This window comes from Eumetopias jubatus, unplaced genomic scaffold (genome assembly GCF_037043125.1).
Source record: "Eumetopias jubatus isolate StellerSeaLion01/CBP00866 unplaced genomic scaffold, mEumJub1_p1.0 scaffold_4, whole genome shotgun sequence".
NCBI classification, from domain to species: domain Eukaryota; kingdom Metazoa; phylum Chordata; class Mammalia; order Carnivora; family Otariidae; genus Eumetopias; species Eumetopias jubatus.
The window spans coordinates 57,126,101-57,702,816 of NW_028274810.1; the positions used below are offsets into that span (position 1 = coordinate 57,126,101).

Consider the following 576,716-nt stretch of genomic DNA (forward strand, 5'->3'; position numbering starts at 1 on the left):
TGGAATCTACATTCTCACAGGCTCAAAACCTTGATAGACAGAATATTCTAGATGTTGACAACTCTGGAGCCACATCAGGGATGGATGGCATGTGGTCATTTGTTATTTACTAAGGCATGAGTTTACACCTCAAATGGAGGCTGCCCTGAGGGTGATTTTCTAGTAACCCTTTCTGCCCCAGCACCGTATTCAATCGTTCTTCCTTACCGTATATTTGTGGGCCTACTGTCTGCAAAATGCTGCCCTAGGCCCCAGGGATGTCTCATGAGCATCTCAGTCTGCAGGGAGCACGTTCCTATCTTTATTATTTGCCATGAGCCAGCAGCATTTATATCACAAGTCTTAAGTAATAAAAATTTGGTGTCTTTGTAGAAAATAGCCCTGAAAAAGAAATCTGGGTGCTGCCTTAAAATACAAAATTTTATTGCTCCCCCCAACTCCCTGTTGCTTAAATAATGTGTTCACTGTGGCAAAAATTAGAAACTAGATGTGAGCAAAAAGAAAATAATTAGCTCCCTAAATCCCACCGTCCAGAGATAACCATAGCTAAACTTTGCCTCCCACACACATGGGCTCTCTTTCTTCTTTTTAAGCATCTACTGCTTTTTTAAAAGCATAATTATTCTTTGTGTAATTGCCTGCCCCTCATCTCCTCCCATATAAGGCTGTCTTGTCCCATCATTCCATCTTAACAGGCTTGTATAACTAATGGCTGCGGACATTCTCAGGGTCCTACTACCCTGTGTATTACATCTTAAGAATGTATGCTAGTTTGTTCAACTGCTCCTCCCTGTTTGAATACTGAGGTTGTTTTCTGCCCCTTGTAAGTCATAAACAACACTGGGGTTCTGTTTGACTAGTCATTATTACTAGACCCTGGTGCGCACCCCAAATTATTTCCTTGGGATCTACTCATTGAATCGGAATTTCTAGGTCAATTTATAGGCACATTTTTAAAGCTTTTGACGTATGTGGCCAGACTGCCCTCAAAACGGTTCCAGTTTATGCTCCCAGACACGCTTGTCCTCTGCCGGCTGAGGACTCCCCAGCTTCTCACAATCAAATTACAGAGAAGTGGACTGCACCTGTTCCTCCCTAATCCCTCCCTCCATTTACAGCGGCAGGAGTCCCCCCCCCCCCACTGCCCCTGGGTGGGTGGGTGGGGGGCTCTGTGTCCTGCTCCTCCCTCCCTTGGCCTCAGGGCTTTACCTCTGGCAATTGTACTCTCTTTACCTGTGAGCTCTTTCCACAACACTTAAAAATACTGTCACTTGGGCGCCTTGGCGGCTCAGTCGGTTAAGCAACTGCCTTCAGCCCAGGTCATGATCATGGGGTCCTGGGATCGAACCCCGCATCTGACTCCCTGCTTCTTCCTCTGCCCCTCCCCCTGCTCATGCTCTCTCCCCCCCACCTCTCTCTGTCAAATAAATAAAATCTTTAAAAAAAAAATACTGTCCCTTGTTTTTTTTTTTCTTTAAAAGAAAAAATGTCCTCCACCTCTGTTATGGGCTGAATTGTGTCCCCTCCCCCCCAAATTCATATGTTGAAGCCCTAAGCCCCGGTACCTCAGAATGTGCCTGTATTTGGAGATAGGGCCTTTAAAGAGGTGATTTAGTTAAGATGAAGCCTGTAAGGCAGACTACGATCCACTCTGACCAATGTCCTTAGAAGAAGAGAAACTTCGGACACACAGTGACGTGTGTGGGCACTCAGGAAGGACCATGTGAGGACATAGTGAGAAGGTAGCTATCTGCAAGTCCAAGGGAGAGGCCTCCAAAAAAACCAAACCTGTTGACCCCTGATCTCAGACTTCTAGCCTATAGAACTATGAGAAAATGAATTTCTGTTATTTAAGCCCCACAGTCTGCGGTGTTTTGTTACTCCCAGCAAACCAACACACCCTCGTTATAAAAAACCTTTCCTATGGCTGCCCTTATAAAAGCAAACTTCTTGAACAAATTTGCTCTTACCCTTTCTTCTCTTGTCCCTTCTCACCATACAGCCCACTACAATCTGGCTTCTGCCTCCAATTTGAGAGACAGCTCCTACCAAAGTTATGAACAACCTCCACATTATCAACCAATGAACACCATGCCTGGTACATAGAGACACTGAAATCACCTAGTAGGAGTTGCTGTTATAATTGTTTGAGTAAGAGGTGTCAGCCCAGTCTGCCAAACCAGAGTATGGGATAATAAATATGTCCATATTATTTCTTTACTGAATGTGCATTGGCCATCCCCCCTGCCTAGCCCTGAAGAAACCAGAAGCAGCAGGAAAAGGGTAGGGGGAAGGACCATTTAATTCCTGAAGAGGAGTTCTAAGTAAGGAGAACATGATCGTAACAGAAAAGCTACAGCACCTTTCCAAAATACCACAGGAGCAGGGAAGGGAGATTCAACAGAATGTTTGGAGTGGTTGGCCAAAAGTAAGCCATTTTTTTTGAACCCCATTAATTTCAAATTGTTCCATTACAAAAGGAATCTACACACACACACATACACATATTAGAAGGACTGCTGTTTTCATTTAATACTATATCATGAATATTTCTCATATTAAATATTCTACCTCAAAAGAAATGGGCATTGGTATTTTTCAGAATATGGGTGGACGAGGCATATGGGTTATAGACTTCTTTGGAAAATAGAGCAGGCATACACATCCTGGACTAGTTGGAAGATACAGGGCACTGTCTTGGTCAATTTCCTCCAGGGTTTTTATTTTTTATTTTTTTTCCATGCAGAAGTTGTTTGCGGGCTAGAGTCAGCCACATATTATCCCAGTGATTATTTTGTGTCCGCCTTTCTTCCTTTTTAGGCAACATTATAACTATGCCTCCCTAGCTGTATTCAGGTTATTGAAAAGGAGTACGTAGCCAGCTCACTGATCTTTCTGATTCTCCTTTCAGTTTCTAAGAGTCAGGCTTGGGAGGCTTCTGGTGGTGCTTTGGCCTCCATGAAAACGAAAAGTAAGTAGATAATCAAGCCGCAGCCTTTGGGCGGTGAGCCTGGTGTGTGCCCCTCCCCTCCCTGCCGGCTCCCAGCTGTCCAGGTACGCGACCGAGGCCTCCGGGATGACTGAGTGCTCCTGAGGATCACTTGGCAATGATACCCAGTGCCAGTTAGAAAGGAGGGTGAGCCAGGCAAGAGCTCTTGCAGCAAGCACCTGGCATGGGCAAAGGCTCTGCTTGTGGTGGAGATGTTTCTTTCGTCAGCCGGGAGGTTCTTTGCCTCTGGAAGGAGAGATGTGAAGTGATCGTTCACAGCCCCGGAGAGAGGTGGCCCAGAGCATTTGAAAGCACAGATTTATGGACTCATGGTGCAGAGACTCCCTGCTTTGCTCCAGCAGAGTAGATGCAGCTCTGATGAGAAAAGAAGCAAGATTTGGGGTCCTACCTTAGGGCGTGGGTTGTTGATATCACACGCCCATGGGCACACAGGGCTGGAGTGCTGGAGGATGGGGTGGTAGGAAGTGGAGGGACTTTCCTTACCATCCATCACTCAAACTGTGCCTCCTGAGAACCAGACCCTGGAAGCAAGAGGGCAGTCTTGGACCCAGGTGACACCAACCTCCACTCCTCTGAAGCCGACTCCAGGTTCCCAATATCACTCCTTTCTCAGAGGCTCCCCAGCTGGCTCCTTAGACGACTATCCCTCCCTTACCACATCCTGCCCACTTTCCCAGGCTCACCTGCTTTTCCACGGTGCCTGGAGCCTGATTCCCCCCCTGGCTTCCTGCCATTTGCCACAGCCACCAATTGTTCAATAGCTCGTTTGTGGAACGTCTTTTCTGAGGATACAGAAATGTTTCCTGCCTTGAGTTTAGAGGGAAAAGCAGATACATAAGCTGAAAATGCCATTATTAATGGGGAGAGGGCTACAGTGGAGGGAGGCACAATGTGCTGTGGGGTTCATGCCTCTGAAGACAGTCTTTAAACCCCACCAACAAGCCAGATTCCCCAGTTTCGGGCTCTAGCTTAATTCGTTTCCCCTGTGCTTCCAACATTTAACAGCCAACTGCCTCCTAGACGTCAGTGTCTCACATGCATCTGTGGCTTAAAATTGAGCTCTTAATCTCCTGCAAACCCTAAACTAGCACCAGCAGTAACACCCAAGCCCTTGGACTTGTACGGGCATGAAGGTCCCCAATCTCCACCTGCTGGGCTGCCTCAGATTCATTAGATGCTACCACTGTGTTCTCAGTTTCTGCTGTTTCTAAAACAGGAGGATCTCTCTTTCTTCTTTGCAAGCTTGGCCCCGCAATTAACTTTTAAAAATTTCGTATTGACCAGTATCTCTAGTTGTAAAAGATGTGTGAATTTCAAGGAGGGTCTTCATTAAAATAATTTTTTGACTTATGAAATATCAGACAAATACAGATAAGTGCACCAAATAAAAAAATCTGTAGCTCAATGATTTATCCCAAGAAACTTTCTCCTTTATTCTGTTGATAAGGTAAATTACTTTGATTTGAGGATGCTAAGTTAACCTTGCATTACTGGAATAAAACCAAACCAGTTGTACTGCATGTCCTTTTACTATCAAGCTGGACTCTGTGTTAAGGTTTTGTTTAAAACTTTTGCATCTCTGTTCATGCATGAGACTGGCCCATGACTTTTCTGCTTCCATAATATCCTTGTCAAGTTTCGGTATCAAGGGGAAAATAGATGGGTTTCTCTTTCTATTTTCTAAAAGAGTTGTGAACTATTGGCATCCTTTCTTCCTTACATGTTGGAGACACCAGGGACAGGAATTTTCCTGGGAAGGTTTTTAATTTCTTTCATTTTGATAGGACAGTTCAGATTTCGATTTTGTCTAGTGTCAGGATTTTTAAGGAATTTGTCCAACATCCATTTGGCCAATAGTTTCTAGTTCATTGGGATAAAATTATTTCAATGAATTTCTCTTATTATGTTATTTTTAATGATTACTTTATCTAGAGTCATGCCCCCCCCTTTTCATCCCTGACATTGCTTAAATGTGTATCTAAGCTCCTCTTTTATGGGTCATTCTCCTCACAGTATTCAATTTTATTATTCATTTCAAAGTACCAGTTTACGGCTGTGTTGACCTCTATTGCATGGTTGCTTTTGTCTTTCATGATTTTTCTTTCTCTTTCCCTTCTTTCTACTTTCTTCAGGCATAATTCAGTGGTTTAAAACAAATTACTGAGGTGGATCCTTAGTCCACTGATTTCATCCTTTTTTATTTGCTAACATACTTATTCAAAGATATAAAATGTTATGTGAGTATGGTCTAGGTAAATCCCTTAAGTTTTTTTTTTTTAAAGATTTTATTCATTTATTTGAGAGAGAGAGAGAGTGAGAGATAGAGAGCACGAGAGGGAAGAGGGTCAGAGGGAGAAGCAGACCCCCTGCCGAGCAGGGAGCCCGACGCGGGACTCGATCCGGGACTCCAGGATCATGACCTGAGCCGAAGGCAGTCGCTTAACCAACTGAGCCACCCAGGCGCTCTTAAGTTTTTAAAAATTTATTTTTAATTTACATATAGTAAATTTAACTGTTCTTTGTTGATGAAATGCCTGTTCAAATCTTTTGCCTATTTTTAATTGGGTTGTTTGTTTTATTATTGTTGATTTTTGAAAGTTCTTTATATATTTTGGACATAAGTTCCTTGTCAGATATATGCTTTGAAAATATGGGGTCACCTGGGTGGCTCAGTCGGTTGGGTGTCTGCCTTCAGCTCCGGTTGTGGTCCTGGGGTCCTGGGATAGAGCCCCGCGTGGGTCTCCCTGCTCGGCGGGGGGCCTGCTTCTCCCTCTCCCTCTGCCTGCCACTTTGCCTGCTTGTGCTCTCTCTCTATCTTCCTGTCAAAAAAAAAAAAAAATGTTCCCCCTGCAGCATCTGGGTGGCTCAGTTTGTTGAGCATCTGACTCTTGATTTCGGCTCAGGTCATGATCATGGTCAGTCCCCACACTCAGAGGGAAGTCTGCTTGAGATTCTCTCCATCTCCCTCTTTCCCACTGCCTCCCGCCCATGCGCTCTCTTTCTCTCTCTCTCTCTCTCTCTCTCTCTGTAAAATAAATTAAAAATATATATTATAAAAAAATTAAAATTTCTTCCCCTAGTGTGTGGCTTTACTTTTCCTTCTCTTAACAGTGTCTTTTGATATGCAAAATATTTTAATTTTAATTTTAATAAAGACAAGTGTATTTTTTTACATGGTTCATGCTTTTGCTGTTGCACCTAAGAACTCTCTGCAAAACTTAAGGCTGCAAAGGTTTTTTAGCGTATTTTATTCTAGAAGTTTTATAAATTTAGATTATACATTTAGTTCTGTTTCATTTTGACTTAAATTTTGTACAAAGTGAAGGAGACATTGAGGTTGTTCTCCTCCTTTTTTGCACGTGGATGTTCAATCTTCTAGAATCATGTGTTGAAAGACTATACTTTCTTCACTGAGTTGCCTCTGCACCATTGTCAAAAATCAGTTCATTGTATTTGTATGAAACTATTTCTGGACTGTATTCTGTTCCATTGACCTATGTGTCTATTCTTTTGCCAATACTGTGTTGTCTTGATTACTGTAGCTTTATAGTAAGTCTTGAAATCGGATAGTGTGAAACCTCCTATTTGTTTCTCTCTTTCCGAATTGTTCTGCCTTTTCTAGTCACATTGCCTTTCCATGAAAAAATCTGAAATCAGGTTGTTTATATCTATGAAACATTGTGCTGGGATATTGTTGAGTTCGAATTGACTCTACGGATCACTGTGAAGAGATTTAACATTTTAACAGCATTCATTTTTTCCATCCAGCAGCGTGGTGTGTCTCTGCACTTATTTAGATTTTATCTAATCTGTTCACCAGTGTTTTTTGGTTTTCAGCATATGGATTCTGAACATATTTGATTAGATTTGTATCTAAGTATTTTGGGGGAGTTACTATTGTAAATAGTACTTTAAAAATTCAATTTCAGTTTTTCATTACTATTCCATAGAAATAGAATTGATTTTTGTATATTGACCATGAACCCTTTGACCTTGCTGTTATGGACTGAATGTTTGTCTCTCCACCCACCTACCCCTGCCCCAGTTCATATGTTGAAGCCCTAATACTTGAAGTGATGGTATTTAGAGATGGGACCTTTGGGCAGTTATTAGGGTTAAATGAGGTCATGAGGGTGGGGCCCTCATGATGGGATTGGTGCCCTGATAACAATAAGAGACTTCAGAGAACTTCCTCTCTCTCAAACCTGCACAAAGAAGAGGTCATCTGTGCACATAGAGAGAAGGTGACTGCCTACAAGCCAAGAAGAGAGATCTCAGAATGAAACTCACCTTGCTGGCACCTTAATCTTGGACTTCTTAGCCTTTAGAACTGTGAGAAATAAATTTCTGTTATTTCAGCCACTTAGTCTATGGTATTTTGCTATAGCAACCTGGGCAGATTTATACACTTGCTAATCTCATTTATTAATTGTAGGCAATTCTTTGGTAGAGTCTCTGGATTTACCTCAAAAACAATCATGCAGCCTGTGAATAAAGATCGTTTTCTTTCATCTTTTTAGGATCGGTAACAGCGATATGCTGAGCCATACTGAAGCCTAGGACAAAAAGAAAAATCGGGAATACTGACTCTGTCTTTATTGAAAAATTTGATTTTTGTTCATCATGACTATTTTTGCATTCATTTTTATTTAAAATTTTGCACTAAAGTATTATTTATCTTCATTACTGAATGTTTTGTCACCCTCTTCAATTTTCCTCCTTAGCAAGTCCCTAGCTTTCCATGCCTGCGCCCTGGCCCTTGGTCCGCTCTATTTCAACGGGGAGCCAGAGTTCAGGGTCTGTTTGTCAGAAGAGCAGAGTAAGGAGATGGGGCCGTACCCATGTTAGGAATTTACCTGCATGCACCTGGTCTCCAGCCGTGATCTTTTTTTTCTCCTCTCCTTAGCTGATAGGGCCTGTGAGCAACAGGCTTCACTAGGAAAGAACAGCTGTAAGGCACAGTTCCTTGAGCCATGCAGAACAACCGCCTCCGTTGTGATGCAGGCAGTATTTGCATTGGTTCAATAAAATAACATTGGTAAATGACTGGCACACCATTCTCAATTTTGGTAATAATTGTTGCTATTATCTTTGTTATTTTTACAGGACGATTCACTCAGATACTCTTTGTGGTTTGTCCTTGCTGTTACAGGGAAGTCAAAACAAGGAGTTTTAGGTTTCTTTCTTCTCCCATCCCACGAAGTTAGTCAGCCTCCGCGTTTGGGGTCGGGACTCCCTGGACTCATGCTTCCTAGCAGCTGGAGAGGGTCTGCGATGTCCCAGTCCTCATTCAGCTGTGTATAACATGTAACTCTTTCATTTCAGATTCTTAACTTCCCAGCTGTCTTCCAGCAGGCAACTCAATTTAGACACCTTTGGGTAAATTCGGCCAGCCAGTGATTTCTGTCAAATTTACAATTACTAGACCCATGTCCAGTTTAAAACCATTTCTGGAGGGGCGCCTGGGTGGCTCAGTCAGTTGGGCATCTGCCTTTGGCTCAGGTCATGATCTCAGAGTCCTGGGATCGAGCCCCGCGTCGGGCTCCCTGCTCAGCGGGGAGTCTGCTTCTCCCTTTCCTTCCGACATTCCCCCTGGCTTGTGCTCGCTCTCTCTCTCAAATAAATAATAAAATCTTAAAAAAACCAAACCATTTCCGGTTTCTTCTCTCCCCAGCTCTGGAGTCTGTTCCAATGCCAAGGGCACTAGGGCAACCACAGTGGGGCAAAATTGGGTAAAGGGCAGGGGGGGACCACGTTCCAGTCTCTCTTGTGTTCTGTTCTTATGTTGCCAGACACGCAGCTTGTCCCCCTGGTCTCACCTCCCATCCCAGATGCTGCTAAGGGACTGCTCTGTTCAGGAACACCTCTGCTTCCTGGGAAGCCCCTGTACGAGTGATTCCCGTGGAGAACATATTTTCCTCCCACACACCCACGACCCAATCATGGGCATCTCTGTTGGGCCTCCTTTTTTGGCCCAGCAGGTGGTTTCTTATAGATGGCACACAGGAAGACTCTCCTGGTGTCCGTGTCCAGCAGGGCAGCCTGGGGGTGCCACTCTCAAATTGCACCCCCTCTTCCCTTAAGACTTTCTTGTATTTATTTCCCTTCTTCCCTTCTCCAACAACTGCCACCCCTTTCAGGACAAAGGGGGACATGAGATGTCACCATCTCACTTGTCATCACCACTTTTCTCTTTTCTTTTTTTTAAAAATTTTTTGTTATGTTAATCACCATATAGTACATCATTAGTTTTAGATGTAGTGTGCCATGATTCATTGTTTGTGCATAACACCCAGTGCTCCACGCAGAACGTGCCCTCTTTAATACCCATCACCAGGCTAACCCATCCCCCCACCCCCCACCCCTCTAGAACCCTCAGTTTGTTTTTCAGAGTCCATCGTCTCTCATGGTTCGTCTCCCCCTCCGATGTCCCCCCCTTCATTCTTCCCCTCCTGCTATCTTCTTCTTCTTTTTTTTTTTTCTTAACATATATTGCATTATTTGTTTCAGAAGTACAGATCTGTGATTCATCAGTCTTGCACAATTCACAGCGCTCACCATAGCATATACCCTCCCCAGTGTCTATCACCCAGTCACCCCGTCCCTCCCACCCCCCCACCACTCCAGCAACCCTCAGTTTGTTTCCTGAGATTAAGAATTCCTCATATCAGTGAGGTCATATGATACATGTCTTTCTCTGATTGACTTATTTCACTCAGCATAACACCCTCCAGTTCCATCCACATTGTTGCAAATGGCAAGATCTCATTCCTTTTGATGGCTGCATAATATTCCATTGTGTAGCCACTTAACTCTTTTCTAACACTGTTTCTGCCTCTCCCTTCCCAGAGCCCATTGACCATTTCTTCCCTGGACAAAGGAGGAAGATAGTTCGGTCTCTTTAGAAGCCTATACAAATTAGTTAAGTCAGACAATGGGAATGGTGCTCTTTGAGCTTTGAGGTCTTGGCTTTGGTAATGGGCTCTGTTCAGAGCAATCAGTTCACTTCCAGCATAACCCATGAATATTTCTTTGGGGGTTGGCAGGGAGCAACTCAAGCAATGAGTGGCCCCAAGGGAGCAGATGGGAGCTCATCGTTAATATTTCTGGGGAATCTCTTTGGACGCACGGGTTATTTTATTACCTTCAAGTCAAACGAGATAATAGGTGCAAAGGAAACCCTTAGCACAGTGCTTGGCATTTCATCTTCATGAAGGCAGGCTAATTTATAGAAATAATAATTTGAAGTTTGCTCTCATTATGACATCAGGTCTGGAAATAAGGGAGATGTTTTTGGTTCTCTCATTCCAAGAAGCTAGCAGAGCCTCCATGATCTGAGCTCCCTTCCCTCAGAGAGTCATTACTATCTTTCATGCTTCGAGGCCAAGTAACAACTTGTTCGGGATCCAGGAAAAAAGCCTTCCATCAACTAATTATTGGGAATCCAGTCTCAACAAGATGTGGTAAGGCAGGAAGTTGAGGAGTTGGAAAGGCCAAGGTAACCTTTTGTTCTATTACACTTGGGTCTCTTGCACAGAGCCAGTAAGATGGGGGAAGTGTTACCCGTGGTGCCGAGGGGGCTGGGCTCTATGCATCACAGCTCCGAAGCCTAAGCCAAAGGGCCCCAGGCCCAGGTTGGCCTGGAAGCAATGGAGCTGCCCACTCCCTTGAAGGGACTATCAAGGCTCGGCCACTTAATATCTCAGTAGAAGTGAGCCAGATATACTAAAGAGCGGGGGAGACCTGTTCTGGACTGAGTCAGCTGTGTCATTAGATGGGAGGGAGAGGGAACCAGGACCCTAATGATGTTTTTCCCCTAGACAGAGCCTGACTCAGGGACCCCATCTTTATGTTCCATTTCCCACCCTTAAAATCCAATTGTCAACTCTTTATGGTCGTCCTTTGTTTACCAAGGACTTCTCACCTTTGAGAATCCCCTATTTCACAAACGAGGAGTGTTGAGGTTTAAAGAAGAGATGGTTAAGATGAGTCCACATCTAAGCAATCAGAGGAGAGACTCAAACCCAGGCCTGCTGAGCCAGGTAGCAATTCACTCCCCCTCCACTCTGAACTGGATCCAGATCCTGTGTGTTTTCCATCCCAGGAGAACACAAGGCTCAGTCACTCAAGGGACAGTGGGCCACAGAAGGCGAACCTCTGACTCCCTCTCGCTGTGCATTGGCAAACACCCAGCTTTCTGTGCCATGACTGAGGATTCGCCCTGACTTAACTTCTAGAGCTCTTAAGATGAGGACTCCATTCATCCTTGTTACGGTTGTGCCGAGTGTCCTCAGGAGTCATGCTCCCCATTCAGCCCACTGCAGACCCCGTCCCCCCGTAAATGGTACTCAGGGTAACCAGTGGTTTCCTTGACGGTTCCTGCACTAACTGCCCACTCTCAAAGAGAAGACTTGTTGAAGAAGAATTTAGCATACTCAAGTGGTGCGAAAATTATTTGGAGCTCTCTCTATTTTGAAAAACGTTAAGGTCTGTGAGGCACCTATAAGTTCTAAGTAGGAGCACTTTTGGGTTGTAAATATTCCACAGTACTAGTTGCTGGCACTTGTCTTTGTCTAAATAGATTTTACTCAGGTTTCAGGGCTCAGAGGTGAACCCTTGTGGTTCATGCTCACTAGCTGGGTGATTTTAATCTTTCTGGGACTTATCATTTCTTCACTTATTAAACGGGACCACTTGCATCTACCTTGTTGTGTCACTGGGAGGAGTAGATGGTGACATGGGATGACTGGGTGACAAAAGCCAAGCACCTACTCCAGTGTTGACTCTAGGGTTTCACGGCTGGGCATCTAATTGAAGCAGGAATCAGTCAGGGCCGACATATCAGTCATTTATGCCTCTGTGGGCACAAGGTAAAGGCCCTGTGTAAGTATGTTGACCCAACTGGGAATGAGAAAAAAAGAAGCATATCAGGTTGAAGAACACTTTAAAGATCTAGATACATAGTTTAAAATATGTAATTGGGATTTCGTGTGTGTGTGTGTGTGTGTGTGTGTGTGTGTGTGTGTATCAGAGTTTGGGAAGAAACTTTGAAATTCAGTAAAATTTATTTTTAAACAATGGTCCGCGGGCCTTGAGCTTTATCAGATCCTGGGGTGTGTTGCTGATCCGGGTGCCCGGCTGGCTCAGTTCAAGTTCAGTGGAAGCCCAGCTGGGTGGAGACTGATGGAGGGAAGCCGCGGAGGCCTGAAGGCTAATAGTGGGTTTTTGTTTACAAAGCAGCTGCTATGTCAGAGCCCATACCTACCAGCAAATCAGCACCCTCCAGAATTCAGGGTCAGGATAACAGGTGGGGATAAATGGTCAAGTGGATAAATATGTCAAAGGAGACGAAGAATTTCCCATTACTCCTGTCAGGAGCCCGGTCAGTGGTCTTTCAGCAGATGCGGGGACTCCATCTTTCCCTCCCTCCCCTGACAAACCTTTTAGAACTCATTCTTGTAAAAGTTTGTTATGACAAAGTGTTCTCCTAGACGTCTAGGTTGACGACCTGAGACTAGCATGGGCAGATGATCTGCTTTCATTGATCTGCACTTTGGAACTAGAGGAGGGTAAAGACGATTTTAATGCATATTTTCAAAGAATGAAGGATCTTTTGTTCAGTTCTTGCCAGGGAGCAGACAAAGGAAACAGGCTTCACCTGTAACAGGAGGGGTTCGTGTTAGACAGGAGGGAGATTTATCAGGCTGGGAGTATGAAGACACTAAAATGAGTTATGGTATCTCCTTACCTGGAGATCTTCAAAGTAAGATATACTTCCCTCTGACAGGAGCAGTCGGGGGTGGTGGTGGGGAGGTGGGATTCCTTGCTGGAGGCAGGGAGATGGACTTCAGCGACCTTTGAAGGTTGAGTCCAGCCATCTGAATCTAGGATAAACTGAGATGGGAAAATTTATGGTTTTGACATCCATCAGGTGAATAAATCTGAGCCTCTGCTGGAATTGGAGGAAAAAAGAAGATTCCAGAAGCCTGCTCTGGCTTGACCACTCTATCTGTCAGCGTTCCAGTGGGAAACAGATGGCACATTCAACTCAAGATCATTTGAGAGGGGTTTAATAAAAAGACTATTTACAAAGGTGTGGAAAAGATGTAGAGAAATTACAAAGGACAGAGCAGTCACCCAAAGCTCTTACTATCCCTGTGCCTAAAGGGGTGAGGGGAGGGAGCTCTTAATCAGAACACAGAAAGAGAAATTAAGCTAGAGAGCCATGTTGAGAAGAACTGTGACCTTCTGTTGAGGACCGTCACCAGTCAGAGAGGACCTGGGGAGGGAACCAGGGAAATAAAAATACCCTGATATCACTGCCCTGCCTCCCAACAATCTACTGCAGCGGCTTCTGATGGGCTGATCCCAGCTGATGTCCTCAGGCCAAGCAAGCCCGTTGATGTGGCCCACACAGGTCAGCCTCCTGAGCACAGAAGAGTTTCGAGAAGGCATCGGCGGGGGGGGTAGGGGGGAAGTAGATCTGCAGGGGCAAATAAAAGCTGACACAACCACGGCTCATCCTCTGACGGTACGAAGTGACTTTTAGGTGCCTAGCACTATTCCAGGCACTTGGGGGGGGGGGGGACACTGAGCTGGACTGACATTCGGACTAATTGTGATTTAGAAATGTATCTACCCCTTCCACCCCTGAATGTTAGGGCCCCACACAGGTAGTTATCAATATAAGTAAGGAAAATTACTGAAACTCCCTGCGCCTCAATATCCTCATCTGTAAAACGGGAATAACGATTATTTCTCTTTCATGGGGTTGGATTATATGTGCTTATGCCTGTAAAGCACTTAGAATAGTGTGTGTTTTGAAGGGCTCACTCAGGAACTGCCAGCTGTTATTATGACTATCATCACTATTGATATTTGTGTCTTCTTGCCAGTCTCTAGAACTCTTCCGCATCCTTGAAGATCTAGATTGTGCATCTCCTCCCTGTGGCTCTCTCTCCCTTGGCCATAGTTGGTGCCCAGATTATGTGGCACATGATGTCTTCCTGGTCTTTAGAAGGCTGTGGGGCAAGGATTTGGTTTGCATGTCTGTTTTCTCTGCTAGACGCTGTACGCTTCTGGGGTGATTTCAGATTCATCTCCTTTGCCAGTCCCAAGTTCTGGCCCATAGGAGGTACTCAATAATTGGTCTGGTTTGTTCTGAACGCGATTTTATACTTCCATGGAGAGGAGTGTGGCTCAGGCCAGTGTTCGGAGGCCGTGAAGATGGGTGGGCAAGTAGCAGAGGGGCTGGATGAAGCGATCTTATGGCCCCCAAGTTTGCTCCATAGAGCCTGATGGGAGAGCTCCTTTTCCCTGCCCTGGGACTATCTTCTGCCCCCAAAGCCATGTATTCATAAGGGAAGAGGGTGCCTGTCGAACAAGGAGGCGAGAGCAGAAAGACTTTCATCTGATCAGAAGACTTTTTACTGACCAGAATTATTCATCTTGCTCTCCTTTAAGGTGGAAGCTGGCTTTTCTTTTCTTTTTTGTCTGCAGTAGGTGGTAAAGAAGACAGTGTTCTTTGTCCTTCGGATAGACTCTCCCTTGCCCCCACGGGTCCTGCCAGAGAAAAAAGCCAGGTAGGGGTGGAGTTGGTGAACAGCTCCCAGAGCCTCTTCCGCTTTGGTTCCATTATTTTGCCTCCAGCTTCCACAATCAGGGCACAAACACAAGGTGAATTCCCTGGTCCATCCCATGACAGTGTGTGAGGCAGTTTTGGGATTACATGCCATGGGTCAACTCCCAAGGTCAGGAATATGCTTCCAATTTAATGGTAGAACAGGCTTATGCCACAGAGATGTGATCCGCAAAACGGAGACTGAGAAACTCTTCAGGACAAAGAACCCAGTTTTTTCAGCAAATAATTGCAAGGAAAATAAAAGAGAAGGAAGGGGACCCTGTGGATTTAAAGATTTGAGATACATACAGGTCAGTTAGTATACGGACTTTATTTGGATTCTTAGTTGGAAAGCTATTAAAAAATTGCAAGAGAGTTGGGCATATTTGAACACTGGTTATTTGATGAGGTTAAGGAATTACTGTTAATATTTGGGGGTGTGAAATAGTACTTTGAATATGTTTTATAAGAGAGTCTTTGTCTTTTAGAGATGTATTCTGAAAAATCACGGATGAAATACAGGATGCCTGAGATTTGCTTCAAAACAATCTGGGGGTGGCCAGGAAGGGGATGGGGTATAGACGGTGTAGGGGTTAATTGTGAGTGATGAGTAGGAGGTGCAATGGGAGTTCATTAATCAATTCTATTCTGTACATACATGGTTTTTTTGCATAATAAAAAAATTTTAAAATGTGACAGTGGAAATAAATGTACTTTTTATTTGTTTTACTAGGGCTCCTTGTAATGAACTTGAAACCCAAACTGAATGTGCCAGATGGAAAGCCAATGTAGAACATAAGCTGAGGTGTTTTGGAGAGGAACAGAAGCTAGTTCATTCCTCTTAGGTCAAGGGAAGCCCTGTTTCTCCCCTAAACGCCAACAAGTCCTCTCTAATGTAGCCATGTTCTTTTACCAAAGAGCCAGAACTTGAGGGGTTAAAATGATGACTAGTACCACCTCCCTTGGCCAACTGTCCCTGTGTGATGAGAGTGGATTTCCCTGGCAGGTAATACTGTCGAGGGAAATGGGAACCAGAGCCAGGTGGGACCCTCCAGCTGGGTTCTGTTCAATCAAGCCTAGTGCCTGATGCTTGAAATGGTGCTTCCTAGCACATTCTCATCCGTATTCATTGAGCTCTTTGGGCCTTTCTCTTAACTGTGACTCAGAGAGGGGTGTACTAACTTATTAATATCATACAGTCAGTAAATGGTGGAAGTGGGACTCACACGTGAGTCCTCTGGTTGCAAGCCCAAGCTTCTTTCCACCATGTATTGCCCTCCCAGGTGTCAGCATTCTTTTTAGGGATGCACCAACCCAGGGTTGCAAATGATAATAGTTGTCATATGGTTGATACTGTGTCAGGAGTTCTACATACATTAGTTAATACAAGTACCTTGTAAGGTAGGTACTATCCTTGTTCCCATTTTACAGACAGGAAAACTGAGACCCCAAATGTCAAAATTTAAGCCCACGTGTGTCTGCCCTCAAACCTTCGACTATATTTTTTAAGCTCCCTCTTCCTACTTCATTGAGGCAGATGTGGAATGAAAGTTTTTTCATAGTTTATTCAAATAGAGGCCTGGAAATGACAAGGTCGAAGGCTTATGCCATCAAAGCACTGAAAGAACGCCTTATCTCCACATTTTGGAACCACTTATTTATTGTTAAAGCATTCACCTAACATTTACGATGTGCCAGGCCATACTACTCACCCCTTTATGAAGAGCAACTCAACAAATATTCACCGCAGTCCTATGAGGTAGGTAGGGGCCATTTTTATTGTTCCCATCTTACCAGTAGGGGAACTGAGGCACTTGCCAACACCACAGAGCTAATAAGATGCACGGCCAAGATTCATCCCAGGCAGTTCTGTGCCTGAGTCTGTGCCTTTGACCTCTACATTGTCTTCATCCCAAGCCCTGTATCTACACATATCAGTAAGAGTCATTGAATGACTTTAATTCCAGTTTCTTAACTCTGAATAATAAAGACCAGAGTGCCTACTATTGGCCGGAGTCCTCACCGAAAGGTAAAGTGACTGATTCCAACAAACTAAGGCCCCAAGCCCCGTGTGTGTAAAATTGTTCTATTCACTTGAGTCAGAAATGTGTTTTGAGGACTGACTCTACCCTTTTGAGCTGCAGTCATAAGAGAGAAAATATGAAATTTAAGGGGATAAATCACGTTAAAGAGCTCAATACCCAGTAGCTATTAAATAGCCCTATTACTTCCTCTGACCCGCCCGCTCCACTGCAGGCCCCACAGCCCCGGCCACCGTCCGCCACTGGCCTGTCTCTTGCTGACCTTCTCCACTCCGCGCCTCTCCCTCTTCTCCTCAAGCTAATCTATAAAAGTCCCTGGCCAACAAACCGATGTTCCCAGAGGGGAGACAGGCCGGGAGATGGGTGACAGAGGTGAAGGGGATTAAGAGTTCACTTGTCATGATAAGCACTGGGTGAGGTATGGAATCGCTGAAATCACTGTGTTGTACACTTGAAACTAATGTAACACTGTATGTTAACTCTACTGGGATTAAAATAAAAAAATAAGTTAAGTGTTCTCTAGGCTTCCCTGAGGGAGGCGTCTCCTTCCGGGTCCTGTTGAATTGAGGCATGGCCGCGGGACATGCTCTGGCCAAAGAACTGTGAGTGGAAGTGGTGTGTGTCATTCTAGATGAAATTGTTGAAAGCCAGGCCAGGCCTTGCCATGCTCCTTTCCCCCCATGCTAACACATCCAGCAACGATTGAGACCGTAAGCTGCTTTTCACCCTGGGTCCTCCAGTGAGGAGATTCTGCACTGGGACCCCACACAACCTTCTGACAGACGGGCAGAATCAGATGCAAGCCTTTATTGTTTTAAGCTGCTGAGGTTTTGGACTTGTTTGTATCACAGCATAAATCTAGCCTCGTCTGACTGAGATGTGTTTTATGATGCTCTTAGGGGATAGGACAAAGGTCCCTAATATGCCTGCAAGGCCTTGCAATATCTTGACCTAAGTGTCAAGCTTCATCTTGAACAGTATTGCCTCTCCGTTTCTCCCCTTCATCTGAACAGGCCTTCCTCCCCTCCCTCAAAGGTGCCAAGCTCCATTCCGCTACAGGCTCTTTGTACATACGTGCTGTTCTGTCTGCCCAGAACATTCTCCCTCCTGCCTGCTGCCTTTACCTGGTTGACTCCGATCTGTCCTAGTAGCCTCAATGGGCTTTCACAGCAATAATACATCCTTTCTAACCCTCATCACAACTACACGCTTACCTTGGTTGCAGTGTTTATTTGGATAATGCTTCTTTTGCCCACTAGACATAAGAACAGTTGCTCAGTTTTTTTTTTTTTTACTTACTATCCCTAGCCCCTGGCATAGTCTTTGGCACATAATGGGTACTCAATTTTTAATGAATAAATAATTGAGTGGAGGGGGGGCGCCTGGGTGGCTCTGTGGGTTGAGCATCTGACTTTGGCTCCGGTCATAATCTCAAGGTGCTGGGATGGAGTCCCGCGTTGGGCTCTGTGCTCAGCGGGGAGTCTGCTTCTCCCCTCTGCCCCTCCCCCACTAGTACTCTCTCTCTCTCTCTCTCTCTCTCTCTAAGTAAAATCTAAAAAGAAAATTGAGTTGATGTATTATAGTGATTATAGGATGGAAATTGGAAGAGACTTCTTGGATTTGAATCCCACCCTGCCATTTAGTTTTTGTATGACCCTGGGTAACTTACCGAGTCTCTTTCTGCCTCAGTTTCCTCATCTGTAAATGGGGATAAAAATAGTTCCTACAGAGGTGGCTGTGAGGATTACATGGATGAAGACACACGTGCTGTATGCTTACTCCCTGGGTCTGGGCTCCAGGCTCACCTTTCTGTATCCTGTTCTGTGGGGCTGGCGGTTTTCTCACTCTATTTTCCAATACTCCCTTCCCAGATGCCAACGCTTCGATCAAGCTGCTGAAAGACACTGGCAGGAGCCTCAGAATAGGAGGGAAGGGAGAGAAAGGCCTTCCTTCCGGTTTCAGCTCCTGTTCACATGTGACAGCAGCAGAGGATGGGTGCACCAACAGCCTCCGGCTCCCGTCAGTGCTCCCAGCACCAGCCGCCGCACGTCCTCTCAGAGGTCTGTGACCACCCGTGTGGTGCGCCCCACCTTCATGGGGCTCCCTCTCCGGAAAGATCCAAGTCTCAGCTGTGTGGAGTTCCTCCTGGGAGCGCCGAGGTTCTGGTAGCCCAGCCTTTCCCTTCTGTGTCCCCAGCTCCAGTGCTGGTGGCTCCTACAGTTCTGGGCTGCTGCAGAGCCCCCTCTTGGAAAACCTATCGGACCCCATTCCCGACTCCTGACTGGGCCCCGATACAACATCTAAAGCACGTGGAACAGCATCAGGCACACAGGAAGCACAGGGGATGTTAAGCCCCGCATTTGTTGAAGTAGCTGAGAAAACCAGCAGTGCCCATCAGAACCCTGCAAAGGGCGTGATGAGCTTGGCATCTATCATGGATAATGCAAACTCCACGGTGCAGAAAGGCTGATCCATCCCCTTAACTGTCACTCAAATACAACCACCCAGGTGTGATTTAAAGCAAATGATGACACAGCTTCCAGAGCATTAGCAATTTTTTATTTTTCCTTTTTTGTTGCATAGGAAATGCAGTACTTGCTTCCAGTAATTGTATCGTAATGTGAGAAGGTGGTAGCACTAATGGTTGAATACAAGAGTTAAACTAATCCACACCAGCTCAAAAAACCTGTGGAGATTTAGTTGAATAAGAATGGACGCCCACAGTGATTCTCAACCAATTACAAATTTTCACAGAACACAGTAAAACTAAAAGGGTAGCTATGAGAGTCAATACAAGTATACTAGAGGCACAGGGGGCCCGGCTCATAAAAACAAATGTCAAACCAAGTTATTAACACGGGGGGGTATTTAGTTTCACAACAGATCTCTTTTCATCTCTGGAAGTGTTCGGTCCCCTCCCCCCCCCCCCCCCCGCAATTTGAAATGAAAAAGATACCCGAGGTATCCTGAGTGGACAGATTTCCAAGGGTGGTGGGAAAGGTCCCCAGGGAACTCTGTTCTGCATAAAGAGGTCAGGGGTGTAGGGAAGGGGAACCATGTATTTGCCTTGAAAAGTCTTTCTTGAGGACCTCCTAGAACCTGATAAAGCTCCAGCTCTAGGTCTAGTAAGTATCTCAGGGGTGACACTATCAAATGCCTTCACAGTGCAGACAGGCTGGTCTGAGACCAGGGAGAAAAAAATGAAGCTGGCAGCTAGCTCTCTCAAATCCTCCATCCCCACACAGCGAGTGGCCTCGTGACCTTCGGTTGAGATGTTAAAAAAAAAAAATTGCTGATTTAATAGACTATTACTAAAAAAATAAAAATTAAAAAAAATGGAAAATTAGAGTAACACAAATAGAATCAAAGGGGGAAGAGCTTCTGTCATTTTGAGAAGCCGAGCATAAGAATAGCAGGAAAAATAGCCCAATTCACGGGACACTATTTGTCCTTAAAGCACTGTGGAGATACAAAAGTTCCCATTGCACGACCTGGTGTTTTCTACCATGAAGGTGCTCTGGTTGGATTCGAGGTGGCACTTCCACCATATATATATTCCCGTGGCCCAGACACATTTTGGAAATTGGAGTTTTTTTGAATTAAGTCGCATAAGGAGGCTGCATGTGAAACTCGGGATGCCTGCCACACAGGCGAGGTCCTGCCCCCACACACACTGCTGCCTCCCCGCTCTGGTGCGCTCAATGGCAGGTGGTCCCCTATCTCTCCGAGCATTTCCGGTACCTACTCCCCATGTCCCCGTTCCCCTCATCTGGTTATGTAACCCTCTGGGGGCATAAAAGGCAGATGGGTGCTGGTTTCGGGGGAAAAAAGATGAGATGAAACTGATTTAATTTGGGAAGCAAGTAGTTTCAAATTTAGACCAAAAAAAAAAAGTATATTTAAAAAAAAAAATCCCGTGTTAATAGCAAACTCCTTTTTCTTATGAATCGGGCCCAAAGTTTGTACAGAGTTTTATTTTTGAAGAAAATATTGCAACTGTGCATGAAACTAAATAGCCATGTGATTTCTTAAAGATTTTTTTCATTTTTTTTTTTCCTTTTAACATGAGGAAGTCTGGTGTGAAGACGGACCAAGCATGGGTACCTGGCTGAACATTGTCCATCAAGAAAACGCTTCAGGGTCGGCATAGCTTCAGCCGAGGGTCAAGGAAAATGTCCCTCGCTTGGAAATGTTCTCAGATTCTCAGAGTGTCTTTGTAGCACAGTTCTTGAAACACAAGCGGTTGTTTTGAGACAAAAGTCTTGCCAGGGACTGATTTCTGAAATCAACCACCCATGCTTGTCCCCTAGGAGAAAGAAAACAAAAACAAAAACAAAAAACAAAAACAAAAACACAAGTAATACTGAATTTAAGTAAATGTATACCTCCAAAATACTGAAAACAGCCGAAATCAAGAAAGACAGAATTTGCGTTCTCAGTGAAATACCTTTAAACCTAGCTGACAAGAACCAAATCAGGAAAAAAAAGACTAACATAACTTTGAGTAATATTCATACAGTTCACTAAGCATTATGGAATAGCATGCATTAATATTGTACGGTTATTTTACATCACCTATACCAGAAGGTCCTGACTGACAGCGAAGGCTACCGGTGTAGAAAAATCTTACTTCAGAAGAGCAATATAATACAGATTTCACAGGCACTACATTTTAATATATCAGGTATTATGCTGGTTTTCTTATAATTCTTTCTGTCCTAAAGCTGGCATTATAACAATGACCAAAAAGGCAAGGATTGAAGTAAACGGAAAGTAGATACCAAAGTTGATACAGTTTTTTTTTTCTTCAGATAGATTAGTGCATAGTTCTCATGCAGATAAACACTGCTATGCATTTACACTGTTGGAAAGCAGAGTGAATTGAGCCCAAGTTGTCACATTGGTGTAAATCATTTTGTCAGCCTGTAATAGCACCATGTAATGGATTTGCATTAAACATTAAATTGATTTCAGAATTGGTGACACAGTATTCACTACAGTTAAGTGCTATGGAATAGCTTCAATGTTACCTGCTATGTATCAAAGCAATTTTCATCCCACTGCTTTTTTATTGGAAAAAATAAAAGGAACACATACACGACACTCATTAGGCAAATGCACAGCCTTGGACGTGGAGAAGGCAGAGCGGGTTTACTGTCAAACAGTAAATACATGCATTGACTTCGGGACGAAGCTGGCCTTGGAAGCCGGCTGGAATGAAAGCCCTGCCGGTGGGCAGTCAGCTTTCTGAGACCGTCCGAGGACAGATCTCCGAGGGTGGGTGGTGCGGTGCCACTGAAGCTCTCCTTACATTACCATGCCAGTTGTGTTTTAAATTTGTTCTATGGAGGCCTGCTAACGGGGGGGGGGGGAGGGGGGGGAAGAAACACTGAAAGAAAGGAAAGAGAGAAAGAAAGATGGGGAGAGACAGAGAGAGAGAGAGACCACCACCACTATGGACAAAAAGATATATCCAGAGACATGATGCAAAGTACATTAAATGACATTCCTAGAAATCCCTCCCCCCCCAAAAAAAAATCACAAGGAAAAAAAATGTTTTTCTTAATCCAGATTTCATAAATACTGTATGACAAAATTTAAAGTTTATGGGGACAAGGGTTTGAAAAGTAAAAAACTTTTTGAGATGGGTGTTGCATATTCCTGTGGGCTGACTGAACACCGTGACTCTGGAAAATTTGGGTTCCCTTACACTTTGACTGTCAGAGAATGAGGACCGCAAGTGTGGGGAAGTGCACCTGTCGGTTTGCGGGGGAGGGGTGCCCACGCCTGACTGTGGGGTGGGGGTGCGGAGGGGCTGACACCAATAACTGCCATACCAGGGTGTGAAGAAACTTCTAGAAAAGTTCGCTTGAACCTCAGAGGAAAGTAAAAGGCTCTGGGATGGAGAGAGTGTCATTAAGGGGAGGGCCTCTGCCCATGAATGATCAGAAAAAGAGCATTTTAATGGCAGGGGGATGGGTCAGGAAAAAAAAAAGCCTATAGAAAAATGATGAGATTTAGTGTTTGTGCCTCTGACTTCAGTTCCCAAAGAAAAAAACATGGAGAGTGATTTGAGGGACTTCTCTTTGCCAATATTGTTAATGCCATTTGATGGGAGAGAAAAAATTCCAATGTGTCTCAGAATCAAGGGCGGGGCCTTTAAATTCGGCCAGCCCTCAGCCTGTCAGTCTATACACCCCAGGTAGCAAAGTCTTCTTCAAACATCTTCGCTTGGCTTTCATCTAAAAAGGTAAACACTCGGATTGTTGGTGTTTCTTTTTTCCTGCTTGATCACAACTGAACTACAGTTTCCTGCTGCTTTCTGGACAATGAAACATGAACAAAAATGTAACTTAGTGTATTTAATACTTAACCCCTGTTCGTTATCACCCTAGACTGCCTCCTTAATGTTTTAAAGCCTTTAAAACATTTTTTTTTCCTGCAAATCTGTTCAGAGTTCCCTAATTTTAGCTTCATCAAACTTAATACAACAAAATACCTTCAAAAATACAGCATACCTGTAACGTCCATTTACAATGGTTTTTCAGTAGACCTATACTTCTGAAGCATAGGAATATGCTATACCATTGAGAGAAAAAAAATAAGTGTATTTAAATACTTACAAAAAAAAAAAAGGAAACAGGAAAGTTTTAAACTTAAATCCAGTTCCCAAAGGGGGGGGCGGGAAAGAAAGAAAAGCAATTCTATGAACGCTGCCTTTATAATGGACAATCAGAAATTTCACTAGGCTAATTTGACAGAAATTTTTCCTCATTTAAACAACATTACAAAAGTCCTGCATTATAAAATAGGGTAGAATAAATCAGTGTAATCAATAAAACTATACAACAATACAAATTACATATCTTCTGAGTGGGCAGTTTATTCTCTCTCTTTGCAGTCATGACTACAACATGCTCACTAAAAACAACTAAAACTGCCCAAACTATTGCTTAGTTTGTTTTGTTTTAAAAAAAGGGTGCAATTTTATTGTATATACAACCAATTTACTGGTAATACCTTGGCTTATCGCAAGGTTCTGACAAAATGTTTGTCTAGGCTTTTTTCCCTTCACTGTGAAGCACTGAAAGCTGCTATTTTTTTCTTTTTTTTTTCTTTTTTCTTTTTTTAGTGCACATATGTCATAATAAAGTAATGCCCAGCTAAGTGCTATAGGGGAAGGCAAAGTATGCTGGCTGGCTATAGGAAGTGACACCATATACTGACAATCACACCATACAACAGCGCCAAACGACTATTCAACCACTTATCAGACACATATGAAAATCCAAAATGTTTTATTTTATTTTTTTTTCCTTAAATAGAGATAACCAGTAAACAATTTTCAGAACTTGGAAGTTTAAAAACGTGCATATAAAAATGGGCATTATATACTTTTTATTGAATGTGGATTGACTGCAGTCTGCTAAGAAAAATGGGGTGTGGGAGCTGAAGAAAAAGGAAGTTGTCTTTTTTTTTTTTAAGGCTTGCTTGTGAAAGGAACAGTTGTAAAAACAAAATTGCTTGAAGCAGGGTCAGCTTAGTGCTTCACAGTTTGACTGCTTCTCTAAGAGGAGCCCTTCCTGCGCACGTGCATTCAAAACTCACAAAAAAAAGTACAAAGACAAACACCTAAAACACACTGCGTCAAGTGCAGCACCGACTTTGGTCAAATAAAAAAAAATAAAAGAAAAATTAATAATCGCTAAGCTTTTCTACACGATATAAGCAGGTATTGCATATTTTCATATATCTGGGGGGGGGGAATAAAGGAAGACTCCAAATAAATTGTAAAATGCAGCAACATCCAAAATACTGATATTCTAAAGCCATCTACAGATCTCAGAATAGCACTGCCACTGACCACAGAGGACAATAAAGACTACTCCTATCTGCGGAACAACTAACTCTCTATTTAGTTCTAGATGTTGAAACTGACGATGGCTGACATAAAAGTCACATTTACAAAAAGTGTCTCCAAATGCTTGACGAGGGAAAAACCCCTTTCAATAGAGGAGCATGTGCAACAATTCCACAAATAATCGCTATCCAGGGCAAGGCACATTGATATGGAATTTTTGTTTTCGTGCAAATTAAGGAAAAAAAACAAAACAAAACAACATTGTTTCAGGGGGGAAAGATGAGGAGCAAAGTGTCTTCCCAAGAATTTCAGTTACTTGATTGTATAGGACAGTAGTAGAACCCTTCTGAAGGGCTGAAAAACATAGTTTAAAGGCAAGTGCCTAGAGTAGGGATTACAATATTGTGTCTTAATGCACTCTACTTTATCCTACATTAACTATATAAAAATTAGTTACTAACACTAGAACATGCAGAGACTTTCTCTGATCAGCAGGGCTTGCCAACCAGAACGTATATATATGTATAGTATAGGAAACCTTCTTGAAGTTGCATGGGAAGCAAAGGGGTGCTTCGCTGTCTGGTAGAAAAATCACTTGCACTTTTTTTGTTACTTTTTTTGTTTTTTTTTGTGTGTGTGTGTATTTTTTTTTTACATAAGATACAGGACATTTGGGGGTGCAAACTTTTTTTTTCCCTAACAGGTCCCCTTGATCTGAATGGGCACCAGCATTTATGTCCGTATTGGTTTCATTATTATTATTATTTTTTTTTTTTCCCATAGCCCAGTTCAGGAGCGCAAAGGTCTTGAAAAGTTCTGGACAATCTCTGGTACAATGAAGTGTCTGATAACTGATAAATCCTATGTTGCTGGATACATGTAAAAATTTTCAGAATTGGCATAATCCATTATAGTGACTTCTAGCTTATAAAATTAACAGATACCATGATTTCATTTTAGTTATGTGCTTTGATAACAGAAAATAATTAATTAGCATTTAATGTAGTTAACATATCGTGGTAAAAGCACCATTAGATTTGTTTTTTTGTTTTTTTTTTTAATTTTCCTTCAGTTTTTAAAGGGATACAAGTTTAACAATAAAAAACATAAAAAGCAAAAATAGCTCCCCTTTTTCTTGCAAGGCTGTTTTTTACCCCGATAATTTAGAGTCCTGGGGTGGAAGGACTTGAAAAACAAAAATAGAATTTTCAACAATCTCTATCTTACAAAGATATTTAGCTATCCAATGAAATTGCACTTTACTCATTTCAAAATTCGATTGTTTTGATTGATTCCTGTCAGTTTCTGTCAAAACAGACCATCTTCCCCATTTCCATGTGAATTTGTGTGTCATTGTTGAAATTGTTGAAAAAATGTTTTTTTTTTTTTTTTTAAATGTAAGTGCAGCATTTCACAACTTTTAAAAAACTGAATAGTAGTAGTAGTTTGTCATTTCGGAATTGTTCTGCAACGTGAGTGGATTCACTGTCCTTGTGGGCCATGTTATATATTTAACTGCTGACTGCTGAACCAAACCAAACCAAAAGAAAAAATAAAAAAGGAACATAACTGCATTTTCTTTTTCCAATATGTTACAGAAAAACATTGCCCTTTGACTGTCCCGTAAGTTATATATTGCAGATCTCAGCTACTACAAAAGATTTCGTTCTCTATGCGCCTCCTGATGACTCAAGGAGGCTCACACCTGTGTGGGTAAATTCATGAAATACTGTGAAACAGCCAGGCTCCGTAAGGAAAGTGTGTTACAACGGGAAGTCAGTGAGCAAGGGTAGACCTCCACTAGCCACATCACCTAATGCTCACGCTACCACGGAAACACTCCCAATGTTACAAAGCCCAACCATTTCCAGCACCATATGAGAAAATTACAACAGTCCCTAAAGTATTTAAAAAAAAAAATCCCAAAAGGTTATGGCCTTTGTTGTTTGACCATAATGCTCGCTGTTTCCATGTACAAGTTGATTGGATTCTCCCCTTCCACTGACAGTGAAGTTGTAACCGCGCTGGGTTGAGGATGCGTCCATGTTACAGAGTTGAGAAGGGGTCAGGTGGTCTGTCTGGTGGATGGTGGGACGCTGCGACTTTTATCCCAGGTACCAGGACTGGAAGACAAAAGGAAAAGAGCAATTAGAGGTACAGTTTTGAAAGTAACATATTTTAGAAGTTGCCCTTCCGACCATGAAATTGGGATCTCTATTAGGAATGAAGTGGGGTGGGAGGGGAGGATTTTCTGGGAATGGAAGAGAGGAATGACAGACAGTAGTAAATCTTGAGTCACTGAAGTTGATCTTATTCCTCTGAAGTTGAAACTCAGTGTCTTCACTGGGGTTTGCCAACGTTCTGAGTATGTCTCAAAAATAAAGTGTTTGTGTCCACTTGAAATACATATGTGGGTTTTGCAGGCTGGCAGGGGCAGCTACAGGAGGGCAAGAAGCTTGATCATCTTGTCACTGAGTCCTCAGTCCTAGCACAGTGCCTGCAGTAGAAGGTTCTCAACAAACAAATGTTGAACGAACAGACAATGGGTGAGGGAAGAGGTTTCCTGTGCTGATCAATGTCTACTTGGATGATTTCCACATCTCCTTTTCAATGAGATGGAGGCCCTAAAGACGGTGCTGTGACATTCTTTGAATGGGCACGGATGATCAACAATGACATAAAAATAAGTGGGGGTGAAGCAGATAAAGGGGCTGCACGAAGAGTCCTGTGTGATTTGGGCAAGTCACAGCACCTCTTTGATACCCAGTTTCCTTTATGTGTGCCTGAGGTAGATTTTATGAGGTAAAATGCTCCTTTTGGCTCAATATTTCTAAGATAATTTTTCAAAAATGACATACAATAATCCAATGTGATCAAGATTTCACCCTGTTAGCTGCCATGATGTCCAAAGGACAAAAATGAGGCCATTGCATAGCCCTTGCTCTTGTTTTTGTTTGTTCAGCACTTATTTAGGAAACCTTCCATATGCCTGCTGGGGCCCAGCTACCAGTTACCTTTTCCTTTCAAAAATCCTTAGGTGATTGGCTTTGGACAACAGTCTAGTGAATCGTCACTTTATATGCCAGCATTGTTTTCTCTGCTAGCTAAACAAAGTGGCCAGTTATGGTGTACTATCAAAGTTGGTTTCTAAGTGAAATAGAGAAGTGTTTGGCTTTTGCCAACTTTTCCCTAGAGATACTGTGCCAAATTCACCACATTCATCATCATTCACAGAAAAATTGTCAACTTCTAGCAAAAGTGAATGTCTCTGAAATCTCTGAGTTGGCAGTATCAGAAAGGGGTACATTCGAGTGGATTCAGTCAGACGAAGGCTCATCGGTGCCCAAGAGATTCAATTAGGTAAAGGACGGCCTCTGATCCCAGGGGTGAACGGCGAAATGATAGTTCCGTGGATAGCTACCAGGTATGAGATTTCCTGGTCACACAAGCTACCTTTGATTTCCAGAGGACTTGAAAAACCCAAGCCTAACCCGAAAAACTACTCATCCTGTGTACTTTTAGATGTTCCTCTTTGACCACATGCTCTGAGAACACAATAAAGCCTCTTGTGTCCTGAAAGGAAATCATCCTGGCAAAGACACACAGCCTACATCTAACTGGACAAAAGGAAGGAGAGGGGGAAAGAAAGGAGAGGGGAGGCAAGGCCTGAACTGTATTTCCAGTAGGCCTCTCCTCCTAGCTGACGGATCCGTGCGTGCCACGGCCGCGCTCTCTCGCTCACAAAACAGTCTCCAAGTTTGGGTGCGGCGAATAATGCTTACAGGATTTCTGTTCTCACACTTTCTAAGTCAGTTGTGAAATTCCAGCCTTCTTCAATTTGACGCTGCATAGTAGTTCTCGAAGCAAACACCGGGGACCCAGTGAGTCAGCAGGGGGAGCAGTTTTCCATACCACAGTTTCTGGACACAACCTCAGCGCAACAAAAATCTGCAGTGGCTCTGCACTTCTCTTAAAAAGCAAAGCAAAAAAAAAAAAAAAAAGTTTCTTCACACATCTTACTATTCAGTGTGTGCCTTGCCGACAAGGTTACCCCAGAGCAGCTCTGTAATCCTTCACTGAAATAGGCTTTATTGATTGCTCTGGTCTATTGTTCTCTTTTCAAGTCCCCCAAGTTCAAGTTCATCCTGGTGTTACATCATGTCTGGTTGCTAAGAGCAACCAGACAGACCCAGACGTGACTATCATTAGCAAGAAACCCTCCGCTCTCCTCCCACCAACCTTCCAGTGGCTCTGACGTAGCAGGCCCACTGCAAACACATTGAAGTATTTATTCTGCCTAATTTATGACCTACACAGCAAGCAAGACCCCCACTCCAAAAACCAACACTGTTGTATATTTAATTAATCTGTCTTTCTCTGGCACTTGGGAAAGTTAGACAAAGGACTAATTATTGTGTTTCACTCTCCACACTTTTCTTTTGGGGGGGTGAATATTTGCATGGGAAAGAAAACTACAAGGCCTAGCATTGCCCCCCACCCCGCCACTTTTTCTTTTTGCCCTATTGACATTTCATGAAATACTTTAGCTGCTTAAGGGAATTAGAAAAAAAAATGTGATGTGAATGTTACTCCTTCTGAGTTGGTATTCAGTAACACAAATCAACTCATGACATGTTTAAATTTAAATGCTAACCACACACTCTCAGAGTTACTTTAAAGGTTAGTTTTTAATCAATAGAAGTTGCTGACTCCGGGTTTTTGAGCTGCGCACTGCAGCTCTTGGGCTTTTGTCTACCGTTAGAGCTTTCAAACTTTTTTTTTTTCCTTGAGATGATTTTAGCAATGATTTTCAGACACAGAAGGCTATTGTGCTCTGACCAGCAACATGTCAATAGAGAAGCGAGTTGCCCTGTGGTGTGGTGTCAATATGACTCCTGAAGGCATGGGTTGGGGGTCTTTAATAACCCGTGAAAAAAACTTAATTAACCCTTTCAGGCCCAAACCAAAACCTATTCTTAAACTTTTTCACTCCTGTAATTTGACCATTAGTACTTATTTCAACATCACACTAATCTTCATGACAATTAACCCAGCTACTTGACCAAGGCTCCCCCACTACCCCCCCCCCCCACAATGGGAAGTCAATCCGTTAGGGGAACCACACAGGGAATTTGTTTTTTGAGGATTTTTGGGGGGGGGGAATGAGGTCTCTTTGATTAAATCATTTATTTGCCGAGATGGCAGATAAACAGTTATAATAAGAATAATAAAAAAACTCATCCATTTCACTGAATTATTTTCTCATGATCAGTTTGTAGCTGAAGACGCTCCTAATTTCTTTATGATGAATGTGATAGTTGCACATGTATATGCCACTCGATTTCTAGAAACTTCCATGAACTACTAATAACATCAAATGGACAAGGCAGTGTTTGGAAAAGCCCACTTTTCTCTTGTGATGTTTTCTTAGAAAATCTATTATGCAAGCAGTGCTAGTTTCAAAACATGACTTGAAGAATGACTCTGAGCATTTTTTTTTCCTTGGGTCATACAAGAGAAATATAAAAATAATCCTGAGGTTGTTAAATTGTTGGGGTTGAGTAGCAAATCACTGGGAAAATGGTGCCACACCAAACAAAATTCATTTATGGAGAGTCAAAAAATTGTCTTCAGACATTTACTGACACAAACTTCCATTTCATATGGTTTCTGCCTTCATACTTTATAACCCCTTAATCTAACCTACTGCATCCAGATGGACTACAAAGGAATCTCTGTCCCTTATCTGCAGAGAGTTCCAATATTACAATACAATATAGGACGATGTTATCTTGATACATTTACATTAAGGAAGTAAACACAGAGCTTTGATCTATTTTTTTCCTCAGGGACTTTCAGCTATAGTTGTTTTGGAGGTCCATAAATCCACACTCCCACAGAGGCTCCAGTTCAGTAAAATTACTCCATTACATTCACAATTTCTACAGTTTGGGATGTGCCGGGTGGGGGGGGTGGGGGGGAACGGCGAAGGGTGGTAATTGTCCTCTTTCAGTGTTCAAGGTGAAACATCAAAAGAAACCTGCAGTCCAGGACCAGAGCTCAGCTTTCCTTTTCTCCAGTCAAATGAAGAAGTAATCTCATCAGGTTGGAAAGTGCTGACTAAGGATTTAATAAAGTGCCTGCAGATGTGGCGTCTCTAAGGTATTCAACTCATGTAATGCAAAACAGCTCCACACTGAATGTGCTTATAAAATTTCATTTAACCATTGCAGCGCGAAATTTTTTTTTCACCGTTCTCTAAGGAGTTTTATCACACTTCCCGCCCCTTAATTTACAGCTCCATGAAAGTTCGAATCCCATTCTGCTGGGATTCTGGAATCCTCACAGTAGTCAGGTTTTATGAACCATAAACAATATCCATCCGGCTGCATCCTAAACAGGAAGGCTGGGACGGCAGTAGGCACCTTTGACAGTGCCAGGCTCTTTCCTTTCTTATGCCCCACAGAGAGCAATTAGGAAACTCTTTTCCCAAAATTTGGTCATGAGCTGGCCCCAAGACATGGTCGACGAAGACTAGACTCCTTCGTCAACAACAAATGTTCTAATGTGAATAACAAGTTTTTTCTTTTTTTAAAGGGTCTTTTATATACTCTTCTCACTAAGAGGGCAGGATGTATATTTGAACAACAAAAGGAAATACAAGTCTGTTTGAGATAGCTCTATTTTACTTTAACCAAAAAAAGAGAGGGTGCAGGGGGTGGGGATGGGGAGGGTGGTACAGATTGTGACGCAGCAGAATCTGTTTTTCAGATTAAAAAGTTAAACAAAAGGCCTCAAGGGCAAAGTTGAACACTGCGGAAGGAGGCTGTTAATGTGGAATCCAGAACTGGGTGTGACACTTCGCTTTCTTCCCCAGGCAAGGTGGGTTATTTAAGGACATTCATACACAGAAAACAGAGACGTGCAGATACTGGGAGGCCTCTGTCTCCATGGCCCCAGCAGGCCCGACTCTTCATCAGCCCCGAAGAGGACGCTACCAACCGGGACTGCGTGAGTTGTGGCCACCATTTTGACTCTTGTCTTGAGGAGAGGCTGTCTCTGCGGGGTTGCACTCATCCAGCTTGTCATTTTTGGCTTCCTGCTCTGGTTTGGATGAGCTAAAGCCCACTGTTGAGCCTGAATGAGTCGCCCTCGGCAAATCAGCCCCAAACCTGGTAGCTCCCCGGCCCCCTTTCAATACAACAGAAATGGACAGGCCTTCCGGGTTTCTCACATCAGTAGACACCATTTTGGAGCATTTCTTCACTCATTCTGCAAGCACCAGGGGCCCGATGTGTGCTTGGTGCTATGTATGCTAGGCCCTGGGCATAGAAAGTGTGCAATAAATAGGTCCTGCCCTTAAGGAGTGGTTTGCATAGAAAGACGGCACTGAACCGCAGCCTTCCATACCCTTCAAGATACCAGGCCCTGCTGGTCTCACAGTAGGATCAACCTTTATCAACCTCATATCGACTGATGAGGCTAAGCATTCAATGTCTGAGGGACCCTGGACTGAGTCCCACTCTTTCCCTTAGCAAGTTGTGTGACTTTACCTAAGGAGGTCTCTGTCCTCGGGCCCCCAGAGGACTGCTGTGGGGAGTCTGTCTCTGCACGCCAGGAGAGGAGAGTGGGTTTTTACACTGGTTTCTTCTGAAAAAGGTGGGCAGCTATCCACAGGTGTCAGTTACTGATATTGCCAGCCACGGGCTTTGATCTCTGCCATCATTTTTCTTGTCTGATTTTGTTAATTAAAGAAAGCCTGTTTTCAATAATGCTAAACCAAGACTTGTTTATTGTACAGGAAACTATTAAAACATTAATGGGCCATGATTGGCCCCACTTACCTTTGTGGCCTTATCTTTTCACTGCCTGTACTCAACACTTGTGCTGTGTGAAACTCCTTCCAGATCCCCCAAAGCCAAACGTTTTCTCCCTGCTGGGCCTTGGCACGGGCCATCCTGTTCTCCTTGGCCTTGCTAACACTTGCTAGTTCTTGCATTCTCAGATTAGTATCCCTTCTTCCAAGGGGTCTTTCTCCAGGCCTTTCGTCCTGGGGTTTACCTCTGTCACAGTCTCTGAACTGTAATTACCTGTGTTCTCCCCAAGAAAATGGATATCTTGTTGAGTGTGGCATCCCTGGTGTCTTGCCCAGTGGCTGGGGCAGAGTAGGCAGTTACTAAATACAGTTGAAGGAAGGAAGGAAGGAAGGAAGGAAGGAAGGAAGGAAGGAAGGAAGGAAGGAAGGGGCTGTCTCTAAGGTTCTTGAAGCCTGGTGTCAGTTACCCCAATAGGGTATTTAGATGGATGACTTCCAGCATAGCTGAGCCACATCCATGCTCATGCCCCGTGGCCACGTGGCTCGGCCCCCCCCACCCATGACAGACGTGCTCCTGAGAGACACAGGCAGGTCCCCGCAAGCTGCCCCAGGCAGTTCTGACGGAAGAGCTGCTGCAGCGGGGCCAACTGCGTCAGCAGCACGTGCGATAGTGTTGTAACATGGACGGCTGCCTACTTACTACAAGCACAGAGCAGTTGTCCAAACCACCGCTCCCTGGAGAGTGACCGTGCTGCTCTCGGCCAAGACCTCCGTTTGGTTCAAACCTCAAGACGGGAAAACACTAATCTTTTTACCCAATAAGCCATCCAGCACCTCCAAACCTTGGGAGTACACACACAATCCAATTATTCCGACTGTTGTTCCAAAGTCTAAATCTTTCGCCGTCTTCCAACTTGCCCCAGTGTCTGCCTCCCCATCAAGTACTTTTTTTTTCTTCTTGGTCTCCCTTTACAGTCTCATCTGAGTAAGCTTTTACCTCATGAAACCAAAGACTTCCGAATGAACAACTGCACTCTGGCCCGCTCGCGTTCGTGCTGCAGACTTCCCAGAGGGCTGTGTGCCTCGCGGTGGAGCTCGGGCCCCGGAGGCCGAGTTAGCAGAACCCCGTCGTTGAACCAGTACACACCATTCTGTACTAGTGAAGTCATCTTAGGCAAGTTCCTTAGCACTCCTGGGTCTCCATATTGGACTCCATGAAATGGAGATAACAACTTGATCAGTTTTTATGGGGCTTAGATGAGCTAATGCCTGGCTAGAGGCAAGCACACAAAACCAGAAGGCCGGGGTAAATGGACTCTCTAACTCTAACATGTGTACGGGCCCTACGGTCCACGTGAGACCCCAGGAGGACCGGTTCCCTTGGAAAGTCATCGCTCAACAAGGCGGCTCTCTCTTACTTAATGATATAATTTCTTAGTTAAAAGTAGCAGCTGCATCAGTTCCATTCCCCCACTTGCAAGAGAAAGTTCTTGAGAAAATAAAAATCTGTCTTTAATTGCGGTATTAAAATCAGCAGCGAAACCAACCACACAAAAGGAATTGGCTCAAGTTTATGAAAGGCATTTGGGTCCTTGCCTTGCAAGGCTAAACTGCACGCCTTGGAAGTTGGGGGTGAGCGGGGGAGAGGGGAGGCGGGGGTGGGGTGGGGGGAAGTCGTCAGGCAACCGAGTGGGACAGAAACAATCCTATTTTGGTTTTTGTTAGTGAACGGCATACTACATAGATCAGAGACTTCTTATAAAATACAAACCCCCACTGTACACAAAGCACAGGAAAATGTGAGGAAAAAAGGGAAAAACTAAAAGCAGCTTAGGGTGTGTTAACGCTGCTATTCTGTCAGCTTAAAGAGTATTTTATGCTTGATCAACAGCTCTTTTTTATTGTGCTTTTCTTTCATTCATTCAAGACATCAAAGCTGAGCACCACCAGTGTACCTGCCCTTCTGGAGCCGCTTGTGAGGGGGTTCTAATGAAGCACGACTCTGGGAGCCGGAGACCCCCGTGGACACGGCAGTTCAAAGGGAATATTTCAACAATGATTACATTTTGTAAATCTTTTTATGAAAGAGACAGCTTATTTCCTGCTTTTTCATGAAAAATAGATTCTATCCATTAAAGTGAGCCCGCGCCACGGAAGCTGCTTGAGATCTGAGGTGCAGCGTGGAGATTAAGGGGACAACGGCCCGATGAAATCGTCCAGAGTTCCTATCTGTTTGGCTAGGATGGCACTGCCGGATTTTCTGGGTGGAGCCCAGACGGTGCGCTGGATGGCTCTGCTAGCGGAAATGCAGTGACAATGGTGCTTCGAGGTTTATTTTCAGCCGGGGGCCTGGTGTTTATTGTTTGTTCCTTTTTATTCTTTTTTGATTCCACAAAGTCCAAACCAAATATCAGAAGGCATTGGGCCACCCCTTTGATTGCACAGGAAAAAAAGATGAAAGATTTTAGTTACAGATTCATTAAATGCTGTTATTTTTAATGCCCCGAAATGGGACAGACCCTTTTGCACGTGGGAAGTTAGCCATTAAAAAGCTGGCTCCGCTCTGAAGATACAATACAGGCTTTATTATTGGCTAATGTCTGCCCCAGAGGCAAAACTAAAGAAGGCAGGCTACCCTTTTGTAATTTTTGATTTTCAGTATTAAGATAATCTTTCCTCGGGTCTTTCTTTTTTTTCCTTTCTTTTTTTTTTTTTTTTTTTTTGGCGGTGGGGAGAGCTGAGTACAGTAGGGACGGAGGAGAATAATTTCCTAGGGAGCTATGAAATGAAAAAAAAAAACGTATGTTTTCTGCACATCAGATTCCAACCTTAATTAAATGCCTGTTGTCTAACAAGTGCAGACAGTCACACTTGGGGCTGGCCCAACGGTGGCCCAGGGAGGTAACCTTTCTGTTTAAAAAGAGAGGCGTGGGAGTGGAGGTCAGAGCTCAGCAGAGCGTGGCCACATTGTAATAATCATTCCACCCAGTGCTTCTCTGCTCCTGCTCTTGCCCCAGAGCTGAGAAGCCCTTCCCAAACACCACTCAGGTTCACAGCACATCTATCATGTAGATGTAGTGTTTGGATTGTGCAGGTAGAGAGAGTCTGGAAAGGGGTAAAAAAAAAAAAAAAACATTAAAGCGAAAAGTCCAATTATTACAAGAAGTCTCCCAAAGACGTCCTGCAATAGAATGACAGAGGATCTGATACTTTGCCAGAAATGAATTCCCAAACTAGCCTTTTCAGCCAAGGAGCCCTTTAGGCACTGCATGGCATCTGCCACCTTTGGACCTTTCCACTGCAGCTGGTGCCGACTGGCACAGCCCAGGGCACAGGTCTTTGCTTCTTACCCCTTTATTCACCCTCTGGTCACAGTCCGGGCTCCTTCCTCTTGTCCTTTCCAAGCCCCGTTTCCTGCCCCCCGCCACTCCACCCCTCTAGCCAGTCTCTTTCTCTCCCTTTCCACCTGGGTTTGAGGGCCCCCCCGCCGGAATTACAGCAGACCCCTCCTCTCCCAAAGGCCGCAGGAATCAACAGTTCTTCCTACTCCATTCACCGGATTAAGAAAGGAAGCGCAGGAGAAGGCACTCAGCTGCAACCACAACCACCCCGCCTAGCAGCTGGAATGGAGGGCTTCTGTAGTGAGCCAAAGAACCAAAGAAATGAGGCTTGGAGGCAGAATTGGGGCAGAAGATGGAGGAGGCTGCAGCATCTCAGTTCTCAGGCTCATGAGAAAAGAGAGGATAGTGAGACGCACCTCAGCGCTGGACTGTGAATTGGGAGCCCAAGCTCAGTCCCCAGCTACCCTGGGGGTGGCACCCCAGGGGACTCTGATTCTGCTTACAAAGATCCCATTCCTGAACTTTCTTTACCTTCCGGGAACACCTGCTTTTCCATTTCACTAGTTCCAGGAGTCATCTTTTCCTTGTTCACAGTGTGGATGGACTACTGGGGTAAGACTGTTCAGATCCCTCACTGAGCTTGGCCATGGAGAAAGCAGGAGACCTAAATTCTAGTCTCTGAGACTTCGGGGGTCCAACCTTACTTATCCGCAAAGCAGGCCTCGGTACACCAGTTATCGTGGCATTTGGGGGAGGAAATAACAAACACAAAAAGACAAAACTTTCAAATACTGGCCTAAATGACTTGGAAATACCAGCCAGAAGAGTAAGCAGCATGGTCACGGAAGGCGTTGCTGTGATCTGGATGGCGTGGGGTGGGGTCAAGGTCTCCCTCCTCTGGGCCAACTACCCTGGATAGAAATGGAATGATTTCCCTGAGCCCAGGCAAAGCTCCATGTGACATCCCCGAAAGCACAAACCAGGGATCAGTGAACAATGCTTTCCTCCTCCTTCTGAAAATGTGGTAGGATTTAGGGTTTTATGGCAACACAACTTGTCTTTGTTAAGACGTGACTTGCAAAACAAACCCACATGGGGGAGTTGGCAGTTTCAAATGACAGTACTTTTTTTTTTTTTAATGCTGAAACAGCAAATGCTTTTTATGTTCAGATTTATTTCCTTCTAAATTTGTAGATTAAATTTACAACTAAGCAATATTCATTACTACAAACAATTCAATTCTTCCTGAAGGGGAGGTGAGTGGGAAGCTTCTTGGTGGGGTTGGGGTGGGGAGTTGAACAAAGGCAAAGATCCCATAACATTAGCACTCTGTATGAAGGGTCTTATCAACAGTTTGGACATATACATCATATATATGACCAGCAGAGCTACTTGGCTTCCCTGCCAGGAGAGAGGTAATATTCTAACACAGAAAATTTAATTAATTCATTTTTACCTTTCTAGTCATGACTTTAGAGATGGTAGAGCTCTCCCAAGCAAAGATTACTGAAGACAGATTTAAGAATGTGTTTTATAAAATCAAGCATGGTAACAAAATCACCCACTTTGTTGTCAGATAAATTCTACCAGGTACGGCTCCGCCAGTAACTGACATTTGGGAACAAACTCAGAACTCATGCACACAGGACTAATCCGGAACAGTTACACATTCTGCTATCACTTTATTATATTTTAATGAAACCAATTACACATTGGACTGTTATATGCTCATTGACTCTTTAAATATCCTTTTCTCTTATTAAATCACCATATGGATGGGAGATCCTATGGTTCACTTTGCAAGAATGGTGCTAAGTTCAAATGATACCTATTAACTTTCACTGGATTCTGCAATCACAAAAATCTTGCAGCTCTACCACCTTGTGCTATCTTGAAGGTGTTGAGTTAAAAAAAAAATACTTGAAGATTTTTCTCTCTCTTCGAGGAGTGAATTGTCTGAGCTAAAATATCGCTTCCTGTTGTACTCCATCAGCCTTTCGGCGTTGTTCTTCAGGAACATGTTTACGAGTTCAACTTCAGGTTTAAACGAAATAAAACACTCCTCAGGAGTTTATAACCGAGCCTCATTTACATGTGCTCCCTCTGAGCTCTGCCGGCCTCAGTGTGTGAGTTTCCAAGGCTTGGGGAAGGAATGTTTTACAGTTGGAATCTGTACTGCTTTCTCAGGCATTTCAGACTCTGAGGATGGGCACACAAACTTCAGTTAGTATTCAAAGTTTCCTCAGATCTGCTATAAAGTCAAATAAAGAAAGAAAGACAAGGCAGGGGCCAACTGTATCTTCTTAATTTTCCCCATCAGGCGAAATTTCAAGTTAACATTCCAGTTGAAAAGTAACAGATTCTAGAAGTATGTTCTAGAATTCCACAGCCTTTGACTTTGAATTTTTCTGCAATCATTTTCAGCATTTTGTGAAAATGATCGGTGTGTGTATTTATTCTCTTCAGATATAAAAACTAGGGCTTGCCAAACTGTTTTTCTGCCTTGAAAATGAAGATAGAGTATTATGAAGATAAATGCCTCCCCCCCCCCCCCCCGCCCCGGCAAAAAAGAGATCCCATATTGTGTTTATGAAAAAACCTAAGGGATTTTTTAGGTCAGAAAGATCTCAGGGATTTTCCAGGCAATGAAGGTACACTAGAGAGAAAGAACTAGCTATTTTGGGTTGGGAACAAGGAAGAGTTGAAGTACGGATTCTAAATGCTATTATAGGGAACCGATCCAGAGAGAGCTGATTTCATTGACTCACTGAGGTTAAGACTATGCAAGGGTCCAGGAGTTCAGAGAAAGCAGCCATGGTCTTCATGGGCAGAAATGGAAAAAGAACCAGAGAAATAGCACCATGGACCCTGCCACTCAACTTCTCTCTGAAATTTGAGTTTATCTAGTGAGATAGTAGGTAGAGGAGTAATAAACTAATGATGCTGGGGCTGAGAGCTACTTTCTAGCATCTCTTCACCCCAGGATGCTTCTTTCCTGATAGGTGAGCATATCCAGCATCACTGTGGGTCGTGACATTCCCAACTTCAGCAGCTACCTCCCTGCAGAGTGATATGTGATGAGGCAGGTAGTTCAAGAAAGACTAAGTGATGCTGTGGGGGTTAGAGAAGAATCTACCTGGCCGAGGGTGGATGGACAGAGAGTCCACAATGAATCTGTGTCTCAGTGTGTGCCTCTGTTAAGAAGGGATTAAGACCACCTTCCTAGCATGGTGGCTGTGGGGATAATATGAAATAATATATGGAAGTGTTTTGTGTCTGAACTAGACTATGCAGAACTGAGGCTTGTTTTATGGTATTCTTTTCTGACATGGGGAAGACAGAAAGCTCATCCTTCTGTGCCAGGTCACAGCTCTTCTTGGCCTGGTACAATGAGGGGCAGTCCTTTTTCTTGAATCAATACAATAACAGCACGAGTATGCTAGCCATATACTCTTCCCTCAACCCGTGAACTTAGATTAGCTTAAATTCTGAGAAACATCAAGGATTTTCTAAAAACAAATTAAATGTTAATAAGCTTCTAACTAAAACTCTTTGCTATGAAAATAAGAAGTTTCTTCTACTGGATAAAGGACATGAATAAAAAGTGGAATCCTTTAGATGACATCCTGAAGAAATGGATGGTAAAAGGAGTTTCTTTTTGGATGGCGGTTTTCTTATGGTGACTGAGTGGAACCTGGGCTCCTAAGTAACCCTAAGAGTTTCTCAGCCTTTGACCAGGAATGACTGGGCAATCTGGCAGAAAGATGAGAATTTGCATATGAGATAGTCTCTGCTAATCTCATTGGTCAGTCAACCACAGATTACTGAGAATCATGTTCTTTCGTCTGGGTTTTTTTTCTTTTTTCTTTTTCATAAACATCTAATTCTGACTCATTCTCCACTGCCCTTTGGATTCTGCTGTTCAAGGTTGCTATAGGAAACAAATTAAACACAACTGCTGTTACTTTTTTTTTTTTTAAGTTCCTCTGGCAAAATGGTGGATGGGAGGAATTTTGAAACTCAAGACAGTCTGCAGATTTTCCTGAGGATTTAATTTATCAATGTGAATCTTAATCGTTTTGAAGATGAAATAATTTGACAGTCGACCCGGTAGTTTGAAAGGCTGTACATTCGTTAGTGTGTTGGTAGGTAGATGCAGGTCTCACGTTTTTAAAGATTTTTATTTATTTATTTATCTGACAGAGAGACAGAGAGAGAGCACAAGTAGGCAGAGCGGCGGGCAGAGGGACAGGGAGAAGCAGGCTCTTCACGGAGCAGGGAGCCCGATGCGGGGCTCGATCCCAGGACCCTGAGATCATGACCTGAGCCAAAGGCAGACGCTTAACCAACTGAGCCACCCAGGCGCCCCTCATGTCTTTAAAAACTGATGCTGAATCCTTTGATAAAACAGGGGCCTTATTCTTCCACGGTTTTCTTTAAGAAACAGAGAGCACCAAATCTGGAAACATACTTGCTTGATAGAGCTACACGGAAGGCAGGGGCTGAAGAGGACAAGCTATTTCCTAGAAGCCGATTAGACACGTGGAGAAGCTGCCTTCTCTCTTCCACTCCCTTCAAGTTCGTTGTTCAGTGGCATCAATCCCTCATTTTATCATGCAGCTTAATTTGTGCCTGGTTCGTATTCCAAGCAAGCAGCCAGGAAGGGGTGCAGAGGGGCAGTCCAGATTTGACAGCACGGACCCTAGGGCTGAGGAGCATTAGCGAATTCCATAAGGAGTATCAAGCAGCAGTTCTTAGTTTACAAAGGTCATTGTGATGCAAGGCCCAGGGGAAAAGCCTAGCGAGCAGTCTTCCTGGAAGATAGTGGGGGTGGGGGAAAGGGAAAGAATGATGTTTTCAGGAGGGTGGGGGTGAAGAGAACTTGGTCCATCTTTAGACTTTGACAGGAAAAAATATTTGGGAAGAGGCCAACTGTGAGATGCAGCATGGCCCTAGCTGGATGGTAATGATGTAACAAATAGCAACATCCAGAGCTATCCAGATACCAGGGAGAACAACTGGCAGATATTAAAATCATTATAAGATGTGAAATTATACCTCTCACTGCTTCATTATCACTATATTTCATAATATTTGTCTAGAAAGGCACACAAAGCCTATCAGGTTAAATTAATCCTAATGATCAATTTTAGTTTTATTCTAATTAAACAATTTCAATTTAATTAATGCGAGCACAGAAATTAGTCAAAATTACAAATGTAAATGTTGAACTTTAAATCAAAGGTCCTCCCTGCTCTCTGCCTCCTGTAGAAGCACTTTAAAGTGTTTGCCTGTGAAAGTGGATGGGAATTTTAACCTTTGTCTACACTGTGAAGGACAAAAGTTAGACAACTGTGTAAGCAAAAGCTCCCCAGGAGCAGAGACAGGAGCACGGGCTGAACCCCCACCCGCCCACACCCACACCCACACAATGCACACACATGGCAGTGTCCGAAGAGAAATTCCCTGAGGTAGACTTTTGAATTAAGTGCTTTTGTTCCTGGGGATTCTAATGCCCTTGGGTCAGTCTAATGGATATTGGGCTTTTATAAAACACCTTTGTAAAACAGGATTCACGCACCCATTTCCTAAGGCACCTATGAAACCACCAGTCCCTTGCCTCCTGGAGTTGGATACCCTGAGTTTCAGTTCTGCTTTGCCTCTGTTTACCCATGTGCCCTTGGAAGTCGGTCCACCTTCCCTGGGCTTTGGGTCTCTTATTTGCAGGTGGTGTTTTATCAGAAGGATGCACACTTCATTCCAGAATGCACTTGAAGCTGTATCTGGGAAATGACGCCGTCTAGCATGATAATCTTTAAGGAAATTACCAGCTTCAATATTCTGTAGTTCTAGAACTTCGAAAAACACTGGCATCTTAAAATGGATCTGAAAATGGTATGGGGGATATGTGTCTGAATCATCCTGTAAAGACATTCAAATAACCTTTCTTCTCCCTTAATAAAAATCCAAAGTAGATGGAATCCAGAGTTCCAAAAATTTGAGGAAGGAAAGGATGTAGCAAATGAATTTTTTTTTTCTAAATGGAAACAAAAGCAGAGGGGGTGGCAGCAAGTGCAAAAAAAAAAAAAAAAAAAGTGAAATAGAAAAAAACATAATGAAAAGAAATGCATTTCATTTTTTGTATTTAAACACTTTTGTACTGGTGGATCATACTTAAGAACAGGCCTGTAGTGTCACAGATTCTTGGTCTTAGAAGAATGTTATATGTGACATAAGATTCTGTTATTGCTCTTACATTCATAAGATAGCCACCACTTCTTTTCCCACAAGGAAGCCTTCATATATGATCTTCCATCTTGACTTGTTCCCAATTGCATATGAGAATTATTTGATAGCAATCAATCCACCATCACTGTTCGGGGACATTATAGGAGAACAGCAGAGTAATTTAACAATATAGTTGATTAGTGTAATAATCATCATTAAACGGTAGTAATGATAGTGGGATTCCCCTTACCTTGGTTAATGACCATAGACAATTCATTTCTTGACTGCCAGTGGTAGAAATGGTTTTTGAAATATTAACTTCTGCCCCATGGGAATGACACTTAGCCCACCACATTTAATTTTTGACCTTCACCGAACAGCATGATCCTAATCCCTTGATTTTATAATCTTAACTAGGAAACATTAAAATATGGATTGACTCCAGTTGGCAGGAATCTTTATGTTCTTTTCACTAAAAAAGCTATAAATCCAATGGTTGACCTTTTATTTCCAGGTCACAAATGACACCCACTCACTTTTGTCCGTTCACATAGGATTTATGTTAGGGTCTACAGGTATAAGCCATGAAAGTTGAACTTTAATGAAATGTCTTTCAAAGATATGCACTTAACCAAAAATTTCCCACAAAAAAATTAGCAAATAGCCTTTAAAAAATAGCGATTATATCCTCAGCTGGCCTCAACTAAGTCTATTTTTCACTTGTAGTTAAGTTTCCTCTAATACTATTATTTTTCTGAGGGTAAAAATTAGGCATGTGTTTGGGATGATAATAGTACCTTAGTTCCCAATTTAGATTTCTAAACTGAAAGATTTCTGAAATGTTCTCTCTTGCCATCACCATAATTCATCTATCTCCAGCTGAAAAATGTTCCCTGTCCTTTTTCACAAAATCAATTGTATTGATGGGAGGCGTTCTGTGTTGTCAATCAGGGAAATGTGAGTTGATGGGACCCCAAACCAGTGAGATAAGGTAAGGAATACCAAACCTGCTCAGGTCCATACGATCAGAGGGAGATCAATGCTTCCCATAATACTCTTCCTGTCATGTAGCACCCTACCTGTCACAATTAATAATGTAGAAGGGGCTGATTAACTTAAGTAAAGTGCTTTCTGCTGTGTAAACACATAAAGATCTATGAGGCAAAAAAAAAAAAGCAAAACGGTGGGGCAGGAAAGAACAAAACGTCATTTTTATTTTTCACGTGGATGCGTTCTCACTTTCCATTCTTCTCTTGTAACAATTACTGTACCAGCCACTCTGACAGAGTCAATAAATTGATCTGGGTCTTGATGTAACAGCAAAGCAGACTGATCTGATACACCATTATCTGCAGTGGAGAGTGGGGTGGGGTGGGGTGCGCCTGGGTGGCCGAGGGCAAGGGGGAGAAATCAGCAAGGGCAAGCCAGCGTTGCTCTGGATAGATAATGCTCTACATGTAGTTTCTGGAAGAGATGAACGCATACATGGTGTGCTTGTGTGCATGAGCATGTGTGCATACGTGCATGCGTGTTAAGGGACAGAGAAAAAGAAGCCTTCAACTTGGCTAAAGGATGCAGCCTAAGTAATACCGTATGCACCACTAATATTTAGGTCCCTGCGGTATTTCAGTCACTCAGACGGATCTGCAATTCAATGAGGATCACCACCCCATTAGAACTAATCATGTCAGCTGTGTATCTGACAAAATAAACATTCTGTGCTCCTAGGTTCGTAACTTGTTTTTGCACTGGGATTTTTTTTTCTTTTCTCCCTCATCCAGCATAAAGTTTAAGAGTTTTTTAATATGAAACTATAACATCCATACAAACTCTCCGTATGCATTCCTCAGCGTATTTTGCCTCCCAACCAGAAATTGCAGCTGTTAGCTGAGCTTTAACTTGCTCCTTGGGAGTATGCTAAGTATGTTCTTAATAAATAAATATCATTCCACTAGCTAATGAGAGAATTAATGGCACAACTTATGGAAAACGGACGTGGGAGGATGGGGGGAGAAGAGACTCAGCTTAGGGGGAAAATGACCAGATTACTTCTGGGGGTTTCGCCATATTAACATTTCTGGGTTTCTATTAGCAATCACAGGTTCCTGGTCCTAAAGATGAATGAGATGCATCCTGCCTGACCTCTGGTGCTTCACAGAGGTTCAGTTCTAAGGGGTGAACAAGCAGCAGTACACATCAGCTCTCCGTGTGCCAGGGAAGGGTGCTGGGGGCTTTATAATCTAACTGTATTGAGTCATAGAGTCATAAAGCTTTAAGTGGAATGCACGAATTAATTTATAATTTTATAAATGTGACATCTGAGGTTCAGAAAGGCTAAAAACTACCCCAAGATCATTGTACTAATCTTAGACTGCCATAACAAAACATCCTAAACTGGGTGGCTTAAACAACAGATAAATACCCGAAAATATTTATTTTCTCACAGTTCTGGAGGCTGGGAAGTCCAATATCAAGGTTCCAGCAGATCTGCACCTGATTTGTACCTAAGGGCCCTCTTCCTGGCTTGCAGATGGCTGCCTTCTCACTTAATCCTCATGCGGTGGAGACAGAACACTCTGGTGTCTCTTTTTCTTTTTTTCCACTTAAAAAATTTTTTTTTCTTTTTATTGACATATACTGTATTATCTGTTTCAGGGGTACAGGTCTGTGATTCATCAGTCTTACACAATTCACAGCGCTCCCCATAGCTCTGGTGTCTCTTCCTATGCAGGCACTAATCCCACAGTGAGGCCCCGCCTTCATCTAAACCTATCTCCCAAAGTCGCCATCTTCAAATACCGTCGCAGTGGGGGGCTGGGGTTTCCGCATATGAATTTTGGCAGGACGGGGGTAGGGGCGGGAGGAAAGGGGGAACAACAAGACTCAGCTGACAGCAGTCACGTACTGAGATAAATCAAAATCAAGTCTGTCTGGCTCCAAGGCTGAGGGCTTCTCTACTCTATGATACTGCCCAGGAGAGGTGGGTACCTCATGATCATAGGTCTTCAAACTACTACTCTCTGTAACATCCTGGATCTAAGGAGCATTACAGTAAGCTCCGTTAAAGTTTCTTCACATATAGAGATTCCACTGTGTCCTTCACTTGCTTCCCACCTTCCACGGAACGAAGTCCAATTGCCTTACCATTGTAAAAAGTAATGTATTTATTCATGGCTAGACCCTAACTTCCTAGCCTCATTATTCAACATTCTCTGCCATTTACATTAACAGATATACCAAACAGAGTAATGTTCTTCGAACACACATTGCTACTCTTTCGCATGTGTTCTTCCTCTTGCCTGGAGTGGAATGTTGTACCCACCAGGCAGGTCTGTCTCCTTCAAAACCAGCTCATGTGTCTTTCTCCTCGAGAATATATCTTCTGTGAGTCCCCTGCTTCTCTCCAGAGTTAATGACCTACTCTCTGTACTCCTTATAGACTAGGCATACTTCAATTGTTTCATTTATCATACCTTACTATACTTTGTTTACTTTTCTCCCTAGAAGTCTGTGAGCAAGGTATAGCAGGGACTGGACACACACACACACACACACACACACACACACACACACACCCTCTTCCAGCCTAGTGTGGTGGCAAGAATATAGTAGGTGCTCAGTAAATTCTGTTTTTTTTTTTTTTTTCTGTCCCCAAGATCAAACACATAGCTGATGAGTAGGGGAGATAAACTAGGTATCCAAGTATTTTAACTCCTAGTCTAGTGCTCCTTCTATTCTACCAAGATGCACGGGTCCCTACTACGGTACTACGGTCAGTTCCCTTACTAGAATTTTCTATTATTATTGTCCTTCCATTCCCCCAGCGTGACTCCTTCCCCATACACACATCCTCCATGGGTTCGCAGAAGGGAGGGGATCATACTTGAGAGGGGCAGAGGCTGTGTGCCATGACAACAGGCCTTAAATTTCCCCCAACTACTCAGGGCAACAGGAGACAGCATATCCTGCCTTGGAAGGGAGGACTGAGCACTTTCCACATTATTAAGGCAGCAGGGTGAGGGTCTGAGGTGGCCCTTCAAGTTCGCGTCCAGGCGGCAGCTCCATTATCCCGCCACATTCAGAGTGTGGGAGGGAGGGCATGAGGGCCAGGACAGCCTGTCCTAACCCAGCGGCCCAGCCCCAACACAGGGATACAGCTTATCCCAAGCTCCTGTGATTCATTAGTTAATGTGTAAAGCATTTGGAAAGTGGAAAGCTAATTAGAAGTGCTAAGTTATTTCATCTCTGCTGTAAAAGAAGCAATGTGAAGCCCAAGGAAAAATTCTCATGCAAATATTTTGGGGAGGCGTGTGCTGCGGAATGTAACTCAATGAATAGGCTCCATTGAAAGGCTATATCTCAAAAAGAGAGGCCCCCCCCCATAAAAGAATGTGCCTCCGTCCTCAATAAACAAACAGGAAGGTAAACAAGTGGGTGTGAGAAAAGTGGGCAGGAAGCATCACTGAGAACTCATGTGAGAGCTTTGAAAATCTCACTTTAGACAATAGGTCCTGGCTTTGAAACTCTTGTCTGTCCATGGGACCTTCAAGGTCTTAGGCTCATGAGGAAGCCTGGGAAAGCCTGTGCCCCAAAGGAACCCCCTCCTAACGTGAACAGTTATTTTTTGGACCCCAGGAACGTTTGGGAAAAGCGAATTCCTCGGGCAGGGGAGTTTCACAGGCAGGGGCTTTGTGGAAAGGGGGACAGTTGGCCACCTGTATTGCCTCTCTACTCATAGTTCACGGAGCGGGGCCAATCAACTCATTTTCCTGTTCTCTGAACTCTGTTGACTCAAGCTCAGCAAAACCAGGCTCTTTTCTTTTGCAAAGGAAGCATCTGGTTCCAAGTCATAAAAGAGAAACCCAGAACCCATTGCTGACTGTTTGATAAGCACCTGGGAGGGCACGAGGAGGGCACTGTTTCACAGGGTTCCCTTGCAATTACAAAGGGACATGTCCTCCAACTCAGCCTTTTCAGAGGTCCAGTTTACCGGGAGAAAGTTGGCCCAGCCCATGGGAGCTGGTCTGCACAAAACTCCAGTATGTCTGCCTGAATCCCGGACTTGGACAGAGGGCTAAAATGACCTGATCGCTACACACTCACTCACACTCACACAGACATGCGTGTGCACACACAGTATTTGTTTCTTAGACACATGGGGAGCGAGTGTAGAGGAAAGGCACTGTAAGAAGACAGGCATCAAGGGATGAAGGGAGTCAAGTGCTGGAATAGGAGTTAAAAGCCCATGAAACCTACCAGAGAGTGGGAAAGAGGAATATGGCAACTACTGCTATCAGTTTACCTACTACCTATGGCCCCTTCTTTCTTGGGGCAGTTTTATTTAGGGAGGACAATGTAACCAGCCCAGGGTAATAGATCACGATTTTAGCCAATCAAGATAATTCTGTGCTAGCTTTCCCAGCGTTTTTTGCAGCTAAAGATTCAAAATGTAATCCAGTTTTAGTCAGTGAGACCTAAAGAGAAATTTGCTAACAGGAAGCAGGGGAGGAGTATGGCAGGGCCTTTGTTTCCCTGATGCAAGAGGGATAATGGAGTTAAGACCTGGGCATGATGTCTGGAGCTGCAGCAGCCATTTTGCAACCAGAGGCACCAAGCGTGAGGATGAATAGACAGCATGCCGAGGATGGCAGAGCGGAATGTCTGCAAGAGCATGGGTTCCTACTGGCATCATATAGCAGATGAAACAAGGCCAACAACCACACAGATTTCACATGAGGAAAATAACCCTGATTGGCGTAAGCCACGCTTAATTGGGTTCTCTTCTATGAGGTAGATAGATGGTATTGTGGCCTTCATTTCATAGATGCAGGAATTGAATTTTAAAGGGTAATAATGTCCAAGATCACTCTGATGAATGGCACAGCCAGGGCGTGAAAATAGGTCTATCCAACTCTTTAATTCATGACTTTTTCCCTGTTCCTCCAAAAGAAACAGGCCACAAGTACCAAATATGTTTCCCTTAGTATCCTGGAACATCCCCTGATCAGAAGAAGCATCATTATCAAGATCCATCTAAGGACAGGAATTTTGACAGCAATCCCGCATTGATCCTAGGGTTTTCTGGCTTTGTTGCAAGGCTATCATCAAACTCTGACCTCACTCCTCTTAGAACTCTACAGAAATTCTCACCTTGTTTTCAAGCCTTCCTCCCACTTCATTTCCAGCCTCCATTTTCCCACAATCCCAACGGCAATTAGACTTCTTCCGTAAGATCTAAAATTTCAGGTGCAAGCTCCCTCTTATCTTCCCCTTGTCCCTGGCCACTGATCTCATTTGAATACTGAGAAGAGGCAAGGGAGGAAGGAGACAGGATTTACTGAGCACCTATTGTGTGCCAAATCCCAAGTAGGCACTTAATTCTTTCAATCATCATCCATTTGCTCTAACTAAGAAGCTTCCCCAAATCTTTTTGGAGCAAGAGCAAACAAACGAAAAGGCTAAAACCAAACTACAACACGGAAGTTAAAGGTAATGGGCTTATGGAAGTATAAGAACTGAGGGAGAGGGTGCCTGGTTGGCTCAGTTGGTTAAGCATCTGCCTTCAGCTCAGGTCATGATCTCAGGGTCCTGGGATTGAGCCCTGCGTCAGGCTCCATTCTCAGCGTGGAATCTGCTTCTCCTCTCTCTCTGCCTCTCCCCCTGCTCATGCTCTCTCTCTAATAAATAAATAAAATCTTAAAAAAAAAAAAAAAGAACCGAGGGAGGTAAAAGAGACCACTCCCTAGAACTGATGCTATCACTTTGCCCAGAAGTGAAGTTTGTGGCTGAGAACATCTCAAATGAGCTGCTAAATTAAAAACTGAAAGACAAGGGTTCTGTTTGTTGAAAAGTATATCTTAATAGTGTCTCATAACCTATCAGTGAGTCAGCTACCAAGTGTACCAGAAAAGAATGTACAGGTTGGTGTGGGAGATGGGAAGCTGGGAGGATTCACTCTGGCCCACAGCAGTACAGAGGGAGGGGAAGCACACTGCATGAGTAACTCATCCTGGTGAGGTGTTGTTTACTACTCAACACCTGTGACTGGGGATGAGCACATAAGAGAAAAAATGACCAGGCATTGCCTTTCCCTTCAGGGTCTAATGGGGGAGGTATTTTCATTTGCTGCCAGTCCTTACCACCCTCAGACACAGAGTTTCCTCTTGGGAAGTCTCTTCTTGCTTGGGGCACAATTGAGCTAAAGAGGAGAAATGGTGTGCAGAGGAATAGATGCGCCCAATTAATTAGGCTTTGGAGGTACCTTTAGGGCAGATGCTCAATGGAAGGATCCATGGGGTTATAATCTTTAGGGGAGGGGTTGTCCTGATTTGCTAGATGGTTGCTTTAGATCCAGAGTTTGGCAGGTAGGTTTGGGCCATATCCACATAGCAGCACGTGAGGATGTGCTGAAAGGTTCATCCAAGACCTTGCCTAACGGGGCACACTGAAGGGAGCCTGCGCTTGGGAATCAGAAGTGGGTTTGTGTCCTGGCTATGTGGTTCCGGGGAAGTCACTTCTTCTCTTTAAACCTCAGTTTTAAAATCTGTATAATGGGGATAATAATAATAATGGTTCTGCCTACTTCAATGGGTTGCTCTTAAGATCAAGTGAGAAAATACTTTGTAATCCAGAAGATACTATTTAAATATAAGAGTTTAGTTATCAACCAAACAATAAAAGCTATCATTTGTTGAATGTTTAGTTGGAGCCAAGCATTTATTTTCTTTACACCAGTACAATTTAAGACTTAAAACAACCATCAGAGATGATATGATCACCATTCTACAATTAATAGACCAGACTAGAAAAATTGAATTACCAAGAAAAAAAGAAAAGAATAAACAACAACAACAACAAAAGAAAAGAAAAGAAAAGAAAAGAAACACATATACTGCTTCTAAGTGATGGAATAAAGCTCCACCCAAGATCTGAAAAGGAAGCCCACAATCTCAGCTGCTCCCCTATCTGGTCTCTGGGCAGAGGCTAGCTGTTCTCACAGATGCAGACTAACATCATTAGTAAAGGTCTTTTTCCCAGGCAGGATGAGAGAATGAGCTCAGTCTTATTTTACAGATGCATGAACTAATAGGAAACTGCAGCAGGTCTTCAGAAGGCCCAAGCACAACATCAGTCCTATCCCACGGGACCCAATTTCTAGGCTTCTTATTTCCTTGATGTAAGAGGATGAGTCAGTCCTAGACCATCTTAAAGAGAAAATGGTCAGTAACATTTCACTAACACTAATTACGCATGCAGATGGCATTTGGGAAAAAGAAATCTGAGAGACAAACTAGTTCAAATCCTGGCTACCTCACTTGCTTGGGGCGGATGTATTCTTCTGGAAACTTCAGTTTCCTCATCTGTAAAATGGGGACAATAGCACCAACCTCAGAGGACTCTCAATACTGCAGCAAGTGTAGGCACACGTGGGTGCTTAAGACAGAGTAAATTAGACCAGTAGGACTTCCTACTGTTTCCAAAGGCAGGAGGAGATGAAATTTTACCTGTCATTGTGTGGGGCTGTAACCGAAATGCTCAAACCCCATTCTAACTAGAGGGGGAAGATACTCTTTTTTTTTTTTTTTCCTCTAAGGAAATCTCAGTTTGTTGCCTTTGCAACTCTCCAGCTGCTCCCTGAACTTCTGTGGATATTTAACCCCCTCCAGGCAGGCAGCACAGAGTGGGGTGGGGGGGGCGGGGGGAGGCAGGAAGGCTTCTGCTCATCTGAGTGCAGTCTCAGGTGAGCTTAGTGCTCCAGGTGAGGACATTACACAAGGAGGGGGAGTTTCTTGGCAACGAGGGGTGAGGGAGCTACCTACTGACATGACTGCAGCAGGAGAGGATTCTAATTTTATCGGCTTGGTCCAGAGAAGACAGAACCCAGCAAACATGTCACTCCTCTTAGGATGGGCTAAATAAAGCCTTATCTAACAGCTCATGGATAAATGGGTGAAAATTGAAGCTAGCAAGAAAAAAGGTAAATTATATGAGAATCAGAACCATATCATCAGACCAAAGTTAGATATGGACAGAAAAATGGGTTAGCCTTTCTGCCCCTTCCGCTCTTTAGAAAGTTCCCTTACCCAACTCTGTGGTCTCAAAGCCTCTTAGGCAAATCCCTATTGTAATTGGTATCATGCTGCATTATTAAAGTTGTTGTTGTCATTACTATTCTTATTATTTTTTTACATCGGTGTCCTCTACTAGTCTTCGAACAACTTGAGGAGAACTGGTACTCCTCATTCTGTAGGTGTTGGGAATATTGTAAGAAACAATGAGTAAGCGAAGAAAGGAACTTAGGAAGAGTTTTGTAGAGTGCCCATGCTTTGGTTTCTCAAGCCGAGCTTCAGGAACATGACACAGAATGATAACAGATTGAAATGCCCTCCATATTCGCCGCCTCCCCACATTCTTTGTGCATCCCCACCAAAGGCAGACAATGGGCGACACACCCATAACCTCCAGATCAGCTGTTTTTGGCACAGCGCAAAGTGTGTGGCTTGTGCATACGTGTGTAAATTTCATGAGGCAAAGGCAGTCACACTGCTCACAAGCCGGGCAGCTAAATGATTTATTAAGCAAAGGTTACAGCACCTGTGCCTTTCTGTCAACAAATCAGGCCCACGCCATGCCAAGCGATTCTTCTAATAACCTAAATGGTAATTTGGTTTTAAATAGCATTTCAGATACCACAATTCTGTTGATGCAGAACAGTGATAGATTTGGGTGGCAGGGAAGAAATGCCTGTTTTTAATATTGTTTGCACTCATTTTTCATTTTAAAGAATTAGTTCTCATTGGAGTTCTGCAGGTTAAGCATTTTATTTGAACATTCTGATTAAACTAGAACCTGAATCAAAATGAGTTCTTTGCTCAGTCCTTCTGTGTGGGAATTGGTATTTCTATTTATTACCTGATGATGAAATATTAACTTTTTTTTCTCTAAATAAATGCCTCCTCTTAATGGCTCTTGTTCAGGGATCAGATTAAATTATGGGATGCAATTGAAATGGCCATTGGATTTCTGCTATTTGAGATGACAGCATGTCCTCTATTATATCATCCGGTGGGTGTGCAGGGGACATTAATGGTGTCCAAAGTGAAGTAAATACCCTATGCCCCAGGGACTTCTCTATACCTTAACATCAACCATCCTGGGACAAATTTGAAAAGGAAGAGATTTGGGGTGGGGCCAAAGGGTCATGATTTCTCAAACACATGGGTGTTCTGAAAGCTGCAGGGAGGTGGCCACCCCCTATTTTAATGATGAGTTATGAAATGGAGGATGCAGAAGGATAGGAGGCAAATGATGAGAGTAGCAGAGGTAGCAGACAAGTGAGGCAGAAGAACGGGACAGATAACTGGGCAGGAAGGCTCAAACACACCCAAAAGCTGGGGTGAAATATACAAAGCAATTGCAAGGCTGTTTGAAAGAAAACTAGCTCAGGGCAAGGCTAAGAAGAAGGCAATTCTGTCTCAGTGAAGGGAGGAATTCTCTGGAGAAAAAAACAGACTGGAAGGGAAGGGGGAGAAAAAATGGCTTTCAATTATCCACGTTATCTTTCCCTACCAATCATTACCGATGATGAATTGGTGCAATAAAAGCCAATATTCAATTTTTCCAATTTACATGGAAAGAAGGCCATAATATATTGTTAGAGGGAAGAAACAGCAGCTTATCAAACAGTGTATATAATATGATCTCATTTTTGCAATACACTTGTATGCACAGAAACAGTCTGGATGGATTTATATGGAAATGTTAACAGTAGGACTACAAGTGATTTTTATTATTTTTCCCATCTGTATTTTCCACAATTAACATGTATCATGACTGTAATAAGGGAAAGTCATTATTTTTAAACTTCCTTATGAATCATTTAGCTTCAAGCAATATATGCTGACTACCCACTATGTGATGGGCATGAGAAATGGTATTTTCAGAGAGATGAGCACACACTCTCAGTGGATTTTGATGATAAACTGCCTACTCGTCCTGTTTTACAGAATTTTATGCTCTTAGGTGAAAGGGGCCATTCGAGTTTATCTAACGATTACATCTTAAAAGTTGTGGTGAAATACACATAGCATAAAATGTACCACCTTAACCATTTTTAAGTGGCCAGTTTAGTGGTCTTTGGTACAGCCACACTGTTTTGCGACCACCACCACCACCCATCTCCAGAGCTCCTTCCATCTCGCAAAACTGAAACTCCATACCCATGAAACAATGACTCTCCATTCTGCCATCCACCCTCCCTCCCAGGCAACCACCATTCTCCTTTCTCTCTCTATATATATCTGATGACTCCAGGGACCTCACATGAGTGGACTTATACAGTATTTGTCCTTTTGGGACTGGTCTATTTCACTTAGCATCATATCTTCATGGTTCATCCATGTAGCACACTGCGGAATTTCCTTCATTTTTAAGGCCAAATAATATGTACTATATACCACAGTAACAGGGTAGATACACAATAAAATGTATATGCCACATTTTGTTTATGCCATTTGGCTGTTGATGGAGACCTGGATGGCTTCCACCTTTTGGTTGTTGTGAATAATGCTGCTAAGAACATGGATGTACCAAAACCTCTTCAAGACCTTGCTTTCAATTCTCTTGGGTGTATACTAAGGATTAGATTTTAATGCAGTCTCAGATTAAAAGCAGGGAGTAGGCCAGTGATACTCCTGAGAGCTGAGCATCAGTCAGGGTTTGAATACCTGCAAGGAAAGGTGCTCACCAGCTCATGAGGCTGGGCAGTGCAGTGGTTAGAGAACACAGGCCTTGGAGTCAGGCAAACTGGGTACAGATTCTTGCTCCACATCTCAACTGCTTATGGCCATGGGAAAATGAACAATCTCTTTAGGTCTCAGTTTCTACATCTACAAAGTGCAGATAATTATATCTATCCTATTGGGTGGCTGAAAAGATTAGTTGGGTAACAAACTTTAGGTACTCAGTACATAAAAATGTTGAATGAATAGAAGATTATTCATTAAATATATATACATCATTAAAGAATACTTTGTATCAAGAAAGGTCTTATGATAAACTGAAAGCTGCCTATTTAAAATGTCTATGCGTGGCTCAGTCGTTAAGTGTCTGCCTTCAGCTCAGGTCATGATCCCGGGGTCCTGGGATCGAGCCGCGCATCAGGCTCCCTGCTCAGCGGGAAGCCTGCTTCTCCCTCTCCCACTCCCCCTGCTTGTGTTCCTGCTCTTGCTGCGTCTCTCTCTGTCAAATAAATAAATAAAATCTTAAAAAAAAAAAGTCTATGCAGTAGTTCAAGTTCTATCTGCTAGAAAAAAAAAAAAAAAGACTGTATCTAATCTGTCTCCCATAGGTTGATGTTTAGGCATTTGAAGAGACTTCCATTGGAAAGTGGCATTTTGGAGATAAGGACACCAATTTACTTTGCATTTGTTTATGGATTTATGTGCAGGTTACCTCTTCCGCATTTGTAAAGCTTAAGCATCTGTTTGAGTGACTCTTCAATTTCTACTTCTCTAAAGGTAGAAAGCAAAATGTCCTCCCAATTAATACAAATTTCATGCTTTATTAACAAAAGTATCAATATAGAACAAATAAATGCAAGCTTGCTTTTAGAAAATTACTAATCTGTAGGCCATGTTCAAATTGAGTCTTAGACAATTCCTGTAAAGGAAAAAAAAACCCTCTTCTGAACTAATGTCTTCTCAAAAAGGAGATTATTTTTAAAGTATAGGACCATTTTTACCTATATCTGTATATCTAACACTTTAAATGGTTCCAGAAAGTAGTTCCGTTTCTCAAAAAAGAGTTAATATATAAACCTGAAATTAAAATATTTTGAGCACATAACTTTTACCTCAGGATATACACACATACATATTTTTTTGAAAAAAAAAAATGACAACTCCATTAGCACAGTTTCTCCTAAGACAACTGGGGATGGCTTTCTTCAAGACAAATGTGGCAGGTGTAACTGTGATAAGAAACATTTAAGCTGTTGTCCCTATGATGCCAAATATTTCACAGAAACCAAAAAAAATTCAGTTCCAGATGCCAAAATTGGGTCTAAATGACATCATTCATCCAGATGCGTGGAAAATCTGGATTTTCAAGAATTGAATTTTTGTGGTCAACATCATGAAGACTCAGTTTCTGGGTTAAATAAGTCATTTGTGAAACAAAGCCATTCTGGAATATAACACGTTTTGATTATAGAGAAACAAATTGAATGGAACACGGGGTACCATTTCAGTGCTGTGAATCACAGATTACATAAAAAAATACAATGTAAAAGACAAACAGGACATTTCCAAACTGCATTTTTGAGGTTCTTCACGAAGTAACCCGAGCACACTGGGGCTTTGAGAAAAGCAATCATTCAACATAGACCACTGTCCCCGGTTCTCCTTTCCCACTGAACTTGAACACATGTGCTGAAAGTACAAAATGAAATGTCCATGCCTTTGAGGTGATTACTGAACTTCAAATTCACCAGTTAAGCATTAGGAGGTATGGGACCATAAGCAATACACCGGTGTGATTTCATGGGAGGTCCTGAATAGGTGTTAATCCCAGAAGCCATGGACACGCCAGTTTCAGGAGAAACAGCAGAAGTGGGACACTCAAGAGTTAACCTTCTGCCTTCCCTTCTTGCTCCCCCTCTCCTTCCAGCTGCCTCCTCCGAGGCTGTACTCTCCGTGACCCTGCATCCCCGTAAGGAAGGCTTCAGAGGCAGTGCAGTCTCACCTGCACGGGCGACAGCAATAAACTAAAATCCTCTACAGAGAGCGCACGCAAATGGACCCAGGAAGGCAAATCTCTCCCGTTGATAAGCATCTGGTCCTGTTCTTATAAACAAAGACGAGTAGTTATAAATTCGGCATCTGGAGGATACACACCTGGGCATATGCACCAAATAGCTCGGAGACTTTTTTTTCAAACCACACACTGAGAACCTCACAAAGAAAATACTCTCTTTATGTCGATTATGACGGTATATGGTTACATTCTAATTAGGACATCAGTGAGTCGTTCCTTTCAAAACTTGAATCTAATTCTCTTTCACAAACTTCTTAAGTATGTCTGCACCCACTACCTTTGAACTCCAAGAGTCTCTCACTGTGTCTAACAGCAGGCCATTTCAAAACTTTTTAAAAGAGGAAGGGGACATAGAAGGTTATTGCTTATGAGTACAGAGCCTCAGTTTTGCAAAATAAAAAATGTTTTCTGGAAAAAAAAATAAAAGAGGTTTCTTCTCTTTGACCTATACTAGCACAAAACACACCTATCAACCGAAAAACAAGCTCTAGATGTCCTAGTATCATCTTTTCTCAATCACCTACCTCAACACATGACATTATATTCACACACCTCCCCTCCCGCCCCACCGCACCTTGCTCCCTAGTGACCAGCAAGCATAGCCAGTAACAAACAGCACCTATTCCTGCACCAACACCAGCAACTTAATAGGATTCGTGAACCCTTTCTTTTCTTTTCTTTCAGGTTCCTGGCGACCCTATAACGAAAACAGAAGAGCGGCTGGCTCCCCATTCCCAGGATGCACTCTGATTTCACCGGTGGCCAGAGCTGACTTTTCCAGGCAGGGGCGGACTTCTGTCCGCTTGCAAGTGGAGAGACACGAATTCCTAGATGAGGGAACACACTCTCTAGCCCTGGGAAGCCTTTCTTGCCATAGCGAAAGGAGTTCTGGCACAGAAGCCTTCCTCCTCTACCCCCTCAATACGAGACACAAAAATCGCAGACAGCGTTTTCCACGATTTCTGAGGACACAGGGAAATGTGGCTGAAGGGCCGGGAAGGTTGGGGTTGGGAGGAAAGGGGACCGAACAGGGGCTGGGAAATGCAGCCTGTTGTGCCAAAAGACAAGTTACAATGCACCTGATGAATAAAACAAGCTGCACCACATACAGAAAAGATGAGAGCGGCCCACCTGTGTCTGTTGAGGGATATTTACAAAGCTTGGATCCCGTGGTCCAACACTGACGAATCGGTTTGCGGGGGAGGTGCTGGGTGTCGAGTAGGCTGTGAAGGGAAGGGACACATGCGTTCAGGAAGCAGCACGAGATTGCACACACAAACAACACCAAAACACACAGTCTCCGAGCCTACGCAGCTGATTAACAAGGAAATGTGCAAACACTGGAGCTAGCAGAGGGATCTGGCTAGCGAGGGCATTTTAGACAGTCATAAAAGGGAAGGGGTGTTGGGTTCTAAAGACTGTTGGAATAAAACAATGTCAAATTGGTGCTCAGATGAGTTCTTTTCTCCTTCCATCATACAAATTAGAACATGCAGGACATTTGCAAAGTATACTTTCAGAGTTAAACATGAGCTCTGGGGCCAGAAAGAGATATCCTAATCCTTAGAGCACAGGGAGAAAGAGATTAGGTAGGAAGGGGAGGAGAGCAGTTCAATTTACAACCTTGCTTTTCACACTATGGCACTCCCAAAAATCATGAGATAGTCCTGTGCCTCTATAGCTAAATATCGAAGAGAAGTCTTTAAAAAAGGAATTAACGGCTTCTCCAGAAAGGAGGTGGAAAACCACGGAGAACCAGCTGTCTTTACAGGCTTCGGGAGAGTTTCTAGAATCTCTATGAAGCACAAGATGTGCTTAAAATATTAACATCTGTAGTCTTCCCATCCTAGAACCTTTCTGTTAAGGCACAAACTATCAAGAACCTGTGTAAACCAAGATATCACACTAAAACCACACTTCGGTTTACTATCCTTTCACAGTTCATGAAAGTTTTGTTGTTGGTTTTTATATTTTTGGTTTTTATATTTATATTTAAGAGCTTCCCTCTAGTGAGAAAAAAACTCAGGGGCTTTGCTGTTTTATCGGCTTATAAACCCAAATGTGCATTTGGTCTTTTGGTGTCCTGCAATTCACTCCTTTACCACAAACTCCCAATATTTATTCACATTCTTTCTTTTTACCAGAACTTTTAGATAGACTCTTGCTTACTTTCAAATTTCTTAACAATACTTGTAAAAGGCCCAAATTTTTTGAGTTAACCCTGACACACGCCATCTAAAAGATGAAAAGGATTTGCAACTTTTTAACACAGATAACTGAGGGAATAATACCAAATTCCTTTGCCAGATTTCTTTTTTCCTTTTTGGCATCATCTGCTTTTCTTTGATTTTCTGTTTTACAGAAAACTGCTCAGACTTCTTGTTTCCTTTGTTGAGCACATCTAGAGATAAAATTTCTACCAATCTGGCCCAAGTCCTGTTGGTCATCTTTGGTAAGAGCTAAGTCACCCACACAGATCTGTGATGGTCACATGGTGTGACGGTGTTAAACCAGCATGAAACAGAGGATGAACATGAGGATCCTCTGATGTCTATTAATAAGAAAGTTTTGTTGTAGTGTTTGTTTTAGAAGGATCTGTCCAGGAATAGTTTTAAATAAAACCATGTATATATACATGTTTATATACAAAATGTATCATGTGATGTACTGTCTAGCTATGTGAATCTACTGATTTCCTCCCCAGCCCATTCTATGTTAGACTAAATTGAACAGATTTGAGAAATACCCCTGCATAAAGCCATTCTGTACGTGCCTCTCACTCACTGGTATGGGAGAAATGTAAGTTTTTAGAAGTTCAGTAAAATACCCTTTATTAATTGCTCTATTCAGCCTATTGCTTTGCTTTGATATGGTTTAAGAAGTCTCCATAGAAAGTTACATATTGAAAATGATGGACTCTAATAACCCGGTAGTGAATTTACCTGCTCCTAGGGCACAAACAGGATGTGGGAGAGATAAGGAGGAAGCTAGTAGATGAAATAACCTGTCAAACCTCTCAGTGGTTGTGGGGGGTGGCGAGTGTTATTTCACACGTGAATAGGTAGGTAGGTCAAGAAGGAACCAAAAAAAAGGCATGAAGAGTATGCTAAGGTACTAAGACTAAGTGACTGATGACAGATGCTGAAATGTGAGTCCTAGTGGAACTGCGTGCTTGGGCTGCACTGGTCATCACAGACATATAGCAGGATTTCCTATGATGGTTTTACCATCCTGGTGACATCAGAAACAAGCATGCTAGGTGAACCGAGGAATCACGGCATTTTTTTTGCTTTCCTTTCTCTGTGAAGACAGTTCTCCATTGACCATAGCAAGTTTACTAAACCTGAAAAGGTCTGTATTACATTCTGTTCCCTGTTGTTTGCCAGACCTAAATTTTGCCATTTGAAAGGTGTAGCATACAAATAATTCAGTCACTCAAAACTGCTATGTGGCTAACAACTGGATATTTTGCCTTCCTCAGGCACGAAGCAAACTTTGCCTTCTTGATTTCAAAATATCCCAGGAGGCCTTTCATACTTTCATAGGCTCCTAAAACTGCTTCAAAGTTTAGTCTGGTTTTTAAAACGAGAGCAACAGTGAGAGAGTGTGTTAGCATTTTAAAAAAAGAGAGAGGAAAAAAAGAAAAAACAAAAAAAGGATATTAAAACTACAAAAACCTGGGAATCTCTGAGTACCCAAGTCATCAAATGGAAGAAATGGTGCCTGGGGAAATTAATTCTATAGAAATGTAGCTTGTGGGAAAATTCAAGGACACAGGGAAAACAAGGGAAGGAAGAAAGAAAGTCTGACTCATCTTCCATATGGTAGTTAAAATAGGCAGAGTGTTCACCTATAACAGGATGTAGTTCCAGAAATGATGTGACAGTAAAATTTGATTTTCCCAAAGAAAAAGTGGAATAAGGGAGTTACACTGTTGAACAAAAACCTCAATTGCAACTTTTTATTAAAACAACCACATATACCATAGCGAATCAATTATACATGCACAGTTAAGAGCTTTCAACATGAATATAAAATCAAGTAAAGGGGGCAATGTGGTAATTAATTATATACAACTGTATTTACTATGCTATTATATCACATTCATATCTTTCTTAATTATAATTCTGGCATTATTTAGAGTAGCAATAATCAAATGCCACAGGAAAAGCTTCAGGAAATCAGGAAATCCAGAAAATAATTCTCTGGGAAGATTATTATAGGCATTTTTTTGAGGATTCTGGAGGGGAGATTTAGGGGCATTTGATGATTTTCTGATAAAGTCAACAGGGAAATCAATTTGCTTATGTAATCTCATTGTAAAAGTCCTCATGGCAAACATGACTATTAGAAATCAAATTATTGATTATTCGGCTGCTTCTGAAGATTTTCTTTCTTTCTTTTTTGTTTTGTTTTTTTAGCAGCCATCTTACCTACAAGAGCAATATTATCATCGACTATTTTCCTAATGTTATGGATGAACATTCCATTTGGAGCTTCCACCATTTTATTTGTACTAATCTGATCATATTTTTCCTCTTTTTACTTGTATTTCTTCCCATTATCCTACAGTCTTAGTTTGGCCTTAGCTACAGGGGTAAGTATGAAAATCCCAGATCAGAATTTGATCCCATATCCAGAAAATCCCATTCTTCTGTGTTACTTACTTACCATATGCATTGCTAATTGTAAAATCCTTCACTTAGGCCGTGTAAGTCTTGCCCCAGTATGATCAGTTGGGAGGATGGCTCAAGAACAGTTCTTGCTTTATAAGCAAGACTTTTACAGGGCCTCTGAGGACACTGGAATCTATCTCTAGTGGGGACTCTGGGGGGAGCATGAGGGAGTGGACAGGGACAGTGGCAGAGATCACCCATTAAATCTGCTCTTCACCACTGTGCACGTAGGGTTCCCCGGGGGGACCCAGACTTTTTTTTTTGTCTTCAGAAATGCATGTAACTGACTTCCTGCAAGCCAAACAGAATTTCCACTTCTGTTGTCCCCAAGGTGTCATGTTTTGTTTCTTTTTCTCAATAAGAAGGAATAAGAGATGTGTCTGGATAAAGGGATCATGATATTCCCCCATAAATCCATTTTGAGTCTGTAATAACCTTCAACTATAAAATCAAATCTGACCATTGTGTTAACAAGGTGGTCACACAGTTTTGAACAGAGTGCTTGGAGCGTTCCTTGTTTTAGGAAAAGGATGTAACTGAAGAAAAAGATATGAAGATATTAAGTATGTGTACCATGGTCAGTTGAGGTTTCTTTACGTTGAAAACCATATCATTAAAATCACCCAAATCTGACAAACTAGAAAATTAAAAGTAGGCAGACAGATTCAAGGTCTAGTTCAAGTGTAGCAACCACTAAAATATATGTAATCACTGAAGGGAAGGAAAGGGAGAACGTTTAGACATGTTTTTGTGGGGAGTGAGTGTGAGTGTTGGATGACGCCCCTCGGGGACTCCGAGTGCCCGCAGGGAAGCTGCTGCAGCTGAACTGCCTGAGGAGAGCGATGGCCAGCTCCTCTGCCCTGGCTAGGGGTCAGTGGCACAGTGAGGCACCCTGGCAGAAAAGAAAATGTGAGAGGCCTGGTGAACTTTGAGGTTCTGCATTTATTGCCACACACAGGAAGCAATGACATCCCCTGAACCCGGGCAGCCTGACCTACACACTGACACGAAGTTTGAAGACAGACCTGTGTTCTGTTTCGTCAGACTCCAACTACAGGAAAAGACTGACATCCCCTTCTTCATCCCCTTGAACTCTACCAAGTCTAACCTCTAGAGCGCATCAAAGAGAGGTATTTCAATATATTTAATAGATTCAGATTCATTCTCTCTCTCCTGTCTCTCCGTCTCCCAGGAAGCCTTGCTCTGTGCCGAGCACGATGGGAGAGTCAAAGGTGAGCAAGACACACCGCCATCCTAGAAATGCTACCATCTAATGGCGAGAGATGTGTGTAGAAAATGAAAATATGGGTGCTTAAAGGTGACATAAATAAGAATCTGTGAGACGTTAATGGACAGAAAAGGGACGCCCGGCAGGAGAACAGGAAAAGCTGCGCAGAGGAAATGAGGATAACATGGCTTTTGCGACAGTGCTGTAAAAGATGCGCCGGCCGGCAGGTTCGGATGGATCGGGGGTCACAAAGGAAGCAGCACGAGCAAAGGCGCGGAGGCGTCAATCACAGAGGGAAGGGAGAAAAGACAGGACACCGCAAATTATGTTTTGTCATACAGCACGGGAAGGTAAAATGTTAAGAATCAGAGACCTGAATGTTTGAAAACGAAGGGGGAAAAGTCTATTGAAATTATTTTTCTTTTAAGAAGGAATAATTTATAAAATAAACAAAGATACCACATTTCCATGCCAAACACGACTAAGACAACTAGACGTCCTCACTCACATTCTCAACCACTCCCTTCATATCTTAAATATCACTATGCACGTCACAGGTTCCCTCGTTTTCAGAAACCCAGGCGAACTCACATGTGGGGATTTCCCTTCTAAAGAATACCTAGTCAAAAATTCAATCTCATTCAAAATAGACTTACTGTGATTCTACCACCTGCCCAGGAATGTGCTAGTTATTGGACAGAGGTAACCCAAGCAAGTTCAGGAATGCAGACTTGAACAGATCCCTGTGTATTCAAATTGCAATTTTATTAAATGTTTATCAGTGACACCTGACAGTGAAGGAAAAGCGCATGAGAAAGCATTCGGTTGCAAACTTGAAATAGTGAGATGATTAAATACCTAACTGAAATAGTTTCTAAAATCTTAACTGCACTATCACGTTATTAAAACAAAAAAGCCCGTGAGAAAACTTTTATTTCTAAAAAAAAAAAGGCAGAAACTATCAGGAAATAGATTGGCTAATTTCTAAATGAAACCCATTACAGTTGTTGAACTCATTTAGGAACTTGAACAGCACTATTTTCTTGCAAGGTCACAAAGAAAGGCTGGATGATATTGGAGTGTTTTCCCTTTAGAGAAATCTATCCGTATCGACAAGTTTACAGGGCCTGGGTTAGCGTTATTAATATCATTATATACCCAAGGAAACAGCCTTTCTTTACACATGATCCAGTATTCAGAGATTTAGAAATTCCCACATGACTGAATGGATATTGTAGTTGTCATCCAGATGTTTGGAATCTAGAAGATAACCACACTGAATTTCCATTATTTTGATCACATCTGTGCAGTTACCTCATTCTATTATCTCTGGAAATCTTTTGTCTCTACAAACAAATTACCAACAAAAAAAGACACAGCCCTCAGGGCATGAAATTAAAACCTACTTATTGCTAGTAAATTATTATAGAACAACATATCCATAAGCTTTCTTCCTGAAAAGCTAATGAATTCTAACTTTAATATATTAGCATTACTTAACATGTATGGTAGCAATTTGCATGACATGGCTAATGTGCCAGTAGTTCACAAAAATCTTGAGAAGAGGCAATTTAGCCAGATGGTTTTGCTCTGCTGGTATTTCTGTTTGTATTAAGGATCCTCACAGGGAGGTAGGGGCTCTAGCTACATCATGATTTGGGGTAAAATATGCAGAAAGGAAAGTGTAAGACCATTCATGTGTGCACACAGAGAGAAGGGGGTCAGAACAACTTGTAAGCTGGAGACACTCTGACCTTATGTTACCCAAATCTGTGTCATAAGCAGGCACTTTGGACTGTTTCATGTAGGCAGTCTATTTAAACTGCCTATAAACATTGTTTTTCATAATAGCTGTGAAGTATAAGAATAGAGGCTTATTTCAGTTCATTTAAATTTATTTCTGATGGCTAATCCAAATTCTATAACTGTCATTTACTTTTATGTAAATGCTGTGTGTTGTACAATTGATAGAACATATATATCGATCAGAAGCAACAAAGTAGGGCGCCTGGGTGGCTCAGTTGGTTAAGCGACTGCCTTCGGCTCAGGTCATGATCTTGGAGTTCCAGGATCAAGTCCCGCATCAGGCTCCCTGCTCAGCAGGGAGTCTGCTTCTCCCTCTGACCCTCCCTCCTCTCATGTGCTCTCTCTCTCTCTCAAATAAATAAATAAAATTTAAAAAAAAAAAGCGACAAAGTATGTGGGTAGGCACAGGTGAAAGTTATATTAAATAGCCACAGGGAATAAACCCTGGATTCAGCTGGGGTTTACTAAAAAAAGAAACTTAGATCAATATATTGGATTGCTCCCTTTTGAAAGGCTTCTGCAGCCTCTCAAAAGGCAGTGTAACTCTGGAAACCTACTTCTGGGAATTTATCCTCAACCAATACTTAAAGGTACAGATGAAAGATTTATGCTCCAAGATGTTCATTACAGCATTACTTATGAAGAAGAACAAACCGGAGCCACCTTATAAACTAATGCTTCATTCATATGTTGAAATATTTTGCAGTCATTAAGCACATTTTAAAATAATAATGACATCGTGACATGTTGATAGTATGAAATAAAATGAATAAATGAATAAAAGCAGTTTATAAAACTATATATACACACATAGACACATATATGCACACACATAATGATCAATTATGTTTAAAATACGCATAGAAAATGAATGGAAAATAGGCACATAAAATGATTACCTCTGAAGAATGGGATTATAAATGATTTTAAAATAACTTCCAGTAATTTTTAATCTTAAATAAACATAAACAGAACCTGAAAACCCCCAAATAATACTTTTGTTTTTACAGCAATGCAAGGTAATCAGGAGAAAATGAATTTTAGAACCAGAAATCCTGGATTGAATCCATTTGATCTCTTACTTGAAATGTGATCTTGGCAAGCCAATTAACCTCTCTGAGCTTCTATATATAAAGAGTCCAGCATAATAAATACTATTTACTCCACTAATGCATAGCCCTTTAAGGCTTCATCCCTCTGTGAATGTTTAATGGGTTACACTCTCTACAAGAGCAGTCCAGAAAGTAATCCCTAAGAGAAGCTTAGTCAACAAGATGGGAAATCCCCAAAATTCCATTATATGTTATATTAAAACAATTCAAGAAAAATGCCAAAATCATCCAATCAGGGACTGATTCCAATATCTAATTAAGAGTATTACACTCCAAGATACCTGCCTTCCAACACTTACAAAAAATAAAACTTAAACCTCTCAAGGGTTAATGTTGTGATCAGACTCATAAGTAATGTGTAAATTGACACAATTTTTCTGAAAAGCAATTTGGTAATGTATATCAAAATGAATATTCGCACTGTTGGTACTAGTAATTCCAATTCTAGAAATCTATCTTAATAAAACTATTAAAGCTGGGGACAAAATATATTTTCAAAAATATGCTGGAGCATATTTCATAGATTGGGGCAAAAGTTAATGTCTGGGCGCCTGGGTGGCTCAGTCGTTAAACGCCTGCCTTCGGCTTGGGTCATGGTCCCAGAGTCCTGGGATCGAGTCCCACATTGGGCTCCCCGCTCAGCGGGAAGCCTGCTTCTCCCTCTCCCTCTCCCACTCCCACTGGTTGTGTTCCCTCACTATCAAATAAATAAATAAAATCTTTAAAAAAAAAAGTTAATGTGTGATAGAGGAATAGGTACAAATTGTTTAAAATCACATTTCCTAATTTTTTATGAAATAGGAAAAGGTATAAAATGCTAATTAAGAAAATGGTATGCAAACTATTATATTCAGCATGGTCATAATCATCTTATATGTGTCTCTGTACATATACACATAAATACACACATCAACATGCATTACGGGAAAAAATAGGCCAAAATGTTAATAGTAACTGATTATAGGAGAATATAATTTCATTTTTTATACTTTATATTTTCCAAGTTTCCTACATTGCCATATATTATGTTTATGAAGAAAATCTTAAAAGTCCTTGGTAACTTCTGTCATCTTGAAAAAGTAACAAAATGAGACAAAAACAAGACTTGAATGGGTTATGAAACCTAAATGAATGGAATTATCCATTGCTTGTTCTCTTCTGGCACTCCTTTATAATGTCCATCTCTTACTCTGCTCTTGTTCCTCTACTTTTTGTCCAATGCAAGGTATGGAAATGTATGTTATTCTTGGAATAATATAAAAGTTCTTTATGGAGTGTCTTAGGATTTTCAGAGGACAGGTGTACATACAATATTATATCTCTAAACACGGGATATGTCCTGGTAGAGTACAAAGCACAGTAGTCCAACAGACCTGAGTCTGAAGGTTGACTCAGTTTCAGCATTCTCTTTTTTAAAAGAGGGCTAACAATTCTAATTTTGCAGATTTATAATCATAATCAAATGAAATTACGGTAATGCATATGAACATACCTATCAAAGTGCCTGAGTTTCAATAGTCCTTTGCAAATTTAAACATAACAGAATTGGATTGTACACAGAGTAGTGATACTCTGCAGAAAGCATTTATGAAAAATTATGATTTAAGACAGTATGTGTACATTTGTATTCAATGGGTTCCTAAAGCAGAAATTGGGACCAAATATTGGCTGTGGAGAATGAAAATGCTAACCTTACACTAAGCTGCATGCTATCTGTGAGGGAAAAAAAACATTCTTTACCAGAAAGATCACACATTTTCTGCTGTCATATCCAAAGTTCAGGTTAGCATAGCTAAAATCTAGATGTATAAAAATTGCCAAAGATTTTATGGGGTCCCTCCCCTCCACCACCATGAGTGAGTTTTGGTCCCTATAGTGATGAAGGTATAAAGAAGAATTTTAGGTCATTAGACAAATATTTTTGAAAATAATTATATTTGCTATAAAAGGGGATTTAAAACTCAGTAATAGCTTTCATTCTCAGTGGATAAGATACCGAAGAGCTATTCTATGACAAACCAGTTTCTTTCAACACACAAGGAAATGTGTATATACATCCCCCAATCTATGGTAGTATTCTATACACACTTCTTAGGACTCTCCTTTGCTGACTTAACATAACTCATATAGACTTGTCTCTTTATTTTTATTTTTTATTTTTAAATATTTTATTTATTTATTTGACAGAGAGAGACACAGTGAGAGAGGGAACACAAGCAGGGGGAGTGGGAGAGGGAGAAGCAGGCTTCCCACGGAGCAGGGAGCCCGATGCGGGGCTCGATCCCAGGACCCTGGGATCATGACCTGAGCCGAAGTCAGATGCTTAACCGACTGAGGCACCCAGGCCCCCCTGTCTCTTTATTTTTGAAGGGTTCCTAACGTGTGGACTATTGTTAGATATTTTGGTTATTACAAATCTTTTATTATAATCAATGTTGCACTGAATATGTACATCTGTGTTTACATGTCCAACTTTATCACTTACATTTAAAATTTACATACATAAAGATATAATATTCACATATATTCTTATATACATGAAAAATTAAATTGTCTTTTGAAGAGGTTGAACCAATTCACAGTCCTCTAACAGTGCAGAAGAGTGCCTGTCTTCCACACACTTGCCAAGACTATACAAGGTACTCTTTGATTTTCACTGATCTGATGGGTAAAAATACCACCCAAGTCTTAATTTGTATTGTTTTTATGCTACACGAATGAGACAACTTTCAAATGTTCTCCATTTCTCTATGTTTATGCCCTTTTTTTTTGTCTATTGGTCTTTATATGTTAGATAATTTAATCCTGTTAAATGTGTGGCAAATATTTTTCCCACTCTCATTTTTGTCTTTTTGACTTTATGGTGGGGTTTTTTTCATGCATAAATTTTTGATACTCTTAGAGTAGAATTTGTCAGTCTTTCCTTTCTTGGATTCTGGGTTTGTGTGTGTGTGTGTGTGATTTAGAAAGATCTTCCTCACGCCAATATTATTTAAAATTTTTTTCCTATATTTTTATGTGGTATTTAAAGCTCAACCTTTGTATGCTTTTTTTTTTTTTTCCTCCAGCTGGAATTTATTTTGGTGTAAGGAATCTTATTTTTTTCTGGACAGTTACTCAGTTGTCCCACTAGACTTCACTGAATAATCCCTTCTCCTGCTCTAATATGAAATGCCACTCTTGTCACATATTAAAATATTGCATGTATATAGGTCTCTTTCCAATTCGGAAGAATATAAAACATTGAAATATAATGGAGATAACAGCAGAGAGGATAGAGAAATTAAAACCAATGTGGAAAAACAAAAAAACAACACAAAATGATAGCAATGTGGAAATAGATCAGCATAAAATGAGTTCCCTGGCAGTAAGTGACATCGGACACTAACTTAAGAGTGAGAAAGAAGGAGGGAGTTCTTTGGAATTGTTCTCCATCCTACCTGTGGGACTGGTTGCAAGGGAGGCAAACCATAAGAGACTTTTAGCTCTAGGAAACAAACTGAGGGTTGCTGGAGGGGAGGTGGGTGGGGATATGGGGTACCTGGGTGATGGGCATTAAGGAGGGCATGTGATGGAATGAGCACTGGGTGTTACATGCAACTGATGAATCACTAAATTCTACCCCTGGAATGAATACTACACTACATGTTAACTAAATTGAATTTAAATAAAACATTTAAAAAAATCTATGATGTTATAAAAACTCAAAGAAGTGTACAGCAAAGAATGGATTTTATTGAATGTAATTTTAAAAATGTAAAGAAAAAGAATAATGCTATCGTTCAGGCATCAGTAATGAGAAAGTGTTTTGTGGAAGGAAGCCACTAACTTATTTCTTTTCCCACTCTCTCTTGTAGTTATTCATTGGTTCTTCTCTGAAAGAGGGAACACAGTCCTTACATCATCTAAAAATTGTGAAAACGTGACATATCATTCACTGGCTTGCTCTAAATCCAATTATTGTTATACATTGGTGAAAAGGAGAGGTATCATTATTCGGGTGATAACTTAGAAAACAATTCTTCAAAGCATTTATCAACAGTCCAAGTTCTCAGGAGTCTTGGAGAATAAAGGAAATCTGCCTTTATCGACATTTCCTATTTTTTGCTGTTTTTGTTTTATTTCCCTCCAAATCTTCTGTTCTCTTCCTTTCCCTGACAACAAGAGTTACTCTCAGCAACAGAAACCAATTCACACTAAAGCACAGATGACCAACTAACTTCTTCTTCTATACTTCTCCCATAGGGTTTTCACGGCAAAAACACGGAAGCTTTGGGCTAATGCGAAGATACCCATAGGATGCTATGGCCAAGTGTATGAACTACCAGGTGGCTGGGTGTGAATCATGATCCCACTATATCTGGCTGAGAAGCCTTGGAGAAAGTTATCTTAATAGGGTAACAAAAGTATTTACTTCACAGGATTCCTGGGAAAATTAAAACAAGATAAAACATACAAAAATACTTTTAAAGTGCCTGGTACATGAGTAAAAGCTCAGTGCTTTGTTGTGCTGTTATTAATTTCAGATAAGCAGGCAGCGTGGCTCCCCAGCAACCAGGAATCATGTCACATTGCTCTGTAATTTGTATGAGGTAGGTGCGAGACAGTAGAAAGAGCATGGGAAGGCCTACATCTGAGTCCCTACCACGCTTCCATGGGAGTATAATCTTGGGGAAATCATCTGCACTTTCTAATGTCAGCTTCCTTGTCGATAAAATCCTGACCACACAGGACTCTTAGGAAGACAGAACAGGATAATGTATTCGTGTAAAGAGTTTTGCTAAATGAAAAGCATTGAACATAACGTTAATTATTATACTACAAAATTTCCATCCCAGTCATAGATTATTGTTATATTCTTGGTTAACAGGTTCATATTCATTCATATAATGAATGTATGTAAGATTCATGGGAGATATAAAAATAAATAATAAAGGAAACTTGTTATTGCATGCTTCTACTTTAATAGAGTTCTAGTTTTAAAAAATCAAAAGTTCAGGGCTAAGAAGGCATGGAGAAAAATGTCTATAAGTCTTTTATGCATTCTTAAATTGAGTTTTTGTGCTCCTAATTAATTAAAAAAAGAAAATACACATGTTTTATCTTCCATCATAATCCAAAAGCATTCTTTCTTTCTGTTATAATTCTAGGCTATGATGCCAATCTGCAATTTCTTTTCTGGAAAAGTCCATTTTTATCGTGTGATCTTGGTACTAACCTATTATATAAAAATTGGATGTTACAATACAATTAAGAGAGAATAGCGCATTGTGAATCATCATATCACAAATAGGCCCAAATGTAATGAGTTATTTCTCCTATTCTGCTGCTGTTGTCCTTAGGACTCTGAGGAATATCCACTCAGTGTATTACATGTTTGAAAAGGAGTCCCTTCCCAATTAATGCATGATGCACGTGGAAAAACTCAGCAAACTGCAAAGAGCTTTCATAGGTAGGATGCTATTATAATTAGTATCACTGGTAAGATACCTAATGGGCATGTCAAACATAATTTGGTCAAACCAAACTCTGGTACCCGCCCCTTGCCCAGAATGGCACTTTCTGCAGTTTTCCCATCTCAGTTCACGGTAACTCCATCCTTCCAGTTGCCCAGGTCAAAAACCTAGGAGTAATTGTTGATTTCTCTCTCTCTTTTCTCAACCCATATCCAATGCATCAGCAAATCCCGTCAGCTCTCCCTTTCAAATAATTCTTACCACCCACACAGCCACATGTTGGTGCCTGGATCCCTGCCACAGCACACCACCTCCCCCCCCCCCCCCCCCCCGTTGTAGCCTTCTCCATTGGACTTCCTAATTTACTTCTACTTTGATTACTGTTTGTCCACAGGGAAGGGGATTGTTTTGTGCCCTTTTGCATCCCTTGTGCCTAAAATAGCAGCTGGTAGGTAGAAGACACTCATTATATTTATTGATTTTAAGAAAAAAAAACAAAACAGCCTCTTAACTGGTCTCCCTGCTTTAATTCTTGCCCCTAGCAATCTGTTTTCAACAAAACCTTCAAAGGATTTCTGTTAAAACCTAGGGAGTTATCACTTCTCTGTTTCCCGGTCTCACTCAGAGTAAATGCCCAAGTCTTTACAGTGGCCTATGAAAGCCTACATTATTTATCCCAGCCCCCACTCCCAGCTCCCAGCCTTGGTCCACCTTACCTCCCACCTCATCTCCTCCTCCTTTTGCCTACTCATTCTGTCCTCCCCACCCTGGCCAAGTGTGCTGGCTGTTCCTTCTGCTCAGAAAGCTCTTCCCCTACAGTGTCAGGGCTCACCTTCTCACTTCTGCCAGGGAGGTCTTTGTTCAGATTTCCTCTTTTCAGACAGGCCTTCTCTGGCCACCCTGCGGACAGTCACACCCCCACCTTTACCACTTTCGACTCCTAAGTTCCGCTAATGTAGAACCATCTTACATCATTCCCTGCCTTTTATTCTCACTGTTTTGTGGATTGACTTTCTTCCCTCTCTATAATACGAGCTCCAGAAGATCAGGGAACTGTTAAAATCTCTTTCATTTCCTGCTGAATCCTAGCACCTAGAACACGACTTGGTACGTAGTTGATGGTCAATTACTATTTATTGAATGAATGAAAGAAGTGATATTCTCTCAGTGGGTATCTAAACCTACAAAGGTAGTTGGTCAGCAGGAACAGAATACATCCGTTGTGAATTACTCTTACAGGTTATCTCTATTTATCACCGTATCCTAAAGAGACCTGGCATAGTAGTATATCAATCTCTCTCCAAGCAAGTCAACAATATAAAAGTTCTCAAGAGAGAGAACTGTTAACTCCACCCCCACTCCCCTGTTGTTGTTGTTGTTTTATGGCACTAGTAAGGATTTTTCCCATTAAAATGTATTTCTTTCATAGGCGATTTTTTTTTCTCAAATCTGCCTTACCCATGTTTTTCTGGCCACAGCTGCAAAGTTGAGTATTTGGTGCCAGAGGCAACTGATTAGGTTAAAAATGCATACTCTGCTTTAGGCTGGCAACCATTTGTATTGCATTATAAGATGATATTAAAAATTATGCCTTGGACTCTGAACTGTCTATAGCATAGCGCATCTGTCACCCCAGTTTGTCCTGACAATCTGCCTAAGAGAGTGGGTAGAGCAGTCAGGGATATTCCCATTAACAGATAGGGAATTTGGGCCCAGAAAAGTTGGTAATATAGGAGACCCTTGGCATGATTTACTACTTTTATTTTTTAAATCTTATTTTACTGCAAGTCATCTCAAACCCCAAATAGAAAAGTTGTCCTGGGCGCCTGAGTGGCTCAGTTGGTTAAGCGACTGCCTTCGGCTCAGGTCATGATCCTGGAGGCCTGGGATCGAGTCCCACATCCGGGCTCCCTGCTCAGCGGGGAGTCTGCATCTCCCTCTGACCCTCTTCCCTCTCGTGCTCTCTATCTCTCATTCTCTTTCAAATAAATAAATAAATAATCTTTAAAAAAAAAAAAAAACCTCATTTAAAAAAAAAAGTTGTCCTAGGTTACACAATTAGTGTTTTTGAAAAAAGCCTCAATTTGGGACATACTATTGGGATGTTGAACATCTGTACTTAATACACTGTCATGATGTTTCTTCTTGCTAAAGCTGAGCTCTAATAAACTGGCAAAGATAAACAGGATCCAACCTCCCTACGGTTTTAATTTCTAAGAAAGCACATAATTTATGAAACTATATTTTTGCCCTAAATTTTTATTCAGCGGTGATCTAACTTTAGACATCCCCTCCTCCCACCAGGCTGGTTTCTGAAGAAAGTTCTACCTTCTTTCTCCGATTTAAAACACCAGAATATGAGCCCTACTAAGTAGCATAGAAGTCACCCTCTCCAAAATCCTCTTTAGCTGAGACCCCGGGCCTGGACCAAACTCCCTCCCGAGGGCTCTTGTAGAACCTATGCCTTTGTCCCAGTGTTGCCTCATGTGAACCACCCATTTCCCAGCTGTCTCCCTCCACAGATCCCACATTTCTGACGAGCAGGAATTAATCACCTCTGTATCCCAAGCGCTAACACAGTCCTTGGCACATGACAGGTGCTCCCTAATGAGAGCTGACTAAGCGAATGGAAGAAGGTAGTCGTCAAGAAGAATGGGAAGAGAGGGGGAGGCGATTTCATTCTGGTCCCTTTCCCCTGCTCACTTTCTAGTCTCTAGACTGTAGAGTTTGGAAGTAGAAACCAGCTCTTCTCTCTTAGGAAGACAGGTACCGGCCGGCACCATGCAGCCATCTGGATCTCCATGCTTTGGGCTCTAAATAGGAGGGCAGACCCCACTTGGGAAGGCCTGCGGTGGTCCAGCACTGCCACGACTGGAGGTGTGTCTGTGTAATTTGGGGATTCAGCATTAGGAAGCTCATTTGCCTACAGTTATAAACTAGATTCTCCGATAGTAGAAGTGATAGTCTGGTCTTCCAATCTGATTTGTCTTGTATTTTATTTATCAATTGGTTCAGAAATCAGGGCGTGGAAGAGGATTTTGTGTGTGCGGGGGCGGAGGGGCTCGGGGAGGGAGGTTCTTAAATCTCTTCCCAGTGTGGACCAGTGGGCTTTGATATTTTTTAATTTGAAAGGCTTCTCCTTTGCTATAAATTACAGGTCCCCCAGCCTACCACTGTCTTATTAATAAAGGAGAAGACAGTAAGGCAAGATATTGCTGTGAAATAACACATTATTGTGAATTCAGCAAACTCCAAGAAGCCCAGAAACAAGGGTTAGACTTTATGATGATAAAAGCATTTCTATGCCACCAGTAGAACATTTTGTTTTGCCTGCATTCCTATAATCATATGGTCCAAAAGTAAGTATCATGGGTGTACTGGGTGGCTCGGTCGGTTAAGTGTCTGCCTTCTGCTCAGGTCATGATCCCAGGGTCCTGTTTACAGCCCTTGCCCAGCTCCCCACTCAGCAGGGAGTCTGCTTCTCCCTCTGCTCCCTCTCCCCCCGGCTCGTGCTAGCTCACACGTGCTCGCTCGCTCTCTCAAGTAAATAAAATCTTTAAAAAAAAGTAAGTATCAAATTACTTGTATCAAACTTTTGGGCCTCTCCCTCCTGACATTCTCTCCTTTTCCTCAAAATCTTCAAACCCTGTTCTAGTGGACATGCAACCACATGAATTGGATCTGCCAGGACCCCCTCCACACTTCTTCCCATAATGCTAAAGGAATGCTTGAGTCTGGCCATGACCGGGTGACAGATACTTTCTCATACAAGGCACTTGATTCAATCCATGGAGTGGAATCCAGAAGTATGGACCCAAAGGCACCAACCTGATTCAGGGGCTGAGTAGCTGTATGTGTCCTACAGACCTATTTCATCATTACTCAAGCCTGGGGACTCTACTAGGTCAGAGTTTTGGCAAATAATAAAATGTTCCAATTTATTTGGTGGTAGTGCTCATCATGGCTGATTTCACACAACCCTGCTAGGCAGGGATCATCACCCACATTCTACAGATGAGGAAACTGATTTGAAGAGAAACACAGCTAGTAATGTGAAAGGTGGGGACTTGAGTCCTTATCTTTCAGTCTTTAATAACTACACATGGTATTATTCCTAGTTTTCCACAGCGCCCCAGAGGGGCCCATCCCTGTTACTGGAAAATGCACTATGAATGTAGGAGACACTGGTACAGTAGGGCAGGATGTGTTTAAATGCGATAGGCAGAGTATTACCGCAAGGCTCTTAAAGAACTGTGTCATTGTCCTGCAAGGATAGGCACAAGATGAACAGAAAAGTGGCACATGGAGGCATGTACAGGGCATAATAATTATGTGACTACCAATCTCCAGTGACCAGATTTAAATAGAGTTTGGGGATGGTGATTTCTCTAACTTGTTGGAAGATGCTACATTAATACACAATAAGTAGGACGCACCTATGAGCCTCTGCTTCTCAGAAGCTTCTTTTCCAAGCTGAGCTTCCAAGATCCGTAGACCAAGCCTCGTTTGTTTCCTATGTCACTGGACACTCAGGGTTTTCTCCTTCGTTGAAAAGTATTGAACCACCTCTTATCAAGAGAAGTAGGTCCCCACAAAATTGCCTCTGGACCCTCAATCTTTCTGTTGTAATACCAGAATCCAAGTACAATGCCACTCACTTCCACATGTTATCAAAATGAATAAATACTAGATAACCCAGAGTTCACCCTCAGAGACATGTCCATGAGGAACTCCAGACATTTTGGATTTAGTGTCCCCAGGATTAAATCCCACAGTGTCAACAGAAGCTTATTTTTCCTCTTTGGCTCTTTCCCTCCTGCACCCAATACCACCATGTTCTCTAAACTGAAAGTAAGGAACCTAAGAGGCCTAGAATCATCCTTCATTGTAGTCATTAAAATGACTGTCCAATCCCAAAGCTTATGTCTACAAAATATCCCTTCCTGTGCTCTTCTCCATTCAACTTCTGTAACTGCTGCTCAAGTTCTTGATCTTAACACTTTTTCCCTGGTCTACTCTAATCTTTTCCTCAGTAGATTCCTTGCCTCCACTCTCACTTTTGAAGAACTCCTTGGAGACCTGCTCTCCTTAGGATTACTGTCATAGTTCCTACCCTTTCCTACACTTTGATCCCTCAGTAAAGCTTTACGGAGGTGTTTATCACACCCTCTGTCAAAATTGGGTCGTCCATTCATCACCTCAGAACTCTGCCTCTGGTCACATCACTCTTTTTGACATTGTTCCAGGTACTAATAAAAGTCAAATTTGTGTGTTTGAGCTATTTCTATTCCCTTGTCATCTCTGAAATATCGGGGACTATCCCTCTAATTCAACAAATCATTATTCCTATCATCTAAAAAAGTTTTGAAATCTCATATTGTCTGATCACATGTTCCCATACTATTTAGAGGACAGTCAAGAGTTCTTTTCTCTTTCCACCCAATTATACTTTCGATCTCCTCCCCCCACCACACCTGGCCATGCAATTTCCATGGTTACCAGCTCTGATCTTCTGCTAGGCTCCTACTCTTGGTGAGTGTTCAAGGCACACACCTTTGAATTATTACTTTGATTTAAACTTTTTTTTTTTTTTTTTTACCTATTTGATGTACGAGGTGCACAGCCTTTATAGCTCATCAAGTGAATTTCTCTTGGACGGTAAGTTATAGCAAGGCTATACAAAAGTAAAAGGAACTTTTTTGCTAATAGGAATTCATGCAAGTGGATGCTGTTTGATGATAATGAGGAGAGCATTCAAAGCCACTCAAATAATATGCAAAATTTAATAGTCATATCTAGATTTCAGTCTTGGGCATGTAGTCACAGAACTTTATCCCACCCAAACACCCAGATATTTCCACATCTGGTGTAGCTGATAGTACCCCAGAGGTGTTCACTGCGATCTGGTCTTGGCTCTGCAAACTCATGCTATCACCATCACTGGGGATCTGGGCCTATTGCTAGAGCCTATGCAGTTAGGGACCACACTTAAATGAGGATTCAAGTAAACAGAGCTTGGTAAGTGACCGGCGCCTTGTCTCGGCCATACTTACTTGGTGAGGTGGGGGAGGCTGCACCTCCTTCTGCTGACGTGGTCGGAGGCTTTGTGTCTGGCACTGGCAGAGGCACAGGCCTGGCCATCGGTGGTGGCGGCGGCGGTGGCAACATTGGGGTGGGAAGGAATGGGTTGTGCACTTTGCCTTGGCTACTCCCATTGGGCTGTGAGGGCGGGAGCAAAACAAAACATGCAGAAGGAAAAGAAGAAACAGATACCAACTGTTAGCTGCTTCTGAAACCGAAAGACGCATTGGTTATCTCTTATGTAAAATTACAAAGTATTCTAGCTGCTTGAATTCTTCCTTCAGAGCATATAGACAAAAAACTGTTGGGTTGTTCTTAAGGCATTTCACAAAAGCATAGCGTCAGGCACACATGCTCAATGGAGCCTAAACTTATCTCTTGAATTATTCTGACCTTCTCTACCTCCTGCTTCCCTAAAACGACCTGCCAACTTTTGCTTGGAATGTTTCACTTCCGTCTTAACTGCTACCTTCATTGTCATTCTCACGATTATTATTTATTTAATATATAAGTGTTTTATAGGTTGTGGAATTATTCCATACTATCTACTTATACAGATATAATGAAGTTTCCCAAATACATATTTGAAATTAAAAATAATATTTTATTTTCACTCCTCAAAGTTGATATTATATAACATTTAATAAATATGTTAAGTGAACATAAAAAATTTCTTTCACATATTGTATAACATCAGGCACAGAAACTTTAGAATTGAGCTGTCAAAATTCTGCTAGGGAAAAATATCACTTCTAATTTTGATTTAAATTATATAAGCATATGCTATAACAGTCATATTTATTTGGCTGCCTGATGTTAGAACAACCAAATAACAGCTCTTCGACAAAAGAAAGCTCCCCCTCTGAAGAAAGCAATAAAATCCATTTTATTTTCAAGTTTTTCAAAACAGTCCCATGAAGAGAACTGCCTCAAACCCCATAAAACTTTGATCAAAATGCAAAACCGGGAGTTTGACAGTTATATAGGAGAATGTCAGGACTATTTTTAAAAAAGTTAGAAATTTAAAAGTCAGATGCTTGATGCTGGTGATCACTTCAGATCTTTCATGGTCTCCCATGTGGCCTTTCTGACTCCAGACTTTAGTGACACTGTACATGACCAATAATCGCAGCTGGTATTTAGCCTGTTGTCCCGAGTCAACATTCAGGTGAAGGAGAACCAGTTGTCCCAGGCTTTTAAGTTTAAGCTTAATAATTCCACAGAGGCAGCCTCAGCCAGCCCCTCATCCACATTCTCTTATATATTTAGTATTGTTCCTCAAAGACTATCTCGTCTGACAATCAGAATGCTCTGCTTTCTTGCCAGCAAACCTGCCCGTGTGTTATTTCTGAGTGGGCTGAAAGTCCATAAGTGAATGCTTTAGAATAAGCCAAGCAAATGAATACACAAGCAAAAAGAAAAAAGGCCCCATATTGATTTGTTGTCTAGACAGAAATGTATCTGCTAACACATCACCAGACATTAGTCAAAGCTGCCTGTTCTGTCTCAGATATGCAGAATCAGGTATTTCTGCAAGGGAGGAAAAATCGGTGATAGGGCCGTGTGATATAATATTCTAAATTAGGCAGTAATAATGACCTCTGATCTGTGGCTTCACGCAGAGCTCTTAAGAGAAAAGGAAGATCACATTTGGCTTTATGCTGGTCATTATTTACTATTCATTATTATTATTAGTGGCATTGGGATACAGCTACCCAACTGTAAACACTCAGTTCAACTCTGAAATAAAATTTGTGATCTTTAAAAATCACTTTTACGTTTGGAATATTGTCTCAAGTTGTGATTATTTGGTTTATCAGAGAAAAAATGAAAACATTCATTTGAAGCTGTTGAATACTGTTTAGCTCTATACAAAGATAAGTGGGAAAGATAACTACTTGCAGAAATAACAAACCATAATAAACTGTACTTCTAGCATCTTGAGTTCAAGTACTGGTCAACTTGATCTAAAGTGTTAGAAGACTGTATTTTTAAAAAAATATCAACTTAGTTGATCTGAAACATCTGTGCTCCCCTTGTCCCCCTACCTCTCCGTACCACCCCAAATCATTATTTAAAATCATTTGGTCTTTCTATTTTGTTAACTGTGTGAGCCCAAGGGTTAGTGTGCATGAGGTGGAATTATCAGCCCACAGACCTTAGAAGGTTATATGGTTCACCCTTGAGATGATTTATATCCATAAACTTGACAGTTGCAAACTTAACACAAACACTTTTTAAACCCTGGCCAATCACTCTTAGAGCAAGTTAACTTTCCCACAATCTAGAATAAATATGACATTTGCCTGCAGTCCGTCAGCACAACATTAGAGCACCGTGTCACATGGTCAGAAGGTCTCCCCTTGTTATTTTTACATTCGGTTAATATTTCTAAAGAAATCGGAAAAAAAAAAGAGGTCTCCTTACATTGAGGAACCCCACCTGTCCAGCCTGCTGACCAGCATCAGGGCAGACAAGTTGGACAAACTCTTTCAGCGTCTCCTGAGGGTGATAGCGGATGGCTGGGTGAGAGAAGTAAGGCCCGGGCTGCTGGATAATGGGCGATGTCGGGAAATGAAGAGTCGACGGTGTTGCATGCGGGCTTGCTGTAGGAAAAGAAAATGTCAGAGTCATGAAGAGAAAGGCCCGCTTTGCCACAGCATCTAAGCTTGATGCAACATCCTTTTTCCTTTCTTTCCTGACCCAACTCACGGCACTGTTCATTTGGCTGAATTTAACACTGGATAGGTCTGATAGATTTTCTTCCTTAAGGCTCTAAGACAAACATGGAGGTTAGATTAGGGTAGGATTTCAGGCTGTCTTTCCATTTTCAGTGGACATGAGTTATAAAGGCATTAATAATCCTTGGTGAAGCTGAAGATTATTCATTACCTTAAGAGCCTTTTTAATGAAGCAAGCAATAAAAAATGTATTTGGTAGATTAGATCTGATTTAACTGACATTACATATGACAAGTTCTAGTTTGCACATATGGATCCTCTTTCATGCTGAGCTAACCCATAGACAATAATTCATTGTTAAAGCTCTTATACCCCTTTCAAGGAAATTTCTAGGGACTAATACAGGATGAAATTTTTTTGAAGTATGTAGTAAATGATCACTTAATGAACCTGTGCAATTTGGGTGCCTCACTTTACATGGAAGGTTTACGTAGCCCCCCCACCCTTTTTTTGGCCATTTCAAAGCCAAACTCAGAAATGCATAAATATTAGAGAAGGGGAACCCACAGGCTGAGTAGGCAGTGACCCCTGCTCAACTGTGGGCCTTCTGCCCATAAAAATTGATAAAAGAACTCAGACAACTATTACTCCTTTTTATTTGAGCCCTGCTAAATTTTATTTGTACAAGATTACACTAGATTAAAAAACTTATGTGAGCCGCTTGATAATGTTTCTGAGAGAACTTCTGCCCTTGAATTGGAAGGGTGATTGATAAAATCTGCTGGAGAAGAAGAGCAGCATATGGGAAAGACTGGGGACACTCAAACCAGTAACGCCAAGGTGGCAGCTCTTACTTCTCAGTGAGGGCCAGAGAAACGGCTCTCAGATAAAAGCAAGTGAGAATATTTATCTTGCCTTACTCTTTGCAGTTAAGTCTTCAAACTCAGGGAGTCCCTGCAAAGACCAAACAAAGGAATGGCCCAGTTTTCGGGGAGTAAGACTTTCGAGAGTCTTACTGAGAGTGACTCATAAAACTGTAGAGCAAACTAAGCAAGAGAGGCCACACTTCCTACCACTACCCCATAAGCACGGCTGAGGACTGTACAAATCATACATCTCCACTGATACACTGAGCATGGGGTTCTCTGTTCCCTACTGGGATGTCTTTAGTATTGGGGCACTTTCTGACTAATAAGTGAAATGGCTAGGACTTTGAGGTTCAGAACAGTATCTGTAGTTTTTAAAGAGTGAAAATGGGGGTTTGGAGTGGAAGCAATAGTCTATTCCATGCCTTGCAGATGATCTTCATTCACACAACCTTTAATCTATCCAATAAACATTGATGAGTTTCTACTCTGGGCATGGGATACAACAGTGGGCCAACACAGACAAAATTTTATCTTCAATCATACCATTGAGGGCATCTTGGGGTGCCTGGGTGGCTCAGTTGGTTAAGCGACTGCCTTCAGCTCAGGTCATGATTTCAGGGTCCTGGGATTGAGCCCCGCATCGGGCTCCCTGCTCAGCGGGGAGCCTGCTTCTCCCTCTCCCACTCTCCAGGCCCCCCCCCCCCCCCGCCCTGCTTGTGTTCCCTCTCTCGCTGTCTCTCTCTCTCTGGCAATTAAAAAATAAAAAAATAAATTGAGGGCATCTTGAACACAGCCTAGTGAAACCAGAATTCTTGTCATCTTCCATCCTTAATACTTGCTCTTCTTCCAATCTTTCCCGTCTTAGAAAATAGCTTTTCTACCTATTCAATTGTTCACTGTCATATCCCCAGAACAGTGTCTGATACTCAATAAATATTAGTTGAATGTACAATGATCGACTGAATACAAGACTGGTATAGAAATCAAGAACCATACAGACAGACTTAAAACTTTGGTTTTTTTCCCACCTGGCAAAAAGCCAGAGAGTTTAAGGATCCGTTATTGTCTCTGAGTTAAAACCCACAAGCGAAGAAGTTAAATGGCTCTCGTCATCTCTTACTTTGCAAATTGTGCTTTAAAGAACCAAAGGAGTTTTTGTTCATCTAATATGGTATGGTTGTCTTTGCTGGTAGCAAGAAAATTTGACCCCGCACCCTGCATTTGACCAAATAGTTTCTAGTCAGGGATGGAATGTGGCATTTCCCAAACAAGGCTGGGAATGTACTAAGCATAACAAAGTGATACATTGGACTTCTGCAGCTTGTCAAACACAAAGGTGGGAACTCCCTTGTCAAGAGTCCCCAGCAAGCTGACCTTAATGATAAAGTGACAGTGCTTCAGGTGCTCAATGGAAAGTGATAAATGATTGTTTGATTATGAAAAATTGTGGTGGCCAACAGAGAATGCTGCCCAAGGGAAAATTTCACTTGAGTGAAGATCAGGCGGATAATAGTTAAAGAAAGGTGATAGAGGGAAGAATTCAACAGATCTTGGAATCCCTCCTTTAATTGCTAATAAACATCCTAGCCCTCTTTGTTATTATTGCTTAATATGTAAAAGAACACCATTAGCAACTTAAATTTAGACCTTAGTTTCGTTATTATATTTTACTAAAACAATTCACATTTTCCTTGTGGCCCAGAGTTTAACACAAACCTGAGAACACATGGTACTATATGAAATTAATTCTGCAATGACTGACTTATAGGGACCAATTAATTCTTAATTAGCACCAGGAAATCATTTAGCCTGTAGTTTCAAATTAGGCAATTGCTGAGTCTGCATTTCAAAGGGTTATCCCTCACAGCCCTCACTTTCTCATGCCTTGGACTTCTGGTTCAGCCATTAGTTCATTGTGGAACTGGGTATATAAATCATTCAAGATCCTGAGCTTTAATTTCTTCAAACAGAAAATAGTTGTGTTACAGACACTACACAGTCCTGTTAAATATTATTAAATACATGCTATTTCTCTGGATAAACTGCTAGTATTACTCTTTTACTGGACAAGACCTGTGTTCTTTCGTTCTCTAAAGCTCAGGCTTCAGCAACATCTAAATTTGGATTTTCTTATTTCCTAGTTCTTGTTTTCTCTCTTTTATCTTGAATTAGACATTTTCAGTGTGCCTAAGTTTTTGTCGAAGTAGCCTCAAATCATTTTAGAAAGTTTTGTTGGGGTGAAATCAATCACTCACTCAATCTGTAAAATTCATTAAACGTACGTCAAGATCTTCCGATCAGGGGTCCCACAGAAGAGAAACTACCATTTGAGAATTCTAACATTACGAATCTGGCGTGGTGCTAATGCAATGCACAAAGAATGGTCTCAGTCCAGATTTTTGACAGAGAAAAACATCTCTTATGGATGTGTGTGTGTGTGAGCAGTTGACACAATAAAAAATTATAGCACATTATGTAAATGCATATTTAGATCCTTTAAAATGTGCATTATTTACTTAAGAGTCAATAAAGGCTTTTCTCAAGTGGTTACAGTTTATTGCAGTGCATCCATCTGTATCCATGTTGATGTTAATACAATTTTGTGTATTAAAAGGCACTACAAAATTGGCTGCTTCTGGGGTCTAATACTCTTAGTACCCTAGGCCAGGAGCAGCGGAGAGTGTCAGAAACACTCCGTTCTGGATGGATCTCCCTACCAGCTTAAACTTTAACCAGAGGCCAGACTTATTTAAAACAACTGCTGGGCTTTTCACAAACAATACAAATAAGAAGGAAGGAAATTTGATCTGGTTTCTCCGGCTAGAATGGCACTGCCTACACACTCTGAACAAAGTAGCCACAATTGAAGAAACAGGGTGCCAGAATTTCCCAAAGGGTGTAGAGCTCAGTTATTTATTACAAAATGATCATATTACTGGATACTTGAAAAGAAGAAAGCAGGTCAGGCAGGTTGGTTTACTTGTTTGTACTCGGCCCCTGCCCCTCCCTCCGCTTCTTTAAAAAAATTCTCTTGGTTTTGGTTTGAAAGAGGAAAAAGCTAAAAAGTCAACACAATACGTATTTTTTTTTTTAACTTAAAAATGCTTTCTCCCTTAAAGCATGAATGAGGGCTGGGGAAGGAGAAGGTCAAGGTCATTACTGTCTTATTGTGTATTTGGGGAGACTTACTTGATCCAAGTGACTCTTGGTCTGGGTCCTCCATAGGGAGGCCTTATAGACATATAAGTCTAGCTCAAAAAAGATGGTTATCAGGGAGGCACAGCCAGATAGGTTTGGAAACTCGTACTTCATTTTTTATAAATCTTGGGAAAGAAAAAGAGAGAGGAAAGTGATTCCTCCTTACCATTTTTAGCAGTTTTGCCCAAACTCAACCTCCAAGAATTCTAATAACCTTCTAATAACCTTCCTGCATTTTTCGTCAAACCAAAATTTATGGGTTGAATTCTTGTATTTAACCTGACATTGCCTTAATTGCTTTATTCCTTGTCCACGAACCATCACAGACTCTCACAGATTAGACAGAGACTTGGATCCTTTTCACGTGGCTTTCTGGCAATCCTAGAGTCTCTTGCATGGGATGCTGCAAAGAAAAGCTGTCAAGAGAGCAGTGCAAACAATAAAATCTAATCCCCCTTCAGGTGCAGTGTGCTCTTAAGACAGTGTGACACACAGCCTTCTCCCCTCACAGAAGGAATGATCACTCCCAAGCCTTGGCATCTGTAAAACTTCAGTCTTACCATTAATCAACCCTAAGTCAGCAGCAACAGGTGAGAGTCCAAACTGTTCCTGTGTTAGCGCCGTTACCAGAAAAAGCCACCCCTCCCCTCAGCGGTAAGGTGTTCTTCAGACAAAAATAACCATTTCCATAGAGCAATGGTGGCCTTAAGAACTCCTGACTACTCATATTTAGAAGTAAAGACTTTTAACAAGGCAGAACTCTAAAAGGAGAAGAAAGTGGAAGGGAAAAAAAAAAAAAACTACTAAGAAAAAAAAAAAAAATAAAGGCTTCCACAAAGGCAAATGGAATTTGAATTATTTGGGTTGTCAACTGCTATATACTTGGCTTCTTCAGAAATTCAAAACCACCGTATATGACACCACTGTAGCTTACCTAAAGCTGAGAAATCTATCTTAATGGTCCATAGCTATAATTTATAAATCATGCCTGAGTCAGACCTGCCACTCATCAAAGCCCAGGACTTTGGAGTTATGGGATTTGTTTTAACAGAGACACAAGGAAAGGGGAATTGACAGTGGTTTTTAAACCTCAAGGAGGAGGAGCCTTTTCTGAATAACCAACCTTTGACTTGAGGCAAACCAAGGTTTTCAAAACATATAGCATCTATCTTCACCATGGCCGCGATGCATGTGAAAGACCCGGATGTCACAAGAGAAAAACGTATCTGACACTGCATGATACCTGGTAAAGCCCTTAGTATTTTTATATTACTGCTACCGAAGTAACTTTACGTTACACTGCATTTCCAAGACGGTTGGTATATTCTATTCCTTTTGAATTAAGGGGATCCTCAGGTTGGAGATCAAATTCCAATGTCTTCTGGAAAAACAGACAGAGAGGGGGAGGGGGAGGGCGAGGTCTTTTAAAATTTTTATTTAGATCCATTTTCGCTCCTGAAAGACCCTTCCTGTGCTGAGACCCTGTCTTAGAATCTAGACCCGGGGTTGGCACACATTTTCTGTAAGGGCTGGAGAGCAAAGAGTTTAGGCTTTGCAGGCTGCACGGTCTCTGCTGCTATGGTGCAGAAGCAGCCACAGATATTACACAAACAAACGAGTGTGGCCATGTTCCAGTAACATTTTATTTTCGAAAACAGGCAGAGGGCTGGATGTGACTTGTGGGCCATAGTTCGCAGGCCCCTGGCGTAGACCCACATAATTCCTGTCCACCCTCCAGACATCTGCCATGCTGTGCTCGTGAGTTGAGCCCCTTTCACCTCTTCCCTACCAAACCCTGTCCTTGACCTGGTCCACCTTTCTGCTGAAGACTCACCTTTTTGAAGCTTTCAAAGCAATCTGCTTGCCTTCTGTATTTCCACTAACTAGCCATTGTCGCTCTTTTTCTCTTTGATGGGAGTTTGTACCTTTGGCCTACCTTCACCCACTCCTGCTCCCACCGCCCCCCCCCACTATAGCTCTTTGATTGTCCCTCTTCACCATTATTTAACCTGCTTTGGTCTGTGCTGGTTTCCCACACCTGTGTGTGTACAATTTCAAGTTAAACACAGGAATCCAAAAAAAGTAGAGGTACAATATGAGGACTGTGGGCTTTAGAGTCTGATAGGTACAGATTTAAATTCTAAGTCTTTCACTTACCAGTTATGCTTTAAATTTCCGAGCTTCTCTGTGACTCGGTTTTGCCATCTGTACAGTGGGGCTAATAATACCTCAAGACTGTCGTTAGGATCCAATGAGACAAGTATATAAGACACGAGGTGTAGTTCCTGACCATGTGGGTAAGTGATCCATAAATAGCTTCTTTTATTGGTAATACTATCATAAGTAAGGATGGGGATGTGGATGGGAGATAAATAAATTGAAATCTGTTGCTATTTGCTAAGACTTGTTTGGATTACAGAATACACAAGGGGAAAGGAATATTAAGTAAGAGTAAGAAGGACCTGCTGCTTATCTGTCATTTGGACAAATGAATACATAAATATTGATGAAAGAGTAGGTACTATCGGTATGGACATGACAAGAGGGTCTTGAAAAAAAAATCCCTTAACAACAAAATGCAAAACAAAGCAACCATAGCAACAACTCTGATCTAATGGTCATAGACACAATGACCTATAAAGACTGTTTTTGACCAAATATACTTTGAACCTGTACCTTTGCTGAAATCTCAAACTCTGACAAAGTAGAAACTTAGAACTAGGGGGCTGTCTCCCTCTAGACTCTATTTTTCACTTAGATCTACGGTCCTTCAGTGTCCATACTGACCTCCCCCTTTACCATGTAGACCCCTGCTACCCAGGCACGCTTCCAACCTAATCAGAATCTGAGCATGTCTTCTCCTGCCCCACCCCCACAAGCCCAGATATGATGGAAATTTCTATCATTCCCCTGAAAGGCCCACCATGTCAGTCTTTGGGAGTTGCTGATCGGAGATCTAATACATGTTATTGCTAGGAAAAAAAAAAGTTTTTAGGGGCTCCTGGGTGGCTCAGTCGTTAAGCGTCTGCCTTCGGCTCGGGTCCTGATCCCAGGGTGCTGGGATCGAGCCCCGCATCGGGCTCCCTGCTCAGTGGGAAGCCTGCTTCTCCCACTCCCACTCCTCCTGCTTGTGTTCCCTCTCTCGCTGTCTCTGTCAAATAAATAAATAAAATCTTTAAATAAAAAATTTAAAAAATTTAAAAAAGTTTTTAAAGAAGACCTGGAGTACTTTTAAGGAAAATTTTCTAATTATTATTATTTTTTAAAAATTTCTAACTGGATTAAGGGACTTTTAGTTTTGTTTCTGCCACTACTTTGCTTATAAATACGGGCGACTTCTTTCTCTTCTAGATCTCTGATGCTCACCTAGCTTCGCATTCCAGTGGAACTCTGTCTCTGGGATTACAGTTACAAATACTCAGTACAATTGATCCATAGTAATAACACTGAAATCTAAAATATCTGAAACTAGGGAGCATGTGCCCTTTAAAATACATTATTTTTTAAATGTTTCTGAGATATTAAGTTATAGAGTATTTCTGGACACAGTCTCTATGACATCCCGGCTTTGGGAAGGCTGTAATTTTTAGAGTTTTAAAATCCCGAAGTGTGCTTGTTCAAGCTCTGTGAGATAGTGCTCCCGCCTTTGGATCCTGACACGACCTCCTCTCTGAATACGCCACATCTGCACACTACTTGCCTAGGCCGTCATGATGGCTAATGTGAAATATGTTCAAATGCCCCACAACAGCAATGATTATCGGAAATATGAAGAGGGACTGTTTCATAAGCAAAGTGGACAAGAATCCCATTCCATGAAGGGAACTTGAGCTTCTACGTTATCTGCAAGCAATGAATGCTAAGAAATAAGAGATGAAGAATAAGAAACATGGCAAAACACTTGAGAAAAAAGCAAGCCCACAGACTGGGTGATCACAGAGCTGAACAGAAATAGGCAGGGAGTCCTCTCACAACGTGTTGGGATTGTACCGGAATTACAAACTGCAGTCCTGCAAAAGAGAGTTTCCAAAGTAAAGTCTGTGGAGATGCTCCAGCCTCTCAGAGGATGACTGGAAGTTTGTGTTTGCTGACGTGAAAAAAAAAAAAAAAAGGCAAAAAACAAGCAAGTAAACGACAACAAAACCCATGATAAACATAAAGGCGCGGGCTGTTTGGCAGCATTTCCCCCACCAAATCATCAGGTTTATGGTGTGGTTTAAGTCCCTATTTCTGAGAGACAGGATTACTAAAGTGGAGGTTACTTTCAAAGCACCCTCCTGAATTCCAAGTATCTTCCTGAATACACGTCATAGGATCAAAGGATTTATTCCTACTGTGGTAGATTTCACACAAGGGGAGGAAGTACAAGAAGAATCAGTCCAGTGTCTGAAGTCAGGGGTCCAGGCTTTTATCCCAGGTTGGGTATCAGACAGCTCTGTGGGTCAGCCTCCTGGCTTCCTCTACTGCAAAATGGAAATCATATGTCATGTTTGGGTTTTAGAGCTCAACTCCTCTGTTTGAAATCATCACTCCCTATCCTAATCCACGCAAAGTCACTTAACATTTCTGAGCCCACATTTCCTTATCTATAAATTGGATAAAATAGCAAAAAAAAAAAAGATTTTTTTCTCAGAATTAGAATTAATTCTGGTTACATAGCAGGGCTCGCTCATTTAAAAAGTATGTGTTGAGAATCAACTATGTGCTAGACAGTATATTAGACTGTGGGTTATTTACTATTCTTAGAATTGTTTTCTTTTTTTTTTTTTAAGATTTTATTTATTTATTTGACAGAGAGAGACACAGCGAGAGCAGGAACACAAGCAGGGGGAGTGGGAGAGGGAGAAGCAGGTCTCCCGCTGAGCAGGGAGCCTGATGTGGGGCTCGATCCCAGGACCCTGGGATCACGACCTGAGCCGAAGGCAGACGCTTAACGACTGAGCCACCCAGGCGCCCTCTTAGAATTGTTTTCTTTAGAATAAATTAAGATATGTGAAAAATAATCAGGATCATATAATGTAATGTGGCAACGTGAGATAACTGGGAATCAAAAGTTGAACTGTTTTCATGGACGTGGAAGCTCATGGCATGGGCTAGTAGTCACTTTCTAGTACCTGAATTTACCTGTGCTCTGCGAGTCCTCACCACAAGAATAAGTCACTTCAGCTAGGGAGAAAGCTGAACCCCGTTGCTCCAAGCTCAGGACAGCTTTGTTCTTATCTCCTGCAGGGGACAGTTAGTAGTTCTGTTTGTCCAGCAGTTCCTTGCCATTCCCTCTGGAAACAGAGATCTCATGGTTTTGGGGGGTACCTATCCTTCCCTCAGCCCCAGCCTAGGTAGCGAGAGTGGTCTCAACCCCACCCACTGGTTCTGCAGGTAGGTATGCAACCCAGGCCACACCAGTGAGAAACCCCCTTATCTCTTAAACATAAGGATTATTCCAAAAGTGACCCAAGCAAAGGACCCAAACCAGGACAATTAGAGCCATAAGCATCCAGGAGTAGAACCTTTCCCATATCTACTGTGAAAAAGCTATTCTCTTTCTCCCTTGGGATTGTTACATTGGTGGGAATTAAACCTGGAGCTGCCCACATCATTAATGCCACAGTCTGAGGAGATTCAGTCTCAGAATGAAGTTCACACAGAAGACAGAAGAGCTGAGGGAGAGAGCAAGACATACAGATTTCTGAAGGTATCACCTAAGCATCTGGATCCAGCTCTGCCTGAAGCCGTCCACCCCTAGACATTTTACTTACAAGTACCAATCCATGATTTTCTTTTGGAGGAGTAGAGGGATGGTGAAGGAATTTGGTTGGGTTTCTTTCACTTTTAAAAACAGTTCACTTGAAAGGATCTATATGAACATATCTTCAAAGCATTCATTACCAGGTATGCAACAATTCCACAACTTTTATTATAGTGTTCCGGAACTGGAGGATTTGGAAAGATCTGGACATATCCCCCAGGGATGCCAAGGTTTTCTAAATTCGTATCCCATGCCAATGGAAGGGACCCACACAAACTGACACACATAAATCCACCCCCCCCAATACTTTAAATACCTGTGCTGGATTATCCCTTTCTTGAGATTGCCTTTCACTAATCTCATCATAGTGATAATAATTTGTTGCCTATCTACCTGTTTGGCTAGATGTGGGGCCAGAACTCGTCTGGTTTGTTCATTAGGGCCTAGCATGCTCAATGATTACCTGCTGAATTGATTCTTATAAACAACAGACTCTTGTTAACCAAAGAGGTGGTTGTCTTAACTTTAGCAAGAGCCATGCCTGAATGAAGATAGAGCCAAGAGAAGTCTCTACCATGGTTAAAGGGCAGCCTATCATGGGAGGGAGCTATTTACTTGCCCCACTGGGCAGATTCCCATTTTCCCAAACAGACAAGAGCCGTGGGATGGGGTAACCAGGTTGCCTCACCTCCCTGAGACCGCATGTCCTCCTCTGAGCATCCGTGGCTCCTGCCAGAGAGGAGCAACACACACTCCTTCCAGACCCACAGGAGCAGGCAGGAAGAGTAGGCTGGGGACGAGGGCGGAAGAATGAAGGAAATGAGAAGTCTCTCCAGAGAGTCACGTGCAAAGAAAGCAAATGCAGGTATGAGGATAAAAGGAGCCGTCACAGAGACAGGGAACATTCAGTCACCGTACTTACGACAGTTCCCAGCCCTTTCCGTATGTCATTTCACTCCCTCTGCCTCCTCAGGCTTTGACGTTTGGTACAGGTGGGAAAACAAAGGCAGGTAGAAGATAAGTGAGCCGCACAAGCGTACGCGGATCCCAAGTGGCCAGCCAGGACCCGAATTCTATGCTGGCTGACCCCACAGCCCGCGCACTTTGCATTGTGCTCCGCGGCTCCCCTCTGAATTCTTTCTCGGAGGTCAAATGGTTTATTTCCCTTCAGAAGTTTTTGTTCACAGGTCCCTTATTATTGTATTGGAACCTGGCAACTCTGATGTTGCTCACGTGTGTTTTGCACATCAGAAAAAGGAAGTGTTTGACTGGGGCGTGTGGAGGGGGAGCGACCGCCATTTCATATGAAGAAATGGCACATGACAACTGGAAATTTACTCTGGAAATATACATTTTAAACAACATTCTCTACGTGTGATCAAGTACACTAATTTTAATAATACAAAGGAGGCGGCATGAAATGGGTGGCTCTCTGGGATACTGTGACCACATTAATAGGGCCATCCGTTCCCATTTCAAATATCAGTGCTCACCGCCCCCCACCCGCCCCCGCCTACATGGATGATAAGCTGATACTACATAAACATTGTTAAAGCCACAGTTCTATGCTACAGTAATTCACTTAACTTTAACATGATTTATGGTTCTGTCAATAGGGGAGGTTGAAAACCCTGCACTGAAGCTTCAATGTGAGCCTCATATTTAAAACAGCAATTGTGTGTGTGTGTGTGTGTGTGTGTGTGTGTGTGTGTATGTGACAGAGGAAAACATTCCACATAAAGAGGAGATACAAGTCCAATACTGACTTTTTTTATTCCACTCCGAAAAGAGGAAAATAAAGAATGAGTTCAAACATGGAATCCGCGTGATATTAAGCTAGACCAAGAAGAAAGAACTGCTAGGGATTTATCTGATTATGTGATTTACAGTAGAAGCCATACTGGGAAGTCTTATCAATGAGAGGATTTTAAAGAAACTTTCTCAGAACCCTGCCTTCACCATGTGTGCCTATGTGGGTCTATGGTGGGGGAGCAGGGGAAGGAAGAGAGGGAGGGACAGAGAGATGGAGAGAAAGGGGCCAGGAATTCCAAGGAAGAGCAGCTTCTTTTGTCAAGACGAGTTTAAATCTAGGCCCACGTGGTTAGGCACCCTATTTTTCTCTGTGGCACTCACCCTGGGGGCATTTTGCCTCTTTAGGAGATTAAGGAGCCAATTGGTCTTACTGCTCTAACCTGTCCTCCTTGGGACCACATATTAGCACGATTCCGCTACAGAAGAGCTCTCTTTAGAAGTTTGCTGTGGGGATGACAAATTAACCCAGCAGGGTGTCCCACACATCTATCTCAGTACAAATTATTAGTGTAATAGAGCTTTTAGTTATGCATTTATCTAGTAATTATTGAACGGTTACACAAAACCAAGCTGAGCAGCCATGGCCTTTTATGAGGTTCGCTCGGTGGGTGGCCTTACAGTTAATTTAGGATAGTTTTCCACTAAGCAGTTCACTTGCAGACAAATTAGCTAAACAGCCTTCTCCTTTAAATATTTTCCATGTCATAGTGAAACTCTTTACAATACAATAAAGGTACAGTTTTAATTACACGCTTCCTGACTTTTGTTTAGTTGTAGTTTTAAAACATTTGCTGGCACTGTTTTTTCCTTTGGCTGGGCAGTAATAGCTGGTTGTAAGTATCTGGCTAATGAATTTAATAATTTCCTGAACTGGGACTTGAAGGGCCTTTGCTAAAAAGCTGCCTTTCCTCTTCGCCATCCAGATCCTTCAAATCCCATTGGCAGCGTTTCCCACCAGGCTGGACACCAGCACCTGAGCTAACCTTGACCAATGTTCATAAGCCCTACTTACTTGACTTTCAATGCTCCCTCAAAGGTGGTACTTGGTAGGTCTATGATGCCTGCATTTGAAAATCAATTCTGGCAATTCTTATTGTAGAATAACAACGTAATGTTTTCTCAAATGACATACTCCAATAATAAATAAACACCTTGTGTCTGTTGGCAGATTATTTCAGCACCTTGTTAGCAACAGGTACTTAATTGCTTCTCATTTCCCCGAGATGATTCAATTGCACTAAACCAGGAGAGACAAATTAGATTCAGCTCCTTTGAAAGGAGCGCCAGCAAGTTCTACAACTAAGTTAAAAGCTTTCCTAAGAGGCAGAGAGGTTTGCAGATACGATACGAGAACGCTGAACACACCTATCACTTAGATCGAGGGGGCCTATGCCAAGGGAGAGGTGCCATGGTTATGGTGGTGGTTAAAGGGAGTACTTCTTGCAGGCCCTTAATTTTGACAAAAAAAAATTTGTAATACTACAGCAAATATGTTACAAAAAGGGGATCATATCATCTTGAGCTCAGTATTTTTCTTAATGCCTAGCAAGGTAGAAGCTCTTCATTAAGGCGAAGCAAGTATGTATTGAGCATTTATTCACCATGCAACGCATCTCCCTAAATCCTACCAAATACACGCACTTGAATGTTGTATTATTATTACAAATGGGGGGATGGAAATGACTCTGTTATTCCCAAGCTTTCTGTTTGTCTTCAATCAAATCCATGCAGTCATTCATTTATTCAACAAATATTTGTTGAGTGCTTTTCCTTATGCCAGGCACGAGGCTGAGGAGCACAGATAGGAAGAATAAAGCCATGGTTCCTGCTCTAAGGGGCCCTGTCATCTAGTGATAACTGCTGCCTTCATATTTTACCTCTCCTTCCTTCCTCCTCTATTATTGTCTATGAATCCACACTCCTCCAACCTTTCCTGGTGACCTCCATTTCCTGGAAGGCGATCTTAATTCTCATAATTCTCTGCAGTATGTTTTTCTTGGCCAAACCGGGAAATATTGTTAACTGCAGACCCTTAGATGTTTCATCACTACGAGCAGGATCCCTGCTTGAATCATGAGGATCATGGACTTAGAGAGGTTTACAGAGCATATAAACTTCTGACTACCTCTCCAAACAGAAACTGGCATGACTCTTTGAAAGCCGCACAATAAATCTTTGGCTTATATGGCTATTGTTTCAGCATATCTTATGTGTATTTTCGGTACCGGGGCAGGCAATTTTACTCCTAAACTCCCTTCATGTGTATATGTTTTTTGACTCATAAAGAAGTGGGTGGTTTAGCTTCATGCTCACATCGTGTGGGTCTTTAATTCCTCAGTACTTAGTTATCGAAAAGCACAACTTGTCGCTGTCGCTTTGTTTTGCATGCTTACAATCAGAAGGCACTCTGCAGGAGAAGAGGGGTTAAGTCTTCGGCTTGTTTGGACTCTTCGCAATGCCAAAATGCCACAGTAGTTCTCTATCAGGATGCCCTTGTCCCTGACAACACCCTGAGCTTCCCCTATCACAGTAACAGAGCTGCTGGCTTTCTTGTCCCGTCATCCACCAGGAGGTAAGCACTTTGAGGCCAGAGTCCTACCTTCTCTTGTTCACTCTATTCGGCAACGAGTAGAGCACCTTGTACCCACTGTAGTGCTTGAAAAATACTGGTGGAAAAAACGAACAGATCCCCAGACAGTCAGGGGAGTGTGCAAGTCAATTTTAATATCAAAAAAGTCACACTGACCTCAAAAATTGTGTTCTGAAGTGGCTTACATCTAACAGAAACCCTGCATTACCAGTAGCAAGGATTCACGGGCTAATAAAAAAAAAGGTCAAGTGATTTGTTTATGGCTGTTATTAAAAAATTCAGTGTGATAACATGGGTTATGTCACGCTTATCAAAAGATCTCAATGGCTATGTTATGTCTCAGACTAATAAAAAATGTGAAAACAAATTAATTGTTTAAATAAATATAGTTTATTTCTCCCAGTGGGGAGAAAAAGGTAGAACCAAGTGACATAGGGGAAGAGGCACTGAATTGGAGACTTGATTTCTGTTCTTGGCTGAGATCTCTCATCTGCAGGAATAATGTGGAATACATTACTAACTGCTCACTGGCATATTCCCCTCCTACTTACCCACTTATAAAGCCCTAATTTTATACAGAGTGGCAATGTGTTCAGCTAAAAAAATAATCTAGACTTCCTAGCCTCTCTTGCAGCTAGAGGTCATTATGTGGCATAGTTCGGACCATGCTGCATAACATTCTACAAAAGGTGGCAGAATGAGCCGGCCTTGCTTTCTGCTTGGAATGCAGATGTGAGGCAGGTATGCAGTGGCCACACTGTGACCAGGAGGTCACAGTATGAGGATGAACACAACCCACTAAAGCAAGGCTAAGAGATTAAATCTCAATCCTTGGATTATCACAGTCCTGAATTACACACTTGTTTTTATAGGAGAAAAATATGACCTGTTTAGTCAGATCTTCTGTTACTTGCAATCAAACACATTCTTAGCTGATACGGGAAATGGATGAGACCAGATTTCCAGAGCACTGTTCTCAAATTCTGTGGTTCTAGACGAGGCTCAATAAGTGCTTACTTGCTAATTATTTTCAACCTCTGCCTTGCAATGTGTACAGTGTGGGCGCCGCCCCATTTCTAAAACCCTAAAGCACAAGAGTTGCTTTACTTAGAGTAAAGCATTAAATTAAGTGAAATGCTTAAATTAAGTATAATTCATTATCTTGTTTTTGAAAATAGCAAAGATTTTAGGCAGACATCTAAATTTCAAGAAGACAAACTTTCAAGAGACTCTAAAATATCACCGATTGTTCCAAATAATTCCAATAAAAGGAGTTAGACCCTTTAAATTATCAAACTTATAACTCTTAAGAAAGTAAAGGGAAGAACAAAGATTTTTTTTCAGTTATCGTGAATAAAATAAACTGTCGTGATTAAATACTTTCTTATGGTTGAAATTAAGTGCTGATAAAAGAAAGTCTTTGAAAGCCCAATCTTTCAGCTTAAAGTGCATAGTAATTGTAATAATGTATAATGACACACAAATGCTTTTATGGAAACTTAATGTCTTCCCCACTCCCCAGGATATTCCAAAAGGCTTTCACTCCTTTATCTAATTTTAACTACATAGGTGGCCAAGGATGGTCCCCATGGTACAGATGGCCAAACTGAGGCCACGGGGTTAAGTGACTTATCAAAACCACGAAGAAAGCCAATATCAGAGGCAGATTTGTTTTAAGAAACCACACATCTCTACCTTCATCATGTACACAGAGAAGTGATCAGAATAGCAGAAACTAAGAAAAACCGTAACTTTTATATGAAAGTTTTATTCATATAATCTTATAAAAGCTTTCTTTAGTGGGAAGGCCATCATTCTTCCCCATCCTGGACAATTCCTTATAAAGAAGTCCTGCCTAAACTATTATACATTTATCGCTCTGTAGTTCTTCTGAAGCAATATGATATTATCAGTGTCAGGGAGGGGATGAATGCTTTCCGTGTACATTGATGTACAATGTGAGTACTTTTTATTTATGCAACCAATATTTGAGCATAAAATTCATTGCATGAGACACAATGAAGATAACGAAAAGTCTAAGTTATAGATCCTCCCTTTCAAAGGTTCCATTCTAGGAGAGCAACAAGACACGTACATTAACTAGCAAAGCAAGGTGCTGGGCGTGAAAGGCTATGGGACTTTAAGGAGCGTGAGGTGATGGCAGTCTGCCTGGAGCTAGGGGGTCTTTGTGTAGAAAATCATATTTGAGCTGGTCTTGGAATAGACAAAATGTTGATAGGTGAAAGTAGTAGTAGGGACAGCATGAAATTTTCAAAGGCTGGGTAAAAATGGGTGATTTACTTGTTTGCATGATTTGAGTACATACTATATTTCCAGGCACTATGCAAACAACCGTAAATACATGATTTCAGTTCCTCCTTAGATAATACGATTCTCTTGAGGTAAAGATTATGATCTCCAATTTATAGATGAAGAACCTATGACTCAGAGAAGTAAAGCAATGTACGAGGTCCACACAGCTGGTAACAGTGGTGGAGACAGGGTTCCAACACTGGTCTGTTTGACCCCTGAGCTTTTATGCTTACCCACTGTGAAATGCTGCCTCCCTTCAAGGCCCTATTTTTTTTTCTTTTTTTTTGCATTTGCTTTGCAATTTCAAAGAGAGGTTTCCTTTGTAACAAGTGTCCACCATATTTCCAAATATGGCTTATGTTTGTAGTAAAAAAAATAGGGCCATTTTTTTTTTAGCGAGGTGACCTTGCTTTGCTCTACAGCAAAGTGTTAAAATATCACCTCTGGCCTGGGCACTGAGATATATTACACAGTTATTGCTTACGAATAGTGTTTGTCTGGTCAAGGTATTCCCATGAGAAATTTTAAGAAAAATTTTTAAAATTTTATTTTATTACGTTATGTTAATCACCATACATTGCATCATTAGTTTTTGATGTAGTGTTCCATGATTCATTGTCTGCGTATAACACCCAGTGCTCCATTCAATACGTGCCCTCCTTAATACCCATCACCGGGCTAACCCATCCCCCCACCCCCTCCCCTCTAGAACCCTCCGTTTGTTTCTCAGAGTCCATAGTCTCTCATGGTTCGTCTCCCCCTCCGATTTCCCTCCCTTCATTTTTCCCTTCCTACTATCTTCTTCTTCTTTTTTTTATTTTTTAACATATATTATTTGTTTCAGAGGTACAGGTCTGTGATTCATCAGTCTTACGCAATTCACAGCACTCACCATAGCACATACCCTCCCCAAAGGAGGCAGCAGAAGCCTTGCAATCGGGGTACTATAGAGAGGTGAATATGTCATGTGATTCTGAGCAACGGTGTAGTAAACAGCTTCCCCTGTCCCTGTGCCCCAGGACCCTGATAAAGGACATTCTCTTCTTCCAGGCCCTTTGAAGTTCGACTGTCTGTCTGGATTCTCTAATGATTTACTGATTTGGGTTACGGCAACTCTTTACAATAAAAGGAACATTGAGGTTGAAGTCTCCTTTAGGTACACATCACATTTACTCCACACTGGCTCATTCAGTCAGACTCTCTCTCCTTCACTTTGGCCTCATCTTCCTAAAACATCAACTCTTAATCCTGTGATTTCATTCCAACAACTAGCTTTCCATCTTGTTCAGAGAAGAATAAAGGGCAATATGGCGCCTGCAGCAAATATTTCTTAGATAGGAAGAGGCTCAATACCAACCTTAAAAAGTATATCTTGGCCCCAAAATGTCTCGTGTTAGCCCATCTCCACTCTATGATTCTTGCCACAAAGACGCCAATGAAGAGTTTCATCTAACTTACTCCAATTCCCCTTACCAGACCACTAAGAGGGGGGGGCAGGGTGCAATAAGAATGGGTACCTGAGTAGATTTTCCAGAAAGGAGAACCGAGGATGCTGGGAACCATCTTGAATTCTGGTGAAAACAAAGAATCTTTGGTATTCCATAATTCTTAAACTAGGCATCTTTCTCTTTTCCTCATAAACATTTTTTTCATGGTATGAATAGGAGATCAAAGCTCATTGTTCTAAAGGCTAAGGAGGTCCACTCTGGTTCAACCCAGCGTGGGTCATTTTAGCAAATGTGTTTAAGTATCTAGCATGAAGAAGCTCCCAATGTTGGCTCTCAAGGGTAAATGCTAGAATTGTTATTATAATGTGTAGAACTATGGTTTTAAGACAAGACTCATAGAAGGCACTCAATATTTATTGAATAAATGATAATATATGCACATTGCTTTATGCTCCTCAAAGAGTCTCTACAAATATATGTATATGTATATATATATACATATATATATATATATATATTTTTTTTTTATCATGTCTCTATGTAAGAATAGGAGGCTGGGAGGAAAAGTTCATTCAACAATAGTACTGTCCCATTTTATTGATGAGGACATTAAAAAAAATCCACAAGATAAGTCGAAAGGCAAAGAGGTAGCTCACCCAGCTATCCTGATTGCTAGCACCCTGTTCTTCCCAATCCTGATTACTTGGCTCCACTGTGAATCTTTCTTCTGCTTGGAACGGCCTCTATTCATGTAAGTGACTTCTTAAGGTTTGACCTCAGTGCTATCTAAACTTTGAAGTCTCTTTATTTAATAAAAAATGGTAATAGCACATTCCACATCATCTTCTGAATGCTTATTTTCTTGCATCTCTCTTCTGCCCTACACTGTATGCTTGATGAAGAAAGGAACCACTCAACTCCCAGCGACAGGCACTCAGTAAATTGTCGTTTAATGAATGAATGAAACTCCATTGTCCCCTCCTCTAGTTCCCTCAGAAATTTCTACTTTTAACATTCATTTAGCATTTAAAACATTAACCTAGCCATAGAAAGACGAGAAACATCACATGCCCTATCTCCTCGAGACTGAAAATCTTCTGACTAAAAGAACTTCATATCTTATTTTCCACCACAGTTTAGATGCTTAATGAATGCTGACTCTGAGGATAATATCATAATGCTACCCCGCTGAAAAAGAGACTCATCCTGGGACTGTATGATCCAATTTGGATGCAAGGTTTTCAAGTTAGAAAAAAATATATAAGTTGCCTTTCTGATTATAACACACACACACACACACACACACACACACATGCACGCGCACACCACACAAGTGAAGTAGTAAGGGATCTTGAGAAAATTCTGTCAATGATCACAAGATGTTTAAAAGATGGAGCAAGTAAGTTTTCATAATTGTGGATATAGTAATCGCTTCACAAAATAGTCCGAATACTTATTTTCTTCAGTGTAATTTCGGCATGTGTGCATTGGATGGCCCTCTCAACTGCCATTTCTCCCTGAGATGCTCACAGTGTATTCATAAAGGGATTCAGATTTTTGAGTCTAACACTGAGATTAGTGCAAGAAATATCAGTTTCCCCAGGCGTATGTCAAGGTAGACAAGAGACCATAACTTTCTAGGATGTTTTATAATACCAGCCGGTAGATCACAGACCTACCTAAGCGACAATCTGATGGAAGAAAGTGAACGTGGTTACAATTATTCATACTCCTACTGTGGGAGTTTCATAAACAAACTAATAAATATTTTCATCTTGCAATAAGATCAAGTTAAGTGATTTGCTGACATTCTCTTGAGGTTTAAAGCTTGTCTTTAATGTGAAATACAAATCATATTTCTTGTGGACACATTTTAATAATAAACTTAAAAGCACACGAGACAAAAAATAATGAAAACATTGCAATGAAAACCAGACAAACTATCTACCACTTCAAAAGGAGTCGGTGAAGACTGCTCGTCAACACCGTGATGCAAGCAACCTCCATGCAAAACGCCACATACTGCAATCAGGTTTCAAGGAAAGAGAATCAGCAGGGATGAGAGAATGCAAAACAGCTCTTACTTGAAAACAGGTAACTAACTACAGGAAAATATACTCACCTAACACACACACACACACACACACACACGCACACACACACTCCTCTTGTCCAACTTGTAGGACAGATTTGATTTGGGTTCAGTTCAAATTACCTCCCACCCCTTTGCAACATCCCACTGGGAATGAGAGGTTTGGTTCCTTTTCTGGCCTGAGGTAAGGATCAAGGGTTTGATGCCAAAGCTGTCCCCAAGGATGAGAAACTGGAGCGCTCACTGCCTTTAGGAGCATTCTGGGAGAGGCCTCCATGTCTCTCCTTTTGTTACGCTGCTCCCAAGGCCATGATCTAAAGCACAAGCAAGGGTGCCTGTGGAGTGGCTCACCTCTGGGTCCTGTGATGACAGGTCGGTGGTGCTGGGTGAATGCAGTTCCCAGGGAGGAGGTCTGCGAAGGGGAGGGGCTGCTGAAACCAGACTTCTCCGACTTCTTCAGGGTGGTTGGAGATGGCATTCCTGGCAAGAAGGATGGAGTGATAAGCACACTTTAATTCAGGGCACGACAGCTTGTACAGCCCAAAAGATAAAACTGAAAGAATTAAAAAAAGAAACCACCTGTGAGCGCAAAATTCATTTTGAATCGCTTTGAATTTGTCACAGGGAACCAACAGGGAGCAAAATGGTCCCTTGGTAAGTCCAACTAGAATTGACTCCAACTTATTCTACTCAATCATAGTCCCTTTTGGCATGATTGATCTTGCCTAATTATGGAGGGCCCCTGCCCAGTGTTTCCTGAAAGTTGTATGTGCCTGTGGCCCCGCGGACCCTTCAGAAAGGAGGCTCTCGAAGGCACATGAAGACCTCATCTGCAACCATTTCATCTTGCCAGGTACCTTACTGAAGCACCAAAGCACTTTCTCCACATTTTAAATAATTTAGCTATTTTAACATTAAAAAAAGACCCTCAACAATGACAACTCAGTTGCTCATCCAATGAATTATTTATAATAGAAAAAAGAAAGAAAAGATCAAAGTAAAAAAAAAAATCCTTAAATGCCCAACACTTGAAACTGGTTAAATAAATAGGATAGAACCCATGCAAATAGTACTGTCAGAGAATAAGGACATTCATTCCACTAATGACATGGAATAAAGACACGGAAAGCAATTATAAAATAGGATGTTGTGCTGGATGCCACTAAAAAATATAGGTCTCTGTACAGAGAAAGAACTGGAAGGAAGAAAGAACTGCACATAAACCGTAACGGTGGTTCTCTCTGTGTGTTGGATTTGGGTGGTTTTCATTGCCTCTTTTTGCTTACTTGTTTTTCCTGTGATAAATGTATATTACTTTTATGTTAAGAAAATACAATAAAAACTTGTTTTTAAAAATAGTATTTTTACCATAGTTTCTGAGGTTTTCATAACATTTCCAGCATAGAAAATGCTTTGGGAAGAAAATAATGGGAAAATCGTCTCTTGTAATTACTGCGTTTGTAATGTTCTCGGCAGCCACGCTGACACACACAACTGGAGGCATCTATCAGTTTGGAAGGGTGCCAATTAAAACAGTGAAAACTTGGATATAAAAATAAAGGAAATGACTCCTTGTCTCCACATCACAGGACAAATTTGGGCTCTCTTAAATTTGCAGCACAAAACTAGTCTGTATGCACGTCAAAAGAATCAAATCTCCTTTACTTACGTATGTCTGCATGTGTTGTATTCTATGACCAGAGAATTATTGGGGTGAGCCGGAAAACTAAGTAATAAAAATAATAATGATATTAGCATGTACCTGTTAGTGAGTAGTTACTAACTCCTATGCACCGTGCCAAGCACTTTATAGGTATAGACCTGTTCCCAAACTTAGTTTGGCCTGTATCTAAATATGTCCTCGTTATTTATGTTCACAGATTTCCTTCAGTGAGGTTCTACAACACAGGCTTTGAGTGTGACTACAGATTCTATAAGGATAGTGTGTTTTGCCCCTTCTATTTTCAGGATATCCAACAAAGGGTCTAGAACACAGCAAGTGGCCTGAAAAGATATTTAAACTAGGTGTTAACAGTCTCAGCTTTATCTGTGGCTTTACCTACTGACATAGTAAAACTTGGGAGTTTGACCCCAAGAAAGAAACAAATTGCAAGCTGGTAGGAACATTTGCATGGTACCAAGTGAGGACATTACGAAGTGGCGTGTGATTTCACACCAACTGGACAAATCTAGATCCCATCCATTCCAGATCAGTATCTACGTGATTTGAATGAAAAAGCACGTCACTCAGCGATGTCAGCTGTGTTTCCCTGCTCTTTGAATCAGTAACCAAAGGCACACCATACCAATATCCCAACATCATTAGGATTGACTGGGGTTTTGGACCAACATTCATTGCAAGTAACCTAGCCTAAGGTATAATCACAGAACTACATTAGAGAGGGGATTTCAAATTAAAAAATTAAAGGGAAGAAATAAAAGTTACCAAAATGTAAACAAACCTCTCAATTCATTCAAACCTCTCTTGTGCAAAACACATTTTTAGGCTGCCAACCAGTCCACTGATTTAAGCTCAGTCAAATGCCTGAATTATGTGTCATGAAACAGAAATAGAAGAGAAAATGAAAATGTCAAAACTTTTAAGATGGCAGAATTTTTTTCAGACAATGGAATCACTGACGAAATGCAGCATCTGAACTAACCTCATCAAAGAAAGCAAATGGTTGGACTCACAGAAAAGGGACCATTTCTTTGAAAAGTTCAGGAGTTCCATCCCATGCCGTTCTAAATACGGCAAAGAGAGTGACGTGATTTAAATCCACCATTTACACTTATCCTTTAAAAAGGGGAACAGAGGTAAGATGCAGGCAATCACGAACATGAAGAATGATGAAGTTGGTAAACATTCAAAAACAGCAAAACTCAAATCCTCCTTGAAGGGTTAAAGAGAAAAGAAATACTGTTCGTACTCAAGAAGAAGAAGCCAAACTATGTATAATCTTCTAAATTTATCACAGTCAAGTAAGATGAACCCTAAGGCTGTCATGAATCTCAAAATTACTTTGTGTTTTCAATTTTTAAAGACTTGTATTGAGCACATTTCCTTATAATATACTTTAATATTTTCTCCATATGCATAATGTATATTTTGGTTAATTTGCTTCATAAACTTAATTGACAGGATAAAATTTCAAAATGGTAGTAAACTACTTTATGTTAAAAACGAGAGGACATTAATCGTGACTTTTATTTTTGAAATCAAATTTGGATTCTGCCCATTAGATTAAATGTAAGCATCTTGTTACAACTTCTTTTACCAATTAGCTATGCACAACTGTTATGCCATGGTTGTACAGATTAATGACTAATTGGCCTTTTCTTAATAAAGCAAAACTTTGATTTCAATGTATTTTTCAGAAGTATCAGATTTTAAAAAAAAGATTATAAAGTAATGCTGCCCTTTCCCTGGAACAAACAAAATATTACTTCAAAGTTCTTTTCACTATGTAAAAATAAAGAATTTTATAGAACAAGAAGCAGAAATTTAGCAGAATGCTGTGTTTCAATGGGACATTTTCTCCTATTGACTGCTCTAAAAAAAAAAACCCCAATGGTGGTAAAGAAAATAAAAGATGGATTTCTTTTCTTTTGTTATTTTTTGAAAGAGAGTGAGAGAGAGAGCATGTATGGGGATGGGGGTTAGAGGGAGAGGGAGAGACAGAATATTAAGCAGTTCCCCAAAGCGAGACTCTGATCTCACAACCCTGAGACCATGACCTGAGCCGTAATCAAGAGTCCAACTTTTAACCCACTGAACTACCCAGGTGCCCCTAGAAGATGGATTTCAAAAAGCATTTTGGCTTGTCATTGGTTTTCTAACCATCAGACTTTCTGAATTTCTCTCCACTTTGCCATTTTCCTGAGTGACCTGAGTTGTTTCAAATAGTGTCCAGAGGACACAGGCAAACATGAAATTCTAGTCATTTAGTGACTCTGATCCCTGAAGGCAGTTGTAAGTGAGAGGCCCAAGAGGAAAACCTTGAAACCACAGGCCAAAAATAGTACTCACAAAGATTCCATTACAGTCATCATTAATATTTGTGGTAGTCAGAATTCTAAGTTGGCCCCAAGGCTCCTGGCCCATGGGGTACATACTTTATATAATCTCCTCCAGTTGAATGTGGGCAGTACCTGTGAATATGATGGATGTTCTTCTTGTGATTAGGTTGTTGTATTGCAAAGGCGAAGGGACTCTTGCAGATGTAATTAAGGTCCCTAATCAGGTGACTGTGAATTAAGTAAAAGGTTAGTATCCTGGGTGGGCCTGACCCAATCAGGTGAACCCTTTAAAAAAGGGACTAGAAGTAAGAGAGATTCTCCTGCTGCCTTTGAAGAAGTAAGCTGCCATGATGTAAAGGGGCCTGTGAGAGGGCCACATGGCAGGGAAATGCAGGGACCTCTGGGAGCTAAGCAAGACCCCTGGCTGACAGCCAGCTTTAAGAAAGCTGGCACCCTAGTCTTAAAGCTGAAAGGAACTCAATTCTGCCAATACTCACAAGAGTTTGCAAGAGGACTCAGAGCTCCAGGAAGGAATGCAGCCTGGATGAAATGCCGATTGCAGCCTTGTGAGACCCTGAGGTGAGAGACCACCTCAGCTATGCCCAGACTCTTGACCCATGTTAACTGGTAATAAGGTAATGAAGTAATAAATGTGTTTTGTTTTAAGCTACGTTTGTGGTAATTTGTTATACAGCAATAGCAAACTAAGATGTTACTCAACTATGAGACTACTGACCATGCTAGAAATGTATGCATTAAAGATGCTTACTAGACACTAATTACTCACTAGAATTCCAGGACCTTCCATCATTTTTAGCAAATACCTGCTAGGTAGTGAGGTTTTCTACTAGCCTACACTCACCCAGAGAAAACAGTAAGACATCTTTGTGGAAAAGAGGCAAGTAAGTGGTTATTTGCAATGGCATAAATTTTATTTCCAAATAAATTAAGAAAATTGTTATTTCTCCTTGATTCTTTTAAGAAATACCAGAAATACAAAATCAGATCAAATGACATGAAAAAACTCAAAAATAATCCGTGGGGTCTCCTATAACAAATCAAGGTTTGTTTTGGTAAGTTTTTCTACAACCTGATGTTACAGAAAGTAAAAAGAAGATCCAGGAGGGAAAAAATAATTAATTTCAACTCCATCTGTCTCCCAAATTATGAGATTTACTAAACACTTTGACCAAGAACATTACAGGGACGGTTATGAAGCAAGTCCTACAGGAATGAGAAGAAAGTGCAATGTTGTTCTTTGCTTAAGGAAGCTTCCTAAAGGGGATTTTTAGGAATCAAAGGAGGTACAATATTAATGGGAAGGGGGGGAGGGAGAGATCTCAATAAACTATAACTATTCCAGAAACAATGGAACATGCTGGATTTTTAAAAAAGGAAAAACTGTGACAAGTCAGTGTGAGTGCTTACTCAAAAATTCATTGTCCTGTGAATATTATCCTTGGTAAATGCTGCTCAGGACAGCAGGACCTTATCTCATCTGTTGTGGAGTTTGGGTTGTTGTTATTCAACTTGTCAGAGAAGATTTAACTGGTATATATTTCTTTCTTCAAAGTATCAAAGTCAAGAACAGAAAGTTTTCAGTAATGCGCATTTGTAGTTGCAATTTGGGAAAAATTCTGGAAACAAGCAAACTCTGCACTTTTCTTTTAAAATCCAATATATAAGCAGGTTAGAGAGGACTACAAAATGCTGCAAGTTTGACTTTATGTATTCTCCAGATCATTGCCCTCACCTAATTCCCAATGACCTATCGTTACTACTGCTTTAGCAGAACAACTATTATACCAAACCTGAAGGCTGCTGGAAGGCTTCATCCATTCAGTGCCCTCAAGAGAGCCAGGAGGCAGCTAAAGAGATGGTCATCAAACCTCTGCATATCGATCATTTCAAAAACACAGACTGAAAAGAATAAAAAGAATAAACTCCAAATTATGGAGTACCTACTATGTGCCATGTACTTACAAATATCTCAAATGCTTGCATTTTCATTTTCCAATAGGTAGGTATTAATAGCCTGTCTACTTATAACTAAATATTGCAGAAACTTGACACCAAGAGATGTCAAGCAACTTGCTTAAGACCATACACCTACTAAGTAGTATTTCAGACCCAGGTCTCTCGTTCTAAAGCTTGTATGTTTTGTGATACATCACACTGCCTCATATAGTTTCCCTTGTATATTATAAAAACTGTGTCCTACTTAAGTCAATAAAGTATATTTATAGTTGAAGTTTCTAATTTGGTTATCCAAAGAAAAAATTCAAAGAAAGGTTATATCAGCCGCAAAAGAACATGCAAAAAATAAAAACAACTCTGAAGTATACTAAGAATCATCTTATCTTATATAGCAAAGGTTTTTCTTGGCATTAGTAGGGATTAGTTAGGATTTTATGAAAATACTGCATTTATTATCAGTAATTTTAAGACGGAACCTTCAAGAAATAAGTATCGCCTAGACTTAGAAGAACGTAATGACCCAAAGATGTTAAATTGTTCAATAGTAAATCCATACATTTAATATTTACAAGAGGCCTCTTGCCTGTTCGACAAGTTACTTTCTCTATAAAGCCTCCTACAAACATAAGCAGGATCAAAAGTCTTTTTTTTTTTTTTTAAGACCCACTGGTATCTCCCAAGCCTTGTCTATGTTATAACGCAGTAATACCTCAACCAGAGGTAAAGTCTAACACACAAAATTATCTAGAATTCAGTAAGTCTTGACATCAAGAGAGGCCTCTGAGCTACTAAAGTGAGTGTCAAAACAGGCAACTTAGCTGAGTCACCAAACTCATAGGAAAGCATGGTTCTACCGACTCTAAGTATTTCAGGGAGGAGGCTGTGGTGGCCTGAGTTGAATGCTATTGAGAGGTCACATACAAGGAGAATAAATGAGCTCCAGGAGAGTAAGGCTCTCCTAAGGCTCTAAGACAAGTTAGAATGGTTTACAAAGTCAGGAATGAAGAAAGGAAAACGGGCGTAGTCAACTCTTCATGAAATGAGTGTGTAGAGGGAAGCAGAAAATAGGGTGAAGCTATAGGGGGGTGGGGGGGGAGCAAGGCAGAGCTTCCTGAAGATGGGAGGCAGTAAAGCACGCTTGCCTGCGAGAGATGGGCAGAAAGCAAAGACTCAGAGAGAAGATAACAGAGGGAGGGAAGTCCCGAAGAAGGCAAGAGGCCACACAATGGAGGAGCGGGACTTGAACCCAGTAGGTCAGAGCTCGTCCCACTTCCAGGGCACCGCTCCACCGAGATGCCTCTTCCTGAAAAAAGTTCCCATTATTTATCTATCTTACTAATACAGACGAATCACGAGCTGGTCTCAAATCGAGCTCATTAATGATACTGAAATATCTTTCTACAGCCTAAATGGCACACTAACAGCTGCCGTAGCTGTCCTCTTTCCCTCCGGGCGTTCAGAGTCCCCTACAACCTCTGGGTCTAGGTGCGGGCAGTGGGTGCCCCAGTCACGGCTGTCAGATGAATGGCATCAGCATCCATTTCCACACTGTTTCTCAAGCTCAGGATGAAAGTTGGGCAGTACCCGTACCATATTTTGCAAGTCATCTACCACCAGCAAATTTATGCTCAGACTCATCTCTTCCCAATGGAGAGAAGGCAGTGCTCTCTGGTAGCTGCTGCACAGGCAAGAACAGGACCTTCCTAGGACCATCTCATCTGCACCTTGTGATGAGAGGATCACCCACCGTGATGCTAAATAAAGGCTGTGATTGCATAGATTAATCCCACAGTTAAAGGGCCATTCTATTCCTCTGGGTAGAAACACACGCTGTGTGATACGAGGAGGTAGTTTAAGATCCTGCACTCATCTTAGATTGGCGTCCTAATGATAAAATCCATTATGGCTCATTCCAACGTAATTTATTATGATTAATGCACTCAACAATAAAAAAAGGTAAAACATTCAGACTATTTTGACTTTTAACCTTTTTCAGTGAATAGAAATGTTTTAAAATCATTTTTATGATGGGGAGAATAAAATGGAAGTTAATATAGCTTCTGAGGTTTATCCTTCTTACTCTATATACAACCATTTAAGATGAGCTGAAAGGACCCCCAAAAGAATTAGCACATCATAAAGAAGTTCAGCTAATTTAAAAGGCTGCATACAAGTGATTTCTTTAATTTTTAAAAATGTGAGAATGGAGTAAAAATTATATGGATTATTCAGGAGAAAAGAAATGATGAGTTCTCTAATGTATTCCAAATGTTCATTTGTGAGTGAAAATTTACAACCCGGGAGAATAAAGAATAGACACATGGAAAATGTCATATAACGATCTGGTTCCTTGGCCAACAACAAAGTTTCCTGAGTTTTTAGGGGATTTCTTCTCCTTTCAGGGTAAATACAGACACCCTAGTGTCAGGACTGAAGTTTAAAATGCTGTATTTCATCCTCCTCCTACTTACAAGTTGGAGATTCCCTACCCATTCCCTTCCCCCTAACTATCCCATCCTCCCATGTGTTCAGGGAAGGACTGATTTTGGCTCAACATAGCAGTCACACACATTCACAGAGGACTGAGAATAAACAAGAAATTACTGAGAAAAGCAAATAATTTCCTTTGCATGAAAAATAAATTCAGTATAGTATAGCAAAATGTTTTACTCATCCTGCCTACATACCCAGCTGAAAAGTAAAAAACTCAATCATACATATGTTTGGTTCATATCTGCCCTATCCAATATGGTAGCTACTAGCCACATGTGGCTACTTACATTTAAATTAATTAAAATTCAATGAATTTAAAAATTCAGTTGCTCAGCAAAGCCACATTTCAAGTGCTCAAGAGCCATACTTGGCTAATTGTTACAATGTTGGACAGTGCAGATACGGAACATTTGCATTGCTGCAGAAAGTTCTATTAGATAGCTCTGGTCTATATGCCACCAAATAATTTTTCATTCTTTTGGTCCTACTGTTATACAGCAGGTAAACCTCACTTTTATATTTTTTTCAGCATGTGCAGCTCTTTTGTAAGTTACGAAGCAAAACATACACACTATACAAATACAAAATTATATATAGGTGGCGGGGGGCGGGGAACAGCCCTCTCCTCCCCATCTCCCAACAGGCTAGGAATAATCCAGTGCTCAAGCTTGGTAAACATCTTTATAGATACTTTATCTAGAATACCAGTTTCAATGATGTGAAGTTAAGTGTTTATTAAAATATGCTCACTTCTGTCCATTAGAATATGATCGAAAGCTTGGCGCTTAAGGGTCTTACTGGTAAAATTTAATTTTAGAGATATCGTCTGTGATGTTCCATGTTTGGGATATGTCTGCACTGGGGATCTATTAATCCCAGTGTTCCTTGGATACAAGCAGAACGCCCATCACTTTACTTAAGGTAAAATTTGAAACTGATTGGAACATTTCATAGGGGAAAAAAGAAATATAATTTTAGGCCTCTTCAAATTGCTTGAACTGTGAAATCAAGTAATGAACACTAGAAAAGGTTCTGTCAGCTAGAATCTGAGCTTAGTGTAGTCAGCATTTTCTTGCTAAACCTTATTATGGCAAAGCATTTGATTTTTCATCTCTGTACTGTGTTCATCCCCACAAATAAACTACTTTGACCTCCACCGGTTACTTAGTGAAATGTGCCCACCATCCTTCAATAACCCTATTCTTTGCCATCAAAGGCCTTTGAGTTGCCAAGAAAGTGGGAAGATAGAGCTGTGCAAGGAGCTGAACTGATACGACTTTATAACTATGCAGCAGTTCATAGTTCAAGCTGGACGCTACACAGCAAAAGGAAATTTTTTTTTTTTTTTTAAAGGCATTGCCTGTGGATGCTGGAAGGGGGCAACACATTTCATCACTGTAACATGGAATTTTTCACAGAAAGAGATCCTCTCTTGAGCTCTTATTTAATGCAGAAAACTCCTGGCCTTTTCTTTATAGGGAAAACCTCTCTCTACAAGAGTTCTGCCTTCATTTTCGATAGATGATCCAACAGGTCATTTCAAAAGCTTTAAGAACACTTCAAGTTACGTTCATTATGCAAAACAAAATGAACCACGAACCTCCAAGGCAGCCCTGTGGATGCAAAAGGACCACACTGCTCTTAAACACCATTCAAACACAAAATAAAAAATAAAAAGGGAAAAAAGGAAATAACTGTGCACAGCTACATAAATCATTTTCTGAGGCAATATCTGACAAAACAGTTTCTTTTTTTAACAATGGCATATCAGAAAAAAAGAAATTTCTGTGTAAAGTTGCACTTCTCCTGATTAATGCTACACTCAACACAAGAGACGGTGTCTGTCTAATTACACTGAATACTTATCTGAGAGGGATTAGCAGCGTGTTTCTGCTCACTGTCATTCTTTGTGACAACGTAATGATAGATCCGTTTACTTATGAGTGCCATGATTAAAAACCGTGTTTTCTTAACTGTCTTCGTATCTTGGAAATATTTTATTAAAAATTACTTATCTGACACTAAGGGTAAATACTTGGCAAAGCTTTTCATATCAAGTAAATCAACGAGTTAGTTCCATTCAGTCACAGTCTTTGTTGAATGTCTTCACTTAGGTTTGGTGACACTTGATCACCATCATGCTTTTATATTGGAGTTAATGATTCACGCTTTTTTCTCCTTGTCTTATTTGTCCAAATCCTAAAGTTTGGTTTTCACTTAGACTAAAAACTGCTCGTGGCCGACATTTTCTCTGGAGTCATGATTTAGCACTTCTCCTTCATATTCACACCTTTTTTTTTGGAACCCAACACAAGGATCCAATTTTATACCGACAACTCCCCACAGGCCAATCAGAATGGGTTGCTAGCAATATACCATCTTTTGCAGCTTTTTCTACTCGTATAATTAACTTTATCCAGCATCTATTAGGAAAAGGTCTTTACACAAGATAAAAACTGAAAAGCAAACCACACTGGGCTCTACAAGTGGGCTGGCTCCCCTCAAACCAAGGGACTATTTCCATATGTGTCTAAATAGACAAAACTAGGGTCCTCTCCTCTTTTTTTTCCCTTCCACTCACCAATCTCAAATGACAGTTGTCACCAACTGTGTCCCTGAATGTAAAAATCAACCAAATATGTACACTGAATGTAAGTGGCTGAACTCCTCCCACAAGGCAGAGTTTATTTCTACAGCTCTAGTCCACTTAAGACAACTATCAAGTAGTCCAAATGGCAAATAATGACATTTATAACGAATTATATCTCTGGAAAAGTCTCCAAATGTGTGGTGAGGATATAAATTTAGGTAACCCGATATAATGATTATGTGTTATAAAGATTTTTTTTTAACTAAAGGCATGTTAAGGCTTCAATGCTGATGGACAAACTCATAAAAATATCAAGCACATCAAAAGGAGAAAAATTACCAGTTAAGTCTTTTGAGGATAAGATTTCTTTTCTGAAAAGAAAAAAAAATCACCCACTGAAAAAGAGAACTCTTAAAATTAGAAGCAGGTGTCACCACTATGAAGTGATAAATATCAAAGAATAACTGGCCCTGAAAAGCACTCTTATGCAACCCATACTACTTTTAATCCTTACATATGTATTTTGACATAAGAACATGAAGAGCTGCTTATAACAGTCCCTAAAGAGTGTTAAAACAGAAGAGATGTTGCACAGCCATTTTGATAAACCCTCTCTTCCGTTGGGTTCATGAAATGGCTGAAAGGCAGATGGCAAATTCGGACCGGCATTGAGTCGTAAGTAATCTCGATATCCTAGAATTCATTAATCTTGGAAGCTAATCACAGGGAAGTGATTTCTGGGTTAGGATAACCTAATAAGGCAGAGTAATCTGGTATTCCAGAGGACCCTTCAGATTAGAAATGGATACTGGGTTGTCATTCCTTGAATTTCTAATGACTTGAGTGCCATTTCCAACAATGCAAACCAAAACTTTACCTCTCATTACATACAATCCCTAAAGATTGGCACGTTTCTTTAAAATGAAGGGCAGTCAGATGTGTGGACCACATGAGAACCCTGGAGAGCTGGAGAAACCTCCAGATGAATACCAAAAATTCACAGCTCAATGGAAAGCCTTTCTCTACGGTGGGCTGAAGGCACCGGATCACAACACAGTTCCTCACTCCAAACAGACCACAGAACCAAGAACCGGAGTAACCCAGTATTTTAAACCCAGCAATTTCAGAGGGGTTTTCACAATTGTCAAAGAAAGGGCAGTCAGTAATACTTTACTCTGAGGAGGCAAGCCAATTCACTGTATTTCAACAGATTTGGCTTTTCCGTCGCGGTTTAATTTTTCATCAAGGTTAAGTGATGCTATGACATAAAATGACTTTTTTTTATTCCTGACATCTTCTCCTATTTGAGAGACACATTTTGTGATTCAGTGCTGGACAGAACCCTCTTCATTTTAGGACTTGTGTTGTTCGGGAATCTATCAAGGAAACAGCCCCTGATTTACTATGCCAATGTGAGCATTTCTCGTAATCTTATAGGATGTAATTCACCCATCATCTCGAAATGGGTGCCATGTCTTTCATTAATTGATGAGTTTATGATATATTTGAAATCTCTGGATGGATAGAATTGGATAAATAGGCATTATTGTAATCCTCTGCCGAGCAGGAAAGCGATTGCAATGTCCACAATCGCATCAGAAACTGCCACATAGCACAGGCAGAAAAGCTACTGACCCTTGAGATCTGCGTGAGCAGGGAGGTTTCTTTCTTCCTCTTTCCCCTGCTCCCCAAATAAAGCCCCTATTCTGGACTATGAAAAAGCTACTCTATTGAAGACACTGATGGCCAAAAAGAGAGAAAACTTTATTCCTATATAGACCGATGGTGGTGTATTTGATTGTTTAACATTTAAATAGAATAACCGGTATGTGGGAAAAATATAAAAACCTATGAGAGAGGAAAGTAAGTCTGAAAATAGATTTATTGTTGACCTGTATCATTTTTTACAAATCTCTCCCTCTCTCTGTCTCTCTTTCTCTCTTAGAACAATGTCTCACCCATTGTAAGTGCTCCGTAAACATTAGCCACTACTTATAAAACACTTCTAGAGTTAAAATTTCAGCAGCATTCCAATGACAAAATATAGGTCAATTTACCTTTCGTTGTTAATCAAAGTGTGGTATTATTTGAGTCTATGAAATATCTACATTGTATTTACAGAAGAGAGGAAGAACGCTAAAGAATTTTTTTCTCTTTATATGAGAGGTTAAAACTACGTTCTGTTTGCGTTCTTACAGATATCTAATAATGCTAGATAAATAAAATTTATTAGATACAGGAAAACCAGCACAGCCAACTCTTAGGTAAGTCTGATTTGCCTGCTTATCTACCTATCCCTTTTGTTTCTTCTCTTCCAGCTACACTTTCTGGTTATTTTTCCCTTTGGTGAATTTAATGTCAATTCAGAATAACTGTGTTTCCTCTAAATAAACATTTGCTTAGATTCTGCCCAATTTCATTACCCACAAATCAGAACACTGTTTCAGGAAGGGAGATTTGAGTCCATGGGTGCAGAAAGATCTTTGGCTGGAGTCAGACGGCCTTGCTTTGCACACTTCCTGAGAGTTTTCTAGTATACTGGTTTTCTACATGCTTTTTAGAGATAAGGAAAGATAAGGCTGGTATTACGAAGGGAAGGAAATAGGGACTAGCATTTTCTAATGCTCCTTTAATAATGGAATGGTTGATGCACCAGCTTTTTCAAGCCAGTACAGTGGAGGAATGTTGTCCAAGCCAGTAAATAAACTCGTGACCTGCATGAATCTTAGCCTACTCATGTCTGTATTGTAGCCACTGGCTACTTGTTTAAGCAGTTAGCCCTCCTTCCTTCGCTGGCTGTAAACACTGAGGGCAGAGTCTGTCTTGGTTTATTTATTTATTTTTCCCTCTATCACCTTGCACGGTGCTTTGCATATAATAGACACAGATACATACAATATGTTTTCCATTTAATTTCATGTACAGGCGTACCTCGGAGATAATGCAGGTTCGGTTCCAGACCACCACAACAAAGCGAATATTGCAAAAAAGCAAGTCAAAGGAAATTTTTGGTTTCCCAGTACACATAAAAGTTATATTCACACTATACTATAGTTTACTCAGTGTACAATGGCATTATGTCTAAAAAAAACCCAATGTATATACCTTAATTTAAAAATACTTTACTACTATGCTAACCATCTTCTAAGCTTCCTGCAACTTATAACCACTGATCACAGATCACCATATCAAATATAATAATGATGAAAAAGCTTGCAATGGGGGCGCCTCGGTGGCTCAGTTGGTTAAGTGACTGCCTTTGGTTCAGGTCATGATCCTGGAGTCCCGGGATCGAGCCCCGCATCGGGCTCCCTGCTCAGCGGGGAGCCTGCTTCTCCCTCTGACCCTCACCCGTCTCATGTACTCTCTCTCTCATTCTCGCTCTCTCAAATAAATAAATCTTTAAAAAAAAAAAGAAAGAAAAAGAAAAAGCTTGCAATGTTGCAAGAATTACCAAACTATGACACAGAGACAGGAAGTGAGCAAATGCTGTTGGAAAAAGGATGCCAAGAGACTTGCTTGACGCAGGGTTGCAACAAACCTTCGTTAAAAACACAGTATCTGAGAAGTGCGATAAACCGAAGCACAATAAAATGAGGTATGCTTGTTTCTTAAACTCATATAGCACTTCAGAGTTTTCAAAGTACTTACCAAAACAAAAAGATATATAGTATTTGGGTAAAGCTTTATGGTTTGTGAAGTATACTTTAGCTATATTAAAAGTACTCTACCTCTGGTGCTAGGCACACAGCTGGTGCTTAATAAATGGTAGCTCCTACTTTTATTATCTATTTGATCATGTCAAAGCTATACAGGACACAACCTCGGCTATTTTACTGTCCCCAATGTTTATATATGAGGAAAATTCAGAGAAGTGGTCTGCTCAAGTCCCCAGGCAGTTTGGGGTTCACGGCAGAATACAAGAATTGTAGAGTTGTGATTCTTAATTTGTACTTTTTCCTCTTTATGATACATTCTATTTCACTCTGATTCTCTCCCTCCTCAGTGAGCCCCTAAGACTGTTGTGGCTGGAATAAACTTTGCCGTACAGTTCCTCCCTACAACATGCTAAATAAGGCCACGCGAAGAGCCAGCACTTCGCTAACCGAGGCCTCCGGGCCTGTGCTGGAGATGGAGACGGAGCCGGGGGAGGGCAGAAGATTTCCCATCTAAATCCAAGGTATAAATTCCATCTCTTTCTTCCTCCTTTCTGGAATATTTACACAGCCTCAATTTCAAACATGAAATTAACAATTTGGAGATTTGGATAATTTCTTTACTCAGACGAGCCCAGCTGAAATGCAGCATCTGTTTTCCGGGGAGCTTCTGTATTCACAAGACTGTGCATCTGGGTTCTGATGCAAGAGGGGGCTGCACTCATTCACACAACAAATGTACGCAGCGCTCTGCTTCCTGAGCACTTCGCCCCACTCACAGGGCGAGCGCAGACATGTGTGGTCTCCAGCTTATTATTTATTTATTTATTCAACAAATATTGATTGAACGGAGAGCCTGTGCCATGTACTATACTAGGCTGCAGGAATCTAACAGTCATTTTCTTGATGATGCTTTCTCGTATATATTTATATACAGGTGAAAAGAGTATTTCTTTTCTTTTTATAGGTAACCTTTTGGACTCCAATTACAATAGGTTATTTTAGGCCCTTTATTTGGCCTGACAAAAACAGCCTTGATAAAGAAAGTAAGGACACTTGGGAATGGGGGTTTGAGTGCTCACACTGTGTGATATAGCTTTCCCGCCATAATGCCTTGTTGAGGTGCAATGTCTCCGATGAAGGAGGGTCCCTAAAGCACAGCCCCCTTGCTACTGTCCTGGTGCACCAGTCTCTAACGAGCAGGTGCCAATAATAAAGGGCTAATGGAAGAGAATGTGGTCGCAGAACGATGCTTTCCCACTGCTCCATAAATGCAGAAGAAAAGCCAAGACACTGATCCTATGGCAGTGTTCTGTAACAGTGACTATTCCTATTACAGCAGGAGACTGTGGGAGATTTAATCATGGTCCCTAATATATGCTAGTGTAGCAGAGTGTCTGTGACAATGTACTATTGTTACCAGTCTGCTGCCTTTTTATTGGCATTGATAATGGGCCTCCTCCTATGTGTCTCAGCTACAAGTTTAAGTTGGTAAACTTCCCCCACTCTGACAATTGATGAATGACAGTTGGCAGTCAAATTAGGAGCAGCGGAGTTGGGAATCCAAGTGAACCTAATACGCAGTATTTAAAATGACAATGAATGAACAGGAGCCTGCAAAATCCAACTGGGCTCCCTGTAGCAGTGACACTGAACTCTGCATCTAAAGGTCCCAGGCCAGTGGTTGACCCGCTGTTTACAAAGATATTCTTTTACAAATGCCTTTAAAAAATGTACTTCTTGGGGCACCTGGGTGGCTCAGTCGTTAAGCACCTGCCTCCAGCTCGGGTCGTGATCCCGGGTCCTGGGATCGAGCCCCACATCGGGCTCCCTACTCCGGGGGGGAGCCTGCTGCTCCCTCTCCCACTCCCCCTGCTTGTGTTCCCTCTCTCGCTGTGTCTCTCTCTGTCATATAAATAAATAAATAAAATCTTTTAAAAAATGTATTTCTTTACTTAATAATCACGATAAGAGCAGACAGCATGTTACTGCACCGCTTAATCTTGACCTTCAAAAACGAAGACTACTTAGTCTTTGGGAAGAAGTTTATCACTGAAAGTTTTTTATTTTTTTTATTTTTTTAAAGATTTTATTTATTTATTTGCGAGAGAGAGTATGAGAGAGACAGAGAGAGCACATGAGACGGGGAGAGGGTCAGAAGGGAGAAGCAGACTCCCTGCTGAGCAGGAAGCCCGATCCGGGACTCGATCCTGGCACTCCAGGATCATGACCTGAGCCGGAGGCAGTCACCCAACCAACTGAGCTACCCAGGCGCCCCTATCACTGAAAGTTTTTAAAAAGAGAACTACAACTAACCTTACCATTTATCAAATCTGACTTTAAAAACTTCATTGAACTGTCTAGAACTCCCGACGTCTTGGCTAATGTAATGGTGTCTGTTAGTAAGGTTTGACAATCACAGTGTAATGGAAGGCATGATATTTCTGAACATTTTTGTCCAGGAGAAAATTTCAGGAGTCTCTCTCTCCTGTTTTCAAGCACTGTACTAAATTTCACTCAAAAGTCCTGTAAGATCATAAAAAAATGATCTTCACCTCTTGTGGAACTTCACGGAAACATACGTGCTTGATGCAGCTGTGGTCTCAAATGCAGTAAGTGGTGCCACTCGGTAATCTGTGAAGTGCGCTGGAGCCTTAACTGAGTCACTTTTGGGGACACAGATCCTGAGAAAGTTCACAGGACAACCACAAAGCTGCCTTGCAACTCAGGAAGAAAGATACAGGAAGAACACTTGAATTTATATATACTACTAATTAAAAGGCTAAGAAATATCAAATCTCACTTACAAGTCGGTGACTGTTTCTCCTCTGGGTTCCAGCTGACACCTCATTCCATGGCTGCCTTCTGAGGAAAGTGTCCTGAATTCTCCCATCAGATTGAACAACTCTCCTCTTTTACTTCTCAGGGATTTAAACCTGCCTGCTTTCAACCGCCATGAGCTGAATAATAATGATACCTCACATGATTAGAGGATATTCACTTTAAAAAAGGACTTTGGCACTTGGAATGGAAGTTCAAGTTCATTACCTCATTTGATTGTGACAACTCTGTGACAAAGATGGGCCAGAAACAACAGTTCCCGTCTTACAGATACTGGCTGACAACTGAGGAAATCTGATTTGCCCTTGAAGATAAGGACCGGATGGAGTCATCTTTGTATGTACTCCATACTGCACTCAGTCAACGCTTAATAAAGATTCAGTGACTTGGTTTGACTTGAATTACATTGCACTTAAAGTGGAGGAAGATGAGAGAGAGAGATGGAGAACATTCATCCTGTCACGCAGTGAGTGAGGTATCTCAACACTGCATGAGTCAATGAGCATGTGTGCTACCTTCTCTGATCTGTTTTAAAATAGGTTAGGTTTTTATCTATCTAGAAAAATGTTAAAGGCATTCCTATTTAAAGTAGCGGGGGAAGGTTGGGGAATACACCATGGAAAGTTCAGGGTGCCTCCAGACAGTGATTGAGTGGTGAGAACTCACTGAAGGGAACAGTCAACAGAAGGGCCTAGATTAGTGCTTTTTAATCCCTAACATGTATAAATATCACCCAGATAAACATAACCGACTATTAAAATTCAGTTGGTCTGGGTAGAGCCTGATATTCTGGGCTTTTTAAGAAGATTTTATTTATTTATTTGAGAGAGACAGAAAGAGAGAGCAGGGGGAGGAGCAGAGGGAGAGGGACAAGCAGACTGCATACTGAGCATGGGGCCTGATGCAGGGCTCAGTCTCATGACCCTGAGATCATGACCTGAGCCGACATCAAGAGTCAGAAGCTTAACTGACTAAGCCACCCAGGTGCACCCTGAAATTCTGCATTTTTATTAAGTTCTCAGGTGATGTCATGTTGCCAGTCCTCTGACCACACTTTGAGTAGCAAGGTTATAACTCATATGATATAGAGCTCATAGTGTCTCATATGATGTTCCTTATACTTGCATAAGAGAAAATTTGATAGGGAAATCTGAAAAATTTCAGACATAAATCAGGGCTGTTACATAAGATATTCTACAAAAATTCACTATTGCAGTTCTTGATACAGAGCTTGTAATACTGAATTACCTTAAAGAGAAAAGACTTTTCTTTAAAAAAAAAAAAAGTATTATCTTTAAAAAAAAAAAGAAGGTTTGATTCACTTAAAGGAATACCCTTTAAGGCAAGGGATACTTGTAATAGAGTTTGGTACACCATTACTTGTCAATGGGGCCCATGTTGAGGCTGAGCAGTTGTTTGGCTTACTACTTGTTAATAATTGGATTTGACTAAGTAACAGTCTATGAATTGAGAATATGGCAAACATCAATTCTGGGAGGATTATTGGTGGCAAATTCTGTTTTTAGGTTTATTGAAAACACCCCAAATTCCTTGCTTTGTAGGCTCCACTCATTCAATCAATATTTGTTGAGTACCTATTATGTGCCCGATGCTGATATGGATGCTGGGGATAAGCAATGGAAAAGACACTCCACTGCCCATGGAGTGTACATTCTCTAGAGAGAACACAGACAATGGCAGTATACAGGGGTATGAAGAAAGAAAAGAAGGTTACAAATTATGAAATGATGGAAGAGAAACACCAACTATTTAGATCACTGGCAGCCTCTCTGATGACATCTTATTTGAACAAAGATCTGAATGCTGAAGATGATTTGATTTTATGGGGAAAAATTGATATTTTACTTTGTTAAAAGTTAATACTATTTGCTCATATATCGTGTCCTATGTGTATTTAATAACCCACACTCCTCTGGCTTCAGTTATATGACAAGGGTTTGGGATAAAGAAAGTGGGGGATTTTTCAGGTCTTTCTGTTGAGTTATTTTTTGGTTTTTATTATTATGTTTTTAATTTCAATACAAACCCAGGACATGAGATCTTAAATTATAAGCATAAACATTATGGTAAAAGAGGTTACTGAGCATAGAAGACAAAACTTAACCTCTGAACTCAGATTTAGGCTCAAATTTGGACCTGGATCCACAGGTTTACTATTTGTGTGGCCCGAGACAAGTCACTTAACCTTTCATAATTGTTTTCATCTCTACAGAGGCAAGATGATTCCATTCTGTCTTGCATAATTTAAGGTAATTAAAAAAAAACAACCTGGTATACAGAAGGTACTCCAACCATCATAACTATAATTTTTACCGTGTATGTGAAAGCACCGTGCACAGTGTCTGATCCCATGTAGGCGCCTGTTGGTTTCCTTCCTATTTATTTACATTATCAGCTTCTCTGTAATTTTTCATTTGTACAGATAAACAAGAGTTGATGGTATGTGAGTTTCTGCTTGATAGAATTTCATAGGACTCATTTCATCAGTGCTTGATTAGCTTCAAAGCTTCGAATCTAACCCAGTTTTGAGATAACTGGGAAATGAAACTAAGTGGAGGGAACAAATGTAGCATTGTAAGAGACGCGAAAGTCAGCTTGAGGTTGTCTGATGTTCTTAAACTAACATCATCTTTCATCTCCTATGCCCTTCTTCCCAGATAATAAGAGCTGTTCACTGAAAGTGCTGAGATAAACTAATGGGGAACAGGATACTACAAAAGACATTTGAAAGAGCCCATGTAATTTACTGCATGTCTGGTTTGTTTTACTTTCCAAAGCCTTCCTGTTGCTCAAGGAAATTTGTCTCCTCTGGCAACCTTCGGCCCTCTTTTGGCCAGGAGTCCAGAAAAAGCATTTGAGGGCAGGTAAACAGATGCAAAGCTCTCTGAGTGAGGAGTAAGTACAGGCCTTGCTTCCTGTGTCACATCTGAGGCATAAACAAAGTACCCTTTAGGATTTGTTTGAGAGAATTATCCCCAATGTAGGCAACCAAGAGGCTGCCGGTGCATTCAGATAGACATAACTCCCAACATGTTCTGAAGGTAATTTACATGAGTGAACCACTAAAAGCCTCCTACTCAATGAACTGTACCCCTGGGGAAAAGCTATGCAGGCCCGGATCAGTGTGGGAACAACATAAGGGTGTTCTCTGTGCCAAAAAGGGGATTGGGCTAGATGGAAAATCCCCAAAAAGGACCATCTGGCAGCATAAATTATCCATTTAAAATGGCTGGTGTGAGTTAATGACACCAAAGTCACCAGGCACATGTACAACATCCTTCGGTTGAGTTTTAATGTCCCCTCAGGCCCTGTTTCAATTATGACTTTCTATGCTGAATATGGCCAAATGTAAATGTATCCACTGTCCTCCCCCAACCCCCAACACATATACCATGAAACTGCATTTTTTCTGTAATGCAACAGGGAGAGGGGATGGAGAATCAATCCAGGAATATAGTATAATTGTGGGGGATTTCTCTATTATGCCATATATATAGTATCATTACCCCAAAAGAATTCGGCCATTAAACTTTCATTATTTAATGACTTCCAAAGAATCTAGGCATTCAGATGTTAAAATTTATGACGATTTGAATCATAAGGTGCAAACAGGAATAGAATCACTCTGAAAAAAAGTCACTAGGTCAAAGAACCCTATATTCAACCTGCCTCCATCAACCCCCAATATGCCCCCCCCAAATATCTACAAGGACCCAGAGAAGAGTCTCCCAGTGGGGGAGCTTCATGTACATCAACACAGTAAAGCAGCTTCTATGTGTATAAAACCTCATTAGCACACACAATACTCAAGCACCATGTACCAAACCTAACTATTTCGATTCTGATTTTCACTGAAGCAGGTGAACTGGCTAGAACTCCAATTAGTCTTTTAAAAAGGGTTCAAAGAAGTTGTACATCTTTTAATTTTTTAATAGCACATAAACTTTTCATTGGCACTTCCCTGAGATCTTGCTGATGATGCCATTAAAGCCGCAATGGGGAGTCAGCATTTTCATTTGCATTTAGGCCTGGCTTTATTTCTTAGCCACTCTCGGTGAACGGGCATGAGCTAAGTGTGGTGCTAAGCAGATATGTATGACCTTTATAGAAGATCCACCACACCTTGAGTGCTGTGTTGGTAATAATTAGAAATAATGAGAAGATGGAGGCTAATCTTCCCATCCCTGCACTTCCCCTATCACCATGTAACGATCTCCTTATGCATCTGTGTCCTACCCCCAACTGTGAGTTCCTTGAAAGCCAAAGCCAGAGCCTTCCCATTCACCCTTCAGTTCCCAGAACCAGGCAGAAAGTCCCCAGTGAGGATGGCTGAATGAGTGAGTGAGAGTATTAAGTAGAAGCAAGACAAAGTGAAACTTCTGCATTTTAGTAAAGGGAGCAAGAGAAAGGACTCGGCTAGTGGGGCCTGAGCTTTTGTTTTTAATTATCATACAATAAAACTGCAGGGGGATGGAAGGTATCCATTTCTATGAATGTTAACACATGTATAGATTCCTGTACCCACCAGCACAATCAGGATACACGACAGTTCCATCACCCCAAAAATCTCTCTCGTGCCATTCCCTCTGAGGATTGTTTTTTGATATGTCAGGGAGGAAAGACAGGAGTTAAGACCCGAAGACAAAAGGGTTAGTTCAGAAATCTCCTTGGTGCTTGTCTGTTCTTGCAAGGAGTCACTCTGAGACCTAGGTGGGGGAGAATGATCAGAAAGCATTTTGTTTCAACCTTCCTCTGTGCTAGGTAGGTATAATTCTTAGATGGGTTGTGTTATGTTACCTTATTTAAATCTCAAGAGCATTGAAACAGCTATTAGTATTGACATTATAAAAATGAGGACACTTATGCTCAGAGAGGTTGGGTCCTTTGCCTATAATCCCACAGCCAGCAGGACCAAGAGCCAGGATCACACTCCATCCTCTCTATCCAATTGACTTTGCAGATTGAGAAAGGCACAGGAGAAGATTCTCCCTTGTCCATGTGGAGTTTAGACACGTGTGCTAGCTGAATTATTCACATTCCTCTCAAGACTCCAGAGCCAAGACTAGACTATCCCGGGAGGTCAGATTAGTAGTCATCATTTGCTTAGTTCACTAGAGACGGATAGAAAGATAGTTCTTCCATTTAAATAGAAACACAATAACGGCGATAACCAGTAACAGGAAAACACATTTAAATACCTCCTCACAAATGAGCTGCAATTTTTTTGTGTGTTGGCGATCTGTCTAATTTTGACTCCAATGCTGTGTAAGTCTCTTTAAAAACCCTGGAAACTTCCAGGGACGCTTGGATGGCTCAGTTAAGCGTCCGACTCTTGATTTCGGCTCAGGATCTCTGATGGTGGGATCAAGCCCCCATCGGACTTGGTGTTCAGCACGAGTCTGCTTTTCCCCCTCCCTCCGCTCCCCCGCCCCCACTCGTGCTTTCTCTATCAATCAATCAATCAATAAAATCTTTAAAAACAAAATAAAAAACACTTCCTCATTTCATAAAAATCCAAGCACACACTGTGTAGCACAGGGACCCTCTTCTCCTTCCCAACATTATCCACCCGGTTGAAAAAGTTGACAGAGTTTTCTTTAAGATTATTAAAAAATAATCCCAAAAGCCAACCCCCAAAGGCACTCAGGAGAAAAACAAAAGCAAAGGCACATGACCACGGGACTGCAGGATAGGTAAGAATATGTAAGAGTCCAAAACCGCAGCCCATTTTTACAGCTTCTCAGGTCAGCTGTTATCTGCTCCCGGCCACCCTTCGGTGGAAGCAGCAGAGACAAACACGTGTTGGTGTGGAAGGATCCACCGCTGTGAGGCGGCGGCCGTCAGTCCTGCGCACGTACGCACGCCCCCCACGCACATTTCAGACGTGAGCGTGCTAGCCACGTGCCCCCGCGCCCACGCGCCCACGCGCCCGCGCCGCTCACCTGGCTCCACTTCATGCCATCCGCTGGACTGACTGCCGCTGCCCGGGGAGCGCCCTTGGCCTGTGTAAAATGGCTCTTCACCAGGACTGTCCATTTCATCCTCCACAGACTTGAGGCGCTTCGTGGAGCTGAAATAACAAAGGGGACATGTTTAAAAGCCATCCAAACCACCTCTCTTGGATAGCGCGTCTCTGGTTGAAAGAAAGCCAAAGGAGGAAGCCATTGGGCAACTTGGTGTAGTTCTAGCACTCTTTTTTAGGCTTCTTGTTCAGTGGAGTGAGTCACTGGAGGTGGAACAAAGTCTTGGGCCTGTGTTGTTCCAAGTATCTGGGTTTGATTTTTACTGTCCCTCAAGTTGCTGCTGCCGCTGCCACATTCTGTTCCTTTCTCCTTTGAGGAACTGATGGCTGGCTCCTGCGCCCATCTCCACCTGGAAGTGTCTGTGGGAAGACGGCATTTCGTGTCTCCTCAGGCAGCGGCGGGGACCTCGCCATCAGCAGTGTCCCTACACATCACTCAATCCCTCTGGCACCCCAGAAAGGATAAAGATCAGGGTTCAAAGCCCTTCAAGAAGAGCTTGGATTGCTTTTCTCTCTCTCTCTTTTTTCCTGTTTTCTCATCTTCCACTTGGATCTGTTCATTCAGAAAGTATATGCTGTGCAGCTACCATAGTCCAGGTTCTGATGGAGATGCTAGAGACAAATACAATGCTCCAGAGAGATAAAGATGGCGGGGAAGGAGTACATTTCCCTCTGAGAACTAGGGACATGGAAAAAAGAGTGGCCCAATCCTTCTTATGCCCTTCCTCTTTTGATGTCTACACAGAGGTCACCAAAATGAAGTTCTGGATATTTTTTATTTTCGGAGAGGTATGGTTGAGAAATCTCCAGAATGCATCTTGTTTCCTCCAGTTGAAGGACTGAATTTTTCTCCCAAGTTGAGGCTTCAGGAGTGGAAAGACAGTGAAATGCCATGTTGCTAATATGTTCTAATTGTCTTAATTGATTATGTCACTAACATACTATCAGAATGAATAGATTTCATATCTAGTGGTAGTGCCCTCTGGGAAATCTCTTCCTCACGTGTCAGGGTACAGATTTTTTAATGTTTTCATTTATCAAACACCTGTTGTGTCCCTTCTCTGTGCTAGGTGCTGTGCTAAATGCTGGGATATCGAGATGCATCAGACATGGCCCCTGTCTCCATGGAGTTCGCGGTCTAGCAGATAGAGATGCAGAGGCAAATAAAATTGTGCAAAAGAGAAATGTAGGTATTATGATGAGAGCACAGATAGGACACAGTGGATTTCTTGATGAAAGAAGAAAACAGTGATATGCCTGAGAGGTTGGGAAAAGCTTCCCAAAGGAAGTAGTTCCTGCACTGTCTGTATGAGTGAGTGTCGAGGAGACAGGCATAAGGAAGGAAAGGGTACGGATGGGCTGGTATTCAGCTGATGCACCACTCAGGCAGCCATTTTTATTTCAAAATATGGAAATACTTCTTTATCAATTGGCGAAGTGTCACCATCTCAAGTTTCCCCACCCTTGCCACCCCACCTTTGCCCCAGGACACGCTCATGATCCAAAAACTACAGGGTTACCATCGAATGCATCTGGGGCATTCCAGGACTCAGCCTGAGCACTGTGGCAGAGCGACATCTGTTCTAATTGGTACGCTCGTGTCACACAGGTTATTGGATATTCTGAACATTACTCGCTGGAGGGAGGTGTGTATCAGGCAGAAGCAACATCATGAGGAAGGTGTGACACACGCAGAGAATTGCCAGGTTCGTGGCCTGGCTGAAGTCGAAGTGAAAGAAGGGGGTGGAGGTGACAGAAGATGATACGAATCTGGATTTTGTCCTATCAGCCATGGAGACTCCCTGAAAAAGTTTCAACAGACAGTGACATCAGAGTCGATTTCAGAAAGGCTGCTCTGGTAGTTGTGCAGGTGATGGCTTTGGAAAAGCAAAGGAAAAAGAAGGAGATGGATCCTACAGGCAGTGAGACAGTGAAGAGGCGATGGCTGCAATCTGAATAAGAAAATGTTGAGGACCCATGTAAGGCAAGAAATTCTCATTATTAAAGTTGGTATTCCAGTATGCTTTGTCTTTAAGTTCTGTTCTCATTAAAGCCAGACCACAGGAAAGCAGCATATCTGTAGCATGCTAGCTTAGAACCCAAAGCATAACCTTTAATAGCTAATTTTATGTTCTTCACTCGGCATTCCTTGAAGTTCAATGAAAAATAGCCACTTGGAGAACTTTTCTATAATATATGTGAAACTATATCAAATAGAATTTTTTTTGTAGAAGGATGTACACAAAAAATTCCTTCTCATACATAAAACCAGAAAAAAATACGGTCTCTTTGCATGAATTTCTATTCTTTCTTTTTATCAGAAAATGCAGCTTCTATAACCTCGTGCCTCCCCTTCTTGCCTTGGCAACCAGGAATCTCAGGATTAAATGTAAGGTACAACTCTTGGGTCAGGCTCCTGATATAACAGTCTATCCTATTTTTCCATATGGTTTCTGGCTTCTCTATATTTATTGGTACCTGATGTATTTAAAACTTGAAAGTCACTTGAAACGATTTTGGAAGTTGGTAGAATACATGTTAAAAACAAAATAAATATTTCCCTTATGTTTCCTGGCAAATAAACGGCAAGACCTATATGTTCTGATGGGACTGTGAGATCTGTAAGGAAAGGACCTTCTTCTTCTTTTCTTTTTTTAAATCTCTAGTGCCTAACCACAGTGTTTGGCTAATAGCAGATGTTCAAAAACTGCTGAACTGGGCTACTGACTTAGAAACAGCCATATGAGTACTTGTGACAAGCATTCGCCCAAGTGTCACGATTCAATGAGATCCAATGCAAAAGGCCAATTCTGCTGCCTGTTATTCTTCCGTTACTAATATTTTCCTGAGTTTCTAAAATTTTTGATTTCCTTGGTGTCCCCTAATAAAATGCAAATACCCCATGCAGTTGTTAATCCTAAAGGTGAGAATCTGTAGTTATTAGCTCCCACCTTAGTTTGAAAACAAGGACTTTTCTGAGGTTGATACGGGATAATTGTCTGGAGGGTGGAGGTATAGGATGGAGGAGAGAAAAAGATCCAGGAGTGAAGCAAGTTAGAAGTGCCGGGAGGGACAGGTGGAAGGCTTCCAAGACAAAGTTTACTGACCTCACAAATTTGACAACTGGTTTATCTTGGTGAAGTTCTTTGGGATAAAACATATTTTATCTCAATTTTTACACAACCCCTTCTGTGATTTTGGAGATGTTTACCATGAAGGGGTACAGAACTGAAGTAAATGCCTACCCATCTCCTTTATTTTTTTTTTTTATTTAGAAATGAATCATTCATGGATTTTGGTTTCTTGCTCTTGACTTTCTAACACACTGATCTGATTCTCCCAGAAACACTGGAGGAAAATAGGAAAGTACCAGTAAAGTCTCTAGCTAAGGGGGAAGATAAATACTCTTTTGAGGAGTGATGCACCATCTCTTCCTACGTGTGGAATTTGTTGTGTTCCTAGCAATTCTACCTAGAAATTAAGGTAAAACTATCACCTTCATTCTAAATATTTGTTTAATTCTGACTATATGCAAAGCGTAGAAACCTTACCTTATACCCACAAATCTGCAAAATGACTCTTTCTGGAGTGTTCATAGTACGCTGAACTGAAAACTTCCATTTACTTGTCAGTCTCTACCATTAGACTGCAGAGCTCCTATTACTTGATTTTATATCCACAGTGCCTAGGACAATGTCCTTGTTAAGAAATGTTTGTTGCCAATTTGGAGGAGTTACACGCTGTCCTCTATGGTACTGACAGTCCAGATGGGGAGGTAGGACGTGTACAAATCTCAAAGATGGTAATAGTAATAAAGGTAGCAAACACCAAGTATCCAGGAAAAATGGGGATAGTAGATATTCCTTTTTGGGGGCTTCATGTTCTTTCGTTCCTTACTGAAAGAGTAAGCCCCATTCCTAAGAGGATCTAATGTGAAAATTTCATGTTTTTAAAGTTCCAGCGCACCTGAGTTTGAATGTAGACTCTGCCATTTACTAGGTCTGTGACCTTGGTCAAGTTACTTAACTTCTCTGGGCTCTGGGTTGATCCGCTGTTAAATGGCGACACTGTCTATATTGTAAAAGTATTGTGAAGATTAAATCATAGCAGGTTTGTAAAGCATCTAATACAGTGTCTGCTAGGTGACCGATTAATATTGGCACGGCATGAACAAATATTGATTGGTTGATGAAATTTTCTATATGTAAATCTGGGGTATTCTTCTGGGCACATTTTCTAACCTGTACACAGATAATTCTGCTGAGTCTATATATTTAGAGAATAATTTAAAAAAAAAATCATCCTAGGAGAGCCTAATGAGAGTAAAACAAACATATTACCAAGTTATTAACTACTGCTGCTATTTATAATTAGCTCCTTATCAGGGTTAGTTATTTGCAGAATTTGAGAATGACAGTAGCCTTTTAAATGACATTAAAAACCAGGTTTCCACTCAGAGAATCACAGCAAAAGGCAACAAAGCAGCTGGAGAAGTCAAAAGGATGGGGTGGCGGGTGGGGGTGGGGGGAGACACGAACTGTTTGGGATGTCCATGGTACATGCGCAGCACACATATGAAAAACAAACAGCCCATCAACTTTTAAATTAATCACTGCCCACAAGTTATTTGCAAAGCTTTTTCATGTTGACTGAGTGCAGTTACACACAATGTCCCCTCCATCAGCAAACATTCAAAATCCTCAAAATGTATTAACACCCGAATGGGTTCACGATCTCATTCTTTCATTATAAATGTACTTTGGATTTCAGACTTTTTTTTTTTTTCTGAGGATCTGATGCTACAGGGAACTAAGGAGAACCCTTAAACAACATGAAAGATGAGCGTAGGATCTGGTGGTTATATTTAGGGAATAACTGCTTCTTTAACTGTCCTCAAGGTATTCGTCATGATGAAGCGGATTCTTTTTTTCTTTTCTTTTTCTTTCTTTCTTTCTCTCTCTTTCTTTCTTAAGTAATGCTGGTTAAAATATATAAAGTCAAGGTAAGAAGGAGTCGCCACCAAGGAAAATTTCTATAATCTGGCCATTGTTTTAAATCATAAAATTCCAGGGCTTGCTTGAAAGAAGAATATACCTTTGTGAAACGTTTTTCTGCCAAGTACACAAACATTAAAGATCGTTCTGCACCATTCTTTTCTTGGTTGTCACAGTCCAGTGCTAAAGCCAATTTGTAAAAGAATACTGTGGGTTTAATGCCTAATCCCTTTCCTTCTGGTACCGGTTATCTAGAGACAACAGGATCTTGCAAAATGCTTCATTTTGATTGGGGCTTTGTGACCTCAAGGGGATCCAGAACCCCAGAATCCTTATCTGGTTGTGCTCTTCCAGCTTTACTTTTTTAAAGGTCTCCTGGGGCAACAGAGTTTATGAGCCAGCCCCACCCTGCCGCAGGACTCCATTCAGTTTTGTGACCACACACCTAGATACCGAATGGGTTTCATGCCACAGGGCAACTCCAATAGCCTGGATTTTGAGATCTGGGTGAGGGGAGGGGAAACGCGCTGGGACTGCGCTGTAATGTCTGCTGTAGGCACCGGGACCGGAACTGGTGTCTCCAGTGTCAACGTTTTGCCAAACAAGCCAAAACACATGCCCTTCTCCCTAGTCAAGCATTGTCCTTAATCTGCTGAGAACATGCTGTGTTTATCATCCATCCTTTCTCTATGCTTTGCTCATGTCGTCACCCCACCCAGACACTATTCCTTTTCCTTCCCATCTTGCCAACTCTAAACCAACATTTAGAGCTGAACGCAAGTCAATCTTTTTGGATAAAGCCTGCCTTAACTATTTTTGGCCTATGCCATACAATTTAGCTCATTGTTTTCTACTATATATATATTTCTGCAGCATGTGCATTTGCTTTCTCTTCCCAATAAGACTGAGAGTCTGTTGGGGCTGAACAAACTTCTCTAGTATCTTCCACCAGTAGACGCACAATCCAAGTGCCTCTAGGCTCAGAGTCAAAATCAAGGTGTGGAACTATGGCGAGCCACCAATTAAATTACCTGGTAGAGGATGTGCTGGGTAAAGACCTCCTCATTGCTCCTGGACTCATGCTGTAGTATGAAGAACTTTCCAAATCTGAGAGAGAAAAATTTGGGCCAGTTCCTGCAGCTATTGGTGCTAGAAAAAAAAATAGTGATGTTCCGTGAATAAAAGATCAATGAGAGCATATATCAGTGTCGCATGTAATACATTTTATTTCTGAATTTATACAGTAAGCTTATCCAAAATAACCAGTAATGAACTCTGACCGCCAAAGAATGTTGACAACAAAAACTGTCTACGCCAGAAAGACTTTGTTTTATAATGTACCTTTTATCTTTTCTCTTTTTGTAATGGCAAACTGTCACCAAGGTTGCAACATTCCTGGAGGCTTTTAACAGAAAGACCTCCGCGTTTTGCTCTGAAACTTTTCTTGAATGACCAGCCAGAACATTCTCTGGGCTTTCCTAACTTTGTCTGATCCTGATTGCTTTCACTCATCGGCATTTTGGAAATCGTTCTGAACTGCAAATTCATCTTTCTGGGCTACCCATTCCCAATTTCCTGAGACGAGAAATGTGTGATCTCTCTCTGCTCTGAACCGCCTCGGTGCCTACACACACCTTCACTTTATTTGTGAGGCAGGGTCCTCAAACCACGGTTCCTGAGCCACAGTTCTTCTAAATAAAGTTTTACTGGAACACGGCCACGCCCACTTATTTACAGATGGTCTCTGCTTCCACACTGTGACGGCAGAGATTCACAGCCACACAGACACCGTATGGCTCACCAAGAAGATACTTATACAGAGGAATTTTCCGAGGTCTGACTTAAGAGATGGTTAAAGATAATTTTGATTGTATGTGATTTTCAGAGCTGACTATTGTGTGAGATGTCACTCTTTGTATATTTTTAAGGCCTGGAACCTCCAGATACCTTGTTGACAGTAGTAGTTTCATAGATATTTTTGAATGAATAAATAACACCTATCAATCTTATTTAAAAAACTCTGTGTAAAGTTAGTGGTGCAACTGTATGAGTGGAAATAACCTCTTCTTTTAAAAGATTATGCAAAAGCAGGAGCAACAGATTCATATATTATTATATTAAGGCACTGGTCTCAGAGTTAAGCCTGTGTAAGTGGATATATAAATAAGTTAAATAGAGGCTAATATCCATAAGAAGAAGGGATAATTAGAAATATCACAAACCAGGGACTTTTCATTCTTTCAACAAATGATCACTGCTATTGCCAAGAACTGGGCTGGGTGAGGAAGATGCTTAGAAGGAAGACATGGTCTTTATTCTGAAACAGCTCTGGAGGGAAGGTTGGCAGGTTATTTTCAATACAGTGTGATAAGTCCTTTGCTAGAGTTATTCCAAAATTGATATGGCCACATAGAAATGGGTATCTAACCCAGCTGGGGAATGAGAGGTTCTGGGAGTAAAAAGACCTCAGAAAATGTGACCCCTTGGAAGATGTTAAAATGACAAGTTTGAATTGCCCAACTGGGAGGGATGGAGGCGTGCTAGGTAGGGGGGACAGCATTTATAAAAGTGAGGGAATATAAAATGAATACTGGATTTCTGATAACTCAGTGTGATGAAGTATACAGTACATGAAGAAAAGAGGGGAGGGTTAAGGTCAGATTACGAAGGGTCTTTAGGAACATGAATTTCTTTAAGAAACGTGACTTTGAGTCCAGCAGATTCCCAAGTTTAGAAGCTACAGAAGTGCTTATCACACTGTACTAATTGGGGGCCACTGCCGCATCTAATATAATCCCTGACACCAAGAGGCAGTCAGTAAGCACTGGTCAAATGGAACTGATTGCTAGTCAAAGGAGAACCAGCAAAGCCTGAGAATATATCACCAAATTTGCTTTTATAACCTAGAAACATCATCCTGTCATGAAGGTAGGTGTGGGGGACAAGGGGGTGGCCGTTGAAGAATATAATCAGTAAAACCACAGAGGCCAGTGGAGTCATTTAAAAAAGGTAAGGTGGGGATGGGTCTAAACTCAAGGGATGAAATGGAGGAGCCCAGTGTAAGTGATTTACGAGACAGACTCAGGAAAATGTGTTGATTTCTTGAGTGCGATAATAATGGAAAAGGGAGAGTATGGGATGACTCCTAAGATTACTGCTTGGGCAGCTGGGTGAATTGCAGTACCATAATAAGACTCTGGAATAGAGGAAAGGTTGGAAGGGATACGTATTATCTAAACATTTAGTTGTTTGATTACTCGCAATGGCTAAACTTTAATCGTAACTGTCATTATATAAAAACAGTCACTGCTAAGAAATGGAAAGCTCTGAAATTCACATACACTTTCTGAAATTCAAACCTATCTCTTAATGACAGGCTGTAATGGAGGAAGGGCCTTTAGTTCAAAAACCAATGGTTGAGCTTGACAAAAAGTGTAAACAGAGTTCCAGTGAATGATTTTGCTAGTCATTCCCTCATTTGCTTTTTCAGCTAAACTTATTTGCATAGTTTCCCCTTTTATTCCGTAATATTTTATAGCTGAAATAGGCGGGGGGGGGGTGGGGAGGAGATTACTCCAATACGTCACCCCTCATCCCTCTCAGCAGCCTGATGTAGAACAGGTACGTATTAACATTTGTGCCTTCCTGGAGCTTAAAGATTCACACCTCTCATTAAAGAAGAGGGATGAGGCTGATCGGTGTCAAGGGTCTGGATTTAGATTTTCTAAGTTTTGGGATGAGGTTCGGGCCTCAGCCTAATGGCGCAGCTGCTTCATTCCCAAGCACCAGCAGAAGTGCGCAAGCCTCTCTCCCACCCTCGGAAGGAAAGATAAAGCCAGACGTGAGTGAACGGCCTGGCTGAACTGAGAGGAGAAGTCTGGGGCCCTCTGCCCAGCTGCCCCCACACCTCACCTTCTATTGACCACATTGTACCATGGAAAAATGTCTTCTGCCTTGATTATCTTATTAAAATGTCAAAGGAGCCAGAATAGGTGAAGAAAGAAAAATACAGTGTAAATACAGTCTGCACACCTCTCAGAGAGAATAAAAAAATAACCAACCCACAGAAATGTTCCTTCGCTTGTCTGTATATTTACTTCCTGTGAAGCACTTAGCACACTGGCTTTGTAACTAGCAAAACGCTTATCAGGTGGGCTGGCGGAATTGTGATACTTTCTCAAAGTGTCTCTTGGAGTTATAGTGCATAACTTCAGGGCTTGACAAACTGCTTATGTGCGTCTTCAATTTTGTAACATCATTAAATTTCTGAAATGAGAATGGGTTTCACAACGTGGGTTAAATAATCCTAATAAAGTGCTGACCCAAACTCTGCATTCTTCCAAAAAGTCTTGTCAGGAAACACTCCCCAGTACTGTCTGTGTGTATGCATCGTATGAAGGTCAGCCGATCGGAATGGAATCGGAGTCAGTGACACTATGACAGTTAAAGAGAAAGCCCCATGCCTGTGGGGAGGGGTCACTGTTAAGTGTCCCCACAATGGGCTGGGTATTCTCAGGGCCTCTCGTCTGGGAGAACAGGAAGAGCCTTAGAGAGGCATCTGAGGAAGGTGGGCTTTCAGCAGGTTTTCCCAAGTAACTATGGAGCATTTTATTTTTTTATACCTAACTTCATCCTCAAAACAACCTCTTTAGGAAAGTCCCTCTCCTAAATGAGAAAAACTAATCAGCCCCAAAATGAGGTTAACTGGCTTGCCATGGACTGCAGAAAGGCAAGAAAGAGGGAGGGCCAGGATTAAAAGTCAAGGGTATCTCACCCCAAAACCTGTTGCTTTTCTTACCCTACTACCTTGCCTGCTGTAAACAATATTTGCCTTAAACTTCAGATGATAAAAAGGTACACGGTGTCTCTGTCTCACAAGGTTTACTACAGAGTGGAAGGATAAAATAATACTTGACTAATTCAATGCTGAATGTGTTCAATCTCAGAGGAGGAATGCAACAGATGTGTTAGAAAAGTTCAAAGGAAGGAGAAATCATATTGGCTTGTGGGATGAGAAAAATGTCTGATTCCAGGAGGAGTTGGGCACTGAAGCTAAGCCTTCAAGGATGGGAGGATTTAAAGAGGCTGAGAAAAAGAGGAGGGTTTCTAGGCAAATGACAGAGTACGTGCATAGGTTTGGAGGCAGGAAGTACAGTTAGTGATCTGTGGGATCCCTGATGGTTTCTGAGTAGGGAAGTGATCATTGTTGAATCTGAGCAACATTAATATGACAAGAGCCTACAGAATGCACCAAAGGCGACTAAGGTGGGGAAATCAGTTGGTAGGTTGACGCATGAGTTAAGAGGGAAGGGAGGCCTAAACCATGCTGTCTGGAAAGAAAACAGAATTTTCACAGTGGATATCTGTCACCTTCATAAACAGGTACAAAAGATCTGTGTCCGGTTGTGCACTACAAAAGTGCATACACGAGCAAACAGGTCAAACTATCCCAACAAATATAAAATATCAGTAAGATGTATATAACCCAAGGCACTTCTTAGCTAATAATGGTAGTAAGTCCTTTTGGCAAATGAGGGAACTAAACGTTGTCAAGGGTTAAATGACTTGAACAACGTCTGCCCAGGATGTCATGCTGAGCTTCTGAAGCCAAAGACTAACAGCCTGCCTGATGTGTTACAGAGATTGTGTAGCCACTGCCAATCAAAGGTGGGGATGTTAAGGAAGGATTGGACCAACCACAACACTTCCTGTCTGTTCCATATATTGTGAAACCTGATTTTGTTCCACTTGTACTTGACCCTAGGCTCTATTGTTCTTAAATTATCTCACCCATGACATTTTCTCCCCCACTAGATTGAGTGCATTTTGAGGACTGTAAAGATAGACATCCCAGGGCATAGAAAAAGTGCTGGTGTGGGCCTAGGCATGATCGTCTAGGGTTTCCGCCTTGCCAATAACCCCCTGTATAGCTGAAGTCATTTAAACTCTTTGGACCTCAAAATTCCCATAACAGTTGTGATAGAAACGCAAACTGACCACCAATGCCAAGGCCATCGCCACCACAATAACAAGGACCAGTGTTTATTAAGCATGATTTATGGGCCAGATGCTGGCCTGAGCCCTCTAAACACATCATCTCATTTAATCCTCAGGACACTACCAGGGAGGGATTGAGGTACCAAGAGGTGAAGTAACGCCCCAAAGCCACAAAGTCAGAGGGTCATACCAGGTAACCTTTAATCCTCCAGATCTGACAGCCTTTTGTGTATTCCTAAACAGCTCTGCAGAGTTTTGTATGACGATCAATACAACACAAGAGCTGATGATCAATGAATATGCTCTGAATTAACAAGAATCAGTAATCACCCTCTCCGTTTGCCCTCCGCCCCGCAACTTTTGCCATACAAAGTGAAACTCAGAAACCTATAAATATGCATGAGCGGTGAGGACTGGTGCCTCACCTTTCTTAAGCAGGACTGCAGTGAGTCACACCTGAAGGTTTTGTGGATTTTGTTCCACGGAGGAGTTTTTCTCAAAGGATGAACTTTGGGGAATGGTCTCGTTGGATGTGATATCTGAGCCATTTGTCCCCCCAACTCCCTTCTTTCCTGTCATGAGTAGAAGGCAGTCTTTGTGTCATTTCTTAATAAATGGTTTGCTATTAAGGCATCATTATAGTAATGTGGGCTATTGGAAGAAAGGGGTTACTTTAGTAGCCAACCCTCTTAATGACCTGCTCTTCTGTACACATTAGTAGTTGGATAAGGTTGTGGTTATTGAACTTCTGCCATCCACCAGAGACAATCTGCTCGGGCTTGTGTTGTTGGAAAGAGAGGGTGATGGAAAAAAAAAATTCCTTCCAAAATTTCAAGTGACTCTGCCTGGGAGATGACAGTGCACTGAGTTTACAACTTGTTCAACAGGAATCAGCGGGGAGCATTAACTGAATGACTAGTGTGGCCAGCCTACTGCTAATTGGCACATATTCTCTGAGAGGCTACATCCAGTGGAATTCAGCAAATATTCACGGGGCCCTTTTCATGTGCCAGGTGCTGCTCCAGATGCTTGAGATCCATCAGTGGACAAGATATATAAGGCCCCCTGCCCTCGTGGGGCTTCCATTTTAGAGATTAACAATCATAGCCATCCCTTCCTCGAATTTCCACGGCAACTAAGGAATATGGCCACATGGCCAATAGGTAACCCTCAAAAAAGACGCCTGGGACTTACTATACTACTTCACTTTCAATTTATAAAATAACTATGAAAAAATAACAGAAGTATACTTCTCTCCAGATTATGTAATCTAATGCACTCACTGAGACTTTGGGAACTTGTACTTTCAGGCTTGGGGAGAAAAAAAAAATCCAACAACAAGCACACAGTTCTAGGGGCCCAGCACAATTTAGTGTTGCTTTGCATTCTGGTGGCAAAGATCTCATAAGAAAGTCCATGTCACTGGCACAAAAGGAGTGAACATGGGAAAATACTTGGTCTTCTTTCTATCAAAGGCACAGTTGTAAAACGCACAATGCTACGAAAACTCAAGCAAATCTGGAATCATCGTTAAAGGGAATTAACTTGGAAAGTAATTTATGGCAAGAAAATTCAACTCCTTTGTTATCTTCCTTTTACTGTAATATGCTTCCTGAACACTGCCTATGACAGAGGGCTTTTAGGAAGAAAAAAAATAAGTATAGTAAAATTAACTCATTTTATCAATTTGTGCTGTTGGCCAGAGTTTCCTGACTGTGGCTACGAGGGGCTGTAAAACTGATGAATTTGCATGGAAAAAGAAACCAGTGTAAGTAATTTGTGTAAGAGGTAACACGGACATACACTGCTATAATTCAGACACCCTGCAGATAGCAGCCTGCTGCAGTGTGAGCAGTTATGGGTTAGAAAAATGACCACACTGCAGTCAGTCTGACTTGAATGGAAATCAATCATAAAGGTACTTTCTCTGCAGCTTCTACACCACAGTCTTCAGCAACTCCTTTGCCAAGCAGATTTCTGGTCTGTAAACCGCGTGCTGATCTCCTTTCTATACCCTTCTTTTCTAAAAGGTCTGACCCAGTGCAGGCTAGGGGTATGGTTTTTCCAAAATGGAACATAAAAGAAAGGCGCTGGACCAAGACGAGGATTTCCCTCTATGTGGAAATGAACTTCCCTGCTATTATGAGATTTAAGCAATGCTTTTTATGAAACGTAGTATTAGGTGCCAAAAGCCACACAATGTTTTAACCCCATCAATGGCATCTGCTAATGCAGACAAAGCACTGTTTTCACACATCCACATTTGTGGATACAAGTTAAGAAATATGTGGGTTTGTGTTGCCAGAAAGGGTAGGAGGAGGTGAACACAGAAATTGTTATTTCTGAAAAAAATGTTTTCTTTTTATTAAAATAAGAACAGTTCACTGATACCCTCTTCCTCCCCACTCTGACTCTTGAAGATGGTTTACCTTTGATAATAATTGTGAATTCAGTTTGTGAAGAAAGTGTACTCGGGCATTTTATTGACACAAAGAGAGCTCAGTCTTGGATCTCAAGAAACTTAGATTTCTACTCTATAAAGGAAGGAACAATTTCTACTTCTCTCTGTATTCTCCGCATACAGTATGAGATGTTTCGTATATTACACATGCAACAAATGTTTACTGAATTGAACTAAAATTACATGAGCTTGTTAATGAAAAACAGCTATGAACTGAAATTTATTGATCATTTATTACGTGTCAGGCTGATGTTCTATGTGTTTTACCCAAATTATCTCATTTCATCCTTGCAGTATCCCCACAGAACCTGTATTTGTTTATTCTCCTTTACAAATGGGAAACTGAGCTGTAAGGTTAAGTAACATGTTCAAGATCACACAGGTAAGTGACAGAGCAAGGATTTGAACCTGAGTATCTCCAGATACCAGCCCGAAGAAACAGAGGTGAAACTCACATTTCCTTTCTTTCATCATCAATTTCTACAGGGACGGAGTCAACAAGATTTATAGAGAAAACTAACTGTCACCTATCCATGACGTGGGAAAACTTCTATCTGTCATCTTCCTTCTTCCTTCTTTGTGTTTTCAGGTCTTTAGAGTAGGAGTGTCAGCCTGTACTTCCCTGGACGGAGGGCCTGATATGTGGTCGAGCAGAGCCATTCGCGGCGGGGTTGGCAATGCTGACTGATCTCCTGCATTAGTGGCTTCTGCCTTGGGGACTGAAATTGATTTTCTGCATTTTAGAGTATCATCTCATCTTAGCTTTCGGTTGAGGTCAAATGTGGTACCCGTTTAGTACCTGATACAGCCTCAGCCATGGGATTAAGTCTTCCCTGACAGGGGATGGATTTGATGGCCTGAGACGTCTTTTTACCACAGTGATCTATAAACCAGGAAGGGCGTCTAAGCATAAGCCCCTTCACCAAGAGTGTACTGGGACTATCTGACCATTGGCTCTTAGGAGACCAAACGGTATCAGCAGAGTCTCATCCCAACAACCTACAAATCCAGCTGTCTGGATTTGTCCTAATAAGTCTCAGTATTTTCACTAAGAACTGTTTATTTTTTTTTTCCTTCTCCATTCACTGAAAGATCCTGGGTGTTAATATATACTCATATCAATCACATACTGCATTGACTCAGTTCCTGTATTGTGCTTAACGTGTGGCTTTGCTGAGTGTGGACTATACTGATCTCATCCTGGATGTGCCTACTGTGTCACCAACAGCAGTCTTCCGAATCAGCAAGAGTTAGCTAGGATGATATATACCAGCCAAAATCTCAATAATATTTGTGGTCTTATTGTGGGAGTAATATTGAATTTCTGTCAGGCTTCTGGAAATCCCAAAAATACCTGTTAGTTTTCTAATATTATCCACTGGATAGGAATATCTGCTCTTAAAAAATTGAGGTTTATGAGTGCATAAATAAAAGTTTGCTAAAAATCACATTGCTGGTAATGACGTCTAGCATGCCCCTGCTACTCACAGGGAATTTTTATGCCCGTAATATAAAAAAAAGCAAAATTTAAATACTATAAAACTAAGAACTACTTTAAAGAACTCTGATAAAAATAATCAAGGTATGGCTAGCCACTTAAAAAGTTGTTAATGTGTCAGTGTTAGATTGAGAATTTTTAAAACATCTTGCTATCCATTAGATACCCTGGAAGAGAAATTTCCAGAATAACTCAGACATATAGGCTTTGGCTGAAAAGTTGAGGAGTAAGAATTTTCTGGTTTCTTAAAGCAGATGAATTAGGTCTAGTATTGGCATGCTCTTATTCCATCAGAATTATTAACTTTGAAGGGGTCATGAGACTGGTCCTTCTAATAAACTGACTTTTAGAATGTGAATCTCAAATCAGTCCTTCTTAATTTATACATGCACACAGAGTACATACAGACACATACACACATATTCTTAATAAATTTGCTGATAGTGTGGCCACCTCAAGGATCAGCTCTGAACGCAGAGTAAAAGACCAGGGACAGAGGCTTTGTTCAATGATGAGCATGGTGATTACCATTGTTGAGCATTTACTATATGCTAGACACGCGCCATTCTCTCACTTAATCCTCAAAACACTCCTGACAGCTATTACTATTTCCAGCATTCTGATGCAGGCCCAGCACACAGTTGGTTATTTAATAAATATTTGTTGATTGAATAAATGATTTTTACCTACGAGAAGAACATAGCTGGGAGGGGTTCAGTATTACCCAAAATCATATAGTTTGAAAGTGGCAGAGCCAGATCCCCAATTCTATATCCTGAACTATGATACCATCTTAAATATGGATTTTATAGAATGTATTACTCTTAGGAAACATAATCCACGAATTAGCTAGAAAAGATTAGAAATAGATGAATATATGAATAGAGATCATGATAACAAATTAGTATGGACATCAAGGTGTTATGTGTTTTGCTTGTCTTTGAGTCCAATCTTTAAAATAAGAATGCTTATGGCCCGGTCAATTTAGCAAGAGCTTCAGCTGAGAACAGAAAACAAAAGTCCTCCTCTCCCCCCACCCCCCACCCCAGAAACTGCCATGAGAACTCTCTCTACCGACTCTTACCGGGAAGGTTGTACAAAATGAGTGTAATAGAAAAAACGGGACTTTCAAGCATCAAGTTGATCAATGGATCTGCTGATGTCATAAGCATCTTTTCACCAGAGTTTTAATTTCAGTCACCATGCTGGTCCTAAAGCCACTGCCAGGGCCCACGCCGAACACAGGGCACACTGTACATTGCAATTTGTAAGTAAGGACGGGGACACCTCTCACTTTATGTGGTTCCTTCTCTATGGGGTGAGAAGAACGGAATAGGGAAAATCACGCGTGGCCGCCCATACTGTGAGCTGGGATTCAGAAGAAAGAGTAGGTTGGTGAAAATTTCTATTACCGCCAGGCCATTCCATTTGCCACCGGCTTTCCCATCCAAATCATCACCCCAAATATGTCAAGAAAAAAAAACTGTGCGACAAAACATCCTTCTGAACTAATTCAATTTCAGGGTTTATTTTGAAAATTTATTGAATTATAGCAGAGGAGACCCACTCAATTAAGCCAGCCAGACTGATATTTTTCTTCCTAAGAGTATGGCAATATTTATTATTTTATCTCTCTATGAAGGGCTGATTAAAACTAGGAAACATTTGCAATGTCATGATATATTCAGAATAAGGTGGTGTAGGCAGGCAAAATGGAAAAAAATTATAGGGCCAATCAGTATTTTCTAGTCCATAACTTAACAGATTTTCTTTAAAAACTGTATTTTAAAGATAGGCATTATGATTTTTTTGAAGGGCCTCCCACTCTTGTCTGCGGCACACCATAACCTCAATCTGGAAGAGGTGCCATTGACTTCTACAGACAGAAAATGTGTTAGGTTCATTTTAAAATTACTAGTAGAGCCTGCTATTGACCATCTAATTATGCCGAGTTCCATTTATAAACATAGCTAACCACTAAGTTTATGGAGACTTTTTGTGCTGCTTTAATAGGATATTGATCGAGAGCATAGTTTGAGTGGACTGCCATTGAATTGTGTAATGGCAAACAAAAGGCAAGGTCACAGCCACTGTTCATGCGAGGGCTGCAGTCTATTTTTTATTATAATCTTTTTGTTTCTTCCTTTAATGCTCAAGCCCAAATGGCTTCTTTCGAAACAAGGGCCTGCTTAAGAATATTAATTTTACAATTAATTTCCATGCAATGACCACAACTCTCATGTTACTTCGCAGAGGAGCAGGAACAGGCCACTTGCTCAGAAAGGAAAGTTTCAGATCTCCTCTCTTTTAACCAAGATCTAAAAATCCTGCAACTATTTTCAGTGGCACCCCAACGCACTGGACGTCAGGCAGCCCTCATCCTATACCAACTTCCTCGTGAGTCTGTCTTTGTGAGAACATTTTGTAATTTCCAAGTTTGGGCTTACTCCTATCAAAGAGCTTCATTTTCTTGTTGTACCTTGGAGCCGAGTTAAGTCTGTTGTCCTTGCTCCAACGTGTCAGGTTAGAATACCGCCAGTTGTTCCTACAATATTGCTGGCCAGAGAACCCAAGCGCATGGATATGGGCACTCAAAGTTCCACAAAGGGCCTCGAGGCTTCAAAAAGAAGTTGAGAAATGAACTGCAGTTTGGATCCTAATGATGATTCCGGTGTGAAAATACAGAAAGAGTGCACATGTCTAAGGCAGAAAACAGCCACTAGGGTGCCACCTCATGCCAGGCTGAGGCAGACGCCTGGCTCCACTCACTCCCCCCCGCCCCCCATGACAAACAATTCGGGAATCCTGTAGCCACCCAGCAACCCGGCTTTGTGGCAGAGCCAGGACAGTTCAGCTGCTGGATTTACTAGATTCTGCAGCAGGGCAACGGGAACCAAAAATTCAGTCTGGGTAACTGAGAGTGGTTTTTACACCCAAAGACGCTAAGGCTGGCAACAGTATACTGGGAACCCTGGCTTTTCAAAATTCCAGGGCCATGAAGTCATCCCTAGCCACGAAGTTTACTTAACCCTTGCAGCCCGCTCGGGTGTACAAACCACTGCTCGAAAATTAGAACCCGCCAGGCCAGAGTCACAATGGCCCATGTGTGTATTTGCGGTTTTCCTCTTTCCCAGTGAAGTATTTAAGGTTTCAGAGTCACCCCACCAACTTCAAGTAAAACAGTCAGCACTTTAGAAGGAAATGGGCAGAAGTAGTGGATTTTTCGGGAGGATTTTTCTGGGTTCATCCCAGGAAGGATATTTGGCAGCCTCAAAGCACACACTTTGAGGAAAACACCAGTGCAAAATAAGCAGGAGTGACGACCATCGAAGCGGGGTCATTTAGCAGCCGGTCGAGTGGGCTCTCTTTGTGGCGGCTTCATAGGAAAGAGACCCATCTGAAAATGCTTCTTGGAGGCTTTGTTTGAAAATGCAGCATCATGTAAGAACCCTTCCAACAGATGGTTCCTGTCTTTTTTCCTCATAGTATCATGCTAACACAACTTTAGTGATTCTGAACCGCATTGTTAGCACTTGGAAACCCCCTCCCCCGGAGCACAGAAGACCTCTCTTTCCCTCTGGCACCGTGTCTAGTGGTCTGTATTCCCCCTTCCCGACCCTCTCCTGGAACAAAGTAATAAATAACGACAAGGACTTTCAGATGGCCCTGTCACAGGGTGGGAAAGGTAGGAGGCGCGCCCCCAGACATCTACTCTTAGGCTGCAGGGCTTTGTGGCGAAGAGAGACAGACCTCTCCTTTCTTGCCTTTCGTAGACTCTAGATAATGCAAAAAAATGAAAAGGTAAGGTAGGCAGGAGGCAAGGGTGAGAGGGAAATTAGTGAGACTGCAGCAGGAGCCCCTGATTCTAACAGCTCCATGCATCTGATCAGTATAATTTAATGAGGAGCAACCTTGCCGCCTGACCCTCACCTCTGAACGTGTGAAGCTAAGCCAGCAGCTTTCTCTGGAGTTTCTCTGCCATTGCCACCCTGTAGTAACACGATTATAAACAACAAACTTAGCACATAGTGATTTCAGTGAATCCTCATGAGGAAGTGCTGAAATCGCACCTCCCTCCTCTATTAAATTTAAAAGGAGGAAAGCGAAAAACAGAAACTAACTGGAAACCCGAGGAAAGTAAATATTTATATTAGCAAATTTTCAAATTGCATGCTAAAGATTCAGGAAGAGGGAAAATGTTCAAACTACGGTCTCCATTAGTTTGATATTTCCAGGCCATACATGTGGTCATAAGTGTGACTGGGGGAACTGGGTGGGGCTGAGATAAATAAGAGGGGGTTAAGAAGAAATGTGCAACAGAGTGGAAGAAATTGAAAGACACCGAGGCCATTAAAAACATCCAGATAAAGGCTGAACTCTTCATAGAATGAGTAATAATTCGGGGGAGTGGGCAGATGACTGGCTGCAGTGCAGGTGATTTTTCAGGAAGTGAGACTGTTCTATAAGGCACTGCAATAATGGATACATTTGTCAATACACAGAACCTACAAGGCAAAGGATGAACCCTAATGTAAACTTCTTGTAACAAATGTACCACATTAACAAAAGAGGTTAATAAATAGAGGAAACTGTACTGGGGGGGGGAGTGTAACAGTAAAATCCTGTACTTTTTGTTAGCCTAAAACTGAGAACCTAAAATTGCTCTAAAAAAAAATAAAGCCTATTCATTAAAAAAATCATAACTGAAGACAAACCCAGGGGGAAAACATTTAATTAAGTATTTTAGTTGTTTTGGTTAATATGAAAATAGCTTTAACCTTTTTTTAATGCACAGATTAATAATATAAAAGTTTATCAACTCTAACAAGAAATGATTTTTAATTAAAGCACATAATCTTTGGATTCTGTTTAGCTCTGTAATGCAGTTATAGGAGAGGTCATGACAAAAATGTCTGCAGTCAGCTAGCCAAACACAACAAAGTAAAAAGAGCAAGTTTCTTTTAACCTCTTTGAGCATCACAGTCTCCTTCATCTGTAAAAAGGGACAATAACAGCACCCGTAGAAGGACTGAATGAGGTTATGTTTACAAAGTGACTAGCACAGTGCCTGATACATAGTATATGCTTAATAAATGCTAGCTACTGTAATTTTTCATATTAGTATTGTGCTAACAGGGCTAACATTATGCATTTAATCAACTTATGTGCCAGTTAGCTTATTTCTACTTCAAGGTTGTAGAATGCACCCCCCCAGCCCCACTCATTTGTAAAAAGTATCCACTGCACCTCTAACATGGACATTGAGCTCTTCCAACTCGGGGAAGGGGGCAGGGCTGCAAGAAATAGTTAAGGATTTTGACTCCTCCTGCAGCTTGAGTGTTCAGTCTTTCGGAAAGGTGTGTGGGTGAGGAGACCTGAGCTGGGGGCTGGATCCTTACCCCAGCAGCCGAGGTTTTCTTGTGACATGTACCCTGACAAACCTGGATTAAAGATCTGCAAGAGGGAGGGGGGCTCTGGCCAGCAGTTTGGCTTGAAGCCATGATTTAGCTGACACAGCCCAGTCCCACTCTTGCCAAACAGTTTTAGTCAGCACGAGGCCATGTGTCAGTGGGTCCTACAGCGATTACACAGCAGTGTGCAGAATCAAAAAGCATTCAAGGGCCGAAGGACGCTCACGATGCCAGACATCAGCAACATAACCCCCGAAATGGGGACAGGAAACAAAACCAGGTCCCTCTGCAAATTCAATCTGTGGTCTGCCCATACCCTCTGGCAGTCTTGAAGGCAGGTTTAGAATTCGCTTGGCAACCATGCTATGTAGACTGAATGGAGGTCTAATCTAGCTTGGAACTGATAGGCCTTGGGATATAAGATCTTAAAGAGACATATGGAAAGTGGAAGAGGGACATGATTCTGGGGATGGTCCTGAGCAGCATGGGCCTTCTCTACAACACCCAGGCCTTGGGACACACTGATGGTAATAAAGACAAAATATAAGCATTACAGCAGCCAGGGTAGAATAAAACAGTCTGGTGCTCCAATGTTAGAGCTAAAAGGATCTTCTTCTCACTCTTGAAGGCTATGTTTAGTAAGGGCTCAATGGCGTATTTCCCTGTAATGCCATTATGACATATATATGTACATATATATATATATATCATCTATATCATTTTACTATTAAAATGACAAGAAAAATGTGGGATAGCGATCCTTTTTAAAAGTTTTACAAAGTGAAAAAAATTTTTTTAAATCTATAAATGCATTATTTGATCATGGTAAATGACTGGCTAGTTAGCTGTGCGAGGGCAGGCAGCATATATCCTGGGGATAGAACAAGGCCGTCTCGTCTCTTCTTCACTGATTGGTACTTTAAGCACATTTGATAACATGGCAGGAACTTCTCCATTCCAACTCACACCCTCCTGCTCCTAATGCCTCATCCCTTATGGTTCCGCCTCCCTAACACTAGAACACCCCAGCATCAACCAAGGATCCCGGCTCCCAGAATTCCCACACTCATAGTTACTTCCCCCTACTTTCCCTGTCTTGTCCCACATTGTACATTTCTTCAAGTCCCCTTGGGCCCGTGTAAGAGGACATTTTCTAGCATTACACAGACTTAGCTTCAACTATTTACCCACTGTTTGACTTTGGGTAAATGACATAAATAGACCCACAATTTAACTCATTTGTAAAAAATGAGAGTAATTACTTATCTGACAAGTTTATTGCAAAGATAATTTATGCAACATACATGAAAACATAGCATAGTGTCTGGCAGATAGTGAATGCTCAACAGTCATTAGATTTTTTTGTCTAGCCCTCAGACTCCAGATCCTCTGCTTCCATCTTATATCCCACTTTCTGGATTCTTAATAGTCTTCCAGCTTTAAGAAATAAGAATAGACAGAATCTGAGCCTGTGAGATTGGGATGGCTTGGCTTGCTTGACCCGACATCTTGTCAGAGATGGACTGGTGTACTCAGTCAATCTTGCAATACTGTAATGCAGTGAATGGGGGGTATGAAATTGAAATGAAAATATTAATTTTTACTCCACCTCATTCCAGAAAGGATTTGATGCAGCTTGATACCAATGTTAACAATGTAAAGCAGTCTTTTGAAGTAGGAGGAGAATAAAAAGTAAAATTTTAATATTTTCTACTTATATTTTCCTCTTCTTGTTGGCACCCACAACACTATACTCATTGCAGGTATGCATTTAAATAAAAAAAAAAAGATGTTTTTGAGGGAAGGCAAGAGTAAGAGTGTGTGTGTGTGTGTGTGACAGAGAGAAAGAGACAGAGAGACTGAGGGAGAGAGGAGGGGAGAATCCTATACCTTCTCCTTGGACTGTCTGTATTATGTCATAGCAAAAATACAATCAATGACTCCTCTGATCAATGCAACAGGGTGGTGACAGGTACTCTTAATTCATTGTTGTTGGTGATTATTGACAAGCAGATAATGATCACGCCGTACTGTGTCACTCAGCCTGAGGGCATTAGCATTCTTTAAAGGTCACAAACAAATTCTTTTAAAATGCAGAATTTCTTAGAAACCAGGGAAGCCTCAGAAATTTTTTCAACCAGGTTCACACTATAAAGTAGGGAATATGTGAGACAGTCAGGATTTCAGTTCTTTCCCTGTGTCTCACATTAAAATGATATTTAATTTTTCCTGATTTAAATTCTTGGCTGTCAAATAAACTGCGTGGCGAAATTCTTCCAATGGGTAAATGGAAAAGGGATTCTGAAAGCTATTTATGTCTCTTGGAGGCCGAGGCAGACAGCACAAACCCAAGACAAATCTGTACCAAATCAAAGCAAAATTATACTTACTCTGTGACACTCTTACGAGCTCAGTCACACTAAAAACACCTGATGTGACAAAACTGTCTTGGAAGCCCAAATGTCCTGGGGAAACAAAAACAAAAGAAACAGCGTCATAAACAGAAGACATCTGACAACAGAATTCTAAATATTAGTTTCATTGTGATTAAAAAGGGCAATGTCTAATTTCCTACTCTGCTCTATTAGAGCTGACGTGGGCGGGGACAGTCATTTCGTTACATAGCTGGTTTTCTGGTTTGAATCTGGGGGCTATGGAAAGCTCTGACACAACTGGGTGATTTCTGAAATGGTTTAAAAAAAAAAAAACTCAACAGGAAATCTGAAACAAAAGAAGATTTAAAATAAATGGTTACCTTGGCTGACCTCCGAGACCTTAACAGCTGGGCTGAAAACAGCCTACCTAGGAATCAGCCAGGGTACCTAAATTCCAGAACAGTTTTTCAACATTTTTCTCTAAAGAAACATCTGATCAGGATTAGCTCTCCATCCATTCAGATCAAACAAGATTTAAAGATGTTCTCTTCATTTTTAGAGGCACCACAGGGTGAAATCTTGAAAAAGCCAAACCAGTAAAGGCAAGCCTCAACCCTGAAACATGAAAACAAATTCTTTTGAGCACAAATAAAAATTTAGATTTGTTTTGAGAACAAGAGGGTTTTTTTGTGAGTGGGTGGGTTGAGTCTTTTTTTTTTCTTTTTTGAGAAAAGACAATGAACCAATCGTTCGACATGACAGTCTTTGATTTTGCATCTGCTTTGTTTTTGCTGGATATAATTAATTCCTTTAAGATATCTGCTATTACAATCTCTTATCATTTGCTTGTTTATTTTTATAGTACATTCAGGAACATAAAACTTATAAATAGCAAGGAATACATAATTTAGGATATGTTGTTTCCTTCTCTGCTTCTCAAGTTTTCTGATTCTGAGTCTCAGATAGATAAAATCTAGTTGAGATGTGTCTTTAGGGTTAGCATAATCACCTCCTTTAAAATCAGGGCCAAAGGAGAAGCTCGCCGAAGGGATTTTTAAAATAATTGTCCTTTGAAATAAGAAACATACTTTTAAGAAATGCAACATAAGAAAACAGGTCAATATGAATATATAACAAACAGCCCGCAAGTAAGATTTATGTTATTGACAAAAAATAGATTTTGCCCACTACCAAGAAGAGGCAAATTTACCTATGGTATAGTTTACACACCAATAGATTCATTAAATGTCACGCACATAAACACATGCATCAAATCACTATGTTTTGGAGAATTATAAAGGTACCGACAAATTATTCTTTTTCTGGTTGCATTAGAATTAAGAAAGATTTTTTTGTTGAATTTAAAATATTTTTTCAGTTAATTTTTATATCAAACACAATATGCTATTTTAGATAAAACAGCTCTAATTTTTAGAACATGCAGTAACTATAAATTGCTTTCTAAAAAAGATTTTATTTCTTTGTCAGAGAGAGTGCACAAGCCGGGGGGGGGGGGGGGGCAGCAGGCGGAGGGAGAAGCAGGCACCCCACTGAGCAAGGAGCTGTATGCAGAACTCGATCCCAGGACCCTGGGATCATGCCCTGAGCCGAAGGCAGACGCTTAACCGCCTGAGACACCCAGGTGCCCCTATAAATTGCTTTTTAAAAGTAAAATGGCAAACTTTCATTTGAAGACATGCTTAAGAAATTTCACCTCTCGAAACAACCCCCACCCAGGTCTTCAGCTGACTTTAATTTGGTAAGCGCCTGAGGTGTTGTCTCTTAGATAAAAAGAGCTGAGAAATAAAAATAAGCAAATAAATAAAAATTCTCTAAAGTGGTCTTGGCAAAATGGACTATAACATCTCTTCCTATTGTGATGTTGACATCACATTAATCCCACAGACTATAACAAGTGAAATCCAACCACAATGTACATGAAGTTTGACTTAAACACATCTAGCGAGAGCAAGGAAACGCAGGGTTGAATGGGAAACTCAGGGTTGATGTCCAGCTCTTGTTCATTGCTGTCTGTGGCTCTTGCTTGCGGGCTGATACTTGCTTCAGTTCCAACCTTTGAAATTCCTTACTTTAAGGACAACTTCACAAGAATGTCTGTACAGAGTGAATGTGAACACATGCACTTCACTCGTGCCACGGAAAAAGCAAGCACTGTATCTTGAAAATTAAGTTTAGTGTGGCGCAAGGACTCGGGAGGGGGAAACACCTGCAAGCATTCATTCCAATATCACCTCTGGATTGCCTCTTCTCTTCTCTCCACCTCTTAGATGTAGTTTCTCCCGGGTTTGTGCTCAATAGCACAAATTACCTAGTTACTTCCTCTGCTTCCACGATATCAGTTACCAGTCTTGACTCTGATATTTGTGAAAACTAGAATAACGTTTGTTTCATTCACCACTGTATTTAACGCCTGGGACAAAGCAGTTAGTTAGAGAATACTTGTTGAATGAGTGAATGGATGACTCTATAGGCCAATGACTCCCAGATCTCTGTCTTTTGCCAAGAGCTCTCTCAAAATGTTTATTGGATATTTTCTACCCAGATAGCCATGGGTATCCTCAGAACCAACGTGTCCAGTGCCAACGTGTTCAATGTTCTTTTCCTCCCCAAGCCTGTTCTGATGCTTTGGAATTCCCTACTTCAGTGAACCATCCACCACTATCTTGTTTTCTATGTTTTGGTGCCATCCCTAACTCCTGCTTCTTACAAAAACCCACATCCAACTAATCCTCACTGATTCCATTTTTTACTATTTCTTTTTATTATATCTCTCTCTATATATATACTATTTCTTGACTTCAAGTACATCTCCATTCCCCCTCCCCTGCCTTCCCTCCCCAAGTCTGCGGCTCAGGCTCTTCCCAATTCTTACCAGTCTGATGGGGCAGCCTCCTAACTATGTTCTCTATTGTCAGTCCTGGCTTCTCCATAGTCTACTGTCTACTCTACAGCCAGAGCTGTCTCACTAACAAGCAAATCTGAAGGCTCATTCATTTATTCAACAAATATTTATTGAGCACCTACCATGAGCCAGGCATTGTGCTAGGGGTTCAAGATACAGCTCCCACATTCAGGGAATTTACAGTCTAGGATTAGAGATAGCTGAACACATAAATTATTTTAAAAATTATAAACGGTATAAATGAAATGAGGAAAATAACTAGGAAACACTTTAGAAAGGGTGGTTAGTGAAGGTCTCTCTTAAGAGCTGACATCTGAGAGATACAAAGGAGAGAGCCAGGAGAACAAGGGGAAAGAGCTCTTTAAGCAGTGGGATTAGCATGTGCAAAGGCCCTGGGGTAGGAAAGAATGAGATGCTGGAGAATCTGAAATAAATCCAATGTGTTCAGAGCTCACTGCCCTGTCAGAAATCTTGCAAGAGGCCCACAGAGAGCACAGGGAGTAGCAAAAATTCCATCACATGGCATACAACCTTGACAACCTCTATTTTCCTCTCTATGCTCATTTTTTTTTAAAGATTTTATTTATTTATTTGTCAGAGATAGAGAGAGAGCACAAAGAGGGGGGAGCAGCAGGCAGAGGGGGAAGCAGGCAGAGAGAGAAGCAGGCTCCCTGATGAGCAAGGAGCCCAAGGCAAGCCCTGATCCCAGGACCCTGAGATCATGACCTGAGCTGAAGGCAGACACCCAACCGACTGAGCCAACCAGGTATTCCCACTCATTTGTTTTAAAAAAAAATCTCTTCTCTCTCTCTTCTGGCCCTACCCCGTGGGCCTAAGGGAATACTTGCTTCACCATGGTCTGGTTCATTCCTCTCCCCACACTGTTCCCTCTTCCTGGAAGGTCTCTGTCCTTCTGGCTCTTTGCTTGGCCAACCTCCTACTTGTCCTTTAGGACTCAGCTTTGTTGTCATTCTAACAAAAGCCTTTCCTGGTTACCTGCACCACTGGCAAAGACTCCTTTTTTTTCTCAGTACTGACCAGGTGTACGGAGTATATCTCTAATCTAGGACCCAGCACACTGAACTGTAATTTTGTCTTTTTCTCACATTAGACTGTGAGCCCTTTGAGAAAGAACATCTTCTGTGCCTCCAGGTCCTAACACAGTGCCTGGTAGAGAATAAGCACTCCAGGGGTGTCTCAGAGGGAACACAACCCAATTTGGGCTTAAGGATGTTTATTTTCCTTTTTATAGAAATGTTGACAGAACTTTATCTTTGTCTCTTTCTCTCTCATCTCTAGCAATATAGTTTGAACTAAAATGGAACCAATGTACATCTGAAAACTATTAAACTGAACAATCCAAATAGTCCCTCCAGACTAAACAGGACAAGGGCTGAAGAGTCAATCCATTTAGGATGGAGCTTCCAATCAAGAAGGTGACATCAGGTTCTCTGATGAGAAATGCCTGAGGGGTTGTCCTATTGTTGTGATTGTGATTCCTATGTTGGGGGACTGAGTTAAAACAGAATTAAAAGGGCAGCACGATTTAGTGGACATAAGGGGCCAAAAAAAAAGAGTCTAGTCCCAAGCTTAAACTAGGATCTTGTGTGATCCTGAGAAAGTCGCTGCAAAAAATCATGATTGGATCCTCCTTGTCCTCTGCGCAACCTGCTCCCTCAGGCTGATTTTAGTAGAATGCGTGTAATTTAGAGGGTGGACTATATGTGACTGTACAATAATCAGAAAAATTAAAATAAAAAGTAGAATGATTTCACAAGTCCTGATGTGACCACCTCATCTGTGATGTGTCCCTGGGGAAAGGTACAGGTAAACACTCCATGTAACTTTAAGGGATTATGAAGCTGGTTTTGTTCCTTCACCAATTATTTGGAAACCCACTGGTGAACTCTAGAGGAAGAAAGCAATGAGAAATGAAACTTAAGAAATGATGGAAAAAGTGACACGTCTAATGTAATTACTAAGCAAAGTTGAGCAGATTAATATTTCATTCTCGCTAACACAGACCAAATCATAAAAATGACTTTCAGGGAAATAACACTAATCTGGGTGTTCTACTTTATTGCAAGATGAGAGAAAAATGGAAAAGAAAATAAAAAGGTCAATTTTAGTAATTCTGAACTTCGATGTTCACATTAAAAGATCCTCAGTTGGAAAGCTGATTAAATGTCCCTGAAAGGTCCCAAGATTTACATTTTTAATAGTCTCTCAGAAATGAGTGCATTCTGAACTACTGTTCAGGAGCAACTGTATCATAGCTCGAAAGGAGGAGCAGATCCTTTCTCATTTTATATAAAATGGCTAAAAAAGTTCATTCATTGAAATCATGTTCAGTGAATTCCCAATTAGGGTACAGATTTCAATACCTTGGAGTCCGTTGTACTCAGTGGGGAGATGAGGCTTTCTAAGAAAGGCAGAAATATAAAAAGCCAAATTCTTTCATGCATGGTTAGGAAAAGCAGTTCTCTTTACCTCAATGATATCAGCAGTTATTATGGAAAATGCCATTATATGGGAACCAAATCTCATCTCACGAAGGGACTGAACATCTATCTACCTTAACAAGCAGGGAAGGAAAAAAAGTTCGATTTGCAGAGAGACAGGTAAACATGCAGAACTGTTCAGAGGTGGAGGGGGAGTAACAGCTTGGGACAAACCATCCAGAGGGTTGGCCTTGAGAGGAATTTTGAGTGTCCATGAGGCAGAGAACGTATTCGAGGAGGTACACTGACACACTAGATGGTATTTCTGTTTGTCCTGTTGGGATAGCAAAGGGCTCTCAGCTCTAAATGATCAAATCTCATCTGGCTCATCAGGATGCAGACAAACTGCAACACACAGGTCATTTCATCAAAAAGAATGCATCTCTGTTCTATTCTCCCCTTGGTAAATAAGGTTCCATCACCAGGAAAAGACAAGCCAATGACCAGGCTTTCCCATGCCTGTGTGTCTGGGCTACTCAAAAGGAGAAGGGGACCCTTGTTCTCATGCACTTATATTCCATAAGTATTGGAGCCTGCTTGGGATGTGCAGGCTCTGTGCTAAGTCCTGAGGACACTGCTCTCACAGAATTTACATGCTCATCCTTCTAAAGAAAAGTCTACCCTAACCACACTGCTCCGCCCTGGAATTTTAATTTCTCCTTGCGCAAACTCCCCCATTGGTGTATGCGCCACCTGAGGAAAGGGAATGTGGCTCCTTCATTTTTCCCTTTCCCCACGGTCAATACTGTGTGCTCAGTCAATACTGTTGAGTAGAACTTCTGCTCTACTTGTCTACGTCTTTCTACCTTACGTGGGAGTTCTTTGTTTATCTATCTGAGCTCTGCCCCCGACAACAAACCCAGCACCGGCATGGTTGGATCTCATCATTTTACACTGTCCACAGAGCCCAGCACAATCACTTGGTCTAGGTGTGTAATAAATATTTATTAGTGATCCATTTGAGTGACTTGAGATACCCAGATTTAGTAGCCCTCTAAAGCACAAGGGAAATTATTATTAGCTTACCTCCAGGGATGCCTTACTTCTGTCCTCTTAATTTGGGGTATCTTAGAAAACAGGTTTTTAAAAGATGGGGTGGTCCATTAAGCCCATATTCTAAAATTTTGGTCCCATTTTTGATGACTATACATTGAGTATTTATTCTGTCATTCATTGATAATGAGGTATTATTTATTTTTAGAATAATTCCTATTACAACAAATGCCAAAAATTCGGACAGCTACTGAAGAATGTAGTAGCAATAAAAATAACATAGATGTTCTATTTGTGTGATTAATCTTTACAATGGTGGAGTTTCATTCGGTAGCCTGCTTACAGTAAACATCAAAAGACTGACATACATTGCTGGACTGGCAATCAGGCTAAAATCCTTCTATATCTAGAAAGTTGTGCCTGAGAATTTGTAAAACAAAGAAATGGTATTTGTCAACTAACAATATGAAAGAGGTGTTTTTAGATTCTCAGATGAGAAGCGTTTTATAAATGCATTTGTACTATGGTTATTGTGATCCTGGTTTATCACAACACATCAAGGAATGGTCTCCAGTAGGGGAATAATGTAGTCTTAGCTGAAAAGGAGGATGAGTCAAGAAGCGATTTTAGAAGTATGCGTCATGGGACTTATGTACTATATTGATTCCTTTCTTTGTTGCCCCAAATTTCCCTGCCCTGCTCAGGTATTTATTATTCCATACAGGTACCTAATCTGTGTTTTTAGTTTGTTTGTTCTGCCATATCCATAAAGTCAATATTTGGTCTACTGCTTTCATTCATCAAATACTTATTGGGTGCCTATTATGTGGCAAGCACAGTCTTAGGCCCTGGGGATTCAGAAAAAAATAGCACAAGGTCTTTATTCCTGGGGGGGGGGGACAAGACATTCTCAGTTAAGAAAGATGTTTACACCAAGATTTCCAGTAATGTATTTATCTAAGATCGGGTCTTTTTATAAGACCTTTCTGGGAAAGACTATCATGGAGACTACCGCAAGGTCCTGTGCCAAGTCTGCTGGTTGTCCGTACGTATCCATGATTGACAGCTGCAGACCAGAATTCCTAGCCTCTTTCAGGAGTGGATGGAAGTGATATGGTCAACTTCTACCCAACCTTCCTGAAAAGAAGTTCCTGCCCTAGCCACTCTTCTTCCTCTTTTTATGAACTAGAACAGTTTCTACCATGAAGACAAAGACCGTGCCCATGGGATGGCAGAGTAGTCGGACAGAGGGAGCGTGGGACCGTCAATGACAGTGTGAAGAACTACCCTGCCAACTTAGCCTGCTCATCTGCAAGAATTACCAAAAAGAAAACGAGATTTTAGTGTACTTAAACCACTGCATTTTTTTTCTGTCTCTTTGTGACAGCAGCCTATTACTTACCTTAACCAACGTAAGTGCCAACCTTTCTCTTCAGAATCTAAAATGTCACGAATTAGCAGCCCAAAGGCCAATTCCAGTCTGCCAACATATTTTGCTTGGCTGGCACAGTACTCTTTTTTTTTTTTTTTACATATGGATGTTTTTAAACTGGACATGAACTTAAAAATGTGCCACACTCCCCAATAGTCTTTATTATATTTCATTTATGTAATGATCTATAAGGCCCCTATAGGCACACAAATTTGTGATGCTTGCTAGGCATTTTCTTTCCACGTTAATCTACTAGCATGGTAGGGAGAGAATGGATGGATGGTCGGTGTCTTTTGTCTGATAAAAAAAAAGCCATGAGTATTTCATGATTTCTTTGAGAATTAAGCTTATTCTTTGCTAGGTAGCTAAAGCCCTTCAAAATCTGTCCTCTAGTACACCTTTCCAGCGTTTAAGGTGTATTTCCAATACCTCCTAAATATACACCCTATATGTGGCAGCCAAGATGTCTCACTTGCTGTTCTCCAAATTTTGATATGCTCTCTCTCTCCTCCACATTAGAATTCTTATCAGTGCTTCCCAAAATGTGTTATCTACAATAGTCCCCCCAAACGCCCCACAACAAATAAATAAAAACAAAGATACAAATATATGTAAAATACAGATTTCCATAGTAAAATAAATTCAGAAAACACCATCACAACCACCCTTGGAGAACAGTAAGAAATATTTACACGTAAAAGCCTCTGAGAGTTCCCGTAATAAATGAAGTTTCTTAATATTATTTCTTTAAAATTTTTAAAGATTTTATTTATTTATTTGAGAGAGAGAGAGCATGAGAAAGAGCATGAGAGAGCAAAAGAGAGAGAGAGAGAGAGAGAGAGCGTGCACACATGTTGGGGGGAGGGGTAAAGGGAGAAGCAGGCTCTCCGCTGAGCAGGGAGTCTGACGCTTAACCGACTGAACCACCCAGGCGCCCCAAAGTTTCTTAATATCATTTAACTCACGATTTCCCAAATAACTTGACAAAGATACCACCTGTTTCTGGTAAATATCATTCTTTATATAGATTGTTCTGCTCCTTTTCCTATTTTCCCCATTTGGCTTACACACCAATGTGCTGAGGGGGAAGTAGAATCTGAACTCTTCGAGCTAATTCACACTTTCATGCAAGGCCCAAGGACACTCCACATCTTTATTTGCAATCATTCTAACACATCTACATTAGGAAAATGGATCAAGCCTGTAACAGGTGTTGTAAAGGTAGGCTACTTATCTGAAAAATGTATCCCCAGAACCTCTCTAGATAGTACTGATTTTCATCAAAAGTGTAGCTTTCCTTTATCTGGCATTTATGTGTTTGGCACTGTGCTATGCACTTTGGACATATTAGCTCTTAATTCCTGCTGCAACTCTGTGTAGTTGGCAATAGTCTGATTTTATAGAAAAGGAAGCTTATGCTCAGAGAGGTTAAGTGACTTGCTTAAGGTCACACAGCTAGTGGCAGAATTTAGGATTAGAACACAGGTTCATTTAGTTCACTTTACATAATAAATGTTATTGCATGTTTATCCATCATATATAATACCAGAGACTTGATTTATTCAGTCTAACCCAAAGGCCTTATCACATCTTTTCACCAATTCCTGCACTTAGTAAGGGAAGAGTAGTATTTCATTAAATTAAATTTGCTCAATGACTTCACATAAAGAGGGTTTATGAGTTTGAGTTACAAGGATTAAGCACTTAATTAAAGGATGATGTCTAACAGATAGCAAAACATCTAAATAAAAAGTGAAAAACGATTTTTACTTATTTGCATGTTTAGAAACATTGAATGCACGGCAACATGGAATGAACGGGAAGCGAAGAGATCTTAAAGATCATCAGTAACAGTAATCATCATTGTGTTGTAACAAAGGATTTTAATAAAGTAATGAAGGCTGATTTTAAAAATAATAATTCATTTAATATGCTTGCCTTCCTGTAACTTCTCTTCTTTACCTCAATTTTATCCTCTGGAACAGGCCAGAAAAATCTAATCTTTCTTCTATTTCACTACATTTCAAGTATTTGAAGATAGTCCCTCGGCCCCTAATTTTCTCTCCTCTAGGCTAAATATTCTTTCTTTCATAGTTTTGTCATGTCAACAAATTAATTTCCCCACTGTCCCTAAACATTTAGAATCATACATTTATAAGGGCTCGCATAAGCAGAAATAGATACTTTGCAAGTGGACCCAATTAAAAATTAGTTATGTACAAGAACAGAGGAACACTTGCTTTACAGAATGTTTTTCTGAAGCACCATTAAAAAAACTTAAAAAAAAAGAGAAAATTTTGCTTCATGTTAGCAAAAGTAAATTCCAGTATCATTGGCATAATAAAGTTAATATTTTATAAATATTTTAAGATTAATTTTGTTGTTTTTTAATGGACTTAGAAGTACTTTTTTTAAAGGATTTTTTTAATTAACCTGGTTTTGAACTAGTGGGTTTTTTTTAAGCAACTTTATTGTTTTTACGTTCTGAATCAAAGTTTTCTCTAAACTTGGACAGTAATAACTGGTAATCTACAAATAGATCAAACTATTTGTAGTAGCTTCAGTTTCTGTTTATGAACTCTTACACATACTGGAGAAAAAATAAGGAAATTTGTTCTCTGAATGCATCGGAAACTGATTACCTTAATTGAAACAGACATGAAACTGGATCACCCGAAGGCTACCCTGGATTATGGATGTAAAATAGCAAAAAAACCTTAATGTGCATTGTCCTGTTCTTCATTTTTAGGTTTAATTCACATGGCTGTGAAACATTACAGAGAGCCCTGCATGCTAAAGCACCTGAGGACACATGCAATGACAAGGAAAGAAGACGACCAGGGACCATGTGCTAATTTTAAGACACTGATGTTGGTTCACCAAGCTTGGAAAGGAAATCATCGACTAGTTGAAGCAATGTATTCTAAAAGACTCCTTGCAATTCCTTGTCCAAGACTACAAAAAGCAAAAGAAAATTACAAACAGGTAGATGTCATTTTCCAAATACATAATAAAATTAGTTAATATTTAGAACCACAAAATACAAAGAGCTCTCATCTTTTTAAAAAGTAATTTGCTTCGTGCAATTCTTGTTCTCTTATCCGGCAATTACTTAATTACTGATGCCATAATTCACAGCGTTTATTAAATTATAGACTCTATATTATACATTTCTGCAGATACTACAGCAGGCCACAAATCGTGTGGGCCACTATACTTTGAAGTTTGCTGGCTTAGCACAAACACAAAGTATTTTAGAAGTACCAGAAAATTCTTTGTGAGTATAACAGAATGAATTACACTGTTCGGGCCATGTCATGTTAGCACAATGGAGAAACACTTTTAAGACTTTAAAGTCATGTAATACAATTCTAGGCTGGATTTTTCTTGTTAAAAAAAAAGTAGAATGGGAGTGATTGTGAAGAGAAAAGGGCCAATATTTGACAACAGAAATCAGCATAACCTTTTAACTGTAGCAGCCATGGGTGACTGCCCTTTGACCTTGAAAGATTATGTGGGATTTCAATGACAACAGCTGGAAGTGAGCATGTGTGAATAGAGAACACGGATCTGAGGCCTGATACAAAAGACTGCAGAATCTCTGCCCAGATCGGAGTGCTGATTAGAAATTGTTTCCCGGTCCTGGCTTAATAGGGTGTGATAATGAAAGTTGGCTTTTTTTTTTTTCTTTTAATTCTTCCAGCAAGAAATCATCTTTGGTAGATTTCTTCCATACCCACTATCCCGTCAGCCCCTCAAATCTTCTGGGCTTTCGTAGGTTAACAGGCCCTCCTTCTTATGGATATGGTTAAAAACCAAACTTTGTTTTAGGACCTACACCTCTCAGACAAAACTTCTTTAAGTTCTTGAGTTCCTCTCCTGAGTTTCAAAATAACTTCTGTGGCATTTCACACAGGGTATGATTGTTTTTTGTTTAAGGATGTGTCATGCACAGACACACACGTGTGCACAAACAACTTAAGAGCTCAGTGAGAGTGGGAACTGTCTCTCTTTTATCTTTTTAATTCCACCATTTGTACCGTGTATACCACATGGTGGGTCCTCACGCCATGGATGACAAATAGGCATAGAGATGAAATATTGCCTCTTATCCACTCATTCTTTCTATTCTTCTTGAGATGCACAGTAGATTCTTACACACACATTCAATAATTTCATCTTTTTCTTCAACCCAATTCACATATTCATTAGCAATTTTTTAGTGAAGTCAGTAGGTGTGTTTCCCCAACAAGAGCACATGAAGAAGGTAAGTAATTATTTCCTTTCACAGATAAGGTAACTCAACCCAGTGGATAGAGAGATTTGATGGCTTGCTGAACGTGGGCATTTCAATCCCTAAGACTCTCAATGAACGACATTCATTGAGCTGAAATGCACCTAAACTGACACAGATGCAATCTCCAATTCCTATGTACGATACTCATACTTGCTGACATTGCTCTGAAACCAACAGGATGATGCCACATGATTACTGAAAGGACACTGGATTATGACTCATTTGCGTTGTTTTGGTTTTACCATACACTCCATCTTAACTTCTATTGCTCCAGATTTTGCTAACTCCTCTAGCTCTGGATTTTGCTAACTACTCTAGTTTCTATATCAAATTAGCAACTTCTTAGCTTCAGTAGGAGGTGGCTTTTCTTTTAAATGCAAATAATACCTTGAGTCAGGCAGAAAACCAACCTGGCTGCGTGGTATGGGACAAACAGAGGCTAGTGAAACTGGCTTCCAAATCAGACATGGGTTGTCTGCTTACATCCTTCTATAGCAACTCTAGATGTTATTCCAAACAAGCCATGGGACAGATTGTTTTTCAGAACAGACCAAATCCATTTGCCGTTTCAAAATTCTATAAACAGAGTATTAAGGAATTCAATTCCCACAGCAACTATATGAGCGTTGGCTTTGGCTTTATGGGAGTTTCTGCCAAGCTCAGATGTTTGTAGAACTATTGGTTTAGAGTCTCCTTTGCAACTCAGAGCAGAAGGGACCATGGCTTGTGGTCTCAGTTCACTTTAAGGACTGGGTCTTGCTGGTGACAGGTATACATGATAAATGTTCCAGAAGGCTGACCTAATTTCCACTGAAGTGAGTGTTTTGCTAAGAACATTCCCTCAAAGGGTCAGCTTGCAACCAAGGATGTAGCCTGCCAGTGTCCATTCTTCTCAGCGAGTTATTACCATTTTTTATGAAAATTAGCTCAAAATGAAGCTTATTCTGCCTCACTGAGCAAGCTTCTCCAGACTTACTTTTGAACTAAAATAAATTACCTATCTATGTTAAGATTAGAAATTATCAAACACATTCAGTTTCATAGTTTTTAGTCACTTGTGATCAGAAAAACCAAACACTCTAGGCTAAGTACAAATCAAGGCAAACTGGCAACGTATTTCTTTTCTCTTGTAAAAGGATTAGTATCTCGACATGTTCATTTATCTTGTCCTTCAAAAATTATATTTGCAAGGTATTATTTACATATAATATAGCAGGAGGGACAGTAGTAGGGAAATCAGGGTCCTGAATATCCTAAGTCTCAGTTGTCTCATCTGTAAAATGTCACTAATGGTCGCACCTACTACAACCTTGTTAGGAATAATGAGATAATGCACTCAGACTGCTTAGCAAAGAACCTAAGACACAGAATGTGCTCAAAAAATAGTAGCTGCTCTTATAAATAGTAAATATATTCTTTATATCTTAGATCTTGAATTCTGTAGGAAACTTTAAAAAGAAACAACAGGTAGAAATAACTGTTCTTCTGACACAGAGTAGTCAATTATGTAGGGGTTCACAGAAAAGTTCGGTATATAAATAACAATGTTGATTAATATAATTTTGAGTGAATTTTTAGTAAAAATAAAAGTATTTTCTAAAGCAAGCAACACAAAACTTATCATTAAAAGCAAGTCCTCTGGCATTTCTTAAGTTTTTCTAAAGTGAGATATAGGGGCGCCTGGGTGGCTCAGTTGTTATGCATCTGTCTTTGGCTCAGGTCACGATCCCAGGGTCCTGGGATTGAGCCCCGCATGGGGCTCCCTGCTTGGCGGGAGGCCTGCTTCTCCCTCTCCCACTCCCCCTGCTTATGTTACTGTTTTTGCTCTCTCTCTCTCTCTCTGTCAAATAAATAAAATCTTTAAAAAAATTAAGTGATTCTAAGTGAGATATAACAGCACTTAGAATCCATTATTTTAATAAATAGTTAAACTTTAGAAATGAAGTTCTACATTTATTTACAAATATGTTCATAAAATATAATTATTTATAATTCCTAACATAATTTAAAATAAAAATCTAGTCTTTAAATCTACATCTACATGGGTCAAGCATTAGCCTACATATGGAGACACAAATTTCGGCCTAGAGTTTTGGGGTGATAACTATAGATACTCAACCTAGAAACCTACTTCAATCTGTTTTTCAGCAGGTCAAGTTTTACCTAATTTCTCAACAAACAATGTACAGGCATATTTAGAAAAAGGGGAAATTTAAAAATGGCTGGGTTTTTTGTTTGTGGGTTTGGTTTTTTTTTTTTTTTTTGTCTTTATTATTTAAAGAATTTGGTGTGCTAAAAATTCTTATTGGCAACTAAAAGCATGCTGCCTGTTCTAGAAAATAGGTATTTAGAAATCTAATTGTGTTTTCCCCATTCAAACGAAAACTATTTGAATTTTTTTAAATGTGAAAATATTTTGGGTGGTATAAAAACACATACAACATAAGCAATATTAACATTAAATATAGAAACACCTTTTTGAAATGAACTACTCTCGAGTCCAGAGCCTCCACATTTTAGCTCCTCACTTCAATATAAACGGAGAGCCATCAGAAAGCATCATTAAAGAAAGGGTCTTGATTCCTTACTGCTTTAAATCAATGCTAAAAGAATTTGCCCTTTTAGGCAGAAGAATGATCGACATGTTTCACTTTACTGACTTTGATCACTGAAGCACTTTATGATGCAGGCCATTTCCTTCATTTTAGGGAACAGAATCTTTGTTTGACCCACAGAAGGGACCAAGTACATCTTACACTCAGCTTAAGCTAAGTCAGAGCACTGGAGTTCTCGGAATTTCTTCTGTGTTTCTCCTCAAAGTCATCAGCATTTTGAGGGGGGACTCCTTCCGATGTTCAGACCTCTCCTGTATGCTGTAGGATATTCAGCATCCCTGGCCTCCACCAGTGACTGCCAGCAATATCCCCTCCTTGTCCAAGAGCGTCCTCACACATTCTGAACACCCCTCCAGAAGGCGGCCCTTGGTGGAAAACACTCTCTAGTGTAGTGGTCATAAGACAGTGGTCTTATGGATCTCATTAGGTATTTAATACTATGCAATTCTGCCCACAAGTGAACTGGCTTATTGACTCTTTAATTAGAATGCAAACTCTTACAAGCCAGATTATTACAATTCTTTCCAAATTCCTCTTCGACCCCAGTCACGCCCTTTATCCTTCACCCTTACCCAAGTATCAAGTTCAGATATTATAGTTAGAAGTTGATTTTTTAAAAAAATAATTCTATTTGAACTACTCTGTGTTTTGTTTTGTTTTGTTGGGGGTGGGAGGTGGGGCTCATATATAAGGTCCATAGAAAAAAAAAACACCACACATTTTGGACTTTCTGGAAGAGTCTTGGTTTCAAATATCTGTACAGGTCTGTGAACATATTGGCCAAGGCTCCCTGGCCTCCTCTTGTTGCTGAGAAGATATGTTCGCTGTTAATAAACTCTCAGGAATCACGTAAATAATATTTTGTTTGTTCACAACATTATCATGGATCTAAAGGTCCACAGACTTTGCAGAAATAGGAAATAACATGTAAAGCTTGAAAGGAAATATTCATTCTGCTCTCTGCTCTCAATGAAAGGATGTAGGTGAAATAAGAAGAGAAGCGGAGCCAACATGACCCAAGTCCTTATTGCCAAAACCAAACCACAACACTCCGAAAATAAACAGGAAACAACAAGCTGCACATTGTCAACCAAACAGGAATTCAAACGAATGCCTTTGTCTCAACTGCTTGTTCAGAAGGGCAGCTCCTTCAGCTCACTCTCATCTTTTTTTTTCTCTAATCACTCTGATCCTTTATTGAATACCTGTCATTTTTCCAAAAGTAAGAGCCAAGGGAAGATACCCAGTGCCAGGCTGCACCGAAGTCCTTCTGCTTTGTGATCGTCAATTGCTCAATTTCAACCGTTCACACTAGGAAATCTGTAAAATTTTCCCAGGTTGTAGAATGGTCCCAGACCAGGTGAGAACCCCGTGTGCATGGATGCATGTGTGTACACATATGTGGTAGGTGTGTTTAGTTTACTCGCTCAAAGACTGAGGCAGAGGAAGAGCACCTTTTTGTCAGATGTAAACCGTCAGGAGCACTTAAAATATTTTTCACGATCATAGGCATTTTTGGCCTTCAGCGTTGCCATTAGCAACAATACCACGAGGGGCTTGATTTGTGGCTAATTTGAACATGGAGCCCTTCTGGACACATCTGGGGAAGCCAATAACATTCTGCTCTATTCTACAGTAAATCATCTGAAAATGTCAGTAAGCTCAATGGCCAATTCTGAGGCTCCAACCACCATCAAGAGGGTGAGGGAGAAGCTAAATGTGTTTTTTAAGGTGCTGTAACTATGAACTTCAAGTTTTCTCTACAGCCTGATTTGTTCATTCAATGAACATCTGTTGATGCCAATCTATGGCTAAGTAAGTACAGATGACAAGCTTGGAACACACAGCGACATATCCCCTGTCCTCAAGGGCTCACAGTCTAGCAAAAACATCCTTTAAAGAACTAGTGAGGAGACCTAATTCACTCGTGCAAGACCCAATTCCAATGTCACCACCTTTTGATTTCATTTCCGTATCCTTGAGCATCACAGACCTCTACATTGTAGGCTCAATAAATATTGATGACTGCCTGAGAGAAGATGAAAGTGTGAGACACACTTACGGGGATCAACAAGGATAATCCTATAGCCAGGGAGCCAAGTGCGTATGTTGGGGGAGGGGAGACAGCAAGTACTTGTGCTAGATGATAGCAATAATAGATGATGGGGCCAAAATTGGATTCAATAAATTTGGACAATATTCTGTAAGAGTCAGTCCTGAGTCATAATTTAATCTATTATTATTAGGGGAATATTCTCTATAGATTATTTATTTCTATAAGTCAGTCATGGTTGTCGTTCAATTTGGTGATCTTGAGTAAGTTAACTAAACTTTCACTAATATATCCAAAAAACATCTGTTGAACACCTATTCTGTTCCAGGCACTATGGGAGGCATCAGGGTGCACCTCTTTGACCTTGAGGTACTTACAGTCTAGTTGGGGAAGAAGGTCAAGTATAGGGACAATTATCATCCAACATGATACAGCTCTGTTAGTGGAAGCAGGCTCTGAGGGCACAAAGACTAGGAGGGTTAGGGAAGGCTTCTTGGAATAGCAGTGATGGCCTATACAGTCCCCAGTGACCAGCAGGATTAGCACCTAGAAGTGGACGAAAGTGGCATGGTCTCTTTGTGGGTATAAGAATAACAATAAAGTGACAACAGCTAATATTTGCTGAGTACTCACTGTGTGCCAGCTACTATTCTCAGCCTTTTCATGTGCTATGTTCCTCTAATCTTCACAGTCCTATGAGGTTGGTACTATTATGTCCTCATTTGACGCATGAGGCAACCAAGGCACAGAGTCTGAGCAACTAAGTCAAGATCATACAAAGAGTCATTGGTAGAGATGAGATTTCAAATCAAGCAATCTAACTGAAGAACCCATGTTCTTAACTGTGGCACTATCTTTAATGGCATGGATAAGAATACCAACTCCAGAGGCCCAGGCATTGAGGAAGGGCTCAGGAGATGATGATAAGATCATGAGAATCGGTATTGACCTCAAACACACACACACACACACACACACACGTACACAAATCCCTGACCTGCAGATCTAACTACATTTTTTTCCCCACCAGATGATAGACCCAGTAAATTCTACCCAAACTGAAATTCAGTTTTATAAATCAAAGGGAAGTATCCTCACCAAACAACACTGTGGGAAGGTTATTTCTTCCATATCAATACCACTAAAACTATGATTTCTCAAAACAATCTGTATCCTTCAACACCACTTCTTTCCCGTCGCTTCCCCATACATACGGTTTCGATCCATCCTTGCCTTCTACTTAACTTACCGTATTTTTGTTCATCTGTGCAAACTTAAAGCTGTACCAACTTACTAGTGGAAGCTGTGGCTGAACACTTGGGGAACAGAATTATTAAAAAGGTTTTATTTTTTTGTTCATCAAGTGAAACTCTGTGTAGAATTAATCTTATTATAAAGAAATCCCAATTTGAATTTTTCTTTCAAATCAAAATGTTGGGGAGGGGGTCAGCAGTGAATTACAGAATATCACTAAGAACCACAATTTGAAACTCATCTGCCTTTGCCAATCAAATCGGTTAATAAAGAATTATTATAAAGAACAACCTTGGTAATGCTGATACCTCTGTTTTCATCTGAGACCCCGTTAAGAGATGTAGACACCGCACTTACAAAGACCTGGTGTAGACAAAAGATGAGGGGAATTACAAATCTCATGGTTGGCCATGGCCCTCCCTCCGTGAACTCTACTTCCCAACACCCAAAGTATAAGCCAATTGTGTGCCCACAATTGTGTTCCAACTGTATACTCACAAATCCACATAACTGGGCTAATCATTATCAGATATTTATTAGCTTGACAGTGATATAAGGAGTACACATGTTGCTGCACAGAAGAGATAACAAATGTCTGTTCACACCTTGATGGCAGCCAACCTCTACACAGAAGTGGGCAACTTCTATTCCCCACTGGGTAAAAAAAATTCATCTAAGAGGTGGGCAGCATGAAAGAGCCCAGGTCTTGCTGCCAAGCAGACACGCACTCAGATCCCAATTCTTTCTCCTTAATGGCTGAGGACCTTGGGCAAACTATGTAACCACTTAGGTCCTCAATTTCTTATTCTATTGCTGGAGTGGAAAATTAAATGAAATCATGTACAACCCAAGCATGGGACCTGGCAAAGGCTGTGGACATGGAAGACCAATGTAGTGGGCACTGTTTCCTAATACTTCTGATGCTATGTTTAGGGACTTAAAATGTTCATGGTGACTCCAAAGGGCTCTTTGCCATGTACAGAGGGGCTTCAAGCATCAGAGATCTAACTGAAGAACCCATGTTCTTAACTGTGGCACTATCTTTAATGGCATGGATAAGAATACTCTGTGATTTTATCATACTCAAATTCTGCCAGTAGTGGATGTTCATAGAATACTCAAGCATAAACAGTTAAGACCGCATAGCCTAATAATTTGGAGAGAGCTCTATTTGTGTTTACTAAATGGATTAATGAACTATTGATGCCACAAGATATGTACACTTCGCTTATTAAATGGAATATAATGCACGTTAGTTCTTCCTTTACCTTAATTCAGTGGTTCTCAACTGGGAGTGATTCTGCCTTCAGGTGATACTTGGCAATGTTTGGATATATTTTTGGTTGGCACAACCGGGGAGGGGGTGCTCCTGGCATCTAGTGGCAGAGGCCACGGTGCTGCTAAACATCTCACAATGCACAGGACAGTGACCCAGATGAAGGAAGCATCCTGCCCAAAGTATAAATAGTGCTGAGGCTGAGAGGCAGTGACCAAATTTTTACTCAACTCCAGCATAGTACGCATATTTTTAATTACTTTCAGAAAACGCAGTGCAATACTAACCGAATACCTACTATTCATCTGTTCATTCCACGGAAACTTACTGAGAGTCTGCAGTTGGCCAGGACTGTGTTACAACTGGAGATATAGAGAGGAAGACCAGGCACCTGCCCACCAGGCGCTCAGACAGGCACAGAAGTGGACACATCATGCAGTGAGTGGATCACTCCCAGGATGGAGTCCTGTATCATAAAGGGCAATGCAAGCACAGAGGCAGTAGCCCCTAAGAATATGTGCGGGTGTCTGGAAGTTCTCACAGAGGCGGGGACACTTACATGGTCTCCCGAAGGAGGTATAGGAGATTCAGGGGAAGGAAGGAAGAAAGAAAGGACAGCTGGGAGGGAGGGAGGGGGCAGGGGAGGGGAGGAGAAAGAGGAAAGAAGGAGAAAAAAAAAAGGAAGGAAAGAAAGCAGGTGGCTCATATGTTGGCAAGGGCTGGAGCTAGAAGCTGGGAACGCTGATGTGACTGAAGAGTCTGGTGGGCCCGTACTTAATGGAGACACTACTGGCTTCTTGGGCAAAATCAATCTTTATCAGGCAGGACTATCCAGAGCATTACAAGATATCTAGCATCCCTAACTGCCCCCTTACTTTGTTCCCCACACACTAAAGGGCAGTAAGACACGTCCTCCTCAGTCCTTCTGACAAGGAGGGAAGCCTCTACTGACTTCCAATACCCCAAAGCAGGAGCACCACCGCTCCATCTGAGCTTGGCTGAAACACTGCAGAGTGCCTGAAGGGTAGAACGCTTGCAGTAATGGGATTGGACACAAGGTGAAAATGACAGTTCTAACTGGAAGGAGGTTGAGCCACTCCATTTCCAGTGGTCTTTTCCTACTGTTGCACCACGATCTTATACCTGCCACAACAGACCTGTTAAAGTCTAATACCACATCTACACGACCAGATACTGTGGCCACCCGCCCAGCATGCGAAAGAGATTTCCAAAACACAAAGATGTGCTCGACTGATAAACATTTCACCTGAGACACATCTCGACGGAGCAACTGCAACTGGGTCTTTGTAAAAGATCTCTGCCGCGGTAAAACTCTAGGTATTCTTCCATATTCCAAGCAAAGAGATTGAAAAACAGGCTTCCATTTTATTAAAAAGTAAAAGGGAAGCAATTGCTTCTTTTTTTTGCCATCACTTTACCAAATAGAAAAGAAGAAGGAAACATTCACCTCAATTTCTATACTTTGGAGGTTCTTTCACTCCTTGAACTGAGGGGAACTTCCAAACAAGTCTTGACATACATGAGTCCTCATGTAAATTTTCCTGTTTTTCTCTCTCATGGTTGACAGCAAGAGAAAAAAAAATGGAAAAAGGGAAAGAGAGAAGCATGCCCAGAAACATGAGAAGATTTAAGTTAGGAAGAATCATATATATAGATTTGTGGGTCAGGGAGGTTTTTTTTGGTGAGGTGATAGAGAGGAGGTGCAGATCAAGATTCTAAGATTCACCGGAGTACATGTAGGGAACATGGCTCAGCGGTCTCTCTGCATTCAACTCTGGCAAAGCCCCTCTGTATGGAATGTTTGGTGTTGGGCTCCAAAGAGTTGCCATGATGTACAGAGTATCAGAGCTCAGATGAAAATTACAGGAAAGAAGAGGAAAACTCCATAGAATGTTGGTCTACTGTCTCTTCTGATGACCGGGCAAATGGAAAATGGTCTTTGAGAGTCGGCTCCGCAGTGGGGATTACTAAAGCAATGGGATGGATTCTTTATGGCTCCTGGAGCAATGCTGGGTTTGAGGAGCTTTGCATCAATATTGATTTTCAATCATTCAAAATAATTAGGTGTGGGTCCTACTTGGAATCTAGCATAGAGTGTCACAGTCAGGGCTCCTGAATCCAGACAGTAATGGCATCAACAACAATGGCAGGAATGCCAACAAAGATCATTTACTGAAGACTCACTAGGTACTTGAAGCTAAAGCATACAGAAAAAATGTGAGTCAGGTGTTGACTTCTTTGCTTCCTAACTGGGAAAACTAAGACAGAAAGCTGAAGTGATTTGCTTGAGGTCACACCCTAAGTAAAGGACAAAGCCAGGATGTAGACAGAAATGATTTTAAGCCTAACTTTGTCCCATCGGGACGCCTGTCTCATTATACCACAGCTTGCCTCTATGCAAAACTACAATTTACTAACCTGAACAGCTCACTAATACATGACGGCCCTATGTTACATACAGCTGTTACAGCATGACCTCGGATTATACACACCTGGGACAGGAATCTCCTCTCATTCATTTTAAAAATAAATCTTTGCTCTTTTCCTCTGGTGTCACACTCAATGAGACCTCCAGTAATTTTTATCACCAATGATGATGATGATGTCCTATGTTTTTTTTTCCTACTCATTTAATCATTTGACTCAAGCCCTAAAATGGCAAAGCAGAGGAGAAACTGCATGCATTGTTTTGTTAAAGATTGTGACTACCACCTGCTTTCTACCATTAGCGGCAAGAAAATGTGACTTCCTTCATCTCTGTCCTCCTCTGCAACATTCATACAGAGATAACCTGGTTGCTATTGCATTTTTCCAGCTTAAAAATTTAAAGCCAATAAATCCCAAGTACCACGAGGTTATTCTGTTAGACTTGTCCTTCATCCGGTTCAGCTCCAGAAGGGGATAATGATCTGTCATAAAGGTAAATTCATTACCACGAGATAATATCATTCTACTCCTACTGCCCATTTCCACAGCAAGACTCGAGCTCTCTGTGATGCTGTATTTCAGTTCTCCAGGGAGCCCTTCACTGCTGACATAATAATAACAACAACAACAACAACTTACATTTATGGGGAAGACAAGACTGCCTATATTTTCTAACTCTTGACAAAGAATAGCTCCCAGTTCTACTTCCGATGCATCAGCTATTACCACAAAAGGCTTGGGAAAATCTGGAGTCTTTAAAAGATGCTGGCAAATGGATCTGCTAAGGGTTCATAAAAGTTTAGCGATCACAAACAGGTGACTCAACTGCCAACTTCATTGTGCTGGGGAAACACTCCCAGTGGTGTTACTCCAGAGCAACTTAATAGAAACACAAAAAGGAAACACGATCATCCCTGGATACAGGAAATGATTCTTTATAGATTCATGGCCAAATCACTTGATCACTCAACACACTTACAAGTGACTGATTTTCATTATGGTTTAAAAAAAAATCACATTTTCTGGTGTTGGATTGTGGCGTGGTTATTGTAGAATGCTCGAATCCTCCCATGCACACACCACCTCACCAGAGGTTTTTCCTAAAGACACTGCTTTCGTCTACAATGGGTAATCTACTCTCTGTGAACCACCCTAATACTTTCTGAACTTCTGTGTGTATGGTAGCATGCCAGATGTGGTAGATGAAGACGAGTTAGAAAAGGATTATGCCCAGAAAGACACATGAGGGGTGGAGTACTTCCTGAACTTTGGCATTGGATGACTTTTCCTACAGCCTAGGAGTTCTGTATAGCTTGATGTGACACGACAGACAACACCTGGCTGCACATGGACTTGCTGATCCTATGGGACAACTCCTCCGGACTCCCAGGCCAGAATATGGGCACTCCGTGTTTGTGAGGTTGGGTGGGACCAGTGAAGAACCTCCACAAACCAGGTGATTCAGGGGCCAAGGTCACTGTGTGGGTAACCTAAGTAATCAATAATGGGAAGTGACAGAGAAGAGGTGGATGGTGGGGAGAAAGCACTCTAGAAACAACAGCTGAGGGAAAAAAGAAATTCTACACCAAATCCTACAGTTTCTATTCAAGAACAATTCCAGGGTGTAAGGGTGAAAGAGCCAAAAGGCAGGCAGGCAGGCAGAGAGCCAGAGAACTGAGGGAAGCTAAAAGGCTGAGTAATGAGTTCCTGAAAACCATCAGAAGACGGTTTCTTGCTAACAGATAGTCCTTTAGAGCCAGGCTCCAGATTCGAACTCCCATACCCCTTTACAAACCAAGCCTCACAGTCTTCATCGGCTAAATGCAACTAACACTGCCCATCTGAGCATTAAACAAGGCATGGGGGTTGTTGTCTTTGTCATTTCCATCCGTCGGAGGAGCAGGTCACACAGGGCTCAACGCCAGGATGTGCAGAAGAAGGACTCCTGGTCCTCATGTGCTCACATGGGGACTGGTAAAAACTGTGTGGGTTCTCAGCTAATCTGCCTAAAGGGTCTGCATGGGTATCAGATTTCGTGAGTCTACATGTAACAGACACCACACCTAAGTAGTCTCCAAAGTCTAACCTGCAACCTCTCTGCCCCCTGTCTTGCTGTCTCCCGCTGCCCCTCAAAACTGTAGATACTTCTGCAGCACCAGCCAATGGCCATCCTGTGTATCATGGAGGCCCTGGAAGGGACATCTGCCTTGATGCCGGGTGGGGCACGGTAATGACTTGCCTCAGGGTTATGCCCTGCCCTGCTAAGCAGTTTCATGACCTTTTGATGCTTCCCACCTTGCCATTCTTTCTCATTCCCCTCTTTTGTTATGTTGCCTTTTCTGGTTTCTCTACCTTAACACCTCTCCTTCCCATTCTCCATCGTATCTCCACTTTCTGTCTATCTTCTCTTCCTCCTCTCTCCTTCGTGGGGCTTACAGTTCCTCCCTCTCCCATCACCATCACGAATTTTAACATCCACGGCATTTCCACTGTTTTCCCCTTTGTCCCTAATTTTATGTTACACTGTGCCATTTTTGTGTATAGGGTGAATCTTGGTAAGGGACCATGAAATGTCAGAGTTGAAAAGCTGATGGAAATCTCCTCAAATTTCACTGTGATAAGAATGATACCTACAACTAACATTTGATGAGTATCCTCGCTCGAGCCCTGCAGCGAGACAAGCACTACTGTTATTCGCATTTGCAGATGAGATTCAGGGTCCTGGCCCAAGTCGCACAATTATTAATTGGAGGCTGGTGGCTCCATGTTCAACCTTCTTTCCCTTCACTGCTTCCCTCATTTTGCATATCAGGAAGGAAGCAAAGGCGGCGTCACATTTCAGTTCTCTCTTTCCTTATGTGACCCTCACGTATCTGGGTATCTCAGGGAGCCTGTGCCGGCACCATGAACAACATTTCTTGAGATGCTGGGAATGTCTGCCTTTCCCGTGCTACCAAGGATCAGCTCGTAGACAGACTGGCAAGAAGCTGAAGGCCAAATTTTGGTTCCCTCCAACCCACCATCCTCACTGGCATCCCCATTGCCTCCACAAGGATCTCTTTAGAAAGTTTCGTGTTCCTAGGCATAGCCTTGTCAGCTCTCTTGGAAAAGTGTCTCAACTCTGAGCTCCTCATCTTTTCTGTCCTTTTCACAAACTTGTAGACCAGCAGCTCTATGAAGAGGAATTCATATACTTATTCAAGCTAAAGATGTAACCAAAGGAATTCTAGGTTGAACACAACTAATGCTTAGTATGTTTGGCTTTAGAGGACAACCTCCAATAGACTCAGAATGGAGATAACATACCTTGATGATGTCACCATGACTCTTAACTGGATTGCTGTGATAGCACCCTAATTGGTTTCCCTTCTTCTGCTCTTGTCTCCTACATTGTACTCTAGTAGCACACAGACCTGTCTATATTGTACTCACAACCAGCCAATGACCTTCATGCAATTGACAGCAAAAGCCAGACTCTTACAACAGCCCCAGTGGATCTCACAGCGTGATCCCCGGACTAGCAGCATCAGCAACAGCATCACCTGGAACCTTGGGAGAAAGGCAAACTTCTGCATCAGAAACTCTAGAAGCGCTCAGCAACATGTGTTTTAACAAGACTTCCAAGGGGCACCAGGGTGGCTCAGTCGGTTGAGCATCCCACTCTTGATTTTGGCTCAGGTCACCATCTCGGGGTCATGAGATCCAACCCCTGTTGGGCTCCACGCTCAGCACTAAGTCTGCTTGAGATTCTCTCTCTCCCTCTGCCCCTCCCCCTGCTCATGCACTCTCTCCCTCTCTAAATAAATAAATAAATAAATAAATAAATAAATAAATAAATAAATAAAATCTTTAACAAGACTTTCAAGTGACTCTGGTGCTGTTAAGGTTTGAGAACCCCTGTCCTGCATGAACTGTGCCTCTGCCCCCACCATTCTGCACTCCTCCTCACTCACAGCACCCCATCTACCCTACTCTTCCCCCACATATCTGCATGTCCCACTCCCTCACCTCCTTCAGGGCTTTGTTCAAATGTCAAATTCTCAGTTAACACATCTGTGGCCATCTTTTTCAGAACGCAAACTACCCCTGACTCCCTCTTTCTCTTCCTTTTATTCATTTTTCTCCACAGCCCTTCTCACCATCTGGCAACACTACATTATATTTTGATTCTCTGTCTTCATCAACTAGAATGTAAGCTCCTTGGCGGCCTTAGGTACTTTATTCGCTGATGTACCCTATGTAACTAAAAGGTCTCTGGCACAAAGGAGGTGCTCAATAAATATTTGTTGAGTGTTGAAGGAAGGAGTGATTCTGTTCTGCTGCTTAGTAGCCATTGACTTGTATAAGGTTTTTGACATCTCTGAGCCTCAATCTCCTCACTGATAGAAAGAGGATTAAAGAAGATAAAAATCATACACAGTGCTCAGCCCATTTTAGTCACTCAGTTAACAGTAGCAACTGTGATCACTGTAATAGAAAAAAACTTATTTTTTAAAAGATTTATTTATTTATTTATTTATTTATTTATTTGAGAGAGAGAGAGAGAGTGAGAGCGCAGGGGTGGGGGAAGCACAGAGGGGCAGGAGAGTGAGAATCTCAAGCAGACTGCCCAGTGAGTGTGGAGCCCAACACGGGGCTCAATCTCACGACCCTGAGATCATAACCTGAGCAGAAATCATGAGTCAGACACTTAACTGACTGTGCCATCCAGGTGCTCCAGAAGAAACTTATTTCAGTATCACTAGAACCAAATGAAGAGTAATGGTTTGAACTTTTAAAAGTGTTTTTCAAGTTTGGAGAACATTTGGGGGTGGGTAGTGACGGTGCTGAAGATACATCCCCCTTTCTAGGAACACATTGTTGGGGAAAAGAATAATCTTCCTATGCTGACATGGTTTTCCCAAAAGGCAGCATTTTGATGAATTAAGAACTAAAGAATTATAAACATACAGCTTAATTAATCCTTCAAAAACAAAATATGTATTGAATAGGAAACACACTGAAAACTTAGGTTTGTTTGTAATGTTTTTTTCCCAAAATATTGCAATAAAATGTTTGGGAACATCTAATAAAACTAATATGCAGCTAGATTTTCCTACCCCAAAACTAATTTGTGCTGGTTACAAGATAGGTCACAAGGTCTGCATACTTTATTTTTGATGCATCCATTCTAATTGTTACTATGGACGAAGACTAAACACAAAAAATAAAACATCCTGTTGGGGAATGATCTACCCAACACACACCACATGTTTTCTCTTCTATCATTAGTCTAAGGGGGATTTCCACAAAAACAAAATTCTTAGAAACTAAGTTTTCACTTGTCATTACTGCATATTCCCACTTAGTCACTGTCCCGGGACCTCCCAGCTGCTCTCCATTGACATCAATCTGAGGTTGCACATTAAAAAATAACCCTAGCTAGGAGTTAGATATTTGGAGAACAAAACCTTCTTTTTGTTCTTCTATGCTTACCAGAACAATATCATGATATACAGCTCAACACTTCAACACTGCTGCATTCCCTATGGTTTTTACTATGAACAAAGACTTTTCTAGACTTCCCATCCCAAGTATCCAGGACTACGTGAGGATACGGGTACTAGGCCACACCTCTCTGCAATGGATGAACAAGGTCAAAAGAGAAGCTGATCACTGCACGGAGAAATGGCAGTTGTCAAAACGCATACCTTCACACCTACCACGCTTTCCCGTGTGTAAATAACACTTTGGGTCCTTAGCAACAGTAGCATGTTCATGTAATGCTGTAAATTGTAAAGTTCTCTTTCAGAGGAACATTATGGATGGAACTCAAAGAAAAGGTCAACAGGCCAGTAGAGACTGAGGGCTGCCAGCAAGCACCTTTGGAAGCAGCACTGGTGTTTGCTTTTGTAGGTGAACTGGCTTGAACAGAACCTACCTTTTCACCCCCCCAGCCTTGAAGAACCCGAAGTTCTTTCCACTTGGGGAAAGTGCTTTCAGACAACAATCTGATATCAATCACTTCTATTTGGAGAAGAATTAAATCAGTATGTTCTCACTCTCTCTCAAAAGGCTCTGCATTATGAATCATGTTTCTCTTTAGCCAACAATAGACTTTATTCACTGCTAAAGGGATCTTCAAGCAATGGGGAAGATACTTCAGAGGGAATTTTTTAAAATAATCACAAGGGCAAATACCTGTTCTCCCCACACCCCAGCAAGACCCTTCCTAAAAAGCCACACAGTTTCTACCTTGTGAAGCCAGCTCTGCTTGTCTACTCCGTCAAGTATTTGGATCCAGTCTCTAAGCAGGTATTGGTTATTTAAAAAAAAAAAAAAAAACAATGGGAATTGTTTATGGCTCAGCTTTAATCAAAAGTCTAGCTGTGGGGGCGCCTGGGTGGCTCAGTCGTTAAGCATCTGCTTTCAGCTCAGGTCATGATCCCAGGGTCCTGGGATTGAGCCCTGCATCAGGAAGCCTGCTTCTTCCTCTCCCACTCCCCCTGCTTGTGTTCCCTCTCTTGCTGTGTCTCTCTCTGTCAAATAAATAAATAAAATCTTTAAAAATTAAAAAAAAAGTCTAGCTGTGAAAAACATTCAAAATCATTTGAAGACTATGAGATCTACCTGCTTGTATAGACTTTGTAAAGATCACGATGTAAATTTCTCTAGCTCTTATAAATTTCTTGATGGATTAGGAGCAAATTACCTTCATGGGTCACTCAAAATTTTTTTCATTGAGCTACACATTTTGCATTAGGTTCTCAGCTTGTTAATGGGCCCTAAAAGAAGCTATCTTATCAAATCCTCTACTGCATCAGCCTCAACAGCTTTGAATGCCACTAGATCCCTCATGTGTTCTCCTGTTGAAGTTCTACATGAAATTATCAGAACTGTGTGCCAGTGCCAGGAAACACTTTCTTTCCTGAGGAATTGCTATGTATCACCTTACGGGTAGTAAGAATCACATAAATAGTCATGTGTATTTCTCTTTTTCCTTTGGCTGCCAGGAAATTCAGAACCAAACATATCTCAATGTTATTAACCAGGTAGATCCACATAGTAGAATCTTTGTTCAAGTTTTTTCTCTGATTTTACCTTTCTATTTTAATTTATATATTTCCCAACTCTCATTTTTTAAAACATGTTTGTATTTTCCATTTTACTGTACTTATTTTTTATAAGCCACCTGATCTTTACAAAATGGAGCTATATTATATATATTATATATACACAAACATTATACCCTAAACACACACAAACCTTTATGTAAACTTGGTAATTGGAAAGATTACAATTTAGTTTTTATTTTTTTTTAAAGATTTGCTATGTATTTATTTGAGAGAGAGTGCACAAGCAGGGGGAGGAGCAGAGGGAGAGAATCTCAAGCAGACACCCCACTGAATGTGGAGCCCTACAAGGAGCTCAACATGGGGCTCGATCTCACAACCCTGAAATCATGACCTGAGTGGAAATCAAGAGCCAGATGCTTAATGGACCGAGGCACCCAGGCACTCCAGAAAGATCATAATTTAATAGTATATTTATTTTTATGAGAGAGAACTACTACATGAAACAGAAATAAAATTGGTTGTACTGGATTATTCCTTGTAGAGAATTATTTTAACAAGTTCAGTAAATCTCTGTGGGCTATCTACTAATATACAGAAATAGTTGTATCACACTTCAATAGCATTTTCTGCAATATTATTTTACCTAATACAAATGAGGATTTAGACTTCACAGAATCTAATTTCTAATGGCCTTGTTCTCAAAAATTTCAGACACGTCTCAATTTTTTACAATTCACTATGTTTATTAGTCATGCTCCAGTGAAGTGGGGAGAGATCTATTTGAATATCACGTAATTATACTTAGAAGAAGATAGGCAAGAAGATAATGCATAGGAAGGTGTTTTGCAAAACTCCACGGTACAATACAAATATTAGTTATTATTGCCATTGCCCATAATCATATAAAACATGATTATCAGAGATGCACCAGATCTGCTCATGAATTCAAGTTTTCCTGTGAGTTCCTTTAACGAGTCTCTACAAAATAAGAATATACTCAAGGACCCTCAGATATCTGAACACTCTTTGGTCTCATGAGGCTGGGATTCAATATCTAACTTTAAAATATTCTTCCTATAAAACAGAAGTAAAAACCTAAGAGATGAAAGATATTTTTAGTGGAGTTATTTGCCTGTTTTTTTTCTTTTTTTTTTTCTGGTTATTAAACACAACAGAGCTATTCCCTAATAATCCAGGAAGCACAGAACTAAGACATTAACCAGCTTGTGTTCCAAACTAAAAGGAGGTTAAAAACACAGCATTGTAATACAAACACGGCTTATAAGTACAGTGTGCGTACCTACTGTTCTGCCATTTAAACTTTGAGTAGCTGTACAAACAAGTCTATCTTGAGGAAACAGACTGGGTAATTTTCCATTTGGACTGTTTGAAATTTCACCAAGAGCCTCAAACTTGCCGAAGTCTGTGCTACCAGACATTCTCTTCCAATTTGTTATCTCTCCTTCTCCCCATTAAGATTTCCCTTTAACAAAAAATGCTTTTCTTAAAGGTTGTGCTTTAAGTAAAAAAAAAAAAAACAAAAACAAAACTTTAATTTTACAGACAGATTACGTTTAAAAGAGAAATTAAAGAGGTAGTACCCCAGTTTTGGAACATAAGTTGGTACTCTTCCCCGTGGCCTAAGAGAGATCCAGGTCAAGCTTTCATACTCTCCTGTCTTTTCAAGGTTCAGAAAAGAATTCAAAAGGTCTAAAGGGAAGGCAAAGCATGAATCAATGAAAAGGTCAAGCTGCAACACTGTTGCAGGAGTGGTGGTAAAGGCTAACAGTGATGTGAGAGCCTTTCGACACAGGATGGGAACAGGCAGGAGAAGGACAACTTCAGCACTTAGTAGGTAACTAGAGAAGACTATCTTCTTGTAACTTCTGCAAACTCACTGGAAGACTCCAGAGCAAGTGTCAAGCAACGAAAAAGAGCTCTATGATACAATTATCTTGGATATGCACGAAAGTCCAATTTCCTAAGCCTTAGATCTCAAAATGTGCAAAATGCTTGTTCTACAAATACAAGTGAGCACCCTTCTAGGGTGCTTTTTATAGAAAAGGAAATAAATAGGATCTTATTTCCAAATTAATGCAACCACTCTGAGCGGAGGGATTTCCTCCCCCCCTCCCCGTGTGTTATAAGTTATCAATAGCTAAAATAAAGTCAGTTCATTTAAGATGGAAGATGAGGCATCAAAATATTATTTAAAACTAGTAGGCAGTGGCTATATGCTGAGAGCACTGTGCTAAATGCCTTTTATGCATTATCTCATTTAAGCTCTTAACAACCATGAGGTAGGCGCTATCACCATTCTGATTTGCAGAAAAGGAAATCAAGACTCATCGAAGAACAGTCACTTACCCAAGATCACAGCTACTTAATAGCTAAGCCTGCAGTGAAATCCAGTTTTCTGGGTTCCTAATCCAATGCTGTTTCCGACACTCTGGTTGAATGAGGGGGTGGGCTCAAGACTTGAACTCTGATGACAGTGAGTCCACCACAGTGTGTGAACTCACAGTATCTTTGATTTATACTGCAAGGAGAACCTAAAAGGGAAGGCCATACTCGTGGACACTATGCCTCCCTGCCATCCCCCACCGTCACCTTGCACAAGTCATGCCAGACTACTTGGCTATTTTCCAAGCTCACCATGAACTTTCAGATCACACAGAGCCTTTGGGGGCTATTTCTACTGATTCAGAATGTGCTTCCTCCTCTACCATCCTCACCCCTCTCAGCTGGGGTGAAATCTAACTCTCCATTCTCTACCCCTGAAGTCTGAATTAAAGCATTCTCTCTTCTCCCTTCTCATGGAACTTTGTCTATGTCATTCTTTGAGCACTTAGCATATTTACCCTGCATTATTATTAGGAGCATATATGCCCATCACCTGCAGAAAAAAGTATGTCTCTTAAAGGACTGCACCCAAACCTATCTTTGTATCATCCATGTACCTCACACAGCATCCTGAACGTGGCAGGCACCCAATAAATGTTTCATGTGGAGTTAAAAGAGGAAACTGGGGGTCTACTATTGCAACATTTATATCAAAGAAAGGACTATTCCCAAAGGAAGTAGGAAGTATTTTTGCTCACTCTTCTTTCTGAAAGGATTTTTCAGACAGGCTACTGCCATTCCAAGGAAGGTAATAGGGCTATTTTTCTGTTTAGGAACCAGTGGTTTAAGTAATGTAAGCTATGGATCAGTGGTTTGCAATGATGGGGCTGATCGAAAGACAATCATACTCAGCATTTCTAAGGTTAATGGCATCGCCTCTGATAGGGGAAATATCAAAGTGGAAGATAGGGAAGAAACCAATAAAAACATTTACACACACCTTTAATGGTATGCAGTGTAGAACCCACTTAAATGAATCCCAACTAATGAAAACATCTTGAAAAGAGAGTGATTTTTAGAGAAGCCTTTTATCTACAGGTCTTATATTTATAGAGCAAACCTTTTAAATGAATACAGGGTAAAAAAAGAATTAAACGAGTAATTGTTGTGATTCATTGTGGTTCATGTAACTTTCATCAAGCCAGTGAAATGAATGAACCATTTAACGAAGAAGGCTCTTCTCCACCAATTTCTGTCATATATGTCAGATTATAAATAGCCTTCTTGGTAGGCACCACAAAGCAGAAACAAGGTCTTGGGAATGACTGAGCCCTGCTTGTCCTGCTGTACCTAGAGGTGGGCACAGCCAAAGACATTTCTGAGAAAAGAGGTGAAAGAATTTGGATCAACCAGAAAAATGCATAAAAAGGCAAACGTACCATAGCCCTCCTAATGTATATCGGATACTTTCTTCGAAACTGACTACATTTTTCTTTTTTAAATGAGCTTTGATGTCTTGAAGACACAAGTGTTTTGTGGGCAGAGACTCTAATGGGCAGAAATAGAGGCTCAAAAGAAGAGGTAAGAGTTGGAATCAAAAGGTGCTCAAAAGTTCTAAAACTGGAGACATAATTTGCCAAAGATTTAAATTCTCTGCTTGACAGATCTTTCAGACCAGTGGCTTAAGAAGGAAGCCACTGATATTTCCACTTAAGGCCACTAAATACACATAAGAATTACTGGAAACTGTATTCCTATAACCCTCACCATCTAGTGAAATATATCTTTTTGCCAAAACAATAAATGTGCTGGGTTCGAGCCTATTTTGTCTCTAAGCTGATTGTCCCAGAAAAAGAAAAGCTTAAGTAAAAGCCAACTAAAAGTGGATCTAAATGTCACTGGGTACTCGGTACAAACAAGAAAAAGGGCTGTGGATTCAAGGGAGCTTAAGAATGAAGTCAAACACTAACATCATCTAAAGATTCCTTAAATATATTCTGAATCAACTGGAATATCATTATTAGAAATTGTGGGTTTCATTTATTTCATTCATTTATTTGTTTGGGCTATTTGAGGTCATTCTAGGTGTTCACATTTTTAAAAATTATCTTGGAAAATTTTAGAATTCTAGGTTAGTTTGGAATAAAGGGCAAGAGCGATAAATATGGAAAGAATACCTTTCAGTATCTTAAGGACTCTGTGGGCAGGGGGGTGAAGCTGTGGGCCAAATGGTAAAAGATGCTGCCCAGAAGAGAGGAGCATTCATTTCCCGTGCAACAGCTTTGTAACCATATCCACGTGAAAATGAGTACTGTTAGGTTGAATGAAAAAAGAGATGTGGTATATACTCATTTTGTCTCCTAGCATTTGTCAGGAGACCAGGTCTAGAAATGAAGGAATTCCTGATGACCTGAAATTATTACAATAGCTCATTCTATCTCTTAAAAAGCGCTTTCAGGTATCTCATTTTATCTTTACTAAATCCTTGGGAGCAAGAATGGCAAGAATCGGCAGTCCCATTTCATAAACGAAGAAGCTAAGGCACAGAGAGGTGAAGTACCTTCCCCTCAAGGTCAGTTATAGTTACTGGCTCTGAATGTTTTAAAAGCATTTCACAGCCAGGCAAGTGACAAAGTCAAGGCTCTGGCCCGGGTTTCCCATCTGTCTTCCACCCATGCACCTGTAGAAGTTCAAATTATTTTTTTTTTAAGATTTATTTATTCTACACAACATAATAAAATTAAAAAAAAAGATTTATTTACTTATTTGAGAGAGAGCGTGAGCAATTGAGTATACAGACGGAGAGGCAGAGGCAGACTCCCTGCTCAGCAGGGAGCCTGGTGTGGGGCTCGATCCCAGGACCCTGGGATCATGACCTGAGCCGAAGGCAGACGGAAGGCAGACCCTTAACCAACTGAACCACCCAGGCGCCACTCGAAGTTCAAATTGGAGAACCACCCAGGCTTCCTTTCAAGAAACAGTTCCTCCAGTAAGAAAAGTTATCAAACTCATCACTTCTTTAAATTTTACCCACTTTCTAGACCCTTACAAGATCATGAAAAACAACAGTGGGCAAGAGAGACACCATGTCTTATATTTATGCTTTCCCATAAAGTATAGGTTGGGTTACTTGTTAAAATAACATGAACTGGCCTTTCTTCTCACCCGTGTATTTGCTTAAATGCTTGCACAGAGCCCATTTCTATTTGTTCTTTATTCTTCTGCTCAACCTCTTACCACGCAAAGATCTTTTCATGTCCCAGTCAGCTCTGCCACATAGCACGCATTATCTCACACTTGGACTAGCTACACCCAGTTCTGCCCCACACACCATCTTCTGGCGGGGTGCTGCACTTAGGAAAGCTGGTGATCACGGGCCGATGAGGACAGTAGTGGTGGCAAAAAGGGAAGACTATCAAATGTGCAGCCTGAATTCCTGCCAGTCCCGGCCAAGACCCAGGGAAAACCTTTCCTGACTGGCAGCAAACTTCTCGTGCCTGGCCCCCAAAACCACCTTGCTGTCCTGCCTGCCGGCCTCCAGATATCACAGGTACCCCACGATCCAGCAAGCAAGACTGCAAGCTGCTGGACTAGTCATCTAGGCACTGAACATAGGAAAAGATGGGCCAGGAAATTCATGCTCTAAGCAGAGGCCCGCTGAATAAGGACATCATGTACAATCTCTCCTGCAGCAGACTTTTATGGAGAGCTCATCCTGCATACACACTACCCCAGATCAAGAGAGATACTCTAAGGCACGAGAGATGCATTTCGTTCTGCATTGACAACAGAGGATCATCTACCCAGACTACATGGTAGGCACTGTGCTATGGAAAAAAAAACAGTAAGTAAGAAAGGATAAACAGTCCTTACCTTCACGGAGTTTACAATCTACTTTGTAACAACATTGGCCTTTACAGACACTATTTGGAGAATCACACACAAAAAGAGGTCATATTAAAACTGCCATTGTTCTACTCAAGATTCTAAATAAGTGACTTTCCAACCAACTTCAAAACTTGTTGGCAAATTAAGGGAAGGATTTCAATAGTCTTTCAAGTAACTTTCCAACCTCAGGTTATTTGGGGAGCGGGGGGAGAAGCAGGAAGGCGAAGAAAAGCAGAGTCATACTATAGTAGAAAGAATGTAGGACAAGTGCTGGATCTCAAGGGTCTCCGTTCTACTCATCATCCACGTATTATTTTAGGCACATCACTCTTCTTCTCTGGGCTTTGTCAGTCCTATAATTGATGCCTGGAACAATGTCTGGGATACAGCAGATGTTTGCTAAATAAATGTTGATTGAGTGAGTGAATATACTTTGTGAAGATTTAGTGTGAATATTTCTGTAGTTCACAGTAAACATGAAGAAATTAGAGATAAGAACAGTTAAGTCACAGAAATTCATGTAATGTGCTTATGCCCTCAAATGAAATTGCACTAGTAAATAGTGTCGGGGGGGCTGACACTATTTCCAACAGGAAAACATGGGACTGTGTCTGCCCAGTATACTTTCTCACTGCGTCCCTCAGGCTTGAATTTTGTAGCAATTTAAACTCAACAAATGGATTTTCTCTGATTCCAACCCAGTGGGCTAGTACCTTGGCTAGCAAATTCACCGGTACCATGCTAAGCCTTCTTTTCAATATTTACAGAATAAAAGGCAATTTCGGTTTTAGCCTTGAGCACATCAGATTTTGACAGCTTGGAAATGTCATCCTTAGAGCAAGGACTTTTCACATTCACAGAGTTCTGGCTCTAACTATGCTCTAAATGCAAATGCAAATATCCTTGACCAGAAAACCTTGAGCATCATGTTCTAAGAATGTTAGTGAGATTACATGAAGTTCTTTTTAACTGTATTAGTTTCCATCCAACATCTACTAAATTGCATTAGAGTAAAGTGGGGAAGGCCTGGGTTCGAAAGGTGGATGCCAAAGAAGTCACATTTTAATTTCGTCTCCATCTCTCCCTTCTGGATGCTTTCTATCTGTCAGCCAGTCAGTCAGCAAGCTTCATTGCAAGGAAGGTCCACTGGATGACTGGCCATTCAAGAATGAAACAGGATACAACTGGTGTATTAGAGACTGTTCAGAAACACTACACCTCAGCCAAACGGAGCCGTACGTGGTGGGTCCAATGCTCTTTTTGCTGAACAAGGACCTTGTATCTTCCCTCTCACACATACAGAACCTGTGAATCCCATTTATTAATCAAGCGTACTAGAATACATTGATTAGGAAAGTACATCGATGGTACTTTTTGACCGATAAAGCAAACTCCCAAGAACATAAATTTGCAAAACTGAAGGAAATAAGAGATGGTGAAACTCCTCCGCATTTACAACTTAACAGGAGCAAGAAGAGGCTCAGAAAGGAGAGGGCAGGAGGGAGAACAGACTGCTGTGGTAACATGGCACAGTGGCCTAAGTGGTTTTGAAGAAGAGAATTGTTTAAAATCAATGTCAAGTGGTTTGAGTTCTGAGACATAACCTAAGTGCTCCCTCCCCAACCCTGTTACCCTACAGCTTCACCAAAGTCAAGTACTGACATAATTTCTATGTGTACACAGTACAGACCTGTAAGGAAGGGGCTGAACCCACTTAAGCTAACTCAGCAAATGCAGGAATCTAGAGCTAGAAGGGAACTTTAGCCTGAAAGCCCTCTCAGAAACATGCAAAAATTCTGCTGTCCATTCTAGATATATTTCTCCAGAGTGTGGAATGGGGGTTTTGAGCTAATTCTCAGGGGCAAGGAGACCATAGGTAACATCTGGGAATCTACATACACTTCAGTATTTAAATACCTAATAAATCGCCCCACGAACACCTAAAACTTAACTATTGCTGCCTCTTGCACAGCTTCTGATCACTCGTACCTACCTTCATCACGGGCCCCAAACACTATCCAAATACCTTCAGGAAAACACAATCACATTTGATGGCAAATATCTGTTTAAATATCTGTCTTCCTTGCTAGAATACGCACTGATGGGAACTGCGTCTGCATCTCATTTATCTTTATATCCCCATCGCCTAACGCAAGGATTACCACACATACTAATAAACACAAATAAGACTGCGCAAGGGCGAATTGGAAGGAGGAGAAATTACCTATAATTACCAATTATTTTTCCCTTAAAAGAGGTTGAAATCCTAAATTGGTGGTTACCAGGGTGGGGGAAGAGAAGAGATGCTGTTTAAGGGTACATCCTTGCAATTAGTAGATAAAGAAGTTCTGGAGATCTAGCACAGAATACGGTGATTATAGATAACAAAACCCAAATAAACATTATTAGAGACTAATTTTAATTGTTCCCAACACTAGAAGACATGGTAATTATGCCACGAGGTAGAGATGTTAGCTAAGGTTATGATGGAGATCATAATGCCTTGTATCAAATCACTATGTTGTATACAATTAAACTTACACAATGTTACATGCCAAATATATCTCAATTAGAAAAAAAAGACTTTAAACTCCTGAGGACAAGATCTGTTCATTCACTGATTTACCCACTTATTCATTCACTTCAAAAATATTTATTGAGTGCCAGACACTGTTTGGAATACAACATAAATACTAGTTTCTGCCCTCAAGGAGTATCCAGTTAAAATCGTGGTCTCCTCGAAGCTCATGTTAGGGGTACCTAAAGAAAACCCTGGGGCTTCTATTCAGATTCATTTTTGCATCCCCTAAGAAATACTCATGAGTTGGTTATTAATAATGTCACCTCCATCACTTGGTACCTAGGTCAGATGGTGACACGTCGTCCGTAGCATCGAGGCATCCCTAGCAAAATGCAGAGTAATTCTGCACACCCACTCTTACTGGTTTCACTTTCAGCACACTCTGACATATTACTGTTCTCAGGGGCCAGGATTCCGTGGAAAGGACTGACAGGTCATCTCGTTTTAACTAGTTAACCACCACCACCACCACCATAAGTATGTCATCACCATTGTCATTCCCTAACGTCAGGTTTGTACTTTCCCTGCGAAGAGGGGACAGGACAGATAGAAAATACACTGAAAACCTTATGATACAAGTGACTGGAGATTATTATGGTTGCTCCAAAACATTTCAGAGCACCTCACTATCCGTTATCTCTGTTTCGTCTCAGAATCTCCCTGGGACGATGAAGTAGCACTTCCTCTGCCTCTTACTTGCTGTTGACCATGGACTTGTGCCTCAACATCCCTGAACCTCATTTTCCTTGTCTTCTCAGAACCATTATGCCAAATTCAGATATCCAAATGATTTAAAGTTTCTAGTACATAATATTATTCAACCATGGCCGGTTCTCTTGCCTCTCCTATTGAAGCACAGGAAGAATCCATACAGAGAGAGATCTGAGCCTGGAACTCAAATGTTCTACACAGTTAGGTACAATCAGGCTACCCAAACTTCCTTTAGATCTTGTATTCCAAAAGGATGCTTTCCTGATCCACTGACATAGAGAAGCACTGTCTCAGTCTCCCGCTTTGAGCTGCTTTCACCTCACTATCAATTCTGCTCAAGTAGAACTGAATTCAACAGTATCTACTGAAAAAAATGAATGGAGGGATACATTATAAAGAGATGATGATGGGCAGTCCGTGGCCACAAGCATTTTGGACTGACTGACTGGCATCAGCTCTTCTCTTCCTCTCTCTCCTTCCATAAGACAAACTTAAAGGCTATTATTCAACCACCGGTCTATAACTGAGGCTTCTGTATCTTTTCTTCACTAAGGACATCTTGTAATATTTTCCCATCATGGAGCCTATTTCTCAAAGTATTTAATTTGCCGTCTTTATTAAATAATGGATAATTCATCTCACCCCCACCTTTTATCTAATGAATCCAAACTATAAATCTCTGTAAGTGCAAGATAACCAGTGCGTTCACAAACAGCATCAAAATCAAAAATCTTCAGCCTGCGTAGCTTTTTCTAGGGGGAAAATGCATAATTTCTTTTAAGATTTTTCTTTTTGCCCCCTTCAGGGACTACCAGTTGGCAACCACTGGTCAAAGAGAGTGTGTTGGTGTATGCTGAGTTTTACCGATGTGTATTTCATATCAGTTTGCAAATCCACTAGAACTCAAAGGACATGCATGTTCTGAACACTGCTACTTCTGGAACTCGCTGATGCTCTGACAACAAGGTACTTCATTGTCCCCCTCTCTGTCGTTAAGGATCTTACTCGTAGTCCAAAGCTGCAAGAATGCATTTAATGGAAAAGCTTTCAGTTTGGGCAGCATTTGCAATTTTAAGAGAAGATAAACCTCTCTGTGGAGTTAACATGATCTGTGAATGTGGGACATGCTAGGAATCAGATATCCTAATGAACTTGGTCTTACTCACTTGGAACGGAGAATTAACCGATTCTTTTAAATAATTCAGAAACCTAAAATCAAAGGGACGAGGTGCAAGTTTCGATTGTCCTGCACAAAAAAAATGGGCAATAGAAATAAACATTTTATGCTTTCAATAAATAATTCCTGCACTGAATGTACTGAACTGTCACTGAAATACTTTAAAATTTATTGGCAACCATAATTGTTTTATGCCATTCAACAAACATAATGGCATCTGGTTTAAATACCTTACAACTCATATCATTTTATACTCTCCATCTCCAGCAGAAAAATCGAGTGAAAATTTAGTCCACTGTTGAAAACGGTCCATTAGAGAATCAAGTACACATAATACTTGAGATTGTAGGGAAAAAGACTAAAGAATTTTTGTAAGAGAAATAAGAATGTAATTTTGTCCCCCAAATATCTAAAGCAAAAAAAAAAAAAAAAAAAAAAAGTGCTCTGGATTGCCCCCTGGCATATGGCTCATGTCTACGAGTCAATGAGGTAGATGAAAGAGAAGGTGGGCTACACTTGAGTATCTACTCTGGATTGCTCCAAGTTCTGCGTACTTCACACCCCTACACACATTCATACATAAAATCTGCACAGAAACAGTCCTGTTAGTTCTGAGGACATAATTAAACCTGTGGGAGCCTGAGCAAGGCTGAGGCAGATACCTGGGAGGATGAGATAAGGAATAAAGGAAGAGATGACAATCCCAGATGAGAGAAAAACATGAGGAAGGAAAAGGAACTAACATTGTTTAAGCACAAAACAAAACAGCGACAAAAACACATTTCCTGGGAAGGTGATGACATCCCACCTTATATACAAGGAAACACAAGTCCAAGAGTTCAAACTACTTGCCCAAATTTACATAATCAATAAGTTATGGAACCAGAGGTTGAATACCATTCTTTCCACAATACAGTGTAATGGATAAGCAATTAGACTCTGGAGTGAGAGAGTAAGTTTGAATACACTTTCCATCTTCTGGATGGTGGACAAACTATTTAAATTCTTTGTGTCTCAGTTTCCTTGTATGTAAAACGGGCATGCCAACAGTACCTCTTTCCGTAGGGTTGTATTCGGATTAAATATGGATGAGAGAACTCCTAGCACAATTCCTTGTTGGGGTGGCCATGAAAATGACCCATCAGATCACTTGCTGCAAGGAGCATAATTGCCTGATGACCCCAGCTGCCATCCCTCTGTTCAAAGGCCACCCTTCCTCCAGGATATCCCAGCCAATGACTAAGGGGGAGAATACTAATGCAGACCCATTTCAATGGGACACAGAACTTTTTTTTGAGAGAGAGCGTGCGAGAGCATGAAAGCAGGAGCGGGGAGGGGCAGAGAGAGAATCTTAAGCAGGCTCCACACTCAGTGCCGAGCCCAATGTGCGGGGCTCAATCTCACAACTCTGAGATTGTGATCTGAGCCCAAATCAAGAGTCGGATGCTCAACCGACTGAGCTACCCAGGCGCCCCATGGGACACAGAACTCTTAAAACAGGTGACTTTGCCTCAGAGACTCTCCACTGCCCTGTACAAAACTTTCTTAGAGGCTTACTGCTATGTGAGATTCTTCCAACACAATCCTCTTTCCTTCCCCATTTCCCTCCACAGGTGTCAGGTCAGTATTGTGGTGTGAAAGCTCTCCCAGCTTACTCTTGCATCCTCTCTTTATATTTAATAGGCTTTACCTAAAATAAATCCCGGCACCAAGAATTCCATCAGGGGATATTCTACTTGGAAGATCCAAACTAACAACCAGCACACAGAAAGTCCACAATGAACGTAAGCTATCATCATGATTGTTATCACCAAAATCATTATTTTTATCATTATCTGGCTCAAAAGCCCAGCAGAGTTTAATCCCAACTTTCCAAACTGTTTCCCTTGAATCTGTGAACGTTATTCTGTATTTTGAATGGGAGGGTTCAAAGATCACACTATGTTTTTGTAACATACTCTAACAAGTTTTGTTACACCTAGCAAAACAGTCCTCAATTACAAATGAAAACATATATATTTCATTTCCCATACAGCACATGAAAAATATGGCACCTTCTATTTTCAAGTCTGTCTGAAATGCCTTGTGTCTACCTCACCGTCAAATGTGGAATTTCCCAGTGCTTTATTATTTGACTGATTTTCTACTTTCATCATCTTTCACGAAGCAAATAATCTGCTGATAACTAAATCTTGTAACAAAGTATATTCCCTCCGCATTTGTTCTGAAGAAGTGACTCACATACTGTCCAATGGCTTACTCAGTTGATATCCCTACTATACTGTACCTTACAAGAGGCTTATTGTTCCAAGATAATTACTGGACCAGGTACCAGCAGATGCAGGAGGAATGGAATTTAAGTAGTCAACTCGTTAAAACTTTGTGGTACTATTCCCCCTGGGTTCATTTTCAGTGGCTGAAATTCCAGTGGGTTGACCCTTTGTGATCAGTGAAATTATCACAGACTAATCAAACCTTTTCAGAAGCCGTTGTTACTACTGTACATGGGGCTGTGTGGAGAATTAGAGGACTGGCTGCCAGATAAAATATAGGAGTTAATTTAGATAAACAAATACTTTTTTAAAATATAAGTATAACCATTTAATACTACAAAATTATTCACTGTTTATTTATATGAAATTCAAATTTAACCTGGTGTCCTCTATTTTTATTGCTCAATCTGGTAACTATTAGGGAGAAAAATGAAGCTTCATGGTAAATGTACTTGAGACCTGGGGGCTTATGATCTAAATGGTGTCATGAGATAAGGGATAAGCTGGAAGCCCACAGATTTAGATTTCCATTAAATGAAAAAGGAATTGTTTGCATGAGTGGGTATGTGAAGTCAAGTATCCCATGTAAGTAACTCAGCTTTTAGTATTACATGCATAAGGAAAAACCTTTGGGGATACTAAAGGATGTTGCCATGGCAGATGAGAGAGCCTCTCTCTTTGGCAATGTTACAAATCAGGCCTTTGTCTACAACTCCACGCTAGACTCTATGCTTGCTTTGCTCGTCACTAAACATTAAGTATCTCACAGATCATAGGGGCTTGGGATATATTTATTATACCAAGAAATGAATGGACTTGGTATGCGCATTCCTCTGTAGAGCATATCATAGCTTACCAAGGATTTTGCCAAGTCCTTTCCTTGGCCTAGAACGTCCGATACAATTTCGTTTCCTGCTATCCCCATCTCCAATTGCTCTCTCCTTCATTCATGCCCCTTAAGCCACACTGACCCTGTTACTATTCCAACTTCCCTCAAAGCCTTACTCATCTCTATTTCTAGAATCAAAGTCTGTAATGCCTGCATAGTTCTCTTCTTCACCTTCTTCAGGTCTGAACTCAAATGTCAACAGATCAGAAAGGTCTTCCCCGACCACGCTATGTAAGATGGCACCCAGGTCCTCCACTGCTTATGCCCTTACCTATCCCTGTTTTTCTTTGTAGTATTTAATATCACTGGGCACATTATGTATGTATTAGTCAGTTCATTGTCTGTCTCCTCCCACCAGAAGGTAAGGTCTTCTCTGTTTTGCTCAGTCAGTGCAGTGCCCGGTTCTTAAGATGCACTAGATAAATATTTGTTGAATGGATGGATGAATTAAACCTTTCCCCCCTCACTAGGCTATCGAGTCCTCCAGAACAGGATGTCCGATCCATTGCTGTATTCCCTCGATGCATCCAGTACATTGTCCAAATGTACCCAGCAGACTCTTAAACTATCTGTTGAATTACTTATGAGAGAATTGAGGTACAGAGTCTGTAAGTGGCTTGGACAACTGATTTTCTCTTAACAGATGCTCAGTGTCGGGCTTGTCGTGGCAACTCTCCTTTGCTAATCTGACCTATTCAGAAGCTGTGATTTGGCTTCTCCTTGCTCATCTCTTGAGTTTACAAAAACTGCTTGCTGAGAAGCTCTCTAGTTGCAAAATGCCTACAGTGATCTAAGAAAACACTGACTTTCCTTCACGGAGAGATTGTTGGAAGCCTATTCCTACTTGGTTGGGCCTTGCCTCAACATCCTTTCCACTTCTCTCTTTCTATATGCACCATATGATGCCTGCAGATAAGGCATAGGAGACTCCCTTGTTCCCTTTGGGTGAAAAGCAACCACGTACAGAAGCGAACAACTGAGATGGGGCAGAGTAATCTGCAGTAAATATTACCCCTCCCCCCACCTCTAGTTGAGCTATCCCAGTAGATTTCCTTAACGACAAGCTAATGCCAAGGGAACAGAGTTGCCTGGAGCTGAGTAAAACCTGAAGAAGAGAAAAAGAATGGGGAAGCTGTAGGGAGAAAAGGTGCCAAAAATCCTTGTGGCCACATGCATTTCTGTGGCAGACAACTAATCAATCTGGATTAGTGACTCCAAATCCCCAAATAAATTATTTATATTACATTCAGTTTTCTAATATTATCCACAAATGGATAATTCCTTCTCAAAAAATAATGTACAGGCTTTAAATCAACAAATTCACACTCCAGTGTCAAATCAGACCCTATTATTTGTGGCAAGGAAAGCTCATACACTACTCCTGACCCGAACTAGCCTCCCTGATAGCTCCCGAGCTGATTTTTAATTGATGGAGAGGTATGCGAAAGTGACCATCAAAAGTACCCTGCAGGTCCTTCTAAGGTCCTTCTCTGTCAAAGGGTCCTTCCTATCAGAGTTGTTCGGGCTCGATCACAGGGAAAACCGAACAATAGCAGATGGAGCTGCAGACAAACACCAGGTGTACCTTCTACCACACTGTGATTTGATGATGGCTCCCCATTTGCTTTCTTTTCTGAGCCCAATTCCAATACTACATGAATTGTATTGCTTCACATTTTTGGAATCAAGATCTATGGACAGATTTACACAATCCCATATAAATTATAAATCAACGCTTAGAAATACCTTTCTACTTAGAATGTGACATCTAATAGACACTCAAATGGTCGTGTCTCCTGGGCCAAGAGTTACAGGCACAAATAATTTTGAGGACCAGAAAGAAATCCCTTTACTTCTTTCCTCTGTAACTGTTTGTGTGTGAGGGATGGGGGGTGGAGGGGAGGTGGAGGAGGGAAGATGTCTGAACTAGACCACCCATCCAGTCTATTTGAGAATTTAGACATCAGGGAACGTGGGTCTAAAACACTCCCTATTTTGGCCACTAGCCAACCACTTAAAGTCTATTCAGCTAGTTATCCTCTCTATGTAGACAATAAAATACCCATAATGTGTGAAGTAAAACTACTTTTTAAGAATGACTACAAATTTCCTCCCTATTTTTCAGTTGAAAGAGCTCCTTAATGACACTGGGTCCTGTGGTAAAGCTCAACCTAGTCTACACTGCAGGATGCATGTGGGGGGGCGGGGCAGGGGGAGCCTGCAGCCTCACCTGGTACCTCATCTTTCAAAAGGCAAGATCCAAGAATTTCCTTTGTCTGGAGGCATTTCTAAAGAGCCTCTGCAAATAATGATTGGTCACATCTGCTAACAATATTTAAGAAAGCACAATTCACCTGGTCTCAGAATGACATTTTAGATCAAACCAAACTCTGGTTCTCTAGTCTCTTAAAGGAGAGAGACCAGCTCCACCGCACTGCTGAAAATTTATCAGGTAGAATTTAATTATACAGATTTGGAAACCAGAAGGCATTTAGGTTTGAATGTCTCCCTAATTTGGGACCTTTACATGGTTTAAAATGTTGATCATTACTGTTATTGCTGCTATTCTGGTGGCCACTCCGCTGTGTCTGTCCCTGCGGTGTTTTTTGAACGAACACCGAGAATAACTGTTGCTAGGTAATTGTCAAAGAAACTATGCAAATGATGAAATATTGATAAATTGTATTTACAAGTCAATGGTGCTAGAGTGCTCCTGCTTTCCCAGGGAAGTGCAAATTATAAGGCTGTATTGCCTCCAAAATTCCTAAAACAACACATTAATCAAAATGGTTCTTAAAATGGGCAGTCCAACCAGCACTAAGTAGGAGACAATTCTTAGGGTTTGGAATTACGAACTTTATTTTGCCTTTCCACTATGTGTTAATATTGTAACACTACAATATACCTCCCATATATTGGAGGAGGTAGTGAAAAAAAGTTAAAGCATAGGGTCTCCAAGGTGTTAAGAGCATATTATCAGATAAAACAGTGTTTATCCAGAAGAGAAGTAGAAATTGACAGTTCTCTTATCTCACCCCCAAATTACAAAGTGGATCCCACACATAAATGCTAAGTCAGCAAGTCAGTAGCTTTGAAAGTTATTTCCTAAGTACTGAAATATTCAAAATACTCACAGAAATGAGTTAATGGATAACTAGGGAGATGTGATTGTGGTTGGAGTACATTCCTTTTTTGTCTAGCAATGTGTAGCAACAATATCTATGTAGCGATCCGAGATGGAAATGACACAGATGATGTCGGTGACCAGGAGAGCCACACTCAAACAATTCTCCAGGGTGATTTTCAGATTGGCAGGTAGAGCTGGAAGTTTTCAAAATCTGGGGCAAGCATCATGATTAATGGCTTTCCACTGATTGCAAAGGCCCGTCTGAGGGTTTACGCCACCAACATATGGGCGACCACCAGATAAATGAGGAAGAACAAACACGATTAAGCCTAAAGGAAATAATCCAAATACCAACTCTGCTTTCCTGTTATAAATATCACATTTTAAAAACCACGAAGATGAGGCTTTTAATAGTAGTCAGTGCAGGTGATGAGAGGGAGTAAACAGAGGGGGCAAAAACATGTGAACACAGCTTTTCTTTTTCTGGCGAGGGAATCCCGTATTTTCTTTTTTTCAGTGAAGGGTGTTTTCACAGCGAGTCCCAGCGGGGAGGGGGCTTTCAGAGCACCAATGCTGGACGATGCTATTCCCTCAGACATGGACTCAGTGTGGCCCTACAGAAGTGTGACTTGAATTAAGTAGGAGGGTTATCACATGAGCTTTTCCCTCATTAATGACTGATCTGATGCACCACAGAACACAAGCTTTAGGGGACTGTTCACAGGTTCCGTAAATACCGAGCAGTCACTTCAAACATTCTGTCCCATAAAAACTGTTAACAGTAAGTAGCTCAAGTACCTCTCGGGAATCACGGAGGTGGTTTGAGTAGATGTTCTAAGTCAAAGTCCAACAAATAAGGCTTATCACCTTCAGAGTCTCTTGAAAAGCCAGAAAGGGGGTTTCAGCAATATGCAGAAGAATTAAATGCATGATTGCAGCCAGAGCTGAGAACTCTCAGAATTTCATCACCTGTGGTAAGCAAGCATAAGCTAACATGATGGTATTTCATGTCTTCGCTCACACCTGCTCATGTGGGAGGGGCAGAGGTACAACTTGATCTACTGTGAACATTAGTATACCTTATGGCTTTGGCTTCCTAGCACTATCAGTCTTATCTGAGCATGTATGTCCACGTGTCCATGTGCAATTCTCCCCCACACCCAAATTAGATTTTTTGCATCTCCAGTTTTTTTTTTTAATTTTTGATATTTGTTTCTTTAAAAACCTCTTGGTAAATCAACAGTGAGCGGACACTCGCAAAATATTTGGGGATAATGAGAACATATTCATCTACTTATTAATTCTATTCATTAAGCAAATAAATACCAGGTACCTGCTAAGTTCAAGGCACAGAGCTATATGCTCTGCAAGATTGTTTTAAAAAGAATTGGTCATGAGCCCGACCCTTAATCAGCTTATAGTTTTTTAATAAGCCAGATTCTATGTGGTTGGTGCCAAGGAAAGACTCAGCTAAAATTAAAGCCATCAAGGTGGGGCCCCTTCTTTCCAGAATCACCTTCTCTGGGAATGCTCATTCTGAAGGTTCTGGCAACTCTGAATCACTTCTGTGGTAGTCAGCTCCTAGGAGGTGAACAGAATGTGAGGAACAGTCTACATAATGAAACAGATGTGGCACTGTGGGGATTATGGACAGACTGGAGGGGACTTACATCTGACATTTCAGAACAGAGTAGGTACCCACAGAAGGTACCTCTCTAAAAGTCTTGGTTTCTTTCTGCCACTATCCCCCTTCCATTCCAAATCTCCCAGCTTTTGGCCTCTCCAATATGTATGCTCTTTACAGATATGAGCTTTAACTGAGAGCAATAATGGCAACTTTTCTTTGAGTCCTTACTATGAACCAGGCATGATGCTGTTTCATGTACATATGCTCTCTCTTTTTTTAATTTTTATTTTTTTAATTTTTTTAAATTAACATATAATGTATTATATTTGTTTCAGGCGTACAGGTCTGTGACTCATCAGTCTTACACAATTCACAGCGCTCACCATAGCACATACCCTCCCCACTGTCCATCACCCAGCCACCCCATCCCTCCCACCCCCCACCACTCCAGCAACCCTCAGTTTGTTTCCTGAGATTAAGAGTCTCTTATGGTTTGTCTCCATATTCTCCCTTTTAATACGAAGTATGTTCTTTTAGTATTCTTATTTTACTGATAAGAAAACGGAGATTGGGGCAGTAGTTTATTCAAAGTCATCCAGCCATTATTTCATCTAAACTTGGGTCTGTCTGACTCTAGAGGCAGAGTTTTTAATCATTATATTATACCAATTTTGAGTTTCAGAGATTCTGGTATTTTATCTCTGGGCTTCAAATAACTCCTTCAAAATTCCCATCTAATACTCTAATTGGACAAAGATTTGTTTTCTTTTACAGTTGAGTCTTAAGGGAGTATAAGAAAAGAAAGCAAAAATTCCACAGAAAAAAACAGACTAGTTGGACAGGGAAGAAACAGCTGCATCCACTTTAGGTAAAGTTACATGGCCTAGTTTATGGTTTTGGATGAAACGGCATGTTACCATTTGTCTGTTCATTCTCCATGGTTTACTAGGAAAATACCATTCGTTTCCCATTACCTTTCTCCTCAAGAGCTAGGATAAAAAGAATATGATTTCCCCTCGCATATATACATGAAGAAGATGTAATCCGTTCCCACTTTATTTGCAGACCAGAGTCTGTCACTTCTTCACCCACCAAGATTCCAAGAGTTCTTAGAGTATGGTTGCTACACTTATGAGAGTTGCCTTTTTAAAAACAACAACGAAACAAACAAACAAAAACCTTTCAGGAACTCATCGTCCATAACCTGGGTAATGAAAAAAAATCACTCTTGGTCAAAGCGACACTAGAAAGTTCTCTAATGCACGTAAATACCTGGTCCTGAACTCTTCACTTATTTTCCTTTAGGGATTACGTGTCTTTGGAAAAGAGGTAAAATCATGTTTCCTCCAATCATTGCATCTGAGATTGACAAAAGGCAGGTAGCGGAAACTGAGTAGCCTGCTGTTTCTCTAGGCTGTTTCCATTGGAGGCATCCAAGACAAAGCGACCTCTACTTCTTTTTCTTTGAAACAAATAGACATTTGAAACATAGGAACTTACTACTTTCTCCCCCAGATATTAATACTTTCTTTGAACTCACATGATCCTACCCCCTCCAACAACACCCCAAAATAGTATCGTGAATCCTTGAGGTATAGCCTCAAGTGATCTGGGGTTAAAAGTGAACTCGGCTAATATCTTTGTGCCTTTGGCCAAAAAATCCAGGCTCGATCCTGGTTGCTTTTTGGAATGGGAAATGCACAATATCTGTATTACAGGCAGCTCCAGAAAGGCATGCCAGGCCTCTCATGCTCTCAATTTATATTTGCATGTGAACAGCTTGTCGGCCATTTTATGAAGACAGATGAATCGCAGGCCTGCTAGAGGGACGGCCAGCCCTAAATATATGAACCACATACCCGTACAGCCCACCAATTTTTAAAAATGAAATGAGAATAAAATGAGTATCTCTGGACACAACTTCAGGCAGATCATATATAAGTATGATTGAAAAATGAAACACTTAAGGTATCACCTATAAGTCAGGTGGAAATAAAGGATGAAACTAATGTATAAATATCCCTTTAAAAATGTCAACAAATAATAAGATGTAGCTATTTATGACACCAAAGACAAGACTTCAGGGGTCTCTCCTTTCTTATGCTTGCTTTGAAGAGACAACTTTGATAAGGAAAATACCACTAAAACACCAGAATAAGAAGAGGGATAGCCAGAGAGTCCATATTTAATGTCAAAATCCAGCAGTGGTATCAAGAATGTCCCAGGCTTGGGAAATGAAACAAATTCTGTAGTGAGAGGATATCTAATGTGGCAAAAATCCTCCATCCCACAATTCTGACATAATTCAGTTTACCTTATCTATTCCAAAAGATCAGACGGAGATCAAAGTGGAAAAATATATAGCACAACAAAAGAGTGACCAAAGGAATGAGGTCATTATAAGTAGATGAAAAACCAATATGGTAAAGGATGATACTGACAAGAAAAATAATGAGTAATACTGAAGAGCTAACAGTTTTTTATAAGCTATATGAATATGTGCATCTCATTTAGCTCTTCAACAGGTAGGCTCTTATTATATATTATTACCATACTACTTTAAAGATGAGGAATAACTTTATGCCTTGAGAGGTTCAATAACTTGTTCAATGTCACAAAGGTAAGAAATAGCAGAGGCAGAATTTGAACGCAGGCCTGATGCCACAGCCTGAGCTCTTAACCATGATGACATATGCCCTTCACAGGCCCGTCAAGGTCAAGTCTCCCCATTAGTGCCTTTAGTTATATCACTGAGGAAGAGCATTTTGGAATTTCATGAGATGATATCTGGGGAAATACATAGTATAATGTTTAGTATATGATAGGGACTGCCAGTTCACTTTTCAGTTTTGACTGAAACTGATTGTTTTACTCCATCTTAAATTCCAACCTATAACAATCTGTTTTGTACTTGGAGCACATACCACGGATCTAGAACTTTACTGGATACTATTATATTTGTATATAAAGAGCGCACTCTATGCTAATCAAGTTTCTGCTACAGAAAATTTATATAATTACACAATTTAGGAATTTAATACTGTCACGTACCCTTACTATTTTACTTCAGACAATTTAAAGTGGAAAATCCTTCAAAGGCAGAGATCATTTTCTGAAAGCACTTAGGAAAGGGTTGAGCTGTGAACGGCTACAAAAATATTTGTCAATGACCTTAAATCACCAGTGAAGAAGGTCGCGGGGCATTTGCCACCTTAAAAAAGGAACTAAAAATGAAACAGAGAGCCAGTAGCTCCCTGCTTGTGCTGTAGAAGGTTCTGATTTGGTAAATCAACCCTACCTCTCACAGTCATCAATGTTCTTGGGAACTAAGGTTCTCATGAGTACCCGGATGGTGTTTGGGAGCGGGATGGAGGAGGGCTTGGGGGCTGCTCGAATGATCCAGAGACCTCCTTGAGTCATCAAAGTTGTTCCTACTGTGAGCTACCCATGGGGCAGACCCCAAAATCCTTGTACTTGGTTGGCTCCTGGCTACCCCAACTAAACTTACCATTTTCTGGCTGGTCCTTAATGTCAGCGTCACTTGGCTGGCTGGGACTTTCAGATTGACTTGAATCTGAAAAACATAAAAATACAGCCAAAAATTACAGGGTCTGCGAGGGAAAGTGGATCAGAGGTGCCAGACTTTCTCAAAAGGTTCAGCATGTAAACTAGGAATGAGAACATTATAGGAATGACAAGATGAATGAGGAAAAAAAAAGTGGGGGCGGGAGGGAGATAAGAAAGGGGGAGAAAAGCAGTGGCAGGAGCAGCCTGTGCCTTTAGAGAGAGGACGCTCCGTTCTGGGTGTGCCTCCAGCGGCGTCTGGCTTGCGCCAGATCAAAACTGGAAACTCTTCAGAAGCCCTTCTCTTACAGAGAAACCATTTCCAAACTGCTCTTCTTCATTATTTATACACTAGAGTCTGATAAAGACTTCATCCTTCATTACACACATCTGAAGCTTGATTCAGAACATAATAAAGTGTCAAAACATATTTTGAAGCTGGTATATAAAAGCAACCCAAACAACAGTAACAAGTTCTGTTGATATTTAGCTCTGTACTACAGCAACATACTATGCAGACTAACGCCACTAAATACGAGAGTCCTAATACTCCAGGCGCATTCACTTGAAATCACAGGATCACTCAAAGGCATTTTGCTGAAAAGGGACAGGTTTCCTCCACTTTACAAGTATGATTTTCCTTTTGTACTGATGCCTTTGGGAGCTGCTAAGAGGACTTGTTTGCAAAAACAGGTTCCTGCACACCTGCGTTGAATTCCATTTATTTTTTACTTAAAAAAATACAATTATTTCCAAACTAAAAAAAAAATAATAATAATTCAGTTGATTTCTAAATGGGATCATTTTTGATGAAATAACATTTAATTTTAAAAATGAGATCAAATTAAGTTAGAGCAAAAGAATCTCACAGAATTAGAAGTAAACATACTTAGACATTTTTAAAGGGAGGAGACAAAAATCGGGCAAAATATTTCAAGGGTAAATTTTCCTGCTATAAAACATATTCTGAGACTTGAAACAGTATATAACATTGTCTAAAAACAAACAAACAGAAATATTTTTTAGAAAAACCTCTATATCTGTGGAAAGTCTGGCTAATAACTTTACCTTGGCTTCACAGGGTTAGAATTGGCTGTCTAAAATTTGACCACATTGCAGCAAGAAGTTCAGTGCAAGATCAAAAGGTCATGACACTTAACTGTGATTAAACTGAAAATATTACTTCTATTTCAACAGAGTTATAGCATTATTATTCTCTTTCTTAGAGATATTGCAAAAAGAAGTAGCACTCCTAGTGACCCTAGGTCGAGAAATGCTAATTTATTACCTTAGAAAGGCTCTCTGCTTTTAAGCAAATGAGGATTTTAATTATAGGGAAGTACTATAAGGAAAATATCTCTTTAAGTTTTCAGATGATCTTAACCTGGTGACTACAGCAAAAATTCTACGCTGATCCAAAAGTGCAAACAACAAAAGATGTGAATAGTGAATTTTTGTTTAGGTCTGGCAAAGTGATCGCTTTTATCATTTTGTAACGATCACCATAGTGAAAGCACAAACAAAAGCATGATAGCTCAAAAAAACGAGAGAAATCCTTCAGAATGATCCCCGAAATCGAATATGGAGCCTGCACTGAAAATTGGAAATGCAAATTCATATTGGTCCATATTTTAAATTTTAACTCGATAAATTAATATTACTTTTAGAGCAATAAAAAAATATGGCATGACTACCTTCTCTTTTTCTGTAGAAAGATCCTATAATTTTGCCATTAAAAATTACAAATTAAATAGTCTGAGAAGTATTTCAACATGTTTTAGGAGAAAGGCATACTTTTATTATTTTTGTCCTAAAAAACTTTAAACCGTTAATACTTATAATTAAAATTTTAAAAAAATACTTAATTTTGTTTTAGGGAAAGTTAAAATTCTTCCTGATCACATCCCAAAAAGGATACATAAAATTCTGCCAAATAGAACATTTATGTTGCTGTAATACCAGCAAACCTAGCTGGTGGAAATATGATAGCTTAGCCGATGTTCTTCTTCTAGGTATAGTATCTTCAGAATTAATCACTTCTTCGTGAGCAAACGGAAAAACATTTTTCATCTCAATTAACCTAAATATACAAAAGCCAATTACTTTTCTGATATTTATCCACTAATATTAAGGCAAGAAGGTTAATGAGATCAAACGATGTTTTTTAATAACATATAAGTGGACTTCTTTGTTCTTTTGACTTTTCTTTTGCACTTGGTTCACCACCCTACCTTTACGGAAACATAACATGATTACAGAAGACATGAACAGCAACAGAAGATGGCCGTAGGTGTGTTCAAAGAAAGTTTAAAATTCCAAGCCATAGAAAGAGAAGCAAATAAACAGCAAATGACTGAGAGGCAAGAACAGACTCAGAGTTCGTACGAAAGGGGCTGCAGCGCTCTTCTGAAAGCTCAGATGCACACACTGGGGCTAGCCAAACTGAAAACAGATTTTAATTTCTCCAGTTTTATTCAAAAGCTGGAGACACTGCTATCCACAGGGGACAGCACACTAAAACACACTATCCTGGTAAGGGATAGGCAGAGCCAAAGATCTACAAGAAAATTTAAATGATCTAAAAATTTCCATAGTTACTTTCAACCCTGGGCTGTTTAATGCCATTTCTTTTTTGAACCAACAAGGAACAGAACTACCCTGTCCCGGGAATATGTTCTATGCTGAGGATGCATGGACACTTTCCCTGCTGTTGCAAACGGTCACCGACGCTGTTAAGTATGGAGCCAACCAGATGACCAGAATTGCTAATTAATTTCTACCCATACATAACTGATGCAAGTGAACAATGCATGTACACTGAAACACTATCATGAAGGTTAACAATTAACTTACTTTTCTCTTTTATACTTGGTAGAGACCTGCCAGAAGCCTAGGTTAACTTCATAGCTTACTTTCTTTGACAATTATCACAGGGTCAGCTGATTGCCTCCTGAAAGAATTAGAGGCCCCAGAAAACAGACCCAACTGCATGCAATTGGCGGCCATATCTCATAGCTTCTACCTTATATCTGGCATGACTTCCTCTAGTTCCCTGGTTGAAAGCCAGAAGATCTGTATATTACAACGAAGAGAATATTATTTAAAGTGTGTTTAAATGATGGAGTTAGAAATGCTACTGTGAGGAAGTACATTAGGGTCATCAATTTTTTTTTCCCCCGTCTAGGGACTTGCTTTTGGTTTAAGGAATCTTAGACTTCAACCTAACCTTGAAAAGCAATGTTTCTTTTGGTTTTTAAAAAATTTATGAGCAGAAATTTAAACCTAAAATAGACAGGGTTTGCATATAGGAGGCTGGGTTGAGACCTCTTAATTGAACGGGCAGCCAGCTATCTATGCATTTTTATGGCGCCTACAACTATATTGCTGGAGTGCTCAGACAAAGATATTTCACTATCAATCTAATCACTGGGGAAAGGAATAAAATAAATCCTAATGCCTACATATCAGTCTCTGCCTCCATAAAGCTTGTGCAATGCAGTAACAAAAGCCTTGTGCTGGATTTGCTACTTATCCATGCATTCAGTTGCCCCAACCTCAGTTCTGCTCCCCTTCAGCATGGACTTTCAGAGAACATTCCCGCTGGGAAGGGGAAGAATGACAAAAACATATCATTAGGTTAAAACCGAGCAGGCAAAAAATATAGACATCACTTCCATGGAGTTTATGTTCTTTAGACATGAAGCAAAGGTGGAATGTTGCTAAATCTTCCCTGTGCTCGGCTTTCTCCTCTCCAGTCCCTTCACTGTACAGCCATTTCTTACGGTGTGATTTATACTAAGGGGATCTTAAACGATCTCCTATGAGAATCTGAGTTCCATAAGAAAAGAGTTCCTTTCTCACTTGTCTCCAGTACCTTCCAAGGGTACCTGGCCCAACGAAGGATTGATTCACTAACTGCTGAACTCAAACAAAATGAATTTTCAGTAAGATGAACTTGTCCTTCAGCTTTCTAACACTAGGCCACTGCCAGCGACTGAAAAACATACTAAAGTCATACCTCTAGGGACTGAGGCTCACAAAATGAGGAAGGAGGGCAAAAAAGGCCTTTATTCCTGCTTGATGTTCCCCTTCGTGGGGCCTGGCAAGGAAGAGACAGGCATATCCCTCTGGTTCGTTGGGTGGGAAATCTTCCTCAGTGTTTAGCAGTTGCGCACGATCACCTCCCGTGATCCCCTGGCCAACACACCACAAGAGGTTCCTCGGTGTAACAAGAGCCGAGGACAGTGTCAGACACAGAGGAGGCCCCCCAGAAACACGTGCAGTCTAAAATGATGGACGACGTTTTCGCACATTCAAAAAATACAAAGCCGAGAGAAATCTGCCATATTCTGATACCTGCGGGGTGCCTCAAAATCCCAACAACCGCTGTTGTGAACAATTGATGAAGGAAGAACAGAGGTGATGTGGTGAAGAACCCTTCCCCCACCCTGACACAAACCAATGTAATTCCTATTCAGTTATCATGATATCAACAAAAGTCTATGGACCCTAAAAAGACAAATTCTGGTTCCAAGAGAAAAATAATTCAGCCCAAGTTTCAACTTCCCTCCCTGCATTATGATTTGGCTAAAAATGAAGTTTTAAAAGTCTCTGTTAAACTTCCGTGTCCAGTTCTAAGTCTCCCAAATGTAAAGGTGATATGAAAAAGCCAGAGGCCTCCAGGAACGTAAATGAGTTAGTCAAATGAAAGAAATAAAGTGAAAATTCCACCTAAAAGAGTTTCAAGTTGTTTGTGATGTGAAAAGAAAAGGCAAGGACAGGAATGAGTACTCTGCTGCAAGTAAGTGAAGACTTAGGAGCATTTCTGGAAGAAAAGAAAATAAAGACTAGAGGTGATTCCATTCTGAGTCTAATTAACTCCACAACTGTAGCCCTTAAAGATATTCAAAATTCAGGTAAGTTTTGATTCTTATGGTTCAGGGAGACAGAGTTCTTTGCAAAAGAGGCCAAAACACACCAAGATTCACTTTTTTCTACATCCATGATGTTATGATGGAAAAACAGTTCTCCCTCTGATTGCTAGTGTAAGGTTTAGAATTACTCTACTGTGACCCTCCAGTACCACAACATGTTATGATAGTAAAGAAATCTGGAAGGGCAAATAGTTATGATAGACACATTTGTTTATTAGTCATTATAGCTACAGTTACCAAAGAAATATTCCAAGATTTTTAATATTTAATAATTAGGGCTATCGTCTATTTTTTCCCCAGTATCACCATGACCTTAAAGACTGAGGTGTGAGGAAATTATTTGAAAAACCTTTGTTTGAGAATGGAGAATGTCAGTATCTAGGTGTACATATGTATATACAATTTGTAGCTTACACGTGAACACTGATGAATACAATACCATCAGCTAAATCTAACATTATCCATCATGGTCTGGTGAAGAACAAACAGAGATTTATAATACCATCATTCAATCTGGGGCCACTAAATATATTCAATTATTATTAGCTTTCCAGAGAATAGATAAAATCCTTTAAGCTCAGTGAATAACCAAACCAATATTTAATGTCAATTAATGTACACAGTTGTGACCCACTTAATGAAAAATTAACATACAATAACCTAGATTTTAACACAGATAAATCATGAGGTGAGTCACACCATCAAAGTTTTCTTAGCTTTGAAAATGGAAACAAAATACAAACTTTGATCTCTACAACTTTCCCAGTAAGCTGGAAGGGAGTGTTTGCATGGGTGTGGTGTGTGTGTGTGTGTGTGTGTGTGTGTGTGTGTTTGCATGGGGGGGTGTGTGTGTGTGTGGGTTTGCATGGGTGTGTGTGTGGTAACCGCGGTAACCGAAGCATGCTGAGCAAGTCCTTCACCAGAAGGGAGATGGGGAGATGGAGCAGAGGAAAAGCCCTCGGTCCAAAAGAATTAGGCTGCGTGCACACGTGGGTCTGCCTCTCCTCTCATCCAGGCTCGGATGGAGGGGGAAGGCTGTGTTCATGCAGCAGTGACGTGGCAGGGCTCCCCCAGCTGCTGGGGAGATCTACCTCTTAGCCATTCCCCTTGATCGCATTTTCAGGGCATATTTGAGTGTTACATAATCTAGGTTACTACCATTTTTTTTTTTCTTGAAAAAAAATTTTTTTAAGTGTCTTCCTTAAGAAGAATTTGTGAAATATTAAATGTGCAGGAATTAGAGTTTTTGGCGTTAGTGCTGGTATTCAGAGCCCATCTGTTTAGTCGGGACTGTGTATGATGATGAGACCGTTTAGGTTGAAGAGTGAGTCAACCGTCTTATCACCTCATAAATGTGTTATTTTTCTATGTGCATGAGGAGGTTGTGGAATAATATAGTTTCAACACGCTGAGAAAAAAAATAAAATGGCGTAACTATTGTGTTATGACAGTGAGGGGGGATCATTTCTAAGCTTTAGAAATGACAAATTCAGTCACTCCGAAAGTAATGACAAAATGACTCAATCTTAAACCTTCAGTCTTTGTATGAGGCTGATTTTCAAGTAATGATCAGCTTTTTCAATGAAGTTCTACATGAAGTCAATGATCTGCAAGCACGATACTAAATTTATAATTTCTTACATTTTCTTCGACAAGGGTCTGTGACTAAAATAAACTATGGTATTCAGGTAATCATTTTGAGTTTTGTTTTTCCCACAACAGGAAATATGATGGTAACCTGTTGATCATTTCAGAACTCCAAAGTTACTGACTGAGTCAACCTGGTCACCCACCCACTCATGTGTAAACAAAGACCTGCTTAAAAAGCCATCACATTCCCTTTTTAGTCACTTTTTTCACAAACGAAATTAATTGGAACAGTAAATTGGTGGAGTTCTTAAACAGAAGAATATATACTTGAAGATTACTCACATAGTCATCTACACAACTTAAAATAGAAAATTTCCCTATATACTCTCATGTTATAAAAACAAATGTGTCAAATGAAAATGATGCATGGTTGAGTTATAGTCTATATGCATTATTTTCTTGTATCTGAATATCTATAAAGAAATTTATTACAGTAACAAAATGACTTCTGTTAAGGGAAACCATGCTATTTAAGCTCAGGATGTACACTAAGTATTAGCTTTTCTTGCATTCATTTTTTTTTTTTACTACTGAAAGGAGCATGAAATGACAAATAAAAAAGGTGTTAAAAAATCTCAACTATATAATTTAACTGCTCTGGATCTCAGTTTCTTCATCTGTAAAATGGGGACACTAATTACCATCTTGCCTAACTTAACAGGATTGTTGCGGAGATCAGCTAAAATAATACAAGAAAACCTGGTTTTAAAACTGTAAGGTCTCCCCTCCCCCCAAAAATGTACATTTACCATGGCAATATGAATCTTTCCATCCAAATGAGGTTTTTTGTTTCTTTTTAAAATCAGACCCAACTCACCCATGATGTGATTCTGGTATAAAACATCAGCATCATGGACCTGGTTTAAAAGAAAAGGTTCTTAATTCCCATATACTGGGAAAGAGATTATCTCTGATAATGGAAATGTAAATCTCAGCTTGCCGTTGTTTATTCCAGACAGACATTTGTGTGTTAAGTCTGTTTATCAGGCAACACTTTGTCTAAGCCAGGAAGTAGTCAGTCTTTGTAACAAGATGTATGCAAATGAATTTCCCATGAGTCTCTGCAGCAAATTGTAGCAGGGAAAAAAAAATTCCTTGTTACTTTACCAGCAAGAAGCTACCTCAAAAGTAGTCTAGAGACAGAACTATGAGCTAGACTATGCTGATTAGTTTAAATGAGTCCTAAACATGTGCTCACAGTCTGTTGCTCTTTATTCTAAGCAGACTTGGTACATTACATCTGTTTATCAGACAACACTCTGTCTGGGTATTTGGGCTTTGTAACCTGTGTGAAAATGAACGGTGACCATAATCCCATGAAATAACCTGTCTGAGGCAAAACTCCAAACCTCCTGTCCCTTTAAGAATCCCCACCAGTAGAATTTCCCATGAAACCTTTGAAACTTAAAAAAAAAAAAAAAATTCATAGAACTCTTAACTTTTTGCCCACCTTCTATCTTAAATAACTTTTCTACATTCATTGGCTCTCCTAAGGTAATGACAGACTCGGGACAGAATGGTGAATTTGATCATGCAAATTGGACTGATGAATCTAAAAAATTGCTAATATGCCCTACCTAACCATCAAAAAACTGATTTTTTTAAAAAGAAAATACTTTTCTATCATAATAAAAAAGTATTCTTTAATCCTATTATTATTTATCCTGGATCCTTTTTTTTTTAATCCTAATATAACTCTTTTTTTAAAAAAAATCTATACATGAAGAATTGAACAGTGTATTTCTTTTCTTTTCGTTTTTTCTTGTTGGTTTTCTACAGGGTTTTAAAAACCTTAGGAGAGGAATCGAATTGGTTTAGCTTTTCTTCCTAGACAAAATAAACACTTTAGGACTCTACTTGTTTGTATTCTCCTCAGTGGTGCTGTATGCATCAGCAGCTAAAAACAAAGAAACTTTTTAGCTGCTCAGACAAAATGCAGAAGCTTCCCAAACAAGGAGGCAAGGGAGGGAATATGGCTGGAGGGGAGGGTGGGGGTGGAGAAGTGTGCAGAAAGTCTGACAGTCCATTCAATACAGGGATGATGGCTATAATGCATCCAGGGTGCCCTTGCTAATTAAATATGCATTGGCACAGTTTTGATCGATGCAGACCATGGATCAGGTGACACACCTGTAAAATCTTGAGTCCAGAGCTCCCAGGAAAAGGGAAAATACAGTCTTGTCTCCTTATCTTTGTTTTCAAAGGCTCTCAATTTCTGTGCTTAGATATCTAATTTAATTCTCTCACCCCTCAGCAAACTGGATTAGGGAAGTCAATACTGCCTTTGTGCATCGACAGGAAAACACAGCTTTCCTTTTATTCAATTTAGCTATGACCTTTAGACAAAGATAATGACAACTGTCTAAAAGTAAGGTTAAGGCCTCAAGAAGACCCCCAGAGCTCAGGCTCCCACGGAATTTGGGATGACAAGGTAGTGGGGTGTGCTGTGTGACAGTTCCCTGCTTGGAGAGGCAAAAAGGAAGATAGGGGATTAAGAAGGGAGGGACAAGGGGCCCGGAGAAAACACAAGTGGAAGAGATCTGAATCTACTGACTATACCACCGAACCCTCCAAAATCAAACAAATGGACCCTGTCACATCCATAACCAGAAAATAATTCTGTAGAAGAACAGGAGCGAGAATGGCATAGTAACAATTTGCCTAAAAAATGTAGACACCTTCATGAGGAGGCTAAAGACTCTGCGGCTGGGTAAATCAGGACGTTTGGGGTTTTTTGCTTGTTTCTTTTTGGTCTTTATCCTGAAGCATTGGAGAAAACAGGACCGTCTGTAAGTGTGGTATGAACTGCACCCCTGGTGAGGAATAGAACTAGGGATTTTGGACAAGTCTGGGTTTCTGCAGTGTTAGCAAGTATTTGTACCACTACTCCTAACCAAAGGGGAAAATGACCCTGGAACATTCTCCCGAAACAGTAACTGCTTCCTTTTTAATTCCTTGACCTTGGGCCTACGCATTCCATTCATGAAGTCATTCTTTCATTAATGCCCCTACCGTGTGCCTCTCACCCTGTCTACCTAGAGACACAAAAGTTTAAAAGGTAAGGTCTCTGTTCCCAGGGAGTTTTCAGTCTATGCTGCTAATAATACAATCAAGATTCGGTGGCATCTCCTCTTGATTGCGTCCTATCTCCTGGTGAAATCAATGGACAGCAGCACGTTACTGTGCACACGCCTAATTGCTTTTATTCTCTGTTAGCAGGAATCAGGACCACTAACTGCAGCCTTGGAACAAAATTTACAGGAGCCTGGATGCTAACTGTTGGTGGTGGTGGCTGGGATCTGCTTTTCTAGGAAGCTACGGGAGGCTGAGGCAGAGTCCTTTTAAGAGAAATGGGAAGCTGTTACTGTATACTCGGCATTGTTGGGCATGGTGGAAAATACCAAAATAGTTTTTTTGAATCCAATTTTCCCCACAGAAACAACTTCATAGAGAGTGCCGAATGGTCTTCCTAATCAGGCCCGGTGTCCTCCCTTTGAACAGAAAGGACAGTTCTAACAGAGGCAGCTGAGGTACAAGCCAAGGAGGCAAAGGTATTAGCAAGCCTGGGTCTGAGGCCTCTTTTGGACGTTGGATAAGCCCCGTTGCTTCTCATCTTCTAAACGCCCGAGCTTCAAGATGATGAGGACCGAGTGGTGTGATTTTAAATGCCTTGTAAATTATAAGAGCAATAATTCTCTAACTGCACACGCACGGAAGCAGGTTTTCGAAAGTATATAAACTGGTGAAAGAATCGCACTGACTACCTCCTTTTATTTCCTGCCTCATTATTTTTATTGCCAGACAGCACAGTATCTGGAACATATAGGTCTAATAGATGTTTGTTGGAATGGAATGGAAATCAAAAAGTGAAAAAATAGCTCTCTTAGGATCATGAAATACAACAGGGCCCATCTTAGGAGATGTTGACAGATATTTCGGGTGGATTCTCTGGCTTTGGGGAGACTGCAAGATAGGATGGTGGTATACGCCATGTGGTAAGGGAAGACCCTACAGAGGTCAGAAGACCTGTTTTCTGGACCGGAATGAGGGGCGTGTTAGGTATCCTGTAAAGATTCTTTGCAGCCCTAGAAATTCTAATTTGAAACAGATCATGAGCAATCCAGTGGCTGGTCTTTTGGCTGCATTCAAGCCTGGGACCCTATCCCATCAGAACGGACTGGATGATATTTTCTTATTTACTGCCAATTATAAGTGCAATTAGAAAAAACATGAGTGCAATAATCATTACAAGTCAAAGACTGTCTCTTCTTTACTTTATAAACGACCACAAATAGCCCACTAAGAGTCACAAATGTTTATCTTCAGTGACTTGGTTAATCCTGACCACAGAAGGCCATAAGCAATGTTTTCTCTTTAGATCTTGATCCACCATGTCACCCAGAGCACCAGAAAGCATTGTGTTTTAGGAGCTACTGACTAAGGTATCCTTAAAGAATTTAGTCTAGGTGCGAGGTCCTAGGATTGAAAACAATACTTGTTAAAACATATTTCAGATATACTTCCTCTACATATAATATATATATACATATATATAATCTTTTTTTTTTAAAGCTTCTACCCTTACATTTGAAAAAGATTCTATTTATTTATCTGAGAGACAGAGAGAGCACAAGCACATGAGCCAGGGGGAGGGGCAGAGGGAGAGGCAGAAGCAGACTCCCTGCTGAGAAGGGAGCCTGACAGGGGGCTCCATCCCAGGACCCTGAGATCATGACCTGAGCTGAAGGCAGATACTTGACCGACTGAGCCACCCAGGTGCCCCTATATAATCTTTACACACTGACAATAACTTTTCCCTAATAACTTGGTTTCTAAACCTATAACAAATATGCAAGAATACAGGGAGTTATCATTTGCCCAACAAAAAAATGGTTCTCAGACTTCCCAAAGTATCATAATAAAGCTCAAATGATATCTGATTCTCTACCAATTCACCCAAGCCTTTTGCAAGTAGAAATAATCATATATGTTTTGCTTCTATGTCTTTATGATAGATAAAATGATTTAAATGTACTGAATCATTTCAGTTTCAGGAGTTTCCATTTGGATCCTATCATGGCTTTCTCCTTGACATATGCAGTGCTAAGTTATTTAAAATTAATTGCAGTACAATATTTTAAAATTTCTTCACATGGTGCTAATCTCAAGTGCTTTGGATGTTTGAACCACACTTGGAAGCCATCAAGTTCTGTGTATCTCTCATGGAGCAGTTGAACATGCTAAAAAGATTAGTCAGTGAACTTTAATCTATAACCAAAACTATACTGAATTATAAAATTTCAAAAATGTGTGAGTTGATACAAATGAGAAAACTGCAAACATTCTATATAACAAGAAAAAAACAAACCTAGATAATTAAAACACATAAATTCACTCCTATAGCTTTGAAATCCAGAAAAGCTTTCAGAAATCCACCACTGATCCTGGGGTCCTACTGCTTGAACACAATTAGGTACCAGTTGAGCTCATGTATTCATGTAAAGTTCATTCATCTGCATTTTTGTTTTCAGTTTAGGACACAATCTCCATTCCTTTCTGTGGTGACCTTGGGGTGGGGGGGATAAGTATTTTTCATTTCAGGAACTCAGTACAGATGAATAATATGCTTAGTAAAAATCCTACAATTGAATTGTCTTCCATACAATGCCTAGTGATAGTTTGGGTCAGATTAGCCAAATGAATTCTCTTCAGGATCTGCTTTAATTTATTTATTTTTAAAGATTTTTAGTTATTCACTTGACATAGAGAGCGCTAGCGAGCACAAGGAAGGGGTGGCAGAGAGAGGGAGAGGGAGAGGGAGACGGAGAAGCAGACTCCCCCCTGAGCTCAGAGCCCAACGACGATGACAACATGGGGATCAATCCCAGGTCCCTAGGATCACAACCTGAGCCAAAGGCAAATGCTTAACTGACTGGACCACACAGGTGCCCCCAGGATGTGCTTTTAAAATAAGAGTTTCTTGTCACCTGGATTTATTTTGATTAAAAAAATCATGTGTTCTGGTAAGTCTAATATAAGGTGCTATTTCAACAGCTACTTCTCATCAAAAATTCTAAGTGGGTGATTTGATATTTACTCTGATTCCTTGTTTAAAAATCATCGCCACGCTAACCAATGACTAATAAGTAGTTATTCTTAGGAAGAAGAAGCTTGCTTATTTCAGTCCATCAAACATTTATTGATCACCTACTGTGTGCAAAAGCACTGTGAGCTTTTTATTGAGTCCCAAGGTAGCTCATAATGTTGACTAAGAATTCCACGCATTCAACTCTATACCATTTAGAAAAGTGTACATTATTTGTTTTTTTTAAAAGTAGCTACATCCCCCATCTCTACTGGTGGTAGTAACATAGTCTCCCTAGGTTAGAACCCTTTCCAAAGTTTATCAGGGGGAGGATGCGGGGAGGCAAATATTTCTATAAATAAGAAATGGCTTATCTGTTTGTTTTATAGTCAACAAAAACGACAAATCCCTGGGATGCATGGTTTTTCCAATATTTTGTCATGTCTGAAAGCCTATGTACAAGCAAAAGCTTATAGGGAGGTGCAGGGACCAGTGTTTACAACAAAAGCCAGCAGTTCTCCCTGCCAATCACGCCCCCACTTTCACCCGTCCTCACCTCTACTCCCGAGCCCAGCTGGGCTTCATGAGGCACCATTTCCACCCCTGCAGCATTCCCACAGCCAAGGCCCTGAACTATGGTTCCCAGTGACTTCAATTCCACCGCCATATTTTCAGATTTACAATCTTAAGATAAGCAAAGAATAAACGGTGACTAGACCATTTTTGGTTGGATCCTATGAATGTCCTTTCTAAACTCTGTCCTGTTCTATTTTTTGGTTACTAGTAAAGAAGAGAAACACAAACAGTAAGTGGGGAAAACAAAGAAAAAGAAGAAACAATAGAAAGAAAAAAAGAAAAAAAAGGGCAGTAACAAAAGAAGTGGTATCATTTGAACCAAGGTCAGAAATAGCAGTTCTTCCAGTGGGATAGGAAGTTTTATTTGCAACAGACAGGGGGAAAGTTACAAGTAAAAATCAGTTTCTTCAGCGGTGAAGGGTAAAAGAACTCCCTGCAGAGGGTCTCTGAATGGCCGGGTTAGTCCTGGGGAATGGATAGAACAGTCTCAGCATCCCCTTAACATGGGAACGATGTTTTCCTTTCTTTTCCTTTGACGCTGGCTAACATCTCCACAAACAGCACATCATTTCATAAGACTTTTCCATTTAGTAACTTGGGGACAATTCTTTCTTGTTAACATTTCACCCAAATGATTTCAACAATATCACTGGGTTGGTTTCCATTTTCCACTTTTATTTTCTACTTTAACAACTAACCTAATGATGTAATGATTTCCTTTTCCCCTCTACATGGAAATCCTGTAGAAAGGGGAAAATGTCTGGAGTCTTAGTCAACAAAGCCGTAAGTCTTTACCATACAAAACTGCCTCGTGTCTACCCCCCACTGCAGCCACGTATTCTCCCAACTGGCCTGAAAAATCAGAGAACACTTTGTTTTAATACCTGCCATTGTGGTATTGTATGGACATGCTTCGACTTCACAGGGGAAGACTTTACACAAACATATTTGGAAGGAATTGCATTTAAAAAACAGGCCAAAAGAAAATTCTACATTAACAGAGAGGAACATCTCACCAGTAGAAGATAGGGAAATGAATTATTCAAACGATACAAACACTGATGTCATAATGAATAGAGGCAGGCTCTCAGGAATCTTCCCGAGAAAAGCTGGTATTTACACAGTAATTGGAAGCAAAACAAAACAAAATAAAAAAGATTTCCACATAAAGAAAGTCGTATACGTTGCTTTTCATAACCCCATCAAAACTCATTTTGTGGCACTCTCCGGGCACACACTCTTGATTTCCGTTAAGGAGAGAACGTATAGAACGACAAGACGCCCCGGAGAAGCAATTCATGCAGAACATCAGATGTTACTCAACATTTTCAAGTAACCATGATATGTCAAACAGGCCACATGATGCAAGTACATTTAAATGTAAGTTTCTATTTCTGTGGAAAAATAAAAAAGATCAGAAGTCTGAATCTGGAAAAGCAAAATCTCTTGCAGGTTTAGAAAGCATATACAAAACCTGGCAAAGGAAAACACTGTTCACCGCCACCATCTGCTTTCTGGCACACTGAGGAAACTTTTACTAACAGCAACATCTCCTTACATTAGAAAATCCACTAATTAGTTTTGTTGTAATAAGAAAAAATAACCTTTGCGTGGAAGGCAGATCGCCAGCTTGGTGGGGTGTTTTTTCTTTTTTTTTTTTTTTTGTTGTTGTTGGCTGCACCTTCCAGTAGGGCCTGGCCTATAACATTTCCATGGGCAGCTCACCTCTGAGTTCTCTTCTACTGGAGTACTTTATTATTCCGTCTCTTCTAAAGAAAGTATTCACAAACGAAAGATCAAAAGTGACAGCAACAGAGGGGAAAAGCTTTAAGGTATTTGACTTAATATCAAAAAAAAAAAAAAAAAAGAACACCAAGTTCAGAATCAGGAAATCTGGGATCCAGAATCAATTGCTAAAAACTCGGTAAACCTGAATCCCATTTACCTCATCTTTAAGGCTATTAAAGTCAATGAGACCTAGATTTTCCCTAAAATTTCTTAATTCTTTAAGTCTAAGTCAGGTTTTCCTAAGAACTGGATGTCCCCAGAAACTACTGATAGCAAAAGAGTGAATAGGGCTTCAGATGTCACTGATAAGTCTGATTTAATTTATGAAATGTTGTCATATACGGGATTAAAATACTACAAATCTAGCAACCAACAAAATGAAAGCTCAACTAGAATTCCTTAATGATATACTCTAAGCATTCAGTCAGCATATCATTCCATAAATAAAACCAAGTATGTGTTGAGCACTTACTGTGTGCCAAACACTCTTGGGAACACTGGAGACAGAACAGGGTTAGAAGAGAATAGGAGGCTCACAAAATTTTGCGCTCATCAGACGCACGTTACACTAACCCTACAATCTACAGAGTTAGGACATTCATCCTCTGCAGAATTCAACAGCAAATCACTATGCTGCTCAAAACGGGATAGTACTAATGCAGAGAGAAACATGGTCCCTGCTGCGCACTACATTGAAAAATCTTCCTAAAAGTTTCTTGAGAAAATAAAATAAATGGGTACAAATATTTGCCGAAAACTCATATGGAAAATAGGCCTCATGCCTTTAGAACGAGAAAAGCAAAGCAGAACACTGGGGCAATGACCATAAAAGTGTAGCCACAGCCTTCCCATGAAAGATGTCTGTGGCTTAAATTGTTTAAACTGGACCTCTGCCCTGATTGAACAATTCATTAATTCAAAACTCCACTTTTTCCATTTTCTAAAAAATTGTATTTATTTATTTATTTATTTTAGAGCGCATGAGTGGGGAAGGGGCAGTGAGTGAAAGGGAGAGAGAACCTCAAGCTGACTCCTTACTAAGTGGACGGAGCACGATGCGGGGCTCGATCTCACGGCCCCGAGATCATGACCTGACCCGGAATCAAGAGTCTCGGTCGCTTATTCTGTCTGAGCCACCTAGGTGCCCCACACGTTTTCCATTTTTCATACAAGTTTTTTCAGTAGGCTCAATTTCGGCTAAATTTAAAAGCAAAACTGCAACCCAGGATGATCTATTGCAAACTCAAAAGTTCTTCTGCCTCAGGAATGAGTGACAGACTATTGCAAAGTTTAATGATAACCCACCCGTATTGCACAAACAAGCCCACACTGCTATTCCCAACTGTATGGCCACAACACGTTGATAACTAGGACAATGCCCATTGGGTTCATTAACCCTCAGTTGCCATTAAAATACTTTAATTAAAACTGTAACACTTAACCCAAGGCCTTCTATCAAATATTTGAAAAGATTTCAGTCAATTTATACAGTTCTGACTTTGCTTTTACCCTGTTTTTGCCAACACCCTATTTAGGCACAGAAAGTAGCTGCATTCTTTCCCGAGCCCTGTCAGTGCAGATCCCTGTCCTGAATTTAGAAGGTAATTCAGTATAGAAAAGGATGAAGACAGAACCCTCTCCCTTCCTCTTGGCAGAATTAATCACTCCCTTCCTCTGGCTCCCTACAGCCTGGTTACTAAGAACAGGGCTCAGCTCCTATTTCATTTCTCTGTGTGTATAATCCCCCATCTGCCTTCCCAACAAGCTGTAAACCCTTGAGGGCACAAGGCTCCTATGTGCCTAAAGAAAGTGTGCACATAGTAAATGCTCAGTAAGTGACCTTGAACAGAGGAATAAAGGGGAGGGGCCAGATTGGGTAAGACTTTTAAGCAAGGACTATCCCAGAGATGGCTTACAGACTTTTCTAACTCCTAGCAGGAACAAAATCCAGTTAGAAAACATGCTGGGTTTTTTTCAATTAAGGCTACACTTCATGCAACGGTTACATACGAGACAGCAACTCCCCATCTCTATCAGCAGTGGCCAAATGTCTCTCCTCGGGGTCACAATAATCCTATCAATGCAATATTTGAAACATAAACCAACAAAAATAGGACTCTAAAAGGGAAGTAAGATTACTCAAATCATGAGACAATTCTGACAATTCTTTGCAAATATTTTGGGACCAGCCTTTAAAAACATTTCCTGTTATCTGTAGTAGAAGGAATAAAGTTAAGTTTAAAATGTTATTTAATGTAAATCCTTTTAGGTCAATCCTATAGAAAATTTCTGTAGTATGTGATGACGGGCTTCTGCCTCTCTGGTTTCTTAATTACTGACGACTCCCAGATATATATCGGAAGGCAAGAACACTTTACTAAGTATATGAAGGAGTGACAGCTGTGTTTGGACTAGTGTATTAGTAAAGCTGCTGTCAATGAGAATAGCAACAACAACATCAAAGGGACATCAGAGGTTACATTTAGATCATTAAAAATCTTTTTTGGTTTTCATGGTAGCATGCATTTTAGGAGATAGATATCGAAACTGTTGAAAAAGTTGTGAGGCAAGAGACCAATTCCAGTATGTAGCATTTTTGCCACACCCTATTTTCACTCAACAGAACAGCTTTTACCTTTGGCTTGATGTAGGCAGAATCTCAGATACTCTTAAAGTCTTTTTTCAAAAACCTGGCCTGAAGTTGAGCATGCTATTTCTAAAATTAGCCAAAAGTTCTGAAAACGGCCTATTACATATATATATATATATATATACACACACACACACACACATATATATATATTCACCTTTTATTAGGTGCTATATACTAACGGACTATATTTAGAATATCCATGAAGTGATGTGATTTTGTACAGATGATCAAACAATATATTGCACACTTTTCAAGGGAGTTAAGGACATATGACGAAGGATGCTGAACTAAGAATAAAGATTAAGTATTTAAATAAGACAGTGAGAGGGAAAGAAAACTTCACCTAAGCAGCTAAGTAAAAAATGGAAAATTCATGACCTGGGACAATTTTCTACCTCTGCACGCTTATATTGCTACAGAAATTGATGATTAACTAGCTAACCTTAGGCAGCACAGACAGATAAATTTCTGTCACATCCCTCTGACCTGTTCTTCTCTTATCTCTCTAGGTAACTGAAGTAAAATTCTGCTAAGGGTATTGGGTTTCCCTCTGGCTAAATAAAGGAACGGACCTTGAAAAATATAAACAAAAAGAAAATAATTATTTTGCAAATTTGCCAAAATGGGTGGAAAATAAACAACAACTGGTAGGCCCGGAATAACAATATTTGAATGCAGCTCTAAAGTTGGACAGTTTTCACTTATTTACCACATTTATAAAAATGATGCATCTTTTTCTCTCAAGCCTTGCACTTCTCGTCCCAGGCTAGCATGACCATACACACGTAGTCACAGGCAAGCAGACAAATGGTAACTGTTAACACTTTTCTTGACCAAAAAAATAAAGCACACAGAAAATGGAGACTGTGTTCAGAGAATTCTTACTTTCTGCTTTAAATTTAACAACACTTAGGGACTAAAAGGTATGGTAGGTATAAATGTAGGGGTGGATATACTTCCTACGGGGCTTAAATTTTGGTCTTCCTGAGGGCAGACTAGCAGTAGCCACATCAAATTCATGTGGGAAGGAAGCTTGAGTCTCAGATTCAAAAGCAACTACCAAAAGATCTGCACTACCACAGTTCAGCAACAGAGTACCATAGTTTCCATGCCTGTGATACCAAGAAGCCTATGATCCCGTGTGAAGTGCCAAGAAAAAAAAGATCCACCTTTTCTATTCACTCCAGCAACTGCTGGTCAGGTTCCAAGGTGACTAAAGACCAAAACCTTCCACCAAAATGAAAACCTTAAGAGAAGGTCTGTACTCACACTGTGGGACACAACAAAACGCTAGGTTCAAAAGATTCTGAGCCTCCTACAGTAACATGCCTTTAACGGGACCACGTTTCAAACGGTTTACCCAGCACTGTAAGAACTGAAATACATATGGCATGTCTTCTTGGTCTGCTTCCTTCATTATTTACGTGGTTTCATCTTTCTAAATTTGGACTTCTATCCCATGCTAGGTGAGGAGAATGTAATACATAACGTGAAAGTAAAGCATATCATATGATATCTGTACTTGATCATTTTTCATGGTTTGATACCCAAAGAATCACTGCCTATGGAAGATTAGACATTTTTTAAACGCTAGAACACTGAGCCTTCCTTTCATACAATTCAAAGCAAGGGGCATATTGCTGACGCAGCAACACTGTGGTCTCAGAGAGACTGTGGGAAATGTCAAATTTATGGTCCTGGGGGTGATTGGTGGATGGTTTTGTGGTGTGTATGGTGTTTTGTTTTGTTTTGTGTGTGCTTTTTCTTTTCTCTTTTGAGCCTCTGACAGAAACAGAGCTCTACAAACTTTCTGGCGACCTCCCAGGAAAACAGAAGGAAGCTCTATCCCGTACTTCCCCTGGGATCTAATGAAATATACAGCCTCTGGGCTTCTTTCAATTTGGACTTTCAGATTGCTAAGCTAGTGAAAAGGGGATCCTAGCTGTCACAAACGTCACATGCTCGGGGTCACCTGCTGCTCGGGAGTTCTCATGCCAGTTGTTGACATAATAAGCACCCCTTACACTTTAATTACAATTCACAGTGTGCAAACTATGCAATCTGCTTTAAGGCAGACTGTCTTTTAAATCAACACTAAAATTCTATTACTAATATGGCAATGAAATGTAGCAGGGGAAGGGTGTGTCCAGATGACTAACTATATGCAGATTATTTGCCATTTGGAGAAGATACGGGCAACATTTACCAAAAGAGAAAATGGGGTTGCGGCTCTTAATCCTGGAAGATGGGACTTTACCCTAGCACTGCTCTGAGACCTCCTATGAGTGAACCACAAAAATGAAATACAATATGCCTCATATGTAGCATTCTTACATGTGTATAACTAGCATGTGGGGCCTTAGCTATTCTATGTAATATCTTTTTTTAAGATTTTATTTTAAGATTTTATTTATTTATATGAGAGAGTGTGTGCACAAACAGGGAGGGGCAGAGGGAAAGGGAGAAAGCAGACTCCCCACTGAGTGCAGGGCCCCGACAATGTGGGGGCCCATCCCAGGACCCCGGGTTCAGAAGGCAGATGCCTAACCAACTGAGCCACCCAGGTGCCCCTATTCTATGTGTTATCTTGCCTATCCAATAGAACTGATCAACTGTTAAAGAGCAAGGAATTTCTACTTTCCCCCTATCTTCCCCTATAAACCTAGGGCAGCACTAGAGATGTCGAACAAATGCTTTTCAGAGTTGTGTTGACGCTCTATCATTTACTAGATCCTTGCATTTTGTTAACTACAGACCCGCGTAAGCTATATTCTTGCAATCAAAACATGAAAGGTTATTTTAAAACAGAGCCCGTTTAAAATAATATGACAATGCAGGGAGCTGTTTAGAAAGTGCTAACACATAATTAGAGTCTCTTGTTTTCTCCAAAAACAACAGTGGAAATTAGTTACAATTATATTACAGAGAACTACTATAAACATAGGTGGGCTGGCCTTTGAATGAACTGTCCCAACCCTCTGGGAATTACAATCTCACTTGCCATGCCACAAATGATGTAAAATGAAGGACATGAAATAAACTCATGCAAAGTACACTGATGTTTATGCAGTCTGACTCAAACACCTTAGCTGAGCCTCAAGTACGCCCCATCGTAAAACACCAACGGCTCAGCAGCAGCAACAAAATAGTCAAACAAAACAGAAACCCAAATTTACAGAAATAGTAAACGGATTTTTTAAAAAATCAGGCTTTACTTATTTTAAGGAAGGATTATATCTGAATTACAAATGCCAGCAAGAAATGTCTACTCACTGCTTTTTTTTTTTTTTTTTTTTTTGGTGCCAGGCAATAGTAGATACCAGGACAAAAATCAACAACAGCAACAATAAAAGATCAAGAGTTTATCCTATTTAGACGTGGTTATTCTTAACACAGGAAGCAGATGCATCTTCCACTGCCCTTTCAAAACTAGCAGTTCCTTTGGGAAAGCTTTCAGTCGATTGGCTGTTGGGTTTTGTCTTCATGAAGACAGACACGGAGCAATTTTATTTTCTTTCCTATTGGAACACTTTTAGCCCTCACCTGGCTCTCCCCAGGTAAACCATTTGATATACAGCTGCAGAAGAGTCCCAATCTGTAAGCACATCCATTCTCTGCAGACAGGAGGGGCTGTGAGAAACTTAATTCACCAGCATTCGGCCACCCCTAGCCTCTGACCTCAGGCTCCAATTTTGATTACAGTAAGTTGTGCCACGTTCTCGAACCAGTAAGCTCCACCTTAAGTGCTGACTCCTTCCTGGACCTGTGTTTGGTCAAGTTCCCTGCCTCAGCTGGAACTGGACTCACCAATTGGGTTTTCCTTACCTCCTTCCCAAGAAGAAGATTCTGACACTAACACCCAGGCGAGCACAGGGACCCCCACCACCTGCTGACAGCCTTCTCTGATGCTAACTTCCTGCCTGGATTAGTGTCGCCTGCGCATGTGTCCTATTTCTTGGGTCTGCCCAACGTTTGGGAAACTCACTGTCTGCCAGCTAGACCTCCACGTTGTCCACTGCTCCACTAAGCTAGCAATCAGTTTTTATAATCCGACCATCTGGAATCTCTTTTGGCTGGGCTGAACTGTTTTTTCACAGAACCCCAAAACTAGACCAACTTAAGAATATCAACTCCCACATAATAATTTCAAGTCTTGGTCCTTTACGAGTTTAATGTGCCAAGGTACAAACCCCCTCTGTCAATTCCTTCTACTTTTCCTTGGTAGGAAGGAAACAGAACATCTCTAAAACTCTTAAAAGAATATAAACAAAAAAGTAGAAGCACTCTTATCCAATACTGGGACTGGTAGTTGATTGGTTAGTTTAAAAAACTGGGTAAAGACAATTTTTTGTGAGACATACACACTGTAGGCAATTTAACTTCGAACACACACACATACACACATTCCTTAGCCAATCTTTTTATGCAGAGGCCATAATGTTAATGCCTATTAATTGCAGCATCTTTCTTAACCAAAACACATTCATAATGCATCATATACAATTTCTAGTTTTATTTTTTAAAGTACAGAGACAATCTAAAAATACTTCTAAAATAATCTGAATCCTTTTATATTTTCCTAATTTCCCTTTACAGTTGAGACTTCTCATCCACACATAATCTGACAGAAATTTTTGTAACTCACCTTTAATGAGTCTCTTCCAAAGCAGGGGCTTAGTTTCATAGAAATAAAACTTTCTCTTTCATTTTTGAAATTACATCTCATCAGTTCATATAAATTTAATTCAATTATATATAATAACAATACCAACATAGTAGTATAACAGGTCTGGTGATAACTGACTTTTGTTAAGCACATAACCAGTAAAAACAAAGTTCCAGGATGTGCTGGTAGGTAACTATTGGCCATAAGCAATGACATGCTACAGGCATCAGCTAGTATGTAACAAAGAAAGTAAAAAGATTTAATCTTGCAAGTTGATTTTTTTAAAGATTTTATTTATTTATTTTAGAGAGAGAGAGCATGAGCAGGAGGGGCAACAAGGGAGGGAGGGAGAGAATCTCAAGCAGACCCAACGTGGGGCTCGATCTCAGGACCCTGAGATCATGACCTGAGCTGAAACCAAGAGTCAAGACACTTAATCAACTGAGCCCCCCAGGTGCCCCTTACAAGCGGATTAATACAAAGCTTCTACTGTGAGGGTCCACCCAAAGAAAACAAAATTCAAATAGTCAGAGTGGAGATTATGAGCAGACACTGATGCTGCATGCATGATGCTTGATGGTGGGACCCATTTTTGAAAAAGACATCTTTCACAGCATTCTCGTATAGCCCTAATTTCTAATAGCATAAGAAATAACTAGAAGAACCTCTCAGAGTTACCGTATTTAAAATGATAACTGAATTGGTATCTCTATCCACTTGTTACAGAAGACAATATTTAAATTGATCTGAATGTATTTAAAAAAAAAACCAACAAATTTAATTGGACAACTTAGCTCCTAATATAGTATTTTCGAATTGTAGACTATAGTTGTATTTTTGTTATTTTATACAACTATCAGAATATCATTATTTCTGGGTTTTTTTAAAGATTTTTATTTATTTATTGAGAGAGAGAATGATGGAGAGAGAGCATGAGAGGGGGGAGAATCAGAGGGAGAAGCAGACTCCCCGCTGAGCAGGAAGCCCGATACGGGACTCAATCCCAGAACTCCAGGATCATGACCTGAGCCGAAGGCAGTTGCTTAAACAACTGAGCCACCCAGGTGCCCCATTACTTCTGTTTGTGATTTAAAATTGTGATTGGTAAAACATTTTTTTTAAATTATAGATATTGTGATAATGGAAAACTTTAATTCCCATTTTAACATCGTTTGGTTTGATAATTGAAAATAATCACAAAGATATTATCATAATTTTAAAAATATTTTATTTTCAGGTTAATATAACTATCACTTTTCATGTGATTGTACTTAGATTAATTTTTAGCAGCAAAAAGCCTAATCTCAACTTTCTGTTTATTATTAACTTCTAATTATCAGTTTATTAACAGCTTTAAAATAAATGTATTACTTGTGTTGATATATGATGATGACGATGATAGTAACAGCAAATGTTTACTAACTGCTTAAAAATAATAAAAATGGCCAGCACTGTGAGCAAAGTGACTTGCAAAGTGACTTATATACATGTAACTTTCCCAGCAACTTCTGCAAAGTAAATATTGTTATTCTTATTTCAGGTTGAGGAAACTGAGACAACCCTAAGGAAAAAAATCAGGCTCTCAAAAATAGATCAACTCCAAGCTTAGGCTTCTCATTTCAACAAGGTGTGTGTGTGTGCGCGCGCGTGTGTGTGTGTGTGTGTGTTTAAAGTAACCCAGAGATCATAGACTTTCCTTTCCAGTGAAATTTTTATTTGCACAGATGTGTGTGTGCACGTTGGCATGTACACACACACACACACACACACGTACACACACACACTTTAGTAAATCAATTTCATATGCAAAAGAAAAGTGAGCCAGGGCTAAGTTATTAAAAGAAGCCTTTGAAGCAAGGAGCGATGATGTGTGAAAGACATACCACAAAAGTTTATTTAAACAAAGAACAAGCACAGAGGGATGGAACAAAAGTGAAAATAAGGGAAATGAAAGCTCTCCATCTTTTCCGTCTTTTTTCTGTTGTATATGGATTTCTCATACATGGGAAAGACAGGAAAAGACATCTGGAATTTATGGAATATCCAAAAGTAAAATAAGTTCAACCAACTTAGAGTTCAGATGAACCAAATCGACACATTTTTCAATGATTTTTTTCTATGTTAAACACAATTACATTATCCTCTAGTAAAATCCATAATTTTAAACATAATTCCTTACTTCTAAGAAAAAAATTTTGAGGTAAGATTTTATATAATATTTTTATAATATCTTTTTCAACGGCAAGTTTTGAAAGCAAAAATTTTGACTTGGCTTCAGAAAAGAGATAGAGAGCTTTTTCACCTTATATTTTCACCTCTCTGTTTCAATATGTACATTTCATTAGCACACCGAATCATTTTCTTAAAATTTTAAATTTTGTCTGGTATGTATATATAACATCATAAAAGTTTAAATTAAAATCTTGAAAAAAACATATTATAAGCTATTTAATTTCTAAACCTGTTTCATATATGTACCTATATACAGATGATAGAGCTTTATAATTGAACTGTTAAATCTTTATCAGAGGCACTCTTAAAAGTAAGGTAATAAATTCTAAGTTATCCCCCAATGCAAACATTCCCGAGTATTAGGCTACAGCAGACATCTCAACGTAAAGGTAAAAAATCCTGCCAAACATATAGAAATTGTGTTTATGACACACACCATCCAGATCATATGAAACTGACAAAGTACTTGTAGAAACAAACATTCCTTTTTTGGGCAAAATAAAAAGTGACTTCTAAGTTGCTCTTGGGAGCAGAAACAGAAAGAGTGGCCAAAAAGTTGCAGAGGAGAAAGATGAAGTTGGTCCTCTAAAGTTAAAAATAATTTTTGTTTGCTTGCATTTAAATAAACAATATAATAAAAGTCTTATAGAGACTCTATGCTTATGGAAGGCACTATTGCCTTTACATATAAATGGAAGCACATTTCTAGCACTTATATTATTGCAAATATTGAAAATGGCCTCCAAAAGCTTTTAGCAATGTACTCTTTGTCTTGTTTCCAAAGAAGCAATCCAATTAAAATGCTCATTTTCAGCATAAAGGGCTAGGACAAGGACCCATACACCATACCCAGCATCTTACAAATTCTGGAAAATAGATTGTAAACTTCCATATGCGTTCTGTGTGCTTGTACTAATGAAGCATAATTTACAAATATTTTCCTAGAAAAGGAATTATATGTTTTTTTCTGTCTCTTCTAGTAAGTATCCACCCATGATGATTCTAACCTATATTATGTTTGCTTCCTTGAATTCACAATTTCACAAGCATATGCTGTGTATTCAAACATGTCAATAGGAACATGGTAATAAATATTTTTCATTTTGATACATTTCCTCCACATCCTCCAGTTATACTTCCCATATTAAGCATACAGAAGACACTTAATAAATGTGTTGACTGAATTCATTTTCTTGCAGTGGGGTTATTTTATTGTTTGTCCTAACAGTAACATTTGTTTTCCTTCTGAAAAGAATTTATTCATTTATTTATCATGTTCTTATGTTCTTTCTTCCTCACTTAATTTCATAAAATTGATTCTTGTGGTCATTTTCTTTCAATCAAAAAATTGTCATTGAGTATCTTGTATAAGTTGTACTTTTATATGGGTTGCACTAAACACAATATTAATGAAATTATTAAATAAAAATGTATATCTTTCAGTATGTCTGTCACATAAAAGATGGATGCCATCCTTTCAAGACACTTGAATGGATCACCAAATGATTGCCTACTTCTCTCTCACAGCTCAGATAATTAAAAGGAGATACACACAGATTGGTTGCATACTTAAGAGAATCAATTAAAACAAAATTGTATGAATGCTCTTCCAATAATATATCACTTCAGGGACTATGAAATGCTACCTTTACATTTGTAAAATCACTACGGTTGGATTAGAGCCTTAATGTTATTTCTCCAGGAGCACTGAGAGTGTGTATGCATGGAGAGACATGAGAATGGGGGGGGGGGTTTAACTGGTAAGTTTTTAGTTACTAATATCTTTATAATTAAGTGTTTTAAAAGTGCCTTATAATACCCTAGAAATGGTCACTGAGTATTTACTGAGCACACCTAGAGTCGAGTTTCTTGTTTAAGTTGGTATTTAAGTTAGGACGGCACTGTGGACATCTTCTGTAAAGAAGAACTTTGTGACTGGTTTTAAATAAACATCCAAATCCTCTTCATTAATTGTCTCAGAGCTTTCCTATGCAATTTAACAACAGGTTACAGCTCTGCTCTAACCAAAAGAACACAGAGCGCTAAGAACACAGAGCGCTAGGAAGACGGTACTTGCTTTGGAGAAACAAAAGATCACAAGGAGAGGTGCTCACTTTTAATTTAGTTCTGTGGGCAAACTCAAGCTTGGGGATTCCAGACAACATGAAAAACTCCCTCTCAAGAGTGTTTTTATTAGGGAGCTGTCTCATCTGTGCGCCACGTCGAAGAAAAGTTTGCATGAAGTTTTCTAAAATCCGTCTCACCTAAGCTTTTACAGTTACAAGCACTATCTTGCACTGCTGTGTACAAAGATCCTAATTGTACTCACACTGTTACACATTTTGTCTCATTTTTAATTGAATCACAGTCTGCCTCACCTTATGGTTCATCATGCATAGGTCTGTCTCTCCAGAAGGACTGAGAGCTGGTTGAGGTCAGGGCTTTAACGTCCCTGCACCTAGTGCAGTGGCTGATACAAAAACAACTTAGTAAATGCTGGCTGAATAAGATTTCTCAGAACTTCCTCCGATCGAGGTTTGCTTATCACCCTACATACTAACAGAAATATTTGGAACTCTTCAAGAGGAAATGTAGTCCTTTATGGGTTCAGATATCATGACGAAAGATAACATTCTCACCAACAACCCAAAAGTTCAAAACCAGGAAACACTTAATAAAGGAGGTCCTGAGGATACAAATCTCTCATTTAATAAACATAAGAAAGTTCTCAGGGTCCTATTGGCAGTAGATTGTTTCTGGCCCTAAGGTAAATACCCCTTTTCCAAGCTGAAATCATTGCCCAGCTGTGAAATAAGATGGCTGCCAGGAATCCAGTGGTGGCAGCAAACTCAACCCAGAGGTCCAATATTTGTAGGCAACAAACAGACACTGCGGTGAAACAGCAGTGGTGACCAGATGTCAGTAATGGCCTGAGGGCACCCTTCCGCCTCCTCTCACCCATGGTGCTGCCTTTTCCCCCCACCCCATAAGGGTGGCATCAAGAGCAATTACAGCATACCCCCAATGGGCTGTGCCAGGCTGGCAGCTGTAACACCTGTCACAAGGTCTGCCTGACATTAACAAAGACCCGGAAAGTAGCTTTAATGAGCTGACCCCTATACCAGACAGAGCCCAGTGCGGTACTGTGCATGTAGTGACTGCTTCAAATATATTGCTCACTGCTTGACAGAGGACTATTTCAGCAGCTATGTACTCTCTTTAGCACTTAGGACTGGGCTCAATACATGCATTCTCAAAGCCCAGGTCTTCACAGTGCCACCTCTTATCTGGAAATGGAATGTGAAAATCTGTGAAGCACATAGCACCAGCTCCATGTTTTGCCCACCTGAAAATATTTATCAGTGACATTTAGGTGATGAATTTATGCACTGAGGTGATGAACTTAACGTGTGACATGATACTTTTTTTGTGGTGAACCTGTAACTTTGGGAATTGTAAGCTCTTGAAAGATAGCATTTCTCTCTCATCTCACTTTCTCCAGTGAGCAAAACATTGCCTGAACTCAAATGGATGGATGAGCAGATGAATGTATGAAAGTTACTGAATTCTTACAAAACTGATCAGGAGATAAACAGTCAAGAAAGCAAAATGGTTATGAGATTGAAAGACAATCTCAGGGGCGCCTGGCGGGCTCAGTTGGTTGAGTGTATGACTCTTGATTTTGGCTCAGGTCATGATCTCTGGGTCGTGAGATAGAGCCCTGCATCAGACTCCGCGCTCAGTGTGGAGTCCGCCTGAGATTCTCTCTCCTCCTCTGCCTCTGCCCCTCCCCCTGCTTGCACTCACACTCTTGCTCTCTCTCTCAAAATAAAATCTTAAAAAAAAGGTCTTCATTTTGGTTAACTATCAACATTTATAGGCAAAGGGAATGATTTCAGGATAATGCAACACTTGAGGACACAGGACTATAAAAAAGGTCATACAAGGGGTGCCTGGATAGCTCAGTCTACTAAGCGTCTCATTCTTGATTTTGGCTCAGGTCATGATCTTAGGGTTGTGAGATCCAGTCCTGCATCCGGCTCCACACTCAGCGGGGAGTCTGGTTGAGATTCTCTCTCTCCCTCTCCTTCTGCCCCCCCCCCCAAAAAAGTCATACAAAATGCTTAGTCAAGTCAGTAAGATCACTGATAAACCATGATACTAAGGCTACTAATGAATAACTACAGAAGGACCAGTGAGCTAATTCATGGAAAGAGCCCAGCACACAATGTCTAAGACAGAGTAAGCTCGGTATGTGATCGCTCTGATTACACTTCTGATTACGGTGATTAATAAGTGAAGGCGAGTGATTTATAATGTGTCCTCCATGGATCAGTCACCTCATCTTCAAAAGGGATATAATGAACAACAACACAAAGATGGTTGGCTTTTGTAACCAACAGCGATAGTATTTCTAGATATTTTTTAAGAGTTGAAAGGAATCTAAGAAGTCATTTTAGTCTAATCTCATTTTTCAGAAGAGGAAACCACTATCCTACCCCACCCCCCCGCCCCTGCAAATTCATATATCTGTATCTGAAATCATGCAACCAGGTGGAAGCCAAGTGACTTAACTGATCGGTGCTTTTGCTTCTCTTTCTGTCTAAAGGGGCAAATAATACCTAGCGCCTATCAACTCCTACTATCATAACAAATGATGTATCAAGAGTCTTAAGTACCTGGCACAAAGGTTCAGTATGAATTCAAAATAACATTACTCTTTCAAAATAATATTGATGGAGATCTCTACTGTTAATACTATTGCTAACACCACCATTACTACTACTATATTTATGTCTTGCTGATTTTATAAGAGATCCTGGGAATATTAATACTCATAAGGAGGTTCCCGTTTCTTTTCTGAAACAACATTATGATCAGAGCTTCGCAACAATACAGCTACATCTAAATACTTAGTCGCTTATGATTCATACCTTCCAAAATAAAACAGCTCACTTCCAAATTTAAATTTTGTCTTCAAATTTCAGACACATAAAGCAGCCACTAGAAAACAGTGGGTTTTAATCGGATGCACCAGGTTTAGTGATTTTCATTCTTTGGGGTTCACACAGGGTTTACAGGACTTCATTCTGTTTATGGGGTTCAGACAAGGCTCAAAGTCAACTTCACCTGGAACTTCTCACATGGTTTGCGCATTAACCAGGGATTGAGTGGTTTATAGAACATCCAAAAGAATTTCTATCCTGGAGTCTTGCCGTGAACTCTAAGTATTTAAATTCCAAATGAGTTTACATCACAAAGTGACTGCACATTTTTAGTATCTGCTTCTGTTTTCTTATTTTTGCTCTTTTAAAGTAAAAACTATAAGGCAGATACATGGAGAGAAGTGTCTGATAATTTGAAGTTTAAGGAAAAAAAAGAAATAAAAATGTAATGTGTTAAAATGTATACAATATTTTACAGTTTACAGAGGGCTTCCACATATATTAATTTGTCTGAATGCTAACCACTGACCTTTGTAGGATGTGATTAGATCAACTTTACCCCTAATATTATCTCAGACTCTTCACCTATGTAATTATACATTCTCTAACTGAAATATTTATAAGGAATAATCAATTATTAATAGCATTTATTTTGTAAACAAAGTGTTAAATTAAGTCAGTTTATAGCATTTTTCCTCCGTGAGGAACAAAAGCTTGGACCATAATATATGGAAAATATTTTGGTGCCCCACAGTTAGGACTTTGAACTTTGAAAAATATACTTTATATTTATGGAAATGTTTTCAGGGGATGTTATAATGAAGTTGTACTGTGTATACCACAGTTAAACATCTAACACAATGAATGAATACTTAAGAAAACAAAAGCTACCCCCCTCAATTTAATTCTGCACACACAGTTTATTAGATTTTAGGATGGTGTCATAACTTTAGTCAAGAAAAAGCCATCTGAATTTATGAAGCTGAAATCATCAAAGGTTTAAGTCCTCCTCACAGGAACGTATGAAATGCCATTTTTGCTTACATTTTGAACATACCAATTTATCATAGGCATTTACACACACATATATACATATAATGTATATTGAATTGGAAGAACCTAGCACAAGAGGACTTTTTAAAAAATTTTTTTATTGTTATGTTAATCACCATACATTACATCATCAGTTTTTGATGTAGTGTCCCATGATTCATTGTTTGTGCATAACACCCAGTGCTCCACGCAGAACGTGCCCTCTTTAATACCCATCACCAGGCTAACCCATCCCCCCAACCCCTCCCCTCTAGAACCCTCAGTTTAGCACAAGAGGACTTTTAATCCAACTTATTTCAATCTATTGAAAGTATTTAATGATGAAAAAGTATTCAAATTTCTATTCTATCTTAAATAACAGATTAGCAAAATTCGTATCTCTGAGTCCACTTACTGGTGACAATTTACAAGGAGATAGGTAGAAATAAAAATCTTTCAGGACTCTTCCTTGAAAACCATTAGGTGTATGTAGAAAACAGTTTATGTGAGGCAAAAATACTAGGGCATTTTAAAGGAGGGGACTGGTACTCTTTTGTTTGAGGAAAAATTCCAGATTTGGGCCTACAGCCAGAACTCATGAATTATCTAAGGTTTTTAAACAATCAATTATGAAAAGCACTAAAACACTGTCACATTATCTGAATGCTACTTAAAAGTAAGTAATAACTACTCTTCTGAGAATTTCTGATCCAAACCCAGGTGACTACAGTATGCTAGATTATCCAAGTCCGTCATTTTATTTATAATTCATAACTGTATAATTAAACTCACAGCGACTCAAGGTGCGCCACCGCCAACCCCCTAGCCCTGCAGCCGCACTGCACACTGGCGTGTAGCGAAGGACAGCCAGCTTCTCTCACCTATCCTGGCAGACCCAGGCCTCTGGCTGTGAAGAAAACCACAATGTGGGGAGGAAAGCCTACAAAAGAATGAAAACAGAAAGTGTCTAAGGCCTTGGCAGAAGGACACTAAATAAAATAGAGAGTGGTGACTCATTTTGGCAGTGAGTTCACCTCAACCCCTTCAAAGCCTTTGGCAAGAGTCCTCAGAGGAGACCCCAGCGTTTTGCCAAGCCACAAAACACCACAATTATTATCACAGCGGCGATCAACAAAACAGATTTTGTAAACTGACTTGTTGGCACAGAGATTAAAGAAGCTATAAAAAGGAATAACAGCTGTTTGGGTTGCCCTATGCAGAAAGCTACTATATAGAAAGTAAAATTTATATCTCTGTACATACTCGGGTAGACACGAGCACACACACACCCCACGTCCTAATTATACACATATACTACGTACAAAAGGGTACAACGTCAAACACACCGCCGCAAAAATTATAAAACACAAACAGCTCTTTCGAATGAAAATACTCACTTTGGAAGGACAAATAGATAAATTTCCTGAAGAAAAGATTTTACAATTCACCAATTTAAAATAGGGACTACGGGGCCGCCTGGGTGGCTCAGTCCTTAAGCATCTGCCTTCGGCTCAGGTTGTGATCCCAGGGTCCTGGGATCGAGCCCCGCATCGGGCTCTCTGCTCAGCGGGAAGCCTGCTTCTCCCTCTCCCGCTCCCCCTGCTTGTGTTCCCTCTCTCGCTGTGTCTCTCTCTGTCAAATAAATAAATAAAATCTTTTTAAAAAATAAAATAAAATAAAATAGGGACTACGTCTAACAATGGCAAAATAAATAAAGTTTAAAATACTGAAAAAGTACTGGGCTCTTTGTGTAAGCAAGAATGCTGACGAAGTCTTTGAGAATTTCCAAAAATATCCCTTACTCTATCTCCCTAGACATTGCCTGATTGGCATTTTATACTATAAAATTTAGAATTATCTCATGTTTCCGGCAATTTGAAACAATTCCACTTCCTTACATATTCATAGATGTAATCTGTTATGAACAAGGTAAAAAAAATTTAAATGATTTAATTTTTACCTTTGCTGCAATAACATTACTCACCTAAATAAGCTGCCAATGAATAACATGTAATAGAATAGGGAAAAAAGGACAGGTAATAATTAGTACTATTTATATGTTCCTAACTTGAAGATTAAAGAGGTACTTCGATTTGTTATAAAAGAGGCCTGGTCTCCTGATTTTTAATTTAAAAAGAAATACTCGAGTTCCTTGTCACCAGTTCATAGTAAGATATATAAGAATCAGCAAGAAAGACTCTTAATCAAACTACCTTAACATTTGTAATATCATACAACATCACCAATGTACTCTGTAAATATGTACCAAAGGACCTGCTACGCAACTTTCATCTCACACATTTGCCCAGCTAACCTCTAAATGCCTATGGAGCTCTATGTTGCAATTTCCAGAGCAAAAGCATCTTAATGGCATTGATCTTTTACACTGAAGGATGCAGAGTTCAGATTTCAGCACTGTCAATAACATTTGTTTTCACGTATTGAATGAGCAGGTCTTGGCTGATAATTGTCTACCACCAGGGAAAGGACTAGAAATGAACTTACAAGAGCCTTAGCTGCAAACACTGTTAACTAAATGGCAAGGGAAAATCGGTAAAAAAGGGATTGAAAAGTGACCTTTCTTGGCTACCTCTTACAATAGAGTATGCCAGGTATACATCTCATCTCCTGAGGGCTCCATGACTGAACCCATCCTAAAACTGCAGATTTCCAAAAGCTCCAACTATAGACACTATTTACCATAATAGTATCACTAGCTGATTCTACTAACGGACATAAAACCACCACCTTCCTGACAACCAGCTTTTTGCTACTTAAGAATTAAATAAAATACTCTTCCAATTAAAAAACCCTCATTAGGAATTCAGGTTTCGATCAGAATGGAAAACCTAGTCCACAGTCGATACGAAACAGAAGACTGAATGCCAGGCATTCACTGAGTAAACCACCTGCCTGGAGAAGTTAACTCACCAGTATATTTTTTAAAGCGTCACACGGAGAAAAACTTTAACAAGTTGCAGAAATACATTCCCTTTTGGAGCATTCTTCAAATTACCACAAACTCTACAGTTCTTCAACTAAGTTTGGCATTAGTTGCCTGTACCTAATAACCAAAACACAGTAAAAACTGCATGGGGTTTAATTAAAATCCCTTTCTCCAGGCTTTGTTTTTTAAGTGCAGACTATTTTCCTTTATTATCATTTCCCCCAGCTTCTCTATCTACCTTGGAACCCAAGCACATTATGCAGCCAGCACAATGAACTAACATGCCAGCAGAAGTAGTATGCTCCACCTATCCAAGAATTTTAAAAGCATCCAACTACACACACACTGTCTCCTGTGTAGCGTGGAGATCCCTATTGAGCTCATGCCAAGTGTCTGAAAAGTTGGACCCTGCATCCGGTATTTACACTAAGCTAAAATTCTAATCAGCACTAACAGCAGTATGTTTTAATTCACCCTTATGATTTTATTTCAATCTGCTAAGTAGCACAACTGCCAGAAAGCAATTGCTATAAACTTAAGTAAACAAATGCAAAACTAAAATAAATCTTAAACCTGTTGTATATAAAGTTTGTGCCACTTTAGGCAAGCAGTACAAAAAGGCACAGCCTGAAGTCTTGGTTAACGCTCTCTTCGATCTCATTTACAAAGCTCTTGGAAAGTACTGCCTTGTCTAGGCTTCCCCCAGACCCCTTTCTAAGTTAAGTATTTGGTGCATATTAGATCAGGTAGAGAAAATGGCCATGCTATTTGACGGTAGTGTTTTCACCTCACGTATTCCCCTGAATAGTCTTCTGCCAAGCATGTGAAACAAGTAGTACACGGTGACTACTTGAATCTCTGGATGACACTATAACCACTCGTGCCAAGGAGTTGGTGCCAAGTCTTGCATCTTCGGGTTTTTCTCCCCCCCTTCCTTTTTGGGTGGTATCTGGGGGCGGGGGGAGAAGGGTGGCAGTAGGGGAATGTGACCAACAAACCCTAAGAAGTTGGTCACCATTTTGAACCTGTTCAGTGTGCTCAGACCTTGGCAGCCATCTTACAGCTTGGCAACCATTTTGAGAATTTGCTTGGCAAGCTCTCAGAATTCGCTGACACTGTTTAAATAGAATGCTAGTTAAAAATAGTCCACGTTAAACAATACAATGGGATATCAGGGAGAATAACCCTCAATAAACCTTGCCAACAAAATAATTTATAACATCTTCACCGAGGTAAATGACATTCAAATTTTCTTAAATACCTCGTGCTAAAGCAGCTTAAAAGCTGACTCATTAACCCTTTAGCAGACAGGTTCTTAAAAATCAATACTGGATGGGCACCAGTGAGTAGGAAAGTGGAAAGTATGAAGAATGAAAGAGGTGGCCGAACACATAGTCACAACTGACATCAAAACATTCATAAGTCCATTCAAATTCAAGATATAAAATAGAAGGGAGAAGTGCTGTCATCCCGCTCCGTGGAGTATAATTCTAGAAAATGATGCCACAACTTCAGACTATGTCCTGCTTAATGTTTTATGAGTTCATGGAAACTATCTTAAGGGATCATGGAGTACAGAACTCTTCCTTTGGTAAGGAAATTACCTTAAAAAAAAAAAAAGTAACCTTAAGAACTTGTGTAAAAGAAAACAAAAAGGAAAAACTTGTACATAATGACACTTTTCCAAAATCAGGAGTTACACATGTTTTCTGATAATGCTGTTATATTCAACCTCACCTCAGTTTCAATGGTTGTAACTTGATGAAAAATAAGTTCTGTCCCTGAAAACATTTTTTGATGGCTACAAATTTGAAATACAAATGATAATTTTGCATTGGTACAACTCTGGCATCATCACCAGATTACATAGTTTTATAGAAGGTTGAATTAACTAAAATGATATTGGATGATAATTTCACCACTGGATGGAAAAGGAAAATGATAATCTAATAATCTTAAATATCTTTTCCATACTGAAATACATAGCATTTTAATATACAATTTAGTATCTCCCCTTCAGCATCATGACGATTTAATATCATATTAGTATGAGGGAATGGTTTATGGTAAAAAGGCCATATTGCTTATGGTTTTATGAAAAAAAATCTATGGAAAAAAAAACTAACCTTTCTATGAATCCACTATTATAGTTAAATCATAAACATGAAGATAAAGCCTAAATAATTTTGAATATTGTAATGATAAAAGACAAAAGTCTGAAGTCACTGAATAATATCCCTAGCAAAATATTTGTCATTTAAATTTTAATGCATCTTGGGGCAAGAGGGACACCCAGCTTATATTCTATTTCCAACTATGATATAATTCATAATAGCACCTAAAAAGGCTAAATCCATGCACTATTTCCAATGTTTATAATGTTGCAGTGCTTTTTGAACTTGAAGACTGAATTTCTAAATTTCTAGTGAAATTTAATTCAGGAAATATTTTACTTCACATAATACCATACAAATGAAACAATTCATTAATCCATGATCAAAACTAGAGCATTACAAGGGAAAACATTATGCTGAAATGGATCAGTCTTAAGTCTTGATACTATTAGATGTCTCTTTATTGAATGACAGTATCTGCAATAGATGACGTAAACGGTGCTAGCATACTTTAGAATGCATTGATAAATTGCTCTATTGATTCCGTTCTGCTTCACTTACCATAATTATAGCACAGTAATGGAAGACATGAATGATATATTTTTACTAGAGAGGAAAGCCCAGAGTTTGCCTGTTTCTTTATGAGATTATACCAAATCCTTTCAATTAATACAGCATGATGGATATCTAACACTGTCTGAGAGTAAGAGGCCTGATTCTAGTGTTCTTGCTTAAATATTATTGTTCAAATATTTGACAATATTTCAAATAAATGAATTTAATATTTTAAAGACCTAGCATTTGCACTTCTATAATGCTGTTTCAACACAATTTTACAGAAACATTTTCATTCCATTTAGGAATTGATCTTTCAAAACTTGAAGACACTTTACAAATGCAACTTTATTATCTTGTACTCACTGAATAGACTAGAGGTTATCTTAAAGCTTTTCAAGAACAATTCTGATAAGAGTTACGGTGTTGAAGAAGAATAAATATTCGAATGAGAGAGAAAATAGGCAAGCAACTTAAAGTATTATTTTCAGAAGAGAAAATTTAATGATTTGCTAACCCAGAGAGCAAGATGTTTAACAGAAAGGACTCCAGTGAAAATTGAAACTTTGCGGTAGACATCATTTATAATGATTCTTCATCACCCATAATTATTCAATATCCATAAAGGCTACCATATTGTTTCAAAGAACCCCAAATCTGCATTAGAGCCACACAAGCACTATAGTTGACACTGTGACATTTTCTTCCTGATAACACCATTCCAGAGTATTGCTAAGAAAAGGACACCAGGTTTTCCCAAACGGACATATTTAAAATTAAAAGTGTCATTCCAAGTCATGCGAAGAGAATCTAAGAAATTCTAAACAGGACACAACTGGGCCTTAACAATTTCAAGAAAGGCTTGAATTGCTTTGTATTTTAAAATATTCTTTAACAAAAAGACCTCATTTTAGTAGCTTCCACTGTTTAGAAGAAAAATAGATAAATATGGTGAATTTGTAAAAGAATAATCAATTTCATGGAAGAAAAAAATTTCCCCCAACAACTAAATGGTGTAAAAATTGATCTGTACTTCCCCTTTCATATTACCAAAGCTGTCACAGGGAATAAAATGTAACCCAGGAGGGCTGTGGCAGCTATCAAACCTTCCCTGATACATTATAATGTCTGAAGCCCAGACACCAAAGGTTTACATCAGAAAAACTCCATCATATAGCGAACAACTCAAAACCAACTATCGACCACACTATCGATTTTTAGTGGGAAACCAGGAGGGGAAACGCACCAGAAAAGATAGAATTTCCCTTTTCTTTTCTCCTCTCCAACTAGTGGGCTGCCAACCTTAGGTCCTCCTGGGCATGAGCCCTCTGAGTTTTGCATTGCAGCTAGCCAGGATGTCTGCCTGCGATAATTCAAGCTAAAGGGGTACAATCTGCAGTAGAAGCCGATTCTTCATTGACCTGCAACATAACCTAACTCAGACCCAAAAGCGTTTCTTGACAGAAGGGTACAGGAGGAGACAAATAAAACCTATGATTATCTTTTTCAGGTGGTATTTGAAGATCTCTGACTTCAAGAGTTCACAAATTAAATTTGACTCAACAACTGATAGGAAGAGAAGCCGATCATATTTGAAACAACTTATACATATATGATAGACAAGGTGTGACAGATAGATTTATTTGACCCACCCACTCTGAAATTCCCAACTAATTACACAGAAAAGTTCCAAGTTGATAATTTCAAAAGGCTAATTTTTCCCTTTTGCATAAATTAACACAAAATGGGTTATTCGAGAAGCTGAAAGGTAACAAAGCAAAGTGCTTGCTTTAGCTCCTTAGGGTCTTAATCACGTAATTTTGAATTGGTTGAGGATCATTTACTTGGATCATTATAATCATATCCTACAAGTATTCTGCCATTTAATTTGTGAAATGCATGACCACAGATCATGTACATGGAAAGAATTATTAGATGCATTCATTTTACTATTAAATTTAGAGATGGCTCTGAGCCATTTAAAAATAATAACAATAATAATAATGATTAATCACAATGCACTTCCATTCTGACTCACAGAGCTATCTCAAGGGGTTTTCCAGCTGTTTGCTAATTAAGTCTCATACACCCCCTGGCTAGGAGATGAGCATTGTCAGGCCAGTTTTACACCTGGGAAAGCTGAGGCACAGCAAAGTGATAATGGTAAGCCAAGATCCTGGGGCACACACAAGAATGAAAATAAGAATGTGGGAAACTTACAGAACATTCCACCCTTTGAATCTGTATTTGAAAATAACGAGAGGAAAGAAAAAAATAAACTTGTATAACTAACAAAAAACCAATCTGGCTTACCTCCTGCTCATATCATTACTTAAAAAAAAAACAAAAACCTCAAACAATGAGTCTTATTTATTTGGTTGCTTTTACCTATTCTGCCCACAAGACTTTTGTGAATTTTCTGAACTCCATTTCTAATGTTTTGCCCACTATAAATACTTAAGAATTTATTAGTTGATTGTCAAAATAAGTAAGGCTATCACTAGTATAACCCAACAAAGATAAGGTTCTCTTATTAGCTTTGGTTTAATAAAATGACTTAGAAATTATAAAAATAAGTATACGTATTTTGTAGGATTATGTAAAAGCTTTTACTTGAAACATGGCTATGTGAGTCTGAGGTTCTCAATAATATGGATTAGAAATGACCACATCATTGACTGTTTTGAGGGTTAAGGAATACTTTCAACTCATTCATTCATTCATTCAACACTGGGGACGGTGAGGAGAGGTGCATCTACCACACCATGCACCATGCAGCCTTCTAGGTGCTATGGGTATAGCGGTGAACCAGAGAAAACTCCTTGCCCTCTGCAATCTTATATTAGACTGGAGTTGAAAACAAAGTTTTTAGATACCTATTAATTCATTGATGCGACAATTAGTAAACATCTTGGGCACTGGGATACAAACCTGAAAAAGTCACTGGCTATGGCTTCAAAGAGTTGTTTTTTGTTTTGTTTTGTTTTTTTTTTTTGTTTTCTTTTTCTAGGGTTAAGTTTCTTAAGGTTTTCTCCCTGATGAAAAGCAGGAGTGATTGACATTGCTCACTGAGCTGGACCTAATGAGAGAGGTGGACACTAACTGCCCGTAGACTAAAAAGCACAGTCCTGGGCTGTACCCTTCACACATTAACACAGTAAATGAATCCACGGAGTCACTGTCAACTAATCAACAACAGGGAAAAGAAAGGAGTTACAAAAATAAAGAAATTGAATGATGAAAAACAAGAAATAAGTCCTTTCTAGGAAAACTCCTTTCTAGGAACAGTTAAAAGGTATCCAAGTTTGACTAGTAGACCAAGGGACGGCGTGAAGGTGTTTGTGAGCCCTACAACTTCAGGCTTTTCTATGTCTTTGTCTAGATAACATTCTTGTAGGTGAGGATCACGACTCATGGTTGGGATGTGATAAAGTACAAAGTACAACTCACATCAAAGAAAAAATATAAACATCATATGCAACACCTGCCTTAAAAGCAGCAGCTTTTAAGCTCCTTGTTCCAGGATATCTTGTGCCATATGTTTGGGGACCCTTCCTGGCAGTACACTCAAAGGTACACCCTCCACTTCACACCTATTTAACCGAAGAACGCTCTTGAATGACGACTGTGTCTGTCAGTTCTAAGCAGAATAGCTGTTCTCATGCTGACATTGACCTAAAGAAAATTACTTCTCTTCCCCCCTTTCCCACCTTCTTCTTAAAGGTGGATCTTTTCTGAAATGCTAAGTATACCCTGCATTGGATGCAGATGAACTGGCCATTTCAGGATGTTTTTAATGTTTTCTGAATCAGCATTAGAACATAAGAGCAGCCCCAGTGTTCTGTCCCAAGGCAGGAGCCAAAGGGAGGGAAGGGAATTTCAGCAACCATATGAATAAGGGAACGTCCTTCCCCACTGATCTATAATCTGCATCATCAGACACTAACCCCCAAAAAACAATGAGTCTACATAACTGCAAAGCAATCTTCAGGTGAGTGGGGGAACCCAGTCCCCTTCCATTCTTACACATGAAATTACAAGCTGATAAATCGGCTTTTTTTCACCCTTTTTAAATTGCTTGTCATGGAGTTGTTCTATTCCTTCATTCGCTCAACAGACACTGGCCCTCCTGTCTACCATATCCTTTGCACGAGTTGTAACTTCCGTTAGTGGGAACAGCTTCTTTCTTGTGAGTGGAGTTTTATAAAGGGTATAAAGGCTTGACTCTATTTAAGAGAGGACCCACCAGGGGGAGGAAGGGACTCAAATACGAAGCCAGGGGAACCAGAGACAGATGTCATAGCCTTCACAGGTTTGCAGAAACCCAGTCTGGCTGTCACTGTTACGGCTCTATATCCAGGAAACAACCCCGTTGTGGTCGTCTTTAAAAACAAAAAACGTACAAATATTGTAACACAAATGTGTTTCTTCTTGTCTTTTAGTGAAAATCTCATTCTGGAAGTACCAGCAGTCAAAATACATAGTCAGTCTTCTTGAGTAACTGGAAATTCATCAGCTCTTGGACTATTAAAGCAACACAGCCAGAGAGGCGGGAACAGTGACAGCTCTCTGGGTAATATGAAAAGCACAAACTTTGTTTTTTAGGTTTTTTTTTTTTTTTTTTTTTTTTTTTTTACCTAAAGTGGTTAGATACTGCCTCTATTGCTGGGGCAGCAGCTAGTTACCAGCGGCCTCTCTGAGGGATGCGTTTTGTTTATCTGCCAGTATTTTGAAGGGATAACAAAGGGCCAAGCCCCATGATAGGTGTGTAGAGACAGAAGAGAACAGACATTCTAGCTCATAGAAGAGAACGGAGAACAGAGGGGGAACACATGTACCCACAGAATTAATGCAAGGATGGATCAGCATCAAGCATTCAAAACTGCAGAACTAGGGTTTGAATCTGAGAAACCCTGTTTATATTAGGTCCCTGTGAAACTGGCCCTTCAAAGCACTAGGAACAAGGGCAGACTCTTCTTTCCCTTCTGTCCACATTGCTTAAAATGAGAAAAAGTTAAGAGTTCAAAGACTACTTCACAGCTCCCTGTGCATCTACCTATGGATTCTCAGAAGAAAATAATCAATTATGCCAAGAACTACTGAAACCGATTTAATGGAAATGGCGTTGGAGATATACCAACCTATGTCACTCTCCTTGGGCTCTGAGAAGTCAAGCCCCATGATTTCAACCACTTCAGTCTAATTCTAAATTCCAATGTTCATTCATTTATTTATAGAGCAAGTATTAAGCACCAACTATGACATTACTCCTCTGACTTCTCCAGTTCCCACAGATGTCCCTCCACTGGGCTCCTTCAAGAGCTGGAGCACGTTGCTATCATAGGACTTTTTCAAAGAGTATAGCATTATGAGGATCTGTTTAGGGAACTTTCTCCCATTGCCTATAAACTGGGGTTTCTCCAAGTCTGTGAGCTGCTTGCATCTGAAGCACCTGTTGTTGAGAAGTATAGATCTTTGTGTCCCTGGCCAAAACCTCTGGGTGTGAGTCTTGGAAATATGCCTGCTTAATAATTCTCTCCAAGGGATTGTTATGCACACATCAGTTTGAGAATCTTGTCTATATGCTCTTTCCTAGGCAGCCTTTCATCTCCAATATCCAACATATAGCTTAGACATGAAAATGGTAGGCATTCAACTGGAAGGGAGGAAACAAAAAAGGACAGTAAAAACAAACAAATAAACAAAATACTGCCTTCGAGCCCAGGGACAGCATAAAAGCATAGAATACACTTTATAAGAGCTGAGAATCTATTTGGGAAGATAGTATGCATTCAACAGTGTAATAATGATAAATTGTAAATTAATAATTTAACAGTAAACTACAACTAAAAGTGGTTAGAAAGCAATTAAAAATTTTTGCCAAATGAATTCATGAACAGTAAGTGAAAGCAAGCATTTAGAAAAATGAGATCAAACAATCAAACTTAGGGGTGATATTGGCTCCGGAGAGCTCTTTGGAGATTGGGCTTCAGGTGCTTTTAGAAAAGAGGAAAGGATTTACATAAAAAGGGAAGAGAGAAGAAAGCATTTATATTTAAAGCCGGAAGAACTGGACTAAATCTGTAAGAAACACGTTAAAAAAAAAAAAAAAAAAGACCCCTATCGTGAGTGTTTTTAAAAAATCTGTCCATTAATTTTTGCCACAATTAATGGAACTAATATTTACAGGCCAGCAAGTTTGAAATATAGTGCCAATAAAAACTTTTACAACTCTGGAAATTTCTAAGATTAGTTCCCTTTAAATTTGTAGCATAGGCAGAATACCGGATGATGTGGTAGAGTAAAAACATTTTATTGGCATTTAGTTGAGATGACCTGCATAACTCACTTGTGGCTTTACCACTTACAGCATGTCATCCAAACTCACGGTAATAAAATGTTGATGTAATAGTGCTCTAATATGCTTTACATAAATATGTACATATATAATATATATGGCTTAATTTTGCTCTTAGTTAAAATGGGTCTAGCCCAATCATTCAGAGGAGTATTTTTGAACTGAGATTAATTAGTGTTGCTGGAATGCCTACAAAATAAAGAGCCGCCCAAATGCCATGCTGTATTATTCAGATATAACCTACTCAATATTTACTTCTGTAAATGCATAAATAAAATAGGGGAAAACAATTAGAAAAATCATGAATCGCTATTCTGTTTCTTGATCTTTGTGGACTTGCTTTACATGTTCCCAATTCATTACATTAATTTTTAGCATATTAAACTGTTTAGAGCCCTTCATCAGGAGACTGAAAACCTAGGTCCCAGCCTCAAGCCCATCATTAGCAGCTGGGTATAATGCTAGTAAAATCACCAAACTTCCTTGAACCTCAGTTTCCTTATCTATAAAATGGGGATGACGATTCTTGGCTTCTCAAGATGCAATACCCTTTTGGTTTTTGTCTTGGTTTAGCTGGTATGTAAACAAGTCTTATCTTCTATACAACCTTCTTAATGATGGAGCTGTTTTATACCATTCTGAAATGTAATAGCACCAAATTCAGTCCAAAGTGCATAAAAGAATCTGAATAAGTATTTTAAATGGATCCAAATTTTACATATCTATGATTTTGTGTCATTTATTAGCTTAAATAAAACATTGTTATGTGATTACAAATATCAGCAAATGAGTTAATGACCTTAATCTACGCATCTAAGAAAGAAATGACTAGCATGGACAATATAAACACAAATTGTAGCCTAACTCATAAAACTTTATTATTTATTCCTGAAAAAAACCCACTTAAATATCTGTCAAACTTTAGCTGTGACATAAAATGTGTGTACTTATATTTTATGTCCATTGTTTAGTTCCAAGATGTTAAAAAGCTAGGAAATTTTAAAACAATTGTCCCAGAAAACAATTATATAACTATAAAATTATGTCAGAGACATAGAACTTCATGGATTTCAAAGTTAAGGGATATTTAAATTTTTTTATTATGTTATGTTAATTACCATACATCATTAGTTTTTGATGTAGTGTTCCATGATTCATTGTTAGTGTATAACACCCAGTGCTCCATGCAGTATGTGCCCTCTTTAATACCCATCACCAGGCTAACCCATCCCTCCACCCCCCTCCCCTCTAGAACCCTCAGTTTGTTTCTCAGAGTTCATAGTCTCTCACGGTTCGTCTCCCCCTCCGATGTCCCCCCCTTCATTTTTCCCTTCCTACTATCTTTTTTTTTAAACATATAATGTATTATTTGTTTCAGATGTACAGGTCTGTGAAAGGGATTTTTTTATATTCATTTCAACAAATAATATGGGAGTGCCCATTATGTTCCAGTCATTGTGCCAGATGTTAGAGATGCAATGAGCTTCCCACTCTAACGGGGGTTACTAGCTACTCATGGCTACTGTATAGTGTGGTAAGTGCAATGACAGAAGCATATAAAGATACTAAGGAACAGAGAAAGTCTGTCTCTAACTTTGCAAGAAGGTGTCTGCAATGGTTTTCCAAATGAAACACTGCATACCCTGAGTGTTGCAAGAGGACCTGGAATTTTGCAGGCTGTGGAGCCATCTGGATGGAGAGAATTCTCAGCAGAGGAACTAGAATATGCAATGGCACCACACTGCTATTGCCCCCCTGAGGCACTGATGAGCACGGAGCCTTCGTAAACCACAAGCATTTCAACACAGGTGGATGGGTGAGCTGAAGGCTAGTGTATCCAAGTGTGAAAGGTGGGGTGGCAGTCATGACACCAGAGGGGTGAGGAGAAGCTAGACCATAGAGCACCTTGTATGAAATGCTGAGAATCACGAAATTTACAAAGCAGGTGATAGAAGCCATTGAAGGGATGTCGGTAAAGAAGTGGTAATTCTTTTTTTTTTTTTTTTTGGAAAAATCACTCTGGCAGTAGCATCATGAATGGGTGGAAGGGATGGATGATAAAGAAAGAAGAGGAGCAAAGAGAGGTGACAAAGAGCAAAGAGAGGCTACAAAGACAGTGTAGGTTAGACATAGTAAGGGTCTAAAACTAAAGGGATCACAGGGCAAGATGGGAACCCATTTGCATGCTAATAAGAAGGATGACTTGGCAGAACTTGGTGGTTGCTGAGAGATGTGGCATGATGAAAGAGGAGTAAGAGATAACTTCCAGGTTGTAATACGGGAGAGATGCATAAGGGGTAACCCCATCAGATGCCATTCCTTCCCATTCCTTTAATCTTCATAATTCAGAACACTAACATCATAGCTGGCTTTTGCATCAAATCACTGCCAAATTATTTTAAGGTTATTCCTAGATATTTTGTACTTTTTATTCCTTTCCTGAACGAGATCTTTTTTCAACCCTAGCTTCTTAGTGGAGACGATGAAAATATATTGCTTTGGGGTATTTATGTTTTAACCAGATATTCTACTAAATTTTCTGATTAATTCCACATGTTTTTAGTTGAACCCTTTGTCTAAGTAGATCATTCTATCATTTGCAAATAGCAATAAGTTTGTCTTCTCTAACAGTCCTCTTCTTGCTTTTTTTTTTTTTTTAAGATTTTATTTATTTGACAGAGAGAGACAGCCAGAGAGAGAACACGGCAGGGTAAGTGGGAAAGAGAGAAGCAGGCTTCCTGCAGAGCAGGGAGCCCGATGCGGGGCTTGATCCCAGGACCCTGGGATCATGACCTGAGCCTAAGGCAGTCGCTTAATGACTGAGCCACCCAGGCGCCCCAGTCCTCTTATTTCTGATTCATATATTATTATATTTGCCAAAACTTCTAGGAGAACGTTAAATAATAATCTTGATAATGGTCGTCTTTGTTTTGTTCCTCATTTTAGCGAGGATGCCTCCAATGTTTCATAATTCAGTAGGATTCCTTCTGTTGATAGGACAGATAATTTTATCATGTTACAGATACTGTTTTTTGTTACTGGTTAGCAAAGAGTTTTGGAAGGTTTGGAATCACTGTTGAATTTTATCAAATCCTTTTTATCCAAAACTATTATTTATTTTTTAAAGATTTACTTATTTATGTTAGGGGGAGGGGGTAGAGGGGGAGAGAGAGAGAGAGAGAGAATCTCAAGCAGACTCCACGTTGAGCGCAGAGCCCCACATGGGGCTCGATCCCAGGACCCTGAGATCATGACCTGAGCCAAAACCAAGAGTTGGATGCTTACCAGACTGTGCCACCCAGGTGGCCCCTGTCCAAAATTATTTTTAATAAAGTTTTTGCACCTGTATCCTAGATTTTAATAGAAAATTCAACATTGAAGAATTTTTCAAGGAAATTAGATTGAAGGGCTAATAAATCAATGTTGGGGAGGAAGGAAAGACACGTGGCTCCTGAGTCAATCGTACATTCTACAGGACAAGGATGGGTATTGCACCTAGCATAGTAGGCACTCAATAAATAAATCCATAAATGTTTCCTCATTGAGATGAAGTCGGTTTAACATTCCACTTTTGCTGCATAAGCTCATCTACTTCAGTGAAATCAAATAAAGGGAATTTTTAAAAAAAAATGCTGCCCATAGATCTTGCCTAGGACAGCAACAGTGTTTTGGGGGCTGCTGAGTGTGGGAAAATATTTAAGAAATGGGCTATAAATTTCACTGTACTGTAAATACATAACAAATTTTTAAGCTTACATATAAAAGATATTTCTTTTCCTTAAGAATATATGGTTGAGTAATTGGTTTGGGAAGTTGTACTGGGGAAAGAGCCCCGAACAACATGGGGGTTAGAGGTGCCAACCCCCAAGCGCAGTCAAAAATCCATGTATAACTTTGACTCCCCCAAAACTTAATAGCCTCCTGTTCAAAGCCTTACTGATAACCCAGTCGATATGTTATACTTTGTATGTTTTATGTTTTATATACTTTATTCCTATAATAAAGTAAGCTACAAGAAAGGAAATATTACTAGGAAAATCATAAGGAAGAGAAAAATACATTTATAGTACTTGATTTATCAGAAAAAAATCCACATTTGAGTGGACCGGCACAGTTCAAACCTGCGTTGTTCAAGGATCAACTGTAATTTATTTTTCCAAGAATACCTTCCAAGTAATATGCTCTTGAATTCAGACTGATTGTATATTGGAATTATCAAATTTTTTATCCAATAAGGGAAAGAATCTTGCCAGGTTTGCTTTTTATTTGACTCTGGCCTCATTAATAACTTATTTTAGACAATTCAGATGAAACCTATTCATCTATCTACATCAGACATAAATACAACATAAATGATATACATGATTTGCCTGTATCAAAAAGAGGGGGAGAAATTTTATATTATTGGGGAGGGATACTTGCATTCTTGGTTACTAATGGGTTCTTACAAGGTTCTTTTAAGGTTTTTATAAAGAACCTTAAAATATACAAATAATCAACGACCTTTTCTTTGTCCAGAATCATTGAGCTCACTGTGTTGTACACAAGTGCTTTGAAAAGAAAAACTGGTATTTCAAAATGAATGAAGAGATAATAAATGCTCAGGAGCAAAGATCTGTAAAACAACTACCTAATATAGAAAGCTTAACTCATAAGCTAAAAACACGAATCAGGGAAGACTCTATGAATATGGTCATTGGGATTTTTTTGGATTTAACATTATGCTGAAAATCTTCAAGTACATGTGAAAAAATAAACCAAAAACCTATTATTTCTTTTTAGTAGGATCCAGGAAAATAAGCAAAGGAATGACTATTGCAGAAATTTTAGAATTTTAGAGGTGCCAAAGGTCTAAACTGTACAGTTTATGGAATATAATAGTTTTCCTCTTTAAACATTACCCCTGTCACATTTTGGTCATTATTATCTGAACCATACCATCCATTCCTTTTGAACATCTTTCTACAGGCTAAGTGTTCAATACTGAAGCCCAGTCTAAGCCAAGGATGCACAGATGGGTGGTTACAGCTGCAGTTCTTCTGACAGACTGCAAAAACCCGCTGGGACACTTTCCCCAGCTCTGTCTATCCATCTTGCAAGCTGGTGTAACTCCACCTTGCTCAGGGCTTTGTTGAGTGTGTCACAGGACTTTGGCCAAAATGTACCATCCGAAAGGGTCTTATTAATGGAATGAAAAATGGACTCCCAAAACACACAAACACACACACACAGATCACATGTGTCTCCTGAAATGACTGACAATTCTAATCAAAAAGAACATTAGAATAGTTTTTTTTTTTTTAACCCTCAGAAATAGTGTATTCAGACTCTCTTCAGCAGGGTGAATGAGTCAAGTTACTCAATAGGATCCATTCAGACTGATTAAATTGGAGCCAAGCCAAAACAGATCTTCAAGATCTGAGAGATAGTGGTCATTGAGCCAGGAAGAGGGAAACAGCATCAGCTGAGAATGTACAGACCACAATACTGATGGGAAATAATAAATTGGCCAGTCCAAAGGCTAGCATGGAAATTTATAATAATGAAAGTTCTAGGCCTAAATCATCACAACCCCCTTTATTTAAAACATGTGATAATTAATCTGGGATGGCTGCTTACTACACCAGAAAAGTCCATTTAAAGATTTTAATTAGGAACAGACTAAAGTTTCTACACTAAATTGATATTTACTTCTCAGTTACCACACCTACCTTCCAAAAATGATCTGAGATGGTTCACAAACATATATTAAATGCACACATACATAGACAAACACATGCAAATTTCAGGCCATAAAAGAAAAACACAGGAACAAAAAACAACAGGGGTTAAAGAAAGAGAAGTCATGAAGGCAAAAACCTAGGCTGATGTATTTACTGAGGTTAAGAATTAAATTTATTGCAGAGTTTCTTGCAAGCCAAGGCGAAAAGGGACAACATACTGTATGCTTCTTATGATCTGCTGGAACGAAGAATACCACCTTTTAGGAATAAAACGTTCTCTTATCATGCCTTTTGAAAAGAACCAATCAGTCTTCAAGATTCCATCGACAATTTTAAGGCTGCACAATTCCTGACCTAGATTGCCAAAGATTATGAAATCAGACTTGATCAATAAATTATGAGACAGCACAAGCCATTCCTAAACTAAACAAAAAAAGGGAAAACCAAGTGAACAAATGTTTCCAAACACTTAAAAGTCAGAAGCAACCCCAAATAAAAATTGAAACCAGGGGCAAATAAAGTCAACCTAAATCTCAGCAAACCAGAATCACAAAACCCTGTCACTGCAGGCTTGAGAATAAATACTGCTTGTCACTCAAAGTGTCTGTCTATGGCATATGGGTAAAGGTTTCAGTCTGCTATCTCCAGACTCATCTTATGGCACCAGTTCAACACCAGTGAATGGTGCTTTAAACAAAAGGAGAGCTCATTCAAAATGGGCATTTGTGAGTTACTGGTCAGTGTAGCTGTGCCGTTTGTCTGAGCGAAAACTATTGGCATGGGAGAAATGAAGTGCAGCTCCCAGGCCTTTGGAGTTTCCTAAGCACTGAAAAGCAGCCGGGAGGTTAAAGCTGGCTGGTCGGAATGGCATACTTGGCTGAATGCACAGCCAGGTGGCTTGGGCATATTGGCAAACAACTGGCAACCTGCCCAATACATATGGCTTAGATTGCTTTGCTCTTCCCATGAAGCCTTCTTAGACTCTTGAGCAAGCATTCATTTTAGAACAAAATGAATGTGAGTGTTAAATAAAATCTTTTAATAATATCTGTCTGATGTAAAATCCTTTTACCAAAAATAAAAATAAAAAGATGGGAGGGGGTGGTTGCCAAATGCACAAGTTAAGCCTTTCTTTTTTTGTGGGGGAAGACTTTGCAGATCGCTTCTTAACTGTCTTTGGACTCCATTATTTGGAACTTTCGGTTTCACAAGGGTGAAAATGACCCCTGCCATCCCTGGGAAGAAGGGTTCACGTGCGGAGTACGGGAGGCTGCCAAGAGGTCAGGTGACCATGGATTCTTAAAGAATACATAAAAATACAAAATAAGTAGGGTAACTCAATGGAAATGAACACCAGATACATTTTATCAAGGAACATTATTAAATCTTGATTGACAGATAACACTAAAAGGTGTTAGTATGGTCTATCATGTAAATACATATCTGGAGACTTGTTAAAACAGTCTCTAAGTGCTAACTGTTGAGGCACATGTTATTCTCCAGGCTTTACCAAGTGGCTGCCTAATGTCAATAGCATGAGGCAAACTTGAGGTTTAATAACCCCAGCTGGTCACTAATCTTCCTGTAATACTACTAGAGCACCACATTAAATATGCCACAAATACTTTTTTCCTGCTGGAGTTGGATTCTCTTCTGTCACACATGTTTGCTGGGGCCCAACACTTCATTTTAGTTTACTGGATATCTTAAAAGTATTAACAACTGATACGTTTGCTAATTAGATTATATGAATTATTATCAAGGTCTTGTTTCACTTATAATAATGTTTAAATGTATGCTTATGGTCTCCTAAAATTGCAAGTCATTTATCTAATAAACTGTGTTAAATCCTCTGGAATTAGTATAGTATACTTGGTAAAAAGATTAATATAGAGTTGTGTTGTATATGTGGTTGGTTCCGTGTGTGTGTGTGTGTGTGTGTGTGTTTTAAAGATTGTTTAGCTTGGTAACAGCTCAAACACTGACATAAACTCATCTCTCATACTGGTGAGGGCCTTGGACATAAATTCAAAATCTTTTAGATAGATGAAAACATATATATTATGATATAAAAAAAATCATTGGTACTTATGCAGCAAATACTGAAGATGAGGACAGTCTAGATGAGGACAGCAAACTTCTTTTTGGTGTTAAACAAAACAAAACAAAACAAAATTTCCAGCTATAGTTGCTCCTTGTCTTTCCCACGTAAAAAGGTACTAAGTAACTAAAAACTCATATCATGGTTTTACATAGAATATTTACTGAGTTTTAGGTTAAAATCTTCAAGTCAATTTCCTTCTCGTGGACTTTTTTTTCCCCAAAAAATAAAAATAAAAAATAAATAAAGGTGATAAAAACATTTTTTGAGGAATGGGGCAAATTAAAACACAAGTGTTTAATGGATTCCTATGTCATGAGTCCTGAAAATAGTGTTTTTTAAAAAGTCTCTTTCTTGGTAGGCATAACAATAAGGAGGCTTCATTAACAAATCTTTGCAATACTCAAAATTATGAGGTGAAAGGAAAGGAGACCTTTAAAAATGGATTTTAGAGTCATATGAAATGACCTCCGTGGCATCATACTGTCACCACCCTTACCCTCTCCTCTTGATCAGCAAGTAGTACCACTTAAGAGCTTTATTAGAACATCTCATTGCCAACTTGGAACAGCTCCAGGCAAATCTGTCTTCCAAGGACACAGTTTGAAGTACTTAAAGTAAATTGCAATGGACTGGGTGAGTAGCAAAGGTGGGGCCCCTGATTCCAGCAGCATTGCTTCTGAGATGGAAGTCCCCCTCCAGGGGGCACTTGGTACCCAAATGGAGGCTGGAATATAGTCATTTTTAAGGGCTCCTGCCGAAAAGAAGGGTCAGCAGGAAGATAATTTTTACACCAAAAGGGACTGAAATCCTGGGTTTCTTCACTTAAATGAAGAGAGAAGGTGAAAGGCATAATTTCGCAAAGTGTGTTTTGGGGGAGTAACAAGGGTTACGCTGATAGATAAATTTGGGAACTGCTAGGTTAAACTAAGTTCTCAGACCTTTTAATATATTAATGTGCACTATAACTTTTCAAGAGGGACAACAATATGCATTTATATTTTAAAAGTATTTCACACACACACACACACACACAATCCCTTTTTCCATAGAGCATGTCATAAGATGCAGATATTGAAAAATGGATTTTGGTTGGTATAAATTTGAGGCTTTTAATTGGAATAAGTATATTTTCTTTTACTAAAAACCTATTTTACTTACATTTATTAAGTGAAATTGTTTAAAATTAAATTGAAAAGCTGAATTCAAGATAATAAACTAATTTAAACATTTTTAAACTAATTGAAGTTCTTTAATAGTTCCCCTATTTTAAGTACATCATCTAACTAATCTTAACTGTTTTATACCTCAATAAATAAAATGCCATTCTAGCAGCAGTAAAAATCCCTCCACCTCCCCACTAGCACTCCAACTCAAGCCTTTCTCCTCATATTAGGCAAGAACCATCTGGTAATTTGTAAGTCGAGAGGCCAGTTTTCAAACAGGCTGGTTTCTGAATATGGGCTTTAAATTATTTATAACAAAATTTAAGGTTAATATTCCTGGAAGGTTCCTCTGATAAAGGTTTAGTGGATATCCTCAGAAAACCTCAGAGTACATGTTAATAGAGTTTAGTATCCCTGATTCCCTTGATTTTGACCATAGAGTTGTCTGATAAAAAATGTAAATTTGAATAAACAGAAATACGGAGGAAGGGTGGGGGATAACAACCATCATTCTAAATAAAACTACTGCTCACCATCAAATAAGAAATCCACACTCTCAGACACACAATCAGATTAAAAAAAAATTACAACAATTCTGACGTCATGTGTCATCTTAAAAAAACAGTCAAAAAGTGATTATAGAGACTTTTTAAAAATACAATTTGAAATGTTGATCATACATTCTAAAAATAAGTTAAGTTTTATGGAGCTTCCAAGCAAACAATCTCATTTTATATTCTCAATTCCCACAAACTTAAAAAAGTATAAGCTTGCAACAGGTCAAAATTCAAATTGTGTTTCCTTACAGAAGTAGGGGAGAGACTCTTCTGCTTATGGCTGCACTGGGTTCCTTGCATAAAAGCTACTTTTTAAAAAGTGATACAAGAATCTGCCTGGATCACATCATACTTTCTTGGTAAACATTTGTTTCTGTTTTACTTTTGCTTCTGGACTCTGCCTATTTCCTGCCCAAAGTCTCACCTAATGGTAACAGAAGATTTATTTCTTGGTTCAAATGCCTGATGAAAATGTCCTTTCAATAGTGTAATTTTACTTAATTAAAAAAAAACTGCAGTTAAAAATTCCAGTTAAAAAGAAAAATCAAACAGTTCTAAAAACAAACAATATTTGGTTAAACAGATACACAGATTTAAAGCATATGGGTAAAAATGAATGTTAGTATAAACATACGGCAACATTTTTTTCCTTCAAAAAAATCTCAAAAAGAAACACTCCCCCCCAAAATAAAGTTATTTTGGTTTAAATTATAAAGCCATTTTTAATAAGTTATCTTTCTTACTCAAGAAAAAACATTTGTATAGCCTCAGAAATCTGTTTCATTTCAGTCTTTGTGTAAAACTGCACATGAGAAGTATATTTATAAAAGAAATGCCAGACTGCGAATTATGTCATTGTAGCTCGTATACAATAAATGAGGGCTCACTGGAGATCGACATATCTTACATACATAAAGGTTGAATTCTGTCCCAAAACTTATTCTAAAAGTTTTCTTTTCTAATTGACTCAGATTTTAAAGTCTCAAAAGGCATTATTTCAACATAATAACACTGTATTACCCATACTTTGGCAAAACAGGATCTAGCTTTTTACCAGATGTGCTACCGACTCTAAAAACCTACCCTGAAAGTTAGTTAAGTTTTAAAATATACTGCTCTTGGACTGGGGATCAGTTCTCAACTATTCAAGTTAAAGGAAGGCTATGAGGACTCAAATCTTAAGCTTCTGGTAACATTCACCCCAAAATGGGAAACTAGAGTTGTATAAATCTGCAATTCACAGATGTTTCAAGAACAAAAACAAACAGGTTGAAAATATACTAATGAGGAGAAAAGCCAAGGTACATAGAAACCCAGCTGCAAGACTCTTGAGAGTGTATTGGAAACCTTAGGAACAAAATGCAAATTACTTCACTTTCTTTGCAATCTGACACTCTTGGTTTTATTTTTAATATTTTACATCATTGCTCTGTACAGGAGTGTTCTTTGAAGGTGTTGCTTCTGCCAACAAAATTGAAAAGATATGTAAAGAAGAAACGTGAAACTTTTAAACTTCTCTGTAACGAGAAAAGAGCCCATACTATCAATTTCTAGAGTGAAAATTAAGTAGATCATTTTTAAAACTTCTTACAGTGATGGTGTTTGATATAACTTTCAAAAAAAGTATCTGGTTTTAGGAAAAATTTTGAATAAAAATGTTGTACTGAGTTCAGAGTGCTTCTGAAGCCCAAAGACCAACTGTTCAGTTTTAACAAACCAACAATGTCTGTTCATTTTGCCCAAATCTTTTCAGCTTAAATATTCACAATGTGCCATTATTACTGAATCATTATCTGCCTTTAGCTCTGACAACAGCATCATACGGGCTATGAAAGGCTTCTTTCTTCTCATGATTAGGCCCTAAAACATTTCCTCATCTTACAGTGGCTTCAACTTCCCAGAATGCATTGCTCAATCACAGTGCTGAAATTAACTGTATGCCACTTATTTATCGAGAAAAGAATAATCAAGTAACTCCAAACCATGTCATGGGTCGCCCACAATTTTATATCAAATTTCAAGTAATAAAAATATTAACCCTTTCTGGACACTAATTTTTAAAATCTCCTGTTTCTCTTTACTTTTTAGGCTGTGTCTCACAAAAAAAATCAAGTCTGGATTTCTGATGTCCTCTATCATATATAGCTTTCACAATGAATTCTAAGTGTCCACAGAAGGGCTATTCTTAAAGACCTATCCGAATTTTTAAAAGTAAGTTTTTATCAGAGCCCTCTTCAAACTTAAATTCCTCTCTTCTTTGCCTAGGAAAGTAGGATTTCCTTCCACTTCTAGAAATGCGCAGTGTGAAACTGCGGCAAATTATCTTCAGAAAGCAGGAAAGAGAAAGAAACAAAAGCCCCAAGATTAAAACATAGAAATGTTCCAATTCCAGAGTAATTTTGTTTATACCACTAGATAGCACTTTGTCCTCAATAATAATTGTAATCTTATTAAACAGAGAACGTGAGTAATCTTTTTACATATGCTCTTCAAATAAGTGTGATTCCAATAGGTATTTTTTAGAACACAACAATATAAATTAAATTGGCCAATCTTCAAATATTATTAAATTGATTATTTTTATATTTTGGGGAAGCTATATTCCAAGTACTTGGTGAATTTAAAAACGGATTATGTACCAAATACTAGTTACAATACTATTAAAGGATATGCACTGGGTAAACAAAAACAGAAAGCACAGAAAATAAGGAAAAAACTATGATTGTACTCACATTGCAAATACTTGTATGAAAAGGAACGGGAATATTTAGCACATGTGGATTTGTATTTATTTGTTTTATACCTTCAGCCAGCAGAAGAATGTAAATAAAAACACTTTTTAAACCTCAAAGATACTTTCTAACCCATGCATACATTAATCATTCATACTGCATGATTATTGTTCAGTATTTTCTGCAATAACAAATTGGAGGGTGTGGGGGTTATTGTGGGTTTCAGCAAACCACATTCTATTTAGGCAAAGCCAAGTATTAAAGAAAGGCCTAACTTGCCAAACCAAGATAAATACATGCCATTATTATGATTACATAAAAGCCACTGTTCTCAGCGTTACAATTTCTCTTATAATTGGCACTATTATAATTAAATGGATTCATATGTTTACAATTCTTCTTTGAATTGTTAAGTGATTTAGCAATGATAGTGTCTCTAATTTCTTTTAACTATACTGACAGACTTCACTAAATACCGCATTGCCACAATAAATTAGGTAAATACCCAGTAAGGCCTGAATTGCTATTGAGTTTAAGTATGTTATAATAAGGTAGCAAGTAACTTCTCCAAGGCCTGCTGCTGGACTAGCCCACAAACCCACAAATTGGAAGGGACAGGGTAAAGTATTCCAATGGCATTTAAGATATTCTATGAGGGATAGAGAGGCATGGGGCAGGGAAAAACAAACGCATACAGTTAAAGCCTCATAAATTTTGAAAACAAACAAGAAGTAAAAGATTATTTTAAAAATATAAACACAGTTATTGTGAATTTTGTGGTCCCTCTTCTTCCCTAAGACCCAAGAAATTCTGCACTTCTCACCAGGGAAACAGTGGCATAAACATGCTCCCATATTACTGATGGAAAATGCCAATGGAATATACCCTAGTTTACCTGCTGTCCTGAAACGGATCCTATTATACTTTGTTCTATTAGTGAAAATAATATGAGATCATTGGTAGTTCCTTAAATATAAGATAACCATAAACTTAAAAACTAGATTACTCATGCAACACATCTAAACCATATAGCTAATAAATGTTTTAAAACTTCTTTAAAATACTTGAGGTTAGTAGTTTGAAAAATAATTTTTACAAAGTGTGCAAACAATAAGAAAGTATAAAAGGCAAGAATTGACCAATTCCATACCACTCAGTTTTGTCTTAAAAAAACCCCTTCAATCACAAGTAAACACTGCTTTTTTATAAAGATGACCTATAAACACAAAATTGGGATTGTGCTCTGTTATTAATTGCCATGTTAGTTACAACAGCAAAAACCTGCAAACAAACTCAGCCTCCAATGAAGAACTAATTTCACAAAGGTCTATCTATATTACAAAATATAATGCAGCCATTAAACACAATGCTGTGGGAAAATGTACGATGACAGGAAAAGGTGTTTGTGGTACAGCATTACATTTTTAAGAAGGATTTTTAAAAACACACACACATATATCTGGAAGGCTAAACCCCCAAATAGCAAAATTTTAATAATGATTTCCTTAGGTGGTCTTTACTTTCTTTTCCCCTAGGTGATTTCATTTTCTTCTCTTTACTGGATATATGATGCAAATTATGATGATGGCCGATAAATCTTGTAATAATAAACACAAGTAAGTTTTTGTTGTTTTTTTAAAAGATACCAGGATACAAGGCATTTGTGCCCTAGGCATTTAAATCACTCCTATCAAATTCAAGCCCAATAGTAGATGCATTTTAGAAATGTTCCTAAGTTTCTGGTGTGTGCTAGTGCTCATCACTACTTACTAGACTGTGCTACATTTCTAAAAGTGACAAGGAACAAAAGTTCAGAGACACAGTAAACACAAACTATTATTAGATTACTACCATGAAATTCTCTTACAGAAAAATTAAGTAAAAAATGACTCTTAAAATTTAAAAACTGTCAAGAAGTAGACTAAGAGCCATAAAGCTTTGTTCAAGGATACATAATTTAGTTAACACACCTAGTTGAAAAGGATACGATTATTGGGCTCAGTTCATAAAAAGCAAGTGAAGTCAGTCTTATTAGGTAAAAATTGAAAATAAAATATAATGGATATGAAGAATTAAGACAAAATTGGCTTTTTCACTTTTACATTCTTTGACATTCTAAATGATGAGTGAGAACAAGTTTCAATGGGGACACCAAATTTCCAGCCAAAATGAAATATCCCCCCCAAATTCAAAATCCTTTGAAAAATCTCCTAAAGATGGTTTTAGAAAAACAGCAATTCTCCTACACACACTTTATAATGCACATTAGATGTGAAACTGTGGGGGATCATGTGGTCAGGAAACAGAAAGCCCAGACTTGTACTTCTATTTGATATTCATCATTTTTGATCCTTGAACACTGACAAAATTACTGAATTTACTTGTTCTCTCTCACCTCTTCCTCTGTACAAAATACAGCTAGTAATTCTAAAACAATGTCCAGATGTATACTTTTTTTTTTTCTAAAGATTTTATTTATTTGACAGAGAGAGACACAGCGAGAGAGGGAACACAAGCAGGGGGAGTGGGAGAGGGAGAAGCAGGCTTCCCACCGAGCAGGGAGCCCGATGCAAGGCTCGATCCCAGGACCCTGCGATCACGACCTGAGCCGAAGGCAGATGCCCAACGACTAAGCCACCCAGGCGCCCCTAGATATGTACTCTTAAAAGCAATGAAATAATACTTGGAACACAGAACAGTATCCTAGGCCATAATAGTTGTTCAATACTTATATGCTGGATAAATAAAGTGAGTGAATGAAGTTTGAGGGCAAGTTTACAGAAACCATAAAAAATGCACAATAGATGAAAAGAATTCCACCAGACATCTGAATTGTGCTCGGAACAAAAGTAACCAGGTAACCACTAAAACTGACTTTGCAGAGGTACCAGGACTGACTATATTATTAACAATGTTTCAAATACAATAGACATAAACAATCCCAGGTACAAAAGGGCTATTTCAGGAGATGTCCAGCAAGGCTGACAAGTCTAATCGAGGCAAATACAATCTTATGTCCAACTCACAAGTCTTGATAATTTCAAGCTATGCACATGATGGATCAGTTCAACAACAAACTAAGAATTTGCTAAATCTCTATATTGAAGATTTTCTCAAACTGGCCAGTGTCCAAATATTTGGAAGTACATGTTATTCCTAATTTTCCAGCTGTAACTGGGACACTTCACAGCAAAAGACTTCTTGCTGTGGGTTTTCTAACCCATCTGAATCTTCCACAGATTATCTACCCACCCTCCTTCTCCACTCCCATAGAGGGGATGAAGGACAAGGGGAGCTAATCTTTTGGGCAATGGCAGTCTGTTAAAATCAATCAATCAACCAATCAATCCCCAAAAAAACTGAGGCTCATGCTTTAAGTTATATTCCACACACCATCCACACACCATGATTCATGAAATGATCATTTTGACATCACACCCTTTTAGTGCTTAAAAAAAAAAACTCTAATATCTTTCACACATAGTATAAAGACATAGCATTATTATTATGTCATTATAGTCACATATTTTAGAAATTACATGTAAGGTGAACAGCAGAATTAGTTGTCCATCCCTGGTTTGCGTCTTCCACAGTGTCATGGCAAATCGTGCCTTAGTTTCCCATTCCTGAGTGTGCTAAGGAGTTTCTGTGAGCTTGAGGTTCATAAAGACCCAGTTTCCGTTAGTATAAAACATATAACAATAAATCTCCCAACAGATATCAATAGCAATATGTGTATTCTTGGACCAAAAAATGCAAACAGAAGGTTATCATTAGAGTCACTATTAAACTTTTAGAGTCCCGTATCTCTTTTGGAAATGATGAAAGCCATGGCCCCTCTTCCCAGGAAAACACATACACTCACAAACATAAACCACTTTGTGCAACAATTCAGGGAGTTCTCAGATATTCTGAACTCAGTATACAAATGGAGGTAAAGAAGCCCCATTTCAGTAAGAAGACTCCCCGATGAGCTTATAAACATATCTTAAAATTGTAAAATGTTCAGAGGGGCAGCATATGCGCTACAAAAAATGAGTGGTCCCTTAATTATAGAATATGTATCTGGATATTTAGATATGTGTCTTTTTGTTTGAATTACTTAGCAACAATGAAGTAAATCAGTTTGGCAAATGCTACTGAAGTAATGAAATCCATAAACATCCCCACCAGCTTTCTCCTTAAGCTTTTGCTGAACAAGAAGGAAACCAACATTTATTAATATCTTCTATGTGCCAGTGACTGTGTTAAACACTTTCAGACATTACCTCATTTCTTCTTGGTAACAATGCCAGAATATAGATATTATCATTACCCTTTGTAGAGTTTGAAGAAATTGAGGCTAACAGATAATACAAAGCATGCCTGAAGTCCCAAAGTTCTTAAGTGGCAGAGTTCGGACTGAATGCAATGTCTGATCTTAAGCCTTTATTTTGTTACATTTCTGAGTTTATAAACCACTGAAGGCAGGTTTGTTCTAACCTAATGCTATTTCAGTGAGCCTGAGAAACCTTTCCTCTCCAAAATAAAGGTTAGTCATGTATGGGGTTGTGGGGCAAATATTTCATATCCTCCTTTGACCTATGTCTCCAAAGTTCTATTTCCCAATCTTGAGCTTTTCCCAGCAAGATTCAGCTCAGGTCCTGTGGGACCATCCCTTCCTGACTTTAGCTCTGTCAGGGATTATTAACCAAAACGTGTACTCCAGAACAGCTCTTAAAACACAGCTAAAAGAAAGCTAAAGAGAAAAAAATATATAGATCACCTGTTCTAACCATAAACTTTAGAATTACTTATAGTTCTCTTCCAGGCATAATTATAAATTAATAAATATTAATAGAGTTCATACAATAGATACAAGCTACTTCAAAGTTTAATCAACCTCCTTTCTAGAGAATATATACACAATTAAACAAAATAGGACAGTAAAGATTATTGCTACACAGATACCAGAGATAGTACATGAATAATTATACCAAACAGTTGTCTCAGAAGCAATTAATTTGCCTGAGCAATCAATCACGTCTTGTTGAACGGATCAGTTTTTTAAAACCTAAACTGAGTATCCAATTCAGCTGAAACAGTGAGACCTTTTCAAGTTTCAAGAGCCAACTGGAACAACTTCTTTGTTCCGCCATGACATTCTATGTACTCCTGGTCACTAGAATAAGAAGTAGATGCCTTTCTTTGAAAGTCCTATACTCACCTTAATTTTTTTTTTAACTTGGAGGTTGTGTGTGTGGTAGGAAAAAACCCTGGAACCCACAGTACTGAATTTGGCATCCCAAGAAATTAAAGGCTATGAGGTTATGTAGATGCATCTTTTTCCCAGAGAAGATTATAGGATGACAGCACTGGATTATTACCCAAACCTCAAAGCACTTCTAGAAACGAGGGCTATGTATCACCAAGACCTGCATACAGTGATGCTCACTAAAGGCCTAAAGGCTGATGGAGTGAATGGACAATGAACCAAGAAGGTTTAATGGCGCCAAATAGCACTATTAGAGTGCATCAGCCTGTGCAAAGTTTATGACCATCAGTATTTCTCCTTGCACTTGGCAACACCAGCACTCTGGGGGGATTATCAGATTCTCAGTTAAATAAGCAATCAAGTATAGCAAAGGGTCCAGTTAACCAAAGCAAGGAACATATGTGATGACCACATGCACCTAAGTCCTCATGTCCTCCTGTTTAGTCTACCTGTTGGGTGTGGGAATGCGCCTGGCCAAGCAGAGGGCAGAATCTGATTCTGAGTCACATGGAAAGGGACAGACAAGTCGTGAAATACTTCAGATCATCATGATCCTGAAATAAGGAAATAAATAGCTAGTTTGTAGTCACCTGATTTGCACAGGCAATATAAAAAAAGAAGTCATTTATAGGTCAGGTATTATCATCCTCATTCAATTATAGCTTGATAGAAGGAGAGTTGGTTCATCTCGCCTACTTGAGAAAGTTACGCTTCTACAATGATGGTGAGGTGTACTTTAAAAGCCTGCTATATTCAGTGGTTGTTATTGGAAAGGACCTTCTACTGATCAGCTACAGAGGAACTTAATTTTTATCAGTGGGGTTGTCTTCTGATTTCTGATCTAGTTTTGATGTGTTACCTTGTTCTAAATATATCTACTGATGTCTCCTAAAGAAAAGTTATGGTCTTTTGTCTTCAACAGTGAGTGACTTTAATGTTTTTGTTTTTAGGACAGGAAAATTTGGAACATGCTTATCAAAAATTTATAACATTACACAATCATTCGTTGCAGGGACATGGCCCCGTTAGAATTTCCCAGCTGTGTTACAAATAATGGAAACATTCGTATGTGATAGAAAAGATTTTATACCTCAAATAACAGTATAATCATTTTTAGAAGTTTGGCAGTGTGGAAGAATCTATCAAACGTACTTTGTAATTCTCTTCATTAAAAACACATTATAAAGCAATGCTACAAAATCTGTCTAGATATAATTTTTCTCAGTTTTTAAAGAAATTTACTCACTGAAAAACACTAAATTTGAATAAATTTATCACTGTAGGCCGTGTCTTCTGCTGAAGACTCCAGACATGTCATAGTACTATCCGGTGTTAGGAAAGAGGAAAAGTATGTCCCTTAATATTTGCAGTGCTTTGCAAACTTTATTATAATAATATAGAAATTAAGTCTTAAGGAGCTAAGAAAGTTTATAGGAGTTTTAGGCCGATTTCACAAATGTGCTATTTTAGGAAGCAAAGTATATAACTTGGGTGCAATTTCCTGAAGTATTAAATAAAATACGCATTTATAAAACTTCTTCAGCTCTGCTAGAATGCCAAATATGAGATAATAAAAGACAGAGAAGTCCTCAGAAAGCTAGGCTTAGCAACAGTATACTTCACGGGTGACAATTCGGGATCTGGGGACAGAGATCATGTCATATACCCAGATTCAGAAGTAATCTCTTAAATTCTCAGAGCCTCAATTTTATCACCTGAAAATGGAATATGATGCTGGTGATAATGGTAAAAATACTAATAACAGCTTATTTTCCTCAGTGAGCAATTATAATGCTCAGATAAGATATGTGAAGCCAGTTTGTAAGCTGTTAACTGAGATGCAAATGGAACTTATTATGAGCCCAACTTCTAACTTCCATCAGCCACACACCACTTTCTGGCTCCTGGTCCCAATTCCCATCTGAGATCCTACACAAGATATTAGCATAACTCTTACTTTCCAGGATTTTTTTTTTTTAACTTGCAAAGCTAAGGGTGGGGCTCCATTTAACTCAAGTGGTTCAATCCAAACAGGAAAAGCAACTTCCAGCAAGAAATATCCTGATCAACTCTAGTAGAATACAGGAGTGAGCCCCACTTCTGACCACAAGGTAAAATTCCTTCTCTCTGATGCCATCCACAAATTTGTATCTTTTAATCACCTGTCCACTAGGCCCAGGTGGAGTCACACAAATGATGCCCTCCACACACCTGGAAGTAAAAAGCCCAATCATGGCAGACCACCTGCAGGCTGAGGTTTGATTGGGAGCACCTTCAAACCCCCATACTTCCAATGAAATGCAGTGGTGCTATCTTCTAAGTCAGGCAAGTCAGTAGTTTGATTCTTACTTTTCCAGCCTATATCCTTCCCTGCTCGAGTCGTGAAACATATAATCAGAGCCCTACCCATGCCTGATACATCATCAGGCCTTACACTGTTTGACTGGCGGGGGCGGGATACATCATCCGCGTGCAGTGTGAAAGGGCAGGGGCAGCTGGGAGAAGTTGAGCAATGTGCACTCTGACCATATTTCAAGCCACCGAATTGCGAAGTTGTTGGTAAATGCTAAAGGGAAATGTGGATTTTACGGCCCCTTTAGGAAACCCTTGATGTCCTTTCCAAGAAACTATACTCTAGCAATAATAAATATTCAGCATACAGTTATTTGGTATCAAGGGCATTTTATCCAAGGAAAACAATAAAATAAGATCACCACGGAGCTGAGGTCCTTCTGACTCAGGTTCAACGTGGGTAGAAAACAATGCCCAGGTGACAGTGAAGATTTAAATGACACATCATCAACTTCAGATGGAAATGGAAAAAGGGAAAAAAACCCCACAGGCCCATCATGAACAAGGTTATGTACACCAGCTCATCCTTGGAGATCTGGATTTGCAATCTGTCCCGTGTGAACACCTATCTTCACAACCTTTCTCTCCTGTGACACTGACACATTCACACGTAATCTGAAGCAGGCAGGCTGGGCCTCTAACTAAAATGGTCTCTGGGTCTGGAGTATCGGGGCTGACACCTGAGTGGACTCAAGTATCAACTGACCACCTGAAATTTCTAAGGGCCTGCATCAAAATATGTGAAATGGCTGGAGGAACCAGAAGCATTTTGACATGCAGTAAGTAGCTGCATACAGCCACACTCACACCATGTTAAATTTAAAATTTCATTATCGTTATTCTCAAGGTTATGCTTTCTTGATTTTTGCCTATCTTTACCTTCTTTTGCACTCACTGAAACTGATCTAACTCTCTGATACCAGAGAGCATGGCAAAGTCAGGGAAAATTCTGGAATGGGGGAAACCATCAGGGAAGAGCCATGGCGAGCCTCCCCAGATGCCTCTGCCAGGTCACCAATGGTGAGTGGGCCACAGTATGAAGACAGCCAGGGAAACTGCACACTTGAGGAAAAAGCTAATGCAGCTGCCAAATTGAAAATAAGTATGGTCGACTTTCAATTATCCCAAGTGGTTTAACCACACGGCTTCCTTCTTCCCACTGCCCAACCTCAGTCTGGGCTGTGACCCAGACACTGAGCAGCGTGGGGGTCTGCAAGTCTGAATGGAGTGTCTATGTCTGAAGGTGTGGTCCAAACTCTATGGAATTGTGAATTTTCTTTCATGAAACAAGCTACAAAGTTCTCCTTTAACAATAGGGACAATTGCAATATAGATGAGTGGATATTGTTAACGAAAGCTATGTTACATACCTTCTTTCGAATGTTATATAAAATAACGAAAGCTATGTTACATACCTTCTTTCGAATGTTATATAAAAGTAACACGATAGGCAGATGCTTAGTAGATGAAAGAAGAAAACTATAAATTTTGTTCATTCATTCCTTCACTCATTCACGTACTCAAAAAGTTGTATTAGATCCTTACCACGTTACGTGTTTGACATAGTCTCAGGCACTCAGGACATAGAGATGAGGACAATTCAGTTCCTCCTCATGGGGCTCACAGTCCACACTGGGTATGAAACACTGAGAATTCAAAAATCATGCTTTCTAAATCTAAAACATCCTTTTAGACTAGTATTTCACTGTCCTTGAAGGAAATGTAATTTATTTGGCAGCTCTATAGGACAAGAAACTTTGGTGTGTGTGTCTCAAAGGTGACATATAAAAAATTTTCACTGGGGTAAAAGGTGAAGTGTTAGCAGTAGGTGGAGTCTGTGTTGGATGTTCTACCTCACCTTGTGCCCTTGAGTGTCCCACTTTTGGAAAACAAACTCCTATGTTAAAACCATCACCCCTCCTTTAAGTCTCTCACAACCAACACCCATTCTCCTACAACATATCCAACAGCCCAATTTGCTCATTCAAATTCACACCCTAAGTGTGTATGATTAACAAGGACTAAAATCCCCACTGGGGTTTTCTCTTTTTAAAAAAAACAGGCCCCTTTTCCAAAAATCTCTACCTGAGGGAATAAGTGGGAGAAAACATGCTTAGTTGAGGGGACTATTTCCTGGTGTCACTTACTTACTCTAGATATTTATGACCTACATTCTAAAAGAAATTAATTTAGGCTCTCAAAAAATTGGATTTTGGGCGCCTGGGTAGCTCAGCGGGTTAAGCGTCTGACTCGATTTCGGCTCAGGTCACGATTTCAGGGCTGGGATTTTATTCCAGTGTGTTGGGCCCCACACTGGGTATGGAGCCTGCTTAGGAGTCTCTCTCCCTCTCCCTCTGTTCCTCACTGCACCCGCTGCTCACATGGTCTCTCTTCCTCTCTCTAAAAAAAAAAAAATTGGGTTTCTTCATTTGTAAAATGGGAAAAATGGTAATGAGACTTCAAAGGTTGTTGAGCAAATTACATGAGATCATTCATGAAAGCATTTAGCTTGGTATCTTTCTTTTAAAAAATAAGCTGTTACTATTTATCATCATTTAAATACTGCTGTTAAATAAATAGTAATTTGGCAATTTCTTCTTTAAAAAAAAAAGATTTTATTTTTAAGTAATCTCTACACACACCCACCATGGGGCTCGAACTCACAAACCCGAGATCAAGTCACATGCTCTATCAACTGAGCCAGCCGAATGCCCATTAGCAATTTATTCTAAACTATAACTAACCGCTGATTCAAAGAGCGAGACAATCATGGAACCAAAATTTTCTCAATATTATTAAAGCTTCTCAATGACTGGGAAACACAATTTTATTGTACCACTGTAGCCTTCTCATCAAAAAATGGGTACTGTTTGTTTTTTAAGTTAACATATGCAAAACCCTAGAATGTTCTAAGTGTGGAGGCATCATTCAGGAGAGGATATCTTCAGGCTCTAGAATAAGAGAGAGAGAGGGATTGTGAGTGTGTGTGTGTGTGTGTGTGTGCGCGCGCGTGTGTGTGTGTGTTATGGGGTAAGTTCCTTAAAAGAAAGTCACAAATAACCAAGCACGATAATAATTCTGGGAGCCCAGTTTAGTGAAGAGGAAAAAAAAAAAAAAAAAACCTATCACTTAACCAGCCAGACACATGAACAACCAAAAAGTTCCTGAACTTGTCCGTTTCAGTTCACTCAACCAGGGAAGTGGGAAGAAGGTTATACTAAGATACCAATAAGCCACAAAAGTGTACAAACTTCCTTCCTAATACAGCATACTCCTTGCAATTTATTTCCTTGCTTGAAATTTATTGCTATAAATACAGAGCATGAAAAATGTGAAATGATGCCAGTTCAGCCATCACTTTGGCCCCGATCCTTTGCTAAATTTATGCATCTCTCTAGCTTGTTTAAATGCCAAAGAGCTAGGCAAACTAGAAGAATATTATGCTCTTCCCTTTGGTAAAGAAGTCCACCTGAGCAATGCATGCAGATGGAGACAAGGAGCCCAGGGAAAAGGAATAAAAACGTTCACTTTGCAGGTGAGAATAACAGGTTTGAGGTGTCCAATCAGGAAGGATTACAATAAAATCATTTCTTAAAACAATCTTAGGAAATCTTGCACATTTTCCAATGCTGTATCCCATTCTTCCAGTCTTTGTACCATAATGGATATATATATATATATCCATGTACACACACACACATGTAACAGAATAAGGTATGATTCAGCAGAATAAAAGCCAGAGACGCATGGGCCATACTAGAAAGCATCTATAAATAACGATACAATTCAATTAAAAAAATAGTTTTTCATGATTCAGGACTATCATAGATGCTGCAAAAATTTGTATGTGCTACCAATTCTCAATTCTCTCATGTTTATGTGCCCCCCTCCACATTTAAAGTTAATGATAGTAACTTAAGCCCTAAAGAGAAATGTTCAGGGGGAAAAACTACATTCAAAACTTGGACTTGTGCAAACTCATCTTTTTTTCTGAATACAGGAACACCACAATCCAGCACAACTGGGTTGTTTTCTTGCCCTTGTTACCTGCCCCAGGGGCAAACAGAAGATTTCTTTTGAGTTTGCCTACCTTCCCTCTACAATCTTATTCCACATGAGAAACTGCGTTTCCCCCTGCAGAGAGGAGGGAGCCCTGGGCTGAGGAAACCAAGGGTAGTCTATCCTTCCCTGTGCTTCTGTCATCCTTTATTATCACGTCTATGCACTTTGCCTGGCTACCATCAGTTTCTGTCCAACAACACCTGGCCTCAGCATGAGAAGGTTTTTGAGGATCTTACATATATATTTATAATCATGAGTATCTACCATAGTGCTCTGTACAAATAGAAAAAGATCTGGAATGAAATACATCAAGTTGTTAATGATAACTGTTTTTAGCTGATGGATTTCTCTTCCTTCTATTTTTCTATATTTTCCAAATGATCTATAATAAGTTCATATTACTTTTTATAATAAAAGTACTTAAAAATAAAGACATTAAATTTGAGCCTAGGTACATACTACACTCTCTACTTTGAAGGCTCCCTGATTCTTGCTCTCAAAGAGATTATATGGAAAAAAAAATAAAAAAAAAAATGACTAACATACAAAAACCTTTTAGGGGAGAAAAAACTATTTAACCCTAACTGATTAATGATGGATTCCAGAAGAGTGAATCTGGACACAAATAACTACTTGTATAGAATAAACAGGTTTCAGTTTCTCCAAAATCAAATATGTAAATTTGACAGACAATGCAACTCTCTTGAGAGCTATTTTCTTCTGAAAAAACAACTTCTACTTAATATCATTAGAATGCAATATGTCAATTTCTGAAAAGAAAAGAAATACTTGCGTTTTTTTAGTTTCCAAGCTCTCTTAATTCAGGAACGCTTTGGGGTCCTTTACCCACGGCTACTCCAATGTAGCAGGAAATCCACCCCCTTCCCGGACAGCACTGGGAATGACTCCTTTATCTGGTCATCTAATTAAAGGGGCTGTTATCATTATAAGCCTCATTCAGTACTTTCTCCTAAACATCTCATAAAATAAGTAGTTTTCCACTGTCCACTATTAATCACCAAGAAACCAATCGTATCGGAGCCCTTTTTAAAGTCTTAAATCTTCGACTCTAGACATGTTTATTAAAAATTTTACATCATATTCAATCATAAAACTTAATATGTATTTTATGAAAATAAACAATGGGAAGAAAAACCAGGGCAGCTCTGTTAATACAAGAATAATAGCAAGCCACCTATTACGTGTGATAGACCTTCCATGCAATCCTCCAACAACCCTACTGCTATTATTTTTATAGACAGCCAGCTAGACCTTGGAAAGACTAACTAACTTCTCTAAGGTCACAAAGCACAGCTCCCACTCAGATCTTCTTGACTCCAAAGACCATGCTTCTCATATATCAAACCGCTTCCCTCTGAAAAAAAAAAAGAGTGGGAGTTTGGGTCTTTTCAAAATTAAAACACAAAGCAAACAAGAAGACAGAAAATCCACCAGAATACTCTTTTCCTCTTCATACTTTTAAACCACTACATATTTCTCCTTCCTCAGCTGAGCTCATTCTTAGTCTGGCATGAAGCTCTTGGGCAGAATATGGCAGAAAGAATGACCAGTTGGTCAGAATGTGCTTGCAGCAGGGTCTTCGGATGCAAGAACTTATTGGTGTATAAGAACAAGTTTGATCATCATGTGGTGAATAAAAAAAGAGAAAGCGATGGTCAGTTGCAAGGAAAGCTTCACAGGAGCAAAGTGGTCTCCCTCGGCTAACTATTAAAGAAAGGAAGCACTTGACCTGCTCCTGCCATACCACAGTTCTATTGAGAACACTCACTTTTTAAAAGAACTTCACACGCTGAAGATAGTGCCTTACCTTATCCTTTTACGAAAAGCGGAGTCAAAGGTGGGGTGGCTCAGTCATTTAAGCATCTGCCTTCGGCTCAGGTCATGATCTCAGGGTCCTGGGATCGAGCCCCGCATAGGGCTCCCTGCTCAGTGGGGAACCTGCTTCTCCCTCTCCCTCTGCCCCTACCCCTGGTGGTGCTTTCTCCCTCTCTCACGCTCTCTCAAATAAATAAATAAAATCTTTTAAAAAAAGAAAAGAAAAGCTGAGTCAAAAAAAAGTTTAGTAATTTATGAGGCATACCATATATCCGATATACTGAGTTAAACTTTGCTCAATTCTGTTTTCCTCAGCAAAACCCCACACAAACACCAAGATGAAATGTGCACCTTTCCCCCCAAAATGATAACTCACGGAATAGGATTACCATGGACATATACTCTAATCTCTGAAAAACTTGTGTGTGAATCAATAAGAGGCCTATGCCTAGCAAAAGCAAAGGGACACAGAACAGTGAATGCAGTGGGGACACCAGATTTTCATTCATGAATCACTTTGCTGTTGGTGCCACAAAAGTCCCACTTCATAGAAGAGAGAGTCACAGGAATTCCATCTGGGCACATCTTAACAGTGCCTCTGTGGCCAAACATGAGCGCTCCTGGCTACATCTTTCCCTGGGCTCCCTCTGCACTTCCAGGGTCTCAACCGAACCCTCCATGGCCCAGGAGCACCCAGGTTGCTTTTCAACAACAGTTATCAGGTTGGGAGGGGAGTTACATGTAAGTGGAATGAGTAAATTTTTCAGAACAAAATCATGAAGCTGGAAAGGAAAGGAAAAAGGAAAACACAGACATCACAGCTCAACAGTTTTAAATTGCCTTGTGGTCTTGTTTTTAAATTTAAAAATCATGGGGAAAGAACAAATTTAAAATTGCACAAAATTTTGAAGGTCTTCTTATTCAACTCTTCAGTCCATCTCAGCTACAAAATCTCTAAACCACATCACCAGATATTACAATGACCTTCTTCATACTGACTTGATTTCTTTCTGCCTCCAACTCCCAGGCATTAATCCTAGGTACATACCTGCAACCATCAAGAGTTCACTTATTCTTGGATATGACAGCTCTTCAAAACAACCGGGATGCTGGTCTCAATGCAAAGGTTTGCAAAAGCAACAATTCAATGGGGCGTGTGTTTGTGTGTGTGTGTGTGTGTTGCAACAGGTTTAGTTTGGGAGTATCATTATGGGTAGAAAATAATAGTTTTGAAAGACAAAGAGGAAAAGAATGGCTCTGTGTCTTCGTTTTCAAAAGTTAGTACCTAATCAATTTATATTTATCTAGAACACACCTTGCATTTTTAAAATGCTTTCTGGTAACATCCAAAGTAGGAGAAATTCCATCTGGTCAGAGGATGCACAGCAAAGGAGGAATTACATGTCTCTGAGGTCACACTGACAAGAATGATCAAAATGGGGGAAAGGAAATCTTCAGATTGGCTTCTAATCACGTTTATGACTGGAAGAGATAACATGCCAGTCACTGGTTTCAGTTTAAAGCCCACAGAAGCTCAACCACTTTTCTGTCCTGGCAACAGAGTGAAATTGGGCTGATCTGAAGTCTTGCTAGCTGCCAAGGTAGTATCTATAGCTTTTCTTACTAATAATGGCTCATACCAAACCTTGAAAGTATCTCAGCAAGAAACTGTGCACCCACTAGGAAAAAATTTCATGTGTTGACAAAAAGACTGCTTTCAAATGAATACAAAATATTGAAAAATAAAACACTTTTGCCCAGGAAAGCCTTACATATATTATTAATTTTATGCCTAAAAAATCCTAAAAAATAAAGAGTAAAAACTTGTTGGAAGATATTTGTTGAATATTGTAAAACTGTGAATTGATATAAAATATTGAGACCTGTGTCACCAGTGAAACAAACACTGGACCACTGAAGTTCTCAGTTCATTCACCAAACCTCTCGGTCCCACCTTTTCTGATAACTGAGGGTTTGAGCGCACATGTGCCTTTCTCACAACTTCCTGACCTTCAACTTCCACATTTTTTTAGATTTTATTTACTTGATAGAGATAGAGAGAGGGAGAGCACAAGCAGGTGGAGTGGCAGGCAGAGGGAGAGGGAGAAGCAGGCTCCCCACTCAGGAAGGAGCCCGACGTGGGGCTTGATCCCAGGACCCTGGGATCATGACCTGAGCCGAAGGCAGCCACTTAACCGACTAAGCCACCCAGGCGCCCCAACTTCCACATTTTTAAAATGAAGAATCCAGTGGATAGATCATCTCCAAGGACTGTACATTTGCATGATTCTAAAATGTTCTGTATTTTGATGCCATCACTGCAATACCTATGAGAAAGCCTCATTTCTGAGAGCTAGCTTTTCAGAAAATCCATTAAATGAACCTTCAGAGGAAATGTATTTCATTTAGGCCAAGCCTTTCAAAAAGCCTTAGGCAACTTGGCATAACAGTAAGAGTACAAAAAAAAAAAAAAAAAAATAGAAGAGTACAGACTCAGAGCTGAAGACTAGCTAGGGTCCAATCCAGTTCTATGACTTATGTACTAGCAGCATTACCTGGAGTAATGGATTCAGCTCTTGTTTCCGGTTTCCTCCTCTGTAGAATGGGGATAATAATGGTGTGACTTCATAGGGTAGTCTCAAAGTCACCATACAGTACATAGGTACTATATGGGATAATAATGGTGTGACTTCATAGGGTAGCCACTAAGGACATAACTGAATCGAGAGAATAAATTTATGATTGTCAATAGGCTTGAAACCAATCAATGTATCCTAGCACTAAGCAAATTGTGTTTGAGCTGTAGAATACAACCTCAGTGCCTAGGATAGTGGGTACTGAGTAAACAGTTGCTGAGAGAATGAATGAGCAGACTGAGAGGAAACAGCTCTACCTAAATGTTTTCAGTATCGTCCAGTATATGTGTCAGAGAAATGCTAACAACAGAATCACAGGCTGCAGCTGTCCACTACTCACCACCCGTGGTAGGTAAGAAGAGCAGCTGAGTTTGTTCTACTAAAGTGAAGGTCAACATCCAATCTCCACATAGCTTCACTATCTTCAGTAACTGCATTCACCCCGGGGGGCCATAAGGTGGACTAAGGCAGATACAGTATGGTCAAACATCCACGAGAAATTAAATAAAACCTTAATGCATTTTTGCTTCTTTGTCTTTATAAGAAATGAAGATAGATACATATAAAAGTAAAGTCACTTAACACATCATCTAGGATGTGTTAAGTAAAGGCACTTTTTTAAAAAGTGCTATGTCTTGTATCAGGTACTACCCGTTAGGGTCATTTATACGCATGCTCTAAATCCAAACTGATGTGTGGGCCAGATTGACTACAGAAAGTTCTGTGGCCCAGGACAACCTCTGAAGACCTCAGTATGAATCAGCCCAAGCCTGAATAACTTGCAGTCCATCAGCTAACCAGCTTCAGTTTACTAATCACAACTTACATTTCATCCTGATCCTTTGAGCCTATGCCTAAGTAGATAAAAATGTGAAGAGAACAAACTAATCAGAGGTTCTTTTAAACTAGGTCCACTTCAAGAGGGCCATAGGAAAAGTGGAGGTCACTTTGATGAGAACAGTTTGAATGAAGAAAGGTCCCTGTTCCAGTTCATCATTTCATAAATAGATAGGTAGCCAGTGGGGCAAAAAAAAAAAAAAAAAAAAATCCTTTAGAATTTATGGAAAGGGTATTCCCAGGAACATCTGTAAAGAAGTGACTTCTTCTTTGGTCAAAAATGAGTAGTCACAGGCCACGGCAAATACACACACCTTAAAATCTACCCTGAGACATGGGGTCAAACAGCACAGTTGGAGCCTGGCAACTAGCCATGATCCTGGAGACGTACAGATTTCCCCAAATGTATCTTCACCACTTTACGGCCTGGCTCCTAGTGAAGTAGATTACTCTCATTTCTTCCCCTTTGAGTCCAAACAATAGTTACTGAGCATCCACCATCACAAAGAGCTGTCACGTGCACTAAGAAAACCAGTGACGGGTACTAAGGAGGGCACGTATTGCATGGAGCACTGGGTGTTATATGCAAACAATGAATCATGGAACACTACATCAAACACTAATGATGTACTGTATGGTGACTAACATAACATAATAAAAAAAGAAAGAAAACAGGTTCAGTGTGGAAGACCAGCTCTTCATACATTTAACGGTAAACGCAAAGCAGACTCAACGACCCTAAAGCAACATATGCCATGTGCAGTGGGTAAAAGGAAAAGGAAGAAGGCTAGTCATGGCAGGCGGGGCAGAAGAAGAAACAGGTATTCCTTATTCCACAAAAGACTGGAAGCAGCCGGAAGGCTGAGAAGGAAGAACTGAGCACCCCAGTCACAGAACAGGCATTAGAAAAAGGGGCAGGGAACAACTCAGGTATAAAAGACGTATCTGTTTTGTAAATAAGGGACAATAGTGAGCGGTCTCACGTAACTTCATGTTTAATTTTGACATGTACTCTTGAGCATTTGAAGTGTTCGCATTTACACTGTCTCCCTATTAATAATATTACTGATAGGTTCAAAGTATTCCTGAACTCATTCCAGTATAAAATTCCCCTGCCTCCAACATGTTTTCTACCATTTGACTCCTTCATTTAGACAGGGCAGGCTTTAAAATGTGGCTCATGGAGAAAAGTGAAACCATAGGCACCAGTGGTTCTCAGAATAAAAAACACATTTTGAAATAAAATAAAGGTTAAGCTCACACACCAACAGACCTTGCTAGATCAGCAAAAATGTAGTAGGTGTTACAGGAAATCGCTATATTGTGTAATCCCCATTTCAGTCTCCACAAAATTGCACTATAATTCAAAATAACTGAAGCAACAATTGGATGGATGACCAGTTTTTGTTGTTTACATAGTTTAATGCACAAATGTGCAGTTTCCATGACTTTCAGAATGACGTGATTTACATGAGGCTTTAACAATAAATAAACTTGAAGTGCTGTATATAGTTAGCATATGGTGGAATTTTTAAGCAAAACTTTTTCTTCTACTCCCTCCAAGACATTTAAAATATTCTCCCCTATTAGGTGTGTTTTGTTTTGTTTTGTTTTTGGTCTTTAATTTACACCCTGCTAATTCTCCTGTGCAAATGTAAAATTTTTGTTTTATAAATAAAATTTAAGGGTGGAAAACAAAATAAAACAAATGTTCTTGACACATTAATGCCACAATAATCAGTAACAACTGCACATAGACTTTATAGATATTTATAACTTTGCCATTCTAAAAGTTAGTCATGGATACCACAAATACTTCTATTACTATGTAATAATTTATGGCATTTCCATAGACCTGTTATATATCATCCTTCTTTTAACCACCTTGCATGCCAAAATACCTAGAAAAGATGAACACAATTACTTGCAATAAATCCCCAAAACATACCTTCTGAGGAACAGACACAAATAAATCCCTAAACAATGAATTATTCTATTGTCAATTAAAAAAAAAACTTCCATGTGAATCTTGATTTCCCGGAGTCTTACTGAACATATTTTGACCATGGTTAAGGTCATGTCTTTATTACATCCTCCTCCTTCCCCCAATTTCACCACAGTGCTTTCTTTCCTTTTCACCTACTTGAATTTTATTTAAGAGAATCTTTTTATTTATTTATTTTTATTTTTATTATTTTTTAAAGATTTTATTTATTTATTCATGAGAGACAGAGGGAGAGAGAGAGAGAGAGAGAGCGAGAAGCGGAGGGAGAAGCAGACTCCTAAGGAGCAGGGAGCCCGATGTGGGACTTGATCCCAGGACCCTGGGATCATGACCTGAGCCGAAGGCAGATGGTTAACCATCTGAGCCATCCAGGTGCCCTATTTAAGAGAATCTTGATAAAGTTTATGACCACAGTTACTAGAGGGAGATAAATACTTTAAGTGCCTCTTACCAGAAACAGAAAATATGGCATGAAGGCAAAATCTCAATCTAAAGTCCTCACTGGCACCTCTCCTTCTGGAATATCAGGACAGATAATGAGTTTGCAATGCTAAGTCAGGTGTGACCTATCACACGTCCAAGATGGGGGTCAAGCAAGGACTACAGTTTGATGTTCACTGACAAATTCAAGAATATGCTGGCATCTGATTTAAAAAAAAAAAAAAAAGATTATCTTGCTGTGATAGTTGTTGACTAAAATCACCATTAAGGAACACCAATATCCAAGTATTTTACTGAATACTCTTAATTCAGAAATTGCCACTGGAGCCACTTGGCAGTTTATGCTTTGCACTACATTTCTATTCCCACCTGCTACAAATCTTTTACCTGCAATACTTTGTGTGGAAACTCATTAAAATGCTCTTGTGAAAGGAGAGCGCAACACTACCGCCTTCCCTTTGTCTAATGGCACAGGACCTCTCTCATAAATTCATTCTAATTAAATTACGCTTCTCAAGGTGCTCCCTCTCATGCAATCCTTATGTAACTGTACCCAATATTTTTTCCACAATTGATGTTACATTAAACAGGCTTTTACTACCTGCTATCCTCCTAATGGCCCTCACTCTCTTTCTTTTCTCTTTTTTTCTTTTTTAAAATTTTTTAGCTCAAAGGAGACAGGAATTTGACATGACAAATTCTATTTTAAGAGTTTGCCTTGAGCTTTCATCAAGTTCTTTATAATTTTCTTAATGATACATAATACACACAAAGGCTCATACAAATATATCTCTTTGAGCACCAGAAAGAGCATTACGTTTTAAAGCTCAATGAAAGAAAGAAAACAGGTCAGTTAATGGGTCATTAGCCAGTTTTATCTCAAGGCAGTGATGCTATAGGGGGGGAGAATGGTGTGGATGAAAATGAGTATTATGAACCTTACAAAATTTATCAACAAAAACTGTATTTTCCATAGATGTAGTAACGGATATTGATTCTTTGAGCTATCAGGATGTATTCCCTCCCATATGATACTTGGGCTTAAAAAAAAAAAGCCAAATCTGAGAACGTATGTGAAATCTTAATAGTGTATCTATCTTGGCTTGTGTTGCAGACTCTCATCAGAACTTTCTATTTTTAAATAAGACGTAGAGGGAGTAGTTGTTTTCCCCTTCACACTCTGCTGTGTTTCAGCAACCCTGTGGAATACATGGGAGTTCTACAAAAAATGAATAGTTTTGTGGTTGAAAAGATTATAGATGATAGAATTTCATAACTTTGCTAAGTATGTAAATAACTTGTCTAGAGCCATAAGAGAAGCTACTTAAGTGTGTCCTGCCAACTTCTACTACCGTGACTATCATTGTTAGAAATACCACTATTAGCGTTATACACATTATCAACATTTCCAGGCCTTTTTTTTTTTTTTTGGTTTTATGTGTTTAGCTTTCCTTCATCCTTTTTGTTATCACTGGGGGGTGAGTATATATTTAATTATATGGTTGTGTTCAATGTACTGAATATGTAAATACTCTACAGCACTTGTTGGAACATAAGTAAGTGTATAGGTCTTGTCTACCCAACATGACTGGTAGCTTTTTAGGGTTTCTGACAATATTTTTTATTTCATTTTTATTTTGTGACAATATTATTTTATTTTGTATTTTATTCCATACACCATTTCACAGCAGAAGCTCCATCTACATCTGTTGACTGGCAGATCAAATTAAGAGGCTAACTTGTTCGGTTTAGTCAGATGCTTTAAAGAGGTTTATGTCTTAATATTAGAATTTTTGATAGAGTGGATCGATTGGTTTTCCTGAAAAATAATTTCTTTTTCTGTGTCAGGTGTTAAACGTGATGATGAGTTGCAGCTAACATCTGTGGAGCACCTCCAATGTTCCAGGAGCAACATTCTGAAGTGTCTGACGTGGATTAACTCCTACTATTAGCACTCTTGCACAGATGAAGAAATTGAGGCACAGAAATGTCAAGTGGCTCGCACAAGATTGTAATTCTGGTAAAATGAGAAGCTGGGATCTGAACCAGCAATTGGGCCCCAGAGTCCATACGAACAACCACGTTGCCTCCTTAGGTAGTCACCAGCCTCCTAGGTGGTAGAAAGAAAACCACTTGTATGCCCATTTCTGTAGATGAGTGGCCTCACCATTAACCACCAGTTAGTAAGTAAATAAATAAATTCTATGACACATAGTTGATCAGCCACATATACCTGAGCAGTGACATCTTTGGCAATAGTGCCCTCCTAGAGCTTAATGCTGGAGTTCATCAGAGATTTAAAATAAACCACAGGCACATTTCACCATGAGACAGCATGATCCCAACCTGGCTATAGTTGAAAATACCCCTGGCTCATCATAATTGTAAATGGTGGCTACAATTTGATATGAAATGAATCACGTAATTCTAGCTCAAACTCTCCAGCATATCAGTAGAACTTACCAAGACTACACACAAATGCTTACACTTGGAGGTACACCTCATACCTAGGAAAGCTGGATTAGAATAAACAAGAGAAAAATTCACATCTTCTTCACAGAGAGGAAGCAGTACAATCTGCATGGTCTCTAGTCCAGCAGATCCGGGTTCAAATCTCATATGCATACCACGTGTGTTAACTTGGAAAAGCTTCATAAGCAAGCCACAGTATATTCATCGCTGAAGTGAGGATGCTAGTGGTTGCGATATAGGAGGGACAGTGTGATAATTAAATGAGGTGACATAAGCAAGTTGATTTGCATTTGCTTTAACATGTTGTAAATGATCAATAAATGGTAGCTATTCGTAGATGGTATCTCCAACCAGTGGTATGTTTTTCTGCTTTAAAACAGAGGGACCTACTTCCATAGAATTCTGCTGTTACTGTTTTCCATTTGAATTTAATCTAATCCTTGCTTAAAATGTCCAATGTAAACACACAAAGAGCTACATGCATCTGCACAGAGGGAGGACACCACAAGAGAAATACACGTACTCATTAACACCACCTCACACCCTCTAGTCCAAAAGGATATTTAACATAAGAAACAAGCTTCACTTAACAATTTTTATACTATGTTTAAGGGATAGTAATATTCACTTTTTTTTCAACTGAGAAAAGAAAGGTATCGAACTGAAGGGTAATCTGTACAAGCCACTGGTAAAACAGAGACCACATTTCTGGTCTTTAGAATTCTAGTAGAGGCCACCAGCCACATTTTCTCACCCCCCCCAATAGGCACTATTCTTACTTCAAAATGGGAGGTGAGCAAATGAGAGAATGTTGGGTTTTTAGTGGGGACAGGCCATTCCCCAACCCATGCCTCAGGATGGCAAACATAATACCTCAGAGTGATGAAGGAGGGGGGGCAGGCTGGGGTGGTGAGGTCTCTGCCTTTTAAGCAAGCCAGCCAGCAAACACAAATGCATGCAATTTGAAATTTTAATTAGGGTGCCATGTGCTGGTGACATATGGCGACACGCTGACAGCTGGGCATCCAGGTTCAGGAACAGACCTGAGTTCTGAAGTCACAGTTGGCAGAAGCAGAGTTCTCCGCTTGTGCGCTAGGTGCTAGCATGCCTGGAAAGTGCTCTGCCAACATCACCCCCCATGCAGCACTCCCTTCCGCCGCTTGTAGACGCTGCCTGCCAGGGGCTGCTGCTGCAATTCAGACAGAGAGCGAAGAGCAAATAGAAAGAAAGAAAAAGATTAAAACCCCCACGCCCCATTCTCGGTTTCAAGCCAGAAAATATCCCGAACAGCAAAGCCACTGATGGTGTGTGTGTGTGTGTGTGTACGTGTGACTTCTCAGTTTCAGAGACCCTGGGAATTTTCACACTAAATCATCCTTGCGGGAGGTACTCTCTGTGTGTCTGTGACAGGACACATCAGGGCATGGCGATTAAGAAGTGTGTTACCTGCTCCAGCGTCCATAGCATTAAAGCCCTTACATAAAACCAGATATGATTTAAAAGTCACATTTACATAGATTAGAAGATGAATCATGTTACCAAAGTATCAAGATGGAATAAAAACATTTTAAGACAACTTGTTAAGCATTAAAGGTCAAGTTGGCTAACTTTTTTCTGCTACCAGAATTTTTTTCCATGATGAATTAAATGTTGGTCAGTTTGACCTTTGAAGCTGAACAAGTCATCTGAAAATGTCTTAAAATGGGTTAATGAATTGCCTTGTGGCTGCTGCTTCTGCTTTTCCTTATCCCACTGTGCCGATGTAGTCCACTGACGTGGGAATAGTCCAAGTTGGCTGTTTCTAAGCAAGTCCAGGACCCACAAGAAAGAGAGTAACAAGAGCGTTTCCTAGCCAAACCAACGCAATATTAAGAGAACCATTCTTTAGATCCTTCTCTACCTACCGACTCCTTCTGAGCTATAAATCTTTGACTGTAAAGAACCAGAGTTAAGTAAATGTACATGCCAAATTGCACCATCTACAACTCTGTGGGAAATCTGAGTTTCTAGCCAATAAGCAACGAAATTCTTCTGGGATATTACAAATATGAGGGCCAAATCCTTATCTCTTCCTTGCATTCCAAATACTGCTATCAAATCAGCCAAACGAATTTAAGGTAGAACTATCACTGAAGTGGAAATTCAAAATTCATCAACTTGACTAAAAGCCAGCAATTTACTGTTTCCTCCTATTCAATTAAACACAGACACACACATACTCCTTTCAAGTTTTTAAACAGTGTTGACATATAGGAAATTTCATTTTATATTTTACTATTGCTATTATTATTATGCACAGCAATTGATTTACATCACATTTTATTCTACTTCAGCTTAATTTTTGGAAAGCACCAAAACAAGCAGAAGATTAACATCAGCCGTTTCAGGCTTCAGACAACACTGCTGCAAGCTGGAAAATACAGATACTAGAATTTACACCCTCTAGTTGTAAGCCCATTAACTAGTTTGGACAGCAAATATGCATTCTGCATACAGCTACCCTTAAAAAAATAAAGCTTGCTGATAAAACAAACAAAAAATACTGTAGCCTCCTATATATTAGCATGAGCTCTGCGAAATAAAATACTACTGCTCAGTCATACTGCCTATAAAATTTGCTCTGCACACACACACACACACACACACACACACACACACACACACACAAATGCACTAAAATGTACCTTTAAGAACAGAGAAAACCGAAGGCAAATATATATTCTCAATTCTAGATCTTTTCCAAATCTGTCTTAAGCTAGCTTTAACTGGTTCAAGTGAAGATTCCTTTAATTTGAGGAAGGGCTCCACAGCCATGACCTAGGAATTTACTAAGTAGTACTAGATACTGCCTTGGGGCACAGATTTTTCATCCTGCTCAAATCTTCTATCAAATTAATACAAATTTCTTGTCCAAGACAACTGTTAAATACTGATTCCAAGCACTAGGTTTTCAAGAGCACACAACAGCTCTAATTCTCTCAAAAGATACCAGCACATTTCATTTAAAACTCACCTCAGCACCTACACACAAAAGAAGAGCAAACACATCTACAAAGCAAACTTAGTTTTAATTTTCTTTATAAAATTAAAAACTTATAGAAGTGTGAACTGTTGAGCTTAAGTACACTTTCCAATCAATATTAGTAGAATCAGAATCCACAGGTGGACAAATAAAGCAAAATCTATCCAAAAAGATCAAGTTTCTTCTGTTAAAGAAAAAATTCATTTACTCTATAAGAAATATCAGGCTCATTAAAAACTGTCAAATATAGTATTTCATGCAGCTTTACTTATACATTATTTTTTCAACACAACTAGTTTAATAAAAACTGAAATTGAATTTCTAGTCTCTGAATTTTTATAAAGTAATATGTAAAACGGATATTTCTTGTGTTTCTAAATAATATCTACTGTTAATTACGTGGAAGGTTTCACCAAATCTCACAGAATGGCAAATTACAGATCATTTACAAAAAATAAGTATCACCTTTGAATAGGCAAAAAGTATGGGGATAAAAATTCATAAATATGATGCAAAAGCAAAATGTTTACTGTTTAAAACAATTTAAATACAGATAATATGGATAAGGCCATAAACTGTATTTTTTAATTTCTTAACTTTTAGTGAGAAAATACAACCCAAAATAAGAAAAAGACAAACGTACAGAGGCAAGTATGCAAGGAAGGTCACAAGAACAATATTGTTTATGGGGGTAAATTATGGATTAGACCTTAAAATACAAAGGACTCAAGAAAATTAAAGTTTAGGTGAAAGCCCTTTGGGTTGTATTTCACATACAAATTGCATGTATTGGTCATTTTCTTATGTGGCTCAGATAACATTAAGTAACAGGGAAAGATATTCATGATGGCAAAAGACCTCGTGATCAGAGTAGTTTTGACAAAGGAACCTCAGTTGAACAAAATTAACATCTGATAAAATAGAACAGAAAAGGAAAATCTATAAATGCATAACTAGAAGCCCAGGAATGTCCATAGTACAGACTAAATAAGAATTAATGGCAAATATTTCAGTCTAGATTCCTAGCTATCATTATCTTAAACGTGGCAGCTCTAGGCAGAGGAGCACATGTGACAAGCAGTGGTGGTAGGACGAAGCAGAGGTGTACAGAATTGATTTCTCAGAGGGCTATAGAAAAAGAGCCAGGATTTTTAAAAGAGGAAATTGACAGGAACTTGTTATGGAGTCTATGCTATACTTGCTTAGGTCTCTTTGAAACTGAAAGGAGCTCTATATAGTCAGAGTATCTGGATTTAATCCAGATACACTCGTTAAACAGTTTTGAAAACCCTGGAAATTAAGAGCTATGAGCAACTTGTCAATAAGAGACCAGGAATAGGGCATTTTTAATTAAAAAGAAGTGATCAGCATGGTGTAGAAGAAAGGGCACTGAACTCAGACCTGCTTCACAGCTCTGTCACTAACTACACAGAACTTGAACACAGGTCAGCTTCACATACCAAATAATGGTGGAGCCCAGGCCTTCCATCTCTAAAACTCTTCATCTCTATGACCTAATCTCTACCTTGACTACCTAACCCGGTTTCCATAAGAATAAAACAAGCCTGTGTAGAAATTGTTAAATGTTATTTTTTAAAATACAGGAACGATTACTATGACCTAAAGCTGACATGAAAAAGGGAGGAAAGAGTGCTTCAGCTGCCAAAAGGTGGACACAATTCAGAGACGATGTGATGCTTGGGCTACTGATGTCTTCAGAAAAAGAAGGGGCTCTATTCATTCAGAAAAAAAACCTGACAGCAATCTGAGATGTGGTGTCTTTAGGAGGACACATATTTTAAAATCCTACATCATAACAAAAGGTACCGCTGTCCACCAGTGACTTTGGGCCAAGTGTGCTAAGCACTTTACATGACTGATTTCACCAATCCTCATGGCATTCTCGTGAGGTATGTGCTATTTCACCATTCTAATGGATGGGTGGAAATGACACTTAAAATGTTTAAGGCAAAGTCATCTAGCTAATATGGATTTGAACCCAGGTCTCTGACGGACACTACATTATCTTGTTAATCAAATTATCAAATGAATTAATTATCAAATCAAATCAATCTTGTTAATCTTAACTACCACATTATACTAATGCTGTTCCTTTCTGCACAAGCGCTTCCCCTATTTTAATTAAATTCATCAGGCCAATCAGTTAACTGGGTCAAAAGTTGACTTCAGATGTATATAGACAAAGTCCTGAATAAAAACATAAGCATCAGGAGACATACTCTTAAGAATCTGTACTGGAATCATAAGTCCTATAATAGTAGGATGCTTGCCCTTTGGTATTTCAATTAAAGGCAATAAAGACATTAAAAGGGGGATTTTTGAAGGGAAAGGCGGGTAGATGATGAAATAAATGCATTAGCCATCAGAACTTATTTCTGGGATATAGTGGGTTTATAGTTTGTCCAGTAAATATATCACATTTGTGTATCATCTTTGATAGAAGCAAAATACAAATGACTTTGGATGATGATCCTTCATCATCTCTTTTTCACCACATGAACAGAGAAAACATTCACAGAGTAACACTGGAAAGCCCCTACTGCATATTTTTTTCAATAGAGAAAAGAATTAATTTTAACTATATATTAGAACTTACTTATTTGCCACATCTCTTTCAGAAACTACTCCTTCTTTGGATGGGGACAGGAGGGGGTCACGGAAGACACAGAAGAACACCAGACAGAGTTAAGTTATCACTCGATGTAACTCTAAGAGACTTAGCAAAAGGTGGAAATGAAAAAGACTCTTCTCGCAGCACCCAGTGATCAAAAGAGAAATTCTGGAAGTTACAGAAAGCTTCTTTTCTTAAGCTTGTCTGCCCAATTTTATACTGAACTCTTCTGAATAGCAGAGATTAAACTTTTCATAAACACATGAACATTTTATAAATTGGTCCAAACCAAACACATGGTCACCTGCCAACTTTGGTAGGTTTTACAGGCACATTCAATGATAATAGCCATGCTTTTTTTTCCCATATCAGAGGATTCTGACAGTGCCTGCCAGTTTTGAACTTTACTCTAGGCTAATCTGGAAAATACTTAAAAGAAGATTTTAAGAATCCGAATATAAAAGTTTTCAGGAGTGAGAAACAGAATGTTCAAATTTTAAAATCCAGGTTAGGGCCAGGTATGTGGTCAAAAGCCAGGATTCATGATGAAAATGGCCGACGCCTCCTTGGAATACCAAATGAGACACATCACCATGGATGATTTATGGAATTTCCTCTTTAGATCAGAAATACTTCCAAAACCACCTCCCACTTGGTGCTTTAGCACTTCCAGTAAATGAAGTCAAAAGTGAAAATATACACAAATCCCTCCTTATTTTGACATTTCAAACCTCAATAAAGGCTCGGTTCCACATGCTGGCTTAAAATTAGACGAAGTTTAGTAGAATAAAGAAAGAGAAGGAAGTTTTTTGTTGGGTTATTTTTAATATGCTTCAAAGCTTGTTCAACCCTTTTTTTGGTAAATTTTAAGACACAATTTAGAAAGAGGAAACAGGTCCCTGCAGGGACAAACTAAATTCCAAACTCACATGCTCAAAAGGGTGTTATCCTTACTTAGCATCTAAAAGAAAATGAATGGCTTTCTGATGATTTACCAATATTTGCGAACCAAGACAGATTTTGGTTTTGATCACTATGATCACCTCCATTTTTTGTGATGGAGGGGGAGGAGGGGGGAGAGAGGGAGGGGGGAGGGAGGGAGGGAGGAGGAATGGAAGGAGAGGGGAAAGAAGGGAAAAAAACTGATCAATTGATTTGAAAGTCATTAGGTTAAGTAGGGATCAGAATCCAGAAAGATGCACCTCACAAAGTTTTCCCAAAACAGAGCTACTCTCTACACACCAGAAGCTGATGGAATCAAAAACCTTCAGCACTATCTCCTGCCTAATTGAATTGGTACATGTAATGGGAGGAAGCTGTTTCTCAGAACTGAAATAAGTGGTGCCGGGAAAAGGAGGAGGCCAACAAGGCAGGCTGGAGACAAACAGGATTGGTGGAACAGGCACCCAGATTCTCCAGAAAGCAAATCCTGTTTAGCCCTTATCCATCCAGGTCACGGTGAAGCCTGTAGCATAGCAACTTGTGCCTTTAAATACTACTATTCTTTTGGTCATTAGTTTCTCTTGGTTCCTTTCATTTGCCCGTATTTTTGATAGCCAAATCCTTAAATGAAAGCACAGGCTATGAGAATGTTGTCAAATTTCAACAATGCTCAAGGGGGGGAAAATCGCCAATCTCCTAATGGTTTGGTCTAACATTCTTTCTGGAGTTACCCAGTAACAGATTAATGTAGCTAAGCATTGTAACATTGAGTACTAAGAAAACATGCCTGAAATTTACAAGTAGGCCCCACTTGCTAGTTTAAAAAAAAAAAAAAAACCCACTTCCTGCATTTTCACTGCCATGTTTCTTTATTTATTTATCTTTAATTTATTGTGGTGTCAAAACCCATGTCTGGTCTTGGAAGAATTTTGGCACAAAGTTGGCTTTTTATAGTACCAGACCATTAAAACTACAAAACCTCAATTAAAAAAGTGCCAGAAGAGTTTGGTGCTCAGTACCAAAAACGATATAAAGCCTGCAGATGGGGAAGGAAAGAAAAGGAGCTACTCTTGCAAGAAATCCAAGTCTAAGTCATGTAACTAAAATCCTCGGTGCTGGAGCAACCAAATATAGTCTGTGTTTTAATATACTATCCAACTCATATTCCTACGTCCTGATTTTGCACATATTCTAATCCCAAACCTTGTAAATCTCTAAAGGTCAGAAAATGTGTGTTTGTTTGTTTGCTTGTTTTGGGGAATGCCCCAAGTCTGACCGAATACAGGATACTTAAATGATAAAATTTGCAACAAATCCTGAGACGGATTAGCTACCACTCTGCCCCACTTGTGTCTGATTAAATGCAAATCATTCTTGCGATGCAACCATAAAAATGGGATAAGGTATTTATTTACAAGTAAGACCAGAAGCCACGAACTTGGATCTTTAAATTGCCATTCTGACAGCAGTCCTGCCCAGGAAAATGATCTAGCCTCCAGGAGTGAAGATCCACATTCTACTCCATGCCTAGCCCAATACTGGTAGCACAGAAATAATAAATATCTGGCAAATGAAGGAATTCACCAACCACATGGTGCTGGAGTGAGAATTAATTAGCCCAGAGTACCACGAAGATGGAATGATTCTGAGTGGGGACAGCGCCATGGGGTGATTTAGGGCCTCTGGAGTCCCCAAACTGGTGCCAATGTCCTGGTCAGTAAAATGGAAGGAGTAACAGTACCTCATTCAGAGAGTCCTGTGAGTATTAAATAAGATAATGGACATAGAGATTGAGAACACGGCCTACTTGTCACACAGCAGCATTCAATAAATGCTTTTAATATTATTAAAATTCAGTAGCATTATAATCAGAAATAGCCACATGTGACATTTTCCCTTATCCTAAGACTAAATATGAACAAGACCTTCCCAAATCCCAGATGTGATCCAAACCCAATCAATCCATCAGCAAATGGTTAATGCCTGCCTATGAGTCAACATCCTACCATGCCTGTTAGCCAGCTCTCCTTAAGAAGACAAGTCTTTTTTAATATAAACAAATCATTCCATCTAAGAAAACATTGTGAACTTCTTGATTTAGATATATGGTACTTATTTGAAAACTGGAGAAGCGACTTTCGGCACATCCTGGAACCACATTTTAGCACCTTCTCTCTATGCCTGTCCTCTAGTTCTAAAGTCATGTGCTACCTACACAGACAGCAGAAAGAAAGGTCAAAACCCAAGAGCTGTTGCCTGGAGATCAGGCCCCACAGCTCTAATGTTCAGGACTCCTGACCTTGTCTGCCTTTGTTTCCAAATCAGCCTCCTCTACATTTGCACACCCTTGCCCTGCTTTCTCCTGGCCACAGAAGACTACTCACCTTTTCTAGCACCTCATCCGGCCTACATTACCTGACTCTAGGACGTTCAAGTGATCACAGATGATCTATTTGGCTCCTTACTAGCTTGATTGCTGGACCAGCCATGATGCCTCCAAATTTTGGAAAGGCACCAAATTGGCTTTTTTTTTTCTACCTATATTATGTGTCATCTTCACAATGAGCCTATTATGAGCCTGTTATGTAGGTATTTCTATCCTTATCTTATAGACAAGGAAACATTTACTGTACTTAAGTTAAACAACTTACCCCTGGATAGAATCAGACCTAAACGGCTTTGAATACAAGCTCAGGCACCAATTACTACGACTTCAACTGATTTATTTAACTTGGAAAGAACACAAACTAGGTATGGCCTCGTAGCAACAATTAATAGTAAAATGATGACTAAAACTGGCCCACGCTGTTAAAGAAGGAAATTTTTAGGTACAATGAATGACTGGTTACTCACTTAGAAGGAGAGATTTCTGTCCATTGTAAATGCCCCCAGAAGATTACAAAATGCACCTAAATAGCAGTGACAATAACCACAGCACAGAATTAAATAGTTTGTCTAAAATCAAATAGCTGCCCAGTGATCAGTCCAGGATTTGAACCCACATTATTAAATTACCCTGTTTCAGACCCAAGAGTAAGTGCACTATACATATGGGGAAAACAAATTTTTCAAGCTAAAAAAAAAAAAGAAAGAAAGAAAGAAAAGAAATCTCCAGTATTTTGTTCTTAGTTCCCAGTTTATATCTTGCTATGCAGTACACCACACAATGGTCACTTTTGTTCAGCTCAGCAGGGCTATTTATATATTGTAACTCTCAGTGCTTTTGGGGACTATGTTCTTCCTTCTCTGAAATCTAAAGATGGGCGTGTAAGAAAACTTCCAGGATAAGCTAACTCTGTTTCAGTTAAACAACTAGCCATGCCAGGCCCACCAACTCCGGGAACACGAACACCCCACCTCCACCAGGAAAGCAAAGTGAGAGAGGCTGCTTAGCCTCCTCCTGCAGGACTGCCTCATCCCAATCACAGAGAGAGAGGGGGCACGCCCCCCTCTCCCAGAAACCCACTTCGACAAAAGGAAAACAGAAATTGGGCTATGATGAGCCTTGCCCTGGTTTTTAGCAGGCACAGAACGTGAGCTTTTTGAAACAGGGGCATCTATACAGCTCGCAAAGTCTTGAAGGAAGAGAAACATTAGATGCCTTTTTAAAAATGTGCAGCAGAGAAACAAGAAACAGAGGCAAGCTGTGGGCAATCAATACTTCCCCACTCCCGTAGATACGCAAAGTCATGGAGGATAGGCCAGTCTGTGGTACCAAGTCTGGGAGGGGAAGGAACAGATCTTTCTGAGACTGTTCTCTGACACTGCTGAGGGAGTGGGTGGCAATATTGAGTCTAAACCGAGCGCGTCTCCATCCCACCACCACAGCTCCTTACACTTCCCCAGGAAAACAAACTGCCTCACAGATGCATCGATTTCTGAGTTGAAATATAAAACGGGAAGAGTAATTTTTAAATACTAAGGCAGCTATGGCAGTTGGCGAGGCAGCTGAGGGACGATGCTAGCAACCTGGGTAGCATGCCATTTCAACTGCTGGGAACTTGCTCTCTTTGGAGGAGGATATCCCAGTATGGAGGCTAACACGAGGAGAGAGGCTCTGGACGGTCACAAGGGATCACAGATCTCGTTTCAATATGGCTAAATAATAATAATAATAATACTTATGGGGAACATTTGTTAAATGTGTACCATATGCCAAGCAATATGCTAAGCACTTCACCTGAATTATCTCATTTAAGCTCATAATCACCCTACAAAGTAGGTGGACATTTTACCAATACGGCAACAAGGCTAACAGGCTGAAACCAGCTCTAAACTTTAAGAAATCCTTTAAGGGCTTCCATACATCATGAAAGCAAAAGTGGAGAGCACTCCTGGAATGCCAAAGTACCCAAGTAGGGGTGACGCCTACGTTCTAACAACAAAAATGTATGAGAATCCCAGGACTGACATTTAATAGCTGTGTGACCCTTGGCCATGTCACTTACCCTCTCTTTGGCTCAGTTTTCTTCTCTGTAAAATGGGGCTGATGATAATAGCACTGCTTCACAGGGTTGCTGAGAGGATTAAATGAGATAATAGATGTAAAATACTGAGTCTTGTGTATTAGTAAAAGAAGTACGTAGGCATAGGCTGTTACTATTTTATTACTGTCACTAAGAAACATATTTTACCTAAAGGGCTACTTAATCTGGCTCACATGCTACTTTCCCAAAAGCACCTTTGCTGTCTACTGAAAGGAAGTTGCTCCCCCTTCTGTGTTTAATGCTCTGTTCACATATTGTTAGAGCTGTTGGCACACTGTGAGTATTTCACGCACAGTAGGTAATTTACACATATGTTGCTGACTTGAGCTATTGAATGGAACTGTTTCTTACTACAGTTGCACTCCGCCTGCCAGGACTGAGCCCACCGCACTGTTACTAATTAACGGCAGCAGGAACAATAGCAAAAGTTAACATTTTCGTGACAAGAGTTTTACATATGATATCACATCTCATCTTTACAATAATCCTATGATGTAGGCATCATTTGGAGTCCTACTTTATAGCTGAGGACACTGCAGTGTAGAGGCTGAGTCACCCGCTTCAGGTCACACAGCTGGTCAGTGGCGGGGCCAACACTCAAGTCCATCCAGACCCTCTGAAGATCCACAAGCTTTGCCCTCTCTGAACCAACGTGATCTACTGACTCTCAGTGGTGAACTGGAAGCATTAGTCTCACAAAGCATTTTATTATGAAAGTTTTCTGAGTATAGGTAATAAAATACGGGAGTCTTCAGTGAAATTAAGGTAAATGAAGTATATATTTTGGAGTGCCCTAACTTGCCCAACAATTCATCTCCACTGTGCTTAGGTACAGTACAAAAAGCAGAAAACAGAGTGGTAAATATGATTCCTGTCATTTTGGGTCCAAAGACAGGTATAAAATGAGTAATCAAATAAATCAACAAGACCATTTCAGATTGCTAAAAGTGCCATGAAAAAATATAAATATGAAAACCAATTTTAGATAGAATGCTCCTCCACAGATATATCATTTGAACTGAGACCTGAAGGGTGAGAAGGCTAGCCACAGAAGGAGCAGGGGAAAGTGATTTCTAAGCACTCAACAAGTAGCAAAGAGGTTGGCAGGTTCCAAACATCAAAAGGAGACCAGTAAGGCATCTAAGGAGTCAGTGGTTTAGAGGGAGGTTGGAGAGGGAGACCATGTGGTGTCTGTAGGCCATGGCAACAAGTTGGATTTTATTCTAAATCCATGGGAAACCATGAAAGGTTTTTAGGCAGAGGAATGATAAAAACTAATTTAATTCTTTAAAGACCAGTCTGGCTACTGTGTGAAGGAGTAAGAACAGAATAAGGGGGAATACTCAAGATTACTGAAGTAGTCTCAGCAAGGAAGATGGTGGCTAGGACTAGAGATGTTTTTTTTCCCTTTGGATTCACAAACTTCCATATAAAAATGGGAGATGTGTTCTATACTTATTCTAGTTGTCTATCCACAATTCGACTTCTAGTGTCTTCAGAGTTCAGAGAGATCTTAACTTTCTTCTCTATTGTCTTCATTGTACATATGTGGAAACCGAGGTACAGAGAGGTTACCCGACTTGCTAACGCCATGCAAGTAATTTACAGCAGATTTCACTCAAAGTCAGATGTCAGGAGGGAAAGGTATAATAAAACCTCTAAGTATACAAAGTTTTCTGTTGTCCCTAAAAAGCCTGCCAAGATTCCGTATTTGAAATCTGCAACTACCCTTACAATTCAAAGTCTTTTTACAGCGTTTAAATCTCACATTAATTCTCACTTGAATATTAAGTAGTCCAGCATTCAGCTCTGACACATAGATGGAACCTACAGGGTTAAAAGAATGTAAGTAGAGTCAAGTCAGAGAATTGTGGGTTATGTCTGGGAGAAGTTCATAAAAGTAATTTTAAACTCCTCTGCTTTCTTTCAGTTCCTTCCTTTGTGTTTATGTGTAAATTATACCTTACTCTCTAGGTTGCATTTTGCCATTTTCCCCTCGTTTCCCCAAGAAAGCTCCCCAGTATGACAATGCTTTAAAAAAAGGGTCAGTATGAAGCTCCTCTGAGTTCCTGCTCTCCTCGAGCACGGCTCCTATCACACAATAATGTGTTATTTTGTTGAATTTTGGCATCCATCTAGCTTATTTGGTCAGAAGCCAAAAAATTAGAGTGTGTCGGTCCACCAGTTTCTCAGCAGAGAAGCTCTCTTCTCACCCAGCGAGTGTGCTGTACCCTTGGCCTCTGGCCAAGAAGGGAAATCCATTTTACATAAAGAATGCACAAAGCTCAAGTGCTCAGAGACTTTTTACCTACTAAAATAACTTTATGGACAAATGCCAGTCTGCTAGACACATTCTGCAGGAACATTTGGCATGCAAAACAAGGTAAAGTGCTCTGTGGAGGTAGCAAGTTTTTTAGAAACAAGGAAATGGCTGTACGTGCCCTCGTGGCATGTCACGTGGCTTGGCACGCCCGGCGTGATTGGCTGCGGCCGAGTAAATACAGCCGCCATGTAAGGAGCGGAACGTCGCCCTTCGCTGGCTTCTTAAAATGGCGGCCTGAGTCCGCACCACGAGAAGCAAGCTGAGTCCCACTCTCCATTTCCCCCCTGAAGTTTTTTGTTTTTGTTTTTGTTTTTAAATAAACCTTACGGATTTGAGTAGAAACAGATTTCTCACAACTTGCTTCTCCGGCTCAATTTCACAGTTCGGCATACACTCAGGCTCTGTCAAAAGCTTGACAATGTTCCAGGGAAAATATTAACTGTAAACTTTCCAAGAGGATTTAAAGGAGCAGGCAGAAACGTCAGGAAGCCCTCCCTTTTGAAAGCGTATCCCAAGTTTGCCGCCTATATACGTTTTGCAAAGAAGCACACGCAGCCCGAGCTCAAATGACCTCCAGGATGGTCCCACTTCACCATGTCACACAGTGGAAAGGGGAAGAAAAAAAAAAAAAAGGACACATCCTCTTCGGCGAAAAGGCACGGAGGTCTCTCCCTCTCCCTCCCAGGCCTGACCAGTTGAACACTGCACACTCTGATGTATAAATATTTGCCTCTGGCTAAAGTTCAAGCAGCCCAGTGTGGCTGCCAGACACAACAGAAAACCAACATCCAAGGGAAAGTGTTTACTGCAGTGGTGGCCAAAGAAGCAACTGCCAGCAAAAGATCGCATCTGATTGGCTGGGCCTGCGTGTGGTGTTATCATAAAGCACCTGGCCACTGGCCCCTGGCCACTGGAGTGTTCCCATCCTTTCAGTAATGGCTAGATTCTTTAATGCACAGCCTTGCCACAGTTAATACAAGACCAAGAGACATGCCGATGGTTTTACATGTGTTCTTCCACAGCGAGGGGCCCGAATGAGCCCCCCCCCCATATATCTGCTACCACTACTGCAAAATAAGGGTTTGCTCCTTGAAACTACCTAGGTAGGGCGCGTGACCTTTATACACACTCCCACCTCACAAAACCACTGACATTTCTCAGGTCCAGCACCGCCAGCACACCTCCAGTTCTTGTCCCTGTGTATTCTGTAATTAAATTCCTCAATCATCATCATTTGATGAATTTAAGCATCCTTGAAATTCCTGCAAGAAAATAAGTTAGGAGACCTCTGATAGGTACAACAGGCTATTTTAAATAAAGCCATGCATCCTTCAAATTCTCTCCAAAAACCAAAATATACAGTGTTCTTTTACTGGTTCTATAGTTCTGAAATAGGTGGAAATAAGAGAAGCTGCCCATCAAAAGATTAAGATCTTTAATAGGGATAAAGGAACTGAATGAGAAAAGGATCTTGAAGAAAATCTTTTCAGGGAAGTTATGAATTCATAGTTTATGCTAAACATGTAGCCAGCAGGGCAAAGTCTTTTCATGGTTTTTAGTATTCAGGGCAGTTTGAATACAATCAAGATAAGTCACAAAAATTTTAAATCATTGTCATCCACATAACATTTCTATCTTCATAAACAATAATGAATGAATCAAATTTTTCCTTAATGTTGCAAATGAAATGCTTCTGTTCAGTTGAACTGAAAAGTTATACAGAAAACAGGACAGAAAAATCAAGGAATATGAAGGTAAGAACTTCTTTTAAGTAAAATTTTTGATGTAATGGAACAATAATTTAGGTAAAGCAAGCCAAGCCGTTATGATTTCATCTGTTTCAAATAAAATACACATTCGCTTAATTGAAACATTTGCTGTTTGCTGAAAATATAGAAGATTTTATATACATACACAATTCAGAGTTCTAACTTAGAAAATTCAAGGTCCTGAATCTTGACTGATCTTGCTTAAAGAAATTTCTGCATCTGAATCTGTAGCAAAACTAAAATAATATACCAAATAATTCCGTTTTCAATTGTCTGTAAAACTTTAACGACTACATCAGTCTTGTGTAATCTAATTCTTAACCAAATGTGACACTAAGGTTGATCTGTGTTTGACCTCAGAAGCCCAGGACTTATAGTATCAAGTTTGGCTTCCAAGAGATCCCAGCGAATCATGGGCAAGCGAATCACAGAGGAATGTTCTGTTCCCAGCTGTGAACATGACAGAATTAACTCTGAGACGCTTCTTCCTGCTGCCCTCGCGGACAAAAAGGTCAAGATGGTTAGCTCTTACAGTCTCAGTACCAACCGTCAAAACAACACGCATGTTAAAAATAGATTGTCTGTAGGCAACTAACACATAAATGTAGAAAAAATTTTAAATAAAAAGTTTTAATATATTCAAATTTCAGCTTTAAGTATTTTAAAGACTGTAACATGAAGCCAAGGAGAAAAAGGACCAAACAATAATTTTCCCAAATGTATTAACTTCACAAAACTTTTGAGTCTTAAAATTTAAAAAACAACTATTTTGACCCATGGATGACACTTTTCTTAGGAAATTCCTTGGATTCACCAGCAGTTCATTGGGAATTAAAGCACAAGAGGCAAATTTACCACTTTTATTTGTTTATATTTTGATAACTGCATTTTTCTCAGCTCAATTTCTATGGCAATAAAAATTCTGTTTACTGTCAGAGGAATTTCTTTATCTATCAGTGGGGAATACAGTTGAAATACTATGAGGTTGTTTTTTCTTTTAATGCAATGAAATAAGCAAGGCATTCCAAGGGGCTATGATACATAAGTTCTATCATAACCACATAGAAAACCAGGGGCAATTGCTGTTTTATATAGAAGTAGATACTTAAGACTTATCACCCACCAGCATGTTTAATAAAGTCTGTGGCATTTGTACGATAAAATGTTAAAACATTAATAAAACGAAACTGGTGATAAAAGTTAATTCTATCATATAGACTTCCACATTGAACAAAAATGTACCTTCTAAATAAAAATGCTGCAAATGTAAATATTCCTTTTAAAGCTGCTGAATGCATCACTTTACTAGGAAAGGCTTAGTTATGTTATTTGCAATTCCCTCATTGCACAACAATGTACATTACTGTCTGTAAGCTCTAATTTGGCATGGCGCATCATTAATGACCTGAATGGTGGCTGTTTCACACATACATATTTAATTACAACAGCTGAACAAATTACATATTTATGCTTTATAAAGGGGATTGCCAGTCTAATTCATTTGCTATGCATGCAGGTACAGGACTCCATCTGCAACAGCATCTGCACAACAAGAGCGAACAATTATCCATTGTACAGCGAGTAAGCATATCTGGGGAAACCTGTAAGGGAGGCAGTCATATTAACCATTTCACTGCCTCAGGCCCTGTATTTTTTTCTAGGGGTCAAAATCTTTTAAAACAAAAATTGTAGCCCTTATATGCCTGCCCGGTTATTTATCAGAATCAACCAGCCCTCTCATGCATTCTAATTTCCAGTGGGTTTAAAGATGAGAGAGGGAAATAAGGCATCTAAATCCTATACTACAGTGAGGTTGGACTTCAAGTGGCTTCTTCTAACGAGCAGACATTTCCTTATGAGACTTGCACCTCTAGAACTCAAGCACTGGTCTGTTAACGGCCCAACAACGGCCTCTGCCACGACATCGACATCAACAGGGCTTATCTTCAGCCAGGACAGAAGTCCCGTCTTTGTTCCCACACCCTCCATCACACCATAGACCTGGGTGTTTATAGAGGATGGGCCTGAAGAACTTTCTCAAAAGAAAGCACACTCAGAGCCCCTTTTGAGAGCCCTAAGACTTCTGCTGAGCCATTCTTATCATCAATATACTTTCTAGCTAAGCCACAACTAAAAGCTACTATTCCCTCTTTTGGTAATAAAGTCCTATTCACCCGTTCTACAGCCTCATCTTAAATGGCTTCGGGACTTTCGTATGTTTAATTTAATATATCCAATGAGTAATATAAATATTCTGGACCATGACTTCTACTTCAAAACCCAAAGAGGAAGAATTAAGAGTCAGCCAATCAATAGTGAGGTTTCCCATTATCATTTAAGGCTCTTGCTAGGCAGTAAAGAGGCTCCATGGTGATGGCCCCTAAAAGCTCCTTACGGCGTCTTTGCCTCTTTAGGCCACAAAATCAAAGCATGAGTCAGAGGTGTGGGTTTTTTAATGTTCCCTCTTGAGTGATGGAGTTCAAGCCAGGGCCTGACTGGGTGCGTGGGGTGAAGGAACGGCAGTCCTAGGCATGGCGCTGGATGTGAGGGTGTACACTCAGGGCCTTCTGCCCTCCTCCTCAGAGTGACTCCCGGGGAACCAGGGGGTATGGAAGGGTGGATACTAAAATGTGCTCCCGGCTATCCATGCAGCTCTTGGCTACATGAGGGCCAAGTTCACATGTGGAGAGGAGTCCTGATTCACTTGACATCAGCCACCTGTGGATGAGTCAGCTTTTGGTCAGAAACCAAACAGAATGGGAGGTGAAAGCCTCACTGACATCTTTTGAAGGCCGGTGGAACTTTAAAGAACCAGTGCTTTATCTACAGGGTTGTAAATCCAAATTAACTTTCACGAAAAAAAAAAGTGTGTATATATATATATATATGCACTCCACAGAGAGCTATTGGAAACACAATGTCACTATGATGCAGAATTGGGGCTACCAATTCTCAGCTAGCCAGAAACCAGATAGAGTTTGAACTCACCCATGACTTCTAAAGTGTCAGAATATTAGAGGACAGGCTTCCTGAGGTGTTGAGATGGTACTCTTCAAAGAGATTCACATAAAGCAAACAGTGGCCCTCAAAATTCTATGACCACCTGGTGCTCCATCGGATGCCTCAGTCAGGAGCTCCAATAGGAACAGTGCAAAAGTTAAATAGTTTATTTACAAAGGCTTTTATGAACGCTGTAAGGCAGCTAAGCCCACTTTATAGATGAGAAAACTGAGGCTCAGGAAATTAAGTGGCTCACCCAACACAGCTAATGAGTGGCAGGACTGGGACCAAAGTCCAAGGTTGTCTGGCTACTCCAATTCCTCTGCTCCTCCCCTAAGTCTGATCTTAGCTTCACAGCCCCCCTTACCGCCTTGCTTTGCTTATATAAGGTTGCCAACCCCCTAGTCAGGGTCACCAGTCTGGATGCATCTTGATCAGCCCTAGTGTTGGCTTCAAAAACAAATGTGGCAGAAACTATTGGTGCCCTTCCCACATGCTGTCCCCCACCCTGGAGGTCACTTACACCTGGGGTGGACACGCTTTCCAGTCTCAAACACAAACACCTCAGTCTCTCTGCCTTGGGGCTTTCTCTGTCCACAGGGCAGAGCGGGGCAGGCTAGAAGTACAGGAAAATTAATGTACCTAAAAGCAACCCTGAACCAATGAAGGACATGAGCTGGCCCTCAGTGAAACACGTGCGAAGTATGTTCTACAGTCTCTAAGGGGGGGTAGGATCGGGCAGAATGATTGAGCCCCGACTGCTCATGGCAGAAGGACTGAGCCCTGATTGCTCATGGCAATAATCTGCTCATTACAACATCTTTTACTGGACTTACCTCCTCTCCACACTCCCTGGGATCACCTCCCAAATAAACTAGTTGTACCCAAACCTTTGTCTCAGGGTCTGCTAGCAAGGAAACCCAAACTGTAAAGCACTATTAGCAATGTAAGCTTGGCTTTGGGGTTCACAGCTAACTGTAACCTAATACTAGTATTCTGCCTGGATTAATTTGTTACCAGGATGTTATGGACAGTTTGCAGCATGCTTCAAACGGTGGGCGATTCTTGTAAAGCCGCAGCCTTGCCAAAGAGATGGTCACAAAGGCAAACCCTGCAGGCACTTGGTTCTGACTCCTGATTCTGCCCTTCTGTTTGTATATTCTTCAGCAAGTTATTGACTCTCAGTGATGAGCAGTTCCTCATGTGAGCAATGACAATGATTCCTACATCACCATAGGATTGTAAGAAAAAAATAGGGCAGTTGTAACAACACTTAGCATACAGCCTAGGTTGATAAAAGTTCATGGTTATCATTGTTAACAGAACTAACTAGAAGCCTATGTGATGTGGAGAAATGTTAAAGAGGAAAAAACTCTCTAATGGTAAGATACAAGGTAACAAACTTTCCCCCCTACTGTTTCATCTATCCTCTAAACCACCTTTAATTAGCCAGGCGTAATTCAAATGCTTTAGCAAACTAACTCCTTTGCTGGTGTGGGTGACATCACCCTAAAAGTTATGGGTGATACTCAGCACCACTCTCCGTAAGTCAATGCCACAGGCACCTCAGCTGACCTTGGCAACTTTCAAAGCACAAAGCCATACTCTAATGCACTTCAGCCTTGATCTCTGGCGATCTAGGGGAAGTGGGCAGAGGGAATAACTAGGGACCCACGTAAGATAAATGAGCTCTTGTAAGGTGCCACATACGAATTCATGCGCTCGAAGGAAGAGATGAATGGTGCCTTGAAAGAGCAGATTTACTGTCTAAGGAGAAAGTCTCCTATAGATCTTCATTAAGAATGCTAACTTTCCAAGGTTGATTTGCAAGAGTGGCTACTGTGTGGGGCAAAAGACAAAAATAAACAAACAAACAAACAAATAAATAAATAAATAAATAAAGTTTGCAAATGTCAAGGTCTTACAGAACCAATAATAGAGATGGTTTATTAAAACTCCTATTTGTTCAGGATACCTTAAATTTGAGGAGGAGGATTATGGAAGGGGGAGTCTGATTAGTTCAAAATCAAGGGGGATTTGTATATAAAGCATGGTCTTCCAAAACATATCCACAGGGGATAGAAAACATTTTTACCATAAACACTATACCAAAATATAATAACCTTCTTTAACGATTCAGAACATACCCGAGTTTTATGGTATAGGGTTAATTTCTCAACACTTCAAAATTTCCTTGTCTTTAGAATAGTGATAACAATGAATTGTTAATAATTAAATGAAATAATGTACATAACATCACTAAGTAAATGATGTTATATAAATATTTTTAAGTCAGGGTTATTATTATGACTGTCATCATGAATTCACTAGATACTATTTAACATATATAGAGAAGGTATGGGAAATTGGAGTAACTTAACCCTATGACATACATTTGAACTTATTTTTGAACTGCTGATCAGTTTCTTGTGAATTTTCTCATAAATACAGAAAACTAGATGCAAGAAGGAGAGAAATACAGATAATTCTACTCTCATTTTGATATTCCCAATAATCGTCAGAGTTCCCTATAAAGGATTTAGAAGGCTTGTTTTGCCACAGAAACATAATAATACAAATATCTCTTGAATAAATAGATTTTTAAAATTAATTTATTAGAGTGTGATCCCACTTTTATTTAAAAATGCACAGAAGGAAAGGGAGGAACAAATGAAAAAAGGGGGGGGCAGAATTAATTTTAATATTCATCTATGGTTTTCTTTTTTTTTTTAAGATTTTATTTATTTATCTGACAGAGAGAGACGTAGCAAGAGAGGGAAGACAAGCAGGGGAGAGGAGAGGGAGAAGCAGGCTCCCCACCGAGCAGGAAGCCCGATATGGGGTTCAATCCCAGGACCCTGAGATCATGACCCGGGCGGAAGGCAGATGCTTAACCAACTGAGCCACCCAAGCGCCCCCATCTACGGTTTTCTATACTAGAGATAATATTACCTGTTTACTATAAGAAATAAGTTATTTTTAATACCAACACATTTTATATGAAAACTACTTTAAATAGAAGTAAGCAATTAGGAGGGAGAAAAATTCACTCTTTCATTTCTATCTTATAAAGTATCTACTGAGATGAAAGAAGGAACTTGGTAGGACTCCTTTAATAAGGAGATTTTAAGGCCATTACCACTCACTAATTCAAGCCTGCCCTCCTCACCCTGCAAAGTTTATGATCCACCTTGAAACAATGACATTTATAACAAAAACAGCAGCAATATTTAAAAAAGGGGAAATATTAGTATCTGGGAAGGTGGAAATCTGACCCATGTGGTGGCCCTTTACTAGCCTCTAGGTAGCTTTCTGCTCTTGGTGTCACGGCAGTTAACCAAAGGCCCTAGAAGGGCATATGGGCTTTCACAAGCAGACTCTTGCCTTCCCCTTTGGCGCCATGCTGAACCAGCCACAAGAGCTGGAACATACCCTGTGATCTTACGTGTGCTACCCTTCCTCCCTCCTCCCCACAATAGCCCTTTGTGCCTCATAGCTCCCACTCAGCCTCCCCAGCTAAGCCAAGGGAAACTTCTTTCAGGGACAGCCCTGAAGACTGCATGTAAGTCGGTCACAGAACAAGCTTTATGACTCCCTTTTCTGTCTCTTTGCTGGGTAGTGAGCTCCTCGATGACAGGAGCATGCCTAACACAGCACATGGCACACAGGAGGTGGGACAACAATCCTGTGGTTACAGGACATTTGACACCATCCTGAAATATACAAACGACACAGAAAGGCTTAGTTTCGAAGTCGAAGAATGAATAATGTTTTGGCAATGAGTCTGTGAATACCCATAAAGGCCAAGCCTTGAGATGTATTTGTTTTGAAACCCTTTACACTGTCACTAGGGAGGAAGCCACATTTTCAAGAATACCAGTATTTCAAGCCTGTTCTAGCTACAGAGGGCACTCCTCACTGTGCACCAGGGTGCCCCTCAGAAGAACAAATCATCTCTAATCGGTGCCCTATCAAAAATTCATCCAAAAATCCTAACTTTTACAATTCAAGGCATAACTTCAGCCCCATCAAATGTGGCTCAAACGCATCTTCTCAAAGACAAGATCTGTGCCTTCCCTTCTTACACCCGAGGCACCTACCACAGTGCCTGGTCCATCGGAGGCACTCAAAGGTTATCAGACAGAACCAAACCAACCTGCCCTCCCACTGGATCATGTGAGATCCTGCGGGATCCTGTGGCACCAGAAACATGCCCCCTTCCTTCTCAGTTTCCAGTGCAAATGGCAGCCCCCCTGGCTCACTTCCCTTTTCTCATCTCCCCACCCCACTGGAGACAACAAATCCTTCTACAAGCTGTGGAGTACCCTATCTCCGTCCCTGCACCGGAGTCATAATGGAGTGTGGCATTCCCCAACCCATTCCATGAAAAGTCCATTTCATTCTCAGGCCACGTAGGAAAGAAAAGAATCCCTCCGCATTATGCAGCACGTGTCAGCATCACATGTCCCCATCACGTCCCTTCCAGAGCAGGTAACACTGCCTGGGTAAAGCCTCCCCAACAGCTTGGCAAACTCTCTGGGCTGTCTGAGAGTGCACGTGTTTCCAAATCGAGGAGGGCTGGGAAGAGACCTAGGGCAGAGCTTCTGTAAGGGCATTTAGCCCTGGACTCCTGCATCTGCATGATGCCTTCCCCTCCTACGCTGCCTTTTTCTTTTAAGACACCTCACATCTGGGAGGAAAAAAGATGAGAGACAAAATGAAAGCTGAAAGATAATGTAACGAACAGTGTTTAAAGTGGAGAAAACGGCCAGGTCCCCAAGCCATCCCTCTCTCCATCTACTCTCATCAGCTCTGCCCCCTATCATCAACCTCTATTCACTTTTCCCTAACATGGAATAATATTTATTGAGAGTGTATTGAGTGCCGGTCGCCATGCATCCATTACCTCACTGAATCCCCTCAGGTATCACCCTGGTCCCTGCCTGAAGAAGGAGTAACAGGCTGAGGGCAATGAAGTCACTTGTCCATGGTCACACAGCTGCAGAGTGATAGGGCTGGGCTACCTGGCCATAACTGTGATGTTCCTTCCATGGCACGCCCTCCCTCACCTCTCACAGGAAATACTTAGGAACATCTTCACAGTCCTGTCCAGAGAGGTGAGAGAAAGAAAGCACTGGAGAATCATGAAGAGTAAAGGACTGACTGAAGACAAAGCAATCCCTTATTCTTCCCTTAGGGGTAGATTTGAGGGCTCTATAAATGCAAAATGGTTGCTTCTCTACCTCATGCCTCAAACGGATACCACCTTTCATATTTTAATGTGCATCTTCCCAAGGAACCCTCCTAGATGTTCCTTCTCCATCATCTTCACCACAGAAACGCAGGATGGCTGGGGCAGGTTAGAGACTGTCATCTTTGGAGAAATTAAAAGAGAATTCTCAGGCATGGAGAAGTTAAGTGACTTGTCCACAATCACACAGGGAGGGACCAAGGGAGAGAAGCCAAGTCCCTTGACCCCGTTGATCTTGTCTCATTTTACTTATATTAGCCAGTACAACTCTCTTGGATCCGTCCCTCCCAGCAGCCTTCCATGTTCCTCAGCAAGAGCTGCCAATTTTTCTTTCCTAGATGAGCAATACACCTTCCAAGGGTATCAAAACAAACAGTTGAAAGAGCCCTGGCCTTTGAGCCAGAATAAAATCTAGGGGGCTCAAGTCCCAGGCGTTTACTGGTTGTGAAACCCTGGGCAGGATTCACAAGCACTTCGGTTTCAGGTTCCTCATCTGCAATTTGGAGGTAACAATACCTGCCCTCTCTACCTCATAGAGTTGTCAGAAAAATCAAATGAGAGAATGGATGTGAAGAGTCCCTTATAAAACTGCAAATACTGTACAAATATAAAGGATTATTATTTTTGGATTCAATAGACTTTCTCAATTGAAAGAAGCCCTGTGTAGCTGGATGGTCAAGTTATGTTATAAATAACCAAGAAAAATGTTCTGGTTCCTGAAACAATTTTACCAGCCTGCTGGCTCCCATGAAAGGACACTGGTTGTAAAATGAATTAAATCAGCACTCTTTGCTATCTTCAGGACATAAATTGTTACTAGCTGAGGATAGGTAGGGGAATGGCTATTTTCAAAGGCATACAGACCTCGGACTATAAAAAGCTGTGCTTTCCTAGTCTAGAACACAGGGCACGGGGCAGGATGGAAACAAAGGGTTTGCCTGCTGGTTTTACAACAAGAATTATCCAACCTGGACTGCCTTATCTCCAACAATGGTTGAAAGAGCTCACATGCTAAACTCAGCTTCTTGTTAAATATTTCAAGGATGCTAATGGAACCAAAAGATCAACTCCGTTATGCATCAACAGGCTGGCTTTATCCTAAAACCAATTATAAATAAACTTCTAAATACAGCCTGCTTTAAATATGCATTTAAAAAAAAACATATCCAATCTTCATGCCATCCGTCACCAGCACATATCTGACTCATCTAAAACACACTGTCTTCAGGGACCCAGTCCTGTGCCTCTGTGACCATTTGCCTTCAGAATCATAGCTAGTACAGCATTATTTCTAATAACTTCTAAAGGTTCCTTTCTCTTCAGGAAGCAGAAATTCACTGCCAAACACACTGCTTCCATTCACAAGATTATTTATGGCACTGATAATTGAATTCCGGTCACATGACTAAGGAAGACTGGGTTCAGAGGGAAAAGAACCTAACCATAATTTCTAGAGAGATCCATAAATTACTGCTTTTCTCCCCTGGAGGTTGAAGTCCTTGGAGCTCTATGGATTCTTCCCCAGCATTTATGCTAAGTTTGGAATCATCATAGAAATTCCTTTCCCTGCACTCAGTGACAAAGCTCCTAAGGTAAATCCTTTGAAATTACCCTTTGCATCAACCCCTGAGAACCCCTAAGGGGTGCAAAGGAAATCCCCCTTTTTCAAGGATCACATGTTGCTGTCTCCAGTAGAGCACACCGATCCTAAGGGGTATAGCAGCTTAGAATTAAGGGTATATGCACCTACTCCAGTGTTCTCTTTCTCCCACAAAAGCACACATCACATCCATACCCATACAACACAGAACTGTGGGTATGGTGGCCGTAGAGAGGTGGATTCTCTTATGCCTTCTCAGATTAGATCAGCAGGGTACTTCCTTCATTTCTTTAAGCAACCTACAAAAAAAAAATCTTTCCTAAATAAGCAACTCCTCCTCCTCCCAAATCCGATATTCAATGTTTTAACAAAGATGGGGCTTTAATGATTCAATGTAGCCTGCATTACAGATAACATTTATCTCTTATTATCCTTTGGCTCAACCAGAGAAGAAATGTCACTATAGTTACTTTCAAAATATTTTCAAATTATGCTTAAAATAAAAATACAACAAATAATGTCAGTCTAGAAAGAACATCAAATGTTTTTTTTCCTTCTAAGAAATGTTCTCTTAAATATATCACATTTCCATGTGTTTGGCTTCTTATTTCAAGTAGATGGGTTAAACAGCATCATCCTATTGTAATACTTTCAGCCTAGAATAAATTTAGCATTTTAGAATTTTTCCACAGTCCCTTTTATTTAACATCTCAGAGAACATAATAAACAGTATTTGATAAAAGATAGGGAATAAAAGAAATTGAGAGAGTAAATAAATCTTCCAATGTTACAAGGCCAATCTGGTAACCATTCAAAGGCTTAGACTGAGTTTGAGCTCAAGTAGGCACATGTGTGTGCGCATGCGCACACCCCGCCCCCCACACACCCTAGAGCAAAGGCAAACGCTGTGTTAGTAGCTGAGGCATTATTTTCTGTAAACTTTCTGTCCTTTTCTATTTAGGAAATAATTCTCTCTCTCTCTTTTTTCTTAGTGAAACTGAAACAGAGTCCAGTAGCTATTTAAAACAAACAAACAAACAAAGTCTGCTTCTTTAGAAGCTTATCAAGACCAAACACCTTTGTGGGTGCACCATCACTGATGTTGGCACAGTGTGGTGATAAGCGTCCAGCCGTTAGAAAGGCAGTGATATTAATTTTTGCTCAGCTCAGACCATCTTCTGAAGTTCCAAAGTAAAGAAGTAATACTTCCCATACACTCAGCGAAGAACATCATTTTGCAGGCGAGTTCCAACATTACTGATATCATCTTTGTCATTTAGATGGCAGAAAGGGGTTGTGGGGGGCAGCAGGGGAAGGGGAACATATTCCCAGGTAAGAGTTCAGGTGAGGTTACAGTCCTAAACATACAGAAATCCTACACTGGCTGGAGTATAGGGAAAATGCCAAATGCTACAGTCAGGCTGTAAGCTACTTTCACAGACCGTTACCAGCAAGCTGGGTTTCTGGGGCTACCCTAGCAATGTATGTCTTAGCCATAATTTGCCCAAGATCCCTACAGCTCCATGGAGGTCATCTTTAGTTTTACTATCTCCCCACATTTACAGGCGTTCCTCCTCCCCCAGGCAGGGGAAAGGAAATTCTGATAGACTGCTATGGATCAGAGCGACCATGAACCTGTCCAAATGCCACCTTCATTTTCGGTCCTTCAGAGAGACAAGTGTGAACTTACTCATTCACTTATTCTCTGTTGTGTCATGGATGCCTTTGGGAACCTGATGGAGGCTACAGCTGATGATATCCAGGAGCTGTAGTCAGACAGTTCTCTCTGCATAGGGATCCCCAGGGTAGCCCTGTGGGTCCGAACAAAGAGGCCAACATAGTACCTACTGGTACTCAGTAAAACTCGGGATTGCCTGGCCAGTGCTAGCTGTTACCAAGCCAAGATAAACAGCGAACATCTAAGAGTACATGGCAGGGGCAGTGGGAAAGTCTTCCTGTATATGCCACAGAAAGATCACAGTATAATTGAAGATGGCATAAGTAACATTACTTTTATTCAAACCCCAAAGAGGAAAGCCAATCTTTGCTGTTAAAATACAATCAAGAAAAAAAGTGGTTTAGTCAACTAATCTGACTAGACGAACAATTATCTAGGAGTTACTATGTGCAAGAAGCCAAGATTTGTGGAGAATACTGAAGAATCACGAGACTGTTTCTACCCACTGGAAATTCAGAGCCAAGTTGGGAAGAGTAAAGACCAAGAGCTTATTAACATCCCAGGCCATGTTTTTTTAAACCTTTTGGTTTCTCCAGTAAGTAATATAACATCTAATAAATATCTGTTGACCACTGAACACTACTAAATACACAAATACCTAAAACACAAGGCAGAAAAAGAATACCGCGGAGCCAACCACAAAGTAGGTAAGGTAATTGCACTGGAAAGCATGGACCCCTTTCCAAAAAGGAAAGCTGGGGAGTCTGCAGAGACCTCAGGAAGAAACAGCATTTACAATGCAGACTGAGGTTTCCTTGAAACAGAGAAGTGAGGGTAAGAAGAAGGGTATTCCTGGAGGGACTGAAAGACCGCCATGTGAGAAGTGTCCTGGAAACAAACAGCAAATAATCAAATTGACTGGAACACAGCACAGATTAGGGGACAGGGACGGGGGGAAATACATATTTAGAATCTCTATTCTGTGCTTGTTACACAGTTGGAAAAACCAGGCTCAGACTGTCTATGTTGCTTTTTAAGCTTGCAGCAGCAGGGGGAAAAAAAAAAACTTGTAGTATTTATCTAGAAGCCATCCAGACCCACTAAAATTACTTTTTTTTTTTTCTTTCAGGAGGAATCAACTCAATTTTGTAGTTAAACAGAGTCAGGGCTAAGTTTAATAGGTTGCTATTTTATCCATTCAGGCTTCCCATGAACAGAGGCCCAACAGGAGGAGCAAAAGATTCACAGGTCTGTTCTTTGTTTTATGTAGCCACATCTTGTCTCCAATGAAATTACGATAAGACAGACTTTGTTTTCTAAACAAGCTTGGGGCCTTCCATAAGCAGAGGAAGCAAGTCTTGCTGGAAAAAAAGGAAAATGCTGATAATTGGGGGAAAGAAAAATATTTAGCGGTCATTCATAATTAAGCTTTCAAAAACTTGTGATCGAAGCTATAAGCTTATAGGAAAACACCAAGACCGTGACAGGGCTTATAGGAAAGAGACATGTAACCTCCACCCCAAAGGCATGAAACAGTCCTAGGATAACACAAGCATAATGTCATTTTAAAGAAATATACCAGGAGAAGTCTTCATTAATTATCTTCAAGAATCATAGCCACCGAAAATGCTAGTATCCATAATCTCCGTATATCTCCAGTTTGGGAAGCTAAAACTTAAGATTCCTTAAAGGGATCTCAAAAAAAAAATTTTTTTTTAAGGCTCACCCAGCTGTATATTTAGTTTGAGTTTATGTTATAAATAATGCGCTTTTATTTTTATATAATCTTTCTTCAACATAAAAATAAAAGTGCAATTTACTTCGGTATTTTTTGTGTCAAAAACTATTATCTCTTCATCTCTCTCTCTCGAAATATACCTATGATATACATGGCACACACAGAGACAGAGCACTTGAGCAGAAGTACCTGAAATCAGTTTGCTACAGAACAATAATATAAATATAACTCAATTCTTGAACTTCAACAAAAGCACTAATTGTTACAGGTTTTGCAGTTGGCATTTGCATGATTGGTTACGACCCTACATATATCAGTATGAGTTCACTCCACAGGTCTGTAAGACTGTTGATGCCCCAGTATTTAACATAAATGTATTTGTCAAACTTGGCTTAAACGTGTATACATAAGGTAACATAGGAGTCTTTTGGTAAAAAGCCCTGATAATGTTCCTCTGATCATAGCCCAGACCCATTAACACTACCATAGTCTTTTGTCTGATCTATCACATAAATGAAAGGTATCAATTGGCATGAAATCTTCATACCTTATTAACTTTACATTAAAATCTGTATATGTGGAGAGCATCCAATATTGGAATTTAAAATATCCTTTAAGATTTGAGCTAGGGGGTTTTCCAGGCACACCCAGAAGTCTACTGGAGATAAAGATAAGCTATGACATGCTTTTGAAAGACTGGAGGTAGAGGAAATAAAATTAAAAGAAAACGGAAAGGATCATAACACCCAAAACCTGCAAATGTTTTAATGGGAAATAACACCATTTCTGGCTTACAGAAATAACAAGATTAATAACTGCAGATTTGTCCCTTCCACTGAGATCCTTTTCCAAATTATTTCACATGAATACATGAAGGATTGATTTTTAAACCCATATAAAATTCTTAGAGACAATGCAGACTGACTTAATTATAATCAATAAAATCTACAGACGTTGATGCAACCCAGCAGAAACATCACTACCAAAAAGCATGGCATAAAAATCACTCCATGGCTCCCTTTGTACGCAACAGTGATATGACCTTAATAAATATTTCATTCCTTTCAGCGAATAACCAAGCATCAAGATGGCAAATTTTAATAGCAAGGAAATAATAACATAATGACTCTTCTAAGAAAACGCCTCATTTAGATCAAAGCAAACTTATTCTAACTTCTAGGCGTCATTCCCAAAATACCCTCCAGATCCGTTTGTCATCCTACATGAGCATACACTTACCCCTTCCTTTCCACATACAGATGGATGCATTGCCTAAACAGGTTTTACTGGGGACTTTGCTCCCTATAACAACATCTGAAAAGTCATATGGGAAAAGACATAAGTTCAAGTACATTTTCTTTCCATCTTCACACAAAGAAGTGCTGAACAAATACTCTTTGATTAATTGACTATAGGGGACAGCCAACGGTCAGGTCCAGCAACAGCCTGTACAGAGACTTTCAGGTTTCTTTTGTGAGTTGTAATGAGCAGCTAAGAGCTCATATCCTACAAATAGTTTGGATTGTTTCTTTGTTAAGTGCATTATTTACCCACATTTAAGTCCATCTGCTGTTCTGCGTCTCACTCGCCCAAAGTGGGTGAATCCTCTGATGGAGGGGAAAGAGCCTGCATTTGGAACACAGACAGAGTTGGGTTCAAAGGTCAACTCCAAAATGTAAGGTCATACCTCAGGCCAGTCACTCCAGTGCTCAGAGTTTTGGTATCCTCGTCAGGGCAATGGGGTCACAATATGTAATTTATGAAATTGCTATGACGATGAAGGAACGAGTTGGATGCATCTGGCACAACCCCTCTCACCCTATGGGTCCATACTGAATGGAAATACACAATTTTTCCCATACAAACAACTCCCCTGTCCTCCTTGTCTCTAAAAGAGTCCCTCGTTAAAACTCCACTCTAAAGTAGACTGTGATATGGAATCTGGACAATATTTTATTTTTAAAGCTAGATTATTTAGGGTAGTGGATTAGTTCACTTATCTATTTACCTCCTTCAATAATTCATAAAGATTGTCTCGGCATAGTTTCCCTAATAAAAAACAGTTTAGCCTTTTACCTTCTAGCTTATGGTTACTGGAATATTTAATTATCAGAGCATTATGAGAGATTTTGCTAACTTGCTGGGCCTGACAAAGTGATTATATATTGGAATTGTATGAATGTTGTAAAGGTCTCCATGCTTCTGGGGTACTCAGTAGGTGGCCAATTCACTCTACCATACCTTCCTATATCAAGGAGTAACGCTTCCGATTTATCTAGAGTTGTTTTGATTTTTGTTTGGGTTTTGTTTTTTTCTGCATTTTTTAATTAACATCTAGATCATGAAAACTCAAATTTATAACCCTAAGAAGAAATGATCAGGATCAAACTGGAAGAAATATTTTGTCTTAATTTATGTACATGTGGTGGATGCAGAATTTGTCAAGGACATTAAAGAGTAACTAATTGGTGATAAGCTGCAAAAAGGTGTAAGCGAAAAATTTTACAGGTGAGTCGACTGGCTGGAATCAAACAGATATGGTTTTCCTTTAGTGCATGCTTCCCTATGAATAAGAGTTCTTCAAACTTCTATAATTCTTGAGTTTAATTAACTAAAATATATACGTGGCTTGGTAGCAGTTCAACTCTACACATACATATAAAACATGCTTTTAATCAGCGTGAAATGGCTGCTTTTTGTAAAGCATTTTGGAAGAGCCTCCCCGGGTTTGAGGAGTTAAATATACAGATAGAGAGACAGAAAAGATTTTCTTCCAATAAAGGTTATTAAAATCAGAGGCAAATGACTTAAAAACAGATTTACTGCAAAGTACTTTTTAAAAAAAAAATGTAGCTTATCCATAAATTTTAAAAAAGGAAAATATGTATGGGTTAACTTAGATATTTTATTGTAATGTAGTAATACAGAAATAAATTAAATGGTATGTTCTTTTCTAACTTTTCTACTAAAACTCTAAATAAACTTCTCCAAGAATTAAATAAATTCATTTAATGTTCCCTTGCCAGTTTGTGCATTATTAGCAATGACTTATCCCATATAAATACTAAAAAATAAAGCACTGGCCTTCCCCCAAGTGATACTTTTCCTTTATAATGGTCAAATCTGGAGATTTTGATATGTACTGAAGGTCGCAGGGTCTCCAGGCCCTACCTCTGGGTTTCCTGTTGAGTTCATTTCTGTGGCAGGCCCGGTTCCCTGGCAAATACCACAGCCATTTCCCACCTCCTCATCACTGCCCACTACAGGGGCTAGAAAGGTGCCTAGTCATTTCTCTGAATTTCCTTGTGGCAGGTGATCCAGTTTTAGCCAGTGAATCCTAAAGAGATGCCACCTGTGTAGTTTCTGGAAAAGTTCTTCCTTCTCTGATAAATGGAACAAACTGGGTTAGCGTGAACCAGCTCCTCCATCCTCCTGCCTTAAACATACACATGGCAACCGTAACATGACAAGAATTACAAACTGTAAGTCAACAAATAAACATGTCAGGACAGAAAAATGGAAAGTGCCTGGATTCTTACTGGTATGGGTGAGCACCCATACCATCTACTACCTCTGCACCCACCGTTAGGTAAGAAACATTAATTTTTATTTCAACTACTGGTTTTTGCTTCTTGCAGCCAACAGCCTTCTTGGAACCTGGCTGCCATTATTTAAAACATTCTTTAATTCATAAAAAAATCTGGCTTTCCGGATTTTTTTAAAAAAGAAGAAGAACTGGGACATTGGGCCCAGGTTGTCACATAACACCCCACCCACCAACCGCCTGGAGCTAAGGGGCCTTTCAAGAGGACTCACTGGCTTACAATGGGACATGGGTTCTCTCTGTCCAGAGACTACTTCACTCCTTTAGTTAGCTGTTGGCTGCTTCAGCCATCTGAATGTGAGATCCTACACGCTGCATACATAAATATATACCATGCACTACAAAAACAAAGTCCTATTATAACAAAATATTTATTTATTTTTTTGCCTCCTAGAATCCAGATACCTGGCATAGACAGTCACAGTCAGATTATACATTTTCTTTTCCTGACTACAAACTTTTTCAGTAGGCACACCATTTTTGCTTTTGCTTTCCTAGCACACTTATACAGAGAGGAGGAAAGATACTATGTCACCAGAGAGCTGTCTATTACTGGTCAGGGCTAAAGACAATATGATAGTGATAATGATGGTAATAATACCCACTATTTACCGAGATTTTTAGGAGAGTCTAGGCAGTGTGCTAAGTGCTTTGCAAATTCCTTGCCACTTAATCCTGAAAAGCAGATATAAGGTAAGTACCAGTAACTTTATTTTAAAAATAAAGTTATCAGATGTCTTCCCAAATTCTCCTTATATACAGAAACATAATTTTATCTTTTCCTAAAGATATCATTAAGAACATGAGTTACATGAAAGTATTCTATTACTGCTAACACCCCAAAAAATTACTTGGGAATATTAGTATGTGGGATATGTGTGTGTGCACACATATAAAAAAATAAAGAAAGTGAGTCTCAGAGAAAGTAACCATTCCAAAATCACACAGCTAACAAGCAGTGGAAGGAAAATTTGAATCTCAGTCTTTCTGACTCTAAGACCCATACTATTTAACCACAGGTTATATTGCATCACAAGAAATCCAAAAATATCTGACTTTTTTGAGAAATATTCAGTAAGATTTTTCAGAGCCTACATCTCACTCCTATGTAACTACATCCTAACATGAACATTATGTCAAATATTTGATTTTTAATACCCACTAGTATAAGTCTTGATTCCGGTATAGGATTTTTTTTTTTTCAAGAGGCACTTCCTTCTTAAGTGTAACTGACCTGGTACAGTAAATTCTCAAGATTCAAAAGTGACTCATTTCCAAAGCTCCACACATTAGCAGCTGGTATTATTCAATCTGAGATTTAAATTTATAATGTACTCTTGATAATGTACTCCCAATACATTTTTCCCTTCTCTATCTCTTGAATGACACAAGATAAAAGATCTTTAAGGTATAAATATTTTATACAAACTTTCACTCTGTTTTTCCTCAACCATTTTCCATTTGCAAACACTAGACATCATGCAAAAAAAAAAAAAGGTTGAAAGAGTTTTATAGATTATGCTGGGGGGCGGGGGCTGAGAACTGCTTATCCATTCTGCTGTGGCAGCAGACACCAGAGAGATTAACCCAACGGCCCTTAGTGGCTAATCAGAATGTTCCACCCTAAGTGGGGTTTGATTCAAAGTCCTATTTTTCCATGGGGCAGAGAGTGGGCTGGAAGGGAACAAATTCCCAGCATCATCTACAGTGATAAACTAAGTTTGGGCAGGGCACTAGGGGTGCCAGTGGAACCTCGGTACTGAGATACCTCATCCGGCAGGAAGGGTCAGGACACAGCCATGCAGAGGGACAGAATCTTACCAGAAATCAGAAGACCTTCACAAGGCATGTGGCTTCTGGCAAATCTTTTATTAAGTCCAAGCCCCTCTCTTCACATTGGTAAAATGAAGAGGTCCACCCATCAAAGGTTTTCAAATGATCTGCCCAGATCCCCCCAGGGCCTTGCTACTCAAATTAGGGTCAGTGTATGTTGAACACCTCAGGGGTTTATTAAAAATGCAGAGTCTTAGGCCCCACCCCAGACCTACAGAATCATAATCTCCTTATAAGGGGTTTCCTAGGCGATTCCTTGCCCTCGGAATCAATTCCAACTGGGGGTTGCTTTAGGAAGAAAAGATAGTTGGGCCAAGCTAACAGGGATCGAGGACCCCCACACTTTTTTCCTTTTTCGTATGTATGTGTCTATGTATAAATATATACGTGTGTATGTATATGTATATATATATATATTTAGCTTTCCCATGAATTTGGTTCTGAAGATCCCTATTTAAAGAAAATCTGGGGGCGCCCGGGTGGCTCAGTCAGTTAAGCATCTGACTCGATTTCAGCTCAGGTCATGATCTCAGGGTTGTGAGATCAAGCCCCGTACTGGGCTCCGCACTGGGCATGGAACCTGCTAAGAATTCTCTCTCCCTCTCCCTCTGCCCCTCCCGACCCCCACTTACACTCTCTCAAAAAAAAAAAAAAAAAAGGAAAGAAAATGAGAAACCACTGGATAAAGCGACCTATAAGGTCCTTCATAACTACAGCTGTCCATGATTTTACAAATTTGCAAAAGTACTCACATTTATCACGCTAAGGACTCTTTGTTTTCTACATTAACTCACTGTGGAGAGAAATCTATAAATTGTAACTAATCTCCTTATATACAGAAACATAATTTGATCTTTTCCTAAAGATATCATTAAGAACATGAGTTACATGAAAGTATTCTATTACTGCTAACACCCCAAAAAATTACTTGGGAATATTAGTATGCAGGATACGTGTGTGTGCACACATATAAAAAAATAAATATGGATATGTAAATAAATACATGTATATTCATATATGGATACCTGTATATGTATTTATATATGCATACACACATGTACTATATATTTCTATATATGCATATATATACACATACATATGTACTATCAGTATTTATTTTTATATTGCACACACATATACATACACATATGTGTATGTCTGTAGAGAGGATCTCAAGCTACTAACCATCTCCATCTCATATCTACTCTACTCTGACAGTATCTCCATGTCTTCGCTCACTGTTCGAGCTGCCTGCTAACCACCTCTTGTTTGTTTCCGCTTTCCACACGCAAGCAGTTGCCCATTATGACTTTATTTGCTGCTCTGGAATGAAAAATCAGACTTGGATAGAAGTTAGGCTTCACTGATGGTCTTTTCCAAGCACAAGATCATGCGCTTTAGTGCTTCAACTAGATAAAATCTACTTTGGATGACTGGAGGCTGGCTGTGCCTTTTTTTTTTTTTTCCCTAGTTATCAGATGTCTTCCCAAATATAAAAACAGAAAAACAAAGCCATAGCTATACAAAGTCTGACTGTAAGTGACTTTAAGAAAAAGATGTATTTTATTTTCTCAGTTCTCCTCATCTCAGGCCAATCTACCCTCCGCAGATTGTGATCATCTTTGTGAAAGCGCCTAAAAAGTCTGGAAAATGTGAGTTGGTGCTGCATCATGCTGACAACCATCAGGGGAACTGGAGGGTAAAGAGAATGGGAGAGCACTCCTAGGCCTGCATGCTCTGCTCAGGCTTAATCCCCTGTCACGGGCCGCTAAAGCAGTCCTAAAGCTGGGCTAAGCTAGGAAGGTGGAGGCCAGTGCAGTTATAATCTGTTCTGACCTCCAGGGAGGCAAGGCTTAAACCCCCAGATGTTCATTCCTCCTTCCACATGCTCAGCGGGCACCTTTGGAGAATATGCAACTCCTAATTCGTCTCTGCCTATGAGACAGGACACTCTCTAGATCACATAAGAAGGCATTCCCATGGCTGAAACTATCAAGAGGATGCTTCAAAACCCCATTTCAAAGTTGGATGACACTTCAGAGTGGTTCTCAAAATGTAGCATGTATCAGAATCACCCGAAGTACTTGTGAAACAACAGATTGCTGGGCCCCACCCCCAGAATTTCGGATTTACTAGGTCTGAGAAGGGACTAGACATCCTCTCTTCTAGCAAGTTGTCAAGTGATGCTGGGGCCACTGGACTTGCGACCACACTTGGAGACCCACTAATCCAGGTCCAGCCCTTATTTTGAAGAGGAGGCAGCAAGGGACCAGGAGGGTGGAGTGACCTGGCCAAGGCACCAAGTGGACGAGGGAAGAGAGGACTCCAGTCGCTCTCCCCTATCTCACAGTTCAGGACGCTTCCCATCAAAGAACAAGGCTCACACGGATCCCATGAAAGGTATGCCAAAAATGTCTCTATCTATAAACAAAGATCCTTGGTGTCTTAGACGTATGTAGCCTTTGGAAATTTCATCTACATCATCTCATTGGAGTCTCATAACAGCCTAATGAGGTAGGCGGAGCAAAGATTAACATCCCTATTTTAGAGATTAGGAAACTGAGATGCAGAGTTGTTAAACGGTAGATCCAAAGCCACCAAGTTCAGCAAGTGCCTGAAAGGATCACCGCTATGCAGGGTGGGGTCTGGGGCCCTACATGGTGGACGTCGCAGGAAGCCCGTTAGCAGGGCAGAATCTCAGGCTGTACCACAGACCTGCTGAATCCCAATCTGCAGCTTAACAGAATCCTCAGTTGATTCATATGCATTCATATGATTCTTGGTAGAGAGAGGCCTAGAAACCAGGTCAACTAATTCCAAAATCGATGCTTTCTCTCCCCTCCTTCTCTCTCTCTCTCTGAAAGTACTGCTCAGTGTCATAGTCTGACTTGTTTTCCAACATAACCTAATTAAGAAGTTAACTCTTACCAGGTAACTCTTACCAGGTAAGAAGTTAACTCTCACCAAGTAAAGGGCATTTGCTGTGTTTTGCCCTTAAAAAAATATACTAAACCAGGTTAAATTACCTTGATTACCAGTCTAGGTAATTCCTCTGTAGTCATTTTCTTGACTGATGTATAGACCCCTATGAAATGAATCCTCTAAGAAGAAGATGGAAAAAAAACGAGACAGTGATCAATGGATTCAATTAGTTACAGTATAATTCTACCAAGATGAAAAAAGATCAAGATGCAATGCATCTACTCTGGGGTGGCTAAAATACTTCACCCAGAAAGTACACCATTTCTTTCCCACATTCTTCAACTCTTAAGTTCAGAAAAGCACAAAACAGTTGCTCCTAAGACACCTGGGAAAATAACCACACTAAATGCAAGGCTCCTCACAACTGGAAGTATTTAAATACTGTTTTAATGACCTAGGCAAGATGACAACTGCATTTCTTCACATAGAGGAAGTGTTATACAGACCAATTTCTCTAATGACGGCAAATAAACCTCTCTGGCGAAGTAACTCGGTGGTTACAGTTAAGACCACAGTTTTGAAACATGTATGCAGGTTTTTCCTTCAACTTTTCAAATCAATTCTTTCGATTGAGATTCTTTGTTGAACAGAAACCAGAATGCTGATACAGTGCACCTGTGAAAAGCTGCTTGCTTCAGCATGGCAAAATGTAAATTCAAATGGTTTTTTTTTTTAAAAAATATCAATCCTAGGCATTCAAATGAGTCAACATAAATACAAACACACAAGGGCTTTGCTTTGGTTTGGTCTTGGTTTTGTTTGGTTTTTGGTAATTTCAGAGTTGCTTTGTGCAAACACATAATTAGTTAATCAGGGTAGTAAGAATCCAATCATTAAAATTAATGCTCAGGGCACACAAACAACCATTTATAATAGCTGAGTAGGTCAGCATATTAAATAACACCGCTGCACTGTAAAAATTATTATTTTAGAAAGATGCGAATCTATTAAAAGGAAGGTTTCTTCCCTAGTTTAAAAATCATATGATGAATTAATAAATTTGATCAAGTGATTAATAGAATCCACAATCTTAATCTTATTATTTCCAAAGATGAAAAGGCTTTTCTGCCAAGAGCCAATTGTCTCCATTTGCTTAAGAACAATAAAATCTGATTGACTGTGATCTACCTACTCTCTCTGAGATAATTTGGCATGGGCATACCTTTAATTCTCCTTGTATTTCTTTATCAAGATACAAAAAGCTGTTAGTGGTTTATCCCTCTGAAACCTGGGGATTCGTATAAATAACTTTTAACAGCGGGATCGCACGTAACAATTTACAGAGCACTGTGGCATAATGCAATTCAAAGTTGTTCTTGATTTAAAATGTTTAAAGTCCAACCACAGTGTCAGTCTGCCCAGAGAAATCTCTTATAAAAGTTTTCACACTCTGTTGGGTTAAGAGACAGTGGGTATTAATCCTATGGCTTCTACGCCAAACTTCCTTTTTGTGGTCAGCAGAGAAGCTATGTGGTTGGTCTGAAGGAGTCCAAAGTCTTTTTTCTGTGTTAAAACAAGGGAAAGTGGGCCGGTTACAGAGTAAAAGAAAAACCACAGCCAGCTCACCCTGCTGTAGCTTTTCCCTTAAATGTGGCCTAGAGCTATTCTACTTTCCAAAAAAAGGTTTAATTTAAACCATACACAGTGCTTCAGGCTGCCACGTTTCCAAACTCAACATTCCTTTCTAATCTGTGCACTTCAGAACCAACATACTCTGTTTCCAATGGTACTCAGATGAGCTTTAATAAATAAAATATCACTGCCCATCCATTACTTAATTTGATAATAGTAATACGCCCTTTTTTTCCCCTTCCTCTATTGACATTATTCTAAGTGCTTATTCAAGTGTGTGGAACTGTTGTAAACAGCACCTCTAAAAAAAAAAAAATCAGTTCTGTTCTCTTTGGGGAGTGAGGGGAAGGAAAAGGGGAACTGCAAAGTGAGGGAACTTCTAAGTGTTAGCAAGGGGTCCAGGGCTCAAGAAAACTGCTGCTCTGTGAAAAGGCTGCAGGTGCCCCCAAATAACGTATCTTCTTTATATTAAAAAATAAAAAACTCTGCTTATTCCTTGGAGGTGATACTGGGTTCTGGGCTGTTTTTCAAGATGCCCCCAGGAAAGACCACAGTCACACCAGCTCACGGCTATAAAACAGCCACATGACCAGTACGGGTCTCTCTGGTTGTGGGCCTGGCTCTGCCGATCACCACGTTGGCTAGAGCAAGCAGAATGAATACGCCACAGTCGGGGCGCTTTACGTTTTTGCCTCCGTGTATTCACTTGTATGTTCATTAAGAACTCCAACCCCAGCGGGGAGGCCGGCACACGGTTTTCCATGTGAGCCACCATGCTCTATTATACATGACACTTGTCAATTAAAGAGGAAACCCTTTTAAAGCAAACTGAAGTTAAGCTGGTACTTTCTTCAACATCTGATTTACCGCTGCTGTTACAGTCCAAAAGGAAGTTTGTTTTAGAACAATGATAGCGGTAGTAATCCTCCTATTTCAGTAGTGAGGGATTTAAACACATTCAGGGCACCGGGGACCAGTCAAAAGGTTTCTTTCAACAGAACTACGTATTTTCAGTAGGAAAAGGAAGGTCTTCCTGGTGGGATAGCTGCCAAGATCGGGTAATTTTTCAGCCTAACAGTTTAGAGAATATCATTTTAAACTACCTGGTATAATACAAATGTGGCACGATAGATCAATGCAATGAATTCTCTATAGTCAGTAAAATGCTCTCCCAAATAATGGAATCCATTAATAATGATTACTGCCCCCGTGCCTTTGCCACAAAAGTAATGCCCAATGCTACATCTCAATAGTCTCTAATAAATACCTACAAGTCCCACAATAAGCACATAATCACAACATGGCAAATAAGCGCAGATTCCAGGGAGAGTGCAAATTACAAAGCCACTATGTTCAAAACTTATTTTACCTTGTAAAATACACTTTCCTGATCTGTGAAATGGGGCTTCGGGGACATGATCTTGTAGGTCCCTTCCAGCTCTATGAGTCCATGAGGGTTTAAAGTTTTCTCAAGGGTTTTAATTCTTAATGCACCCACTTTAGGATTCCTACCAGCACACCAATAATAAATGCTAATAAGGGGCCATGAAACTTTTGCAATGAAACTTTAATTTGGATTGATCTGGAGGGAAAAGAAAATGTAGGAAAGATTTCAACTTTAGATTTTTAAAGTCAAACATGACTTGTTTCCTGAAAAAACTGAAAGCAGCAAATTTGGACTGCTGAAAGATACAATTTCCTGGAAATGCAGGAAACGCAGTGTCTAGCATGTATGGACACTCATAAGAAAGTAAACCTTTAAATAGATCTTAAAAAGAAAACTTCAGGGGCACCTGGGTGGTTCAGTCAGTTTAGCATCCCGGTTATTTGATTTCGGCTCAGGTCATGATTTCATGATCTCATTGAGCCCTGTCAGGCTCCGTTCTCAGCAGGGAGCATGGTGGGATTCTCCTCTCCCTCTCCCTTTCCCTCTGCCCCTGCCCCTGCCTGCTCACTCTCTCACTCATGCACGAGCCTCGAGCGCTCTCTCTCTCTAAAAAATTAACAACTAAATCTTGAAAAAAAAACAAACCTCAAAGCTCAGAAATATATTTCAACTATGTCCTAGCTATTAACAATAATTAATATTCATTGTTTATTCTATGACCAACATGATAAATCCTTTGTGTGACTTACTTTCCTTTACTCCTTATAACATGCTATAATGATCCCCAGGTTACAAATGAGAAAACTGAGGCTTATGGAGAGTTAAGTAACCTCTTCAAGGTGAGAACTGGTAAGGAACCAAGAGACAACCCCAGAACCTAAGCTCCTAGCCACAAAGTAGGCACAGCCTCTTGTTACACTGTACTGTATCCATATGAAAATCTGGGGAAACCAGGCTGCTCTCTTCAAACATCCTTTACTTTTGTGTGATGCTGACTACTTCAAGCCCCAAAGGTCAGGCCTCAGATTGGCTTACATGCAGATTATTTCTATGCTACAGATCTTTAATTTGCTCTATTTGAATGTGTGCTTTTAATTCCTCAATCCACAGGAGTAACCAACAGCCTGAGCTGAAATGGAAAGATTCTCCTTAGCTTGGGAGTCAACTATCCAACTGTCTTCTGCTCTTTTTTCACCAATTTCCAAAATGCCCTTGACTAAAGGGAGAATGGGTAACCAGGGCCTGTGGGTAAACTCCTGTCAGGAAGCTCTTTTCCTCTCCTCAGATGTAAAAGCCGGCTTTTACAGAGACTGCCTTCCCGAAGCTGACCAGTAAGGCCACGCTTTGAAAGACCTGGACTGCGTATGTAGACAATTTACTTCAGGCTCTGAGGACAAGAGTAGCCCAGCAACTCCTAAAAGAATAAACTAAGCACTCACCTAGAGTCTTTGGAACTTCGCATGTCTACAAAGGCAGGAAGATCTAGGAGCTATTTTTAGTATATCAAAAGCTCAAATAGAAACTATACACTTACTGGTGAAACAACTGCACAAGCTTGCTAAAACCTCAACCAACTCATTACACAAAAACTATTTCATGCCCTTACTACTGATGGCTTGTTTGTATCTCTGAGCTCAGTTACAGATGTCTGTTTGCTTTAAAAATAGGAAAACAAATTAATTATTAACCAATGCAGTTTGTCTAGGAGACACAACTCTTCAAAACAGGGAATCAAAAATAATAGTTGAGGTTCTGGGTGATGAAAAAGAATTGGAAGTGGGAGAATTAAAATTGCAGTCAAAGGCGACTCTGGCTCACCTGAATCTCAGATTTAGATCCTTACAATAACAACAAACCAAAAGGTCACATTATAAAGGTATAACTACAAGGAATCATAAACGCTTACAGGCCATACAGGCAAACGATTGAAGCGGGCTGCTAATACAACATAATGTTAACAGAGAATGGTGGGGATGATGGCAAACTAGAAAGCCCAGCCCAGATTCCATCTCAAAGCATTCAGATTCAAATGTCTGAAAACACTGTGCAGGCAGGGCAGCGTTCAACTCAAGAGAACACCGACTTACCAACCCTGAGCTCAACACACCCATCTCACCCATCAGGTAATTTGTTTTCAGAGAAGTGACTTGCCTAAAAGTACTGCCTGAGTTTACTCCCCCACCTTAAACAAGTACAGCAGGACTGGAAAGAACGTTTCCTGATGCCCATTCTTGGGTGCATTTACTGAACAAACCCAGCGCTTACATGGGGCTCTCCCCTCTGCAAAGAGCAGGGCTTGAAAGGCAAATGATTTAAGATACCTGCCCTCACTCTCCTTACAGTAGGAGACACAGACCAGGAAACAAACATTACAATACAGCATGACCACTACAATGATTCTCTGTTCTCATAACTGCAATGAAGGTACAGAGGACATGACCAGAAGCCACGTTAGAGGATGCAGTCCTCAAATTCTAGTGTCCAATCTTTGCAGGTATGCACTACGGGGTGCTAATGCTCCTGGACTTCATAATTATATCTTTAAAGAAATATATTCTACAAAAAGGCGGGGGTAGGCCTCAGATCATGACACTCTCGGAAAGTCTTAGCAGCCTAAGAAAACTTTAATGGCCCGGTTATAAATCTTCCAAAATGAGAATTTGTAATAGAAATACTGACAGACCTTTAATTATGGCAGCACTATGGGGCTTTGCATAATAAAGCCCACATATTTTCAGCTTAGATCATTATTTATAGGATGCCTTGCAAAGGATTTTATTTGCAAGTGCCTGCCTGAATCAATGAGGTGAAGTTTTACACAAGGAAAGGAAGTGCAAAGTACACTGTGTGAAAAAGCAGGGATTTACCTCCTGGGGTTCAGGAGGCCCAGGGACCAGGGGCTTCAGGCAGTGAATGATGATTTTGACTCCTCCAGTTTGTATAAAAGGTTGAAGTTCAGTCTGGCGCAGTGCAGCATTCCACAGGACCTGCTGCCTCTTTGAGCAGGCGATTAATCTCATGATCGATAGACCATATGATTAGGCACTAATAGCTGATAGGAGGAGAGAATAAACAACCATAAATTTGCTTTGTACCGAGTAATCCAAGTGTAAGCGGGGTCATTTAATGGCCACACTGGGTCATGTTACCTAAGGGGCCATATGGAATAAAAATGGAAGATATATACATTTTTTAAGATCTTCAATTATTATACCTCACTGTTATGGGACCAGGGTGGGGCGGTGCGAGCAGCACCTATTAGTTTAGTATTCTTTGGTGACAGATGCAAAGGTTTCCATGTTCTGAGCGTGGAGGGCTGACTGCAGAGAGAATAATGGAGAAGTCCCATTGTCGAAATAATTCCTCTATAAGCACCATTGTCAATCACCCTCAGTATAACACGAGTGGCCCTGGGTGGTCTGTCTCATCAGTCCGTGAAACACTGGATTCTGTGCCTACAGGACAAACTAAAGGGAAGCAGGGCTCAGAATCCAGGATAGGACCGTGTGTGTCTCTCCATCAAAGCAGTTGCTGGACTGTTTAATTTCGTCTTTGCATGCAGATCACTGCTCTTAGTTCCAAGGCTGGTTCTCAGGGTGTCATGAACTTCCAGTATTGGGAATGGTTACGCGACATAAAAGCTGGGATCCAGAAGGTCATAAATCTCATTCTTTCTTTTCTCCTTTTCCCTGGCTTCTTCCCTAAGACTCTGACCTCCTCCATCAGCCCCTTGAAAGAAAGAAATCAATCACCCGCAGACTAAAATGAAAACCTGAGCCTTCTTCCCTAGGCCTTGGATGGTTTTCCCTTGTCTGTGACAAAATTCAAGAAAATCTGAAAAATGTCGATTCCCTCTTATGTGTGTCCTTCTCTCTTCCCTCTCCTCCCCCACTCTGAGCCCTGGGAAGCAAAAAGTCCTTCAGCTCTTGCTATCAAGGACCATGAAAAAGAAAAGGAAGACACTTTGTTAGCCTAAAAGGACTGTGCCAGAGAAAGTGCTGGATAAAAAAAAAGAACATCAACTGGGCCTGCACTTCGTTCTCAGCCCCTCAGCAAACCACACAGATCTCTTCTCTTTGAAAACTATCTGGGAAACAAACCCCTCCAAATCACCCTCTCCACTTCTGAACTGTTCCTCCCAGCCCCCATTCTCTCCATCCCCCTCCCTCCCTGGTCATACTAATATGGCCTTTGTTAATTCCCAAGCCTTCGGGGAACAACCGTTCACCACCATTCCTTGTAGTCTAATTGTTCAGTACTGCTGATAGCTCTTGAACGGAGAGCAGAGTATTCGATTGGCTCTTTTGAGAAGCAGGAGCTTCAGACACCCTGGGGTTTGTTGGGGGAATTTTTGTTGTGTTGTTCCCAGGAAGCTGGGAAATTCATCCCCCCTTCAAACACAAGCATTAGCAATGCCCCCCAAAGAAGTCCATTGTGAGAAGCAGTTGCTACAGCCAACCCACAGGAGAATTTTTCAGCTTACCCTGAAAATCCCTTCTTGGTTTACATTTATTCAGAGTTTCCGAGCTGGAAGATTTTTGGGTCAGGTACATTTGTACCATAAAAGGATGCCCCCAAGTGTCAAATCACAAGGGAGACTCCAAGATCCAGCCATTTCTCTGCTGACACTTTTTGGAACAGTAAAACCAGCCCAGCCGGGGCCACCCAGACTAACTCCCAGTCAGGAAGAAGGACTTGCCTGGGAAGGAAACAAACCAGAGGGCCAGGATAATCATCTGCTCCGATGCGCTCCCAGGGGAGGGATGTAGAGCACAGTGATAGAAGGGGACTTGGCAGAGAACGTGGAGCTGAGCAGAGCAGAGCCGTGACCCCTGGGAACATGGGTCAGTGCTCTTTCCTCTACACCACCCTGCCTCCTAATGTGTATTTTTTTTAAAGTTCTTCCTTAGTAACTACTATCAATTTCTAGCCATCTCTGAAACAGAACATAGGGGGAAGACACTCAATTCCCTTCTTAAACTGATCTGAATTCTCCCCAGAAAGGGGGGCAGGGGGGACACTTCCTTTGTAGACACACAGAGTCTGCTTAGATCTAATTCAGCTCTCCTGCCCTGATCTTGGTGACTACCTCTAACCTGGAAGGCCTCTATCCAATCTGGTTCCTAGCAGCAGTAGCAGTCATAATAATACCTCCCACTTACTAAGCATCAAATATAAACTAGGACACTTGCAAAACAAAATCGCTTTCAGTTGTCAATTGTGAGTTAATACTGTTCCGCCATTTTGCAAATGGAAAACACACACACACACACACACACACACACACACACACACACACAGAGATGAAGGAACTCAGAGAGGCTGAACAACTTGCCCACAATCACACAGCCCATCAGCAGCAGAGACAAGGTTTCAATCACATCTGTCTGTCACAAAGGTTGATTTGTTTTCCAGTAGATGATGCTGTTTTCCACAATGGCTTAAGAATTTAAGGGTGAGATTGTCCTATAGTTCTCAGGAATTAGTTGGTACTGGTACCAATGGCTGGCCTTTCTGGTTAACATTTTTCCAAGCACGAAAGCACTACAGTCTTACACCATTCCCATGGATACCGGAGTCTCATATCACTAAAGCAATCAGAAACAAGATGAGTCAGGCTCAGCAAAAACACTAAGTATAGACTGAGGCTAGGGCTATGTGGGCAAAAAGGAGTGGAGTGAAAGAGACTATCTAAAATTTTTTTTAATATTATAAAGCCGCGCACTCCCCCCCCCAAAAAAAACCACAGGAAAGGGGCAAAACAAAAACAAAAAACTTGACTCATTTATTCTTTCATCCTCAGGAAATGTTGGCTGAGCACCTACTATGCACCAAACTTTTCTAAATTGAATTAGAAAGGAAATAGTTCAGTTTCCCAACTTCTATTTGCCTTTGGACCCTTTGGTATCAGGCATACTAAAGGTAAGTCATCCATCATTCTCCTTCATCATCCTCTTTTACCCTGATGCTCTCTGTAAACACAAGAGAATCTGCTGCTCACATGGCTATTTCTGTTCCTGTTACTACAGAGCCATGTTTTGCCCATTTCTAAACAGAAAGTACTAATAAAGTAGAGTTTGTGAGATGTAATCCAAATGATTCAAGTATGACAATGATCCACATTCTCCTGAAAAGAAGGGGCAGAGACACAGATTTCAACAATTCCACTAGTCAGTAGCTTCCTGCTGTTATCCAAAGGTTCACAGAGATACGAAAAACGAACCAGGCCTTCGATCAGATACTAGCAATGATGCCTCCTGAAAGTCTTCTAGAAGAACTAAATCATAAAGAACCAGCAGGAATCAGCCGGACAAAGGGGATGGAGGTGGGGGGGGGGGGGGAGGAAGAGAAAGAGAAAGTAAAGAGGCAGAGAAAATGGAAAGTAACGAGGTCCAAAGACAAGAAAGACCAAATGCAAGAAAGAACGTGGAACATTTAACAAGCTACAAAGAGTATATTCTGGCTAGCAGGATAGAAGAAGGCTTGAGAGGTAAGCAGGGGCCAGTATTTTTAAAAGACCCTGTAAGAGTGATCATTCACTCTTCCATTCATTTCAAAAATGCTGAGCGCCTACTATGTACCAGGCATGACGCTCGACCTCAGAGATACTGAGATGGGTTAGCAATGTCTCAGGATACCTGTTACCACCACTCAGCAATGAGCTATACCTTACACAGCTGGTTAATGTTCAACATGAAATGTAAACTGGAACACAAGAAAATACCCCTTGCTTTTCCTAATCCACCTACTAAATTAAACTATTCACACCTGCAGGGGAAGGACTCACTTGCATTGGTTTACAATGAACATTAGCCAACCCCCTAGGATAACATTGGACTTTTGCCCACTCATCAATATTAATTGCAACATATATAGATGCACCCTGTGTTCTCCCATTTCTCCAATTTCAGCCCTCACACCAAGGTAGGTTCTTAATCCAACTGAAGTTTCAGGGCACACACTTCGGTGCAGCTGGGACCATAAAAATTCACATGGTATCATTAAGCACCACTAGGTGAAAAAAAGCAAATGAAAATTACATGCTTTCCAACAACATAGAAAGCCCAAGGTCTACTTACAAAGAAAAAAAAACCAGCCTGAAGGCTATAAAAGAAGGCAAAATGATTTTCCACCAGCAGCCATGCAGGACTCACAGATTTTTTTCCACATAATAGGATTCTACTTTTAAAAATTAAAATATTTCAATTACCAGAGACCTGACTCCATGAGAGTAACCCTAAAAAGTATTAGGCCACAGAATCTGTTCTTTGGTGATGGAAATTTATGTTAGTATTCAGTCATTCACCTTGATTTATATCATTATTTCCAAATATTAGGAATCTACCAGGTGTGTGGTAGATTTATGGGGACACCGAGCAAAGAGTGCAAAGCTTCAAGATCATAGTCACTCGAAAAGAATCGTCCGTAAGATTCACTAACTCACGCCCAGTCAGTGTCCTAACCACATGAAATACAATTTATGCTAGCCACGGGGTGCCAGTCCTTCCTGAAGCCACCGGCCACACCCCCTCTCAACTTCTAGTAAATACCTGAGCAAGTGAAATTCAGTGAAACTCACCTAACACGGTTTTTCAAAAATGTAGGAGAGAAAATCTTTTCATGGCTACAGAAACTTTTATCATGTACTTCTAGTACCTTGCAGCAGCAGTCCCTTCCCGTAAAGAGCACACTCTTTGGGGGACGAGGGTGGGATGTGGGGGCAATGGACAGCACATAAATCCACACAATTACAAAGCAAAGGTGCTGCCCGTAATCACTTACACAGAGAGTGCCACAGAATCACAAATGAGGAACACCTCGCAGGCCTAAGGTAACCCAGGAAGGCCTCCTGGGGGCAGGGTTTTTGAGCTCAGTTTTGTAAAAGAAACAGGAATAATTAAGGAGGTTTTCAGGTAGTTTTGCATGTATAATTGGCTTTGCTAAGTTAGCAATATTTGCATTTTAGACTGTGCTCTGTTGGGTTGGGTTTTATAGAATGGAAGAAATTACTTTAAAAATCCTGCCTATCAGCCAATGAGCCTAAGGACACTGGAATCTCTGGCAGAGGGGTCAGCTGAATAATGACCCCCCCCACCTACCCACCCACCCAAGATGGCTATGTCTTAATTCCAGATCTTTAAATATGGCAAAAGGGGTTTTGCAGATATTATCAAGTTAAGGATCTTAAAGTGGGGTGATTATCCGGCATCATCCAGGTAGGCCCAATGATGTGATCGCAAGGTTACCTACAAGAGAGAGGAAGGAAGATCAAAGACCCGGGAGAAGGAAGCAGAAACTGGAGGGACATAGCTATGCACCAAAGAGTGGCCACACCAGCCTCTGGAAGCTGGACAAGGCAAGGAACAGGGTTCTTTCCTGGAGCTTCCAGAAAGAACCAGCCTTGCTGACACCAGCCTGGTTTTTAGAACTCCTACCTTCAGAACCATAAGAAAATAAATTTGTGTCATTGTAAACCACTAAGTTTATGGTAACTTGTTACAGCAGCAATAAGAAACTAAAACATGGGGCTTGCAGTCATAGGAAGAAGAGCTAAGTTAAATCAGCAGAAACTTGACCTCACAAATCCGGGACACCAGGATGCGCCAGAGCAAAGAAACAGTGTCAGTGGTTATTACTTCATACATAAAACCTACTACATACATAAAACATAAAAGTGGTTGCTTGTATGACTGAAAGTGAGCAATCATCTAGTGTCTAGGGAATTAATATTTGAGGGCCTCTGCCATGTCCCCTCCCCACTAGGTTCAGCTTCTGGGTAGAAGGCCCTACACCAGAGACACCTACACACCCTTCCACATGTGAAAAAGAAAGTACCTGGAGAGCAAGTATTTTTGTCCCATTCGTTCACCAGCACCTAGAACAATGCTTGGCACACGGTGGTTACTCAATAATATTTAGTGAACTAATGAAAGTCTGGAGATAAAAAATAATCTATTTGTGAATAACAACTAAGTCTCAGGTGGATAATATTTCTTCTGAAAGGTTATCTGATTGGCAGACTCTGCAGATTTTGAGAAAACAGCCTCCTCATAATTGTACTTCTGGTTTTAGCCATACAATGTGACGTGTAATAAAAATGGCAAAACAAAAATTCGGCAAGTCAGTGAAACCAGGTTATATGGCAATATGTTAGATTCGTGTTCTTACTGTTCTTGAGGGAAGCATTAATTTCCTTGAGAGTTCTCCTTGGCTTAGTGCTGAAATGGCATAAAAGAGGCAGAGGTTTGATTCTCTTAGATTTACTATTAATGCCCCAGCATTTCAAGAATAAAATATCTATAAGCAGATATGGAAGACCCTTAATTAAATAAAATTTTATAGGCATCTGAAATATCCCAAACTTAAGGGCTAGACGGGAAGGCAGCATCACTTAGACAGGTGAGGATTAAGTACCATCAGGGGCTAAACTGAGGCAGGTTAACACATTTCCAAAGGGACCACGTGTGTCAGGTAAGCTCTGACACTGGGTCTCATTATTCTGGTTTCTTCTGCTGACAATGGACACAGAGTAGGAATTAAATGGCTGCAGGCCTTAGGCTAATGGCTAACACAAAAGAAAACAAATATCCATCTATTTTCTAAAGAACATTCCCTGAGCACTCTGTGCCAAGACCAGTGCTAGATCCTAGAGATAGAAACGCAATGATAATTAGTTATTGAATATATTCTTTGTAGCAAGCAGCGGTGCCAAGTATGAAGTATGGTCCCATTACTAATACTCACATTTTCACGAGAAAACCAAGGCTTAGAGAGTTCTTGTAATTCTCGAGTTTATGTGGCTAGTACTTGGCAAAGAATCTGAATCCATGTATATGTGACTCTAGGGTCCATATCCTCCCGTATAAATGTCCCAGAGCCTCTGCCCAGCAAGGGCCCATCACTGAATGCCATCATGAAGTCAGACCTCAACAGACAGACGGACACACACACACGCACGGAGTTGGGATAAATTTGGCGACAAAATTTTCTACAGAGCTACCTGCCACAAGAACACAAAAATGTTATTTTAAGCCTTCTAGAATAGTGGTTTTCAAACTGTAGCATTCATCAGCATCACCTAGAGGATTCATTTAAAAATAGATTACTGGGCTTCAATCCCCAAATTTCTGAAATGGTGACCAAGGGTTTGCGTTTCTAACAAGTCTCCACATGAGGTTGCTGCTGCTCATCTGAGGACCACAGTTTGAGAACCACTGATGTCTAAATCTGTAATGTAATCTAAGGGGGACGATTCTGTCTTTTTTGTTTGTGGTCTCTAGAAAAATACTTAGCACATACTATGTACTCAGAAAATATTTACTGAGTGAATGAATCTGCTGTGTACTTGAAAAGCAGATAACTTTATTAAAATTGTGTGCAAATTTAATGTAAACAGGTTCTGACTGGGACCCGGGAGATTATCACATGATTAAGGGCGTGAGCACCCTGATGAATGTTGTGACATATCCTTTGGCCATTCAGAGGCATGGTGTCGATGTATGGGGACTGTCATCACAACCACTATCAATCATGGGGATGTGGCATATTGGAAAGAACACGGAATTAGTGTTAATTCTCTAATTACTAAGCACAGAGTCTACCCAGCTAATTCTATACAGTTGAATCTCTCTGGGCAAGTTCCTCACCTAGGAAAGCTGAGTTTTCTCTTTTATAAAACAGGTTCTTGGGAAGATCAAAACCAACAAATATGAAGTTTTCACATAGCAGTCTAGCACACAGTAAGAATTCTTCAACAGTAGCTAGGATTAACTTAATCACAAATATACCTCTGTCAGGGTCATCATAGAAATCTTGATCTTCAGTAAATAGTTGTTCATGCGACAATATTTAGCAAATATTTACAGAGCGTGCCATTCATTCTGTGGGGCACGTCTGATTCTCAGATGCCACATCAAGCAACAGGTTAAAGAAAAAAAAAAGATCCCCTTCCTAGATTTCTTGCCACCCAAAGGGCTTATTCTAAAAACCCTGGGAGGAAAGGCCCCAAGGAGCTCTCTGGAAGAGTGCAGAGGCAAGAATCAACAAGAGTTATGTAAAGAGGTGAAGCCAGGTGTTTCTCCTCTCTGTGGAGGCATGGAGAAGGTTGAGTCAACAAGCCCCCTTGCTCTTAGGGCAAACAGTTACCAGGCAGGCGGTTCTCCTGGCAGGTGTGAACAGATCAGAAGAGGCTACATTGTCCGGTAAGTACAGCTGGGAGGTTCTATCCCAGGCTCTTTCTTAAGCTCCTGGAACATGGGCAATCACCTTCTCTAAGCCGTAAGAGTCTCTGTCTGTGTCTTCCAGTCTCCTTACCTGAAACACGAAGGGCAACACAAAATGCCCCTCCGTGGAGTGGAAGTTAGTGTGCACTACGGATAGCTGCATCAAGTTCTACTGGGCAGAAAGTAACCTTTGCAATTTTGTATTCCTGTGTTCATTCATAATGTAAAAGACTTAGAAAGGTACCCATTTGGACTCTTGGGAACAGGAAAATCCCAAAACCATAGTTTACTATTTTCAAAGGAGTTTCAATATGGGCAGAAATCAAGAATACTGTTCTTCAGGCTAAGTTTATATCCTGAAATATGCTTCTTGTAAGAAATAATTTAAAAATGTGGAATCTAAAATTAAGCAAAAATAACATACAGTATGTTCAGCTTTGAAATTTGCCGGGACTCAGCCAAGTTTACCATAAACAGAAGGCAGAATTGTCTATTTTTAACTTTACAGCCCTTGGGTGATTAAAATTTTGAGCCATAATAAACAACTTTTTTCATCTTTGCAACATAATTTCTCATTTGAAATTGCAGTCTTTTTAGTTGTTTAGGAGATATGGATTGAGCACTTCGCGTTTTTAAATTCTTTCTTAAACGGAAATTTCTTGCAGAGACTAAATGCATTCATTAGCATGCCAAAAGCACAGATTTAAAAAAAAAAAAGCAAGAAAGAAAAGGAAAGGAAAGGAAAAGAACCTCACCAAGGTCCCAAAGTAAATTGCCTTTTCTTCTTCTGTTTCAACTGTTGAACAATTAACACCTTTGGCCAGTTGCATTTTAGGAGAACACAGCAAAAGATCCCACCATTCTGCCTACGTAAGTGGAAGCACCAAACACCTCACCATCGCCCAGCAGATTATTTGGCAATTTGGCATGTCTGCAGATCTATTATGTCAGCAGAAAGTGTATCTTCCCACCAGGAAAGACAGTTGCATATGCAATAAACCAATAGCCTTTGACACACCAGTTAATTACATCAGTTAACTACTATCTCCTGTGCATGATCATAGTGTTAATGAAACTATTTTGGTGTGGAAATGAAACAGGTCAGGACAAGCAGATCAGGAAACAGAAGGGATTTAGGGTTATATAGGATGATAATGTGCAGAGTCACACAGAACTTAACCTTGGCCCCCAAAAAGGATATTGAATTATTCCCTCTGCTGTGAGTAACGCTCGTATTCTTTTCCTTTGGCATCACTTAGCGCTAAGTAGCTCAAAACTCTTTAGAAATTATCAAGTTTAACAATTTTGCCTCCCCACCAAGAGCTATTAGCATCTGCATTATTGGAGACCAACAGAAGCCCAGTCCAGAGATGCTGACTTGGAATGCAATGGTTTTTTGCCCTGAGTGAAAGGGATGAGTGAAAGATAATGCCCGATTTCTGGTTTGGATGACAGGGTGAAGAACGGTGACAGCCACTCATTTTGAAAGACAGGAAGATGAGCAGATTGTTGGAAAAATGGGTCAGGCAGTGCAAGATGTTAACTCAGGTTTTCGTCTCTGTTTTTTTGTTTGTTTGTTTGTTTTCATATCAAGTGTGGGCTGGAGGCTCCAGAGAAAGACCTAACTCCTACTTTGGTCTTCTAGAACAAAAGAGAATATCTCACCAGACACTAAATATTTAAACTCATTCTTAAGGTCATTCTGAAGAATCCTTCCTTCAGACTAGCCATGCTTTCCTCAACTGTCCCTCCTGTGATAGGATCTTCTGATCCATTAGTATCCACCCAGGTCTCCATTTTGTTGGCATTCTTTTTAGCACTTGTACCAAAACTGGGCAAAAATATTCCAGCTGTGGTCAGACCACAGCCCAACACAGCCTTCACTTTTTAAACGGCAATGTCACACTGCTGGCCTCTATTAATCTTGTGGTCAACTTACACTCTTGGGTTGTTTTCACATCAACTGCTGTCAAATTAGGTTTCCTCCACCCTGTCTTTGTATAATGAAATTTCTATTCTAAAGGCAGGATGCCCCCATTCCTAGTGTGTCTGTTTAACAGAAAATGGGGATTTTCATCCCATTTTCATTTCATTCTTACCAATTCCGCCCGTTTTGCCAGAATGCCCAGAGGTATAGCCTTTCGGAATGAGCTTTCCCATGCTACCTTCCCAGAGTAAAAGAGTCTGAAAATGTTTTCTATCTCTCTTATCATGGATTCTCCATATCCCAGGCTACTTTATAAATAGGGAAACGCTTTTCCCTACAGAACACATGGAAAGCCATGGAGGGGTGGGCGCACTGGACAGAGAACAAGATGATTTTTTGCTGGTCTTGGAACAATGCAGATCTACAGTCAATTACTTCTTTCTTACTGTAGGGTACAAAATTTGTATTTTCATAATATAAATTTAGATATTGTGTACTACTCCACCCCCCCTCCCCCCCAAAAGAACAGCCAGGTATTTACCAACATCCTGGAGGCCAGTAAACAATTTATGTCTTTTCTGTAGACAGTAGTGGTAAGGAATGCTGATTGCATTTACTTGGCTATCAGTATGTAACAGGCTGTGTAGCCTTCAGGGCAGAGGTATAGAAAAATGTATAAAGAAGAGGGCTATGTTTAAAAAAAAAAAAAAGGACACTGGCCAATTTCCAGCACTTATCTCTGTTTTGCAGCCCCGCCGCCTGGCTGTCTCAGGGTCATATAAGGATTCAGGTAGTGAGTGGTCTCAAGGCTTCTATATCCCCAGATCATTCCTATCATCATTTATTGGGTATCCCTCAAGTTTGGTGGAACCTAATGTCTGGATTTCTACCAGGTCATGGAGCTGCAGGAAAAGCTACTCTTTTACTGGGTTCTTATAACAACCTGTACATTTCAACCTATTAACCTATAACCAAAATTTCTTTGTAAAAATCCCTAAGACATATAAAAGCAATTTTATACCTCTGCAGAAGATGGTAAGAGTAGCAATAGGCTTAACCTGATGCTTATCAATGTTAGAAATCAGAATGCACTTCTTAATAGTTAAGCTCATTACATACTCTTTTAAAGAAGAATGGGACTACATCTGTTTGGAGTAATTTAGATGTATCTGTGCCTGAAGGCAGGAGGAAAGACAAGATCACTTCCCAGTAACTGTCTGAGTTCATTAACAATGCCACCAGGGCAGGCACCCGGTGACTCAGAATTGAGACCAGAGAGAGTGTTTTGAAATCTCAAGTTAGGGAAAGCTGATCCTTATCAGCAACTCACTTCCCGGACCAGCTTTCAGGGAAGGTATCCTAACTTCTTTCCTTACTTTCTGGTCTATAAAAAATATAACCCAGGAATCTCTTAGGGAAAAGAAAAAGGTCTCTGTGGATGGGTAGCATCCAGGGTTAAGAGTCAACTACAGACCTCCTTGCTCTGCAGAACCAACCAGCTCCACAGACCCTCTCAGAAAACGCTCAACCTGACCAGTATCCAAAGATACTTGGTCTCAGGAACCTAACAAGAGGGGCTACACAAGTCAGATTCCAGGCTGTCCTCTGCAAATTGTTTTCTTCATTTCGCTCTCAGAGTAACTAAATGAGCTAAGAATTGTTTCTATTTTACAGATTAGGAAACCAAGACTCCATATGTTTAAAATGACTACTTCTTTTGTTAGCAAGTGAGAGCTCGGTTCGTCCACAAATCAGTTTGACCAACAAGGTTCTTTCCCTTTCTAAGGGAACAGGTGCAAGAGGTCATTATTTGAAATTAATTTTTGTTTGACTAAAAATAAATGAAAGAACACTCTTGCTCTTTGGCTCTCTAAGAGGCAAAGTTGCCATAATCACGTATCTTTCTTTTTTTTCCTTGCCATAATCTTCACTCCATCTAATTCAGCCTCCTTCAACTGGAAAAAGAGAAAATGAGCGAACAGTAAGAATAGAGACCATTTTTACACGCTAATTAATGCATAAGCTACATCTATCACAATTGGAGATTTTAGGGCTTCCATATTTCCTCCTCTACACAAGTAGGAGGATCATAATCAACTCTGATAAATCACTGCTGACACCTAGGCTTAATGCTGTGGGCTACCAAAACACCTACATCTGAGGTATATGTATCTGAATGCAGGCTCCTGGCCCTGGTTGCACACCAGGAATCACCAGGAGAGCTTTAGAAAGTGCTAGTGCCTGATCCCATCCCAGGTGATGCTAAAAGGGTGGCCAAGACTGAGAACCACAGTCCAAAAGCAATGGAACTGAGGGTTAAGCACATCACAAAATAAGTTTATTTTATAATCTGAGGATGAAAAGGGAGACAGAATTGTATATTCAGGAACCTATATGGCAGATCTGATTTTTAAAGTGATACACACATCTGCACTCGCCTGCCATCCAACTGCCCCAAAGGGCAAGCATTCTGGAGCTGAGCCAACCCTGAGTTCCAGTTCATGGTGATGCGCAACTCAGTCCTTCTGAATCTTTTTCCTTGTCTATAAAATTAGGTCAGTAACACCTGCCTTGCAGAGTTGTCTTCAAACAGGTATATAAGGTGCTTAGCATATAGTGCTTAATAAATGCTTCAACCTTCTGAAATGTCTCTCCATTTGGCAGCTCTAGGCCCGGAACAATTCATTTAGTATGTGTGAGTCATCATTCTTTCTAAAAACTACAAGCTTCTGTCCTCTAGCATTTTCCCTTAAGAGATGATCTCGATCCATAAGATTATGTGTAGAATATTTACATTCATAATCTAATTCTCCCATATTTATAGGATAGTTCGCTTAAGACCACCCTTGACTAAGTGGAAGTTTCTTTTAAATATAGAGCATCTATTTTTGACCACCTATCATGTGTCCGGTATTGTGCCGAGCATTCTATACACACAATCTCATTTCCTTTAGTTCTTGTAAAGCCTCTTCAGGAAGAGAACTATCTCGCTTTAGAGATGATGAAATTGGGTTGCACAGAGGTGAGGTAACTTGCTGTGCACACAGACAGAGGTAATGGGGGCACTTATAAGAATTTGGACCCAGGTCTGTCAAAACTCCAAAGTCAGACCATAACCGCATCTCCCAGTGTATAAAACAGTTCATATATAAAGTGTGTATGAATAATTTATATACAAAGTATTCATAAAACACTTTGTGCATGTGTGTACATGCCAAACTTCAAAAGATTTTATAAGCTATATTTTTGTACATAGAATGGCATCATAAAATTAATGTCTAAATCAATGTTGAAATTCATCTAGTTTCTGTGTTTAGCAATTGGTGTTAATTTACCTCTCGTGTTAGAAAGGTTCTACAGCACCTCCCACCCCCAGCCCTTTTATACTATTCAAGCTTTTTATTGGCCCTAATGTTGATTGCCTTCCCAGGGCATCTACTGGTTTTCGTATAATTTGTCTAATTAAATTTAAAGAAGAGATTTTCCAGGGAGCACCATTTCATCATTTCCTCTTAGACTCCATTCTTTGGGCTTTAATGAGCACCTAAACCCCATCTTAACTCAGCCTTAGTTTCAGCACAGATGAGCTGTGTTTAAGACAGTCTTCAGTTGTCAGGAAAAATAGCTTTATTAAGGTCATGGAATGTGGAGAGTTTGATTAAAGCTAATCAAGGAAGAAAGCCAGGCTGCAGCACTGTGAATCAAGTCTCAGTACAACATGTTTAACATAACTTAACCGAGCCTATCTGGTAAAAGGAGACATAAATAAGATCAGGTTTCCAAAAAGAATGCACAAACAAATGCAGGCGTATGACATGGTGTAATATACCTCCTTGCATGTGAGCTGAACAACTCTTTCAATAAGCAATATATATTTTAAACCACAGGGATGCAAGTGACACTGGAGGGTTGTCAATAGCCCCTTGTCATTTAAAAAGGGGGGGGGGGTGGAGAGGAGACTTATTTACATTCTTTCAGTTTTAAAATGTGTGATCTGTGGTTATGTCCGGCCAGTGATGGCACATAGATACCACTGTCTGTCTCATTACTCTGTAAGTTAGGCTTCCAGCTCAGTAAACCTGAGTGACCATCACTAGCAAATGCAATGCTGAGGCATTCAACACCAACAATATCCAGGAAAGCTCTTCTAAGTGGGGTGTACAAGTACTGTTTTCGTTTTAAGAAATTTGACAGTTGGGTATCGGGAAGGAATAGTTGGAATCTGAAAATCTGAAGACCTAGGGCTCTAGTCTAGACTCTGTAAAATAACTAGTCACATGAACTTCCAAAAGATTCCTGGCCTAGGCTACCTGCGCTTCAGTGCTCCTAAGATCCAAATAAGTGTAATAGTGAACTAAACAGTCTTCTAAAATCGTAAAAGTCCTATGGTGCTCTAACAGTATACTTCCAAATCTAAGTTCTGTGATGCTATTACAGTCTACTTCAAACTTCATGCCAGTTTTCTTCCTAATTTAAGGCAATATGTTAATATGAAGGGCCATCCTAATTGGTTACTCAATACTTAAATTTAAGAGTAAGAATCCTAGGGTGCCTGGATGGCTCAGTCAGTTAAGCATCTGCCTTTAGCTCAGGTCATGATCCCAGGGTCCTGGGATCGAGCCCCACATCAGGCTCCCTTCTCTGTGGGGAGTCTGCTTCTGCCTCTCACTCTCTCACTGTGTTCTCCCTCTCTCTCCCTCTCTCAAATAAATCTAAAAAAAAAAAAAAAAAAAAAAAGAGTAAGAATCCTAATTCAAAAAGTGCCTGTGGAGAATGAATGAGTGGAAAGCCCTGATGAGTCTCAAAAACAAAAACCCAGGGCGCCTGGGTGGCTCAGTTGGTTGGGCGACTGCCTTCGGCTCAGGTCATGATCCTGGAGTCCCGGGATCGAGTCCCGCATCGGGCTCCCTGCTCAGCAGGGAGTCTGCTTCTCCCTCGGACCCTCCCCCCTCTCATGCTCTCTCTCTCATTCTCTCTCTCAAATAAATAAATAAAATCTTAAAAAAATTTAAAAAAAACACGAAAACCCACTGTCCTGATGATCTCTTTTCTCTTTGTTGATATCTTTCGACTTACTCTTTACTTTCTATCCTTTTTCCCTTCCCGATATGCAGCTTCAGAACATATTATCATTAACACACACATTTTAAAAAATCTTTACAGCTAGGGTGTAAAGATTTGGGTGGCTCAGTCGGTTGGACATCCGACTCCTGTTCTCAGCTCAGGTCTTGATCTCAGGGTGGTGAGTTCAAGCCCTGCTTTAAAAAAAAAAAAAAAGTCTTTACAGCTAATTCCATGATACTGATGTTAGGCAGAGTCTATGTTAAATTAATGATTATCAATCTATAGCATTAATAACTAATACATACTTTAACCCGGTCATCAAAGAATCTTGCAGTGGTCATCTGGAGGAGACCCCATGTCAAACATTACATCCCGTATGGCTGAAACAGGTAACAAACTCCATGAGACACAGGCAGTGGAGAGTTTAGAGTTCCACACAGTAAAATGGTCACGAGATACAGCAGACCTTGCCTTCTACAATAGGCTGACTCACCACCTTTTTCTGATTTACTGAAGGTAATGGAATACAGAGGCTTAGGAAGAGCAGAGGAGAGCTGTGCATAATGGGATTTAAATAATCTGATTTTCCTAAGAAAAGAAATTGAGAAGCAAAGAGATAAAGGATTTTCTGTACATACACGCACATACTCACACTTCTTGAAAGCACTCTGTAGTTTCCAAAGCATTTTGTATCCTTTAGGTATCATTTAATCATTAAAAAAAAAAAACAAAAAACCCACTAAGGCAAAGGTTCCAGGTTTTAAAGCAACAGAGGAGCAAAGAAATTAAATGACTTCAGCAACTTCACACACTTTGTTAATGGTAGCACTGGAAGTGGAGTCCAGGTCCTCCGAATTCCAATCTAATGCTATCCTGCTATACAATGCTACCTATTTCTTCTTTTTTTTAACTCAACAAATATTTATTGAGTGCCAGTTATGTGTCAGGCACTGCTCTAGATACCAGGAAAACAACAGTGAACAAGATCAATAAGGCCTTTTCCCTGCTAAAAGCATTCTAGTGTGCATATGCATGTATTTACAATAGTATAGCTTAATATATATGGCTTCTCACTTTTCTATACCAGCCAGTTTATGAGACTCATTAAAAATTAAGATCACATATAAATATTTATTATTTTTTAAGAACTGCACTCATTAGGTCAACACAGAACAAATAAACCCCAGCTACTCCTGCCTCTCTTCCTTCTTCATTCCTCCACATAGCTAGCCTTTTAAAACAATCTAAGCAAACAGCAAAGTAACATCTATTCGAGTTACACATTTGTTCACATGCTGAGAAGGAAAAAAAATGGCTATAAAAGACTTTAGAAAAAGGAGAGGTTCAAAATTATGGAGAGAGCTTTTTTTAAGGATCGTTTTAAGCATACACACAGGATCTTAAAGAATGCACATGGACATCTTGTTTGGAAAAAGTTTGTTCTTTTTTCTTTCTTCTTTTTAATCTACACAAAGCACAGTCTTAAAAAGCCTGGGGGTGGGGGGGGGTGTCTGCTCCCCATCTCTAGTTCTGTTGCTGAATGAAAGATCCACAGGAAATTAACACAGTGGTAGGGAGTTTCTGGCCAAGAGTGAACTCTGAAACAAAAGACCCACTATTGTGTAAGAAAAATCTGACATCTATACCCTCAGCCATGTTTTAAACTTCAGTAATCCTTTAGTATGATCTATGATTTGTTGTAAGTTTTTAACATATATATCTAGCGAGTTATATTACTCATCTTCCAACTCCTCCTAAAAAAACATTTTAGTTTCTTTGTTCCCTGCTTCTCTCGTTTGTCTTTTTTAGCCAGCAACAGAGCAAATGAATTCAACTAGCTTCCTTCTTTTACCATCCATGTCAAAAGCACACTAGCTTCAAGGTTTACAGGATTTCCATTGTTACCAAGTTACCTGAGATTATAATATTAGCATTTGTTGTTTCTGAGCTGATGTTACAGAAAGAGCTCATTTCTTGGTAAATTTGTGAACCTGACATTGTTGATATTTCCCCACGTCTAATAGCCTTTACAATAGTAATACCATGGAAAGAATACTGAGGCATGATGGTGGGAGTCAGTAATCTAAGAATTTAAACTCAAACCACGTGCTGCTCAGACAGATCCACTGAGCACGGTCCATATATGGGATGAAGTTAAAAGGTGAGATTCTTTTAGTAATTGTCATGGATTGCCTTTTTTTGACATTCAGTGCCAATCTTTCAGAGAACTTTTTAGATGGATTTTCTTGGTTCTTTTTTGGTCAAAAAATGACATTAGCAAAGCTGGTCATTATCTTCACTGCTATCCTTCAAAAGCAATTGGGTTTACTTCATTTCTATCATTACTTTCCCTAGATTTAACTGCTTGTTGAGAAACGTATAAAATTGTGACCTACCAACACAAAATCCTGTTCCTCTGCTATTTAAATAGGTGCTGGTAAAGCCAGAAGTAGGAACAAGTCACCAAAGTATCAGCTGGAGAAGTTTTCTGGGCACATTCCAAAAGTCTACATCTGCTTGGCAACAGCTCAGGAAAGAGATACGGTTACTCTTTTTACAGTAACATAGCTTTCCCAGGCTTCAATGTATGAAAAACAGCTTGCTCTGTATCAGAAGAAAATCCAACCAGATTTGCAAAAATCACATACTCACTATTCTACCCCATCAACTTAAACATCACTGCCATGTATAGGACGAAAATCATCAATGACATGGTTATCATATATTGTCCTGTTCATGTGGGCTGAGAGTCCAAGTGGGAATTTTTTTTTCCTTTTCTTTTTGCAACATAAACACTTAAAGCATTTAGTGATAAAATATTAAAAGCGTGAGGCTCCAGACCCAGTGAGTACAAGTTGCTGATATAGCACCAGGCACCAAGGAAAGGTGTCAAGTATGTTAAAATATGGCTCTAGCTTAGACATTAGGGGCCCTATTCTTTCCCTAATATGCTTGCCTTGTTCCTACTGTCCACAGTTAAATGCGCACATCAGCACTAAAATGCATCCCCTTAAAATCTAGAGAGGAAATTCAACACATCTATGTCAATGAACTAAGTAATTGTCACATTTGTTCGCCACAGACAACAGATCTAGACACTGTTTTTAATTATAACATTAATTGATCTTTTGTCACCACTAATTAGAGCAATAACATCACATTTAGTAACTTTACTAGCGGGAGTCAACTTTGAGTTGCTGGAAAATCCATCAGTGGGGAAGAGGGTGAAGTGGGCAGAAAAAGAATTTAGGGGAAAAAAAAGTCACATTATTTTTAAAAAAAGAAGTGTTTAGCACAGTTGGGTGCATTTTTACATTACTTCTTGTGAAAACTTCATTTGGTCTCTTTGCGATGAGAGTGCATACTCATAATATAAAATGTTCCCTCATTGTTGGGAAATTACAGACAAGAAAGAATAAGTTGATGACCAGAAAAACTACCTTGTGCCTTAAAAAGAAGTCACATGAACCTGTCATAGCTCTAGTCTGTGAGAAATGTAAGGGACTTTAATGGGTGTTTTAGTAGAACCACTTAAAATTAAGTGATGAATTGGAATGGGAAAAGTTATTCCAATAAAAGCAAACAAATTAACTAACCTGACCTTGGTCTACATAAAAGATTCATTTTCTTAATGGAAATAAACTCTTTGAGCCTAGCTCAGGTTTAACCACTGAAGTGTATGTGGAACCTAAATTAAGCTATAGAAATGTATGCCTCCAGAAACTCAGGTGTATACATGCACAAGTAGGTAAGAGTTCTTATAGCTGCGGGATATGCCACTGGCATGGTCTAGTATGACCCACTTCTACAATGATTACCACATGAGTCAGAAACCTGTTAAGACCCAATTAACAAAAATGTTATGCATCACTGATGCATGTTTTGTCCAGAGCTTAATTCCACTGTTTTCCTAAATAAATTCTGTCTCTTCTATTCATTAACTTTCTCTTCCCTTGGGTACAAGTAGCAGCTTCTCCCATTTTGTTTAAAAAGGTTACAGAAGATCTGAAAGTTACAGGGCAAGGGGCACGTCTTTGTGTCCATTACTCAAAAAGAGTAAGATAACATCTGTCTTCATCATACACTTAGCATCTCTGATGTTGTAAAAACCAGGCATCTTTCTTATTTCACTAGCGGTCTGAAAGACACCATCAACATACCCCAAGCCAAACTGGAAACGGATTGGCCTTTTCTCTTCTTACCTCAACAACCAAAACTGTTTTAATAAAAAGTAAAAGTAATTATTGAATAAGTCATTCTAGGAACATAAGAAAAGCTTAGAGTCTAGGCTGGTGAGACAAGACAATCATGTTTGAAGCAATCGAAGACATTGACTTTGGCTTTTTGAAGGAGAGTCAAGGAAGGTTCATCCCAACAATGTAAGAACCATTACACTGGGTCAATTCCTTTGTCTATCAAGCCAAGATTCTAACTTGAATGGGGTCCCTACTAGACAGTCTAAAGGAATGTATGGCTGTGCTCTGAAAGTCTCTCAAAATTCCTAGCTTTATTAGAGATCTTTAACATATTCATTATCTCTAAACTCCCCTTGGAAAATATCCCTAATGTTTTAGGGACTAGTAACCTCAGATAAGAAAACATGACTGCTTTCTTTCCATACGTATATTTCCCTTGCAAAGCAACTGTCCCTTAAAATCAAGTTGTATGGGTTTATGCTCTTACTCTGCAAGACAACGGCAGATCTACATACAATAAACTAATCCTGGGCTACTTCATATGGTCGAAAAATGACCTTTACTTAATCTTGCTTGCACTTTTAACATTTGGAAGATTAAGGGGGAAAAAAGGCACGAGGTAGGCACCACCATTTGTTGGAAAGAGTACTACTGTTCTGAGCGTGTGACCTTTGGTAAGTGACTTCATGATCAGAATCTGAGTTTCCCAGGGGATTGTATCAGCCAACCTCCCTAAGGTTTCAATGCGTAAAATCATCAATTTCCATTTCCTGCAGGCCAGTGCCCATCTTAAACAACACATGAAGGAGTATGTTAATAAAAACTTTTACTCAGGGTATATATTTTTTATTTCACATCTGATAAAACTCATCATTCTTAACAGGGCTCTTCACTTCATATCTCATTATGGTTCATTATTCTTCCTCTTCATTATTTATTAAATTCATTAGGTGCTCAGTACAATTGTATTATTATGCCATTCACCCAAAATAAAGGCACATGAAATAAGGTTGACTAAAATAAATGGCCCAATCCTAAAACACAGGCAGTTTGATCTGAACCATTCCATTCAATGCATAAACTTTAAGGATCTAGTATTTGCCAGAGGCCTAGAGCAAGAGAGCAAGGACTTGGAAAGGTCCCTGACCTTGAGGCGCTCCCAGTGCACAGAGGAAGCCAACACCTATCCCACAATGGGTAAGTGCTGGGTGGATACAGGATATTCATCAGGGTCCCACACATTCTCAAAGGTTCCTGCAGAGTAAAAGGTAAAGTTCTGGTGAATAATACTTGGGCTTATAATTTAAAACAAAGAAAAATGGAGGAAGTTCTCTACTTTGAATATTTCCTAACTTTTCAAGATAACAAGTTCCTTTAAAAATTTGGCAATCCTCACCAACCCTCTTCCCAGAAAAATTCACAGGTAGTCTAAATTCTGCACTCAGTTTTGGTCACCAATACGTACACCACGAGTTAACCTAGCCTTTTTGTCCTGTTCACTATTAATGAGTGGTTTATTAATGGCTCCAATAATGGCATACTAGCAACTGGTCGATGAATCAGGCAGGGCAAGATGAAACTAAGATATCTTGTAACACTCATGTTCTTTTGAGTCTAGACCTCTAAAGATTCCAAAAGAGCTCCATATGTTGGAAGGTGAACGAGAATCAACAAGAGGACATTGGGGTGTGTGTGTGTGTGTGTGTGTGTGTGTGTGTGCGCGCGCGTGCATGTGTTCATTGTCAAGAAATACAAATCAACTAAGTGCAAGATGACAGAGACATATGGGCAGCAGTGGTTGTTAACATACCTGCATGAGAAAAGAGAACTCCATCGACTCTGTGTCGTTCCTGAGATGGAATCGGGACCAAGGAGAGATGTTAATGAGAGACAGATTTCAGCTAAATAAAAGAAAGCATTTTTAAACAACGTACATTATTAAGACAGAGGGGCTGCCCCATGAGGAATGGAGCTCCCCCTGAACCTGAGAGGCAATTTAGTGTAGTGTGGGAAGAGGGAACTTAGGCTCTGATTTCAGTTTTGCCGGAAGCTAGACACATGAGCTGAGGGAAGTTTCCCTACTCTTATATGACTTAGTTTCCTCACCTGTAATCTGGAGGTTATAAAACCCACACGTAAGTCAAATGAGATGGTGAGAAAGTACCTACTCCAGTATCTTGCAGATATTAGGCATTCCATATAAGTTCCTGCCAACCTTCGTCCCCACTCCCCCAGTCCCTCACTTTTTTTCTGCAAGTATTTAAGCAGAGGCTGTTCGGGATAACACTTAGGAGGTTCCTCCAGAGGGAGGCGGTTAGACAAGATGGTCTTAAGCTGTTTAATATCCTTTTAAGTGTAGGGTTTGGTTAGCAAAACGATTCTTCGATGATAGCTCCTCTGCCTTATGGGTACAAAGTGGAAATGATTTACTTCCTTCCATCTCCCTTCCTTAAGCAGCCACCTACAAGACCAGAATGAGTGCTCTTATTTTTCTTCTTAGGTATTATATGCTTGCTGGCTCATTCCACTTTATTTCAAAGAATTTTCCATAAGCTCTTAAATGTTTCCATATGACACCATATTCGGCAGGTAACCTGAGTTCATTACCATTCCCCAAACACGAGTCCCTACAAAACGTTCCAGAATCTCTTTGTGTGCTCTGAATAGAATTTGTTAGGCTGCCAAATCATTCGGTCTTCTCCAGATAGCCTTGTCGTTCCTAACTTGGTTATCAAATTCTTTTATCAGCATATTTTAATCAAAGCCTTTCAAAACAGTCTAAGGGTGAGGAAATACCAGAAGGTCTAAATGGAAAAGGCAAGAGGGCAAAACACAACTACCGATGGGGACAAAAGCAAAGGGCTACTCTGACTTTGCTTCAGGATACAACAACAGCGGAAGCTACTGTCATCTTGGGAGGAAAAAAAAAATGCCATCTCAAATGTCACATGTGAATAAATTATTGGCCGTTCATAAACAACAACAAAAAGAAGGTATTCTCGTTTTATTCCTAACCCATGAGTGTACACAAGCTCTTGAGTTAAAACAACTTAAGGGGGGGGGGGGGCAGGGAATCTCTCTTTTGTCAAGAAAGCATCAGGAGTTTTAAAAATAAAATGAAAAATTCAAAAAGGAAGAAAAGTCCCAGGCTCCATGCCTCCTAAGGCAGCAGAGATTCACTTGTCTCATGGCGAGAAGCAGAGATGGTGGGCGCGATCCAGAGTCACAGCTGCTTTGGAAGCTGCCGGGCTCTCCTGTCATTTCAGAAGCCTTGCTGCACACAGACACATTTGAACATGGCCACCTGGATTCCCTCCTCTCGTGGCGGGAGGCCAGGTTACAGTGGCTCCATCCACTGCTGCTCCCTAGAAGGAAGAAGGGAGGCCTCTCCGCAAAGTGTTTGCCACCCTACATGTGGGGTGATTTTTCAAATAGGGCAATAATTAAAAAGAAAAATACTGGCTGCCTCCTCCCATCCAGCTCCAGTTTTAGGACTAAAGAAGTCATTGTTTCTTGCATTATTATTTTCTTTCAACCATGACAATAAACACTCTTCAGCGAATAACTCATCAGTGGAAAGCTATTCAAAGAATTTTACATTGATAACACCACAAATGTGGAACTGGAAAGAACTTGGTTGATAATTTGTTCTGAACCTCTCAGTATTCACATACCTGGAATGTCTGCTCCTCTGCCGGTCAAAATAGAAAATCCTTATGAAAGATTTGGTAATACAAATCTTCCTGTCTGTTCCAGACAGAATTAATCTTTTCTTCCTTTGTGAGTCCGTATCTCATATACAACACTCACTACATTATTCAGTTGTAATGTCTGTCTCCATTGTAAGACCTTAAGCTTCTTGAGAGTAGGACTCAGTCTTATCCATCTACGGATCCCAAAATGCCTAGCATAATGGTTGGCTCAAGAAGTGGTTGCTGAATTAACTTGGATCGAAGGACACTGAAGGTCAAGAAGCTAAAATGACTGGCCAAAGATCACAGGGCTAGAACAAGAACCCAATCCCCCCAACAGTGTTCTGAATTCTTCGTGGACTCTCCCATGCTAAAGGAGATGACAGTACTGCCTATTTATTTTATTGGCCCTCAAAACCCAATTATTCTTCCTTCAGCACTGAAGCAACGCTTCCTCCAATAAGGCTCTCAGATTCAAGAAAAAGGATTCTGTTTTGCCTCGTATTAAACAATTTGATAAAAAGCTAGTAAACAGAGAGGTTTTACACATGCAAATCTGCCCTTGCACCCAATTTCAATTCTCTTATTTTCCTGATCTATATTCCTGCTCTCCAGATGGACCATCAGCTTTATACCAATGCCAGCAACAGCTTGTGTATTGTTTGTTTAAAACAAAGATGACGGATTAAATATCATATGCAATGTGAGGAAAGAGGTTAAGGCTAATATTCCTGTTCTGAAATATATCATAAACCAAGTCCATGTAGCTTTTTTTCCCAGTGGATTCGTATAAATAAAGATTTAATTTTATTTTTCAGACTCATAAGAGGAAGCCTGCATTCATCTAGAATATGGAGCCTTTCCATCGCTCCAGATTTATTCTCGTTCTAAGGCATCATTACCCTCCAAATTATACAGACTTATGTCATTTCATTGAAACACTCATTCACCCATCACATGCCCAGATCCAACAGTAACACTTTTGTTTTAAAATTATGCCAAAATGAGCAAACTTGAAATTCTTTCACCTATATTTGAGTACTCTGCAAAATGTCTTTAATCATCTCAAATAAATTCCAACAAAAAAAATCTACAATTTCAATGCAAAATATATAAACCAAAAAAAAAAAAAAAAAAAACACACCAGAGGTCTCTTTTTCTACCCTCTGCATTATTATCTGAAGCTGCTTAAAAAGCACTTGCCAGTAGGGTGGACTCCGTACCAAAATCAGCCCTACTGTGTAGGTTTCCTGCCATGACTATGGATTCTGCCTGGCATATTTACATGTTGTCTCCATCAGAAAAATGATTAAATAAATAAATAAAACGCTTTTAGAAGCCAGGATGGCAGAACGGTGTAAAATGCAAAGATAATTCTAAAAAGGGATTCTGATGATAGGATATCATTTAAGGAAGTCATCATCAACCAAAGAATACTGATTAGGGCCCAGAAGTCCCATGGGGAATAAGATCTCCAGAAGAAGAAACCAAAGGTAGCACTCCCCATTTCCTCATGGCTCCAAGGATGTGTGTATGGAGTAGAAATGAGGAGCCCATCTGGAACAGGTGCAAACCTACAGTCTAATCCTTGACACAGCCCAGCTTCTTGACCGTAAGTTCTATTACTCTGCCATTGCTGTCAACTAGTCAGGTTGCAATTTTAGTGAAGGCTGGAATTTGGCCCTCCCCAGTTGCACCATGAAGAGAAAATATTTAAAGAAAGGTGTTTTGCAATGCCTATGTTTGGAATGAGTGATAAAATCTGTAGTGCTACCAACGCTTTCTAGATGCCAGTTCGATGATATCCATGGTCTACGTCAGGACAGAACAGCAGGCAGACTGGATGTCTAATGAGACACTCAACAACCTTGTATAAACTCTGGGATGCATGGCAGTTAGTCTAAAACTTCAAAATATGACCCTTACAGCAACTTGACTGAAAAGCACCCTTCCTCCAGTCTTTTTGCTCCGCAACTTGACTCCCATGTCTTAACCCTGGATTGACATCTGCTCTTGTAGGTTGGCACATGCAAGAATATCACTAGACTAACAGGAGTAAACAAGCAACCAGACAAATAAAAAGATACTATAATACAGAATATGTTCCCATTAGTAATGTGAAATGATAGCCACAAACATATCATGGGTAAACAAGCAGACACAGTAATAAATTTAACTTTTAGGTATGGAAAAATGCCATTCACAATCACAGAATATACATTTTTTTCCTAGGACCTTGAAGCTAAAATTTGGGTTAAATGAAACCTAAGGTCCCTTACAGCTATAACATTCTATGATTCTTTGAGTGTATTTTTATTTATTTGTTCCCTTGAATTTTTTCTTGTCAGGGAAGGTAGCTCTAGCCTCCCTTTAGAATATCTTTCCACCTACACATCTTCCTACTGCAATAACACGAGTTAAGCTGAACGCACAGTTATGTAACTTTAAGATCAAAAGAAAATGGAAAAGAGAGTCTACCCCATACCCACATGCTATCACTACCAAGGCCCAGCTAACAAATGCTGAATTTTACCAATATACTAAAGGCTACCCTGCAATACTTCCCAACAGCTTAAATTAAAAATTGTCCTTTCTTTGGATTTATTATGGGGAAGAAGGGGACAGGAATCAAACCACTGAAAGTTACCTGACTGATGGTATCTACTGTTATAATTTCCTTTGCAGCGCTCCCTTAAGGACAACAGAAAGGGTCTTTTATTGTACACATCTACTTATGGAGTGCAAATTCTTTGCCTCATAAAGTGAACTCTATTTGTGCTGAATGTATATTCACCATTTCCTGCTAATGAGGTAAAAACCGATTCCAGATGAGTAGGAGAAAAAGTCTTTATTTTCACTGAAATTAATTCCAGGACAAAAAAATGTAAGAAAGGTTTAAAAAAAATCTGTAACTCTGTAAATCAATTTCTGGTGTCTTGCTTATATACTTACATATTTTACTCCCTAGAATTTTTTTTTTTTTTGGAGGAGAATCAGTTTGTGATAACACAGTATACTTTTACATTCTGAACATAAGGTTGCTAATTTCCACCCAGAATCCAAAGACAGCCTATATGTTTTCTTGCCCAAGAGAGAACACTTTTTTAAAAGAGCAATACAATACAGCACAGACTATCACCTGAAAACACAAGAGTTCAAAAACCCCCGGAGAAAGCAGAGTTAAAGATGATCATCTAGTCAACCTTCACTCACACTAGAATGTTTAGCTGATTGCGTCATTTGCAGTACACAAGTCACACGCTGTCCTCAGTCCACTCCATTGAGTAACAGACAATGCAACGCTTTAAATTTGATTTCCTAATGTCCAGGAGGTCAATTTAAGACCTCACCATTTGTTAATACATTTATTGTAAATGTATTTGAGCTTTTTAAAACTGTACCTGGTGTGATGGCTGATAGACACTGTTAACAAAATATATCACAAGGCACCAAGTAAAATGCAAAGCATTGCTGTGTTCAAGTTAAATCCTATCTGGGCAGTCACAAACTTAAAGGCATCTTCTGCCCTAGAATTTCCTTTAATTATTATTTTCCAATGTTGTCATTTTTAAGTTTAGAACCAGCTACAAGTCTTCGAAGAGTAGTTTGTGTGAGCACTTTGTAATGTATATAATTGTCAAGTCACTATGTTAAGTCACTACCTCTGAAACTAATATAATATTGTATATCAACTGTACTTGAATTTAAAAAAAACAAAATTAAAAACGTTTGTGGTTGAAAGAAAGAAAGAAAGAAAAGTAGTTTGTGTAAAAGCCACTTTTCAGCTTGAAATGGACTCTAACTGCAGGATGCTAACTTCAAAAACCGCAACTGTAGAGGGCCTAGTCTATGTACCTTAATCACTTTTAAAGACATTTTCAATAATGTCCTTTGAGATGGGACCAGAAATGACTTCATTACTTTCCCAAAGGCTTCATTTAAAAGCGTTATCACTCTTTTGATAGCAGCTCTGTGTAACTGAAAACGTCACTGTCGTGGTAGATGTGAAGTAAGTGGACATAAGAATAAGACCATTAGAAACGCCCGGAGTTTGCCTGGAATGCCCAACCCTGTGTAGCAACAAACATTGATTTTGATTCTAACAATATTTCCAAACAATCCTAAATCTGGCAGACAGGAAGAATACTAATCACCTAGATAAATGTGTTTCTTCTACATTCTGGAGAAGCGCCATAAGAATATATCAAGTTTAGTAAGCTTATGTGAGTGGAGTACTGTCCCACTTGGCATTACTCATCGAATTTCATATTATTTTATTAGGATCTGGTACGAACACTATATAAAACTCTACAATTAAGTTAATTCAATCTTCTCATCTCACATAATTACAAATATTACAGAGACCAAACCAAACCTACGGCCAAGTGTACACCACATAATTTAGGCCAAAGAAATCTAGTTTGACCTATATAAACCCCAAAATGTAAATGGGTAGGGGAAACTTCTCTTCCTTGCTCTTGACGATCCAAATAGGCTATCTATATAGATCAGGTTCCCTCTGAGATGTACATATACCCATGAAGGGAATCAACTACCAACTCTCTAAATGTGCAAACTTTCTCCTTCCAATGTTTATTTTTAAAACAATATCAAAGTTGACAAGCTTGCAGATAAGATGGGCAGAGGCAAAGCTGTAAAACTGAACAGCATTAAGCACAAATATCTACTCACCAGATATAAATCTGTTATATGATTAATAATTTTTCATTAACAATTTATAGACTCTCATACATTTCTTCCCCAACAATGAGTCAAGCAAACATTATAATGAATATATATTTCCACAATAAAGATTTTCAGTTATAATAAATGGGTCAAACTTTCAAAACTAAAGACTGAATTTTTTTTAACTTTCCAGAGTTTTAGTCTGAACAGATGCAAAAATTTAGCAAGAATTATCACAAGAATTATTTCAGCCATACAAATTATTTAATGAGCACCCATGCAATCTACGCCAAATAAAAATGAATAACACAGTGCAATGCCAACTTCTCTGATTAATGCATCCTTAGGTTATATTTCCATACAGTTTCTCTTAATTAAAGACAAACAGAAATTTCCTCTCACTAAACACTTTTAGGTTCAAATTTACTCTCTAGAGCTATTTCTGAAAAGTGTATATCATTTGTTTTGCTGAGTAACTGAATTACCTCACATGATAAAGTATGAATTATGTGGACCTGGTAACAAAGGAAGAACACTTGGCCCAGGAAGAGAGGCTGGAGAAAGTTTGCTAGGGATGTGGACTCTGCAAGTTGGGTAAGGATGATTTTCTAAGTGTCACCAGGGAGGGAAGATACCTAAATAGCAAAAATCATCACCAAATTACATGCATAAATATTTGAAATTTCATGGAAAAAGATTACCCATTAAAAAAGGTTTAGGTCCATTATATCTTTCAACACAAGATCACAATGTATCTGGAAATTAGCTTGAATAATTTCATGCTTATATTATAGGAAGAAAGTACCTATCTTTCGTATGCTATATATACTTGGAGAGTCCTGAAGTCTCCTCTAAATCAAAGTGTCTGGATGCCTACAGAAATGATTTCTTCCACTACTCTTTGGCACTTACCCTCTGGTGCTTGCGTCATGTGGTAGTCTACCAGCACAGTCTGGAATCAAATGCTACCTTCACCCCCACTGACTCGCTATGTGATCTTGTGGCAAGATCTCGTGTTTCCTCCCTGGAGGAACTTAGTTATCTCTCTTTAGACCACTCTCTCCACACCACCATCCGACCACAACGGCCTTCCTTTCTTCAGCCCTGGGAGAGAGAGGAGAGAGAGGAGAGAGAAGAGACAGACAGACAGACAGACAGACAGACACACACACACACACACACACACACACACACTCATCTCCCACCAAATTCTTTGCACTTGTTCTTGGCTCACAAGAAAGAGCTTTAAAGACTGGGTTTGATTTGTATCATAAGATGACAGGCAATTTGAGATAGGGACCATGTCATATGTATTAAGCTTAGAGCCTTATATAGACCAGGTACTCAATAAATATATCTGAGAGCTTTAATACCTAAATGAAAATGATAAACTGCAGTCTGTCGGGACAATGAATTATTAAGCAACTACTATTAGTGAAGAACATGATGATCTCTTAGAACATTAAAGTTATGTCTACCAAATAATATTAAGTAAAAGGAAAACATAAAATTATATATGTGCTGTGTCATTACATACCCCAAAACCATGCTTACCCATGAACCCGTATTTTTTTTTTCTGTTCTTAACATTATTGCAGACTTGACCACAAAGGATTAGGGTGAAGAGAGACTAGTTCCTAAATATAAGACCTTAAACTTTTAGGAGGGAAAAAATAGTATTAGGGAGACCAGGTGAATCCTGTATCACGACCCAGTGATTCATGACATTCTTTTCTCTAGGGCTCATTCTTCCATTATATGGAGGGAATTGTATCTTATAACCTCCATTATCATTAATAGAAGGTAGCCATATAATTTCACCAGAAGTCCACTACAGAATCAGGCCTGTAAGAGAAAAAGCTTTCATTCATTAAGTTTATAAAGAATTCCTAATATAACACAAATAGCAGTGTCTCTGTTAACTGCCATGATGGGTGCAATCATGCTGGAGAGGGCGAAACAGAACAATTAAACTAATTCTGCTATATTCACAGAAAATATAGTTCATGAAGCTCCATGCCTCTAACACCTTCCTATACCCTCCGCTCTCAGCTACAGACTATCCTCTCGCACTACTATAATTCTAAAAGCAAACAGTATTTCTGAAGTATTTCTCATCACTAAAAAAAAAAAAAAAGCATGTTTTAAAATGGAATGTTCTAACAAAATACACTCGCATATGCAGGGAATAAGAAATTTACAAGCCAACACAAGGTCACTATTTAATTTTTAATTAGGTTTCACCTAACAATGGAAAACTAAGTCTTCCTCCATCCACTTAACAAAATGCTCATTTAGAATACTCCATGGCTTAGAGAGCTTCTGAACAGATGTCTAAAATGAGAATTCAAGACTCAGGAAAATATGAAACTCACTTTACTCTGTTCTCAAGTGATCTGATAAACAAACAGCCTCACCCACTGCAGTCATGGTTGATAATTTATTTCTAGAGTCTGATGACTATATGGCAATTCACTTTGCTGATGAAACATTCTTTATTTGGGTGGGATGTATACAGATACCAACTTAACGAATGTCATTCCCACAAGATAATAGACCATAGAGAAGATGCATGCCAGGCAGCACTGCACTGAAAAACCACTTTTCACCTATCAGAAGATGCCTCAACAACTGACAGAGTTTATCATATTCACAAAACCTCATTCCCACTAGGCAAAGTTCCAAGCCAACTTTGTTTCTTCATTAAGGTCATCTAAACTTTCTAATAGCCATATTTTCTGCATATTTGCAATTATTAAAAATCCTTACCTTTGCAATTATTTATAGCAGCACTGGCAGGGACAGATATGTACTGTGAAGTTCTTTTAATTAACTCAGGGTCTCATTTTCACTGTAGACAAGGGTTTCCTCAAATCCATAAGACAATTCCACTGATAACTAAAGACTTCTCCTTCTCCAACATTATTCTTGAGTTTCTAATTTGGGCCTTGCATTTATACCATTGAAATCTGTTGTAACTGGGCAGGTCCAGAATGAGAAGAAATCAGTATCAGACCCAAACTCTCTTAGGGGAGAAAGAAGGGGACTCCTCAAACCAAGGAAAGGACAGCAAATATGGCAGATACTGCTCAGATCACCCTTGAAGGAAAGGCAGGACAATCTGGCCGCAAGTGAAGAAAGGGAAGGAGCAAGGAGAACAACGATCTTCACAATCTTTTTATAGGTTCGAAAGTTTCATACTTTAGTTAAGGGAATGTGAAATTTTAAATGTGCTCTTGAACCAAACTTCAAATATGCCAAGGGATAATATGTCAAAGGTACCATATGTGGACCTTCTCTCTCTTTGGGGCAAGGGCAATTGGACAAACCCTTTCACCTCTGTCCATGGAGAAGCTGGTGAGTTCCTCATGGGTAGCCTAGCTCCATGGTTGGCACAAGGTAAGTGACAGATGTTTGCTGAATGAATGAGGACAGAAGTGTATACACTGGACACTCTGTGCTTCATCTCAGCCATGGGACATTTCCAGAACACATGCCATTCTATTCCCATCTGCATGCTCTGTCCCTTCATTTCTCCTGCCAACCTTCAGGCCCTGCTTTCATGTCATCTCCTTCACAGAAGTGTTTCTCATTCTCCACAACTCAGAATCAATACTGCCTTCTCTTGGGTCATGTGGGTCCTTTGTATTCTACTATGAAACATACCACTGACCATGTTTTGCCTCTTCCCCTATCAGTCTAGGAACATCTGAAAGGGAAGGAAAGTTTCTTGATTTCCTCTGTTTCTTGATCAACATATACCATGTTACCATATTTCTAGTAGAGAATATGTATTTGTTGAAGGTTTAAAACGAGCACTTCTACCTTGAATGCCAATGCACTACCTTCCTGTCTGACTACAACAACCAATTTTCTCCTGATTATATGTGGTGTCTCTGAGGCCAGATCTTTTCTAGTCTCTTGAAGGCACTCTCAAATTATATACTATGAATAAGGTAAACATAGAAAAGCAACAAGAAGAACGATAAAAGTCACCATGTACACACCAGGTCCAACCTTATGAAAGATAAGCCTTTAAAAGATAAGAAGAAAAGTCCAGAACATTTTCCTGAGTAACTCAGACATGCCCACAAATTCCAATAAAGATCAAATATTGACAATGAAGTGATTTGGCCATACTCAAAAGAAACAGAAATGTGTTCTCTTAAAAATCAACTTTAAAAAAAAAATAAATGGGAAAACAATCTGGAAATCATTTTCCTTTGAAAGGAGAAAAGAAATAATGTTCATTTTTTTCCTTACATACCTTTCTAAAGTATAGAATTAATCACTATTAAAAATAAAAAGAAATAAAATTTGTTTTATTACATGGAAATACATCTTTTAAAGTTTTAAGTACTACTCAGAATCAGAAATTATTTATTTTTTTCCAAAGCACGCTTTCATTTCAGATATTTAGCTCATTATATTACTCAGGGCATAGGAAATGAAAACCACTAGGATTTATAATCTTGTGCCAAGACAACTACAAGAGCTGTTGCTCATGGCCCCTAACTCCACTCTGTCCGCTTTTTCAAGGCTCCCTGCATTTGCGCCTCATCATTAATCTTGCCAAAACATTTCCTGAAACACATCATACTCATGTTCAAAAACCCTACGTGACTTACTATTGCCTAAATCTCGAACCTGGCACTGAATGCCCTGCCCTGCATGAACCCCTATCCTAACCAAACTTGTCAGCTGACCCCACCTGGAACAAATCTTGCATATTGCAGCTTCTGCCCTTTCCCTCATGCCTCGCCCCTGCTCTCCACGTCTTCTGTCTACTCAGAGCTAGAGAGCATCACCCCTGCTCACCCACTCACAAAAAATCCAAACCAACCTTCAACCCACAACTCAAATCTCATTTTATCCAAAAGCCTTCTACTGTCCCAATTCTTCACAAAATCTCTTCTAAATTTCTACAAAACATGTTCTCACTTGGTATTTATTTATATATCCCCAAGAGAATCATATGCTTCATACAAGCAAGGACTACACTGTATATGTATAAGATTACATCCTTCACCAAACCTAGCATAATGGCGCATATGCAGTTGACACTCAATACGTATGTGTAAATTAACTAATTATTTCTAAGACAGTAATTTATAAACTTTACATTATAAGATCAAATTAAAGACTGTCGCAACTAAATTAAGATACATTGTCTATTACAAACAAATAAAATGCTTTCCAGGCCTATAATTTTAAAGTAAAACTTTCATTCTAATCTTATTCCTAATCTTGTCACAATTTCAGAGCTAATAAAACACTGGAAGTACTAACTAAGCAGGATAATTTAAATTCCTCAACCCCAAATGACTATAAAAATTAATAATAAAAAATCCTAAACTCTGCCAGTGACATTTTATTTCCATAGATGCACAATGTCATTAATGCAAACTCACTGATAACAATAATTGCATATGAAATGAGTGAATGTCCGACCTACAGAGAAGAGGACTGCAGAGTTTGTGGGTTAGTATGAAAACTTCATTAGTCCACTGTATGCAAACATGTCCCTAATTTTAAATGGGTCTTAGCGAAGAAGACAGTTTACTGGACTAAGTCACCCCCCGAGGCGGCTAACTGCATTTGGGTGGCCATTAAAAGGGAAGCTTTCTGACCCGAGATGTGAGCTATTATATACGTGTGAGACCTGGGGAAAAACTATCTTTAATGTACCCTCATTCACCACAATGAAAAGAAAAATACGAGACAGTGGAAACACCTGGACAATCTGAAGGAGACCGGCCTACACGAAAAAATGTTATCTGACCATGGATAAATGACAGGGACACTTTACAAATTCCTGCCCACGGGCGTGTGCGTGCACACACACACACACATACATTCTTCACCAAGCATCTAATGAGTCGTTATTCTCCACTACTACATGTAAATGGTACTGTATCTTGATTTTAATCTCTAGTTATTAATGATTTAGGAAACAAAGTATACTTTTTTTAATTTTAAAAAGCATACTAAATATGGAAGATCCTAAAAAGAATAGAGAAATACATTCTTAAGCAAATAGAAAGCATTTTTTTTAAATGGCACAGCTCAACATACTAAAGACATACTCAAGCTGCCAATTTTTAGAGCATGGGTTTTTCTGGTTCTTTTTTAGAAAAATCTTTCTATTTTGGACAAATAGGATTAAGCTTCTTAGACAATTCTTTGTTGTTTTGACTTCAACAATTTATGCAAATGAGATGTTAATTAGTGTAATTGTAACTTAAATTATGCTTGTGTAAACCTCTTCATTGGTAGAAAAGTGTGGGAATCTACACAACTGGTATTTAAAGTAGCTGTACTAACTCCCTTCTGAAAGCCCAGTATAGCAAGATCACTTTCATGTCTTTACAATTTGTTTTTATGAGGTGATAACATTTTTACAAATACCATCATTTTTGGTTTTTTATATTGTAAGTGACAGTCTGACATTTTACAACTGGCTTATTGAAAACAAGAATTGAGCACTCTAGCAGTAACGGACATTAACTGCTGAATAGAGATTCAGATGCTAATGAGGTGAGAGGGGCTCCAGAAAGTTTTGATAAATGCTACACACACTCTAACTAGCTGTGAATGTGGGTTGACAAAGAACATCTACACCAGGGTTCAATAAAATGTAACCCTTTAAATTAATCATACTGGCAGTATTTAATAGAATGCACAACAATCTCCTTTTCTGTTGGCTATAAAGCTGGAGAAATGCAAAGTCTTCACAAATGAACGCTCCCACATTTCCCACTCCACACTGCTACTTTCATTTGAACGTCTACAGCTGTTTCAAAAGTACTTACTGTAAATAGCAAAGTATAAGCATAATTCAGAGTCTGACTCTTCCACATTTTAACGTCTAGATTTTCCCTCATTTTTCTGTCTAGATTTAAACAAAAACTCGTAAATAAAAAAAAAAAGTCAAAGGTTTGAGTGCCTTGTGCAGAACCCAGCACATAGTAGTTTCTCAATAAACGACAGTTATTGTTATAGGAAAGATCTGGCAAATTATAAAAAGAAAAACCATCTGCTCGCACAGGAAAAAATAAGAAAATTCAGGAAGTAAGGCCTTCTGTCTTCAAATTCACAAACTTAAAGTAGGCCTTTGTTCTTCAGGGGCTGTTGGGCAACCTATTTTATAGCTGTGGTGAGGAATTCTCTTTATACAGAAATAATAATGTCCTATTAAGTAAAACTATAATGAGCCTTATTATCGCAAATGTCAGAGAACCTCAACTTATTTAATTTTTGATGTGCACACTAATCAAATTCTTCTATTGATTGCAAACTTGTAGGTTTCAACAGACTACGGTTCAAGAGATCAACTTCTATTTCTTAAGCAATTGCAGAGAATTAACATGTTATTTCTTCTTAAAGTGACAATCCCTAATATCCTTTTTGGTTTTTGCCAATTTTAATCTTGGCAGGAAGTGGAAATCTGTGCACTCAGCAACACTGCAATCTTGCTGGCTGTCAAAATTATGTGTCAGCCAATGCCTGAGTGGTATTCTTGTCATTTCACCATGGTAAGAAACTTATCAGTCTGACATATAAAGCCTCTAAAAGTAGTAGTTCATGCCAAAATGTAGATGCACGTACCCACCACCTAAATTTCATTTTTATAATTCCCACAATTATTATAACTTCCCCCAAATATATATCCAGATTGTAGTTACAACTTTAAGGAGGCTTTTAAAAATTCAAGGAATAATTATGACTCAAAAAGCTTTAGATTAAAAGACAACTCAATTTTAAAACATACATGTCTCTGTATTGACACATGTGTGTATACATTTTGTAAATATGCTTGCCTACAGATACTGCATACTTTTTTAAAGAATCATTTTCTCCCAAACTCTCCATATGAGCTATACATTTCCAAGCCAACAAACTAATTGTTTCTCAATAAACTGCATAAAAATGATACCTTTACCCTTCAGTAGGCACTGGTTACTCTTTGACTTTTTAAGAGTAAAAACTCTCACTTAAAAAAAAAAGTGAACAAGTAGAGAAATGTGTGCTATGGTTTAGAAATGGCCATTTAGCCAAATTGCATACTTGTGCTGTGTCAGCGTCCTGGCAGAGTCATCTCATTCCACTGGTCTAATGGATGGCAATTGAATTTAATTAACAGAACTCCTCTGACTTAGTTTCATACTGTGCTGAATGTAATGGAATCTCCTCTCTCCCTCTCCCTCTCCTTCTCTCTCTCTCTCTCTCTCTCTCTCTATCTCTCTCTCGCGCGCGCGCGCGCGTGCTTTCTAGCATTCGACTAAAAATGTCCTTAACTGTCGTCCACTTTAAGAATATTAAAGGCTATACCTTACACTTAAAAGATATAATACAGTCATCTCCTTCCCTATGACTTACATTTAGTTACTGAATTATATAACATAAAATAATTAAAAAGACACTTTGGTAGTGATACACAGTATAGATTCAATTGCCACAATGTATCCATTAAAGGTACTTTTATAGTATGAATAAAATGCAAATCCTCTTTATGGATCAATACCAAAACATAATTCTGTTCTTCCTCCTAAAAAAAGGAAGTTAACCATTATAAATCATCTTCACATGAAAATGGTAAAAAGGTGTTCCTTTAAAAGTGTTCTGTTAATCTCAATATATTCAGAATGTTACTTTCTCTATTACACCCATTTGAAAACTGTACGCCTAAATTCCAGCAATATGTGTTAACCAATAAACAGAAAACTTATTTACCATTCTTCTTCATACTTATTGAAATGCCTGACACTAAATTCAGAGAGACATTTCTATTACTTAAATAATCTTTTCTAAATACAATCAAGAACACACCAAAAGAAAAAAAAATGCTCCTAAGGGATTCCAAGTAAATACTATTCTGCCTAACTTTTGCCTGGCTGGGCACTCCAAGACAAGTTCCTATGATTGATTATTGTGGTATCTCTGAATCTTTGACTTTGAACCATAACCTTTTTTTCGAACAATGACAGTTGGGACCTACCATTTGCCATCTGTAGTGATGGAGGGGGGAAAAGGACTTCATGTACATTAATCAACCAATTAAGAACAGACTTAAACAAAACACTAAAGCATAATAAACCCCTGACTGCTTAATAGCTTTCTACTTTTAATAGTTGTCTTCCTGCAGTCTGCTCACAAGATTAGGAGTAATCTGTTCAAGTCTTAACAAAAATTGCATAAGCAAAAGGGGAAAAAGTGAACCATTCAAACCAGGCATTTTAAATTGTGAAAAATGATACTTAAGGATTCCACAGTTCAAATCAAAATTTAAGAGGCTGATCTACACTCCACCATATCAAGGAATCTCGTCAATACAAAATATGGTACTGCTCTTCACCGAAATATCTAAAATTATTAGTACATACAAATGAGTCTCTTATTTTAAAATTTTAGGGGACTACATTCTTAAAAACACCACTCATTCAGTAATTCATGCTGTATCATTTAAGATAAGAGTAATTTTCCAGGATAATTTGACGTTTCAGTTATTGGAGCAGAGCAAACCTAAGAAGGAAAATGGGGGAAAGTTAACAAAACTAGGTAAGGTCTTGCATTTTCTCTGATTAAAATGTGATCAGCAAATGTAATATTAAATAGTAAGGCATTAACTCAGCTCATTCATGAATAAAAAATAAATAGGAAACTAAGGGAAAAAGTCAAGGATGCCTACCCTCACAGGTTAATTCAATAGTAAACTGGAGGTACTAGCTAATGCAGTGAAAAATGTAAGGAAAATAAAAGTGTAAGATTGGAATAGCAGAAATGAAAATGCTATTGTTTACATTTGATATGATTAGCTACACAGTAAACACAAAATAATTTACAGACAAATTACTGTCTGAAAATATGTAAATATAGCTAGATGTAAGATCATTATACAAGAATTAACTGTATTGCTATACTAGAAACACATAGTTAGGAAATATACTTTCAAAAACACAATTTATAAAAGCAGTTTCAAATAAGATGTTCAAGACCTGGGTGAAAAATAATTCAACTTCTTGAAAGATAAAATCTAAATAAATAGAGAGGCATACCATGTTCATAGATGTAGTAAGATTTGATAATAATATGATGTCAATTCCCTTCAAATTCAAATTCAAGTGTAGATTCCATACATTTCTAAACAAAATCTACACAGGATTTTTCATGAAATTTGACAAAATGATTCTATCACCTCACATGTATTATAATTGATATCATCAAGAAGACATAACAAGTGTTAGTGGGAATGTAAATTGGTGTAGCCACTATGGATAACAATATAGAGGTTTCTCGAAAAATTAAAAATAGAGCTACCATACAATCCAGCAATTACACTTTTGGGTATTTATCCAAAGAAAACAAAAACACTAACTTGAAAAGATATATGCACCCCCATGTTCACTGCAGCATTACTTACAACTGGCAGGACTTAGAAACAACCTAAGTGCCCGCCCATAGATGAATAAATAAAGAAATGGAATATTTCACACAATGGAATATTATTTGGCCATAAAAAAGAAAAAAACCTTGTCATTTATGACAATATAGATAGACCTTGAGGGCATTATGCTATAGGAGATAAGTCAAAAAGAGGAAGATACATACCATATGATCTCTCTTATATATGGAATCTAAAAGAAATAAAATCAACCAAGCTCACAGATACAGAGAACAGATTGGTGATTGCCAGAGTTGGGGAGTAGGGGATAGGAGAAATAGGTGAAGGGGATCAAAAGGTAAAAAGACATAAAAAAAGAAATTCAATACTAGAAACCTATTTGAAAGCACATCTCTGTGGCCCATCTTGATGAACATAAAATAACAAAAATAAATAAAATATATATGAACTGGTGAAGGATCAAGAATAACTAAAACACTCCTGGGGAGGGGGGGGAAGTGTGCAGGATCTGCTTTATCAGATATCAAAACCAACTGAAACAGCATGTTGGTACAGAGTAGACATATTAATCGTTGGATCAGAACAGAGAATCCAAAAACAGACCCACACAAATATAAAAACAAATGACACAGGTGGCACTGAAGATCATTTGGGGAACAGAGAAACTATTCAATAAATGATGAAGTGAAAACTGTTATTCATATAGGGAAAAAAATGAAATCGGATCCCTACCCCACACCATACAAAAAAATAAATTCCAAGTGGAATACAAACGTAAATGTGAGATGAACATTTAAAGCTGTATAAAAAATACAGTGTATTTCTAAACACAAAGTAAGGGGGGTATTTTAAACAAGACACAAAGCAGCACCTGTAAGACAAAAGACTAATAAGCTTTATAATATTAAAATTAAGAATTTTGGGGGGCGCCTGGGTGGCTCAGTGGTTAGGCGTCTGCCTTTGGCTCAGGTCATGATCCCAGGGTCCTGGGATTGAGCCCTGCGTCGGGCTCCCTGCTCCGCGGGAAGCCTGCTTCTCCCTCTCCCACTCCCTCTGCTTGTGTTCCCTCTCTCGCTGTGTCTCTGTCAAATAAATAAATGAAATCTTTAAAAAAAAATAAGAATTTTTGTTCATCAAAGATATCTTAAAGAAAATGAAAAATCAAGCCACGAACTATGATTTGCAAGCACCTAACACAAAAGAGTAGAATCTAGGATATATATAAATATGGAACTCCTAACAAACCAACGAGAAAAAGACAAGCAAAAAAAAAAAAAAATGAGTAAAAGACATGAGCATTTATTTCACAGAAAAGATAGTGGCTCGTAGATATACAAAATGATGTTTCATCTCATTATTAATCAAATTAGAAATTCAAATTAAGACTGCAATCAAATATCATTTTATGGTCACCGAACTGGCAAAAAGTAAAAATCTGGCAGTGGTTAAGAACGGGAGAGAACAGAATCTTCTGTACAGTGCTATGCTAGGGAGAGTGTGAAGAGGTATAACTACTTAATAAAATAGCAGTATCTTTTTATAAAATGTAACACTGACACACCCTGTGATTCAACAATTCCACTCTTAGACACATACCCCAAAGAAACCCTTACAGGCATGCTCCACAAGACATGTTACAATTCCTAACACTTTTAGTGGCAAGAAACTAGAAATATCCCAACAATCTACCACAAAATAGCATATTATATAAGAAGGAAGAATAAATTACAGATATGTGGCAAGACTAGAAACATAATGTTGACGAAAATGCAATTTCCAGAATCATGTATGTATGTGTGTATCTATGTATATATGTATATATATGTAATTTTTATAAAACTTAATAACAAGCAAAACTGAACAATATATTTAGTGCACATATATGTGATGAAACATCTCTTTTATAGGAGGGGAATAGTACACAATACTCAGGATAATGGATGATTTTTCAGGGAACGTAAAAATAAATGCAGGTATTGGTAACGTTCTCCTTCTCGGGTGGGGTGATAGATTCACAGGTCTCCATTATGATGTGATATCTTACATATATTCTTACATTGAAAAACAAGGTGAAAATAATGAAATCAAACCTGTAATGTTTATAAAACGAAAGGGTTTTTCACAATATCTTAGAACCTTTCAGCAATAAGCCTGAAAAGGTTTAAAAGAAATACAACTGAATTTCCATTTTGAATTATTTTAATAACACTGTCCCCTTTCCCCCAAAAAACTATATGAATAATCAAATTCGTGGGGAAAATCTTCATTCTTTCTTACTTGATTGATGTGAATAATTTGTATTTTAAATCCAATCTCAGCTCCCTGTACCAACAGGGAAGATGCTACAATAAAGGAGGTAACTGCAGTATGGACAAATCCAAACAGCAGATAATCCACATTTCTGTTTGACTTAACATGTATCATTCAGTCTTTTAACATTGCATTACATGTCCTGATTATAACTTGGTTTCAAAGAAACCTCTATGTCTGGGAAGGGACTAAGAAAGGATGATCTGAGGTTTATTGTAGATAGCTGGGCAGTAATACACATACACACACAACATATATCATATATCATATATCACGTATCATATCATATATATATATGAGAAGAAATCAACAAGGTGGCATTTTTGTGGTTTGGCAGAGAGGGGATGATAGATGAGTACAAAGCTTCCTTCCAATGATAATATTTAATTATAAATAACTCAGTTAAAGAACTGAGTTTCTATGAATCATCTCCAAGAGAAAATTTTTAAAAAACCTGACTGAACATGAGTGGCATGCAATACTCAAAGACGAATTTAATTGAAATGAGGCATTCCCTCTTTCACCATGAGCCTCGTCAGACTTTCACCACATCCATTCTTATAGGTGCATAGATTATACTATTCTTTAAAAGATGTTCAACTTCAAAATGCCTTCCCAGCCCTGCTGAACTAAGAAAACAAAATAGCGATGTCTTTCCATCCATACTTTGCCAGAATGAAGGTGATCATCAGATACAAAAATATAACCAGAGAATTAAGTAATAATTAAATAAGTTAGAATTTCACTGATAAGCATTATAGCGGCTGATATAAAGTTACTGTCTACCACTCAAGATCTCTCCACTATTTACCATCTAAGCACACAGGCCTCACAATCAGAGAGTGCTCAACCAGCGACACCGAACAAAAGATGATGAATACAAGAAAGGCCATGAATCCATTGCTATAGCATCAACAACAGAATAAAACTGGAAAATAACCAATTTTTTCCAGATGCTATAATTTCACTAAATATCTCCTTTAGAAATCAATAATGCTCTAAGAGAGAGAAAAATTAGAGTGCTTCCTAATTCAACCTCTTATTATTAAACATAATTTTTAGTATAATTTTAAGAAAGGAAAAATAGATATTTACTTCTTCAATACAGTCTGGAGTAGTGTCTGTCATTTCAAGATAATTTCTGAATTACTGTATGACCGTCTATAACATCTCAACAGATATCTCTCCTTCCTAAGATTCTTACTATGAGCAACCAGCTATATACATTGACCTTGACCTGAATCTTCAGAAATAAGAATGGAATTGCAAGAAGATATATATGAAAATGCAAGTTTTCTCATTAGTTTAACAGTTAGAAGATGTTCCAATCCCAGGAAGCACATTGGGAAAATCCCATACTTTATACCACTTTGCAAAGTGCAGGCTGGCACACTACCCTCTCTGCAGCTTTGAGATCCAAATAGGATGTAAGTGAAAAAAATTACATTCTAGTTTTCATTCCCCACTGGAATATTTTTGGTGATTGCTCACCTAAAGAAGATGGCCAGATTTTGGTCCCTTTTAGCATTCTATGAAAGCACAAGAGATTTACTTTCAGTCTTTTTCAGGCAAATTAATTTTCATATGATTAAGTTTTTGTTTCTCATTATTTTTAATGTTTTAGTAAAAAAAAATGGAAGAAAGAAATGTATATTCTGTCAAAATGCTTCCATTATCCTTTGCTGAAACCAGTAGGAGCTTTTAGATATGAAAATGGGGCCAGACGGAAACACGTTATGGGAAAATCTGCAGTGGAATGGTTTTGATAATGAACATGCCTAGAGAAATAAAATCATGAATGCTGTATGTGTTGGGGGGAAGAAACTCTTATCTTCAGTTGGGTTCTGTTTCCCTTAGAGAGGCTTATGTTACCCTACAATCAAGAGGTCTCCAATTAAACAAAGAAGATTTACATATGCTGGTGCATTTTGGAGCTAGTGACATTGGTCTAACAGTTTTAATGAGAGTACAGTACAGGCTAGAAGGAGAACTAGGAGTCACCATATGTAATTGGGCCTACCTCCTTAATTCTGATCTTTAACTTTTCTACTCCTACTTCCTTTGGCCTCTCCCAACATAGGATAAGTAACCATGCCAAAATGTATCCTATTTAGTAAGGACAGACAGACAAACGGGCAAATAAATGCTCACTAGAAGTAAGAGTATGATTCACAAACACTTTCCCTGCAGAGCAAGACATTGTGGGGTTCAACCCCCACAAAAAAAGAAGAAAAAAGAAATGTGCCATCCTGAGGAAGAGGTTCCATTTTTAATCAAGATCATGCTCTTTAAAAATTCAAGCATGAAATTAGAATCCTTTATTTCCCCTCCGAGCAGGGCACATAGCACACAGTAGGTACTTGATAAATGACTGCTGGTATAAAGATGATTTCTTCACAAAGAAGCTGGAACAATGGATATATTACCTGATCACCTCCAAACCACCTTTTCTAGCTAAACAGTCCAGATAAAAGTCAAGACCAGGACCTTAGAGGGGAAAACAAATAACCTGAACATTTTCTACAAATAGTAGCATCATAAAACCTTTATTTTCAGAATTATGATTATTCACATGTCAACAACTCCCTTAGGTTAACATGAAACTTTGGATTTGGGGGAAGAAACAAAAGTCGGTTAACATGATAATGTGAGAAGGAAAATCATCCTAACCAAAAAAAAAAAAAAAAAAAAAAGGCATAAATTCAGTATTCCTGAGTTGAACAAAAGCTATACGTTACCTAGTTTTTAAATTCCTATTATAAATGTCTCATATTTTTTTGTTTAATCCAGATTTTCCCTTCAGTCACCAGATCAAGAAAGATACTGAATACACACATACTAGGTGCTGGGCCCTACATATCACTCTCAGGGAAACAAAAATAAATACAACCCAGTCTCTGCTCATAAAGAAATCACAGCCCAGTGTGGAAGACAGATCATTTTATTATGATACATTAAGAGTTAATAGTGAGTACTACTACAGTGCTAACAAGACACTATGGGAAGGCAGGGAAGGTGCCCTTAGCCCAATGCTGGGGTAAAACAGGGCCTAAGCAATGTTCGCCAATTGAAGGTGAATGAGGACAGTCTCAGTAGAAGGAATAATACAAGGAAAAGAACAAACAAAATGTATACACGCACATACTACGATACAAAGCACGGCCAGAGCCTTAGGGGAAACAGGCAGGAAGACAGCCTGCCCTTGTGTATTCCATGCACCAAAATTCTCATTTATGTCCTTGCATGTGCTCTCTCCAGTGTCAAGGTCAGCTGTATTCACTGTTAATAAAGAAAAGTAATGTACCGACTTTATCCCACACTTGTCTAAAGACACCTTACCCTTATTTAAATACTGCAGCTACTCTCTTGATTACAAATAGGAACATTCGATAATGCACAGCATTGTGAAAGGGGCTCATCAGAAGCACGAGTCATTCCACACACTAAGTCCCTTACATCCTGAAGCCCCCTCTCAGAGGTCAGCTCCTACCTCTACAAGTTCAAGGATCCCAAGCTACACATTAGAGTTTATTGAAACGTCATCCTGGTGGGAATCTGCAATTGGGGATTCAGTCCAAATTTAAAGACAGACAATCCCTTTTCCAGATGCTGGACTTAGACAATGAGAATACTCTGAAACAATTTCCTTCCAAATAATGGATTTAGAAACAGAAAAGGGTGTTCTATTACAGACTCATTATTCTAACCTAAATATATATAATTTCAAACATATAACATTAATGAAGTCTGCTGATGGTTAATGTGTTCAGTTTTATTCATAGTACACGGAAAAAAAAAAGGAGATTAAAGAAAACAGAATAAGGCCAGATCTGTAAAAATGCTATTCAAGATTACAAGGAAAGAAGGTGTGGGGAGGAAGTGAGAGGGGGTGATTCTCAAGATTAGTAGAAAAAACAGAGATTTTCAAACTTGTTAAACTTTCATGATTTGGAGATAAAACACTCTTAAAATAAAGGAAACATCAGTGATTGCTAAAATCATCAGGTAAATTCTAATGTCTGTATCCAGGTGGCTTATTTAATCTGAAGACGACATGGTTCTCCCTAGAGGAACTGAACTGCTAACATCCCATGAACTCTATCAAGTTTGCCTCACTTCTCTTACTGACTGTAAAACAAAGAAATCTGTCTTCAGTTTCATGATGTCCCACATGGTACTGTGACTAATCCCCAACCATTTTTATTTACAGTGTTCAGAGTGAGTTTCTATGACAATCCCATGCCATTCTCAATGTTACACACAGATTTTCTGCCTTTTGAAAATAATTACAGAACAAATCATTTGTTCTGCACTCTATTCAAAGAAAAGCACACATATTAATGGCTGGACAAACAGATTTCACTTTCAGATTAAACAATAAGCAGATAGGAGAGAGAGAGAGAAAAGAAAAAAAAAAAAACAAAGAAGCTCCACTATACACTGCTTGGGACCACCAGATTTTGGGGTTGTTGTCCGTGTTTCATTTATCAGACATGCGATAGTTCTTCTCCTTCCTATCACCATCTGTACACACTTTCCCAGAAGACCCTCACAGCTGTCCCATTAACACACTAACACACACATAAGAGGTGCATATAGGACCTCTTCCGTGCTGTCTGAATGTAAGACATATCTGTCTTCTTTTCATGGGAGAAAGAAAGACAAAGCAGCTTGAGACCTCAGACAACTTAAAATCCACTTCAGTGTAAAAGTCTCAAGACTGCTAACTTTCTTCGGAGACAGAGCAAAACAGAGAATTTAAGTGGCTATGCTACAGAGACTTGGCTGTGTTTTAGGAACTACTACCAACTGCCAAATGAATTCACCACGGCTTGCTCTCCAAGGCCTTCCCTTCCTTTCTGTTTGTCACTCCCTCATTCTCCTGCTGTTTAGTTTTCCTATAACTCTGTTTTATACTCCAGCATTACTAGAAGGATGGCCTCTAAACAAGAAATAGAACTTTTTTTGTGCACCACCAGATTTCTCTAAAGGAAACGCCACAGTGAACTATTAAATAATAAAACCACCTGTGCCCTGTCCTGTATCTGCTTGGGTTTTCTTTCCATTTACATAGATATTTTTGACATAAGAAAACAAAACACGTACCACTTACTAGAAGTACCATCAAATGACAGAATTCCTCTACATATACCTGGTACAGTAAGACCTTATGCAGTACTGAGAGCTGGTTCTACGAATGTTTAAAGCTTCCTACGGGCTATTAGTTTGTAAGGATCCTAATTCAAAAACATCAAACGCTTTAAAATCTTAATTTCTGGGGGCGCTTGGGTGGTTCAGTCGGTTAAGCCTCTGACTCTTGATTTCAGCTCAGGTCGTGATCTCAGGATCATGGGATCGAGCCCCACGTCAGGCTCCATGATCAGTGCGGAGTCTGCTTGTCCTCTCCTCTAAATTAATTAATTAATTAATTAATTAAATTTTAAAAATCTTAATTTCTGAAGAAATTTCATCCAAGATGGCATCAACTCATCTCATAGTATTTTCTTCAGTTTTGTATCCTTGGCACTCAGCACAGTACCTAACAAGTAGTAAGCACTCAAAATATGTTTGCTGAACCCAGTTGCCAATGACATGGTGGAATCTGTCAACAAAGGCAATCAAGGTAGATTTTCTATGCCAACACCAACCAAAGAGCATCCACCTTGACGCACATGATAACAACAGGCTGGAACTGCACTCCACTTTACACAAGAATGTTCTATCTTCAGAGCTCCTGGGATGCAGGCACTTAGTGTCTTCACCTTGTATAAATGAAAGTTTCCTCTCAGTTTCCTTCAAGGTTTGAAACTCTGAAATCTATTAACAAACCAGAGAAAGCTCTAGCTGCTCACTACTTTTTAAACTTCAGAGAAACCCATGGTTTTCAGCGCTATTACGCACTTCCAAGCAAACACCTTTTACCCCATCCATAAATTCAGGGGCGGAGCTCAGAAAGCCCAATATCTTGGGGGAACACCTTGGAGATAAACAGCCCTAACCACTAACTACCCGTCCTACTGTGGACATGTTACACAGCCTCTCTGCTTCTTCACCTGCACAAAGGCAATTATAAAAGCTCCCCTACCCAAGTTTAAGGTTTATAGGAAGAGCTAATAAAATAATATATTTGAAAAGCCAATTTAAATATTATAGAGGTTAACCACACAAGTCTGGGTTCTGATGGATCTGGCTTTAATCCTGGCTTTGCCACTTACTATTGGCAAGACCTTGAGTGAGTTCCTAACACTTTCTGAGCCTCTCTTTCCTGAATAACAGGAGTAACCCACAACAAAAGTCGTCAGCCATCTCTACTCACCCCCACCACCCAACACGAAAAATTCTCCAAAACTTGGAGAAGTCCCAAAGGAAAACAAAATAGAAACAAAGAAACCCACACAAAACCAGAGAAACCCATATCCACAATTTAGGAAAACCAACAAAGCCAATCCTAAGAAATGGCACCCAGAGATGTAAACTCCCTGAAGTGCCCAAGTTATTTAAGAGTCTATCACAGAATGCTCTAGTACAAAGCAAAATGCAATGTTACAGCCGCCCTGTCTTCACTTTCAAACAAGGGGATGGGTAATAAAGGGCCAAAAATGCGCATCTCTAAATGTGAATCTACATTCCTCTCCAATCTATCTGTTTCCATCCAATTCTGCTGTCTCATGACAGGGCTTCCCTTACTCAGCACTGCCCCCATCCCAGAACCTCTGAGGCTCAACTGCAAATAAAGTAAAAAGCTATGCATAATCAGTCTTTATATAGCAAAATTGAAAATGTCTCTCTTTGAAGAATTACAAAGCTTTCTGTCTGAAACCTCTGACCTTTCTAGAGAAATCAGAGTCACTGTAGTTTAAAAATGTAGGTGGTAAAAGTACAAAGGATTACATTTATCCATTTTGCATGTTTGCCATCTTTTCTGAGATGAGGAGCAAATATCTTTAGAACAATTAGTTCTTCAACCCTAACATTTCAGGCTGTAATATCCTCATTCTCCAAAGAACTGTATACATCCTGGGCCCGATGAGATGGCACTTTTCTGTTAATTACTACTCCCACTTTATTTTACAGAAAATCTAAAGTACATGAATTTCAGAACCTTTTTTTAAAAATAAGACTTTTGTCCATACAGTGAATAGACCAAGAAAATAATAAAAACTCATTTGAATCTTATTAAAAACCACTGTAATTCTTGACTGGATGGAGAGGAGGAGGGACTTTCAAAAGTACATTTAAAAGAAAAAAGAATTCTTTATTTTTCCTTTTTTTTTTTTTATTTGACAGAGAGAGACACAGTGAGAGAGGGAGCACAAGCAGGGGGAGTAGGAGAGGGAGAAGCAGGCTTCCCGCGGAGCAGGGAGCCTGATGCAGGGCTTGATCCCAGGACCCTGGGATCATGACCTGAGCCGAAGGCAGACGTTCAACGACTTAGCCACCCAGGCACCCCAGAAAAAAGAATTCTTAATAAAAGTCCTTGTCACATATTAAGAGGCCATACAACAAAAGTATTGCAATGACTATCTTTCCCTGACAGGAACATACAACAATAGTTATGCTGTTGAACAGCATCAAGTTACAAAGGCTTCATTCTCAGAAGTTACTTGAAACTACTCTCCAAAAGAAAACCTCTACTATTTAAAAGAAGGAGAGGAAAAGCCGACTAAATGAATCAATCAGAGACTTTAGTAACCTAGTAATTTTTTCTATAATATGCATCCATGCAAAAATCTTGCTATGGTCATACAAATATGCAGATCAGTTTTTGCCAAATTCTTTCCCAGAATCTTTGCTTGATCTTAAACGTCTGTAACCCACTCATCTTTAACTTCCAATTAATTACTTAATGCTAAAAATATTCTCTCAGGTATACACTGTTTTCTATCAACATTTTTAGTGTCTAATATTATTTATGAATTGTATTTGGCATAAAAGATGTTTATGATTTTCACTGCTGATCTGCCATTATGTCTGAGCCCATACAGCTCTGTTTAATAGTATGCCACGAAGGTTTACACGCAGATACATAGTATCTTAATTACTCATTCTATAGTGAGCTCTTTAAGCATCTCCATTCCTCACTCATTTGGAATGTTTAAAAATGCCACGAAGAAGGGCTTGATGTCATCTTAACACTGAAATCCATCTGTCTATGGCCCTCTTTTGACTTTACTCCTTCTGCAGCCAAATTTTTCACAAAAGTTGATGAGAATTTGTCAACCTAAGGACTTGTAATGTCAGCTCCTTTGAAAGGCAATGGAGTATTTGAAAGTGACAATGATGGGATCCTGCATGTAGAATATTCACTTTATGTAGGAGTTTAAAATTAAATAATCCCTTTAAGATTAAAATACACAGAGTTCTAAATGCTTTCAATAGGGTAAGAGGCAGACACATAACAGAAGAGATAGTCTCGAGTTTCCCATAGTAAGTGGTATGTCCCTAATTTTAAAATCAAATGATAATTGATATTGTAGCAACAGAGTTCCCATTATCCACTGACAAATATCTTTCCATACCAAAAATTACCACTCAGAGCAAGCTATATAACTCACCACAGATACATCTTCCCCAACAGCGTGAACATGTTGCGCTACCCAATCATGGGCTGGCAAAATTACAAAAGGAAATAAAATCACCCAAACCATAGCAACAAAGACAACAGCCTGATAATGGCAGATGCTAAACAGGCACACATAGAAATTTTTAAATAGTATTCATCTTTTAAAATATGTTTTATTGTTACTTTTCTTTCATGTCACGTTTTTAACCTATAGAGCATTTCAAAAATATCCATTAAAGTATGTTTATGAATATATCTGCTCTGGAAATTATTTCTGTTTGGAAACTCATAGGTTACTTGGACCACCATAAACACTCATCAGAGACCTCAAAAGGTAGGCAGTGTGGGCCAATGGGTATGAGTCTTATTTTTTTATTCCAATCCTCTTATTTCCCGTTTACACTTTTATTTACATACTTCAGTTTTCCCTTGCTGGCATAACTGCTACTCCACAAATTTTAGATTTATGAGCATTTCTAAAAAAGAAACTTAAAAAGAAAGCTACAGTTCTATTTTATTCAGTATAAGTTCAGTTCAGCAGCTTATTTTTTAAATAAACCCTAAAAGACTTAACATACATAAATGAATATAGTGTAAATTATAATTACTGGTTTTTTTCTATTTACAGTTATAAAATTCACGTTGAATGAGGCTTTGAATTTTTGCACTGAAGTCATTAAGAACGAATCTTTCCTAAACGTAAAGAAATGAAAATAAGGGCATTAAATAAATCCATCAATAAATCAGTACATTTAAGGAGATTAAGACAAACCTTGTTATTTTCAATTTTTCTCCTTTCTCTTTTAAATTAAAAAACAATTTTAAACTAATAAGACTCAATTTTTGCTTTCTTTTAAATAATTATACACAAGGCCATAATCAAAGGATCTTTTTGGAGTAAAGCAAATTTTAAAATTTTTCAATCTAATCATTAAGGGAAGTTAGAAATATACCTCTTGTGCACATAAGAAAATATGGACAGAAATTTACCTAGTAAAATATTACATGCAATTCTGATTTTTAAACTAATGCTTGCTTTAATTCTCAGTGGCTTCCCAAAGCATCTAGAACCGATTCATCTATCTTACAAACAGGAAAAAACATTTCTTAAACCTGTGTAATAATGCTTCTATTCACCAAACTTCAACATTCTAAGAACAAGAAAGAACAAGTCACTCCAGATCTTTGACCCCAACCCTGACAAAAGCATAAGAACCTTTTCTCCCTCCCCTAACCAAGTATGGCCTCATCCTGGGCCTGTTTTACTGGACTCCACAGTAAAACATCTCCATGGCAAGGGTCAGGATTTTGACTTTTTTTCTTTCCCTCTGATTCAAGGTAGGTGTGTGATACCATTTAAATGACATCCAACCCCCAGACAACAGGACATAGACAGGGATACAGAATGGATCTAAACCATATGGTGAAGAGCGCTGGGTGTGGAATCAGAAGGCCTGGCTTTAATCTTACTGTGCACCAGTCACTTGGACCTTCTGAGACTTTATTTTCATCTGTACAAATGGAGAGTGCATTATTTATTTGCAATATTACTGTGAATTTAAAAAAAAAGAAAAAGAAAGAGGAAAAAAGAGAGAGAGAGAGAGAAAGCTACAATGTATGGCAAAACTTAGAAGGCTTGCCGCAAAATAGACAACTCAATAAAAGTTATCTGCCTTCCTGCCTTCCTGTCTTCCATCCGTCTCCCTTTCTCTACTTTCAATTGATCGAGGTCCAAAATATTTACCACTAGGAAAGCACGCTAAAGCCATGAACAGAAATAAGTCTAAAGGTCTCAAAGAACACTAAAATTATTCCACTTCAATCTCTAGCTATTATGATCATCCTGATCATGTCTGCATTTGGGATTAGCAATATCTTACGAAAGAAGACCAATGCTCGCCAAAATACATAAAATAAAAAGAACTTCTTTCTCTCAATTTTATCTTACTTGGTTTCTTTGACAAACAAAACGGCAAAAGCATCCTCTCTACGGAGTTGCTGCAATTTGTCATTTGTGGACTTATTTCTTTGCCTCGTAAGCCATGTTTATTTAACTAGAACATTAACAGGAGGGCTAATTCCATTAGAGAAAATATACTTTTGCACCATGAAATGATCATAACAAAACACGAAAGCAATGTTTTCTAATATTTTGGGAAAAACCGAAGGTAAAAGTAATTTCTGTCTTAGCAGCAACTGGAGAATTCTGTTAAGTTCACAGGGACGCTAAAGTTTGGATCAATAATTTGTATCTTACAGTTGCCTAAGCAATGTCAAAATTTTGATGATACCATAAGTTATCACCTTAAAAAAGCAAAATGGTAATAATAGCAAACATCTCAATAGCCCTTTTTCCAAGTTTATGTATGCCACAGTATCCCTTACTGGCTGGACTCTTAAATGATCAGAAAGAATTTTTGCAAAACTTTTCCTTCCTAAAAATTTTAATAGAAACTCCAAAAGCCCCAAATAGTCTCTTAGTCTGAAACAAACTATGCAAAAAAAAAAAAAAAATGTGGGGAGATGGATTATAAAATTCTCCACTTGATATCTTGCTGCTCAAGATCCTTTTACAGTCATTACTTAAACCAAAACACTTTTAAGAGCATCTCCATTTGCGATTAAATTCACGGTTTTATGTTTCTCTTAACAAAGCATGCCAGTTCATTCATTCTCTTCCTCCTCCACCTGACTTCTTCCTTCCCCTTTACCCCACCTCCCAAGGATTTACAGTTTATAATGTATTTTAAAACAAGACCTAACCTCTAAATAACAACAGGGAAATGATTGCTGAAATGGTAATAAACCAGAGTTTTGCACATTCAGTGAATTCAATCTGTATTTCATGTTTTTTCTTCTATTCTAGCCTCAAAATTGCTTTCAATAATCTATACTAACATTTGCGAGCAATTAGAATTGTTGCTGCTTCTGTGCAAGTTTTAAAAAACTGACAGGCCATTCTGCATCCTCTGGAAGCAGCTTGAGGCCTTAACCAAGTGAAACACCCAGTCCTACTGTGTACAGCAGTGACCACAACAAAGGCTGTGGTTTCTCCCACACTAGCCCTAAATAGGTTTAAATTAATGCTATTCATCACTGGGTGGAAAAGAAGACAAGGCAAATCTAAGCCAGCAGCATTGGGAAATTTCTTACCAACACTCAAACCTCTTAGCCATAAATGAGCTGACCTCCGTTCATGAGTTTACTCCAGAACAACCCTTCCTCCCTATTCCAATACCCTCTCTGCCTTTGAATTTCCATCTTTTTTTCACTACACTACACTCTAGATAAAGGATACTGTTACTACATTCTAGATAAAGGATATTGTTACTACCCTCAAGTTAGCCAAAAACCGTCAAGGATACAAAAGCCATATTTATCTCAAGTTTGTTGACTGTTAATGCTATTTCCTTTGAAGAATTAAAAGATAAATAAAAAGATAAATGAAATTTTTTAGAACTGTGCATACACCAATGATTTAGAATGGATCAGTCAGCCACAAAATCCACCCTGAGTTCAGTTTAAGGTTGGAGTAAGAATTTGAGATAGGGTGGCACTCTTTTAATTTTAAACATCACTGTACGTTAGTCTTACACATTCTTTTTCTAAATACAGCTTATTATTATAAATCACAGGAACTAACTGCATAACTTTCTATTAAAGAGTTTATTAACGTACTGAAAAAGTTTAATTACATAATGTATAGCCTTAAACGAGCATAAATACACATACACATGTACGCCTGCTAACAAAATATCTTGAACATATTTTAGATATGCAATACTGCCGCAAACTAACATGGTAAGTTACCCCAAAATTAAGAAATTACCATAACTCATTCAGCATAAAATTGTAAGCCATCACAATTTAACATTTTCATTTAATATTTTTTTACAATAACTATTCTGTATGCACTGATAACCTTATGCATATAGTTATACTGTATTTTAAAGTACCAGCTTTTTTAAAAAACAAATCATTTGCACTGCTCTCAACAGCCCTCTGTGTGCAGCCTGAATGTGCACACACATGCACACGAAGCACACACACGCTCATACACAGACACTCCTAATCTTACACCTGCTCTGAAGCAGTAGGAAGTGAATTCTCAATCTGTCAACACGACCATCTGGTCTATCTGCATATCACGGCTTTCTCTATTACTATATGAAGGAATGGCAATCACGAAGCCAAAATAAAACTAAAATTCACCTGAATGGGAGTATCTCTCTCTTTGTTGAAATGGAATAATACGTGGCATATCAGAGCAAAACTAGCGGGATGTAAGTAATTGAAAATGAGCATTCACAACAGCATAATTAAATGAACAATATGGTTCAAGTAATGTGGTAATCAGTAATACTGGCTGTACAGGTTTCCAGAAGAGGTACGAGACTTCCAAAGCACCGCCAACAGTTCTTCCGGTGAGTGGCAGGACCATTACCATTCCTGGTCCCACAAAACTAAGGAAAGGTGGTAACAGGGGTAGCATGGAAGCAACCAGCAGCTACTGTACTAAAACATTACTGTGCAAAAATGATCCCTCTCTACCTTACAACTAACACTCCTCATGCTACCATTAGGACAAATTCAATTAACTCTGAGTTCACTCTGCCACTAGGCTAATTAACAATGACAGTCATTACCTGACAAATTTTGGTCATTTATTAGTCTTCCAAAGCAAATTTTAAGGCCACTAAAAAAAACTTCCAATCTTAGAAAATTCCTCATCTGCAAAAAGTGAAGATGCTCATGGCAATTTAACTTTTGGACCTGACACCGCTAGAAAATTAACAAGGGCTTTACTTAGTTGATTTAAATTTAATTCTATTTATTTCATTTTACTTTCTCAATGTCTCCACACAGCTGCCTCAGAGTTTCATTCCACCTCACAGCAGGTAATAACTATCAAAAATAAATTGTGACTCTGTCATTCTGTGGTGTAGATACAGCAACTTACCTCTATCCAAGAGATGAGTCCTTAAAAAGTCTAACCTCTTTTTAAGTCTAACCTCTTACAAAATTTAACTAAACTGAGAATCTTTCTAGAATCTGATTACATTACCAGAAGTTATACAGACGCAGTTAAAAAAAAAAAAAACAAAAACTCTCCAGAAAGTTCTCGGTTGAGTGCCTACTAATGAACAAAGGTTAACTTTATCTAAAAGGTCAAATGCCTGGTGGCTAAGGTTATGACCTTAACAACTTAAATTGTGACCTTGCCACGTGCCGGGTATATTGTAGATTCTGATACAGATCATCTGGTAAAGACTGGTCATAAATTAGCTTTACTGTTACACGCCCACAAAGAAAACCATTTGCCACAATTCCGTAATATCTTCAAGTTGTCATATGATACCTATGGAAGGATGACTCAAATAAAGACAAAATTAAGGGCATAAAATGGTTTTACTCTTTTATACTTTTAACGAGACAAAATTCTCAGGCTTATGGAATCACTCCAATTTCATTACACTTGTTACTGTTTATCAGCCACAAAATACACACCGTTCTAATGCCACTGGATTTAGAGGGGGGGGAATTTGAATGTAGTTTAGGTATTGTATTTTAGCATCTCGGTAAGTCAGAATAAATCACCTGCACTTTTAAAAAACGACTGATTCTGCACTAGCTTCCAGTATTTACATGTGTGTCCTAAGATTTCAACCTCCTAGCAAGGAAAAGGCCGAGGCATGAAGCAATAATTATTGTACACATTTTTAGAAGGGGAAATAAAAAATCTCATTTGGGGGGCTATCTAGAAGGAAAAACGGCATTTTGGAGGGGAAAAAAAAATACAACACTGTAAAAGGGGCGGGGGGAAATCCACGATAGGTGAAAAGGCCACAATGGTTTTGGCATGTTTCTTGAAGCACGTTTCAGAGTCTCTGCCTCCTGCCAATACTGGCAAGTTCTCAAAACTTTTAAGGAGGTAAAAACATTGTTTAGTGTTTACAAATCTTCAGTATTATAACAGATGCTTGTCAAATCAGTTGTATTTAAGTTGACCAATCTACCTCATATTTGTATTGGCAGCTAGCTTCCCTTCCACAAGTAACAGGTCTCTAGATCTCTGAAATCAAATTTGAAGTATTCTCGGACAAAAGGCCCTTACTATTTGCTTTTGCAACCGTCCCGTCGCGAGCACAGCACACAGCGGCCATTGCGGCAGTCTGTGAAAGCCAGCGGCCTTCCGAGGCATTCTGGGATACGTCAGGAAAACCAAACCGAAAGGCAGTCTGATCCATGTTGCCGTCAGTAACTCTTTCACAAGCAAGAAGGATGCCAGCTCTCCGGAGCAACCTTCTACCTGTCGTTCAACCAACACAATCCTGCGGGTACTGAAACCACCAGCAACCCCGTGTTAGCTCCACGATCGGAAGCAACAGCAAGGGACAGAACGGTCAGCGACGAAAGAGAAGGCACGTGATGGCCTTAGCTCGGAAGGCTGCAGCTCTTTAACTCGAAGGGCAATATTTTTACCAAAAACTCAGAACGCGTGCTGCTCACAACCGACAAAAACGGAACCGGTATTCCCCGTTGAGGTACCTTGTAAGGAAGCACACACCAGGATGTGTACCACCTGTTGGCACCCACATTTTTCTCTCTTGGTCCAATTAGAGCATTTGTTAGAACTGATAAATTATTTACTTTTCCAAATACTGAAAAGATTAAACACAAGATCTTAAAGAGTCCTCCCTGAAAGCACTGATAACACCCATCATTTTATTATTTTTTTTTTGCACCTTGCCTTTCCCTATCAGAACCTCCACTTACATATACGCAAATAAATTTTTCAAAAATTTAACACTGCTTTTTCAATAGAGAAAACAAAGTAACAATAGGGTGAAAAGGGGATTAAGAAAGGGATACTTGTTCCTGTCTAGAGGTCATTTGAGAGGTGCTGCCTTTTCATTTCACTACACAGAACAGGCTAAAGCAACAGGAACTCCTTACAATTAAGTATACATTCTCCAAAACCCAAATATTTGAAACACTTACAGATCACATCCTCTAAAATACTCATCTATCCCCTGCCAACAGAATGCAAATGATAATGTGACATGCTTGCAAAGTTAATTTCTCCAGTTTCTTATGTAAGGACAGATGGATAACAAAAGTTCTCTTTCTAAAACATATATTGAGAAAAATAATAGAGAACAGGCTATCAGCTGACTTCTTTTTTTAAAAAAAAGCTCACATTCTTAGAATTAAAAACATTTTGCAAAACAGTACAGTGTTGATTTTACAGGTAACACCTTTCTCCTTTGCGGAAAAAAATACATAAACATATGAACCCCAAAACAGCCTACTGGTAGGATTCCACAACCTTCTTTTCTTCCATCTGGCTCAAGTAACTGCCATGAAGGTAAAACCTAGCAAGGCCGATATGTACATATAAAAAATCAACAAGTTACACAAGACCTGAGCTTTCCCATAACACAATGAACCTTTTGTCTAAAACAAGGCAAAAGAAACAAAGTAAAAATGCATTCTTTTAGTCAGTGCTCAATAGTTTTAGCCTGAATGCTAACTCTGAATGCTATAATATACACAGGTAAAACATGCCTCAAAAACAGCCTTGAAACAATAATGAATCTTATCACCAATCAAAGCAACTCACTAAATCCATGATCAATATCGATTTCTTAGTGCATTCATGCACCACACAGGTTGGTTACTTTTAAGATTAACCTTACCATCAATTACTTAAAGAGTTGGTTTGTTTCTCGCTCAGCTATCCTAGACAACACGACAAATTCCTAAATACAAAGCTACTAAGTTTGCGTATTCATGTGATTCTTTTTCCTTCATAAATGATCAGCAATTTGGTAGTACTCTTACCACCTCTTCTTAATTAGCAGGGGGTTCAAGAGGCCCCAGTAGGTTAAAAACACGCCCAGAAGATAAGCAACTAAAAATACTGCCTCACCACCAAACTCCATGCTTTTTAAACGAGATCACTTGCCATTTACAATATCCCCTTTATTACAGCTCTCACCCATCATCAAAAACTGTGATCTAAACATATCACAGAACTACCAACACCTCTGATAACACTACTTGCCAAAAGAACTGAACTTGGTGAGAGTCCTCTCAAAGCTACGCTTTTCCACCCAAATGAAGGTGTGCCCTCGGACACGGGCAGCTTCTGGCTGTTCTGACTCGGGTTTACCTTTGAAAGCACACTGTCTCTCTGCACTGTGGCCTGCAACTTAAGAGGATTCAGGAATGGCCCCGCACATACAGAGGTCATCAGAAAAGAAACACACGAGAAAGTGGAACCACTTCTCACCATCGCACTTACCTGCTGCATGCACAAAGTATGCCAAATATAAATCGAGTTCCTTAACAGAAACCCCTATGTGATGGGGCTGCACACAGAGCCCTGGATTCGAGCACTGTGGGGACTTTACAAGGCGCTCACCATCAGTACTTTCGAGCGGAATACCTTTAAATAAAATCACCATAACAAGGTCCAACCTCCAGACTTTATCTGCCTGGCGAAGGCAGTCAATTCTTCGCATCTTGCCTTTCTGGTCTGGGTTGGAAAGAACACAACATGGAGGCTTTTTCCCCGTAACTGTAAGAACAAAATCCTCTCGGTACTCAGGTCGGATATCTTTCCTTAACTTGGCCAGAAGTCGAGATGCCCACTTCTGCTTGACCTCTGGTTTTTCGCTTAGCAACTCATCCTTCACGGCTCTCTCTTCTTCTTTTGACATACGCTTTTCATGTTTTTTGAAGTATTTTCGTTTTCGGGCCTGCAGGTTGAACCATGTGTAGGCAAAGGCTCGGACGTGGGGCAGAAGTGCTTCAATGAAAGGATGAAATTCATCCTGGAGAAATGAACAACAAAACTATAACTATCAAGAAAACAAAAGGAAACAACTTTTCTTCAGATGGTCACTTAAAAAAAAAAAAAATACTTATTTCCCTTGCAAGTTGACTCAAGCATTACAGTACCCAAATTACACAGAGGATGCCTATGGGAAGTCTGGGGGGGGGGGGCGGGCGGGAGAAAACTGTCAGTATCATGTCTCAGTCTCAAAGAAGAAATGGCTAAAAATTTTAAAATGTGTTGGTATGTTCACCAAAGTGCACCGGGATCTACTGCCAAGCTTAGGTCCCAAGTCCTTTAGACAGTAAGTGAAATGTATTGAAATGCTTCCAACAATATATGATCTTAACCCTACTTCAAGAAAGGCACATCTAATTCTGCTGCAGCCTTGACCTCACTACTTGTAGTGCACCCAGGGCTCGGCCGCCAGATTGGCAAATCCTAAACATCGAGATGCCAGTCAATGTTTATGGAAGTCTAGGAGCAAAAAATCATCTCCACGATCAATGAAAACAAAGACTTTCCCTCTAAAAATACTGCATGGAGACGCTAATCTGTGTCTTAGGCATTTTGGTAACATCTTAATTCTTTCTTCAGGATTACAGTTGCATATAATTTTTTTAGTCAAAAACTTAGAAAAATCTGGCATATGCAGAAGATGAATTTGATATTCTTCAGGCTGAAATAAAAGATCTACTTCCAAGACATACTTGCTGATACTGTGGGAATGAAACAAAAAGAAAAAAGGGGGAAAAAAAACAAAGAAAAGCATACATGCCAGATAGTAAATAGAATGCGTCATTGGGACAAGAGGGTTGCAACTAAATAACAGTTAATTTTGTGAAATGCCTTCGGTAATAATCATCCTTAAAAAAGAGAATATTTAACTTTTGAAATTAATATTTCAGGCTTTTTCTCACAAGGAAAGAGAGAACCTGGTACATTTAATGTTTACGAGACTCCAGGAAAACCCTCACAGTTACCTCTTAAGATTCAAGTAATTTGAAAATAAAATTCAATTTAAAACATTTACATTTTTCTTAGTGTCTTATGAAAATGCTTGATTCTTTTACTTGATACTTTCTTAGGAAATATAAATATAAAATCAAAGAAAAATTAAAGAGTAACCTCCACAAAGCTTTCTGAGTACATCTAACTTTTGATTAACCAACCCACACTAATCTTACATAACTTCTCTCTGCCGCACAAAACCCCAAAAGATAAATTATTTACTTTCAAATAAATGAGGATAAGAAAACCAAAAGGATGCTTGATGACTTTTTTTTTTAAAAAGCGTGGAGGACAGACAAATATTATAAAATGCATTCTTTTTCGGTTTGTAATATCCACCTAAATGTATACTTTGGAGGCACAAGTAACTGCAATATCCAAAATATTATTACTGTAAAGAAATTATTAAATTTTCAAATGTTCAAATGTTAACTGAGTGGTTAAAATTGGAAAAATATTTTATCAGGTCTGTTAAAATATTATAAATTATCAATCATCTAAACACTACATATGACTATTTTTTAAAGTACATATTAATGTAATACATAAATCACTTCAACAATTGACATTTATCTTTTTTCTCTCTGAACAAATTTTAGGCTCTGCATTTCAAATTTAGCTTTGAAAACTGCTCTTTTTCAATAAAAATCCAAAAGAGAAGTCAGTTTTTATAACGTGTGCATTCTTCAAGTGGAGAGGGAACAGAAAAAAATACAAGAATTATATTATTCTTTACCATAAACATTTTAAATTTCTGATGTTTAAGAATCTTTCTTATTGCCATACTTTAAAAAGAGAAATGGTGGTGGTGGGAGGGGGGGCTTTTTCAAGTCACAGTTTATCTAATAAGGTATACGCCAAACCGCAAAGCATTTAAACGTTACTAAATTCTGAGCTCATCCTTGAAATGCTCTAAAATACATAAAATTGGGGTTTGAAACAGTCCTTCAATTGACTGATTTTCTTATATACACAGGACATGCTAGGGACCAAGGCTCTGTAGTATTAAGAACTCCTGTAGTCTACCTTAACTACAAAGTGAGTCTTCACCAAAAAGAAGATTTCATTTTAAAATCTCAGGCCCATTTTATAAAGTGAAGAACAACTAAGTTCTAAACAATTCACATTTATGTTAAAATGTTACCTTATTCAAAAGCTTCATTGATATGAATAAACATTTTTTAAAAAACATTCTAACAGGGCATTTAGTGTTTGAAGAGACTCCTAGTATGCCTCTCACAGAACTGCGAACTGCGTTCATTCGTGTTCAAGAGGATTTTGTTTACCTGCCAACCAAATGCCTATATATCTCATCATAAAAACCCTCAAATGAGGCCAACTATGTCAACTAATCATTAAGAATAATCTAAGTCCCCAATTTTGCATCAAAAGTATTTACAACTTATTACTCCCCAAAGGTTTCAAGAATGTGCCAATAAAAGTGCACAATATTTTGTATAACTTTACTCACATGTACTATTAAAGAGCTAGTCATCTTTCTCAACTCACAATTAGAAATAATACTCCAGATCATCAAAAGTAAAGAATATCATTAACTTGTAGGAAATGTCAAGGCCCAGCATAAATTAATTCTAAAAAAATAGTAAGCCTCTATAAATCATGTTGCTGCACATACTGCCATAAGCTATGTAATATTTCAAAATATTCAGGAGATAATAAAGAATATTTTACATGTGTACTCAGTGTGTAAGTTATAGGCCACCAATGAAAACAAACCTGAAAACCTGTTTCAAAAGCGGTATGACTTTGAATCAGCTTCTTAAATGTTGATCTGTTTGTAAGTAAGCCAAGTTTAAGAACCACTGAACACTGATATTGCTGGAACTACTTTCAAAGGTTCACCTATAAATTTCTACTGGGTTATCATTCTATGGCCAGGTAAATGATTTGGTTATGATACGCTTGTATGGACGAAAAGAAGATGTCTGGCATTTTCCTGATAAAGTTTTAAAAATTGCACACATGTAGATGGAGTTTATTCTTTCATTTAGAGTATTTCTATTACTGTGCTTACTGGACTTTCTTTAATGACCAATAAGCTACCTAAGTTTTTCTTTCTAAAACTAGCTCTAAAGCTTTATAAGTATTCCAGCAAGTTAAATAAAATTGTAAATCAGTTTTTAAAGGAAGAACTCAAAATATATGGCTCTCATTATTTAGTGTACAATTTCTTCACAAACTGTTAGACTGTTTCTTTTTACTGGTGTTTCCAGAAGAAAGCCTAGAGGTGTATCAATCACACTGCCAAATATGTTTAAAAAAAAAACAACAACAACAGAACTTTCTTAATGTGATAATAGCTCCTGAGCCAAGAGAATCCAGCTTTGTCAAGTACCTGACTATGCCCTGGGCCTGTATGGATACACAGGTATCCTCATACATGCACCAACCCAAAATATAAATTCATCTTTCGAGAGCTCACTTGAAGACACTCTTGTGTCTGCTAAGGTCATGCCCCACTATTGCAGCACCCTGGTATTGTCTACAAGTTCTCTGTGCTGCAAACTTTTGCCAGAAAGAACTTCAGCCTTTGAATCTCAGCATTTCAACTGTAGTCATAACTCATTCAAATTCTCTTACACTTTGCATCTTATCCATATGCAATTGTGAACCTTGCCAGAAGTGGTTGGAAAAGTTTCATTCCATACTTCCACAAGTTACTAAAATAGGAACTTTGGAAGTTTGTTAGGGAAAAATAAAAAACTTTTACAATAACTAAAAGCAACTGCTATCCATTACTAATGCTAGGCCTAAATCCCAAACAGACCATTTCAACATAAAAGATGCATTTAAGAGTCTTCTGAGATCAAATAGCCAGTATTATTCCTGTTAGATATTGCAATAAGAAAGGCTGTCATGTGAGAAATAAAACCAGAATCTAGAGAGGAAAGAAAAAAAATTATTGATACTTTTTAACCACCCATAAAGTATTCCGGCTAAACCGTTACCTCCTGCTAAATGAAAGCAATAAGTGGTGGCAGGTTTTTTAAGGGAGTGGTAAATAAACATTTTATATGAAGCATACAACTTCATGTAGGTGATTAATGGTCAGATTGCAATGTACCAAAGCAGTATGAAAGCTCACACTTTTTTTGAAAAATTTTTTAGCGCAAAAGCACTTTGACTTCATGCCTTTTAGTCAAAGAAAATAAATAATATATTCAAAAGGGACCAGATTTGGAGCCGTGAAATAGCAATATTTTGCCTAGGGGTGGGGCAGACAAGAGAGGGATGGAAAGGGAGGGCACGGGAAGGAGGGGCGGAGGGCGAGAGAGACCCACGCTCCGAGTAGAGTCGGAGAAAAGTTGCCCCCGTCCTGCGCGCGGAGCTGCCCGAGTCGCGCGGCGGCGGCGGCGGCGGCGGGCGGCGGCGGCGGCGGCGGGGGGAGCCGCGTCCGGCCCGGGTTGCTGCTCGGGCTCGCGGCCCGGAGCCCAACTCCGCCCGACGCTCCCCGGCCCGCGGCCCGCGGCCTCCGCCGCTCGCCGCCCTGCGCAGCGTGGGCTCGTCCCGACAGCGAAACTTTCACTCGGGAAAGCGAGCGGGCGACGAGCGTCGAGGACGCAGGCTCCACCCGGCCGGCGCTGGGGGACGCGCGTCCACGCAGCCCCGCTCCGCCGAGCCCGGGGGTCGGCTCGCCGCCGCCCGCCCGCGTCCGAGGGGCGCTGTCCCGGCCCGGCCCCGGACGCCGGCCCGCGTCCCTCCCGCGGCCGGACCCCAAAGGCTGACAAACAATAAACAAAAGTAAGAGTTTGGGGAGGCTGCCTCGGCGCGGGCTCCGCGCGCGGGCCGTGGGAGCAGGGTCGCGAGTTCTCCCGCACCCGGAGGTTTCAGTTGCCCCGGGCATGCGGGGTGTGCGGTGGGCTCCGTCGGCGGCCCCCTCCCCGGGAGCGGCGGAACTACAGAAACCGGCCTGCCGGCTGCAGAAACGCTGAGTCCAGATTTCAGCGTGTCATGGGCTGCAACCCCGCCGAAACACGTGCGGGGCGTCCGAAAACACCGCCGTTCCGCAGTCAATCGCCCCGATATTAATTAACGCATTAATAAGAGGGCGCCATTAGCCATGTGCCCACACAAATGGCCGTGCAAGAGGAATGCACCCGCATGGAAACAAAGTTACTTTCTTAAAGCTGTATTTCTCTCCCCCCCCCACGAGCACACGCTCACACACACAAACACACACACAGAAACACGCGCAGACACGGGCATACACCAAGACACATGCCCCGGGCCCGGCCGGCGCGACGGTCCCCAGTACCCCGCGCCCAGCCCCAGGTCTGCCCCCGCAACCCCGGCCCCCCCACCCCACCCCGCCGCATCCAAACAGCTGCTTACCTGGGTGAGACAGAGCGGAGAATACATAACTGCCGGGCGGTGGGGTGTGCGTGTGCGTCTGGGTGTGCGGTTTGGAGGTGTGCGTGAGTGCGGGTGAGAAAGGAGAAAGAGGGAGAGAGGAAGAGAGAGAGAGAAGGGGGGAGAAAAAAAATCAAGCCTGCTTCTTGCGTTCACATTTCCAACTCGGCTCAACTGCAGCCAGCCAGCCAGCGCGATTGCCGCTCCATGAGCTGAACTTTAACCCCGCCTAGAGTTTCCCTACACTCCACTATACATGTCTACTGTACGCGGGCGTTAAAGGCATAGCGCACCCTTTCCCGCTCCCGCGCCCGCCCGGCCGGGTGCCCGCGAGCTGCCCGCGCGCCCGCCTCCGCCTCCGCTCTGCACCGCACCGCACAGCCGCCGCCCGCTCGCGCCGCCGCGGGGGGGGGGGGTGCGTGGGGGAGGGGGCGGCTGCGGCGCCGCGCGGCCAGCCGGGTCCCGAGCCTCCGCGGCCGCTCGCGCTCGCTCGCTCGCTCCCTCTCTCGCTCCCTCGCTCGCAGGCTCTCTCGCTCTCTCTGCCCCCCCCCGCCCCCGCTTCCCCGCTCAGCGCATTACTGGGTAACGCAGTGAGGAGCAGTTACAGTCTGTACTCCCGGGCAGCTATAGGCTGCCACAGGATGTGCTTAAGCAAACAAAACTACTTTTCCTCATCCCCATCCCCCAAGCCCCGCCGCAGACCTTCGCGGACCTCGGTGGAGGACTTGGGCAACTTTGCCAGGTTGCCCTGCGCTCCCGGTTCACTGGGTGGGCACGTAGAAAACCGAGGAGAAGGCCGGAGGGCAAATTTGCATGTATGCAAATTTTTAAAAATCAGACCTCCTAGGTAACTTTTTTTTTTCCCCCTCTGAAATGCGGTACGGCTCAAAGCATTGTAATCTCTCCAACGGAGCTTTCTGTGGGAATAGATCGTCGGTAGAGGTAATTATGCACAAAATCCTCCAAACTTTGTGCAGCTTCAGTCCTATGGCATTCAGAAGCGGGGGTGGTGGGGAATAATTTCACACAGAAGAGTCACCGGATTTGGGGGGTGGGGGGGTGTCTGGAGAAAAGGAGGCGGAGATTAATGAGCGTTCTCCCTCCCAGGACTGTGAAACTAGTGGGTCTGAACACAGACGCCATAGAAAAAGTTCTATCACGTTTAGAAACAACAGTGGTTTAGCTGTGACATCTTTTTCTTTTTAGGAGGAAAAAAAAAATGTGAAAGGGATGTCCCCTAAGGGAAGAGAGATATTCTGGTCCACAAACGCGTGCCCAAAACTGGACACAGGCTCTCATTACCGTCCCTGTTCCTGGGACACCTCTGGAAGGGTGCCTTTTAAGAATCCCCTCTTTTTTCCTCCCCCAGGTAACCGTTCTTAAAATGGAAAAGAGCTTCCTGCAATTATTTTAGGTTTGCTAAAGTATTGTTTTGGCAGAGAAGGGGGGTGGTTTTTAGGGTTTGGCAAGTTGCCAATAAGCCTGCTTTTCCAGTTTTTTTTAACCTCATATTTTTTTCTCCAGGCTTTCCTCCCTGATGGAAAAAACAAACAAACAAACAAAAAACTCTTCTTCCTCCTGACCCCCAGCCCATCTCTTCCTCCTCCTCTTTCTAACTCTAGTTTGCAGCCTGCTGCACTTGCGAATCCTTCTCAAAATTCCAAAAGGAAAGCCCAAGGTGAGAGGCACTGGCACACAGACAGGGGAATCTGCACCTTGGGAGAGGTTACATAGCCAGAGAGCCTCAGAATAGAGGAAACTCCCGTAGGAATGCCCACTCTGTACTGTGAGTGTGAGGTGACCAATGCCCACTCTGTACTGTGAGTGTGAGGTGACCTGCTAAGGCCACTCTCATTCAGACTACGGTCCTCCACCGCAACCCCACCCCTTTTAAGTAAGGGGCAAGAAAAATGTTACTGGAGAAAGCAAAATACAATCCTCTGAAATATTCTGCATCTGTCTAAAATCATTTTATGCTTGTTCTCCAGTTACTTTATGGCTAAAATAATTTCTGAATGCTCGAGACCATCTTCACACACCCTGCTCCTAAATATCCTTGGAAATCTCTCAAATTATTTATTAAGGGGCGAGGGGAGGTAATGACTTAAATCTTCAATGAGAGAGTCCCATTTTCCCCAACTAAACAACTGCTTTTCCTTGGTTCCTCTTCAATTTCAGTAGAAGAGAAATGTCCTAAAAGTTAAGCCGAGTTACAGAGACAACTTCCCTGGCCATGAAAACCTTTGCTGGGATCTATAACTTCAACTCGCTCCAAGTTTCCTCGATAGAAGTTTCTGGCTGACGGTCCCAACATGTAACTGAGGCACAGTGAGAAGTTATTGTTCCGTGTGTACTCTTGGGAAGCTCTCTTCCAGAGCAGATTAAAATCTTTCTTTTGCTGTATTAAAAGATAGACTTCACATTTGCCTCTTTCCAAAACAAGAAAGATTCTTACTTTTAACTGAATCTCAAGAAAAAGAAAAGGATTTTTTTTTTATAAAGGACTGGCACATCGCCCTGGTTTTTTAAAAATAGGGAAAAGTAATTTAATGCTGATATTTCTAGTTTAAAAACTTCTTTTGTTGCAGCAGTGAATGTGCCCGCGATTTCCAGCTTTCTGCGGTTAGCAATATTATCTTAAGTAACTTTTGGCGCCCTTCGTAAGACTTTTGGATATGGGACGATTGTTTGCGCCCTCTAGGCAAGGGCTGGATCCAAGTTCAGCACCAAAGCCCTTCACATCCGCTCCTGCTTTCTCTCCTATCTCCGCCAGCTCCCGCTCCCTCCCCCGCGGGATGGGGTGGGGGGGAGGCGGGGGAAACACCACAAAGCACAGTTCCAACTACAGCCTTTGGAAACAAGACTGAGAAAAATACAGTAGAAGAGTTACAGTTACAGAAAGGCTTCTGGTAACTTTCTCTCCAACAGGCATAAATTTAAACACACACACAAAGAAACAGATGTTCCTCAAAGGGCAGTCTGGGGGTAAAAAACATTTCCAACTCTTTCCCCTCTTCCCAAGTTGCAAAAGTAAATCCTTGTCCAGAGTTCACAAAGACACTAAGACACTTGAGAGAGAGCAGGCGTGGAAGGAGGAGAGAAGGAAGAAAGGATAGTAGAACAGTTGTAGGAAACAGGTGAAGTACAAAAAACTAGTTTACTGCAATCATATAAATGACCCATTGTTAGGAAGGATAAACCCCTTATTGGAAATAACCGCTCCAATCATTTATTTTGCAAGTGCTAGGAGGCTGCCTTGAAATGGGATTGTCTTTGCGCAAAGGAGGCTCCTGTCATGCTCTCTGCTATCCATATTCTTCCTGGCACAGAGCCCAGCCTTGCATTTACTGTGTTTTATTTGCAGAAATGTTACCTTGCCAGCTTTAGTGAAATCCTCTTAGATATATAAATTACGTCAATAAGGTTTCACTTATATGTACAGCTCAAATACCTCTCATTTTGGAGGTTACTTGATAGGAAGATCTTATTAATATGATTTAGATTTTAATGCCCAAAGCAGTGAAGATAAAATTGGGGTTCATAAGTGACAATGCCATTAACTCTGTAGTTCTTACCAAGCCTAACTTTATCACTAGCATTTTCCAATCTTTTTCTCTAGTTTTTTGACCTACTGGTCACTTGTGTGCAGATTTTTCTTAGATGCATATAATACTAAATTGAATAATGTCACTGAACTGAGCATCCAAGTGGATTTTAATGTCACATTTCCAAACCAGATTTGATTAGAAGGCCTAAAGCCCTGGGAAATAGCTCGATGGGAATTTAATCCAAAGATGGGAAAGAGCCCATACTATATTCCATTCACTTCCCAACAGAATTAGGTGTCTACAATGCTCAGAGGGAAGGAAGAGATGGATGTGCTTTAGTCAGAGGCTGCCAGTTACTGTCTCCAAGACAAGCTACTGCAGTTGGTTTCCACTGGATTGGTATCAAAGACTTGTCCAAGAGGCCAGACTCCAACTAAGAGTTAGCAAGTCAGCAATCTTCCACACACACCCTCTACAGGGGTTGTTGTGGTAACAAGAACAAATGTGAACTTGGCCAGTTTTAATATCCTATTTGCTACTGACCATATATTTAAAGAGCAGAATTCAAGAAAAGTGGAGACAAAACACTCTCTTTCTCCCCCTCTTCCTATCAAATATATAAAATAGCTGTCAGTCCACCTGTGAGACATTCTCTCTCCCTTAAAATTCTTGTTTAGAGCTCAAGAAGAGAGGCATGCCTATTCCTTCAAAGTACTTGAAAAGTCAAAGCTTCAAAGATAACCAGGGAAGTTCTGCAATGCTGCATATTCAGTATGTTACTTCCCAAAGCTCAATACCGTCCTGTAGTTCAGGCAAGTTTTTAAGCCATGCATTTTTAAAAGTTGAACCTCCCATTCCACAAGTTAACAGTGTCCCTGAATTTAAAATATAATAATGCAAAGTTAATATTTCTCTAGAAGAATTTTTCTAACTTTTTCTGAAAGGCAATTAAGAAGGCATTACAATTCATGCAAAAATTCCCCAGGTTTTTTTTTTTTTCTTAAACTCAAAAACTCTTTTTCCTATTGTGCTTGCTAAATCCGGAAGAGCTTGTAGCTTTGACAGCTTGAACCACACCATCCCCTTCAGAGCCGCAGAGAACTTCAGATCTTTTTCTGCCCCGCCCCCTCTGGCTACTGAGAACCATTGTACACCCAAGCCTCCTCATGATTGGATAAAGCTTTTGTCAATCTCCCATGTTGTCCCATTGATTAGAGGATCGAATCGTCAATTATTCTCCGGGTCCAGACATTTCTTTTCGAGTTAGGTTGACTGCTGAGGCCAGACGTCTTTTTACAGAAGAGAGCACGTACAGGATTTTTTCCCCCCTTTCTGGAACCGAGCAAGCGCTAGGAGGAAAAAAATCTGTCAAGCTCAGCAATTTTTTCAAATCTCGGGGAAAGAAAAAAGGAAACCCGGTCTCTGATGCACATAGCAAAAACAAAAAACAAAAAACCATCCACAAAGCTACGTCTTTAAAACAAAACCATCACAATAGACATTCACCCAGCAATCACTTAAATGCATATGCAAGCCAGAGAAATTTTAAAGTCCTAGCCATTTAAACAAAATCATTCTACCATTATTGTTGTTTATAAAACACACATCGTATAAACGCAAAATAGAAAGTTTAAGATGTACCACGTACCATTGCAATGTAAAAAGAGTACGTGAGAAACTTTAAAATGTTCAGACGAATTGCTTCATTTGTTGTCCCCCTTTTTTGGCATTAAAAAAAATCTAAATAAACTTGGAACCGTTGAAAACCCGGAAGAGATTTTTTTTAAAGCTGTTGGCCAATTGCAGGCTTCTTGGAGATTTTTTTTTTTTTTTTAACTCCAAATCAGAAGGCTTTTGCAATTGCAATGCGCGCTCTCTGCCTCTCTCACTGTCTCTCTCTCCTCTTTTGATAGCAATCCAACCCGGGCTGGCTGGTTCTCAGATTCTCTCTGGTTTTGCCTTGTGTGCTTTGGATTGTACGAGACTTTGCAGAAGTTGCAATCGATTCGCAGTCCCTCTCTCCTCTCCCTACCCCCTTGTTTGTTTCCGCAATCGCTGCAATTTGCATAGTAACCACGCACGAGGCGCCGGCGGCTCCCTGCGGAGGGGGCCGGGAGGGGGCAAGGAAAAGGCCTTGCCCCCTTCGCCCCTCCTCCCGTCTCTCTCCCCGCCAGTCTCCTCCTCCCCCACGGTGCGTGGCCAATAGGAGCCCCGGCATTCAGCGCAAGCTCCGGTCGGGACACCGTTCGGAAGAAAAGCCCCTGTGTTACTAGGCCCTGCTCGCAGGATCGTGTTTTTTGGCGCGGTAGAAGTTCCCTTGCTTGCGGACCTCGCAGCCGGTACTAGGGATGTGTGAGGATAAAGTACATTTGCCTGCGGTTGTGCGGGTTTTGCACGTTTTAATCAAGTCTGCACACCTGCTTTCTCGGTTTCTTTTTCCATAGCCTCTCGTGAGTTATTAGGCTAGTTCATGATGGTTAGTGAGAGATTTAACCTTTATTTGCACTGGTGTAGACCAAGAGTTAAAGATCCTCTTTGGTGCATTAAATCACGAGAATGCAAAATGTCACAGAGAACTTGCAGTGAAATAAAGCTTCTACTCTAGATTCTGAAAGGAAAAGACTGGTTCTGCTCTCTGCAGATGATTGAACATAAAATTGTTAGGTGGGCTCCCTCAAGAATAAACTTGTTCCTTTAAAGGAGGAGATGCAGTGAAATTCTAGCTTAATTGCCAAGCATCCACTATGTCAGTATCCTTACAAAACCGGGATTCCACAAAGTTTGACGCCGTCCTCCACCTTCTGTCGCCCCAGGAGAAGGGCTGTGTTTGGAAGCTTGAAATGGGGAGGGGGGAGGCTGTTAATGTAGCTATTGGAACATTAAGTCCTTCATCTAACTGATTCATCTTATTTCATTAACCCAGGCTCTTTAAGACCATTTCAATGTGGACCCTTTATGTGTTTGTTTTAAACAACAGACTAGCCCTTGGTGCGGGGGGGGGGGGGGGGGGGGAGGGGGGAAGGGGGAGACGACTCCAAAGGAAGGGAGTGTCCCTTTAAATGGAAAGCATCACAACCAGGGCTATTGCGTTTGTTTGTTTTGCGTCAGTTAAGTAGCTTTGGACGTTTTGCTGAATAACTGAGTTACAGGAAAATGTGTGCTTAGCTCACTTGATAAAAAGTATCCAATAAGAAGTCAAGAGGAATAGGAAGCAAGCTGGCAGTTGTCTGATTTTCTTAACTGTCCTTGGTGAAGATACCAATTAATAACAGGACCTCACACAGTTAAATTAGAGGTTAGAGAAACCTCCTATTTTGTTTTGAACCACCTTTTTGGCTTTAGGCTTGCACTTTACAACAGGCTAACTGATGCAGCATTACTGAAAGGTATAGTACTGTGGCCACCAGTGGTGGTAGAAAAGCTTTTCTCTTCTGGTCTGCCTCTTACAGATTCAGATACTGTCTTGCTCTAGAAAGTCTGTGGCATTTAATCCTGGCCCCCTATACTGAGCATCCATTTCAACTTGGCATACTACTTTCACTCTGGAAATACACTTAATGGGATGTAGTAGCTTAAGTAAAAAAAAAAAAATTTTTTTTAAGTAACCCAAAAAACTTCTAGGTCTTGTTCCACTGGTGCTAGGCCATGTGACCTTGAGATGGTTACATAACACCTATAAAATAGGACATCAACCTATAGTGAGAATGGAGGATTGTTTTGTCAAGAGCTAAGAGCCTTTCAAATGCGCAAGAGGTATCAACTTGTACTGCATTGCTCTGTAGATGCCATGGTCTGAATAATCTACAATGCTAAGCAAGTCAGGCCTTGTTAGTAGGTGTAACAGTGAGTTGTGTGTCCATGTCTGTAGTTCATTAACTCAGTTTAATGTGGTAGGTTAGCACCATTTCCAAAGTGACCTTTTATATCTCCATCTAGTCAACAACAGCAGAGTATAGGCTTTGGGGTCCAACTTAGGTGTTAATGTTAGTCCTATGTGACTCCAGACAAATTATTTAACCTCTGTAAGATTTAGATTTCTTGTATGGAAAATGGGAGATACTCAGATAACATATGTAATTTACCTAATCCATTAGCTGTGCTCAATATATTGTAGCTATAGTAATACCACTATTACTGTTTAATATGTACCATATTCCAGGCACATTGAATGTGTTAAGAGCTGGAGACACAGCAAAGAAGAAGCTTTCAGTCCCATGGAAGAGATAAGACCCCAAAATAAATAATAATGTAATGTGATAAGTGCTGTGTCCAACTTAGATATACATAAAGGGCAATAGAAATACAGATGATGGAATGACTGATTTTGCCTGAGTATATATATATAAGGAGAGTCATAGAAGGCTAAAAAGGGGGAAATGACATTGCTTTGGGCCAGAAGTATGCATTTGTCAGGTGGACAAAGGAGAGGCAGGGCATTCTTGTCCAGAAAAGCACAATGATGTCAGTGTATGCACTGGGCCAGAGAATGGGGATATATTCAACTGTGGCTAGTTGCTCTAGCTAGTATTACCTTGCATCACAGGAACTAGAGATGAAATTAGAAAGTCAGGCTGAGGCAAGATAGTGGAGAACCTTGTGAGCTGTTTAAACTTTCACTTGAGGGACTGGGGAGACATCAAAGGTATTTAACCAAAAGATATGCAAAGTAAACTTTGCAGATTAGAAAGATCATTCCAGCAAAGGAGGCAAAGAGACCAATTAGAGGTGAGAGAAGATGAAATCCTGAACTATGCACAGTAGGAATGAATGAGCAAGAGAGAGAGAAAGGGAGGGAAGAGCAAAGGGTGGGAGAAAGGAGAGAAAGCAAGAGAGACCCACCATTAATATTAGTTTTTAGAGACTTTGGTTAACAGGGACAATTTAGGGGTGCAATTTTTCCAAACTCTCCCAAGTCCAAATACCCACAAGATATATAACAAGACCTATTAGTGAAGGGGGTTTCCTTACCCCACTTTATATCCTTAAACCTACCAATATTAAATAATTTTAAAATAATACCCATAACAGTAACAATAGCACACATGGATTGAGTGTTTATATTGACTTTTCTCACTCTATGAATTTGCATTCCAGGAACATTAGCCCCACCGTGCCACGGAAAATCAGCTGCACATCCAATAGTGTGACTTTGGGTTGCCAACCCCATTGAGAGCCTCATGTTTCCACGTAGGCTGGCTTTATGCCTTGAAAATAGTAGGCTCTTCCAGGAATTCTGCTTTGTTGACCCAAATAAAAACTTAATCCTCTTGCAGGGCGTTGATATGGAGACTACAACATCAGAGTCTTACAGATTTAGCAACATGATTCAAAATTGCAGTATTTTTCTAATAATGTATTTTTTAATTTGTGAACTAAGTTGAATGTTGACCACAGGGATACGTTTCACATTTTCTTGATTTGACCGGGTAAATCCTAGATCATCCAAAGCACTTTTTAGGCTAAGTAATCAGCACTGGCATTTAGAGGGCCAACATGACAATATAAATGATAAATACTAGAAGCAAAGGTAAATCTAGGAATTGATGAGCCTCCCTAATCAGCAAGTTTTGGCAGACTATTGTCCCCCCAAATCTGTCTCTCTCTATTCTTGGATGCATAAATAAACAGTTTAGAGCCTATGTCTCCTAACCATCCTTGCAGACAGGCATGACACATGATTAAGATCACAATAGAATGGAGAAGAATTATTGAGTCAACCTTCCACGTCATTTGCTTAAAATAAGTTTGTCCTAAACTTGTGGCCTTTCCAAAGGCTGCAATGAGGTCATGTTAGAGACTCAACTTCAATTATACAGACCAGGGACAATGACTTGGGAGACAAGGGAGCAGCAAGATGGAGGGAACCTGGGTCCCTAAGTGACCTTATGGAGCAGAGCTGCTTCTCTAGCCTAGATTATATTTAAGCCACTATGTTTTGTTTTGTTTTTTAAGATTTTATTTATTTATTTGTCAGAGAGAGAGAGCACAAGCAGGGGGAGCGGCAAGGCAGAGGGAGAATCAGGCTCCCTGCTGAGCAAGGAGCCTGATGTGGGACTAAGTCCCAAGACCCTGGGATTATGACCTGAGCCAAAGGCAGACACTTAACGGACCAAGCCACCCAGGCGTCCTTAAGCCACTATGTTTTGAGATCTCTGATTCAGCAGCTCAGCCTCGACTATAATCACCACCATCATCATCATCAAGATTATAAAACAATTTCATGGTACCTTTGGATCGTTTCCTCTCTGAAAGCTTATGTCTTTTCCCTAGCTTAATACAAAATACATTTGGGTTTTGGGTTTTTCTTTTTTAATTTTTAGAAATTCAATTTATTTAAACTAAAAAACACAAAAAGTCCACCCATTTCTCCTATTGATTTTATTATCAGCCTCCTTTTCCAGACTTTCCTCCTCTGTGATCTTTCTCTACTACCCCTCACCCCAGAGACACTAAAGGAGTCACTTTTCTATTTTCACCACTTTATGAACACAGCATGCATGTCCATCCCTCTCTTTCTGGGTTTGTGTGATTTTTTTTTTTTTTTCTGCCCAGAAGTCCCTAATGTTTTCTCCCTGTTCCATTCTTTATTTATTTTTTCAAGAACCAGTTTAATGCTGCTTCCCAACTCCCCCAGGCAGAATTCGCCAATCCCTCCTGGGTGTTCTTTAACATTTTATACTCATCTCTAGGACAGTTATCTTCACATTGGATGTTAGTTATTTCTTTGTGTGTTTGTCTGCTAGACTATGAGCTCCGTGAAAGTGCAATGCCTTTATTCATCCTTGTGTCCTTACAAGCCAATTCCTATAATTCTCAATAGATGTTTGGTAAATTAATGGGTGAATGGAGAGATGAACAAATGCTTACCTTTTCCTGCCTTGCACTCTGATGTACTACAGGCTCAGGAGTGTGGCTGATGCAAGGCATGGCATTATCACTAAGGGGAATTTTTAAGTATAAATAGTAGGACACTGAGTTTGCTTTTTACAGACCTTCCACACATGTTATCACTGTTAACCCTCCTTCTGGATAGGTGAGTCAGGCACTCTCTTTCTCACCATACAAATGAGGAAACTAAGACTCAGGAAACTACAGAGAGTCACTCATCATTCACTTAGTGAGTGGTTGACTAGAATTCAACTCATTTCACATTCCTCCCCAAAGCTCTGGCTATGTCTGGCTTGGGAAAGAGTTCAGGCTTCAAACTTTTTTAAGTACCATTTTAATGTTTAGCTGGCTCTTATCATAATCAAAGGTAAACAAATGGGCTCGTTTCTTTTTAACAGCTTTATTGAGGTACAATTGATATACAAAGAACTACATATATTTAATATATACAATTTGATAAGTTTGGACATACACAAGCAACCATGGTACCATAACCACAATCAAGACAATAGATATATCCAATACCTCCCAGAGTTTCCTTGCCCTGCCCCGCCTCCACACCCTGCCATCATTCTGGGGGTAAGAACATTTAAGTCTACCATCTCAACACTGTACTGTTAACTATAGGCATTTTGCTCATACAGCAGATCTCTAGAACTTATTCATCTGGCCTAGGTGAAACTTTACACCCATTGAATGACAGCTCCCTGTTCCCTCCACCCCACAGATCCATCCTTATTATCTTGGACACACACCACAGTCAACTGCAGAGGTGCCTGAAGACCACAGATGATGTCATGCAACTGAGCTGTTGGATAGTCAGAGAGAGGATGCCTGTATCTTGGCTGAAGCCACAGGTACAAAGTATGAGTTTACAGTTCATAGAAGGAAAGCTAAAAGGGAGCTCAGAAGTCTCCAACCACCACATTTTACAGATTACAAAACTGAAACTAGCAGAGTGAAGTAGTGAGCTCATGGCCACACAGCTGGTAAAGAATTAATCCCTAGTCCAGTGCCAGTTTCATTCCATCATGCAGAGGATATTTTGCAGGAATGGGAAAGGAGGGAGTGACTATCTCTGGGATCAAAGTTGAAAAGAGGCCTGGGCAAGTGAAGAAATTGTGAATCTGATAGGAGAGAGAAAATGGTTAATCATCTAAACCAAAGGGATGGCTATAAAATCCAGGCTGGTACCTGAAAGATTTACCCAAACATGTTCAGACAGTTCAAAGATAATTTTCAAGAAAAATAAGGGAGGGTGGGGATGAGAGCAATGGTCTAGAACTAAAACTTGGTGTTAAGAGCTGTGAGCTGAACTGGTTCTCTATTCTCTGCTCTTTGTGGCCTTGGGCAGTTCAATCTCTCCCTCTGGTTTCCTTCTCAGTAAAATGTAAATATCATCAGCCCCATTTCTTGGGGTTTTGATAGGATTCAATGAAATCATGAATGTGAAATTGTTATAAATGTAGGTTTCTCTTCCATGAAGGCCTATACCACCAACAATTGTTTCTAATACAGCACAGAATAAAGAATATAGATAGTTGTATTTATGCAAAAGGTTTTATTTATTTATTTTTAAAAGATTGTATTTATTTATTTGAGAGAGAGAGCAAGAGAGAGCATGAGGAGGGGGGAGGAGTAGAGGGAGAGGGAGAAGCAGGCTCCCCGCTGAGCAGAGAGAGCCTGACTCAGGCTGGATCCCTAGACCCGAGGATCATGACCTGAACTTGATGGCAGATGCTTAACCGACTGTGCCAACCAAGTGCCCCAAAAGGTTTTAGAGTAGAGATTGTGTGTGTGTGTGTTTATCTATCATCTATCTATCTATCTATCTCTATATCCATATCTATAATGCATACATATAAGCACACACACAAAATCTTCACTCCAAAATCTCTTTGAATAGAGGTAGGATGAATATAACTATCTAACGAAAGAACGAACTAACTCACTAACTATATATGAAAGAGAGAGCGAGAGAGAAACATCAAGATAGAAATAGGTGAAATCAAGGCCACGATTAGTATCCAAAATACATGCAATGAAATTCTATGTACTTTTTCAGGGTTGACTTGTGATTTGACTTTGAGTTTCCTAGTTAATGGTTAATAGTTAAAAAAGGTAAAAACTTATGAAATATATGATATTCATAGGATTATAAAATTCAAATTCAAGAAGGTTGTTCAGAAGCAACACAGACATTCTGAGGTCTGAGAAAACCGAAACCATAACCTCCTGCCACCACCATCACCACCACTGCATACATACAGACAGACCAGGGTTGTCATGAAGAGGACTAATCTTTACTATGACGCATTGAACCAGGTACTCAATCCCTGGGTGAAATTCCAGCCAGCATAAGGACAGAGGGAGTGGGAAGGATGGCAGCTTCTAAAATTACTATTTTTTTTAAAGGTTTTATTTATTTATTTGAGAGAGAGTGAGAGAGAGCACGAGAGGGAAGAGGGTCAGAGGGAGAAGCAGACTCCCTGCTGAGCAGGGAGTCCGATGTGGGACTCGATCCCGGGACTCCAGGATCATGACCTGAGCCGAAGGCAGTCGCTTAACCAACTGAGCCACCCAGGCGCCCTAAAATTACTATTTTAGGAACTCCTCAACTATAGCTTTAGCTCCCTGGGCTAGTGGTACTAGTGTTCAGTACCTGGCAAATTAGAATGTGCCTAGTTTGACATCAGTGTCTATAGACCCAGAAAATCAGCAACAAAGACAGGAAAGAACCAGTTGAGGTTGACTCCTCTGACCCTGAGGTTTTTCACACTCACTGTAATATTCCTAAGATCACATTCCTCCCCCCCACCCCCCACCCCCCACCCCCGCCAAATAGCATGGAGAGGAAGGAAATGGAAACTGGAAAACCCAGACTCTCTTTTCCAGCCCATGTCCTTTAGCTCTTCAGCCTCTCTTGACCTCTCTCTTTGATAAGGTGACTCAAAATGGGATCAGGAAAGGGAACTCCAGCAAGGGAAGTTATAGAATTGGGGCTGTTGTTGTGTGTGTTGGACACACAAGCAAAAACAAGTAGGTAGCTTGCCTCAAAACCCAGTTGGTAGGCTAAGAATCAGGATTACAAGTTAAAAAAAAAAAAAAAAAGATTACAAGTCAACCAAAAACACTACAGAAGAAAAAAGAAAAGAAAAGAAAAAGCCTGTATGAGTTGGGGTAAGGAGATAGGGAACTATACTGGTAGATCCCTTTGGGAAATGGTAATCTTTTATTTTTTTTGGAATTGTGATTAAAAATACATAACATTTACATTTTAAGCATTTTTAATGTACAGTTCAGTGCCATTAACTATATTCACATTGTTGTGCAACTATCATCACTGTCCATCTCCAGAACATTTTCATCATCCCAGACTGAAACTCTATGTCTTTTAAATAATAATGTCCCATTCCCTTCTCTCCTTCAGCCCTTAGAAACCATCATTTTACTTTCTGTCTCTATGAATTTGACTATATAAGTGGAGTCATGCAGTGTTTGTCCTTTTGTGAGTGGCTTATTTCATTTAGCATAATATCTTCAACATTCATGCATGTTGTAGCATGTGTCAGAATTTCCTTCTGTTTTAGGTTGAGAAATATTCCATGGTATGTATATACTACATTTGTTTATCCGTTCATCCATTGATAGATACTTGGGTTGGTTCACCTTTTGGCTATTGTGAATGCGTCTATGAACATGGTATATAATATCTGTTTAGATCCCTGCTTTCAATGTTTTTGGGTATGTACATCAGCAGTGGAATTGCTTAATCATATGGTAATTCTATTTTTAATTTTTTAGGAGAAAATAGTTATCTTAGTTTATCTTTGGAGAAAAAAATTGAACAAACTCTTTAATGACTTGTTTCATTTGTGGACTTGATTTTCTGAGCATCAGGAATCTTGGATTCTAATCCCAGTTCTCCTATTAACTGTGTGCTCTTTGAAAGTCACTTGAATTATCAGGACCACTCTCAGTTTCCTCATCTGAAAAATGATCTTTGAAATAGTTGATATCCATAGTCCTTGAAATTCTAAAGGTCTATAATTCTACATATTTCCTTTGGTGTGTGGATTCATCCATTTATGTCTTCATTCATTCATTTTGTAAATGCTTTTTGAATGCCAGAGCAGGTTTCCCGCCCCCCCTTCAAAGATAAACAAGAATAATGGGGGTAGTGGCGAGTGGGAATGGGAGGAAGATGGCTGGGGTGATGGTTGAAAGAAGAAATAAAATGTACTGCAAGCCAGTAGGAGAGCAGTACTAAGATGAAGCTGAAGGCGTAAATATGGGTTGGGAACATTCTGGGCCTAGTGACCAACTTTCAGATTTTAGACTTTATCCTGACATTAATGGGGAGCCATTGAAAGGCTTAAAGAAGGCAGTAACAAGATCAGTTTGATTAAAAAAATCACTCTGACAACAGTGTGAAGAATGGATTGTATAGGTTCAAGACAAGCTCTCTATCTTTTCTCTACTCCATTGTCTCATTTTCTCCTTTTGCTTTGAAAGTGGGAAAATTAGTCAAGATGTCCCAGAACCTAACCTGGAAGAAAAGATATTTAGATCTATGTTATTTCATCTTGGAGAATAATACTGTACTATACTTCTCTTTACAATAAAAAATATTCAGTCACCATTTTCCCTAAACTGGGAAAACTACTCACCATGGTTGGTGGTATATAAATACCTCCAGGTCATTAGTTTGCCAATTAATATTTTAAGACCATGAAATTATGGCAGTTTAAAAAAGTTTTGATAGGAAATTATTATCCCTTTATCTACAATGTTAAAAAATTAAATATCACATATTAATATACTATCTCATATGAGAAAACTTAAAATTCATATTTGATTAGGTAAAGTTTTTCCTTAATTGGGATGCAAATAGTCTAGTTCCGGCTTTATATAATATTCTTTATATAAATAACGTAGTATTATAAAATCAAAATTACACAGTGAGGCTGTTTTCCTTTTTATATATACCTCTTATTTTCATTACTGTGAAAGTTATGAGCTGTGCTGTGTCAGCAGATTGTATACCTATGAAAACAATGAATGATCCCTGAAGGACATTATTTTTAATGGGTGGTTTTCTATCTAAGATCATATGAGTACAGAACTGAGTTGTTTGGAAAATGCTCCCAAGTTTTAATATGCAAGAATAATGCCTTGATTAACTGAAGATATTAAGATTCATTCAACTACTAATGCCCTGTTCAGTAAAATAATGTCAGAAAGAATGGCATTTATCTTGAATAATTTTTGGCAGTTTGGCGTAGTTTTTACTTTGTATCTACCAAGGAGAAAAAACCAAAATGAGAGCAAGGAGAACCAATTATAAAGAGTGGTTTAGTTTGTCAAGGATGCTTGAAATGGCCAGTTTGTTACAAGCAGGGCCAGGCTGAGAGCTGAAAAATTAGTTTGTGAGGTGCTTGGTATATTTTTGGTATATTGAAAAAATAAGTGCTTTTTCAAGAAAGAAGCTGAAGAATGGTAAGTGTTTCTGGTTTTAACATTATTCCTATGAGTTTGCTAGTCCTCCCAAGAGCTATAAAGTAGACAATAAATCAAACATTTTAATTTGTCATGAGATAACAGATAGAAACAAAATTTTTTCCAACGGGTCCTCTGCCAAAGTATTTCTGGTAGTCCTATTCACTTCCAAAATTTATACATACTATTAAAAATTAAGAAAAAATTGAATTATCAAATAAATTCAAGTCTGGAAAACATTTACTGAATGCCACCATAGCCAGGCACTATATCAGCTTCTGGGATTGCTGGAAATGTAAGTGGTGATCTGGTCTTCAGAGAGGCAAGTGACTCTAGGCAAGGCTTTGTGACCTTATATGCCAGAGGCCAGAGCAGAATAGCTGTCTCCAGGTCAGTAAAAACATATAACATATTATGTTACACCAAATATCGAGGCACATCCTACTTCACTGCTCTCCTTCCAAATCCAGTGCCTTTTGACAGTCTCTATTTGAACATCAGATGCAGGAAATCCTATATCCTTATATGACGTGTAATATCTGAGTTAATTTTGAAAATATAATATGTATGATACTTGCTTCAAAGTGTGTTTAAAAAATATGGCCATTAGTGTTGGATTTCATTTCTCAAAGTCAAAATTTAAGAAGACAATTGAATTTTATGTTACAGAAAATTGAAAGAAAGACTCATCACAATATCAGTATCAGATGCCATATAAAATACTTTTTAAAAAAAAAAATTTTGGGGGGGCACCTGGGTGCCTCAGTCGTTAAGCATCTGCCTTCAGCTCAGGTCATGACCCCAGGGTCCTGGGATCCATTCCTTCATCAGGCTCCCTGCTGGGCGGGGAGCCTGCTTCTCCCTCTCCACTCCCCCTGCTGTGTTCCCTCTCTCGCTGTGTTTCACTCTGTCAAATAAATAAATCTTTAAAAAAATTAAAAAATAAAAATAAAAAATAAAAAAAAATTTTTTTGGTAGTATGACCGGGCGAAAATTTTTCTCAGTAGATAACAATGATACAGGCACCCATATTTCCCAAGTGAGATGTTCCTAATTGGAAAGCTCCTGAAGAGCTTATAAAAAACTCATCCCTTTTCTTTTTTTTCTTTTGTAAATTTGAATGTAAATAATGACTCAAATCCCTAGTTTTACAAGTGTCTATATTGTTTTGACATTGTTACTTGATCAGTCCAGTTGTTTCAATTGGCTCAAGTCCGTTGCTTTAATTAAAAAAAAAATTACTATTTGTCTTAAAGAGCTTGCTAGGTACAATAATAATAGGCTTCCATGGACTGTAGATAAAAGAATTGGATTAAGTTTAAAGTGCCAAAAAGTAAAAAAATACCTCTCCATTTTCACAGGTTATGATATGAGAGTTTAACATCACAATCTTCAATTGAAAATTAAAAAACACTTCACTGATAGAACAACCCCAATATGAGAAAAATCTGAAGTGTTCTACTATCATATGTTATGTTACTTTAAAAATAAAAGCATGATCAGTTAAGAAAACACCATAACTAATGTTTATAGTATTCAGATATTTATTAGGATCATCAAATGAAAAGCCTGTTCACTCTAGTTCTAAAGGAACAACACATGAACAGTTTTACTAAACATTTCCTATAATAAGAAAACTTGGTAATTTTTCCCCTTTAAAAAAAACTTTTATACCACAAAAGTTTTAAAAAGTGAACTCTCTTGCCTGAATGGGGTCTTTCTAAGTGGCAAATCATAGTTATATAGAAAATATTACAAAAATTATTAATTCAGATAATCTTAGGGGAGCATTTCCAAGTTTAGAGCCCTGCCTAATAGCCAACAGTCTTTGTTAGTTTTAATATGTTCACATGTGAATTAATACATTTTGGTATATCACTTTTATAGTTATAAGTCAGATTTATGCCCAGCTGTGAGGCCCTGGAATCTGGGTCTTGAAGAAAAAGACAGTGGAGGTGTTGCTGCCAGTGAAGTGTGGGTTTCCTCTGAGTTGGTAGGCCGCTTTTCTGTGGAGCTGGATGTTAACATACTTTCATTGGTCTCTACTCTAATGACTGAATTAAAATATCCCTCTATCTTCCGTCATTATAATGTGGAAATTGTACACTGTCTACACAACGCCGGCTGTGAAACAGCAGCCCAAACACATGACCAACTTAGGTTTTAAACGTTGGAGCAAATGGGGTGGTTGGTTTTGAATTCATTTGCACTCATTTTTACTACTTGAGACACGCTCATTAAAAAGCTGAATTTCAACTTTTTTATACGTTCACATTGAACCGAACTGGATTTTCACTGCACTGCTGCATCTGGCTTTTTAATTTGCCCTGAACAGGAGTATTCTTTCCTATCATGGACAATTCAGGCAGGCACTATCAGGTAGTCAAGTCATTGGCTTGGCCTCTTCCTTCTCAATGTCTCCAAGGAAAATGGGGTCCTTTTCCACTACACCCCGGTACCTATAGGTTGGGATTGCAGATAAAGATAGGAAGTGCAGAAGCCCCTCCCCGGGTTGGGGGTTGCTGTGTTACGGCTCACTTTCTTCAGGGCAGCTACTCACTTGCAAACAGCTCTGCACTTAAACCCTTTAAAGTTACAAACAAACTTTGGGAAAGTTACATCACCATAAACAAAGACACAGTTGCTTAAATTATTATTATGCAACACTGTGTCATTACTTACGCATGGACATTGCAATTATCTTCCCAATTGGGCAAATACCACTACAGCTTTGTAGGCAGCTTCAGAAGTAAAAATCGAGGATAAATATGTCAGTGACACCTTTACACATGGAAAAGGTTTCCCACCCCCTGGACAAACACTCAGGTTTTATCCAGCAAACAAAGTGAGAGTCTTTAGTGTCTCCTAATTCTTTGGAATCCCCTATTTTAAATATAAATTATCAGTCTGGTATGATCCGTATGCTCAGCTATAGAGGCTATAGAGAAGAGAAATACAATAGTAAATAGGAGAAAGTGAAATTCTGGGTCTGCTTTTGTAAAACTCTCAGGCATCAGTACACATCTGGTAATCAATTTAGTAATTAGCTGTAGCCTTCAAAAAAAAAAAAGGTGTCTGTAACCACTGGGTTGTGTCTGCCCCAGGTGATCTTAACAGATCTGGTAACGAGATTGTCCCCACTCGCACCCCACACTGCTCTTCAGCCGCCGCATCCCTTGGTGTTTAAGCAGAAGAAAAATCAAATATATTCTGGATGCATTTTTTTTTTTAATTTGAATCCAGATAAAAAGGATCAGGTTGTAAAAAGAAAAAAAAATTGGTAACTAGTTGTCCAAGAAAAAAGCGAGAATGAGGACAAATGACCCGCACAAGAGCCTATGACCATTTTTCTCCCTTGCTGTCGCAGAGCTGACACAGGAGGAGGATGGGGGCGAGGGAGGGAGGGATGGGGGGGGAAGACAATTTAAAGCATCATCTCCCTAACTGCAAAGATCTGGCCTCCCCAGTGCTGAGGAAGCCGTGGTAGCCATTTTCATTTTCATTTTTTTTTTTTAAGAGCGTAAAAGGAAAATAAAACAGAATAGGTATATCTCCCTTCCTTCACCAACAGCTCGGCTCCTCCCTCCAAAGAAAAAAGTATTTAAAAAATCTCAGGTACAAAACCCAATCCACATGCATCCAGTGAGGCTTCTGCAGTCAACTCGATTCGATTTGGCGAGTTGCACTGAAGGAGACGTGATCTTGAAAAATCAATCCGTGCTCGCGCCCCCGCGCCGCCGCCGCAGCCGCCGCAGTGGCCACAAAATTAGCGGCTCCGAGGACATTTTTGCCGCAGTGCACGTCCGCCGTAACCACCGAGCACTCGGGTGAATAATGGAAGTACAGTGTGGAGACAATCAAGTTGATTTATCACGCAAAATAATTCACTGCTCCAGTCCAGCTCTTGGTCCTGTCACTTTAAATCACAAACGCGTGTATACACAGATCCATAGGCCCCACACATGCATGGTACACGTGTGTGCGCGCGCGCGCGTGTGTGTGTGTGCGCGCGCGCGCGCAGAACCAAGTGGAATGATTCCAGATTGCTTCACGTATGTGAGAGGGGGAAAAGAGCAAAAGGGCCCGTCACCCCAGCCCCCTACCCCCACCTTTTGCAGCGTGGACGAGTGGCTTGTGATGCAGCTTGGAGCAAAATAAAGTCTGAACAAAACTAGACTGTGAGACTAGCACGTCCCAGAGTGAAAGTGAGTGACGTTACCGCAGACTCTGTAAAGACCCGGAGCACTTGCAGGCAAAACTAAAATTCCCTTTTTTTATAAAAGAAAGAAAAGAAAATCATTAACTGGGTTCAGATCTAAAATGCTGCTTTTAAAATGCACGCACATGTTGAAGACTCAGCGACTGTAATTTCTTGGGTAAACATCTGGTGAAGACATTCCAGGAACACATCTGAAAGGAAGAAAGGCGTAAGACAGCCCCTTCTTTATATATCTTGGGTCAAAAAAGGGTTGTTAAAACTTTTTTTTTTTTAAAGCGTGCTCTTGATCTAAATACTTTTATGAGCTCTAGAGGTCAGTTTGGTTTGGGAGAAGAGGACCAAGCTGGGAGCTAGGAGCTAGGAGTCCTGGATCCCAGACACAATGGTGTGTGAGGTTGGGCAAGTCTCTTTTCCTATGGCCTTCTTTTCTCTCCTGTAAAATCGCAGGCGGTAAATCATATGCTAAGTTTTGTGTTTTGTGTCCCGCCCCCCCCCCCCCACGGACACTCCATGATTCTATCTAGGAAGGAATGATGATGGGGTGGGGGACCTATTAATATAGAGAGAAAAAGAGGTCACATTCTTCAGATGGCATCTGTTAAAATTGGTGGTGATGAAAGTGATGAGTCTAGTATGCCTGAGTCCTTAACAATAAAGATTGTGTCTATATTAAGAGCTGCTTTTGTCCCAGCTCTCAAGTATATATAGCATATAATGAATGCTCTTTGAAAATGACAATGTAATCTTGTAATTATATATTTGGGGGGGGAGGGGAGAGGAAAGGGTCAGCCAAAAGGATTTTGAGATTGGAACAATTTTCAATATTCTTGTTTATTTGTAGTCTGTATAGGAAATGTATTAAATCACGTGGATAATTCAGAGAACATAACTTTTTAGGGGGTAAGAGTTGTTCTGTGTCAGATTGGCTGTCTAGATTGACTGGATTAATAGGATTAATTACTCCCTATCTACTTTTTCAGAAAACAATTCCAAGTATGGACAGGCAGGAGCCACTGTTTGACACCCCCCTTTATCTCTGTAGTGAGTGGTCAAGAGTGTGGGTGCTAGAGCCAAGCCACTAGCTTGTTTTGACATGCGCTAGCTGAGTAATCATAGACAAATTATTTGCTTTCATTGTGCCTCAGTTTCCCACATTTATAAAAATGGGGATTATACTGGCAACTAATTCATAGGACTGTTGTCAGGATTAAATGAGTTATTTTAAAGTGCTTGGAACAGAGCATGGCACATGTAACAAACAGCTCAATAAATGTTAGAGGTTATTATTACTCCAATGTAAACATAGGGAAAGCAAGGTCAGATGTAATAGAGGAATCTTTGAGCTGCTCCTGGATTTCAACTAAGGCCTCTAAGCACTTTATTTTATCTGGCTTTTATGTCAGCTTAAAGCAAGGAGCTCAGCAGTCTTTATTATTATTAAGAATAGGCCAGAACATTCCCTACCAAAACTCCATTCCCATACATACAGTAGTTGTGAAACTGGAGAATTTTCCACTTGACCAGAACAATGAAAATATGTAATATTGGCTCTATATGTTGAGTGCATACTTATTGATGTGTGTTTTGACTATGAAGGTGGGAGGAAGCCAAGTTTTGTTTTTGTTTTTGTTTTTTCCTTTTCTTTCCCCCTTTGGCGAGAAGTTTCCAATGCTTCAGTTCCTGACTGTTTCTGTTGTTATTTTCTTTCATACACAACTTGTTACCTTAGGCCCAGCCTCTGTCATTGAATTATGAAGTCAAAACAACCCCAAATCTCTGGCGTGCTCCCTTTGTGTCATTATTAGTGTAAAGGGGAAAAGCGACATCCTGAATTTCTCTCCTCTCTTAATGATCCCCAGAGTGCAGACTGGAACGAGGCTTTAGGAAGGGTCATAGGCAGGGAATGCTTAAGGGAGCAATTCCACTCAGTGTTTGCAATTTGGGATTGGAGGCGAGCTGCAGTTAAGCTTTATAGAGGAAGTGGAGATTAGGTGTCTTTCCAGAACAAGATAGGTGCTGGCAGGCTTAGTTCCCTGCTTGTTGGAAAGTAATGTCCCACTTCTTTCCTCCAGTGGCACCTGAAGGCCAGGTACACTAACCGTTCTACCAGGGGCCAGGCGGAGAGACAAGGCTGGCCGGCCTAGGACGCGGGGAGTGGCGGCCGATACCAAGTTTAGAAGGCTGCAGGCGCCGGGGTTAAGTTCAACTTGAGACAGAAAGCGTTTTACTGAGAGCGGCGAGAGAAAAGTTGATTCGTTCCAAGCGCTAGCATGAGTGCTCGGGATACACTTGGTCAATTTGATTAACACAATATCCTAAATAAATACATCACTAAAAGAGGGTGCGCTGCCTTCTACTCCACCTGCTTGCCTTCTTCCTTCTCTTTGTGGGGGCAGAATGAAACTCTGGCAGGTGAAGACTCCCACCCCCTCCATCGTTATCACAAGCGCACATCCCTTCTACAGAGTCTCTGTGAGGTGCCGGAAAGGAAACCCAAGGTACCTATACTTTAAAAAATTTCGGGAGCCAAAGGTGAGAAATCTGGCGAGTTTCTTTCCTCCACGCCCGCAGCAACTTAGCATCCAGAAGTCGTGGGCGCCTGGCCTCGCAGAGCTTTCTGAGACGTCCGGCGTCGGGGGGACTTCACTGATCACAGTCAGTCCCTTAGTGGACCGTGGACTTTGCCAGTTTTAGAGGTACTGGGGAAACTGAGAGTAAATAAATCAAATTGTACCCTCCATCACCGCCAACCAGGACGACGGGGATTCCCCCACTCCAGGCCTGGAGAAGGATTGGGGCGAGGGCAGGTGGAGGGACCAAGCGGGAGGCGAAGAACTGCCCGGCAAGGTCATGACCGTGAGGCCGCCGGGGGAGGCCGCCGCGGTGCGCAGCGGCCGGGCGCCGCCCTCTGGCCCGGGAGCTGACCCCGTGGCGCGCCCCCTTCTCGGCAGCCCGTCTGGCGCATCCCTAGTTTCCGGAAAGGAGGGGGCGACGCGGCAGAAGCGACCCTTACTTTCGTGGTGGAAGCTGAAACCCGCGGGGCTCCCGGGCGAGTTGTCCTGGAGGAAAGATCAGATGCCCAGCACAACTGAACTTGTAGAAGGGGCTCTCTGCACTGGTCCCCTTCCCTAGTGGCGACCTGTGAGAAACTTTTGTCCCCTCCCCTCAGTGTCTACTGTCTTCTTGCTCTGGGAACTTGGCCCTGACGGCCTAGTTCTCCACATTAATTCGTGGTTCCACTAACTCAACAGCCCCTTCTCCGAGGCGGACGTCTAGGGTGTCTTGTAATGAAGGGAACAAGTTCAATGTTTTGTTTTGTTTTGTTTTTCCTTTCAGGGGGAGTATTGTGTGATTTTAAAATCTAGGCGTTAAAAAACTAAGCCAGACCAAACAACAAAACCAAAAACAAAAACCGCTGCTTTCACGTGAGGGTAGAGTGGAGTCAATCCAAACCTTCCTTGGGCCAGTCTGAGCCCTTAGTCAGATAGCTGAGTTCCTGAATCTTCCAGGAAAACAGAGCCCCTTTCACACACTTCTGAAGGAGACTTAATAAGACTGCAATATATTACCACGTTTAAAAGGTTTTGCAGAGGCAAAGTTTCCTAAAAGCGACTTGCCAGCAATGCATGGAAAAGCAAATCCGCTTACAGAGAGGAGCCCCTGAAGAGGAAGGGGGGAAAGGCAGGACCCAGCCCCAATTAGAAACCGCAGTTTCCAACTCTTGAACCCAGCCCCCATCACTGCGGGACTGTGGGGCTGGTGGAATGTAGTTGACTGCCTCTGGAGGAGACAGGTTGTAGACCTCCAAAGCTCTTAGCACTGTTTTCTGGAAGTCCCCAGACTTTCTTTGCTGGTAGACTTTCCCCTCAACAGCCAAAGTTAGGTCTCCCCTTTTGTGTTTTGTGGGTGTGTGTCTGGACCCTGTTTTGTGCGCGTGGGAAAAGCCTCACTCCTTACACACTTGAAGTGCCTCAGTTCTCATTCTTTAGCTGGCAGCCTGTGGATGCTGGGTGGGAATGTGGGCGCCCATACAGGTGAAGTGGTGTGTTTGTGCTGCTTTGTTGTCTGAACCCTCACTCACCGCACTGCTAAGGAATGGGCCTGACACAGCTCTCATCTCTAGAAACTTTTGTTGGAGTTTCTAAGAGAAATCCCCACCTTAATTATTTTGAGCTGAAGGTTTGTGTGTGTGTGTGTGTGTGTGTGTGTGTGTTTTGTATAATGAACTCAAGAGAAAAACTGCAGTTTGTTAGTTTTGTGATTTCTCAGAGCTTATAAAGGTCTTGGACCCCATCACTCTGGGGGGAGGAAAATCACTGAGTCTTTTGCTGGGAAAGTAGAGCCTTCCAGATTCATGAGGGTAAGGATAAGGACTGCTTTCCATAAACTTTAAAACAGCTAAAAACAGTGCACCAAGACTCAACCACGAGCCTTTGGGAACACACATGCAACCCCAAGTATTTCTGGTCCTCTGGAGGTCACCAGGCTATTTTGTAGCAGCTTCTCAAACTATCTCTTTGAATGGCCATTCTAACTTTTACAAAGTTTCTTGCTGTTTACCATGATAAAGTTGCACTTGCACTCCGTGCAACAGAAGCTTGCCATTGAGCCCTTGACATGCTTTCAACCCTGTATTGGGAGTGTTTTAAAGGCTACATTTTAGCCTTAAGGGATAAAAATGTTGCTTTCATCCTGACCACGGAGAGTGCTGCGGGCAACGTGGCCAAGTTTGTAGGAAACCGGATCTCTTAGCTTTGCTAACATCAGGAGGATAGTTTCGACATGCCAGTCCTTGCCTGCTAAAATGCCAGGGCAGGGTACTCAGGACACACTGCAGACGGGTCTTCTGTTTCCCTCGACCAGCAGATCCCGCCTTCAGCGCCCGGGATGCTGGGTGTTGGGGATGTTGCGCACACCTGCAGATTTTAAAGTAGCCCACCGAGAGCAGGAGGACCCCCTTTCCTGTTATGGCTACCTAATGAAGCAAAGTGCTAGACCTTACAAAAGGGAAAACATTTTGTTTACGTCTGTCTTCTTAAGAAGCGCTTAGGGACCAGGCCCACCAATATTCCGGATAAAGTTAATGCTACTAGAAATGTGCGGTGCATTAGGACTCCGACTGGGGACTCATTGAACACCAGACTGTTACAGTTAATCTCGCCTCTCTCTTTTTGTTTCCATTGCTCTATTTTTCCTTTGGTCTCTTTCCTTCTCAGTGTTCCCTACCTCCTGAAGTGAGTTAATAAAAACCTCATCCTATTTTTTTTAAATAAAGTAAACACTAAATATGAGAGTTAATGTTGCAACCAAACTCTTCGGGAATCTACCGCTCTGTTCGCTACATCTTTGCTGCCTGTAATGACAGCCACTATTGTTCTTAAAATTCACCAAACTAATTCTTTCAAGTTCCTTGAGAAAGTGTAATAGACGCTAATTGGAAAAACACCACCACCACCCAATTCTCCTGTATTTTATTTTCTCAGATCAAGGAAGTGGACTCCACGCAAAATAATAAACTTGATGTAGATTATTTTTTAGCTACTCTATTTTCAGTAGCTATTCTTCCAACTTAACTAAATCGTGCAGCTTCATGCGATTCCACCTCTACCTCTCCCCTCGTGTCCTCACTAACCCACTCGGCAGTTCTCTCCAAACGAGGCTGCAGGTAGTGGAAACCCTCCTCGAGGGACCTAGGACCTAAAGCGCTCAGTTTCAAAAGTTCTGAGAAAATGTCTTCTTCAGAAACTACAAATGGAGCAAATCATTTACCTAATTCATTCAAGAGCCTCTATAGGAAGGACTTTGGAGGGTGATGATTCCCATAATGCGGTACTAATGAAAATCCCCTTAGTCCGTCTCCCTCGGCCCCGCGAGGGACGGCGTCCGCTCCCTGTCTGCCGTAGAGAGGCCCTGGCCCCAGCAGCGGTCCGGCCGCCCCTCCTCATCTGCCCCCAGATGGCACAACCAGGGCGCAAAGCGACAGCGGCGACTCCCGACTCCGCCGGGGCCACTGTCCGACCCGCCGCTGTCAAGCGACCCTTGCCACCCTCTCCCCGACACCCCCCCCCCCCGCCCGGGCCACTCCTCCTGCTCTTCCTTCCTTCTCACCCTCCCCATTGATTTTTATATGTGTGTGCGTGTCGGGGAGGGGGGAATGTAAGATAGGAACTTTCCTTCCCTCGCGTTGCCCACTTGCTCAGCCTTCTCCCACCCGGCTGGGTTGGAATTAAAATCCGGGAATTCAAGTTTGCTGCGAAATCTCGGTTTCCTAGGGAGGGGCTGGAGGGAAGGAAGACCCTGCGGAGTATGCGGGCCAAAGAAGCCCCCCCATCCCGCCGTCCTGCCTTCCGGTAGGGAGGATGAAAGCGATGGGTCCCGGGAGGGGCCCCCCGGGCTCCCCCCGCCCCGAGGGAGCGAGAGCTTTGGGGAGGAGGAGGCCGAGCCCAGGCGGCGAGCGCGGGGCGGGGGCTTCAGGGCTCGCGGGTAACCGGACCCCCCCCTTCCCAGGCAGGGGCGCTCTTGGCCCTGCAGGTGCACCCCCGCCCCCTTTTAGGCCCCTCCGTGGAAACCGCCTTCCGGCCCAAGTTCTGTTCTTTGAGGCTTTGAACGAGGCCTTTCAGAAGTTTTTAAAGCTGCCCCGCCCCGCCCAGCACTCACGGGGTCACACTCTCCCCCATCCCTCCACCCCCTCTCCAGCTGCCGGCCTAAGGGGGTGCGGGAAGGGAGCGGAGGGGGCAGGCCCAAGGCCGGGGGATCCAAGCACCAACCAGGGGCGGCTGGCTCGGCCTAGAGCGCTTGGAGATCCGGCGCCCGAGCCCCACCTCGGAGGAAGGGCAGGCTAACTGCTCGCCGGGCGCGCCAGCCCCGAGTGGGGGAGGGCGGAGAGGTGGGGAGAAGAGGAGGGATCGGGCAGGGGGGCACGGCCACATTGCCAAGGTTCCTTTGCAGAGCTCTAGCCAAGGGACTATTTTAATTGGCCTTTAGGGGAGGCAGCTGGTGACCCGTGTCCTCGTTTTCCAAGCTCCCCTGAGCGAATCAGGGCGCCACCTACAGGCGAGCTCGTGGTAGCAGGAGGGAGAAGGGAGCCGCCTGCCAAGTACTGGGGCCCCTCCAAGCAGGGTCTGTTTAATCCAGAGCCATCTTTCAGCTCCGGAGTCAGAGTTCTGCGCTCCAGAGTTAGGGGTCGGTTGGCAACAGCAAGCGTCCGGAGGGCACTGAGAATGAACTTTTGGGGAGTGGGGAATTGGGGGAGTAAATACAGGACTTGGGTTATTCCAGTACCAAAGAAGTATCTCCTCCAGGCTAGTCTCATGGAGTGCCGCATGTTTCTTTGAGAAGAGTAGCTGTGTGGCCTTGGACAAGCTACTTAATCTTTCTGAGTCTCAGTGTCCTCATCCTTTAAAAGGGGAATAGTGATACAGGCATCCCTCGCTTTTCGGAAGTTTGAGTCAGCCACTTCACTCTTATGAAAGACCTAGCTTGGTACCTGTTTTCGAAAATAGAAAGAAATGGAAGAGGACTCTTGCTTTTAGGAAAAAGCAAAAATAGCAATCAATGTTTGTGTTGCCGCTGGCCATTATAGAGGCAGAGCTCCCCCCCCCTCCCCGCCCCGCCGCCCCAAGCAGCCAGAGTGAGCTGGCCAAGCTCCTGCCCCTAGAATTACATTCAGCATCTCAGCATCAAGCCCTCAAAGCTTTGAACTGTCTGCGAGCATCTGTGCTTTATTTTGATTTTTTTGGTGTATCCCATAGCAAGATGTGTGGTAAGGTATCAGAAAAGCCTAGGAGAGCTTATTTTTGGGCTTGGGAGCACTAACATTTTTCCATAGAATATGATGATAATTGCCTCTTTGCTTGACACTATTTTGGCTTACAAAAGCTTTCATGGAAACACTACTTTCAGAAGGGGTGTGAGGGTGATGTATGTTTCTGATGGGGTCCTTGTGAGAATTAAATGAGATAATGTAGGTGAGAAACTATAGGTGTCTTGTAGGGAGCTTTCCTCTATTTCTAATATGAAAACCGTTTTTTATCCTAAGAAATCTAACATACAAGACTTTGGCTAGCTGCTTTCTGTTCCTCAAAGATTAGGGCCTTAGAAGAAGATAAAGAGAGCCAAAGAGGTTTGAGTGTCTGATTAGGATAGAAGGATGGGTTAGTGGAGGTTTTAATAACTACTCTCTAGCTAATCCCCTTCTCACAGACAAATAATAACCTATTTGTGGATGACTTACTATTATCATTTACTAGTACCTCATTTAATTAAAATTTTTTTACCACCTTATATATTATACATTATCCCCCTTTTGTTTTATTTTTAAAGATTTTATTTATTTGTTTTTGTGAGAGAGATCACGCAAGCACGAGGGTGGAGGGTGGAGAGAAGGGGCAGAGGGAGAAGCAGACTCTCTGCTGAGCAGGGAGCCTGATGCGGAACTCCATCTCAGGACCCTGGGATCATGACCTGAGCCAAACGCAGATGCTTAACCATTTAACCTACTGAGCCACCCAGGTGATCCATTATCCCCATTTTAAAGATGAGAAAATAAAGACATGAGGATAGTTGGTTCATTTTTTTTTTCTACTTAAAAAAATTTCCAATTGCTGGGGCACCTGGATGGCTCAGTCAGTAAACATGTGACTCTTGATCTCCAGGTCATGAGTTCAAACCCCCAATTTGGGCATAGAGATTACTTAAAAAAAAAATCCTATTTCAGACATTTTCAGAATCTACCTTTAACGTCAATTTATTTGGCAGCTCCTATGTGCTTGGTTACTATATTAAATAATTTTACGTATGGGGTCTCATGTAATTCTCACAACACCTCTGTGAAGTAAGATTTCAAGTTCTCTCATCACAGAAGAGGAAACATTGGCTCAGGGACTTCATAGAGAAGTCGTGAAGCCAGGTCATGGAGAGCCCAGATCTTCTGACTACACTTCTAGATGCTTTCTGTTATACCATGACTTAGGATGGTCCCAGCTAGCTTTGGGGCACTTAAAAAAGTTATTCAGAAAGGTCAGGCAGGAGAAGTGGATACCTTGGTGTTTTTGTTGCATTGGAGGTATAGTAAATGATGGTGTTTATAACTTTAGTAATGGTAGAGTATGACAATGTTTCCTAAGGAAACACTGATGGTGGGAGAAGGGGGCAGGGATGTGATGGGGGAAGCCAAAGAATGATATGATTTATAGTTTTATAAATAGGAATAACATTAAATAAATAAATATGACTGAATCAACCAAATCTCATTATAACACATACCATTACACTGAGAAGTTTGGTATAATGTGGCTATTGCCAAATCCTGGCATTTGACCTTAGGAGATAGTGCTTTGTTGATTTGGCTATAAAAATTATTTACAGTAAATATTTTTGTACATTATATATTTTTTGCTGGTTTGTGTCCATGTAATAGCAATGTTTTATGATGAAAGGGCTGGACTGTTTAGGGAGGACAATTATACTTTCATTGCTTTTGTTTTTCCATTGTGTAGCAATTACTCATTTGTCCCCTTCCTTCTTACCTAAGTACCAAATCAAACCATCATTCCTCCCCAGAACAACTCCCTTTCACACCTGAAAATAACTATACATACAAAAGCCCTGAGAGTTAAATGATAAAATGGTTTGGGATGGGGCATTGGATGTAAATGTGTGCATCCCACTTTCTTCTTTTTCGTACTGGGCCCAGCCACGATGCCTCTGCTTGCCAATGCATTATCATGGCCTCAGACTTGAACTGCCATTTCACCTTCAGCTTCTATACATTGTTTCTAATAATATAATAGATTTTCATTTTGAAACAGATGCCACAGGAGATTCTTAAGCAAGAAAACCCCACTGTGTAACTAACAGCATAAAGTTACGAAATTTAAGGTCAGATGGCTTTGGATTGTCAGCTTTTGGGGACCTGTTGGTAATTAGATAAGAAGAAAAACCTGTTGAAACCAATACATATTTGTGGAATGTATTTTACGTGCTCCATAGTGTTCTATGTGCTAACAGATATAACAGAGTTTATATTTTAAGCTTTAGGGTAGAAACTTCTCTCTTCCACTCCCTAGAGCCATTCCTTTGTGCTGTTATAATGAAGTGATGGGCTTAAAGTTCGAAGAACATATACACTAGCTCAAATGTCGAGCTAAAATATTTCCTTCTGAAATTACTATCTTCATCTTAGAATTTTTTAAAGACTTGTTACTTATTTGAGAGAGAGAGAGAGAGGGCGCGGGCGGCGGGGTGGGCAGGGTCAGAGGAAGAGGAAGAGAATCAGAAGAAGACTCCCTGCTGGGCACGGAGCCCGATGTGGGGCTCAATCTCATGATCCTGAGATCATGACCTGAGCCGAAATCGAGTCCACACTTAACCAAATGAGCCACCCAGGCGCCCCCATCCTGGAGTTTTAATGTTATTCATTTCATCATCTGTAGGTATAGTTATATAAATGAATGAATTGAGAAAAGACTTTAGAAAAGGTGAGAACTATGGCTTCCGGCCTCATTTTGCACAATCACACCTACATACATTTATAAGAGACCGCATTGTACTTGAGACACCCATTTTATTCTCTGAGGTGGAGCTGCGCTGCTATGTCACAGAAACACATATTGGTCGGCCCAAGTGTGTAGATGGGTGTATATCTGGAGATCTTAGCTACTTCTTTTTGGTGTCCTTCTCCCAATAGTGAGCAATCCAGGGCTCTTTTTATTTTTTTATTTTTATTTATTTTTATTTTTTTTTAAAGATTTTATTTATTTATTTGAGAGAGAGAATGAGATAGAGCATGAGAGGGGGGAGGGTCAGAGGGAGAAGCAGACTCCCCGCTGAGCGGGGAGCCCGATGCGGGACTCGATCCCGGGACTCCAGGATCATGACCTGAGCCGAAGGCAGTCGCTTAACCAACTGAGCCACCCAGGCGCCCAGGGCTCTTTTTAGTAATGAAAGGGCAGATTCAATCTATCAGCCACTTTGAAACTCATTAGTGTTGACCTTCCCCAGTCCCAGTCTTAGGATTTCTGAATATGGCTATCTCCCCAAGTCATTTGCGGGTCAGAGGTTGTTCTGTGTAGGTTCAGCTCTGGGGAAGCATATGCTTAATAAAATTGAATGGCTTGTTTGAAGGGTTTGTTTGAGAAGCTCAACTGCTGCTCTTGGTCATGGGGGATTGAGTTTTCTGCCAAAGCCATTGGTGAGAGTCTAATAAGCTGATGTTACATATTATTGGCATTAGATGGCCCAATCTGATGGGATAGTTGCTCAGAAAGTCAATTACTAGAAGCCTGGAGTAAAAAGCAGTATTATTGAAGAATTTAGATGCCACAAAAGACAGTAGTATATCATGGACTCCTGAGTGTTTGGAGGCAATAGGTTTGAATTTAAACAAGAGGGGCACAGCCACATGTTTATTTGAAGAACCTCTGAAGAGGCCCTGAAGAAGCCTAGAGATCATGGGAGCAATTCTGAAATATTTGAAAGAGAAGAAGGGGTTATATTAGTACTGAGTGTATTTAGGCCAAGGACATTGTCTTATTTGACCCAGTCCTCACAGACCATTGCAGCACGATTATCCCATTTCACAGAAGGGAACAGAGACTGATAATTACAAATGGTAAGAAGGACAGATGAGATTTAGACCTAGTCCAGTCTGGCTTGAAAGCACATGTTTTCCTACTTTATTCACTCAATTTCCAGCCCCTCAGCCTTCTCAATCTGGCCTCACTTTACTTGTCCAACTTTCTCTTCCAACAGGAATGATTGGCTCTGTTTCTTGGCTCCATCATTTCAAACTTTATTAAGTATCTGTTTCCTGTCCTGAGTCTACACAAAAAAACATCTAATCTACAATTCACTTGCAGGGACACCCAGATAAAGAAATTCTGAGACTCCAATAAGCAAGTGTAGTTTTACTCCCCCTTTTTACACCCAGCCTGGCTGCACCATTTGAATATTTAATCAAACCAATTTACCTGTTTTTTGAATTCTCTCTCTAATCACCTTTCAAATTCCAATTTTCATTCTCAGTAACTGCTGGTGCCTGGTTCAGCACTTTACACATTGTTGTCTATCTGGAAATATCTGTTGGTTTCTTTTAAGGCATCCAACCTGCCCTCACTTCTTTCTCCCTCCCGTCCCCCACAACAAAGGCTGGTGCAGAAATATGACAAAAAGATCAGGTTCAGCCAGATTCTCCCTCCTCCGTCTGTCCGTTGTCTCCTGCCTGTCACCCTCAGGCCCCAAAAATGAAAGGAAAAAGATACCTCTGCAGAGTCCCCAGACAAAAGGCTTAAGGAGGCTACCTTCTTGCCTCAGCTCTAACAAACCCACACTTCCCCCTGGTCAGAAGGTTCTTTCCCTCCACAACCGCTGGAGCTGAACCTAGGCTCGCTTACTGGTACACCGACTGGGAGAGAGGAAACATGTGCGCGCTGTGGGTGTGTGTTGGGGACCCGGCAGGAGATAGTAGCAATGGTGGGGGGCAGGGTGGGGAAGAACGTTTCTCAGGGAACCCGAGAACCCCATGACTCGCCACTGTCGACTCCCGACTTCCCCGAAGGAAGCAGCCGGCCTAGCGCGGTCGTCAGTGCCCGCATTTCTATGGCCGCGTGGGCCGTCTCGGCTTAGGTGCCCGCGCGGGGTCCGCGAGCCTTCCTGGGAGGGCTCGGACCCTGTTCGATTCAGACGGAACCAGCCAGCAAACCTCGACGGCAGGCACAGGGCAGCGAGGGGCTGAGAACCGCCTCCACGCCTCTCCCCCTCCTGCTGGCCCCCTACTTGCCGGAGCTCCGCCGCCGCCGGCCGAGGGGCAGGTGCCGGCCAGAGTCCGGCCGCCCGCATCCAATGCCATCTCGCTGTGGGCTTTCTCTCTTTCCTGCCTCGGGAGACCCGGGTCCCTCTCGCCCTCCACGCTGGTCCCGCGGCAGGCGCCGCGGAGCGGGGGAGCCCGGCACCCCGGCCTGGGCGGCGCGCTCGCCTCGGGTTCTCCGCGGGCCCCGGGACGCTGCCCCGGTACCCGGGGAGGGGACTGATTCCGATCCGCCAACCCCCCCCTCCCCCGCAGCGTCGTACAGCTGCGGGGTCCGCGCGCAGAACGTCCGCGGAATTGCAAGACACTCTTTCGAGTTGGGCTTTCAGTGTGTGAATGGGGTGAAAAGTTTAACCGGCCCCTAAACGCGGCTCTTTTTACCCAGAGGCTGCTAGCTGACACCAGAGGGCGCCGTTTTAATGCGCTTCGGTCGGGGATCCGAGCTCCGGGAGAGCGGCGGCAGCAGGCTGTGCCGGGACGCCGTTTACCCGGGGGTAGAGCTGCGATCTCGGGGACACGCCGCGGCGCCCCCTTTCCCGTCGCGCTCCCCCTGTGGTGGAAAGCGTGTGTGTGTATGTGTGTGTGTGGGGGGGGAGGGTGCTGACCCGCATGGCTCAGAAGGCCCTGCAGCGAGGCCCCCTTTCCCTCTTCCCCGGAGGCGGGCCACTGCAGCGGTTCACGCCCTGGCTCTTTTCACCGAATGAGGGTTCCTTGCAACCATCCGTGTGAGGAGGAGGAGGAGGAGGAGGAGTGGCCCCCAACTGAAGCCGTGCCCCCCTCTAACTGCGAAGGAACATGTCTGCAGGCGTTGTTCAATTGCAAACGACTAATTAATTTTCCAGCACTTGTGCAGAATACTTTAAAATGGAAAAATGAAGGTCTTCAATGAAAATGAAGCTTGATAGTGTGCACCTGCCACTAATGTACGGTGCACGGTAACTTCCCCTCATTAGAGAGATGACTTGGGTTGAGAACAAGTCATATAGTGAAAATCACTTCAACACGTGCCTGTTCATATGCATAAACTCCTGTGTACCAGATGGCAAAATCTAATGACATCTTAAACAGCTAATTGCATAAACCTTGTAATGCAGATAATTGCTGTACCAAAGTAGGAGTTAATAATTTCCCACTGTATTGCCTGGCTTCAGAGTAATCCTTAAGGAAAGTTGTGACAATTCTAACATACTAAAGTTCACCAAGCGGTAATTAAAACTAGCACTTAAATCATTTGACTTTCAAACCCTTAATTATGATGCGAAAGAACTGCTTTGTGGAAGTCCTGAATTTATGGATAGTTACGTGATAACATTTAATGTCTGTATTTCATCAAGTTTTCTTTCGTGGGCCTCATGTGGCATAATATCATAGGGAGTCAATAGGGGATATATTATAGTTTTCAAAAATTATTTCAATGGCAGGAGCTTTGCATTTTGATGCATGAGTAGTTAACTTTCACTCCCAGATGGGCCCGTTGATTACTTTTAACTTACATTTATTTTTAGAGCCCCTACTATAATAACTAACTCCAAGCATGCCATGTGCCTTGCATTGTTCTAAGCATTTTACAAAGTATTATCTCATTTAATCCTTACCACAGCCAACTGAAACATGTATTGATGTCTCCATTGTCCAGATGAAAAAACCCAGGCACAGAGATGCTAAGCAATTTGCTCAAAGTTAGCTGGAAGCCACTGATCCAAACTCAAGGTAGTCTGGCTCCAGAGCCCATGCTATTAACTACTATACTGTCCCCTGGGCCAAGCCAGGACCTTAGTAATACAATATTTCTTTTTCTTTTTCTTTTAAAGATTTTATTAATTTATTTGACAGAGAGAGAGAGAGTGAGAGAGAGAGAAAGTGAGAGAGCACACAAGCAGGGGGAACAGCAGACGGAGAGGGAGAAGCAGGCTTCCTGATGGGCAGGGAGCCCCATGCAGGGCAGGCTCCATCCCACCTGAGCCCAAGGCAGATGCTTAACCGACTGAGCCACCCAGGTGCTCCAGTAATACAATATTTCTTGCTAGTTTATTTTCTAATAATATTTAGAAAAATACTAAAATAACATAATTGGAGTTATAGAAGACAGTTGGCAGGTAGATATCTTTGTTGATTTGAACTTCTCAGCTTATGTCATGATACATTTCAGAAACAGATTATCTGCTCTTTTCCATAGGGCAGTTCTTCAACAGTACATAAGCCAAGAAAAGTAACTCAGTTCTTTGAAACACAGTTTTGATCACATCAACACCTAGTTTAAAAAGTATGTGTAGGGGTGCCTGGGTGGCTCAGTCATTAAGCATCTGCCTTTGGCTCAGGTCGTGAACTCAGCGACTTGGGATGGGACCCCACATTGGGCTCCCTGCTCGGCAGGGAGCCTTCTTCTCCCTTTCCCACTCCACCTGCTTGCGTTCCCTCTCTCGCTGTCTCTCTCTGTCAAATAAATAAATAAAATCTTAAAAAAGCCTGTGTAAAATAAATAAATAAATAAATAAATAAATAAATAAATAAATAAAAAAGCCTGTGTAGCTTAGTGTTTCTACTTTTCCATCTTCAAAAAGACTAAGATTAGGTTTCCACACCTTAATAAGGATGTACAATAATGAACAAAATCCTCTTTAAAAAATATACAATGAAACATAGTCTTCTTTCTCCATATTAATATTGCAGTGTTTCCCTTTCCTCAGTTTGGGTAGACATATGTAGCATAGGATAATAGATGCCAGCCATTTCCCTAGTGTGGGGGCCACAGCATTTGAGCATCCCACCAGTAGAGATTCCTTTCTGTGAGTTAAGCACTATCTCCTCTGGGCTACTGCTCCTAAGATCCTTAATTTAGTGGGAAACATATTGGTCTAGAAATCAGAAGACTGGTATTCTCATTCTAGTTTGGCCATGAAGTTGCAGTATGACCTTGAACAAGTTACTTCAGCTCCCTGAAATTCAGTTCGTTTGCTATATAAATAAAGGACTTTGATTGTGATTACATACATCCCTCCCAATTTTATAATTTTAGAATGTTATGCAACTACATCCCATTATTACCTTAATTGGAACAAGATTTTTCGGTTGATTTTCTTTCTTTCTTTCTTTTAGAGTATATTTATTTATTTGAGAGAGAGAGCATGAGCAGGGGGAGGGGCAGAGGGAGCGGGACAAGCAGACTCCCTGTTGAGTGGGAAGCTGGACATGGGGCTTGATCACAGGACCCTGAGATCATGACCTGAGCCAAAGTCAGATGCTTAACCGACTGAGCCACCCAGGTGCCCCTGATTTTCTTTAATAAAGAAAATGAAAGTCCTGGACTTGGGGGAATGAATGGAAGAATGTGTATGGGGGAAGAAAATAATTTAATGAGCATTTTCCCAGGTGGAGTGCTCAGGGTATTATTAGGTGGAAGAAGACCTAGTCCCTGACATCATGAGTTCTTAATGTAGCGGGTGACACTGACAAATAAGCTGAGGAGTGCCATGTAGAGTGGTAGAGATGAACTATAGAGAGTACTAGAAGACAGGAGTGACTCCCATGCCAGGCTGCAGAAGTCATGGGAAATTTCCTGCTGGAGGTGACTGACTCCTGAGCTGAATTTTGAAGGATAAGTTGAGTTGATAGTGAATAGTAGAAGGGCATTCCATGCAAAGGATACTATATCCATGGTAAAGGGGGGAAGAAGAGAGAAAGCATGGGTCCCCTGGGAACTGAAAGGAGGTCATTACTGCTGTCTGTTAACGTGCGAGGTGGAGGAGAAAGTCTAAGCAGGAGAGGTGGGCACAGGTCAGATCTCAAAAGGCTTTGTTAAGCAGTTTGGACTTTGCTCTGCTAGTACAGGGGAGTTCAAACCAAAGTTTGTCTGTTTTAGATGTTGCTTTGGTATTATATTAATTTCTGAGTTACCAAAAATAAGATTTTACTGATTTAGTTTGTCTGCTTTTTAATAGAGAGTATGTGAGTACCCACCAGAAGGAGGAGACCTACTTTGGCCATGAGCGGGCTGGAAGTCAGTCGTCATCCCTGGTGATCCTCAGTAAACCAACAGCCCTCCCACCCCCCTGAAAATGATTGGTCTCCAATGCTAAGCCCCTAAATCCCTCCAATCCCCAAGCTGGTGGCTTATTTTACATACCAAAGAAGAAATCGAAGTCACAATGATGGCAAAAGGCAGGACAGAGAACATTTAGAATCCTTTTAAAATTGCTTTAAAATGGCAAATCTCACCTATGTGGGCAAGGAAATAACTTCTCAGAAGTTCTAATCTGATTTTAGGAGTTGAACAATATTGCTCTCAAACACTGTTGGTATAAGTGTACATTGATAATGCTTTTCTGGAGGACAGCTTGGCAATATATATAATGCTTTCTATCTTTGGAACAGTAACTCCACTTGTAGGAATTCATCCTATGGAAATAATCATGAACTGTTAAAAAATCTGACAAAACAAGGTTTGTTTGTGACAGTGGTTTTATAATGATGAATAATTAGAAAAATTTTGATATACACTTTTAGAGAATTGTTCAAATGACTTATGGTACACCTACACACTAGAGAATATCATAAAACTATCAAGATGTTATGATATGGTAAATGAATAAATTCTATTATAAAATAAGCACAGTGTGATCTTATTTTTGTTAAAAATATATATATGCATAGGAAGAAAATAAGAAGGAACTATATTTCAGAATGGTGAACTTATGAGTGATTTTTATTTTCTTCCTTTTTATGTTTCTATTTTCTAAAATTTTGCCAGTGAGAATGTATAACTTTTGTAATAAGAAGGTAATCATAATAAGAAAGCATAACAATAAAATATGTAATTTATTATGTAGCTATGTATATATTTATGTAATATAAATTATGATTACTTATATCCTCCCAGCTTTATCAAAACAAGTGGAACAGACTTGTATGTCTATCTAGTAATGGTAGACAAGGTAATTTGAACTGATCATCTTGTTGAAGACAATGAGAAAAACTGATGAAAATATAAAAATATCGCTTTAAGGCATTAGAGAACTGACAAGGTAGTGAAGAATGCCCCCAAAGTAAGCTTAGCACTTGGGCCTACTTTCCCACTAGGGGACTTCCCCATTCTAGAGAGGGTAGCTAAGGGGTGGTGATCAGGAGTATAAGTGAACCAGAAATAGAGAGGCCCCAGCAGGGACTAAGACTAGTTTTGAATCGTCTTTAAATTGGATTGAAGTGATTATGGCTTGAAGGCAGAGATAAATGTAAATCCTCTGTGGAGAAGATAATGTCATCCTAGGCCACAGATTAATTCTATAAACAAATGCTCAATTACAATGACTATTATGTAATAAAAGAAAATAAATAGGCATGTGAGGAGATAAGATGACAGGAATGGAAACTAACAAAACCAATAGGCAACAGAAACAGACCCACAGAGATTCTAGATATAGGAATTACAAGACACAAACTTTAAAATTACTATGTTTAACATATCTGTAAGAGATATACCTTAGCATAAAAATACAGAAAAGTTGAAGGAAAGGAGAAAAAAAATATACATAACATAAGTCCTAGCCAGACATAAAATGTTATAGCTATATATTTTATAATGCTTACAAAAATTACTAGACATGGAGACACTTTGCCTTGATAAAAGATTTAATTACAGGAAATGCCTACATTCCTAATAATAGGCACAAAAATATATAAAGCAAGAATTTACAAAACTAAAATATGAAATAGACTAACTCATAATCATAATGGGAAATATTTTTTTAAAGATTTTATTTATTTATATGACAGAGAGAGAGACAGCGAGAGAGGGAACACAAGCAGGGGGAGTGGGAGAGGGAGAAGCAGGTTTCCCGCGGAGCAGGGAGCCCTATGTGGGGCTCGATCCCAGGACCCTGGGATCATGACCTGAGCCGAAGGCAGACACTTAACGACTGAGCCACCCAGGCGGCCCCATAATGGGAAATTTTAATAATCACTTTCAAAATCTTATAGAACCTGCAGGTCAAAAATCAGTACGAATATATAGAGGATTTGAGAAACATTATGCTCACATTTTATTTAATGGATATGTATATATATACACACACACACACACATATATATGTATACATATATATAATATATATGTATACATATATAATAAAACAACAATGTATACATATATACATATATAATGTATATGTGTACATATATAATAAAACAACAAATAATGGCAAAATATAAATCTTTTCTAAGCACATGCAAAATTCTAGACCATAAAGAAAATACCAAAAACTTAAAAAAAATTTTCCCCATGCAATTAAGCTACAAATCAATAACAAAAAGATAACTACAAATATATGGAAATTAATAAATATAGTTTTATAGTCCCCTAGTTCAAAGAAGAAATGACTATGGAAATTAGAAAATAATTTAAACTAAATATTAATGAAAAATATGTATCAAGACTTGTGGGATACAGCTAACGCCATGCTGAGTGGGAAATCTCTAGCTTCAAAATCATATATTAGGAAAGAAGAAAGACTGAAAATCAATGAGCTGATTATCTATTGCAATAATTTAGAGATAAAGCAGAAAATTAAACTCAAACAAAATAGAAGGTAGGAAATAAAGACTAGAGCAGAAACAAATGAAATAGGAAACACACATAGAGCAGAAAGGATCAACAAATCCAAAAGTTAATTTGGAAAGTCTAATAAAGTTGATAAATCCTTCATGAAGCTGATTGAGGAAAAAAGGAAATGGAAAATAATGGACAAATAATCAGTGTCACAAATGAAAAAGAGACCTGGTTACAGACACTACACACATTGAAAATCTGAATGAAAGGGATATGAATAACTTTATGCAAATACATTTGAGAGTTTGGATGAAATAGACAAATTCCCTAAAAAACACGACTTACCAAAATGGATAAAAGTAGAAAGAGAAAGTGTGAATAGTTTGATAATAATTATTAGAGAAATTGAATCCATACTTAAAACTTAAAAAAAAACCTTTTTTTAAAAAGCAAATCTAGAATGAGATGGCTTTCCTAGCAAATTCTACCTATCCTTTGAAGAAGAAATATTGCTGATCTTCCAAAAACTTCCAGAAAATAGCAAAAGGGGAGTATTACTCTATTTGATTTATAAAGTCAGCATTACCTTAATACCAAAACTTGATGAGGACAGTTTAAGAGAATAAAGTTATATACCAATCTCTCTTATGAACAGAGATATAAAAATTCTAACCAAACTATTAGCAAGGAAATTTCAGCAATACAGAAAAGGATAATAAATCATTACCAATTTGGGTTTATTCCAGGAATTCAAGGTTGGTTTGCTATTTGAAACTCAACAAATATACCGCATTTGCTGGATGAAAGAGATTTTATGTGATCATCTAAATACATGGAGAAAAAGTGTCTGATAAAATTCAACATCCATTTATGATTTAAGAAAAAACCTAGCAAACTAGGAATACAAAGAAACTTCCTTAATCAGGAAAAGAGTAGCTACCAAAACCCAACAGCAAACACTATACTTAATGATAAAATATTAAAAGCTTTGAGATTGGGCACAGCATAGGATGACTACTATCACTACTCTTCTATTCCGTTCAATATTGTACTGACCCTATAGCTAGTGTAGCAGGGCAACAAAAGGAATAAAATGTATGAGGATTGGAAAGGAAGAAATCAACTATTACTTGTATGTGATGACGTTAGGTATGTAAAATCCAAAATATGTATGCATTATTAGCATTAACAAGTGAGCTTAGCAGATCACTGGACACAAGATCAATATACAAAAACATGGCATTCTATATACCAGCTTCAATTATAAAATGAAATTTAAAAATGTGTTCTTTTTAATAATGTTCAAAGTCCCAAGTACTTAGAAATAAACCTCAATAAAACAATAATATTGTGTAAAAAACGCTTCAATAAAAGGAGGGAGATACTATGTACGTAATTGGACAATATTGTTTTTTTTTAATATTGTTTTATAAATATATTATTTCTCTCCAAAATGATCTGTAGATTGTATAGATGACAGAATTTTTAAAATGGAACTTGAAAAGATTATTCTAAATGCACATGTTAATGAAAATGGCCAAGAACAGCTAAGACCCTTGATGAAGAGGAATAGCGGGAGGATTTGCTCCACTGGATGGGAAGACTGCAGAAATCACTGTGGCATCGCCACCTGAATAAAGAGATAAAATAGGGATCCCAGGAGCCTGTACATATACGGCCATCTGATTGAAGAGAAAGATACTGCTTCAGGGGAGTCTTTTGCAATACTGGGTCAGTTGGCTATCTTTTAGGAAAGAATGAGATGACTTACTGCTTCACAGCAAACCTCAAACAAAGAAACAAACAAATGAATAAATCCCAGGTAGCCGTGGCTCTAAAAGTGAGAGATAAAACAACAAAACCTCTAGAAAGTAATATAATGTATCTTTACAACCTTAGGATGGGGAAATGTTTCTTAGAGTGGACAAAATAAAGCACAAACTTTAGAGAGAAATATTGATATAAAAGATGACATAAAATTAAGAATTTCTTTTCCTCTGAGTACACCACTAGGAGAGTGGAAAGGAAGACCCCACTAGGAGAAGATGTTTGTAACAGAAGATGTTAATAACTCATAGAGGCTTGTGTCTAGAACAGATAAAAATAACTCTTATAGGGATGCCTGGGCGACCCAGTCGGTTAAGCATCAGACTCTTGATTTTGGTTCAGGTCATGATCTCAGGGTCCTGAGATGGAGCCCTGTGTGGGGCTCCATGCTCAGGGGGGAGTCTGCTTGGGATTCTCTCTCTCTCTCTCTCCCTTTGCCCCTCCCCCTGCTCACACTTTCTCTCTCTCTCTCTAAAATAAATAAATAAAATCTAAAAAAAACCCAATAAAAACCCAATTCCTATAATTTAAAAAAGAAAACGACAAATCTGGCACATAGACCTGAACTGGCACTTCACAGAAGAGGATATTCAAAAATTATATAAAAGATGCTCATTAGTCATTAGGAAATAAAAATGAAAAGCACAATAAAATATCACACACATTTTAGAGGGGCTAGAATTAACAGACTACAGAACCAACTGTGGGTGAGAATATAAGCAACTGACCTTCTCATTTATTGCCGGTGGAAGGGAAATGGATGCAACTACTATGGAAAACAGTTTGGCATTATCTACTAAGGTGGAACATAAGAATACCTTATGACCTTACGAACAATTACTCTCTAGGCATAGATCCAACAGAAAAGTGTGCTCCAAGAAATGTGTATAAGAAAGTTCATAGCAGCATTATTTAAACTACTTAAAAATTGATAACAGTCTGACTGCCCATCACTTGTGGACTGGATAAATAGAATTGTCATATATTCATACTTTTTAATACAGCAGTGAAAAATGAATGAGCTACATACAACTACCTGCAGCAAAATCAACCAAGCTCGCGAACATAATATTGGTCAAAAGAAGCCAACACAAAAGAATGTATAGTATGTGATTCAATTTGTATAAATACCAAAAAGAGAAAGAAACAAAGCAAAACCAAACTCTGGTGCTTAGGGATACATACTTAGGTGGGGAAACTGTGAAAGAGGATAAGGAAGTGTTATACTTAAAAATCAGGATAGTGATGGGTGGGAGGGAGCCAAAGAGAGGAGTTTGTAAGAAACTGATCGTGTTCCATTTCTTGACCTGGGTGGTAGTATCACACATGTTCACTTTGGACAAATTGTTGAACTGTATATGCATATCTTACATATTTTTGTTTAGTAATATGTTTTAGATATATGTGTTTTATTTTATGGTAAGAAAGTTAAAGGATGGAGTCACAAGCACACAGTTTATAAGGGTGATGTTGAGCATTTAGATTGTGCCAATAATCTTTCAGAAACCCACATTAAAGACAATGTCTATCAGGGATGGGGGATGTATGGCTCTTGTGTCTTCCAATTACCACATCCTTCACCTGTGACCAATAGACATCACCAATAGATTGTGTCTCATTTTCCCACAGAGCCCAGACAGCCATTCTCAACCAACCTGACTTACTTATCATGGAAGTTACAATCTATTCTCCATCTGTTGTCTATGTATCCTGACTTATTAGATAAAGAAGAATAATCAAGCCAGTTTGTGTATGAACGCAGCTTGGCATATCCTCCAAAGTATATATTGACATGTATAATACATTGTGCATAAAACCAATGCCAGCTCACAACTCAGGAGCCTAAACAGAGGGCTCCAAAGGCATAGTCTGTCCTTGGAAGTAGGACTACACATACAAATAAGTATGACTTACAGTTCTTTTGAGAAAATTGGAGCATATTTTATTCATTGATTTTTATCAACAGATGAGATGGGGCACTCAGCTGGTCACTTGGCAACAAGAGGAAGCCTCACAAATATGATCCCTACCCTCATGGAGCTTCCCTCCCAGCCTTCCAGCCTCCTCACCATGTGTGCCATTTTTCCTAGTTATCAGCCTCCCCACTGATCTCCCACTGCTATTGTTTGTCATTCATGGCCATTGCCCGTGTTCAATTCATCAAGAATTTGTGCACTGCCATCTCGGTGCTTAGAACTGTGCAAGAGGGTATGAGGACATATTGTGGGGAAGAGAGCCATAGCTTTAGGCTTGAATGCCCTTTTGTGAACTGAGGGCCAAAAAGATATACATGCATGTCAGTGAGACAAAAATCTGAGTATGTAGTCAGGGGCAACCTGCCCCCGGGATGGAGAACAGTGCTATAGGATATTCAAGGCAAGAGGGATTGGTGAAAGTTGAGGTGGGCGAGGAAGATTTCAGAGATAGAGCCTATAATGAATACGTTTAACATGATTAATATAAAATCACATCTTCTAACATGGCCTACAGGCTTTGTGACCTTAGCTCATGACAACTTCTCCACCTTCAACTCTTTGTGTGGCCAATTCACACTTGCCTTTCAAATTTAAGCCAGGTGCACCTCCTTTAGGAAGGCTTTCCTGACCTTTTATCCAATGAAGCTGCGTGTCTTCCTCTTTTTCTTCCATATCACTTCTCAAATAGCAGTTACTGCACCAGGGTGATTTCGTTTGTTTATCTTCCTCACTTTCTATAACCCTAGCACATATGTTCAGTGATTTTTTATTTAATAAGTATTTTTAAAAAGTGTATTCTAAAGTCACCTGTATCAGAAGTACCCACCTGAGGTGTTTATTACAACTTCAGATACCTGACCCACATTTGTAGAGATTCTGATTCAGTAAATGTGCCATGGGGCCCAGGAAACCCCATTGGCCCAGTCCAGCGTGCTTTCTTCTACTAAACTCTCTACTCTAATCCCGATTTTAAGACTTTATTCCTTTGATGGATGTCTATCGTTCCAACTATGTACCAGACCTGTTTCAGAGGCTGATGGATACACTAGTGAATAAGACCATCTAGGTCCCTTCTAATTGAGCTTATTGCTAGTAGGAGGACACATTTGTTAGACAAGCAAGCCAGTAAAACTCAAGAACCATGTCAGACAGTCAGAAGGGCTACCTCAAGAACTAAATAAGGTGCCATTGCCGAGAGCGATCAGTGGCTCCTCTGGATTGGGATACCTCTTCCAGAAGGTGATGTTAAGCTGAGAGCTGCATGACGAGACCACCTGGAGAAGGTCAGTGGCAGCGCATTCCAGCCAAGGGGCAGCCTAGGTCCTGGGCCCCAAGAGGAGAAAGTGCCTGTTGTGGTTGAGGAATAGAAACAAGCGCATGACAAAACAAAGAGACAACCCACGGAATGGGAGAAGATATTTGCAAATGACACTACAGGTAAAGGGCTGGTATCCAAGATCTATAGAGAACTTCTCAAACTCAACACCCACAAAAAAACCCCAAATAATCAAGTCAAAAAATGGGCAGAACATATGAACAGACACTTCTCCAAAGAAGACATACAAATGGCCAACAGACACATGAAAAAATGTTCATCATCATTAGCCATCAGGGAAACTCAAATCAAAACCACATTGAGATACCACCTTACACCAGCTAGAAAGGCAAAAATTGACAAGGTAAGAAACAACAAATGTTGGAGAGGTTGTGGAGAAAGGGGAACCCTCTTATACTGTTGGTGGGAATGCAAGTTGGTACAGCCTTTGGAAAACAGTGTGGAGGCTCCTCAAAAAGTTAAAAATAGAGCTACCCTATGACCCAGCAATTGCACTACTGGGTATTTACCCCAAAGATAAAGATGTAGTGAAAAGAAGGGAGGGGTACATGCAACCCCAATATTCATAGCAGCAATGTCCACAATAGCCAAACTGTGGAAAGAGCCAAGATGCCCTTCAACAGATGAATGGATAAAGATGTGGTCCATATATACAATGGAATATTACTCAGCCATCAGAAAGGATGAATACCCAGCTTTTCCATCAACATGGATGGGACTGGAGGAGATTATGCTAAGTGAAATAAGTCAAGCAGAGAAAGCCGATTATCATATGGTTTTACTCATATGTGGAACATAAGGAAGATCATGGAGGACATTAGGAGAAGAAAGGGAAAAATGGGGGGGAGGATCAGAGGGGGAGACGAACCATGAGAGACTATGGACTCTGGGAAACAAACTGAGGGTTTCAGAGGGGAGGTGGGGTCGGGGGATGGGTTAGGCCGGTGATGGGTATTAAGAAGGGTGAGAACACTGAGTGTTATACGCAAACAATGAATCATGGAACACTACAACTAACTAACATAACATTAAAAAAGAAAGAAAGAAAGAAAGAAACAAGCGTGTGGTGGCTGGAGCGTCCTAGCGAGGGGAAAGTCAGCTCTGCCAGGTGGACGTTTCCCAGATCTCGCATAGCTTTCATTTTATTTGAAGGAGGATGGGAAGCCACTTGAGAGTTTAAGCCAGGGAGGAAATAATCTGATTTACATTTTAAAAAGGTCCCTCTTGCTCTTGCACAGATTCTATAGGTGTGTGACACACGGCTCTTCAATACAGCATCATGACCCTGGGAGAAAACTTGTTCTTTGTGGGTTTCTCTGTTAACACCTCGACGGCATTTTATAGTTTAAAAAGCATCTTTATATACCTCTTTCTTTTGATCTCCTGAGAAACGCTATGTGACTCATCGTCCTATAATTATTATGTGGCTGATGGAGAAAATGAGGCATGTAGAGGATGAGATTCTTCTTAGGCTGCGTGTCTTCCAAGGCGGACATTCGAAAAGGGGAGATTTTACATAAAGATCTGGATATTTTTGCTTTTAAAAAATGAAGATGTGTCCCCACCTCACGGAGATGGTGAGCTGCTGAGGGGTGGTCCTGTTGGATGACAGCTGCCCCCTCCCTTCCTGTGAAGCCAGATCCGTATCAGCCCTTTCCTTCCCTGCTGACCCAGGCTGCATCTGAGTTCTAGACTCCCGCTCTCCTGTGTCCTCAGCCTGCTCTTTTGGAACCTCTTTAAAAGCCATTTTCCTCTTCCCTTATCAAATCTATTTGCAGAGAAGAGGGGGCACTGGTGCACCCTCATTATCCCCAGCTGGGACCGTGAGCTTATTCCCCCAGGGGTTTAGCCCAGTACAACCTGTTTTATAACATTGAGGTTGTTTGGGGTATGTGCTTTCGCTTAGAAATTCATGCAAAAGTTGCCTTCACTCTATAATATGGCTACTTGAGATCCTGATAATAGGGAGAAAAATCCATGTTTATTCTATGCTTCCACTTTATGCTCTAAATGGCTGGGAGGCCCCCTAAAATTATATATAAAATGTTGTGTTTGTATATATTTTTCCAGGGAGAGGATTTATAGCTTTATTCAGACTTTCAAAGACATCCTCATCTAAAAAAATGGGTTTATTGGGGCGTCTGGGTGGCTCAGTCGGCTAAGCAACTGACTTTTGATTTTGGCTGAGGTCGTGATCTTGGGGTTGTGGGATCGGGCCCCGCTTCGGGCTCCCTGCTCAACGGGGAGTCGGCTTCTCTCCCCTTCCCTCAGCTCCTCTCCCTGCTGTCTCTCATAATTACTACTGAGCTTGTAGAGCATTGGGTAAATGAGATGTGATACATGAAGTGCTTAGCTCAGTGTCTGGCACACAAGAGGCATTCACTCAACGGTAGGAATTTCTATTGTCATTGCTGATGTTGGATCATTGTTGTTCCCATTACATCTAAATGCCTGCTGTGGACTGAATTGTGTCCATATGTTGAAGCTTTGGCCCCTTTAGCCCCCAAGGTGACGACTGCATTTGGAGATAGGGCTTTTAGGAGGTTGTTAAATGAGGTCATAAGTGGGGGGGGGGGTCCTCGCTTGATAGGACTGGTAGTCTTAGAAGAGGAGGAGAGAGCAATCTCTCTCTTCACACACAGGCATGGAGGAAAAGCCATGGGGGCATGCAGAAAGTGGCCATCTGCAAGGCAGAAAGGGAGCTCTTACCAGAGCCCAGCCATACTGGCATCCTGATCTCAGACTTCTTACCTCTGGAACTGTGAGAAAATCAGTTTCTGTTGTTTATGCCACCTGGTCTATGGCATTTTGTTGGACAGCCTGAGCTAAGACAATGCCCAACCCCTTTCTTTCCTGAGCCAGTCCCTTCTAGAGCAGGGACAAAGGGGGACCCTATACTCCATCCCTGGGGGTGAGGTCGGTTTGGAATTAGTCTTGCTGCTGTAGGGTCTAGATTCATTGTGCCTCAAGTGTCCTGCTTGTTCACCAAGATGTAGTCTTTTTTTAAAATGACTGGTAGGCTGACCTGTGCCTTCACCTTAAGGCTGGCTTTTCTCATGGAGTGCTCCATTCCCCTGTTGACTGGTGCATTATCCTTCTCATCAGCCTTCTGAGGAAGCAATGTGATTTAATGATTGAAGATGTGGAATCTAGAGTCACTCTGCCTGGTTCGGAATCCCACTCAGCCGCTCACCTTCTGTGTGACCTTGGGCAAGTTACTTAACTCCTCTGTGCTTCAGTTTCCTCATTTGTAAAATGATGTTAATAACAGTGCCTATGTGAAGGGGCCACTGTCAGGATTAAATGATTTAATACATGGAAAGTTCTTGGAACAGTGTTTGGCACATATTAAACCCTGTAAATGCTAGCTGTTATTATAATTACTCATCTTGGGCTCTCACCAAAGTTTGGTTGGCCCCTTCCCCTGATGGTCTCAGACTTGTGTTTCCTATTAGAGCCGCTACTTGCTGGAGTCCTACTCCAACTGGATGTATCGGGTACTTGATACTGACTATTACCTTGCCTAGAACCTCCAGCCACTGTAACCCACTCACTAGATCTGAACCCTTTGTGTACTGACTTGAATATTGAATTATTCTTCCTTGTGATGTAATGCCCAACCTAACTCAGATCATAGGATGAAGATGTGAAATGAATGTTGATAACTCGAGGCCTTTCTCTGTTCCTAAATAATAATAATTAAAAAGGGGGGGCACTGTTTATTGTATCTCTATATAGGGGCTCTTCTGCCAAGAGGACTTGTGTATCATCCTGATTGGGGGGTGAGGGATGGAACAGAATTCAGTGGTTCTCAAGTGTGATGATTAAAGATCAAAATCACTTGAGGAACTTATTACTAACACGGATCTCTAGGTTCTACAACCAGGGCTCTTATTTTAGTAGGTCTGGGGTAGGGTCTGGAAAATTGTATTTCTTTTAAGATTTTATTTATTTATTTGAGAGAGAGAGTGAGCACAAATAGGGGGGAGTGGCAGTGGGAGAGGGAGAAGCAGATTCAATGCTAAGCAGGGAGCCTGGATGTGGGACATGATCCTAGGACCCCGGGATCATGACCTGAGCGGAAGGCAGATGCTTAACCAACTGAGCCACCCAGGCACCCAGGAAAATTGTATTTTTAATAAGCACCTCAGGTAATTCTAATGCAGCTATTCAGCTGACTTGTATTTGAGAATTACTTGGCCAGATGTTCTTTCCAGGTCTCTTTGAGCCTTTGGCATGTGAGTTTCCAGAATGAGTATAAGGACTGGGGAAGATAAGGCAATAACTTAGAACCAGGTCCTACTTCCTTAAAGCATTTCCCAGGTCAATACCTGGCTGGTGAGACCGCAACCAGGCATTCTTAGGTTAGGTTTTGTCTAGATTTTAATCTAAACAGGGAGCTAGATGTCTCTAGTTTATAGCAACTGGAGCATTCACAGTGATCATGTCAGAAAATGGAATCGCATAGTTAAGTTCTCATAGCTCAATTTACAAATAGCCATTCTCCAAAGGCTTTTAGCAATGCATTTTGGTAAGAGTTTCTGGAATGGTGGTCCCATTTAATTTGCTATAAATTACCTTCTGGGCAAAATGGATAGCTGACAGCTGTGGCAACATTTATTTGTAAGAATATCTGTGGTGGCTAAGATCCTCTATGTACTAACTAGAATTTCAGAGTAGTTGGAATAAGAAGCATCCTTTTAGGGAAGGCTTAAATCTTAGAAATGACTGCCTAGGAGATAAAAATGCCATCCTCATGTATTCAGTGAAGACAGTTTGGGCTTTGTTGAGAAAGCTAGCTGGTGTCAAGGAGGCTGTAAGCACAGCACATGAAAAGCCATCTCCCCTTTGACGAGCGTTTAATTTGGCCTTGCAAAGTGTATGAAGTGCAGGCATTTAATTTGTTTGACAGAAGCAAGCCCAAAGCACCTCCTGTAATTCTGTGCCACAGGGTTTCATGAGTCTTACCACATGGTAGGCATAGTCTGGGAGTCTGTATTAAATAAGCTTCAAGTCAAAACACTAGTATGACAAAGGTCTGTTTTAATTAAAAGACACAAACCTCTCTCTTCGGAGCCAGGTGGACATAAAAGAGCGTACCATCCACCATCCTGTCCGACGGAACACTTGGCTCTTTCCCCTAAGAGGACCAGGATGCTTTGGGGCAGGCAGGTAGGAATCTGCCAGTGGGTCCTGCAATGTCTGGTGTTGCTGGCCCCCTGTAACATTCTCTTTCCTCCAACAATGCTGGCTATCTGCCACAAGATCAATTATCTCTAGCTGAGACAGTAATGATCTAGGATGCCACTTTTTTAATATTACATCTTAACAAACCAGAATTAGGAAACTCTTCACAATTCACACACTTCGACATCCCCATGCATTAATATCCAGCTGCTCATAAATCAACCATAGTCATCAAGATTTTCTGCCTCGAGCATGTGAAGTGACCGTATTTTAATAATATATGAAATATTCCCCTCATCTGAGTATTCTGCGGCTCCCTGCCCTCTGCCGAAGCTTGGCTCTTTTTCCTACGAGGAGAGAGTAGCTCTGTATTCTTAGAGAAGTGTAAGAGACAGCACGGTCGGCTAGCTCTAACGTGAACTGCACATATGGTTTCTTTTTGGAGATTGTATACTCTGACTTCCCATTTCCTATGGCATGGCCCAATCTTCCCTTTCCACTTCCTCTTCTGCCACTCCCCCACCTTGTGCTTTTCTCTATGTTCCAGACAGCCTTCTTGCGTTTCTTCAAAACGTGATCTATTCTCCTACTCCAGGACCTTCGAAAGAGGAATCTCTCTACTGAGAAATTTGCCCCTCCCCCTTATCACTGGTCCCCATACCCCTGGGCCCCTTCCCCTAGTTCCTTCATTTGTTCATTCATTCATTCATTCAACAAGTATTAACTGAGTGTCTATAAGTGCCAAACAATTGAGTTAATGAAACTAATTAAAGAACCCTCATAGACCTTACATTCTAGTTTAGAGGGGGTTACTCAGACCAAAATAGACATAATAATAAGCAAATTGTATGTTAGAAGATGATAATTGATATGGAAGAATAGGAAGGAGAAAGGTGTATGGAAAGTGCTTGCAATTTTAAATAGGGTGGAAGAGAACTCCTTACTGATATGGTGAAATTTAAATTAATCCTCAATTATTCTTAGAATTTAGCTTAAACTAACTTCTTTAGGGATGCCTTCCAGACCAGATCAATCAGTGAGATTTCGAATGTGTAACTAGGTCATCCTCTGTAATGTGCTCTCATAATTCCTGATAGCTCTTAGTACAATTTGTAATTACATACTCATGTGATTATTTACTAAAGAATGTCCTGTCCGCTATATTGTAAGTTCCATGCAGGCAAGGATGAGATCCTTTCTGATTACTTCTCTACCTTGAAAGGTAGCTCAAGACAAGTGCTCAATACAAATTTGTTAAAATGAATGCAAGACTCTGTGCAGTATGGATAAAAATGCACGTTCAGACTATGTTATGAGAATCAATTGAGATGATGAATCGTGAATGAATGATATGAACAATAATGAACAAGTCCTTTTTTATAAATTGAAAAGTTCTGGAAACATGCAGGCATCATTATTTCTGTGGAGGAAGGACCCTCTTGTATCAGCGTGGTTCTGTGTTCATTGATATTGTATGACCTGGAATCCCCTTTACAGAGGCAGTGTGGGTGAGTGGATAGGAGCATGGGAGCTGAAGCCAGACTGCCTGCGTTGATTCTTAGCTCTCCTGCTTACCTTGTGACCTCATTGTGCCTCTACTTTCTCATCAATAAAATGGGATGACAATGGTACCAACCTTACAGGGATGTTGCAGGATAAAAGAATTACTATCTCTAAGGTGCTTAGAAGAAGGCCTGGCATATGGTAAATACTCAATAAACATTATCATGATTATGGTTGTGATTCTTATCTGCTTTCAACCACAATTCAGGGATTTATCTATTGACTGAACTCTTTCCTGGTTTCTTCTTAGAGATAAACTAGTAATTCCTAGTTCAGTGATGTTTTCTTTAATATAAGTCAAAGAGTAAGGATGACTCTCAAACCCAATCCTGTAGTTTATAGCATCTGTTCTGGTTCACCAATGACTTGTTTTATCTTCATGGTCCTTTTCCAGTTGTCTTGGCAGATGGAAGTGAAACTAGAGTCATCGATGGTGGAGAACACCGGGTCCAAATCTGGTTCTGTCACTTACTGGTGGAAAGACCATTGGCAAGACACTAAACACTTTAAGGTTCACACCTTCATCTATAAAATGGGACTTATAATTGCTCCCTTGTGGGGTTGATGTGAGGACCAAGTGAGATAATGTCCATGAAAGGCCAGCTCAGAAAGCAATCATACAAATATCAGTCTGTCTCCTCTGCTCTCTGCTCAGGAACAAACGTACATTTGAGGTTCTTTGTTTCTTTGTTTTTTAAGTAAGCTCTACACCCAACGTGGGGCTTGAACTTACAACTTGAGATCAAGAGTCATGTGCTCTACTGGCTGAGGCAGCCAGGCGCCCCACAAATTAAAAAGAAACTTCTGGAGACACAATGACACTGTGGTCTGTGATGAAGGCTCTGACAAGCATTCTAAATCAGGAAGCCAAAGTCAACACATGTGGAACTCACTACCCATGAGTGTAAAATGATTCACATCACTGGCAGAGATCATCAATGCAATAAGCACAATGTTCATGTGTTATCCTACAATGAGGAGGAAATAGTTATTTAAAAAGCATTATTTTTTAAGTGTCAAAAATGTATCAATTTATGTAGAACTAGCCAGCTAACTAGAAATGCCGTATAAAAGGTACTTTGTGGATTGAGGAAAATTTTACAAAACAACTTATTATTGATTAGCAAATATTAGTTAGGAATATTTGTGATGTAATAGTCATAGGAACGAGGGAGACTTTTTCTGAATGTTCACAGTTATTGCTTGATGATTGCAATCACATATTACTCCAGGTTGTGTGCGTGTGTGTGTGTGGTTGTGACAAAAATGAAAATAAGTCCAAAATGCTCCCTTCACATGCTCAAAGATTTTAGATTTTCTTTTTTTCTCTCCTGGGTGTTTTTGCTAACCTTAACTGATGATTTTCACCTATTGTTCAGTTGCAAAATACGATTTTCAATAGGGTCACAGTTAAATTCAAATTACGTTCCACTTCAAAAGATCTCATTTAGCTTCCAAGTCTTCTTTTCCCCCAGGTTTGGGATTTCTGATCAACAAATGTTTATTGAGGCACCACTGTGTAAGTGGCAGCCTCCCAGAATGGCTTTTCCAATGCCCTTGGTGTTCCAGATGTTGGATAAATTGGAAATCTATGAATCTGAAGCTAAAGCAGAATTAAAATTATGTGTGAACATGCACTGAACGCTTAGGAGGCAACATGCTGTTCGCCACTAGCAGCAGCAGAGTTGGGGGATTTATTTCTACTTATTGGCTTAAAATGTGAAATCTAGATGTGAGGAGGCCTAGCGTACCTGTCCTTAGGGAATTGTCATGCCAAAGCTGCTCATCCTAATTCATCAGACATTCTCGCTTGCTTGGTGAATGCTCAAGCCATTCACTACTGTTCCTGTCTGTGCCTTTGAGAGCACTTCGTGGTCTATAAATTAAATTTGGCATTCAAGGCTCTTCACAGTATGGATCATGCTTACCTTTCAGGCCCTCTTTCCTTTTGCTCCTCTGCTAGCTCAATGGTACAGCTGAAATCAACTTTTTGCTCTCCTTCTTCATTCACTGAGTCTCACCTAGTCTTGGCCAAGCACTGCTTTATTGACTTAAAGGGATATTTTATCTTCTCGATTTTTCTGGGAGGTAGTTATTGTTATCCCTACTACAGATGAAGATACTGAGGCTCAGAAACATCACATGATTTGTTCAAATTCATGGGCAATCATGTGGAGGAGTTGTTGTTTGCTCCCAGGTCTCTAATTTCAAAGCCACAGGGGGAAAGAGCTCTTTCCACCACGCTATAATGCTTTCCTCCTCAAAATACCTAACACTGGCTCATTCTGCACCCTTCTCCCATGTGGTGGTAGGATAATGGTCCCCAATGATGTCAATGTCACAATCCCTGCAACCTGTAAATATGTTGCCTTCCATGGCAGAGGGGAATTCAGGTTGCAAGTCAGCTGCCTTGAATATAGGGAGATGATTCTGGATTAACCAGGTGGATCCAATGTAATTGTGAAGGCCCTTAAAAGTAGAAGGTGGTGGTGGAGGGGGGAGGAAGCTGAAGAGAAGACTCAGAGAAGGAGATCTGAGGATGGGAGAGCTATCACAGTCAAGCAGTGTTGCTGACTTGGAAGATGGAGAGCGGCACCAGGAACCGCGGGCTGTAGGTAGCCTCTAGACACAGGAAACACAAGGACATGGATTCTCATCCAGAGCCTCTCGTCTAGGGAACACAGCTCTGCAAACACCTTGATTTTTAGCCTGGGAAGATGCAGGTTGGACTTCTCACCTACAGAACTGTAAGGTTTATGTTACATTTATGTTATTTAACCCACCCTAGTTTGGGTTATCTGTTATAGCAGCAGTAGGGAACAAATCCACTCCAAGCAGTATTCCTTTTCTGTGTACTTCAGCTGCTGCATGTCATGCCCAAGGTTGAAATCTACCATTCCCCCCAACCCTCCTCACTCTCAAACCTGCTCTTGGGGGAAGATATGAAGCTGACCCTGGTGAATTGTACTCTCCCAGACAGAACTGATAGAACCTGTCTAAACCAAGCTCCTCATTTCAGAGAGGTAGAATGACTTGTCCGAGTTCACACAGGTAGCATTATTGGGGCAAGAGCTCAAATCGGCAACTCCTGATCTCTACTTCTAACAGCTTACAAAGGAAACAATTTAAAAGCATCAGCATTTTTCTAGGGATCAGTGCTCTGAGATTAATTACTAATCATCTGTGTCAGAATTTCCAGATCTAGCAAACAGATTGGATCCTTGCATATCACACTAAATACGTCTATGAAAAAACCTGTGACGATTGGAATTAACCTACCCATCACCATCCTGTTCACTCATTCATTCAACCAATAGGATATATTTGCTGGGTACTGAGCTCAGTCCTGAGAACTGGAAATGAGTAAAACACAGTCTGCGCCCATCAGGAACTCACGGTTTAGTGAGACTGGGGGAAGGCCAGGGGTGGGGAGAACAGATAAATAGAAACTACAATGTCTTGTGAGAAGTGATACGATAAAGTGAAGAAGCAGAGACACTAGACAGCCTAAAAAAAGAGGCTTCAGTCAAGTTTGAGGCTTCTGGAGAAAACAGTGCTTTGGCCTTTGCTGGGTTTTGAAGCAAGTGTAGGAATTAACTTACAGAGAAGCAGAGAGCATTTCCTTGTAGAGTGACAGTAGGACTGGACTGGTCAGATCAGATGAATAAACCATGGAGTTTTCCTATTCTCTACCAAAGTTCCAAAGTCAGCTCAGAGTCATTTGATAATCCATTCGATTCCAGAATGGTTCAGCTTCACTTGTGAATGAAGGCCCAGCCTTGGATGGTCAGTGTGTAGCACAGAGGAGTAGAAGGAACCATCAGACAGGGCCATGAGTTTTGACTCTACTCCTTCCCACTGTGTTGACACAGGGTGTCCCTTTGTGCCTTAGTCTTTTTGTCTCTGAAATGAGAAAGCAAATTCCTTTCTTGCATGGTGGATGTGGAGACTAAAGGGGATGCATGCGACAGCCCTTGCTATGGAGTGTTAGGTAAATGGCAACTGTCAGGCTTAAGGATAGGGCTCAGATACTCTCCCCTCTGTCTTTGTCCAATTTTTTTGGTAAGCATTGTGTTGCTCCACACTTCTTTCCAGTCTGTAGGTCATTCTGAGTCCCGGGGCTTCTCACTGCTAGCCCATGGGAGGCTGGGGGAGGAGGTACTAGAGTGGTCTGGCTTCAGCTAGAAGTATGAAGTCCACCTACCGTCCTGTAGCCATTTCGCTTACGGCCACTAGGGTCCCCGTTCTGATGTGTAAGGCTGGCTGTGCCTATTACCCTCAGAAGGCCTTTCCTTCCTGGTGACTTGCTCCTCCTCCACCTCGGACACGCTGTTTAGCTACTCTTCACTTGCTCTGGTGGATGGATCTGCTCTGATGGTTATATTTCCTGGAATGCCCTTAGCCTACCTTATTTGTCCGACACATTCCTATCACCTTTAAAACTCAGCTCCCACATCATTCTGCGAGACCTTCCCTGACTTCTCCTCCATGAATCAGCTCTGTCCTCCTCTGGGTTATCATGGTGTCTTGTACAAATCTCTTATTCATTGTGCACATTACATGGAATTAACTATTCATCTACCTCCCCCATCAGACTGGATGCTCCTAGAGAACAGTTGTATTATTCATCTCTTTATTTCTAGCACATAATAGGGACTCAACAAATGTTTGTCAAATGACTGATTGACTAAATGAATGGAAGGCAGAAAGACTTTCAGAATTTTCCAGAAGCTAACTCTTATAAAAAGGTGGATTGGGAGTCCTATAAGGAATTAGATTATCACATTCTATAACGGATTGGTGCTAGCTGGGGAATGACAGTATGTCCAAAAGGTAATGAATTAAAACCTTGCTTTGGCATGTTCCCTTCCAGAAAGGAGAGCAGTCTTTCAAGCAACTTAAAACATAGGCTTTAGTGAAAGTGTAAGAAAATATATGCAATTAGACTCCATCAATAATGTTGTCCCTGACTAATGCCTACATTTAAGGGAGTTTAATTGAATTATGAAAAAGACCTTTCTGATTTAACTGTCAGTCTGGTTGATCCTGTATGTACACAAGCTGTTCATAGAGTGTTCTTTCAAGATTTCCAGACTCTCAACCAACACAAAGATACAGAGAAATAGCAACACCCTGCTTAAGACGGGAGAGGGTGGTAGGTGAGTTCGAGAAAGCAGGGAAGCCAACACAATTTAGGTAGGCCCACAGAAACAAGAAATTCTGCAAAATGCTTTTCTTCTCATTCATTCATTCAGAAAATATTAATTCAGCACACACCACATGCCAGGGACTGTGCTAGGTGCTGGCAGTTCACTGGAGTGGAAAAGACAGACCTCAAATGCAAATACATATATATAATTATACATTATGTTTATTATGTTTGTGTTCCCCCCACACCCAGGCTCAGAATGCCCTATCTTTTTATTTTGTTTATATAAATTCAACATCCTTGCAATAAGCAAGAAGTAAGGAAAAATATAAAAAATGTGTTGTCTACTATATGTCAGTGTGCTAGGTACTGGGGACACAAAAGTACCTTCAAAGAGTTTCTAGCTTTGGGGTGCCTGGGTGGCTCAGTTGTTAAGCGTCTTGCCTTCGGTTCAGGTCATGATCCCAGGGTCCTGGGATCGAGCCCTGCATTGGGCTCCCTGCTCGGTGGGAAGCCTGCTTCTCCCTCTCCCACTCCCCTTGCTTGTGTCCCCTCTCTCGCTGTGTCTCTCTCTGTCAAATAAATAAAATCTTAAAAAAAAAAAGCTCTTTTTTTTTTAAGATTTTTATTTATTTATTTGAGAGAGAGAGATTGAGAGAATGAGTGGGAGGAAGGGCAAAGGGAGAAGCAGACTCCCAGCAGAGCCGGGAGTACGACACGGGACTCAGTCCCAGGACCCCAGGATCATGACCTGAGCCAAAGGCAGACGCTTAACCGACTGAGGCACCCAGGCGCCCCAGAGCTTCCAGTTTTAGTGGGAGAAACAAACACAGGAACAATAAAACTAATAATGTAGTATGAAAACTATAGCAATCGAGGTAAGCATATAGTTGCTGCCAGAATAATGGGGAGCCGTGGTGCTCCCTTCCTTCCTCCCCTCCCACAGGCAAAAAGGCCAGGCAGGGGACTGGTGGGAATCCAATAACATCATCAACAAGTCTTCCTAAGGAGAGCCAGCTTTGAATGGAATCTGCACCTCTGCCTACCTTCTGTCCGGCACAGGCAGAGGAAGGATGAGGCCTGCAGGCAGGGTCAGCCTTCCCCGGCAGATGGGAGAGAAGTAAAAACTGTTGCAGTGAGGAGCTCCTGCCCAGAGCCCGTGGTCCTGAAAGCTGCACTGGGGGGCTAAACCCTACAAGAGAGCATTTAGAGCCCACCTGCACGGACTCCGTCACGCATGGTCGGTCTCAGATGCCCCGGGCAGAAGGGACTGATGTCCAAGGCAGCAGCCGAACCAGTACCAGCCAAGGGACGCTCAGCTAAAACTTCACATTTAAATATATTTAATTTCACCGATTTTATTGAAAACATTCTCGGGGTGCCTGGGTGGCTCAGTCGTTAAGCGTCTGCCTTCAGCTCAGGTCATGATCCCAGGGTCCTGGGATCGAGCCCCGCATCAGGCTTCCTGCTCAGCAGGAAGCCTGCTTCTCCCTCTTCCACTCCCCCTGCTTGTGTTCCCTCTCTCGCTGTGTCTCTCTCTCTGTCAAATGGATAAATAAAATCTTAAAAAAAAAAAATTCTCAATCCTTTTGAAATAAAGTCTCCTTAAATTAAAAAAAAAAAAAAAAACGCTGAAATTCTAAGTATCATTTTGCTTTGGGGCTGTAATCAAAAGCCAGAGTTTGCAACTAGCAGTCACAGGGTGGATTTAGATTGCAGACACATTTGCTGTCCAAACACATTTTAAAATTTTGGAATAAAAATGCCTTTGTAGGTGGGGCCGGCTTTCTCTGCTCTCCATAGTGGCAAACACTCCCTGATGGGTGCTCCTGTACTAATGTGTTCCCTGCCTGGTCCCAGAGGGTGGCTGAGGTTGTGACCTCTCAGCTAGGCTGACCCCTTCATTTTGCAGACCAGGAAGCTAAGCCTCGGAGGAAAAAGTGACTGGAATACAGCGGTAGGACTAGAATCCTGGGTCCCCCACATCACCAGGCTCTTCCCATGACAGGGACTGCCTCTCAGAGAAGCACTTTGGAAATAGTGTGCCCAGGCTGTAGGAAGCTGCCATACCAAGCTGCCCTTTCTTTGCAAGGGAAAAATCCTCGTTAGTACTACTACGCAGGCAGTGGATTTTAGGGGGAAGGCCTGTGGAGACTCACTGTCAAGGTCTCTGCAATCTACACAACTGTTTGGCTTTGCACCCTGAGATAAGTGACAGGCTACTCTGCACGTGGTGGGTGCATACCCTGTCTCCCTTTAGGGTGCCCGTGCAGGTGAGAGATAGAGTATCCATGGAATGAAACTCAGGGTAGGGTTTGGCTGCAACACATCACTATGAAAACCCTCTGAGCCAGGGTCACTTTAGAATGCCTATTTGCAAACTCAGATGTGGATGGGTGGGGAAGATTATGCATTAGGGCTTATCTCTCCCTCTCAGCTGGGTTTCTGTTATTCCCAGGCGTGGAGGGGGCTGGCAAAGGCCCTGACCTATTCACTTGGCAGGTTTGATCTGCATGTGTGCTTCTTTACCACTCTCAAGGAGCACGCCTGGGGATGGTGGAGGGGTGGGGGAGGTGGGGTAAATTTGATCAGAAGCCAGATAGGAAAAAGATATCAAATCTACGAATCCAAACACCCATTTTCAAAATATAGAATGACTGGCTAGCTTTAACTATTCATGTAAGCCAGGCCAACCAGTTTAGGAAGAATGTGCTTCTGGGAGGAAGGCTGATTAACAGCATTTTCCCCAGTGCCAAAGCATGCCATCGCCCTTGGGAATTTTAAATTCAACTGATACACAGTTCTCTCAATTGGCCCATTCACAGCCACCGCCCATGGGTGAGGGGCATCCCTGGCTGGGCTTTATAAGGTTGTGAGTCCCTAAAATTGGGTGCAAAAATCTAGAGATTTCCCACCTCCATGGGCACACCTGAAAGGTGACAGGGAATCAGCCCATCTGCTGTCACTTTTGTCTGAGGGTCCCAGGCAGACTGTCACCTACTTTGCAGAGACCTTGTAAGCCACTGTGGATCTTTCCCTTAGCCCTACCACCTGGATTCAGGGACATCTGGAGGGGATTCCCCCAACTCCTGTAAAAGGTCTGGATGTCTGAGTCCGGCTCTCTCACCCTTGTGCTGACAGATGGTTTCTGAGGCAGCCTCTCTTGTAAGGGCCTGGGCCGTGGAGTCTGGAGACCTAGATTCTACTCCAGCAACCCCTCGCTTTCTCTACAGAGAGGTCCCAGAGTGTTCCTCTTAGCAGATGAACACAGGACCTTGTTCTAGACTATGACATTCTTAAGGGAAGAAAGGATGACTCATATATACAGTTGTTTTGTGGGACCTGGGCAGTGTTTACCACATGGCTGGTGCATGGTAAAGAATTCTTAAATAAATTGAGAGTGCTAATGATAGAGTGTGATGTGATTACATGTGATAATAGGAAAAATAGGGTGTATGCTTCACCCACCAACAGCGTAAAATTTAATGGGGGAAAAGATGCAAATGAGGAATTTCTATGCGCGAAGAGAAGAGGAAAAGATCACCCTCTGTGGAATGGGAGAGCCTGAGCAAAGGCATGGAGACAGACAACTTCTCCTGACACTGCCCCACAGCAAGGACATCTCTTTGACTTACTTAGAAAGAAACAGCACTGATCTTGCCCTTGAGTTTCCTATTTCCCAGCAGAACTCTGCTGGGTCCGTTCATGGTGGCATGTCTCATAGACCTGGGCTCGGCCCCATTGGCTCAGCCACCTGACTGGCTCCTGGCGATCATGTTCACTTTGAGAAAAGTTTTTCAGATGTCTTTTAGAGCTCATTTGTGAAAGATGGTCCACCTGGTGCCTGCTCCTCAGCGCTGGATGGAGGCCAGAGGATGACAGCAGCATGAACTCGCTGTGGATAACAAGCCCTCTGTTATGACTGGGAGCGTTTGCAATGCTATAAATAACTCTATCAATATTGTGATAATGGCACTTTAAAGAGGTCTGTTTTACAAGTGCTGAATGTAAGAGAGACCACAGCTGCGCTCATTAATTCTGAAGTATGCCTCCCTCTATGTACGACTTGCAGGTGTAACAATAGGCGTGTTGACTCAGTGGAAGTCTAGATAATGTTTAGATTAAGAAAAAGGTTAGAGTAATGTTGTTAGTTTTTCCATTGTGTTTGGTATAATGAAAACAAATTATACTAGCTTAATTGGAAGTGGGAAAAAAAGGGCAAAACATAACTTTGGTACAGATTTCAGATGTTCACAAATAGCTCCCCCCCTCAACAGCAAGTATCATAATTGACAGCAGTAGATCTTTTGATAATTAATTGCAGTAAATTATCACTTGGCACAAAGAAGGCATAATTGTAATTAATTTGCAACCTTCCCAGCGTAACACTGAATTAGAAATGGCACCACCGTCATTTTTCCAACGGAAGAAATCGAGGGTAAGAACAGTGTACCCTCTTCCTCTGATGTGTGTTCAGAGTTTTGAGGCGAGCCCTGGTTGTAATTTTTCTGGTGTGATTGTGACATCTCTGTGACTCTCTTGGGTTAGGGGTGTTTAATTTAGATTGTGACTGTTGGCTCTGGGCTATTGTAGTTAGCAAGAAGGATCCCCTGCTGAATTCTGCCACGGCCTCCCATCATTTCATCCTCCAGTTACTCACTTAACCTTTGCATCTTCCTGTATCCATCCCATTTGCCAGGGTGCTTGCTGAAAGACCTAATTGATTCAGATAATAGGCATTGTTTCAGTGCAAAATATTGCATTTGTAATTGAATGAATTAAGAAAGATTTGCCCTGCAAGTGTTTCCCTCTTTCTCTAGCACATCTTACTTTTGGGGGTGATGCAAGATCATTATTAAGAACCTTTGTCACGGTGCAATATTATAGTGATTACTGCAGATCAAGTTTCAATCTAATTGCTCAACAATTAATTAGAAACAGAAATGAGGAATAAAAACTAGTTGCACTGGGTTCTAGAGAACTGTTTCTACTTCATCAGAGTGCCTGGAAGAACAAATCATTAAGCTATAAAAGAGTACATCTGGGTTAGAGTTAGAGTCATTCAGCCAAATGGAGGCCCAGAGATTACTGCCATGGTATGCTACACTGTTGACCAAAGGCTTCAAGGGGTCATGGAACTTTCCTTCTCTTGCTACAGATGTCTGCTTGAGAGAACGAGGAGAATCCTACTTCTGACAATAAGGTCAAGAAATCACTCTCCCTAGTGGTTGGTCATAAAGAAAAAAAAAGATAAAGATCATAGCCCTATTTCAAGCAGACCTATATAACAAAAATAAGCTTTATTAAATTATTGTGGACACTCTTCAAAGTTCTTCTGAGCCCCATTGTTATAAATGCTTGAAATAAGGTGAATTTATAGCCGGAGCCCTTCACCACCGCTGCCCTGCCAATGAACTCAGGTTTGACCTATATGTAACACCTTCTCTGGGGGTTAACAAATCATTCAGTCTTCATGCAACTTTACTTTCTCTAAAAGCAATGCTTTAAGTAACCCCTGCTACCCTGCACCCTGCCAATAACTTCCTCCAGTTGGGTTGAATTAGTCATGATAGTTTTACTGTGTGAGCTAATATTCACAAGTGTCGGAGTTCAAACCACCCAACATATTTCACAGGAGACTTCAAATTGAACTCAAACCTTAGCTCTAGCTGCCAAAGGTCCTAATGTTTATTTTACTGAACTCTCATATGAAGACCTAAAGCACATAACAAGGACATATAGACACCACCTGTGAGCGCTGTGGTTTGTGCCCATGAACCTGGGATGCTGGAATCTTCACTGGGGATAGAACTCCAAGTTTCCAATCTAAAGCTGAAACATGATTTCCATGGAGCAAAGGGAGGGAGAAAATTTCTGACAGGTTCTTATTTGAAAGAGGAAGTAGACTTAATCTGTATATCCTCAGAGGAATAGAACTAAGGCTCATGAAAGGATGCTATGGAGAGGCAGGTTTTGGCTTAAGGAAGAATCATGTTAACAGTCATGGTTGTCAGAGAGGCGAAAAGACGCTGGTCGCAGGAGGCGCTGGGGGTAGAGAGTGGAGATCAGTGGGTACGGAGGGTGAAAGAAATTGAGGTTTGGGGCTTGAGAGAGGAAGTGGAAGGCTTTACATGACATGCTTTAAAAGCCTCTTCTAATTTAGAGACTTTGTATGGGTGTTTGATTTCATGACATAGGAAGGTAAGTTAAAATGAAAGACACGGACCGAAGCCCAGCAATCCAACTCTCTGCTATGGAAGGTGGGGTGGCGTGGTGGCTCTCAGTGGCTGAAGCTCTAGTCCGAAGCTGAGGGCCTTCTGAGTTCGTTTCCACTTCTTTGGGCAGAATCATTGATAAACTAGTGGTTAAACTGGAGGGCTTTCATTTATTCTTTCAGTCACTTATTCATGCAGCAAACGTTTCTGCAGCATCCCTCTGTACTAAGCCCTCATGCCCTGCTGCTCTGGGGCTTTTCTTGGTCAGGTTGGCCAGGGGGCCTTAATATTTTGGTATTTTTATTTCTCATTCTGACTAGTGGCCAAATGAAGGAAAATACATTAGCTATTGAGAAAAAAATGAGAAGTAAACTTTCTGAATCCTACGTAAGGTTTAACTTGGTCCTGAGAGCTTGGTCTGGCTCCCGCCTGCCTCCCTCGCTAACCTCATCTCCTGGTTCTTACTTCTATTCTTTCCCTCCAGCCACGCTGGCCTTCTTGCCTCCACTTCTTTAAATACTCCATGCCCTTTCCTGTTGTAGAGCGTCTACTCATGCTGTTCCCTTGGCCTTCCCGGCACCCCTGTATCTTTAGCTCTCAGTGATAACTTCCTCAAGCAAGTCTTCCCTGTTCCGTGAATCCAAAGCAGCCCCTCTCCCCACCAAAATGTTCTGCAGGCATCCTGTAGTCTTTCTTTTTCTCAAGATTTTATTTATTTACTTGAGACACAGAGAGTGTGTGCGCACTAGCTGGGAGGAGGATGAGAGGGAGAGGCAGAAGCAGATTCCATGAGGAGCAGGGAGCCCGACCCCAGGACCCTGGTATCATGACCTGAGCCAAAGGCAGATGCTTAACTAACTGAGCCACCCAGGCGCCCCCTGTAGTTGTCTTTCATAGCCCTTAATCATAGTTTAAAAATACTTGAATTTCTTAAAATTAAAATGTGATTTCATTGTTTACAGAACTCCTGGAACATTAATTGAATCACAGTTTGAGATTCAGTGGCATAAAAGATTGTACTAAAATCCATAGCACCTCAAGGAAGATGTCAAATTAAAAAAAAATAATGCAATAATAATAGTATCTTAAGCGATAGACCTGTCATGGTTGACATATATTTTAACATAAACTTCCCTTCTGTTCCTCAAAACAGACAAGTGCAGCAGATATTTATTCCTCTCGCATTTCACAGGTGAGTTGTCAGAGGCTACACCACTGGTGAGTGGCGGAAGGAGCCTGGGAAACCAGACCACATTCCATACACAATGGCAATCTCCTCCTTCAGTGTGTTTTACATTTGTTTGTTTATTTAGAGAGCGAGAGAGCATGTGCATGCACGAGGGTGGGGGAAGGGGCAAAGGGAAAGGGAGAGAGAGAATCCTAAGCAGTCTCCACGCCCAGAAATGAGAGGCCATGTGGGGCCAATCCCTGGACCCTGAGATCATGACCTGAGCTGAAATCTAGAGTCAGATGCTCCGGGTGCCTGGGTGGCTCAGTTGGTTAAATGTCTGACTCTTGGTTTCGGCTCAGGTCGTGATCTCATGGGTTGTGGGATCGATCCCCGCTGCAGGCTCCATGCTTAATGTGGAGTCTGCTTGGGATTCTCTGTCTCTCTCCCTCTCACATGTGCTCTCCCTCTTTCTCTCTCTCTCTCTCTCTCAAAAAAAAAAAAATCAGATGCTTAACTAAGTCCCCCAGGCACCCCAGTGTGTTTTACCTTTGAATCGAGGTACCCACAACCAGGCACTTAGATGGGCACTGTTTGTTTTTGTTTTAAGATTTTATTTATTTGACAGAGAGAGTGCAAGCACAAGCAGGGGGAGTGGCAGACAGAGGGAGAGGGAGAAGCAGGCTCCCCACTGAGCAGAAAGCCCAAATTGGGGCTCAATCCCAGGACCCCGGGATCATGACCTGAGCCACCCAGGTGCCCCTTTTTCTCTTCTTTCATCCACAGTTGCCCAGACTCCAGTCTCCTGGGGTGCAACCAGGCCAAGTTGGGGCAAAGGAGAGCTGGAATTACCCCTGTGGCTGGTCTGTTTTGGAGTAAGCATATCTCCATAGTCTGCCGGAACTGGAGGGCGATTCTGTTGTCCAGTGATGTTTTGAGCTGTGCTGTGTGGAGCTTCAGAGCTAGTACAGCTCCATTGCACAGCTCCATGGGGGTGGCGGGGGGGCACCTCCCACGTGCATTCTATGGAATGGTGCCCTGCAGCGCTGTGCGTCAGTGGGTGCCTCAGGGACTGCCATGGTCACCTTCACTTTCTTCCAACCAACTCCGCTCTGATCTCTTCTGTATATTGGAGCTTCTGAATCAGATTTGACTTGAAGAAAGGATTCTGCTCCTTAAAAAAGAAAGCACTGGACACCTCATTACTAAATAATATACCAGCTGAGGCATGGGTGGCTGAATGACCTATTTATGGTCCTACAACCAGAAAGGGCCAGAGTCGAGACTGGAATCCAAACCTCTGGATTCAAGGCTACCCCTGTGGCCTCTACCCAGGGCTGCCTGCCTAGAGATGTGGTAGATTGGAGAGATGTTGTCATGGGGAATGAAACTGGGTTGTCTATTGGAAGAAACCTCGGGCAGTGGAGGGACAACTAGCCCCACTCTGGGGCCCTACCTGCCTTGGTCAGACATGCTCATTCCTTTCATCTTCCCAGATAATATGCAGCTCCCCTACCCTCATCCCAGCCACCTGTTAATCCCTCTCCACCTCTACCCTAATGTTTTCTCCTCAGGGAAGGCTTTTCTGTCTCAACTTTGAGAACAGTAGAGAGGAACACTAAGGTCCTTCCTCTGTTTCCCCAAATTGTTAGGTGTGCAAATTCTCCCTTAGCCTCCGGATCGGATCTGACTTAGAACTCACACTCAGCAGTGGCCTGCATCTGTGTGTAATTGCTGTTGTTCTTGATCAAGAGTAATAGGAAAAAGGCAAAATATTCTGGGAGCCTGTTTTATACTTTTTTGCTTTGGCATGAAACAATCCATCTCCTGCGATCTTATGACTTCACTAGTCACATGTGGCCCTGTCAGCACTTGGGGGGGGGTGGGCTGAAGAAGGATTTCTGGTAGTATTCAAATCCAGGCAAGCATAAATATACTTCACAGAAAGGAAGACCATTCCTGTGAATGTGTCTAGTTTGCAGTGAGAGTCAGCAAGTGTGGCCAGCTTGAATGAACGACTATTACTTTGTCCTAACTCTCCAAGTCCACTGGCAGTGCCGGCAAGATCTGTGTTTGTATAGTGTTATAGACTATGGCTAGCGGGTGTATAAACTAGACATCAGATGGTGCCTCCCCACCCACTAAAATGGGAACCAGATAGACTCAAACACCCGTTTCATGGAGTTTGTGAGGGCTAAACCCTACCCAGGATGATGGAGACTTGCTGGAGTCTTCTGTTCTTGTGTTCAACTCTGGCTTGGAGCTCCAGCTTTAATTTAATTACCTCCTTTTATGGATTTTCTCACTACCCTGCTCATGTGTCTGGTTCCCCGCCATACCCACTGGGATGTGAACTCAGCAATTTCTCCTGATTTCTGCCAGGAAAGCCACCCACCACAAGGCTTTTGGGTGGATAGAAAGCTTTCCTGGAAGTGGGGAAATGGGAGGGATTTTGGTTGCAGTAACACAGATAACTTAAAAATTTCCTGTGAGGGACTTTTGCTTTTTGAAATTCCTTTAGTCAGTTTGACAAATTGGATGCCAGCCTTCTGCCAGGTACAGAGCCTCCATGTTCCTAACCCTCCCTCCCTTGTCCCTCTCCTGCCCGCTCCTTCACCTCTAACAAAGAAACAAAAAAATGAACTTATTCCATTTCCTCATGCAATGAGATTGAGGTCTCCTAAGCCTTTACCCCAAGATTCAGATCGAAATTCATCAAGGTCCTTAGCAGAATGAAAGACCTTTGATGTAACAAGATGTTCCTCTCCTTAGAAATAAAAAGCCTAGGATGCCTGGGTGGCTCAGTTGGTTAAGCGTCTGCCTTAGGCTCAGGTCATGATCCCGGGGTCGTGGATCGAGTCCCTCATCCAGTTCCTTGCTCTGTGGGGAGCCTGCTTCTCCCTCTCCCTCTGCCTGCCGTTCCCCCGCTTGTGCTCTCTCTCTGTCAAATAAATAAATAAAATCTTAAAAAAGAAATAAAAAGCATAAAAATAAACAAAAATTGCCCTTGGTTCCCTGCAGAATCAGTGTGGGGTAGGGGACATGAGGAAAGGCCTTTGGTGGGTGCTGGCCGGCACGGGGTACACCAATTCCCAGGAAAAAGGCCTGGACTTTCAGGCATAGTGAGGAGAGACAGAGGGTGTGGGGTCCCTGCAGGGCCTTTGCAGGCAAAGTGGCTTCTCTTTTGCTGATTCAGCATTCTGGGTTGCTGTCACCATTTGCTCCTTGGAAGGGGACCGCAGAAGAACGTGCCCTGCTTAGAAATGAAAAACTCACCAAGCCATGCTGGAGACTGAGGATGGCTGCTGAGGGGCACGAGTGTCCTGAGGACGTCCCTGCCCAGAGCCTGTGGCTCCGGTCAGCCACGATTATCCTCACTGACACGAACAAGTACGAGTCTGTACTATGTTCCCGAGCGGGCCTGACTTCACACTCCCCTCAAGAGATGGGGACTTGATAGTCTATGTTACAATGGCAAAACCAAGGGCAGGAAGCAACTACAGCTAGTGGGATCTATGCAGGTGGGGTCAGGAGACACTGTTCTAATCCTGGGTCTGCCTCAGACGTGACGAGTCACCTTGGCAAAGGCCTTCCTCAGCCTCTGCTCTCAATTCTCTTACCGTGACATGAGGGGTCTACTGGTTTTCAAAGTGTGTTCCTTGGGGGTTCTGTGAGGCTTTCCACGAGGGTAGAGAGCTGAGGGCAGGAAGAAGCTCCAACAAGAGCAGTTCTGGTTTCCCCTGTTTTAGGGCTAGTGGTGTGAAGATTTTCTTTGCGTAAAAGAAGTAGAAAAACTACTGCTCTAAAGGATGGATGTCTACAGGCTCTTCCAGTGCTGACACTACATGATTCTAGACGGAGGCAGGAAAGAAGAATGGATACCGGGAAAGACGCAAGCATAAGAAAAGAAGTTCCTGCTACAAATAAATCCCCGGCCAATCTCTCTTAATCCCTGAAAGTTTAAAGATTTAAAATCTACTTTTTTTTTAAACTGCAGTTCTCAGCAAATAAAGACTCCTTTAAATTATTCAGGTTTGTTACACCCACAAATCACCCATACAGTACATTCTAAATAAAAAACTAATAACTCTCTTTGCGAGAAGTGTCCCTTCCAGAGGCCATGTAGAAGGCATTAACCTGCACTGGAGAAAATAATACTAGTGATTTCCAAATTACACTTAGGAAATAACTTAAATAAATGAATTTGGCCAAGTGTAGCCTGCTTATTTCCCCTGCATTGAGATGCAGAGGTAATATTTTTCTGCCAGCAAGTATTGGAAACAAAATCACTTACAGCCGCACTTAAGGAACATTTTAGAATCTTCCACACAATTAGTTTAGTTACATTTCCAAAGCCCTTGCTTTTTCCAGTGCTCAGAAGAGTGGGGGAAGGGTCAAGGTAGGGAGGGTAGGAAAAAGAGGGTCCCCAGGGCTACGGGGCGGGGGGTAAGCTCCAAAGTTAGAGACCTTAGCAGATACCTAAGACCACCCCCATCAAGTACTTCTGTCTTTCCTTATAACATTCCTCCCAGGTGCTTACCCTGCTTCTGGAGACTTCCCTCTAGGCATGGCCCAGTCTATTCTCTTTTCTGATAGTTGTAGTTATTGGGAAATGCTTCGCAGAGTAAACACTCAATGTTTGTCAGTTAATGAAAATACTCTACCCTCATGCATTGTCCTGGTCAGCCCTCTGAGGATGTGCACAGAGCAACATTCCTCCCAGGGTGACCCACAAGCATCATCTTTTCCTGAGAGATGGTGGAGGCGTGCTGAGTGGAGAGGGTGAGAAGCCAGGGACACACTCTTTCTCCCTTCTGCCTTGGGTGGCACTGAGTGGCGGGGTGAATTCAGTGTCTAGCTCAGGTTGGAAAAGCAGGAGTCAGATGACACATCCAAGGCTGAGTAAGGCAATGAGAAGGGACACTGGCGTGGGTTCCAGCTTGGAGGTTGGGAGCTGAGTTCTGGTCCGAGCTGGGGACCCCCCTGAAGGACCAATGATGACGGTTACTCAGTGCATATGAGCCTCCAATTCCTCATTTTTTTTAAAGATTTATTTTACTTATTTATTTGAGAGAGAGAGAGAGAGAGAGAGAGAGAGAAAGGGAGAGTACAAGTGTGGAGGGGGGAGGGGCAGGTGGAGAGGGGAGAGGAAGAGAATCTCAAGCTGACTCCATGTCAAGTGCAGAGCCTGACCTGAGGCTTGATCTCACAACCATGAGATCATGACTTGAGCCAAAATCCAGAGTCAGATGCTCAGCTGACTAAGCCCCCCAGGCGCCCCTCCATTTCCTCATTTGTAAAACGAGGATAACAATGCTCGCTTTATAAGATGGTAGTGAGGATTCAGTCCAGGAACATTTACTGAGCACCTACTTGTTTTACCCGAAGCTATGTGATACTCCTGCCTTTAAGGAGTTCAAGGTCTGAAGAGGAGACAGACAGGTAAAGACCGGCTGGAATGTCCTCTGGACTGACAGGAATGTACTACTTGCATAGTAAGTCGGAGGTGCTACGGAATGCTGAGCTGGAGCCTCACCCAGCAGGCGGTGGGGGTGCATCAGAGCTGACCTCCCAGAGGACAGAAAGATGAAGTGAGGCTTGTCATCTGTGTTGGAGGAGATGAAGCCAAAGTGATAGGCAGGGTCAAGGTCATCATATGTTACGCTAAGAACCTGGGTTTCATTCTGGGTGACGGGAAACCACAGAAAGGTTTGGTGTCACCACACAATTTGCTGATGTGTTGGAAAATACCTGGCACATGACAGAGTCTCAATCAATGTTCATTTCAAAATTCTGAGCTGAGATTACTTTTTTTTTTTTTTCCAGGAGAGTTCCTGCACTTCTTTGCTTTATGCATATGAAGAAATTCATGATAAGAGAGATTGAAGGCTGCGAAAGAGTATTGGAGCAGGAGGGAGGAGAGGTGAGCTAGCCCAGGTTGCCCTGTCTCCTGTCTGATCTCGGGAAATTCACTTGGTATCTTTGAGACTCAGTTTCATGATCTGTAAGCTGGGATTCACAGCACCCACCCTATCTACTCAGAGAGCCGCCACGGGTAACTCGATATCATGGGCTCACGTTATATTGTTTGAGGCTCCGCAGAGGAGGCTGGGGACCTAGGATCCTAGGACAAGGAAGAAGCGTGAAGGCAGGGTTGTGAGAACTGAGTTTTGGGAGGGGGTTAATACATATCTTCCTGTACTTTGTCAACCTGCACCTCCCAAGTGAGTAAAATGTATGCTATGTGCATCTTGAGACGGCTGAGTGCAGTGGCTGAGGACAGAAATAGCCCTGCTGATTTATGAGCAAGAGGCAGATTTGCTTTAATATCGCAACACAAGAAAGCCAGGTCTCTTAAATAATATGGCTCACAGATTTACAGCTGTGCTGCATGCTCGCTTCAGCGCTGTCTCTGACCATGGATGGTGCTGGCCTCTGGAAAGGCTGAAGTCAGCAACTTCCAAGACACTGGGAGATAGATCCAGTGGCAGGAGCCAGTCTACTGGGTCAGCTGTTTTTAGCGGGGGCCCCACTCCCTCCCGCCACTCTGTTATAGGCCATCAGGACTCATCCTGTGTTTCCCGCAGGCTCGGGGCTGGCATGGGTCTTGTGAAGCCAGAGGTATAGCACAGAGGAAGGGCTGGTGCTTATGGGGTGCTATTTGGGGTATACCAGCAGGCCCTACTATTACCTACAATATCGCCCACGTCCATTGGTTTAGGCCACGGGGGTAAGGACTGCTGTCCCCTTGGGCCTTTTGAAAAAATGCGAGGATCTCAGGAAGCAGGGACTCAATCAGCCTCTCGTTCCTTAAAAAGAATGACGTATTTATTCCACAAACATTTAGGTAGCAGTGATTATAACCCAGGCACTGTTCTCAGTGCTTTATAATGATTGCCTAATTTTCTGAACAACCTTCTGAGGTAAGTCTGTTATAATCTCCATTACACAGATAAGGAAACTGAGGTGAGTACCTGAGGTGAGTGAGTTGTCCTGGGTCCCGGAGCTAGTGATAGGTGGAGACGGAATTTGAACCTGGCAGTCTGGCTCCATTGTCTGTGTCCATAACTATTATGCCCTAAACACTAGTGTGACGCCAATCACAGTAGCCAAGTACTGTCTACCAGTCATTGGACTAAACGCTTTTTACGCATCTCAGTCCATCCTCACAGAGCCCTTTGAGGTAGGTACCATTATGATCATCCCTTCTTTGTAGAGGAGAAAGCGGAGCACACAACTTGCCAAAGATCACACTAGTAGCAAGTGGCACCGCTGGGATTTAAACGCAAGCAATTTGACTCAGGAGCTTGTTTGCGAAATGTGAATGCGGTGACTGAAGTTCTTGCCTTGCACATTTTGGAAAGGAAGTGATAAAAAGAGGGAGAAAGCCATGAGGGCAACTATGGGAATAGAACTGTACTTATTTTAGTTTCTGCCAAGGGACGGCCCCATTGATCCTGCCACTAGGGAGCCCATTCAAAGTTGGGTGGATGAAGGCTGGCACACAACACCCCGGACACTGCACAGCATCACGAGGGGCCAGGCTCCTTGCGCACCTTTGTTCTTGGCAACAGGGGCAATTTGGCTTTCTTTCCATCTCCCACCTCCTCTTCCAACTCCATCAGCTATCAGAAATCCTCTCTATCTTGGGGTCTTCTGTCCTGTTTTTGAGACCAATCCCACCTCTCCTCCTCCAGTGGTGGTACCTGAGTTTCTGACTTCTTCCTTGTACCTCAACATCCACTTCGATGACCTGGGCATGGTCTACTTCTTGAAAGACCAGCCCTGCTCTGCTTTCTCCAGCCTTGTGAATGACGGAGGTTTGGCTCAGACCTCCAGGCCTGTGAATGGGGTTTGCCCCATACCTGCTGTCAAACCTGCCCCGGGTTGATAGAACACCTGCTTTCATTCCTTCATTCATCCAGTGTGTGTGTATGGAGCTGAGAGAGCACCTACCGTGTGCCAGGCACTGTTTCAGATGCAAGGGACACAGATGTATGCAAGATCAGTCCCTGCCAATAAAGAGCTCACAGTCTGGTGGGGATAAGTAAATCAGTCATTACAGTACAGGGGATGAAGCAGTGTGATAGTTGTGAGCACGCGGCATTATAGGAGGAGAGAGGAAGAGTATCTTAAATCACATTGGGTGTGTGTATGTGTGCGCTGCATGTGTGTAGACAGGGCGTGAAGGAGGTATGGGGAGATGGATGGAGGTCTGGCTTTGCCACAAGCTGATTTTTAAATATTGGGGGAGGGATGAAGAAGGAGAGGGATCAGTGTTTTGTGATATAGCAAATGTGAAGGTTCTCAAGTATGGAACAGCATGACTGGTTTGGGGAGCTCTTAGCAGCCTGGGATGGGTGGCATTAGGGGGACCCAGGAGGGGACCTAGGAGCACAGGGTGGCCTGAACTGGAAGGTAGGTGAAAGAGCAGAATGGGCCTTGGGCATTGAGCTCATGAAGATGAGCTCATCTCTCTCGAAAGAGAGCCAGTAGGAGATCAGCATGCTCACTGTCACCTCTCAGTGCTGCCCACTCAGCTGTCCATGGCTTGCTTGCTCAACGTCCCTACTCTCTCCAGAGGCACCATATTACTGTTCTCCATTCACTATAGACACACCGTGTCCCACCCACTAGACTGGACTTCCTGAAGGTGGATACCCTGCCTATTCACAGCCCTGGTGGGCTCTGCTGAGGTCGCCTACTTCTGGGCCATCTGAGGAACAACAAGAAACCAAGGGGGCAGGTCCAGAGAGAGTGGAGAGGTGGGGAAAAGAGCTGAGGTTCATGGTAAGGTAAGTAACAGGGACCCACCGTGACAGCATTGAAGGCCACTGGAGGGATTGGACCTGGAGCTTTTATTGAGGGTCAGCCATCGGAAGGAGTCCTTAAGCAAAGACATGACATAATCTGATTCACTTCTTAATAGGATCATGCCAGCTGCAGAATTGAGAAAAGACTATAGAGTGGCAGGAATGAAACCAGGGAGACAAGTTAGGAAGTTGTTGCATAATTTAGATGAGAGATGCTGGCAGCTTGGATGAGGGTGACCGTGATGGAAATGGCTGGATCCTGGGCATCTTTAGGAGGCAGAGGTAGAGAATTTCCTGCTGTCCTGGGAGTGGGTGGTGAAGAAAGAGAGGAGCCAAGATGATGCCCACATTTACGGCCTGTGCAAGTGGAACTGTGGGTTTGCGATGGCCAGTGATGAGCGGGACAGCTAGGTTTCCAGCCTGTCTTTCCATGGTCCTGGCAGAAGGGTGGGGGGGACAAGGAGACCTAAGGAGAGGCCCAGGAGTGACGGGGGGTGCAGAGGGGGTGGTGTCATGGCCTGTGGTGCCCACTGCAGTGTCTGAGGTTTGGAATTTCATTACAAGAAACCTTCATTTCAGGAAAATACAAGTAATGCAGTCACGTCCGTTTATTCTCTATATTTAGATATTTCTGGGCACCTGCATGCTGCATCCGCAGCCCCATTATATCTCTGAGAAGGTGCTGTCTTCTCTCGCCTTTTGCTAAGTGACAGGATTTACTGTGGCCTCTTGTGTTAGGCTTAAATCAGGCCTGGGGATGTGGACATTTTGCTAAGCAGGAACTCGGGTGCAGGGACTCAGTAATGAATGGGTCTTTCCACAAGCCCAGTGCATTTAATAACTTCCAGGTTATCCCCAAGTGATTTCCATGGGAGGGGACCAAAAATTGCCTATCAGTCTAAATGAAGTATGCCACCATTTCCCCCGCTTTCCAGTTACTTTTTAATTTCAGCACCACCTGCTCCTAGTTCCACCAGGGCTGACTCTGCCAGCATCGTCATTATGGGTTTTGTCTTTCTGTGATGTGTAACTCATCATGTCCCAGGCCTGTTCCTGCTCAGTGGCTAAAAGATATATTTGCCAGTGTATCAGCATCTCTGGCCCGAAAGACGTAAAATATGGGCTGCCCTCCTTATATCCAGATGAGACTTTGAACCCATCGGCAAAAGTGTACCACATCATTACCGTTGTGTGTGTGTGTGTGTGTGTGTGTGTGTGTGTGTGTGTGAATTATTCTTGGCATCAGGGTAAATTCTACCCAGGCCTGGTATGTGGAAAGAGCAGGGGTTTTAGTGTCAGAAAGAACGGGGCTCAAAGCCTAGATTTATGACTTATTCAGCTGGTGACTTGAGGTAGGTTATTATGTGCCTCGGGTTTTCCCAGCAGCAACATGGGTTATGGTAGCTGCCTCATGGGATTGCCATGGCAGTAAGACAGCATATGAGAAACAGCCTGGCACATGGTAGGTCCCTGGTCCATGTTCGTTGCCTTCTACTGCCTTACATGTGCGGTCTCATGAGTTTCCTCATCTGTAAAATGGGGATACGCTGAACATCACTAGAGGTTACAGGCGCCGACTTTGGTGTCGGGGCACTTGGGTCTGAGTCTCTTGCTATAGGGTTGAGTCTCTTACTAGTTGTGTGACATTAAGAAAGAACTTAATCTCCTTACACTCAGTTCTTCACTTGAAAAGCAGAGATAAAAATAACACGGCCTTCAAAAGATTTTTGTAGGGATTAATCCAGTTAATTCCTGGAAAAATGCTCAGAACAGTGCTGGGCACAGAGCAGGCCCTCTGCAGAATATTCGCCCTTGTTCGCCAGGGATCCCTTTCCATCAAGGGGCTCTTTAGCTTGCGGTGAGTAAGCTCCCATATCAACTTTGCAAAGTCAACTTAGGTACTTGGTTTCACTTGATTCTCATAATACTTGGGAGGTAGGAGAAAAGTTTTTTTTTTTTAAGCTATCATTTAACACACGAGAAACGAAAACAGAGCAGGGAGGTAATTTGCGCAAGGGCACAGACTAAGTCAGCAGCAAAGCCTTATTCCCCGTTCTCCCCACTGTATGATCCTGACTGTCAGCACCTGCAGGTAGAGCACACGGGCCAAGTCCCTGGAGCACTCTGCAATCCGGTGGCCCGTGTAACTCTTGAACCTGTGACTCCAATCTCACCTGGAATGATAGAATCCCCATGCAGTTATTGTGTAGGTGACTTACATATATTATTTTGTCAAATAACCCCACGTTCTTTATATCCTTGACAATGATGTATAAAAAGACTGCAAACAGGGATATGGTTAACAACCCTCATCTATATTTTTAAAGATTTACTTATTTATTTATTCCAGAGAAAGAGAGAGAGAGAGAGAGAGCAGGGGGAGGGGCAGAGGGAGAGAGAGGGAGAGAGAGAGAATCATCAAGCAGATTCCTTGCTGAGCACGGAGCCCGTTGCAGGGCTTGATCTCACAACCCTGAGATCACGACCAGAGCCGAAATCAAGAGCTGGACGCTTAACCGACTGTGCCACCCAGGCGCTCTCTTAATCTATTTTTTTTTTTTTGAGAATTGATTCACATACTATAAAATCCAGCCTTTTAAAGTGTGTAATTCTGTGGCGTTTGGTATATTCACAAGGTTGTGCAGCTATGATCGTTATCTAATTCCAGAACATTTTCATCAGCCCCAAAAGAAACCCTGTAAACATTAGGAGTCACTCGTTCCCTATTTCTACCCCCTGGTAATGACTCATCTACTTTCTGTCTCTGTGGGTTTGTCTATTCTGGATTTTTCGTATAAAATGGAGTCTTATAAGATGTGGCCTCTTGTGACTAGTTTCCTTTGTTTAGCATAGTGTTTTCAAGGTTCACCAAGGATGTATTAGTACTTCATTTCCTTTTTATGGCTAAATAGCATTCCATTTTGTGGGTCAACCACCTGTTGTTTATCCATTCACCATTTGTGTTGTTACCACTGTGGGGCTATTATGAATAATACGGCAATAACATTCATGCATACATTTTTATATGAATAGATGCTTCCTTCATTTTTTCTGTTTTTGTTTTTGAATATATGTTTTATTTATTTATTTTTAAAGATTTTATTTCTTTATTTTAGAGAGGGACAGAGAGCACCTGAACATGAGTTGGGGGAGGGAGGGAGGGGGAGGCGGGGGGGCAGGCAGACTCTGCTGAGCACGGAGCCCAACGCAGGGCTCAACCTCACCACCCTGAGACCATGACCTGAGCCCAAATCAACAGTTGGATGCTTAACTGACTGAGCCACCCAGGTGACCCTGAATATATGTTTTAAATTCTCTTGGATTATATACCTAGAAGTGGAATTTCTGGGTTATGTGGTTAACTGTATTTTAAATTTTTGAGGAACTGCCACACAGTTTTCCGAAGCAGCTATGCCATTTTCCATTCCTGTCAGCAGTGTTTGAGGGCTCCAGTTTCTCCACACATCTTCACCGATGCTTGGTATTGTCTATAAGGTATTCATTTTATAAGGCCAATTTTTATTCTGAAAACTTTCCATCTTGGATACCATTAAAAAGATCACATTGCTTGGGGCACCTGGGTGGCTCAGTCGGTTAAGCATCCGACTCTTGATTTCGGCTCAGGTCATGATCTCAGGGTCGTGGGATGGAGCCCTGCGTCCGGCTCTGCGCTGGGCATGGAGCCTACTTAAGATTCTCTCTCTGCCCCTCCCCACTGCCCCCCCCCACAAAAAAATTACACTGCTCAGTTAAGTAGATAAGAGAGAATCTTCAAAGTTCGTGGGTACAAGAAGAAAAAGTATGTTTGCTTCCTTGGATTTTTTTTTTAATGGTATTTTTTTAAAAAAAGATTTTACCTATTTATTTGACAGCAAGCGAGAGAAAGAGAGCAAGCACAAGCAGGCAGAGTGGCAGGCAGAGGGAGAGGGAGAAGCAGGCTCTCTGCTGAGGACCCTGGGATCACAATCTGAGCCGAAGACAGATGCTTAACTAACTGAGCCACCCAGGCACCCCATGCTTCCTTGGATTTTAAAAACAGCTTAAGTGGAAAAGAATACTTAATTATTGGCTTGTATTATATATTCCTATTTACCATTTATTTTAACATTTCTCCTTTGTACCTTCCTGTTTTAAGACATCATCTTCAAGAATGTGCATCTTGGAATAGATTGAACTACATGACCCTTAGGTCTGCTAGACCGCCTACTGTAGTAACAATATATCTCTATGATGTGCCTGGCATTATCCTACATCATTTAGGTGTATTAATGCAATCTTTACAACAAGTTTTTGAGATAGTTACTATTGAAATCCCCTTCAATACTATTGAAATAAATAGGTAAAATCTTTTTTTAAAAAAATACCATTAAAAATGTGGATGAGGAAATTGAAGTACAGAAGGATTAAGTAACTTGCCCAAGGACACACAGCAAGTAAGTGGTAGAGAAGAGACTCAGACTGTAAAGTCCATGTACTTAACCCCTGTCTACTCTGGTCCTAATTTTTACAGACATTGTGGTCTTGACTTATTCTGGACTGCTTCACTCTCTTATTCCAAGATCTTTAGGTAGAGCCTCGATTTGTTAAAGTAGGTTCTTCATCGTACCAGGACCATAATATTACTGTACATTTGAGTAATTCTATGAATTGAAACAATAAATATAAAGAAAATGCCAAGGTAAGGCTTTACGTCCTCTTCCAAGAACTGCTTGATCCCGTCATTCAGAATCATCTCTCGCTACTTAGTCATACTTTGTGTGACAATTCAGTCCAGCAAATATTTATGTGTCAGACATAGCAATAGGACGCAGAGATAAGTAAGACAAGTCTCCTTCTAGCACTTATGGTCGTTTGGCAGGCATTATTTACATGGCTGTGTGACTCTTCCCTACTCCTTCTCTCTACTCCTTTCTCCGGGTGAATTAAACTGAAAATGAAATGTACATTTTAGGGTGAACTTTTATAACCTTTTTCTTACGTGTCCACGATGAAATGTCCCCATATCTCTCTAAGAGGAGAAGGTATGGGATCCACATTTCTTGTCCTTCTTCCTAAAGAATGACTTACCTGAGTGGGGAGATCGAGGAAAGGAAGGGAGCAGGCAGGTCTCAGCACCCTTCTCTCCACCAAATGTGCCCTCTGGACCCTGGGCCTCTGCTAGTTTCCCGTCTGAGGAAAGGGAATCACCTTGCCCCCAGCTGTTCAAGCCCCAGACCTAAGAGTGTCCTTGATTCTTCTCTCTTCCTCATCACCCACTCTGAATCAGAGACAAGTTTGTGACCTCTTTCTCCAAAAATGACTCCAGATCTGTCCACCTCTCTAAACCCCCTCTGTCCTGGAGTCTGTCTCCCACGCCACCATCCCTCCTCTCCTAGCTCCCCCTTGTCCCCTGCAAGCCATTCACCACACAGAAGGCAGGATGATACTTTTAAAAGTCATGCTACTCCCTTCCTCAAAAGCAGGCAATGGCTTTTCATCGCACAAAATAAAAATCCAAACTCCTGATGAGGCATAAGTCTCCCTGTGGTCTTGCTCCTGGCAATACCTCCCATTCCCCCTCCCCCCAGAAGTCCTGTTCTCAGGATGGACACAGTTTTTGCTCCTACACATGCTAAGCTTTCAGGTAGCTGTTCCTTAACTCTATCCTGCCAAGGTCCTTTGCCAGGGAGCAAATTGGCATCCATCAGGTCTCAGCTTAAATGTGAACTCTTTAGTGGTGCCCTCCCTGGCTACCATATCCAAAATAGATCACTTTTACTGAAGATGTTCTCTTTCTCAGCATCCTTTGGTTTCTTTCTTCACAGGGCCTGTATTTGCTCCGTTATTTTTTGACTTCATACCATAGCCTGTCCTACGACTGCCCAACTCCCTTGTGCCAAGAACCAGTCCTCGGCAATCTGATGTGGTCACTGCACCCAAATGGCCTTCCCTTTAATTGAGGGGCAGAAAAAGCAAGACAGACAGACATCATTGCTGCAGAATTGTGAAGTGTGGACACCAGACAGGAAACACTGGTTGTTGATGTTCATGCCAGCTAAGCTAAATTCACTTACAACTGCAAGAAAGTGTAAGGACTCACTCCGTCATCTTCTTCCTTATCTATAAAGACAACAAACCTGCCTACCTTACTGGGGCTAAGATGGAATGAAACTGTATATGGAAAAACACTACAAAGTGCTGCGACTAGGTAAGATGTGTGTTCACTTGCAATGCTTGTTGTTGGACCCAAAAATGCTTGTTACTTCAAGCAGAATTTGATTCCTTCGCTTTCTGTTATTGCTGCTGCCAGCCTACTATGCATTTGCAGCAGCTGCTTGCGAGTGCAAGCCAGGCTGCTTAGGAAGGCACAGTGGTGCAAAGTTCCTCTCCTTCCCCCACCAAGACGGGCTCACCCCCCGGTCTGCCCTGACTTCTTGAAAAGCTGGCCTAGATATGTCCCTTGTCAGAACCAGATGGGAAGAACCTGCTCCGAACTCTGACCAAACTGGGAAGGGCCACTAGACTAACCAAACTGAAAGCAAATATGGTGCATGCTGCTCTGGAGGGCACATAGGTGGGCACACGGACCGGCAAAATAAGGCATTTCATCCAGGCTTTGTCCAAGTAGTTCCAGAAAAATGGTTTGGAAACTCAGGTAGCATTATTAGTCACTTCGGTATCTAAGCAGTGTCATAAATGAGAGCTCTAGTCAGATAGCCATCTATCCAGTCCATTAGAAATCAAGTTTTCATGTTAGTTGGGCAAATATAGGGTACTTATTCCGTGTCAGGCTCTCTTCTAGGAACTGGGGTACAATAAAGAAAACAGTCAGAGATCTCTGTCCTCAAGAGGCGTACATTGTAGTGGGGGAGACAGATAACAAATATAATCCAAAAGTTAGGTGCAGTTTTAACTAGTCAGGGACAGTGCAACTTGAGTAAAGAGTAGAAGATGAGCAAGTAACCGTGTGTGTATATCCAAGCAAAGGGCATTCTATACCAAGGGAGGGGTCAGAGCAAGACTGGAGTGGGAGCATGCCCTGGGGGTGTGGGGAGCAGCAAAGAAACTGCTGTGGCTGGAGGAGCATGAGCAAGGTGGGGAGCGGTGGGGGATGAGGTCAGGGAGGAAATGGGCACCTGATCATGCAAGGGCTTGTGGAGAATCCTGAGACTTCGGCTTTTACTTGTGTGACATGGAGAACCCTTGGAGGGTTTTTACTGGAAGAGTAACATGACATACTGAAAGGATCATAACTACATGCTGGATAGAGAATGGGTTAGGGAGGAGGGGCATTCATAGAGGGAATGATTAGTGGACTATCCCAATAACCTGGGTAGAAAGATGATGCTGGTTTGGACTCAGAAGTAGACAAGTTTTAGATGTATTAGGAATATACAGCCAACAGGGTCTTCTGCAAATTATTGTGGGTTAGTTAAAGAGTTAACATGCTTAAGAATACTGTCTCTTTTGAGGATTAAAAAAAACAAAGTTTCAGTGTATTATCTCATGTGATCCTTGTGACAATCTTGTGATGTAGGAGGGGTTGGCTGCCTCAGTCCCAGCCCTGGTGGTGAATGGTTCTTCTGGGGCCAGTCAGCATGGTCATTGGCCGAATTGGGACTCTCAGCATCTCAGTCCCAGCCTCCTCTCTTGTCTCCTTTCTACTGGCTGCTTTTGCCTCTGAGTTCTTATTTAGGTCTTACCCTCTGTTTTCCAAGCTCCCACTGGACCGGCACCATCTTTAATGGCCTCACTCATACCCATCCAAACCTCCAAACGCAGCGATTCAACAAGGACAAACGGGAGTCAACAAAGGCTTTCTGGCTCCCAGGCCCCGAGCCTCTACCCCCTCTTTGCCTTTCACATCCCCCTCAGGTGTCTCCCCCTCTGACACTGCTCGTCTGGACTGAATTCAATTATTTCTCGCACTCTCATTACAGTCTGACCAAGATTTATGAGTTGATAATTGTCTGAAAGTAAGACCACAAAGTATCATTTGTGTTTGGGGCTAACCTTCCCGGTGACCTTTAGGATTAAAGGCAAAATGAAAAGTGTGATGTCTGCAGAGCCAAACAGGGTAACGTGATCCAGCCCAGCTAATGATCCAAAGCCTCAGATTTCCCTGGTGGAGGACACATTAAAGCTGGCACAAAGGGGGACAGCTAATCCCGCAGGTTCATTTCACAAATTAATTTTTTGAAGGCGTCACAACCTCCCTCTCTCACTTCTGGGTGCATTCTGAGTGACGTTTTCCAAACAGGATGATGACAACAGCTCACACCTCTAAGGCCTTTATTGGATTATTTTTACAGGCTATTGAAAAACACTTTTTTGAGAAGCCCTAATTGAAAACAGACCTCTCCCCCTGCCTGAGTTAGCAAACGGAGCATCACAAAGGGTGGGAGGAAAATGAATTCATGGAAACTTTCCCAGGTCGGTGGGTGAGACCTGATCACTCACTTCCCCGAAGCACCGCGTGCGCAATAATGGCCCTTCCTGATAGCTCTTCCTCACGTGCCCCAACCATCCAAAGACACAAGTGCAAAGAAGACACGTCTTGAGACTCAGTTTAAAGCTTCCAGCCAGCCCGAAGCAGTTGGGAGGCGTTTGGGGTTCTCTGTCGGGAATGTGCAATACTGGGTCATTTGGAGTTAGAAGGCCACTTCCTAAGGGAAGAGGGGCAGTTGGCTTCTGTCCCATGCGGGGAATCATAAAATGAGAAGGCCTAATAAATATGAAACTGTGATAATGCCTTCCTTCTGCTCTGGCAAACTTGATGGTCAGTTCAAGTATTTATTATACCAGGCACTGTGCTGGACCCTGTGAAACAATTTCTGCAAAACCTCAAGGAACTTGAGGGCTAGAATCTCCCCTTGAGGCAAGCAAGGACGCAGGACTCTGCTCAGGCTGGGGCTGGGAACAGGTTGCGGGGATTTGCAGGGATTGGCTTCGGATCAAGGGGGACCAAAGCCACTGTGCTTGGAGAGAGGAGACTCAGGAAGTATGGACTGCTTATGGTGTCAAATCCAAGGGGTTGGGGCACAGGGGTAAAAGATGAAGACTGGAACTTCGTGAGGTCAGGGACCATCTTTGTATTCTCCATCATCGTACTCACAGCGCATCTGGTTCACCAAAAGGTAAGATCAGCCATTGCTTAATTTCATGATCCTCTCTCTCCCCCCATAGGCAACGTGTGAGGCTATCTCTGAACACGTATATTATTTTGGGCCAACTTTTTGAACACAGTCTCGAGAACATGCATTTATCCCATTTTGAAGGGTTTCTTCACTTTATTGTGTGTTTTCTGTGCAGCATTTTTTAAAAAAAGATTTTATTTATTTATTTGAGGGAGAGAGCATGGAGAGAGAGAGAGAGAGAGTGAGCACACGAGAGCATGAGCAGGGGGAGGGGTAGAGGGAGAAGTAGACTCCCCGCTGAGCAGGGAATCTGGTCCAGGACCCTGAGATCATGACCTGAGCCAAAGGCAGATGCTTAACCAACTGAGCCACCCAGGCGCCCTGTCATACAGCATTTGAAACCAGCCTAACACAAACATGCACCTGTGTTGCATGGCAGATACCACCATAGATTCTGGAGTTGGGCTGTCTGTTCCATCTGTAAAATGGGGATATCCGTAGTGGGGGAAAGCAGGCAAAGCAACTAAAACAGTACCCAGTCTGTGTTAAATGCTCTATAATGATTATTAAGTGCTCGTGAATGATTATCAAGATTATTTATTAACCTAAGCAATGCAATCTCTCAGATATCTGTGACACCTTCCAGAAAACTCCTCACTCCTTCGTGACCCGTTTGTTCTTTTTCTGACCATGACTTGGCTTCATATCAACTCTGCTCTACACCTTCTTTGTGGTCTGCTGTTAGTACTTTGTCTCATCTGTGTTTGGCTTTCAGTTCCCCTTAAATATTGGCTGGGCCCGCACCTTTGGCTCTTGCCAATCCAGATGGCTTCAAGTAAGCTCTCAGCTCACACCTGGCCTCTTGAATCCCCACCCTGCCGCTGGTGCCCTGGTCACCTCTCTGTCCAAGTGACGTCCATCTAGAAGTGCGCTAAAGTGGGTTGAAACCACTGGTCAAAGTCAATTGTTAAAAGCTGTAGGAATTTTGTAAGTTGGTTGTTAAAGACAGCCACTACTAAAACTTAAATTACATCAATCCACAATCAAATAAATGATATTTAAAACAGAGTTAATAGGTACTCAAAATTTATTGCCTCCAAATTATTTTATTAACTTTCACTCTGATCTGTACTTGGGATTCTTCTGTCTGTTGGAACTATACAGAAGTACTATGTAATGGTGTGTTATTGCACACCTTTTTCCAGCTCTCTGTTCTGTGATGTCATGTTGCTAGCTTCAAATTGGTCATAGTGGGATTACTTACACTGTGGCAACTGGCATGAACTGCATATTAGGACTTCTTTTCCCTCGGAGGGCTGGTTATTAAGCACTGACCTGCGCCCCACGGAGTCCAGCTCTCCCAGCTGGCACACGGAGGCTGCTCAGACTTCTGCCATAGCAGTTACCACACTGTTCCCCACTGCTGGGGTATCATTGTATCCTTTACCGCTCTATGACCAGGTTGAGGGTAGGGACCAGCATCTATTCATTTTTGGAACATAGTCTCCCTTTCCCTATGCCGCCCTAACCCTAGCGTATTTGCAGAATGAAAACTTGAATGTGGGCTTATGAAAAGGTGGTTTCTGGTGACATCTGCTAACCTTTCCCAGCCCTCCCCCTTGATCTGATCTCACAGTGTGACAAATGGAGAAAGGGTGAATGGCATCAAGGGCTGTAACCCCATTCATTCTTATAACTAGAAGAGTTGGGTTTCAGTTGGGGTGGAGTTCTTGAGGATACATCGTGGCTAATCTTCTGGACCAACATGTTTTGTGCCAGGCCATTTCTATCAGTAGTAATTATGTTTTCAGAATGGGTTAGAGTGAGTGAGTGTGTGTGTGTGTGTGTGTGTGTGTGTGTGTGTGGTATGGCTAGAAAGAAGATTCACGTTGTTGGGGAATAGGAGGGAGAAGGTAAGAAGGTGGCTGTTTAAACATTATTTATAGATGCTCAACATGTTCCAAAGTTAGAAAGGTTTTCGGTGATCAAACTATTGATACAAACATTTACATTCAAGGCTTTTGACTTGAATTTGATGCCTGCATTGGAACGTCTAAATAGTGAATACCAGCTCCTTGTAACTGGGAATTATTGAGGAGCCTAGGAAATAATATATAGCCCTGGGCTTGGTACATTCATAAATTTCATATAATGATAACTAGTTAACACTTTTCAAAGAGTCCTAGGAAACATCCCATATGAACCTTTACATTTAAAACTCAGCCTCACGCATTTTATAATTAAACAGCCTTCCAAGTGACTTATAACCTGGGGTTTTTCTTTTGCCTTAATAGACTACCTTGGCACCTTTTAGCATTGGCTGTTAACCTGGGTGCTTGCCTTTTGGGAATAATCCTGAGTTCTGGAGAATAAAAAGCCATTGCCTGTGCTTATGCAAAAGGATAATCTCACAAGGGAGACCCAGGGGCCCTCCCTCCCCAGTAACCTGAAACATGGTGTTAGGTAAGTCTGTTAGGAATGTCACCTGCTCAGAGTTCTGACTCTGGACACAGTAAGACACAGCCAGAGATGAAATTGCCCTTCAGTTGAAAAGATGTCTTCTAACATGCGGTTTGGGACAACTGGGGTCTGTAGGGAAAATGATCTGCATTTGCTTTAAAAATCGCCTCATACAACGGGTTGCTGGTTTTCTTTCTAAAATAATCATCTGGATCTTGTAGCTCTAAGACTGTGGACACACTTCCTAGGTCTGAGGTCTCTCCACTGAATCAGAGCCAGGCATTAGAGGACCTTAGTGAAAATTAATGTACATTTATTGTTATTTCTACTCAAAATAATCATAATGCTAGCTAACATTTCTTGGAGTATTGCTAGAAGCCAGGCATACTCTAGGACCTGAATATGTATAACCTCATGCAGTCCTATATGAGCTGGGTGTTATTATTACCATTTCTATTATTTACTGGGAAGAAAATTGAGCCTTAGAGGCATAAGTAACTTGCCCATGTCACACAGCTACCTAGAACCCAGGGCAGGGTGGGATGGAGAGGGTAGAGAGTGGACCTGGGAAGAGAATGTATCCGGCACAAGATCCATGCCTACAGGAAGGGAAGGTGCTGCTTCTGAAAACTTTTGTTTCAGTTCTATGTATATGTGTTTGTAAGTACTGGGCTACCATGTAAAATGTATTTTTTATAGTAGATCAGTAGAAGAAGAAAAGTTTGAAGAACATTTTAGAGACAACAGGGACTCCCAGGTGTTTCAGCAGGGAACGGACCAGATGACTGGATCAGATCTGTCACTTAGGGTGATCAGCCCTCGTTGCTTTGTGCATGTGGGGTGGACCAAGGCCAGCCAGGTGAGTTAGGTGGCTGCAATTGTCCAAGTGATGACTGATTTCCTCCTAATTGTTGGAAGAGCGTCCATTGTGGATGCAAAAAATCTGGCCTATTCTATTTTCTTGAGAGGTAGGATGGCATGGGCACTATGAGCATGAACTCTGGCTCGCTGGTCCTGAGCAAGGTCTCTAACTTTTGTCTGCCTGTTTCCTCATCTATATAAGGGGGATAATAGTACTGGCCCTGAGGGTTTGTTGTGAGGATTAATTGAGTCTGAACATTTAAGTCCCTAGACTAGGGCTCAGTACATGTTGTCTGACACAATTTTGAGATTGACATAAATATGGCGATGTTACAGTTATGGATTCCTCTAGTCATTGTCCATTCAAGAGCTGTTGACTGGAGAGCCATTATGTGTCTGGAACTTTACCAGGCCTGGATATACAGGTCAGTAGGGGAGATGATAGGTGATGCTATAAACTAATTATGAAGACCAATGGTATATATTTAGGGCAATGTCCCCACTAGACTATTAGCTCCACAAGGACATGGATTTTTTTGCCTGTTGTTTTTATCTGCTGCTGTTTTTTAGCAATTAGAGCAGTGCCTGACACATGGTAAATATTTGTTGTTAGATAAATATGCCAGATACTAGTCTAAATAGATTTACATGCAACGAAGCACCTAATTTCCCAACAGCCCTGGGAGGTAAAATCTCTTCATGTCCCTATTCTAGCAATGAGATCGGTGAACCCCAAAGTCACTCGGCTAGTAAGAGGTAAAGCTGGAATCTGAACCACAAGCAGCCTAATACCCATGGTCCCTGCTCTTAACCACTTTGCTCTACAAAAGAGAGAGTGCATTAAAGACCTGCAGATATTCCAGTGGCATCCCATATGGGGCACAACTGATGTACAGACAAGGTCCATCATGTGTCACCATGTTTGGATCTGAGGCTACCATGATGGGAGGCGATCCTGACATAATCCCACTCTGGATTGTCTGCCTTCTAGAAACCATCCAGAGAGAACATTCTCAGGACCATCTTTTTGTATACACCTCCTTTCCAAAGCACTCCAATCCATAAAATAATTTGTTCACCATGTGCCAGCACTGTGTGAGGAGGTATGGGGAAGATGGAAGAATGGGGTCAAGTTTGTGCTTTCAGATTCCATAGGCTTCCTCTGAGAACAAGTTCTGCACATGGGAAGATCAACTAAAGACACAGATATTTGTGATAAGCTGTAGGAGCTCTGAGGTGGAAGGGCCACCGCCCTCTAGGTGGTAGGTAACGTCTGAGATGGAGCTTGTGTTAAAAATAAGACAATAGACCTGAAATGAAGTCACTTATGCTAAGCCCCATATCATCAAACGAAGACTTAATTACAGTTTCGGCTCTCCTAGAAGGGAATCTTAAATCAGTCAATCAGGAAGCACCTGATCAGCACTAGTTAGGTAATCTGCCTGATAAACCCCTGCCAGCCCCTAAGGAAAGTAGCCTTGTCATAACCAATCTGTCTTTTTTTTGGCCAATATTTCCTTGTTCCTGCTGCCTTCTGCCTATAAAAGTCTTTCATGCTGCCTGATTCATGAATCGTTGAATAAAGCCAAGAAGATCTTTAAAGTTGAATTTTGTTTTTTAACACTTGGAATCACAAATCTCCCGAAGCGCCATGAGATGTATGAAGCCCCCTCTCCAAAACTCAATCAAGCTGTTGCCCACTCTTCTTTTGGCCATTGGTTTCTACTGCTCAAAGGGCCCTCTATCATTTCTGGGCAATTTGGCTTCTTGCAAGTTCTTTCTTACCAGCTGGAATCTGCCTTCTATTGGTAGGTTTTGGTTAAGACTAAGAATTGGAAGAGTGGATAGGAACCTCCAAGGAGGAGACAGCTTGAGGAGTGGACAGCGTGTGGTACCTGGCAGGGAATACTTCTTGAATGAGAAGTGGGTTTTCCGGATGGTAGTAAATGTGAGCTAATGTCTCTGCTTAGCCGTGTGCCTTTGAAAAAGAACTACTACGGAAGTTTTCCCTTCTTGTTACACACACTAATTTCTCCACCAAAATAACAAGTCCTGAAGGCTGACATCTGCTGGAAACTGTATCATCTGGGATCATTTTCTGTGTGTAGGTTCATTTGGAGTTTTCCCTGTGTTGTGGGGAGAACCGGGTAACTCTGCCTCTCCTGATTCCTCGTGATTCCCTGAACAAAGACTAGAGCTATGTTTGCTCCTTTATATGTTTGCAAAGCCCCTCGTGTTCCTGGCCCCTGGTCTGTGCTCCCCTGGGTGAAGGACTCACTGAGATGTCTTCTCCCCTCATAAACCCTGGGAAGCCCCAGCTGAGCTGAGAACAAGCTGCTGAGTGGCTTGTTTTGGTTCATGGGGCCGACCCACCAGTCATCGGGCCCCATGATTGATGCAGGGCCTGTGCTCTGGGTTATGTGAACTCGGGCTATTTTCAAGGGAAAATTTTGGTCATAAGGCAAAGCCTCGCCAGATTTGAGATAAGTGTGAAAAACACATTGCAAAAGGAAACAGACTTGAAGTTTCCTGACAAGGGAAACATTTAACCCTATGTTTAAGGAGTGTGAGAGACACTCACACAGAAACCATGCGCCTCTGTGTGTGCACATGTCCCCACTGGAGAGCATGGCTGAGTGTGTGTGACAGGAAGTGTGTGTGTGAGAGGGTGTGAGTGTGTGGTGTGGCTGTGTACATGTTTGGGGAGTTGGGGGAGAGAGAGAGAGAGAGAGAGAGAGAGAGAGAGAGAGAGAGAGAGAGAGAACGAACGTGCCTCAGGGAAGGCAGGGATATTAATCATGCTAAAAGCAATCTGGCCCCTCGGGAATTTATAAGCATCCAACTAAAATCAATGGGAAGTTTTATGAGACAATTTTCTTCTTGCTGGCTCTGGGGATTGTTTGAATTCTCATTGAGCTTAGGGCGATGCTGGCTCAGAGTTCCCCTATTCTCACACCTGTGCATGAGACAATACACATTTTCCACGTTAGCAGCTCTGAGCTGACTCATCTCAAAGGGCTGCCATGGAGGGGCCCTGGCTTCGCAAATGCCTGGCTCTCTGGCTCAGGACTGCAGCATCTGCTAGAGGTCAGGAGATGTGTGAGGAGGAGAGTGGCAAGAGGGGTAGGTGACTGGTGTACTTGGTGGTGTCCTGAGAGTGGGAGAGGCCAGCAAGAAACATACAGGCCTGGAGGCCTCAAAGACCACCAGCGGTTTCTCATTGGTTTCAGAAGGTAGACCAGATACCTTGGCGGCTGGTTCTCATTTACCTTTCCCGTCCTGACATCCTTCACTCTTGTCAAAGCCTTGCTATGTGCCCCATCCAGACCAGGCTGTGCTTTCATTGTTCTGTGCCCTGGCCATGCTGCCCTCAGCTGAGAAGGCCGACCTCTGCCCATTTCTCAGCCTGATATGGGTCTTCTAGTTTAAAACAGGATTTATTATGAGCTAGTTCATATTTCATTCGGAGAAGAACAGAAATTGTTTACCAGAAACTCATGCCTGTCACCCAGCTTGAAGAGAGATGTTGACATTAGCTAAAGTCCTTACCCTTCCCCCTCCAGAGGTAAGCTCCATGGTGAAGTCAGATGTAATCGTTCCCAATGTGCTTTTAATCCACAAATAATACATAACATTGTTTATGTGATTTTATATTTTGCATCATTGTATTAATCTGCCCATGTCCATCGGGGAGCTATTTAGCAATACCTAGTAGTTTTATTCACAATTGTCCCTGATAGGGAAAGATCTCACATGTGCCCAAAGCATGTACAGGGATAGTCAATCGAAAAGTGCACAAGTAGTAACGGCTTAATTGTCCTTTAGTAGGCAAATAAAAATATGCTGTGGTTAAAAAAAAAAAAAACCTAAAATACTAGATCGTAGTTAAAATAAATAAAATCTAGATGCATTATAAACAAAATGTTAGGTTAAAAAAAGACAAGTTGCAAAATTGCTCATTTTTCATGGCTGGGTTAAAAATGCAATCCTTCTCTTTAATGAAGCATTCTCTGACAAATCCCATCTAAATGAAATTAATTGTTCTTTTTTTTCCCCCATAAAACTTTCTTTCTTTTTTTGGTTTAAGGATTACTTGTTGTCCTCCACTCTCCATTACATGTACACTGTGAACTTCTTAAATGCAGAAATCAAATTCTAGCCATCTTTGTATTCCCGATGTCCCAGCCTGACAGCTTATTTATCGTTGGTGCTCAGTCAAAAGTGGTGCAGAGAGACAAGTGCACATGTATAGTTTCTGGATACTTACACATATTTCATGACCTTCTCATGTCATGAGCTATTTATTGTCTCTGTGTTTCTAATGAGGAAACTGACTGCAGTACATTATGTCAAGTACCTTACCATTGGCCATTGAGGGCAGTGACTGACGAGATTCCAGGTGCCCCGTCTCTTATGTCATCTCTCTTGCACTGAACTTCTTTCCATTAGACTTCAAGAAAGTGGGATAATTTAAAATTTATGTTAATTGCCTGATGTGTTTGGCAGAGTTGGTTGAAGGCTTCCTTGGAACCAGGAGAGCAAAACACAAAGACCCCTAGAGATAGGGTGAGAAAACAGCCCAGAGAGGGAGAGCGATTTCATTTCAACTCAGCATCACTGAATAAATAGAATTGCATCTTTTTATTTTTGGGAAGTGATTTTTTTTAAAGTAACCTCGACACCCAGCGTGTGGCTCAAGCTCACGACCCTGAGATCAGGAGTTGTATGCTCTATAGACTGAGCCAGCCAGGCGCCCCTGAATAAATAGAATTGAATATGCGTTATGTGCCAAGCAATTGCGTGAGCTCAGCCAGGTAGAGCAAATGTAGAAGTCACTGGGGAAGACCCTAGCAGAGCATGGACACAGAGTAGGTTTCAGTACTGGTCAATTCTGTTTCTTTCTTTAAGGGCAGAGTCAGGACCAGACCCCAGATCTCCTGATTCTAAGGTCAGCATCCTTTCAAGTGTGTCAGGGTCATGTAGACGGGCAACGAGGAAAATGAATCTGTAGGGAGATCATGCCTGAAATGCTCTTTCTGGTAAAAAATGATACCACGCTTTTTCGACAGCTCTTTCACGCTGTCATCCAGCCCCTGTCTCATTTTATGCTCACATAGCCATTACTCTCTATTAGCATACTAATAAATGTTTATGAGATTATACTGTATAAACTATAAACTTTTACATATTATTAATTAACCTCATACATTGGATTGGGAGCTCTTGAACATTTACTGACTTGTAAAACAGGAGAGTGGCATAGAGGGAACCCTGTCTACAAAACTGGTCTTATCTGCCCTTTCTAGAGGCAAACGTGCATTTCATTGGTGTGTCCTGAAGTACAAGCCACAGGCAGCACTGTTTTTCTTTTTTAAGCAGCAGACCTGGTCTAACCCCTTGGATAAGTTTTCTAACCTCTCAAAGGCCCAGTTCTTTTGTTTGCAGAATGGGCATAGTAACAGTACCTATCTATAGGATGCTTGGCACATGGCAGGTACCCAGTAAACATAAACAGAAATTGGACCAAAGCAGAACCAATGAGTGGACATGGCAGGGAGTCAGAATTCTTTTTGCTAATGACAGAAAGATCAGTGCCAGGGATTTCTAAGAGTGGATGGTCTACACTCCCGAATGGTGAGTGGTGCGTTCTCACTGAAGCTGGGTGAAGGGATGTCTGCCTGGTGTGGGAGGGTACACTACATAAGGTTTCTTCTATTCCTATCATCCAAGGATTCTATGATTTCTGGATTTTTGAAGACCAGAAAGAGGGCAAAATGGGGAGTGGTAGGTAACCCAGGAGTCTTAGATTCTCGTTTTAACTTAGTTGCTGACTAGTTTTACAATTTAGTCTAGATTCAGGACATGTAAATGCTGTCTCTGTTCTTTTATCTGTAAAATCACTGCACGAATTCAGTGTGACAATTAAAAGGTAGTATAACTAAGAAAGCACTTTTAATAATATAAGGTGGCTCTTTAACAATTAAGTCGGTCCCACCATCTTTGATATGGAGACTCGAACATCCCTGCATTCAGTCTGCAAAGATGTCATAAGAAAAGCCCAGACCTGGGATTCAGAGCCAGTCCAAACTCTGTCACTAAGTTCTCCGACTTCGGCTGAACAAGGGACTTCCTGTCCCTTGCATCCCAAGTAACTGATCACGATGTAAAATGAGGTTAATGAATCTGCTATGTCAACATCGTTGGAGTGTCTGGAGAATCAGATAAGGAAATAGATGTGGTTTAGTGCTTTGAACAGAAAAGGGCCATCCGTGTGCAGGGTACACACAGAACACCTTACCTTATTTCAAATCCGCTATGTTCTCATTTTCTACTCCACCAGGTTATGAGCCCTTTAAGCACAGAGCTGTCTTTTAGATCTTTATATTTGCCCATTGCCTAGCGAAGTGAATTCATTTATTCAGTACGCATTTGTGAAACACTTTCTGTGGGTCAGGCATAGTGGTTAAGTGTTAGAGATGAAAAAGATATGGCCTCTGTCTTCAAGGAGCTTGCTTTCTAATAGAGGAGTGAATGACACACATATCCAGGAATAAAGGTAAAGGAAACTGATCCTGAGACTTAGCCTTCAAGGAGGCATTCTGTTTTTCTATGTTGCCACCTCCAGGGCAGGAAAATCTTCGTCCCCTCTTTGCTCTCCTGTGGACAAAGAAATGAGGGCGGCCACCTTCTAAGTTGTTGATGGTCACCTTTCTTGATGGCCAGGCAGTTATTAGTTTTGTGTGTTTCCCTGCCTTGGACACGTTCTGATGGGATGCATAGCGGCAACTCACTCTTGGGGTCCGCTCACAAGGTGGCTGCATGCAAAAGATTGATAAAATGGTTTAAAGCTTGTAGAAATGGGTAAGTCCCCAGGGGCTAGAAGGTACTTTCCAATGAGGAGGAGGATGCCTCTTATAAATACAATTACTATTGATTATGGTCAGAGTCTTTTATCTGATTCCTGCCCATTAGGCCCTCTCTTGTAGCTAGAAGCTCTCTCTTGCCCTCTGCCTCACATTACCTCTGGAAAGTCCTCTCAAATGAGTCCTGTGGAATCCTGGTGATCCCTGAATAGCTTGTAGGTGTTATGAGAGCATTCGGAAGACTACTTGAAAGCTTGGCCATAAATAACCATTTTACGATCATGACATGAGTGGAAGGAAGGGCCACATCTCTCAAGTGCTCCGTCTCAGAATGATGGCAACCACAGCAAGGTCAGTTAATCTCTACACAGCTACCTAGCAACCAGAGGCTTTGAGTGGTGCCCGACTCTGAAGTATGTGTAAGGGACACTTGGAGTTTGCACACCGCATATCTTCCCTTTACTTTGCTTATAGACCCCACTTTTGCTTTAGGAGAACTGTCCCTCACATTCTCATCCTGTACATTTGGGTGACCCACGCGTGCAGCACTTGATGTAGGGATAAGTCAATATATCAGTTCCATTTTCTAGTCATAGGGATGGACGTATGATGCAGTTTGGTCCAATGAGAGAGTTCCAGGCTTCTGAAGAACATACCAGAAGAGACAGGGTTGGGTGGTATGCTGTGTGTCTGAAGTTGCTAGTGGTCGCGAAGGAGACTACAGTGGGAACCTGAGGATGGAGCCCTTGCAGGAGGGACAGAGCCTAAGATTTGGACCCTCATGACATCGTCATCCCGAGTCAAGCTGTGTCTGAGGCCTGATCTGCTCACATTTTTTTCCTAGCTTGAGCCCGTTTAGGTTGGCTTTTCTGTCATTTGCATCCAAAATATTCCTAATGCAGTACAGTGTGTGATGATTTATGGCATTTTTGCAATGTATTTTTTAATACTTTATTAAATTATTTAATTTTTATGCAAGGTTAGAAGACAAGCTTTACAATCTTGTTTTATCAATAGGGAAACTGAGTCACAGAGACAACAAGTGACTCACCCGAAGGAATAAGCTAGTAAGTGATTGGGATAGGCCAAGAACACAGGGCTGGCTTCTGATCACAGCGATGGCAAAGACACATTGTTCCCCAAGCCAGATACTGATGGAAAGCAAATATAAAAGGAATGCAAAGGAAACTATAGGTAAGGCTGATTATATAATACATGATTTGCTGGGAGATTTCATCCAAAAACACATGATTCCGGGGCACCTGGGTGGCTTAGTTGTTAAGCGTCTGCCTTCAGCTCAGGTCATGATCCCAGGGTCCTGGGATCGAGCCCCACATCAGGCTCCCTGCTCCGCGGGAGGCCTGCTTCTCCCTCTCCCACTCCCCCTGCTTGTGTTCCCTCTCTTGCTGTGTCTCTCTCTGTCAAATAAATAAATAAAATATTAAAAAAACCCCAAAAACCAAAAAAACAAAAATACATGACTCCATCCAAAATTCAAAGACTCGCAACCATTTTTTCCTATGGCCATTGCTTTGGTCTACTAGGCCTTCATCCTTTCTCACCAAGCTTACGCCAGTACTTTTCTAGGTGGTCTTTCTGCCTCCAGATTCAACCCCTTACTGTCCATCCTCCACCTGATGATGGATCGTTTTTCCCAGCGCAAATCACATCACAGTATTTCTTGCTTACAGCCCTCCAGTAGCTCTCATAGCTCTTACGATAAAGTACAGTTCAGTTTTGCCTGTTAGATATTTCATAATTTGGGGGCGTCTGGGTCGAGCCCCGCATTGGGCTCCATGCTCAGCGGGGAGTCTGCTTGAGATTCTCTCTCTCCTTCTCCCTCTGCACCTCCCCCACCCCTACTCTCTCTTTCTCAAATAAGTACATCTAAAAAAAAAAGACATTTCATAATTTGACTCCCGTGTCTCTCTTTTGCTTTGCCTACCCCATTCCTGTAGTCATGATGAGGGACCCATAGTTCTTTGAATGCTGGTTCATTGCTCTGATTTCGTGTCTGCTATTCTTGCTGCATGCAACCTGCATCCTTTTTGCCTGGCAAACCTACCCCTTCTTATCCTTAAGATCACCTTCACCCTCCAGATGTTTCCCTGGGGGAGCCTTCTGTGACCCATCAGACTGCTTCGGGTGTTTCTTCTCTGTGCCCCTGCTGTGCTCTGGACATATCTCTCTCATCTTATACTGTACAGTAACTGTGTATTCACTGTCCCCCTTAGATTGTGGGAAACAATTGTGCCACATTCAATTTACATCAAGGGGCCTAGCACACTGCCTGGAACATGACAGTCAATCAATGTTTGTTGTGTGGATATCAAGCAGGAAAGAACCAAGGGAGGAAATATGAGAGAGGAGATCAATTACGTTCTCTTTTGTGTGACACTTTCCTTTAACATCTCATGCACTCATGGTATACATTTTCTTTTATTAAATTCAGATAGTATGCTCTTCATGGCTTTAACATTTGAATCAATTATTGTGTTTTATTTTTGTTGTATGAGTTTTTTTTTTTTAAAGAAAAATGTCATGGTGTTTCAAATGAAATAAGCAATGTTTATTTTTCTGTGATCTCAAAATGGGACACATTGTGTAATGAGGTGGGGCAGGGGGTGGTGGGGGTTTTGTGTAGAGTGAGAGAGAACGTAGGCATTAGGAAGCTGAGACCAGGGGCTCTCCTGGTCCCCTTGCTTACTGAAGCCTTTGGCAGGAGGCAAATGATTTATGCTAGGGATCTCAGAGCCACTAACTTCAGTCTCCATGGACAGAAATGTTTCCTTTCCAAACATTTCAAGTTTGGGGTCTTGTGCTTACTGAGTCTGACAGTTGGTAAAGAATCTTGTCTCCATGGACCTCGTCTTAAGTTTGCGCCTGGAAACTTCCAGAGGGGGATGGCATTTGTTTCTCGTGTTTATGCATCTCCTTCTAATTATGTTGCTTACCTGCTGTTTCCTGTGAGTATTAAGTGTGCAACGTGCTGTGCAGGAATTTTCCACGGCAGTTCTCTTATTCTATGAGACTGAGACTTAATCATTTACTCCCACCTATTCATAGAAAGTTTAGCCTCCCTCTCTGATTTGAGAAATGTATGCCTCAGAAGAGACAATTTATACTGGCCCAAAGGTGTAAAAGGAGATTTGGCAGATTGATAATGTTTTTTAAGTAGGCTCCATGCCCAGTGTGGAGCTCAACATGGGGCTCAAACCCACAAACTTGAGATCAAAACCTGAGCTGAGATCAAGAATCGGATGCTTAACTGGCTGAGCTGCCCAGGCGCCCCAGCAGATTGATTTCTGATCGGGAAACCTCAACTAACCATCCATATATCCATTCATCCATATATCCATCCACTCTTCCTTCCTTCCTTCCTTCCTTCCTTCCTTCCTTCCTTCCTTCCTTCCTTCCTTCCATCTATCCATCCATCTTTCCCTCTTTCCATAGCCATTTTCTGAAATCCTATGCTGTTCCATGTACTACTATAGGAGCAGTAGGAGAGATACCTAAACCAGAGTGGGGATGGGTGGGAAGTAGGTGCAGGGAAGTCTTCCTGGAGGAGTAGTTGCCAAAGATGAATGGTAATTAGCTAGTTAGTTCGGTTGGTGGATGGGGTATGGGGATGGCAGATGGAGCAACGTGGGTGAGTTGCTCAGAGATATGAGTGAGCATGATGAGTTTCAGGAAATGCAAGCAGGAAGAACAAATATTTACTGGGCACTTTTCTTGTGTCCCAGCTATACTGGGATCTCTTGGAATGAGCTGTGCTGTACAAGTACTACAGCAAAGGCCTAGTGCTGTGATGTTTACTAAGTATTACATGGAACATTTAATAAATAAGTTAGATGTGGATGGCAGAGGCAATGAGAAAGAATAACTTTTATTTATTGTCTACTCTGTGCCAGCAGTGTTACATTCAAATCCTCTGTGATGTTCCATGTACTGCTATAAAAACAAACCCTATGAGAGATAAAAGATAAAGGAATGAAGTCTTTGAGAGGAAAAGCAAATATACATCGCCAGCTTTGGGGACTAAAAATATCCAGTATCTTTCCACTATACCCTTCTGTCTATCACCAGGAAAGAGCTTCTGAGGATTAGGATTTTACTTCTTTTCCCCTACAGCATTGGAAACAGAGCCTAATCATGCAAGCTATGACTAGAGGGAGCCCCTTCTGAAAGAAAGACCTCTCGAAAGGGAGACTGGATAGAAAGAGGATGTCAGGGAGTCATGTCAGTTTGGTGCTTTGTGCCAACTAACCATCTTTCAAGACCCACCTTAAATCCTCTCTCCTCTTATAAGACTTCCCTGATGACTCCGGACACAACCCCCTTTCTGTCTCAGAACTTAATGTCTGTACATTATATTTAGCAACTAATCATGTCTGGCCTTGTCACAGCTCCTCTACTCTGGCCTTATTATTCATCTTTGTGTATGTTTTTTCTCCCAATTATATTATGAGCACCTGGAGGGCAGAGACATTGCCATAAACATTTTATTTTATTTTATTTTATTTATTTTTTTAAAAGATTTTATTTATTTATTTGACAGATAGAGAGACAGTGAGAGAGGGAACACAAGCAGGGGGAATGGGAGAGGGAGAAGCAGGCTTTCTGCCGAGCAGGGAGCCCGATGTGGGGCTCGATCCCAGGACCCTGGGATCATGACCTGAGCTGAAGGCAGATGCTTAACAACTGAGCCACCCAGGCGCCCCGCCATAAACATATTTTAAATCTTACCTTCCTTTCCAGTATTTGGCAGAGTGCTGAAGAGCAAAGTCTCAACAAATATTTCTTTAGGTTTATATAAAAGGCTACTTCAGGGGCACCTGGGTGGCTCAGTCGTTAAGCGTCTGCCTTCAGCTCAGGTCATGATCCCAGGATCCTGGGATTGGGTCCTGCATTGGGCTCCCTGCTCAGCAAGAGCCTGCTTCTCCCTCTGCCCCTCTCCCTGCTTGTGCTTTCTTTCTCTCTCAAATAAATAAATAAATAAATAAATACAATCTTAAAAAAAAAAAAAGGCCACTGCAAGAATTTCTGAACCAAACATACAATAGATCCACTTGGTTTGAGGACTAGGTATTTTATATTTATTACCTATGGTAGAATTAAAAAGTTACACAGTAACTTTAAGCAACTGCCATCAAGACGCAGAGACTGTTTCCCCACTCCTTGAATCTGGACCGGCCTTGTGATTTGTTTTGAGTGGTTGAATGTGGTGTGGATGCTGTTTGAGTTCTAAGCCTCAAGAGCCCAACTGAGCCTAGCGGGACTGCTCAGCTAAGCCCAGCCCAGATAGCACACCCGCACACTTGTGAGCTGAATAAATGGTTGTTATCATAAATCACTAAATTTGGGGATGGTCTGTTAGGCAGCAATAGCTAACTGATACATAATCTCCCTTACTTATCACAATAAGCCCATGAGATACATGTTATCGTCTCCACCTTACGGATAGGAAAGCGCGGGCTCTGGTCACACAGCTGCCTCTGGGACAGAGGTCTTTCTAGTGAGAAAATCTGTGCTTTTTTCCTTCTGCATTGTGCTGTTGCCTCTCTCTAATGTGTGAGGGTTTTACCTTGGGCTGTGGCTCCAACTGCTGAGTATTCCTGAGAAGAGTTTTCAGGACCTTAGTAGTAGCAGGGAACGCTCTCTAAGGAAGACGAGCTGAAGGGATATGATTGAAAATGATTGGAAATTAGAGCCTTTAGGGCTGTACTGAGATTTTAGCAAGAGTTACCTGGATGAGAAACACATTTAGGAGGCACATATCTGAGCAGGAACTGGCCTATCTGATGGAAGGGGGACAAAGGAGGGTTTGTTGGCAGAAGACAGGAAAGGTTTAGACTGTGGAGTGTTGCCTAGAGCAGGCTGAAGGAACAGGAAGGCAGAACCTGAGGGCTCTTGGTCCCTGGGTTCAGCCTGAAACAACTAACCTGGGAGCCTTGAAAGGGGGAAATGGGAACAACAACGACTCCTCAGTTCATGGAGCATCTCTTACATGCCGGAGTCTGTGTGAGGTCTCTCACCCTTACAACTGGCCTACGCGAGGCGGCAGCAATTAGAGAGGTCACATAGCCTGGTGCTGAAACTCAGATGTGTCTACTCTAAAGGGAAAGAGCAACCAAAATAAATGCTCCTTCATTTATTGTCTTGTCTGTAACATCATTTTGTCTTGTCTGTAACACCATGTTCTGCCTAACTTCCATCAAACTGAACGGACACCTGCGTGTCATTGCTCGCAGAACGCCTTGAATATTTTGGAGCACAGCCATCCATAGCAGCAAACCCATGACTTGCGCCATATTGGACACAAAGGAGTGGTTCCTCCAGTTTGATAAGATCAAAGGCCCCTCTGCAGCATGCTTTTATGATAACATTATCTGGCTTAGCAAGATTTCTCCAAACAGGGCTCCTTTGGAGGCAACCATCTCTTCTGCTTTTGCCCTAAGGTGAGAATGAGCCTCAAGCAGAGGCCTTCAGAGGCCCTCAGGAGGTGGTTTCATCAAACCCAAACTAATTATGCTCGTTCCTTTTATCTAACGGTTTATGCACTGTGAACACACACATCTTGTTGACTTGGAGTAGCTCAAGCATTCTGTGAGATTCACAGGGCAGTGCATCTGAGTCCCATTTTATAAACAGAGAAAACGCAGTCTCCAAAAGAAGTTACCTGAAGTGCTCCAGGTCACAGAGGTGAGCTGTGGTCCCGCTGGGACTGAACCCGGCCTATCTGGCCCCCAGCGCGTGTTCTTGAGCTGCTCAGGTAAATCACCCGGGTGGACACACGAGCGCGTAGTGTGTGTGAGGCACAAGGAGTGCAGGGGTGTGTGGGCTGGGCTCCTATGCACAGTGAGGGCGCACACCTCCGTGGCACTGGCTGGGTGCCGGACTTCGCGCGACAGCCTCTACTTAGAGTATCTTATTTAATTCTTATACTAACTCTGTGAGGGACTATGCTTATTAGCTTCATTTTATGCTCGGGGAGATGGAGGCACAAAAGTCGTTAAATAGAGCTGGGCCTCGAGCCCAGGCAGGCCGGGCTAGAGACCTCCTCCTGGGTCACTACACCAGCCTGCCTCTTCACCAGGGAGGTTCCCGGGAGAGAAGAGACATGCCAACTGACAAGGACAACTATCACTGCCTCAGCACAGCTGACCCTTACTGTTTGGATTCAAATACTTACCCCAGCACTCAAAACTGTCTGACCTTGGACAAGCTACTTCTTTATTTTTTGTGCTTCCGTATTTTATCTGTGAAATGAAGATTGTGATCTTACCTACCTCATAGCTAGAGAGTTGTGGAAGTTAAATGGTGTGTGTGTAGGTGTGTGTGTGTGTGTGTGTGTGGGGGGGGGGCTTGGAACACATCCTGGACCCGTGGCTAGTATGATTTGAGTGTCATATTACCATCAGCATTACGAGGGGGCCATAACATGGACTAATTTCCAGACGCATAGCACAGGTAAGTGTTAACCAGTTCTCAGAGTTTCTTTTCAGTGGGAATGGTCAAGCCCAGATTCCTTGGAAATGTGAGAAGATGTCAACTGGATAGAATCACAGAATTGGAGGTTTAGCATTTAGGCAATCCAACGGCTGTATCTCGGAAAAAACGAGGTGACCTCTCCATGGGATTCTAGTTAGCTGGGGACAGGGCTTTGACTAGAACCCAGACCTCCTACGAGATCTGTTCACTCTACTGTTGTGTCTCCACACAATGCCCATAGCAATCATTCTAGGCTAGCTGAATTAGAGACTGTTGTTCCCCAGTCCATGCTAGTCCTGCTTCTGTGGCACCAAGGTGGTCTGAGTTCATGTACTGCCTTTTCTCTGTCGTCCACTGGGGAGAGATGCAACTGAGCAATAAACTTAACAATGATGGAAAAAAACCTTCCATGGGAATGAGGGACTTGATAATCCATAAACAGTCTCTGGATAAAAGCAACTAATGATTATTGAGCACCTGCTATGTCAGGTCCTGACTAAATTTCCCTGTTAATCTCCACAGGAAACTTATGAATTCAGTTCTTTATCTTCCTTTACACAGATAAACAAACAAACAAGCCCTAAATGCTTAGTTTTGTGATATCTTCCTTTCAGTAGCATTCTCCAGGTCTCACAGTAAGAAAATGATTGAATCAGGATCTAACAATGGTCTCAGACCCCAAAGCCAATATTCTAACCCTGGGACAGAAATTTGGTTGCATCCTGTCTGATGCTAAGTAGTACCTGTCTGGACCACTAGTGAAGAGAATTGAGAGGAAAGGTCTTGAATCTGCTGGCAAGAATACAGTGGCCTGTTAGCAATGTCTGCCATGGGGGAGAGAATGAGGATTGGCAGCCCTACAAGGGCATTTCTGGCCCGGCTAACCCCAGCCTGTACTACCTCTCTGGAGATCGAGAGTCCAGATTGAGGCTGTCAGTGAGAGGACTCAGTTCTTTTAGAGAGGGGTAATAGCGTCTTGGCTTGCTTTGTGCTTCCACCCATGCATCCATGCATCCATCATCCGTCCATCCATTCCATCTATCCATCCATCCACCCATCCATCCACCCATCCCTCCACCCATCCCTCCATTCAACAAACCTTTATTGAAAGTATGCTCTGTGTAAGGCACTGTGGTTGGTGGTATGACTAAGGAGATACATGTCTCCTGGTTTTGTAGAGTTTAGTGAAGCCTTCTCGAAGGCTCCTGTTGGCATAGTGTTAGGAAGGTGAGTAATGAGGAAATGGTTCATGCAGAGACAGGGTATTTGGGGAGACCATGCAAAGAGAATCCGTGGTTTGCTCCCTCACTCCTGCTTCCATGGCTGCAGCTGAGTGCCCAGCTGGTCACTGGCACAGTCTGCCTCTTTGTGTGAAAACCAGTGGAATCACATATGTGCCGCTCCCAGATGCGTTCTCGGCACCAGCATTTTCCAAGCGGGAGGTTCTGTCATGGTATTGCCTGCCAAATCTTGTCCAGAGGACTGAGCCCACTTGGCCGACTGAGGCCACTTGGCCAGCTGAACCAGGCTCTGCGCCTATGCAGAGAACTGTCTCACTACAAAGATCGGGCTGGGGCTGGTAGGGAAGGGGAAGAGCCTGTGTGTGCACGCGTATGCATGTGTGTGTGTGTGTGTGTGTGTGTGTGTGTGTGTGTGTGTGTGTGTGTGTGTTTAAGCTAGATCGAAGCCCTTTCCCGCTGCACTCTGTACTGAAGATATTTCACTGGGTGGGAGACAAAGAGGCTTTGTGTGCTCTTCAAAGTGCTCTGTGCTGACTGTGATATACATCCAGGCAAAACCCAGCCCAAAGCCATGACATTGTCCCAAGTTCAAACCCCAAATGCAATTTGCAGTGGTTAGGAATGACAAAGGATGGGTGGCAGGACCCAGAGGAAAATCCCATTCCATCCCCAATGGACCTTACACAGATGTGAGGGCAATGATTTGATTTTTTAGGTGAGCTCTTTAGGAAAATATGAACGGATTCTTCATATCTGCGCATATGGAAAAACGGGTAGTCTACATTTTGTCTCTCCGGCAAAGATCAGGTCCACTTTCAATTTTCTTTGAAGATTATTGTTGCTTCCCTATGTAGAGTTTGTGTCAGGGTGAGGGCCAGGAAAGCAGCCTGTCAGATGCTTTTCTTTCTTTCTCAAGCCTCACCTGCCCTTAAGAGCAACTTGCACTTTGTCAGCCGCAGAATAATGCCTGGCATTCAGGCTAGTGTTTTAGATATAATTGAATTGCTGGGGTGCGTTAAACATTGAGGGTTTTAAGCTGAGAAATAATTTAATGATGTGGCCTTTAGGATTGTTAATTAGCACTGTCTGTATGAACATGTAACAATAACACCACCTACCGTAAAAGCGAATGTTCTACACTCCAGAACACTCATTTCTTTAGGGTTTCCCGCAGAGAAGCAGCCATTAACTCTTTTTTTGACAAACCCTTTTAGACATGCTCTTAAGGGCCACGAATTCATCCTGATTCCTTCTCTACATTTACCCATGAGGCAAGCTGGCAGACAGGGAAGCATAGAGAACTGTGGGCTCAACCCTCCACGGTGGCACTGAGTCTGTGAGGAGGGGATGGTCTTTCCCTGAGACCCTCCTGAGACACTGTCCCTCCAGAGCCCGGAAAGAGATTCAGGCAAGGAGGTGGGGAAATCGGAACCCTCGTGCACTGGTGATGGGAATGCAAAGTGGTGCAGTTGCTATGGAAAACGGTATGGAGGTGCCTCAGAAAGTTAAAAATAGAACTGTCATATGATTCAGCAATTCTATTTCTGGGTATTTATCCAGAAAAATCTCAATCAGGATCTCGAAGAGATATTTACACTCCCGTGCTCACCATAGCATTATTCACAAGAGCCAAGATGTGAAAACAACCAAAGTGTCTGTCGACGGATGAGTGGATAAAGCAAACGGGGTATATACATGCCATGGGGGATAGTATTCAACCTTAAAAAAGAAGGAAGTTCTGCAGTATGTGATAACATGGAGGAGACTTGAGGACAGACATTAAGTTAAGTGAAAAAAGCCAGTCACAGAAAGACAAATACCGCATGCTCCCACTTACATGAGGTATCTAAAAGAGCCAAATTCATGGAGTCAAAGAGTGCCTTTGCCGGGGCCTGGGGGAAGCAGGGTGAAAAGAGCCTTACTAATCACAGGGCATTAAGTTTCAGTTAATGAAGTGGGAAAGTTCTAGAAATCTGCTGTATGACATCATACCCATAATCAATAATACTGTATTTTACACTTAAACATTTGTTAAGAGTCTAGATCTCATATTAAGTGTTCTCACCATGATTTAAAAAAAAAAAAAAAGCCATGGCATCAGGTCATTGGAGGAGAGGTGGTTGGCTCACTGCCTGCCTGCCCTGCTGCAGGAGGTGGTCAACCACTGATTTTCCCAGCGGAGTGCGGATGGGTCAGGGTGAGCCCTGAGTGTGGAGGAGGCCCACACATGCAGCATGCCCCTACTTTCTTTGGCTTATTCAAAGTGGAGGCTGGTGATAATGCAGGAATCAGGCTTCCCCATGCTTTCCTCCATTTCCACTGTAAAGGCCAATTTCTCTTTCAGTTATTCATCCTTCTCTTAAGGCACAGTGTCTTTTATTTTTATTTTTTTTCCTGAAGACACTTCTCTTTTCCGGTGAGACAAAAGCAGCAGTGTTCAGATCTTTGAACACTAGACTGTGCCTTATCCTCTATTCAGCCAAACCTTCCCATGGCCAAGGTCTAGGCCCCGAAACCTCCAGGGATAATTCCACCTTGGCAACCTCAGGTCCCCACATCTCCCTCTCTGACCTCCCCTCCTCCCAGCTCTCTGACTTCTTTTCTCTCCTGGCCTCATCTGGCCTCTAGTCCAGATATGGTGAACACCTGGCATGGGGGCAGCCGTCCTTTCTGGGCCCATGGGGAACGTTCCTGACCGATCATGCACTCTTTCCTATTGAGCACAGAGGTAACTTTGGAATCCTTCTGTGCACAGGATTCTATCATTTGGAGCTGACAACTGAGATGGAAGCCATCTACCATTCCTACTCCAGTGACTTGACCATATTCTTTCAGCCCATCTGGCTGAACCCTGTGGTTGATCATTTGAGGTCTTCCCAACAGCCCTGTTCCCTTGCATATGCACACGGGGTGTCTGTCCAGTGAGGTGTTCCCACTGCTCTTATGCCCAGACAACTAAGTGCTGTTTGAGTATTTTTGCATTACTATGTGGAATTTATGCCACGTTTATGGTTTCTACTTCAGAGCTGCCTTTGGCTTGTTGTTTAATAATATCTTCTTACATTCTCGAAGCAGCTTTCCAGTATGTAACCTGCCATTTCAGTCTCCCTAGACCACTCTACCTCCACCCCTCAGCTGTTAACCTCCCTGCCCATTTCATGGGGAACACTAGCAGCGGCTCCCTTGGCCTCCTCCCTCGGCCTCCTCCCTCAGCCTCCTCCCTGCCTCCCACGTGCACCCTGAACTCCCTCTGCATCTCCTGCTTGAGAGTCTTTGTAGTGACTCTGCCTGGAGCACTGGTCCTCCCTCTTCTTTCTCCTGAGATGTTCACTTTTCTTTCACACCCAGTGACAGCTCGCCTATTAGCTAAAACCTTCCTTTGCTAACTGTCTCTCACCACAAGCCAACTTGGAAGTTCCCTCCTCGGTTTTCCCACTGCATCTTCTCCCTACCTGGATTAAGGTATTTATCCCGGTAAATTGGCAGATCTCTCCTTTCTAGTTTGATTTTCATTCTAGCCCCGAACAATATCTGGAATGTGGCAAGAATTCAAGTCCTATTTGTTGAGTAAATGAATGAATGCATTGGGAAATTGAGGCAGAGAAAAGATTTTGTCCATCTCCCAGAGTTAGTCATCCCCTCATCCTTCCTGTTAAAGTTCTTTATCTGAACTTCTCTTTTTCAGTGCTGTTTACCATTTTCTAGCATTGGCTTTAGTTATATCTACATACACATCTTATCATCCCTCCCGCCCTGGGGGCCCCTTGAGGCAGCTATCCAGATCTAAATCGACTTATGTATCTCCCAAAATGTATACATAGTTGATCACACATGTCCTTTTATTAATGTTTGTCGAATGAATAAGTTGTCTTTATATTGCTTTACTCAGAACAAGAGATCAATAGAGGTTTGTTGAATTAAACTGAATTTTACCCCTTTGTCCCCAAACTGTCAAAATATCTAAAAAGACGAGAAACCAAACTGGATTATAAAGTCTCTGAGGGCAGGGATGGTGTGCCTATCTTGTTTTCATATTATTCTTAGCAGAATGATGGACAAGTGATAGGGACTAAATTAATGTTTGTTGATTGATTAAGCGATGAACATCTTTTCTCCTACCCTTGGGAAGAAAGCAAAACCAGTGCCGAGAGTAACTCCACTGTCATTTTTTATGAAGTTCCCCAGAGCCCACAAGCACTTTTTCCCTGAATACAATTAACCAACCCAAAGTCAGGAGGGGCCATTGTCATAGCCCTTTACTCCCTTCCCGTGTTTGACAAACAAAATTCCTTTTGATTTAGGCTAGATATATATTTTTTTTAATCCTGAGGCTCTGAGACAGTGTTTGGGTTTCCGGAGCCACTCGCTCAGACTGACAGACATGCTCTCCTTCCTGCTTAAACACTTTCCTTAATAGATGGAGTCTGGTGCCCTTAAACGCAAATGCGCTCCCACATGGCGGGGGTGGGGGGGTTGGGGGGGTGGGGGTGGGGGGGGCCGTATTTCAGCTGCTGCGATGGAGTGGGCAGTGCTCTGTCAGATCAATTATGTACAAGGCCCATCTTCTCTCGGGTTCCCTCGATTTCTTTTTTCTCCTGACGATTCACCTTGTGCCCAACCTTCTGTCTCCCGGAGTCAGACCTGGAGACAAGCACATGTCACCGGCTGGCTTCCCTCCTGAGAACATGACACAGAAGAACACTTCCCTGTCAAATTCTTCACTATCCTTTGGATGAATTTTCCCTGATTTCTAGAATGAACACTTCAACCTGTTGGGGGTAGACAGACCTTCCTCATATTTTCATTTTCACACTGTGAGGAATACCACCACTCTGAAGTTGCTTTCAAATACGTGAGGTGGCCCATCACGGTGACCTTGGCTCTCACCTAGTTCACATCGTTTTCTCTTTCTTCTGAACTAACTGCCACGTTGACTACAGTGGACAGGACAAACCATTACTGGGCCTGGTTTAGAAAAGCAAGGAATTCTCTGCCAGTGGGTTTTTTAAAGATTTTATTTATTTATTTGAGAGAGAGCGAGAGCTCAAGTGAGGGGGAAGGGGCAGAGGGAGAGGGAGAAGCAGGCTTCCCGCGGAGCAGGGAGCCCGATGCGGGGCTCGATCCCAGGACCCTGGGACCATGACCTGAGCCGAAGGCAGACGCTTAACCGACTGAGCTCCCTAGGCGCCCCATCTGTTGTCTTTTCATAAAAGTGTAAGGCGCCATGTGAGGTCGGCTCTCCCTCAAAACAGTTTTAGGATGTGTCCACTTCTTTACATCTCCTGCTCGCACCAACTCCAGGCCAACACCTACTGCTCCAGCTGGACTCCTGCAGTGGGCTCCCACTCGTCTCGTGACCCATCCAGACAGCAGCCCAAATTATGTTTCTAAAATGCAAATCATTTTAAGCGCTTAAAACGCTTTTGTATCTTTCCTTTTCTTTCTTACTTAAAGTCCAATTCCTCACAGTATCCTGCCAGGCCCAGGAGACCAGCTACCCCTCCTTTCCTACCCCATCTTGAGCTAGTCCTCCCTGTATATTGTGCATATTCAGTATATTCTGATCACAGTGGACCCCTCTTCTGTGGGCGCCCTGGGGTCCTTCCTGCCTTTATGTCCCTGCACTTGCCATTTTGCCTGCAGAGAATCTTTTCAGCTAGACTCTGGCATGGTTACAACTTTCTTGTCCTTCAAGCCTCAGCCTTACAAGCAAGTTTCTCAGGTGACACCTCCTGACCACGCCCTGGAAGGTCAATCCATCCACCATGCCCCGTTTTATTTTCTTGGTCGTACTCATGCCCATCAGGACTTTTCTGGTTTATCTTATTTGTCCCTCGTTTATAATAAGCTGCCCCCAAAAGAAAGTTATTCATATGATCGTCACTGTATCCCTTGGGTTTAGAAAGATGCTTGAGATGAAGTAGGAGCTCAATAAATATTTGTCGAATATTCAAAGGAATGGATGCACTCCCTGAGTCTTTTCTATGTCACTTAGCTTGCCCAGCTATACTTTTCATTCATCCTTTTCTTTTTTTTTTTTAAAGATTTTATTTATTTATCTGAGAGAGAATGAGAGATAGAGAGCACGAGAGGGAAGAGGGTCAGAGGGAGAAGCAGACTCCCCGCCGAGCAGGGAGCCCAATGTGGGACTCGATCCCGGGACTCCAGGATCATGACCTGAGCCGAAGGCAGTCACTTAACCAACTGAGCCACCCAGGCGCCCTCATTCATCCTTTTCTTCAAGAAGCATCTAGGATGTAGTTGATTAGAGTCTGGGGTCTGGAATCTGATAATGTTGTGTTCAAGGTCTCACTTTGCCACATGTTACCTGAGTAACTCTCTCCAAGCCTCCATTAACGCATCCCTAAAACGGGGATAATAATCGTAGGGCGACCTCCTAAGCTGGTTACAAAGACCAAATGGCACAGTATTTTATTGGTATCTGACATACAGTAATTGCTCCACTGAAATTAAAATTTGGTCAGGTTATGTAGGGTAGAGTGGATTCTACTCAAAACCTTGAAAGGAAAAATAGATGCCCTCCAAGTCCTGTTTCTAAGAGAAATATTTCAAGTACCTAGAGACCTGGGTTCTAATCCTTGCCCCAGCCCTTAAGAGTCACTTCATGGGTTTTAGTTTCCTCCCTTGTAACGTGGAGAAAATAAGTCATCTCTTGTAGGGTTGAGGTGAGGATGGGAGATAGTGCCCACAGAATGCCAAGCTGGTGGCTGGTTTGGGGCTGCAGAAGCGGCTGCCATTTTGCCTGTCTCCCAGCTTCCCGGGTGGCTGGGTTTGTGTGGAGAGGAAGAGAAGAGAAGCAGACAATCCGGCAATCTGTGGAGGTCTTTTCTAGCAGTTCTGATAAGCATGAGCCCAAAGGCTGTCTCATTTGACTTCCTCTTACTCACTTTCCTGTCTGGCTGGCAGTCACCAGGCTGGAAGCCATGCCCGAGGCCCCTCACTGGTGGGTCAGCAGGTTTTATTTCCCCTTAGTCCTCTCTAATGAAAAGCACTCGCATCCAGTAAATCTTTCCTTTCCTCTTATTAAAGCACTTGATGTTGGTTATTGAGGTCTGTTTCGAGCTAGGTGAGAATCAATAAGGTGATCCACTTAATCACTTCAGCAATCAACGAGATATTTTCTTAGCTTGCACTCTGGCTGCTGCCTACAGAGCCTTTGTCACCCACGGAGCAGCATGGAGGCTTCCCCCTTCATTTCCTCTCTCCCTGATGACCTCAGGGAGTCCCCAGGCCTCTGCGCCAGCTCTGCTCTCTGCTTGGCTGTATCTGGCAGGATAATGACTGGCTCTACGCTTCTGGAAAATACTCCTTGACGTTAAGAGCTGTGGACAGTCAATATCTGATTGCAGATCGCCCCGCTTCGCCACCGTGTCTCTGTCCACTCTGTGCAACCGCTTTGAATGCGGGTTACCCTGTCCCTGCAGAGCAACACCTTTCTCCCATCTCAAGATTCAAATTCCACCTTTGCTGGGAAGGCTTCCATCCCCCGGAAAGACTCAGTCAGTTGCCCCCTGTCATGTTTTGAACACAGGTCGGCTCCAAGGCATGTTGCACCATATCTGGGTTCTGCTCTGTTCATTCCAGCCCATCTGTGGTCTTCTTAAGGTCAGAAACTGTGTCTTAGACATCTCTGTGTCGGGACCTACCCGAATGCCTGGCACACAATAAGAACACAGCTGTGTTTGTTGGAAGGAAGGAAGGGAGGGAGGGAGGAAGGGAAGAAGGAAGGAATTAATTACTTTATATAGTCCTGGAAATGAGCATAGGTTCACGTCCTGGCACTGCCAATATTTGTAGGGTGACCTTAGGCAAGATATATAATCTATTTCAGCCTCAATTTCCTTATCTGTCAATGAAGTAGATAATCCCTCAAAGTCCTTCCAGCTGAAACATTTTGTAATCTTACGCCTCTAAGCCTAGGTTCTCAACTCTTTCATACCCAAAGCCACTTTACATAAAAAGCTCCCCTAGTATGACCTACCCCCAACCAATTAGAAAAAAAACTAATGCTTTGACTGTAATACACAAAGAAAGTAATTTATGATAACATCATGTGTTCTTTTAGGTACCAGCATGGCTTAGGACCCCACTAGAAGACAAAACTGAGGGATCAGATGCTTGTACATACTTCCATGAGACCCGCTGAACGATGTGTTGCCATTATTGATGAAACTGTTTTTATTTATTTATTTATTTATTTATTTATTTATTTATTTATTTATAAAGATTTTATTTATTTGACAGAGAGAGCACACAAGCAGAGGGAGAGAGAAGGAGAAGCAGGCTCCCTGCTGAGCAAGGAGCCCGATGTGGCACTCGATCCCAGGATCCTGGGATCATGACCCGGGCCAAAGGCAGCCGCTTAACTGACTGAGCCACCCAGGTGTCCCCGATGAAACTGTTTTTAATGATAAAGTTTCAAAAAGTAGCACACAGTGTTTCCAGAATTGTCAAAGCAGTCCCGTACTGGAAAATCCAGGATGTGTAAAACAAACAATAAACTCAGATAATTGTAAACAGGCTTTTCACCAGGTGACTATCAGGTGTGATGTCCAAAAGTTCTCTGGGAAACAGGAAGATTCTTTGTAGTGCAGGCCTGCCCCTGACATTGAGCACCTCTGGAGTCTTGGGCCCGTGCCTGCTACGTACCGGCTGGGCCTCCACTCATTGTGCCAACCAAGAACCTCCACACTCACCAATGTCCAAAATGCTGTCTAGCGGATGGTATCATTCCCACTGAGCTCCAGTACCCTCAGCTTTGAAACATGATGTGAAAGGTTGACTTGTCAGGCGTGGGGTCCGTGTAGTTACACAGGGCCCCCCCGTTCTTAGAGGGCTTTGTGCTTGGTTTAAGACTCTGCTGTCATTGCCTTGAAATCCCTAATGAGTTGTGAGCAAGGGGCCCTGCATTTTCATTTTGTACCAGGCCCTGCAAATTGTAGAGCCAGCCCTGGCTAGGTATCCTGATAGGATTCTTGCATTCCTCAGTATCTGAAAGATATTTGGTGTTTGAATAACGGTCTTGCTTTGCCTTCAAGGGCTTTCTTATAATTAGATAAGTTATCTCTAATTATTTTTATTTATTGACTGATGAACAATTCTCTCATTCATTAAACCAATACAGACTGAACTTCTGTGACATTCCAGGTAGACTCTGGAGTCGGAAGACCTGAATTCTAATCCTGAAAGACCTCACAGACCCTTGAGCTCTCTTTCTTTAATGCAGTGTTATTAATAATAACTATCTTTACTGCAGAGAATAACTGTAAAGGCAAAAAGATACAGTACAGTTGGAAGTAAGTAGTTACTATGGTAAAAACGTCAATTGTTAATTTTGTTCTTGTGCCACTCTCCATCTCTGGAGTGAAATTTCCTCCTTTTTTTCCAGTTAGATGTCATGGAACATGACACTTTTGATGGGGCACCAAATATTAACTTTCCTATGAAAATCAGGAAATAATAGAATAATTGGATTCAGCAAAATCTATCAACTTGAGCTTCACTAATTTGGAATTTATGATAATTTATAAAAGAATTTCACCAAAAAAGGAACACCTGGGTAGCTCAGTCGGTTAAGCATCTGCCTTCGGTTCAGGTCATGATCCCAGGGTCCTGGGATTGAGCCCCGCATCGGGCTCCCTGATCACTGGGGAGCCTGCTTCTCCCTCTGCCTGCCATTCCACCCTGCTCATGCTCTCGCTCTCTCTCCCTGTCTCTCTCTCTCTCAAATGAATAAATAAAAAATCTTAAAAAAAAGAATTTCACCAAAAAATATGTTAAATTCAGTTTATCAGAGGATTGTGGATGTTTTGGGCTGAAAGGGACCTCAAAAAGTTATCCAGTGCTTCAATCTGCTGTAACATCCTCACTGATTATTCATAGAGCCAGCTTTGGATAACGCCCATGATGTGCTCTGTGGAAGCATGTGCTTCCTATGCTAAGAACATTTTAAAAAGCAATTTACCAGCCTTCACATGCTAATTACAAATTAGTCTCATCTACTCATTAAAACAGGGCAGGGCAGCATGCCTTCTACTTGGCAACACTTATTTAATCTAGTTGTATTTTATGTAACAAAACTGCTCAGGGAAGACATAATTTATAATCCATACTTTTCACTAATTTAGCTCAGTCCTAAGCAATTAATTTTTTATTAGTAAGGTATTACCATATTAAGAAGTAAAAAATATAGGGACTAACTTTAAAAAGTGTTATGCTTAGAATCCATGGGAATACAGTTAACTGGTTCAGAGATGATTCTGCGACAACAATTTGTGCTTCAGAGAAAGATAAAAGCTGGTTTTGCTCTAATTTGTGGGAGTTATGGCCTGAGTCACAGCACGGGCCAGGCACGGTGTCACATCCGGGATGATCTGTACACTGTCACTTACGGGAAGAGAAAAGGCCATATGCATATGGAGACTGGAGTTCTTCACTTTGAGGTGCCATTATAGAAATAGAATTGATCGGAGTCAAATTCTTGTATGGATTACTAGCTGTATATAGTTTATAGTTGAGAGTTTGGAAATTAAGACTTTGATAACATTAAGGAAATGGCAGCTTTTATTTAGATAGATTTTATTTATTCATTTATTTTTAAAGATTTTATTTATTTATTAGAGAGAGAGAGAGCAGCAGAGGGAGAGGGAGAAGCAGGCTTCCCGCAGAGCCGGGAGTCCGATGCGGGACTCAATCCCAGGACCCTGGGATCATGACCTGAGCCCAAGGCAGGCACTTACCCACTGAGCCACCCAGGCGCCCCTATTTAGATTTTATATACAAACCTATTTATATGCACATGGGTGTGTGTGTTGTGTGTGTGTATGTGTGTGTGTGATATGAGGCATGAGCAGGTCAAACGGTCATTCCCTTGGATAATCCCGGGCAGGGTGGGGTACTACATGGCATTGGAAGCACTCAAGTACTTTGCAAGCAGAATGTCACTATTAGTGCTCAAAGGGGTGTGAAACCTGCCCCCTGCTGTGGAAGCTCACAGAATGTGGAAGATGCAGCTGTGTAAAAATGGGTGGAGTGTGGGGGGGCTGATGGCTCAGGTTAGAGAGACAGGGAGCTGCAGCAAAACACTGCAGATATTTTCAGAGTGTGTTGGAACGAATCAGAGTTTTCCCTAGCAAGAAATTATTTAACCCTTAGGATCAAGTATTTAAAGGCTAAGCTTGAAAGAAGTGTGTGGCAAAGACTAAGGCTTATCCATAAGGGGTCTGAAGCAAGAAATGGGCATTTCTGCACGCAGAGTGTGGGACGAGGGCATGGGGACCCAGGGAGCAGGGCTGTTCTGTAGCCTCGTTAGCAGCAACAGCTCTTCAAAGCCTGCCAACCACCTGCCTTGGGCTCGCTGCGGAGCTCGTTAAAAATGCTAATTCCTCAGCCGCCCTTCAGGTTTGCTGAATCAGGAATATGTATTTTTAACAAGCTTCCTCAGTGATTCTCAGTCTCACTGAGGATTGAGAATCAGGTCTTCTGGGAGGAAGTGAGTAAGTATTGGTTTCATATCTGTCTCCTCTCTAGAATACATGTCCCATGGGGATGCAGGCCCATGTCTTGTCCTGGCATCTAGTTTGGTCCATCAACCATGAATGAATGAATGAATGAATAAATGAAACTATAAACTGATGCCACAACCCACAATATATCATTTATAGGCCTTTTTCATTTGGGTAGAAGAGCTAACAGATTCTAGTTCTTATTTCAGAAGAGGATTGAACATTTGCAATAAAATCCACACACACACACACACACACATATTTAAATCTTGCTTTTAAAAACCTTAAAGCATTGTCGTCCATAGGTATCTCGAGCAGGCAGATTCTTCCTGATAATTACGGTAAAGATTTTGGCACTCGGAGTGGAGAGCGCCAGGTGCATGTAGCATTCCTTACAGAATTCTTCCTTAATTAAGTTTGTTTCTGTCTCTGCTGTATTTTACACACCTAGTCGGGGAGGTATTGCAAAGAAACAGGTATGGACTTACAGTTAAAACCCGGAGGAAAGAGTTCAAAGACAGAGCACATCATGTTTTGGTGGTTTGAACATCTTTCAACTCCCTCCCTGTTACATAACCTAAGGATACAGTGAGGCTGCAACCTAACCTCAACCCCTTCTTCCCCACACAGAGGTTGTTTCATAAAACCCACTCAGGCCTTTCTTCTCAAGTTCTTCATACACTTTTCACCAGAAAAAAGAAATCATTCATATCTAACAAAGGGTCTTGGATTCTTTAGATAGTTTCCATTATAAGTTTTTGGCACTGCTATTACCCTGGGCTCAAGTTACCTTTCTGATCCCCCCTTCTTTCATCTGCTGAAAATGGATTATTTCCTTATTAGCCTGAAACCGTTACTGTTCGCCGGGAGCGGCCTAGGCATGAACAATGCTAAATCTGGAATATTGCTGGGGATCCACAGTTGCTCAGAAACTTTCCTTTAAAAAACAAAGTTTCCTGAGAGTGTGGGTTGGCTGTGTGGATTCTGGAAAGGGTTATTATCACCAGGGAACTTTCTAGACCTCTGTCTTGAGAAAGCTGGGCCCTGCCAACACGTGTTGGGAAACCACAGCCAAGTATTTTCCGGGGAGCCCTGGAATTCTGAGGCGATCATTCAGGGGCCTGCCCCAGGGGGGGCGCCTAGGCCTTGGCGGACATGTTGAAGAACCCCAGGGGGTTGGTCTCCAAGTTCTCGATACTCTGCTTCAGTCAGAGTCCTTCTGCGTTGAGTTCTTTCACCATTGAAATTGTGCTTCTTAGCTCATTTGAAAAAAAAAGACCCCATTCCTCATTATTTTGGAAATCACTTTTATAGATTATCTCCAATTTGAAACATTTCCCGGGGTTCTTAGCCAGGGTCCGTGGGTATTACTGAATTTGGGTGGGAAAAATTACACGTTTGTGTTCAGTAATCTATAATTGAAACTTGTCATTTTTTGTAATTATGATTATAGGCAAATCACAGTCATATTAGCAAAACCCATGACTATGTCCCTAATAGAAATCACAGCGATTTTCATATGGCATTGTGGTTGTTGAAGGTATCTTGAAATGTTATTCACATATACTACTATTTTGAAATTCTGGTAGTCATTAGTTTCTCTGATAGAACTTCCTTCTTTTTCTTTTGTTTTTTTTTTTAAAGATTTATTTACTTATTTGAGAGAGGGAGAGAAAGTGAGGGGGCACGCATGAGGGCATGAGCGGGGGGAGGGGCAGAGGCAGAGGAAGAAGCAGACTCCCTGCTGAGTGGGGACCGCCCCCCGCCTCCAAAATGCCGGGCTCCATCCCAGGACCTGGAGACCATGACCTGAGCTGAAGTCAGATGCTTAACCAACTGAGCCACCCAGGCGCTGCTAGGACTTTCTTCTTGATGCAGTAATAAAGAAGCACTTATATTTTTAGAGCATAGTGTTTTAAATATTCTGATAACTAGATGTCAGTATTATTAGTGTCTTTGGTAGTTCGATGCATTTTCTTTTATGCTTAAAAAAAATTATTCTGACAAGAGTTTCATAGGCGTCACCAGACTGCTTTGTTGGGTCCACAGCACAAAAAAGGTTAAGAACCCCTGAAAGTAAGTTGGTGTCTGCATTCTGTAGTTGTAGTAGCTAATGCATTATAGTAAGAAGTGAAAAGTGTCCCAGACTTGAAATCACAGGGCCCAGGTTTGAGTCTCAGCTCTGCCACTTGTCAGCCAAAAAGCAAGTTGTGAGCTCCTTGTCTTTATAGAGAAATAATCGCTCCCTTGTGCGGTTATTGGGAGGGTTAAGTAAATGGTATAGGCTCCCCCAATCTATGATCTCCCCAACTCACTTCTTTTATCACAAACATGCATACATTTTCCTTCTGAAATAAAATCCTGATGCTGCTACCCCACCCCTGCCTACAGGATTTCGTCCAGCACCACGTAAGAGGTCCTAACCCACTTGACCTCTCCTCCCTACTAGACCATGTCGGCCACAAAGAACTTTTTGCCACTTCTTTGCCACGTCCTCCATTTCCTTCCTTTAAACCTTTGCCCACACGTTGCTTGTACCTGTAATTCCTGTTCCATCTTGTCCATCTAGAAACCCCCTGCTCAAGTCGTGATGCCTCCCCACAGCCTTCCCCGCTTCTCTAAGGCAGACTCCCCCCTCCTCCATGCTCCCAAGGACTTGCTCTATTCCTCTATGATAACATTCACATGTGTTGTATTAATTCGTTTGTGCCATGTTTGGTTCTGTCATTTTCCATTATAGTATGACTTTTTCCAAGCTTGGGGTAGGGAGTTGTGTTAGGGAGGAAGCCTGTGTACCTTGAAAAAACATGTTGATATTATAAATTGCATTGATTTGGTTTTAACGATGATAATTCTTGTATTTTGAAATTCCCACCAGAGAGGACTTGAGATTTTCACATGAATCCAAAGGTGGCATTTGCAAAAAGTGGAAAACATTTGTCTACTGAGGGAAATGGAGTAAAAAAAAAAAAAATCAAGAATGACAATACGTGTGGTGAGAGTTCTGGGGAGGCACAGAGGAGGGAACTTAGCCAGGGATGAGACCAGCTTCCTTAAGAAGTTCCAGGTTATTTTCTCCTCTTGAAAGAAACTTGCAATAAAACCTTTACCTCCCTACTTCCCTTTCAACTCCACAGTTTCCGAGGAAAGAATGAGCCTGCCAGGCCAGCACAAAAGCAAGGTCGTGGAGAGCCTTCTCTCCTACCCTCCTCTTGGTTTCAGGTTCTTGGCTTGCAGAGGTGGTATTCTGGCTAGAGAAGTCACTGGCTGGTGGGCTAGTTCATCCATCTGCCCAGCTGTGGGTTCTGAAATCCCCACAGCTCGGGACAGAGGGACCATTGCGGGGGGACCTACTGGGGTGCAAGCAAGCTGTGCTCCGGGGATGGAAGATGGGAGGAGCGACCCGCATCTGGTGAGCAGCTATGCACACCTTCTGGAACCTTGTGAAAAAGTGTATGTTAGGGGTGCCTGGGTGGTTCAGTCATTAAGCGTCTGCCTTCGGCTCAGGTCATGATCCCAGGGTCCTGGGATCGAGCCACACATCGAGCTCTCTGCTCGGGCGAGCTCTCTGCTCGGCGGGAAGCCTGCTTCTCCCTCTCCCACTCCCCCTGCCTGTGTTCCCTCTCTTGCTGTGTCTCTTTCTCTGTCAAATAAATAAATAAAATCTTTAAAAAAATGTATGTTAGATATTCTTTACATTTTATAGCTGGAGGAACTGAAGCTCAAAAAAATTACATGATTTGCTCGAATTTCAGTGGTAGTGCTGGAGTTTGAATCCATAATATGGGTTAATATGACTCCGCAACCCACATTCGTTCTCCTCCAGCAAACTGTGTTATAGCCTCCCATCCCTGTTCACCCTACAGACCTCGCTGGTCCCGGTGACCTTGGTTTCCCACAAGGCTAAAAAAGGATGTTCGTTCATCTTTGGCTTTATGTTTTGGGTAAATTAAAAACAACGGAATGTATTTACAGTACATTAATATCCTTTTGGTTTATAAAATGCTGTCACGCAATCATCTTCTTTGACACCACATCTCTCCCTCCCGGCCCCCAGTTTATAAGTGATGAAGTTGAGGCACAAAGTGGTTAAGTGACTTGCCCAAGGGGGAGATTTGCTCAGTCATAAAGATGGGCCTGAACTTTTTCTACTTTGCATTCTGACTTGAAAGGCAGAGAACATATGCTCAAGGGGGAGATCTCACTAACTTTCATGTCAGATCGTCGTCTTGCTAATTTAATCCTGTCATTCCTAGTTACATCCCTTCGGAAAACCACCACCAATCCTTTCTCTTTTGATATTTTCATGCTAAAAATATTCCCTGCACAGGCACCTCACTCACATACAAACAAGCCCGCACTCCCCCGCGAAGTGTATCCTGCACGTCCACCCGCACCCTAGCCCCCAGGTTGTTTTAGCTTCCCTTCCAGTTGGATTTATTCAGAACCTCCCCTAGAGGAGAGAGCCAGGCGGGATGCAGTTATCTTTGTGGACATGGGCTCTCCTCGGTTTTTTGTCCGCGTGGCCATATCCCAATTAGAGCGAAGGGCTCCCCAAAGGGGAGGATTATTTAAGTTTTGTAAATGCTGCCCTCCAAAAACCACTCAACATAAATGTTTCATGGCTAGGCTCTGTGAGGCCAGGGCTGGAACATTCAGCTGTGAGGGTGTTTATATTTGTGGAGCTCTCTTGAACATTTGCTGCGGGTTTCAAACAGCTGCTATGCCGAAGCTCTGGGGATAGGAAGATCATGAATATTCAGGTGAAGCCACCAGAATGAACAGCCGTTAATAGAATAAATGCCTAAACAGTTGTGTAAGGCTTATTAAGACCTATTGGGGCTGAGATAATAAATTCCCACTCTGACATGTTGCAACTACGGTCGCTTAAACACTTTGGACCACCTCTTCTGAACTGAAGGAAAAAATGATGTTAGTTCTCTGCGCGAACACAAAGAAACACCTGGAAGCCTTGGCAAGGGGATGAGATTTGGCAGAGATCTTTCCGTGTACAGGCGCATCCTCAGGAAAATGATGTGCTGTTCATTGTTCGTGTTGTCAAGGTTATCTCAATCTGGCTGGAATGGGCACTGCTCTCGCACTGGAGAAAATCTGTCCTGACTCCATCCCGCTACCTGGACATCAGCAGAGAGGCACCAGGAACCCCTGCGGCACTGAACCTGGCCACCGGCATTCTCTTCCACCCCTGGCCCCACAGCCCCTGGGACCTGGGGCCTCTCCCTCCGTCGGCGCCTCGCATCCTGCTAGTGGAGGGACCGAATATACGTTACTACGAGGCTCTTTCCTCTTCTGCTCCACAAATCCGTAGCGGGAAACGCGATGCAAAGATTGCAAATGTAAAAGTGACCTTTCCAAGTGGCAACACCTGGTGTGTTAAAAAGTTCACTGCAGCCTGGGTTTGAAATGCGCACGCCGTAAACATGGGGAATGTGGGAGAGAGCCGAGAGAAGCTGTTTTCTCCTTTGGACGTTAGCTGTGTGACACTGCGTTAGACGGAGGCAAACTGCTCAGTTCTGGCACCCCGAGTCATAAGGCATTAACCAAGGGGAAACAGAAGAACTCATTCAGGTTCGCACCTAGAGGCAGACTTGGTAATATTTGATCAGAAACCTGCTGACAATTCAGATCAAGGGCATTTGACTTCAAATAAAGGCGACTAACTTAATTAAGGAAGCTTGTGCATGTAAGGCCATGTTTGTTTCTCTGAAGCTGTCAGGGAGAGCTCATAATGCACTGGTCATGTTCACTTATTGTCCCCACCTCTGAAGACATGAAGGGGTCCTGCTGAAAACTCTGAATCATCAGAATTTTTGGAAAATGCACCACAAAGAAATGCATGTTTCCCAGTGCGGCTTGGTAGGGGCAGCACCTTGTGAGGTGACACAGATCTGAGGTCGGGTCAAGGCCTGGGTGACCCGAGGCAGGTTATCTCACTTCTCTGAGGCATGGATGCCTCATGTGAGACACAGGTGTCACTCTAGCTCTTCGCGAGCGTATCTGAGGATTAAAAGCATGTAACCTGGTAAAGATACCAGCCCATGGTAGTTGCTCAATTAGTATTGTTTATTCTTTCATTCCACAAGCACTCAGGAATTTGTTTACTTCCCTTCCTCCCCAACCCTTCTACAGATGACTTGAAAAGGGTTAGGTTTAGGAAATCCCCTGGCAAAGCAGAGGTTAGCTTCTTTCTTAGGCAGTTTCAGATGTCTCTGTGCCTTTAACATGCTGGATCAATCAGCACATTGCATGAAAGCCAGGCAGACAGATGGGGGGAAAGCCGTGCTCTCCTCTCCTTCAGCCCTCCATTCTCTCCTCTCCAGCAATTGTGGGTGACCTGGACATCAATACAAGAACCCAATCTGTTCTGGAACCTTTGGTGTCATGGTCAAAGTTCCAGAGGAAAAACAGATGGAATAAATTAATTAGTCCAAGCATGCTTCAACTGGAGGGACATTTCTTTTTCAAGAGCGGCCAGAAGGGAGGGGGCACATGCAAGGGATAAGGTAGCAAATGTGCCTCAAAAAGCCTGAGGGCTAGGACTGGACATCAGTCTGTATTTTGAATAAAGATGTATAGTGTTTGTTATCATTAACAAAGAAGTCAGGAGGGGATCTTATAGTAATCGTTTTTCCAGAGACAGTTTAGAAAGTGACCCTGAAAATCTTGCAGAAGAGGGGGTAGGAAGATTTTCCCTTCATGTGTTCTTGGTGCAGGTAAGACAGGCATTTGTCCATAATGATGCCTCCTGGCAGGAGTTTGCACGGGCTTGGTACATGGGTTCAGGAAGTTGCTGACCAAGCCTGCTTGCCTGGCCAACAGCAGGGGCTTGGTTGATTTGAGACCAGATCATCGTACCATTTCCCTTTCTCCTGCTTTTCCCTCCCCTATCATGGGCTAATTGTCTTCTCATCAGCTCCCTGCCTTCCCTACTTGGCACCCCTCAATATTGACCATCACTCCCCGAGTTCTGATTTGAAGAGTTGCACTCGAGGAGGGAGATCTCTGAGAATTCCATTATTTTTATCACACAACAGGTGTGCTCTCTGAGCAAACCTGTAATGAGGAGGAGACCCTCTGGGGCCCTGGACTGTGGATTTGACTTGTTAACTCTTCCTGCCCTGCTGGCCCAGATCTCCTTGTCACATAAAGCTACTCTACTATTTCTCTTTCCCTCTGAACCTGAACAAACAGTAAATTACACATGCTTTTCATTCTAATTCTGGAAAAGAAGAGCTGTTTCCAGCGAAAGCCCATGCCAAGTGGAGTCCCTCTTTTTCCAAGAGGTTTTGGGAGTGAGTGATTTTACTTTCATCCAGCAAATAGGGGAAAAAAACGCAAAATGGAGGTTGCTTCATAGATAATCAGTGTGGGACGGGACTGAGAGATGATTGAACCCAACCCGCCAATGCGGGTGAGGAGACCAGGAGCCCCAACATTTGGGAAGTTGCAGGAGAACGGAGGCAGCCCTTGGAACTAATACTAAGGAAAATTACACTTACTGAGGACTTTGTTTTAGGGGCAGGCATGGTCTCATTACTCTCTTACTCAGCTGAGGAAGCAAAGGCTTAGGGCAGTTAGGGAGCTCACCCAAGGTCACATGGACAGTAAGTGGCAGACTGAGGACTTGCACTTGGGTCGGTGTGATTCCAAAGCTGATGCTTTGACATCTTAGACCACTTCCCACTGCTCCCCCCCAGCCCCCCTGCAAAGGGAGTCCCTGACGCCAGAGGAGAACTGGGGCACCCATGCTCTACAGCGGTACCAACTGGATCCAACTTCCCACGTGAAGTTGTCTGAGGAGAGCCCATGAGAGTCAAAGAAGTGGGGGTGCAGATCTATGCTGAACTTGAGCGAGTGAGCCTAAGCCACTTGCTTCGTCTCTTGCTATCTTTGACTCAAAAATCCTTATTTTGCTGTTGTGGCTAGAGGTGATTTTTAATATGTTCCAGATGTGACTAGAGGCTGGTGAGCAGGTCTTGGGGCATGAGGGAGCTGGGCCATGTGTGCACTAGCACCCAGGGCTGGCTCAGGAAGTGGGTCTATCAGCTGAAAAGGTAATAAGCTTCCTTTTGCCTCTGGCCAGAGGAAACACGGGATAGGAGGGGGAGGGCTGCAGCTGGCCTGAGCTGGGTGGCTGGGACAGAGGGGGCGGCTCCCAAAGGAAAGCAGCCCTGCTGTTTCTGTTTTTGTCCAATGGGCAGGGGATGCATGATTTTTGGAGTCAGGTAGACCTGGGTCTGTACTTTGGCAGCCGTAGCTGGCGAGTGGTGTAATTTCCTTGTGCCTTAGTATACTCATCTGTAAAATGGGGATCGATACCTGCCTTATAGGGCTGTTTTGAGACTTAGGGAGAACGTATGCAAAGAATCTGAGACAGAAAATGTTGGTTATTTTGTGTTTATTTGGGGGCAGGAACAATGATTAAATCAATAGTTTTTAGAGTTTTTCTCCAACTCTGTCTCTCTTCCTGCTCTAAAGTTCCTGAGTTTTTTAAGAGAAATGGACGCCAAGGAATGTTTCCAGGTTTCCTGAATGGGGTTGGTGGATGGGGATGCCAACTGCTCTACAAAGAGAAGAGCTACAGGGCATGGCAGGAGTGGCCATGGGAAGGGAAGAGTCTAGAGAAGGTGCAGGGAGAAGGGGGAGGGGTAGCAGCAACTATAGGGAAAGGCACTTCAGGGAACAGAGAGATTTCCAAGGATGAGTTAGAGGAGGTTCTGCTTTGGCATATGAAACGTAAACCTCCCACTCCATCTCCATTAAGAAGCCTTTGGTAGGAATTTTCAATCTCAGGAAACAAACTGAGGGTTGCTGGAGTGGTGGGGGGTGGGAAGGATGGGGTGGCTGGGTGATAGACATTGGGGAGGGTATGTGCTATGGTGAGTGCTGTGAATCGTGTAAGACTGATGAATCACAGACCTGTACCTCTGAAACAAATAATACATTATATGTTAAAAAAAAAAAAAGAAGATAGCAGGAAGGGAAAAATGAAGGGGGTGGAAATCAGAGGGGGAGATGAACCATGAGAGACTATGGACTCTGAGAAACAAACTGAGGGTTCTAGAGGGGAGGGGGTGGGGGGATGGGTTAGCCTGGTGATGGGTATTAAAGAGGGCACGTACTGCATGGAGCACTGGGTGTTATATGCAAACAATGAATCATGGAACACTACATCAAAAACTAATGATGTAATGTATGGTGATTAACATAACATAACAAAAAAAAAAGAAAGCTTTGGTAAAAACCTGTATTGCCCTTCAGTGTTTTCGGAATATGGTTTGTGATACCCCTTGATAACAGGCTCCAGGGTAAGTGGCTCAAAATAGCTCAGTTACATTCAAATTACTTTCCAGGCTCTGTACCAGGCAAGGTTACTCAGTATTCTCTGCATATTGGCCCATGTGATGAACTGAGCAGACTCACGGGAGTGGTCATCAGCTGGCATACTGGATTGAGTAGCTTTTTTTTTTTTAAAGAAAAGATTTTATTTCTTTATTTGACAGAGACAGCGAGAGCAGGAACACAAGCAGGAGGAGTGGGAGAGGGAGAGGCAGGCTTCCCGCCGAGCAGGGAGCCCCATGTGGGGCTCGATCCCAGGACTCTGGGATCATGACCTGAGCCGAAGGCAGCCGCTTAACGACTGAGCCACCCAGGCGCCCAAGGATTGAGTAGCTTTGAGGGGGATGAAATTGTGATGGTATGGATGGGGGAAAGCAATGAAGTTTGATTGGGGGTGCTCAGATCTGAAGCCTTGGAAGCACTTCAAGAAAAGGGCAGCATTTTTTAAATGTCTTTTTCAGTAGTACATGTAGGGTTGGGGTATGTCAAGAAGGAAGAGTTCAGGGGGCTATTTTAGTCCTATAGTATGTGACAGATGGAAGTCCCAGTTGTCTGACAGTAACAATAATCAATAGACTCTACTCTCTGGGTGTTTTCGAAGGAGGTCTGCACAGGGTGGGGAGAGGACAGAGAGAGCCCAAGCCAGGCGTCCTGGCACCATGCAGTCTTTCCACCTCTCAGTTCTCCCTACCATAGAGGGGAGTCAATAGTAGTCAACTACAGGGCCCCAGAAGATCTACTAAGCTCTCACAATGGTGCATTGCACACTGTGAAGTGCTGTATAACTATACAGAATGATACAAATATGACAAAGCTCTAGACTGCACCTTGGCTCTGATTCTTCCTGCCTCGGTGACTTTGGGCACCTCTTCTGACTTCTCTGAGCCTCGGCTTCTCTAGAGGAAAGCAGGGGCAGCAAAACTGACTGACTCTGCTGGGTTGTTTTGAGGGTCTGAAGTGTAACATTGGCAAGTGTTTCATAAAGTGTGCAGTGTTATCAGTGTAAAGGCCTATTGTAACTGCTTTTACTGCTTATGGATTTTAGTATTGATCTCATGTAGATTGAAGAAAAAAAATGGAGCCCTTATATTAAACACCACATAGGGCATAGAGCTTTTTAATGCCCTGTAACACTCATTTCCAGTAAGAGGAAGAATGTAAGCCTTTCTGAAATGAAACACTCTTCCAAACTATTTTATTTGAACTTAATTTTACTATGTGGCTAGTGTGGGCAGAGTTCTGTGGGTAATACATGACTCACCCCTCCAGCTTTTCCAACAGCAGTGAAAAGTTACAGCTATTTGATTTCCCCAATAAAGAGTTATTAGCAGTAATAATCCCAGAGGATATTAGGTTAGGTGCTGTGGTCCCTGTTCTCAGGGAGGCTTGAGTACAGTAACTACTTCATGATAACTCACCAGCTAAACAGAACAGATGGAGAGCCCTGGGGCTCCAGGCCCTGACTACGACTGTCTCACTGAGTCTGCCCGCTAGCCTCTGGCTTGGGCATCTCAGCTTGGGTGCTACAGACCTGAACTTATACAGTCTGCTGGACAGAGGGCCCTGAAAGTCCCTGAACACAATATCCCAAACCAAACAAGCGTCTCTTCCTCAGACCTGCTCCTCTTGGTTGATTACCTGTCAAGCTTAGTGACACCACCATCTCCTTGGTCCCAGAGATTCAAGACACTAGCATCTCAATTGATACTACCCTCTCACTTTCCAAGGCCAATTAGGACTGGACTGTGGCTAGCCAGGCACATCACCTTGCTGACTTTGGCATTTGTCATGCCTTCTCCATTATTGTGCTCGCTGTCCCATTTCAGGCCCCTATTCTCAAGTGGACCATGCGCTTGTCTTTCCTAAGCCCATCTGGATTTGGTTGTTCTGCTCACTCTTGCTCTGTCCTTCCATATGATCCACTCTCCACTCACCTGACACTCCGATCTTCTGAAAACACAGGTCTGAACATCCCACTACCCTGCTCGTAAGCCTTCTATGGCTCCTTACTGCCTATAGAATAATGTTTAAATTCCTTGGCTGGGCATTCTAGGCCCTCCACTATCTGGTCTTTTTTGGTCATTCCCTGAATGTTGTTCCTCAGCTATGTTCAACTACTTGCTGTTTCTTAGACACACTTTGCTTTCTTTCTTCTGTTCCTTTGTTCATGCAGTTTTCTCCACATGTCTGATCTCTGCCCATCCTGCCAGGAGATCTAAAAGGGGTACCTCTTCCAGGAGTCATCCCTTCGTCGGAGGTAAAGGCCTTTTTAACCTATATGTCTACAGAGCTTTGTGCGTCTTGTGTCAGCTCTTACTACATTTGCTGTACCATGAAATATAAGTGTTACAGATGGGGGCAGCACAAGTGATAGTTTCTGAGAGAGGTCACCTCTGAACTCTCCCTTTAAAGTATATTATCCCTGGGGCGTCTGGGTGGCTCAGTCGGTTAAACATCTGCCTTTGGCTCAGGTTATGATCCCAGGGTCCTGGGATTGAGTTCCATATCGGGCTTCCCACTCAGTTGGGAGTCTGCCTCTCCCTCTTCTTCCGCCCCTCCCCCCAGTTGTTCTCGCTCTCTCTCAAATAAATAAAAAATAAAACAAAATAAAGTATATTATCCCCTACTATGCTTGCTTTCTTTTTTTAAGTTCAATTAGCCAACATATAGTACATCATTAGTTTTGATGTAATGATCAATGATTCATTAGTTGCATATAACACCCAGTACTCATCATATCACATGCCCTCATTAATGCCTATTGCCCGGTTACCCCATCCCCCCACTTACTTCCCTTTCCACAACCCTCAGTTTGTTTCCCAGAGTCCAGAGTCTCTCATGGTTTCTCCCCCTCTCTGGTTTCTCCCCCTTCAGATTTCCCTCCCTTCCCCTGTGGTCCTCCACACTATTCCTTATGTTCCATGTATGAGTGAAACCATATGATAATTGTCTTTCTCTGCTTGACTTATTTCACTTAGCATAATATCCTCTAGTTCCATGCATGTCGATGTAAATCGTGGGTATTCATCCTTTCTGATAGCTGAGTAATATTCCATTGTATATATGGACCACATCTTCTTTATCCACTCGTCTGTTGAAGGACATTTCAGCTCCTTCCCCAGTTTGGCTATTGTGGACATTGCTGCTATGAACATTGGGGTGCACGTGCCCCTTCTATTCACTACATTTGTATCTTTGGGGTAAATACCCAGCAGTGCTATTGCTGGGTTGTAGTGTAGCTCTATTTTTAGCTTCTGAGGAACCTACTATGCTCTTTCATAGAATCTCATGCTTTTCCTATGTAACATTTAAAGTTTTGTATTTGTGTGTATGCTTATTGCTTAATATCTGCCTTGCCTATTGCACTGCAAACCCTTCTGGGCGTGGATCATGGCACTTCATTTATGTCTATCAGCAGGATTTGCCCAAAGTGCCTGGCTCATAGCACATGTTAAATAAACAATAGTTAAGCAAGTAAAGAAATGAATGAAATGTCTGCAACCCTACCTAGATGGTCAACTCCTTGATGACATCTTTGCATTTCACCATTCCATCTATCACAGTCCTGCTGGGAGATGCCCAACAATAACCGAATTAGATTTTAATTTGAGGTCTTCATTTCTTTCTGTTGATTGAGGAATCTACTGTGGCTGACTTGTTGGCCTTTGGATTTGCCCGTGAAAGAAAAGTGATGGAAAAGTATGCAATTAGATAGTCTTTGCTTGCATTCTAGCCGATTTCCACATAGGAAGCCTCCAACATGCTGCCCGAGAAAAAAGCCTTCTCTTGGTAAAGCAGATCAACAAAGTAGATGTGAGCGGCAGAAAGATAATTAACAAATTTCTAACACGAGTCTGTTTATACTGTTTATACTGTCAAGGGTAATCATGTTGGTTGAACGGAGACCTTTTGCCTTGATTCTAAGAGTTCACACATGAAAATATCGTTAGGCATGGATTCTGGCTGCAAAATGAACATGTGCAGAAATTAATATATGTGTTCAAATTGTGGATGACTTATAGCTTTAATGAGCACAGGACATTATTTGTGAATTAATTGGTTAGACAAATTGTCCAACCATTCACCCATTTGTTTTCTATTTTGTTCTTTTATTTTCCATTCATTCATTTGTTTGCTCACTTGACGAGTATCAGAGCGGTAATTGTGGGCTTAGTAGAGTGAGGACTGTAAGCAAAAAGACAACACCTACTGGTACCAGTCCTTGGTGAGAGCTTAGTGTCCCTACAGGGATCACGAAAGATTTCTTGGAGAAGTACATATGAAAAACATGATTTTTTCCTTTGATGAATAAAGGGGAAATGGGATTTTCATTCAGTAATTTTATGTTGCCCCTCTTTGTTGGGTCCACTTGGTCCACTTGGTTAATAGGTCATTAACCATATTGTGTGTGTATAAGCCATGTATATGTGTATGTATATATTTCTGTATGTGTGTATATGTATATGGTGAACTAGGCAGGCCTAAAATCTGGTTGTGAAAGAGAAATGGAGGAAATTAAAATTTCCTAGCCTGGGTCACTCAACCTTCTCCACCCCCACCCCCCCAAAAGTGTGTAGGGCTTTGAGTAAAACACGCTGGCTTCAATCATGATCTCTGTTCTCTTCTTTTGCCTTTAATTTTCAAAGTTTTATTTACTAGATACATGTGATTAATATACTGAGAAGCAATCAACATACAACTAGCTGTGGGCATTGCTCTCTATGCCCACGATCTCCTCAGATACACAAGAATCTACCAGTACCCAGGTGAAGAGAGTTGGCACATGCTAAAGTCTCTAAACTCAAAAACAGGGTCTCCTGGAACCCTTGGCCCAGATCACAGAGGTTGTGAACAGATCCTGAATGTGATCCTAGGTATGTCTGAAATACTTCAGCCCCATCAGATGGTGTATAAAATGATGAACTGAATACCCATGTGCCCACCATCAGCATGAGAATAAAAAGCCATAACTATAACAGAAGGCCTCTGTTTACCCCTTCTTTAACTGCATTCCTCCTGCCCTCACCACACCGCCCCTCTCTACTGCCCCTTCAGGTAATCACTCTTTTGGATTTGCGTGATTACCGCAAGCCTGCCATCATTTTCCAAAGGCCATAGGGTGTAATTCGGTTTGTATGAACTTTAGATTCAGTTACTCAGCAAGGAGAATTTCTACTTCTTTCAGATATTCTGTCTTGGATTATCACCAAGTTCCTTTTTTACTAGTTGATCTGACCCTCTGGAGATCATTTAAACTAGGCTGGGATATTTAAGTAGGTGGTTTCAACTTGAGGATGTTGTTCTACAGAGACCATGGTCAAGCTTCCTATTAATTCAGCTCACTTACTGTGAATAGCAATAAAGATTGGGAGGAATGGGGTGATATAAAAGTTGAAAACTGGGTTATTAATCTTGGTGAAAGGCTAATGGAGGGAAATTTGGGGAGTGTAATTGCCATCCCACTATTTTAGGGACTCATTCTCCTCCATACTCCTGACACCTAATTGGTTATCAGGTGTTCCCAATTCCACTTCTTAAATATCTCTCACCTCGGTGCCCCCCTCTTCAACACATACACAGTGCCTTTGTGTATTGAGGCTCTCATCACTCTGGCCTGTTCCGTGGGAATAAGTTCTTCTTAACTCACTTTATGATTCTGCTCTCCCCTCTCTAATTCCATTCCTTTCACCGAACCCAGAGAGATCTTTCTAGAACACAAATCAGAGTAGTTTACTCCATTTTTGGGGACACATTTCAGTGGCTCCCCATGGCCTTCAGGATAAAAATCGAGTCTTCACTGTCGGGGTCCTGCCTACCTCTCTGTGCTTCATCCCTCCATCTGTCCACACCCCCCCGCCCATTGTTTCAGTCATATTGCGTTCCTTTTAGTCTTCTTCTCTCACGTAGAGGTGCCTGTGCCTGCTCTAAATTCCTACTTGTCCTTCAAGGCTTAGGTCTACTGTCATTTCTTCTGGGATCCTCTCCTTGCTCGCCCCTTTCTGAGTTCTTATAAAACCTGCAGACTCTTCCCTCTTTGCACTCAATAAACTGCCTTACAGGGTTTAACTTGTTTGTCTCTCACTTTGGACTACAGGTTCCTTGGAAGGGGTGGGGGAACTAGTGTTTACTCCCATCATGCCTGGTCCAATCCATGCTTGTGAAATGGATGCATATGTGTGTGCATCAAACGAGAGGAGGAGAACTGAGGATCATTCCCCCACTCCAGTGTGAACTCCTAGTGGGGTTTTGGACTATTTCATTCTTTGCTGGAGCCTTGGCACCCCAAGAACCATGCATGGCACATAACTGGCACTCAATAAACAGCTGATGAGAAAATGACCCAAGAGAAGACCTTTTCTGTGTGACTCCAAAGGGTGGAAGTTTGACAGTGGGTAGAAATTCCAGGGAGATTATCTGAGAAACCCATTGTAGCCCTTGACTAACCAGGAGGAGGCTCAGTCCTGTGCAAGCCTTAAACAGAAGTCAGGTTTGGCAGCATTGTTGGTATTCCCTTTTCACTGGGTAAATAGTTTTTAACACACAGTCTGTGGACCACCTGGGAAGCCCCTGCACAAGTCATCCAGGGTATATATTAATATTGCAGGTCACTGGCTGAGTCAGAATTTTGGGGGTGGCTCCAGGAACATGCATTGTTACCTGCTTTCCACTTCCTGTGAACTCCAGGAAGGCTCAACAATGGCATGAGCTACTCTAGAAGGGCAATGAAGATTCCATCACTGTGGGAGATCTAGAAGAGGTTGGGTAACCTAGGTTGGGTAACACTAGGCATGTGTCTGACTTTCCCACTGCACACCCTAAATAGTACTTGAAATAGCACACAGTGTAGGCACTCAATACAATTTGCTGAAAAGAGAATGAATGGGTTCAAAGACTTGTTTAAACAAAATTAAATAAGCACATGTAAGTAATGTTAAGTGTTCATTCTTTATCTATATACTTAGGAAAGACAGAATGATTTATATGAACCAGTAGCTAGATCTGGTTATTTTTTTGGACTTGGAAATGCCTTTTATATTCACAAATAACACCACAGATATGAAGTCATTAAATTTCTTCTCTAACATTTTTTTTTTAAGTCACATTTTTTTTTTTTTTTTTTGCATTACAAATTTCCAATAAGGAGGAATCTCTTAAAGTTCACTTGAAGTTGACCTGGAAAAAGGAAAATGGGGCTTGAAATTGAGGAACCACAATTATAACAACCTTAATCAATTTGCAAAACACTCGCCAGGAAAGAGGAAATAAAGATACATAAACATGGTGCCACAACACAAACAATTTATTTCATTTGGCAGAAGATACCTTCCTTTAGGGAGAGTAATGGAGGGATTGTTCCTCTCTGTCATGTTTTATCTTTAGCACTTACAAAGCACTGGCATTTTCAAGGCACTGTTCTGATCACCTTGACACTTTCCTGCCTGGCATCTTCCTTTCCAATCAATAGGAATATCAGCAGCAGAAAGAATAACGAAATCCTTGTCAGGATGGGAATGCTTTTTCAAAATAAACTGGGAGAAATTCCTGACTCTCATGTTTGCAATTTTCAGCAAGTGACTATGGATTCCTTCAAGGATATACTTTTTGACCTATCAAGCCGATAACCATTTTCACCCTTCTGGTTTTAATCCATTTTAATATCTGTATTTTCTATTGATTTGGATGTGTAAAGGAGGTGATTAAAATGCTGTCATGGTCCTTTGGTCTTCAAGAATATAACCTGAGGTATTGCTGAATATTACCTCCTTGTACCCCATCTCTTTCACTTAATGGGGGGGACCCTCTGTAGAGCAGGTTGAATGGTAACCCCCCAAAATATATATCTTTTCAGAACCTGTATATGTGATCTTATTCAGAAAAAGGGTCTTTGCAGTTGTAATGAAGTTATGGATCTCAAGATTAGATGACCCAGGAAGGCCAATGACAAGTGTCCGTGGAAGACGAGGAGGGAGACACAGGGGAGAAGATGATGTGAAGATGGAAGATTGGAGAGATGTGCCTACTAGCCCAGGAAGATCAGTGTTGCTGGCAGCCACCAGAAGCTAGGAGAGGAGCACAGGGCTGTGTCTCCCTCAAAGCCCCCAGACTTACAGACACCTTGATTTTTAGATTTCTGGCCTAGGAGAGAATACATTTCTGTGGTTTGAAGCCACCCAGTTTGTGGTACTTTGCTATGGCCATCCCAGGAAACTGATACACTATGCTTTGGACCCAGTATCTCTGGCTTACTGCCACCCCAGTTTGCTAGAAGGCCAAACTTCCCCTGAAGCGGGAGGCCTCCTGCTATAGTGTTCTGAGGGATCTTATTCCACAGTCTGTGCTGGGCAACTAGACTTCAAGAACAACCATGAGCATCTTGGGGTGGAGAAAATGGAAAAATAGCTGACAGTTGTTGATCACTTACTATTTGTCAGGTGTTGTGCTAAGAGATTTACATGCATTCTTTTTTCAATGTTCACAGTAGATTTCTGAAGTCAGTTCCATTATTTTCTTCCATTTTGAGGAAACAGAGGCTCAGAGGATTTACCTAGAACATGTTCAGACAATTACAGTGTTGAGAGGGGGCGCTGAGCTTTGAATCTGGGTCAGCTTCACTCCAAAGTCTTTTCTTTAAATTATTCAGAATTTCAGGGGAAACAGAGAGCCCTTTGAGGGCCAGGGCCATGCTAAGGAGAGCTTTAACATTCATGAAAGCATTTCTGGAGATCTGTGCAACTTCTTAGATTTTAGAAATCACTCTACTCGAGAAGGAGGTAGTGGACTAACTTGCTCAGGATGAGTGACTCAAATCTGATTTTTTAAAAAAGATTTATTTATTTATTTTAGAGACAAAGAGAGAGAAAGAGTGCCCGCAAGCGGGGGTAGAGGCAGAGGGAGAGAGACTCTCAAGCAGATTCCATGCTGAGTGTGGAGCGTGGAGCCCGCCACAGGGCTCAACATAGGGCTCAAACTCATGACCCTGAGGTCATGACCTGAGCTGAAACCAAGAGTCAAATATTTACCGACTGAGGTACCCAGGTGCCCCTCAAATTTGATGTTTATTTAATCTCCCAAACAATGTTATAAAAAAGCGTTATTAACACTGTTAAAATTTCCTTCAAGTCATGGGATATTGAGGTTGCTCATGAGTAGATGAAACCACCAACATTACATTTCAGAATCTATTTGGTTTATGAATCACTTTACATTGAAAAATGTATCCTCACACTAGAAAAAAATGTTGGTGAATGACCCTCTAATCTCTGCACAGGAAGGATTCTTTAAACTGAAAAATAATGGAAGGAATCACAAAGGAAAATGCAGATAAAATTTACATAAAAATTAACTAATAACTGTGTGTCAAAAGATGTTTTAAACAAAATTAAAGGGCAAACAAACATCTGGAAAAATACCTGTGGCAAATATAAAGAGAGACGTAACAGCCTAAATATATAAAGATGTCAAACATATTGAGAAGAGAAACAATATTATTCCCCAATAGATAAATGAGGCGAGGGAAGAGTGAGATGAATTACGGTCTGCCATGTGATAAGATAGTACATAACCATCTAAATGATGTTTTGAAAGGGTATTCAGCAGCAGGAAGATTCTCATTATAAACTGCTAAATCCAAAAAGCAAGCTATAAAATATGTTCTGTATAATAATGAAAGATAGCATTCATTTGGGGCTCCTCATGCACTAAGCACGACGCCGAGTACTTTCCATATCTTACCTCACTGAGTCCTCAAAACAACCTAACCAGCTATGTACTGTTATCATTTCCATTTTTTATTTGAGGACACTAATTATGCTCAAAGAAGTTGAGTAACTTGTTCAATGTCTTTCAACAAATTCACAACATAGCGTGGATTTACATCCAGGTCTGTCTGTCTCCAAGTTGTAACTCTTTCTGTTTCTTATGGATCACTATCCTGTAAGTCACTTGGTGCTGGATCGTGCCTTTTTATTTTTGTACTTTTCATTGAATCTTGCATGTAATTAATTTTGCTACATTGTGTGAGGGAGAGTTACTTACTTATTGGTTAAGAGAATAGTTCTTATCATCAGAAAATGAAACTGCTCCCAGCCTCTATTTCTCCAACACAGTAAGTTGTGGTAGGGATTCAGTGAATTTGTATCCTTGGGGGCTCAGTGTGGTGCCAAGGACATAGAATGTATTCTGAGAATGGCAAGTGACACTGAATTGAATTGTGTCACACCTCTTTGTATAATAAGGAAAAACATGTATCATTAACAGTTGGTAGATTGTTTTTCTTAGGGAGGAAACTCTCTTTGCTTGGGAAAATAACCTTGATGATTCATTAAGGGTATTTGAGATCAAAGGCTGTGAGTGTTGTTGTAAGCCCAATACCCGCCTTCCCCAAGAAAAGTGGAATGGTTCTAACAGTTGAATCTAGAAAATAAGTTTTTTTTTTTTTTCCTCCTGAGAAGGAAGAGTACAAAGGGGTAGAGAATCATGAAGGATGAGGCTGAGCTGGTGGGAAGGAGATGAGTGAATTATGAAAAAGCTAAGTGAAGTCCCATATTGAAATCCTTGGCTGGTGGGATGGTCCAACATTTTACATTTAATGCTTAACATGCCCTTGTGTTGCTGCATCACTCCCCCGTGTTTCTTCCACAAGCTCAGCAACTTCTTCCAAAAACCTACTCAGAAAACTCACAAAAGCTTTGCATGAAGTTTTAAATAACTAGAAATGACTTTTTTCATGACCTGGTGGATGTGGGCCTAGATAGAGATGGCACTTACAAAGGGAACCTGGGTGACCATAAATACAAACGTCTCTAAGGATTCTCAGAAACCTTCAGACTTCAACAGAGTAGCTGGGATTCACACTGATATGGTTGACTCTTGAACAACGTGATGTTTAGGGGTGCCAAGCCCCACGCATTCAAAAATCTACTATAACTTTCGACTCCCCCCAAACTTAAGTACTAACAACTTAATGTGAACTGGAAATCTTACCAATAATAGAAATGGTCGGTTAGCACATATTTTGGATGCTGTATATATTGCATACCGTATTCTTACAATAAAGTAAGCTGGAGAAAAGAAACTATTAAGACGTTCATAAGAGAAAATACATTTGCAGTACTATACTGTAAAAAAAATGTATATGATTGGACCTGCGCAGTTCAAGTCCACTTTGTTCATGGGTCAGCTGTACGTGGAGATACACAGGGGCGGCCCCCACTGATATTTTGTTTACTATTGTTGCCTTGCTGGTTTTTGTATATGATAAATGCTCAGGGGACATTTGTTCAATAACTAAGGAGAACAATGAAAAGCATATCTATGTGGCTCAGACTCTAATGACATAGGAATTAACAGAGGCAAGAGACCCATGAGTTGGGGAAAGTGAGGAAAACTTTGTTCAGAAGCTGTCACTTCTTTTTTTTTATTTTTAAAGATTTTATTTATTTGACAGAGAGAGACACGGCGAGAGAGGGAACACAAGCAGGGGGAGTGGCAGAGGGAGAAGCAGGCTTCCCGCTGAGCAGGGAGCCCGATGCGGGGCTCGATCCCAGGACCCTGGGATCATGACCTGAGCCAAAGGCAGACGCTTAATGACTGAGCCACCCAGGGGCCCCAGAAGCTGTCACTTCTGACGCCTTTGAGAACTGACCCAATAGTGAGCTTTTCTGTGGTCACTGGGTTGATAGAAGCATGTGAATGGAGAATGTTGGTGCAGCCAGCCTGCTCTGTGCCCCCTTAGAATCCAGGATTGTGCTTATGGGCACCTCTGGAGGATACCTGGGTATCACTGGAGTGTGGTCAGAAAAGCATCATGCCGTTGCCATCACGGAGGAAAGAGGATCAGGGTGTTCATTGTGGAGGGGAGCAGACAGCTCCCAGATCCAGATGTGGGTGGTCTAGGCAGGACCAGAGAGGAGGGGGATCGCTGAGAGCCTGCATGTACAGAGAGGATGGCATTCAGCCTCAGAATGGTCAACTTGCCCGCTGCCCGGGAAAGGGCACCTTGGACGCCTCTCAGTTGGAAGATATTATCTCCAGATGGAGTCCTCTGCCTGCTGGCAAAGTCACCAGCATTATTTGGTAATATTTTGATGTACTATTTATGTGGAAAGGGGTTTTATTGACATATCTTTCACATCATGCACAAACAGTTCTAGTTTTTCCTTCTAAAAGGGACTGTAGCAATGAAGATGGCAAATCTTGGAAAGGCATTAGGGGGCAAAGAATGGACCGGGCCTGGGCTTCTGCCCAACACCATGTGTCCTGGCTGGAGGGTCCAGGCTGAGGCCTGATTTGCATTCAGACCGCATCCCTGGTTGGTGAAACTGGACTTGCCTGTCGTCCTGATGAATCTGGCAAAAGCTCCAGACAAGGGGTGACAATGAGCGGGGACAACACTGCGGAGGGGAGGGCTTGAGGGAATTACCCAGGGGGCTCATGTCCTGCATTTGCCTTTTCATCATCTCCGTTTGGGAAACAACAACTTCAGAAAAGCAAGCAAAGAGGTTCACAGTATGTTAGTGAGCCCTGAAAAAACTTGCATATCTCTGCTGGGAAATGTGTGCCTTTCCTCTGTGCTGCATTTATTTTAAGCATTTAGCTTCCCCACACAGTGGCACCTCATTTACCCATTTTCTTTCTTTTTCTCTCTCCCTCTCTCGCTCGCTCTCTCATGAAATCACTTTAGTCAGCACAAATTTGGAGGCAGAACCAAACCCAGTAATAGCATATCTCATGCTGCTATCAATTTTCCGCCAGAAGAACATTTTGGGACACAAAGTCCTTTGTCTATTTCCAGAAGCTCGATTCAATGACATTACATGAATGACTACAACACTATAGCATGTTCTGCACCGTTTCAAATTGTAACCTAAAAAAAAAAAAAAAAAAAAGGAAGAACTTGGATCATAGCCAGAGCGTAATGATTTCAGTTCTTAAGAAAATCCAGCAACCATTACACCACATTCAATATTTTCTTGCTGTGGAAATTTAAGAATCGACTCTAATCAAATAGCAACCCCGCCATCCCATCCTCCATTTTGCTAGGGTTCCTGTTACTAGCAGGCCTCCCACGTCTGTTTTGGCTTAAAAAAATAAATAAGTTTACAATATGTTTTTAAAAAATTGGGCTGAATCAGACAATTGTATATTTTGGAAAATGAATGCAAAATGTAAAACAGACTAATCATGATTCCAAATTCAATCTTCAGGGCCCTAATTGATCCCATCCCAAAGGTAACATTCTATCTTAATTGACATGCGAGATGGTTACAATTATGTAAAATAAAACTGGGCCTGGTGGAAACTCCATGTTTTCTTATTGAACAGGGGATGGCCAGCTTTTATAATAGTTGATTGCAAAAGGATGCAACCACTTTGCTCATATTTCATATTTTGGTTTGGCCCTTGTATGTGTGCAGTGAGGTCCCCCTCCCTTTCAATAAAGTCTGGATATCAAGGGGAATCCGATGTCATTATATTTTCCTTGGGGTTGGGGGAGGCACTATAGAAAGGGCCAATATTTTCAACGTCCATTTCATAAGTCAGTTAAAAAGAGAGAAAGAGAGGGAGAAGATGAAAGGGAGCATTTTCGTATTTATTGGCAGAGTGATTTTTCTGGGCGATTGTGACCACACACACGAGCCCGTGCTCAGCATCGATGGAAAACAGATGGTAGCGAGCGGGTGTGGAGTGTGCAAAGATCACATGAAGCTGGGCCCACGGGAGGGACCACCAGCCCTTCCAGGACTTGGTAGAGTCTGAATAATAATGCCTATAAGGAGTTCTCACCCTCTCTTGGACCCCCGCACCCCTTCTGCCTCTCTGCCTCGAGCACCCTGGACTGGAGGCCAGGTCTTCCTGGGGCTGCTGGATGTTGAGGAGGCAGGAACGAAGGAGGCCTGTTTATGCAATCAGGAGAGGCAGAGGCCGCCTTGGAACACCTGTGCCTCTTGGCATCTTGCCTCCCTGGACGGGTGAACCAAGCAAGCCTTGAGCGTGGTGATTAGTGCTAATCACTGTCCTGCCCAGCAATGCTGGCCATAGGGGTGCTTTCCTATCGCATCTCCCCTCAGTCACTCTCTACCTCCCAGGAGTGTCGGTCTGTCCGTGTCCCTCTGACTTTATTCGGGGCCCCATCAAGTCTCTCCTGGATTGTCGCAGTGGATTTTCTAACTGGTCTCTGCGTCCGGTCTTGCTGTCTGGAACTCACATAGAAGCCGGCGTCATACAAACCTGACTGTATGACTTCTCTGTCTAAACCCTCCCTCGTTCCCCAAGAGACTCAATGAATGGAACATGACTGTTGTTACTTACTTACATAATTATTTGCCAGGCACTATGTGCAGGGCCTTGGTAACTTTATGTTGGCTAAATGAAAATGTCTTCTGGGGCGCCTGAGTGGCTCAGTCGGTTAAGCGTCTGCCTTGGGCTCAGGTCATGATCTCCAGGTCCTGGGATCCAGCCCTGCATGGGGCTTCCTGCTCAGCGGGGAGTCTGCGTCTATCTCTCCCTCTGCCCCTCCCCACTGCTCATTCTCTCTCTCTCAAATAAATAAATAAATAAATAAATAAAATCTTTAAGAAAAAAAAAAGAAAGAAAGAAAATGTCTTCCTTGAGCACCTAGGCAGGCTCTCCTACCCACAGGGCATTATACAAGTGTGCTCACAGAGTTTGTCCTTAGCAAGCTATCAAGGCTTTAGCCATTTTTTTTACCTGGGCCCACATAGATAAATAACAGTGAAAGAAGTGCTCTTTGGGCGAACACTGCAGTCTGGACATACTTAGCTCCCCAGGACGGACTTCAGACAATAATGGTGTGGTAAACAAAAAACCTTATATTTTGCTGTTACTTTTTGCAGGCCCTCAAGACCTTAAATCACCTTGTTCCACAGACTACCTTTCTGGAAGAGGAAATGGAAGTCTGACGGCTATGTGACTTCTTAGGTGGTGAGTACTAGTTCCTGGCTGGGCTGAGATGAGAACCAGGGCTTCTAGCCTGAGGACATTGTACCGTGTTGGGCAGGAGCTCCAAGTTATTTGGGAAATAAACAAAATCCCTCCATGGCACCTCCTTTAATTCCATTTCATTTTTACCTGCCCTCCCCTCCACCCTCTATTCCTATTTTTATGTTACTTGTGCTCAAGGCCCCCATGGAGAGCCGTGTTCATGAGAAGCAGCCTGGGACAAAGGAAGGAGAGTCAACCCTGGAGTCAGAAATACCTGGGCTCAAATCCAAGCTCTACCATTTTGCTCTAGGAACTTGAACAATTGACTTATTTCAGCTGACATGAAGACCTACTGTGTGCCAGGCACTGCTGTAGATAATAAGTGAGGTTACAGCAGTGATGAGCAAAAGAAAGTTCCTTCTCCCAAGAAGCTTTCATTCTGGTAGGGAGATAATGACAGACAGACAAAACAGGTGCAGAGAACAGGAGGTGTGTTTGGGGAACAACATATAATTCAGTGTGGTTAGAACCTAGAGTCTAAGGGAGTAGGGAGAAGCAAGGAGAGGGTGGCTTGGAGAAAGACAGGACCGATGATAAATTTGTCCCTGAGGACAGTTGACAGCCACTGAAGAGTTTTATTTTATATATTTTATTTTTTTATTATGTTATATGTTAGTCACCATACAGTACATCATTAGTTTTTGATGTAGTGTTCCATGATTCATTGTTTGCGTATAAACACCCCACTGAAGAGTTTTAAGCAAGAAAGTGACATTTCCCTTTTATTTTACTTTATTTTTTTTTAAATTTTTTATTTAAATTCAATTTAGTTAACATATAGTATGTTATTAGTTTCAGGGGTAGAATTTAGTGATTCATCAGTTGCATATAACGCTCAGTGCTCATTCCATCAAGTGTCCTCCTTAATGCCCATCCCCCAATTCCCCATCCCCCCACCCACCTCCCCTCCAGCAACCCTCAGTTTGTCTCCTGAGGCAAACCATAAGGGACTCTTTTATTTTTTTTATACTTTTTATTTATTTTTTTGACAGAGAGAGACAGCGAGAGAGGGAACACAAGCAGGGGGAGTGGGAGAGGGAGAAGCAGGCTTCCCGCGGAGCAGGGAGCCCGATGCGGGGCTCGATCCCAGGACCCTGGGGTCATGACCTGAGCTGAAGGCAGACGCTTAACGAGTGAGCCACCCAGGCGCCCCCCATAAGGGACTCTTAACTATAGGTGACATTTCCCTTTTAGAAAAATAACTCTGCTCACAGATATGAAAAATCATTTCAGCTACAGGAATGAAAATGAATTGGAAGGAGGAAAACTGTGCGACTTTGGAAAAATTATTTAACTCCTCTGAGCCTTAGTCTCTTCCTCAGCAAAATGGGCGTACAGACCATCTAATAAGATTGCTGTGACATTAAATAAGGTAAAATAAATCAAATGGCTTTAGCATTACCTGGCCCTGCATACTCTTCATGTTTCAAGAGAATTGGTTTTTAAGAAACCCAGGTGCCAAGTGGATTTCACGGAGCTACTGGAGGAGAAGAAGGTGGGTGGGGCCGGACTGGGCCGGGTTACAGACTGAGGTACGGAGCATAGACCTTCAGCCCCTGATTCAGAGCTAACAGTAATGGTCGCTGGGTGTCTAAGGATCATTGCTGGGACGAGAGTGTGGTGGTGGGTTGGTGGGGGGATTGCTATGTTGAGACAAATCCGATCCCTGTCACAGAGAGAAAAGCCTTTTTCTCGGACACACCTTCATGGTGTGTTGGGTCATCAGGAGCCCCTGTGGCACAGCCAGGGAGAGCTGTGGGGGAGGAGGGGAAGGGAAACCTGAATGGGGACGAAGTAGACACGAATGTGCAGTGTTGGGAGCAGAGAGGAAAAACGTGAGAGGAATGTAGGGAGAGAGTGGAAGCAAAGAGTAACCGGGGGCCAGAGATTCTGAGGAGGAGGCAAGCAAGCAAGCAACTCCCCCACTGCAGGGAGGGCTGTGAGGTTAGAGGAACAGGACCCTCTGATCGCCGGCCGCCTGAGAGTGACTCTTACCATGCCATCTGCTGTGCGGTTCTCTTGTGTCACCGCCCGTCAGTGTTCTCCTATATTCTCAGTGAACTGTATAGGAGCGGTGCCTGGGTAAGTCAAGGAAAAAGGTAGAACTGTGTATCTGAGTCAGAACAGAGAGAAGAGGATAGACACAGTGCTTTCTAGATGTAGCTGGAACAAAATAACTGAGTAACAAGATCAAGAACATAGAAGCCCTAGAACCACAGCAATCTTGGGGAGGCTGTGAGATTTGATGAGGAATGGCATGGAAGTAGTGTCTCAGCAATGTTATTAGACTCTCAAAGGACAGAGTGGTCCTAGCGCACGCTTGGGTTGCATATGGCATTTGTCCTGACCATCCCACGAAGCATGAGGACTTTGAAGAAACTATGTGTGGCCTTTTGGGGAAAACACCAAGCAAGTGACCGAGATAGAACCTTGCCCACTTTATCCACATTTCCAAAATGTTGCCTTTTCACCCACTCACCCACTTGTCCATCTACCCACCCATCCATCCATTTGTCCATCCTTCTGTCTGGCCCCCACTCGTCCAGTATTCCATCATTTCTATCTCTTCCTTTCGTTGTTCTCTGGTACCCAGACTGATATAGTAAAACAAAACCAAAAACAACGCCCCCCCCAAAAAAATCCCCAAACAAAACAGAAAATTCTCTTTCATCCTTTAGACTTTTCATGGAAAATGTAAAACTTTAGACCTTTTTGGCCTCTTTCCAATGCCTTATTGAAGAGTTTCCTCCCAGGACCCGTACTGCCAACAAGATCATTCTAAACCAATGTGGTCAGCTTCTCCCTTCACAGTTTGATCTAGATATGGATTTGGGACTTTCAGATTTAATTAGAATCTGTTTCCCCCCATTTTTAGAAGCTGTTGAATAATATAAACTACATTTCAAATCCTCTTAGCTTGACCTGAATCTTCTCTATTTTTCTTTTAACTATTCTGATTGGTATAGATACTTGGGAGATTTTTGTATTCAGCCATTAAAAGGAAATGAACAGTTTTTTTTTCTTGAAAGAATCCCACTTATATTTATTACCTATATCCGTTTTACCCTGAAACCATTTGGATATGTGGTTTTTACATTGTTAGTAAGTCACTGAAGCTCCCGACCTGGCTTTGAGTATATTGTGGTGAGGAGGTCTTTGGATTACAACTCCACGAGTCTGATTCCGGGATGTAAACTCTAGGGCACAAATGATTTTGAAAGTAGGTCGAAGCCACTTTTCTGGAATGGTGATCTGAATGTAGAAATCTATAGTTGCGGGGGGAGAGTCTGAGGTTATATCATAAAGATAGAGGCAAACCTGAGCAAGGCCACGGTGGAGAGAAGCACCTGGAATCCTTAACGATCGGCTTGGCTTCCTGTCTCTGCAGTCCACTAATCCTCCAGGTGCAGCCACTTAATCTACACCTGTGGGCTCAGCCATGCCTCCAAACCTGGATTCAATCCTCTTCCCATTTAAGGGGAGTTTAAGGAACTTTGGGATCATAGTTCAATCAACCCAATGACTGGTTCCCAATGACTGAAATTTGCATCTGAGTTCTCCTGTTTTTTCTAGGGCTTACCCCATCCTGACCTCCTGGTACTATGTCTGAGGTTCAGTTTCCTGGGAATCTGTTCTGCAATCCCCCCACCCCCATACAGACCACCCACAGGTCTGGATATTGCCAATGCTGTTGAGACACTACTAAAACCAGGATGTCACTTAGAGCTGAAGCTTCCAAATGTCAGTTGCTACCCGCCTACATTTTCTCCTATTTCAAGCATTTTCTCCTTTTGTCCCCTTTCACTGGGGTTTGCCTGACCTCTGGATGTGGGTCCATTTTCATCTCTTTATTTGGAAGCTTCTATGAATCAGTCACTACACTAAATCCTGTGAATACAAAGAAGAATAAATCACTATTCTTGTCCTCTGGGAGTTCCCAGCCTGTCAGAGAAGACAGGAATGGAAGTAAACCCTCTTAACTCAGTGGATGAAGTATAAACAGAATGCCAGGAACAAACAAGGAAGGGTGTCCTGCTCCCGGAGGGTTCAGAGACAGCTCCACAGGGGAGGAAATTTGAGCCTTAGAAAATGGGTAGGAGTCAACTGTGTAGGTAAGTTAGCCGAGGATTAGAGCGAGGGAGCGATTAGAAGCCCATGTGTCTTTGGGGGCATTTCAAACAATCTGGGAAGACTGAAGCATGGGATGGGTGGGATCTGAGGCTAGTGAACTGGGCAGAGGCCAGATCAGTGATGACCTTATACACGATAACAGCAATGACTCTGGCAGGTAAGAGAAGGGTGTTGTCAGTAACACCAGATCCAATGTCCCTTTTGAGTGCATTGTCATAATATTAATATGAATAACTTCTACAATAACAATAACTGCCATTTATGTCCCCACATGAGCTTTATAGGATGTTCCTGAGTGTTTTCAACACCCATGGTTAGATGTTTGGGAATTGCCGGGTTAAAATGAGTTCAGGGGATTTCTCAGAGCCTTCGATGGGTTAACGTGCTTTGTTACTGGGATGGGACCAGAAGCATTTCTCAAATCTACTTGACCGCCACCTTCCCTCTCCTCCAACATTGCAAGGGACTCTAGTTTTTAGCAACACACTTTGGGAACAGACCTGGGATGTTCTTCGTGTCCTGCCCAGTTCAGAGCATTTATGAGCAGCCCAGCTGCAGGAGCTTTGTAAAAGTGTAATATTGCTCATTGTGCACCCTGCTCTGTTCTGTCATTCATAGCCTGCCTGAGACATTAGGGCTAATCTCTTAGACATCGCACAAGGCTAAGGCCGCCAAGTGTTCACAATTTCCGAAAGGGAAACATGGGGAAAATAATCCAAGTGCAAAGGGGTGAACTATGGGGGATGGGGAAGTACTAACTGTGGGAAAAGTAAAATGGGGAACGGAACTTTAGAATGAGTAAAAAACCCTCACTGAAAATCAGATATGGAGCCCATTCCTAACTTATGTTCTTGGTTTAGAGACTTTAGATCTGAGTTTAAAACATGTGGGTAAAAACTACCAGTAAGCCTGTGCTTCCCAAGCCCTGGAAAGGCAAGACACTACCTTGCTAATTTTGTAAATCCATAATGGCATCTGGTCTAAGATGGGTGTTCAGTCATACAATGACTGAAATTTAGGTTTTCTCTCCAGGGTTCAGCTCTCTTTTAGTGGGCTTGCTGCTTTCTGTTGACATTAAAAATAACATTCCTTTGAAAATAGTGGTGCTCTTTGGGAGGAAGGATTGTGACTGATTTACATTTTGTTCTTTCTTTTGATCTGTGATAAATGTTTTTTTTTTTGTTATAATAAAGGTATTATTCTTATAATCAGGAAACAGCAATAATTTTTTAAAAGGTGCATCCCTAGTTCTCCTTCCATGTAAATTTTATAGGAACAATGGAAGGTTGAGGGGATACACTTTTGTGGTGACTCAAATTCATCAACCCCAATCTGGCAGGGAAGGATGGAGAGAAAGTTGAAGTCTTCAAATCTCACATTTCCGAATACTAAGGCCCGCATTGTACCTGGCATGCAGTAAATGTCTAGTAAGTATCTGTTGAATCAACAAATATCAGGGAAGTCGGGGAAGCCTATTATTCCACTCATTCATTTCCCCTTCTGAAGATCTTTCCATATAGAGAATTCCTTCTGGGGCATATGGGTGAGGGATGGCTGCGTCAGGAACAGGGTGCAGACAGATAGAATGACCTGCCCAGGTCACTCCAGAGGTTGGGAGGCCATTTAGCAGAGCCAGAGCTAAATCCAGAGCCCCGGGTTCACCCTGGGTCCAGGCTGTCCAGGGCCTGCAGGGTCCTTGGCCAGTCAGGGTGCTGCCCTGCCTCGGATTTGCACACATGTTGCTCTCAGGTGCATGGTGGTGGTGTTTGGAGCAAAAGGGTGCCTTGAACAGATCTTAACTACATGGAACAAAAGTAACTTTGCAAAAAAAAAAAAAACAATCCCTCACACACTAGCACCCTTCCTGCCGGCCCTGTTGTGATTTTGCACTGAGGGTGCATTTTAATTGATGAAATGTGCTACACAGCCCAACCAAATTGAAAAGTAACAACCTTCACTTACCATTTGGAGATGTGACGGAAGTGCCAGAAGTTAAACTCTGAGGACTAAATGAAATAACAGAAGCTCCCTATCCTCTCTTGAAGAAGCTCATTAGTTTTTGCTTTCTCACATTCTGTTTGCTGTGGCCTGAAGCCAAAAATGGCGGGCGGTGGAGATAATAAGTGAGAGTTAAAAATATGCACAGAGTGGCTGGGCTGTGTGTGGACCCCCCTCCCCCCACGCAGCTGGGGGAGGGGCTCAGGTAGGGGCAGGCTGGGAGGGCAGGGGGAGGGGCAGGCAGAGGGGGAAGGAGGGCAGAGACAGGCTGAGAGAGACAGAAAGAGAGAGAGACACCCACACACAGAGACACAGGTCGTGGGGAGACGGCGAGACAGAGAAATGGAGAGGGACAGAAACACAAGAGTGTATGAGAGACAGTGCACACACTCTCAGAGACAGAAACACACACACACTGAGGTGGCGGTGGGGTGGGGGCAGGGAGACAGAGAGAGAGCCAGAGAGACAGAGAGACACGGGAGATGGAACATGCTCTGAGCAAAAACTTATATCAACTGGGATGGCTTCAGAGGTCAAGGCTGTGCTGTAGGCAGGGCAGGGTCAATCACATCTCGTTGCTTCCTCTGCATGCTCTACCCACAGCAACAAGTAGACACAAGGGAAAGTAGACTTAATGTGAATGTTGAGGGCAGCCATGAGAAGGACACGCAGGGGAGAGGAGGTCTCAAATGTGGCCGGCCTGGCAAGAGGCAGGTGCCCAATCCACGATTACAGTTACAAGGAGCAAGCCCTCCCATGCTAGCCCCCACTTATCAGGGAAATTGAGGCTCACCCATTTATCACTTAATCCCTGTATTTCCAGGCCTTGGCCCAGACCTGGATGGAGCAGGAGCATGGTAGGTAAGTGCCAGTTGTCGCCACGCACCGTGGTACCACCTCCTCCCTGCCTGCAGCTGCTGCTTCTTTTTTTCAAAGATTTTATTTATTTATTTATTTATTTATTTATTTATTTATTTATTTATTTATTTGTCAGAGAGAGCAAGAGAGCAAGCGCAGGAGCAGGGGGAGCGGCAGGCAGAGGGGGAAGCAGGCTCCCGGCGGAGCAGGGAGCCCGAAGCGGGGCTTGATCCCAGGACCCTGGGATCATGACCTGAGCCGAAGGCAGACGCTTAACGACTGTGCCACCCAGGTGCCCCCCTTCCTGCTGCTTCTTGATGTCACACTGTTCACTCCTCTATTTAGTACGTGCCCGGGCACTGACTGCGTGCCAGATTCTGGGGGAATGGGCACAGTCCCTTTTCCCAGAGAACTTCCATTTCACTGGGAGAGACGGACTAGAACATTGGTGCCTCCAACCCGAGCAGAGCAGGGGGTCTTATTGAGCTGCAGCTTGGGCCAAGCTTGTTATATGTACAAGTCTTTGACAAATGCCACAGTGTGCAAGCAGACTTGGGTCTGAAAGGAAATGTCAGAGAGCAAAAAAAGAAAAGGAAGAGAAAGGAGAAAGAAGCTAGCATTTACTCTTGTGCCAGGCACTGTCACATATGTTGTCTCATTGACTACAGAGTCACCCTGGCAGGTGGTTATTTTTATCTTTTTTTTTTTTTTTTCTAGACAAGGAAATGGAAGATCAGAGAGGTTAAGGAACCAGTCCAAGGTACCTCAGCTAGTCAGTGACAGAGTCACTAGCCTAGGTCTGTCTGCCCCCCTTTGCTCCTGAGGCCTTGCGAGAATCATCATCTGCTGAGGAGACCAAGGGCCACCACGAACACTGAGGCAGCCTCAGAGCAGAGCCGGGCTCTGGCTGCCGTCCACCCCTCCATAAATGTATTTTTCAACAATGAGTTTTTCTCTGCAAGTTAGTGATTTTATGGCTCTCAGCAAAAATCTGTGACACCAGATGTTAAATGCAGCAGGAGAAAGTTATTTTCATCATTGGTGAAATCTTGCACAGTGCACTGAGTTTGGTCACATATCTGACTTCAGGCAACATGTGATCTGATTTCTGTTCACAGAAAGAGGCTCGGCAAGGGCTGACAGAGATGTGAATGGCTGTTTGGGCCTCTGGGTATTGGGAGAGGGGGCAGCTCAGTCTATGACTTTGCTTGTGCCTTGACTGGTAAACATCAGCTGGCTTATCTGTAGGACCAGACCCCCTCGGCCAGAGACCCTGCAATCGCTTGCTGGGGGCTCGACAACAGTATTTTTGGAACTTGTCCACACTGAGGCCATCATTCCCTCAAGTCCTAGCTGGTTGTGTCATCCTGACCCCTCCTCTGGTTCACTTCCACCAACGTGTTCATCCTGAGGAGACTCTTGGGCCAGTGCTCATTGAGACAGTCGCTATTGGATGGAGCCACAGGAAGCTGCCATTGTTTTTTGGTAGGTAAACAATAGCCAAATACTGGCAGTTATAGCCAGAGTGGTTTCTTCATTGTAAATCGGGGTGTTGTTGGTACCTGGATCACGGGGTTGTTGGGAGATTTAATTAGATAACGTTTATAAAGACACCAACGACATTGCTTGGAACATGGTCCATGCTCAACAAAAGGGAGCCAGGATTAGAATCTGGTTACCATTGTCCTGGGCTCCTTACTCCATCTGCCCGAGAATGGAGTCTTGCTCCCAGGCCCTGCCTAATGCTGACTTGTGCCCCTCCATACAACTTGAATCTGCCTGAAACACCCGTCCAGCTGCCAGGTTCCCACTACCGAAGACTATCTCCAGCCCCGTGTGACTCGCCTGAGTGTCTGCCCCCCTGCCATTGCCAAGTTCGGCGGTGCCTTTACTGCCGGATTGCCCCAGCGTAGCCAGCTGCACAGGTCCCTCAGCCTGTGTTCACCGAGTTATGCGGGTCCTAGGTTTGCTTCCCATTGCATCTAGAAGAAATGAGACAGCAGGGTCTTCTGGGGAGGGGGTGGGGCAGGGCACCACTGACTGCTCAGCCAGGGCAGTTCTGTAAATTTGTCCCTAGGCTCAGAAGGGAGCCATGGTCAGGACAGATTCCCACTAGCCTGGCTTCCAAGAGGGCAGTGCCTGACCAGGGCCAACTTAGTCCTTTGCAATGAGAAACGGAGCTGCCAAAAGGAAAAAAGAATGTCGGCGTCAGTCCACGGTCTCCCTGTGGGAAATCTGCAGGGAAAGTTTATGGGATGCTGGCTGAAGAGTGAATCTGAGAAAAGGAGGCCAAGCATTGTGAGGGATGATGAGGCCTGATGAGTCCACCGCCCCAGCCGAGCACCCTGTCTGGTGACCAGTTGGAGTCGGGGCTTGGTTCATAGACTCTCTTCTCTTGAGCGGGGCCAGGTAAAACAACCAGTTCTTCTCCCTAAACATGTTAATTGTTTTCCTATTCCACTATGACCTCTGTCCTTGGGTGAACACCATCCTCGATCACATATGGTGATACTATTTGATTCTATTCACTGTCTACTGGCTTCCTGAAATGCAATTAATCTGTTTTGCCTTTCTGAGATGATCCAAGTCATATTCAGTTTAATTCAAGTCAATACGACAGATGTTTACTGTGCACCTACTACGTGCTAGGCCTGCCTAAGATTTTCCAGGTCATATTAAATTCAGTCTCCTCAATTAAGTTTAATTTGACAAGTAGTTAGTGAGCTAGGCCCTGTCCTAGATCCCAGGGCTGCAGTGGTAGACAGTATACATGCAGCATTCATCCCGTAATCTAGTTAGGGGAACTAGACAGGTAAAAAAGCAATTACAAAACAGTGTAGAAGGGTTAAGATGGCAAAGTATGAGGTGCCACTGGGGAGTCGTAGGAAAAGCATCTCATTTACATTTCTTTTTTTTTTAAATTTTTTAATTTTTTAATTTTTTGACACAGAGAGAGAGAGACAGTGAGAGAGGGAACACAAACGGGGAGGGGGAGTGGGAGAGGGAGAAGCAGGCTTCCCGCTGAGCAGGGAGCCCGATGCGGGGCTCAATCCCAGGACCCTGGGATCATGACCTGAGCTGAAGGCAGATGCTTAAGGACTGAGCCACCCAGGAGCCCCTCATTTACATTTCTAGAGGGCTTCCTGGAAGGAGTGACGTCTTCTCTGAGGCCTGAAAGATCAATAGGAGTAGGGGGAAGCGTGCACATGCGTTTGGGTGTCTTTGTTAATGCATATGCACGTGTGTGTATTTGTGCGTCTGTGTGTGTTCATATATGCATATGTGGGTGTGTGTGGGGGGCACAACGGAGACAGGATTAGGAGGGTACCGGGGTAAGGCTAGGAAAGTGAGCAGGGGTGAAAAACTGAAAGGTCTCCTAGCCCAGTTAAGGAGCTAGGACTTTGTCCTCATAACAAGAGGAAGCTATTTGAAAAGTTTTAAGCAGGTGGCAAAGTAATCCTATTTGTGGTTTAGGAAGATCACTCTGGAGCGAAGGCTTTGGGGGATTTCCAATATCCTCTACTAATACTTTTATAGATACATGTCTCAATTTCTACTTACATATGATTAAATTTTCTCCATGAATTATGCATTATCTAGTATATTTCATCCATTATTTCCAAGTTTCTGATAGGCTGGGGGAGGGGTTGGGAAACACTCTTTGTCACCCCATGAACTCTATTCCCTCTCTTTTTCTGCCTGGTGTTGCTAGAAATAAACCATAATGCCCCACCCCGGAGCCTAGTAATAAAATACTGGAATAATGCCACACAGAAAAAGAGGTATTTTCATTAGTGTTAAAACACTTTTTTGGAGGGAGCAAAATGGCCATAAAGATGGCTTTAAAAGTAAGAATTTTTAACTCTATTTGGTTGTTTGGGTTACTAAATGATTTCTGTGTTACGAGGGAGTCTGATGTGTGAGGGACGGGGACATCATTGATCACTTCATTAATGGAAAAGGCTCTGGGGAAGGACAGAGATAATCCTGTTAGCGAAATCAGCATGTTCTAATTGACTTAGAAGTAGTGGGGGCAGAGGGCTCCACTTCTTCTCCTTCACTTGCTGTCATTGGATTGAGAGCAAGCAAAGCTCTGCAGTTCTCGCCTGAGACTAGGTTTTCCGTCACCAACAGGAGAAAGAGGGACCTGATGCTGGCCTCTTGTGCCACCATGACTGTGTATCTGGGGCTTCCCCGGTGAGGTGTGGGTAAGGAGCAAAATGGAACTTCCTGATACTTACGGAGTTACTCTTCACTTCAGTCTGGGTTTAACACATGGAGGAATTTTTTGCCTAGATTTTCCATCTTTTGTCACTTACTAGCTATTAAAAAGTGCGTATGTTGTGTGCATGATGTATGTGGATAACAAAGGATACAGCCCCTGATAGGGCTAGATCCTGACAACTCTGGAAAATAGCTCAGTTTGCCCTTGTGACTCCTCAGCCTCCTTGGCCGTGTGAGCCTCCCTCTGTGGCCTTCTCTTCCTTCCTCCCATTGCTTTCGTGGGATTCCCTCCCTCCTTTCTTCCCCTCCCTCCCTCCTTCCCTCCCTTCTTCCTTCCTTCCTTCCTTCCTTCCTTCCTTCCTTCCTTCCTTCCTAACTTCCTTCCTTCCTTCCTTCCTTCCAGGAAGGGTTAGTAACTTGCAACTTAAACCCATTCCATAAACATTTCTAGAGTACCACATTTCTATAAGTGAGATCCTGTACCTTAGAAGGCAAACCATAAATCGTGATTCTATAATGTGGAAAGTTCTGAGGGTTCTAAGGGAGCAGGAGAAAGTGCTTACATTCCTTGAGCAACTACTAGTGGCTAGCTACTTGCTGTACATTATTTCTTTTAATCCTTATGAAAACCTTCTGAGGTAGGAATTTTAATCCCCATTGTATTCGCGAGAAGATGATGTTCAGGGGATGCAAATAACTTGTTCAATGTCGCAAAGTTCAGCTATGGCCACAGGTCCATTTGACTCTGATACTCATGTTTATTTTACTAGTGTTTCAAAGTATAGAGAGAATATATCCAGATTTTGCTGGGGGAGTGGGACTATGGGTAAAGGCTTCATCAAGGAGTAATACTGGAGATGGGCACTGAAGAGTAGGGTACTATTTTAATATTTGAAAATTGGGATTTCGTAGTGAGATAAGCTTTTTAGTCAGAGAGAGGAGAAACATACAAGGAAACTTTTCCCATGCATGCTAAGTGAGAGAAAGTTTCAAGTAGAGACTTCTGCTCTCCAAATAGTGTTTCTGGACCATAGCAAGATGTGTTGGGGGGAAAAAACAGGCTTTGAAGCCTGGCTTCAAGCCCAAGCCCCACCGTTCTTTGACTTTCTCGTGTGATCTTTGGCAAAAGTAACCACTCAGAGGCTCAGTTTCTGCATCTGTAAAATGGGAATAGTGATATCTGTAGTAATATCTGTGAAGATTGGAGGAGCAGATGTTCATAAGGTGCCTGGCACATGGCAGGTCCTCAGTCAATATTAGCAATTCTTAAGACAAACAGCTACCCTTTGGGGTCCAAGTCACTAGGGTCAGTCAGGAGAAAGAAGTGAGGGAATTCCCAGACTCAACCTGGATTTGGCTGATGGCTCTCAGAAGCAAACACAGCTCCCTGTAATGACACCCCACTTGGCCATGTCTGGGAGCGTAACTATTTCCACCTTTTATTGTATAGTTAGCAAAGCTTTTATAGGCTTCTGTTTCCTAGGAAGGCAATTTTTGAAGTGTTTATTATTTCTGGTTCTTACTCAGGTGCTTACTCCCTCCTCTTTGCACCACTGGATGATGGGGAATGTTAGAACATTTTGGTCCACTGAGGCCAGTTTGGTATGTGCAGCAGAAGGCCTGTGATGTTCACGAGCCAAGAAATCTGAGGAAATGGGTCTGTGGACACGGGAAGATGCAGCCTCATAAGAATCCTGTACCGGTGCCCCGAGTCAGTGGAGTGGAAGGTGAGGCAAGCACTCACTGTACAAACTGCAGCCAGGAAATGTTACCCAGAAGATCAATTTCTTTACCCCAACACCAAAACTTACAGGAGAACAATTCTTTTCAATACTGCAAAGCCAGAGCATGTGTCTCTCCAAACCCTCCCACTGAAACTGTGGCTTAAGTACGTGATCTGCCCCCTCCTCACTCTCTTATCCGACCTCATCTTCTACTCTTCTCCCTTTGATCTGCTGGGCTCCAGCCACATTCATCACTTTGCTTTTCTAGAACACTCCAGTCCTGCCCCTGCCGTAGGGCCTTTGCTCTAGCTTTTCCTTCTGCCCAGAATGTTCTTTCCTGACTGCCCTGTTTAATAATGCTCCCTCATACCCTGGCACTCCTATCTTCCTTACCCACTTCATTTTTCCAGAGCACTTATTTCTAAGTTATAATGTTAGTTACATAACTTAGTTATCATCCTAACTAAGTTAGAATGTTATTTTAGCATTGTTATGGATTGAATTTACTTCCCTCCCCCAAATTCATATGTTGAAGTCCTAACCCCCAGTACCTCAGAATATGACCTTATTTGGAGGTAGGGTCTTTACAGAGGTGACCAAGTTCAAGTGAGGTCATTAGGATGGGCCCTAACCCAATATGACAGGTGTCCTTACACAAAGGGAAAACATAAGAACTAAACATAGAGCTACACACAGAAAGAAGACAGTGTGAAGACACACAGAGAGAAGACAGCCATCTACAAGCCAAGGACAGAGGCCTGGAACAGACCCTTCCCTCAGGGCCCTCCAAAGGAACAAATCCAGCTAACACCTGGATCTCAGACTCCCAGCCTCCAGGTGAGACAGTACATTTTTGCCATCTGACCCACTGGATTTGTGGTAGTTCAGCCCTGGCAAACTAATACACATTCTCTGTCATTTCCTTTTCCATAATCAAACTTCTTTTAGAACTCTCCCTGCTAGAACACAAGCTTCACAAGGCAGAGATTGTTTTCTGTTTTGATACTGATATAACCCCAGTACCAGAACAATGCCTGCCATATAGTTGCTGTTCAATAAATATTTGTCGAGTAAATCTATCAGAAGACAGAGCATTCATATATTTTCTCTCCAAGTGCCCATATCAGGAACGAGACTGGGAAGAGCAGGTCTCTGACATTATTCTCTTGGTTCTTCAGTGTTGGAGTCAGAACCCCTGCGCTGTGGGCGCTATCTTCACTTCCAGTGGGTTTCAGAAACCTGAGCCATTCTTCAGAAGACCTTTAAGGATGTGGAGGGAGCAGACCTCATCAGTGCTCCGAGAGAGTAGCTCCAGATGGAGCATTTAGCACAAGGCTCAGGATCCAGTTACACTCCACCGCGCTGCCACGAGCACTAATAAGGCCCGACGGCCTAATAGGCTGTCCTGCGGTGAGGCTGTGTTGGGAAGAGGTTACCAGTAACAAGATTATTCTCTTGACGGGTGGCTTGGCAGGGGTCACCAGTGCTGAAAGTAGAGTCAGGTCAAGGCAGAGGCTCAGGTGGAAATTCTGGGCTCCCAAGCCAGTTTCAAAAGGAGAACCACCTTCCCTTTTGGCTGGCTGCAGCAGTGAACAGTTTCCTGGAGACATAAAAGGTCCTCTTCCTTTTCTTTGGCCCTGCTGGCCCAAGCAAACTGCAGGTATGAGATTAGCACAGTAGAGCAGCTTTTATTGAGCACCTACTTATGTGGCCGTGCCGTTCTCCCAGGAGGAGCCAAAGAGGTTGGAGCCATACCAGAGAGGTATCATGAGGATGGAATTAAGTGAAATTAAATTAAATGATAAGGAATGTAAAGGTCTGGCTTCGAGTGAGCATTGGAGGGGGCTGAATTCCTTTCTTTGGCTTTTGGTGAGGGTAGTAACCTAGGGTGGAAGGCAGAGCATACTGGAAAAAGGCGAGTTGATTTTTAGTGTGTCACGGTGGCAAAGGCTCTTATGTGTTAGAGGTTTCAGAGGAGGCAAGCGTCATTTGGCTAGACTGGTCAAGGGGACAAGAAGCTGAGGAATACTTGGGTAATGGGAGATGTCTGGAGGTGTATGGGTTGAGGCTGAAACCTATGTATTTTGTAGAGACAAAGGCACAGCTGTGGGTTGAAGTGTGAGCATTTGGGAGGTTCCCCAGGTAAGGCCTGGGACCAGGAAGGTGGGGGGGGGGCAGGCTCTGTGTGTGTATACTATTTCTTTAAAAATTGCTTGTCTCTATGAACTACCTTCAATTATCATCTCCTTTTTCTAGCTGAGGAGATAGAGGCCCAGAGGGGGAACTTGTCCAAGGTTTCACAGACTGTAGGAGGCAGAGTCTTGCATTCTAAAACTCATGCCTTTTCCCACAAACCAAACTGTCTCCAGTCTTTCTCTTGTCAGCTGCTAGCTCCTTTCTAGCCCATGTCCTTCCAGGGTGTGGGACTACAGTCCCTTTTCTGGCAATGGAATTCCTGCTGAGGAGCGCAGAACACTTTGCTAGGTGCCTGTGTCCCATCCCTTCACGTGGTCCGTGTGACGGATGGTTGCACCTTCACTGAGACCAAACCAATGTCCGTGAAGATGTATAAGTATCTTGGGGCTGCTGTAACAAGTACTGCAAACTAGGTGGCTTGAAACAATAGAAATTTATTGTCTCACAGTTCTGGAATCAAGGTATTGGTAGGGCTACACTCACTCTGCAACCTGTAGGTGAGAATCCTGCTTTGATTCTTCCTAGCTTCTGGTCCTATTGTTTGCATTCCTTGCTTGCAACGGCCCTACTCCAATCTCAGCCTCTGTCTTCACAGGTGTGTCTCCCTGTGCGTCCCTTCTTATAAGGACTTCGATCATATTGAATTAGGGCTGACCCCAATGACTTCATCTTAACTTGATTTAACATCTGCAAAGGCCCTATTTCCATATAAAGTCACATTCACAGGTACTGGGGGTTGGGACTTCCACAGATCTTTCTAGGCAACACAACTCGACCCATAACAGAGTACCTTCATCAAAATCCCACTTCTGCCTGGGAACCTCAAATTGGATTAAATTTTGCATTTTAAAAATTTCAGCACTTTCTCAGAGTGGCTCCTTGCTTTTTTGCCCCTAGATTCTCTATATTCTTTCTCACCTCCTTGCTTTATCTAACTCACAATTGGGATTATCCTCATCCTTCATTTGTGCTGGGAGTTTCTCCTTCTTTACACTCAGCTACCTCTGCAAATCATCCTCCTCGACCTGAGCCCTGCTGTCAGCTTCTTTCTCTAAACCCTATAGCAATTAGAGTCATACAATACTTAGGTTGACTATTTTACAGTTTACTAATTCCTATTTACCGCTTGGTCTTATTTGCCTAACTGGGTTATAATTTTCTGATTCTCAGCAATAGAGGCTAATCACAACTCTTGCTCCAGGGTTTAGCATAGGGTGAGCACACTCTAACTCTCCACAGAGCCGTGCTGGGGGCATAGTATTCGTTTGTTTCAGATTCTGATTTTCCGTAAGGGTTCCTTGGATGAATACAACCACCCAGCCTAGTGACATGGAGGGCTGAGCAGTGATCTGGTAAGGCTGATGGTTACAGGAAGCCAAGCTTTGCCGGACCCTGAATTCAGTACTTTTTCTCCTTTTGCAAGATTTGAATCATCTGGGTAATTGTTTTAACTTTCCACCTGACTTAGCCTGTGCCCACCCAGCCAAAATCACTAGAGGTTTGACTAATCTAAGGACTGGTAGACTGGAAGCTAAACTGATTACAGACCTAAACAGGCTCAACTGGAAAATCTAAGGGCCCCTTTGTTCCAGGTGTCCTCAGAGTGGCTCCGCCTCTGGGGGATCACATTGCAGGCTCTGCTCCTGGGGAGCAAGATGCTTCTCTTTCCTCCCCAAAGGCTGGCAGGAGCCATGGAACGGTCTTCCGGCCCTGATGGCTTTAACCTTACTGACAGTACATCCTCTGTGGGGCCCTGGTGCTTCCTCCTTCTTCTTAAGCACCTCTCCCGAGACTTCCCAGGGGTGGCAGTGGGGGCAAGACAGAACAGAGCCCATGTTCCCTTCCCTTTGTTTCTGGAAGTGACAGTCCCAGTGTCCATGACACCCAAGGAAGTTAGTAAGAAATTGAGAATCTGAGAACTTTAGGCTGGATGATTTTGCCCAAATACATCTTGCTTGAGGAGTCGAAAACTGAGGCCTCCAGAAATGAACCTGGGTGCTGAAGACAAACTTTACAAAGATTAGGTGACAAATGTGACATTAGGACCCAGGTCTTCTTCCATCCGGACCAGGTCTGCTCTGCTCTCCCAGGTTGCCTTGGTCATCATGGAGCCAGGGCCCCAGGCAGGGACTCTGCCCCGTAAAGGGAGTATGGGGGGGTATTCTTCCGCATGTAGGATCCAACCCACTTGAGCTGGTGTCCGCTCACCTCTCCAGCCTGAGCTGTACCTTTCTTCCCCTTGTTAACAAAACGGTAGCTGCCCTGGCCTCATTCCCACCTCTCCACCTCCAAAGCTTCACACACTGTTCTCAGTCTGGAGTGAGATTTTGCCCACACTCCACCTGTATGATACCAACTTACTCTGTAATTCTCAGTTTAAATGTCACTGCCTCAGAGCAATCTTCCGTGAGCTCTGTCATCTAAATAACACTCAGCTTAATTGCTTTCTTTTCTTTTCTTTTTTTTTTTTAGAGAGAGGGAGATTCTGTCTCTCCCTCTCCCTCTGCCCCTACCCACCCCCTCTCTCTCAGGGGCAGAGGGAGAGGGAGAGAGAGAATCTCAAGCAGACTCCACGCCCAGTGCAGAGCCTGACCTGGGGCTTCATCTCACAACCCTGAGATCATGACCTGAGCTGAAACCAAGAGTTGGTTGCTTAACCAACTGAGCCACCCAGATGCTCCTGTTCATTATTTTATGGGGTTTCCTCTGTATATCAGAAACTTTCTCTGTTTATAAGAAATGTCACCATGCCCCTGTGTGCATCAGATAGTTCAGGCTTTGGCTTTCCAACGATTGCACATCTTATCAGTGGAAGAGCAAGCTCTTGATAAAACTTTGCTGACTCTTAAGTCAGAGTTTTGCATTCCAGCTTCACACTCAGGCACCCCTTGGCTATGCACTCTATGGGGTTACAAGGCTCCTGGGCATGCACTAGCAGAACTCTGGCCTGTGTGGGGTGAAAAGCCATTACAACACCCATTCACCATGAATCCTGTTTTTTATTTTATCCCTCGTAACTGAGAACAAAGCTCATTTCACCAAAATGTTCTGGTGCCAGGGGCCCAATGAAACTCCCGTTTTCAATCACTTGCACATAGTTAAGTGGAGACAGTTAGAACACTCTAATTACTGAGCTGGTGGGTCCTGCTGACACCTGTAAGACATTTGGAGCAATGCAGGAAGTAAGGCTTCCTTTCCAGTTTACATCACCATTTAATCTAATTATTCCTTCCAGTTTAGCTTTCACATATTCCATCAAAGAAGAGATTGCTCATTTCCTTGTGAAACTGTATACATCCACTGTAATGTGATTTTTTTTTTTTTTGCCTCTCGTAAGTAATCTGAGATTTCCTAACCTTCTCCCCCTACTGTATTCTCTGGTTAATGTATAAACTTGGGAGAAGTTTCTTGACAGAGAAGTCAAGAGGGTCTCACCTGGGGGAATCGTATTTACATTTCAGAGAATTTGAGAGCTCAAAGGGGCCTTTCATGTCCTCAGCTGCATTAAGTCCTTCGTCTTCTAGCTAAGGAAACTGAGGCCCCAACAGGGGAAGCCAATCCCTTGTTGAACTATTCCTGAGCTCCTGCTATGTGTGAGATTCCAGGAAAAAGTAGCCCTTTTCCCTAGACCAAACCCCTGCCCTCAAGGAGCTTGTGTCCAGAGGAGAAGAGAGAAATGACTGTCATTGAAAATAATTAATGAATCTCAAATGCACAAAGTAATGTGTAAAAGAAGTACAGGTTTGTTTTTTCAATTAAATTATAAAAATTTTATGGAAAATTCCCCGAGTGATGCTTAAAATGAATTGTAGAGTGAAAAAGCTTTCACTATGTAAAGAGTGGAGAAAGAACATTCCAGGTGGAAGGAACAAGCATATAGTTATGGCAATGGAGAGATGTCTGGAACCTCTGGAGTGGGCAGATGAAGAGAGAGAATGCAGTCAAAGAAGTGAGAGTCAGGTGAGGGCCAGTCTCTGGTGGAGCCTGTATTAAGAATATCTTCTTGAGGTCATGCGTGGATACACTGTTTGCCCTTCTAAATCCACCCTTGACCCTTCTGTCCTGTGCTCTGTGCCCTAGGAGGCTGACCTCTCCTTGCCCTCTGACTTCTGGTTGGGTTTGCCCCATAGGTGGCACCAGGGAAAATGAGAGTATGTGAGGAGAGAGGTCAGGGTATCATTCTCTGGGCTGCTTCCCAGCTGGGGGGTAGGCTAGCAAGATGTGCTATGCAAGACCACAGTGAGGTGGTCATCTCCTATAGGTTTCCCTTCACACGTCCCTTTAGGCTTAGGGATGGTAACATACTGTGCTCTTGCCAGTTTCAGGTCACTTCTGGTCTCTTGTTAGACTTGCCCTCTCCTGCCCTGCCCCATGATGAATAGTCCCTTCATTAAACTCCCTTCAGTGACTCATTGGAGTTTTCCATCTGTTTTCTGCAGGGTCCTTTAAGAAGGTTCCCACTCCAAAGGGCAGCCTGCATTGGAGAAGACCCTCAAAGTGAGGACATCAGTGATGTGCGTTAGTGGCTGTAGGTGCTAAGGGTCAGATAGAGGGAGAGATAGCTAGGGGCCTAGCAGAGGATCCCCGGAAACTCCACAACCGTCCCATGACAAAGTAAGGCATCTCTCAACACCTGGCAGGCCCAGAGATCTCAAATCTGTCTCATAAGGTACCTATCAAGGAGGAACTTTCCTACACATTCCCTCTACCCCAATTCCCCAGCCCTGTGCTCCAACCACTGAGGGGCCAGAAGTCAGGATAAGCAAGCTCAGGGAGGAGACGGAGGGAGAGAGACCAAGCCAGGGGCACCCACTGTGTGGAGGCATGCCGCCCACCTGCTGCACCTGACCCAGTAGACTGAAGTATTGATTGATATATTGGCATCTCAAAGTTGAGTTATTGGTCTGAGTTGTCAGAAAAGTCATAGAATTGTCTGAGTTTTCTACCAGGTACAGGGGAATGACTTTGACCCCTACCAAACAAATTTATAGGGATTGTTGGAAATCAAACACGCATGAGTGCTTTTAGGATTACTCTCCATGTATGTCTTCACATATTGGTTTTATGATTTTAGGAAATGCCACAAACTAAAACTCTATTTCACTGTATTGGGCTTGCTAGACCATGAAACTCTTTTTTTGAGTAACTCTTAGGTAACTGATGTTCCTTGCAATATGCTTTGGAAAGTATTGCTTCTGATACCAAATACACAAGTAGGTAAATAAAAAAATTTTTTTTTTCTTCCTAGGGAGAACATTGGAATAGCTGCTATGATGAAGTTCAGGCTGCTGTGATGAAGCAGTCTACCCCATGGTATGATTTTATCCTAACAGTATAGTTGTAAATAAAAAATTGATGCAGAGACCAGAAAGTTATAAAAAATCATCAGAGAACATTTTGCATACTTGCCATGTTATAGAAATAGTTAAGTTACACTAATAATGTGGATGCTTTGTATTCCTTTAATGAGCTCTGAGACCCCACAGCTCATGGAGAGTCCTGGGAGGGGCCTACTGGGCATTAAAGGGAAGGTGTTAAAAGAATAATGAGTATTTGTCTACCATATATTAGCCATCCACATGAAATACTGTGGACTTTGCTTTTATAAAGTCATGTCATAATTTTATAATTGATTTAAAATACTTGCTAGAATCATGGCAATAAAGCAATAAATGAAAGCTAGGAAGAAAAAAATACGAGGCAAAATCTTGTCCTAGAGAGGCCTTGATATTCACCTTTTTTGTTACTTTTTTATTTCAAGTTTTTATTTAAATTTTAGTTACTTAACAATATGGTAAAATTGGTTTCAGGTGTAGAATTTAGTGATTCATCACTTACATATAACACCCAGTGCTCATCACAACAAGTGGCCCCCTTCATACCCATCACCCACCTAACCCATATCCTGCCCAGCTTCCTACCTCCCTCCATCAACCATCAGTTTGTTCTCTGTAGTTAAGAGTCTCTTATGATTTGCTTCCCTCTCTCTTTTTCCCCCTCCCCATGTCCATCTGTTTTCCTTTCTTTCTTTTAAATTTTTTATTGTTATGTTAATCACCATATATTACATCATTATCTTTCTTCTTTCTTTTTCTTTCTTTCTTTCTTTCTTTCTTTCTTTCTTTCTTTCTTTCTTTCTTTCTTTCTTTCTTTCTTTCTTTCTCTCTCTCTCTCTCTTTCTTTCTCTTTCTTTCTTTCTTTCTTTCTTTCTTTCTTTCTTTCTTTCTTTCTCTTTCTTTCTTTCTCTTTCTTTCTTTCTTTCTTCCTTCCTTTCTTTTTCTTTCTTTTATTCTTTCTTTCTTCTTTCTTTCTTTCTTTCTTTCTTTCGATTTTATTTATTCATTTATTTAGAGAGAGTATACGCAACAGGGAGCAGGAGCAGAGGGAAGGGGGAGAGAGAATCTCAAGCAGACTCTGTGCTGAGCGCAGATCCCGATGCTAGACTTGACCCAACAACCCCAAGATCATGACCTGAGCTGAAACCAAGAGTCGGACGCTCAACCGAGCCACCCAGGAGCCCCTTCCTGTTTTGTTTCTTAAATTCCACATAGGAGTGAAATCCTATGGTATTCGTCTTTCTCTGACTGACTTATTTCATGAAATTCCCCTTTGTATGAGTAATGACAGGCTGACAGGCAGGCCTTTGTAGACCCTTCATGGAGTCCTTCAGACTTCCATTGTTTACATTTATTACCCTCAAAGAATCAAATATTGAAGTTATGGGTGCTAGTGCAGCAACTACCACAGAGAAGGTGTTCACAACCTATTTGCTGAGTGAATGATTCAGCCAGCACCTTCCTCTTACAGAGAGGACATGGACAGTATTGTGCCATTTCTGTCCTTTCTCTGCTTGGCTTCATGCTGGGGACTTTACAGACTTTAAGTCTAAACATCACAAAATCTCTGTGAGGCAGGAGTTATGATTCTTATTGTGTGGATAAGAAGACTGAGGCCCAGAGAAGTCACACAGCTGGGACTTACCTCCCCACCAATGTAAAAGTAAAATACAGTAAAATGTACCTGTTCTTGGGTTTGTTGGACTGTTGCACATTTAGCCTAAGACAGGAACCACAAAGCATAGAGGAGACCCATGGTACCTTCCTAAAAAGCTTGAATGTGAGAGTTTTGGGCCCAATGGCTCTGACCACTTTAGGAAACCAAGTAAAATACTTGACAGGCATTCCCCAGGCTATGAGTTTACAAGATGCTGGAAAGGAGGCCTTGGAATTGAGAGAACAAAGTAAACAGAGAATGATACATATTCCAATATTTGACAGCATTATGAAATAGGGAGTGTTTGCCTTTGGCACCCCTTCATCGCCCTTTATTGCCTTCAGAATCCAAAGAGCCAGACATTTAATGGCGGGATTCTGGGCACTGCAGTAGGTAATAGAAGCATTGTTTAGGGTATTCAATCTGCTTCCTTCTTATGAGCATGGCTTTTGGCATTCCTGTGAGGTTGCCAAGTTCATCTTCCCATTCAGTAAAAGATTTAACTTCTATGGTCTAGTCTTATTTTACAAAAACACACCTCAAGGCTTGGAGAATGAAGCCGAGCCAAGGTGGGGGCCAACTGCATTCTCCTGTGACCCTCAGGCTATGCCTTCCTGATTCTTTTTTTTTTTTTTTAAGATATTATTTACTTATTTGAGAGAGAGTGAGAGCCAGAGAGATCACAGAGGGAGAGGGAGAGGGAAAAGCAGACTTGCCACTGAGCAGAGAGCCCGATGTGGGGCTCAATCCCAGGACTCTGAGATCATGACCTAAGCCCAAGGCAGATGCTTAACTGACTGAGCCTCCCAGGCACCCCAATGCATTCCTGATTCTTGGGGAATGCCATCACTCATATTTTTGTTCCTTTACTCAGGTGCACTGGGAGTGTTTCTTTCTTTTATTTTTTGGGGGGATATTTCTTTAAATGAAGCTTATTTAAACAGATCATGTTTACAGTCTCTCCCTCCTCCATTACCAGTTCTGACCTCATCTCATACTATGTTCTCCCCATTCACTCTCTTCCAGCCACATGGCCTCCTTGATGTTCCTGGGGTGTACTAAGCAGGCTTTACCTTAGCCTTTACACTGGCTCTTCCCTCTTCCCCAGGACACCTGCACAGCTTAGCCCTCACCTCCCTCAGCATCTGACTCCAATGTAAACTCAACTTTCCTGACCACCCCATTTTAAGTTGGACCCTTTCCTCACCCAGTACTCCTTTCTCCCCCTTTCCCTATTGTATCTGCTGTTCTCAGAACAATGCCTGATGCAGAGAAGTACTCAATAAGTATTTGGAATAAATTAATGAATTCAAGCAGCCTCTGCTTTACTTAGATTTTCAGCAGCCACTCAAAATTCTGAAATGCCTGAGCCTAGGTGGCACTGTTCCTGCTGCTCAAACACTTCCCATCTTTATTAAGCTCCTTCCTGCTGGCCAGCTTGAGGCTAACAGCGTCGAAGAGGAAGATAGCCTTCACCAATTGTAGTGAAAATGCTAGGAATGGCTGTATATCTTGAATCAATACTTTTCTACTTTATTTTTTTAAATTTAGTTATTTATTTGAGAGAGAGAGAGCGAGAGAGAGATAGAACATAAGCAGGGAGGAGGGGCAGAGGGAGAGGGAGAAGCAGGCTCCCCGCTGAGCAGGGAACCCTATGTGGGGTTCAATCCCAGGACCCTGAGATCATGACCTGAGCCAAAGGCAGACACTTAATCGACTGAACCACCCAGGCGCCCCAGTACTTTTCTACTTTAAACACTCTTCATCCCCTCTCATTCCAAATAAGGCTGACTGAAAAGAACCAACAGCTCCTAGTTGAGTTTGGTCTTCAATGTTGAGTCAAAATTTAAGTCAACCTTCATTTTCATTAATCTTTATTTTATGGTCAAGAGAGGGAGGTATGGAGCTAGAGCATTTGGGTCTAAATCCTTGTTCTACCGTATATTGGCTGGGTCTTGGATAAACTTCTTCACCTCTCAGTCCTCAGTTCCTCATTAGTAAGGGGAGGACAGTGGTAGCTACTTCATGGGGTTGTGGTGAGCTGTAGCCAGGTTAATGTGTGTGAAGCACTTAGAACCGTATGTGTTCAGCAAGTGTTAGGGATCTTCCTATGAGTCATCAGAGGAGAATCCTGTCATCTTCCTGTTGAGTATAAGTGGAGGTGATGCAGCCCCCCCGCCTCCTTCACCCGTTTGGCTCTCCACATCAGCTGCAGACCCCGGCTCTGGTGGGTGTAATGATTTCCGGGGTCTTGTATCAATGTAGCAGAAGGAGGCAAGGAGACAGGCGTGCCCAATAAAAGCAGGTCACCGAAAACAACTCTCTGGCCAGCCTGGCTGGGCCCCCAGCAGTCATCCCTGTCCAGGGGCATCGCTACCCCCCGGTAGCCACTGCCTGTGGACTCCCCATGCCTGCAGCCGGAGAAAAGACCACACTCGGTGCTCTTGCCAATTGATGGGTGAGAGGCGGGCTGGTGCCTGGCCCAGCCCCGTGACACAGGAGCCTGTTGCCCCAACTGAGATAATTTTCTTGTCACAAGGCCTGAAATCCTCACTCGAAGTCCTCTTCAAACTGGTGTTCTGAAACAGGGCCAAGTCCCCAAGCCTGAGTTTCCAGCCTGGGGAGCTGCTGTTCCCTCAAATACACCTTTCTAAGAAAAAGAAAAAAACTTAATACAGCTATACAGCTTGCCAGGGAGAATTAAGTGTCAGTGTCTTTTTTTTTTTTCTTTTTTCTTTTTTAAATTGGCTATTTGGATGTAGACAGGAAACTTCAGAGTCTTGCAAAACAGGAGGGAAAAAAAAAAAGAGAGAAAAGAAATCCCCTACCTCCCTGGGGAGACATTTGAGGAACAGTCCAGCCTGAGGGAAGTTTGAATGCCAAGAAAGCCGTGTTCTGAGCTAGTCCGAATGTGGGCATGGTGGGCAAGATTTGGGCAGCTGCATAGCTACTGATCAGCTTTCTATTCAAACCCACTCTGGCAGAGAGGAACTGTTCTTTTTTCTTTCATCACTTTCTTTTAAAGGAAAGAAAAAAAAACCAACCATGAAAGATCCAGAGACATACTGATGTCACCGAGAGGGGAGACCTAGGTCATAATCAAAAGTTGGTTTCAGGGGAACCTCCCCACCCCCGCCTCCCCTCCCCCACCCCACCCGCACCCCCACCCTACAAGAAAAGCTTGGCTCTGAAAGGCAGCTCAGACAATGCATCAGATGCCAAACCATGTGAAGTGCCCAGAGGCAACTCCAAAACACCCGGCCCACCAGCGGGTAGAGGCTGCCAAGGAGCCAGATGCTGTAGCTTTAAAAATATCTTCAGCTGCTCAGCATCTGCAGTTGCAGAAGGAGCCGGCTGGGGCTGGGACAGCCGGGCAGGCGGCAGCAACCCCCCTGTATGTAATGGAGAGTGCCTCCAACCACGGGGCTGCCCATTTGGCCTTGTTAAATCACCCCCAGCATATGGTGAGAGACATCTGCCCAGGATTTGGACCTCACAGACTGGAAGAGGAGGGCTCCACACAGACACTCTGAGGCTGGAGAGGGTGGAGGCAGCTGGGAAGGCATTTCTAAGGCCAGGGGCCTCATTTCACAGAGGACCCGGGATTCTGAGAAAGAAGGGACTGGCTCAAGGTCATGCAATAGTCTACTGTTGGATCTGTAGGGGACAATTCATTTCGATTCTTTGAGCCTCTGTTTATTTATCTGTGAAGTGGGGTAAACATAGCTTACGGGCTAATGTGGGGGTTCGATGAAATCATTTAAGGGAATGGGCCCTGCTCAATACATTTTAGTGGAATATATCTCTCATTCTTTCAGTTCTAAAAGTCAAAGGCAGCCACTGACAATGTTACGTTTTCAAGAGGCTTCAGAAAAGATCCAATACTTTCCCAAATCCTTCTCTAGCTGCTTAGTGCTGGAGGGAACTGCATCCTTCTGACTACTATTTGAGGACAGTTACAATGCAGCCTCACTTGCAGGGATAAAAACGTCAACTGTGGAAGGTTTACTTCTAGGTAAGTTTCTTTTTTTAGGGGCAGTCGTGAATTTCAGTGCCCGCATTGTGGGAAGACTTAGAAACTAGGAAAACCAGGAGGGGAGCCAACATCTTCATTGGAAAGCAGCCCTGAGCCTCTCAGAGCCATCTCATTTCCCTCTACCTCAAACCTCAACTTCAAAATGGAAATTATGGTTTTGTCTTTCCTTTTTGGCTTCCAGATCACACTCCGCGATTATCTTTGCACCACTACCCTCCCATTAAAAAAAAGGCACTAGGAAGTAAATTCTTAAGGAGGGCAGTGGCCCAGGCTGGAATGTAGTGGGGACATACACTCCCAGAGTGGCATGAAACAAGGAGAAATTCACTCAGAAATCCTTGTGGACGTTGGCTCTGCATGAACACCCGAGGTGACTGGAGGTACACCACTCTTCCTGCCTTGCATACAAACACCTCATGAATACCTCTGAAGAATATGACCTACCCTTGGAAGTATCCAGAATCCCTCCCAGATCAAATCTAAAGACTTTCCTATGCAGTGACATTATTACTCCTTTTTTACGACCAGAAATATTTGTGACGGCCTTACCAGTCTTTATTTTCACCTGTCTCCCATCCCAACAGCTTCTAACTCCCCATTAGAGAGACCAGTGGTTCCAGGTTCCACTGTAGATGCGGGACGTATGACTGGGTAAGTGTTGGTTTAAGGATGGGCCATAGGACCTACATGGATCCAGAGTGACTCTTTGTTTTCTGTTGTTGTTGTTGTTGGAAATGCTGGGACTCTTTCTTGTTCCATATGAATGGTGAAGTAACTCAGAAAGATTCCTGCCTTAGGATTCCAAGGATGGAGAAACTGGGTGACTCCGCGTTTCTGGATCAAGCCATGACTGAAGACAGTGCTACTTTTGGACTTTTTACTTGTAAGAGCTTTTTATAATTTACATATATTTATATGTATAATATGCATATTATATTTGTAATTTAGGCCCATTGGAGTCATATTTTCCATATCGAACAACTGAAAATATCCAGATGTGCTCAGGAAGCCCTAAGAGATTATAAGAGACTTTTGGCCCTGGCTTATCTTTAGTTTGTCAATTAAGACTTAAAGTCTTGTTGGTTTGTCACATATGTTATATGGCAAAGCCATTAGACCTGGTGGCCGAATGTGCAGATTTTGCTCTTATAGCATGAATAAGAAGATAGTCTTCTTGGATTGGGAATGAGGGTAAGTGGGGGCAAGTCCTCATCTGCCACCAAAAATACCTTTCTGGTCTTTCATTTCTCCACTTGGACTGACAAAGTGGGTTGTATTACATTAGGGTTTGGCAAACCTCAGTCATTTATCTATTATTGTTATAATTTTTTCTATATTCCTCTGTGTTACTAGTTACCTAATATTTTTCTTTAAATTAGCCCATTTCCTTAATTTTATAAATCACTGAAGAGTAAAATAAAGTGTATATTATTAAAAAAATGGAAAAGCCAATGTTTAATACACATATAAATAAGTACATGGTTATTAACATAAAAAGTGCTTGTGTACCACCTAAAATTACCTTGCATATGATCCATTGGGAAAGTCTAGGAGTTGATCAGTGGTTTTCAAACTGTGTTTTTATGGGCTAACTTATTTAAATTTAAATTATTTGCAGTGTTACATGCAAATTTAATTTTGTAACACATTTTTAACTATTTTGATAATTGAAATAAAAATCCATGAATCTACTTAAGTCTATGTGTATACATAATATATTTATTTATTTTTTAAAGATTTTATTTATTTATTTGAGAGAGAGAGAGAGACAGAGAACATGAGCAGCAGGGGTAAGGACAGAAGGAGAAGGAGAAGCAGACTCCCCGCTGAGCAGGGAGCCCATGTGGGGCTTGATCTCAGGACCCTGAGATCATGACCTGAGCTGAAGTCAGATGCTTAACTGACTGAGCCACCCAGGTGCCCCTACATATTATATTTATATTAGAGACCACCATCATAATTATTTGTGCTGATAGGTTACTAATTTTTGTATGAGCTCGGAAGAAAACTTAAACAATATCTATGGATACATTTAATTTTATTTCAGAAATAATTCTCATCAAAATTTTAATACAGTAGAAGACAAATCACAAATGGGTAACAATTGCAATACCCACAGAATCCCTTTGATGTTAAAAAAATAATAATACATGTCTGTATATACATTCTAATTTCTTACAAATATGTCACTGATTAGGACTACTGTAGCTCTGCAGGGGTCTTTCTGGAATTCAGATTTTTACCCTAAGATTTTATGAGTGAGTCACAGATATCCTAAATAAATGTCAAGTTAACATCAGATCAGCTGCTTCGGCCAATCCTTTTATCAAACTGTAACATTCTAATGCAGAAACTTCAGACATGCTGATCTCCATGATTCACATTATGGACCACTTTAGAGTTAGTGTAAATTTTGGGCTCCTCCCGTCTGATTTTCATATTTATGTCAAAGAATACAGAGAACCATCGTAAGTGTTGTTACTGATTGAACTCTGAAACTGAAATGTCTCGCTATCCTGCCTTCAAGCTTCTGGCCCAGATTAAATGAAGAGTATCTTGAGATTGTGAGTCAAGCTGTTAACAAAAAACAAACAAACAAAAAGCCCACAGATGTTACCACTTTCGCTACTTATCAGTGCAATCAGAATTTTCGTAATGCCATGTATGCAAAACAAAACACCGAAATAAAGACGATACTGGGGCTATGACTGCAAACATCACCTATCACTCCAGCATTAAATGTTGGGGCTGAATCCGAGTAGACTCATTGCTCTTTATGGTGGAACTTGAAGAAGTAAATGTTTTCAGTTTGAAATTATAAAACAACATTTTCTCAATATGACATCCATATATATGTCCACACACGCAAATGCACATCCACATCCATGTATACACACTCAATTATTCTGAAAAACCTCATGATCTTTAAAGTGTTCTTCCAGCTCTAAGAATGAAGTCCCTTGTTTCCCCCGTGGGCTGAGAAACCTCAAAGCTGTGTTTGGGAAAAAGAATACAGAAACGACAGGTAACATTTGTACAGTGCTTTTCAGATGCACGAAGTGCTTTCACTTGAAGGAAGAATGTGAATCTCAACCTTGAACCTTAATCTTACTTTTTCTGTGAAGCTCCCCATCACTGTCCCCCAGGCAACATTGCACTACCCCAAGACACACCGTTTTGGAATTCCTCCTTTGCACGCTTGCCCCTGCCCCAGGACTGTGAATGCCTCAAAGGAACAGACCATACCTTGCTCATTGTTGTATTTTCTGTGCCTAGTCTTGTGTGCAGTATCTGCTTAATAAATGTTCCGATGCTTCAATGAATGAATGATTTTGTGGGATCCAATAGAAAAACTGAGCCCTGGATGATTAAGTTCTTTTTCCTTTTTTTTTTTTTCCTCATCAGCTCAGCACATGTCTTCCCCATCAGGAATATTTATTAAGTAACAGCATATGTTGTCCTCATCAAGGAATATTTATTAAGCAACAAATTTGCACATAAAATTTGGCAAGGTACCACTTGTTCTGACATCCATCCTCTCCTCTACCCAAGTTCATTTCCTTAAGAGCTTTCCTCAGTCTATTTCCTTGAACTCTTATCAGTACCCATCTGACCCATCCCTACCTCTGGGCCTCTGCGCTGTGTTTCTCTCCCCCTGGAACACCTTTCCTCATCATTTCTGGACGGTCATTATTACCTGCACTCGAATCCTTTCTCGGGGTCTCTTTTGGCCCAGCCCTAGCTGGAGGTAATGGAATTCAGATATGCCATTTCCTGAGACTCTCCAATGGAACATCACTCTTTTACTACATAAGAGTTACTTAGAAACAGGCCTTCTTTCCTCTTTAGGATTTTGCTCTCCGTGGGGCAAGAATTTGCACCAAATTATTTTTGTGTTTATCAGAACACCCAAAGCCTATGGTAGATGCTGGAAAAATATTTGGTGAAAGAATAATGTATATGGTCCCTGTGGTTCATTCTGCCTCTGTCCGAAATAACTGATAAGACAGTCACCATCAGACTTAGACTAGAATCCTGTAATCTTGAAAATCAAGCTCACTCATTCCCACCAAGAACACAAAAGGAAATTACTCCTGCTTTTCGCTGATTATTACATAATACTGGCTGCATGCTCCTGTGCAGGTTACTCAGTTTTTCTAATTCCCCAGCTTTTCTTCCATAATCATGGCTAATAGCATATACCGAAAGAGTGAAATGAGCTCCTGTATGTGAAGTGCCTGGCACAGGGCAAAGGTTGAATAGATACTAGTCTTTACTGTTGTTATTACTATTACTATTTTTATTCTCTATTATTACAACTGTGGTTGTTATTATTGCCAAAAGATGCTATAGAAAAATTTCGTGAAAATTGGAAACTAAAAGGCATGTGAGCAGAGAGAGGAAGGTTAAAGCTGTTTTGTAGCTGAGGAACCAGGGGCTTCCAATGGAGAACTCCCTGAGGGTAGGTTCTGTGTCTTCTCTGTCTCTGCATCCCCAGCACTTAACGTTAATGCTCCCTCCAAAAAAGGGATGTATTAAAAGCTTTCTGATGGGACCATATGCATTTGTTGATTATGTGAACAATAACTTTGGTGTAGTGAGTGTTCACTGGGTGACAGGCAGTGTTCTAGATCCTTTACAAACTGTCTCATGTGCTCCATACAACGCTCCTGCTAGAATGAGCTACTCTACCATTTTGTGGCAGAGGCCACAGAACCTGTGTTTGCGCGGCGCGTTGGTGGCTGAGCCATGATGAAGATGCAGGTCTATCTGATTCTAGAGGCCACTCGCCAACCCGATGCGATGCACACTGCGAGGTTGCCCCACAGTATTAGAAGGTTCATGGAATATTCCAGGCCCTGAGCTAAGGAGGTGGCGGAGGTGATGGGAGACAGGAGAAGGAAGCAGCAGTCCATTGCCTTTGGGGACCGATTCCTTGGAGAGGGACCTGAGGGGGTGGGGCAGACAGAGGAAAACCGAGAGTCACAAAGAGAATTCCTGAGGGAGGCCAGCTAGGGATCCAGGCCGCCCCGTTTCTTGCACAGCGCACTTCCCTCCACCCAAGTCCCCTCGATTCCCTCAGAGATTTCCTGACAGGCCCTGATCAAGGTCAGCAGCGGCCCACTGCAAGGCAGGCCCATGCGCGGGCACGCTTGGGAACAGCAGTGCTAATGGGAACTTGGCCCTGCCCCAGGCGGGTATGGAGAGCGGCTGTTGGCTCTTGTAAAAATCCTTGGTCCAGGCTGGTTTTTCCACAAAGAGAAATTCACCGCCCGGAAGAAATGCTATCGCCTGTTCCTGGTGCCAAACTCGAGGAAAATCAAGTCGTGAGACTCTCTCCTCTGCCTGGCTGAAATGACAGATAGCGAAAGAGCTTTCAGTTTCCTCTCCCCCAAAAAAGTCTGCCAGAGATATAAATATTTAAAAACAGGAGCTAGACTGAGAGGGTTAGCTTTCACCGTGTCTTCTTTGGCAAGCGTTCGATCCACCCACCAGATATCATTTTATTCTGTGTAATGGAATGGCAGTTCTGGGTCGCACATCCCAACTTCTGACACACTGCGTGGAAAAAAAAAAAAAAAAAAGACTGTGACCCTTGTAAACTATTTTTGTCGTTGGAAACAGAGACAGACCCAGGTTGTGAATGCCAGATTGAACATAGCTATGAGCGGTTTCAGTGGTGGGGTTTTTTTCCCCCTGCTGTTCCTTATTTTTATCTCCTGCTAAGAAGTCCCCTCTCTCATTTCTGTCCAGTAGGATAATGCCTCTTCCTTGTTACACAGGATTTATTTATTTATTCACTTAGCTGTTCTCAGCTCAAATTGGTTAAACAAAGTGCAGGTCTGTACTAACAGTGTTGTCTGAATTTCTTTGTTTCTCTCACATGGCAGCCCCTGAAACTCTGACAGATACAGGAGACAATTCAAAGTTCTTCATTCTCTTTTTCATAGAGAGAAGTGGGTGCAAACCTCCAGGATATTAAATAGGTTTGAATCATCCCAGATGACCTTCACAAATCTCGGTCTTTATACTTTTAGGTGGATTAGGGGAAACTAATGAGGATTTTGAAACAAGCTTTGGACTAAAACTCTCATCATGCAAATCCACTGAAAAACCCCATAACTTGCAAGCACAATTAACCCGATCCCCAGTGCCCACTGCCCTGTATCTGATATCTGACTCGTTGTATTTCCTCTTATTTTACTTTCTTCATAAAACAGTAATAACAACAATGCAGTGGGTATGTTTCTCTGTCATCAGATTCCATGGTACTTGTTCTTTCTTTTTCTTCTTTTTTCTTTCTTTCTTTTTTTTTTTTCTTTTTGGTTCTAAATTGCTCTGTCCTCAGAGCCCTTTTTAATATGGTTTAGGACTCACAAGAGTTAATAGGCGAGGGTGGGGGGAGGAACCCACTTGTTTTAAGCCTGGAGCCTGTCACCTTTTCTTGGCAATTACACTGCTAATGGCTGGATCCCAAGCAAAGTGGCAAAGAATATCTCTTCTCACGTTCCCAACTCACAGTGCATTCCCAAATACCAGATGGTGTTTTTGGAATCCATTTCACTATGTTTGATATGACAATACTTTTGTATAATGTTAAATTATATATAACTATTGCAAATAGCTGAGATCAGAACAACCAAGAAGCGGAAAATTAGACACAAGAAGGAAAGATAGAAACTAAAGACTGTGGACTTTCATCTGCCCCCATTGTGTCCTGTTTCCCTTAGATTTTCTTTTAATCTGAAGAGGATTGGCAGGCAGAGGCTGGGTGCGGGGCGGCAATGGGGGCTGGAGAAGCATGGGGGGTGGGGCAGAGCAAAAAGTAGTCCGCTGTGTTGTTGCAGGGAAATTACATCAAATTGGGATCCTCTCACTGCTAGAGTTTGGTACACATCATGAAAAACTTGCCAGACGTTTTCGAGAGCAGCGTCATCTCCTTTCAATGGCCAAAAACCTCAAAATAAGCCAAAGAAGACTGATAAAGCCCTACGATCAACCCCTTTGGAAACTGTGTGGTGATTTTATTCTGCTGGGAGGGACAAGCAAATGAATTAGCAGATCTTAAAACCTCAGTCACTGCCTTAGGAACCATTAAAAGGACAGGGAGAGAGAAAACAAATACGGACTCAAAAAAGTACAAAGGAATTCGACAGAAACAGTTGACCGACTTTTCTGAGTTTGGGGGCACATGGATATATTGATGTGATTTCTAAAAGAGTGGCTAGAACTGGACCCTAGCAATGAAAAATATCTCAAAGAATCCACCCTTGAAAAAACCTGGGTAACACCAATGGAGCCGTTTTGCTACCCCAGATGGCCAAATGGGGTAAACATAACACTTTAATTTAAATTTTCTGGCTATTTGACAATAGACAACCTCTGGTCCTCTTTCCCCAACCTTCAAACAGGCCTTATCTCCACATTGCAGGACTTATTGATTTCAGCCCGGAGCGAATGCATTACAGCCAAGTGATAAATTGCTTAAAATTATTCTTAAATGAAAACGCTGGAAACCTCCGATGTGGCTCTTTGAATGGAGGGTGGGCAGGACAATTTCCAAACTGCCCGATCAGAGATTCTTTCAGCCGATTGATTCCTTCTTCAGCAGCTACGTTGCTAGCCTTCAGAGCCCATCGTCAGCACCACCGAGGGCTTACCCTATTCATGCTGCTTGCTCGGGTTTCCCCTGCCGCCCCAAACAACAGTCTTTGCTCCATGCTACCCTCCCCCACTTCCTCCCCCCTTCCCCCCCCCCCGCCCCCACCATATAGCCGAAACTCTCTCCCTCCCCGGAAAGCTCCTACAGCTCCAGTGACTACTACATAATTAACAATAACTTGTAGTAATGCAATTTAAGAGTCCTTTTAATGGGCAGCGATGGTAGAATGTATAGCCCATCTTTCTTTGTCATCTGAGAAAAAGCGGCCCCATGCAGAGCTGCTGGTTGCTGAGTGATGCTTTGTTGTCTGCACCAGACACAGTACCAGCTGCACTGGCAGGTAGCCGAAGTGCAAGGACATAGCTGCCAAACTATGCTATACAAAGGGAGCCGTGCCAGAGAGAAAGGGACCTTTGCAGGCGATGACCTTTGACCCCCAAGCCAGCATGGATCCCATATTCATCCCTTCCAGACAATTGCATCTTTCATTCCACCACAAACTATGATTAGAAAGGGGCCATTTGCGATTGGGGGTCGGCTAGCTTATAAGTTCCCAGCAATGGGGTTATTGCTTTTTTCTTCGGTTTTAATGGTGACAATATTTTCTTTAAAACGGGGTAGGAGGAGACGAGCAATTAAATGAAGGAAAATTATAGAAGCAAAACAGTCACCCGGCCAATGGTGTGGGGCAGGGATTCAAAGAAAGTGAAAAGCGTGGAGACAATGACCATATGGCATTTAAAAAGTCAAACGGAAATTGAACTCTCACCTGATCGCAGGGAAGCTTCCCACACGCAGACCGCTAGAACTGTGCCTTTTTGGGGAAATTGCTAACTTACTCAACACTGCTATATAATACTTCTTTCATCCCACCAGCAATGCTTTTGTTTGGTCAACTTAGATTAATGAGAAACTAACAGCTTGTGTTTGAATATGTCCTAGCAAGTCCACTTTTGTTCTTCTTTGAAAAACACCAGTGATCTTTGGAAAATGGCTTTTATTTTGTGTTTTAAAGACATTCTACATCGGGACTTATGAAAAGAAGCCTAAAGCCTCAAGTGAGGACCCACGTCAAAGTCAAGGCAGCCTTTCGGAACCTACCCCTGAGCCATTCTGTGTGGTGGGCAGAGAAATCAGTTGTCAGTGTTACAGAGGTGCCACCACAACGGTGGAGTGCACCTAGGAAACATTCTCGAAGCAGCTGGGACAAAATGAACCGGAGTTTCAAATTCTACATCTTTCCAGAAAAGGAAAAACAAAACAAAACAAAACAAAACTGTGGTGTCCATTGGGGGTACACTCTGAGAGCTTTCCCAGTGGCAGTGAAGTTTCTGGAAAGGCCCCCGTCTGATCTGTCTTCCCACTGAAGGCATGGTTCCTTGGAGGCAGGGGAAACCACCACTGATACCTGCAGGCCAGCCTGAGGAGCCGCACCTGACTTCAGGCTCCCACGTGAAGCTGTCTGTTCTTTATTTTCCCTCTGTATGAAGCTAATGGAATTTGCAGTTGATTAACCTCAAACCTGGAGAAGTGATCCAGTCTGGGATTGCAGCTGGCAAGGCTAAGGCGACTTGTACTTCTTAAGTGAGTCAGACAGCAACAAGTGTTCTCCCACCAAAGCAGAGGCCCAGAGGAATGGGTATGCGAGGGAGAGTCCCTCGGGTCCGGAACCGCCAACAGGCATGGAGGCAGATTGTGTTTGGGATCTGGGCTTCAAAAATAAAGGGCTGGTGTCTAGATGACAAATTAAACCAGGAACCTGAATCTTCTTCCCTTTTTTTTTTTTTAAAGATTTTATTTATTTATTTGAGAGAGGGAGATAATGAGTGGTGGGGAGGGGCAGAGAGAGATTGAGAGAGAGAGAAAATCAGACTCCCTGGTGAGCAGGGAGCCCGAGGTGGGGCTCGATCCCAGGACTATGGGACTATGACCTGAGCCCAAGGCAGACGCTTAACAACTGAGCCACCCAGGCGCCCCCTGAATCTTCTTTAAAAAAAAAAAAAAAAAGCCCCAACCACATGGAGGCTCTTCTCTGTGGAGAAACAGCAGTGTGGTGGGTAAAGCATGGACACCAGAGGTAGATTGCCTGCCTTCGTATCCTGGTGCCCCTATTTACTGGCTGTTTGACTTTGAGTAAGTTACCAAACTTCTCTGTGCCTTAGTCTCCTCATCTGTCAGCTGAAACAGCATAGTAATCAAGGAATTGTAATGAAAACTAATGAATTAATATTTGTAAGGTACTTAAAAATCGTGCCTGGTCCATTGTAAGCTTATATGTAAAGGTACATGGATTTTTTTTTTTCTAGAAAAATGTACACACACGTATTTTTTCTATCAAAGTCATTACTCTGATTCAAGAGAAATGCAGTATTACTTCACCAGCTTCTAAAGACAAAAGACAATAGTGTAAGGTATCCTGATACTCTGCTCGGTTAAAAAAAAAATTTACAAAATGAACTCTCATGTTTAAAACAGTTGTGAGAGAAAGTAAAGGATGTAGGGTTAAAATTTTAAAAAAGGTGTCGGGTTGTTTCTTATTGTTCTGCATCAGACGGTAAAGGTTGCTGCTAAATTTTCTGAGGGGAAGCTTCCACATATGGTATATTTAGTGCATGAAATGTGGCAGTTGGATTCCTGTGTGTGTTTTTTTTTTAAATTGTCATATAAACAAATAATTCCAAACATATTTCTTCTTCGTGGATTTGTTTCTATTTTGCAAATTGTTTCAGGCATCAATAAACAGGATTACACAAATGTGCATACAACTGCAAAACTCATTTAGTTTAGCAAGTGCTTCTCACATATTCATTTACTCAACAATGCTACTTTCAAGTCATGTCAACATTACTCCATTGCTGCCTCATGACTAATACAGTGTTACTTAAACCCATTTCACATCTTCCATCCCAGGAACACCACCAACCTTTTTGGTTTGTATCACCTGGTTTCTAATTAAAATCAATCTGCAGGGGTGTAGGTTCTTGCCCAGCACACTCATGGGTCCCTGGCAATGCTTTGAAATATAAGATCACTAACGTGGAAGCTCATTATAGGAAAAAAGGAAAAACTGAAAAGCACATTAGACCAATTAAGAGGCTGTGAGCGAGAGGCATATGGGTATCGAATAGTGCGATGGTTTCATTGTCCGCTTTCTATCAAGGAGGGTGAAAAGAATTTTTTCACTTGTAAAGTAATACTTTGCCAATTTCAAAATGTTCAGAATAGATCAGCAATATCCACGGATGATAGAACGGAAGGAAACACAACTGAAGCCCCACACCCTCAGCATCATAACAAGAGAATCTGCTATTTTGTGTGTCAGAGATTTTGAAACATGCAACCACTCTAACCACGGCAAATAGGAAAACAATACCCGTTATTCACTCAATTTTCTTGAGCTAAAAAAGGCGAATGATAACAACATATGCTCTAAATGTGACCCATGCAGTTTAGCTTAAAGGCAAAATAAGATAAAAGTCAGCATTGCACACAGAGTTTAAACAGAAACATACGTATCTATACACTTCCTTTCCCTCTCCATATGTTACCCTGTGGTGGAGATTATAATACTGTGCATCACACCTTTCACTCAAGGATCTCAAGCCCCTCTCAGAAATGAACACAAACCCACAAACGCCAGCCCTGGGAAGCAGGTGGTGAGTATTATTATTACCATTTTACAAATGGAGACACTCAGTATTCCTGACTTCTAGTTGGTTGAACTCAAGGCACTGGCACTTTCTAGGTATGTGTGTGTGTGGAGGGGTGTGTGTTCTCTCTCTCTCTTTTAAAAATTTTATTTTAGTGTCAATACAAATGAATTGTAGCCCTTTAAAGTGCTACAGTTCAATGATGGCATTGTAAAAGAATTTGCTTCCCTCCCATTGACTTTTCTTCATCCCTGAAACTGCCAAATATAACTGTCGTGAAGAATAATGATCTCAAACTTTCTTCTAGGTATCTCTGTTGGATAGAGTTTGGAACGCTAACAAATGAAAGTCACAACCGGGAGAAGGGAGTTCTTGAATTGGACATTTTTATTAGCAGGAGTAAAGCCCGGGCATAGCTTAGAATTGAAACTGACAAGTCGCACCCTCCGTGATCCAAACTTCTGGGCTGCGGTTAGGGAAGTCGATTTGGACAGCTTTCCAAAGCAACCCAAATGTAAATCCAACGCAGATAGGTGTGCCTCACAGCAGAGTTACCCAGGACATTGTTTTCATTTTAAGTTCTCAGCTGCTAAATTGTAACCCAACTACAGCTCTTTGGGAACCTGAGGTCTAAGTCGGCATACACGCAGAGGGGTCTACAACACAGGCATCCCAGTGAAAATGGACCTCTACGGTCAGTGAGCTCATCCCAGCTTGGGGATTTCCTTAAGCATCATTAACTTCCTGCCGGGTTCATGTCCTCTGAAGTAGGGCTTCAATTTGCTATAGCGGGTCTTGGGTACGTGACAACCTTTCTGAATTTGACCCAGTGGATTCTTGGGAAAAAAATATCCTTAGAAATTATAAAAATCACTTTGCTTTTTAGGTCTGGAAGGAGAAATATTCATTTTGCCAAAATCATGTTTATAAAAATATCTATCTATGGGATAGACTATTCTTATATTCTCAGTGAGACCCAGCACAGTGTGAAATACATAGAAATACTGGATGGGGGCTCAAGAAGTCCTTTGTTTTTTATTTTTAGGAAGATCACATACAGCCATAGGAGTAAAAAACCCCCATGAATCAGAGCTCCCTCCTCCCTTACCCGTCAAAAACAAACAAAAAACCAAAAAGCCTTAAAGTAATAAGGGGATATATTTATCTAGTAATAATAATAGCTAAAAAATAATAATAGTTATTATTTCGAGTGTTTCTTATGCACCAGGTTCTGTACTAAGCATTTTATAAGCTTGCACCCTTTTTAAAAAATTCTGAGAAATCAGAGGCTAAGAGAGTTTAAGTAACTTCTTCATGGTCATACAGGAAATGCTTTTGGATGCTGGGTCTGTTTGTCTCCAGAGTGCATGCTCTTTATCATTGCTTATACTGCCCAAGGACAAAATACTATTTATGTGGATTATTATGGCCTAATTAAGATAGGAAAAAATGAGGTAGCAAATAAAAGAGTTGCTAGTAAAATTATTTCCTTCCAGAGAGCTGCTGTGTCAGGTAATTATGTGCCACACACAGCAGTCCTAGGTTACCTCTGTTCCTCTGCATTGATCTCACTTCACCCAGCTTTCACCAAGCCCTCCTAAAGTCTAAGGAACTATATCATAATTGCCTTTGTCTTCTCAGTAGCTAGGACAGTGGTGGTCATAAGCACATGCTCAACAAAACTCTACTGAATGAATGAATGAATGAATGAATGAATGAAATGACTTTGGTGCTCTGAAGACACACTGATCCATCGATGGATTATTGGTGGCAGCTTTTAAAATAGTGGCCAGTCTTCCTAGGCATAGAGCCGGTCTCCCGTTCCCCTCTGGTCTGTGTGAGCTCACGGCACGCAAACACACTGATATTAACCTGGTAAACTCTGATTAGGTCCAGGGATGGTGGTGAGAAGTGACACTGGGAAAGGCACACTATGGGCAGCTAGAGGAGGAACTCAGAGACTTGCTACTCGTTTAGAAGAGGTGGCAGTGAGTGATGGAAATTCTGGAAAAGAGGCAAAGTCCTGATTCAAAATCTATTCTCAATAAGCATAAGGGAAGATGCTCAACATCACAAATCATTAGGAAAATGCAAATTAAACCACGAGATACACTTCATATTATTTAAGTATCATGAAAGAGTGAGCCTGTCGCATTATCCAGAAACCAAACCAAACCAAACCAAGCCAGACCAAACCCAGAAAATAAGAAGCGTTGGTGAGGGCGTGAAGAGACGGGAACTCTTGTGCATCTCTGCTGGGAATGTAAAATGATGTAGCCACGTGGAAGGCAGTATGGTCATTTATCAAGAAATAAAAAAATAGAATTACCATATGATCCAGCAGTTCCACCTCTAGGTATATACATATCCCAAAGCACTGAAAGTGGGGACTTCAGTAGATATTTATACCTGTGTTCATAGCAGCATTATTCACAATAGCCAAAAGGGGCAAACAACCCAAATGTCTATCAGCAGATAAATGGATAAACAAATGTAGTATGTACATACAATGGAATATTATTGAGCCTCAAAAACAAAGAAAAGTCTGATGTAGGCTATGGCAAGGATGAATCTTGACAACATTATGCTAAATGAAATAAGCAAGAAACAAAAGGGAAAATATCGTATGATTTCACTTGCATGAGTTACCTAGAATAGTCCAATTCATCAAGACAGAAAGATCAGTTGTGATTACCAGGGGTTGGGGAGAGGGAGGAAGGGGGAGTAATTGTTTATGGGAATAGAGTTTTAGATGAAAAAGTTTTGCAGATGGATGGCGGTGATAGTTGCACAACAGTGTGAATATATTTAATACCAGAGAATTGTTCACTCAGAAAAAGTTAAGATGATACATTTTACGTTGTGTTATACATATTTTACCACTTCTATCATGTTTATGTTATGAATTTTTAATTTAAAAACCTATCCTCATGGTCAGCAGGCAATGGCTGGAAGCATGTAAATGATTGTAAACTTGGGATAAGCCTAATTTTTCATGACACTTTAACAAATTCCCAGTGCCCACCATCATAGTAAAAGCATGCTTGGGGAGGGTGCTGATGGCCCCTTGACAAGCTCCCAGGGATGGGGAAGTGGATGGCAGGTGCACAAGCCCCAAGGGTGTTGTGTTTCCTGAGCCTGTTGGTAGGTTCCACCATCTGGCACACAGGGCTGAGAGTTCCCAATCTCTGCTTTGAACACCTTTTGAATTTGTGTGGGTTCTGGGGATGTGGAGCATAAAGTCTTTGGGTTAGAGAGCTGCTTCCCTTTCAACATCGCCTTGGGCTTTTAACATGATTGCCACGCTACACAGAGCAATACTTTTTGTTCCAGGTTGACTTAAAGGACATTGCCCTTAGGTGAGTTCCTTCCTAGTTATAATGAGGACATTAATACAGGACATCAGAATCAGATGCCTAATGATTTTTTGAAGATGTAGATGAATTCCTTTCATGGTAAGTGGTACTCTGTATGGTTGTTTAGGAATGAATCAAGAGAATTTAGGAATTTAGAGCAAAGGTGCAGAACTGAATTTTGGTTATTTCATCCCTAACGCATTAGGACTTTAAATGACATGGATGATGATACCAATCTCTTTCTGTTTGTATTGTTTTCAACCTTTTATAGCCTTGCTTTCATATCTGCTACTGACACTGAGATCCTCCCAATAAACCTGCGAAGGAGGCAAGGCAGGAATTTGGTCCAGTGTGCACATCAGAAAATTGCTAGAAGTTCCTTAAGGCCAGAGCCTGTGTCTTGTTTCCCTTTGTACCCTCAGTACGGGGCCTTTCACTCCAGCTTGGAACATAATAGGTTTTCCTAAGTTCTTGCTGAATGACTCAATGAATGTATGGAAAACTTTCAGTTCACTGCTTAAGGTTCTCTAGTAAAGGAAGCTGGGCCTGGAATGCCTTCTGATTTCTTTTTCTATAACGACACCTTGGTATAAACAGCAATTTTTCCTGAGCCAAATTTCTTCTGGAGAATCCACCAGCAAGGTTAAATACATCTTAGCCAACCAGCCACGAGCTTGGTGGGCTGAATGCCTCAGTGGTTTCCCCTTAAGTAAAAGATGTACATCTTGATTGGAAGCTGGCAAGGTAACAGGGCTCCTATTGGATCCCTCCACGCCACCCTGCACCTCACAGCCCCTCCCCCCATACGGAGCTCTCTGGTTGCCCAGCTTCTGTCACCCTTTGCTGTCCACGTCAGGCGATGCCTTGCCTTGCCTGCCTTCTAGACTAGCTGCTGCTGGCTAGACTCTTTATCGCATGGCTTTCTATCGCTATCTTATCAGGCGATCCTGCTGCACTCCTATTCCATCCTTCCAGGCCTCCCTGCTGGGTTCTGAGCCTTCGGTAGCTGTGCACTCCGCCCCCGCCCCAACACACCCCACCCCATGCAGGGCGAGCTGCTTCTCTCATTCCCCTTCTCTCTCACAGTCTGCTCTGTTTCCCATTAGGGGAGCGTGCATTTTAAATGTCTCAACAGCGTCTGTCTCTGCAGCCACAGTTCCTCTGCTTCCCCATCCCCCCAGCCCCCTTCCCAAGACAGATACCAGAGTGGGGGCATCAATTTACAGTTTCTGGCCAGATACCAGATGTGTTGGGTGGAAGCAAATTGTCATAGAAAATGTTTGTAATTTCAGATAACCATCAATGCTCAAGTGGTAAGGAGGGTAAAGGAACGAGGGGAGCTACAGTTTGTACTGTTACCACAACTGATAATAGTCCCAAGCAGTCTCTCTCTGTCTCTGTCTCTTTCTCTCCTTCTCTTAATCTCACTCTCTTTCAGCCAGTTGGAAGTGATTATAAAGTTTCTCTAGGACACAGGCTCCATCCTGTCCTGATGCATCACATTAACACAGGGAGCTGAGAACAGATTTTTATTGGATAATGGCGAAAAGTGATAAGTAATATTTCCAGGAGAAACTTTTGTTTCCGTGAAAAGGTGTCATAGCATCTTAGGGATGGAAGATGGAAGGTACCACCGAAGTGATCTAGTTTCACCTCCTAATTTTGGAACCTCATCGAAAATAAAGAATCTCGCCCAAGGCCACACAGCAAGATTGAGCAATGTTGCTTATTATAACATTGCTCTTAGAGAATCACAAAGCACAATAGCATATTAAAGACACTGAAATTCAGTAGTCAATAAATAAGTTTACTTATCTTTCTGGTCAAGCATAATCCTAACCTATTGAATCACATCATTTTTTTTCTCCAGGAATTAGGAATTAGTGTCAAGACAGAATACACACTTTCACAAAATCTGGCTTAATATATAAAGACCAGCACTATCTCTAGGCATTTAGGTCTTCAGTGGTGTATTTGCACCCAAACAAAGATGCTTCTAAAATAACTGGAATTATTGTTGAAATGATTTCAGGGGGCTTGTAGGGAACAACCGTGCCATCTGTCTCTGCTCTTTGGAGATGTTTGCTGGAGACATGAAACCCTCACATCGGGTGACCTGTGTTGATTTCATCTCCAAAGGGAGAGAACACTTCTCATTGTGGGACCTCCAATGAAGGCTGCCTTCCAAAGTTAGAGTGGAAGCTCTGAAGAAAACATTTCAAATGACAATTAGGTGAAATAAAAATCACCAGACTTAGCACGCATCAAGTTTGAAAGGTTCTGGCTGCTTGTCTTTGCACAGATACCAGCGACTGGGGGACAAGAACAATAGTCTGTGATATTAAATGTGCTTTAGACGTTGCTAAGTGAAGTAAGTCAGACAGAGAAAGACAAATACCATATGATTTCACTCATATGTGGAATTTAAGAAACAAAACAAATGAGCAAAGAAAAAAATAGACAAACAAAAAACCCAGACCGTTAAATATCGGAACACCAGAAGGAACTGGTGGTTGTCAGAGGGGAGGTGGATGGGGCAGAGGGATGAAATAGATAAAAAGGGATTAAGAGTACAATTATCTTGATGAGCACTGAGAAATGTATACAATTGTTGAATCATTATATTGTACACCTGAAACTAATATAACTCTTTATGTTGATTATACTTTAATTTAAAAAATAATTTCAAAGAGTGCTTTAAAGGTCAGATAATAGGATCAACGGGTGGGTCTTTGAAAAGTGAAGTGGTTGATCTTGAGACTTATGCCTCTGTTTCCCAATTGCTGCTTCCGTTTCCTTTTAATCTTCTCTCTCCATCCCAGGTGGGTACATGGAGGTGAGTGAACCAACTGAAACACTCACATTTGCTTAGTTGGCCTTTGGACTCCACTGGGACCCAAGAAGGAAGGCTGATGATCTGGTGAATTAATTCACTCATAAGGTGAGGGCCATGCTGTGCCCACAGGTGGCATGTCAGCCATGTGATAGCTTACGATAGAAAGGATTTGGAGTCTGCACCTCAGATGATAGTGTGTAGGTGACTGCCTGCCACATCTATGTGTGATGATTGAGAAAACAACATGAACAACATAAAATGGCAGATTATTTAGCTTCCACTGCCATGGAATCAAAGGGAAAGAGCTGGGTAAGCAAGGAGATTGGATAGAATAATTGTCCCCATCTTCAGGAGGGGAGGTTTGGGGTACTTCTATCTCTTCAGAACTCTGATCCACAGGAGAGGTGTGGCATAACTCTCAAGTCCCTGTAGACAATGGTAAAGGGAAGGAACAGATTATTTCTGAACTAAATTGAGTGGATTTTTCTCTTACTTTCTAATTATTATGATAGGACAAGAGACAACCATAAGGACAGAATTTGAAATGAGAATTTTTCTCAAAACGTTACCTGGTATATTAAAATTACCTAGGAAGGCATTTCGAAGCATTCCTGCTTGCTCTGAATCTATCTGAATCTGGGGCTTCAAGGTATGTGTTGAGGGAAATCCTCGACTCCTCAGTGTGCTGATAATGCCCTATTTTAGAACCACTTTTAGGGGGTTTGTCTCTAGCTTAGGTTCAAATGAAAGACCATGGGATTTGGGGCCACCTTGGGGTAGTTTTATGACATGAGGGAACTTATTAACTCTTTGAAGTCTCAGTTCTTTTGTCTGGAAAATGAGGATAACAATACCTACATTTGAAAGAGTGTAGCTCAATGTGTTTAAAAATGTCAGACCAGTGACTGGCACACAGTATAGTGTTCAATAAATGTGAAAGTCCTGCTGTTTCTAAACTTAAAGCCACCACTTATGCTCAGAAAAACGACTGTGAGCACTGCAAATCCTCAGGCGTTAAATAAAATTTCAGCATAATGCCTTGTTGAGGCAGAGAAGTAAGCTATTATATTTCATAAGGAGTCTTAACCTCCAGAGTGGAAATAAGAAGGGCCTTTGGTTAACTCTCAGTTAATTAGAAAGTAAAATCAAGTAGACCAACTCTTCTCTAAAAATACCCATTGAGATATTTTTGTAGATATTTACAAGTGCCCAGAGGATCAACCAATGGGAACGGTTTTGCTCAGGAAGGGCAAGAGATCTATAAATGATGTTTAAGTTCCCCAGAATCGACTCTTTCCAAGCATAGAATGTGCCCTTCCTTTTGGAAAGTCAATATTTTAGGGCTGAACTTTCAGAGAAAATCAATTTCTGGATGGGAAAGGTGTGTGGGAAAAGCTGTTCACTTAAAGATTTATTTATCTCAGAGAGAGAGAGAGAGAGAGAGAGAGCGCGTACGTGTGAGTGGCGTGGGAAGGGGCAGAGAGAGTCTTAAGCAGACTCCGTGTTGAGCGTGGAGCCTGATGGGCTCGATTTCACAACCCTGAGAACATGACTCTGAGATCACAACCTGAGCCAAAACCAAGAGTCGGACGCTTAACTGACTGTATTACCCAGGTGCTCCAAGGATGTTCACTAAAAAAAAAAAAAAAAAAAAAATCCAACAGTGTCCTTTCACAGCTGACCTTATGTAATTGACTGGTTGGTTTAAAGACTTTGAGTGGTACAAGTGGATGGAACATGAAAGCTGACAATTAAACTACTACTAATTAAATACTAATTGAAAGTGAAGAGCAGTTCCTTAACATTCTTTACCTTCTACCTACCCCAGCAGCTCATCTCTTGCCTGGTCCTTGAGCTCTTGCTCTAATCGCATTGGATGGATCACACTGAATGCTCTTTCAACTCCTAATTTTGATATTTTTACAGGTTCTGTTTACTTCTCTGAGATGTTCCCACTTCTGTCTGGTGAATTTCTATTTGGTCTTCAAAACTCGGCTCAGATCCCTCTCTTCTTAAGGTATTCTCTGTTAGTCCCCAGACTGGGGTTTTGGTTTCTTTTTTAGCATCCTATGCAAACCTGTATAATTCCAGTTACTACACTGAGCTGTAATTATCTGCTCCCTTGTCTCTGTCTCCCACTATAAGGTACATATATATCATATATACCTTATCACATCATAGGCGTTCAATAAATAGTTACAAAATTTATTTATTTGACTAATATTTATTAAATATTACAAAGTGCCAGGTGCTTTTGTAGATATAGGAGACCATACCCTGGACTTCCTTTTTTTTTTCTTTCAGATTTTATTTATTTATTTGTCAGAGAGAGAGAGAAAGCAGCAGAGGGAGAGGGAGAAGCAGGCTCCCCACTGAGCAAGGAGCCCGATGCAGGACTTGATTCCAGGACCTGAGCTGAAGGCGATGCCTAACTGACTGAGCCACGCAGGCGTCCCTGCCCTGGACTTCCTAAAACTTTTATTTTAGTAGGGATAGCCAGACAATAAATAAATGGTGAAAAACACAAAGGAGAAAAAATAAAATGTGTAAGAAGGAAAGAAAGTGTGTTGTTTATGTGTGGTAGCTAATCTAGCTAGGATGGTCAGGGAAAGCACCCATCAGATGAGATTTGAGCAGAGATTTCAAAGAGTTAAGGGAGCACACTCTGTGGATATCTGGAGGAAAAGCATTCCAGGCACATGGAAAAGTGAGTGCAAAGGCCCTGAGGCAAGTGTGTACTTGTCCCGATGGTAGAACAGCAAAGAGGCTATGTAGCGGAGTGACTGAGAAATCACAGACATGAGGTGGGTCAGAGAGGGTACGTGACATACCCGGGTGGCTTCTGTGCCCACAGTCTCACTTCCTTTCCATCCATCCTCCACACAGCGGCCGAGCAATTGTTTACAATGTGAATCTTATCGTATTACTTTCCTGTTAAAAATTCTAGAATGATTCCGCAGCACTTCCAGAACTACCTTCAGATGGCTGCCAGTGCACTTCTCCCAGGACTGTCTTGCCCCCAGCATGCCTCATCCTGCTCACACTGAATGAGTAGCTCTTCCGGTACACCAATTTGTTTCCCTCATCTGAATTCTATGTGTTGCTTTTCCTCTGAGTAGTTGCCTCTACCCCCAAGGTAAATCTTCATATAACTCAACCAACCTTCCAAATTGAGCAATAATTGTCACTTGCTCTGAAAAAATGGGACACTGAACTTTCTTTTAGCTCCTGGCCCATCCTTACACTTACCCCTCAACCTAATTCTAGGTTCGACCCAAACCTTAATCCTGTCCCAATCCTACCTAATCCAGCTCCAACTGCAATGCTAACTGCAATCCTAACTCCAACCTAATCCTTTACCTAGCTGGAACTCCTGCGCAGACTTGACCCCAATTCCAACCTTGACTCTATGTTAGCTAGCCAAGGATCCATTTAGTGTGATGTGTGGCTCTCGAAAAGACAGAGCACGAAGTCCACCGTTCCAGTACTGAGCTTCCTTGCAGTGAGGAATGCTGCTGCAAGGGCTGCAGGGGCTTCTCACCACGGGCAACTGCTGCCTAGTTAGCAGGGTCTATAGCTTCTCCTGTCTGAGAGAAATCCGTCTGAACCTCTGATTTGTTATCTGCATACATTGGGTAAGTTACCAAATCTCTTTGTGTCTCAGGAGACTCACTGATAAAATGGAGAAAATTAAGTTTATGTCACAGATCTCCAACGAATACGACCTAATCCAAGTACCAAAGAACAGAGTAGGTCAATAGAAGGTTAGCCTAGTTAGGCCATCTCTATGATGTTGGGTCTCTAGGAGGTCTTGGGCTTTTCCTATACCTCTGAAGGGTCCCTACCCTCAGTGAGGAAAGGATTTTCCATATTAGAAACCTAATACATCTTATTGGGTAATAATATTATTCTTGAAACTTGGTATAAAAATACTTCATTCTAATGAGGAGGATAATAATCTTCATCTCTTATATTTATGTAGAGTTTTGAAATAAAACTGTTTAGTCTCTGCCATTTAAATTCCAAGTTTTAACAAAACAACAAACACACAAGCAAACAAACTACAGTACTGTATCAGGATTTTGACCTGAATGGCATTGAAACTATGAATTAATTTGGGAGAAAACTGTTATCTGCAATGTTTATAACATACCATGTTATTACCCTACATTGGGGATGGACTTATTAAAATCTTCTCAGTAATGATTTCTGGTTTATTCATTTAAGGTTTTGCAAGTGGCTTGTCGGGGTTTCTTCTGGGTGCATTATGATTTTGTTTTTGTTACTATTGGGGAATGGAGTAATTTCCCATTATGTCTTTTATTGACTACTGTTGTATATAATTAGCTTGTGGCTATCACTTTACTAATCTATCTTTTTTTTAATTGAAGTATAGTTGACATATAAGGTTATGTTAGTTTTAGTGATCTATTTTATTAATTGCAACAGCTTTTCATTTGGCTCTTTTGGATTTTCTAAGTATTTAATCAGGTCACCTCACCTGAAAATAATGATACCTTTGTCTTCCTTCAATAATTGCATCCCGTATTTCTGTGTCCTATCTTTTGAGTTGGTCAGAACTTGCAGGATAACATTAAGTGATAATGGTAATTTGGGGGATCCTTACATTGTTACTGATTGTAATGGGAATGCTTCTTGTTTTGCCATTAAGTTTGATGTTGACTATTGTTGTCATTACATTCTAGCTTCACTGCATGTGGCTAGAGAAGAAAGACTGTGCAATGTCCACTTTGGGAATTGGTTGGTGTGTGTGTAAGTGTGCACATCTCCATGCACCTGTATGACATAATACATTTTTTAGAGGCTTCATGAATGCTTTTAAAGATGGCATATTCTATGTTTGTAAAGGTCAACATTATTTAGTGGACTTAATGTTATTAATTATATTTATTTAAATTCTCCATGTCACTAATTCTGGCTGGTCTAATTGAACTAGAAAAAGTGGATAAATCTGTGTTAAAATTACATGTACAAGTTGTGTTCTTGTCAGTTTCTCTTCACTTTTCTGGACAGTTTTGCTTTGTATCATTTGGTATTAGGTTAATTGGCACATAAAGGCATTAATTACTACTTCAGCTTTATTGGGCTATTCTCCAGTTTATAAATATAAAATAATATAAATAATCTATTTTCTCTATTTAATTACTTTTGCCTTGAAGCCTACTTTGCCAGAAATTAATATTGTCTTTCCTATTTTAAATTTTATTCTATTTAATAATTCCTTGCCCTTCCTTTTATTTTTAATACGGACAATTTTATTTTAGGCATGTCAGAGGCAGCGGATATGTGGATTTAATTTTTTACCACAATATGAGAATCTTTGTTTCCTAATATTGGAATTTAACCACTTATATTTATTGACATATAGATGGCTTTGTTAACTTCTGTCATTCTGTTCTACGTGACTTAGTTCCTTTTTCATTTTTTGCTATTTCTTTTGCTTTGGGGGTTTGTTTGCATATATGGAACCTTGTGTGTGTGTTTTTTTCCTTAGTAACTGAGAAGGTGTATATCCTTTTTTCAACTTAACTTTAAGTTTCCAAAATCCAGGCTTTGTTTTATATTTTTCTAATTACCAGAGTGAACAATTACATGGAGTTTTAGAATCTCTTCTGTGTGAGGTAAGGCATTTGGTGAATTTTTATTCCTCTCCTATCCAATTTTGTAGAGTCCTTTTGCCTCCTCCCAAAGACCAGGCTGAGCTAGGTGTGGATCTCTCACTGATCTTTGCCTGGAATGCAGTAAACTTGGCTCAATCTATAAATGTCTTATGACATCTCTTTCCCCTTCAGGATCAGAAAGTTTTGATTTTTTTTTTTTTCCTGTTATGCCTTTGACTATTGCTTCCTGTCCACTTGTTCTATTTTCTTTGGAAACACCTATGTAATCTTTCCGTTGGATCTTCAGTTTCTGGGATAGGTGTCATTCTCTGTCATATGAATTTCACACTTTGTGTAATTTGTGTGTATCTGGGGAAGTTACTGAAAGTATGACTTTGGGGGCACCTGGCTGGTTCAGTCAGTACAGCAAGGGACTCTTGATCTCAGCGTTGTAAGTTCAAGCCACACACTGGGTATAGAGGTTACTTAAAAAAATTAAAAAAAAAATGAAGTATGACTTTGAAATTACTGGGTCAATTTGCGTAGTGTTAATTCTGCTCTATGGTCGATCTAGTACTGTTAATTTTCTGGACTTACTGCTTTGGTCAATCTCACTGAAAATTTTATGCTCTAGTTTTTATTTCATCATATATTATCTTTCCAATGGCATTCTACTCTTATTTCAGAGAATAGAAAATTTTCTATTTTTTTTCTTACTGTTTCTATACTTAATGATTTTCAGAAGATTTCTTCCTCCAAGTCTTTCTTTACTCCTGTTCATAAGCATTTAATGCTTTCTATTTTTGTATATTCTTCTTATTTATCCAACTTCAAACGAGGGAGAGAATTATATGGACCTATTTTTGTCTTACATATAAGGTATGTGGATTGCTTCCGCCCCGCCCGCCCCTGCTCTACAACTGGATTCTGGTGAAATCCTCTTCCCAGATCTCCAATTGTGTATCAGATTGATGTCCTGGCCTGATTCCCAGTGTATCGACATCTTCCTTCTATTCTGCTGGTCTGTCATAAGAATATCTTCTTATCCTAAGGCCTGACTCCTTAATGTTCAGAGCAGATGGAATAGATGAAGCTACAGTTCCCAACATCTGAGGGCACTTTGGCTTTTTCCATTTTTTTCCCTGTGCTTTTTGCATTTTACTAACGGGACCACACTTCAGAGGATGCGTAGTGTTGCCACCAGCTTCCTGCTACCACTACCCAGTTGTTTTGTGGTAGTTGCATTATCTAAATGAGCATGGAAATATTAGTGGCAAAAGAGGAATGGTTATGTCCATGTGTTGTAGACTTGTGTTTTTAAACCAATAGAAAGACATCATGGAAGTGACAAAAGATCTTCCCACCTATTGTCATGTGCTGTCGGCCTTTTATTCTTGGAGCACAGCAGTCATGGGCCATTAATCAGACATTTCTATTTAATATCATAGATGTGCAGTTAGTGGAACTTCCTACCAGAAGTGTTAGTGGGTCAGTTCTTAGAACCAGTGTTCAGTATTTTTAAGAAGTCTTGTCTTCGTTGGTAGCTTAAGTATTGGAACATTGGAAAGAGACTCCTCGTTAGAAGCCCTTTTAAACCAGAGATCTCTAATTCTTCCCATTGAATCAGCTCTGAAAGGGTGCCCAAAGGGGCTTAATTATTACACTTTCCAGGTCTTTAGTGATGTTGCCTTGAGCCCTAGATCCTAATGATAGCTTTGTGGTTATTATTCTTCAGGCGGAAAAATATTAATGATATGATTAATAGCTAACAAATTTCAAACAGCAAACCTTAATACAACGACACCTTGAGTCAGGCAGGATAGCCAGGTGATTCAGAACATGAGTTTGGATCAGGGTTCAAATTCTGGACTAGTCACTTGTTGGCTTTTTGAACCAACCTTAGGTAACTTACTTGACCGCGCAGCTTCTAATCTATAAAATGGGAATATTTCACAGGGCCTTGTGTTGCCCAAACTGAGTTGACACAGTAAGTTAATCGAACATGTTAGCAGAGCAATTTTTTTGTCTCCAAATCCAAATATGCCATCTTGTAAGAATGAATCTGTTAGGTACTCTTTAACTGCCTTGCTATCTTCCTAGGCCTCTGAACGTTGATCTCCTATTAAGTAATAACCAACATGAGGATGATGATGATGGTAATGAGGATAGCAACGAAACAATAATCTTAGTAATGGCTGACCCTTATTATGTGTATAACGTATGTCAGGCACTGATCTCAAGGATTTATGCAGATCACATAATTTAATTCTTACAACAACCTGTGAGGCAGGTACTATCATTTGTCCCACTTTACAAATGAACAGATGAAGCAATTTGCCTGAGGTTTCCTTGCTGGGAAATTGTGGAGAAGAGATTACATATAGGCATTCTCATTCTAAAATGTGTGTTTTTTAGACTATCCTCTATTAACTTCTCTCTCTCCATTACACTCATGCACATAATTTCAATTAGTAACTACTTGAAGTCATTGTTGAGTAGGTATGTTGAACTACACTCTCCTTCTTCCAGTCTGGTCTGTCATGAAGAGAAGATAAAAGGAAAGGCCACGAGGATTTTTTTATTTTTTTAGGTGTCTGGCTCTTTTTTTTTTTTAAATTAAAATTCAATTAGCCAACATATAGTACATCATTAGTTTCAGATGTAGTGTTCAATTATCAGTTGCATATAACACCCAGTGTTCATCACATCATGTGCCCTCCTTAATGCCCATCACCCAGTCACTCCATTCCCCAATTTTTGATTGACTGTGTTTGTTTGGAGCCTGTGTTTCTTCAGGTTGACTCTAGCAGTGTCTTATGTATCTATCACACTTTATAATTTTCAGAGAAATTTCCCACCTGCTTATTAACCTGATCCCCCAAATAGGCCTAGGAACCATGTGAGGATGACATTATTTTAAAGATGATGAAGCTGACAACCTTAGAGGGCAAGAGGCTTTTTAAAGATGAATTTTACAGATTTATTAGAGAAAGATTTGGGATTATCTATGTTAATAAGAATAACAATAAATCATTTACTAAATATTGACCGTAGGACAAACACCATGCTAATCATATCAATGGCATTAGCTCATTGGAGCCTCAACAATCAAAGATGTGAAATCACATGGCCAAGTTTCACTCTTAGTATATGACAAAGTCAGGGCTCAATCCCAGGTTGGGAGCTCTCAGCTCTTATTTTAAGTTTCTACTTCTCTAATTCTTTTACTAAGGATAAATGAATTTCCTTTAAAGGACATAGAAAGGACACTTAATCCACTTTTAAACACCATTCTATGTGTGGGAAATATTAATTATGATAATAATAATTAACACTATTTAGCATTAGCTATGGCAGGCACCATACCATCCATTTGCTCATTGAATTAGTAAGTACTGAATTGCCACCTACGACGTGCCAGGCACGGTTCTGGGTGCAAGAAAAACACATATGAGCAGAACATAATCTTTCATGGAGCTTACAGTCTTTTGGGAGAAACAGAGAGTAGCCAAATCATCACACACCAATGTAACTATGAACAGTGCTAAGTGCCCTGCAGGGAAGTCTGGAGTGCTCTGAGGGTTAGTTAGTAGAGTTCTCTGACACAGTCTGAGGACAGGGAAGGCTTCCTGACAAAGCCATATTTGTATTGAGAAGGGAAGGTGGGGAAATGTTAATTATGGGAGAAGACCGTGTTCTAGGGAAAGGAGAAGAACATGTATTAGATCTGGGACTTGGGGGATTTTGAGGAACTAAAAGGTTAACTAACTGGCTGGAGTATGTTTAGGAAGAAGAATGGTCCTAAACAGGCTGGGAGAGGCAAAACCATGCAGGACTTGTTAAGGATTTTCTCTTTAAGAGACAGGGTAATTCATTGAAATGACAGATCACTTGTGTTTGAAAAGATCCTTTGGCCTTAAGTGTGAAGAATAAATTGCATGGGGCAAAGATCCAGATGCAGCGAGGCCAGTTACAAGGCTGCTGGGTGAATGTGGGCTGGAAAAGATGGAAGCTTGGCCTGGGGGAGGGTGGCGGAGGTGGAGAAAAGTGGATGGACTTAGGAATTATTTAGGACATAATTTCAACAGGGTTTGAGTTACATGGAGTGAGCAAGAGGGTAGTAGGATGTCTCCCAGATTTCTGGCTTGTACAATATGCGTTGTTTCATTGAATCCTCCCAAGAGCACTGTGATGATGATACTTCCAAGTTTCAGAAACCCATTCAGAATGTTTCCAGTCCCTGTCCATGGTCATACAGCTTATCCATGGCAGAGCTGGGACTCATTCAGGTCTGCCTGAATCTGAAATCTGGGCTTTTGATGGGTGTTACAAATGCGGAATGGGAAGAAAGTACATGACCCATTGTAAGAAAAGGAGTGTTAACAACAGCGGTTAAATGTAGAATTTAATGAAAGAAATGGGCATCACTCAACTTTGAAAATACGCACATCCCCAGTGCCCAAGCTCTCATGACATCCACGCATGTTTGCATCTGGAGCTACTGCTATGTCTATGAGCTCATGAGAATAAGACTAATATCTTCAGTGAGTATGACTTTGTTAAATATCACTCATAAATAAATAACATGTGTTCATTGCAGAAATACTAACAAATACAGAAAAGCAGAAAGAAAAACAATGAAAATCTCCCGTAATCCTCAGAGGGGGAAAATGCTTCCTTGTTTTTAATTAAACAATGCCATACACTATGATTTACCACCATGGGTATTTAGTAGAAAGATCACTAGAGACCCCAGTTATAGATCCAGGCTTCTTGATGATTTTTGACTTCGGGGGGAGGTGGTGGTGGTGGAATTTAGCCTCTGGGACTCTCGCCTTCTCTTCTGTAAAATGCAGTGAAACTTTGCCCCCATTTAATCATCCGGACCTTTCTGGAGGCTGAGTTAGCGTGTGACAGTGCTGGGTGTATTGGTGTCAGTACAGCATAGGAGTGAAAAGCACGGATTTAGAGTTTCTCAAACTACTGTCTGGCCTCTTCGCCCCTACTGTACAGTTTTCTCATTGGTGAAGTGGAGGTAAGGATATTGCTCTCATGGGGATGTTTGTGAGGATTAGCTCACATGTGTGCAGAGTACTTGGTGGATTCAGCAGCTGCAGCCAGCACAGGGTAGTCAGAAATTTCCACAAATACCTGGCAGGGCAGCAGTTTGCTGAATGATCTCCGGGAGCCTAGAGGCTCATGCTGGGGGTGTGGGGGGCAAGCAGAGTCCTGGAAGGCCCACCAGCCTTAACTGCTCTCACTTCTCCAGCTTCTCCTGCTGAGCTGCACGAAACCACTTTTTTCTTGGGTACTTGCCACGGGTTAGACATTGGCTAGACATAGAAAGAAGTGTACTCTTTAGACCTTATTCTTTAAGAAGAAGCAACATTGTGGGGCTGGATAGTAAACAGGAAAACCCCAAAATAATGTAATCAGCGTTGTTGTAATACTATGAGCAAAGGACTGTGAGGCGGGGGGGCGGGGTGGGGGAGTGACTCATTTTGCCTCAGGGAACCTGGGAAGGCTTCAGGGAGAAGGCCTGAGCCTGGCAGGGGAGGGTAGAGTTTGCTGGGTGGAAAAAATGGGCACGGGCATCAGTCTGTGTGCTCGTGAAGAACTCTCTTCCAAAACTCACAGCCCAGGAGACCCTCGAGATGGCCAAAGCCACTTGGAGACATCTGGTGCCAAAGTAGAGGGAATTGGGGTGGGCAGGGGAGGTTCAGCAAGGCAGGCCTCTGCAATGACCAGGCTCCTTGCTCTGCATTCTCTCTGTGTCCTCCAGGTCCCTTTGCTGCTAACCACTTTCCTGCTTGAGGGCCCCTTTCCCTATTTTAGATACTTCACATGGTCTTCTGTCTCCCTTCTCCCACCCATGGAAGCCTGCCAGGAGAAATGGATCAGATGTGAACGGGGGGACCTGCAGTGTAGTTTGTATGGTTTATGTGGCCATGATCCCTCTCTTAGGGATATTTGCATTTCAGTTCTTTGATTTTGGGGGAATGGAACACTTCGGTGCGGGAATCCCATTCTAGTTTCTGATCCATGGTGTACTCTCACTAGCTTTAGGCCCTGGGTAGCAGGTGTGTTTTGTTTGGTTATTACAGTTTTGTTGTTACTGTTGGTTAGTGGTAATTAGGTATCACTCTCCAGTTTGTCACCAACCCCACCATTCTCCCCTAGATCGATTATAGCCTCACTGTCTTACCCTGAGCTCGCCTGCCTGGTCTGGAGATGTTAGTGTATGTGCCCTCCTGTGTTAGGCTTTGTTATTTCTTGACTTTTCATTTAGCAATTTTATCAGTCCCTCCTATGGTAATCTTCCCCCTAAGATTCTTGCATTTGTCTCTTTCTTATGCAGTTCTATCAGCAATACTGGGTACTCAGTGCTGGGCAACGTATTACAAGTGTTCAAAGACGCCCTCCTACTTACTAGGACGGAGTCCAGACCACAGCACCTGTTACCAGGTCATTTCTCACATGTTTATAAAAATGAGAATTGAGGTTACTGTTTTTCTTAAAATAAAACACAACAAAGCAATTTATCGTGCTTTTAATTGATTCTTAAATGAATAGATGACATAAATTATTTAGCCCACAATGTTTATCTTTTCAACATTTGAAGGGAGCTTATCAAATCCAGCTGCTGAGACATTTCATCAGCAGGACTAGAGGTTGTGCATCTGTGAGGGAGAGGGTGGATGAGCTATATTTGGGGTTGTGGGGAGGAAGATGAGGCCATCCCGGGAACACACCCTAGACAGGTAAAGACTTTTTCTACACCTCGGTTATGTGGGGAGATGGTGCATATAATGGGGTATCTACTGAGGTGAGAAAGGTGAGCCACATTGACTGAATGTCTGAGTCAGCTTATGGGCAGCAGCCCTCTCCTGTGAGCCTGCCAGACACACCGATTTGGTGGAGGGCTGCTCTGCCCAGGATTCGGCATCCCCACGTCTGACCTGGTCATTATTCCCAATTATCATCCATTTCAAAGAGTCAGCAGGGCAATAGCATGGGCCCATCAAGGTAAACAAAAGGAACTTGGATTATGAGGAACAAAAAAATCTGTCTCACATGTGGCACCATTAAAGAGCTCTGGCTGAGACATATTGTTTATAGTCAGCAGTTGTCTGGAAAATACATGTTTACTTGTAGTGAGTATATTAAGATCTTTGCCATTAGGTAATATATATCCTGCATTGTGTCTTCCCTTACAGAAAACTATGTTGGAATAAACCTTCAATTAGCGATTCCTGTGGCAATGAAAAATATTAAACAGCAATAATGTTCTATATTGGCATTTCTGCTTATTAGAAAGAGAATGATTGAAACACCAGGAATCTTTCTTTGGAAGGATGGCCTTTTTAAAATGGTATATTCCTTTTAAAACTGCAAGTGAAACATCTGCTAAATAAAGATTAAATTGCTTACAGAAAAAAATGTCCCTAATATTCAGTAAGGACTTTAACACACTGAGTTTCCCTGAACCATCCATCTTCTGATGAAAAGGTGTATTTTAATATGACCACATGCATCAGACTCTCCTGCCTCTCTGAGCGTCTGTAGTCAGTGATGATACAGGCTGCTTCTATTACAAAATAGGAACTTGTTTCCCCACAGCTCTTCTAGAACAGGGCCTGGATCTTATCTGGCTTTTGACACATTGTCATTTCTCTGCCTCCATTTCCTTAGCGAACAGACTTGTGCCCCCACAATACCATCATAGGAATGGATGGTGCTAATCCTGTCAAATTCTGTTACAATCTAGCACTTAAAAGAATCAACTCGTTTATGACAAGTCCAAGATGAAGCCAGTGGACTCTTGCAGTCTGAGCAGCTCCTTCTAGGTGTGCACTTCTTTGGGTGGCGAGCGACCTATTTGGCGTCTTGGTCCCCTTGTATGTAAAGGGAAGCAATAATGCTCACTTCATAGGTTTATGGTTAGGATCAAATAAAAAAATATGTAAAGTACCTAAAACAGACTCTGGCAGATCGTGTTCAATCAATTCTGTTAATATGAAATCCTCAGGTATGGAGTTGTTGGCTCCCTAGTACGTTTGAAGCTTAAATGATGGCAGCTGGCCCTACCCCCTGGCCCTTAGTAGGGGCTCAGTACCTAGTTGGTGAATAAATGAAAGACTGCTGCAAAAAGCTCCTAAGTTTTCACTCCCGGATCTACCAGTCTAACTGACCAACCCATTTTGTCAGCCCATACATTCCACTTTTCTTTGTCTTCTGTTTTTCTCAGTGGAACCCACCATTTCAATTAGTAGCAGGAAAAACTGTTACATATTATTCTAGAGCTTTCTTAAGCCAAATCAACAAATACTTACTGAGGGCAAGACAGGTGAGCAGAATGAGGTCAGGAAAAAGAACTCAGCATAGTTTCTAGAACACTGCTCTGCAAATATATATGGCATGGTAAAAATCTAGGACAGTGGTTTGTCTTCATTATTTCTTTTCCATTTTAAACGATCTAATGGAGTAAGATTAATCCTTACCTTCTGGTCCTGATTTGTTATTTCATTCCCTGCCAAGCACCCATTTCACAATATATGCTCACCTGAAACACTCAGACCTGCTGTCACAATAAGCAAGATTTCCTTTCTCCGTGGGTACCAAGGAGATCTCAACAGGGCTTTGAAAGCTTCTTAGGTTAACTCCTTCGCTCCTTATGGGACACCTTCTGTACTCAATAATATGGGTGCTCAGAATTCCGAGTAGAACTGAGGAGAGATGGACGGCATAAGGGCTACGACCATCTATTTTTTATTTCCAAACTAGTGCATCTTGCTTTCTCCCTTACAGTATTTCCTTCTTTGCTTGGTTTCACGGAAATGTTTTAATAAGAAAGTTTTGAGAATATCCTGGGATTATAGTCTTGGAATGAACTTTCATGCTCATAGTATCAGCCCCTTTAGTTTAAAACTATTCCACTTAAAAACATCTACTTATAACTACCAGCTGCTGGTTCTTTTCTCTTCATACTCATGAACGCACACACAGACACATAGAGTCTGCATATGTACACACACGCACACCCCCCCACATGCCCTGTATATATGTAAACATCCAGAAGGAACAATGCGTTGTAAAAATTGTCCTGTTGAGTTTGTAATCCAGCGTGAGTTACTGAGTGCTGATAAGTAAAGGAAGTTCAACCAGACAGTTTAATCCTCCAATTTCCTGTCTTCTAATCAGCCCCTGATTCTTTTGGTTTTAAATTAGAAACATTCCTGACAATATTCAGGACAGGTGAAGGAAAATCAAGTAGAAAATAAGTAAGGACAAAGCATTTATTTTACAGTCTAAAGTTCACAGGAGAAATATGAGCATAATAACAGGAAATCAAGATTTTTAAAAAGATAGTAGAAGAACATAGGCTAGTTTAAGTAACCAATCACATTTCTGAATGGAGTGCATTTGGATCATAATTTGATTTAGAGAAAAAAATAGGAACATATTTTAAAGGATTTGAGTCTCCCTAAGCATAGTAAATGGTACTTTAAAAGATGTTTTATAAGGCTAACCTAAAGAAAGTGATAAGGACAATTTCTTAATATATGTGAGAGAAAAAAATAAAACACTACTTTATTCAGATTTTGCTTGCAATCAATCGTTGCTAATACTTTGAGAAAATAATAGTGCATGGAAATCTTTGAAGTGAATGCATATTCTTGGAAATGAATATAGTCACACATATTTATAATGGCGGATAAAAATAAGACAAGTGTGCATTTAAAAATAAGTACAGGCAGAGTGTGCAAATGCTGGAAATAGAATGTGTATAAATATGTTTATCATTGACACTTTTGAAAATATACTGGGTACCGAGAATATGATATGATTTATTATTTACTGAATCCCCTCATTTTGATTCTTTTCATTTATAGCCATTGTAGCAATTTCCAAGTTATTTTAATCATCATCGCGAAAGAGCTAGTGCAAAAGCATAGAAAAATCTTCATTAGGCAATGTCTTCAAAAGAATATAGAAGACAATCATTAACCACAGTGGCTCAGTTGAGAATTAACAATTTAAAAATTGAAATGATAAATACAACTAAAGTTGTGAATCCAAGCAAATAACAACAACAAAAGGTTGCATGAGATATGAGTTCTGAGTTTTGCATCTGCAGCGGTTAGGGCTGTCAATCATTCGAGAAGTAGGCTGGAGTTGAGAGTTATTTTGAATTGTTGAACACAGTGAGACAGTATTTCACAGATGTACCTTGCTTGGTAAACATATATATTTACTTTTAAAAAAGGCATTTACATTCCAAGGCATAGCATATCCTTGCTACCCAAGTATTTTCCTGGTATCAAAGTCTGAGTTGTAAGAATTGGAATTAAGTGATGGATAATTCTTGACTGAAAAATTATATGGCAATTTCTAAAAAGAATGCTTCCAAAATTAGTGCTTGGGAACTGAGCATGGGGAGAGGGAGGTGGCAGGATGATTTAATAACCTTCATTTCATAGTAACTATGAGTTTTTAAATTGGATTGAAGAAGCAAGACAAGTGTATTTTGTAATTCACATAAAAATAGTCCCATAATATCTTATCAGTAAATCATTAGGAAGAGGAGGCTGTTTATTCTGCCTTCGTTTGAACGCCATGTGGGTAGAATGGAGGTAATTCCATTGGACAGAATTATATTTTGAAGCATATGCATGCTTCCAAGGTGCTTCCATTTCATTTGGAGTGAAGAAAAATTTCATGAGGGTTTTCTTTAGTTGTGTGTCAAAGGCTTCAAATAGAGATGTCACAACATAGCTAGATGCAGTTGATATGCAATATCTATTTCTTGATTTGCATGATTAAAGCATTAGAGAAGTGGCTCAGATATCAAAAGATTTCTCGTAAGTGGCAGCGCCAAAGGTAATTACTGTTAAAATGTACATGCTTGAACCCTGGTCCCTTGTTAACTTCTAAGTTATGTTTACAACTCTTTGGGTTGGAGTAAAAGTTTTCATTTGAGTTTTCGACGTCAACCCCTCTCCCACTCCATTTTGATATCAAAAGTGTATTTAACATTTCCTATATTCTATGTCTGTCGAGACGGCATCAGCTTTAACCCCAAAAAGCAATCAAAGGTAAAGAAGACCCTTCTTCGTATTTCATATTTTGAGATAATTTTTTCTTGAACAAAAGTAACCTTTTGAAGACAAAGCTAAAATTTGTACTTAACCCCCCCACACACACCAACCCCATTAATTTAGTCAACGAAGCTTCAGTTTGTTGTCAAAAAGTGCAGTTCAAACCCTACTGTAAGCTGGGCGCATTATGATGGGGGTGGGGGTAAAGAGGAGAGGGCTTGTTATTCTCAGGCTTTTATTAACCCGTTTCTTTCATTCTAGTGGGTCTTTATTATTTAGAAAAATAAAAATGATCTGGGGCTCTATCCATTCTCACCTAAAATTTTGAAGTAGGTAATGGCTGTCTACAACTGGTCCAACATATGCCCCCAAACTAAAACAAACAAACTCATTTGCCATACAAATTGTTTACGATTCATTAAAAAGCAAAATTGCATATCCCGGTGCTGGCAGCTGAGGCCGAGCCTCCACGGGCGGAGGGGGCATTCACTGAGTTGCCTTTGTATGCTGGGAGGACCAAGCGGAGGTTCCCACTATGCAGCCCGGAGCCTGTGCAGCCAGATGACGCATGAGGTAATTTTAAAGCTTTATTTGCCTTTAGTGTGAAACTCGGATCTTGTACTGTCCTTTGGTTAAA

General features: G+C 41.2%; 1 protein-coding gene across 4 annotated transcripts; it reads right to left on the reverse strand.

Annotated features, from left to right (window-relative positions):
- Window positions 1–23,339: 23,339 nt before the first annotated feature.
- Window positions 23,340–384,302, reverse strand: NFIA (nuclear factor I A). 4 transcript variants are annotated; one of them, XM_028106852.2, is made up of 11 exons: window positions 379,023–379,129; window positions 373,125–373,656; window positions 196,169–196,234; window positions 145,213–145,287; window positions 128,487–128,604; window positions 122,382–122,509; window positions 99,193–99,321; window positions 78,520–78,698; window positions 76,065–76,230; window positions 56,865–56,956; window positions 23,340–26,656 (listed from the first exon to the last, which is right to left on the reverse strand). In XM_028106852.2, the coding sequence occupies exons 1-11, from the start codon at window positions 379,047–379,049 to the stop codon at window positions 26,639–26,641; spliced, it is 1,530 nt and encodes a 509-aa protein (XP_027962653.1). In that variant the 5' UTR covers window positions 379,050–379,129; the 3' UTR covers window positions 23,340–26,638. The 4 variants fall into 4 exon arrangements, with proteins under 4 accessions (XP_027962653.1, XP_027962654.1, XP_087878525.1 ...); XM_028106853.2 differs by lacking the exon at window positions 56,865–56,956; XM_088022399.1 differs by lacking the exons at window positions 23,340–26,656; window positions 379,023–379,129 and adding an exon at window positions 384,237–384,302 and having other exon boundaries at window positions 56,802–56,956.
- Window positions 384,303–576,716: the final 192,414 nt, after the last annotated feature.

Bases quoted from the DNA above. Each gene is read 5' to 3' on its own strand.
- NFIA (XM_088022398.1), bottom strand. From the start codon at position 379,049: ATGTATTCTCCGCTCTGTCTCACCCAG. The intron at 196,235-373,124 runs GTAAGTGCGATG...TATGTTTTTCAG, and splicing joins ATACTTTGTGCATGCAGCAG to ATTCAAGTCAATCTGAAAGT. The intron at 78,699-99,192 runs GTGAGCCACTCC...CTTTTCCTACAG, and splicing joins TGTCATCACAGGACCCAGAG to CAAGCCCGCATGCAACACCG.